Source organism: Lissotriton vulgaris, chromosome 8, assembly GCF_964263255.1.
Source record: "Lissotriton vulgaris chromosome 8, aLisVul1.2, whole genome shotgun sequence".
In the NCBI taxonomy this organism is placed as follows: domain Eukaryota; kingdom Metazoa; phylum Chordata; class Amphibia; order Caudata; family Salamandridae; genus Lissotriton; species Lissotriton vulgaris.
The window spans coordinates 1,507,263,459-1,507,840,174 of NC_141696.1; the positions used below are offsets into that span (position 1 = coordinate 1,507,263,459).

At 47.5% G+C, this 576,716-nt stretch overlaps 2 protein-coding genes across 6 annotated transcripts in view; one reads left to right on the forward strand and one right to left on the reverse strand.

Moving 5' to 3' along the window:
- Window positions 1–10,932: 10,932 nt before the first annotated feature.
- Window positions 10,933–426,095, forward strand: POLQ (DNA polymerase theta). The gene is made up of 31 exons (XM_086935619.1): window positions 10,933–11,001; window positions 33,378–34,244; window positions 37,170–37,352; window positions 37,449–37,579; window positions 64,505–64,661; window positions 64,943–65,051; window positions 68,742–68,964; window positions 77,435–77,594; window positions 100,381–100,527; window positions 101,933–102,145; window positions 130,088–130,230; window positions 133,500–133,704; window positions 137,501–137,643; window positions 157,198–157,391; window positions 160,814–160,938; window positions 164,631–164,874; window positions 207,941–211,434; window positions 241,892–242,035; window positions 258,541–258,737; window positions 264,614–264,854; window positions 268,852–269,045; window positions 270,815–270,952; window positions 271,730–271,904; window positions 298,974–299,106; window positions 342,009–342,127; window positions 368,933–369,117; window positions 379,523–379,634; window positions 387,840–387,964; window positions 388,960–389,116; window positions 395,017–395,132; window positions 425,418–426,095. Exons 2-31 carry the CDS (start codon window positions 33,701–33,703, stop codon window positions 425,529–425,531), a joined length of 8,565 nt encoding a protein of 2,854 aa, XP_086791745.1. The 5' UTR covers window positions 10,933–11,001; window positions 33,378–33,700; the 3' UTR covers window positions 425,532–426,095.
- Window positions 426,096–512,339: 86,244 nt separating this feature from the next.
- The window catches only part of STXBP5L (syntaxin binding protein 5L), a 1,891,501-nt gene continuing 1,827,124 nt past the window's right edge, over window positions 512,340–576,716 (reverse strand). For all 5 annotated transcript variants that reach the window (XM_086935625.1, XM_086935622.1, XM_086935624.1 and 2 more), the window contains 4 exons: window positions 557,423–557,588; window positions 544,746–544,857; window positions 522,520–522,740; window positions 512,340–514,896 (listed from right to left, as the gene is read on the reverse strand). In XM_086935625.1, the coding sequence (XP_086791751.1) occupies window positions 514,855–514,896; window positions 522,520–522,740; window positions 544,746–544,857; window positions 557,423–557,588 (541 nt within the window). In that variant the 3' untranslated portion in view covers window positions 512,340–514,854. The remainder of the gene's footprint in view (window positions 514,897–522,519; window positions 522,741–544,745; window positions 544,858–557,422; window positions 557,589–576,716) is intronic.

Consider the following 576,716-nt stretch of genomic DNA (forward strand, 5'->3'; position numbering starts at 1 on the left):
GTGGAATCCCCAGAGGGTAGATGTTAAACATGGCTTACCCCACGTCTGGTGATAATTCCAACCCAGTCTGGGTACAAAGGATCTTCCGGTCAGGCGCGTCAGTAGAAAGTCAAATACACTAATTAAGAAAAATGCCAAAATTAACTATCTCATATTAATTTAGTCTCAAAACAGCTATAGTGGTATGACTCAAAGGACTGAATGACAAAGCCAAACAAAACCTCTCCATTACTGGCTCATTATATTAGCCTCATAAGTCTAAAGGCAAAATCTTCAAGAATACACACACCTGTTCTATTGGTTCGTGCAGAGCAAGTTGTGCAATTGGTGTCAATGACTACCAAGGTGATAATGTGGTCACTGCATAAAAATGATGGAAACAAAACAAAGTCGTTTTTCCAAGTATAAATGCTGTGATATTTGTAAAGCTTGCCTGAGATGTGTAAAAAAAAACACCTATGACTCCAAAACACATTACTCGTTGATACATGTATACCTGAAATCATTTACTCATTATAATTATTAGTTGGTGGCAACTTCAGAAATGAATAGATAATACTGAATGAATGCATACAATATGAAGTAGACACGACGGGTCACGAACCTGGAAACCAGGGATAACGTTAATCTCAAATTATTTTTTGGGGGGCACTTACGTGGCTATTTGTTGAGCAATAATAATCCGGGAAGCCACGATGGGCAAAAGTCGCCGGCACCGCCCTGACAAGTAAAGCAAGAACAATATTGAGGGAGCCGTAGGCAAATTTAAACACCGTCAAAAAAATATATATAAGCGGCCAATAGTGCAAGATCGAAAGTTCATCACCGTACTACGATATGCTGGACGTACCTTGGCAGTCGTATCGTCTCACTCTCACTAGTTAGGTTCGTTCTCTTCGAGTCGGGATCACGACCGGAAGTGTCACTCAGCAGTTTATAAAAACGAAAACGCGCCAGAAAGGGTCTCAAGAGCTAGACCGACCTGAACACATCCGGCACAAATTACAATGCAGGGCCGGAAGTGAGTATCGTCTCGCTTCAACTAGTGATAAACGTTCCCACCGGGTCAGGATCACGCCCGATGGTGTGACTCCGTTAGTAATGCGATCAAATACGCACAATGGCGTTTAAACCACTAGATAAGCCTGAACCCTTACGGCCCAAGTTAGTGAAAAAGCCGGACATGAGTCATCACTAATGCGTGCAAAAATATCCAATCAAACTAAGAAAACTCCCGAAGAACCGGAAGTGAGAATACCTTGGAAAGCGTGTCATGACGCACTACAGAAATGATAAAGGTTCTCTATACATATCAAGGTGAATCCTGTACAATTTACGAAATGTGCAATTATCTAGTTAGACCAATTGGCAGATAAGATTAAACTAGATAATTCAGATGGATAGTATAGAAGAGTGAAAAAAAAATAATTTCACAAAATCGGTATGGGAAAATCTAAGGGAACTGTAGAAAAAACTGTGTAGAAAGGATAAGAACAAGTATCAGAATACTGTTTAGTATACAATCTTAATGTCACCCAATTGTTACAAAGGCTTTGAAAGAAACCAGTTATCATGGTGCAAATAATGTTGATATAAAATTGACAGTAAATGTTACTTATAAACAGTCACATAAAGAAACTTTAGAATAAAATCTTGGAAAGCACAATTATAATCATGTACATTGTATAATTATATACGATCATGTGTGCCCATCGTTAGACATGTGTTTCTTCATGGGCACATAGGCCACAATACCTAATTACATATACCAATAAGTCAAAATTAATCCAAGCATGTGTCTCAGTTTTATAAGCTTAACTCCCTTTTATGTTAACATGTGGAAAATAAGCACTATTATATGGACCCATATGCCTATGTTTAGCGAACCCCAAACCAAGTTTGTCCAACTATCTGAGATCCCATTTCAGCTTATGATTCATCAATAATAGGCATATAGTTTATCCCAAGAAGAATTGCATCTCAGGGTCACAGTTTAACCCATGTTTCACTGCATCTAGACGCATTATCCATAAGGCTTCAGTTCTACAAAGTTGCAATTCTCTATTACCTCCTCTTGGGTGAGGAGCGACATGATCTATACCAAAAAATGTGATTTGTTTGTGTGTCCCTTGGGCTGGGCACATTGTTTTTCTGGCGCGTTTTCGTTTTTATAAACTGCTGAGTGACACTTCCGGTCGTGATCCCGACTCGAAGAGAACGAACCTAACTAGTGAGAGTGAGACGATACGACTGCCAAGGTACGTCCAGCATATCGTAGTACGGTGATGAACTTACGATCTTGCACTATTGGCCGATTATATATATTTTTTTGACGGTGTTTAAATTTGCCTACGGCTCCCTCAATATTGTTCTTGCTTTACTTGTCAGGGCGGTGCCGGCGACTTTTGCCCATTGTGGCTTCCCGGATTATTATTGCTCACCAAATAGCCACGTAAGTGCCCCCCAAAAAATAATTTGAGATTAACGTTATCCCTGGTTTCCAGGTTCGTGACCCGTCGTGTCTACTTCACATTGTATGCATTCATTGAGTATTATCTATTCATTTCTGAAGTTGCCACCAACTAATAATTATAATGAGTAAATGATTTCAGGTATACATGTATCAACGAGTAATGTGTTTTGGAGTCATAGGTGTTTTTTTTTACACATCTCAGGCAAGCTTTACAAATATCACAGCATTTATACTTGGAAAAACGACTTTGTTTTGTTTCCATCATTTTTATGCAGTGACCACATTATCACCTTGGTAGTCATTGACACCAATTGCACAACTTGCTCTGGACGAACCAATAGAACAGGTGTGTGTATTCTTGAAGATTTTGCCTTTAGACTTATGAGGCTAATATAATGAGCCAGTAATGGAGAGGTTTTGTTTAGCTTTGTCATTCAGTCCTTTGAGTCATACCACTATAGCTGTTTTGAGACTAAATTAATATGAGATAGTTAATTTTGGCATTTTTCTTAATTAGTGTATTTGACTTTCTACTGACGCGCCTGACCGGAAGATCCTTTGTACCCAGACTGGGTTGGAATTATCACCAGTCGTGGGGTAAGCCAAGTTTTACATCTACCCTCTGGGGATTCCACTTCTTCCTTACGATTAACATCTGTGCGGTTTCCTGATCCCTTTTTTCTATCTCTTGATCTCTTATCATTTACAGGGATTATTATTCCTGTGCCATTTTGGATTTGGGTATGTCTGTGCATGCCCCTTACTTAATTTATACTCTGTATTGCTACCATATCGATTTTTTCTATTACTATGGGTCATTACTCTTTCTCACATTTTTCACATCAATCGTCACAGGGTGAACACTGGGTGATTGTGATGTATACTTTCAAATGGTTTTTAAACTGATGTTTTGAATGTGGTTTAAACTTTTTTAGATAGTTGGACGTTGATAAACACAAAATAGTAATGATACTTTGTCTAAACATGTGTAGCCTTACCGTACGGTTTCCACCACACTTTCAATGGCTTTCCTTTCGACCTTTGCTCAACTGCACGGAGACACTAGGTCTATTTTGGTCAATGAAGCTGACTGCTGTGTAAAGTAATGTGATCAATGCTCAAATGTCATATTAGCTACTGAATGCTGCTTTGCACTTTTTTCCGTTCATTTCTCACTTAGACTCATTCATTTTCTGTCGTATTACTGGTTGGTGATACATGACTTGTTTGAGCCTTCTTTGTAATATTAATTCAAATTCGTTAGAGTGTTAATTTTGAATCAGCAGTGGTGTTCTATACCACTAGTAATTGTACTGTATTTGTTGTTTTTTCCAGCCCTGAAGATTTGGAGTGTATTTCATTCCAATGAAACACGTGTCGGCTGGCGCAATAAAACATTATTGCTACACTTACCAACTGTCCTTTGTTGTTGCTACAAAATCAAGACCAAAGAATTTATTATAATTCTGTATCAATTTGTGGTTGCGCAGGTTTTTTTGCTCACATCTCTGTATGATGTATTTGTCAATGCCAAAATGAATTCAATAGACCGAAAGAAATAAAGAAAATAGCAAGATTACAAAACCATCAACTATAATAACGAACCATTGGAGAAAGACTTCCTTTTTGGATTGAAAATTGCACATTGTACTTGTACAATGCACTAGTCACTTGAATTAGTCTGACTCCAAAAAGAGGGATGGAAATGTGGTTTTGTTAGCTTATTAATGGACTTGAATCTGAATTTAGGCGTAAAATGACTCATCCACACCAAGCAGTTTGTCTAAAGACATTGTTGCGTATTCACCCTTTCCACCCCTTGTTAGCATCTTTTTAATAATTTTTAGGAACTTTGTAATATAAACATGCCTCGCTTATTCTCTAGTGCTATGTCCCCACCGAAAAACCTTTTCTTGCCTTTTAAAATGTAATACATTGAGAACTTGTACCTAGAGAGAATCACACAAGAAGAGATACATGTTGGAAAGATATTGATGGCAGTACTATCAGTACATGACTGTCGAGCTAACCTTCTAATCCATATAGAGTTTGGACATGTGATGATTATGGATATAATGCACTTTACAGATAGAATCTTGACTCATCCTGTCCTAAACTTTTCTATATCATCTGCATTGCTCCTCTAATCTTCTCTCGCTCAATCTCTTCCTCCCTTTCTCCACATTACATATTTACCTCCCTTTGTCCCCCCTTCTTTTCCTTATTTGTTCTCTTCTCCTATTTCTCTTCTATCTTAGCACTATTGCACTTTATTCTGGAACAGATGATTTTGTGAGAATCCTGCTGGGCTTCAAATACGCCAAATTTTAGTACTCTTTGGTACTTTACTGTTCATGAATTCCTAAATTTGATACGCAAAGAAAATACAACAAAAAATTTAAAAAAATGCCCTTTAAAGTGGAAAAAAGTTTTTTACGTTTATCTAAAAATTTGAAAATGATAATTTGTACTTTACAAACATAGCTTAAAGTGGAAAAATGGCGGCTACTATTCGCCAAGAACATTGGTGTGGGTTACTGGTCTAGTCTATTTTTTTATTAACACAAATGAGGGATCTATGCACTCAGTCACCTTTAAATAGACTGTTTAGATGGTGGGACTCTATGGTCCAGTTGAGGGCAACAGCCGAAACGCGTCGACCGTACTGTTTGTTTTGCACACGGTGTAATGTAATGAAATAAATTACCTGAAAAAAGGAAAGAACGTTGTGGACTCCCTGTGTTCTGTGGAAACTATACCTGCTTGATAGTTCACTCACAACACAGCAGCTGAACCAGAAAGGGGACCTTTTTTGAAAAGTTTGTAAAGATTTGTCGTGCAGGGCCAAAGTTATATGTATATATAGCCTACTGGCGGTCACCAGCAGGTAGTTATAGTTAGGATCAAAGTTTCCATAGGAAAGGCGTTTTTGTTTTGCCAATAACTTTGGACCTGCACGACGAATCTTTACAAAGTTTTCAAAAAAGGTCCCCTTTCTGGTTCAGCTGCTGTGTTGTGAGTGAACTATCAAGCAGGTACTGAGAAAAAAAAGGAGAATCCCAAAATGGGGTTTCCCCATGTTATATCTATGGGGATTTTTCATTTTTTGAATACGACTGAACGGAAATACACCAAATTTGGCAGAAAGCTAGATTTTGGTCCAAAAAGTGTGCTTTTTATGATTTCGTGTAAACCTGTTCAGAAGTTTCAGAGAGCTTTAGGTTTAAAAATATAGATATCTGGATTCCCAACATCCTACCGAGACCATACTGAAATTTGATTGGCTACCAACACTACAACCAGGAAGTGTTGCCAGACGTCTTGGGACTCTGTTGAACCGAACAATGTTTTAAAAAATGAAAAGGAGGCAGGGTAGAAACACCCTGACTCCCTAGGCCTCTTGGGGAGGGGGGGCAGTCACATGGCGAAACAAGTGACGCTGCTGCAATTAATTTATTATCTGCCCCTTGGTGGGCTAGGTCCCGGGGCATGATTTGTTATTATAGGAAGGGGGTTGATAGGCGCCCTCTCCTGGGGCTTATTATACCACATCTACCACCACCTCCCTGGGGCTTCTGTAAATATTAATGCAGAGGAGGCCCATATGGCCTCCCCCGCTGCCACAGGGACCACCACCTACCCAGGGCTTTAATGAAAATAAGTATGGGTGGACACGTGGACTCCCTGCAGCTCCATTGTCCATCAACCTTCATGAACTTCGGTATAAATTAATGTAGGAGGGCCTGCATGGACCCCCTGCAGCCCAACAAGCCACCACCTCAATGAGGGTTTAATTAAAAAAATGAAGGGGGCCATGTGGACCCCCCACAGCCTCGGGAACCGTCAGCTCCCTGGGGTAAATACAAAAAAAGGAGGGGAGCTGCATGATCCCCCTCTTGTAGCCCTAGATAGCCCAGGAGACTGCCAACCCCCCAGGGCTAGCTCCAGCAATGCCCCAGTTTGCTCTGACTTGGCAAACTGCATCACTCCCAAGCCATAGTAAACTCTGCTCCGCTTCATGCAAGCGGGAGCAGAAAATGCTCTTGCTTGCACAAAGCAGAGCAGCATTGCTTTTAGACAGAGGGAGCTGCATGTTAGCAGCTCCTTCTGTCCAAAAGCAATGCCAGCTCCCCTGCGGTCCCCAGTGGAGAGGCCAGGCCCTGGGGGATTGGGTCTCTAAGGCCGAAATTGGCCTAGGAGAGGGGCTGCACAGTCCCCTTCCCATTGTTGGCCTCCAACAACCTCTTAGCTGTGTGGGACTTACTGGAGGTAATAGGAAGGGTAGTTGGCCACCAAGGACCTTCAGGAGTGAAGTGTACTTCGTCCCCCAAACAGTAGTGCACCAGGAGGCATGTTTGCAGGGTGGTAAAAAAAGGTGTGGCCTCCAAACACCTCTTAGCAATCCCGCTGTGGGGAACTTCGTGATGGTAACAGGAGGGGTAGTTGGCCCCCAAGGACCCTCTGGAGCCAAGGGGACTTCATGCCCCAACCTTCAGTCCACCAGGAGGTGCATTTGAAGAGTGGTGGAGAAAGGTGGCGTGGCCTCCAAAGATCTCTGAGCAATCCCGCTGTGTTAGATTTACTGGGGGTAAAAGGAGGAGTAAGTCTCACCCTGCGGGATTGCTGAGGTCTTTATGGCCGGCCCCTTTCTCTACCACTCTGCAAACGCCTCCCGGTGCACTACTAGTTGGGGATGAAGTCCCCTTGGATGCTGGCGGTCCTTGGGGGTGAACAACCCCTTCTGTTACCTCCAGGAAGTACCACATAGCGCAATTTCTAAGAGGTCTTCGGAGGCCACGCACCTTTTCTGCACTTTTTAATCATTGCACTTGCACGTCATCTCTGCTGGTGAAATGTGGCGTTCCCTCCTCCTGAAACGCAGTAGCTTCAGCACCTATTTGCCGCCACCAATGGTCATACCAATCCTCCCAATGTACTTCCTGGGGTTCTTCCGACTGGCAAATTCAACCGGGTTCTCAGAGTGGAACAATACATCACTGAAACCATGGCTCACATCACCAAATGGCTTGAGGCAAGCTCCTTGGTTAAATAGATGACACTCTTCTCAATCTATGTGCAGGTTCATTTTTTCTGCACAAGTGACTTAATCTCAAAAATGGATTTGTTTGTCACAAATTTCTGCATTCTCCTTGCAATAATGGAATGAGACATGAGTAATTAAACAGGAATTCAGTGCTCAGCTCAACACGCTACCTTCACCACAGAAGCACCTACTTCAACTGAATTCCCTTCAGTTGCTGGGCTCATGCAAGGGATGAACGAGCCAGAGTCCTGGCAAAAAACATGCATTGTGTTTGGACTGAAGCATTTTAGTGCTGATTGCATCACCACACCAAACTTCTAAAATGTTGATGAGGTGCTGCAAGCACCACTTTGGTAGTAAACAAAGCATCCAGAACAATTTCTGTGCACTGCTGCCTCATGCAACAGTACACTGTAGGGTCCAGGTCGAGGAAAGGTGTCTCATTTGTAAAGATGACAGCCTGGACTCAGTCCCAGCATGTTTGGTAGTTGTTACTTTGTAGCTTCTGTCACAAACAAATTGAGCAGCAGCATGTGGTCCACGTGGAACCTGCCCATCACTCACATTTGAAAACATAAATCAGCTCTGGGCCCAGCATAACGTGGATCTGGTGCCTTCTCTCTTGTGGGCCTGCAGTTGCTGATTGGCCGGTGCTCTTGCTTTTTCCTGCTACTGCGCCCCACCCAGACAGGGTGCTCGCTGTACAGTGGTAGTTGCTAGTGCAGAGGGAAGTGGGTGCGGAGCAGGTTGTTTTTCTCCTAGGGATTGATGTGGATCCGTTATCACTGGCTCCTCTTCCTGACCTGCACAATGCCATAGACATTTAGCAGTTGACTCAAGACTTGCGCCCTTCTCAATTGCAGGGGATGATAAAGCTCCGATATCGGAATCAGTCTGGAGGAAAGACATTAGTGAGGCTGAACTTCAAAGCTTATGGCAGAAATCGCGTGGTAAATGTTGGTCCATTATCAAACCAGCACGTCTAAAGAGGAATCATTTACTTACATTCAAAATTCAAAGGAGCAAGTATAAAATCCTGCCCTAAGTGTGGGCTTGAAAAAGCAGATGACCTACACATGTTTCAAAGATGCCCCCGTTTGGAATTCTTCTGGCAAGAAGTAGGTAACATGTTATGTCGGATATTGGGAACTCATCTAAAAGTAAGTACAACAGTTATTAATTTTAAAGATCGTTATTCGTCAACTATGTATAAATGTATGGTATTTAATACGTTTTTATTAGAGTAGTATTTATTCTGTCTAGATTAGGGAAGAAAGCTTGTATGACAATGTTGTCGAATAAAATATTTAAACTTGAACTTGTAAGTACAACATTAATTATTTTTTGGATATGTACAGAGTTAAATGTAAATGATAAGAGACTAACCAAAAAACAAGAAAATCTATTATTTGTACTGATACTTCTTGCAAGAAGAGAGATATGCCTGAACTGGGTTAAACCAATACCACCTTTACATGAGGATTGGCTAAACTCCATAATAATAATTCATAAACAAGATAGGAAGGGGAAACCCTCCAAAAAATTTAACTTTTGGGAAATATGGGAAAGCCACTGCACTAGCAACATGTAAGGTAAAGTTGACAATACACCAATATGTCCGATGATTAATGCGCTGGCAATAATTCAGACGGGAATAATTCCCGCCGAGTGGCAAGCCTGACCAGCTCCCCTATTTCTCGCTAAGAATTATTGAATACGATAAAGGATAGAGGAGGACTAAACACGACAGATCCACCAAAGGGATACTCTATGTGGCCGGCAAGGTAAAGAAAAAGAGAGTGAAGGAATAAAAGTGGAGGTCTTAAAACTCCCCTTTGTACTCCTTATACATTCATGCGCAAAATGAGGATAAAAAAAAAAAAAGAAAAAAAAAAAGACTTGCGCCCTTCTCTGATGACATGGCACCAAATTCCCCACCTGTCCCGTTGGTCACACATTTAAAAGCCAAAGTTTTGCGCCAGCTTGAAGACTCACAGTATCAATGGACAGCCAGCACAGAGGAAGGCAGCCTCTGAACACTTATCAATACTAAGAGCGGCAATAACTTTATGGACATCATCTTAAGCCAGTCATGGAAAGCGTTTGCAAACAATAATCAGCATTGCACGGCGGCCCCCGGCCCGGCTAGAAGATGCCCAGGCTTGGCTACTGAATCGGTCCTGCCCATTCTGTCAGACAGCAGTTAACACCATGGGTGCAGTGCAGCATGGTGAGGCTCAGGCTGGAGGTCTTAGAGAATTATGAGTACCGGCCTGGCCTAACGCAGTCTCTACCTTGTTGATAGACTGTTTTGTATGGACCCTCAAACGGGAAGAGAGGACGCGCGTTAATCCGGGTGAGAACGACAGTCATGGGCACTTCAAGACACAGTCCCTGCGTTTGTCTTGGCAGAGATGGACCGGGGTAACTTTTACTAATGATAAGAGTGCCATGATGTGATCTCTTGGGTAAAGGCCCACAAGAAGGTAATGCAGGTTGGTCCTTGAGGTGTGAAAAGAAAAGTGTTTTTTGTATTTAACTGCATAATACAGTTTTACTGATACAGCTATTTTGCACACAAATGAAAATATGTCAAATTGGACTTATTTCAGTGAATATTTATTATATCTAAACACCAAGTAAAGCTTTTTAATTTGTTCTGATCCTATTAAAATCTTTGTTTGCAGCACACTTCAGAATTACAAAAACATATGCTTCATTTTAGCTTTCCTAACTGGTGAATGTGTACAGATCCTTTACAGGTATTTACATTTTGTTGTGTGTGACGAAAACATGGTACCCTTAAGCCTTTCCGTTCACACTCAATGTACCGCAGCAACATTGTTGCATAATTCACTTTATTTTTCTCTCTCACTCCATGTTAAAAAAACACGTTATCAGCAGCAATTTGACCCGTCTTTGAACCGCAGCAAATGTGATATGATAAACACAGAATTTGAAGACATCAATATTTATTGTTTAAACTTTAATGACCCACCAACAGCCGGTCACGACCCTCAGTTTGGTAAACACTGCCCTACACCAGTGCCGCCTAACATAAACGGTGCTGAGGCAGGGCGGTGTCTTACGTTCTCCAGCACCTCTCTCCCGCCAAGAGGCAACTCAGTTACTCCCTAACACCGGGTGAGTCTGTCAAAATGCAAAACAACCCTTCCATAAATAACCGCTGCACTCCCGGACTGCAAAGTAGCCTAGACTGACGGTCCGTATCACGTGCGACTGACTGGGGCGACCACTTCCGGTACGGTCTGGAGCAGGTTTCCGGGGCAGCTTGGTCTAACCAATTAGAAGCCCTAAAACAGGGAACTGACACCAGGTTCCTTTCTAGTTCCGCCCCCTCTCCCGTCAGTCTGAATCCCCTCGCCTTGTGATTGGCTCTTGCTTCCTTCAGTTTTCGTTGCGCTCGAGATTCGAAAGCCAGGAGCCATGGAGTGTTGATGATCCTGTTTACAGGAGGCTGAAGGTAAGTGTCAGGTTGAGCCACATCCCCAAGATTCGCGGCAGTTGACGTTTATCGACCTCAGTGAGGACGATGCATGTTAATGTCAATAATCACACGCTCGGTGTGGGTCACTGTTTTGGGCATTGGCACTACAGGGCTGTAATTTGTGACCTTTCTCTTGGCCTCTTCTCCTCCTTCTCTTCTCTTGCACGTATCTCTGCTGTTCATTCTGATCTCCTCCAGTGCTGTTTTTTTATATTTTGTTGATTTCATTTACTCCTTCCTTTCACTCTGACCCCTTACTCAGTGCTTGAAATGGGGAAAAATAAGTGCAGGTACTCATTAAAATAGGTGTGGAAAGTGGGCGGGGCTAAGGGCAACATTTGATCATACATAATTACTTCTGTACCAGTTGCAGCACCTATTAAAGCACATGAGAAGTGTGTTTCTGTAAAAAAAACAGATTAACTCCTTACACAAGATAAAAGTCATGATGGCCCTTTCACTCGATTGGTCGCTCGCATCTGATTCACAGTGCAGGGTCTGTCTAGAGACCCTGTCCTGTTAATCACAGCGTGACCCAAGCCCTCTCAACCCCCTGCAGTTTGGCCCATTTAAATGGGCGCTGCTGGAATCTTCGCCAGCAAATCTGCAAAAGGCTGCTTCAGCCAAGTTAATTACTAGCTCCTCGGAAGCAGAGCGGCCTCTGCCCTGCTGGAAGAGAAACCTAACCTGAGCTTGCTGTGCTGTCGATCACGGTACCGGTACTCTCCCTGGCTCCGGAGAAGTGCCGGTACTGATGGCAAAAAAATAGTTCAAGTTCAAGTTCAAAGATTTGTATAGCGCACTACTCACCCAGAGGGTCTCAAGGCGCTTGAGTGGGGGGGGGGGTGTTTTATTTATCGAATAACCAGGTTTTTAGCTGCTTTCTGAAGGAGAGGTGGTTCTGTGTAATGCGGAGGTGGATGGGGAGGGAATTCCAGGTTTTGGCTTCTAAGTAGGAGAAGGATCTCCCCCCACCCCCATGGTGGATCTATGGATGCGCGGAATTGCGGCGAGGGCTTGGTTGGACGATCGTAATTGGCGGGTGGGGGTGTAGAAGGATAATCGTGTGTTGAGGCATTCGGGTGCTAGGTCGTAGAGGTACTTGTGTGCGTGGGTGAGGAGACGGAATGTTATTTTCTTGTTGACGGGGGGCCAGTGGAGGTCTTTCAGGTGGCTGGAGATGTGAGCTTGACGGGGGATGTCCAGTATGAGTCTGGCTGAGGCGTTTTGGATGCGTTGGAGTTTTTTCTGTAGTTTGGCTGTGGTTCCGGAGTAAAGGGTATTTCCGTAATCCAGTCGACTTGTGACCAGTGCGTGGGTGACCGTCTTTCTTGTTTCGGTGGGGATCCAACAGAAGATTTTTTTGAGCATGCGTAGGATGTTGAAGCATGAAGATGAGACGGCGTTGACTTGTCTGTCCATCGAGAGGGAGGAGTCGAGGATAAAGCCCAGGTTACGGGCGTGATCTGTAGGTGTGGGTGCTGTACCCAGGGCCGGTGGCCTCCATGAGTCGTCCCAGGCGGAGGGGGATGATCCTAAGATGAGGACTTCCGTTTTGTCCGAGTTCAGTTTTAAACGGCTGTTCTTCATCCATTCAGCTACTTCTTTCATTCCTTCGTGTAGATTGGTTTTGGCGGTGTTTGGGTCTTTGGTGAGGGAGAGGATCAGCTGGGTGTCGTCTGCGTAGGAGATGATGTTGAGGTTGTGTTGTCGCGCGATGGATGCGAGGGGACTCATGTAAACGTTGAAGAGGGTGGGGCTGAGTGATGATCCTTGTGGTACGCCGCAGATGACTTCGGTGTTATTCCTACATCATTTCGTTGTTCATCATCTTTGATTGTTTCTGAATTATTTGTATGATTGTTAGCATGTTCTGGATTGTAAGTGATGTATGAATGTGTATGCTATCTTGGATATTTGAATGAATGTTTGGTATAATTGATTGTTTTGATTTTTGTGTGTGGGACATATATGTATTAATGTTGTTTGTACCTTATATCCATTTATGAATTTTATGAAGTCTGATTGAAATTAATGAATTTTCAAAAATGATCACAATAAAAAAATAGAAATTTTGTAATCAATTTATTTTTGTAATTTCTTTGATAATGTCAGTGTGCCAGCCCTGTTGTTGTCCTATATTGCTTTGACCCTATTTTTGGGCGTATATATATCCTATGATATAGGCAGGTCGTTTCCTTTAGTAGTAGTTCTTTGTCTTAATCAAGGACACAGTTAAAGTTGCCAGCCATTACAATATCACTTGGTTAAGTACCCCTGCACTGTTGTCACCACCTCCCGAAAATAGTCTGCGCTGTCCAAGTTCGGGACATAAACATTAATGAGGCAGAGCTCGTGAGTGTCCAGGGCCACACACAACATGACATATCTTCCCTCTGGATCAACACACAACTGTGTCTTCCATAATGGGACCCCCCCAGGGCTATCCAAATCAGGGCACCTTGTGCGAACCCAGAATATAACATGGCATACACCTGACCAATTAATTTTTTCCACAATCAGGCTATGCAGTTGCCTCACAGGTGCTTTTCACGTATGAACGCAATGGAGACCTCGTATCTCTTTAAGTAGACATGTGCTCTGTAGTGTTTTTCCAGTCTGTTAAGACCTCTGACGTTCCATGGAATTTGTATTTACTTCCTGTGTTTTGCATATCTGGGGGTAGTAGACATCAGGAACTCCTCACTGGGCTTCAGTTTCCAGTGTACTGTACTAAATTGCCACCCGTCGTGAAGAGCACCCTCCCAAAACACGGCAATAGGACGAAACCTTCCCCCATACAACCCCCCCTCATCCTCCTCCTCCTGACAGAATAAACAGGACTCCTTTTGGCGCAACCATCAACCAAATAGGTACTGGTCACTGCTCCACACCCCTCCCTACCCACAACTAATGCAAACGAAGGAACACAATAGGTGTAATCACAGACCAAGGGACAGTCCCCCTTCAGGTTAAGAGGCCAATGTAGGTGCTCATCAGGCCACCAAAGAGCAGGTCTCCAGCCAGCTCCCCCTGTGGATCATCATATAGTAGAGCATAGGATATGACAAATACAAGCTATATCAACACCATCCAAGTGACGTCCGGCCTCAACTCTACCCCCCTCCTCCTCCGACCCCCCAGCGGTCAAACCCGGCATGACCCATAATAACTACAAAACTCCACATCCCACATCATCAGTGCAAGGTGACCTACCCTGGCTCCTCCCGTCTGGTTTCAGCTACCCCAAGCACATAAAGAGCCACTCCAAACTTAAAGTACTGCATACATCAGATCAATTTAGTTGTTTCATTCAAGGGGGCTATGGGCTCCAGTCAGGCCACCACTATGCAATCAAATCTGGATTCAGGGCCAAGTTTGTCTAGCCAACATCTTTTGTCACTTATTGTATTTGGTAGGAGTTTGATTGGGGACAAGGTGCTGTGGTCCGAAGACCCCGATGCGGCAGGCCTCGGGGTACCATCCGGACATACCAGGATCCGGCCACCTTCATAACCCACATGTCCCTCCCCTGTTGCCATGGGGGAGGGTTGATATTTTTCTGCTAGAACACCACACAGGCAGGCTCTGGTCCGCCTTCTGTCTGGGAGATCCGGTGGTATGACTTTGGCTGAGCTTGTTCAGCAATTCCAGAATCTCCTGGGGGATTCATAAAAATGGACTCTGCTGTCCCATTGTATTCTATGCTTAGCCGGGTATATCAAGCTGTGTGTTATATTTCGGTCTCTGTTTTTTCATAACTGCCAGAAAGTTCTTGCATTGAGTTTTGGACCCTGCAGGTGTAGTCGAGGTATATGAAAATTTGCCTATCCTCAAATCTACGGAGGCTTTGTGTGCAGACATGTTGCAAAATAGTGTTGTGGTCTCAATTATTATTGAGCCTGGCTATGATCGCCCTAAGCGGGACCCTTTGTTTTGGAATTGCTGCAAATGCCCTGTGTCCCCATTTTAGTGTAAAAAAAACTTGGCGAGTCGCTGCGATGTGGGTGTCTTCACTATCGAGTAAGAGCTCCGCTGAAGGGCCCTCTGCACGCTCTGGAAAGCCCACAAGGCATATGTTGCAACTGGAGCGCAACTCACCTTCCTCCTGGTGCTCCTCCCTGTAGGTAGCACTACACTTAAGTCCAGCCCCTGTGGCCTTCAATCAATTAATCAATCAATCACAGAATTTGTATAGCGCGCTACTCACCCATAGGGTCTCAAGGCGCTGAGGGGGAGAGGTAGGGGGGGTCGCTACTGCTCGAACATCCAGGTCTTGAGTTGTTTCCTGAAGGAGAGGTGATCCTGGGTCAGCCGAAGGTGGGTGGGGAGGGAGTTCCATGTCTTGGCTGCCAGGTAAGAGAAGGATCTTCCTCCGATGGTGGATTTCCGAATTCCTGGGACGGAGGTCAGGGCGAGGCTGGCGGATCGAAGCTGGCAGGTGGGTGTGTAGAAGGTGAGGCGGCTGTTGAGGTACTTCGGGCCCATGTCGTGGAGAGCCTTGTGTGCGTGGGTGAGGAGTCTGAACGTAATGCTCTTGTTGATGGGGAGCCAGTGCAGGTCTTTCAGGTGGGCAGAGATGTGGCGCGGGATGTCCAGGATGAGTCGGGCTGAGGCGTTCTGGATGCGCTGGAGTATTTTCTGGAGTTTGGCTGTGGTTCTGGCGTAGAGGGTGTTCCCGTAGTCCAGACGGCTGGTGACGAGGGCCTGGGTGACCGTCTTCCTGGTTTCGGTGGGGATCCATCGGAAGATCTTTCAGAGCATGCGCAGGGTGTTGAAGCATGATGATGAGACGGCGTTGACGTGTCTGGTCATCGAGAGGGAGGAGTCCAGGATGAAGCCCAGGTTGCGTGCGTGGTCCGTAGGCTTGGGCGTGGTGCCCAGGGCAGGGGGCCACCAGGAGACGTCCCAGGCGGAGGGCGATGATCCCATAATGAGGACTTCCGTCTTATCTGAGTTCAGTTTCAGGCAGCTGCTCTTCATCCACTTAGCGACGTCTTTCATCCCTTCGTGTAGGCTGGTTCTGGCGGTGGCGGGGTCGTTGGTGAGGGAGAGGATCAACTGGGTGTCGTCAGCGTAGGAGATGATGTTGAGGTTGTGTTGGCGTGCGATGGCTGCGAGGGGGCTCATGTAGACGTTGAAGAGGGTGGGGCTGAGTGATGATCCCTGTGGTACGCCGCAGATGACTTCAGTGGCCTCAGATCTGAACGGGGGGAGACTGACTCTCTGGGTTCTTCCGGCGAGGAACAAGATGATCCACTCCAGTGCCTTCTCTTGGATTCCGATGTTGCTGAGGCGCTGCACTATGGTGCGGTGGCAGACAGTGTCGAACGTTGTGGAGAGGTCCAGGAGGATGAGGGCCGCTGTTTCCCCGTTGTCGAGCAAGGATCGGTTGTTGTCAGTGGCTGCGATGAGGGTGGTCTCGCTGCTGTGGTTGGCTCAGAAACCGGACTGCGAGTGGTCGAGGGATCCGTTTGTCTCGAGGAAGGCGGCAAGCTGTCTGTTGACGGTCTTCTCGATGACTTTGGCAGGAAAAGGGAGGAGCGAGATGGGGCGGTAGTTCTTGAGGTCGGTGGGGTCCGCTGTTGGTTTCTTCAGGAGGGCGCTGATCTCGGCGTGCTTCCAGCTCTCCGGGAAGGTGGCGGTGTAGAAGGAGGTGTTGATGATGTCCCGGAGTTGGGGTGCGATGATGGAGTCGGCTTTGTTGAAGACGTGGTGGGGGCAGGGGTCGGTGGTGATCCGGAGTGGATGGTGTTCCTCGTGCGGGTGGTGTCTTCGTTGCTGACTGGGGTCCAGGCGCGGGTGGTGGCGGGGGGCGTTGGTACGGTGGTTGGGTGCGTGGTCTGTGCGCCGAAGCTGTTGTGTATGTCGGCGATCTTGCTGTGAAAGAACAAGGCGAGTGAGTCGCAAAGGTCTTGCGAGGGAGTGATTTCTTTGTTTCCGGCGCTGGGGTTAGAGACCTCTTTGACGATTCTGAAGAGTTCCTTGCTGTTGTTGGCGTTGTTGTCCAGTCGTTCTTTGAATGTTGTCTTCTTGGTGGTGCGGATCAGCTGGTGATGTTTGCGGGTGGCGTGCTTGAGGGCAGTCATGTTGTCTGCGGTTCGGTCGTTGCGCCAGGCTTTCTTGAGGGTGCGGCAGTTCTTCTTGGAGTTCTTAAGTTCGTCGGTGAACCAGGAGGCTTTCTTGCTGCCGGGTCTGCTGGGGGGGTCTTCAGTGGTGCGAGGTCATCTTCGCAGTTGGTGATCCATTGTGTGAGGTTGCTGGCTGCTTCGTTGGGGTCCGTTGTGCTGGCGGGAGGGTTCTGGCTGAGGGAGGTGGTGAGCTGGTCGGCGGGGATCTTGTTCCAGCTTCTGCGAGGAACCTGTTGCGGGTGGTGGTGAGTCGTGGTTCTTCTAAAGCTGAAGTGGACGCAGCTGTGGTCAGTCCAATGAAGTCCAGTGGAGTGGCTGAAGGAGATGTATTTGCTGGAGGAGAAGACGGGTCAAGCGTGTGGCCGGCGTAGTGGGTTGGGGTGTCCACCAGTTGCTTGAGTCCGAGGTTGTCTAGCAGGGTGGTGGTGTTGCTGTCCTTGTTGTTCTCCAGATGGAAGTTGAGGTCCCCTAGGAGGATTTAGTCGGCGGAGGAGAGGGCGTGCGGGCTGATGAAGTCTGCGATGTCTTCGCTGAATTGTGTGCGTGGTCCCGGGGGTCTGTAGATGAGGGTGCCTCTGAGTGTGGTCTAGGGGTAGGTGTGTATCTGGAAGTGGAGGTGTTAGGCGGCGGTGAGGGTGTCCCCGGAGTAGGTTGTGATGCGGATGGTGTTCTTGTGTACGATGGCGATGCCTCCTCCAGTCTGGTTGCCGCGGTCCCTCCGGGTGATCTTGTAGCCATCCGGGATGGCTATGGCGATGTCGGGCGCTGAGGAGGCGTTCATCCAGGTTTCCGTGAGGATGGCGACGTCCGGTGATGTAGTGTCGAGCAGGTTCCAGAGTTCCACGGCGTGTCTCTGGACGGAGCGGGTGTTCAGCAGGATGCACTTGAGGTGGTTGCTGCTGGTGCTCGGCTTGTCGGGTCTGGTGCAGGTCCGGAGGCAGGTGAGTCGGCAGGCTTGGCAGGTGAAGGGTCAGTGGGTGCGTTTCGGGCTGGCTTGGTAGCAGGCAGGGTTCCGTCCGGTATTGAGTGCGTAGAGGGTGGTGGCGTCGTAGGTCCGTCGGGTGGGCTGGCTGCGGCGGGGGCCAGGGGTCCTGGTGCTGGGCGCGGTCCAGGCGCAGACGGGCTTGCCTTTGGCGCGCCTTCGGCGGACAATCGGCACGCCCGCTGCGCGTCCGCGCGGTCTACATTTAAGGCAAAGTGGGAGGGAAGATCAGCTGGGAGGCGGGAGCGGGGCGGCCAGTGGGGACACAGGAAAAAAGGGGGCGGGCCGCGATGGAGCAGCGGCGGGAGGCGGGGAGCGGAGGGGCATCACCCCAGGGGAGTCGGCGGCAGAATCGCTAACCCTGCACACAAAATAAGGGGAAATACAGTGAAATACCAAACAAGCAGAGGGAAAATACAAAAGAGGCACAGGAGGGCAAAACGAAACGAAAGGAAGAGCGAGCAGCAGGGGAAATACAGTGAAATACCAGACAAGCAGATGGAAAATACAAAGGAGGCACAGGAGGGCAAAACGAAACGAAAGGAAGAGCGAGCAGCAGCAGCAAGGGGGCACCGAGGTCAGGGCGGACCTGAGGTGCTGGGGCACAGAATCGCCTGCAGCTGGAGGGCCGTGTGGGGTGTTGGTGTCCTTAGGTCAGGCCTTCAGCTCCTTAATTCCCTATTTCAGAACGTCAATATAATACTTGACAGCTATGGTTCAATCCGCTACCTCCTGAAGGTCCATGCACGAATGATTCATCTCGATAGCCATAAAGTCCATCTTCCCCTCCAGCGCAGCTCGGGACCCCTGATAGCTGCTAGGAGCTCTGCTGCAGTGGGGGCATGGGCCTATGCATCTGCTCATTGCTCGTGACCAATGACCATCACTGGCGCCTGTGGGCGTGTCACTGTATACTGGTCGATTTTGTTAGACTCTTTTCCTTTCCCATTGTGGCAGCACAGGAGTAATCCGGGACAGTCCTCGCCAACCGGCTCTCAGCCTCCTCTCACCAGCTACCTACAATCGGTTCTGTAGGTAAGTGAGCTTCAGCTGTAGGTCCCATAGGCCTGCCAAGAAGGACCATGGATCATCCACCCTGCCATCCAATCTCTGTGTCCAGGCACAGAAGCGCACTCACTTATCGCACAGCATGGGTCAGGCCCTGACTTCAAGAGTCCGCTTACCTCAAACCAGGAGCGGAATACCTAATCCAACCCCAGTATTCTCTCATGTCTCAGCCAGCCGCATGAGCCCCGCCCAGGCCCCCCAGGCCAGTCCCATCCAGAGTGCGGCATTGCAAGCTCTCCAGTCGCCAGTTTGTTACTCACTGGGTTCCTTGGATGGTGGTATTTCTTCTGCTCCCCCATATTTCTCATCTACAGCACTTTGCAGGCAGTGGTTGCCACCTCACCGTCACCACTGCGTGACCGATGCAGCGAGCTCACCAGTCACCACTGTTTGGTGTTCACTGGATCTCTTGGGTGCAAGTAACCATTCTGCTTCCCCAGATCTCTCATCCACAGAGCTCTGCCTGGCAAGGGTCGCCAGATCGCATTGCCACCCTGGGCGGTAGCAGGCCCCTATGCCACCTGTCAGTGTGGGCCTCAAGGCACCCCACCTGCACCTCTAATCCACAGAATCCCAGTCAGTGGTCTCTTGACGGGCCACTCTCTATGATCGCCTTCTCACTAGGCTGATGGAAGTCGTCCAATATTCAGGGAGCCTTGGTGTCTTGGACTAAGGCCTTTGTCTGTCTGTTGCCTGTTAACTGCTGGTGATGAGGGAAAGGCCACCCGCTTATCGACGCGCCGCCATCATGGTGCCGGCTCGGGAGTCTCCCTGAATTGTTTAATTGATCTCTCAGCCGAATTCCCCGGGTCGCGCCACATCCCAAGAGGCGGGGAGTTTTCCGCTCCAGGGTCAGCTCTCCTCCTGGGCCCCTAGCAATCGGCAAGGCTACGCCCTGGCCATGCTCTCCCTGCCGTTTGGCCCAGTCCATGCAGACCCAACTCCGCATCCTCACAGGTTATAGGATGCCCCAGCAAGCTCGGAGCAGGATCCTACCATCACCTAGGTTGCTAGGGCGCCCCTACAGGGACTGCTAGAGGGCGGATGCCCAAGATATAGTAGGATTTTCAGCTCCACAGCGGAAGCAGCTGGGAGTCGTATCTAAGTGGCATCGTGTCAGGCCACACTCTCCTGACTCCTCTTCTTAATTTATGGTTCATCAAAGTTTGTAAAGTAAGGTACCTTTGGGTAGTAATAATATCTTGTTAGTACAGGCAGCCCCAATCTCTGTGTTACATTTTAAATCCTGACTTTGTTTCTGTCGCCCATACACTCTTAACATGCAATGCCTACTAATATGAACAGTATGTGACTCCTACCTCTAATGTACCATTTCTTATAGATTGATTTACATTTATTTCTAATGTCTCTGTGTATAATGTAAGGTGCTTTGTTATCCTACACTGGAATGAGTAGCACTATAAAAGAATTAAATAAGTTAGTAAGTGTTATTTAAATTATTATTTGTGTAATTAGTCATACACATGGACACATCTGCCTATTCTTACAGTGGCGTCGCATTTCTCACTAAGAAGGATTAAACAAAGTCAAAAGCCTGCCTTCAAATTGTAGGTTCCCTAATGTATTTGTGAAGCCAGGATGATACTTGAACAAAAGGAGGGCCGATGGCTCTTTAATTCAGACCTTTGTGTTGGCCCAGCTAGAAGTGAAAATAGCAGGTTGCTGCTCCCAACAGAAAGCAAACATGTGGGCACTGCTGAAATGTGTCACTTTTTGGAAAATTTACATAAAAACAAACTCACCCTATTTCCCTGGGTTGCCCTGATCCCAGAGCTGGTTCAGAAATGGCTGCTGGAACCTCGACCCAGGGGGATCCCCCTCATTTCCTGTACTGCATGAATATAATTCACCAGTGCTTTCCCATGCTGATGCAGTGCTGTAATCTGCAGCTAATCCGAAGGTTTAGGCGCTCTGCACAAAGGCTGCTATTCCAAACTGTGCATTCAATACTTCATCACTAACACACATAGTTCATTTGCATCAGCTGATTAAATATGCTACCAAAAGGGTCACTAACGGGTAAATGCTGCTTCTTCGGTGCTTAATATGCGTTTGTATTCATAACCGCTTCTCTTTCCCTCTCCTCCCACACATGTTCCTGCAGTAAGATAAGTGGCTGTTTATCATAAAACATGTAGAGTGCCTTTGAAAAATCAAGCAAGGATCTACATAGATTGACTTTAGATTGAAATAAAAGCAAACACTGACAAAGCCGATATGTGTTTGTATAGTGCACACACCATGTGGTGCACATCATTCACATGCACACTGGCACATGAAACACATATGAACGTATGCATACATACATACAGATAAATATACATTCAGAGACTAACTCACCTAGAGGTGTCCCCAACCACTTGACCTACATGAAACCCCTGCCCACAGACCCGCCAAGGAGACGGTGACCTCTACCCACAACCTCACAGACATACTTCCCCAGGCCTAGAGAACTTTAAACCTGCCTGCAGTCATGCACATACCACCAAATGCGCATTCATCGAGGTACACTGCCACACAGCCCACCAGATAGTCAGTTAGTTACCCACGTACACAGACAAACTGTCAGACGTTCTGAGTCATACAGGGCTACCAACACCTTTGTGTAATGACCACCAGACTTGCATGCACTCATAGCACCAAAGATGTATTCACACTTGCAGACCAACAGTCATGCATGTACCAGTGCACACAGACAAACACGCCAAAGGCTTACAGATGCGTCTACTGTGCCACATAACATCCAGCTGGACAACATACAACCAGGTACACATACAAAGGCTGGTTCATGTGGAAGGAGAGACAGACTGACAGATGGACAGATAGATGGAGGCTCAGTTGGGGCACTGGAGATTGATCCTATATGTATGCTAATAGTTGTCACTGTGCAGTAAGTAGTGGCGTCTCGTAGCAATTTCAATCCTCGAGTCCTCCATGGGACAGAAGGATTCATACTCTATGCCTGTCTAATCCTCATCCTCTCTGGAGTGATCACCTGGAGATATCAATACAGTGCAATTTGCATACTCATTTGAATCTCTGACCTCATTGTTACAGTCATACAAATGTAGCGCTGCCTATCAGTACCAACACCTCTATAGATCTGACACATATCACGTTTGTGGTCGCCATTTTTCCTTGCCACTAGAGACTCTGAACGTTCATGAAATAATGGACCCGTAAGATCGACTAGTTGAGCAGTCAAGTCAAGTCAAAAAATTATGTTTATTTAGATCAAAATCTTTAAACATGTGTGAATGCATAGCTACAAAGTTAAAATATTCTACAAGGAGATAATAAAAGTCATTACAGGTAAGAATATTCCACAATAGTTTTAAAAAATTTACACACACTCTATACATATCTTAAAAAGCAAACACCAGCAGAATCACTTTTTTAGGCAAATCCTTACCCTTTTTTAAAAAAGAGTTATTTAAAACAGCCTTTTTTTCTCTTAGATAAGTTATATAGTTTCAGTATTTAAAATTCCTAAAAATTACTCCTGGCTAGTCCATTTTTTGAAAATTCGGAACTACTTTTATGTACTTCCCTAGAGCAATGGCAATTTCAATTGAGGTCATTTCTGTTAAAAGGTTGACCGCCTGTGCCCTTGTTCTTATGTCATATTTTAGGAATATTGGGCGTAGCCACAATTTACGCTGTTCTAATATTGTTAGGCAGTCAAGGAGAATGTGCACTAAGTCTCCTTTAGTGCCCAAATTACACCTACAACACCCTTTATGGTCTAACATTTTTCCTCTAAAATCTTTATTTATTAACCACGGATTAATCCCAATTCGCATCCTTAATATCTCCTGTCTGTACCAGCGATTTTGTAGAATATCTAAATTGGGGAACCAGTTTCCCTTTGACCAAGAATGCATCATAAATTCTACAGATTTTTTCTTTGCAAGGTATCCCATGTCATTCTCTCTGGATACTTCTTGCCCATTAGTTTTCAGATCACTCTTAGTACAGGCTATTTGTTGGGTTTCTTGGGACAGCTCCACCTTTAACTCTTTACAAGTCTGCACCAGTCTTTCCCAACAAGCTTTTGCCCATTTTAGGTCACTGATTTGGATCTCTTTCCTACACCATTGTGCTACTTCTTGACCTTTTTGTATTTTCCAATCGTTTCCAAAATCTGATTAACGCAGCTTGTACTTGTGCCCCCCAAGACTTTGTTCCTATTTCCTTAGTTGAGCAGTCTTGAAAATGATGACTGTGTTGGGTAAACACTAAAAATGAAATGCACACAAGTTGTTGGAGCTAATGCCTCCATAAGTGATTTATGCCCGGATGTGACTTCTTTTACCAGCACCTCGAATACAAATGTCAGTCACATGCTGCATTATTACAGGGCAAAGGATAAATTCCATTACACAAAATAAAAAAAAGACCTTGCATTTTCCATAGACGAGCCATGATCACAAATAGTTTTACCCTGCTTACATGTTGAGACAACCTGATCATAATAACATTGAGCTCTTTGTGCAACGCCATCCCGTCATCAACTTGCCATGCTCCTCAGAGTGAGGGCTTTTCTGCAAGAGCCAAACTCAGGAGCATCCGTCCAAGAGTGTGTCCTCCCATATCTTGAAGGAGGAGGGAACATCCTAGTCACTGTTGTCTCTGAATCCTACCTGACTCCCAAAAAGAGTGTTGTTAAGGCCTATGCCACACTGAACAAGCAACTGATGATAACTGCCAGAATCTCAATTACCCTCGGCGAACTCCTCTACCTTCCTCAATAAGATAAGCAACATTAAGATCTCTGGAAGGCTACACCACACCTGCAGCAGCAGCATCATTACCATGAGCCCTTATGTGCCATCAGATCACCAAGGATGCATCCGTCTTTTTCAGAATTCTAAGATGGCTTAGGAAAATTCTTGAACGTCTTCCTGTCTCAGCCCAAAGAACAGTGATTCGGGCATTGGTTCTTTCCAGGCTGGACTATGTAATATTATTTTCCTGGGCACCCGAAGGTCTTGTTGAAGCAGCTTCTGATAGTGATAAATGCTGCAACAAGACTTTTATTGCACCCCCCTAAATTCTGGTCTATGCCCAGCCTTCTCCATGATGTACACTGGCTATCAATTGTTATGTTATGTATGTTATGTTATAATTTTATATAGCGCACGGCTACTCTAAAAGAGTGTCCCGGCGCTTTCCACAGGCAGCTCAATGTATAACAACATAACAAGGAAAAACAGAAAAAAGAGAAAGAAAAGACCCACCAGAAAGAACTAGAGATTAAAAAGCCAAGTCTTCAGGCTCTTCCTGAACTGAAGCAGATTGGAGGTGCTGCGTAGCGCCAGTGGGAGCGAATTCCACAACTGGGGTGCCTTGAAGCTGAAAGAGCGCCCCCCAGTGCGGGCCTTCCTCACACGCCGAACCACAGCAGTAAAGAGAGATTCGGACCGCAGTGAGCGGGCTGGGCGATAAAACGCCAGCCTCCGCTGCAGGTACCCAGCGCCTAAGCCATGCAATGCTTTGTGCATCAGCGTCAAAGATTTAAACATAATCCGCTTCTGGATGGGCAGCCAGTGGAGCGTCTGCAGCAACCCAGAAGCACGTGCTCGCCTATGTAGGCCAAAGATGGCACGGGCAGCAGAGTTTTGTGCCACCTGCAGGCGCTGGACCAGATAATCAGGGAGGCCAAGAAAGAGGGCATTAGCATAATCCAACCTGGATCCAATGAGCGCTTGCACAGTAAGCCGCCTATGCTCCACAGACAGCAATGGAAGGAACTTGCGGAGCATCTTCAAAATGCCAAAACAGGTGCCGGCCAAACCGAGGACATGCGTTCTCAATGAAAGCTTGTTGTCCAGCTTGACACCAAGGTTTTTGGCAACCAATGATGACTGTGCGGGAGGACACATGTCAGACGGCCACCATTGCCGCCACTCAGGGTCGGAGGCACAGCCAAAAAATAAGACCTCCGACTTACTGGAGTTGGCTTTCAGACTGTTCTGCTGGAACCAGTCGAAGACCATTCCCAGACAGCCCCGAATACTCTCTCCGTCCCATGCCTGGTCTTTACCGCACGTGAAGAGGAGTTGCGTGTCGTCGGCGTAGGACACGATCTGGGCCCCATACGCCTCCACCGCCGCCGCCAGAGGGGACATAAAGATGTTAAACAACGACGGGCTCAACACAGAACCCTGTGGAACCCCGACTCCCAATGGCGGCATCTCGGCGGAGCTCTGGGAGACCCAGATCGTCTGGCGGCGGCCTTCAAGGAAAGATGTGAACCATTTGAGCACCGTCCCCCTAATGCCGATGTCATAAAGCCTGGCGAGGAGCACCTCATGGAGGACGGTGTCAAAGGCCGCCGACAGGTCCAACATGACTAACATGGCCTTGCCACCAACATCCAAGGTCTCCCTGATGATCTCCGAGACCTCCAACAACGCCGTTTCCGTGCTGAAATTATGACGGAATCCGGATTGGGATGGATGGAGCAGATTGTTATCGTCTAAAAAGCTCGACAAGACGCCATGGACATGTTTCTCAGTGATCTTGGCCAGAGCCGGGAGAAGTGAAATTGGCCTATAGTTGGCCAGAACCTCGGCATCAAGACCAGGCTTTTTCAGGAGGGGGATTACCATCGCCCTTTTCCAGGTGCGAGGGACACTCCCCTCCCTCAGGGAGGCATTGAGGATGGGATTGACCAGGGGGTTCACCACCGCCGCCATCCCGGCCCAAAATTTGGCAGGGCAGGGGTCGAGTGGCGAGCCTGATTTAAGGCTGGCCAGCAGCACCCGAGACGCCTCGCTAGAGACGGCAGGAAAGTCTGACAGCACTCGGCAGGCGTGGACGATGACCCATGTCCCGCCACTGGGCCGCAGCCACCCTCCTCCGCGCTCTCCAAGAAGGAGGCCTGAATCGCCTTGATCTTGTCGGTGAAAAAACTGGCGAGATCACACGCCCACGCATCCGATGGTACTGGCGGGGGTGAGTGGGAGCTGGGGGTCGTGAACTCCTTCACAACGTTGAAGATCTCCTTACAGGAGTTTGCCGACGCCTCGATCCTCCTAGCAAGATATTCTTTCTTAGCTCCTAGGATGTCCCGGTGATAGGCCTTCACAGCCGCCCTGTAGGCAAGTTTGGCCTCCCCGTCGTACTGAAGGCGCCATGCCCGCTCAGCAACCTTACATTGGCTGCGAGCCACGTGCAGCGCCTCCGTGAACCACGGCGCAGATTGCCGTATTACCGTGGACCGAGGGGCTGCCTTTGGGGCAAGATCATCCAGCCTTTCTGTCAGCCACAGCTGCAGAGCCTCAGTATCTCTTTCCAGATCCCCCGAGAGGTGGCAGGGATGTTCCGTGAGCGCCCGCTCCAACATATCAGGCGTCACTCTGTGCAACTTTCTCGAGGCTGGTCTAGGCACCGTGAGGGCGCTGTTTTCCGGCCGCCCATTCTCCAGCACGGAAAACCTAATCAGCCTATGATCCGTCCAGAGCACCGGCAGGGTTTCGATATCAGCAATCGGGACCGACGAGAACACTTGATCAAGGGTGTGCCCTTTCTCATGTGTAGGACCCGACACAAACGGTGCGAGGCCCAACGGAGATGTAATGTCCAGCAGTTTAATAGTGTCCGGGTCATCTGTCACGTCAAGATGGAAATTGAAGTCGCCTGCCACTACACAATGCTTTGTAGACAGCGCCAGCTCAGAGATCGCTATCTGCAGGTCCTCAAAGAAGGAACCCGAAGGGCCTGGCGGCCTGTAAACCAGCAACCCCTTAAGCGCTTGGCCCGGGGACAGTCTGAGTGTAAAAGCAAGGGACTCAGAGCCCCCGATGGGATTCAGGGGGAGAACTGAGCAGGAAACGTTCTTCTTCACCACCACAGCTACTCCACCACCCCTTCCCTTAACTCTGTCCTGCCGGAGAATGTTGTATGCCGGAGGAATGGCAGAGAAAATGTCCGGATTGGACGCCTCTCCCAACCAAGTTTCGGTCAGGAGAAGGCATAGGGGATTTTCCCTGACAAGAAGATCATATAAGTGCAGGGCATGGCAACCTACAGACCTCGTATTGAGCAGCAGGCATAGATGTTTAACACGAGCCTCGGCAGGCCTATGGACGTTGACCGGTGTCCAAATAGGTGACCAGCCGCAGCCCGGGCAGCGCCGTTTACCCTTGAAACGCCCCGGAAAAACCGAGCGACAGGAGCAGGAATAGGTCTGCATAGCACGCAGCGTCGCCGAGGTGTAACTAATCATCCTCTCCCACGCCTGACCGGACCGGCGTCCACCGCCGCCCCGACGCCTCCGGGACGCTGACGGGCGCAGACGGGCAGGACTCCGGCACGACTCAGGCTAAACGAAGGCGTCCACCTGCGCGTCCCGCTGCGCGTAAGGGAGCGTTGTGTAAAGTTTAAAGCACTATGCTACATGCATCAATGTATATCAAACCATATGTCTCAGATCCTTGGTGTCGATGTTCAAGCCTAATCGTTGTTTGCCTTCTAGCAACTCCGACCTTGCCGTAATTCCCACAGTGAGGAAATCCCATCAAGGTCAGGTTTTTTCCTTACCACCTTCTAACGGAGTGTGTCGATCTGTCTTGGTCTTCTGTAAACTGTTAAAAATCTGGTTGTTCTGAATCTGTGTGTGCCGAAGGTGTGACTTGCTTTATCGGGAGGAGCATTGTGCTGGGAAAACCTTGCTGGGTAGCTATGCGCTTTACAAATCTGGTATTATTATAATAATAAAAACTAATTACCGGGCTTGGCGGGAAGGAGAAGACACTATGCCAGGTTTCGGCTGTGCCTGGTACTCCCTTCCCTTAGAGGCAGGATCCATCATCTTCATTTCCGGAAGGATTTGAAAACCCATCTTTTTAGGAAATGCCTCATCCATATGTAACGCCTCTCAAAGTCACTGATAACGAGTACTTGTCTTGGGACCCCCTTCCCCTCTCCAGTGCCGCCTGCACTCTGCGCCAGCTCTTTCTTTCCAGCCTCTGTCTCATCACCTATCCTGCACTCTATAAGTACTACTGCATACACACAATATTCTGAACACTGGTATTGTGCCGCCAACATGGAAGAGAAGCATTCTATTCTACATGCATGAAAGGGGTCCTAGAAATGACCCCACAGACTAGCGTTTACTAGCCCTTCCCAAAATTCCTGTTAGTTGAGGTAGAGTCCTGGTCAGCAGAGAAGGTTCTGGAGCAGAGAAGTTTGAGGCGTGGCCTTAAGCTTTGCATTTCACACTGTTGACAGAACCACATATTGGAAGGAGCTGCACACATGGGACTCCAGTGATCAGCTGTTGTATCTTATTGTAGAACTGCAAAAAGGCACTTGAGCCAGATGTAAAACACCCATTAGGGTTCGGATTAAAAAGGTGTGAAAGCAACCTATTAGCACCATGACTTTTTCGTCTGTTTGTCTATGGTCCCCACATTTTTGACCTAGTTTCCCCTAAACTTGGAACATGAGGCATCCCTTCACTTGTGCATCTCAATAAGTCAGTTATATTTAACCTAACCGATTGGTCTGCAGCAGTTTATTAATGCACTGAGTAGCTACACCAAGTGTAATGTCAATTTGGGAAAGGAGAAAGACTGGAAAAAGATGTATAATAAAATCACTAAAATTGGTCTTCCAAAGTCAGTTATTTCTTTGCATGAATCAGATTTAAATCTGAACCTATGAAGGTAGTCCTTGTTCTGTTCTGTGCCCTTATCAGAAGGTATGGAGGCAGTCATCCTGTTTTACAGAGACTTTCTCAGATAGTTTAGCACTGTTTACATTATCCAGTAACATCTGAGGCAAAGACAGGAGCACCTGTGAATGTTCAATGAATTCCTAAGACTCACCTAAGCAAAGCTGGTGATGTTTGTTGACTTTGAGCACCTCCAGCTTTCCTGTACTGATAATCCTGATAAATAAGGTATAATCGATACTGTGGAGGGTGGAGGCTGTTGCCCTAGAATACATTTCCTTCAATCTGTCCAAGTAAGTATGAAAAGTTTCAGGTCTCTTAGGGGACGAAAACCCATTCTAAGCCTAGTCCCTTCCAGCCTCAAACCGCTGAAGGATCTCTCTGCCTGGGGTACCGCTGCGACCCAACAAGTCCCATGGAGATAGAGGTGCACAATACTGGTTGGATTTTTTTTCTTCCCAAAAATGTAGTTTAATAATTTTTCCTTTTAGACAAATGGGAAATTGCACAATAAAGAATACTCTTGAGAAATTGTAATGGGGACGCTTCACCGTGCCTTCGACACAATTCGAAAAATACGACGAACAAATATTACCCTCTAAAACCCCCACCAAAGACAACCAGCATGTGAGGGACATTTACACAGATCATCAGTGAATCTGGCTCACGAAGAACATGGTCGAAATCGCTATTTCCCACATAGGGTATTGCAACGCCCTCAACTTTTGGCAGTTGTAGCACTCTGAGACGTGGTGGAGAGTGAGCGTGGGAGTACATCTTCTGAGGAACTACAGTAAGCTCAGCTTACATCACTGACAGTGGCTATCATATAAAAACATATACACGTTTGCAATGTTTAAGAATTTGACACCTTTTATAACGTCCACAGAATGCTCATTAATTATATGAAGATGAAAGCAAGATTGTTGATTGTTTTCAAAAGAAATTGAAGTCCAGTAATATTTGCAATTTCAATCAATCAGTCAATCAATCAGTGGTTTGTAAAGCGCGGCTACTCATTCATGAGGGTCTCAAGGTGATGGGGGGAAGCGGGGGGGGGCTGCTTATCCGTCTGGGTGTGGAGGTTTAGTCGAAGAGCCAGGTCTTAAGGTCTTTCCTGAACTGGGTCAACGATGCAGATTGCCTAAGGTGGAGGGGCAGGGTGTTCCGGGTCTTGGCGACGAGGTAGGAGAAGGATCTTCCTCCGCTTCTGGTCTTGTGGATCCGTGGAAGTTAGGCAGAGCAGAGTTGTATGGCAGGTGTGTGGAATACGAGGCAGTGGTTCAGATATTCTGGTCCTGCGTCGTGGAGAGCCTTGTAGGAATGTGGGAGGAGCTTGATTTTCTTGTTGATTGGGAGCCAGTGGAGTATTTAGAGGTGTTGTCATGTGGCTGCAGGTGGGGGATATCGTGGACCAATCTGGCTGCGACGTTTGGACGTTTTGTAGTTTCCCGAGCTTGTTCGGGGTGACGCTGGTGTAGAGTGCGTTGTCGCAGTCAAGTCTGATGGTGATGAGTCTGTGGGTGACCATCTTTCCCGATTCTGTGGAGAGCCATCTGAATGTCTTCGAAGCTGGCGGTACATGTGAAAACAGGATGAGGATACTGCGTTGATTTGGTGGTTCATTGAGTGGGTGGAGTCTAGTAGGATGCCAAGGTTGCGTACATGGTCCGTGGGGACAGGTGGGGGTCCTAGTGCAGCAGGCCACCAGTTGTTCAAGGCTGAGGGGGTGGTCCCAGGATGAGTTCTTCGGTCTTCTCCGAGTTGAGCTTGAGGCAGCTGTCTTGCATCTAGGTAGCAATTGCCTTCATTTCGCTGTGAAAGTTGATTCTCTCTGCTGTGTGCTCGTTAGTGAGGGAGATGATCAGCTGGGCGTCATCAGCGTGGGAGACAATGTTGAGTCCGTGGCTTCTGACGATCACTGCAAGGGGAGTCATTTAGATGTTGAAAGAGGGTAGGGCTCGGGTATGAACCCTGGTGCCCTCCGCAGCTGATCTCTGTAGTTTCTGGGATGAATGGGGGTAATCTGACTCGCTGTGTTCAGCCGGTCAGGAAAGAGGGGATCCAGTCCAGTGTCTTGTCGCACATGCCAGCGTCATAGAGTCTTGTGATTAGGGTGTGGTAGGAGACCGTGTCGAAAGCGACCGAAAGGTCCAGTAGGATGAAGACTGTATTTTCACCCCGGGAGAAGAGGGAGCGGATGTCGTCGGTGGAGGCGAAGAGTGCAGTCTGGGTCCTGTGGTTCCTTCGTAAACTGGATTGGGAGGTGTCAGGACGTGGTTCTCTTTGATGAACTCGGAGAGTTGCACGTTGATGGCCTGCTCGATGACCTTTGTCGAGAAGGGGAGGAGGGAGATGGATCTGAAGCTCTTGAGGTCTGTCGGGTCGGCGGACGGTATCTTCCGCATGGGGTTGATCTCGACGTGTTTCCAGTTGTCTGGGAAGGTGGCTGTTTCGATGGAGCAGTTGATGGTGTGGCGAAGCTGGCCGGGCAAGGAGGTGGCTGCTCTAAGAAAGATGTGGTAGGGGCAAGGATCCGATGGGGCTCCCTAATGGATGCTCTTCATAGTCTTGAGTGTCATCTGTGGTGAGTGGAGTCCAGTTGAGTATGATCTATTGGGGTTCGGCGTGGTTGTGTGCGGTGGTGGCAGGCATAGTGGTGGGTTCATAAGTGTCGTAGTTAGCAGCAGTTCTGCTAAACTAACATGCATTTTTAAGATCAACTTTAAATACCATTTTTCTTAAGTTATTTTGGGTCCCCAGTTTTCCCAAGAGTGCCCATGTAGTTCTAGGACCTTGATTTACAGGAGGAGGCCTGGAAACTGTACTCTTAGCAAACCTTTGTGAATTACATTTCTGCAAGAGCAAATACAAAAAGCAGAGCACAAGCAAATTACACACTAAAACGTATTTTTTCTTTCTCACCGTGAAGATATATTTCTCCATGCAGAAACTCCTTTCCTACACTCCAACTTTTTATTGGAGGGAGGATCTTACCTCACCCTAGAACTGATGTTATTCCTACTCTTGTCAGAAGTACATTTCCGGCTTTTTCCAAGGTGGGCATGGGTTGGAGAGAAGCAGGTGAATGCCCTTAAACGTGTACGTTTCTTGGTCTGCACAAACCCACATTGTTTTCCGAATCAGTAACTATCACTTCTCGCCTACTTCCAGCTCCTGTATGCGGATTTGTTTGAAAGAACATTGTCTTTCTAAACCAACGTTTGCACATGCAAGCCAAACTTATGAGCATATCACTTTGAGGATTGGGACCTTATTTATTGACCCTACAAGAACTTGCAGAGTTCATCTGGCTGTAAAAACTTTAAACATTTGTTGATCTAGATCTTGCTATGTGCTCACAATAATGGCAGGTAGAGGAACTGAGGCATAGGGAGATTAAGTGATTTGCCCAAGAATGAAACAATTTGGTTAAGTTGAGATGGTCAGACTATCAGCAGTCCCAATGGTAATTAATTTGTAATATAGGCACGGCTGGACCGCAAATATAATGTGTACAGTAACATGTTGTAAAATATAGTGAATATTGAAAGTAAATTTGCAGTAGCAGTTCAGAAATTAAAGTAAGAAATAAATGGTACAGTTTGAACACTTCTATATAACGCTTCAAAACCCTGAATTTGGCGTAATCCACATTCCAGCATTTAAAAAGGGCAAGCATACCCGGAGTCCTGGTGTGCACAAACAGCCGTCTACACTGAGCCTTTGATTCAACGAGTTGACGTAAATTGCAACCTGGTGCGTTTTGGAGTCCTGCACAATCATAAACATGGCATAAACAGAGCCTTGCTAGAATTCAAAGCCTGACATCCTAGGAGTGTTAGCGGTCTGATCCCATGAGACCAGGCTTCAAAAGGATTTGAATACTGACTGTTCCCCTATGATGGAATGTTTGTTTTCTTGAGTTGTTAAAACATTTTGTCTGGTTCATAAGTCTCTTAGTACAGTTCCCACTCTCTTTGCTAGCTGCTTTCAGCCCAAGGTCCCTTCACCATTGAACAAGGATTTAGTCGGAACGCAAAAATTCCGGCAGTCAGTGTGTCACCCCATGTGATGGTTCAGGCACCTACTATGTGGAATTAAATGCCTGCTTCTGTGAGGAAGCAATCACATTAAAAAAAATGTGAATGTTCAGTAAACATGTTATACTGCACCAGGTTGCCTCGCGGACATGCACTTCACAAACACAAATATTATGGTCACTGAGTAACTCCTCGTTTCTTGATCTATTGTACCATTGGGTCTTATGCAATTACTCTAGCCACTGGTGGGCCACTTAGTAGTTCCTTTGTTGCTAGTTGGAGGGGTTTCCTCAATTGCTCAATAAAATCAAAAAAGCCTAAATAGGACAAGAGCACTTTACAATGTAGATAAATGTGTATAATCGGTGTGCCAAAATACTTTGTTTTTGGTCTAATATATTACCTTTTTTTTTCTTATGCAGGGACTCCGGAGATATGATTTTCTCCAAGAAGGCTTCTGAAGCACAAGGTCCTTTCTTTTATCTTCTCCTTTTCTAGCATTGGGAAAGCGGATTCCTACCTCAGCACCAGTCATGATACAGCACAAGGAGAAGCAGAACTTCCTCTCACTCTTTAAATCAGCCCATCACTTCTGTCCATGGTGGGCCCTGAACTGCCTGCTTGAACATTACCACTTGACTGAGGCCAGCCAAGATCACCTACAGGTGAAGGGACTCCAGAGGGAGCAAACTCCTTTTAGGCACCTTCTCTAAAAGTTCTTGAAAGCCTCTGCAGTGTTTCCTGGATGCAACATCCCAAAATGAAACGCCCTTTGGGAACGCTCAACCGGGGTAGTGCAGTGCTTAACAACATCTTGTTTGGTGGTACGCGCAGCGCAATCAGTGATGTTCAGAAAGCTCCACCATACCCTTCACACAAGCCTGCCTCTGGCCAGCCATCCAGCGGGTGCAAACGAGGGCGCCCATCTTATTTGTCTAGTCCAGATTCTGAAAATTCTGCCAGCTCACCTTCAGCAAAGAAACCGGCATCCACCCACCACAGAATTAGTCCCCATGCTTCACGAAGTTCAACAAGTGCTGTTGTGTCCGATAAAGATGTGGTGGGCCGAGAGTCCAGTGAGCCAGCACCTTGCACAAGTAACACCTCGGCGAGACCTCAGGATTACATTTTGTTCAGTCCTGGACACCAGGCAGTGGTGCTGCAGAAACGGAAGCGCAAGGAGAAGCATCTGACAGCATCCCGCCTCTCAATGTCCGTGCTGACCCCACCCCCAGGTCTCGATCGCTCCTTGCTGGACAGCAGTAGGTGCGAGTCGTTTCTTGCCACAGGTATTGTCCTGTTTTCATTTTCATTTCATTGACATAAATTGCAACATCGGTATTGTCTATAGATATACTAAAAGCAACAATCTTCCCTGCATGTATTTCTGTGCATCAAGTGGCCCTCAATCATTATCTCATTGAATATATTTTTCAAATATAATCTCACATTAACACATTTTAAGAGCTGAAAGTTTGACCTAAGCAACCACCATTTATTGCTCGCCTTGCTACATTTCCAGTGCAGAAGAGGGACATGTTAGTTTAAATGGATGCATGTAATTTGTGCCAGTAGTACAACTTGTGCGCATCACCACTCATTATTTGGGTCCAAGATTTATTTTTGTCACCACACTTTCACCCAGCACAGGACAGAGAAAGGCAGACAAGGGAAAAAGAAGGAGGGAGAGAAAGAAAAAGACAGAAAACAAGTGATAAAATGTGAAATCACAGAGTGTACAAACACCCACCAGAGTGAGATAAAGATGTAGGAAGTGAGGATGGTGGACTATAGGGCATGAGGTGGTGGACTAGGTATTCGGAACCCCGGCATCTGGTAGCATCAGTGTGCGTCTGAGAAAAACTTTGTGCCTCTGCAGTTATTTATAACCTAAGCACTGAAAACATCAAAGTATTATGTGGCTGGTCTACACTTGAAATGTTTAAGAAATTAGCAGGGGGAGAAAGGCAGGTCTGCCAATTGTTAACTATTAGCTGTCAATTTAGGAAAGTAGTGACCGAAATTGAATTTGAGGATTTGAAATGATGATTCTGGGATCTTTTCTTTGGGCCATTCAATGCCCCAAACACTTGTTGAGTGGCAGGTCCCACTAGTGTTCACTTGCCAGGGGGATAACTGTAGATACATAATAGAATGAATTCCTCCAATATGCCTCTCTTCCTCTGGTTAAATGGTGCATAACATTCACAAATGCAATAGGTTCGGCTTTGATTAGTGTTACACCATATTCTCAAGCATGAGAGGACCACTGGAAACCATCAATTCACTCATTGCGGGAATATATATGTACACATTGTTGTGCTGTCGCTCATTGTGCCGTGGGGTAGTTATGGCAGTGCTGTAGTGACCGCTGACGTGTTGTAGTGGCTGGTAGTCTTGTGGTAGGGTGGTAGTTTTGGAGTGGTTGCTGTTTGTCCCCGACTACGAGTGACAGTCAGGCTTAGTACTGAAGTGTATTTTAAAGCTCCTAGACGTGTGCTGCTCTGGCCTCATCAGTTTGGTGAGGTTCAAGATTACTATATAAAGGTGACTATTTATTGACGTAGAACACTGAAGGGAACTTTTAGTTCTTTTATGAATAACCTCTTACATGCCCATATTACTGTTCTGCCTTTGTCCAATATATGCCAGATTGCTGTTTGTACTAAGTTCCTGATGTGACTGTGATGTCCCCATGAATGCGCTGCTTGAGGGCCTTACAGCGATCAGCGAGAAAAACCTTTGAGCCCTGTCCTGTCCTTGGGGAAACTTGTGATGTCCCAGCAGGTTGAATTCTTGCAGTTTCTTGACTTTTTGAACTGGAGCAACACTCAAAACTAGCCTCGGCAATCCATATTCTTGCTCCAATTTTACAGTTTAAATGGACCACTTTAAATGGTTGATTGATGTTGAAGCTCATAGCCCAGCCTGTAGGAAGTTTTCGAATAGAGCAAGACCAGTGCTGACTAAAGACGCCTTCGTAACTATCAAACTTATTTCCTAATTTGTCCATAGAGAATCAGATTTCGCTTGATGGCCTCACATACATGTTTAATTAGCTAGACACCCATGAGCTGCTGTTAATGCTCTGCCTGTTGTTGGTGCTGTCTTCAGGACAGCAATGGCAAAGTGTAGCCACAAAGTGCAGTTTGGATATGAAAAAGCGCTCAACAGTCTATGGAAAGGCCTATGAATTCATTGCTGGTCATTCATCCGTCCGCACATCAAAGAAGCTACTGGCAGAACATGCGAGAGGGGTCTTGCTGGCCACCAGATGTCCCAAAGGAAAGGAGATGGACCTGATTTCTATGAACTCAGCAAATTAGTGTATATGTTTGGTCACTCTCTGATGCAGAGCACCAAGAACATGATCTGAATTATGTTGCATCCACTGCCAAGCATGCTTTACTCTGCCTACAGGAGAAAAGGGCTGCAGACACTGAAAAGGCAAACAAAACATAGCTTTTGCCTGTGCAACTATACTTTGGCTAGTGGTACGCATTAATCATACCCCTGCTATCGTCCCAATGACTCCCCTCCCTCAACTTTCCCCCATCCACCCTCTCTCCTCAATCCTTTGCCCCCCTCCACCAACACCTCCCCCACCATATCCCTCCCCACATTACAGCTCTTTGTGGTTTGACCTGCTAGGAGCTCTCTGATTAAGGGAGAATGTAAAAAAGAAAATGTGTTTTTTAGTTCTCACCAGCCACGTAGTGCGTGCTGGTTTCACTTTGGATTCACATTCTGCTTGTGTTTCCCTCGTACCTGGATCATAGACCAAGTACGGTTTCCTTTTTTTGGAGGGGAGGCGGAGAGTGTCCTTCTGCAGCTTCTGCATTCTATCGCTCCCTGTTTGTTTCTTCCACTTGCAGCACTTCGTAAGAGAGTGCGTGCTTTTGCTCCTGGTTTTGCTTCGCACTGTTGCTTTCACCAGCTCGCTTCCTGTGTTTGTTCATTGCTACTTTTCGTCCTCTTTCCCTTCTACTCTTTGGTGAATTATAACACCACCAGTAGGTGACCCCCCTCTAAGGTCAGTGTATAGATTTGAATTTTCTCAAAAGTTTCATAAAACTTTTCAACATAAGTAAGTTAGAACTGGCTGAAATGCACATCCCTGTGTGTCTTTGCCCCAGCCATGCCTCCAGCATTTCTCACTGCAGCTGGAAGCATCACCTGTGATCTCTGATGATGTTGAATGTCTCTTTACATAGGTCAAGGTCATAAGATGGCCCTTCCAGATGAAAAGGCAGATAAACTGCTCCTTGCCAGCTGGGGTCTCCCCGACCAGGTGCTGAAGAAATATCGTAGCTTTGGGGTCGTGCAGATGTTTGACTGGCAGGCAGATTGCCTAATGCTCGGACATGTCCTTGAAGGAAAGAATTTAGTGTACTCTGGTAAGTAACAAAACTGCGGGTTTTGTCAAGACCTCGGTGTTTGTTGTGTGCTGTGTTGTTCTTCATATCATGCCAATTGCTGTTGTTTTATTGCAGCTCCAACCAGTGCTGGGAAGACTCTGGTTTCTGAGTTACTTATTCTGAAGAGGGTCCTAGAGACGCGGAAGAAAGCCCTGTTCATTCTACCATTTGTTTCTGTGGCTAAAGAGAAAACCTATTATCTGCAGGTAATTTGATGCGAGAGGCTGTCTTTCTTGACGAATGAAAATGAACAATTAATGGACAGAATGTAGAATAATGTCATACATTCACCCCAGTACAGAGATCTGGGCCTAAATCCATCGTTTTTTTGCTCACCATGCCATTCTGGACCCAGCCATATGCAAATCAGTCTTGACCATGTGCCCCATTGGAACAATCCAGCCCGAACTGCCAGGCCAGGTCCACCCTGGACTGGAAACAAGTACCCTAGGACCGGTTTCGGGTTGTCAGCCCTCATCAGCCGGGATAGCTTGACTCCAGTGGCATGGAGAGCACTGGACCCAAGTCTGGGCATACTTGTCCCACTCGGGGTGACAAATGAAAAAGAACAATTGATGGACAGAATGTAGAACAATGTCATACATTCACCCCAGTACAAAGATCCGGGCCTAAATCCATTGTTTTTTTGCTCACCATGCCATTCCAGTTTGGAGCCAGCCATATGCAAATCAGTCTTGACCCTGCGCCCAAGGGAACAATCCAGCCCGAACTGCCAGGCCAGGTCCTCCCAAGCAAGAATGATGATGGATTAAACCCAAATCAGTTGACTGGGGGTGAGTGCTTGCAATGTTCAACACTCCGTCCAGCATCCCCATTGGTTTTGCTTTGTTCGTCCTAAGTTGGCAGGGTATGCCCAGACGTGGGCCCCTTGCTCACTTTGCCACTGGATTCAAGCTAGCCTGGCTGAAGATGGCTGATTAACCAGAAACCGGTCCCAGGATGCTTTTTTCCAGTCCAGGGAAGACCTGGCTTGGCAGTTTATTTATTTATTTATTTATAGGTTTATAACTCGCCGGAATCACACCCGAAGGTGTATCTCCGCGCAGTGCTGAAAGGAACAGGTCTAGCAGGCACTAAAGCTGAAATAGGGTTGTCTTGAGACTTTTCCTGAAGGCTAGATGACTAGAGCACTGTCTAAGGGAGAGGGGGAGGTTGTTCCACAGGCGCGGACCCATAACAGAAAGAGCGCGTCCTCCCTGTCTGGTCTTGTTATGTCGTGGAATCTGTAGTAGCAGCTGATTACTGGACCGTAAATTACGAAGGGGATGATGATGAACAAATTTTTCGGCCAGATAGAGCGGTCCTAGATTATGGAGACTTTTGTGAATCACACAGCAGGTCTTAAATTCCACCCGTCTCCGGATAGGAAGCCAGTGGAGCTTTTTGAGAAGGGGCAGAGATGGTGTTCTGGGGGGGGCATTTGTCACCAGACGAGCCGCGGTGTTCTGAACCACTTGAAGTTTGTTGAGCACTCCTTCGTTGGCCGCTAAAAGAAGACCATTGCAATAGTCGAGGCGACTCAATACGAGGGCCTGGACCAAGGTCTTCCTTGTGCTGTCAGGGAGAAGAGGAAACACTTTCCGAAGGAGGCTGATGATATGAAAACAAGACCCCACCGTGGTGTTGGCATGATGTACAAGATTCGGGCTGGACTGTTCCCATGAGGCACAGGGTCAAGACTGATTTACATATGGCCATGTCTGAACTGGGGTGGCGGAGTGAGCTAAAGAATGATGATGGATTAAACCCAGATCATTTGACTGGGGGTGAGTGCTTGCAATGTTCAACACTCCATCTATCATACCCTTTGGTTTTGCTTTGTTTTCCCTAAGTTGGCAGGGTATGCCCAGACGTGGGTCCCTTGCTCACTTTGCCACTGGATTCAAGCTAGCCTGTCTGAAGACAGCTGATTAGCCAGAAACCGGTCCCAGGATGCTTGATTTTGGTCCAGTGAAGACATGGTTTGCCAGTTCGTGCTGGACTGTTCCCATGAGTCACAGGGGAGAAGACTGATTTGCTAATGGCCATGTCTGAACTGGGGTGGAGGAGTGAGCTCTAAAGAATGATGATGAACTAAACCCAGATCATTTTTTTCCAAATGAGGTCGCACACTGCTCGTCCCATCAGCGTGTGACCCCGGAGCATGATGGTCGATGTAGTTCGTATCAGCGGGTGCGCTTCTACCTGAGTCTTGAGTCTTCAAGGTGTTCACTGGTGTGCTTGCCATCCCTGGACACGTGTTTCGAGGTCATTACCTCTCATCAGCAGGGATTAGGCGGGTGGAAGGGGTTGCTGCTTGGGCTGCCGTAAATGTTCATAGGTCCAGATACCTATTGTGGCGCGCAGGTACGTTGTCTCGAGGTCGTCACCTCCACCGGCTCAAGGGAGCCTGTATAAATAGTCTTTCCAAATGAGGTCGCACACTGCTCGTCCCATCAGCGTGTGACCCCGGAGCATGATGGTCGATGTAGTTGGTATCAGCGGGTGCGCTTCTACCCGAGTCTTGAGTCTTCAAGGTGTTCACTGGTGTGCTTGCCATCCCTGGACACGTGTTTCGAGGTCATTACCTCTCATCAGCAGGGATTAGGCGGGTGGAAGGGGTTGCTGCTTGGGCTGCCGTAAATGTTCATAGGTCCAGATACCTATTGTGGCGCGCAGGTACGTTGTCTCGAGGTCGTCACCTCCACCGGCTCAAGGGAGCCTGTATAAATAGTCTTTCCAAATGAGGTCGCACACTGCTCGTCCCATCAGCGTGTGACCCCGGAGCATGATGGTCGATGTAGTTGGTATCAGCGGGTGCGCTTCTACCCGAGTCTTGAGTCTTCAAGGTGTTCACTGGTGTGCTTGCCATCCCTGGACACGTGTTTCCAGGTCATTACCTCTCATCAGCAGGGATTAGGCGGGTGTAAGGGGTTGCTGCTTGGGCTGCCGTAAATGTTCATAGGTCCAGATACCTCTTGTGGCGCGCAGGTGCATTGTCTCGAGGTCGTCACCTCCACCGGCTCAAGGGAGCCTGTATAAATAGTCTTTCCAAATGAGGTCGCACACTGCTCGTCCCATCAGCGTGTGACCCCGGAGCATGATGGTCGATGTAGTTGTATCAGCGGATGCGCTTCTACCCGAGTCTTGAGTCTTCAAGGTGTTCACTGGTGTGCTTGCCATCCCTGGACACGTGTTTCGAGGTCATTACCTCTCATCAGCAGGGATTAGGCGGGTGTAAGGGTGTAGGCGTGGGAGGAGGGTTGGGAATGGGCGCTGTATTAGGAATAGGCTGCAGACCAGAATACTTCTTTAAACTGGGCTTTATTTTTAGAGTACCCCTGGTTCTAAAGGTTAGTGTCTCTCTGGCAAACTCCAGCTTGTCCGTGGTGGTGGTGTCCTTCAGCCGGGGTGGCTTCAAGTAGCTGTCTTCTCTGGTACAACGTCTCCGGACCCCAAGGAAAAAGAAGACCAACAGAGGGAAGCCGTTAGTTTAAAGCCTGATACCGGCTTATCCGAATCAGGGACGAGTGGTTGTGAGGGAGCACCCGTGATATGTACAACTCTAAGTGCTCGTGCTCGGGAGATGGGAATAGTGTGAGGAATGTAGGAAGGGTAAGGTGAGGAGGAAGGTAACGGAAGGACACAGGAAAGACACGCACTGGGGTATCTACAGTATTTACACAGGGGCGCTCTTTCTCCCCACCCAGGTTGCCCAACGCCGCCGTACCTGCGAAAGCCACACTCCTCCCTCGGGAGTGTGGCACGGCGGTTCACGGGGTCGTTGGCCTCCTGGCTCTCCTCCGCTCTTGGCTCTCCCGTCTTCTCCGTTTTCTCCTCGCTTCGCCTTCGGTCTCTCTTCTCCGACTCCGTCTCTGACCTCCGCGGTGATGTCACACGCCGCATACAGGGCTTCCTGCCCTTTCACCAATCCGGCAACTCCTACGTCAGCCGGGGGCGTAGTCTCGTCTGACTCATCACACGCCCAGTTAAAGGCGCCGGGGTCATATTCCTCGTCCTGTTCCAACAGTGTTTCCCATTCTGCCCTCGATGCGTCAGTCTGTGGGGAAGGAGGGGAGTTAGGGTCAGGGGTCCACCAGTCCTCCAGGCCTCCCGTCCCAACCCTGTTACAAAGGGGTTGCTGCTTGGGCTGCCGTAAATGTTCATAGGTCCAGATACCTCTTGTGGCGCGCAGGTGCGTTGTCTCGAGGTCGTCACCTCCACCCGCTCAAGGGAGCCTGTATAAATAGTCTTTCCCATTAGGTCGCACACTGCTCGTCCCATCAGCGTGTGACCCCGGAGCATGATGGTCGATGTAGTTGGTATCAGCGGGTGCGCTTCTACCCGAGTCTGGAGTCCTCAAGGTGTTCACTGGTGTGCTTGCCATCCCTGGACATGTGTTTCGAGGTCATTACCTCCCCTCAGCAGGGATTAGGCGGGTGTAAGGGGTTGCTGCTTGGGCTGCCGTAAATGTTCATAGGTCCAGATACCTCTTGTGGCGCGCAGGTGCGTTGTCTCGAGGTCGTCACCTCCACCGGCTCAAGGGAGCCTGTATAAATAGTCTTTCCAAATGAGGTCGCACACTGCTCGTCCCATCAGCGTGTGACCCCGGAGCATGATGGTCGATGTAGTTGGTATCAGCGGGTGCGCTTCTACCCGAGTCTCGAGTCTTCAAGGTGTTCACTGGTGTGCTTGCCATCCCTGGACACGTGTTTCGAGGTCATTACCTCTCATCAGCAGGGATTAGGCGGGTGTAAGGGATTGCTGCTTGGGCTGCCATAAATGTTCATAGGTCCAGATACCTCTTGTGGCGCGCAGGTGCGTTGTCTCAAGGTCGTCACCTCTACCGGCTCAAGGGAGCCTGTATAAATAGTCTTTCCAAATGAGGTCGCACACTGCTCGTCCCATCAGCGTGTGACCCGGGCATGATGGTCGATGTAGTTGGTATCAGCGGGTGCGCTTCTACCCGAGTCTTCAGTCTTCAAGGTGTTCACTGGTGTGCTTGCCATCCCTTGACACGTGTTTTGAGGTACCTGACCTGATACGATTTTGGCAGCCTACTCATCAAACTCCTAAAACTAAGTCTGTAATCTCTACTGACGAAGGTTAATGAACCAGAAACTCCGGTGTCTAGAGATCAGCAACATCTGCGCCAACTTTGGCGAAACACTCGACAACATTTCTACGAGACGAACTACCAGAGACTGCATTACCCAGAATGCCAGGGGCGAACCTTGCCTGATAGGTGAGCGGTGTGCTCCCAGACCTGCTGTTTATTTAAAAGTACTCCCATGAGTCATGGAACTGACGAGCTTGTGGACGAAGCACCTGCGCGCCAGTGAGCGGTACCTGACCTGATACGATGTTGGCAACCTACTCAGCAAACCCCTAAAACTAAGTCTGTAATCTCTACTGACGAAGGTAATGAACCAGAAACACCGGTGTCTAGAGTTCAGCACCATCTGCACCAACTTTGGCGAAACACTCGACAACATTTCTACGAGACGAACTACCAGAGCCTGCATTACCCAGAATGCCATGGGCGAACCTTGCCTGATAGGTGAGCGGTGTGCTCCCAGACCTGCTGTTTATTTAAAAGTACTCCCGTGGGTCATGGAGCTGACGAGCTCGTGGACGAAGCACCTGCGCGCCAGTGAGCGGTACCTGACCTGATACGATTTTGGCAACCTACTCAGCAAACCCCTAAAACTAAGTCTGTAATCTCTACTGATGAAGGTTAATGAACCAGAAACACCGGTGTCTAGAGATCAGCACCATCTGCGCCAACTTTGCCGAAACACTCGATAACATTTCTACGAGACGAACTACCAGAGACTGCATTACCCAGAATGCCAGGGGCGAACCTTTCCTAATAGGTGAGCGGTGTGCTGCCAGACCTGCTGTTTATTTAAAAGTAAACCCAGATCAGTTGACTGGGGGTGAGTGCTTGCAATGTTCAACACTCCGTCCATCATCCCCTTTGGTTTTGTCTTTCTTGACGATCCGTCAACAGCAGTACCCAGTGGTATCTTGCCATTGCGTTGTTAGTAACTGGGCATTCCCTCTTTGCCTGTCTTCCCTGATCCAGTCCTCACATGCAAGATGTCTTCTCCATCCTTCAGAACCTGATACATAGCTGACTTCAATTACTTCTACCAATATGACGGCTGCTTTCTCTGCCTCCCCTAGAAAAGAAAGGAAGCATGACATCACATCCTGTTAATAATCTAAGCGAAAAACACTACCAATAGAATATATAATCATCCTGAACTCCGGGAAGGGGGGGGGATTCAGGACTGAATCAGGGAAGACCTGGACTTGGAGTAATGAAGATTACTGGGTAATTAACTGGGGCATTCAATGCTTGGTATTACTGGTAATTGGGCATTTCAGTCTGGAAATTGCTGGATGACGTATTGTAGCATCATATAGCGCTTCATATGCCTTTGTGGGTCACCAAAGTGCATTTTCAGATCAGTAGCATGCTACTCCATGACTGTGTCCAGTATTAGTGGCGATCCTATGTGAGAAGTGTTTCGTGTTGCGCATAAAGAGCAAGAGAGGTGCTGGGCTCTTGTCTTGGGACTCCGCTCTTAGGAGTGTGATTGCAAAGGAGATGTGAGAAGTAGGTGTGCAAATTATATAGTTCTCACTTAATCACATTGGCTGCTACCCAGGACCAGCCTAAGCAGTGGGGTACCGGATACATGTACCTTAGGAAAGGGGGCTAATCTGGGACGGCCCAGGAATGCATATGGCAGCATTTGTGAGACAGAGGTGCTGTTAAATGAGTAAAGTGATGCCAAGCGGCAAGAATGGGAGTCCGTGACATGAGCAGTAGCTGCGAATCTATAAACGATGCAAGCCACAGAAAGGACTCGATCACTGCATTCTGTTCAGAAGCCGTGCAATCTTTTAAAGGTCCAGAATTCACCTACTCTTGCTAGGCTGGCAGAGACCAAAATGTTGAGTGGGGCGTTGTACCCAAAGCCCACGAATGCTGCCGAAGGCTCCCAAAGGCCGATGAGGCCCAGTCGGGCAAGTGCTAGCCTAGTCATTTCTCATGCCCTAGCCAGAGCACCTCCCTGCACATGCGAGAGTGACAGACCTGATAGAATCTGTCATCCCTGGCTTACTCATCTGTCTTCCCCACTTCTGGCAAGCTCAGTCCTTGTTCTTGGATCCCAGATACCTTTGTTCCTTCAGGGTTCACAGGCACACTCCTGCCCTTCTACAAGGTCCTCACAGAGAACCTCTGCTTTCATTATTAGCAGGGAGTGACATTTCAGGGTAGAGGAGGGACAGTATGGTGGGGGCAGACTAACCCTGCGTCCAGTGTTTCTGGTAGGACAGCAGCAGGAGGAGCAGGCCACTCACACTATTCCAAAGCACCTCGAAGGAGGTGGTATTGCAAGGTTGAACAGCAGGGCGTGGGTAGTACATTGACGCCTGGGTGATGGTCAGTTGGGGGATCCAGCATCAGAGAAGGGGAAAAGACCCACCGACAAGACAAACAATACATATACAGGAAGAAAAGAAGAGACAGATGAAGCTGCGGCACTAGGACACTGTGGTTTCTAGCAGCTTTAGCAAGAGCGCTCAGTTAATGTGGCCTGTGGGGCGGCCTGCTTCAACTTTCCTAGAATTACCTCAAAGTCAATGGAAATGCATTTGGACAACTGATCTAGATGTCTTTATATTTCTACGTAATCTGTTCGATGGCCTTTCACAGTAAGGGGCTTTTGTTCCTTTAAAATACTCACACACACGGGCCCTTAATATTCCCTGGGGTTCCTTTGTCTCTAAAAACACTCACGGTCACCAGAGGCCAGAGACAAGTTCTCCCACGTCCATCAAGGGTTAAAGGAAGGCACGCCCTGGGGGAGGGGAGGGGTTACCAGAGCAGGGAGAAGCAGCAGGGGTGGGGGGCACAGTGGGGGCTGTGATGAGGGAAACTGGGTGGAACCAGCAGCAGAGAAGTTCAAAGAGTCCGCCTGAGGGAGGAAAAACAATACACTTTAACAACGAGCCAGGCCTTGCAGCTTTACCAAGAGTGCACCATGAATCTGGCCTCCGAGACATGTCCTCTCAGTGCTGCCTGGAGGTAAAGAAAGACCCGCACTGGAGGTGTCAAGAGGGGACCAGGGCAAAGTGGGCAGCAGCCAGCAGGGTTGGATTGGGAATAAAAAATAGGCCCACGCTAAAAAATAAGTGGCCCATATTTGCGGGTTGCCTTCCCCCAAAACACTGCGTCGGGAAGTTTTTTTTTTAAGTTTAGAAAGCTTTATTGAAATAGATAGAGAAGACATGGTACAGAAATATAAAAAGAAGTACAAATCCATAGAATAATGAGGAATACAAAGTAAGAATCAAATGGTGAAAAACCAAATACATCATACAACTGCGAGAGTAAGAATAAGAGAAAGATATAATCATATAGGGCCCGATGTAGGTACCAAATACCGGTCGGAAACGGCCGATTTCGGCCGGTATTTGGCCTACTGAGATGTAGGGGACCTTTTTTTGTCCGATTCGGTATTTTACCGATTCGGTAAAATTACCGAATCACAAAAATACTGAATCGGTAATTTTACCGATTTTTAAATTCGGGATGTAGGTGGGACTACTTTCAGTCCCACAGGCCTTTCAGATTCGGTATTTTAACACCCAATCCAATTGGGTGTTAAAATACCGAATCCAGGTGTGCATGCACATGTGTGCATGCACACCTATGCCATGTGACAGACAGACATGCCCTTAGGGCATGTCTGTGTGCCACATGGCTCACATGCCTGTTTTGGGGGTGCTAGAGGGTGTCAAAGTGACACCCCCTGCACCCTTGCACAAATCGGTAATTACCGATTCGGTAGTGCCCATTGATTCCTATGGTAAATACCGAATCTGAAATACCTACATCTCCCCCCCTCTAATTTACCACTTCATAAATACCGATTCGGTATGATTCGGTATTTATGAAGTGGTAAATGTAGATTTACCTACATCGGGCCCATAGTACCATAATAAAATGAGCATTTTTGCTTTTAAGTTTCAAAAATAGAAAAAGAAGGAAAGAGAGAAAAAGGAGGAAAGAAAAGGAGCAGAGGGAGGATAGCATAAAAAACAGTCATAGAGAATGAACAATATAAAGAGAAACAAAAAGGAATGAGCGCAGCACTTACGGCGGCTAAAAAACAAAGTTATTGTCCTTGGCCTGCAAAACAGAGTTATGCTATGTTAATTAAATTCATATAAGTGCACGATTACCGTCAGGTGTCCTGGCGCTGAGTTCTGCTTAAACGATAGTCGAAGGGGGGGGTTCAATGAATAAAGAGCCAGGCTTCCAGACCCTCTCTAAAGGAGAGAAGGTCTCCGGCATTTCTCAGAACAAAGCTCTTTCCAAGTCTTGGACGCACAGGAAATAAAGCTTCCTAAGAGGAAGAAATATAATTAGTGAGAGGAGGCCAGAAGGCCTCCTGGAGAAGCTGCTGAGAGGTGGCTACCAAAGCTCTATCTAGCCTGTGATGGTGACATAAAAGATTCCACCAGGCAGAAAAAGAGACTTTGGACTGGAGGCATCCTTCAATTCGAGGTTATAACCTGAAAGGCAATAGCAATAGATACATCTATAAATGTGCCAATTTTACAAGCACCCAACCAGCGTATGGAATTACTACCCAAAAATATGGAATGAATAACAAAGGGGAAATTAGTGGAGCAAATAGAGGCAAGTGACTTGCATACTTTTGCCCAAAAAATGGAAATGCTGGGGTAGAGAAAAAAGGAATGAAGATATGTGCCAGGAGTATTTTTACAAGACCAACAATTAGGAGATAGGTCATGGCTGAATTTGGAAAGAGCTAAAGGGGTGACAAATAGTGGTTGAATGGTACTCGCATTACATGAAGTGTGATGAAGGCGGGCCCAGGTGGAGTTCCAAGTATGTATGGAAAAATGATGTTGCAAGTCCGTTTCCCATGAAAGTTCGATCTTGCATTTGGGACGAGAAGATTGAGGAAAAAAGAGGTATTTGTAAATCTGAGAGGCCCGAACAGAAGGGGAAGTAGGTAACGATTGAATAGAAGAGTCAAGTGAAGAGGAAGAGGTATCAGAGAGAAGAGAAAGCTGCTGAGAGACGATCAGTCAAACTCAAACTTTGAAAAAAGCTGCTTCGGGAAGTTTTGAATACAAGTGAGGCCTCTTCAGCTCAGGCTCCCTACCCCCACTCAATCTGCATACACTAATGGGCCAACCCAGCGAGAGAAGGGGAGTGACACCTCCTTCCTGTTGGTAAAAGGCCACTCAGGCCCGGCCTGGGCTGCTGGCGGCATCCGAACAGCACAGACACCGACTAAATCAGCACCCAGGCTCTCAAAAAAGGGGCCCACAGCTGGAGCTCGGACACCGGCCCCTCGGACATTGCCCGAGAGCCCGCCTTACCAATCCGACCCTGGTGGGCAGGGAAAGTGTAGGGCGGGGGTAGGTGAGAGAAGAATCCACAGCATAGGAGAAAGGGGACACTGGGGGAGGAAACCACAGGAAGCAAAGGACCCACGGATCGAGGGGCAGCCTCTAAAAACAGCTGCAGGACAGCAGGCCCAGTGGCGTTGGGGCAGAGATCCCATTGCAACCGGATCCTGGTATGGGTACAGAGCAGCCGGCAGTGCAGTCAGCAGCCCACTGCAGCCTGTCCTAAGCAGAACACACAAGGAGCAGCTGTCATTAGTGCAGCATGTGCTGTGGCGCCGGCTAAGGGGTGGGTGAGGATGAGGAACCCACTGCAGCCTGTCCTTAGCAGAGAGCACAAGGGAGCAGCTGTCATTAGTGCAGAAGGTGCAGTGGCACTGGCTATGGGGTGGGTGAGGAGCCCTAAGCAGCCTGTCCTCAGCAGAGAGCACAAGGGAGCAGCTGTCACTAGTGCAGCGGGTGCAGTGGCACCGGCTAAGGGGTGGGCGAGGAGCCCTCAGCATGTGCTCAGCAGAGAGCACAAGGGAGCAGCTGTCATTAGTGCAGCAGGTGCAGTGGCACCGGCTACGCGGTGGGTGAGGAGCCCTCAGCCTGTCCTCAGCAGAGAGCACATGGAAGCAGCTGTCACTAGTGCAGCAGGTGGAGTGGCACCGGCTACGGGGTGGGTGATGAGCCCTCAGCCTGTCCTCAGCAGAGAGCACAAGGAAGCAGCTGTCACTAGTGCAGCAGGTGGAGTGGCACCGGCTACGGGGTGGGTGATGAGCCCTCAGCCTGTCCTCAGCAGAGAGCACAAGGAAGCAGCTGTCACTAGTGCATGCGGTGCAGTGACACCGGCTACGGGTGGGTAATGAGCCCTCAGCAGCCTGTCTTCAGCAGAGAGCACAAGGGAGCAGCTGTCATTAGTACAGCAGGTGCAGTGGCACCGGCTACGTGGTGGGTGAGGAGCCAACTGCAGCCTGTCCTAAGCAGAGCACACAAGGGAGCAGCTGTCACTAGTGCAGCAGGTCCAGTGGCACTGGCACGGAGTGAGTGAGGAACCCACTGCAGTCTGTACTCAGCAGAGCATACAAGGGAGCAGCTATCACTAGTGCAGTAGGTGCAGTGGCACTGGCTACTGGGTGGGTGAGGAACCCACTGCAGTCTGCCCTTAGCTGTTCCCTTGTACTCTCTGCTGTCACTAGCGCAGCAGGTGCAGAGGCACCAGTTTTGGGGATTCCAGGCGTGCAGTTGCTGGTTTTTGTCAAGTCAAGTCAAGTCAAGTCAGAAAATTTATATAGCGCACTACCTACCCAGATGGTCTCAAGGCGCTTAGAAAGGGGAGGAGGATTACTTGTCAAATATCCACGTTTTAAGTTGCTTTCTGAATGCTAGGTGGTTCTGGGTGAGGCGAAGGTAAGCAGGGAGTGAGTTCCATGTTTTAGCAGCCAGGAATGAGAAGGATCTGCCTCCCATGGTGGTCTTGTTGATGCGAGGTACAGTGGCGAGGGCTTGGCTGGAGGAACGTAGTTGGCGGGAGGGGGTGTAGAAGGACAGTCTTGAGTTGAGGCATTCTGGTCCGATGTCGTAGAGTGATTTGTGTGCGTGGGTTAGCAGTCGGAAAGTGATTCTCTTATTGACGGGTAGCCAGTGGAGGTCTTTCAGGTGACTAGAGATGTGTTCGTTGCGCGGGATGTCTAATATGATCCTGGCTGAGGCGTTTTGGATTCGTTGGAGTTTCTTCTGGAGTTTAGCGGTAGTACCTGCGTAGAGGGTGTTTCCGTAGTCCAGTCGGCTCGTGACTAGAGCATGGGTGACTGTTTTCCTTGTTTCGGTGGGGATCCAGCGAAATGTTTTTCTGAGCATGCGAAGAATGTTGAAACAGGATGAGGATACGGCGCTGACTTGTCTGTTCATAGAGAGTGAAGAATCTAGGATGACGCCTAGGTTCCGTGCGTGGTCTGTCGGGATGGGTGCTTTTCCAAGGGCTTCCGGCCACCAAGAGTCGTCCCATGCAGAGGGGGGATGTACCTAGGATGAGGACTTCTGTTTTGTCTGAGTTCAGTTTCAGACGGCTTTGTTTCATCCATTCGGCAACTTCTTTCATTCCTTCGTGTAGGTTAGTTTTGGCGGTGCTGGGGTCATTGGTGAGAGAAAGGATTAGTTGAGTGTCATCCGCGTAAGAGATGATGTTGAGGTTGTGTTGGCGGGCGATGGCTGCGAGGGGGCTCATGTATACGTTGAAGAGGGTGGGGCTGAGTGAGGATCCTTGTGGTACGCCACAGATGACTTCAGTGGCCTCGGACTTGAATGGTGGGAGGCGGACTCTCTGGGTTCTTCCGGTGAGGAACGAGGTGATCCATTCAAGTGCTTTTCCTTGTATTCCGATGTTATTGAGGCGTTGTAGCAGGGTGCTGTGGCAGACTGTGTCGAATGCTGCAGAGAGCTCGAGGAGGATGAGGGCGACTGTGTCTCCATTGTCCAGTAGAGTTCGAATGTCGTCTGTTGCTGCGATGAGGGCGGTCTCAGTGCTGTGTTTTGCTCGGAAGCCAGATTGTGAGGGGTCGAGGGATTTGTTGGCTTCGAGGAAAGCGGCGAGCTGGTTGTTGACAGCTTTCTCGATGACTTTGGCCGGGAAAGGAAGGAGTGAAATGGGGCGGTAATTTTTGAGTTCGGTGGGGTCCGCTGTGGGTTTTTTCAGAAGGGCGGTGAGTTCAGCGTGTTTCCAGTCTTCCGGGAAGGTGGCGGAGTTGAAGGAGCAGTTGATGACGTCTCGGAGCTGCGGTGCTATGACGGAGTCTGCTTTGTTGAAGATGTGATGAGGACATGGGTCTGTGGGGGATCCTGAGTGGATGGAATTCATCAGGCGGATTGTGTCCTCAGTGGAGATTGGGTTCCAGTCGTTAAGGGTGTTCACGGGGGGAGAATGTTCAGCAAATGGTTGGGTGGGTTGGTCTCCGGGTTGGTTGTCGAAGCTGTTGTGGATGTCTGCAATCTTGTTGTGGAAGAATGAGGCTAGGGAGTCGCAGAGGGCTTGAGAGGGGGTGATGTCGTTGGAGTTGGCCGAGGGGTTGGAAAATTCCTTGACGATGTTGAAAAGTTCCTTGCTGTTGTGGGCGTTGTTGTCAAGTCGATCTTTGAATGCTGTTTTCTTGGCCTTTCGGATTAGTTGGTGGTGAGTGCGGGTGGCGTTTTTGAAGGCGTCCTTGGTGCTAGTGGTTGGGTCTTTTTTCCAGGCCTTTTCAAGGGAGCGGCAGAGTTTCTTGGACTTCTTAAGATCATCGTTGAACCATGAGGCCTTCTTGCTGCCAGGTTTGCTTTGACGTTTTTTCAGTGGTGCTAAGGTGTCGGCGGTGTTGGATAACCATAGGGTGAGGTTGGCGGCGGCTTGGTTGGGGTTGGAAGAGTGGGCTGGGGTGTTTAGAAGGAGCGATGTGGAGATTTGGTCGGTGGTGATTTTGTTCCAGTTTCTTTGCAGAGTTGGTTGGAGGTGGTTGTTGGGTTTTGGCTTGTTGTAGGTGAAGTGAACGCAGCTGTGGTCAGTCCAGAGGAGAGCTGTAGTGTGGCTGAAGGAGACATGATTGCTGGAGGTGAAGATGGGGTCGAGTGTGTGACCTGCGATGTGGGTGGGGGAAGTGACCAGTTGATTAAGTCCGAGGTTGGCGAGGTTGTCCAAGAGGGTGGTGGTGTTGCGGTCGTTGATCTTTTCAAGGTGAAAGTTGAGGTCTCCCAGAAGGATGTAGTCTTTGGAGGGGAGCGCGTCTGGAGTGATGAAGTCCGTGATGTCTTCACAGAATTTTGCGCGGGGTCCTGGTGGTCTGTAAAGGAGGGTGCCTCTGAGTGTGGTCTTGGGGTCGATGTGTATTTGGAAGTGAAGGTGTTCGGAGTTGGTGAGGTTGGCGTCCGAGCTGGTTGAGATGCGGATTGATTTCTTATGGACGATAGCGATTCCTCCTCCTGTGTGGCCGGTACGGTCCTTGCGTGTGATCTTATAGTCTTCAGGGATGGCAATGGTGATGTCTGGGGCGGAGGAAGCGTTCATCCATGTTTCAGTTAGGAAGGCGACGTCTGGAGAGATGGTGTCTAGTAGATTCCATAGGTCAATGGCGTGTCTGTGGACCGAGCGGGTGTTGAGAAGGATGCATTGTAGGTGGTTGGGGTCGGGAATCTGTGGTGTGGTCGTAGCGGAGATGCAGTTGGTGCCGCAGAATTTGCAGGAGTAGCAGGAGAAAGGTCCATGAGTGTGTCCAGGAGCGGCTTGGACGCAGTTGGGGGCGCGACCGGGGTTAAGGGCTAGGAGGGTGGCGGCATCGTAGGTAATGCGAGAGGGCTGGGAAGCGCGAGGGGCAGGGGGTCTGGCGCTGGGCGCGGTCCAGGCGCGGACGGGCGTAGACGGGCTTACCTTTGGCGCACCTTCGGCGCGGATTGGGCGCGGTCGCTGCGCGTAAACGCTGCGCGCGGGAGTAACTGTCATATATGGATGGTGGAGGGGGAGGGGCGAGGGCGGCTCAGCTGGGAGGCGGGTCGGGCACACGAGGACGACAACAAACAAACAAAATGGAGGCGGGGGGAGGAGCAGAGCGGAGCGCTATTGGCAAATGCGCAATCAATGTTAGGAAACAAGCAGATTGAATAGCTAGAGCGCTAATTAGACAAAGCGCTGCACAAGGCACACAGCAGGCGAAAATAAATGCAGGTTTGAAAGAGCTTCTTAAGCGGAGCAGCGCTACGATACCAGGTGTCTGCCAGGGAGCGACCACTCAGACCGTGAGGAGGAGCGAGTCACAGCGTCTGCAGGGCGAGGAGCGCTATATTAAGTCAGTGGGAGGGCGGCTCAGCTGGGAGGCGGGTCGGGCACACGAGGACGACAACAAACAAACAAAATGGAGGCGGGGGGAGGAGCAGAGCGGAGCGCTATTGGCAAATGCGCAATCAATGTTAGGAAACAAGCAGATTGAATAGCTAGAGCGCTAATTAGACAAAGCGCTATACAAGGCACACAGGCGAAAATAAATGCAGGTTTGAAAGAGCTTCTTAAGCGGAGCAGCGCTACGATACCAGGTGTCTGCCAGGGAGCGACCACTCAGACCGTGAGGAGGAGCGAGTCACAGCGTCTGCAGGGCGAGGAGCGCTATATTAAGTCAGTGGGAGGGCGGCTCAGCTGGGAGGCGGGTCGGGCACACGAGGACGACAACAAACAAACAAAATGGAGGCGGGGGGAGGAGCAGAGCGGAGCGCTATTGGCAAATGCGCAATCAATGTTAGGAAACAAGCAGATTGAATAGCTAGAGCGCTAATTAGACAAAGCGCTGCACAAGGCACACAGCAGGCGAAAATAAATGCAGGTTTGAAAGAGCTTCTTAAGCGGAGCAGCGCTACGATACCAGGTGTCTGCCAGGGAGCGACCACTCAGACCGTGAGGAGGAGCGAGTCACAGCGTCTGCAGGGCGAGGAGCGCTATATTAAGTCAGTGGGAGGGCGGCTCAGCTGGGAGGCGGGTCGGGCACACGAGGACGACAACAAACAAACAAAATGGAGGCGGGGGGAGGAGCAGAGCGGAGCGCTATTGGCAAATGCGCAATCAATGTTAGGAAACAAGCAGATTGAATAGCTAGAGCGCTAATTAGACAAAGCGCTATACAAGGCACACAGGCGAAAATAAATGCAGGTTTGAAAGAGCTTCTTAAGCGGAGCAGCGCTACGATACCAGGTGTCTGCCAGGGAGCGACCACTCAGACCGTGAGGAGGAGCGAGTCACAGCGTCTGCAGGGCGAGGAGCGCTATATTAAGTCAGTGGGAGGGCGGCTCAGCTGGGAGGCGGGTCGGGCACACGAGGACGACAACAAACAAACAAAATGGAGGCGGGGGGAGGAGCAGAGCGGAGCGCTATTGGCAAATGCGCAATCAATGTTAGGAAACAAGCAGATTGAATAGCTAGAGCGCTAATTAGACAAAGCGCTATACAAGGCACACAGCAGGCGAAAATAAATGCAGGTTTGAAAGAGCTTCTTAAGCGGAGCAGCGCTACGATACCAGGTGTCTGCCAGGGAGCGACCACTCAGACCGTGAGGAGGAGCGATTTCAGGTGAGAAGATGCTGAAACTGGACATTCTAAGCTGAGAATTGAGCAGTCGCGGGCTAGCTATCGCTGGTAATTACGAAGTCCTGGCTTGAAGGGTCTGATAGAACCTCTTTTTCATCTGAAGTAGTAGTAGTATTTGAAAATCCCCGGTTGCTGGTGGCAGATGCTTCTCATCTTCTCTTCATACTTTCTTAAGCTTGATTTTGAAGCCTGCATGATCAGTTCCAGTGAGATGGGTGGTTATTCGGGGGTGGGCACAGCCTTTCATCGTTTGCAGAGGGATGTTCCAGCAGGAGTGTTACCTTCCTGTTGCGTGGAATTGATGGAACCCATTTCTTTGGCTTCACCTGCCTCACATATGTTGCCTGTGGCCAAGTGATATATTTTTTATTAATGTTTACATTTTTCAAACATTCTTCCAATGGCCAGGCCTCTCTGTCAGGCTCTGCCCACAGCTGTAGGTGGCTGTGGAACCTCTGCCCAATCCTAGGCTACCAAGGCATGGCATGTCTGCAGATAACGAGTCCATGAAGTTACAATCGCTGTTGCTGGTGTTGACTTAGGAATAGATGCGGTCTGGAGGGGAACCAACTAGGTGACATACCGTGAGGAGATCTCTCACCAAGAATACGAGACACCCTCAGCCCCTCCAAGTCCATGGGGCACAATTGTGCTACCTAAAATATACTACATAACAATGTTCAATCGTATGTATATATTCACGCATTCTTATTAGTTGCAGCGTTATTTATTGTTAGATTACCTAACTTAATTAGGAGTGGCGTACACAGGGCTGGTCCCTGTGTAGTCCTGACGAAGAGCTCTGGGAAATGCTCGAAACATGTTGACAAATACTAGAGACATCTGACCTATTATAGCTAGGTCTTCCAGTATCCTACCCTGTTTCTTAGATATACCAACTAGGAGCAACAATACAATTAATTCACCCACTAGTTAGGTATTTTAACCCACCTTTGTCCACTCCACCACACCTTTTGCACCACACATAGTCATCACAAAAGTGCTCCTATGTAATACCGCAAGCCGTAGCACGCCTCCATTCGTAAAGGACTGAGATGGCCCCAATGATGAAGCATGTCACCGTGGGTAAACCCTGGTGAGTGAGGGGACTCAAGAAAGAAAGTTTTCTTTCCTGCTGATTTTCTAAAAAATTAAATCTTTCCTTTGGCTAGGTTCTATACCCGACATTTCGGGTTTTTCAGGTCTACTATTGCATCAGGAGGGTGGACCTAGCTCATACCTCTACCTCCCCCATTTGTTCTGGATTAATTGACTTCGGAATGCCAGTTCTTAAGTTCCCTTAAGCCAACTAGATGGTGCAGGGCATATATGCCGGACATATTCCCCCCACGCGCCCTCCCACAGCTTCGTGCCCCACAGTGGGGCAAGTGCCTCGCCCTCTCCCTTCCAAACCCAAGTGGTTTCATTACTCTGGCCCGGACATCTCACTTGCCGTGCCTCATGACTGCATTTGCAATAAGCATTTGACTTGAGCAGTGACCTGATCCACTTAACTGTTGTAAGCAACCTTGGCGAGAACAATGGCAGACGAAGAGGCAATGTGGAGACAGGCAGGCCAGTGAAGGGGGGCATTGAGAACCATTGCAGCTGATGGTAATCACATATTTATTCTGCCACTTCAAATGCCTGGGCATTGAGAAGCATTGCAGCTGATGGTAATCACATATTTATTCTGTCCTTCAAATGCCTGGAAGCACCGTGTTAAAGTGCACTGTGGTCATGTTTCACAGGAAGAGAGTGCCCTTTGAGGCGTCAGATAGCTCTTGTCCATCTGTGAAGCACTATGCATCAGACATCTCTCTGGAGCGAGAGGTCAGCTCCCCCTCATGATGTCTTCCATTTCTGCCTGTTGTCCTTGCTGACGTCCACCCTCATGATAACGCTTCTTACAGAAGGAATGGTTTGTTAAAAAAAGAAAAAAGCTTTCTTCCCCTTCCATCTTGTTCTGAATTTCCGAGACTTCAATCTCCCTCTTGCAAGTGGGAATGAATCTGGAAGAACCAATTCATCACAGTGACAGGGACTGCCAGGGACTGCCGGGGGCTGCTTGAAAACCGACACATGGAACTGTTGCAATCCCACACAAACGTCTGAGCTGCTGTCCCTGCTCACCACAGCACAGAGCCTTGTGTTCAAACCACACACTGTGCAGCTGGAGTGAACCTGGTCGAGAACAGGCGCGCGGGATGTGATCTATAAGTCAGTAGTCACTCAAAGCCCTTCTCGGTCATTGGTTGAATTAAGAGGTTTACAAGTTGTGGAGCAGGGATGAGGGGTCTGGAAATCCGATTCTGATGTCCTCGCCCTGTCGTTTATTTGTATCTGACTATTTGCATCATTTGTCCGATGGGCAAGCTAATCCATCTCCAGTTGGCATGCAGTTTTCAGTTGTCCCACATCATGATATCAGCACGGCAAGGTTCTGTGTTGGCACATCGGTTCTGTGAACAATCTCGCCTCCCTGCCAATGCATCTGATGACCCAAACCTGTATAAAACCCCAAAGAGCTACAGAACATGGTTCAGGGAAGTTGTGATTGTTCTATGAACCATTGACGTGTTGGCCACAGATGGTTCAAACACAAGGAGATTCAACCCAGATCTGTGACTGTGGGTTTAGTGTCTGAAAAGGTTCAGCGCTCCGTCCATCATCTCCTTGTGTTTGCTTTGATAGCCTTAAGTTTGCTGGGTATTCCCAGAGGTGGGTCCCTTGGTCACTTTGCCACTGGATTCAAGCTAGCCTGGCTGATGGTGGCTGTTATCCCAAAACCGGTCCTAGAATGCTTGTTTCTGGTCTTGGGAAGACATGGCTTGGCAGTTCAGGCTGGACTGTTCCCATGAGGCACAGGGTCATGACTGATTTGCATATAGCTGGGTCTGAACTGAGGGGGCATGGTGAGCAAAAGAACAATGATGGATTCAACCCAGATCTGTCACTGAGGGTGAGTGTCTGAAAAGTTTCAGCGCTCCATCCATCATCTCCTTGTGTTGGCCACAGACGGTTGTCACTGTGGCCAAGGGATCCGTAATGTTATCCTCTCTCAGAAGAACAGTGCTGCTAATGGGCGCAAGTACACCAGGTGGCTGAAAGCCAAAATCAAGAAAATCTAGCATGCCAGGAGACCTGAAGATATTCTGCCCCTTAGAATGACCATGAAAGAAACCACTCAAGATGGTCCAGGATTATGATTCTAATTGGACCATGAAAGATCAGGGAGCAACCTTATAACAAACACCATAAATGTGTATACCTGAATTCTCATTCAAAAGAAGACAGCGGCTCTCTTAAACCAAAATAAGACCCGGGAGACAAAACATAGCAAAAAATATTACAAAGTAATCCTTCAAAGCAGAAAAAAATTATTTTTGTTTAACTTTGTGGTCAAAGATGAAAGCAAGCAAATTATCTCCATGTACTATACTGGAGCATAAAGGACACATTTGTTCCTTCTTAAAGACACCCTGGGAGCACACAGTGGGAGTAAAACGCTGTAGTATGCACAGTTCTTTCTGCTGTGAAGTCTGTCCATGTACAGAAGCACATAAAAATCGTCCTGTTTTGTTACTGTGGTTTCTTGAGACTTGTACTCAAGAATGGGATGCCCGGGTTAGATCTCCTTAGCACTGTGTAAGCGATCTGATGACGGAGAGCAGGCAGCAGAAGTACAGCCAAACTAGAACAATGTCACCACATCATTGTCTTTAATGTCGGCCACAAATTCTCATTCTATTCTGCGACCATGTAGCAGCGCAGCAAGTGGGAACAACCTAGCAAGTCGTTTCCGCCACAAATTCTCATTATATCTGTGACCATGTCAAAACGCCGCAAGAAGAAACAACCTAGCAAGTAGTGTCCACGACAAATTCTCATTCTATTCGGCGACCATGTCAAAACGCCGCAAGAAGTAACAACCTAGCAAGTAGTGTCCGCCACAAATTCTCATTCTATTCTGTGACCATGTCAAAACGCCGCAAGAAGAAACAACCTAGCAAGTAGTGTCCGCCACAAATTCTCATTCTATACCACGACCATTTCAAAACTCAGCAAGTGGAAATAACATAGCAAGTAGCGTCAGTCACAAATTCTCATTCTATTCCACGACCATGTCACAACGCAGCAAGTGGGAACAATCTAGCAAGTAGTTAGTCATGGATTCTTTTATTCGACTGTTGCATACAGTGCTAAAGACCACTGCAATGAAACCTATTTTATTCCAGCATTGGCTTAAATTTAAATGACACAAACTCAGTTATAGATTTCCAGGCTTCAGATATAAAAGGTATTAAAATAAAACAACAAAATGTGTATATGAAATTGTAAAAAGCCAACTACAATATATAAAATAATTAAAACCTGGTTTCAGTTTACTGTACTACAAACACAAGCTTAGCTTGCCACATAGAAACATTTATATATAGTTTATGCTATGAAAATGCAACCGATCTATCAATCAGTTTACTTTCTCACCACATGCCGTGCTTAATTCTTTCAAGATTTAAACATGAACAACTTCAACAGTCACAGTGCATCAATAACTACATTTCATCTTTCATTTGTGTTTAATGTAACAATGATGGTTGTTTTACAGCATTTAATTTCCAAGTGTTCACTTTGTGTTACTGATTACATTTCAATTGATTACATTGACAAGCAGTCTCACACTTGGCTGAATAAATGGAGTTTCTCATTGCGATCAGCCCATTATAACGGAAGCTTTGAGACGCGCCTCCCACACACAGGTGTACCAGTGTGCTCTGAATTCCCACTTATCCATCAAATGGGCAGGATACCCATTCCTTTGGGGCATTCCTATACGTTCAAAGAGGCATCACCCCTTATTATTGCACTTACTCACATTAGATGCATGATACAGTGTAAATCATTTCATAGGCCTGAAACTATCCAACTAGCCAACCTTTGAAATATGGTAAACCCCTCTCATAAATCCTTGTCCAAAAAAAACACTCCATCCCTGTCCAGCATACAAATACTGCAGGAGTTGGGACATCACTGCCACCTCAAAGAAGAAGAAATCATTATTTATGTTGCCTCAGCTAGAAAAGGATCCACCTTTCATGAGCGAGAAACCATCGGGTTTGCTCTGAAGGCCAAAGTCTTTAGCATCCAGCAAAGGATTCCACAGCCACGTGCAAGACAGGACCACAGATAGATCTCCTCAAACCATGGAAGCGAATCACCTTGGCAGAGACGCATAAAGATATTCCTTCTTCTCAATCATGAAATTGGAGAATCCAAAAGGACCATGTTAAATGGAATGTACACATTGTAAGAGAGCTTGTATGATTAATTAATTAAATTAATTTAATTGCGGGTTTATATAGCGCTAGGAATCGACTCCCGGAGGAGTATCTCCGCGCTTCGACCGTTGGGGAACCCGTCCTGGCTCACCCTGAGAGATGGTCCCTAATGGGTATCTCTAAGGTGCGACCAAGCATCCCCGGCGGTCTGGGGGGGCCGTTGTGAAGATGAGGCAAGCTAATGCCCAGAGTTGCCGAGTGTGGTCCCTGACTGGAGTAGGCACCGAGGCGAGAATTATCAAGCCCGCTGACCATGGTCCACGACCCTGCCGCGTTGGGAATCGAACCCTGGTCTCGGGCCGTCCTCTGCTTACGGGTCTGCCGCCTCTAACCAGTAAGCCACACCACTTCACTGATGGACAGGTTCAGAACTCCAAGAATGACCTGCCATCCTTAGCGTATGTGTTTACATTTGTTCCACACCGACCAGTCATTGCATCACAGCCAACCATACCCATCATCAATTTAGATGAAGAAGGACATGCGTAATTAGTGACATCCCATCTCAAGCCGATTATCTTTGGCCATTTCAGAAGCATACTATTGAGACAGCCCATCCACAACTTGAACATATGACCTGCTGGTCTCACAGTTGCCTTTTAACTCCTTAACTCCTTAAAGGCAATGTACCTCACACCACGTCCAGCATCATGAAACGGAGAAGTCACATATAATGAAAGAACGTAGTACATGTTAGAGGCTTTACTCTGCCAAAAGGACCGTGAGCACATCATGCACAGTTGATCGTGCCACATATATTTACCCATCCAAGAGATTTCTTGCTAAAATATGCTTATGTGATAGGACTTGCACAAGATGTATTTGTCACTCAGGGCTGCTGCGAAGCATGAAAGTCAGTTTAACTTTACCTTGCAACCCCTAAGTTAATTGACCATTAGTTACAAGTTGTATCAAAACACAACCTACTCCTATGTGCTCGATCTCGCTCATATCCAACCTGTGAGTACCTGGTCACCTATTGGTGGGACTGGAAATCGCTTATTAGAGCTATTTAATAAAAGACTTTGCAGAACTGGTACTAAGCGTGCTTCATCTATATATGTGACCACAGACTTCTCCCCACCCCTTGTGTGGTCCCTTTTTTTTCTTGAGCAGTGTAGATCAAAATTGATTTCTCTCACAATGAGTGATACTGTATTGAGAACACATCTCTCTGCATTTAAAATAGTAAAAAAAAAAAAATCTTGCTCTTCAGCTCTGATTGCACATCCTACAATGCAGTGCTTTCATGCAACATGATTAAAGAAAAAGGGTTCACGCTGGTGTACTAATGTACGTAACGTGATTCCGAAGCGACTCTTGCTACACAGAAATTCAACCAATCAACGTATTCTTTCATAATCCCATACATAGACTGCTTGAAAAATTCAAATAGTATTTTCTTTAATCCTGTCCATTTAAGAACGTCTGTGGAGTGCTTACTGTTCAAGTGCTCACACAGTGCAAGTGTAAGTACATTAAAGTAAGTGTATATATAAATCAAGAAAATAGACCAACAAACGTCAGTATCAGCACAGGAAGCTATCTGTGGTTTCAAACAATGCATGTAATGCCATAAGCAGGTTGCACTGTCTACTATTAAGCCATCTTCTGCAATCCTTTGCAGCCAAAGGTATGAGTTCTCTGATGAACAAGTTGCCATGTATGCATAGTACTGAGGAGCTTGGACCCTAGGACACATTTTTTATGTTTAAGATAAGAAGTTCTGAGGTAATAATAGGGACTCTGAACCCACACAAAATTATGATCAACTCTACTGTTATTTAGGAAGTGGGACACAGTATTGAGGTCCTCTCCTGCTCAGAGGTCTTCCACGCTAGCCAACAGTTTCCATAATAAGCTAGATGGAAATACCTTTGGTGGACACCTACACCCGCCCCAGCAAACCCTGAACCCACAATGATAAATCATGATAAACTTCCCCCAACATCATGAACTTAATCCCCTGGGAGAAACAGACCCATGTTTGGGGAAAGTTTTCTGGCGGTCTGCTGCATTTCCTGCAGTCCCTAAACACCATTTTGAAAAGTTGGTGCTGCCCCGACCAACTCTTTGGGTACCACAAAAGGAACAATATGCAAATTCCAAGCCCTTGCAGAGGCTTATGAGACGCTCCTTGTCCCAATGGCATGAATATTAGATTAGCGGCTTTGCCACTCTGCGTGGACTTTCCCTTGATTTAACATCCAGCTATGCATTATGCTTTCCATTTTCCTTGTTCCCCGTGGATGTCCATGCCCACTGGGTCACCCTGTGCTGCAGCGGTTCAAGGCTGCTGGCGGAGTCCCAAAGGCCCGCTGCCCCGTCCGGCTCCCTGCGCTACCTAGCTCCTGAATTCCATGATCCTTCGGTGCTCCAGCCGACGCTGATATCAGGAGCAAGATACAGTGGTCTATCTGCAGTTAAGGCAGGTGGGAGGTTTGGTGTGAGCTCCGCCTATGCTCCAAGACACAGGCATGGGTGGGTGAAGATTCCCAGGATATTTACTCATTGCGTCAGGCTGTTTTGGAATGTGATCTACAGGCCGGAGGTGTTCTTGTGGAGGAAGCCACACATACTACCCAGTGAAATTAACATAAAAAAGAGGTTGTACCAACTCCTGGGAGCTTCCTCAGTGGGCGAATTTAGGCTTTCCCAGTAGAGCTCAGTGCACTTGGTTTCCCGCTCTGTCCCCCGAGGGATTGCGCTTCAGAGGTGATTTTTTCTTGGCCCTAGGCTATAAGGCCAACGTTTATCATTCTGGTGTTGTTTTGTTCATGGGGACCAGCTCTTGGCCCCTGGTGCATTTTGTGCAGCCTTCTGGCATACAAAGGTTACTTGGGGAGCTTGATTTTGCTATACCCTTGCCAAACCTGCCTCTGCATGGACTCTTTATGCACTCGCCTGCTTCGGTATGTCTTCCAGAGACCCTTCACAGCCTGAATGCAGAACATCCTCCCTGTTTCATTTTTAGGCCCCAATAGCTTTAGCCTTCTTGCATTGTACTGGTGTCAGCCGTGGAGCCAAAGGCTAAGCCACTGAAGTTCCAGGGAACCCTTCAGAGTACCCCACAGCAGGTCAATTCTCCCTACCTCCCTACTGTCTTTCGGGGGAATAAGGGGGCCTGCGCCCCTGGCCCTGGAGAGACCTGTCTTAGTCCTGGGTGCCAGCTGAAGATTCACAATCCTAAACTCCATCCTTGCCGAAGTTCAGGGGTCTTCTTCCAGATGGGCATTATTCCCCCACTGCAGCCACTGAGTGTCTTCTCAAGAGTCCCTCCCTTGGGAAAGGGTTTTTCAGATGGGGTGGAAAGCTCTGGAAGGTAGGCACCTTGGCTCAATTCTAGGGTGTGCGACCATCACCCCAGTCCTCCACCAACCCCCCTGCACAACATTCTGGTACATTTTAGGATAGTGACTTCAAATGGTCGACAATAAGTTCTTCTCTGAGAACCTCAGCTCGGCCCACAATTGACACAGCTGCCTGACCCCTTGCCACCACAACTGCAAAGGCCAGCCCCGCCCCCTCCTATGTTTAGCTCTGAAGGTCTGGCCTGCCTCTTTTGTTTCTGTATGCTTGGGCTTGCCCAAACCAGGTGCAGTGTGAAAAGCTAATTAACACACACACCTTTCCTCCCCACACCTTCCTTTCCCAGAAACGAGGCCATGCACTGTTAATGGCACTTGTGTGGGGAGTTCTTCGATCCTCCTGTTGGCCACAGAGTAATTCACTTGGCCCAGAACAGGGGGGAGGAGATGGGGGAGGAGAGTCAAATGCCTGGAATCGGATATGGCTAGGCCAGGGAAATATGTCAATTCTCAAAGTATCATATCGAGCATAGGTATCATAAAAGTGACAGTGAATCTTCATTTGAAGTACATATTTACCCTAAAATAGATAACTGATTGGTATCTCTAGGCCTAAGTAAGGCAGATATGGGCAGTGTTGCAGATTTTACCCATATGGTATAATGCAATGAGCGCACTGCCTTTCAGTAAGCACTACAACCCTGGACTTGTAATTCCCTCTCACAGTATTAGGCCTATATCAGGTCCGCACCACTCCCTGAAGTGTCCCTTTGGTAAAAAGATAGCTGTCCTCCGATACTGGGCTGAGCTACATGGTAGCCTCACACGCTCTGCCTGTACAGGTGGGCACATGTGTTTGCATGTGCTCACATATTTGTGTATAACCAGCCCAGAGACTCTTACCCTAGCTGTGCAGCAGTGGCCTCATCTTAGAAGGCAAACAGTGATGGTTAGCACTCTCAGCTCTTTTCTAGAGAATTTACTACGAGTGAGACCCGCACCCAGTTAAATTCCAAAACTGGGTGGTCAAAGTAACTTCCTACATTCTGGTCATCAGCTCCCTTTCTCCACCTCGATCTCTTGGTGCAGGAGAAAGCCCATCAAAGGGATAAGTATTTGCACTTAGCCTGCACCTAGGACCTAGGGTCACTGAGTGACAGAAACAGTGGTACCAGCTACATTGGTTTGATGGAATGCTTACACTCCACATCGTTTGTGGGCCCAAATCACCATTGAACCTTGGAGTCCCTCTGGTTTCTGATGGCTGTTTGCTGCAGCTTCCTCATCCACCAGCATCAAGGCCATCCTTTGCTCACTTGGTCTCCAGAGTTCTTGTGGAGATGGTTTAGAGGCTCTCTAGTTTCCATAGAGCTCATCCCTCCCTCCAAAGGAGCGCAGGTCTACTACTTCCTCTATTTCGGCATAATGGACGTTTACAATCACATCCTTTCTAGCCAGCCAGACTTTCACAATATATACAGCAAAAGGCTAGAGTTGTTTCCAATCACTTCCAAATCTATGTTCTAGAAAAAAAGTTCCCAATAGTAGACCCACTTACCACACTATCTGTTTCTATCGCTTTGTAGTGTTATTCCAAGTTGTGAATCGTTGATTGCAAGAGCACATGTAGCATTAATGAGTGCAGGAATGTTACTTTCTATGGTACTTATTGTGGGAGGCGAGATGGAAGGATGAAAGGAGAGCCTTCTTGCTTCTGGTTGTTTCATGGCAGTGGTGCAGGCCCAGAAGGCGTCTTGACTCATTTCAGAACCTCTTTCACAAGATGTGATTAGAAGTAGAAAGAAACAAAGAGGTCCTCTTTTCTCATCTGCTTCTCCTCTTGTTATTCCTGTCAATTCTGTTTCTGACAGCGAGGTTTGTGGCAGTAGGATATGTTGTTGGCCGCCTTCTGACTTAAGTGTTTGATTCCTCTTGTTTCAGAGCCTGTTCCAGGAGGTGGGACTGCGGGTGGAAGGCTACATGGGCAGTTCATCGCCGGCTGGGGGTTTCGCCTCTGTCGATGTCGCCGTCTGCACCATTGAGAAGGCCAATGGCTTGATCAATAGGCTCATCGAAGAAAGCAAGTTGCATCTGTTAGGTGAGAGGCCAAACTGTATTTATTAATTCAAGGACTTAAAAATCATTAGAGAGAGATGGACTATTGATCCTTTAGAATGTGTTCAAATGTTTTCCCAGGAGATATCATGTAAGAATTATTTGGTGATTTAGGTCCTAGCAAGGAGGCAGCTCTTCTGTATTTTTTTTGTATTTTTTTCAGACATTTCACTCTTTCTCTTTATGTTCTGCAGGCATTGTATCCGTCAAGTCTGTTATTAGCGAAAGGCTGTCTTATGTTTTTGACTGTTGCTTTTCTTGTAGGGATGCTGGTTGTCGATGAGTTGCACATGCTGGGTGATTCTCACAGGGGGTACCTGCTGGAGCTCCTGCTCACCAAGGTTCGCTATGTCTCTCAGAAAGCAGCTCCCAGGTAGGATTTGAATCCACTGTTTCAAAAGGATAATTTCTTGTATGTATATAATATTTTTCGTTTGAACCTAGGTTTACAGCAGTGTGCGTGTAGAATACTGATGTTTTACATGGAGGGAATGGTGGGTGTGGAGAACTTTAAGGATACCATGGGCCAGGAAGGGAGGTGAAGGTAGGACTGTGGAAGGAGGGTTAAAGCTGGAGGGGTGGCCTGGCTCAGCAAAGGACTTAGTAACAAGACAAAAAGATTGAACAGATAAAAACCTTTATCTACCTGGGCATCCTATTTTCACAGCATGGGTTATGGGGCCCCATCTAAAGAACCCCTACTTATAATATTCTTGAGCTTTTGATGCACTCTTTAGATTTGCCAATAAAATAGGAATGAAACCCATCAGAGAAATGGTAAAACTGTATAAAAGAAAATGCCTCCTAGTTGCAAAGTATGGGGCACCAATCTGGGGCACAACAAATAGCAAACCGATCCCGACACAGGAAAATGGGACTTTAGGCAGACTACTAGCCGTCCTGCGTTCGACCCCCATCTTACATAATCCATAAATAACTTGCCCTCTTAAATATTGAAGATCACATTCATCTTAGTAGTATTATCAAATGGCACAGTATCTGGTCCAAACAAGGCACACATTTTACTAGAGACATCATAAGGGATTGCCTAGAACTTGACCGGTACGAAAAATCCCCTTGTTCAGTTATATAAAGGCCTCTTGAAAGAAGTGGTAGAAAATAGTAGTGTTCGAGACCCTGCAGGTATTCTACAGTTCAGTAAGAAAGAGTTGTGAATCGTTCTTCTGGGAATCAGGGGTAGTCGCAGAGATTCACGTGAAAGAACTAAGGCGTCAGTGGAAAGTTATTGCAAGGGACTGATACAACAAGGGATACAAGATTACCAGACTATTATAATTAATAATCAGGTCAGATTTTATTTGAGAAGACTATATTTCCCTAATCCATCATATTGTTGCTGTGTCCAAATCAAAGGCATGGAGTTCAAATCTACCAAAGTGCCCAGGCGACGGAAAATGTAGTCAATCTCTATGCATTTCATGCTGTTCTGTAAATTCTATAAAGACATCAGATTAAGAGTACTCGGCCCCTTCTTCCTATCTCAGGGCTTCTTATATTACCAGGTGGCCTTTTACTTCTCAGGAAATTGCCAAACGTTTACACATGTTGTGCCATTGTAACCTATATCAAGAATGCAACCAGGAGGCGCAAATCATTAAGGCACCTAGATAGGCTGTGTTACGAGGCAGTTTAAATAATAGGCCCAGATTCTTAAGTCTATTCCCTTGTCTATTTTGACAATTAACATGGAAGGCCCCTTGTGTAGCCACAAAACAAACACTGGGTTTCCAACATCCTTTTTATTTTAGCTAGAGGGTGTTTAATTTTTATCTTAGCTATGTCTTTCATGATTATTATTAATACATTTTAAGCATCTGGATTAGTTATATCATTTTAATTCTGTTGCACTTGAATGACTATCTTACCATTTATGAGCTCACTTGGAGTGCGTAGTATTTTCCACGTTTACAAATCTCGTGGTGCTAGGAGTGCGATTTTTAATCCATTGGGTGCTCATGACGGCACCATGCCGTCATGAGTCATGGGCGGCATGAGCCCATGTCGGCGCGGTGCCGGCATGCCTCGGCCGCTCCGCCCACGCAGCGCTAATTCTTTGCTTGTGAGGGTGAATTAATGAGCGGGCGGAGTCATGATGGCGTGGTGCCGTCAATGACACCGATGATTCAGAAAAGGGGGTGGTGGTGGTCAATGACACCGAAGCGCCACGCCCGCCTCTAGCCCCCCCGCGCCGCAGTGGAATTCGCGCCGCGGCCAAAGGGTTAAAGTAATCTATACATATGTATGTTTTATAGAACTTATATTTAATTTTGTTTTATATTGTGTTTTATGATATCGAAATATTTTACGCGGTCTATGGGCAAGAGGTTTTTTACGTATGTATATGGTTTGCTGTGCTTTTATGGATTTCATACTAAAATCCAAATAAAGTTTGATTTGACTAGGGAATGGTTATTGCACATTATAGACATAGGAGAGATTGCAGTGAGAAGGGTGAATGAGCAAGTGAAGGTGGGAGGCAAGGATGCATTTGTGTTTTAAAAGAAAAACAACAACTTCAAGGAGAATAAGTCTGGCTTTTTATAAGTGGGAGTGCTTCTTCAAAGATTGGCAAGTTTTTATGGTTCTGAGGTTGGCGGGATGTGTTGAAGCAACATATAGTCAACATTGATGAATGAAAGTGTTAAAAAGTACATGAATGACTGCACAGATGAACGGGTGAGTGAATGACTGGACAAAGGAATGAGTGCGTGGGTGGATCAATGTATAAATTAATGGGTGTCTGGGTGGTGAATAACTGAATACATTGATTGCACAGATGGATGCCTGTGTGCGGTTTGCTCTGCCTCTGTATGTGAACATGGATATATGTAGTGTGGGTGTATCTTTGTGTTGCATGTCTGTATGTGTGTGCTTGAAGACATGTGATTTTAATTTGTGCAAGGGTATTTCATACGTCTATTGGCCTGTGGGTATTGGTTTGTGTGTTATTGGAGTCCTGCTGATGCCTGACCTGCTCCATCCTTTCCTCCCTACCTGAGACTGTTCGGCTCAGATTATATAGAAGAGGGGCTTGCAGTGGCCAGCCATCCCATACACCTAATTTCATCAGCTTACTTCGTTTCCGCACCATATTCCATTCACAAGATCACATTTGATGTGGTTCGCCGACTTTGATTAAGCAGCCATCTGCCTTTCATCCAATTCGACCTCAATTAAATATTCAGTTTGTCTTCAGTTGTTGATTATTGAGCATGAGAAGCTCACCTAGTCTGGTGCGTCTAGTCCGACATTGATAATGCGCAAAACAGAGCTACGAGTACCTAAATGAAAAGTGAAAAGTAGGATGTTATGGGTTCATATGCCTGTCATATTGCACCTTGAGAGTTCTAAGTGAGAGAAGGTGTGCTGACACTAAGCTATGGACATCATCCATAAGCACCTGCCATTGTCATATCAAGATAGTCTTCCGTGCATTGTGCCACCATAGTCTCTTTTCTATGTCGGTGGCTGTGGTAATGTTGTTCCTCTGTGTCCACTGTAACTGTCAATTTTTTGTCCTATTTCTGTGATCAACTGTCTCTACACTTCCATCACCGAGAGGTTGACCATGCCTGGGAGAGGTACCCACACACATTATTGAAGAGACGCTGTGACTTGCTGCTGTCTGCCTCTGCAGATGTGCCATGCTCTGGTGTTGCTTCAATGTTGCTCAACTGTGTGTTACGCCTGGGGTAGAGGTCTGCCATGCTCCAGCTTCAAGTTCTGCCAGTGCTGGTGGAGGAGAGGTGACCTCTCACTAAGCGGAATTCATGCTTCTGTTCCAACGAAATGGCTGAATGCTGATGAAGAAGTAAAACTCTGTATGACCGTTATTATCAAAAAATGGCTGATTACTATTGGCTGATACCTATTTGAATGACATTTATAACAACCAATGTTTTAGGAGGGAGATGACTACTAAACCTTTCTCTTTCTAGATAGTATGTGCTCTAGAACTGTCTCTTGTCATACCTTAAAAGAGACCTTTTCCTGGGTCCAGCAGTTGTTACGTTTGCTGACCATGACTTTGCTTTGTTTGCAGCTGCCCCGCCGCACAGAGCCGATCCTTTTCCGAAGGGATACAGATCGTCGGCATGAGTGCCACACTCCCTAACCTGGATCTTCTGTCCTACTGGCTGAACGCCGAGTTGTATCATACGGATTTCCGCCCGGTCCCACTCATGGAATGGGTAAAGATTGGCAGCACTATTTACGACTCTTCGATGAAACCAGTGCGAGAATTTCATCCCGCCATACAGGTCAAGGTAAGGGAGTTATGTAGCACAGCTCTTCAATATGTTACTTTGATCTCAGTATTGTTTTAAAGAGTTTGTTATAAAGTATTTCTTGTTGGCTTTATACTTTGTTTAAATTACTTTTTTGCATCATATACCAGAAATACAACAACATGGTGCCAAGGAGTGCTGTATACATTAAACGGGGTGCATTGTTTGTGCATTATTGTGATCACTAGTGCAGGTATCTCAGCAATACAATCTTGTGAAAACATGTCCTGTTCAACGCGACCCTCCTAGGACACATCGGTACAGTCAGCAGGTAGGCAGTAAAGGGACCCCAAATGTCCTTGAGCCTCGAGGACATTGGTAATTCTTCTGTATACAGTTCCAATTGTTCCCTGCAGTAGCCATATCTGATCGCCACTGCCGCTTAGTTGGTGTTGCATGTTTGCCTCAATGCATAGTTGCCAGTAACAGGGCTACTGCCATGAGCCAAGAAATCTGAGTAGCCCAAGCAGAGCAGACACACCGGGGGTTGTACATCACTGACTGAGCACCATGTCTACTCGGGCTTCTGTGACCTGTGTCCATAAAGTGCCGGATGGGAGAGCATAACCAGGGTAGATGCACAAAATCGACATCCGTAACTCCACATCGCAAACAGCTCGCATCCCCCATCAGACCATATTTATGCAATTTGACAGGTGTTGCTTTGCACTTTAGTGAGTGGCCATGGAAATAGACTGGTATTTCCCTGTCCTGGATTAACAGATGCAAGGGTAGTGGTCAATGTAGGGCTTTGATGATCTAGCTCATTACAAGTTGAACCCTGAAAGTCTATGAGGAATTAACTCGAGTATTAGTAATAACGGAACCGATTCCCTTGGTAATTCCAGATAATGCCTTGGACTTTCACCTAAAGTCTCTGGTCTAAGTAAAGAGATCTGCGGTGTTCCTCGAGATGTCCTAATTCTGAAGGGACCCTAAATTCAAAAGTCCAGTGGTCATTTTTAATTGAGGACATTCATCCTTTTAACAAGGACACTAGGGGACTGATTTAGATTTTGACGAATGGGTTACTCTGTCACAAGGGTGACGGATATCACGTCCACCAAAATATAAATCCGATTATATCCTATTGGATTTATATTAGTAGACCGCAGAAAACTAAATTAGGCCCTACATTTTAAAGCAGTGAAGAGGGCGTAGTGGGTAGTGTGACGGTTGCAGAAATTGATCCAACATGTTATCACTGAACTAATTTCTTATCCCTTTATCTTGCCAAAGTTGATGACATGATTACTGTTGACTTAGATAATTCTTACCTATTATATAATACCAAGAGATAATTCAGTTTGTAGTGTGCACCATATACTAATATTGTTATCCTCAATGGTGCGCTGTAAGGGTACCTCAAGTCCTGGTGGAGTTTAAAGTCTTGGAACTTGAAGGCGATGTGCAACATCTTTTTAGCTGTGAGTACTCCCAGGTCCATCTCCAACACCCTTCCCAATACTCTGTTTCATGTGTTTGTAGAATAATTGGGGATTAATGTAGTAAAAAATCAGTGTTTAGGAAGCAAGTTCCAAAAGTACATTTTGGAAGAAGTTTTGTTTAGTTCTTATGCTGCACTCCTGTCTCTCTCTTTCTGTCCTATCCTCTTGCTGGTTCTGTTGGAGAAGACGGTGGGATATCAGATTATAAGCAGGCACTCTGCATTTTTCCTGAATTAAGTGATGACTGTACACGATGCAAACTAAATTGCTGTGAAAAAAAATTGAGCGTTGAAACGATGATTGTAAAATGATGGAGATTTTCAACAGATTAAGGTCCCATGTGACCGGACTGACTCCTCTTTATGGAGATAATTTGTGAAAAAGTCTGGTTTTATTACAGAGGCACTTCCGTTCAGATAATGGTGGATCCAAGCAAAGGGGTTCTCAAAGACTCTGGGTCAGCCAGTCAGTGCACAAGATGTGTGCATTTGTAAAGTGTATCCCAAAACCAAACAGGAGATTGTACCTAGATTTCAGGCACAAACATTTGCACCCATCATGCTAAATGTTGGTGTTTTTTTTTGCATATGAGACATGCAGATCGTTCATGGATGTACCTTGCAAATGGGTTTAACAATTTGGTACATACATTTTATAAATTAGAAGCAAAATACCTATATTGTATATGAATAACCTTATTTTAGCATTCAGTCCAGTAGGTGTGTACAGTTTAACTTTGATGCTCTGATAAATTTTAAAATAATGTTTTCTTGGCTTGAGGAAAAGCTTGAGTGTCAGAAACTGTCAATGTCACATAATTGCTTTCAAAACTGCTGACTCAGGCAGCAGGTACTGGGAACTAACCCATAGGTTATAAGAAGCTGTTTTTGATCTCGGAACAAGCATACAGAATGCCGACCAAATAAAGTCCACAAGCTCTTACAATCATACAATGCTTCTAAGATCTTCAGAAGTAAACCAAAGTATATAATTTGATCTTTAATGATCTGAGCACAATCCGTATCAGATATGGTGGCGCCTACTTATGAAGGTTTTTTTGAGCCTGTGCTCCAGAAATGCCACTTCTCCTGGTCACAAGTGCTATTCACGAACCTCTGCCTCGTTCTCGCCTCTGTTGTGTGGAGAGCTCCGCACCAGGATTTCTCTGTTTTAGTGGTAAACGGGCAAGGGACAAGAGGGATTGGATAAAAAAGTGGGGTATATTTAATGCAAAAAGGGATGGATGCAGAGATGTTTATGGAGACACCTGCAAATACAAAAATTCCCACAAATAAGCAATTCCAGTCACAAAGGTTACAGCAACTCTACGAGTGTTATTGACAAAACAGACTCAAATGTACTCCGGCTAAGCCTTGAAGTCATTTAAGCACCACACATTACCAATCATTGGTACTGCAACACTCTTCTAGAAATCAGTGGAGGCAGTGAATAACAATTAACACACCACATAAGGAAAATTAAATCATCATTTATTTAAAATGGTAATTTTTTTATATTTTAAATGTAAAAAGTTTTGTTACAAAAAATATAAAATACTGATTCTAATTTAATTGGTATCAATTTCTTGTTCATTACTTTACTTATAATAATAAAATTAATATAATACACATCTTATGACCAAGTTACTAAGATATCTGATACTACAAAGGGTGGAAGGTTAAAATAATAATACATTTCATTTGTAATTTACATAAAATAATCATGTAGAAATAATGCAATACACATATTGCACCCTGGCTACCGCTGGGGGTGGGGGTGGGGTGAGGGAGATTGTGGGGGGAAGAGGTGTAAGGGAGGGGATTTAACTGCCAGAACTTGTACACCCATCAACATCTGGAAGTCATTGCAGTGCATGTACTTGAGGTAGGGTGTATGGAGATCGACCATGTGAATCCCTGGACTAATTCAATATAAAGTGAACACAAGGTCTGGCTCCTCCGCAGCGAAGTTCCCCCTCCTCTTACACGGGTTCCCCTATATCTTCGATTCTAGTGCAGATGCATTTCGCCCTGTTAGTGGGGTAGTCTTAGGGAATGAGGAGTTAGGTAAGGGTGTAAGATTTAATTGTGTTTTTTTATGCGTAATGTATGTGAGTTGTGCAAGTTTTGGTATTTCTCTATTCCCCTCCACTCGCGGCTCTCCACCCTACGGTTTGTGATATCTGCAGGTGTGAACGTTTTTGTAATACATTTATGGTTGTAAATTCGGTCATAAGAGGCTCCGCCTGATGGGGTAGACGGGTAAATCTAAACCTCAGTGGAAAACTCCTTGTGGACATAGGTGTAAATCTCAATATGTGGAGCACTCCACACAGGCATTTCCATTTGTAAATACGCCCCAATGACTGCTTTAGGGATCCTATTCAAGTGTCAGGGAAAAGCAATGTATTTCTTAGTACTTTCATTATGACTGATAGCAATCTATAGGTTACAGTGGTACAGATAGCCTGGCTAAATATTGAAGATCGAGTGCATCTGAACTCTTTTAAACCTCTTTTTCCCCTCTCAAATACAGCTATATAGGTTTATATTGTTGTTAAAGTGGTGTTTGTTTATATACATACTAACTTTGGTTGAGCATTCTATCTTTGTTGCAACTCTGAGGACTGTTGTATATTCGAGATATAAAGCTTAAACTTTTGTGTCTGGGGATATTTGCAGTGAAACCCTAGGTTCAAAGCAACTGAGGCCTCTACAAAGGACTGGCTAAGAGGTGGAGCACTAGGAATGAGTATGAGTGAGGGGATACTGGCAGGGCCAGCAAGGCAGGCAGCAAGGGGATCAAGGCAGGCAGCAAGGGGATCAAGGCAGGACCAGCAAGGCAGGCAGCAAGGTGATCCAGGCAGGACCGCAAGGCAGGCAGCAAGGGGAACCAGGCAGGACCGCAAGGCAGGCAGCGAGGGGATCCAGGCAGGACCAGCTTGGCAGGCAGCAAGGGGATCCAGGCAGTCCCGGCAAGGCAGGCAGCAAAGGGATCCAGGCAGGACCAGCAAGGTAGGCAGCAAGGGGATCCAGGCAGGACTGGCAAGGCAGGCAGCGAGAGGATCCAGGCAGGACCGGCAAGGCAGGCAGCGAGGAGATCCAGGTAGGACCAGCAAGACAGACAGCCAGGGGATCCAGGCAGGACCGGCAAGGCAGGCAGCGAGGGGATCCAGGCAGGACCAGCAAGGCAGGCAGCAAGGGGATCCAGGCAGGACCAGCAAGGCAGGCAGCAAGGGGATCCAGGCAGGACCAGCAAGGCAGCAAGCAAGGGGATCCAGGCAGGACCAGCAAGGCAGGCAGCAAGGGGATCCAGGCAGGACCGGCAAGGCAGGCAGCGAGGGGATCCAGGCAGGACCAGCAAGGCAGGCAGCAAGGGGATCCATGCAGGACCAGCAAGGCAGGCAGCAAGGGGATCCAGGCAGGACCAGCAGGGCAGGCAGCAAGAGGATCCAGGCAGGACCAGCAGGGCAGGCAGCAAGGGGATCCAGGCAGGACCAGCAAGGCAGGCAGCAAGGGGATCCAGGCAGGACCAGCAAGGCAGGCAGTAAGGGGATCCAGGCAGGATCAGCAGGCAGGCAGCAAGGGGATCCAGGCAGGACCGGCAAGGCAGCCAGCAAGGGGATCCAGGCAGGACCAGCAAGGCAGGCAGCAAGGGGATCCAGGCAGGATCAGCAAGGCAGGCAGCAAGGGGATACAGGCAGGACTGGCAAGGCAAGCAGCGAGGGGGGCCTGGCAGGATCAGCAAGGCAGGCAACAAGAGGATCCAGGCAGGATCAGAAAGGCAGGCAGCAAGGGGATCCAGGCAGGATCAGCAAGGCAGGCAGCGAGGGGATCCAGGTAGGATCATCAAGACAAGTAGCGAGGGGATCCAGGCAGGCCTGGCAAGACAGGCAGCCAGGGGATCCACGCAGGACTGGTAAGGCAGGCAGTGAGGGGATCCAGGCAAGACCAGCAATGCAGGCAGCGAGTGCATCAAGGCAGGACCAGCAAGGCAGGCAGCGAGGGGATCCAGGCAGGACCAGCAAGGCAGGCAGCAAAGGGATCCAGGCAGGACCAGCTTCGCAGGCAGCGAGGGGATCCAGGCAGGACCAGCTTGGCAGGCAGTGAGGGGATCCAGGCAGGACCAGCAAGGCAGGTAACGAGGGGATTCAGGCAGGACCAGCTTGTCAGGCAGCGAGGGGATCCAGGCAGGACCAGCAAGACAGGCAGCCAGGGGATCCAGGCAGGACTGGTAAGGCAGGCAGCGAGGGGATCCAGGCAGGACCGGCAAGGCAGGCAGCGAGGGGATCCAGGCAGGACAAGCAAGGCAGGCAGCGAGGAGATCAAGGCAGGACCAGCAAGGCAGGCAGTGAGGGGATTCAGGCAGGACCAGCAAGACAGGCAGCGAAGATATCCAGGCAGGACCAGCTTAGCAGGCAGCAAGGGGATACAGGCAGGACCAGCTTGGCAAGCAGCCAGGGGATCCAGGCAGGACCAGCAAGGCAGGTAGCGAGGGGATTCAGGCAGGACCAGCTTGGCAGGCAGCAAGGGGATCCAGGCAGTCCTGGCAAGGCAGGCAGCAAAGGGATCCAGGCAGGACCAGCAAGACAGGCAGCCAGGGGATCCAGGCAGGACCAGCTTGGCAGGCAGTGAGGGGATCCAGGCAGGACCAGCAAGGCAGGCATCGAGGGGATCCAGGCAGGACCGGCAAAGCAGGTAGCGAGGAGATCCAGGCAGGACCAGCTTGGCAGGCAGCGAGGGGATCCAGGCAGGACCAGCTTGGCAGGCAGCGAGGGGATTCAGGCAGGACCAGCAAGACAGGCAGCCAGGGGATCCAGGCAGGACTGGCAAGGCAGGCAGCGAGAGGATCCAGGCAGGACCGGCAAGGCAGGCAGCGAGGGGATCAAGGTAGGACCAGCAAGGCAGGCAGCGAGGGGATCCAGGCAGGACCAGCAAGGCAGGCAGCGAGGGGATCCAGGCGGGACTAGCAAGGCAGGCAGCGAGGGGATCTAGGCAGGACCAGCAAGGCAGGCAGCGAGGGGATCCAGGCAGGACCAGCAAGGCGGGCAGTGAGGGGATCCAGGCAGGACCGGCAAGGCAGGCAGCGAGGGGATCCAGGCAGGACCAGCAAGGCAGGCAGCGAGGGGATCCAGGCAGGACCAGCAAGGTAGGCAGCGAGGGGATCCAGGCGGGACCAGCAAGGCAGGCAGCGAGGGGATCCAGGCAGGACCAGCAAGGCAGGCAGCGAGGGGATCCAGGCAGGACCAGCAAGGCAGGCAGCAAAGGGATCCAGGCAGGACCAGCTTCGCAGGCAGCGAGGGGATCCAGGCAGGACCAGCTTGGCAGGCAGCCAGGGGATCCAGGCAGGACCAGCAAGGCAGGTAGCGAGGGGATTCAGGCAGGACCAGCTTGTCAGGCAGCGAGGGGATCCAGGCAGGACCAGCAAGGCAGGCAGCGAGGGGATCCAGGCGGGACCGGCAAGGCAGGTAGCGAGGGTCCATCATCAATAGGGTTACAAGTGGTTGAGACATGGCTTAAAGTAAAGGCACTTCACATGTGTCCTGAAGCTCAGAAGTGTGAGAGCTGTCTGTAACAGTGTGGGGAGGAATGTAGCAAGAGAAAGCTTTGAGGTTTCTACTTCTTGTTTGTGAATTTATTTGTCTTGAGTCAGATGAAGTTTTTTGCTGTAAATGTTACTATGGCAATTGGAGAGCTTGATGTTGCTTGCCAGATATGGTGACGTGATTGAGTTTAAAACTGTTTACATGATGCTGCAGACTTTAAAGTTGCTATGGGCTGGTAGAGGAACTTCATGAGGCCTTTAATCAGACTGATAGAGGTATGAATAAGGCACTCTTGATGAGGGTCTGATGTGGTTTGGGGATGCCAGCAAAGAAGGCATTGTTTCTTTCGAGCGCTTGCACCACTGTTCTGAAACCTGCCTCACAGCTTTCACTTTGCAGAGTATGATGCATTGGGGTGAAGCTGTGTGTTTTTGGATGTTTGTTCAGAAGATAATTGTGGTTTTTCTGTGTAACCTACATATTTGGCACTATTGGCAAGTTGTGGATGAAGCCGTCATGGTTCATTGTTAATAGCCATTACGACACAGCTTTGTTGTGTCGTCGATTTGTAGACGCTTTTCCTTGAAGGGGTTTCAGGTACTCCAGAGACATCTAATGCTAGGTGCTGAAGGTGCAATCTTTGATCATAGTGATGTCATTTCCCGATCTGATCTTTAGATCGAGTTGGAAGCTGTCTGAATAATGATGGATGAGATTCTTGAGTTTGGGGTACAGGTTAAGATTGCTGGAGGTAGGCCGGTTCCTTCAGCTACTACGCAGGTCACAGGCAATGTGTCGGATCCTGAAGCGTTCATGTGAACGAGGTGGGATCTTTTATTCAGGTAAGGATCTTCCCTTCACCTGTTTTGAGCTAGTCCTTGACTGAAAGACCAAGCTATGCCAGACAGTCGGGAAGGCTTGAGAGAACAATTTTCCTCCACAGACAAAGTACCAAGTATACTGGTTTGTCGATATTGCTGAGTGGTCCCGTCATTTTCAGGAACAGGGAAAATGCTTGAAATCCTAAAAAAATAAAGGAAATCCATTTCAGTTGATGCATTGTTTAAAGTCTATCCATATAAAAGGACCAAAACAAAATGAAAGGATGCAATGATGGACTAACAGGGACTTTAGACTGTCTGAGGCCTGTTGACATTCTTTAAGGTGTGTGAAAGTGAATTGTTAATAGTACTAAGTACCTTGGAGTTAGTTTCCGTTTTGGCATACCAATGTAAAAACGCATAGTTTGCCTGACAAATTCACTGTGCAGTCTTAATCGTCCCACTGTGGGAATGCCATTAGGCATGAGAAAACCTAATGGCATTTTTACAGTGACTTGATTGATATTGCACAGCCAATTAATTAAATATCCTTTGTGCTGTATACACAGAATATTTTTTATTACATGGTTATATTATTCTAATAAGTACCTGGTGACTTTCTCTTTTTCTTTCAGGGCGATGAAGATCAGATTATCAGCCTTTGTTATGAGACGGTTAGCGATGGTCACTCTATCTTGATCTTCTGTCCATCTAAGAATTGGTGTGAGAAGCTGGCGGACACCGTAGCCCGAGAATTCTACAATTTGCACCAGAGAACCGTGCAGCACACTGATGGTACGACAAGCGAGTGATAAGTGTGCATCATTGAGTAAATTGTCATGAGGCGTCTTAAGCATAAGCCGTAGATGTTCCTTCTAAAGTGCAAGTTCTTTCCATTGTGTTGCCTACTCCTGAAACTCTGCCAAAGGGTCTGCTTTAGTAAAGCTAGTGTGCAAATGACAACTTACCGTTTCCCCTTTTCCTCTTAATGGGTCTTACTTTGTTCCAGTTTTTCTATTAATCCTTGAAGCAAGAAATTTTTGCTGTGATTTTGTTTTCATATACTTGAATTTTATTAGAATATGTTTTAACGCAATAGAGAAAACCCAATTTTAGATATAACGCATTTCATAAATAGACAAATGTGCATGTTTCTAATTGCACTTTAAAGCAATAGTTCATCTCCTACCAATTTTGTAATAATCATTTTGATATAAACTTTTTTTAATATATATTTATATCGGTGGAGGTGATTGGGGTACAAGTTGAGGATTATGGGGCAGAATGATCTAAAATACATTCCTTACATACGTTTTTTAAAAATATATTTTGTTACAGATCTATTAAAACGAAAAAAAAACATCTAGAATTTACTTCCACGTGTGATGGTTACATCAGTATTTCTATAATTTATTCTAAGTAATCACTTTACAGGCATCAGTTTCTTGTAATTAGTCCTGAGGGATGTGGAATCCATCATGCTGAATAGTCTGTTGGTGTGTTTGAGTAATTCTGGTATGTTATACATTCCCACCGTGGTACTGCACAATGTCAGATCCCTTTATAAAGTCTGAATTAGACTTCGCCAAATTCTTCTTCAAGTTGGAGCAATGCCTAGGCAACTACAAATAATAAAATCTGTCTTCTAGTTGGCTATGCCAACCTAAATCTGTTCAGGGTTGTTCCTTACCAAGAGAGCATGGACTGTAGGGTGGTTGCTGCTTTAGAAGACCAGGCGTAATGGTTCAGTCTTTAATACCTTGACTTTACATCCCAGTTTTGTTTTGGTCCATCTTCCTTTGCCATCTTTGTTTCTGTAGTGAATTTTAACAAAGTACGTGACATTTAGAGATTGCTGTATTGCTGATGCTGAAATGGCCATCATCCTTTATATGTTACTGAGCCACATTTGCCCTACGTTATTTTCAATTAAAATTTAGTTTGAGCCTATAACAGTCTTCATTAGAGATGTGTACTAATCGAAACTTACATTCTTTTTTTTAAAAACATATTTTATTTGTCAAATGCATAAAGAGCAGAGCTCTGTAACCCAGAGGCTTCGACATTTTTCTCATTGAATATAAGAAAAGGGAATAATGCAAGGACATGCATATGAAATAAAACAATACTAAACAAGTTCAAGTTCAAGTTTATTATGATAACGGAACTCGTTACGAGGTCCACATAAAAGACATAAAATATGCATACCAAAAATACGCATTAAACATAAAATGTCGAACATACAATAGTATCAAATACATAACAGTCTTAAAAATTACCATCTTAATACAGATCCAAAAAACATTTGAAGAATTTGTACAGTTTAAAACAAAACATTTCATTTGGCGGGTTAATCATGGCTGCCCGAAAAGCAGAAGCTGACAGAATGTTGAGTTGCAGGCAAATTGGTCTTAACCATCTTCGCCTAAAGGACATCAGGGCTGGACAAATGAAAATAACATGAGCTAAATCTTGGTCATACAACTGACAAAAATCACAGATCGCTGAGTGGCCATACCATCTGGAATAAAGAGATTTCAACGGGAGTAGATCCTGTCTTACTAAAAACACTAGGCGTCTAACGCCGTGAGGAATGTTCCACTGAGTGTACGGTTGAGCTTTCCTCAATAGACAGGACTCAATAGCAGGGGTACAACCTTTTTTCAACACCCGGAGATCTCTATCCAGTCTGAACCCAAGTTCCCACGTGGAGGACTTCAAAAGGGTTTTTAACTGATAAGAGGATAAAGAAAATAAAACATCTTTATCTAATTGCAATTGATCCACAGCATATCTGAAGTTTTTTACAATCGAAGAAAAGTTATTAAAGTTTCCCAGCAATTCATTTTTTATGAGATGTCGTAAGGTATTAGGCTCACTCTTTGCAAGGCTTACAACCCATCGTATGATACCAGCCAAACCTTGGACCCAGCTACTGCGCAAGCCGAGTTCTTGTCTTAGAGTAGCGGTAGAGTTTGCTGTACTAACAGTTAATAAACTACGTAAAATCTTTCCTTCTGAGGAATTTAAAAAGCTCCAATTTTTTTGGTCAATTAGCTCTATTCCGTATAAAAGGGAGGCAGGTACTTTTGCTCTGAATACATCTAGTAAAATAGAAAAATGCCTTCTACCTGTGGCTTTATACAAGGATACCAAACTCTTTCCCTGAGAGATAGCTTTCCGGGAGTTATTGGCCATATGAGCTTTCTCGCTTAAATTACTCATGATGATTTTACCCAGGAAGGTATAAGAACTCACGGTTTCCAATTTTTGACCCCCTACTACCCATGGAAAGTTAGGAAATTTAGGTTTCTTCCTTCCCGCTATACACATCACTTTACTTTTTGCAATGTTTATCAACAGATAATGGTTTCCAGCGTATTCATGAAGAGCTTGCAAGCGATTATTTAGGCCCTTTGGAGTAAGATCAAGGATCAAAATATCATCTGCATACATGAGGCATACAATCGGAGCGCCCCCTAACATCGGGGCAATACCAGAGCATGCAGAGAGCGCTAGAGGTAAATCCACTGTATAAAGTGAAAAAAGCAGGGGAGCCAAAAGGCAACCCTGCTTTAACCCGTTGGAAGTGGGAATTATTTTAGATAAGCCTCTTTCACCGCCCAGCAGCACCCTGCACCAGGTGTCTGAATAAAGGGCACGGATTAATTTAATAAGAAAAGGTGGCATCCCTAGATCAAATAGCTTTCTCCACAGCAATGTTCTATCAACTTTATCAAATGCCGTGGAGAAGTCAATAAATGCACCATATACATGCCCACCACGTACTTTCACATATTTTTCAGAAATAACCTGAAGTGCTGTCAAATTGTCTAACGTTCCGTGATTTTGCCTAAAGCCAGTTTGTTCCAGAGGCAGAATTTTGAACTCAGTTACCCAATCATTAATTAAAGTGAGAATACATTTTGCGAAAACCTTACCAATGGCATCAAGTAAAGCAATTTGGCGATAATTTTGAGGAAGATCTCTCGCCCCTTTTTTATATAAAGGGACAAGGATACTCCCTTTCCAGGAAGGAGGGACTATTCCACTTGAAAAACAAGATTTAAACAGAGGAAAAATAATTTTGCTCCAAAGCGCACTCTGTTGTTTTAATACAGATATGGGGACTTCATCTGGTCCCATCGCACCAGAGGAGCGCATGTTCTTAATGGCAAATTCAATTTCCTTTTCGGATGGGGAATCGTATACACGCGAGTCAACGTAGGTTTCAACATTGTTTAATTGTAGATTATTATTGCTGTACAAGTTTTCAATATATTGAACCCAGATCTGTTCATCAATGGTAATAGGCGTGGGATTAACTCTAGTTCCACAGCCTTTGCCAATTACTGACCAGAATGTTTTTGCTTGGCCGTTATATGAAGCTTTCCTAAGTTGGATCCATACCGAATCCTCCTTATCTCGTTTTAACCGAGCCTTAAGCCTGGATCTCCTTCTTTTTAAAAGTGCTAACTTCTGGTTTGCTTCCTTACTAAACAATAAATATTGCCCCCGTATTACTTTATTTATTTCTATGTTTAATGCCCGAAGTGATGGCGGGGCTGCTGAAGTTTTTTTATCAATGGAATTCTTTTTTGCTATTGAAGTAACTAATTCTAAAAAATCAGCAAATACTATCAATTCTCTCCCCTCCCAATGGGATAAATTCATCCATAGTAGAGATCAAGAGTGTCAACAAGCTCTCAAAAGAACTAAAGTTCCAAAAACATTTCCCCGAGTTGGAGTCAAAATTCACCATATCCGAATCGATGCTCCAAGAATCAGCCATTGGTGGACTAAGGGAAACTGTGAGCATCAACACATTATGGTCACTGAGCTTAGTATCAATAACCAAAAGGTCTTTTAACAAATGAAAGAAAGCACAATCAGCAATCACATAATCGATAATAGACTTTCCCTTATTTGAATTATGCGTAAAAGCTGCCGGGGTATCAGAGGGAAGTCTCCCGTTTACTATTATACAATCCACATTATATAGACCTTCCAGAACTAGTTTACCTCTTTTATTAGATTTGACTTTAGGCGGGAACTGGGCCTGAGGTATACTCAGAGACTCTTCCCGAAGTTTGTTTCTAAACAAGTCAAGCCCACAATTAGATATGTTACAATTTAGGTCCCCAACTACTAATATATATGGGGAGGGGGTAGTGTCCATAATTTTAGTTACAAAAGAGAAAAGCCTTTTTAAACCATCATTGAAACAGCAGTTTGGGGGAATATAAGAATTTATCAATACTAGTGACCTATTGGGACAATCCGTGAATATATTTTTAACAGTTATTGCCTGGAACAATTTCCCCGGATCAAGATAATGAGAATAGTCCCAATTAATTCTATTTGATAACAGGCATGCTATTCCACCCTTTGCATGACCTCTCCTAGAAGGAATTGCACTATCTTCTAGGACAAAATACTCTTTTTCTAGTATTAATCTACCTTCGACCCACGTTTCCTGTAGGCAAATTATATCTGCCTCCAGGGAACGTAAGAGACGTAATTTTTCCTTATGATCTTTAAAACCAGCAGTGTTCCAAGAAATTAACTTCAAGTCTCTGTTAAAAATTTGAGGGGGGTTTAGGGCAGGAAAAAGACTTACTGGACAGAACTCCTGGTAACCAACTCCATTTAGAATGATCGTCCTTCAAAGTTTGTTTAAGAGGCGGGGGTTTTTTATACAGGACTTGCCTTTCATTTCTAGACACACATATTTTTAAGTCCTCAGATCTAACAGAGGACCAATCTGAAGGCATCAAATTAATATCAGGGGCAGATGACAAATTGGAGAGAGCACTTTGACTTCGTTTTTCCCCAAAGTATGGAGTGACATCTATCCCTCTGATTTGAAGATCCTCAGCCCCCTGTAAAATATGATTTAACACCACTTTAGAATGAAATTTCACCCTTGTTGTTCTCCCTACTGGACTGTTAAGAAGAAAGACCACATCCAGGTCGGATGTTTGAATTAAATTTAAGCCTTCAATCTCTTGAAAACAAATAAGTAAGGCAGATCTGTTTAAAATTAAATCAAAGTCAAATAAAGGCGAGAAATCGAGAAAAAAAGTATCTACACTTATTTTTTCCCTAGACGGCATCAGGGAAATAACTGCACTTATGGACGAATCTTGAAAAGGTCTAGCTGAAGGGTTAAGAGAAGAGGGGGGAGGGTTAACAAAAGGTAATAAAACATTAGGAACACAAGGATTAGTAGAACATATAGGACCCGACCCTATGGATGTTGAAACTACCTTAGGAGAAACAATCTTATCTTCCTGTGTAGTAAAGGACTGCTCAGTCTGGGCAGAATTTTCTAGTATTGGATCCCGACTTTTTTCAAATAGGACTTTCCTCTGTCTTTTTTTGGAAAATCTTCGAATGGTTCTTCTCTTTTTTATTCTATTCTTTTTTTGTTTTGGGGGACCCGTTTTTTCAACATTTCCTGGAGAAGCTGTAATGGCCTCATCCTCTTTTTTTGTCGGTAATGAAAATATAGGGAAAAGAGAGGGAGTTACAGAATTTTGATTGACAGGGGAAGAGGATACCTCGTCATTGAGTGTAACTATACAATTAGATCCAGCCGAAGCCGCCTTGAAAACCTTAGGGACAGCAGATATAGCTACTGGATTATTAATTTCCTGACCTTCAGGCTTAGGTAGCGATTCAACAGGGTCAAGTATAACTTGTCCGTTCGGGGATCTCTTATTCGGGATCTCCAAGGGAGTAGCGGGTATTGAAGAACATTCAGAAGCTGATCCGCTCTTATTCTGCAAAAGAACTTTGAGTTACAGTATCAAAGATACACTCCGAGCCTCCAACGAATTTTTCAAGTAAACTTAATATAGAAGATATTAGAGATTCTAGCGAAGATAATGAGTTGGAGATTAACTTCTCGTTACTACTTGAAGGACTCTCAGGTAAAATGTTCAAATTGGGGCCAGAACAAGAAGTGAAATTTAATTGAGCTAGAGAAAAATCTAATTTATTTGAGGGAGTACTATTAAGAGGACAAGAACTCGAAATTGTTATAACTTCATTAGTGTTGGGATTAGCCTTGGGATTGTCCTGAGAAGGTCTCAACAAATCTTTATGAGCCATTAAATCAATGTCTGGAAGAGTAAAATCACTCTCTGGAATGGTGGAAATAGTTGGCAAAACTGAAGAAATAGTAATATTCTCTATGGATTTAGAAGCTACCATGAGAGAAGCTTGAAGTGGGATAGTAGTGTCAGATTTCTGAACATTACCTCCCGAGGTCTTGTGAGGAAGCTTCAATTTCCGTTGAGAATCAGTGAATACCAAAGGCGAATCGCCCACTGTATCAGGACTCAAAGGAGCAAACTGAGACTGGACAAGACCCAAGGCCAAACTAGAAATATCCTTATTAACTATGTTGGCTGGTTCAGGAATATTATTCTCTAGAGCTTCACTGGGAAGATGGATCTCAACAGACTTGTCCTTCCCTTTATCCCATAGATTAAAAAGTTGACATTGGCCTTTCAGTTGCATTGCAGACGTAATTTTATTACGTAAAGGGTTCGATTTTGTTTTGGAACCAGATCTCCCCACTAAAACGCGACCAGAGCGAAGTTTTTTTGCCGTCATGTGTAGAGTAGGGAAGTTGCTATACTGTAGGAATTATAAAGCAAAAGGACACAATACAACCCAAACAGGGAAAACACACAGTCTAAAGGAAGATTGACAAAATCAACACTACAAATTACAGGAAAAATTAAAGGGACGGGGCCCAGCCCAGCCTACTCCGGCCTCTGACGGCCTCAGACGGTCCCGCCCTTGTCCCGGGCTTCTCCCGGCGCACTCCCGCGCCGCGGGACCTTGGTGATGGTTTGTAGTCGGAGAAAAGGGGAGGAGCCAGCAGGGAGAGCGTCGCAGCTGATGGAAATGGAGAGGGTCAGGCGCTCCTGGGACTTGGAGTCCTGCGCCTGCCCTCGCTCGCAGCCCTGCAGCTACCACCGCCCCAAAGGTGATTTGTGCCTGTACAATAGAGTGCCTCACAGAGTCTCGGTGTCCCAAATTAGGCAAGCAGCACAGTCCAGGAATTCAGCTGACAAAGCGGGACCCGCGTAGCGGGTTCCGCGAGGCGTAGAAGCAAAGAGAAGAGCAATGAAAGTGCTCGCAGTCTCTGACCTTGACGAGAGGCAAGCAAGAGGTGAGCAATCCGACCTTACAGCGTCCTCCAGATCCAATGCTAAACAAATAACATAAACGACCCCCCCCCGCCCCCCCCCCCCACCCCATCGCACGGTCAACCAAGCAAAAACCACATGTGTAATCAGAGCAACAGTCCTACACTCACTGTGATAAATATCTGAGAGAACACTATACCACCCGGTATATGTATAGTACGGACACCCCCAGTGAGGGGGACGAGGAAACTACAACCTATGCGTTCCCTGCGCTGGAACGGGCTCAAATTCCAATCCCTTCCAGATCTTATAATGTTTACGCGGGCACCCCCTTGCCATAAACTTGGGGCCTCTAGGCCTATGCAGAAATCCAGTGCTGCCTTCCACACTGAGACGGAGGGTGCAGCTGTCGCCTTCCAGGCTCTAGCAATGTCGCGCTTCGCAAGGGTAAAGCCTAGAAGCATAAGGTGACGTTTGTAGACGTTGCCACCGATATCATACATTTAAGGGAACGAGGGAGATCCCAACCCAGAACCTCTTACAGACATGTCAGTACACCCCGCCAAAATCTAGCTAGCGCAGAGCAACCCCATATGGTATGGAGCAGAGTGACCTCCTCATGCAGGCAGCAAAGGCACTGCGGGCAAGCCACCAAGTCGGTCCTGTAGAGCATGACTCTAGTAAAATAGACCCTATGGAGGTATTTAAACTGAATGAGCCGAAGGCTCATATCTATAGCCGCCCCGCGAGGGGAGGCAGGGGCCTCTGTCCAGTCCTCCTCCTCCTCCTCCTCCTCCTCCTCCTCCTCCTCCTCCTCCTCCTCCTCCTCCTCCTCCTCCTCCTCCTCCTCCTCCTCCTCCTCCTCCTCCTCCCCCTCCTCCCCCCCCCTCCTCCCCCTCCTCCTCCTCCTCCACACCATCCTCCTCCTCCTCCTCCTCCTCCTCCACCTCCTCCACACCATCCTCCTCCTCCTCCTCCTCCTCGCCCACACCATCCTCCTCCTCCTCCTCCTCGCCCACACCCTCCTCCTCCTCCTCCTCCTCCTCCTCCTCGCCCACACCCTCCTCCTCCTCCTCCTCCCCCACACCATCCTCCTCCTCCTCCTCCCCCACACCATCCTCCTCCTCCTCCTCGCCCACACCATCCTCATCCTCCTCCTCCTCCTCGCCCACACCATCCTCATCCTCCTCCTCCTCCTCCTCCTCCTCGCCCACACCATCCTCCTCCTCCCCCACACCATCCTCCTCCTCCTCCTCCTCCTCCCCCACACCATCCTCCTCCTCCTCCTCCTCCTCCTCCCCCACACCATCCTCCTCCTCCTCCTCCTCCTCCTCCTCCTCCTCCTCCTCCTCCTCCTCCTCCTCCTCCTCCCCCACACCATCCTCCTCCCCCTCCTCCTCCTCCCCCACACCATCCTCCTCCTCCTCCTCCTCCTCCCCCACACCATCCTCCTTCGCCTCCACCGAGCTGAAGTCCGCCAACTCCTCCAAGCCCACCAAGCAAAGGAGAGAGAGCATGCCGAAATTGTAAATATTTAAAGAATTGTGTATGTGGCACTTGAAAGTCCTTCTGCAAGCCCTGGAACGATTTCAAGCCAGACCCCCGCATACCATCCCCTAGGGTAGAGATCCCAATCCCGGAATACAGGCAAGGTCGCCAACTGCCGCAAACGTCTATTGTACCATAGCGGCGTCTTCCTAATCAGGCGATTCCACCAACCCATCCTCTGCAACGCCTGCCGCCATACCTGAAACACCAACTGCATCACACTCGGCAAGGAACGTCGCAAGAGTGCAGAATAGAGGAGCGTGTGTAGTGAGTGATCGCCCATCATACATGGCCCCACTACATATGCCGGATCCGCCCTGTCCCCATACCACCATTCATTAAGGATCAACAAGTGTGAGGCCATATAGTACGAAAGAATGTCCGAAGTCGCAAGCCACTCACAATATGTGGATTGGAAGCAAGTACGGAGAGCAACCCTGGCGCCCCCCTCCCCCCCCCCCCCCACCCCATAAAAACTGGTTCAGGGCCGCATTGACCTTGCGGAACCACCCCGAAGATATAGTTGATTTTGTAGCTGATATAGCAGACGAGGAAGAGAGACCATTTTAAAGATGGCCGAACAACCATATATAGATAGGGGCATGTGGAAACAGATTTTAATATCTTCGCGCACCTTGTTCTACACCGGCGCTAGGTTTCTATCCCAGGCTATCGACCGCAAGTTAGAAAGGAACATACCCAGATAGTTCAGCCCCCTCTGCACTACCTGTACCGCGGAGGCCCAGGCACCAGGATCAGCCCCATCGCCGAAGACCCACAAAGTAGATTTCTGCTCGTTCATAAAGAGGCCAGTAGTCTCCCTGAACACCTGAATGATGCGCAGCAGCCGCGGGCCAGTCCTTTCCAGCTGAGTAAGAAAGAACTGCAAATCGTCAAGATACAAAGCTATGCGATCCAACAGTCCATCAGCCCATTCGAGACCGGCCACTTGCGCATCGATACGCACCCATGCGGCCAGTGGCTCCATCACCAAGGCGAACAAATATGGTGATAGGGGGCACCCCAGCCTTGTTCCTCGACCAATAGGAAAGACCCACGAGACCGAACCTGCCACGCGCACAGACGCCGTTATATACGTATAAAGTAGAGTCAGATAAGACAGGAAGCGAGGTCCTAAATTCAATCTAAGTAGAAGTGCTAATCGATACTCCCAGCTCAATGAATCAAAGGCTATATCCATGTCTGCAAGCAATAAAGCCGCGCGTACCCCCAAAGTCCCGGCTGCCGCGATCGCTGTATGCGCTTTACGAATATTATGGTGGGTCGCCTGCCGGGGCATAAACCCGGCATGGTCCGGATGAACTATATACGAGATATGGGGACGGAGATGATTAGCCAGTGCATTGGCCAGAACCTTGGCCTCGACCTTGAGAAGAGAAATGGGGCGGTAAGATGCATGGTGCTCGGGAGGCCTACCCGGTTTGTGAAAGACCACCACCTCAGCGTGCCGCCAATCCCTGGGCAGACGACAGAGCTCCCTGGCCTCCTCCACCACATTGCGATAATGAGGACCAAGTTGAAAGAAGTACCATTTAAAAAAACTCATTCGGGAAGCCATTAGGACCCGGAGCCTTATCCGGGCCGCAACTCCTGGAGGGCAGAACCCAGTTCGTCCTCCGAGAATGGACGGCCCAGTTCCGCGCTAACCTCGTCAGTCAGAGCCCTGGGCGGGAGATCATCTAGAAACCGGCCAATGGCCTCTGCTGGTAGACCTTCCCTAGGAGCATAGATGTCTGCATAATATGCCGTAAAGCTTTCAGCGATGGCGGACTGCTCCGATATCGGTATTCTATCAAAATCTACAATACCCGGGAGGACCAGGGAGCCCGTCTCTCCTTGGCACAATCTATGTAAGAGTTTGCTTGACTTGTCCCCCCATTGGTAAAATCTGCTCCGGGTTGCCAACCATGCCTGGCGGGCTTCATCTAGCAAGAGGGACGAGTAGTCTTGTTGCGCCAGCGACAATTGACGGCCGAAGAAGAGATTCCCTACGGACCCCACGCGCCGCCATGCAGAAGGAGATGTCCACCCCGCGAAGGGTGGGCTTTATCGCCTCCCCCAAAGACTCCGCCGCCGGCACCGACCCCACATTATGCAATAAATACTGATCAATGACTTCCTCCAACTTCCATTCTTTTAATTAAAGTTTTCTTTCAGTTCATTAATGTTTTCAGAGTATCTCTTCAATTAAGATGCCCTATAGAGTGCTCCGTGTTTACTTTGTCTGAGGTACTGGAAGCAGGGCTCTATTTGCGGTCATATGCATTTACAGTGGATTACTGCTTCTTCACCGGTTGCTGATTGGTGGCTCCGAATGGTTTGGGGGCTGTAGTGGACATCTCTTTGAGGGGAATGCAAGGACTAGAAGGCAATATTCATTTGGGATCCTTAACCAGAAGGGCACCAGTACTCCTGTAGTTCCTCTTGTGCAGACGTGATTCATTGATCAAATGAAGTTCTGGGGCATTCACTGGAAAACAAAGTATAATTCAGACCTCTCTCACTGAGGACATTGGCAAAGATATATGAAGACTGGGGCGCCTTTTTAGTTGTGATGTAGAGACAGTTTTATTTTACACAACGTGGCCCAAGGGCATGAGAGCGCTTCACATGAATACCAGATATCCTTAAAAAAGGGCAGGTCCATTTCTTTATGTACAGTCCGAGGTTGAGTGATTTGCCCAGAATCCTAGAATGTTGAGTAAAAGCCGGGAACCCGAACTTGGTCCTTCAGTTTCAAAGTTGGCAGCTTTGACCGTTACGCCACATCCTAATTTGTGTGCGAGAATCTTGCAATAAGGAAAAGTAATAATACATAAAATAATACTTGTAGAGGCTTTGGCATATCTTCTTCAAGCCATTGTTATATTTTACTCTCCAGACTTGCTGCTCTGTACTCACTGTGGGCTTGGATTATAAAAATGAGAGCACAGCAGGCGAGGCAGATGGCACAGAGAGATGGCACACATGGTCTGCTCACACCTGTGAATGTCTGCGTTTCCTTGCTTTAGCACATTAAAGACCAATTAGCTTGTCAGTACTTTTTATTTTGGGTGTGCATTTTTTTGGGTTTCTTGGAAAGTGGATTGGGGTCTGCTTTTTGCTTCTCCTTTTCACATTTGAGCTTCTGTTGCGGTCAAGTTCCTCGCAGGGTTACTAGTCATTGCTTCCCTTGGCTGGTGATGCAGTAGCTGATCTCCTCCTTGGTTTATGTTATCACATGCTGTTAAGTGTTTTCTAAACAAGTGTACAAAATGCTGCATTTTCCTTTACCCCCCCCCTTGTTCCTATTTTCCATGTTTCTGAGTCTCTTTGCACCCTAGAGTGTTCCTGTCTTAAAAGCCCAGATTGAGTGATGAATATGGGAGGTGCCAGGTGTCTGCCACTGAGCCATGCCTGTTGTATCAGCAAAGAAAGTAACACCACCCTTATCCTTTTTATCTAATTAATATTAGACCCATCTCAAACCTTCTGTGGCAGAGTAACAGTGTTTGTTGTTACACCTTTATTAATTATGGTTTATTGTCTTTCCAATGTCACATTACATGTTATAGTTGCCCTTTTCTTTGGCTGCCATTTGCCCATGTAACTTAAGTTTATACGGCTTGACTAGCTCCTTTTTTCACTTACAGCCAAGTTGGCTTATCGTTTTGTACGTTTTCAAATACATGGTCAAGGCTGCCTCCCTCTGCTTGAAAACAGAAACTTTGCCCCTCACAAACCACTCTTGATTGTGCTTAGAACAAGTCACCCTATCATAACAAACAGGTGGTTCTCTAGTATTTAAGTCATAGTTTTACACATAAGGAGACTTCTCGTATATTTATATTGTACTAAAGCACACTATATGGGCAGGTTTATTTTGAAATTAATGTATTCATTGCATATTTATAGTAACAGAAAAACACAAAAACCTTTTACTGTTTTTTGGGGAAGATTCAGTGCGCATGCTAATAGTGAAGAAAAAGTGCATTGAGAAGAGAAGGCATAAAAACAAAGTGCATCACAATTAAAACAATATATTCGGAGTTGATATAAGTCTATTGCGTTTCGACCTTAGATACTAAAAGATGATTATCAGGGCAAAAGCCCCAGTATCTAGAGATTCAAAGAAAAGAATCATGACAATGTAATGAATAAACTGCCTAGGAAGTGCAGAGAGAAGCTGCCTATAAAAGTATGGTATCCATTGAAGACCAAGCTTGGAGAATGATCCGGAGTCATCAATAACAGGAACATGTAGCAGGCACAATGTATCCTATGATCAATAGAAATAAAGGTTACTACGGAAGAACAATATTACGTCAGGCCAAAATTCAGAATTATTAACCAGCGAAAAATCACCTTGAGAAATAAATGGTTCCTTTGGTAAATTTAGCAAAATACAGCTTGATTGAAGAAAAGGTCCAAGGTATGCCAATGAACCTGCGCAGGGAACGTCAAGGCCGCTAGCTCATCTAGAGCCCGGAGCCGGAATTGGGGTCCTATGAGGCACAGATGGAAATAAAAAAATCAGGGTCCAGATCTAGTAGAGGTGGAGATCCAATACTTAACGTATAATCAAATACTAACCCAAGGTAGTGGTCATGGGTTGAAAGGCAACTAACCAATAGTCAAGAGAAATGAACCACTCTCGGGACGCTGTCTATTAAGTAGATTAAATTGAGGTGCAGCTCTTCTAGGAGGCCTCTAAATATACTAGAGAGGAAAGGAAACGCCACATGAGACCATACCCTGCTACAGCTGATTAAGGGGTATGCTTATTCACAGTATGTGAGAGCATATAGTATAGTTATTTAACCCAAAAACGGGGGGGGGGGAGTAGTTATCATCCTCATTGTAGAAACAATGGGCCATATGACATACCCCATGTGGACAGAGAAATAATTATATTCCAACACAACCTGTCAAAGTCCCAATTAATTCAGATAACCGTGCTCTAATAATGCTTCTAAGCATAAGAGAACTCAATAGCAATTCAGGCTAAGCTTGCAGAATAAGATAGGCCTAGTATTAATCACTTTTCATACTGTGGCATAACAATAGGAACTCAAGGAAACATATATGGTAATCCTTTCACAAAACACATAACAATTAGTGACTTAAACGTAGAGGGCTGATCAGACAAATGTTAAAAGGCTGACAAATAACCTTTGACATTAACTACAGCAAGTAATTGTTGCGATAAAGACAAGACAAACAGAGGTACATAAGAAAGTTTACCTTTTGCGTACAAGAGTGAGAGCAGACCCAGTCTTCTAGTCTCTTCATAGGTCTCGTACAGCTGGCTCTGCAGTCTTCTGGCTTTCCGCAGGTCCAGGTGTGTTGTAAAGTAGGTGCATGGAGTTGCCAAATGTATGCCTGGCATGAGCGAATTATTGGAAATGATCCCTGGGGATGGTCTAACCATTGGTGAAAGGCTATCGTGGCCAACCCTCCCCACTTTGGGCATTTTCAAGATGCCCGAATTGTTCATCCTTAATCAACTTGGGCTTTGAGGGCATGGTGTGTGTGTGGAAAGTATACTATGGTAATACTATTGTCCTCTGACATCTAACCCCAAAATCCAGTTTGTGGCAGTCCTTGTACCCACAACAACTTCAGAGGCAGACATCTGGTCAAATAAAGCTGAATGCACAAGGATTGTTTTGGCATCTTGACTCCGCCCTTTGAAGTGCAACCAAAATGTTAAATGTAAACCCAGCAGAATGCTCAAACAGGCTGTGCCGCCACAGTAATGTCCAAAAGAGGCAGACTGTGATTGATACCTGACTGTCTCGAGGGCCAAATGAAGGGCCCTGCCCAGATGTCAACTAACATTGGCTTGTGACCCAAATGTCATATGGAAAACCCGTGTAGACAACCATAATTGCAGATGGTGGACTTTGACGTCGCTGCTGTCGAGTATGTTTGTTGCCATGAATCCATTCTGAAGCTGTGGACGGCCCATACGTGTAATTCTTTTATAAATTGCAGTATCTCTACGCAAATTAATTGCTACAAAATTAGACTCGCAGATTTAAAGTACCTCGCCATGGACTTGTAGGTGATGTATGCATGAAGTCCCTATTCAATAGATGGTCCTTTTCCACAAATTTAGTCCTGAACATGGTCTCATGGATGTTTACTGAGACCAAAATGTTGACATCTTACACACAATATCCCATATAAAATAGAACTATTTGTATTGCCACCCATTGTATGCTTACTCTGAAGGTTTTGGTTGTTTGTCTGAGTTTTATTGTTCACCACATGGGTAAATTGAAATATATCACACAATTGTAAGTCTTATCTGGAGGATATGTAAACTTACGTTTATTTGTTTGGTATAGAATGTATATAGACATTTTTCTGCCATTACTAAAGCTATTGAATGTTCACACCCTAGCACTGAATACTTGCCAATCTTTCTTTTATGCCCTCTAAGGCTTTGTCAACAATTGATTTAGTTTTATTGGATCCTGAATGCCCAATCTAAAAATGTACAACAGAGAGTAATTTAAATTGTCTCCCAGGAGTTTCCTGTTGTTCATATATGAAAAACTCCAGCACACCTATCAAGCAAAATGTGATATTCAAACAGGACTTGACACTTTAATGTCAGAAAAGGATCCTCCTGCCCTCCCCTGCATATTCTGTCAAGCTCAGATGGGTCTTCTCTGCCCATTTAGATCAGCCTATTGGCTCCTGGGAGCAGGTTTAGACATCATTGATGTGAGTTTATATGCTAACTCTTGGTTGACCGAAGTGGGAGAGCAAAATGCAGGGACTTCAGGCGAGGCAAAGATAACTTTCTAAAAGTTACTTTTCCACAATATTTAGAAACAAATCTGACTTCACCATTGCACTTGTTTTGTTTAACTTTTAAAAATAGCTGTTTAATTGAGAATAGATTTCAGGTGCTAGTCACTGCAAGGACATGTTTAACATTAAACTTTTACAATTTACATGTCCTACTTTTAAATACCATCCACTCTGCCTTATTGGCCTACATAGGGGTGACTTGTATATATTTAAAAGCAAGGTTTATGCCTGTCAAAATGGGTTATTTTGACAGGTTGAATTTGCAGTTAAGGCCTGCACACCTTAATGTGGGCAATGTTGCTCTGTCCTGCGGGACTTCCTGGTGTGAAGTCCAAACCCTCCACCTTTTACGAGGTATGGCTTCATTATCTGCTCAAAATGTGAGGAATCTGGTGTTAGAAGTCTCAATCAGAAGAACAAGATACTTACCTTCTGTAACACTTCTTCTGGTGGAGACTCAAACTACAGATTCCCTACTACCTGCTCTATTAACTGTGTAGTGGACTTCTAGGTGTTAATAAAGTTCGGTGTTGGATACTGCACACTGTCGGGATTCTAGAGCTTTTCGGATGTTTTAAGTTTAAAGGCGCTAAATGCTTTATGAATGACTCTGGTAGAGAGCCACTAGCCTTCATTGCTGTTTCTAAATGTCATAACTCACTGCTACAAGGCAGCAACGCTTGATAACAAAACTTGTTACCCACTGTTGCTACATCATGAAGACGTTCAAGGGCAGATGGACAGGGCGCTCTATGAACCTGTCAGTGCACCGCTGCTTGCCTGCTTTGAATGAAAGCAAATCTGCAGTATGGGGACTGAAAGGCACGGAAGGTGGTGTGGGCTTTTTAAAGATGGCCGATAAGGTATTTATTTTTCACATTTGGGACAGGGAGCAGAAACCATGCTATGTATGGCTCCCCATTGCCCATCCCCTCCGTAGCAGTTGAAAGGAGGGGCAGTTGATTTTTGGGGGGCCATACATAACATAAACTTGTAGATGATAAAAAAGTGAATTCCAGGTTGTTTTTCACCTTGGGGTGCTGTGTGATATCATAGACAAGTCTAGTTTCGCTCTTGTCTATTTGACGTCACTCAGAACCCCTCCGTTAAAAGCATCCTGGTAATTCACTGCGGTCCATCTATAATTCTATATGTTGTAAACTGACATAAACACACAAGGGCAATGCTTATGTTCAATTCTATGGTGTTACTTCCGGAGTCTGATGGTGCCGCCTATCGATTCATGGGAGCAACTGCTGGAAATGTTTCCCAATCCAGTCTTGTGCCTGAGGGAATTCAAAAGGTGAGATGTCTGCAGTGAAATAGCGTATCCACCGGAGAGAGCTTTCCTCAAGGTAAGTAACTTGTTCTTCAGTTAGTAGGTTGGTTACTTGGTGCTTACCTAAAACGATTGTGATGTACCAAAATAAGAAATCCCGTACTTCCATTTGTTGTGCTCGTTGAATTTTGCTAGCTATTTTTAAACTTAAGGAATGATGGTAAGCATGCATCCACCTTACCATAATTAGTGATTATCAGTAATTTTCCTTGGCCAATAAGGATTGAAAAGATTGATATGGTAATACAATGTAAAATAGTCAAATTGACTAAGTATTGGACTAGCCAGTGTTTCCAGTTCCCCATGGTGTTTTAGAGGCCCTTAGGAAGCAATGGACACTTATGCCTAATATTTAAAATGGGACCAGCCTATACAGCAACTAAATCGCTCATGTATACGGTACGTGGTAGCAAAGGCTTGTCATTTTAATAGTTGCTGTCAACATATGTATTTTTTCTACCATCAGCAAATCAATGATTGTGCAGTTCCTATACGAAGAATGTGGCATTTGCTGTAGCATGACGCTCAACCAATCCGAAACCCTGAAATTCAGTATCACACTCATCATGAGTTTTCATTCATGAAGTGCCTCAAAACGCATCAGCAGTATAAATACTAGTTCATAGGCAATCTTTAACCCCCTTTAGTAAAGCCAGTATGTCTGACATTCATTTCTTAACACATACAAACAGCATTTGTGCATGGTTTTGTTTGCATACATCAGCACATGAATTCCAAACTCATTGGCTTTGCCAATGTTTGTATTTCAAACAATCAAGCCTTTTGATGACACATATCAGAATGAGGAGGCGGGCAGGGGAAGGGTCATAATCACTCTTAGGTTTCCCAGTGAGCCACTCCAGACAGAAATCCATTCTATGCAAGTCAGTACTGACCTGGCATCTCATTGGAACAGTTCACCCTAGCTGCCAGCATAACCAGTGGGTTGCAATGCTGCCTAGGTGACTGACAGTTGTTAGACTATTTACAACCATTCCTCCAATCATCTTTTTGGATTTTCAGTTAAGATATGGCAGCCCAAATTGCCAGATCACTGAAGCTGTCCCACGTGACCTAAAACACTTGGAAGATGAGATGCTTGGGCAGCACATTATGCGAATACGCAGTGTTTGCAGACCTGCCCTACTGAACCTGTTCTCGTAGTGTTTGTTGGGATTGTATGTCGAAACAACGACTTCCCTTTCAACGAGGTTAAATCCACGACCTCGTCTAAACCACAATTTTTTTTATCACGCATTCCTTTACCTCGTTTTTTTCGGTGAAGGAATGCGTTTAAAAAAATGCTTTCTAACTAGTATCCCGATCCCCCCACCTCTTTAAAACGATTTCCCCACTCCCTAAAGTCAAACACGATCACCTATACACCCTATATACTAACCCCAACCCCTACAAACAAATCCCGAAGCCTCCCAACCCCTGTATATTATCTCCTAACACTGTGCTCTCTTACAACGAATTCCGTCATTCTAAAAATAAACATGATTACCCTCAAACCCTATTAAATAAACCCCAACCCCTTAAATCTAACCCAAAACCCTCCACCAACTGTAAATTAACCTTTCTTACCTGTTCCTTTGCGACGCTACTCCGAACTCGCGATGGGAGGAAAGATCAGTATTCAAAATTGCACAGCGGCTGTCTCTTTCTTCTTTGTACATTGTTTTCACCAGCCATTTATTTCGGATGTAACTGGCTGATCTGTTTGGCACAGTGGTGTTCATATGCTTGCATAGCAGGGCGCTTCTCATCAGGCAGTATATTGGGGGCAGTGCAGATGGATACATAACTTTCATGCATGTAAGTTAGTCCACACGTTAATACAGCAGGCATGTTCATATGAGACGGGGCAGTGCGACCTATTGGGCAACAGTGTTTGAGGATTCAAATTGTTTAATTTCGGGAGGTTTACACAAAACGGGGAAGTTCTCCATACACGGAAATAGAGCAGGCAGTTTCTTCCTGATCAACGACGGAAGCGGAACTCCGTCTTGCCTGAACACTAGACCGAACCTGCCTTTACCACGCACATCCGTGGTTAAGGCTGAGGAGTCGTTCAGGCAAATCGTTCTTCCGCTTTCGTTACTCCGGAACTCGTTGCTCCGGAGTCGTTGTTCAGGATGTTTCCCGTTTGTTGGTGCATCACTCATTTGTGATACCAAAGATTTCATGAAACCATCTGTGCTTTTGCCCCCACACACACTTTTTAGAGTGAACTTTTAACTCTGCACTGAGTGGCTATCGACACATTTCCCTCCTATTTCCTGGAGTAAAGAACTCAACCCCAAATCCCTTTCCGCTGTGTACAATTTTTGCCTTTCTAAGTGGCTTAAAATGAGTTGGTGAACTTTCTCACTTGAGCCTTTTTATTGCACAAAAGCTACAACATTACCCTAACCTTGGCATCCATCCACCATGCTCTGTTGCACTTTTATATGTTTTTTTTTTTTTTTGGAAAACCTTTATTAGTCTTGCAATCAATTACAGGTACGGGCCTACAACCTTCTCGGCCGGCCGCGAAACAGAGTAAAAGTATAGCAATCAAAAGCCGGGACGATACGAATACCAGGAGACAGCTCGTGGGCAAACGATCAGGTCCGAAGTCAGGATTACAGAGGTTCATTTTTAAAATATAAAGAACTGAAAAAGTGCCATAAAATCACACGTGGTCCTGCAATACAGCGCGCCAATCGGGATATCCACAATTAGTATAAATACAAACGAAGTAGTGGGGTAAGGCACACAGATCAGGAGAAACATAGGCACAAATCCGGTGGATAGCAAACCCTAACCCCACCTCCCAAAACAATACACGTTACAGGAACCATGAATGAAGACGACACTATAGAAAAAGAAAAAAGACTAAAGGGCCATGGAAACAAAGAACGAGCAAACCCCGCCCCCCTACACCCACCCTGCACACCCGCGGAAGGCCAAGGCCTACCCCCCCAGCCGCGTGCCTGTCGCCCTATTTAAACCCGAAATTTTGAAAGAAAAAGAGAAAAGACAAGAAGCATAGGTGGAGGAGGGCCCTCAAAGTCGCCGCCCGGCCCCGCCCATCACCCCTGCACATGGGGAAGATCCAGAAGCAGAATAGGGTATCATGGAGAACATCAAGTACCAAGTACATCAGTAATACAATCCCAATGCAACACACCCAAAGCACCGTCAGTTAACGTGAGGGCCACTGAAACCTAAAATGCATCATCCCTGGCCTCGTCTAGCAATGGAACCACCAAATGACCCCTTAACAATCGATATACAGTACTTTTTGGAGGATCTGGAGGATCCGAGCGAATCAGGCCCGAACAACAACAAGAAAAAGTTCAGCAGCTCAAGTCCATCAGTACGCGTGCAGCTGAAATCCAAGGGCGTCGGTACCAAGCCCGCGGGTGTCACAAAGTCCAAGCACAGTAATGCCATCCATGAAGAGGAAGTCTCACAGTCCGGCAAGTGCCGCGGTGTTGTCGGGACGGCCCGAGAAGAAGAACAGTGTCGCGTCCCTAGACTCAAGCTAAGCACGCGTCCCAAAGAGTCACTCATGCGCACAACTGCACTGTCCAGGGAGGACGAAGTAACCAGGTCCCTCGGCAGTTCCCAAAACCCAGGCGGGGCCAGAGTCCTCCCCAAGGAAGTAGATACGGGCACTTCGGCACTCCATTGGAATCGGACCACGTCCTTACAGGGCGGTGAAACAGCAATGGCGGCCATTCTTCGATCCAGGTCACAGGCATTGCAAATCAGGGTCTCGCGCAGATCCGTTAGGGCGGCCAAGACATCCTTAGGTGTGGGCTCCATTGTGCGCTGCCAGCACCCCAGCTCCGCGCCTACGGCAGCCTTCCGACCGGGACATGGTCCGTGAGGGAGGGTGTCAGCAGCCATCTTTGTCAGTTCGGCCCCGTCCCTCTGCACTTCACTGTAGGGACCGGCCCCAGCACAGGGCGCCACTAAATGTACGCCCCGAGCACAAAGTTATGAGGCGGTTTCCCCAGGGAGAGTCACCAAAAGGCTAAACAAAAGACCCTACCACTCTCTGGGGGCCGCCCGCCTGTCTCGGGGGCGATCCTTGGTTATGTCCGGGCGCGGAGTCCGAAGAGGGGGGCCAGGAGCCACACACCCCCCTCGGCTCCAGTATGCCTCGCAGGCCCCCAAGGCTCTTCGATAAGGGCCGATGCTGCCGTCAGCGGCACTTCAAGACAACGGCACCCTCCGACCGACTCCCCACCACCAGAGGCGGCCGCTGTTGTTGCAGTCGCGGCCGGCTGCCCGTTCCAATCGACACCCCGGCTTCGTCACCGCACGTGCCGCAGAGCAGTGGGTGGGAAATTCTCCGGATTCACAGCACGCAGGAGTCTCAGGAGCAGGTGGTAAGTGAACGCTCTCCTTCTTTTATCCAAATACACCTTCGTAGTTCAGAACGAACAACAGGATGGGCGTGCAGGGCGAGAGGGCTCACGGAGCCGAGCGGTTATGCGACCATTTCGGATGCTGATTTCCACTTTCATATGTTTGAAACAACCCGACTCGCGCCACAGATGGAGATGGACACTCCGAAGATTTCATGGTTCCTACATAATTCGTCAATGGTGCCTCTTGCTTCATACCTCTGCCTCCCACTGTGTACTGGTTGAAGCGCCCAGGCGACTTTAAGTTTCCAGATGAGTGTTTAAGGTGTGATGGAGAACCAGGGTCCTCTGGGTAAAATGACCACACCACATTAACCACCATGGCCTCTCTAGGAGCATCCATTTCCTGATTTTTACACTCCCTGTTCGCATTTCTTTTGGCCTGGTTATTCAAATATAAGTGAGTTAGCTGCAACAAAAGGCCCTCTTTTCTCAGTATTTAAGTCTCTTGAATATGAATAAACACCATATGCTAACATTATGCAAATCAGGAATACATTTGCAATTTGGTAATTCAATATCCCTTCATAAAAATTTAGCTGCTTTAGATCTGAATAAGGAATGTTTTCACAGACCTACGTTAAACTGTATTTTGCAAAAACAGCACCTACCAAAAGAAAAATGCAGATTTTTATTTACAGAAACAGCATTGATGGAATATTGTGTTTGGAGGATCTACTCACAAACTCAGAAATTTTACCTGTATGGCAGAACAGATGCATTTTATAAATGTAGGCTTAGGTGCAAGAACACTGACACTGCTGGATGGTGTACCCACAAAACTAGGTAGTAAAACTCTTAGTTTTTTGTGTATTAACGGGCCATTTGCAGATAATTTCTCAGCCTGGAAAGCTACAGATGTACTTGTTTTAAAGGCACAAGTCAGTGCCTTTCCAGGATACATTTGAGGATGGAACTTCCCCATATTTGCTGAGGATGTAGGGAAAGTGGATGAAAATGTTCTGCACTTGAATATGTGTGACTGAAAAATCTGCATGCATACAAGAGATACAACTTTTTATGTCTGCTAGAAAATCTTCATGAGTAAAGGTTATGCATTTTCAGAGATTACTTGGAATTTTTTTATCTTTTGTGAACCCCTTAAACGTGAGAGATCTTTCCCAAACAGATTTCTAAATGTTAAATGCATGTGAATTGTGAATTGGCCTCTGTGTGGTTTATGAGTGGATTCCTGTTATTTACTTGTCTTGGCATTATGCTCGGTTATCATTATTTCATGAAGCTAACACATTTTCTTTTTCCACTCTCTACGTCAACAGGACCCAGTAAAACTCCTCCTGTTTTGCCAGTGAACCTGGACAGAGAAGGAATAGAGGACGTGATGGGCCAGCTGAAGCGTGCCCCCGCGGGATTGGACTCTGTGCTTGGACGTACGGTGACATGGGGTGTGGCGTTTCATCATGCAGGTATGCTCATACCATTTATTTAGAAATTACCATATCTTACAAAGTAAAGATAAAGTTTAGCTTTTTATAACATCACAATCTAAGCTCTCATTCATGGATAGATGCCATATAACGGTGAAGCAGGTCAGTCTCATGACCACGTGATAACACCTGTGAAATGTCCACAGATCTGTGATGTTTAAGACCATACAACTGTGGTTTCTTAGACTTCAGCAAGTTGAGCCCCCATGTCTTAGAGTACCACAGCCACATCTCATTGTCACCAATGACTGAACAGGACGAGGACATTGCTGTGTAGTTGCTATTTTGAATTTCAACTACTGAAGATTATGAGTCTCATTTTGTCAATTCTAGGTGATGAAAAGGGAAATGTGTTTTATTTTTGCATCCGTTTATGCATCTGTTTATTTCGCTCCTGGCTACCGCTGAACATAAGTGGCTTAGGGAGTCCACGCTTTGGGGATGCTATGCCTGCGGATTCTTAGTCTGCGGCCCCTGCTATGCCATTCATGACTTACATTGGATCCCTGTGCTTTATAACAAAATGTCTTGAAAATCATTGGGAAGGTTCTCAAAGTAGCTGTAAGTTAAGGGTTTGATGTCTAGGTGGCCGTGCACCCAATTCACTTACCTTCTGATTGACCTATCCAGGACTGGGGGCGTTATCAGAGATGTCACATACTTGCATTTCTGTTTAGAATGATTCAAGGTCGACTTCTGGCTCTTGTCCCTACTTTTAGTCCATATTCATCTATTTACTTTTTCCAACCTACAGCCATGAGTGTGCTGTAGCTTGACGGCAAATTACAAAATCATGAAATACCTTTGCCTCTTTAAGAATAGTACTTCAGTACACTGTTCATTTTTTCAGCTACTTATACCTCCTAGGAAACTGTCAAATCTTTCAGTTGAGCTCATTCTTATAAAAAAGTACTGATGTCTTTGCAAGTTGATTTGTAACCATAACTGTACTTTAACTGTAGTTTTTCTACTGAATTTCAGATTTTTTTTTATAACAAACGTTGAGGCACTCTAATTAAAGCTATCTGTAACTTTAGTGTATCTTTGTTTTTTCAGTGAATGAGTTTTTGATCTTAAATTACATCCCTCTTCTTTGAAAGTATACCATGTACCTCAGTCCTCTAAAGGCAGCCGCAAAATTTTTCTCAGTCGTGTCAATCACCGGAACCTGACAATAGATCTGTCTCTCAGATATTTTACCTGGTGTGGAGTGTAGAATCGTGTAAGAACCCAAGTGAACTGTTTCAATCATGTATTCAGAATTTAAGAAAGGTCTACTTAAAATTAGCAAAAACAGACCTTGTAAACGACTGCACGTGAAATTTAAAAACTATGTTATTGGTTGTCCTTACTGAATTCAATTTCATAACTGATGTCTCTTAAGGCTTGACGTTTGACGAACGGGACATCATTGAGGGTGCCTTTCGTCATGGCTTCGTCCGGGTGCTGATTGCCACCTCTACCCTTTCCTCTGGTGTAAACCTTCCTGCAAGAAGAGTCATTGTACGCTCTCCGCTGTTCAATGGACGACTTCTGGACATCCTGACCTACAAGCAGATGGCAGGTCGGGCTGGCAGAAAAGGAGTTGATACTGTAGGTAAGTATAAGCCGGTTCTGGTTAACTGATCGTGACTTGAGGAACAGTCATTACTTGGTGGGAAAAGCCATTGGGGTTGTACAGTAAGAGATAAATGGTTGGATGTCTGCAATTCAACAGTCATTTGTTAATCTTGGTAAGTCATGTTAGTTTAATTTGCTTACTTGAAATTAGCTGCCACCTTCTAAACTTCTCCCCGCCTAGTAGAACACTTCTGTCCATTTTGTTGGTTTGTCGTGGTTGCAATTGAAGTGGAGGTCATCGTCGTATGCGATTCAGCGGTCATCTGCCAGCCCAATCATTGCTTGATTTCTGTGGCTGCATGGAGCATCAGTGTGGTTGACTAACCACACCTGCAAAACCTTCAAATGTTTTGTGTAAATGATAACACACTGATACTTTGTGGTCTGTGCACTTTTATCAATAGGTTAAGGGTCTGTAAACATAATCTCTGCATAGTTAAAATGTAGGTTTGAATTTTATGAAAGTTACAGAGTAGCTCTGCTGTTCCTTCCCCCTCCCCGAAGAGAAATGTCCCTGTTTCTTTGAGCCACTCTCCGCAGTAAACTTTGGTTCTTCACAATGAGATTCCCTCTGATGTTCATAAAAGGTAGACGGACTCCTGCATGCGCGAGGTAGCGGAACACAACTTTTCAAAATAATCACTTCTGTTAACCAGTCCAGTACATAAAAGAAAACCTGCTCAAACAGCAAATGTTACTGTTTTTTAACTAATGAATGAAAAAGGTGTGATAAAAGTACAGTTGGCTGAGAAACACCACTAACACTAGATTAATTAACATAGACAAAAAACAGAAATGTAAACAGTACACTCAGTGCAAATAATTGTTGCCCCGAAAGAACCTTAGAAGCCTGCCATTCTTGCCAACAGGTTGACAGGCGGTTCACTTGTTGGAGCATAAGGAAGATATCTGGCTGCCTAGACACAGAAAAGACCCGTGCCCTTTAAAGTGTGGAGGCGGGCGGGGCTCTTATGAACACAGATACAATTCCCATGGTTAAGAGCTAGAGTTTCCAGTAATATTTCATTCTGCACTATAGGGTTCAATTTTATATTCATAAAAGGTAGAATAGAGTAGCTTTAAACGCGCCATCAGGGTCATAGAGTTCAGCCTTTAGACAAATACATTTTGATGGAAAAACTGACAAACCAACGTATCCTTCCTGTAGTCCATATAATAATGCTTTGAGAAAATATGGACTGATTTCCAAGTGGCTGACATGCATATGTCAGGCCAATCATGTGCCTAACTACCCTATTGAGCCACAGTAGCAGTCTTTCCCTCATTGGAGGGAGCCACAGGCTTACTAGCCAATGTCTATTAGCTGTCACTTTGCAGGTAATGCAGGAAACTATTCACCTACCTATGGTCTGTTAGAAAGAGTCCAGATCATTCTGCACTGTAGCATAATCAACAGAGAGTAGGTTACGCTTAAGGAACTTTTTAGTCCTATCCAGATAATATTGTTATGCACTTTGCACATTGAGAGTATATAGATACCTCTGCTGCGGACATAGGGTTCGGAAAATAATAAGGCAAATAGTCTGCTTTAAATACAAATATCCTACTACTTTCAGTAGAAAGTTGGAATGAGTTCTCAGAGAAACCTTATTATGGTGGAAAAACATGTAAGGTTCATCAATACAAAGAGCGTGAAGCTCGCTCATCCTTCTAGCTGAAGAAGTTGCTACCAAGAAAGCCACCTACCACGTAGAGGTCGCCTCGGTTTCGTTCAAGTATGACGTTGTTGGACAAGGTTTTAGTTGGCTGGTCCATATTGCATACCCTTGTTCTGAAAATGGTTGGATGACCTGCCCCAAGCTCTTGTTGGCTGCATTGTTTGTTTAAAAAAAATATAATCATTCCTGGCATGCTGCTACAAACAATGATGTTACAGACATTTATTGGTTTTTATATTTTGTGTTTTTTAGGGATAGCAGTCCTACCCTCTTTTCGCAATATAAATATAAGTATATACATATATATACATTTATAAGTATTTAAACACACTTAAATATGTTTATGTAAATATACTTGCAGTATGTTCAGAGTGCAGTAAGTATCAATTAGTATCAATTAAAATGTCAATATGAAAATTTTAATAAAATGTAGTCAATACTCTTGTATATTTTGGCAAAGCAGTTTCTTTGACACTATTCAGATGTTTTTCAAGTGTGTTAGGTTTTTGTGTGGGTCAATCTTGTTCTTCATCGGGCTTATGATCTCCATATTTGGCCTGCAGAAATAGTTGTCTACATTGGGCCGTATGACATGGCTCTTGACTGAGTTTCTTTTCAAAATCTCTTCTCTGGGTGTATTGCTTTGGTTTTTGTTTCAAGATGTGAGGTAGAAAGGGGGCGTGGCTAGCAGCCAAGCATGGCGGTCGTCTTTTAGACGAGCTCCGGACCTGGTCCGATGAAATTCTGGAATACACCCGCTAACCGCGCAGGACAGCCACCGAAGTGCAGGAGTGAGCTGCGGTGACGAGCGGGAGGACTCTGTACCGCCTGAGTGTTAGAGGAAGCGAGCTTGGGAAAGATTGTGACCCCGGAGGCCTGATGGCGCGGCGGACCGTGGGGCGAGGAGGGCCGTGACGGGACTCAAATTCGTGCCCCGGAGTAAACCCTTAACGTCGCTGAGGTTGTAGGGGAATGCACGGCCCGGAGACCTAGATTGCTTTGCTGCCGGAAGAACCTGCGAGGAGCTGAGGTGGCAGGCACCAAGAAAACGGAAGTATGCAGGAGGTGTGGCAGTAAAGCGGGCCGGAGGCTACACGAGCTCGGGGATGCGGGGCGGCCTGCTCCCCTGTAGCGTAGTGAGACGCTCTGCAGCAAGTTTAGAAACGACGCGTCGCAAATGGTGTTGATGTCGTTGGGCCACGGACACAGAAGGTACAGAAATATACTGGATCGGTGCGGGTGCATGCTGCAGAGGCCCGGAGGTGGTGTGGTGCTGTATCAGAGCCACTGTATGAGAGCAAATTGAGAAACGCTCCGAAAACTGAGGCGATTGGCGACGTTGCACAGCTGATATTGTGCCTGTGAGACCAACAGGGGTGGAACTGCCTGTGCATCCTTTCAAGAAGTGGAGGAGAAAGGAAATGTAATCCAATGGTGATTTGGTGGCAGAGATCCCGGGCGGAATGGGGCGGCGATGCTGGAAGTGCGAGTTCTGCTGCGGCTACTGGAAAGGCCGCAGGGCAAGCGGTTCCCTGACTAACGTGGCCCGCTGCATAGTGCTCGGCAGCCACTGTGGACACGGCGCATGGATGTTGTGATGACACTCTGAGTGCCACGTTGCAGGAGCGTACACATCGGGGCCTCCAGCCCAACTGAATGGCACCATTGCTACAGGTAGGATACACACTGGAATAAGGGTGACGAGCAAGCAGATGGACTGAGCGGTACTGACCGGTGTCGGACCCATATGTGAGTCGCGGTGCTGTGGTGTTGTCATTGGGAGAAACGCTGCGGAGTGTATTGGTGATATACGGGAAGCACGCTGAGACCCTGCATACATTGTATCCAAGCTACCTGTTGCTGGAGCGATTTGCATGATGGGGCGTAAGGGGGTGAAACAACTAGACCAAGGCGGACAGGACCATGTCCCGGATACAGTAGATCCTGCAAATAGCTAGGCCAGACCGGAGTGCATTCCATCGACTGCAACACCGGCACCTGTGGATATGTTGGATTTCATACTACAGGAAGTGCGCAAGTCCAGAAAGGCAATAGAACTACAAATAGGGACTCTGTCCACTGGCCTCAACTTGCTCTGGGTGGACCACACTAAGCTAGCGGACAAGGTGAAAGGAAATACCGCGACACTGGAGGACGTTGTCCCGAGACAAGCACAGACTGACACTAAGCCTGCTGGATAGGGTGGAAGATGCAGAAGGAAGGGCCTGGCGTAATAACATCCGCGCCATTGGCCTGCCTGAAAAAAGTGAAGGGAATGATGCGACGACTTATATGGAACAGTGGTTCCGGGATCATATCACCAACGAAGGACTTTCCACGCAATATTGCATAGAGCGAGCGCACAGGATACCTACTGGTCGCCCAAAACCTGGAGCTCCACCCGACCTTTCATAGTGAAGCTACTGAATTTTCGCGACAGAGACCTTCTCCTGTAAAAAGCCTGTGAATCATCTCCGATAAACTTTGAAAACACGTACATCTCACTGTACCCGGATTACACAATGTTTTTTTTTTTGGTTTCTTTTTATTGAAATATAAAAAACAAGCAAGGCATAAAACATGTTTACAAAGTGCCAGTTCAATTAAGGGAGGAAGAAATACAATGAGCAGCAATCGATATAAAGAAAGGGGAGGGGAGGGACAGGTGTCAAATGTAATAAAAGTACAATAGAATGGTCAAAATGCATGGGTCAGGGGGAAGGTGGAACATCAATCTCATCAACTTCAGGCGGTATACATATGTTTCCACGAAAACTATTCCAAGGTCCCCACACTACACCATTTCCGGGGACGGCCCCTGGCTAGGTACACAGTCTTTTCCCTGAACATACACCAATCCAGGTTTTCCTTCCATAAGTCTACTGTAGGAGGCCTCTGGGACCCCCACAACTGAGCAATATGTTGCTTGGCGATCATGGCTCCCAGGGATGCCCACTGAGTCTGAGCTACATTATAGTCCATAGGTTCCTAAACGTTCAACAAGCAGCGTTTGGCCTCCGGCAAGAGAGCAATACCAGTCACTTCCTTCATGACCTCATGGACCCCACTCCAAAAAGCAGCAATCTCACGACATTCCCAAATAATAGGAAGAAAAGTAGCAACCTGCCCACACCCTCGCTTGCATAATCCCTCTTCAGAAAAGCCCATTCAGACCAAACGGGGGCCCGTGACGTAAATCCTGTGGAGGATCTTAAGTTGTACCAGTCGGAGCCGAGCTGGAATCGCGACCTCCATGGGAGAGGAGATCGCAGATTGCCAGTCCTCGCCATCCAATTCGAGGCCGTCACGGGTACACAAGTCCCGGAGATGTAGCAGGAGGTCAGGCCTATTATTAATTAATTTCTTGTAAACAAGGGAGATAGGCTGTTGGATGGCCATGTACCCGACAGCACTATCTTCAAGTGGGGACAATTCTGGAATCACCTCACCCAAAGGGAAGACCGACATCAAGGCATGGTGAACCTGAACGTAGCGAAAGTACTCTGTGTCACACAATTCAAACTCCGTCTTTAACATCTCAAACGATTTCACCTGGCCCTTAACCCAGAGGTCACCCACCTTACTAATACCGATAAGGTCCCATCTATCGAACCCCTTGGTTTTCCACAACTTCCCAAGCCTGTCCGAACCAAAGAGCGGGGTCGCTAAAGTCAAGCGATCTTTCCACCCCAAGGAAGTATTAGCGTCCTGCCACGTACGCACCGCCGTCTTCGTAGGCCCCGACAGAGTCTTAACCACCGATTTTGAATAGAGCGCTCTATATTAATTACCCCCGGGCAACAGCTATCTATCCATAGCAAAAGCAGGATTCAATGCAGGACCATACATACCATGGTTGATGGCACCCAGTTGAGCAGCCCAGTAATAGCTTTTGATGTCAGGGAGAGCGATTCCCCCCATCATACCAGGGGAGCATCAATTTGGCAAGAGCAATACGAGGCCTACCGTCCCATATCAACTTCCTCTGAAGGTCTTCAACTGCACGAAAATAGCTAGCGGGAACAATATCAAGAGTGTTCTGGAGAGCATACAAAAAACGAGGCAGAGACATCATTTTAAATAGGGCCGCACGACCAAGCGGTGAAAGCGGAAGTTTACGCCAACCCGCAACGTCCTGTTTCAATCTAGCCAGGGGTGGGAGAAGGTTCTGTTCATACCGGGCCATCGGATCCAACGAGATAAAGATACCAAGGTACTTAAACCCTGTCAGAGTAACTTGAATAGGGCAGGTACGTGGGAGAAGAGGGACATCACCAGAAAGAACGTATAAGTAGGATTTCGCCCAATTGATAATCAAACCAGAGTTCCTACCAAAGGAGGCCAAGACATCGCACAGAACCATCAATGACTTCCGGGGTGAGGCCAATCCAGTAATATACCATCCGCGTAGAGCAAGATTCGATCTTCGAATTCAAGAGACCATTGAATACCCTTCATCGAGGGTTCCCATTGGATCCACGCAGGAAGGGGTTCTATGGCTAGGGCAAACAATAACGGAGACAAGGGACAGCCCTGACGAGTGCCTCTTCCAAGACTAAACTGAGTAGAAACACGACCATTCACGACAATTTGCGCAAGGGGGTCCTTGTAGAGAAGCCGCACCCAGCCAATAAAACCAGGTCCAAGCCCAAATTTAGCTAACACGGCCCATAAGTATGGCCATTCCACGGTATCAAAAGCCATCGTGGCATCTAACGATGCCAAGGCGGCCGGCTCACGCAACGTCGCAGCTCTCGCGAGAACGCCGTGCAGACGCCTGAGATTCAGGGCAGTATTTCTAAGAGGAATGAAACCGGATTGATCCGGATGTATCAATTCACCGATAACGGTGATCAAGCGGTTAGCCAGCAGTTTTGCAAGGATCTTAGGTTTGGCGTTCAAAAGAGAAATCGTCCTGTACGATGTGCACCTGTCCCTCTGTTTCCCCTCCTTATGGATCACCACAATGGTCGCAAGACGTTGATCGCTGGGTAGAGAACCGCACTCACGAGACTCCAAAAATACATCTCTTACATAGGGCGCTATCTTGTCAGGCCGCAATTTGTAAAGTTCAATAGGCAGGCCGTTAGGACACATAGCCTTTCCCGAACGCAAGGAGCGAATCGCGAGAGTCACCTCGTCTGCGGTTATTGGAGCATCCATTTGTTCCCTATCCAAATCAGAAAGACGCGGTAGAGCAATACCACGCAACAATAGATGTGAATCTTCCTCCGGCCTATCCGACACAGAGGCATACACTGACTGAAAGTGATCTGCAAAACACTGAACGATCTCCTCAGGGTCAGTAACGCGACAACCGCTCGCCGTCTCGATCACAGGCACCACCGGACTAGCCCTATCCTTCTTATCCAGCCACGCTATTAATTTGCCAGCTTTATCTCTTACGTCATAAAGCCGTCCCTGCTGTTCTCTACTCATTGCCTTAGCTGCATCAGTAACTAACGCCCTATATTCCAACTGCCTGAGTCGCAAAACATGTGTCCTAGGACGTGTAACTTCCCGCTCCAGGCCGGGCTCCAGATCCGCTATCTCCGCTTCAATCTTAACCACCTCCTCGTCTCTCCTCAATCAATCAATGACACTTATAGAGCGCGCTACATACCCGTAGGGTCTCAAGGCGCTGGGGGCGGGGGGGTGCCGCTACTGCTCGAACAGCCAGGTCTTCAGCTTCTTCCTGAAGGAGAGGTGGTCTTGGGTCAGGCGCAGGTCGGCCGGGAGGGAATTCCAGGTCTTGGCGGCCAGGTAGGAGAAGGACCTTCCTCCTGTAGTCGCTCTTCGGATGCGGGGGACGGCGGCGAGGGCGTGGTTGGCTGATCGGAGGTGGCGTTTGGGAGCGTAGAAGTTGATGCGGCTGTTGAGGTAGCTCGGGCCTTGGTCGTGTAGGGCTTTGTGTGCGTGGGTGAGGAGGCGGAAGGTGATTCTTTTGTTGACGGGGAGCCAGTGAAGGTCTCTCAGATGTCCGGAGATGTGGCTGGTTCGTGGGATGTCGAGGATGAGTCTGGCTGAGGCGTTCTGGATCCGCTGGAGTCTCTTCTGGAGCTTGGCGGTGGTACCGGCGTAGAGGGCGTTGCCGTAGTCCAGTCGGCTGGTGACGAGGGCCTGGGTGACGGTCTTCCTGGTCTCGGTGGGGATCCACCAGAAGATCTTCCGTAGCATGCGTAGGATGTTGAAGCACGCTGAGGAGACGTTGTTGACTTGCCTGGTCATGGAGAGGGAGGAGTCCAGGATGAAGCCCAGGTTGCGTGCATGGTCTGTCGGTTTGGGTGCGGTGCCCAGGGCGGGAGGCCACCAGGAGTTGTCCCAGGCGGAGGGTGAAGAGCCCAGGATGAGGACCTTCGTCTTGTCAGAGTTCAGTTTCAGGCGGCTGGTCGTCATCCACTCGGCTACCTCTTTCATCCCTTCGTGTAGGTTGGCTCTGGCGGTGGCGGGGTCGTTGGTCAGGGAGAGGATCAGCTGGGTGTCGTCGGCGTAGGAGATTATGCTGAGGTTGTGTTGGCGTGCGATGGCCGCGAGGGGGCTCATGAGAAGTTGAAGAGGGTGGGGCTCAGAGAGGATCCTTGAGGGACGCCGCAGATGACTTCGGAGGCCTCTGACTTGTACGGTGGTAGGCGGACTCTCTGAGTTCTTCCGTCGAGGAAGGAGATGATCCATTCCAGCGCCTTGTCCTGGATTCCGACGTTGCTGAGGCGCTGTACTAGGGTGCGGTGGCAGACAGTGTTGAATGCCGCGGAGAGGTCTAGGAGGATGAGGGCCGCTGTTTCTCCGTTGTCCATCAGGGCTCGGATGTCATCGGTGGCGGCGATGAGGGCGGTCTCTGTGCTGTGATTGGCTCGGAAGCCGGACTGTGAAGGGTCGAGGGATCCATTTGTCTCGAGGAAGGCGGCCATCTGCTTGTTGACGGTCTTCTCGATGACTTTGGCTGGAAACGGGAGGAGCGAGATGGGGCGGTAGTTCTTGAGTTCGGTGGGGTCCGCTGTTGGTTTTTTGAGTAGAGCGCTGAGTTCGGCGTGCTTCCAGCTCTCAGGGAAGGTGGCGGTGTTGAAGGATGTGTTGATGATGTCTCGCAGGTGGGGTGCGATGACAGCGTCGGCCTTGTTGAAGACGTGGTGAGGGCAGGGGTCGGTTGGTGATCCGGAGTGGATGGAGTTCATCGTGCGGATGGTGTCTTCGGTGCTGATCGGGGTCCAGGCGTGGAGGGTGGTGGTGGGGGGTGGTTGTTCGGTCATGGTGTGCGTTGGTTGGTTGTTGAAGCTGTTGTGTATGTCCGCGATCTTGTGGAAGTATGAAGCGAGGGAGTTGCAGAGGTCTTGCGATGGGGTGATGTCGTTGTTTCCTGCGATCAATGACAGGGCCTGGCCCCTAAGAACAGTCTTGAAAGCCTCCCATAGGGACACCGCCGACGAAACCGAGCCCTCATTCTCAAGGAAATAGTGATCAAGAGATTTCACCAGATCCGCACGAGTTTTAGGGTTCCGGAGGTACCATGGATTGATCGGGGCTATGCGACCCTCCGTCCCAGGACTGGACTCCATACAAAGCCATATTGGAGAATGATCAGAGATCCCCCGAGCAAGATGCTTAACCTCAGTATCAATTCTAGAAAGACTACTGTGTGCGCCGAGTGAAAAGTGTACTGCAGCTGAACGGGATGCAACAATCTCCAACAATCTACCAAGCCCAGAGTATCAATGAAATCATGAAGCCAGTTCTGCGCCCCCTTAAGGTCTCTAGGAGGATGCCGATCAGCCATACCAGAAGCCACAGCGTTAAAATCACCACCCAATAGCAATGACCCCTCGGGGAGAGCGAGGACCACCCGTCCCAAGTCTGCGTGAGTAGTGGATTACACAATGCTGGTTCACAGACAACCTTCCTCCTTCCTGGCAGTTAAGAAAAAGCTTAGAGACTTAAACCTGAAATATGCACTGCTCTTCCCGGCGCGATTAAAAATCCTGCATGACCAAAAATCCTATTTCTTTGAAAGTCCAGGAGATGTGGACGGAAGTGATGGAACTAACGAATGCTGCAATGTCTAACTCTCAGCTCACGGCGAAGAGCAGGAACAGCTCTGGGATCTCTGCAGGGCAAGGAGGACGAAGAATGCACCGGGCCCCTGCACGGCAGTATATCACAAAACAGCAGATGCAGCAGACTAAAACAAAGGCACTTATAGCTGCCGCCACTTTTATGCATACCACAGGAATGAAAGCTAAGTCCTCCTCGGAAGAAGAATCAATGCACAAATCGGACTCTGAAGGCAGTGTGTCCCTGTTCCCATCTGCGACCCCGCAAGTCATCAAAGACTTATATGGCTGATTGTACATGTAAGTATACATTATGTAACTGCAGAATGGTTTCCTGTAACATGTCCGTGGCAAAGGGGAGTTTATTTGCAATTTACATTATTAACTAGGCCCAGGTTCCGTAGTAAGCTTAACAGTATTGTTGTATTGGAGTTCACAACATGTGGAGCGCTAGCAATGTTCCAGATACGGCAAAGGCGCTAAGCATGACCTTTGAGTTTTTCTTATTGTTTCAGGTCAATTGTATGGTCCAGTATAGTTGGATAACCAGGCCGAGGATTGCGTTGTTCGGGGGGTGGGACGGTCTCACGGTATGGAAATGGATGGATAGGCTCTAACACTTACGCGTCACATTAATTTTCCCACAGATACAAACTCATTGCGATGACAACGCAGGGTAACTACACCATAATAACATAGAATATACGGGGCATGGGAACAGTGCAGAAGAGGCATAGGATACACAAGCAGCTACAGCGCCGCAAAGCACAAATAGTATATTTGCAAGAATCCCATATGATTGACAGCGAAGCGGCGAAGTTGCGCAAAAAATGGAGGGGACAAATCTTCTCCACCTCCTACTCCAGCAATGCTAGGGGGACCTGGATCTGGACTCCCTGAGTAGAAAAGACGTTCATAAGACCTTGTGTCTTCCGCACACCCAGAATACTCTCAAACATCATCTCACGCAGGCGGTGGGCCGTGCAGCCCTCCATAAGATTTTGGCTTATAGACTACACCCACTGCCCCTTAAAGAACTATATTCCTGTGGTCAGGCCAGCTTTGAAGGCCGGAAATGCAGGCTCTGCAAGTATAAACGTGAGTCCTTGGCCCACCTCCTGTTCTGCTGCTCGGCCCTACGCCTGGCCCGTAGTCTTTACCTCAGGCCAGTACTAAGACAATCGGGGTTACGCACCGCAGAGGAAGGGATTACTCATCTGTATACCCTTGCCACGGTAAAGCACATGGCGGCCTTTGGAAAGTTCATCTTTCAAGCTCGGGCTAGGTTGATGGCTTCCACAGGCCAGACTCCAGAGTCTCCTGTCGGCCTATGAATCTTTGCCATGCATGCTCTGCACCTATGGACCTTTGCAATTTCCTTGATTTTAACTTTTGTAGTGTTGTTACTTTTGTATTTTGATTTTATGTAATGGTTTTTAGTAACCAAACAAATAAAATTCATTCATTCATTCACTATTTGGGTGAGACATGGAGTGCCATTTCAAGCTATAGAACAAAGGCTGGACAAGCTGGGAAGATACATATTTGTGAAGGGTACGCTGAATGGACAACCTCTAATACTGGGCACGGTGTATGCTCCGAACTTGGAACAAGATAAGTACTGGGACATAGTGAGCGGGACGCTGGCAGGATGGGAATCACAGTCATGGATATTGGGGGGGGGACTGCAATGCTGTGATGGACGTGGCCCTAGATAGGTCACACCCACCTTTACGTGGAGCAGGTGTGTTTAAGCAAGCTGAGGCACTGGATAGATGGGCTAAAGGTTGGGAGCTGTATGATGTTTGGAGGATGAGGCACCCCACACACCGTGAATACTCTTATTATTCCGCAGTGCATGACCTGCATGACAGAATAGACCGAATATACTGCTCCACCAGAATAGCAATGCAAACGCTCCACGCCACATACTTACCAAAAACCTCCTGAGATCATAACCCACTGGAGATTAGTATGGCTTGGGGGAGGGTGCCCACGCCGGTTCCCACGTGGCGGCTGTGGCCACAGATGCTGGAAGATTCAGTATTCCGAAGCGACCTTTCAGTGACCATTGAGCATTATTTTGCAGAAAACAACAATACAGCAACAAGCAGGCTGGTAGAATGGGACGCTTTTAAAGCTGTGATACGGGGGAAAGCGATGAGTACGACTTTAGGTGTCAGACAGGAAATTCATAAGGCTTTGATAGAGGTAGAGGATAATATGGGCAGGTTGGAACAGGAAGCAGCCACGCACACTGACCACAAGGGCCCACTACAAGAAGCAAGAATAAAACATGCAGAACTACTAGAGACACTGCCGGTCATTGACTACCAAGTATACACAAAGAAATCCCATGCTGAAGCAGATAGGTCCGGTGCCCTTCTTGCCAAATAAATCCGGGATGCTTCCCCTACAGTGGTTATACATGGAGTCCCAAACAGAGGCCTTCCTTTTTAACTTACGATTCAGAAAAGGGGGTTTCTAACTTGACATACCCAAGACTCACAGCTGCAGCCCAGAAAGGCTGAACCCATTACCCAATCTGAGATCAGAATCGCTATGAAGGGACTTCCGCGAAATAAAACCCCTGGCATGGCCGGGCTCCCAATAGAATTCTATAGTGTGTATGCAGACTCCCTAGTGCCTCACCAGGAATTGTTATATGAAACTGCATGGAAGAAGGGAGTCTTACAGCCCACAATAGCACAAGCATAAGTTATATCACTCCCGAAAGTGGGGAGAAACCCCAAAGATATGACCAACTACTGGCCGTTGTCCCTACTAAACACCGAATATAAGATCTTAGGTAAAGTACTGGCTAACAGGTTATTGCCCTCCCTGTGTAAGTTAATTCACATTGATCAAACTAGGTTTTTACCGTCACGCAGCACATCATTAAATATCAGAAAATGACACCATCTGATGTCGGAAGCCCCGAGCCGATACCCACATGCGGGCTGTCTTTCGCTTGACCTAAGACAAGCCTTTGATTCCATAAACTGGGAGTATATCTTTCAGGCCCTAGGGTAATTTGGGATCCCAGAGGGATAGATCACTTGGCTACGCCTACAGTATAAGGCCCCTACAGCACGAGCCCGCACTGGTAGTCACATCTCAGAGGAATACTCAATACATGAAGGGACCTGTCACCTCTTATCTTTATACTGGCTTTGGATCCATTGGCCATGTCACTGCGGAAAGAGTTCCGAAGCCAGGGTATATTGCTAGGAAACACACTGCACTTGTTTTCGGCATATGCAGATGACATAATTTTATACCTGCATGACCTCACCATGTCTCTAGCCACAATATATGATACTTTCAGTTGCTTTGAAAGTCTGGATTAGCCATCAACATAACAAAATCGCATGCTTTCTTTTTTACAGAGCAGGCAGGAACGGCAAATATAGATTTTGGGGATGCTCAACTAACGGTGGCCCCGGATACCTTTAAGTACTTAGGTATACAAATTTACAGGACACATGCCGATATGATTGACGGTAACCTGCACAAAGCAATTCGGGATTTGCGCTCCAGTGTTGTGTTCTGGACGGCACTGCCATTATCTGTTATGGGGAGGGCGGCCCTGGCAAAAATGGTGGTCCTGCCGAGACTTTTGTATTACTTTACTAATTTACCATTAATCGTACCGCACACCACATTTAAATTATTGAACACGATGCTCATCAACATTATCTAGGGTAATGGTGGACGTTGTATAAGTCTGCAAGAAGGTACACGCATGGGCGGACTGGGTGTCCCAGACTTACGAGCATACTATTATGCATGCCAATGGCAGTGGCTATCCTACTTGACAGCGGGCCGCAACTTGCAGGAAATATGGTTCACCCAGGCAGATATAGACAACGGTGCACTGCATGCACTGTTGTTACCTGGTAGCAGAACCCTGTGAGACCCCCTCCCCCCCCTGCTAGTCACAGCGCTTCGATCCCACTAGTGGGAGGCAGACTCATGAAGCGCAAATTGATACCCTGGACGGATGCAGGGGTTAGCACAATGTCTGATTTATTTGGGGACGGGATACTATTCGATCACGACACCTTTATTAATGAAACTGGGGCCCGGCACATTTATATCTATTACACGCTGCACTGATACAGTACATGAAAACACACTGGGCCCCGCAAAGGCAGGAGCCCTCTACTGATGACCTGGTTAAAATGGTACATTATATGGGAACAGGCAGGCACCTTATTAGGTGGCTTTATACAGGCATCAGCTCGCATACCACCGCTACTCTAGACTCACTGAGAACTGCATGGGCCGGAGATAAAGATAGGGACCTCACAGATTGAGGAAATATAAATTTTGGTCGAGTTGTGTTCCCTAGCGTGTACCCCACCGTCTCCATGTACGAGTTAAAGTGCATGTAACTTCCCTCCTGTGCCAGCTATGAAGACGCAAATACATTTGCGTCCAACGTTAACATATCCTCTTTCAGACCCACCCTGAATGGGTTGGATAGTCCGTTCCTAAGTATGCTATGCCAACGTCTTTTTGTAGTGTACTCTACATGTTTTTCAGCTCTGGCAAAGTAGGCCCAGAATCTCTGCCATCGAGCCTTTTCCTTCCTTCTGACTCTGAAAGCCAGGCTGCCCAGGCTGCCCCCGTACCCGTGAACTCTGCCTTACTCCCAGCGCGGCCCACCACGCTTAGCTCAGCCTGCTGCCTGCCAAGATTGACTACAACCTTCGAGTTATCTGTTCCGCTCCTTGAAAATACATTCCTGCCTACTAGTTTCAGTAAACATCCCCCTCAGCTGCAGAGCCAAAGGGCCGGCCTGTCTCCGTGCAAGTAATTCATAGCCTCTGTTACCATGCCCCCATGGAAGGCCCATGCCCCCACGCTTCTCATGCAGACACTCAGGCGCTTATACACGCACTCACAGTCAGTATAGAATAGCTTCTGCCCCAGAGACCTTTCCGCCTAGATAGCTCAGTTCCTAAACACCAGATATCAGATATGATAGAAGCACAAGTTGATCTGACATGCTAGACTTCTGTCTCTTTCCGTCAGTGCAAATGTCAAACCCCCTGCACCCTCCAGTTTCACGTCAAACACACGTCATGCAGCTGCGCGCGCATCCAAGCCTCTGATTTCTGCTGACATTGCAACTTTTTGCTTAGTGCCACCCCTTTGTGACACCTATCTGTGACGTTTCTAGCACACACCTCCAGTTACGCCTAGTCCACGCCTTCTGATTACGCACTAGTAACACGTGGATGCTGTTATCTTGTCTACTCTCAGCTGTTACGCCTACTCTATTACTTCCTATGATGTAAATTAAGTATATAAGCTATGTATTGTCAATAAAACATTGCTCTATCCCTTCTTCCACCCCTGTGGTGGGAAGAACATGATATCCTGGTCTTGACCATTCCTTTTTAAGGAATAAAACCCCTAAGAACTCTAACACCACGGACTCTGTCTTCTTTCTTTCCGATTGAGTTATTATTGATTAAGTACTTACCTGCATAGAAATTACGACGGTAAATTATATATTTACATCATTTTGGCGCCCGAACAGGGACCCCTCCCCCACCTCACGCGCCGGTTGGTGCGTTGTAAGCTCTGTCCCCTGCCATCAGTTAGAAGGAAACTACGCGTACCGGCAGGATTTCCTGTATCTCCCTCTGGCCCACGGAGGTGACGAAGATTACGATCAGTACCCAGACGAGGCGGTGAGGAGTGCGGAGGATCCCGACCAGAGCCTAGCCGAAAGAAGCAAGGTCCGAGGTGTCAAGAGGCCCACCAGTTTTCCGAGGTTTTCCGAAGTTTTTCCGAAGTTTTCCGAAGTGTCGAGTCGAGTCCAGTCGAGTTTTCCGAGGCCTTCTGTTTCCGTGCTTCCCGGTGAGTACCATTGCTGGGACGTATCTAGACGGGTTTGGGTACACAAGTCCGGTCTGCACTGTTTTTAGACAGTGTATCTGTACTGTTTAGCAGTACATCCGTTATTTCAAGTTTCTGCACCGCTTTAGCAGTGTATCTGTGCTGTTTAGCAGTACATCCAGTATAGAGGGTAGTCATATATGTTTCAAAATGTCTTTTTCATGTAATTAATGTCGTGGTATGAGTGTGACTGTTTCCTAATGTGCATTAATGTGTTCTTGTATAACTAGCTGTATTCAGTATCAAGTAGCAAGGATCGAGCGTTCAGTACCGAGTAAACAAGATGCCGTTTTTTAACAAGTTAAAGCAGATAGGAACTAGGAAAGGGATACTAGAGGAAGAAATTCCTATCCCCCCTAGGGACACCCCAGGTAACTTTATGTACCATAAGCATGGCATAGATGCCATATTATATCTAGATTTATGGGCTGACTATACTAAACATCTAGACGAAAGGCACAGATGGCCCGTTACCGGAACATGGGATGCCGAGTGCATCATGAAGGTAGAGGAAGCACTATGGAAAAAGAAAGCCAGACAATCTCAGAAAGACGCCATAGAGTTTTGGCGTAAGGAATCACATAAGCGTGCTGAAAGAGCACTACGTAGAGAAGACAGACTTAAAGAATCAGAGAAAGCCCAAGAAAACGAATTAGTTACCGAGGGGATCCGAGTAAAATCAGAACAAATAGACCGCGCACGAAATAATCTCGTAAACGGTATGTATCTCGCGGCCGAGGGTTCACCTGAGGCCATTTCAGAAATACCGAAAGACCTACCGCCACCATTGGTTCCAACTAAAGTAACTCATAGGACCACTAAAGACATATTCCTGAATTCCTATCTAGAGGATGTAGCACCCGCTTACACCAACCTGCCTGTTCGCGCCCTGCCTACCGACGGGGACGGGGGTGGTAACCCGCCCCAAAATCATATTCTGCCAGTATCACGACAGGTTTCCCCTGTTCCACCAGCTCCACCACTTCCCGTACCTAAAGTTGATCTACCGAAACTACTTCCACCTGATCCTACTAAAAGACAAATTCAAGTTCAGGTACAGACTCCACAAAGAAATAATGTTCAAGCTTCTGCCTCAGGGGGTGCGACCGGAGGTCTTCACACCCCGCCACCGACACGCAGGTTACCGCTCGGGGACTTGCGAAATCCTTTTTCGTTCAAATCACCCCGTCTTGACATGTTTAAAGAAAACCTTTCAGTTTGCAGATATGATCCAGTACCCGGCAAAGACGATATAATGGTGATGGCATCACTACGGTTAAGATCTGCTACTGATTTCCTGCTGTGCTATGCAGGAATGAAGGAGCGCCTAGATAGAATATATGAGTTTGTCCAGACTGGGAAGGACCCCGACAGTATTAAGGATGCCATGGAGCATCAGAAAGTTGACGTTCAAGCACAGATACTACGTTTTTTTCATAAATTGCCTAATAAGAGAACGAGATAGGCCTGGGACCGATCAGAGTGAATTAGATGCACTAAATAAGTGGGGTCAAAATATATCTGAAGGAAAACACGACAAGGGGACTTGCATAGCCAGTATGTACAAGAAAATTAGAAAAGCAGTGATAGAAATACACCAAAAAGAGAAAGAAAAGGCTTCCTCCGAGGGGGAAGAAGAACATGAAGTACCAGAAGAAACTGTAGACACTATAGCATATGTAGGTAAAGGAACTTACCTTAGGAAAGGCATCCGTCCAGAAAGCAAGAGAGTTCTTTTCTGTGCCTTAACAAACCCGAATTCTGCTGAACATCAGTTCCAGGAAACTGATAAAAGGCTTCGAGATCGAGTAGGGTACCATGTACTCAATTCTATGGATGAACAAGAACTAGCCCGGTCAGCCATATCATGGGCCGAAAATCCAGACATATATAATGATGACACCGTAGCGTAGACATTTCTGAACCTCTCCCCAGACAAGCAGAAATTAGCAGGTGTATACATGATTCAGCACCTCCTTACAAAGTACAGAAATCAGCATTCTGACCCAGGTCCCTTACCCGAATTATTAGAAGCACTACTCATGGACAGATGGAGAGGTTTAAGTACCAAATTAATTCAAATAATTCTAGAACAACGCCATAGATATGACACTTTCATAAGCTCCGAATATGTCCCCGCCCCGCCCCCAGAAAGGAAAATGTATCATATGGAACGTCGGCATGGCATTGAAAGTCAGAACCCCTTACGAGAAGTACATCCAGTTATGGGTGAAGATCGTACCTTGAAACGCGTGTATGTACACACGCCACTGACTAAGTTAGAACTGTTAGAAATGAAGAAACTAGTACCCTGCCATGATAAAGACCCTGCAGGTTTTCACAGAGAGCTTAAAGACATGTTACTGATGGGAGATTACACGTACGAAGATATCATGAAAATGTTAAAGGTATTACTGCCCACGGGCATCTACGAGAAATTAAAGGAAAAAGAATGGGAGGTGGGAGAGAAAAAGATTGTATGGGCAGAAATAGAAGATGAAGAGAACAAGCGGGTCCCAGGGGTAGGCCTTGGGGAGAAAACTAAAGCACTGCCAGGTCTGATAGTACAGGTTCTGCCAAGATTATTGACAACTAGAAAAGAAGACTGGGATGCAATCTCAGCATGTAAACAGAAACCCGACGAAGATACTAGTGACTTCTATTCAAGATTCGAGAAATGTTTCATTATTAATAGTGGTCTTAAACCAAGTAGCGAGTCGTACCCGCATCTTTTTGTATCCAAGTTAGTTGAGAATTCCCTGTTAGCAGTTAAGAATCGTGTATACAAGGTTGAGAGTACATGGCAAGCAAACACGCCATCACAGATGTTACAAATGTTACAATACCATCAGAACAGAATTAGAGAAGAACAGGATCAGGAACAGAAACGTATGAAAGACACGAAAATGAAAATGTTAGTAGCCCAGTCGGTCCATACCGACGGAAATAGAAAGGGTATGACCCAGACAGGTCACGCCGCAGCTCCCGTTAAAGGGACATGCAACTATTGCAAGCAGCCAGGTCACTACGTACATGAATGCCCCGTTCTGAAACATAACATAGCGACAGGTAAAACTAAAGAAAGACCGCATCCGCCTAGACAAGACCACAACCAGCATCAGTCTTCGCAGAATATGCAGCCCATGCAGAATACACAGCCTACGCATGCTTCTTCACCTACAACACAGACAGTAGCGGTATCACAGCCTCAGCCCATTGCCGCGTCTCAGCAAGTTTCACAACAGATGTACCAGTATGCCCAGTCCGCTTACCCCGATTATCCACGATATACATGAAACAGCCTAGAGAGGGAGTTTGGCTTGCCTCTTATTGAGATTCCTGTAGATCAAGAGGGTCCTTATGTACACAGTCAAGTATTGGGAAAAGACAGAAAGTTTTTAATTGACACAGGGGCAAGCCGCACAACAATCAGTCATAATGAAGTCCCAGGGGCACCCCTCTCAGGCTCACAGAATGTTTCCCTTGGTTTTTCAGGACAGCCCATTGTAAATGAAGTATCTGAACAAGTCCCCCTGGCTGTGGGTCCATTATCACGTGTTACAGACTTGTTACTTACGAAATCATGTCCAGAAAATCTGTTAGGAATTAAAACATTGAAGGCTCTAGGAGCCATAATTTGCTGTTCTCCGGAGGGAGTTAGACTCTTTCTGCGGGATTTCAAGGGTCATTATATGTTGCGTGAGTTTGATGTCAGATTGAAAAATGTACCAGACCACCTGTGGGCAAAAGGCCCAACTGATGTAGGTTGTATGCACATTACCCCATACCGTGTTACACTCAAAGAAGGTGTAGTTCTACCCCGAATCAGACAATACAAATTACCGCCCGATGCTGTAGTGGCTTTACTGGAAATCATTGAAGAGCTCATTACCCAGGGAGTGGTCGTAGAGACCGACTCCAATATCTGTAATTCACCCATCATTCCGATTCTTAAACGTACTGATCCCAATGCACCGCCAGTATATCGGCTGGTGATTGATCTAAGAGAACTGAACAAATGCATTATTCCACAGTACCCTGTGGTTCCCGACATCTCATCCTTATTGACTGCTATTGATTCAGAAGCAACGTTCTTTACTGTAATTGACCTCAAGAACGCCTTCTTCAGCGTACCTATTGATCCAGAGAGCCAATATCTCTTCGGATTCAGTTTAAATGGACGCAGTTTCAAATTTTCACGCGCACCTCAAGGATTCACAGAAAGCCCCAGCATCTATAGCCAAGCACTAAAAAGACAACTTGATTGTATCACAATGCCAGTTAACACCGCTTTACTGCAATACGTCGATGATCTGCTGATCACCGCACGAAGTGAGCCCGAATGTGAACAAGCATCACTGACAGTTTTACATTTCCTGGCAGACAAGGGACACAAGGTGTCTCCTTCGAAGCTACAATTCTGTGTTCAGCAAGTTGTGTACTTGGGTCACTTGCTGTCCAAAGTGGGGAGACAGCTCACTCCCGATCGCATTCAGTTAATTGCAAATATGCCACAACCCCAGACACAAAAAGAAGTGCGGGCCTTCATAGGCCTCACCTCGTACTGTAGACAATGGATTCCTCAGTATGCATTTCTAGCTAAACCACTCATTCAGTTAACCACGCAGGAGGCAGCGACTTCGACTGTCCTCCCCTGGACTCAGGAACATACACAAGCCTTTGAGGAATTAAAGAAAGCATTATGTCAAGCACCAGTTTTAGCGACACCATGTTACAGCAAACCGTTTACACTTTTTGTTACAGAACGTGATGGTACAGCATTGTCTGTCCTCACTCAAGACCAAGCAGGTTCACATAAGCCTTGCGCTTATTTTTCAAGTACATTGGATTCAGTAGCCCAGGCACTCCCTGCGTGCTTGAAGTCAGTAGCAGCAACAGCACTAGCAATCAGACAGAGCGATTCAATTGTTTTAGGCCATCAGTTAACCGTACAAGTTCCACATTCTGTGGAGGTTCTTTTAAACAGAACCCAGACTCAACACTTGACTATAGCACGACTGACAGGTTATGAATTAACGCTATTCCAGCCACACATAGAAATCAGACGCTGCAGCATTCTGAACCCCGCAACACTGTTACCTACAATTATGACAGATCCAGCCCCGCATGATTGTATAGAAATCATTAATGCAGTAACAAAGCCACGACGAGACTTAACAGATGTTCCATTGACAAATCCAGACCTGACACTTTACGTGGATGGTTCATGCATGAGAACAAGTACAGGAGAGTTAGTGGCCGCATATGCAGTGACCACTGAAACTGAAGTCAAAGAAACACATCGTATTGACACGCTGTCTGCTCAAGCGGCAGAGCTTATTGCTCTGACCCGAGCCTGTATACTAGCCAAGAACAGAAATGTTAACATATACAGAGATTCCCGTTATGCGTTCGGAGTCGTACACGACTTCGGAATGTTATGGCAAGAACGAGGTTTCTTGACCTCTCATGGTGCCAAGATACAACACGGTCCCCTCATTCAAGCGCTGTTAGAAGCAATACATCTGCCCTCAGGCATATCAGTCATGAAGTGTAAGGCACATACTAAAGTTACAGATTCTGTTTCCCAGGGTAACGACCTGGCAGACCAGACAGCAAAACATACAGCATTGACTCACACTCAGACAACTGACATGACAAAGACAATAGGACCGACAAATTGTATGACAGTTAGGGATCCCGCACTAGATGTTATCGATATTCAGACACATGCTACCCCAGATGAAATAAAGAAATGGATTGAACTAGGGGGGATCCAGACAGATCAAGGTTGGATGACGAAGGGAAAATCTACATGGTTTCTCCCTGACTCTATGGTTCAAGTCATAATTAATACAGCACATAGTCCAGCACATCTAGGAGAAAAAGCGATGTTAGACAGTTTACAGAATCTCTGGAGTAATAAACACTTACGAGCAGCAGCAAAACAGAAAGTGCGTACTTGCATGATCTGTTGTCAGTTCAATCCAGGTAAAAGCGTCCCTGTAGAGCAAGGTGGATTTCATCCTCCCGATCATCCTTTTGAAGTCCTCCAGATGGATTATATCCAGATGGACCGTTGTCGAGGATTCAAATATGTCCTCGTAGTTGTTTGTGCACTGTCCCGTTGGACCGAAGCCTACCCAGTCCCAGATTACACTGCTCCGACCACTGCCAAGCAGCTGGTTCGTGAATTCTTCCCACGGTACGGCATGCCTCGTGTCGTGTACTCAGATAACGGTCAGCCATTCTCATCCGAATTAATGAAGCAGGTTTCCTTGCTGCTAGGATATCAATGGAAATTCCATTGTGTCCGACATCCCGAAGCCGCAGGCCTTGTAGAAAGGCATAATCAGACACTAAAGACACGCCTTGCTAAAATATGTCAAGAGAAAGGGGTCGACTGGATAGTCGCCCTGCCAGTGGCACTGTTCTATATGAGAATGGTCGCCCATTCGAGATCAGGACTATCCCCGTACGAAGTGGTCTTTGGTAGACCACCGAATATGTGGGGGACGCCCATTCCTAAGAAAATTACTGATGTTGATTGCAATATGCTGACAGATTATCTTGCCTCCTTGATGTCTGCACTCCAATCATGTCGTTCACAGGTTGCCGCAGCCTTCCCTGACAACACTGATGTAAAGCCGCATGATGTCCGTCCAGGCGACCTGATTCTCATAAGGAACTTTGACAGGAAAAGTCCGCTGGAGCCCCGCTGGAAATCGCCGAAGACCGTTCTACTTACTACGAGGACAGCGGTGAAAGTTGAGGGCCGAAAGGGGTGGATTCACATGAGCCATGTTAAATTATGCAATGAACTGAAATCCGATCCAGGCTCGTCCACCCCTTCCAAAGACTGTATCGAGCCCAGTGACTTTGAAGTTTCCGAACGAGAGAAAACTCCCCAAGAGGAGTATAGACTCAAGCTCCGATCTAGCAAGTCAGACAGTTTAATTGTTTAAGTCCTCCCCTAAGTGAATCGGTTAAATAGTTTCTGACATGTATCCCCTAGATCGAGATAGAGAGAGAGAGAGAGAATTCAAGAAACGTACATACTGCAAATCACTGCGTAGTCACTGTATAGTGACATTGTTAATCATGTTTTTTCTAAGTATTCTGATAATTGTTGCAAGCGTACTTCTTCCAATCTATTGCCCTATTTTCAAGCGTGAACAATCTGTTTACAACGTTTCTGCTGAACACTCTTTTAGCGAGTTACCTCCACATGAACTTTCTTACAGACTTGCGCTGCGCAACAACACATTCATTAGTATGTTACACCACTCCCATCAGACTAATAATGCTACAAACTGCTGGATATGTGGCCGACTCCCTCCCTACCAGAATTACAAGGGAGCTCTGCCCCTCTTTCCGTACCTGTTCACTCACAACGGCTCCTGTGGTGCATGGTTCAAAATAATTAATTCCTTAGATTCTGATATTGCTGTCCTCGACGGGAGCTGGGTTTGGGGAAACCTAAACCTAGTCCTGCTCAACGTCTGTTACCCTGATAAGGAGGGACTCCCTATTAGATTAGGAACTGATCTAGAAAATGAAGTATATGGATTGAGTAATTACACAATTAACCTTATGATTCTTACTGTTGAATCCGAAGCTGCACCAGTCCTGCCCGCTATACCAGTATTACCAGTCACTGGTGAATTATGTGTCAGAAATAAAGGTTCAGTACACTTAGGTCATAGTAAATGTACCACTGTGGTCGAATTCAGTGATCATGGTAAATCATCCTTTAAAGTTACCCGTCATTCTTATTTTGTTTGTGGTCATACCGCATACATACGTCTGCCTCCAGATTGGGATGGTACCTGTTATATTGCATTCCTTCTGCCACCTGTCTTTCTAGCCCCTCCTGATTACCACAGAAACACAAATCTAGTAAAGAATAGACTCCGAAGAGATCTCCCGCTTGTCGACTATACAGAAACGGCATGGGAACAATACACCGATTTTAATAAAGGATTCTTTTTCTTTTTAGGCCCCGTCCAAAACAGTAAATTAATACGTAGATTAACTAGAACCCTTGAAGCTGTAGTACATGAAACTGCCTCCGCCTTAGGTAACCTAACAGAGGAGCAATCTGCCATGCGGGTTGTTGTCCTTCAGAATCGTCTTGTTATTGACGTCATCTTGGCAGATAGAGGTGGAGCCTGTAAGGTCATCGGGTCAAGTTGCCGTGTTTTCATTCCACAAAACGCGCCATCTGTATATCAAGCTATTACACGTCTGCATAAAATTGCAAATCAGATACATCAGAATCCAGGCACCTGGACTTGGTCCGGTTGGTTCTGGACAACGTTAACTGCTTGGGGATGGAAGATCCTATCCTTCCTAGGCTTTGGCCTTGTCATAGTATTCAGCTGCTGCCTGTGCCTACAGTGTGGGCCGGCGATATGTGGACTATGTGCCACATCGTGCATTGAACATTCCAGTTTTCTCTCAAACAGACAACGGAAGAGAGACAAACAAATTATGTTACAAGAACAAACTGATCAATTTATGATGATCGATATATCATGAAGGGTCCGTAGGGAACAAGGAGGGAATGAGGAAATATAAATTTTGGTCGAGTTGTGTTCCCTAGCGTGTACCCCACCGTCTCCATGTACGAGTTAAAGTGCATGTAACTTCCCTCCTGTGCCAGCTATGAAGACGCAAATACATTTGCGTCCAACGTTAACATATCCTCTTTCAGACCCACCCTGAATGGGTTGGATAGTCCGTTCCTAAGTATGCTATGCCAACGTCTTTTTGTAGTGTACTCTACATGTTTTTCAGCTCTGGCAAAGTAGGCCCAGAATCTCTGCCATCGAGCCTTTTCCTTCCTTCTGACTCTGAAAGCCAGGCTGCCCAGGCTGCCCCCGTACCTGTGAACTCTGCCTTACTCCCAGCGCGGCCCACCACGCTTAGCTCAGCCTGCTGCCTGCCAAGATTGACTACAACCTTCGAGTTATCTGTTCCGCTCCTTGAAAATACATTCCTGCCTACTAGTTTCAGTAAACATCCCCCTCAGCTGCAGAGCCAAAGGGCCGGCCTGTCTCCGTGCAAGTAATTCATAGCCTCTGTTACCATGCCCCCATGGAAGGCCCATGCCCCCACGCTTCTCATGCAGACACTCAGGCGCTTATACACGCACTCACAGTCAGTATAGAATAGCTTCTGCCCCAGAGACCTTTCCGACTAGATAGCTCAGTTCCTAAACACCAGATATCAGATATGATAGAAGCACAAGTTGATCTGACATGCTAGACTTCTGTCTCTTTCCGTCAGTGCAAATGTCAAACCCCCTGCACCCTCCAGTTTCACGTCAAACACACGTCATGCAGCTGCGCGCGCATCCAAGCCTCTGATTTCTGCTGACATTGCAACTTTTTGCTTAGTGCCACCCCTTTGTGACACCTATCTGTGATGTTTCTAGCACACACCTCCAGTTACGCCTAGTCCACGCCTTCTGATTACGCACTAGTAACACGTGGATGCTGTTATCTTGTCTACTCTCAGCTGTTACGCCTACTCTATTACTTCCTATGATGTAAATTAAGTATATAAGCTATGTATTGTCAATAAAACATTGCTCTATCCCTTCTTCCACCCCTGTGGTGGGAAGAACATGATATCCTGGTCTTGACCATTCCTTTTTAAGGAATAAAACCCCTAAGAACTCTAACACCACGGACTCTGTCTTCTTTCTTTCCGATTGAGTTATTATTGATTAAGTACTTACCTGCATAGAAATTACGACGGTAAATTATATATTTACATCAAGATAAAGAATGGACAAAGGTACTGGAACACCAAAGGAAGACATCAAGGAACACGAAATTCAAATTTATATAGACTATGGTATTACATGGTGCTTACCTCACTCCGCACAAGCTAGACAGAATGTTCCCCCAAACACAACGTTATTGTCCGAGAAGTTTGTTAGAAGGTGCGGACCTACTTCACATGTTATGGGCCTGTCCAAGACTAAGCGGGTACTGGGACACCATCAGGCACAGAAGAGGAGAAGCAGTAAACCGTGAAGTACAGAACACAGTGGAGGAGTGCATTTTAGGGTTGCATAAGCAAATGTCCAAGTATAAAGTGCAATACCATTTTGTAGATCTAGCACTTATATTAGCTGTACGAAACATTACTATGAGATAGAAGTCGCGGAAACCCCCGGAAGTATTGACTTGGCACACAGAGTTACTGTGTTGGGGTACGGCAGAGAGCGCTGCACTAAAAAAGAGAAGAACTCAAGGGCTTACGAAAAATACCAATAGCATTGGAGTGGGATGTGCTAGTAGAACCCATAAAGTCAATAGATGATCTTTAAGACCCGGCATGAGGTATGTAACTGAATGTGCAGAGGACTAACCATATCCATAAACGACGCAAGCACAGGGTGATCTCGGATACGTATACGTGACTATGTAACAAGCCTAGACCGAATACTACACATACATGAGGAAGAAGAAGTACGCGTGAGACCGGGGATGGACGGGTGGGGGGAGTTTGGGACAGTTTGCTGTAGTAATATGCTGGAATATGACCATCAAAAGCGATCAATATCTTGTAGTTAAATTGTGGACTGCAGCAGGAAAATGCTGTAGACATATGAATCCTTAGTAAGATAGTTATGTTGGTACAAGATATGTAACATGATGTTGAGATGTGACAATTAAAAAAAAAAAAACGCCAATAAAGTATGTTTAAAAAAAAAAAGATGTGAGGTAGAAATGTGCATCTGAAAAATAAATTGCTTACCTTTCGTAAGTGTGTTTATGGGGGCTAGTCTATTTACCTGCATATGCCTGACCAACTGCTCACCTCCACATTCTGAGGAGCTTGTGGTACGTTTAATATGATTCCAAGTTGGATTTCTGCGCTGGATTCCTATCGCTTTCATCAGGCCCCAGACTGGAATTGGAACTATTGTGCAATTTGTAAAAAACGATTTAAATTTTGCTTGATGCACCTGAATTTCAAGCAGTGAGAAATCTGCAGGTAGATGGATTATCCACCGGAAACCTTGCTACCAAACGTAACTAACATATTCTTCACATATACCCAGGAATGGTTCACCCATACACAATGTACAGTCTCTACACTTCATTATGTGGCCCTAACACTGGCTTGGATAACTGCATTTTTCAGAGTAACAAGTGTAAACAAACCCCAAGCTCATATAGGGCAGGAGGGAGGATTGTGTGTGAATCTATGAAAGGTTTCAAAGTTGGACAACTGGAGTAAAGGGTAAATAACCTATTCCTTCGCCTGCATCAGACCTTCAAAGATGGAGATTTCAAAAACTGCTGAAGCAGTCCCGTGAAAAATAAAAACAGAAGGTGGTGGGGGTTGGGATCACTTAATAAGTTCGACAGCACTGCCTGTCCTACAGCAGATCTGACTCTCGACTAGTCTTCAAGGCAGCAGCCCCCTTGAAAATACTGGAGAAGGGCAAAGTTGCTGTTTGCCAATATCCATTAATGGGATGCCCTCAAAAAGTACCACTGCAGCAGCAATGTCTCAGCTGGAGTGAGTGCCTACTTCGACTGCAGTTTCTCTTTTACTTCCCTGTCTTTGTCGATGCTTCCTTTTCCACTCAGCACCACCCTCCTTTGTACCTTCTATGAGATTTTTCTCTGCACACCAATTTTTTACAAATGTTTTGAATCTCTATACGTGTTATGTTCAGACAAGACCCTTTTGTATTGTCAATATAGAAGGTGATATATTCCAGTGTACTGAGGCAATAACACAGACTCTTCTCTACTTGACTGCACCCACATTACCCACCCACAGCACAAAGATGATGAGTCTCCCCAAAGCAAGAAAGACAAGAAGATATGTCATATAAGACTGTCGCCTTCACACGTGATGTTCAGGACAGAACGCATGAGTTGCCTAGTCTGCAAATACCGCCTAATGTCTCCCACATGTTCCACTTTGGGGTACTGCGCGTGATTTAAAATCGTTGCATGTTTTTGCAATTAAAAGTGGTATAATCTCCGGTGACCTTATGTAGACACCTAACTATTGCCTTTGAATTTTTTTTGGGGGGGGGGTCTATTTATCTATATCGATCTCTCATTTTGTCTATTTGTCTGTCTATCTTTACAAACTGTGAATCTGTTTTACCCTTGTTGAAAATTAAACTAAACATTTTAATGATGACAGACACTGACACATGCTGACACAAGTGCATACAACTATTCCTCTATGTCCATAAGCTAATGAGCTGTCCTTTACTGCTCTTCTGCATCTTTGCCTAAGGTGAGAGTATCCTGGTTTGCAAGAACACTGAGAGGGCAAAGGGGATCAGCTTGTTGCAGGGATCCCTGAAGCCTGTCCACAGCTGCCTGGCAAGAAGAGAGGGGGAAGGAGTGACTGGCAGCATGGTTCGAGCCATCCTTGAGGTAAGGGGTTTGATTGGAGAGGAATGAGCACTCCAGCTTCAGGATTGTCCCCAGGGGTTGGTACAGTCCCCCATCTTCCTCCGAATTCATGTGCAGCCAAGGCGCACTCTGATGACATGTTGGAGCAAGGTCAGAGATGTTGGAACTCTGAGCGGTGACGCCTGTCTTGAGACAGCAGGCTGTTGATAACTTTCTGGTAGTGGGCTCAATTATACTTGAAGAAAGGGAAATAGCATTGAGGTGGGCTGAAGGAGGTGATTGCTGGTAGTGATAGGAGCTTGACAGACTGGAGTGCATGGTATTTAGGAGATAAGGCGCCACAGCTTGGGGTATTTACGTGTTCCTCCTTTCCATTGCCAGTCTGCCTCTTTAGCTTGTGCTGTCTGGGTTCCGAGACTTCTCCCTATTTTCTAAGCAACACCAGAGGCTCTAGAGAGGTCTCTAACTCTTGGCAAACAGAACCTACCTCAGTCCACCCCTGGCCTACTGACTATCTCTAACATTACTATTGCTGGAGATGATTTCACACACTTTGGTGTAAATACTCCATGTAGTAATTAGCCCATCGTGATTAAACAGAGGCAAAACAAGTCCTTTTTTTATTTCACTTTAGAATTAAATTGGGCTACCAAAATGACCAAAATTCACTCTGCAGATGAACCTGCAAAACCAGTGAATTTTGTGGTTTTAGTCCGTTCTTGTGGTTCTAGCTGGAGAAAGAAGGTCCAGGAGAACCACAAAAAGTATTTCGAGGAGCAAAACATAACTACCATTCAAATGAGTGACAAATGCAATCTCATGAGGATTGTTGAACACCAATTGGCGGGGCACCGGGCAGATGCGCTGCTGGGTTGAGGTTGTTTACCACTGGTGTCCTGGGTCCTATCCTACTGTGGATTTACAAACTTGGCCCAGGTACAACCCTATCTGCACTTGACTCTTAGGCCAGGGGGGTGAGGAGTCACAGGTTTCCAAGGAAGTCAGTGACTGCTAAGATAAGACAATGTCCAGCCCAGTGCTTGTCTTTTAAAAAAAGAAAGTTAAAAAAAAAATGTTTTAGTTATTATACAGCACTAAACACTACACAATCCAGTTTGAGAAGACACACTTATTTTCCTTGATCATGATTACCCTGTTCACAGCACACCACTACTTCTCTCTGTGGTCGCTCTGACTCAAATGACTCTGTTACTTATGTCCTAGTAATCCTTTTCAGGAGCAAGAATTAGGCACAGGTGCAGATTACTTTCCTGATAAGTCCAAATACACAGTCAGTTCACTTTGTTATTACGTGGTGTTGTAGTTCATAGAAAACTGCTTGCGCTCACTTCAGTGCGTTGCAACGACTGCAGGCAGAGGCCGACAGTGCTTGCGTTCTATTCCTGCAGCAGTTGCAGGTGAGGCTGTGCACAGCCCATGTATTCGGCATTCATAGAAACAGATGGATGCCTCTTGATTGGGCTTCGGGTGGCACTTCCAGGGTTTTTTACAGTTGCAGCCAGCTTCAGATCTGGCACAGTCCAAGCATACAAGAAGGCAGTTGAAGTGTGCTTCAGCTGGTGTGTGGATGTCACAGCATGGCTGTTGTTGCCCAACTACGCCAGTGCACAATTCTTGCAGCAAGGCAATTTTAGCCCAACTTGACCCAATGCTCGAATCATGCAGCAAGTCGTAGCCCAACTTTCTTGATTGAAGCCATGGAGATCCAATGTAGCATGGGTCACTTCTGGGTTCACGGGTCACTCCTGTCTTGGCCCTGTCAGTGCGCTTTCTCTGGGTATACCCCAGACGAAGAACACACCGGGGTTCTCCTGGACCGTATCTGCTCCTGCAGGGTCAGGCAAACTCCTCATCCCTCTCAGCAGGTAGGCAGTCAAACCTCTCGTCTCTAAGTTGACCCGCTGCTCTTCCAGCAGAAAGTTCAGACTTCTGGTGATTTCCCTTCACATCTGGTCACACAGCAGTCCTTCGAGAACTGTGCGGAGCTCTCCCTTCCTTGGTCATAATGTACACGGAATAGAAAGAAAGAGGAGTGATTTGGATCCCACTTTTATACACAGTTTCTAGATCAGCGAGGTAGATCCACTGTTCCAAACCTAAGACTAGGCTTCGGCTGGGTCTTTTCAAGTATCCTTCTCAGGCTGTTCTCCAGACACACCGTTTGTGTGAGTTCTCTGCACTTGACTGTCATCAGTCTTCCTTAAGCACTAATCGGGGACAAACAAAAATGTGTAGTCTCACCCCAACAACCAAATAACAGTTGTTCGAAAGAAATAATCAGCCCCTTACTAACAAAGTCTTCACATGGTATTTCTAAATGAAGCCTCTTCTCCATCATATTAACTTCAGTGTCTGGCTATCCACCCTCCAGCCACAGGAAGGCTGGCAGTACGCTTCCACTGTATAGGGAAATAGAGCGATGGAGAACATTTTCAGAAAATTGTGTGATGGGAAGGAATTATGCAGTCTAGAGGTTACTTTGGGGGGAAATGTAAATATCCCATCACAGTTGTACAGGTGGCACCTTCGATATAAAACTGAGCATGAGGGCTCATTGCAGCTATATCAACCCACTTCAGAGATTTTGTATATTATTTTCTCTTTTGACATCCGTTAACGCTTCCTGGGCTACTGCTCTTCTCAACCTGCTGGTTTCCTGCAGAAAAGGAAGGAAGGAGGCATAAGGAAAGCACTTGGTGAAAGTGAGGTAGAGACGTCGACTCCCATAAGAGCAGAATGCAACGGTGAGGGGACGGAGGCCAGAAATCTCTCCGGTGGGGCAGTATGTCGGAGATCAGGAGATGTGGAGGAACATAGGTCATAGTAGGAGTGTACAGAGGGGATTGCTGGGTTGGAGGGAAACCTACTGCATTTAATAAATTAAATAGTCTGTAAAGGGAATGATTTATTGAACATGGTCATATTTAATGCAGCTCATTGCGCCAAGATCTAAATCCGACCCTTAGTGCTGTCTAATGAGACAAAATACTGAAATCCCTGTGTTTTCAACAGTCTTCAATCCTTGCTCACTGCTGACAAATGCTGAACCCATATCTCTTCGAGTTACACACCCCTACTACCATGTGTATATCAACATGGAATGTTTATGTGCTATCTCTTGTTCACTAAAGAGACACACGCAAACGCCAAGGTGAGAACACCCGCATTACCTGAGCATGAGTACAGTTCAGGCAGAATCTTCAGGCCTTTTGTGCTCTCTTGCTTGCCTCTCTCATTTCTCCAAGTGACACAGACTCTGCTTCTGACAGATCATTGTTGGTGGCGTAGCCAGCACTCCTGATGATGTACGACTGTACGCCTCGTGCACACTTCTGGCTACCAGTCTGGAGCGGGAGCAGCAGGCTGAGAGTGTCCAGGGCGCTGTCAAAGGTGGTGCCATTGAGGCCTGTGTGGAATGGCTGCTGAAGAATGAGTTCATCAACATTCTGGAAGAGGAGAAGGATGGAGCCAAATGTGAGTATGAGTGACACCAGCATTGTTAGATGATGGCATTGACATGGCCAGGTGCTTCTACAAAAAGCACCAGGCATAATGCAGTGGAGAAGTTATTGTTTACTGTGCAAACACAAGGAGATGATGGACGGAGCGCTGAACCTTTTCAGACACTCACCCCCAGTCACAGATCTGGGTTGAGTCCATCTTTAGCTCACTTTGCCACCCCAGTTCAGACCCAGCCATATGCAAACCAGTCTAGACCCTGTTCCTCATGGCAGCTCGAACTGTCAAACAGGTCTTCCCTGGATCGGAAACAAGCATCCTGGGAACAGGGTAACACCCCTCATCTGGCTAGCTTGAATCCAGTGGCAAAGTGAGAAAGGGACCCATGCCTGGGCATACCCTGCCAATTTAGCTGAGTCTGAACTGAGGTGGCGAAGTGAGCTAAAGAACGATGATGGATTCAACCCAGATCTGTGACTGGGGGTGAGTGTCGGAAAAATGTCAGAGCTCCGTCCATCATCTCCTTGTGTTTGCATTGTTTACTGTGTCAATAGTTTTAATCTTTGAGTTTTAATTTTAAATGCTTTATTGCATGGAAATCCATTAAGAAAAATAGGTACTATGTATACATAGATGTAAGAAACAATTATAATCTGTGAAGTAATAAAATGTTACTTTACTTCAGTAGTCGTAGCTGCTCGTAATGATGAATGGTGGTTCTCTTTCTATATAGACACATGCCTATGCTTATCCTTTAATTTGGCCTGAGAACATATATTTTAATCATAACTCATTACTTTAAAGTCCTGATGAATGCGCTTGGCTTGGATTGTTGTATTATGTGCTGAATCTAGTCAACCATGTAGGGTGTCCATAAATGACAGATAAAGTCAGATGAGAATTTTCATTTTATGCATGCCATCACACATAGATACAATTAAAACGTGGTAATGTCCTTCAGTGCATGACATTTTTTATGGTGTATACTTGTAACCGGTCTTTATACAGTTGTTAATACATTGCAATGAGTTTGGATGCAATAAAGGTATGCACAAATTGCTAACAGTTTGAGTTGGACTGTTCTTATTGGAGCAGGGTCAAGACTTATATGCATATGGCTTGGTCTAAACTTATAGAAGACAAAAGTGAGACTGCTTGCAAGCCTGTGTAACTGCTTTGGCGTATCAATCTTTCTTTGATATAAGGTCATGATCAGCAGATCTCTGGATGTTTTTCACACGTTCGTGGACTCTCCCTAGAGACAGCCCAGCATGATTTGATTTGATTTTATTAATTGTAAAGCATAAAAAACTCTAGTGCTTTTTTTTACGCTAGAGACACGTGCAATACAGTGCAGAGTTTTGCTCTTTTGTCAAAATAAGAACGTTTCTCTCTGCAAACTGCAGTCCCAGCTGCTCTGGGTCTCTTGCTCTTCAGGCTAGAGGTACCTCCTCACAGCTAATCGAGCATCTCTTCTTCCAGACTGTCCAGATCAGCTTTAGCGATTTCTCCTGTACAGTGGCTTGTTCCCACCCTTGGGAAGAGGCGACAACAGACGCTTTGTTCTTGCTTGTCTCCAGCCACTTGTGCAAAGCATTGGGTCCAGACTATAAGTCCTTATCTGATAGTGGACACACTTGTTATGATCGAGTGCTCAATCCGAAGACTTGCTGCCACCAAGATTGACCTCTATGGCCATACAGACCATTGGATCAAGACATCTCGTTCACAATGGTGCTGATGCCAGGCTGTACAGGAATTGGCTGGGTATGCTGCCTAAATCTTAACCAGACAGCTGCAGCTTCTCTGATGTGCATGAATGCTTCATACAGCTTCAAGAATAACAGTGGCCTTACAGGCCTTGACCGTGGATTTTGAATCTCCAACTTTAGCAGCAATAACTCTGTCGTGGCAGAGGACACTATTCAAGCATTGCATCGATAACAATGCGCACTACATCAAACACACACAAAACAATCAGTGGGAAGGCAGGAATTGAATAGACACTACAGAGAAAGCCAGTAGGTCCCTCCCTCAGAGGCAGAGGTAACAAAGTGTGTCCTGCTCATATAAATACTCTCCCAATCAGTGAATCTCTTCATAGCCTGCTCAGAGGGCTGTAGCCACCTCCCAATTTGTAACTGCACTCTAGACACATTTCAAATGCATCAAAGTCTAGTACTTCTCCAGGAAGCATTTAAAGCACTTTAAGAACTTATCATGACACTTTGAAAAAAACTGATATAAATGTTTAGTAAATTGAAAAATGACAGCATGGTACAGTTTTGACCATACAGTGAGAACACAGTTCTTCATTTAACTTACAGGAGAACATGGTTTGGACAATATTTGTTGGCGCGGTGGTTATCACACCAAGGTTGATGAGTAGTAATAAGCACTGTGTGAAGTGTAGAGTCTCGAACTTGCATGTGAGTTTTGGAGTTAATCCGTACGTAAAACCTCACATGAGAAATGTATTGGAAGGGGATTAGAAATCATCGTCAAAATCAGAATTTTGTTTAGTACTTTGATGTCGTACATCTCTACTGTGAAAAACAAATTGTCTTCCTTGGTTCTTATTTTTACACGTTCCTTTGAATGGATCTAGTTTGAGTACTGTCTACATGTATGCCTTTGTGTGCACTGAGCATTCATCTTCTGAAATAGAACTAAGCAGTCACTTTGAATCCATAGACCCACAAGGCCCACGCTCTTTAATCTGGGGGGAGGATATTTTAATGTTCTCTTTAGTTAGGGTCTGTTCTCAAAGCACATGCTAAAACATTGCCAACTTACCTTTTGTTTGCATGGCCAGGACGAGGGACTTGTTGATTTGGGTAAATCCTAGTAGCCAACATTTAGTACCTACTAAAAGACAGACTTTTTGACAAGTTACTGTAATCCATTTCAGTGACTGAGTTTGGGTCTGTCTGTTTTGCCTTATAAGCCTTTTGATCCCTTGATTAAGGTTATTTTTGGGAGACTGCTTTTCTTATAGCAGTTATTCCTGCTCATAGAACAATTGATTGTAGACTCTCTTCTAAGAAGCTCTACAAAGTTGTAATTATGGTCAAAATATCCATCCTGCCTCTTCTGTTATTTTTGTCCAGAGTTTTTTTGCATGCTCACGTGAATCCGGTTTGTAGTCCTATGTTCCTTAAGAATCCTTTATAAGATTCTGAGAGGGCGCTATATCATTTAAATAAACTGGACAGCTTGAACCTTTTTATTCATATTGACCGAAGACCACATTTCCTTACTTAACAAGGACAGTCACCAATCCAAACTGGGCCACTTGCTTTCTAAAACTGTCATCCATTGTGGTGTTGCTTAGGGGTCAACCCCTTTTTTGAAGTTCTATTCTATGACTGTGACCATCCGTCACCTAAATACTCAGAGGAGACCAATCTCCCTGGCAGTTGTGAAAATTATCCGGAGCTCACCACAAAGTATCTAGCACCATTAGTGACATCTAGGATTGAATGCAGCTAATATGGCTCTAAAACTCAGATGTTTGTAGACCGAGACCCTGCTGTGCTCTGTATGTCATACACCTCTTCTGTTTATGAGCTGCCGCTTCATAGGACCCCACACCAACAACATTCCAGAAATTGAACAAGATGCGTGCTTCACTGACAACTTCCACTTCACCTGCATGCCAATGCAAAAACCAGGAGTACCTTCTTCACGGAACCTGTGATCTAAGTATTATTCCTCTCCTGTTTTATGTCTTATTTTGTTAAATGACGGCCAAATAACTGAGGATTTAGAATCCAGTCTTCTACCTCCTCACTGTTCTTTTTATTCACAGTTGAAGTCTACCGTCCCACTCAGCTCGGATCTGCAACCCTTTCCTCCTCCCTAGCTCCTTCTGAGGCTCTGGGGATATTTGCAGACCTTCAGAGGGCCATGAAGGGATTTGTACTGGAGAACGATCTTCATATCCTGTATCTGGTAAACACCTTGCATACCTATTTGTTATTGTTATTATGAAAATTCGTTTATAGAGCACACCAATGCCCAGAAGTGTTAATGATCTTTACATAGGCTATTCACTGGTAAAGGATTTGCTATAATTGATGTGTCATTGTGTTAACGGTCTCAGCTTTACAGGATTTTTTATTTCTTTTTAAGCGCTGCATGTTGTAAAATATTTTCTTGGTGCTAGAGGTTAACTCTACCCATAGTGGGAAAGCTATACTTTTGTTTACTACACTCCCTCTAGAATGCCATTTGTATCCTCTTTTCTGATTGCCTCTGCAACTATGATGAGAAGCTCGCAATCCAAATTTGCAAGGGCCACATATCAAACCTAAGACCGTGTACATTTTACAAAGATAGTGTACAGTAAACACGAGAAGTGTGTATATGTGAATACAATATTTTATTTTATTTATTTATGGAATTTATTGAGCGCACAAATACCCATATCTCGGTGCTTAAGGATAGAATGACAATGAGATTGCAAAAGTAGAGCAAACACTACAAGTGCAATGCAAATTATTGTCTCCGCGGGACCTATGCTAACTGGGACAAGTAATAAATGAGAAGCACACAGGCTGGTGACCTTAGAGTAATTGGTGGTACTCGAGTTGACCAATAAAGTCCGGTTAAGGTTGGGATTCTTCTCATGGGCAGTTTCAGGACCAGGCTCATCTCATTCTAAATTTGATGATTAATTCCCATTGCAGATCCTTTCTTTTGCTATGATCCATGCCATGTATGGCACCCGCAGCCAGTCTTGGAGTTTCCAGCAACAGTTTTGCTTTCATCTTTTCAGTTACGAGCTGAAAAATCATCCCAGCATTGGTAGTACTGTTTGGCTAAGAAGCAGCACTGACAGCTATGCATACGTGGGAGAGGCGGGATGACTTGAGGGACTGATGCCGTCAATACATGGAGATGGTCAGTCGGGCTGATGCGTTCAGTGCATGCACCTTCTCTATTGTGAAGCTTGGTACTTATTTCTTATCGTCTACGGCATGTCAATTAGAAGAAGAGAACCTTTAGCAGTATGCATTCATTGCCTAGTTTGACTTGAAACCAAGCCTTTTGGGCCTCAGTGTTTGTCGTCCTGGACTACTGTCAACCCCTTTAACAGAGCATAACACCATGTTTGGGTTCTCTGTCTGTTTTAAGGATCTAGCCCCAGGGAATACTCTTCAGTCATGGCTGACCAAAACCAAGATTTCCTTCAAGGCTGGTAAAACATGTTTTTAGAAGATGATTTATGCTGATGACCCTCAGTTGGATTGCATTTATTGCTTACACCGGCACCACAACCATAAAAAGTGTGATGCTTTAAAGATTTTCACTACAAATATACTCATCAACTCTGAATGTTGCCTTGACAATGGAGGATAGTTGACAGGGCACCTCTTCAAAGAAATGGTAAAGTTTGGCTTTTTTCTCTGCTGTCAAGAAAAAGGCCATCTCGTCTCATCATGCACTGCTTCCTGGGCTGGCCCTTAAACCCTCACCAGCTGTCACCACCTTTATTGCCAGCCTCAAATCTGACTTCACGTAACCTCAGAAGACCAGCTACTCAGGCATCATCAGTTAAGTGACTGTGGACAATAGGGGCATCTATAGTATCTTCGCCAGTGGCCCTTGCAGCCACAAAATTTACATAATCAACTTCTCTTCAGATGACACTACAAATAACAGTTCCTGTCAGCATTCCAACATATATGGTCTCTGTAACAACTCACTTGTCGACTGTGTCTGTCAGTACTAGTTTGGCAGCGATGCATGTCAGCACTTCCTCATTGAAGACTACGATCAGCTCTCTCTCATCAGCAGCAGTGTGATTTCCAGCGTTCCATCATCACCAGTGACTATAGTCCTCAGTAAGTTGTTGATTCGTCACTTCTCAGTGGCTACAACCTCATCCGCATGAAGACCGTTGTTGGCAGTGGCCCAAGCTCTTTAAAACTGGCATATTCTGACTGTGCCGGCTGCCCCACCATCAGTCTGACCCTGAACCTGTTCTGGTTCTGCCTCACTCTAGATGCTGCTGGAGCCTTCTTCTAGTTAAGAAGAGAGAAGAGGATGATGATGGTGTATTTGAAGAGGGATTGTTTTCTGTTGAAGCTGAATCATGAAGGGCAAAACAACCTCAGAACTCTATTCCTCATGCTGACAAGTCAGAGGTAGAGGACTCTTATAACTTTTCTAGTTAATCTGATCACATCTATTTGACCTATGTACAGCTTTAAGCCTATTCACTGTCCCCTATATTTCAAACCCCTATATATGTCTTGCATTGTCAAAAATGTGTTGAAGGTTGTAGGAGGCTGGCTTAGTATATGGTGCACACTTATTTAAGTGAAGCACCCTGCACTAATCCAGACAACCCTCATGGTGATTTTATTGGTCTTAGATAACCATAGAAAGTTCTGTAAGTGGTAGCTGTGGAGAGTAGCCTTGAGGCTAAGTCCAGAAGCAGTGTTAAGCAGCTTGTTTTGCCTGTTCTAATCATGTAGTGTAAACAAAAAAGAACCACACAGTGTAGTTATAAAATAGTAATATTTATTATACACACTCACTAACACATTAGTATATCTCCTACCCGCAGATATAAACACAGTACACACAATATTTCAAAAGGAGAACAGGTAAGTTGCACAAATACACAATGATCTTCAAGGGAAGACAAAACCATATACTAATACAATACAATGGAATGCGAACCGCGACCAAAGTCGAAACTTGACCCAGAAGACTTAGAAGAGCTCTGTACCCAAGGTAAGTACCCAGGAACCCCACGAAGGCTGTGTGCAGAATGGAAACACAGCTGCATACTCATGTAGGTCCATAGGGGAAGTTGCGGTTGCCATTTTGCAAAAAATGACCCTTCCCAGAGGACCCTGAAGAAACCCGGTGGAAGATGGAAGGTTGGAGAATCAACCCAACTGTGGATACCTCAGAAACCAGGACACCTACACCTGGAAAGCCGGGTGTATAAGTGCGGCGTGAAGTTGGAAATCGCCGTAGACCACAATGGAGGACTTTTAGTGAAGATGCTGCTGATGAAGAAGGTGAAAGACTCCGGTGCAATCCAAGGGTGGATTCTTGAAGAGGAGTATCTGCAAGCAGAGGGGACAGAGTTTATACCACTCGGGAGTGACCAGGAGCCACAGAAGACCAATGACCACCGATGACGGAAGATGCAGAAAGTTTGCCTGTGATCTTGTCGCTGCAGCTGTGAGGACCAGGCGACTCTGTGAAGACCTGGAGTGGTTCACAAGCTGTCCCACGTCGGAAGTCTAGAACCGGAGGGTTGGTGTTTGGCAGGCGCACCAACAAGCCTTGCCAGCAGCAACAGATGTGGAAATTGAAGAAGGTGCAGTGTGGCGACCAGCAAGGTCCATGGGACTCGCCAAGTGCAGGAGTGTCAGAGCAGGCCCGAGCAAGCAGGGGAGCCCACTGAAGCCATAAAAGACCCTCATTAGGATCCACAAGCTGAAGGCACAGGAGTCGCAAGAGGACCTGTTTCGCACCAGAGCGAGAGCCAATGGCTTCCTGAACTGGTTTATACTGAAGTATGCAAGAAGGGTACCAAATCTGCTCTACAAAGCAATCTGGTGGCACTGGCAGGTACCCCTACCCAATACACTAAGTCCTGTCTGGGAGGTGGTCACATCTCCCTGTGACAGGAAACCTATTGTTCTACATTTCCCTGCTCGATCCTGGCTCAGCCGCAGGAGGGCAGAACGATTCTGTGTTCGATAGCAGCACTTGCTTGCTGTTAGACCCTGAAAGGCTGGTACCGGGAATACAGGGAGGCAGCCCCGGGAGCCCCCAGTACATGGGATCTACATCCAACACTGGAATCATTGTTAGGGTCGGATGGCAACATGTTTGATACCAAACATGACCGGTTTCGGTGCAGCCAATATAAAGTTAGACATCTCGTAATTGACTTGCTGGCCACTATATGTGTAAAATGGCTGACCACACTTACAAAGCCTGGAGAATCGACTACTGGTTTTGTAGTGGGTGTCCTGCTCATGCAGGGGCACCCTCACACTTATAACCGAGCACCCTGCCTTCAGGATTGAAAGGCCTGCCTTACCAGTGACTTTTAGGTTTTTAGTGCAGTGACCTCAGATATACAGAACCATACCGGCTCACACGGTCTGCAATGGCCTGGCCTGTAGTCACAGTTTGAGTGGTCTCTCATGGGTAGCATAATATATGCTGCAGCCCATGAGAGACCCATGGTGTACCTATGCCCTGGGTACCTCAGTACCATATACTAGGGACTTAGAATGCTACAGCAGTAGCCAATTAGGAAGGTACCAGAGTACTTACCATAGTCCAATTTAGGGAGAGAGCACAGTGATTGGGGTTCTGATTAGCAGGATCCCAGTCAGAAGAGTCAGAAAACAGAATGGCACCAGCAAAAAGTAAAGTGAGGGTAACCATGAAAGCACAACCTACTTTCCTACAAAGGTCATATGCGTATGCTTTCCATGATCTCGTAGATCCTTTACCTCAGCAACCCACTCTGACAGCCACATGAATATTTCCCACAGTCAGAATGGTTTGACTGTACAGTTTCTGGCGATAAGATATCTGACCCTACTCCATAGGACTAACCACATAACAATGTACAGAAGTGTGGCTCAGGGGTTAGAGGCGGCAGACCTGGAGCTTGAGTTCGGCCCTGGACCAGGGTTCAATTCCCCGCCTCGGCGGGTCTTGGGCTCAAAATTCCACGGACTCGTTAATTCTCGCTCCGGTGCCTTCTCGACTCACGGGTTCACACTCTGCGACTCTGGGCAATAGCTTGCTTAATCTCCACAACGGCCCCTCGCGGTGGGATGCCTGGCTTTCACCTTGTGGATACCCTGCCAGGGTTATCTCACAGGGGAATACCAGGACAGGTTCCCTAAGCAAGCGCGGAGATGCCCCAGGGTAAGTCGTGCGCTATATAAGTGTCATTCATTTAATTTCATTTCATTTCACATAATTTCGAAGCCTAGTCAAGAGAGCTTCAAAAAGTGTGAGTTTCCTCTTCTTACAGCAGAAAGTCAATCAGAGCAATTCCAGTCTTCTACTACTTCTGCAATGAGGGCCCTCTTCTAATCAAGAGCCTAGCCTCAACATCTTCAAATATGACACACTCCAAACAAAAATTGTAAAAAACCTAAAGGGCTCTAGACAATTCATTGGTGCACCTCTTAAATTAAAGAAACAGTCATAGCATCAGCTACAGAATGCAGATCTAGTAACCTGGTATCCCAATTAATGTCCCACCCAACAAGAAAGGAAATAATGTCCAAGCAATGGGAACAAGAGTAGACATATTTGTGGCCATTTCCAACAAAGTTGCTAATTCTACACTTGTGTTGAGTAATTAAAATACCCAATTTCGAAATGATATAGCTCCACTATGGGACATTTTACCCAATTAATTTAGGCATGGAGAATGTTGATTAAGAAGGAACGTGAGACTGCCCCGCGGATACCACACAAACTGCAGTGGACACCCGCAAACACAAGCTTAGACCAAATGACCAACTCGTTTGTCCTACACAAATTTAACTCACGCAAGAGGACATAATGATAACCAAAGGTGATGTTGTTGGATCTCATATCCACATCCACCACAGGCAGTATCTGTGCTTTACGGTCAACAGTCCCCATTACTGATCTATGATATCCTGTGTTTTCATTACGTCAGCAACCCAAATGTACACAAAATACTTGGGTTTGATGGAGACTCCTCTTAGGCATTTGGGGGCCCATAAATGCCCTGACCTCAACAATTAGTTAATTTCAGCTGTGTAGCAGCCACATCAGCAACTTTAAAACTCTTAAAAAGGTAGGTCTTAATCTAAACAGAACTGAGGGCCGGATTTAGATCTTGGTGGGGGGGAATCCTCTATCACAAACGTGACGGATATTCCATCTGCCATATTACAATCATATTATAATGTATAGAGATGATAATACGGCGGACGGAGTATTCCATCCGCCGAGATCTGAATAAGCCTTGAGTCATCCATATTTCCAGGGTTGTCAATGGTGTTCCTGTGTTCCTGTGAGCTCCCAGTTCTACAGAAAAAACTGTCTGATCCCTCTAGTAACCGCTAAAAAAGCTATGAAGGTCTGCACGGTCAGGAAAGCCCAGACTGTCCTAGTGTGCATATAGTCTCTGAGTCCTAATTTCTGGGTTGTTGCTTTTAAGTGGCTAAAAGGGACAGGACACTGTATGGCAAAAAACAGAAGGTCAGTGGGACAACAAACTCCAGCTATCTGTTGACGATTGCCCTTCTTAGGTGACAAAGCCAAATGAAGGACACAGACTTAAATCTGAAGGACCCTAAGCTGTTCCTTGCAAAGAATATCATGGAAAGACTGAGGTGCACACCTACAACACTTTGGGACCATCAGACCCTGACAAGTGGCCTGACAGGTCCGCCTCTGTTTCCATGGTGGAGGCCTACGTGCCATAGTTAGGAATCCCCTCCAGTCAGAAGGGACCTCTGTGCCTTCAGTGGAGCAATGACCGCTTCTCCGAAGGCTCTGAAACTTTGGGGAGTTAGTGCCATGTTTAATGTGCTCGGTCGGCAAAGTACATTTTCCCAGGAACAAACTCATGAAGTGGGAGCATGTATTTTAGATGCACCAGTTGAGTACTTTTAGTCATTATTTATCATTGTATGTATTTTATCTATTTTATGTATCTTATGGCTTAGAAACCATATCATGCTTTTACAGTATTATTTCATAATACTCTTTTTACTGTACACACTTACTTTACTCTAAGTATTACGATTGTTGCAATTAACTTCTCTTGCATGAGAAAGAAGACTGCTCAATAAATAACCTTTTTATTGAAAACGCCCGTCTATTTCTCTGCAAAAACCCTGGTGTAACGAAGCATGCACGATTGACTGAGTGAAATAGCCATCTATTGTTTCCGCGACTCTGAAGATATATTTCTTATTCTTGGGGAACAAAGTTGTCATGTTATATGGTTGTCAGAAACTAATCCCTTCTTGTTTATTCGAGAAAGTTTCTAGTGACCTCTGAGCTAGCTGGCATTCACAATTCAGTCTAACATACTCAATAGAGACCTAGTCGACTTCAGTCCTACGTCTAAACTATTGTTTGTTATTCCAATGCGCAGAGCCTATTGGGAATATAGGAACTACACTACAGGTGAACTTCTGTTGGGTGGCGGAGCGCCCTAGGGTCCCGACTTGGAGATTGCGTCCGGAGATGTTGGAGGACCAGGTCTTGCACGGAGCTGGGAGATGGGGTAGAGCACTACTTTGCGGAGAATGTGGGCTCTGCTACGACGACGGCCCTAGAATGTGATGCCTTCAAAGTGGTGGTCCGTGGGATCTTTATTGCCAAATGGGTGGGAGTCAGGAAGCTGCTACTGCAGGAAATAGAGTCTGGCGAACTGGCCCCACGAGACGCTGAGAGAGCTCATTCTGATGGCTCAGGGACGCGCGACGCGGTTCAATCCTGGAAAGAGGCGGTAGCGGTGGTGGTAGAGCACTTACGGTGCTTTGATTATAGAGCTTACTTGGCTCGTGCGCATGCGGAACGGGACAAAGTAGGTACGTTACTGACTTGGCTGGCTGACCCCGCTCCTCGATGAGTACCTATCTTGGCGTTAACCTCGTCTTCGGGACATAAGCAACATCAAATTAATGACCGATTTAGATCTGTTTATGCGAGTCTCTACACCAACCAATTATAGACTGGCGAGGTAGATACTCAGGTGTTTCAGGAGGGCCTGGAGCTACCCGCAATTGAGGAGGAAGCGTAGGTTCTTGGTCAGGATATTACATTGCCTGAAATACGCTGTGCCATTAAGGAATTGGCGCGCAACAAAACACCGGGAAGCGATGGTTTGCCTATTGAATTCTATGTAACGTATATTGACCTCCTGGGTCCCAGAGTATTGGTGATGCACAAGGAGGCTAGACAAAAAGGGATACAGTCCTCTTCTACTAGGGAAGCTATTATTGTGCCGCTCCTCAAGCCAGGGAAACCTCTGACTGACAGGGCCGCGTACAGGCCTCTATCTATGCTCACCACTGACTATAAAATACTGAGCCAAGTGCTGGCCACTAGACTCCTCCCCTTTATGACACGGTTGGTGCATCCTGACCAAGCCGGCTTTATTCCGACGCGCAATACCGCAAGTAGCATACGTCGGTTGATGGGGATATTGGATGGAGGCTGTGGAATGGAGGGGCAAGCGATGGTCCTTTCGGTTGATATTGCTAAGGTGTTCGACAGTCTGGAATGGCCCTATCTGTTCTCAGTCATGACAGTCTTCGGGCTTGGAGCCGGTTATGTCCGTTGGACTGAAATATTGTACTCGTCGGCGACTGCTAGTGTTGTTAGTGTTGTTTCCTCCTCTTATCCGGTGGGGCGGGGCACTAGACAGGGTTGACCGCTCTCCCCGCTGCTGTTTGCCCTTGCGGTAGATCCATTGGCAGCGTGCGCTAGGATGGGGGGGGCGTACCGTGGCCTGCGGCTCCACGACCAAGTGCACTATATTTCGCTTTATGCGGACGACCTCTTAATGTTTTTGGGAGATGCGGGGGAGGCCCTGGATGTGGCGCACTCTCTCCTGGACCGTTTCAGGGACATATCAGGTTTGCGGGTTAACTAGGCGAAGACCTGCGTGTTCCCGGTGTCTCGTACATGCGACCCACCCGCACTACCGCTTGATCTGGCATGGGAACCTAGGTGCCTCCCCTACTTGGGAACACAGGTGTATCATGCTCAGGAGGATCTCCTTGAGTGTAACATCGGGTTTTAGGGGACCCTGCCACTGTCAGTGGCAGGTCGTGTGGCGCTACTAAAGATGGTTGCGCTTCCTCGCCTCTTATACTTCTTCCGGACCCTACCGATACGGATACCAGTTGTTTTTTTCCGACAACTCCGTTCCGCGTTGGGCAGCTTTATCTGGCGTGCAGGTCGGCGCAGGGTGGCACTGGATACATTGATGCGGCCGAGAGCTGAAGGGGGCCTTGCTGCCCCAGATTTTGAATTGTACTATTTGGCTGCGCAATTCCAACCTCTTACTCAGGCGGTGGAGTTTTGGGGGCCGGAGGGGGGGGGGGGCGGGAGGGGGTCCGTCCGTAGCGGAGGTGCCACGGCATGTTGTGTCCTTCGTGATCCTGCACCAGCGACTGAGGACTGCTGATTTATCGCTGATGGAGGGAACCCTAAGGCATTGTTGGAAACGGTTCCACAATAGAATTGGGGTACTGCGCCCTTACGCTCCCGAAATACCGCTGGGCATGTGTACGGCGTTGCCACATGGTGGGGATTGGTCTGGCCTTGCGGAATGGGAGGAGCTGGGCCTGCAGATGGTGGGGGACATGTATGCAGATGGCGAACTATTACCCTATAGTACATTGCATGAGACCTTTGGTCTTCCACGTGGCCATTTCCTGATACACGCGGCACTGATCGCCGCCATACAGAAGCACTGGGGTGCTGGCCTCTCAGAACCGCCTACAAGCGGAGCGTGTCAATACGTAGTGATGGCAGCGGGCATATATAAGGCGGTTACCTGCCTATATAAACGAAAGATAGGAGAGGGGCTCAACCCGCTACAAAAGCTACGGGAGCAATGGGCGGCAGACTTAGATAAGGCAATACCTGATGTGGCCTGGTCGCAGATATAAAAGAGCATGGAAGAGTACCAGCTAGGTTCCAGCTGATCCAATTTTTCATATTACGTAGGGCATACCTCACGCCGGCTAAAATTAATCAGTATTTGCGGATCGACACTGCAAACTGCCCCCGATGCCAGCTGCAGGGCGCGGACCTGAGCCACATGTTGTGGGACTGTCCGCAGTTGGGAACATATTGGGAGGAGATAACCGAGTTGCTGTGTAGAGTAACTGAGTGACAGATTGCTATGGATAAAGGAGCTTGCCTATTACACTGGTTTCCATACACTAGTAAAAATAAGATAACTAGCAAGTTTATAGACCTGGGACTCCTTCTGGCCAAGAGAGAAATCACGTCCCACTGGAAGGCGATAGCTGGCCCTAGCTATACTAGATGGAAGGCGGCATTGTTTATGTGGGCGGGCAGCGAGAGTTCAGTTCGATTGCAGCAGGCTCATAGATCCCATAGCGATGGGGCGGAGGAGGCGGCGCGGGCGTGGGAGGCCTTGGTGATGGAGCTCCGGATGTCAGACTCAGACACGGGTCAGACTCCGGCGCATTAACAGAGGAGGAACATTAACAGGCGACTTCTCTGGTCTTAGGGAGATTAGCGTGGGAGATGATCCCTGACTTCCAAGTGGTTGCAGTGATTATTAGTATTATTGATGCGATGATCTGCACACACTCCACACACTAGGGTAGTATTTAATAACACTCACTGTTTTAGATAACAGCGCCGGCGGCAGGGGTGGGGGGTTGGGAGTAGATAGATAAGGAGGGTGGCCCTGCATGAGGTGCTGAATGATGACCTAGAGCCCTGGTTTCCGGTGCGATGCTATGGTGATTGAGGGGGCTTGACATTGCAGCGGCAGGCCTTAAATAGGGACCATGTGCCTTGTTGATTTGCTGGATTATTGTTGAGTCTTCTTTCATTATGGAATGTCGGACACTTTGTACTTATGATGGTCCTCCCTCATGTTTGTTTGTATTTTGAAACAATAAAAAGATTTTAAAAAAAATGAGTATCTGATCCTAATCCATAGGACTAACCACCTAACAATGTAGGTCATTTTGCAGCCTAGCTTGCAAAAAGTGTGAGTTTCCTCTTCTTATAGCAGAAAGTCAATGAGGGCAATTCCAGTCTTCTACTACAATGAGGGCCCTCTTCTAATCAAGAAACCTACCTATTCCATCATATTACAATCCTATAGAGATGATAATATGGCGGATAGGATAACCGTCATGTGACGGAGTATTCCATCCACCGAGATCTGAATAAGGACCTGAGTCTTCCATAATTCCAGGGTTGTCAATGCTGTTGCTGTGAGCTCCCAGTTTCTACAGAAAAAAACTGTCTGATCCCTCTAGTAACAGCTAAAAAAGCAATGAAGGTCTGCACGGTCAGGAAAGCCCAGACTGTCCTAGTGTGTATATCGTCTTTGAGTCCTAATTTCTGTGTTGTTGCTTTTAAGTGGCTAAAAGGGACAGGACACTGTATGGCAAAAAACTGAAGGTCAGTGGGACAACAAACTCCAGCTATCTGTTGACAATTGCCCTTCTTAGGTGACAAAGCCATGTGAAGGACACAGACTTAAATCTGAAGGACCCTAAGCTGTTCCTTGCAAAGAATATCATGGAAAGACTGAGGTGCACACCTCCAACACTTTGGGACCATCAGACCCTGACAAGTGGCCTGACAGGTCAGCCTCTGTTCCCCTGGTGGAGGCCTGCGTGCCATAGTTAGGAATCCCCTCCAGTCAGAAGGGACCTCTGTGCCTTCAGTGTAGCAATGACCGCTTCTCTGAAGGCTCTGAAACTTAGGGGAGATAGTGCCTCGTTTAATGTGCTCGGTCGGCAAAGTACATTTTTTCCCCAGGAACAAACTCATGAAGTGGGAGCATGTATTTGGAAAAATGAAAAAAAGGTTTTATCTGACATGCAGAATGCTTTCTCCATGTGAATGGGGTCCACTGGGGAATTTTCTTTTCCCGGAAACACCATGCTTTATGGTCGCCGGTACAAAAAATAAGTAGAAGTCTCCTGCCCCAAATATACTTGACAGCCTTGTTGCAATGAGTTGGAAGACTTGCCCTGGCAGGGCCCCAGAAGCCTCTTTTATGGTAAACAGGACTTCCTGCACCCCATTTAACATAGAGCGGGGAAGGTTTGAGTTTGTCATGGCTGGAGTATTGCGGTGGTGCTCCAGCTCCACCTGACTTCTATTAAGACATTTAGTTATAAATAACTTGTGGTCACTAGAGGAGTCCAAATTTGACATAAACCTACTAGATACCAAGCCCATGAGACATGTGCTGACAGCCATCTTGCCCTAAATCAAGGCAAGTTAAATCAGGATCCGAGCAGATCTCACTATCTATTCTACATTTGCAAGGCACAAAGTCGCCCTCTGCTGTGAAATCAATCTAAACTGCTGTGGCTCAGTGCAAATAAGCATAGCATCCCTCTGACAGTGAACATGCCCTGTGGCTGCAGGACCGACGTGCTCAACATACAGAGTCACAAATGGGGCCTGGCCAGACATCTGACTTAGACTTTGAAATCTGGACTCTGGAATAGATCTGCGGTTTCAGAATATGAAATGGCAGCTATTTGCCAGAAGTTGGTGGCACCCAGAAAGTAAGTGGAAGGTATTGTCAGTCACATGTACAAATCTTTTTGTGAGCTCCTTCAACCCCCCAGTTCCACAGAGTCTAAGATTTATTTGGGAAACTCAACAAGAATACTGCACCTTCATATTGGTCAGCATAAGCCAGGCAACACTAGATCTGTTCCCCAGGGAAAAGATGATTTTTCATACTAATTTGCAGTTTATTACCTAAGGTGTTACCGTTTTTTCATTTAAACCAATACATAATGTTGCCTTCTTTTTTTAACCTTTCCACATCTGCAGAGAGAACTCTGCGCTCTTTTGTGATTTGAAACAATGTTAAAAAATCAGTTAAGATATCTAGTGTTATCCCAACAGGGACTGGTACTTTAGTTGGCAGGCTGTGTATCACTGTGTCGTACGAGATCTGAAAGACCAATGGACGGCTCCGGCACAGCATATTGTATAAGAGGGATGTTTCCCACTATGGCTTTTTTTGCTGGTGTCCTACTTCTAGTCAAATGTAATGCGGGTGAAAACTTGTGCCCTTGTCAAACACTATTGGCTGGATTTCATAGCAGGATTGGAATTTGATATCGGGCAAGGAGTGCAGTGGAATAAGATGATCCTCATTCACAAACCTGCTTTTATTACTATCGCTACTGTCTGGTCGTATTCCAAGCATGTCAATCTATGGCAGATCTGATTCAGGACATGAACAAGTTATCTGCATGTAACCGCAATTCTCCGTAGTTGGTATCTTTAATTGTTTTGCATAAAACCTGCTTCCTTCCTTCACTAGGATTCACATTGTTTACTTTTTAAATGCTTTGATCATTTGACATGCAGATACTCGAAGGATTAATTGAACCCTGTGTATCTCCAATACTTCATCTGGAGTTCAGGTCCAGTAATGATGTAGATTCACTAAAGATGGTTTATAACTGGGGCAGTGGTATTTGAGTGCACATGAGCACTTTAAATATTGACTATTGCCAGCCTGATGATGGACAATCAATCAGCCATTTGAATCTATGAGAGATAGCTACACTCAAGAGATTGAGGAGCCGCAGCCTGATGATGGATGATCAATCAGCCATGTGAATCTATGAGAGATAGCAGCACTCAAGAGATGGTGGCGTCCCAGCCTGATGATGGATGATCAATCAGCCATTTGAATCTATGAGAGATAGCAACACTCAAGAGATTGTGGAGCCGCAGCCTGATGATGGATGATCAATCATTCATGTGAATCTATGAGAGATAGCAACACTCAAATAATACAGTTTTATGTAATAACTTTCCGTCCGTAGTATTCTTTTGCTTGCAAAGATTCTGGTGAGGTTGGAGGTACCCAACTCCTAAAGCACCTCAATTACAACACTCCAGACCTTGCCTGTAACATACTCTCACTTGCCTGTGTTACATATCTGTGAATAAAAGATGTCAGTACGCCCCCCTCTCCCCCATCCCCACTCATGTCGCACAAAGCCCTAATCCTGGCAAACGCCTTTAACAGTGGCAGCTTCGGCACTCGAGGATCACATATAGCATCTTCTCTTCATGACAGCATGTCCTCTGTGAAGAACCGAATCAGACATTTTTACATGCTTTAAATTTTGTGCTAGTATCTTGCCTACTGTCACATTGTTGCACCCCTTCCGTCTTTGCTGGCCATTGCATCTGACGCACCAACTATTACTGCTCCTATTAAAATGAACCTCTTTCTACTAGGTTCTGTCTAAACATTGGTTTGCAATGCTGACATTTACCAGCAGCCCTGAGCAGAGTGTTGTATATTGTGTGTTGACATTGGTGCTGCCTTATTCGCCATTACTACGGTGCATGAAAAACTAAAAACTTATAGTCCTTTCATGTTTTGGACTAAATATTGTTAATTTCTCAGTGGACCCTATGGATATGTTTTGCTCAGCCTTTTAATTGTTCCTAACAAAGTCTTTGAGAAACTTTCCAGCGGTCACAGATTTATCCAATCCTCTGCCCCATGTGGTCACTTGTAATGAAAGAATCTCTGAAGAGGACCTTCCGCAGTGTAACTGGTGATGGCCAGATGCTCCATCAATTTTCTGCTGTCAACAGATAATGAATTTCTAAAATGAGAACACTAAGTCTTTGGCACTGGACTCTCTAACATTTATCATGTTTAGTGTTCTGGCATGGCAAGGCATCTGAACACCATGCCCAGCACAGTTTGCCCTGACTTTAGGAAGTGTGCTCCCCAGGCCCATCTGTGAGCGCCAGCGGACTCACAAGACATCAGCGCGAGACTTTAGCTATTCCATCACGGCATATTACATTGTGAGACACGTGCATGCTGAGTCCCAGCAGGCGGCTTGTTGCAAGGGGGTATCTTCTCAAAAGGAAGTTTGAAATGGAATTGTATGCCCTTGACTGTATTATGGCCCAGGCTGTCACAGCCTCCTCCTGTCAGCCATTCAAGTTTGCTCAGTATTAGCTGGGCTATACCTACCTTTGGGCTTCAGGCTGTGCTGCTGCTCTTCTCTGTTTATGCTTCTATCTGTATAATTAGTGCTGCTGTATAAACAGGCAGCATCGATTATAATCGTCTATGTTGGCTCATCTCAACTTATCTCTGCCATATAGAGAGAGGCAAGACTGGAAGCCAATACCCGAGCTCAGGTGCCATTGTATTGTACGAACGGATGCCTCCTACGTAGCACACCACCATCCCTGAATGTATTTGGATGCTTTTGTCAGTTCCTTTTTTCCACTTAACACTACATCTTTGTGCTGTTTTACAGCTACATCTTGCCCTCCATTCAGCTTCAGCAGCTTTTGCTGCAGCGTCCTGGCCTGAAGCCATGCGTGTCTGCAGTTGAACCTCTCTCATACTTGGGGAATGACCCTCTAGTGCACATCTTAATTCTGAACACTACAATCAGTATGAAGTCTCTCTGGAAGTGACATTGAACTTTCCTCACCTTGAAAAGGTTTGCGACTGAGTACAGGTTCTTGGCCACAAAGTGTGATCCTGAGCACCCCTGCCTGTCATTAATGTAACAGAGAAAGATAAAAAACAAAAAGGCAGGGTTTTTTGATCTCTTTAAAAGGCAGGTTGAAGTTAGATGGTTAGGCTGGCATGGGAGGGACAGCCAGACGGAAGCCTTAATTGCGTGCCGCTTGAGCAGGAGTAGGAAGGAGGACTAATGTGGTTGAACGAAAGTTGTTGGAATTGAGGAGGAGGAGGAGGAGGTGGAGGAGCCATTAGAGCAAAACAGAACTTCTGTCTTGTCTGCATTAAATCTCAGGCAGTTATGAGACAGTCAGGAGGCCACACCCAGCACGCAGTCAGGGAAGACTGCACATGAGTTAGACATAGTGTTGTCATTAGAAATTGGGTGTCATCAGCGCAGTTCATAAATGTTATCCTGTATGATTGTATAGAAGGACATATAAGTTGAAAACAGTGGGGCTCAATGAGGATCCCTGTGAAATGCCCTGCTGCAAGGCCTTAAACTCAGAACAAAATAGAGGGAAATGAACAGCCTGGTATTGCAGTAGGCGGCAGCCAAATCAGACATCGAGTCCTTTGAAGTCCAAGATTCAGTAACTAAAAGCATGTTACCTGCTTGACTAACAGACATGCATTGATTAAGGCGTAAGACAAGCTGCCACCCTTTTTTCACTGTTAAAGTAGCAATATGGTTCGACTGAGGGTGGGTGATTATCTCCTCAACATTGGCCTCACAGTGGTTTATCCAACCAAAACCTACTCCATCGAGATACTTAACTGGCCATAGCCTAACCATGATTGATCAATATATAATAAGTCTGTGCAAGAATAAGCAAGGCGTCCAGTTTAACTGTTGCGTAAACTGCAACTCTGGTTTGCTTTCCCACTCATAAGTGACACAGATGAACTTAGCACTGAATGTTGAAGAAAGGTTATTGTAGTCGTTCATAACCCCATGCAATACATAGTTAAAGTAAAGTCATTGCTTTTGGGTTACTAACAATCCCTGGAAATTGATCAGGGGCACCGTGATAACTGTAAACCTATTTAGCTCTTACCAGTATCACACACACACACACACACCACTAAAAAGAACAGACACTCTTGACTAAAAAAACTTATTACAACAGGGTGAACCTGTTTCGTATTACATCTAAAATAATCACAAAGGAGATCATAAACACAGCAAGAAGACATGCTGTAAACAACAGACATAAAATAAAAATGTATTTGGTTGTCAAAATGTAATCTAAATGCCTAGTCACCCTAAAGCCTACTTCTGTCGATTCCCTATGTGAGCATGTAGTAGTCTACTTGCAGTGTAGATTTTCTTAGGGAGAAGCGATGCACTGCATATCTTGTTGACAGCTCAGGTTGTCGTTATCGGAAGAGCCATGAAGGAAGCGTTCCCTGTGAAAGGCACGCGTGTACTGTGGTAGCAGCCTCCCATGGGTAATCCACTCTTATAAGCGTCAGGCAAGATGAATCATCTTCTCGGAGTGCCGGCAATAGCCAAGATCATTCTTGCTTGTATCTTGCAGGATAATCTGGGGCGAAGGACCTTTCTACCTACTGGGTCGACTGGTGGTCCTTAAATACTAAACATTATCGGGGATGAAAACGTTTGACATAATTTTAGGAATGTGGCACATAGATTACGGGCACCAGAGAAAGGTTCCTATACATATCCTCAAGAAGATGTGAGATGAGGGGACGTCAATTTGAGCTACACCTCTTTGATGAATTATCAAAGGATGTTTCTAGAAGACTCTGGCATATTTATAAGGGAATACAATTGTTCCAAACTGGTCGTCTCATCAGGTGTTATATGTGGGTCATTATTGGTATGACCGGACAGTGTCTTAGTTCGACAAATGATAAGGGCGGTCAATGTTTATGGTATCATTGTTTAGGACCGATATGACCATGAGCTGACAGAGTTCGAGACGAGTGTTGTCCGAAATCGAGTTGGGGGCCTGATTGGGTTGAAGTCGGACAGTACGGACTTTACGTCATTATGTTGTCCAAGATGCGACCTGAAATCAATTGCAGGATGAGCAGCATGGCTGGTACTGTGCGCGGCTAGTACATGAATGTATGCTGATAGGCTACTGGTGTGCCTACTGCGGATTTGCTGCTGGGGACCTTAAATAGGCATCCTCTTGACTGCACATCCCTAATAGCAATTACACTGCTCCCAGACCACTGACCAAGATGGATGGCTGGTCACGTTCAGTGTGTAGTGGAGAAGTGTGGCTCACTGGTTAGAGCAGGCAGACCCTGAAGCAGAGGTCAGACCCGGGACCAGGGTTCAATTCCCGACGCGGCAGGGTCCTGAGCTCAAATGTCCTTGGACTCGATAATTCTCGCTTCGGTGCCTGACCTAATCATGGGTTCACACTCTGCAACTCTGGGCATTAAGCTTGCTTAATCTCCACAACGGCCCCACCGCGGCGGGATGCCTGGCTTTCACCTTGGGGATGACCTGTAGGGGCTATCTCACGGGGAAAAGCCAGGACGGGTTCCCAAAGCAAGCGCGGAGATACCCCTTCAGGGGTCGATTCTGGCGCTATATAAGAAACATAATAATAATAATAATAAGGACGAAAGTTGGCGATGGGCTGCAGAGTACTCCCCATCAGTACGAGGAGCCCAACAATAAAAGTGCAACAAAGAATACTTTCCGCACTCACCAGTGAGGTGTCACAATAACCATCAAGCATCTCTTCCACCTAGTCCCTCCAAGTAAAGCTGAAATCTATAGCAAAGACTTAAACATACAAAAGTATAAATTTGATAAGTGCAATAATAGCTGTGGGGACCTTACCAAGCATCTAGTGTGCAAGAATAGCAGAATTATCACAATTACAAGAGGTGCAAGTGTTTTCCTCTCCAAAGGAGCTATCAACAGGATTTCGGACTCAGACAGAGGAGAGGTTTGTTACACGCTCTATTTCCTTCTGCCTGTAGCCTACTTTTGACCTCTGAATACCTTTGTGCAGAAAGACAAATTAGAATGGTCATGTTGGCCCAGTTCCTGTCTGCTCTGCACTTGGTGGGCTGGATAGTGTTCTTTGCCCTGCAGGATGTGTATTGTCATATACTCCTGCTGCAGTCCCACAGGTGTTACCTGCGGTCCAGGTAGGACCGGGGCACCTTCAGTTTGCCGTGCTCTCTTTTGGTCTCATCAGCTCCCTTGGGTGCTAAAAAAAGTGAATGTGGTAGTCACTGCCCACCTACGGAGGTCGGGAATACCAGCTCTCTCTAATCTCGATGACTGGCTGTTGAAGGTGAGCTAGCCACAGTCAATCGTAGACCACTGCCAGATGACAATGACTATCCTAACGTTAGGGGTACCAATCAATGAGCTGAAGTCGCACCTGACTCCTTTGCAGAGGCTTCCATTCATTGAAGTTATCGTGGATATAGTACAGTTCTGTGCATACCCTTCAGACCAATTTGTTCAGAACATTTGAGTTATGAGTCTCATGTTTCAGCCTCAGTTGACTGCGTTTAATTTGCCACCTGAAGTTGTGGATATCATTCTTGTTGCCAGGCCAAAAAGTCAATTTGTGTCGGGCCCGGGAAAACTGTGTCCCTTGTGTGGTATCCGCAATATTGAAACTGTCCGTTATTTTGTTTGTGGCCCAGCAAAACCTTGCTGTGGGCACTATTAAAAACATGTTGTTGTTCCTTTCTGCCTTTTTTACTTTTGCCAGAATGACTGTCTTTGTTCTAATCACCTGCTATGATGAAGTTTATTACCAGTTTGACACATTTCCTTTCAGACTGTTTGATGCCTCGGTGGATCTTTAATTTGGCCTTTGCTTCTTATGTGTATGCCCTTCGAGCCGCCCTGACCCTCCTGAGATAGCTTACTTGCAGTTGAGGATTGTGAGTAGAGTCACTGAGTTAAAGGGCTTGAATGCTTTTTATTTTTTGTTTTTTCAAATGGCTAAAAGATCCAACCAGTGAAGAGAATTTGATACACAGAGAAAGTGTTTTATGGTGATAACTAATGTTACTGAGTGAATTCTTAACCTTTGTTATCATGCCTGGCTGCTCTTTTGCAAAAGTGAGGAAAACTAAATTGAGTAGCTTTTTGTTTTCGCCTTGCGATGCAAACCATGGCAGAATATTTTTAACTTTAAGATGGAGTTTACTTTATTAGTTTCTTCTGTTTCCGATGCTTAACAATTAATGTTTTTCTGTCAGTGACCGTCTTGGTGTGCGTTTGTTCACAGGTCACACCAGTCTACGAAGAATGGATCACTATTGACTGGTACCAGTTTTTTTGCCAATGGGAGAAGCTGCCCACCTCAATGAAGCGAGTGGCCGAGCTGGTGGGCATTGAAGAAGGGTTCCTTGCCCGCTCAGTCAAGGGAAAGATCATTGCCAAAAATGAGAAACAGCATAGACAGATGGCAATCCATAAACGGTAAGGATTCTTCGAATACTGTGCAGTGTGCTTTTAATCATTCTGGGACTGATCCCGCAAAAATTATAAATCTACACTTCATGGGTTTATGCCATTTCTTTGCATATATTGAAGCATTTGTGAAGATTCAAAACCAGACAAGAGGTTAGATTTCCATCCCTACCCCTGGACACCATGCGTTCTGTGTGTAGTGTCTGCACTGTAGGCAGTCAGCTGAAGTACACATGGTAGGAATGTGCAGAAGATTTATTTGTTTTTCTCTCCCTTCGAGTACAACATTTTTCTGCATGGAGGAATTTTCTTCCCTTACATATGGATGTAGGCATCCAATGATGGTCTCTTTGTGAGCCTTGAGCTCTGTGATTTGCACTTCTGAATTAGGTTAAGGATGATTCAGGCTTCTCTCACATGCCTAACTTTGTTTCACTTGATGATGATATTAGTGAGCCAAACAAGCTTCTACTATAATAAGCCAAAGGCCTAGATTTGGAGTTTGACCTTGAATGTTCTTCTGGGGCACCTATGGAGGAAATTACCTCCTTTAAACTGTGCAGAGATCTTACAGCCACTGTCCTCATAAACATTTCTGCCCTTCAGTGAGACGCATATAGACTACATCTTGGCTGCAGATGACTAACTGCTTCGCCCATCGCTTGGCCACATGAGACCCCAAGTTCTTGTCATGTCATCCTTCACCAGAAAACCTTGTGGTTCAAGCTTGCTCGTGCACACAACTTAACCCTAATTATTTTAGCTCCACTCCTGCGGACGTGATTTCTAAATGTCTAGAGGCCATGGGTAGGAATGTGTTCACACAATGAAGCCTCGGTCTTAGCTCCACGAATGCCACATGCTTGTTGACCTATTACAACAATACCCTTTTGGAGATCGCTCCCAAGTGGTGACACCTAATCTCCCGAACCATCTGAGTGGCACCTTTGCTAAAGTGGTGTGTGATGGGCAATCTGCCTCAAAGGAGGCCCTCCATTTGGACAATGTCACAATGGATTTGAAGGCAAGGAATTATGGGCACTCAGAGCCTGTATGCCCTCCTCTATGTTTGCTGGGGGCATTCTGGCAAAACATGAACTCTGCAGTGGCTCGCGTTGTTCGGCGAGAACGGTGCTCTGTAGATCTAAGCAGGGTCGTCTCGTAGTTCAAACTGTGGGTTTGACTTCTTCAGCCCACCAGTTCTACCAGCAGTACAGGACGTTCAGAGGTTATTTCCAGAGCTTATCAGCAACACCAGCCCGCCAAACTCATTCAGAAACCAAATCATTTGTTTATGCAGCTAAAGAGGTTGTTGTGTCTCAGAGGGTTGACAACAACACCAACATCAATCTTCTTCTCCTCCTCCATGGCCCCTAAATCACTTTGGCTCACCCTCGAGGAAGGAGGTGTGTTCCTTGGGAGGGTGGGTGTTGTCTTTTCTGACTTGCTAGTGAACCATTACTTCTAATCTTTGAGTTCTTCAGATCATTGAGAAGGGATATTTCAAAGGTCACCTGCCCCTATACCTACTACCCCCTCTGCACCTTTCGCAAACCATGCCCACATTCTCCAGGTCAAGGTTATCATGCTTATGAGGAATGGGAAAATGGAGCTCATTCCAGAGTACAAGATTGGACATGGATGGTACTCCAGTTATTTCTTCATCCCCAGAAAGGATTCTGGACCTATGCGCCCTGATTTCCTTTCTTCACAAGAAGAAATTCAAGATATTGTCCCTCGAGCTCAAAGAGTGTATGTTGTTGCTTGACCTGTAGGAAATATTTTTTTGTACTGATTGTGCATTTACAGATTGTTTTTGTGGTTTGTATTGGGATCTAATCAATTCCATATTTTGCTGCCCTGTCATTTAGCCTTACATCAGCACCTCCTGTTTTCACAAAGATCACACCAGTGATTGCGGTTCATCTTGACAGGTCAAGAGTGCATGTGTTCCTGTATCTCGACAACCGGCTCACAAAAGCCAAGCTGTCTTCAGGTGTGGTCAGACCTTTATCAGAGCACTATCTCCCTCTGCTTCTTCTTGGGTTTTTCATCAACTACCCCTAGTCACAATTCCATCCCATGTAGAGCCTCCTCTTCATTGGGGCAGAGATGGACACCGTCTCCCGCAATGCCTTTCCACCTCCCCGCTAGTCAGGGATGCACAAGGTATGATCCTCATGTTTCGGGAAGGAGCTCATCTTTCAGTTCATATTTCTCATCTTGAGCACTCCTGCCAGACCGGGCCTTCTGCGTAAGAACGTTTTGCTTGAGTTTAGTCCTGTGCTGCTTATTTTCCTTTGGAACCATGGCAGAGCAGGATCCTGCTGTGCCCCTTACAGTGGATAACCTCTTGCCTCCAACCCTCAGTGGCACACAACACCAGTCAGAACAGGCTTGTTACCACTTCTACACGAAAGGCTTAAACATGTTTGTTTTGATCTTAATATTTTCAAATATGATTTGTTGGGCTGGCAAGAGCCAAAATATTGCCCAAAAAGTTTTTCAAGTCAACAAATTGCATGCATCACAACTTAAGTCTTTACTGGCAGCAGCTGTAGAGGTTCTACTTATCTCTAAACACAGTACAAAGACTGAAAAGACTTAGGAAGACTGCTCTAGTCCCACCATGTCAAGCATGTTTCCCAGACTTGACACAGTATAGCGCACTATATTAGGTTATAAGATGTTGAGTCCTTTTAGCAATAACACAATGTGCGATGCAGGTGGGCTATGTGGGCCATCGCCTCTACTGGCAAACAATGATTTGTGTTTCATAAGATTCTATCCAGTTGTTTCGAGGATAACCTCTTGGCTGTCCCCTTTCTGCCTGTTCAGCTAACATCAAGTTGTTTTTAGAGTAAATAATGGTTAGCCCCCTCATTTCTACCTGATTCAGCTAACCTACAGTTGTTTCTAGAGTAACCTCTTAGCCGCCCGCCCCCCCACCTGATTCAGCTAACAATAAGTTGTTTCTAGAGTAACTTCTAGTTAGATCCTTTCTACCTGATTCAGATAACCTCAAGTTGTTTCTAGAGTAACATCTGCATAGCTCCCTTTCTACCCGATTCAGCTAACAACAAGTTATTTCTAGAGTAACCTATGCTTAGCTTCCCCATCTGATTCAGATAACATCAGGTTGTTTTTACAGCAACCTCTAGTTAGCCCCCCCCCTTTCTACCTGATTTGAGCTATCATCAAGTGTTTTGTAGAGTGACCTCTGGTTATCCCCCTCATCTGCATTATTCAGCTAACATCAAGTTGTTTCTAGTGTAGGCTCTGGTTAGCCCCCCTTTGTGACGGTTTCTAGGTAAGGTGAATGAGTGAGTCTGTTGATATGCTTATATTGTATGTCCTTCCTAAACTGATAACACTCTTACATCACATACTAGGACTCTACTGTACCACTGAGATCTCTTTGGCTCTTACAGATTTTTCACCAGCCTTGTTTTACTGGAATTAATCACGGAGACACCCATGAAGGCAGTGACGCGGAAGTACGGGTGCAGTCGTGGCCAGCTCCAGTCTTTACAGCAGTCAGCAGCTACGTATGCCGGTAGGTCCTTCTTAAAGTTTTATGGAATGGATTAGAGACACTGGGGCACAAGATGTTTTTCAGGTCTCTTACAGTACAGAGGAATGACATTCTGGGTAACACACAAGACCCTGGAGGTCAAATGTACATGTTGCCCCATTTTTTCTAAACGTCTTGAAAGAAGCTGTTGCAATCTACACATGCAACACATTCTGCAACCTTCTCCCTAAGCGTGGTTGATGCAGTACTGAGGAAGGCTGCGTTAGGTTCCTTTTCCAGCTCCTAGTGAGGTCTCTGAGCTTTGTTTTTTTTTTGTTATAATGAATGAACATGCAAACACTAGTGAAATGCGCATGCTTGTTACGATGCACATGCTTGTGATCCTGCACATGCTTGTGAAGAGTGCCCACTTTGGAATATGCACCCGCCCATATGCTTGTGATTATTGGATCACTGTGGTTCTTCCGCTGTTTTTGTTTGATTTCTTATGTATCCATTAACGGTGTCCCTATTTCAGTTTTACTGTGGTATAAAGGAGAATAAATCATTGTTAAACTGTGCACGGCAGAGTGCATGTGTATATGTGTCCTTCTTGACAGTGAATAAGGCAGACTCATCCTCTTTGTAAGCGAGGCGGTGTGTATTCAAGTAACTCTAGAAGTTGGCACACATCACAAAAACCTTTTAAGAAAGACATACGAGCCACAGGCACCCTTTATCTCTTCTTCTGATATTCATATTGGTTACAGTGGTTGGAAAGACTTTAATAGCGCAATATTGTGAATGTAATAGGCTATATAAAGCATAATCAAAAGAGTCTGATAGCGGCCCACAGTTAATATACATGTAATTGGAAAGGAAAACAACTTGCAGTAGGGAAACACAAGAGTGTATTACTTTTATGTAAATTCTATGTAAACATTGATGCTGTTAAACATCTAGCTGACTTTAAGACGTGTTGGAAAAATATACTGAATTGTGGCACCAGTTTTCTACAAAGAATGTATTATTTAAATGCACCTTTAGAATGTCTCAGTATAAGTGGAGGATCTTGGGAGACGTTGTCTTCAACCTAGAGGAAATCATTCTATCAAACATCTCAAAGTAAAGGCAATATTTGTTTTCTTTTTCTCTTGTAGGGAAATGATACAAAATGTCAAAATCACCTACAAATGTATATGGGTTCAAAAAGTACATGGAGCTAGACTGATTCTTTAACATTTTTCCTTTTTAAGATAGAAACTAAATGAAGAGAACTGTTCCCATAGACATACATCACATATAGATTTAAACTACACTGGCGCTTCATGGCAGACAAACCCTATCACTGACTCTGGGTAATGTGAGCAAACTCATCTGACACAAAACTACAAGGCTGTTGTACAAAAGCACACTGAGAAGGACAAGTCCAGGGTGACCTCTTTATGGTCAGCTGACTTTGCAATGCTCTCTTAAAACTGGTACCAATAATTTCCCCGGCCAGTTGCATCAGGATCTTGATGTCATTAAAGAGTACATCAGTAGAAAGTGAATCAGCAGCCTCTAAAAGCTGTCCTTTTGTGTTTATTCCTGTCCACAATTAAGCCTGTTTGCCATAGAAGAAAAAACAAAAGGTCATGCTTGACCTACAAGGTCCTGTCGCAGGAAATACACTTTATTCTTAGTATTCTGTAACAGTTCAAGCACTTTAAGGTAAAGGTCATCTTCAGTGATCAGCTGGACAGATGTGGTACTGAGACCCAATTTATGCTATGGATCAACTGTCCAAGATACCCAAGCGCTGAAGCAGGGGAAGGTGGCCAACATGGCGGATGTGCCCTCCAGTTCCTTTTTGTCGCTGTAATTCCTTCTGATTTGGCGCCCCTGTTGGAGGCACAGCACAGTGCACATACTGTGTGGGAGGGGGGGCCTACAAAGCGGAACCTCCCACAGTTCAACAACGCCCTTGGTTGCATGGATTGAACTGTAGGTCACCAGACAGAATATGGCTTGCTTATATATCTGTTGTGCAGGCTGGTATTCACTAGAATTTGGGCACTCTCAGACTGCCCAGTGCATTAGTGTAGAAGTCAGACTGAATACACTGCTAATACAAATTAAGCTAAGGAAAAAAGCAGAGGCATTATACCATGTGACAGTCCAGCACTTGTGAACGTAGCATCCTGGCCATTCATGGCTGTTTCAGCTGTAGTGAAGCCTTCTTGGGCCAACTTTGGTTCTCCATTTTAGTTTGACATTTTACATGTTTTAGCAGATTTCATTTAGCTGTATTATTTTTTATATGTTTTGCGTACACTATATTATTCTGAGAAGGTACTGTACATGCTGCCTGTTTTTAGAGAGCCTTTCTACATAATCTGTACACTCTGTTCAAGGCTAGGAGCACAGAACAAGATATCCTAATGCTTGCGTTGCCCATTCAAAGACAGCTTCTAGTTCTAACAACTAGAGAAATTGTACCGTACCTCTAACACAGTGGCTTTTATCATATAAATGGCACGCTGGCCTTCAAAGGTCAGAGAGGAGCACTCTGGTCACGACTGTCCTGGAACTAATGCTGTGTTCGACATGCAGCTCTGCTTACACTGATCTCCATACTGCAGAGTGGGATTGCCAATCCACTTCTGGCCGATTCCCTGGTCCAGTTATCTAGGTACAGTGGCTCATGCTACCCTAAGAGATCGGGCAGAGGGTACACCCACTATACTCTCAGAGCACGGGTAGTAATAGATAGACATATTCAGAAATCATTGTGCCATGGTTGGACTGTTTATTCTTTTCACCATGTTCATCATGCTGGTTACATTGCTTTTTTTTATCTGCCTAATAACCGCAGCTCATTCTTTCAATGCAAGATTACAATTTTTCAATAAATGTATTGAAAACTTTATTTGTATCTTTCCTTCTGTTTACCAAGGGCATTCATAAGTTAACAACAAAAGGGGTACGATCTGCTTCCACGGTTCCCTTGAGAATCAGAGTGTCATATTTGAGGTTACTAAAATCACCTGCCACCCCAGGAAAGGTTAGGAGTTCGGGTGATACACTGTGAGTGATCTAGGAATTGGGCTGACAGTCTCTGATGTTGTAGATGGACTCAGGCCCTGCATTCTGACTTTTAGTCATCCTAATACGCAGTCCTACCTTTTCTAGTGGGAATCGTATAACACATCTTCTTACACAAGAGTTTGTTAGTTTTGAAGGAAGCTGCTTCTTTATTCTGTAAGAGATGTCACTGTTGTATGGCAGCCTAATCATTGGTCTTATATCCTATTATGTCTTCCCTGAGTATCTGGCACTCATCTTCAAAAGTCATCAAACCATAATTGCTGTTGATAAGACAATTAGATACAGATGTAATTCCTGCACAGAGTGCAATGGCATTGTACGATGGCAGTTGCTTCCATGCAAAACAATCTAAAGCAAACCATTGCTTAATAACTCTATTTTGGGAACTGACCTACCGTGAGCACATTACTGTTTTGGGTGCTATTATGATTGACTGCATAACACCTAGTTTGTAATTTCATTAGTCCGGTAGACACCATTTGAAGTAGGTACAAGCTCACATCTCCTTCCGTTGGGGTTTAGCAGTTATTTGAGTGGGGAAACCTAAATTGCATTTTGGTAGGAAGTGCAGTGCATAATTTGTGAATACTATCCAGATGGCGCTTATGTTGTAGGTGACATTGCAATTAATCACTTTTTTACAGGGATGGTGACCGTGTTCAGCAATCGTCTGGGCTGGCACAACATGGAGTTGCTGCTGTCTCAGTTCCAAAGCCGTCTGACGTTTGGTGTGCAGAGAGAGCTCTGTGATCTTGTGCGGGTGTACCTGCTGAACGCTCAGCGAGCGAGGGCGCTATACAATGCTGGCTTCGTCAACGTCGCCGATCTCGCCAGAGGTGACATTTCTGAAGTGGAAGCTGCTATAAAGAATGCTGTACCCTTCAAGAGGTGAGGAGTCAAAAGGAACATATCTGTTTATTGCCACTTCAGGAAGCAAATTGTATGAGTCTCTTTCTTCCTATGACATTTGATATTATCTCTGTGTAGTAATAATTATTTAGGAAAACTGATTCTAAGGTTCCCTCTCCATTGCATCTTTTTATATGACCACTTGTTTCAGCCTCATCCCATATCCTTTGCTCTGTGCCCCCCTCTTGAGCCCCACCTCCAGTGGACAGTCCTTATCTTCAAAGGTTGTTTATGATTTGTGAACAGCTGGTGCAGTCCACTCGCTTGTCTTTTTCTCTTGGGCCACCTTTCCTCTGGGTGCCTTTTTGCAGACTTTCTCCTACCCTCCAGCTTTCTGCACTGCTTACTGCGAATGTCTCTATATTCAAGGAATTTCAATCCAACAGTAGTAATGTTTCTTAAACATACCTCAACTCATCACAATCACAGTGCCTGGAGTTTGACCTCATCTCATGTGCATGTGTTCCACTAATGAGTCTTATGCTGCACTCCTTTAAGATATTTATCTGTGACTCTCTGTAAACGTTTAGGGCTACAGGGCTCCAAAACAGAAAGCTCCACCTCGGAGATATCACTTGTCTTTTGTACTGACTGTCTACATCAGAGAATGACTGGCTGTCTGAGACCTTCCTGCCTGAGGTTCTTTTCAAGCCTTATACTGGAACCCATGTGTTCTTTTTAATAGTGGGCAGTCACATGAGATATTTCAGGATACTAACCTCTAAAACCCAGTCCTCAAGTTTGCGAATTGGTGAGGACGTTTGTCTAAGCAGACCAGTCCCCCTCAACCTCGTCATTGTCTACCCTACCCATGCTACATTTTCAGAACACACATTTGGAACGGTATCTACATTTTATTGAAGTTCATCATTCTACCATGAATGATGGCTGTTGATTTCTTCATTGTTCAAAAGTATCAAGTCTTTGTCCACCATAACTTTCAGGAGGTGGGATCATGGACATTGCAAACCTTAGTGATCATGAGTCTGGCAGCCAGGAGCAGGTGGGCTTGAAAAGTGACTCAAGAGACTTAAAAGGATACTGATCCTTTTCTCTGTTATGTTATGTTATTAAAATATTTGTTGAGCGCACTATCACCGATTGGTTTCTTGGCGCTAAGATTGACAGTAACATAGACATGAATGCGGAAAGAGAATTATTGCAGTGCTTGTCTGAAGAGCCAGGTCTTCAAGGCTTTCCGGAAAGAGAGGAGGTCTTGACAGTTCCGAATACCCAGGGGGAATGTATGTATGTATGTATTTGAACTTATATAGCGCACAGCTACCCACAAAGGGTTTCCCGGCGCTTGCTTAGGGAACCCGTCCTGGTATTCCCCTGTGAGATAACCCCGGCAGGTTATCCACAAGGTGAAAGCCAGGCATCCAGCCGCGAGGGGCTGTTGTGGAGATTAAGCAAGCTATTGCCCAGAGTCGCAGAGTGTGAACCCGTGAGTCGAGAAGGCACCGGAGCGAGAATTATCGAGTCCGTGGAATTTTTGAGCCCAAGACCCGCCGAGGCGGGGAATTGAACCCTGGTCCAGGGCCGATCTCAGCTTCCGGGTCTGCCGCCTCTAACCCCTGAGCCACACTTTGTTCCATAAACAAGGGGCGAGTGTGGCAAACCTGCGACCTCCAGCGCGCTTAAGTTTAAAGGAAGGCGTCTGGAGGAGGCCCTGATGGAGTGAGCGTAGGTTGCGGGGTGGTATTTATCTGGTGATTAGTAGGTCGATGAATTTGGGGCTTTTACAGTACAAGGACTTAAATATCATACACCCGGTTTTTAATACACAGCGCTGGATGACTGGAAGCCAATGCAATTTCCCGAGTAGGGGAGAAGCTGGCTGTCGCCTCGGTTGATTCAGAATAAGTCTCGCGGCATAGTTCTGTACCATCTGGAGGCGTTTAGATAGGTAGTTGGGAAGACCTAGATAGATGGCACTCGCATAGTCCAGATGGGACAGAACAGTGGCAATCACGACCTGGGTGATTGCCTCAGGCATGAGAAGACGCCGAACCTTCCGGATTTTTTTTAGCTGGAAAAAGCACTTGGAGACCACCTGGCCCACTTGTGCCTTTAACGAGAGATCACGGTCCCCGATGACTCCAAGTGTTTTGGCCGACAGGGAAGGTGTCCGGGCTTGACCTAGGTCCGGGGGCCAATAGTGAGGGCCCCAGTGCTTGACGCTGTCCCCAGTAAGAACCAGCTCAGTTTTTCCCTGGGTTCAGTTTCAGCTGGTTTTGGTCCATCCAAGATTTTATGAACCTCATGGTTGACTGGAAATGCAGAATCGAGTTTTCAGAGTTATCGATAGTGAACAATAGCTGTAAGTCATTGGCGTAATTGTAGACCCTCACCTGTTCGTCTCTAAGAGTCTGGATCAGAGGAAGTATGTATAAGTTGAATAGGTGGGGTGACAGGGAAGAGCCCTGTGGCACTCCGCAAGTGATGGATTGCCTGGTGCCAGTTAAATCTCCGAGGCGTAAAGCCTGCGTGCGGTTATCCAGGAAAGAGCTCAACCAGCCAGCCGCAGTGCCCCGTATGCCGGTCTGTCCGACATGGTCGATCAAGATGTTATGGTCGACCGTGTCAAACGCGGCCGACAAGTCCAGGAGCACCAAGGCCTGTGGGGAGCGTCGGTCAGCACAGTCTCGCAACGTATCTAGGACTGTGGTGACTACTGCCTCTGTGGAGTGTGCTGGCCGGAAACCAGCCTGGTGGGGATCAAAACATGAGGAATCCTCGAGAAAATTAGAGAGGCATTTGGCCACATGGGCCTCCAGGACCTTAGCCAGATAGGGCAATAAGGAGATGGGCCGGTAATTAGCCTTGCAGGCTGGGTCAGCCCCGGGTTTTTTCAGAAGCGGTATGACCGTAGCTTCTTTAAATGATAAGGGAACTATACCGGAGGTTAGAGAGTCATTCAGGAGTGTGAGGGCAGGGGCCGGATAGGTGGAGAAACACTCTTTCAAGATGTGGGGAGGGCAGCAGTCTGAGGGGGCGCCGGATTTTACTCTTGTCAGTAATTCCCAGAACTGAGTCTGAGTTATGGGCGAAAACCTGCTGAGGATGCCAGGGCTTGATTTAATTGTCATACCGGTAGTGAGTGGGAGCACCGGTTGAGGAATGCTGGTTTTAATCTCTGTTATTTTATCACAAAAATAGGAGTTTAGTGTGTCGCAGAGAGACTGGGTGGGAGTTATCTTAGGGCGGACATTGTCCATGATCGTCAATTCGTTAAGGATAGAAAAAATATCCTTAGATCTGTTTGAGGATGCTAAAATTCGAGACGAAAAGTAAGCCGCCTTTGCGGCGGAAATAGCACTCATATAGTCCTTCCTGGCCTTAGTGTAACACATTTTTAGCTCAGGGTCATAATGATGGCGCCATTGTCGTTCTAACTGCCGTAGAGCTAGTTTCCTAGTTTTCAAGTCAGAGGTGAACCATCTATTGGCATCAGCACGTTGTGACAGTCACATTTTTTTGTAAGGGGCATGAAGATCGCTGGCTGCTTGTAGCCAGCCAGTGAGAGTGGATACGGAGGAATTGATCTCACTCTGAGGGAGGGGGATGGTATTAGCTAGTGTCTGTGAAAAGGCAGTTTTGTTCATTGCGTTCCAGTTCCTAGCTAGCCTGCCGGCGACTGGCGTAGCAGCTCTAGCGGGGGCGATGCATAGTTTGAATTTAAGGATAAGGTGATCTGACCAGAGGCATGGCAAAATACTCGGTGGTATTACACAGGTGGTGTTAGACCATACCTGGTCTAGGATATGACCCTTACAGTGGGTGGGGGAAAGCACTAATTGAGTAAAATTTAGGTTAGACAAGTCAAGTCAAGTCAGTCAGAGAAATTTATATAGCGCTCTACATACCCAGAGGGTCTCAAGGCGCTTAGGAAGGGGAGGAGGATTACTAGTCCAATATCCACGTTTTAAGTTGCTTTCTGAATGCTAGGTGGTTCTGGGTAAGGCGAAGGTGAGCGGGGAGTGAGTTCCATGTTTTAGCAGCCAGGTATGAGAAGGATCTGCCTCCCATGGTGGTTTTGTTGATGCGAGGTACAGTGGCGAGGGCTTGGTTGGAAGAACGTAGTTGGCGGGAGGGGGTGTAGAAGGACAGTCGTGAGTTGAGGCATTCCGGTCCGATGTCGTAGAGTGATTTGTGTGCGTGGGTTAGCAGTCGGAAAGTGATTCTCTTATTGACGGGTAGCCAGTGGAGGTCTTTCAGGTGACCAGAGATGTGTTCATTGCGCGGGATGTCTAATATGATCCTGGCTGAGGCGTTTTGGATTCGTTGGAGTTTCTTCTGGAGTTTAGCGGTAGTACCTGCGTAGAGGGTGTTTCCGTAGTCCAATCGGCTCGTGACCAGAGCATGGGAGACTGTTTTCCTGGTTTCGGTGGGGATCCAACGAAATGTTTTTTTGAGCATGCGAAGAATGTTGAAGCAGGATGAGGATACGGCGCTGACTTGTCTGTTCATTGAGAGTGAAGAATCCAGGATGACGCCTAGGTTCCGTGCGTGGTCAGTCGGGATGGGTGCTTTTCCAAGGGCTTCCGGCCACCAAGAGTCGTCCCATGCAGAGGGGGATGTACCTAAGATGAGGACTTCTGTTTTGTCTGAGTTCAGTTTCAGTCGGCTTTGTTTCATCCATTCGGCAACTTCTTTCATTCCTTCGTGTAGGTTAGTTTTGGCGGTGCTGGGGTCATTGGTGAGAGAAAGGATTAGTTGAGTGTCATCCGCGTAAGAGATGATGTTGAGGTTGTGTTGGCGGGCGATGGCCGCGAGGGGGCTCATGTATACGTTGAAGAGGGTGGGGCTGAGTGAGGATCCTTGTGGTACGCCACAGATGACTTCAGTGGCTTCGGACTTGAATGGTGGAAGGCGGACTCTCTGGGTTCTTCCGGTGAGGAACGAGGTGATCCATTCTAGTGCTTTTCCTTGTATTCCGATGTTATTGAGGCGTTGTAAAAGGGTGCTGTGGCAGACTGTGTTGAATGCTGCAGAGAGGTCGAGGAGGATGAGGGCGACTGTGTCTCCATTGTCCAGTAGAGTTCGAATGTCGTCTGTTGCTGCGATGAGGGCGGTCTCAGTGCTGTGTTTTGCTCGGAAGCCAGATTGTGAGGAGTCGAGGGATTTGTTGGCTTCGAGGAAAGCGGCGAGCTGGTTGTTGACCGCTTTCTCGATGACTTTGGCCGGGAATGGAAGGAGCGAAATGGGGCGGTAATTTTTGAGTTCGGTGGGGTCCGCTGTGGGTTTTTTCAGAAGGGCGGTGAGTTCAGCGTGTTTCCAGTCTTCCGGGAAGGTGGCGGAGTTGAAGGAGCAGTTGATGACGTCTCGGAGGTGCGGTGCTATGACGGAGTCTGCTTTGTTGTAGATGTGGTGAGGACATGGGTCTGTGGGGGATCCTGAGTGGATGGAATTCATCAGGCGGATGGTATCCTCAGTGGAGATTGGATTCCAGTCGTTAAGGGTGTTCACGGGGGGAGAATGTTCAGCAAATGGTTGGGTGGGTTGGTCTCCGGGTTGGTTGTCGAAGCTGTTGTGGATGTCTGCAATCTTGTTGTGGAAGAATGAGGCTAGGGAGTCGCAGAGGGCTTGAGAGGGGGTGATGTCGTTGGAGTTGGCTGAGGGATTGGAAAATTCCTTGACGATGTTGAAAAGTTCCTTGCTGTTGTGGGCGTTGTTGTCGAGTCGATCCTTGAATGCTGTTTTCTTGGCCTTTCGGATTAGTTGGTGGTGAGTGCGGGTGGCGTTTTTGAAGGCGTCCTTGGTGCTAGTGGTTGGGTCTTTTTTCCAGGCCTTTTCAAGGGAGCGGCAGAGTTTCTTGGACTTCTTAAGATCATCGTTGAACCATGAGGCCTTCTTGCTGCCAGGTTTGCTTTGACGTTTTTTCAGTGGTGCTAAGGTGTCGGCGGTGTTGGATAACCATAGGGTGAGGTTGGCGGCGGCTTGGTTTGGGTTAGAAGAGTGGGCTGGGGTGTTTAGAAGGAGCGATGCGGAGATCTGGTCGGTGGTGATTTTGTTCCAGTTTCTTTGCAGAGTTGGTTGGAGGTGGTTGGTGGGTTTCGGCTTGTTGTAGGTGAAGTGAACGCAGCTGTGGTCAGTCCAGAGGAGATCCGTAGTGTGGCTGAAGGAGACATGATTGCTGGAGGTGAAGATGGGGTCGAGTGTGTGACCTGCGATGTGGGTGGGGGAAGTGACTAGTTGTTTAAGTCCGAGGTTGGCGAGGTTGCCTAAGAGGGTGGTGGTGTTGCGGTCGTTGATCTTATCAAGGTGAAAGTTGAGGTCTCCCAGAAGGATGTAATCTTTGGAGGGGAGCGCGTGTGGAGTGATGAAGTCCGTGATGTCTTCACTGAATTTTGCGCGGGGTCCTGGTGGTCTGTAGAGGAGGGTGCCTCTGAGTGTGGTCTTGGGGTCGATGTGGATTTGGAAGTGAAGGTGTTCGGAGTTGGCGAGGTTGGCGTCAGAGCAGGTTGAGATGCGGATTGATTTCTTATGGACGATAGCGATTCCTCCTCCTGTGTGGCCGGTACGGTCCTTGCGCGTGATCTTATAGTCTTCAGGGATGGCAATGGTGATGTCTGGGGCGGAGGAAGCGTTCATCCATGTTTCTGTTAGGAAGGCGACGTCTGGAGAGATGGTGTCTAGTAGATTCCATAGGTCAATGGCGTGTCTGTGGACCGAGCGGGTGTTGAGAAGGATGCATTGTAGGTGGTTGGGGTCGGGAGTCTGTAGAGTGGTCGTAGTGAAGTAGTTGTAGGTGCCGCTGAATTTGCAGGAGTAGCAGGAGAAAGGTCCATGGGTGTGTCCAGGAGCGGCTTGGACGCAGTTGGGGGGGGCGGCCGGGGTTGAGGGCTAGGAGGGTGGTGGCATCGTAGGTAATGCGGGAGGGCTGGGCCGCGTGAGGGGCAGGGGGTCTGGCGCTAGGCGCGGTCCAGGCGCGGACGGGCGTAGACGGGCTTACCTTTGGCGCACCTTCGGCGTGTCCGTAGCGCGTGGACGCTGCGCGTTGGGACATCTGACATTAATGGACAGTGGAGGGGGCGGAGTGTGGGAGGGTCAGCAGGGAGGCGGGATCAGAGAGGCGGGTCAGGGGAGAGCCAAACACAGAATGGAGGAATGAAAGTAAACACAAACAGCGAAGGCACAGTGCAATGCTCGCCAGCAATCTATCAAAGGCACCTAAAAGCTGCACGAAGTGTTACACAAACACAGAAGTCTAGGCGATGAATGAATACACAGCGCTAATAAATAAGCACAATTGGATTTCCTAGGTGCTACACGATAAAGATCTTCAAAGCGCAACAGTATCCAAGGCGCTGCAATGTAAATGTAAATGAGCGAGAGCTTCAAAGCGCGACTATGCACAGAGCGCGAGGCAGATAATACTTAAGTTTTTAGAGCGCTTCAAGTCAGTTCGGCCGATTGGGGGCCCTCCAAGGGATCTTTGTGCCAGTAGTTAAAGTCGCCTACTAGAAAAATCCTGGCGTGCTCGAGTGCTAAGTTAGCAACTTGGTCGCTCATGGACATAGGAAACGATGGCATCGAGTTGGGGGGTCTGTACAAGAGAACGCATGATATCGTCGTGTGGGAAGTGGCAATTTTTAGCACTAGGTTGTCTGTGTTTTCTAGCACGAGGCAGGTCAGGGAGGTAACGACCAGTTCTGAGCGGATAATTGCCGCCACTCCTCCCCCCCCTTTCCCCGAGGTGCGGTCTGCATGGATAATATAAAAGTTAGGTGGAAGGGCCGCTATTATATCGGGGGCAGAGTCAGGGGTTAGCCACGTTTCCGAAAGTAGGAGAATGTCCGGTTTCTCCATATCCAACAGAAGGAAAATATCCAGCTGGTGTTTTACAAGTGAGCAGGTGTTAAGATACAGGATGGTAAGCGAGGGGGAGGGTGGGTCAGCCTGTACCTGAATGATTGCAGGGGTAGTTAGATGACAACCCCGACTCAAAATGCCGTACTTGCAAAGCCGAATCAGTGTATGCATCGGTAGGAGACCCTGAGCGCTATTTTTATACTCCATCAAGTCGGCCCTAGAATAGCAGATGGGACGGGCGGCGTCCTCTGCCCCTAGTCCCGGCCGGTCGCGGACAGGGCGCAGACGGGCTCGCCTTTGTCGCGCCTTCGGCGCACCCGCTGCACTCGTCCGCTGCGCGGCCGAGATAGCGCCTGCATATATACGTAGGAGTGGGCGGGGTCGGGAAGCTACTGATCCAACCCCGAGTGCCTACCAATCAGCACGCAGGACGGCCACAGCAGCTCCAGTCGTCTGTGTGGGCGTGGGGACTAGCGTGAGATGGAGGCGAGTGGAAAACAAACTACAAATGTGCAAAACAGGCAATATTAAAAAGTTTTAAGAAACAGTAATTCTTTTTCCCGGGTTCCGCCTCAGGAAAACATCCATACGCTAGTTAGTACAATCAACCGGCGTTAGGGAGGCTCGCGGCTTATATAGTGATGTGGGCGGGGACCTGTGCCTACCAATCAGCACGCAGGACGGCCACAGCAGCTCCAGTCGTCTGTGTGGGCGTAGGGACTAGCGTGAGATGGAGGCGAGTGGAAAACAAACTACAACTGTGCAAAACAGGCAATATTAAAAAGTTTTAAGAAACAGTAATTCTTTTTCCTGGCTTCCGCCTCAGGAAAACATCCATACGCTAGTTAGTACAATCAACCGGCGTTAGGGAGGCTCGTGGCTTATATAGTGATGTGGGCGGGGTCCTGTGCCTACCAATCAGCACGCAGGACGGCCACGGCAGCTCCAGTCGTCTGTGTGGGCTCCAGTCGTCTGTATGTTCTCTGTTAGCTAAGCAGCAGTGCCAAGTGATCTAATTGGAGGACTGGCCTACTTATGACTTGTACAGTATCAGTAATTCTGCCACTTACTTGACAAGTGCTTCTTCCCCCCTCAGAAAGAGGGCTGGTGATGGCATTTTCCTTATAAACTTCACATGTAGTTTTAGTCTCATTCACACAATTCTACACCATCCGCAGGTCGACTGAATCCTGCCCCATAGAGATGGTACTAAAAACACTTCCTAAGTTAGGGGCTAGGCCTGTTGGTAATGGTCCCTTGGTGACCTCCACCTTGTCAATTCAATCGAATGTCATGAAGAAGTTTGTAAAGGATATCCTTTCATAGATGATACCCTGTAAGCAGCCTCAGCATCAACAGTGGTTTTATATCCCTCATACTTATGGGATTTCTGGATCTGCTGGATGCTCAGGTTGGGCCTTACAACATCTCTTCAGCTGTTCCCTTGATTCAGTGCAGACAGTAACCCCAAAGAGCAATCCAAGGAGCAGATAGAGGATTTTCAGCAGTGTCCTTCTCAAACAGCAAGTGAGCCATCAAAAGAAGACTGGTCTTGTGCTTTAAACTGGCAGTCAGAAAAGTTGTAAAAAACATTTAAACAAACTCTGTCTTCTAGCACCAACATATTCAAGCCAAGTATTCCCCGAGGAGTTTTATTTCCTCTATCCCCCCCTCCATCAGGCTAAAGGATGCTTGTTTATCTAGTCATCATAGATAGTCAATTCTTTACATTCCGATCTACTCGCCTTACGTTTTAGGTAAGAGATTTTAACAAGGACCAGAATCTACCTTGAGATTTCTGTAAAAGCTATTATTTTGAAAGAGAATTCTAAGGCTAGAGCTAAAGGAGAATTGGTGATGTTTTTTGTCACCTAAACATGTGAGTTTTTTTTTTAAACCAGGAACAAGTTTGGAAGAGCAAAGAGATTGCTTAGTTACAGTTAGAATCTACAAATAATGTTTATGTATCATCCACAACACCGCATAGATTCTGGCCTTGACAGTCTGGGCAGTTAATATGTTAATAATAAGCTACTAGTTCCCGGTTGTACTCTACTTTTCGAGCTCAGCTGCCTAGCTCTGAGAGACCTCATGTGAGGTAACCATGCACTTTATACATTCCATTATTATTAATATGTGATATTCTCTAATGGTTCTAGTGGTGAGGTATTTACTGACATTTTGTGATAGCTGGAGCTGTTCTATGTGTTTTTGTCTCGCCTCGAGCAGATGCTCTTGTTATAATATTTTCCTTAATTATTGATGGTTTCAGGCATGGTGCATCTTAAATTTCCTTGTACCATATGATGTATCTGACAGATCCGTAAATGAAGGATTGCGACCTATTGGATCCTACTAAAACCTTAGGACCCTGGATGCTATTTTTTCATATTCTGCGTACCGACAACAGCCTGATTAACGATATTGAGAGGAACTGTGAAAAGATGGATTACAAGAAGTTAATATTAGTGTTAATAATCAGAAGTCCTAGCTATCATAAAATAGATTTGAGGTGTCTACTCCAGTGGTTATGCAGTAGGATAGTAACCGAAGTGCAGAAGGGAAGCAGAGCAACTTAGTACAAGGCCATGCAGAAAAAACTGAGCTAAAAGAAGCAGTGCACACCTTTTAAAGTAGATATTCCATAATATACCTTACTCGTCCCCACTGCTGTGGAGAAGGCAAATCTAGAAATAAAGAACTGGTAGATGCAAATGTGCTACTGTGGGGACTAACTCAAAATCTGAAGCAACAGCCCAAATAATGGTTAGCAGTCAATCAATCAAATAATTTGTGAAGCGCACTACATACCAGTGAGGGTTTCAAGACGCTGAAGGGAGGGGAGGAGGGGGGTGTTGTTGCTACTGGTCGAACAGCCAGGTCTTGAGTTGTCTCCTGAAGGATAGAAGGTCTTCGGTGTGTCGAAGGATGAGAGGGAGGGTGTTCCAGGTCTTGGTGGCGCGGTGGTAAAAGGATTTGCCTCCGGCTATGGTTTTACGGATACGTGGGACGGTAGCCAGGGAGAGGTCTACGGAGCAGAGTTTCCTGTTGGGTACGTAGAAGGAGAGTCGGCTGTTGAGATATGCTCAGACGTGAGTCCCTTGCTCACTTTGCCACTGGCTTCAAGCAAGCCGGGGTGAAGATGGCTGGAATGCCAGAAACCGGTCCTCGGAAGCTTGTTTCCGGTCCAGGGAAGACATGGCTTGGCAGTTCGGGCTGGACCGGTCTCATGAGGCACTGGGTCAGACTGATTTGCATATAGCCATGTCTGAACTGGGGTGGCAGAGTGGGCTAAAGAACGATGATGGATTAAACCCAGATCTTTTGACTGGGTGTGAGTGTTTGATTGATTCAGATGCTCCGTCCATCACCACCCCCTTTTGTACCGCTTTTGGCCGCCATAAGTGTGTCAGGGTATGCTCAGACGTGAATCCCTTGCTCACTTTGCCACTGGATTCAAGCAAGCCGGGCTGAAGACGGCTGGAATGCCAGAAACCGGTCCTCGGAAGATTGTTTCCGGTCCAGGGAAGACATGGCTTGGCAGTTCGGGCTGGACTGTTCCCATGAGGCACAGGGTCAGACTGATTTGCATATAGCCATGTCTGAACTGGGGTGGCAGAGTGGGCTAAAGAACGGTGATGGATTAAACCCAGATCTTTTGACTGGGTGTGAGTGTTTGATTGATTCAGATGCTCCGTCCATCACCACCCCCTTTTGTACCACTTTTGGCCGCCATAAGTGTGGCAGGGTATGCTCAGACGTGAGTCCCTTGCTCACTTTGCCACTGGATTCAAGCAAGCCGGGCTGAAGACGGCTGAAATGCTAGAAACCTGCCTCGGAAGTTTGTTTCCGGACCAGGGAAGACATGGCTTGGCAGTTCGGGCTGGACTGTTCCCATGAGGCACAGGGTCAGACTGATTTGCATATAGCCATGTCTGAACTGGGGTGGCAGAGTGGGCTAAAGAACGGTGATGGATTAAACCCAGATCTTTTGACTGGGTGTGAGTGTTTGATTGATTCAGATGCTCCGTCCATCACCACCCCCTTTTGTACCGCTGAGATAGGCTGGGCCGGTCTTGTGGAGTGCCTTGTGTGCGTGGATCAGGAGCTTGAAGGAGATTCTTTTGTCGATAGGGAGCCAGTGCAGGTTCCTCAGGTGTGGGGTGATGTGGTCGCGGCGCTAGACGTCGAGGATCAGGCGTGCAGAGGCATTCTGGATTCTTTGCAGTCTGTTGATGAGCTTGGTCGGGGCTCCTGCGCAGAGGGCGTTTACGTAGTCTAGTCTCCTGCTGACTAGGACCTGGGTGACTGTTTTCCTTGTGTCTGTCGTGATCCATCTGTAGATCTTGCGGAGCATACGGAGAGTGTGGAAACAAGTGGAGGAGACAGCGTTGACTTGTTTGGTCATGGTGAGTTTCGAGTCGAGCATGACTCCCAGATTGCGTTCATGGGTGGTGGGTGAGGGGGGTGTCCCCTGTGATGCGTGCCACCAGGAGTCGTTCCATGATGAGGGGTTGGGCCCAAGGGTGAGGATCTCCGTTTTGTCTGCGTTTAGTTTGAGGCGGCTTTGTTCCATCCAGTCGGCGACGGCCTTCATTCCCTAGTGGAGGTTGGATTTGGCGGTGAGGGGGTCCTTGGTGAGGATCAGTTGTGTCGTCTGCGTAGGAGATTTTGTTGAGGTTGTGCTGTTGGGCGATGCGTGCGAGAGGCGCCATGTAGACGTTGAACAGCGTCGGGCTGAGGGAGGATCCCTGCGGGACGCCACAGATGATCTCGGAGGCTTCAGATCGGAACGGGGGGAGGCGGACTCTCTGGGTTCTGCCGGAGAGGAAGGAGGAGGTCCAGTCCTGGGCCTTGTCTCGGATCCCTACCTTGTGGATTCATGTGCTGTAGCAGACTGTGTCGAAGGCGGAGGAGAGGTCCAGAAGGATGAGGGCCGCCGTCTTGCCGTTTTCCAACAGGGCCCTGATGTCAGCTGTGGTGGCGATGAGGGTAGTCTCGGTGCTGTGGTTGCTGCTGAAACTTGACTGGGAGGGGTCCAGAATGCTGTTGTCTTCGAGGTAGCGGGTGAGCTGGATGTTGACTATCTTCTCGATGACCTAAGCTGGGAACGGAAGCAGGGAGATGGGCTGGAAGTTTTTCAGTTCGCTAGGGTCCGCCTTGAGTTTCTTCAGTAGGGTGTGTTTCCAGCTCTCAGGGAAGATTGCGGTCTCGAAGCAGAGCTTGATGATGTTGCGTAGTTGGGGTGCGATGGAGCTGTTGGCTTTGTTGAAGATGTGGTGTGGAAAAGGGTCAGACGGTGAGCCGGAGTGGATTGTGCCCATGGTCTTGATTGTGTCTTCGATGCTCACGTTGGCCCAGGTTGTCAGGGGATCGTAGTCGGTGGGGTGTGGTGGTTCCTGCGTGTTGGGGCCTGTAGGGGTCGTCTGGGGGTTGAAGCTGTTGTGGATGTCAGCGATCTTGCGGTGGAAGAAGTGGCGAGGGAGTCGCACAGGGCTTGCGACGGAGGGATGTCGTTGGCGTTGGAGCTGGGGTTGGAGAGTTCCTTCACGATGTTGAAGAGCTCCTTGCTTTTGTGTGCGTTGTTGTTGAGGCGGTCTTTGAAGGAGGTCCTCTTGGTGGTCCTGATGAGGTGGTGCTGGTTGCGGATGGCGTCTTTGTGGGCTGAGCGGCTGCCAGGTGACTTCTCGCTTTGCCATATGTTCTCCAACTTCCGGCAGGTGCGCTAGGACACTAGGAGTTCCGGGGTGAACCAGTTGGCTCTCTTGCTGGTGTCTGTGAGGGTTTGTTTTTACAGCGGGGCTAAGGTGTTGGCGCAGTCGTCCTTCCATCGTCTGAGGGTGCGCGCGCCATCGTCTGGGTTGGAAGGGTTCGTCGGTGGGTTGAGTGCGAGGTGGGTTGAGTGCGAGGTTTGTCTGTAGTTCTACTTCGGTGATTTTGCCTCAGCAGCAACAGGGGATCTGTAGGGTGCGGTGATGTGCGACTGGTTTCCGGTAGTGAAGTGGATGCAGTGGTGTTGGGTTCAGGTGGGTTCGGAGACGTGGCTAAAGGAGACGTGTGGGCTTGAGGAGAAGATGGCGTCAAGCGTGATCCCGTCGATGTGGGTCGGCGACGTGATGAGCTGTTCCAGTCCGAGGTTGGCGAGGTTGTCTATCAGGGTGGAGGAGTTGCTGTCGTTGTTGTTCTCCAGATGGAAGTTCAGGTCTCCGAGGAGGATGTAGTTGCTGTAAGTCAATGCGTGCGTGCTGATGAAGTTGGGGATGGTGTTGCAGAATTGTGGTCGGGGTCCGGGTGGTCTGTAGATGAGGGTGCCTCTTAGGGTGGTCTTGGGGTCCGTGTGGATCTGGAAGTTTTTGTGTTTGGCGGTGCTGAGAGTGTCGTCGGTGTTTGTTGAGACCTTGATGGTCTTCTTGTGAACAATGGCGATTCCTCCTCTGACTCCATTGGTGCGGTCTCTGCGGGCGATCTTGTATCCGTCGGGGGTGGCTATTGCGATGTCTGGGGAGGAGGCTTCATTCATCCAGGTCTCAGTCAGGAAGGCGACGTCTGAAGATGCGGTGTTGAGTAGGTCCCAGAGCTCGACGGCGTGTTTGTGTGCGGAGGGGGGGTTAATCAGGATGCATCAGAGCTGGTTGTGTTCTGTCGTGGTGGGAGTCTCTGTGTCTCTGATGCAGGAAAAGCTGCAGTTCTGGCAGGCGAAGGGACCGTGGGTGCGCTTCGGGGTGGCCCCGCAGCAGGTGGGGGTTCGTCCTGGGTTAAGAGCGATGAGGATGCTTGCGTCTTATCGGAGGCAGTCATCATGGCTAGTGCGGGGGCCAGGGGTTCTGGCGCTTGGCGCGGTCCAGGCGCAGACAGGCTGGCCTTAGGTGCGCCTTCGGCGCGCCAGCTGTACGTCAGCGCAGCGGCCGCTATTTTATGGGGAGGTGGGAGGGAGGAGCAGCTGGGAGGCGGGAGGCAGGGGTGAGCAAATGGGTGTGGGGCAGCAGGAGCATTAGTGGCGGGAACTGCGGCGGGGAGCAGGGAACAGAAGGGAAGAAATGAGCACCGAGAAGCAGCTGAGGCAACAGGGCAGCTGGGCACAGGGGCACTCAAGCGCTGGCGGAGCTGCAGTGGGGGGTAGCGACCTACCTGGCAAGGTCAAGGGTCGCTATCCTCACTGCGCAGCGGCCGCCATTTTATGGGGAGGTGGGAGAGAGGAGCAGCTGGGAGATGGGAGGCGGGTGGCAGGGACGAGCGAATGGGCGCCGGGGGAGGCAGGGCCGCAGGGGCAGCAGCGGCGGGAACTGCGGTGGGGAGCGGGAAACAGAAGGGATGAAATAGGCACCAAGGAGCAGCTGAGGAGACAGAGCAGCCGGGCACAGGGGCACTCAAGCGCTGGCGGAGCTGCTGCGGGGGGAAGTGACCTACCTGGCAAGGTCAAGGGTCCTTTGCCTTTACTTCGAAGTATAGGACTCCTATAACAAAGTAGCCAGTAAAAATTATCGCCAAAGTCTCTGATAATCTCACGTCAGTGCTTAAGCCAAGCCACTTACTGGTTTTAGGTAAGACAAAGCTGTACCGTCTGCCTTCTGATGCACACTGGTAAATGGTTGTTCAATTAACTCTAAAAATGCTGAGATGTTGAAAATGATGACTCATGGGAATCTAGCCTTATGGCTAATTAGGGAAAATGGCTAATGAGAGATCGCCTCATGGCTGTTCTTACTGGATATGGCATTAATCTGATAGAGACTGTTCGGTGTAGATTCCTTACCTTAGAATTTCCCCCAGGCATCAGTCTGGATCCAGAGATTTTTTCTTCAACAGTACTCTTGCGCGTCGTTCGTTAGGTGGCATTGGTCGGCTAAGCGTCCGCCGTCGGCGCCGCTGGGATTACATCGCTGGACCTTCATAGATGCCACCCATGCACACTGATGTCAGTTCTTTCTTTTTCTGTGCCAGCCTAAGTGCAGATCTGAAGAGGGCTACCTCGTAGCCGGTTTTTGGCCAGTCTTTTTTGACATTTGTTGACTTCTTTTTCGAGTCTTCGAACTCCTAGTGCGCGGAGGAATATCCCAATGTCGGACCGGTTTCAAGACTTGTGGTTCCTATCATCGGGCGATTCTCATGATGGGTACACACCTCTTGTGCCTTTGATGCCTGGAGCGTGACCACAACCCAAAGTTGTGCTCCGGGTTTCCAAGCCATGAACTTGAAGGCTGTGCGGGAGCAGTCCTGAAAGCTGTCAGAGGCCGGTCGTTCGGCTCGGCGTCGCTCCCTTTTTCATTCAAGGGGAGGGTCTCGAGAGCCTTCGCAAAGCCCACACTCTTTGCTCTCTAAGTCATTAGGAAAACACAGAAGAAGTCGAAGAAGCACAGGTGTTTTTTTACTTCTCCCCGTCGGTCGGCTGACGTGACACAGGATCCCAAGCGTTGTCGCTCGAAGGCTTTATCTCCAGTGCCTACTTCAGAGATAGCTCCGCGCTTCCCTGCCTTTGCAGGAGCCGGGGCGTCTCCTGCCCAGATTCAAAAATGTTATGAGGCCTTGTACCTCAACTTTGGGCAGCCCGGCTCCCCTGGCGTGCCTTCGCATCCCGCGGACTCTTTTGGGGGACCCTCAGACTTCGACACAGGCGGCTCTGGCCCCGGCTCCAGAGGGTCGCTGTGGATCCAAGCGTGGATCCGGACCGCTGCTGGTTGATCTCACTTGACCTTCCCCGAAGTCAATACTGACGACGCTCCCGGTGTAGACCGTGCCCCCGGTCGGTGCTGACCCCATGGTCATCCCCGAAGTTGTCATGGAGCCAGACCGGACGTTGATTCTGACTCCGGAAGGGACTTTTGTCTCTGTGTTAATTCCTGGCATTCCTTTTGGGCCAGAAGGTGATTAAGAGGACTGGGAGGAGCCACTGGACCCTTCAACTGACTAGCTTGAAAAACTGGACTGGAAAATGGACCTGGTTGATGGCAGTGGTCTGGACACGTCCCCTGACATTGGCTTGCTTTCTCCCTCTACCGTGGCTATGGAGATAGCTCCGTATGTTGTGGTGTTGAGGAGGGCATCCAAAGTCCTCAGCCTCAAGCTGTCTAAGATGGCAGTCAAGACTAACCTCCTGTCAGGTGCTTCAGCCTGCGGCTTCCGCTACTGAACCCCTTTTGCCATTCAATGAAACCCTCACTGACGTCCTATTGGGCACTTGGTCCTAGTCCAGCACAGGGGCTCATGTGGATAGGACGATTGCCCACCTACCCACTCCGGGCAACCCAGAGTTCCTGACCCAACACCCCTCCCCTGAGAGTTTGGTAGTCCAAGCCTCCTCATCAAAAGGTGCATTCCCTTCTGCTCCCCCCCAGATAGGGAATCCAAGGAGCTGGACCACCTTAGGAAAAAGATGTTCTCTTCCTCCAGCTTGGCATTGCTGTCGGTGAGTACTGCATACCTCTTGGGCTGATACTCCCATACTATCTGGGATACGGTTACGGAGGTGCTGCCTCAGTGCCTGGAGGAGTCCCTGGCTGTTCTCTCTCAAGCAGTTGCAGATGGAAGAGATGCAGCCAAATTCACCATACGATGTGTACTGGATACCACCCACTCACTGGGCAGAACGATTGCCATATTGGTAGCTGTTAGAGCTAGGCCTGTTTAAGGACTTCTTGCTTCTCTAGGGATGTCCAGTCTTCTTTGATGGACATGCACTCACCTTTTTATCCACCAGGCATACTCTGCGCTGTAGCGCTTCAAGGATTCTCGAGCTGCAGCCAGATCCCTGTGCCTCGCGGCTACCTCTCATCCACCTCAGTCTGCTTTAGTCCCTTTCGTGGCTATGGAAGGGGTGCCCAACCATGTCCTGTCCAGCCTAGCCACTGAGTCTTGCAAGCTGTCCAGCCTCGTCTTGGCCGCGGATGTGAGACCCAGCATCCTTGTGGGTCTGGGAGCCAGCGGGTGGGCCAGTCCACCTTTCCCTCCCACCCCGCCACCGTCTCCAAACCTTCCTAGTCTTACGTTCCAGGCCCATCCAGCCAGTCGGAGGCAGGATCCGCTATCACCTCCTGCAGTGGCAAACCATCACGTCAGACAGGTTCGTTCTGCAAATAATCCAAAGGGGCTACAACCCTCCCCTTTGAGACTATCCCTCCTTCCATGCCACCTTCTTACGATTGCATGTCAGAGGATCATTTGGCATTTCTCCACGAGGAAGTATCGCCTCTCTTGTCCACAGGAGCTATAGAGAAGGTCCCTGTGCCAGAAGTAGGTCGTGGTTGTTATTGCCGCTACTTTCTGGTACCCAAGAAGGACAAAGGCCTGCGTCTTATCCTAGACCTCCGGGCCCTCAACTTCTACCCCAGAAGGAGAAGTTCAAAATCCTCACCCTAGCCCAAGTTCTATTTGCACAAGACCAAGAGACTGGATGGTGGGGTTGGACTTGCATGACACTTATTTTCATATCCCCATCCTTTTAGCCCACAGACGTTACCTTCGGTTCGCGGTGGGCCATGGTCATTTTCAGTTCACTGTGCTTCCCTTTGGCCTTACCAGTGCCCCTCGGGTGTTCACAAAGGTGATGGCGGTGGTTGCAGCTCATCTGCGCAGATTAGGGGTGTAGGAGAGTAGGGTCTGCAATCCTATGATCACCCAGATTTTTTGCTTTTGTTTCACTGGTTTACGACTTTCTCTGGCTGTGGGCCTGCCAATCAGACCCACAGCCTGGCTGTTCTCTTTCTAAATTACGAGATGTACCCTAGGTGCATATACCAATTGGTACTGGGCCACCTTATCAGACCCTGTAACTCAGGGCATAGGTGTACCCAGGGCCGCCAGGGGCTGCAGCATGTATTATGCCACCCCTGGCTGGCCTCCTAAATTTGACACAACTGGCTGCATGACAGCGGGGGCGAAGTCGTGTAATCACCCTTTGCTTTAGATATAGTAGCTCTATATCTAACCATACAATGGACACCCGAGTCCCTATCAGTCACTCCTATGGCAGGCCTTGACAATCCTGAAGGCAGAGTGCATGGGCTCGTGTGAACTAAGCTCTGGCCCGAGCCGAGCCCGGTTGCAGCTTGCGGAATCAAGACCCAATGGCTGTTCCATGATAACGCGTACCATATCGGTAACTTCGGTGTCGCGTTATCAAGACATGTCGAGTAAGGTGTCATACAAATCGGGATGCTGCCCTCTCATCAACTCTGGCGACGAGGTTAGCATTCCGCCCTTCTAGAGGGACACGACATGTACGTGACTGTGAACCCCGGTTAAAGTTAACGAAAGCCTCAGCTCCACAAAATGGATGCTGCCACCACAGACACAAGTCTGACCTCCTGCTGCTGGGAGTCCTTCCAGCGAGGAGCACTTGGACAAAGGGTTTCCTGTCGAGGGCAGTGTTCGCACCGTCCCAGACAGGGTTTGTGTATTCTGGGTAGGTAGGGCTTTTGCGAGAAGGTGACTGCGGAGTGGCACCCCGGTGCTCACTACGCATCTGCCGGTTAGAACCAGTTCCAGGGGCGACAGCCCTGGCCTGGGGAAAGTCCGGCAGGGGAGAGGGGTGTAACTACCCCCCTTTCTGGTCCCACCCTTAGGGCAGGACCTAGTCATGTACCCACCCCTTTCTTTAGGATAAAGGCCGGAGCGGGGACCCTTCCAAATTAGATCATCTTTGAATCAAGAATACTTTCTACGAAAGGACTTCAAGACTCTTCTCAAGATTTCTCCCTTGTGGCTAAGGAGTAGTCACCCTGCATCAGCGGGCACCATCTAAGAACTCTGCGGTTTGCTGTAAGTCCTTCCTCAAGGAATCCGACGGCCCAGCTCGACGAGAACCGGCTTCCCTGGCACCTCTGACCTCTACCCACGTCATCAGCTCAGCTGTGATCTGTGGGTGCGACGAGACCTCGAGGGACCGGCCATCATCAGAACCTGCACGCTCTTAAAAACCAGCACGACCATCGAGGTAACTCTCTGGTGAGTGCTCGGGGGTCCGAGAAGCCCCGACCCTGAGCCGCTCCAGCACCGAAGTGCAGTCTCCCAGCATCTCCACGATCTGCGTGGGGCCCTTCTGCTCGCTGCTCAGCACGTTGTCTGGTCACTTGCCGCTGGCTCGTGCCCTTCTGTGACGACGACCAAGAATCAACACTGCCGGTCTGGTTGCTCCAGACTGGCCCCTGCTTCCATCTTTTGAGAGGCACCCCGGACCCTCCTGGTCCACCCAAGACGCCGACAGCGACATCCGTCGTGGGACAGCTCGCACCTCCACCGTGGTCGCCGACAACGCCCCCTGGTCCGAGAGACTGCAGAGCCTAGCGTCGCCCACTCACCTGGTCGAGGTGACGGCCAACCGGTGCCTTCCTGGTACCCTCTGACTACTGGCTAGTAGTACGAACTTGGTCCCCTCTGCTTTCAGGTTTCATCAATCTCTACGAACTATTCAACACTGGTCGCCGGCCAGCAACTCCTTTTCTTCCGGCTCCTGGCTCGTCAGCGAAGACCCCGACGCCTGTAAGACTTGTGCAGCCGCAGCCCTCGTGGCTAGGTAACTCGGCATTTCGGTGCCTGCATAGCCTCCTTACTCTAGGGTCCCGAGTCCCTCGCTTCCGACTTGCCTTAACCTTTCCGTGTCCTAGGACACTTGTCTTTAAACTGTGCACTTGAAGTATTTGCTAAAGAGATTTGGTTTGTGCTTAGTACCCTGTCCTCATAAAGAGTACAGGGCTGTTGTGATTCTTAATAAATATACTGTTTATTTTCATAACACTTGTGTGGTGTCCTTTCACTGGGTGTTCAAGGGGTACATGTGTGGTAAACAGCTGGCTTAACGCGCCCTCTCGAGTCTTTAGCCTTAGACTGCTCGTATCCATGCTACTAGGATAGCTGGTCTATAGGTTGACTTACAACCAAACACCATAAGGGTCGTTGGAACGATACATAGCGGTCGCTAGAATAGCGAACGTTGCATATCGGGCCAACTTCTCACATTGGTGAGCAGCGGTTGGGATTTGAGCTTGCTGTTGTTTTACCACACGTATCCTAAGAATATCTTGTTGAAAGATCGCACAAGTACTGTTAGTACATATAACTAAAGCTTAGAATACTCTGAGTTCTACTGAACCAGCTGTTGTAGCTCCTCAAGGCTTAGCACACCTTGGCTACAGCTCTTAGCAAGGGAAAAGTAGGAAAACACATAGTGTAGGTAGGTGCATCACTTACACCACACTAGAAACAGTATGTCGGGCCAAGGAGGAAACTCTGAGTCTCCCCTTGTGTCAGTTGACCCTCCACAGGTCATCCCTTCAGGATATACTGTGCTGAGCTTCAAGGAGTTAAGACGATTGTGTCACTCCCGGAAGATTCAGCAGGGGTCTAACCCCACAACGTCCTTTCTGATTGGTCTCTTGGAGACTTATGATGCCAGGAGAGCTGAGAAACTTCGTAGCTCTTCTAATCCAGAAGGAGACATGCCTCCCCTCGAGGGAACCCGAGACGATCCTGACCTCATTCATCTCGCAACCGAGAACGAGGATGTGGAGGAGGATGAGGATGAGGATCTCTCTGGGGACGAGGCAGATAAGGGACAGGTAGAAGTCGTCAGACTAAGCAGGTCCAACTTAAGCAAACATGATAGCGGTACTGGGGGACCCCTGGGGCCACTATCAGGTCAGCTTAACATGGGGAATGGACGAGCCAGATCTCTATCAAGAGGCTCTGGCAGATCCCTTCATACCAACGGCTCTCACAACTCTTCTCAAAGAGGGATGACGTCCCCTCAGAGGAGAGTGTACGAAGCGAAGGAAAGGGCAGCTAATCTGCGGATCGAAAGGGAAGAACTTGCCCTGGCCAAGGAAAAGCTTGCTTTCGCTAGAGAGCAACAGTTAAGTGGGGCAGTCCCCACTGGTGGCAGCAATGTACCTAGTAATAGGGAAAAGAGTTTCGATACGAAACACCTTGGGAAGATAGTGCCCCCCTTTAAGCAAGGGGACGACATCCACAAATGGATTACTGCTTTGGAGAGGGCCTGCACTGTGCAAGGCGTTCCCCAGAGTCAGTGGGCAGCTATCTTGTGGCTCTCCTTTGAAGGTAAAGGAAGAGACAAGCTCCTCACCACAAGGGTAGAGGACGCTAACAATTACCAAGTCTTGAAGAATACACTCGTTGAAGGGTTCGGCCTAACCACTGAGCAGTACAGGGTGCTGTTCAGGGATACCCAGAAAACGCAGTCTCAAGACTGGTCTGATTTTGTCGATTGTGCCACTAAGGCTTTTGAGGGCTGGTTGCTGGGCAGTAAGGTTACTGATTACAAAGGATTGTATAATTTGATGATGAGAGAACAAATTTTAAACAATTGTCAGAACCAGTTGTTGCATCAGCATCTTGTCGACTCGGATCTGACCTCTCCTCAAGAATTGGGGCAGAAGGCGGACAAATGGGTTCGTACGAGAGTTAAACAGAACCAGGGCCAGAATCAAGGTGGTCAGAAGAAAGCAGACCAGAAGGGTAAAGATTCTAAGGGGGAACAAAATGACCAGAAGTCTTCGACAGGTCCCCAACAACCCAAAGAGGGTGGGGGTCAGGCTCCCCAAAAGAAGAAAGAAGGCCAATCCAAACGTTGGTGCCAGTACTGTAAAAGTAAGTCTCACTGGTTTAGTGAGTGCACCAAGAAAGGAGGAGGGCAGACTCCTGCCACTGCAGCCCCTAAGGCACCTGTGCCCCCTAGTACAGTCAGCAGTGGTAGTGCGCCTCCCAAGGGTTTGGTAGGGTTAACCCTGGGTTCTGAGGGGCGTGACAACTTAGTTGGCACACTCACTCAGGCTGTCCTTGTCAGTACAGGGGACGTGGACGTGTCCCCTGACGTAAGCCCCAATACGCTGGGCAAATACCGACAGACGCCTTTCATAAATGGAAAGATGGCTCAGGCCTATAGGGACACTTGTGCCAGCGTCACCATGGTGACGCCTAACTTCGTGGACCCTGGACAGATCATGCCAGGTACAGAATTCCTGGTGACCAATGCAAGCAATGTCACTACCAATCACAGTATGGCAATTGTAGCTTTCTCCTGGGGAGGGGTAACTGGCCAAAAGAAGGTTGTAGTTAGTCCAGACCTCCCAGTGGATTGTTTGTTGGGCAATGATTTGGAGTCGTCACAATGGTCAGAAGTGGAGCACCGGACTCACATGGAAATGTTAGGTTTGCCAGCACATGTGTTCGCTGTGACTAGGTCGCAGGTCAGGAAATGCCCCACTGAACAGGTGCTGGATCCTGGAACAACGGACCAGACACCTCCCAAGAAAAAGAGCAGTAGGGTTAAGGCTGCGCCTTCCCCCTTGCCCCAGGTCGAGGATCAAGTCTCAGAGGAGGCTGACCTACAGGAATTGAGGGAAACTGAGCCGAGAGAGTTCGAACTTGACCAAGTTGAATTCTTGGGCTCAGGGGGACCCTCAAGGGAAGATCTGGGGAAGGACCAATTAGACTGCCCTTCTCTTGAACCCCTCAGACAGCAGGCTGCTGCTGAGGCTGCTGGGAACGCCACAGGTACCCACAAGGTATACTGGGAAGATGGACTCCTGTACACTGAGGCAAGAGACCCCAAGCCTGGCATGACCAGGAGGCTGGTCGTCCCCTTGTCTCAGCGTGGTTTCCTACTTACCTTGGCCCATGAGATTCCCTTAGCAGGTCACTTAGGCCAGACGAAAACGTGGGACAGGCTTGTCTCGCACTTTCACTGGCCTCACATGAACGAGGATACCAAGGAGTTTTGCCGCTCCTGTGTCACTTGCCAAGCCAGTGGTAAGTCAGGTGGCACGACAAAGGCCCCCCTTATACCAATGCCTGTGGTGGGGGTGCCCTTTGAACGGGTGGGGATCGACATCGTCGGTCCCATGGAACCACCGAGAGCATCAGGGCACAAGTTTATACTGGTGGTAGTGGATCATGCCACCAGGTATCCTGAAGCTATTCCCCTTAGGACCACTACAGCCCCTGTTGTGGCAAGAGCCCTAGTTGGAGTGTTCTCCAGAGTGGGCTTCCCTAAGGAGGTCGTCTCCGACAGAGGTGCAAACTTTATGTCGAGCTACTTAACTGCTATGTGGAAGGAATGTGGTGTTAACTACAAGTTCACTACACCCTATCACCCACAATGCAATGGGCTTGTTGAGAGATTCAACAGGACCCTAAAAGGGATGATTCATGGACTACCGGAAAAGCTTCGGCGTAGATGGGACGTCCTGATCCCCTGCCTCTTGTTCGCCTACAGAGAAGTCCCACAGAAGGGGGTTGGCTACAGCCCTTTTGAACTTTTGTACGGGCATCCTGTAAGAGGACCCCTGTGTTTGGTGAAGGAAGGATGGGAGAGACCTCTCAAAAAGCCTGCAGCCAACATAGTGGACTATGTGCTCGGCCTCCGCTCGCGGATGGCTGAATACATGGAAAAGGCATCCGAAAACCTTAAGGCCAGCCAAGAACTCCAAAAAGCTTGGCATGACCAAAAGGCTGTCTTGACTGTTTATCAGCCCGGACAGAAGGTGTGGGTGTTGGAGCCAGTGGCCCCAGCAGCACTCAAGGACAAATGGTCCGGGCCCCACACCATCCTGGAGAAAAAGGGAGAGGTCACCTACCTGGTCGACCTGGGAACTCCCCGGAGCCCCCACAGGGTGCTTCATGTCAACAGGCTAAAAGCATATGTCGACAGGAAGGACATGAGTTTGCTCATGGCCATAGATGAGGGACAGGAGGAGGAGAGTGACCCTCTCCCCGACCTGCTCTCTCAGAATCCTGACGATGGCTCGGTAGATGGTGTTGTCTTTTGCGGCAGCCTCTCCGACCATCAGCAGAGCGACTGTAAACAGGTTCTTCAGTCGTTCCGACATCTGTTTTCTCTGACACCCAGTCAGACCGATTGGTGCACCCATGAGGTCGACACTGGTGACAGCCTGCCCGTAAAGAGTAAAATCTACAGGCAGCCTGATCACGTCAGAGACTGCATCAAAAGTGAAGTGCAGAAAATGTTGGAGCTGGGAGTCATTGAACCCTCGGATAGCCCTTGGGCTAGTCCCGTAGTTCTAGTGCCGAAACCTCACACCCAGGGTGGTAAGAGAGAGATGAGGTTCTGCGTAGACTACAGGGGTCTCAATGCAGTCACTAAGACTGACGCCCACCCAATACCAAGGGCAGACGAGCTTATTGATAGGCTGGCTTCGGCCAACTACTTAAGTACGTTTGACCTGACAGCTGGGTATTGGCAAATCAGGTTAGCTGAGGACGCCAAGCCTAAGACAGCATTTTCAACCCCTGGTGGGCATTATCAGTTCGTGGTGATGCCCTTTGGTCTGAAAAATGCACCTGCCACCTTCCAACGGTTGGTGAATCATGTCCTTACTGGGCTGGATGACTTCTGTGCGGCATATCTTGACGATATTGCTGTCTTTAGCTCCACCTGGGAGGATCACCTGGTCCACCTGCGGAAGACGTTAGAGGCACTGCAAGCAGCAGGTCTCACTATCAAGGCCACCAAGTGCCAGATAGGGCAGACACAGGTTGTATACCTGGGCCACCTTGTCGGTGGAGGTCAGGTTCAGCCACTGGAGAGCAAGATACAGTCAATCAGGGACTGGGCTCCTCCAACCACCCAGACTCAGGTTCGAGCTTTCTTGGGCCTGACTGGATACTACAGGAAGTTTGTCAGGAACTATGGGTCCATCGTGACACCGTTAAATGAACTGACAAGTAAGAAAATGCCAAAAAAGGTTCAGTGGACAGCGAGCTGTCAAAAAGCATTCGATGACCTAAAGCAGGCCATGTGCACGGCGCCTATCCTCAAGAGTCCGGACTACTCCAAACCATTCATTGTCCAAACAGATGCTTCTGAGTTGGGTGTGGGAGCTGTTCTTTCTCAACTGAATTTTGATGGTCAAGACCAGCCCATTGCTTTTATAAGTAGACGGCTGACCCCTAGAGAGAAGAATTGGTCAGCTATTGAGAGGGAGGCCTTTGCTGTGGTTTGGGCCCTGAAGAAGCTGAGGCCATACTTGTTTGGCACTCACTTCAAGATTCAGACCGACCATAAGCCCCTCTTGTGGCTAAATCAGATGAAGGGTGAAAACCCCAAACTGCTTAGGTGGTCCATTTCCCTACAGGGGATGGACTTCACAGTGGAACATAGACCTGGTACTGATCATGGCAATGCCGATGGGCTCTCCAGATATTTCCACTTAGAACAAGAAGACTTACCTGGTCAAGGTTAGTTAGTTGTTCCGACGTTTGGGGGGGGGTCATGTAGGAGAGTAGGGTCTGCAATCCTATGATCACCCAGATTTTTTGCTTTTGTTTCACTGGTTTACGACTTTCTCTGGCTGTGGGCCTGCCAATCAGACCCACAGCCTGGCTGTTCTCTTTCTAAATTACGAGATGTACCCTAGGTGCATATACCAATTGGTACTGGGCCACCTTATCAGACCCTGTAACTCAGGGCATAGGTGTACCCAGGGCCGCCAGGGGCTGCAGCATGTATTATGCCACCCCTGGCTGGCCTCCTAAATTTGACACAACTGGCTGCATGACAGCGGGGGCGAAGTCGTGTAATCACCCTTTGCTTTAGATATAGTAGCTCTATATCTAACCATACAATGGACACCCGAGTCCCTATCAGTCACTCCTATGGCAGGCCTTGACAATCCTGAAGGCAGAGTGCATGGGCTCGTGTGAACTAAGCTCTGGCCCGAGCCGAGCCCGGTTGCAGCTTGCGGAATCAAGACCCAATGGCTGTTCCATGATAACGCGTACCATATCGGTAACTTCGGTGTCGCGTTATCAAGACATGTCGAGTAAGGTGTCATACAAATCGGGATGCTGCCCTCTCATCAACTCTGGCGACGAGGTTAGCATTCCGCCCTTCTAGAGGGACACGACATGTACGTGACTGTGAACCCCGGTTAAAGTTAACGAAAGCCTCAGCTCCACAAAATGGATGCTGCCACCACAGACACAAGTCTGACCTCCTGCTGCTGGGAGTCCTTCCAGCGAGGAGCACTTGGACAAAGGGTTTCCTGTCGAGGGCAGTGTTCGCACCGTCCCAGACAGGGTTTGTGTATTCTGGGTAGGTAGGGCTTTTGCGAGAAGGTGACTGCGGAGTGGCACCCCGGTGCTCACTACGCATCTGCCGGTTAGAACCAGTTCCAGGGGCGACAGCCCTGGCCTGGGGAAAGTCCGGCAGGGGAGAGGGGTGTAACTACCCCCCTTTCTGGTCCCACCCTTAGGGCAGGACCTAGTCATGTACCCACCCCTTTCTTTAGGATAAAGGCCGGAGCGGGGACCTTTCCAAATTAGATCATCTTTGAATCAAGAATACTTTCTACGAAAGGACTTCAAGACTCTTCTCAAGATTTCTCCCTTGTGGCTAAGGAGTAGTCACCCTGCATCAGCGGGCACCATCTAAGAACTCTGCGGTTTGCTGTAAGTCCTTCCTCAAGGAATCCGACGGCCCAGTTCGACGAGAACCGGCTTCCCTGGCACCTCTGACCTCTACCCACGTCATCAGCTCAGCTGTGATCTGTGGGTGCGACGAGACCTCGAGGGACCGGCCATCATCAGAACCTGCACGCTCTTAAAAACCAGCACGACCATCGAGGTAACTCTCTGGTGAGTGCTCGGGGGTCCGAGAAGCCCCGACCCTGAGCCGCTCCAGCACCGAAGTGCAGTCTCCCAGCATCTCCACGATCTGCGTGGGGCCCTTCTGCTCGCTGCTCAGCACGTTGTCTGGTCACTTGCCGCTGGCTCGTGCCCTTCTGTGACGACGACCAAGAATCAACACTGCCGGTCTGGTTGCTCCAGACTGGCCCCTGCTTCCATCTTTTGAGAGGCACCCCGGACCCTCCTGGTCCACCCAAGACGCCGACAGCGACATCCGTCGTGGGACAGCTCGCACCTCCACCGTGGTCGCCGACAACGCCCCCTGGTCCGAGAGACTGCAGAGCCTAGCGTCGCCCACTCACCTGGTCGAGGTGACGGCCAACCGGTGCCTTCCTGGTACCCTCTGACTACTGGCTAGTAGTACGAACTTGGTCCCCTCTGCTTTCAGGTTTCATCAATCTCTACGAACTATTCAACACTGGTCGCCGGCCAGCAACTCCTTTTCTTCCGGCTCCTGGCTCGTCAGCGAAGACCCCGACGCCTGTAAGACTTGTGCAGCCGCAGCCCTCGTGGCTAGGTAACTCGGCATTTCGGTGCCTGCATAGCCTCCTTACTCTAGGGTCCCGAGTCCCTCGCTTCCGACTTGCCTTAACCTTTCCGTGTCCTAGGACACTTGTCTTTAAACTGTGCACTTGAAGTATTTGCTAAAGAGATTTGGTTTGTGCTTAGTACCCTGTCCTCATAAAGAGTACAGGGCTGTTGTGATTCTTAATAAATATACTGTTTATTTTCATAACACTTGTGTGGTGTCCTTTCACTGGGTGTTCAAGGGGTACATGTGTGGTAAACAGCTGGCTTAACGCGCCCTCTCGAGTCTTTAGCCTTAGACTGCTCGTATCCATGCTACTAGGATAGCTGGTCTATAGGTTGACTTACAACCAAACACCATAAGGGTCGTTGGAACGATACATAGCGGTCGCTAGAATAGCGAACGTTGCATATCGGGCCAACTTCTCACAAGGGGTTCCAGTCTTCCCCTATCTCGACGACTGGCTATTGAAGGCGAGCTCACCCCAGGCTCTCGTCTCCCATCTCAAGACTATGGTGGACCTCCTGCATTCGCTGTGGTTCACAATCAACGTACCAAAGTCACATCTGACTCCCTTTCAGATGGGGCGGTACTGGACACAGTGCAGTTTTGGGCCTATCCTCCCGAGCAGCGAGTCTGGGATATTCTGGCTATGATACCAATGTTTTAGCCTCTATCCCGTATTTAGATGAGAATGACTCTGAGGCTGCTGAGCCTCATGCCCTCCTGCATCCTGCTGGTGGATCATGCCAGATGGCATATGCAGGCTCCTCAGTGGGACCTGAAGTTCCAGTGGGCACAAGATCTGGGGAATCTTTCAGACTACGTCCAGCTCTCTGCCGCTGGACATGGCTTGAACATCAGGACATAGCCCTGGTGGTTCAATACCTGGCAGGCTCCCTGAACGCAAGGGCAGATGAACTCAGGCGTTGGTGCCTAGTCGATCACGAATGGCGTCTCCATTCGGAAGTGGCGCAATGTATCTTTCAGCGGTGGGGAGATCCATGGTTAGATCTGTTCGGCTCCGAAGAGAACATGCAATATCAGCAATATTGGAGTTTCCAAGGTGGCGCTCGCTTGGTGACGCTTTTCGTCACGAGAGGAACTATGGCCTCCTGTATGCCTTTCCGCCTGGACCACTTCTGCCCAGAGTGCTCAAGAAGATCAAGAGCGACCGGGCTCAAGTCATTCTTATAGCTCCAGATTGGGCACAATGAATCTGGTACCCTGAGCTTCTGAGCATGGCAATCAATCCTCCGAACAGACTGCCCCTTCAGGAGGATCTTTTGTCGCTGCAGCAGGGGAGGGTTCTTCACCCAACCTTATCCAGTCTCCACCTACTAGTGTGGAGATTGAGCAGCAATAGTTGACAGCCTTCGACCTTCTGCTCGAAGTCTGTGATGTTATCTTTGCAACCAGGCGTCCCTCCACTAAAACGGTATATGTCTGTAGATGGAACACATTTGGGGCATGGTACAGAGCAAAGGCTGTTGACTCATTTCTGCTCCTCTTTCTGAGGTCCTTTTGTACAACCTTTCTTTGGGCTGGCAGGGATTTGCCCTTGGCACTCGTAAAGGATATCTTGCAGACATCTCTGCTTTTCTTTGGCTGCCAGATCAGCCTTCTTTATTCAAATCTCCTATTGTTAACAGATTCTTTAAGGGCCTTACTCATCTGTTCCCTCCATCTCCTTTAGTATGGGATTTAAATCTTTCTCACTTTTCTTATGTGCGCCCCCTTCGAGCCTCTCATAACTGTCCCCTCCGGTTGCTGACTCTCAAAACTACCTTCCTTGTTGCCGTCACCTCTGCTCGTAGGTTGAGCAAGCTACATGCTTTATCTTCTAAGCCCCCTTTTCTATCTGTCCATCCAGATAAAGTGGCACTTCGGACCAAACCTTCATTTCTTCCTAAGATCATCACGCCTTTTCATGTGGGACAATCTATCACTCTGCCCACCTTTTATCCACCCCTGCTTCCTACAAGGAGGAGGAGAGACTCCACCGTCTGGACCCAAAACATGCATTGTCTTTTTATCTCACAAAAGACTTCCGGTGGATTATCAACTCTGTTAGCTATGTGGCTGCCAAGAAAGGTCAGGCTGTTTAAAAATGGCCCATCTCCTGATAGGCTGTCCTTTGCATTAAAATATGCTATGCTTTGACGAAGAAGGACCCTCCTTTGGGCTTGCGTGCTCATTCCACCAGAGCAATGGCGGCAATCACTGCATTAGCATGTGGCGTCCCAGTCCTTAACATCAGTTAGGCAGCAACGTGGCATCCTTGTACATGTTTACCAGACACTACTGCCTGTACAGCAAAGTCCGGAGGGTACTTTCTGGTATGATCTTGTTTCAGAGACACTCCTCTGGGGATGGTATTGCTAGGGTATAGTCTAAGGTAAGGAATCTACAACGAACAGGCTCTATTAGATGAACAAGTTACTTACCTTCGGTTACGATGTATCTGGTTGAGACATATGTTAGTTGTAGATTCCTTACCACCCTACCCCTCTTTCTCGCTCTGCGAACTGATTTCTAGGGATAGGGACTCCCTTACAGGGCCCTAGTTTTGACGCACCAGTCTTTCATGGCTCTGCGCTTCTGGCATGGAAAGTCATGTTAAGAACTGACATCAGCGCACATAGGTGGCGGCTGTGTTGGTCCTGTGACATCATCCCAGCGGCCACAATGCTGACAACAGACACCAAGCCGACTGACGCCATCTAAAGACTTGCAGTACTGCTGAAGAAACAATCTCCGGATCCAGACTGACGCCTGGGGGAAATTCTAAGGTAAGGAATCTACAACTAACATATGTCTCTACCAGATATATCATTACCGAAGGTAGGCAATTTGTTCGGTAGGCCTATAGACCAAATGGTAAAGGAGGTTGAGTTGAACCTCCCTTGCCAGTGCATATGACAGTGCTACTGGGGCTCCTCGCATGAGCTACCTATTGTAAAAATTTCAGCAGTCTTTGCAATGTAAGAAACTTGTCTATGTTGATGTCTAATAATATTAAGAACAAGTCTACATATTTAGCAGATAAATGTAAAAACATTTGACCTCCTTTTGGGACACATATCCTTTAGAGTTAAAAGCAAAAAGAAAGAGCTGAGAAATCAAATGGCTGGAATTCGGAGAGCTCATAGAGCTGAAAGCTGACGTAAGAAGAGTGTACTGAGTGTGGAAGAAATCCCAAAGTGATAACGCACTCACAGCACTCAAAGAGCAAAGTAGAAATAGAGGAAAGCGATATTAACAACTAAACAAAATTTGTTTGTGGATAAAATACACAAAGCCAACAATTCCATAAGAGAAATTTAAAAAAAAGAGGTTATAATTTATCCGATTCAGTGATGAAGAGGGTGCAACAATGGAAAATGTTAGTCCATGCAAGGCCATTTTCAGGAAAACTCTTGGAAATAAGGAAAGCGATTAGCGACAGTAAGGTATTTTGTGTCCTAAATTGCCATTATATCGGTAACTGAAGTTGACTGCCTATTAGTGCACCTAATGGAACTGTGCACTGGAATTTCCTTTAAGGCAATCAGAAAACTTGCCAAACTTTGTAGCAGGTATCACTGAGGAACAAAGTGTAGGCAGTAACTAATTCTGAGAGCATGCGTGTGCTGTTGTGTAGAGAAAAGATTCTGAACTTAGCACCCTCTATACTTTTTCAGTCACGTGGATCTCCACGTTAAACTAAAACTAATTAACAAAGTGGTGTGAAGTGACTCAGTTATGGTGGACAAATTTATATCTGCTTTGTTGGGACATATCACTGGTCCTGAAGGGAGAAAGTGTGTTCAAATATCTACCATTTAAGTATGCGGTGGATGAGGGAGGGGAGGTGAACGAGTTAGCAGGGGCAATACAAATGTTTGACAAGAAAAATGTGGAACAAGAAAGATACAGGTTTGCTCCAAGGATGCAAATGCTGTGGAAGCCATTGGGCTTCTATGTAACGATCATTCATGCACGGGTGATAACGTGCAATTTCCTAACTTTGAAATAATCAGGGATCAGCTGGTAAAGAAAGATGAGTGGCAGAAAAATGCAGACACAGTGAAGACAAAAGAAAACAAGAACAGTCATTATTGTAGTGTGATAAGCACTTGAGTAGAATTAAATATGATGGTTGATTTTAGGATGACTATATACCTTAATTGGTTAGCAGGAAATTAGTATGCTTCCTGATGTGAATTCAGAGGTAATGCCATGAAGCTCAGTGAGTTACTAGCAGGATATTGACACCATGCTAGAGTTTCATGGGAAAATAGCATATGGGGTGGTGTATGTGGCAAGGACGAATCCTATTGGCTTGTTTGGTAAGAGCAAAGGAGTTTGAATATTGTTTTGTTTTGTTTTTATACCACCATATCACGTGTTGTGCGTCATTGAAATAAGTGGAATTAGTTAAGTGAGGGAAATGTTTCTGGAAATTGTTAGTGGGAATAGATAAACTTAAGGTTCTGATGTATACTTCTGACAGCAGATTGGTCACCTTGTGAATCTCCCTAGAGACCACATATGACATTTGTCTTTGGTTCCTCTGCACCTAGCATGACTTTAAGCCCAGCAACAAATGCCCCTTGATGCATCCAAAGCACATAAGGGAGCAAAAAGTTAAACTTAGTGTTGAACAATATAAGTAAGAGAGTCAGTCGTGCTCCAGGTCCAAAGTCATTCCTGTTCCAATTCCTGCTCGCCATCTTCAGGTAATTACAAGATGGAGTGGAGCGACAAAAAGAACATGAAAATAATCCAAATGGGGTTTTTACTGCCACTATTCCCAAAAGGCCCTTCTCTTGCTTCAATGCCTGAATTGAATCCGTTTCATCATTCTGGAGCCAATGTGCTCCGAATTCTCCAGCCCATTGTCCATTCCGCAGCAATCTCTGCCTTCAAGGAGGCCATGCTGCTGCTCTTTAACATGGTTCCGGATACCTCTGGTGCACCTCCGGGACCCATAGTTCCAGTGGGGCCTCCAGTTGGTCTTCCGTTGTGGGTCCACCCTTAACATCAGCGGAGCTTGTGCAAAATTAGCCTACTTTGCCCCTGACAAGAATCAATGCCTCTAGTCCTTTGTCACAAGCGCTGTTGGTTCTTCCTTTATCTGTTCTGTCCTTTTTTCCTGATTCACCGGTTCCCGATTTACTCTGATTGCAGAACAGTAACCAGCTTTTGCTAGAGCACGCCACAAGGCCTTCTTTACAATTAAGAAGGCCAGTCTAAGTTTGAGGAAAGCTCCTTCTCTTCTCTTGTTACAATATTGGTGGTGATTTGGGAAAGTGGTGCACACACCAATATGGTCTTCAATTGTCCCAACAGAAAATATAAAATTCCATAGGGTGCTCAAGGAGGTGGTAGAGCCACCAAATCTTCCTCAATTTGAAATAGACAAGTCTATTTCCTTACACTTTATGTTTAAGCTCCAAGCACTCCAAAATAAGATTCAAGTCCGAGAAGTACTTGAAATTCCAATGTCTTTTATTCAGACATTATGTTTCATGTTCTTTATGGTAATTCCTTTGTGCAGAATTCTTAACAAGATATAACCGCTTCATGTCACAGCTTCATGCCAACACGTGTTTCGTCCGTATTTATAAGACAGGACTTCATCAGGGCTTAATCATCACAAATATTTACACACAGTAGATGGCCGATGTGATCTCAATCTGGACTATTGGTATAGCCCATCACAATATTAAAATTCCCTCCTCCTGATGTTGAGATGGAGAAGTATAACAGACATCCGTAATCGGTCCGTCGAGTGCTCCAGCCTCGCATCAATCTTGGCCAAGGCAGTACTTTAGGAGGCTGGCCGCCCTCTTTAGCCCTGATTACTGTCCAATTCAAGCTCTTGAGCATGTTCTCCACAATGAAAAAGATGAGGAGGCGGAACACTTGCTTTCCCCGCATACACTGAAGCTGGCTTATATCTTCATCAAAAAAACTCCACTGTGTCTGAAACCATGCTGCAGGTGAAATTGAATTTGCCCTTGGAAGAGAGTGCTTCTTTTGCACTGGTGGTATGCAGGGGGTGCTAGGTTTACACCTTCCTACAGTAGAATCTAAGGCTCACTTTCTGACCAAAATTTTGCAGTACAACCTTATTGCTTATGGGCGCCTTAATGCCATTTGATGAAGCCATTGCAGCCGGGTCCTAACGTTTTTCGACCCAGTCTGGTCCGATTGCTAGACACCACAGACCTGTCCCTGGTGATTCAAATTTCCTGCGTCTGCTTCTTTCGATTTCTGTAAGCCTTGTAGTTCAGGCTTCTATGAGCAAAGTGAATCCAAATACTTTTCACACTGCTACACTGGATTAAAAAGCTAAATGCTATGGTCAATAGAGCCTTTTAATTGGTTAACCTAGCGTTCTGTTGTTTAAATGCTGTTTGCCTCTTGGTCTGCTACACTCAGCCCTTTAGGACAACATGATTAACCACATCAGTGCTAAGGGAATTCCCCTGCAGTGCTGTTACTCCAGCATTCCCATTGTTCATGATGAGCTCAGCTCGTCATGAGCACACGACCAGTGTACTGCATGACGAGCTGAGCTCGTCATGAGCAGCGAAGGGGTTAAGATTTTGACCTACTTTGCCAGAAAGAGTTCAGAAATTCATTTGCAGAGGCAGCGCAGGATAGCCAGGACACTGCAAAATGTATTTTGAGGTCTGGGCTGGATGCCATCAGTTGGGTTGCCCAGGCCGTTGGTATCAGCATTGTCAAGTCAAGTCAAGTCAAAAGATTTGTATAGCGCGCTACATACCCAGAGGGTCTCAAGGCGCTTGAAGAAGGGTGGGGAGTTACTTGTCGAATATCCAAGTTTTGAGTTGCTTTCTAAATGCTAGGTGGTTCTGGGTAAGGCGAAGGTGAGTGGGAAGTGAGTTCCAAGTTTTGGCTGCTAGGTAGGAAAAGGATCTACCTCCCATGGTGGTTTTGTTGATGCGAGGTATAGTGGCAAGGGCTTGGTTGGAGGATCGTAGCTGGCGGGAGGGGGTGTAGAAGGATAGTCGTGAGTTGAGGCATTCAGGTCCGATTTCGTAGAGTGCTTTGTGAGCGTGGGTTAGGAGCCGGAAAGTGATTCTCTTATTGACGGGGAGCCAGTGGAGGTTTTTCAGGTGATCAGAGATGTGTTCTTTACGCGGGATGTCTAATATGAGCCTGGCTGAGGCGTTCTGGATGCGTTGTAGTTTTTTCTGGAGCTTTGCGGTGGTGCCGGCGTAGAGGGTGTTTCCGTAGTCCAGTCGGCTCGTGACCAGAGCGTGGCTGACTGTTTTTCTAGTTTCGGTAGGGATCCAGCTAAATGTTTTTTTGAGCATGCGAAGAATGTTGAAGCAAGATGAGGAGACGGCGTTGACTTGTCTGTTCATCGAGAGTGAGGAATCCAGGATGACGCCCAGGTTCCGTGCGTGGCCCGTCGGGATGGGTGCTTTTCCAAGAGCCTCTGGCCACCAAGAGTCGTCCCAGGCGGAGGGGGAGGTACCTAAGATGAGGACTTCTGTTTTGTCCGAGTTCAGTTTCAGACGGCTGTGCTTCATCCATTCGGCTACTTCTTTCATTCCTTCGTGTAGGTTAGTTTTGGCTGTGTTAGGGTCTCTGGTGAGTGATAGGATTAGTTGAGTGTCGTCGGCGTAGGAGATGATGTTGAGGTTATGTTGGCGTGCGATGGTCGCGAGGGGGCTCATGTAAATGTTGAAGAGGGTTGGACTGAGTGAGGACCCTTGAGGTACGCCGCAGATGACTTCAGTAGCCTCTGACTTGAATGGTGGAAGGCGGACTTTCTGGGTTCTTCCGGTGAGGAACGAGGTGATCCATTCCAGTGCTTTTCCTTGGATTCCGATGTTTCTGAGGCGCTGTAAAAGGGTGCTATGACAGACTGTGTCGAAGGCTGCGGAGAGGTCGAGGAGGATGAGGGCGACTGTCTCCATTGTCCAGTAGTTTTCGAATATCGTCTGTTGCTGCAATGAGTGCGGTCTCAGTGCTGTGTTTGGCTCGGAAGCCGGAATGTGAGGGGTCGAGGGATTTGTTGGTTTCGAGGAAGGCGGCGAGCTGGTTGTTGACAGCTTTCTCGATGACTTTGGCCGGGAATGGATGGAGTGAGATAGGGCGATAGTTTTTAAGTTCGGTGGGGTCAGCTGTGGGTTTCTTCAGGAGGGCGCTGAGTTCGGCGTGTTTCCAACTTTCCGGGAAGGTTGCAGAGTTGAGGGAGCAGTTGATGACGTCTCAGAGGTGCGGTGCAATAATGGAGTCTGCTTTGTTGAAGATGTAGTGAGGGCAAGGGTCTGTGGGGGATCCTGAGTGGATAGAGTTCATCAGACGGATGGTGTCCTCAGTAGAGATTGGCTTCCAGTCATTGAGGATGTTCAGGGGGGCAAGGGGTCCTGCAGGGGAGTGGGTGGGTTGATCTCCGGGTTGGTTGTCGAAGCTGTTGTGGATGTCTGCGATTTTGTTGTAGAAGAATGAGGCTAGGGAGTCGCAGAGGGCTTGAGAGGGGGTGATGTCGTTGGAGTTGGCTGATGGGTTGGTAAATTCCTTGACGATGTTGAATAATTCCTTGCTGTTGTGGGCGTTGTTATCTAGACGGTCCTTGAAGGCTGCTTTCTTAGCATTTCGGATTAGTTGGTGGTGTATGCGGGTGGCTTTTTTGAAGGCGTCCTTGGTGCTGGTGGTTGGGTCTTTTTTCCAGGCCTTCTCGAGGGAGCGACATAATTTCTTGGATTTCTTAAGGTCATCGTTGAACCAGGAGGCCTTCTGGCTGCCTAGTTTGATTTGTCGTTTTTTCAGTGGTGCTAGGAGGTCGGCGCTGTTGGATAGCCATTGGGTGAGGTTGGTGGCTGCTTGGTCGGGGTTAGAGGATTGGGCGGGGGGCTTTTGAAGAAGCGATGAGGAGATCTGGTCGATGGTGATTTTGTTCCAGTTTCTTTGCAATGTGGGTCGGGGGTGGTTGTTGGATGTAGGCTTGTTGTAGGTGAAGTGAACGCAGCTGTGGTCAGTCCAAAGGAGAGCTGTGGTGTGGCTGAAGGAAACATGCTTGCTGGAAGTGAAGATGGGGTTGAGTGTGTGACCTGCGATGTGGGTGGGGGTAGTGACAAGTTGTTCAAGTCCGAGGTTTGCGAGGTTGTCCAAAAGGGTGGTGGTGTTGCGGTCGTTGTTCTTTTCAAGGTGAAAGTTGAGGTCTCCCAAAAGGATGTAGTCCTCGGAGGGGAGCGCGTGTGGAGTGATGAAGTCCGTGATGTCTTCACTAAATTGTGCGCGGGGTCCTGGAGGCCTGTAAAGGAGGGTGCCTCTGAGTGTGGTCTTGGGGTCGATGTGGATCTGGAAGTGAAGGTGTTCAGAGTTGGCGAGGTTGATGTCTGAGCTGGTTGAGATATGGATGGATTTCTTATGGACGATAGCGATGCCTCCTCCTGTGTGGCCGGTGCGGTCCTTGCGAATGATCTTATAGCCTTCCGGGATGGCAATGGTGATGTCTGGGGCTGAGGAGGTGTTCATCCATGTTTCTGTTAGGAAGGCGATGTCCGGAGAGATGGTATCGAGTAGATTCCAGAGGTCAATGGCGTGTCTGTGGACCGAGCGGGTGTTGAGCAGGATGCATTGTAGGTGGTTGGGATCGGATATCTGTTGTGTGTTCGTGGATGGGGAGTTGTTCTTGGTGCCGTCGAACTTGCAGGAGTTGCAGGAAAAGGGTCCATGGGTGTGTCCAGGAGCGGCTTGGGCGCAGGTGAGGGAGCGGCCGGGGTTGAGGGCTAGGAGGGTGGTGGCATCGTAAGTAATGCGGGAGGGGTGGGCATTACGAGGACCAGGGGCTCTGGCGCTGGGCGCGGTCCAGGCGCGGACGGGCGTAGACGGGCTTACCTTTGGCGCACCTTCGGCGCGTATTGGGCGCGGTCGCTGCGCGTGGACGCTGCACGTTAATGCAGTGGTCATATATGGATGGTGGAGGGGGAGGGGCGAGGGCGGCTCAGCTGGGAGGCGGGGCGGGCTCCAGAGGACGACAACAACAAACAAAATGGCAGCGTGGGGGTCAGCACAGCAGAGCGCTTGGGGCACAACGCGCAAACAGCGTGAAAGTTACAATTTTCAGGCAAAAAGTGCATATAACGCAAAGCGGCAACCAGGCAGACAGCAGGCAATGATTATTAGGCAGTTTCAATCAGCAACGCAGCACAACGATACCGAATGTCGCCAGGGACACTGGGAGCGACCACTCAGCCCGAGAGAGAGGAGCGAGTCACGGCGCTTTCAGGTAGGGAGCGCTGTTTCTAGTTAGTGGGAGGGCGGCTCAGCTGGGAGGCGGGGCGGGCTCCAGAGGACGACAACAACAAACAAAATGGCAGCGTGGGGGTCAGCACAGCAGAGCGCTTGGGGCACAACGCGCAAACAGCGTGAAAGTTACAATTTTCATGCAAAAAGTGCATATAACGCAAAGCGGCAACCAGGCAGACAGCAGGCAATGATTATTAGGCAGTTTCAATCAGCAACGCAGCACAACGATACCGAATGTTGCCAGGGACACTGGGAGCGACCACTCAGCCCGAGAGAGAGGAGCGAGTCACGGCGCTTTCAGGTAGGGAGCGCTGTTTCTAGTCAGTGGGAGGGCGGCTCAGCTGGGAGGCGGGGCGGGCTCCAGAGGACGACAACAACAAACAAAATGGCAGCGTGGGGGTCAGCACAGCAGAGCGCTTGGGGCACAACGCGCAAACAGCATGAAAGTTACATTTTTCAGGCAAAAAGTGCATATAACGCAAAGCGGCAACCAGGCAGACAGCAGGCAATGATTATTAGGCAGTTTCAATCAGCAACGCAGCACAACGATACCGAATGTCGCCAGGGACACTGGGAGCGACCACTCAGCCCGAGAGAGAGGAGCGAGTCACTATTGTCATTATATCTTCATGCTTGGATGTATGCCGCAGGGTCTTTTGGGACATATAAACCACTCCTACAGACAAGACCTTTGATGGTGCTGCATTGTTCGGCAGTAAACCTATTTTAACCCAGTATAGTGACCTGCAGGATGCATACATTCATGTGCCAATCCTGCAGGCCCACATATTGTATCTCCACTTTTTTGCGGAGTCCTATTATTTCCAGTTCACCATCATACCCTTAGGCTTAACATTGGCCCTTGGGTCTTTGCGAAGGTCATGTTGGTGCTACTGGCCCATCTTCGCAGGTCGAAGATCGACAGATTGCCATACCACGATATCAAGCTATTAAAGGTGGGCTCACCACAGCTTGTCTTGGTCCACTTCAAGCAATGGTGTGGTTGCTAACTACTTTGGATTTTGCATTGTTGCACTCAAGTCCCATCTTTGCCCTGTTGGGATGTCTATAAGACTGCTTGTGCTTGCATTGTTCATCCTCCTGGTGCTCCAGGCTCAATACCAGATGCAGGACTTCAGTGGTTTATTCGCCTGCAATGGCCACAGAATTGGAGATGCCTCAAGAGCATGATTCTGATCCCTGTAAAGGCAGCACAGGACATTCAGCAGTGGATGTTGAATGCCAGATTAACCCGTGGCATGCTGTTCTCCCCTCCTTCTCCGGAGACGATGGTGATGGGTGCATCTACTTTAGTTTGGATTAGTCACCTAAACAACATGGGGATCAGAGGTTTCTGGTTTCCCATGGAGTAGTATGCCATCCTACTGCCTCAGAGGGCTGGTTGATCCAGATGTTGCAATCCATGGTACTGCGACAAGCAGGGTGGAGTGAGGTCATGTGCCCTTTCTCTGGAGCCTAAGAGGCTGTGGTCGCGGCTGGACCTTCGTTAGGGTCCCTCACCATTACAGCGGACAGGCTCAGCTGTCATCTTGCAGGTTCTGAGTGGCTTCTACATCGTGAGGTGGCTCGGAGTATCTTCTCCTAATGGGGTGCTCCCTTGGCAAACCTTTTTGCTACTTCTGAACACAGTGTTCTCCTTTTAGTGCTCTAGAGCTTCTTTCTTGAGTGTTTTTAGGGGACACCTTTTGCCTTTAATGAGGTCTTGCACACTTTTATGTATTTCAACCTCTGCTGCTGATCTCATGGGTCCTGGAGAAAGTGAGGCAGGACCGAGCACAGCTGAGTCCCAGATTTGGTCAGGAGTATATTGTTCTCAAATCTGCTGACCCTCAGCACCCGCCCTCCTCTTCAGCTTCCATTTTGGAGAATGTGCTGTCCCAGCAGCGTCGCAGAGTATTGTATCTGAACTCCCACACTCTACACGTCCTTGCATGATGATTGAGTGGAACCAGCTGCGAAGGTTTGGTCTTCCATCTGAGTTGTTGGTGAATGACATCCTGACTGCTCTCACCCTTTCTGCAAAGTCCATGTACTCAAGCTGTTCTTCTACAATTGTCACTGGCAGGCAGGTGTTTTTGCAAGCTTTCTGGTCCATTCTTGCACCTGTAGAGATTTACAAGGTCAGGTGTCTGTCAGTAGATAGAGTAGCCACAAAACCCAGCATTACAGAAGGGAAAGAGATTTTTTCTTTCCCATCACAAAGTCATTTTGAAGGACTTTGCTAAACTACTTGAACATAAGATACAATGGCACTAAGCAATGAGCGAAGCCAAAGAGCGGGGCTGTTGTGTCAAGATTCGACAAGGAACCAAGAGTTTCAAGTGGTTGCCATCAGTTTTCTTGAAGTGAAAGGCCAGTGTTTGCTGTGGATGCGTTTGGACCTGTCTGATGTGCATACTAACATCTGGTTGGACTGCTACAAACTTCAGAATAAAGGTAGAATGTTGGTGTAAAGGTACGTTGTCTTTTTTAAGCATTACTCATGACCTCCTCCTTCATAAGCACTCATATCATTTAATGTGACACTTGAAGCTCATACCATTTCAGCAGGATGTCATAAGGACTGGTTTTGGCCACATTGTAATGTGCCATGCATGTATAGTACTTTTCATTTAATTTTATTTGATAGACTTCCAATTCTTGTGCAAAACTATGTTTGTGCAGGGATCACTGTTTAGAGTTGTTCAGTATTTATTGCTCCTCTGCTGATTTCCTCTGATGGATTTCAGCAGGTCACATCTGGCCAAATTTACCTGAGGAAAAGGCCTAGTTAAATACCCCTTCTGCGCGATATTCATCATTTCCTCGTACAAAACGTGAAACAGGAGGTATTTACTATATCCTGGCAATTACATCACCCTGTGGTAGTGATAGATTACCATTCTAAGTTGTCTGAAGCGTGAATAGCACTGAGCTTGTGATTGATTTTTTGAGGCTGTGTTAAGTCATGAAGGAGTACCTAACAAGTTGGTCATCGAGAAAGTAACCCAATTATTGCTGGGTGAGATAGAAAAATATTTAAATTAGTTTGGAGTAAATTATATAAGAATATAATTGTATACGCTTTAAAGCAACAAGTTAAAGTACTGGTTTACTAAAGTTCTTAATGATGACTCTTAGGTAGCTGTAGTTTGTTAATACATTTCTTAAGCGGCCGAATAACCAAGGGTGTCTTGGCGCTGAGCAATTGGTTACATGCTTTGTGATTTTAAATTAAGAAAAGTTTTGAACAATTATAAGTTGACAAACTGGAAGTAATAAAAAAATCAGAAAACCACCTTTCTAAACTCTTCCCTCTTTTCTACCCCTCCCCAACCCTTCTCAATCCAAATACCTGACTAACATATCCGCCTCTAACATTACTTTCATGTTTCATAATACTAATTCAACACTAATCCTGATGGGTTCCAGAGTAGCGTGCTACTTGCACTTCAAAACCCCATCAGGGGTAGCAAGCGCTATATAAATACAAACCTCTTTCCCTTCACTATCCCGCCACCTACCCTTCTCTACCCAAATAACTGAATAACATATCCACTACTCAAATTACTTCATATTTTACTATATTAATTTTCAACACAAATCCTTTATGAGTTCCGAAGTGGTGTGCTACTCCCCAGAAAAGTGCTTCCACATCCATCAGTGGTAACTAGTGCTATATGAATGCAAACCTTTCTTCCCCTTTTATCCTTCTGCTATCCTTCTTACTCCAAATAACTGACTAATATCCACCACTGAAATAACTTTCATATTTCACCATACTAATTCACCACTAATCCTTTATGGGCTTCCGGATTAGCGTGCTTCTTCACACCATCAGGGGTAACAAGCACTATATAAATACAAACCTTTTTTCCTCCTCTATCCTTCCTGCTATCATTCCAAATCCAAATAACTGACTAACCTATACAACGCTTAAAATGTACTTGCATGTTTCACTATACTAATTCAACACTAATCCTCTATGGGTCCCGGAGTAGCATGCTACTCGCCGAAAAAGTGCTTTGACGCCTCGTCAGGGGTAGTAAGCGCTATATAAATGCGTTTACAATACAATAAATGATTATTGTAGATGCTTAAGTTGCCTTACCTGAGTACACTGACCTCTTCACTTGAAATGCTGTTGTGAAATAGTTCCTATTTTAAAGCAATGTGGTTAACACTCTTTGTTAGTCCACAGTTGGTATTGTAAGCATTTGTTCAACATTGACTGATACTGGAAAAAAGATACAGATTTTGGCATTTCAGAATTAAAATGTTAAGCTAGCACTGGGCACTGTATTGTAGACCTCTTGCCTGCCTTCATTTACCGTGTACACTTGCTTAGTGTGAAAAGTGGGAGCTCCCCCAAGAAATCTTCTTTAGGTGTGTTACAAGCAGCAGAGGTTAAGTGTTTCATTCAGTGTATTACAAGTGAGTAGCAACTCATATAGTGAGACTCTTGGTCTCACTATGTGAGACCAAGATATGTGTACTTGGTCAGTGGCGCTTTGAGACCTGTCGGTGAGTTGGCGCGATACAAAACCCAGTTACAAATTACAAATTACTCTCCCCCCCCCCTTCCTTTACCTTACAACCAATTTCCCCTTTACTTTAGCACCTTCCATTATGTGTAACTGAACATTCATAGAACTGCAACATGTGATATTTTTGCTTAAATATGCATGGCTTGAATTTGCTTAATTTTTTTATTACTCAATATCTGGTATGTGATTCTCATACTTTATGTCTTACTTCCAACAGTGCCCGTAGGGCAGTGGATGAGGATGAAGAGGCTGCCCAGGAGCGGCGCAACACACGTTGTATATGGGTGTCGGGGAAAAAGCCCTTGACCGAGCGGGAAGCTGCAGAGCTCATTGTGGATGAGGCTAGAAGACTCCTGCAGGAGGACCTAGCCAAGATGGGCGTGGAGTGGAACCCAGACTCCTCAGTGGACTCTGACACCTCCACTGATACATCTTTTGAGAGCAGTGTGGAACCGGACATTGTGCAGGATGGCAGACACAAAGGAGCAAGTGCTGAAAGCGTACCCAAAGCTGCAGAACGCCGCCGCAAGAAAAAAGAGAATATTGTGCTTGAGAAAGCGAAGAAAGATTCACACGGTCTGCGCCATACTGAGCACAAGGTAGATAAACACACTCTAGCTACTAGTACAATATCAAGTGTGAATCCTACTTGTGCAAATTCCTCTAAAGGTATAGAAATTGGAGTTTTTCAGGACGACTTGTTGGATGGAGAAGCAAAAAGATCAACTTGCCCTAGGGGCAAAGAGAACATAGCCAACCCTTCTTTCTCTAAAGAGGATATTTCCTGTGGGAAAAATAGTACAGAGCCCAGAGCTGACCATAATGAAAGTTTATCCCTGTGTGGGGCTGCAAAATTCATTCCTACCTCTTCTCTTCTTAACAAAGCACCTGTGACAAGCCGGCCTGAAGACAAAAGTGCTTTTAAAACACCAAAGACATTACCAAAGAAAAAGTTAGGCACTTACACATCCAAATCAAATATGGACTGTGTCCCCAGTTGTAGTAAATCAGAAGTTAAAAGTAGACCGCAAGACATTTCTACCTCTACACTGCTCAATAGAACATCTGATACAAACCTGTCTGAAGGCAAGAGTAACTTCACAGCACCAAATGATGTGAAAATGAAAAAGACAGACAGTTTTTCAACGAAGCCACATATGGATTCTGCTTCCAGTTGTAGTAAATCAGATAAAAAGCAACATATGGATTCTGCTCCCAGTTGTAGTAAATCGGATAAAAAGCTACATATGGATTCTGCTCCCAGCTGTAGTAAATCAGATGAAAGAACTGTGCTTCAAAATGTGAATGAAAGCGTTGTTTTGAGGACTTTAGCAGTCAATAAGCATCCTATTTTGGAAACATGGGTGGCGCCATCTCAACAGTCCTCTGAATGTGCATTCCAGAGCAAGGCAGTAACAATGAAACTACAAACAGAACATTCTGTTTCTGGTCTTTCAAACGCTAACAAGCTGAAAGATAATCAACTAACAGCTGTTGTATCTGAAAGCAGTGACAATGCAAAGTATATGTGTAAGAATTCAGAGAACCATATAAGAGCAGGCAATGCTTTGGCTGCAGGAAACTCCGAGACTGTCCACGCAGAATTGGCCGAAACGCATCAATTTACCGATCAAGAATCAAGGCAAATGACTGTCAAGCCAGCATTTGCCAGTGAGGACCTGAGGAATGTGAAGGCAGCTAACCACATGCTAATCACACACAAGTATGTTGGAGTTGGAGATAGTGCCCAGTTGGATAAGGGGAGAGAAGGTCAAAGTAGCACAAACAGCAATGATCAATATCTGTTCCAAAAAGAAAGTAAAAGAGCAAATGGGGATCCTAGAAATCTCATCAATAGCTCCAGAGCGGAAAGGCAACCAAATGCTTTCTCTGCTGAAAAAAACAAATCTCCAGACCTGTATTCAACGCCCAGAGAATTTGAAGATAGTTTCCAGTTGGATACTCAGACAGAAAACATAATTCAGCAGCAGGTGGCATCAGAATTTGGAGGACAACAGGGAGTGAAAGGCACAAAGCTGGCAGCAGTGCCTGAACAAAAATGCTTACTGAAAGAAAGTCGCACCAGCGTTTTACAAACTGAGGACATTAGATATGTTGGTGCGGCTCCAAGTACAGCATTTAACAAAATGGACAGTTTCCAGCAGGTGACCTCAAGTGCTGTAAAGCAACCAGCTGATCCCAGCTGCATTAATGAAATGGCACCAGGAAGCCCTAAATTATTACTGACTCTATTTAAATCTAAAGAAGGAAGTTCTTGGCTTAAAGAAAAGGATGTATCCCTGACTGACACACAACTCCAGAGTTTTTTACAGGCTTATCATAGCCAAGATTTAATAGAGGAGAGTGCCTCGCCAGTTCTTCGCAAAGGTGCTTCTCCGAGGAACATCCAGCATAGCAATGTAGCAGCGACTAATGCAGATAGTCGCCTAGAAACTGATACTCTCCTGAACATGAGTGATAGTTTTCTGTTCGACAGTTTTACTGAGGACCCATCACCACATGAAAAAACAGAGAACCCTGACTCAGAGTTACCAGGTAAAGGCACAGTACCCCGCACAGAGCCATCTACCAGCTTTTGTACTGCCCTTGCACTACAAAAGGCACAAAGTGAAAGACCCATTGAGACGTTACCATCTGCCACTCTGAATAAGGCGGGCCCACAGCACCCAACACAGTGGAATGACATATCGCTCATATTTGCAGATACTTTCCAAATGTCCGCTACTGGAGACAGTTCAGTGCCCACAGTTGCACATAAGCCAAGTGTCCCGTCACCCATTCACATTGAATCAAAAACAGTGACACCTAAGGACATTGTGGCATGTGATGGAGAGTCTCAGGCAATCCAAGATGGTGTGAGTAAACTTGGTAGCCCAGCTCTTCGGTCTGGTGCAGAAAGCAATGAAGGGCCTCAGACAGTCATGTTTGCTGTGGATAAACAAGTTAGCCCAGCTCTGTGGTCAGATAATTCTTTCGACTTGACCCCCGGCATGCAAGATGTTTTAGATCAGTGGCCTGACCAGTCAGCTAGTAAACCAATTGTAGTGGAGCCTGAACAGGTGTGTTCTAGACAGGTAGCCACCAAGAGTGTTAAAGATGGCATGGGTACTGTCATGAAATCACTTCCAGCAAAGCAGTCTTTTTCTTGCTTCCTTGCAGTAGAACAAAATCTCCCAAGTGTTGACACAAATTTGGAGAGCTTGGCCCCTCCCAGTCAAAATTCGACACCGTTGTCGTTTGCAGAGAACAATAGGAAATCAGCACATGAGCTGGACAACAGAAATGAACTTGTCTGTCTAACTCCAGATGCTGGTACCTCTAATATAATTGCCATATCATCTGTAAAAGCAGTCAAATCCAATACATTAAAACATGTAGATGAAATCCTAGGCCATCAACGGTCAAATGTGCATTTCATTCAACCAGAAAGAGGAAAGCCTAAACAGGACTCCCCACAAGACAACTCGATCATAGATGCTGATTTTTCCTTGAAGTTGTCACAGGGTTCGCCACCAGTGCCCTCCAGTTCTGAGAACTTTACAATCATTGATGTGGCAAGTGATCAGACACTTTTCAAGACCTTCCTAGAAGAATGGAGTTGCAAGAAGAGGTTTGCTGTCTCTGTAGCATGCGAGAGGAGGAAATTGCCAGTGTCTCCCAGGACCACTATCGGTGGGAGATTCAAACAAGGTGGGTTGTCCGACTTTTTTAATTGTATTTGATATATCATTGTGTAAGATGCAGACTGTTGCATGATTTTGGTGCAACAAAGACCATCAGTGGACAAAGCAAACATAATAAGAAGTACCAACACATTTTCTGTTGATGGATTCTTTCCTTATACAGGTTTTTTACTATTTGAAAACTCCCTTTGCTGTGTCGGTTATATAGTAAATTTTAATCACCTTATTTGAGAAATGAATGGTTCAAGATTTGTGTAGTATTGGACTGGTGTCAATAACCTCAGTGAAGACAAATTAAAGTATAGGGAAGGCTGGAGTTTTCCTAGAGGGCTGCTGCAAGTTGGGCTAATTTTTCTGTTGTGGCATAATTGAAGTGAAGAAACCTGAATTTGACCCCATTTTCGAAATTTTGTATAAGAGGAAGTTCTCATCCCATTGTGGGCACCCTCATAGAGATTGTGACTCGATGACTATGTTTGCTTCATTCCATATGGCTAATCCCAGCTGAATTTTCTTTCAATGGCAAGTTTTAGATAGGTTATTACATTGTGAGTTGTTTTATCCTTTTCACAATATTTTAGTTTTTTTCCCTTCTAATGATCTATGACCACAACATACTTTAAGGTTTTAGGTACATGTCCTATCTGTTTTCTAGTTGCAGGGAAGCACACAGTTAATTTTAAAGGAAAGGGTTGCCGAAAACCAAAGCAACTTTCTGTCATGAGGGTAAAAGTGTGAATTCATTTGCTTCTCTGACTGTAAGCGAATTGGCAAAATACCCTGAAAATTCTTCCCTAGTATTAGCTTCTTCTTTTTTTCTACATTAAATGTTACATGGCACAGTACCCTTCACTCCAGAGCCCGAAGGAAGTCTCAGTGATGCTCTCAGCTCAGCTAAGGAGTAAAAAGACTCAACAAAACAGGGAAGGAGTATTGGCTCCCTTGCTTGATATAATGTCCCTGAACGTGGAAGAAGTGGGCAAGCAGCTCTTGATTATATGGCTGAGATACCCGCCACCCCCTCTCAACACAATCCCCAAGGATGGGAAACCGGAAACAGTTCTGAAGTTTTTGGAGACGGGAGGGAGTGACCCTCCCGGGCCGTATTTATTAAAATATGAAACAAAATTAAAACATAAAATAAACAGTTTCATATTATGTACAATTTCATTACCACATTGCGATGTTTGGCTAACCTTAACATATCCTCTAGTACAAAGGTTCTCCTAGCCGAACTAACATCCTACCAAATATTTACTTAACTTTTGAAATTGTACATCCTAACGTTTAAGGGCCAACGGCAAGGTCGTAACCGGTGTCAAGATCCCTAACCCAGACATATCCCCCTCACTTGAGAGGGGCGGCACGGAGGCATACCTCAAGTGCATCTACCAATTTCCCTTGACTTGACCGGGGCCCCAATAAAACTCGACGCCACTTAAAGGTCAAACGAGGACTCGTGTGAGGTATCTAGAAGGTAGCGTAGACCCCCCCCCAAACCCCACACAACTTACCACATCTGCCGTCGCAGACGCACTGGCCCCGGGAAATTCCCCAGGAGGGGGCTGTAACCCCTCCTATCCATGAAGGGGCCTTGACCGCCTTCCATTTCCTTTCGGCGACCCATCCTTAGAAGGGACCGCCTCCCCGTTGAGGGGCCAATGGCCACCTCCCCCGAGCGCCCCCATCCGTACTGGGTGACGCCCACTCCTAGGGATCTTCCAATTAGTGCTCACCGATCATGACCTTACCGCCCGACCAAAATAAATACGACAATGATAACTAAATAACTAAAGACTAAATATAACAGACAGTAGCAACAACAACTTTATTCAAAGCATGCCTACTGATGAACACTAAAGCAGAATCACTTTATTTGCAAAACATAACACAAAACGATCATTCTTTATTGCATACTCAAAATATTCATGATAATACCGCAACCTGTAAACGAAAATCAGAATTATCAATCAAACTTTATTTAAAACCACTCGCTGTCTTCAGGGGCTGGTGGGTGGGTCAAAAATGGCTCTTCGTTCCGTCTCGAGCTCACGTGCAGCGAGGAGGTGCAGCTTCAGAGCACAGGAACAAGAGGATGCTTTCTGGTCTTGTTCCTCCTTTTATCCGTCTTCAGGTCGGGCGTAAACCCGCCCCTGCCTGCCCCAAGGGCGTGGCCAGCCGCATCAGTGTCTAGGCCAACCCACTCTAGGGCGGGAAAAGGCGCGCCCCGGCTACGCCGCTTCGGGCATACCAGCCGAGACTTGCCTCCCGCCCAAGATGGCTTCCCGGGGGGATCGTGGTACTCTGCCATACGTTCGGGGGGACCGATTGGTCGCCCCTTGCCATATGGCTGAGATACCCGCCACCCCCTCTCAACACAATCCCCAAGGATGGGAAACCGGAAACAGTTCTGAAGTTTTTGGAGACGGGAGGGAGTGACCCTCCCGGGCCGTATTTATTAAAATATGAAACAAAATTAAAACATAAAATAAACAGTTTCATATTATGTACAATTTCATTACCACATTGCGATGTTTGGCTAACCTTAACATATCCTCTAGTACAAAGGTTCTCCTAGCCGAACTAACATCCTACCAAATATTTACTTAACTTTTGAAATTGTACATCCTAACGTTTAAGGGCCAAGGGCAAGGTCGTAACCGGTGTCAAGATCCCTAACCCAGACATATCCCCCTCACTTGAGAGGGGCGGCACGGAGGCATACCTCAAGTGCATCTACCAATTTCCCTTGACTTGACGGGGGCCCCAATAAAACTCGACGCCACTTAAAGGTCGTACGAGGACTCGTGTGAGGTATCTAGAAGGTAGCGTAGACCCCCCCCCAAACCCCACACAACTTACCACATCTGCCGTCGCAGACGCACTGGCCCCGGGAAATTCCCCAGGAGGGGGCTGTAACCCCTCCTATCCATGAAGGGGCCTTGACCGCCTTCCATTTCCTTTCGGCGACCCATCCTTAGAAGGGACCGCCTCCCCGTTGAGGGGCCAATGGCCACCTCCCCCGAGCGCCCCCATCCGTAATGGGTGACGCCCACTCCTAGGGATCTTCCAATTAGTGCTCACCGATCATGACCTTACCGCCACAGGTCCGGATAGTTGACCGGCTATCCGGACCCCCCACCACACTCCTACCTAAAGGTCATGTTTAACGTCTTCAGCCAAGCTATGAAGTCCCCTATGAGTAACTCATTCCCCATCCGAGACAAATGAACACCATCCCCCAAGTACATACTGTCATCATTAATACATCCATGCGCGATAGAATGCAGTGCATTGGAACGGAACAACCTACTTACTTTGTTATTAATTTTCCGCACAGAATGATTTAAAGCAGAAACCGAAAAAGCCCCCCGCCACACTTTTCGTGGGATCATATGGGACCACGCAATCGTGCACCCTGGAACTCTCCTTGCTAACCAACTTACAGTGGAAAGCATCGCCTCCAGGAGAAGTCGTCTACCAGTGGTGACCAGATCATTGCCCCCAAGATGTACTATGACTACAGACGGCGGTGACCTCGTCCGCCCTAGCAAACCCTCGAAAAATGATTGAAACTGGTCAATACAGAGACCGCCCTTTCCGTAGAAGGACACACTGTACCCGTATTCCCCAGCCACGTGCACCATGTCACCTGCCTTGAATACGTCCGCGGCACGCCTCACGTATGAGTGGCCCACGACCCACACCTCCTTTTTAACAGCCGGTGATGTCTGACCGCTGGCCCGTGTTGGGTCGACTGCATAGTCCGCCCCGCCTCGTAGGCTTGCGTAACTGAAAACCAAACAAAAACAGGAAGCGTGAGTACATCATTACAGCTTCACAACATGTGCAAACGCACATACCTTTTATAACAATTGGAGGACCAACGCCCCAAACGTTTAACTTGTTCCACATTCAGACCCCTGGCTGTAGCCTCAGTAGCAGCCCCTATCCGAAATGAATGGGTCCCAAATTCGCCCGGGTTCAAGCCCGCAGCTGTAATCGACATCGCAAGCACCCGCTGAAACTGAAACCTTGTCAGTGGGGTGGCGTCCGCGTGTCTCAACAAGGTCCCCCCCCATGATGCCACCCTTTGTGTTAAATAATCCTCTAAACACTTCACTGGGCACATGGACGACCCGGGAATCCTGCGTATAATTATGCATTCACCCGTCCCACTCTGGTCGGTTTTGGACCTCACAAATGAGACAGTCATCGTCTCCCCCCTGATCTGAACGTGCTCTGCGCACAGTCCTCCCGTCACATCCTGCTTGTTCCTTGCCACTAATTCGCTCACCCGCATAGCCCCATGAAATGCCAGCGTAAAAGCGGCTCGGAATAACACGGTCTCAAACTGAGACGAACATGTTGTAGGGAGTCCGGATAATAACTGGGCCAACCTATCCAAACCTATCGGGCGCCTCTCATCCACTCTGCGACCCTCAAGGCGTTGCCACCCACGTAGCGCTTTTTGCACAACGAAAGACGCTGTCGGGTCCTGGATCCCATGAGCCCTAGCAACAAAGGAAATGGCAGCCCGATGCCTCTGGGCCGTGGCCACCGTTTTCCCTGCCAGATGTAATGACATCAGAAAGTTCACAACCCCTTCCTCCTGGCCCCAAAGCTCCTCTCTAGCAGTCCCCAAAAAGGCTAAATAGGACCGGAACGCCCCTTCATATGCCTTCCTCGTCCTGGGTGCTAAACTCTCTCCCACGAGGTTACGAAGTTCGGGGCACCGAGAGACCAAAGATCTTCGGGAAAGGGTGCCGGCTCCGGGTCCGCTGTGGGCAGAAAACCCCAGAAGGCCTGTATACGAAAACGAGAAAGGGCATCAGCCGCCTGGTTCATTACCCCAGGGACATGTCTTGCTTTGAATAACACATTCAGTTGCATACACAGTAATACGATTTCCTTGAGCAGTCTCAAAACCCATTTGCATCGTGCTGCCTGACTATTGATACACTCAACCACGGTCATATTGTCAGACCAAAATACCACAGAGTGATCTCTGAACCCTTCGGGCCACGTTCTCAGGGCCACGAAAATGGGGAAAAGTTCCAGGAAGGCAATGTTACTTGTCAGCCCACTGTTATGCCACCATGCCGGCCATTTTTGTGCAGACCATCGAGCACCGAAAATGGCACCAAAACCTATACTCCCTGCCGAATCTGTCCACAGCCCCAGCTCCTCAGAGGACACGGCTGGTTTATTCCAGACGACTCGACCATTGAAATCAGCCAGAAATGCCAACCAAATGCGCATGTCCTGGCGTACCTCGGCCGAGAGCCTCGTGCGATGATGGCCCTCCTTCAATCCGACCATGGCTTGAGCGATCGAACGGGAAAAGGGGCGGGCCATAGGTATAACTCTCAGGGCAAAATTCAACTGGCCCACTAACTGCTGCAACTGCTGCAGCCTAACCTTAGCTTCACTCAAACACATTTGCAAGGATGTCCTGAACTTTAACACTTTATCACTTGGTAAACGGAAACAACCTTCTCCGGAGTCTAACTCGATCCCCAGAAACTCGAGGCAAGTCGAAGGACCCACCGTCTTACCTGGTGCCAATGGCACGCCAAACTGATTCATTAAAACACAAAATGCAGCCAAAGCTTGCCCACATTCCGGATCCCCGGCTGCCCCCAGGAACAAAAAATCATCGAGATAATGCATCACATGTTGAAGACCCGTCTTCTTTGTGAAGACCCATTGTAGAAAACTACTGAATTTCTCGAAATAGGCACAAGAAATTGAGCATCCCAACGGCATACACCTATCCATATAATACTGACCCTGAAACATGAAACCCAGTAGACGCTGATCGTCTGGATGTACCGGGAGCAACCGGAACGCTGACTCGATATCAGATTTTGCCATCAGCGCCCCGGGCCCCAGGCGATTCAAAATGGCCACGGCCTCATCGAAAGATGCGTACCGTACCGAACACATTTCCGGGTCTATCGCTTTGTTTACGGAAAGACCACGAGGGGCTGACAAATTATGTATCAGCCGAAACTCACCCGGGTCTTTCTTAGGGACCACTCCTAAAGGCGAACAGACAAATTTAGCCACCGGGGGTACACTAAACGGACCGGCGACTCGACCTCGAGTAACCTCCTTCCGGATCTTTTCCTGTACCACGGTCGTATGCTGCAAGACCGATATCTGATTTTTGCATTTTTCCACACCCTGAAAGTCCCCCACTGGGATGCGGAAACCATATGAAAACCCGTTCCGCAACACCCCAGCAGAAGCACGATCCGGGTATTCACTGAGCCAGGGAATCATTGCCAAGGTATCAATCGGGGTAGGTAAAGGCGCCCCTCGGACTATGTTAGACCTGTTTGGCACCTCCTCTACCTCCGTTATCACCCGTTTTGGCTCTGCACGTGGACTCGGGATGGGATGATTGCCCACACCCACTACATTCGTGTTTAAATTTGCACGATCCCTGGGGCCTAGTACATTTACTCCTGTTAAAATTCCAACAAACCCCCTTTTTACCTGTATTACCGGTAGGCCTCGAGTGATTGTCGGTACCCGTACCTGATCGAAAAGGCGTCCCCGCATACTGACGGGAGGATTCGCCCACATTGCTCCCTACTAATGGCACTTTCAACATACCAGTCTCCTTCATTTTGGACCAGGACACAGAATCATAGCAATCCCAAGTTAAGTTCTTATCATGTTCTTTTGCTTTTCTAAAAAGATTATCATAGCAAAACCAATGATTACCCTCGTGTGATACCGAGTACCCCATGATCCGTGACTGATAACTCGGCAATTCGGGTAGCAATTCGGGCCTCCGTTCCCCCAAGATCGATGTGAAAATTCCCCATGCCTTACCCCAATTGCCAATGTTTTCATTAACCTTAAAGGCGGCCATCTTTGCGCGCCAAACACTCGGATGCATGAGCTCCTTCTGACCTTTAACATGCTCCATTTCATAGTGATCAGTAAGCAACGAGAAGATGTTCACATATTCCCCTGCCCATATCCTTTCTTTAATAGCCAAAGGAACATGCTGACCCAACCTTTCCCTTCGAGAGGGTGCCGACTCTTCCCTCGCAACCGGCAATGGCCGCTTACCTGAACTGGACGCCGTCTCTGCGACTACAACCGTCCCCTGTGGCTTCTCTACGGCTACAGCCGGCGCGGATACCTTCGCTGCTTCACGAGTTTCCCGCAGTTGCTACATTAACACCTGCGCGTCGACAGCCGTGGCGCCCTCGCTACTTTTACCCAACCACGCTGCTACTTGTGCTGCCAGCTCGGGCGGCATATCTTCCCCGGACACGGGGGTGACCACCACGGGAATCGGATTCCCTTCCTCCGGCACAGGAGTCGGTGCTTCGAGTGGGACACTGGGACCCGGGGTATCTCTCCCAGCTGCTCCTCTCCTGGGCCTCTTGCCTTTTCCTCCCGGGGCCGTTCCTTCCAAAGGACGTTTCGGGCCCCCTTCCTCGTTTTTATCCATCCGCCTCTTTAGGTCGGCCATCTCCTTCATGAGAACACGTAGCATCTGTTCGGTAGTCAATCGTTTTCCCGCCTTCTTCAGCATTCCCCGACAGAGTATCTGTAAAACAAACAAGAAAGATTACAACGTTCAAAAATGGCTCTTCGTTCCGTCTCGAGCTCACGTGCAGCGAGGAGGTGCAGCTTCAGAGCACAGGAACAAGAGGATGCTTTCTGGTCTTGTTCCTCCTTTTATCCGTCTTCAGGTCGGGCGTAAACCCGCCCCTGCCTGCCCCAAGGGCGTGGCCAGCCGCGTCAGTGTCTAGGCCAACCCACTCTAGGGCGGGAAAAGGCGCGCCCCGGCTACGCCGCTTCGGGCATACCAGCCGAGACTTGCCTCCCGCCCAAGATGGCTTCCCGGGGGGATCGTGGTACTCTGCCATACGTTCGGGGGGACCGATTGGTCGCCCCTTGCCAGTTTGTTTGGTCACATACTTAGGAAGCAGTGCATTTATGTAGCTCCCTAATGAATAAAGAGGCTAACGTAATAGCAGCAAAGCCAGATCCAGTAAGGAAGACTTGTATAACTGACAGTATGTTTGTGACTGGGACTCAAAATGGGTTGTTCAGACCAAGGCTGCATCAAGATCACTGACCGCAGCCCGAAACTCCACTGCAGTTTAGACGCTAGTGTGGCAGTTTTTGGTATACCAAATGTACGTCAAAGGCAAGCCCGTTTGCACCCACCGGCTTACCTCCAGGGCCGGTTAGTCTGCCCTACTTTCATACTGTAGATCTTACGATCTCTTGTCTCTGCTGGACTTTTAGCGCTAGATAAACCCTCCCCAAACCCTAGCAGCTATTGTTAAGTGTGCATGCTGGGATCCTTACAGGACCACTCTGCCACTACCACATACACCCCTTTCATCTTACTGCCCACCCTCTTTTTGAGGGTTCCACTGCTCACTCTCCCTTGGTGCGTCCTCCCGGCTTGCTTTGTTGCCTTCTCAATACTTGCTCTTTACCAAGACACAAAACTCAAATCTACAAGTTTCACTCAGACCACAAAATTGATATGATTTTCTACTGAAACTTGGCTCCATGATTGCTCCTCCCCTAACCTTTCTGCAGCAGTTCACCTTTTATACAAGCTTCTATGAGTCGATCATATTTCTAGGCATGGATGTGGATAGGTCATGGTTTTCTACAACTTGCTATAAGTATCACACACATCTTCAAGCTGACTATCCATGGCCATAACCTTAGGAAGTAATCTTTCCATCTCCCCCTTTAACACTCTCACTTGTGTACTCATTTACTGACCACAATACCCTAGTGCCAATTTCTTATCCCTCCTGCAGGACTTTTTCAATCTAATTGCCATAAAAGCTTCTTAGCATTCAGTTTTAGGTGATTTAATCTCTTAATCCATTGCATTCCAACAACAAAGGTTGTCTGTACATGTACTTGACCCTTTGCATATCTCAATACGTTCCCACTTCCACACCTTAGCCAGTCTTCTACTAGACCCTATTTTGCTGCTTTTAGCAGTATTTATTTGACCTTTGCCATTACTCTTCCATGGACCAATGACTTTGCTGTACCTTTCTCTATTCATTTTCCTACTGCTAATACGCCTCCTGCCTCTTCCTCCTCCACCACATTCTGACACTGACCTTCCCTTAACCGTACAACAGTCTAAGAAACATTTTAATCCACTCCCTGCAACCCTAGTGAACCAGGGTACGGTTTAGCCAATAGCTTTAATACTTGGATATATATATTTTTTTTAACATTTTTAAAACCTTTATTATAAAAAAGCACACAGCTATTCAGCCTAACATCCCGGAGGCAAGGCAGCATAGAATCAGGAGGAGAAAAGTGCAAGGTGATTTACATCAGAACATTGCAGGTTGTTTTTTATTTTTTGAAGAAAGAGAACTAAACCAAGAAAAGAAACGCCAAGAGGCGCGTAAGAGTGGCAATGGAGCAACAGAGACGTCAGGGAGTCGGCAAAAGGCAGAGGAGGACAGGCAGAGAATCGATAAAAAGAATGAATGGTAGGATGGGGAGGGGGGGGGAAGCAGGAGAAGTACAAACAGCAAAGAACAGCTGGTGTCACAGGTTACAGTGATAAGTGTTCATCCAGAGGGACAGGTTCCGGCGGCAGGCACACATCGCCCCTGTACGCATTCCATGCCCCCCACACTTTATTCCATGTCTGAGGCCTCCCCCTGGCGACATAGACCGTCTTTTCTCGGAACATGCACCAATCCATGTTGGCTTTCCATTGTACCACCAGTGGGGCTGTAGCTGCACCCCACTTCTGAGCAATATCACGCTTGGCAACCATATTGCCCAATGTCACCCAACGAGTCTGCGCAGTGTTGTGGTCAGACGGTTCCCAAACATTAAGGAGACACCTCCGCGCCTCTGCAGCCAACACCACACCAGTCACCTCTCCCATGATTCGGTGCACTCTCGCCCAGTAGGGGGCAATGACGGGGCATTCCCACAGAATATGTAAAAAGGTTGCAAGAGCACCACAACCTCGACGACCAAGGCCATCGGGCGAGAATCCCATATGCAAAAGCCGAGGGCCGGTGACATAAACCCGGTGACGGATTTTGAATTGTACCAGTCGGAGGCGTGAGGAGATAGCGACCTCCTTAGGGGAGGACACTGCACTCTGCCAGTCCTCATCGTCAAGTTCCAGGCCGTCCGCCGTCCATTGGTCTCGCAAGCACAGGAGGAGATCAGTGCGAACATTAATCAATTTCTTATAGGACAGGGAAATAGCACTGTCAGGCATATGGCCATCCAGTATCCTGTCCTCTATGGGGGAGCTTTCGGGGATCTCTCCCTCCGTCCGCTTGGCAGAGAGCAATGCGTGTCTCAGCTGGGCGTAGCGGAAAAACTCTGAAGCGCCCAAACGGAATTCGGACTGCAGTTGAGGAAAGGTCTTGACTTCGCCCTTAATAACCATATCGTCTACCCTGGAGATGCCTATGAGATCCCATTTGTCGAAGCCTTTGGTGTGCCACAGCCTGTCCAAAATTTCAGAGTCGTACAGTGGGGTGAACCTGGTCAGTCTGCCCTGCCAACCCTGCGCTTTAGTGATCGTCCGCCAAACGTGAACCGCTGCCTTGGTCGGGCCTGACAGGCGCCGATCGAAGGATCTAGAATACAGGGCACGATAGTAGTTGCCACCGCGTAAGAGCCACCTGTCCATTGCGTAGCCTGGACTAGCAATAGGGCCATAGAAGCCGTGGTTGATAGCAGTGAGCTGGGAGGACCAATAGTACCGACGTACATCCGGTAGGGCTATACCTCCGTCGTACCACGGTAACGTGAGTTTCTGGATGGCAACACGAGACCGACCATCCCAGAGCAAGGCCCGTTGCAAACTCTCAATCTCCCGGAAATAGCGGGCCGGAACCGGGTCCTGAGTGTTCTGTAAGGCATACAGGAACCTGGGCAAGGACATCATTTTGAACAATGCTGCCCGGCCCAGGAGAGAGAGCGGGAGCTTGCGCCAGCTATCCACGTCTCTCCGCAGTCGCTGGAGAGGGGGGAGCAGATTATAGTCATATCTCGCCTTGGAACTACCAGAAATGTATATTCCCAGGTATTTAAAGCCCTGTCCGGCCATCTGGATATTGCAGCCTCTAGGGAGGCGCGGTGTGTCCCCCTTTAGAATGTATAGAGACGACTTGGCCCAGTTGATGACCAGGCCAGAGTGGCGTCCAAAAAGCCTGAGCGCGTCGCATGCCACAATGATCGACTTGCAGGGGGAAGTAAGATAGAGGAGAATATCATCTGCGTACAGGGAAACTCTATCTTCAAAGCCCGGAGCCCAGGTTATGCCATGTAAGTCCGGGTGTGTGCGTAGCATGGCCGCAAGCGGCTCAAGAGCCAGGGCAAACAGGAGAGGCGACAGGGGGCAACCCTGCCTGGTACCTCGGTGAAGGGCAAAGGACGCCGACACGCGGCCATTAACTGTGACATTAGCCAGCGGGTAAGTGTAAAGGAGTTGCACCCAACTCACAAAGACCGGACCAAATCCAAGCTTCGCCAACACCGCCCAGAGATAGCTCCACTCAAGAGAGTCAAAAGCCATCGTAGCATCAAGAGAAGCAAGCACCGCCAGTTCCTCAAGGGTGTGAGCTCTGGCCATAACACCGTGGAGCCGGCGCAGGTTGAGGGCAGTGTTACGGCGGGGAATGAAACCCGACTGGTCCGGGTGCACCAAATCACCGATGACCCCAACTAATCGATTAGCAAGCAGTTTGGCTAGGATCTTAGGCTCTACATTGAGGAGAGGGATAGGGCGATAGGATCGGCACACGTCTCTCGGTTTCCCCTCTTTGTGAATAACCACAATGGTGGCCAGTCTCTGATCTAAGGGGAGGAGGCCCTCGCCCAGTGCCTTCAAAAACATAGTCCGCAGGTGCGTGGATACCAAATCCGGTCGAATTTTATATAACTCGACCGGAATACCATTAGGGCCAGTCGCTTTACCCGACCTTAGTGCACGGATCGCCGAGGCGATCTCGTCCGCGGATATGTCTCGATCTAAGTCGGCACGGTCCTCCTCAGAGAGACAGGGAAGGTCAATCGTTGAGAGGAACGCAGCCGAGTTAGCCTCGGAGTGATCTGAGTTGGAAGTGTAGACACCCCGGAAATAATCAGCAAAGGACTCGGCGATAGCACTTGGGTCCGTGACGGCGACCCCGTCGTCGCCCAAGATCTCAGGCACCACGCGGCTAGCCATCTCGCGCCTGTCCAGCCAAGCCAGCAGTTTCCCAGCTTTATCCCCAACGTCGTAGATACGACCCTGCTGTTCCTTGGCCAGGGTAAGGGCGGCATTAGTGGCGAGATCATGGTATTCCGTCTGTTTAAGGGAAAGGGCATGTAGAAGAGAGGGGTCGGGCTCAGGTCCCAGTCGGGACTCGAGGCGCAAAACCTCATCTTCAATACATGTAAGGTCGGCATCTCTGACTCGCCTGGCCTCCGCAATGAGAGCAAGAGCCTCACCCCTTAACACAGTCTTGAATGCCTCCCACAAGGTAATAGCCGAGCCAACCGAGCCCACATTCTCCGAGAAGTAGAGGTCAATGGCCTTAGCAAGGAGTGCACGGGTCTTGAGATTACGGAAATACCATGGGTTAACCGCCACCGGCCGGTCAGACAGGACGATGTGAATGATGAATGAATAGTAGCTTTATTCGATTTTCTTTCTTAAAATCATAAAAGCATACAGAGATAACAGTAATTAAAATAAGTATATACATTCAACACAAACATAACTTCACGTTCAAGAACGACATAGTCCTAAACCTCAAAAATCGGCGGTGAGACATATTTTCAAAGGGTTTATCCCTATCTTGAATAAAGATACACAATTTTGTCATTTAAAGTGAGTGAGCTCAAAAGTTGCGACAATTGTGCGGTGAAAACCATCTGTTGGCAACACGGAAACTAGTACCACTGGGTACCTGGGCTTCCCCACCCAGCGGGTGGTGGTAGGCTGTTGTTGTTCCTAATCGGGGGATATTTGGCGTACAGGGATAGAAATCATGTAAGTCCCAAGTCTGTATTGGACCATCCCCCTCTAGGGCTGGACAAGATCTTAAATATGATGCAATGTTCTGATTCCTGAATCTGACCAGAACCAAATCCCCTGAAATGTTTTTTGGTAGACGGCCCAACCAGCCCACCCTTCTCACAGACAGGATTCCGCCGTCTTTGTCTGGTGGTAGGGGTCTATTCCTTCCTAACCAGAATATAACTTTGTTCATTAGATCCAGCTGGCTCTCAGTTTTTCCCAACGCAAGTGGTGGCACTCCAGTGAGGACGGACACATATGGCGCTGCTTGTGGCGGGAGGTGTATATTTGGTGCAATACGTACTGACTTGGCCTCTAGGGGCCTTGATATAACAGGTTTGGAAGGAGCTTTAAAAGTAGTTGACCCTGGGATGATAGGAAATAATGGAGTGGCTTGCTTACTTTTAAGGATAGCAGGGAGCTTAGCTGGTGGATAAGTGATGGTTGGCTGGGATCGGTTCGAGTTTACAGGATTATCAGTGGGTTTCAGGATGGCCGTGATTTTGTTCTCGAGACCTAAGAGCCTTTCCCCTATAGCGTTGATTTGTTCTGTTAGTGGGGAAATGATGGTTTTAACAAGTTGTTCAATCTGAGTCAAAAGGGAGATCTGGGAATAAGATATTGGTTCGTCCAGTTTGACATCAGTCTCCTTGATGGTAGGGGGATTATGAACGGGCGTCACGGGAGTAACAGTTGGTGTATGAGGTTTTGATTGAGTCCTTTCGGCCTTGTCCTCAATGTTATCTCTATTGACAGGTAGTAACCATGAAAGTACGGAGGCTTGTGTATTGACTTTATTCAATAGAGAGGGGGTTTCCTGTAAACTGCCTTTAGTATTTGTAATACGGGTGCCGTTGGCGAAGAAGGGTGAGTCTACACTGACATATTTTGTTTTACATAGTCTATTTAGCTCACCCCATGGCGAGGGATTCTGCATTATTGGGGAATTTAGTGGAGGAGATAATGTACTAGATGGGGAGTAACAGGGGCAGATTGTGTCTGTAACATGCACAGTTGGCCGGGAGCTTGTGGTAAGCATTTGGTGCGTTTGCCCCGGTTGACACCCCTGCGCATCTGGGCTTGTTCCCCCCTTACAGGGCATGATCACAATGGCAGTAATGATGTTACGATCAAAGTTAAGTTATAGTATGTACACTATACCTCCTTTTGCAGAGATAACAAGGGGGGTGGCCCGTCCCGTCCTGTTCGGTCCACTGAGGGCCACAGAGGGCCCGCCCTTTGCCCGGGCTTAGCCCGGCACGGCTCCCGCGCGCTCCCGCGACGCGGAGGTCAGTGTTAATTTCAAGGCGCCTCCTGGCGCGTCATCCCCCGTCGTCAGCTGCACAGCGCTAGGGCTCTTGGGAGATGAAGTCTCTCCTGCCCCTCGGTCTCCCCTCCTCCGCTGTCGCGCTGGTGTCAGAGGAGCGCTGATGGCTGGGAGAGACCGGGCGCTGCGTGGGCGTTAATGCGGTAACCTTTCCCCGATGGCTGGGACCGAGTTTTCCCCCCTGGTGCTGGCACGGATTTCCTGGCAATACAGGACGATGTTAAAATCAAACGAGACCCGCAACGGGGAGTGGTCAGAAATACCCTGTGCCAAAAAACGGGCCTCAGACACGGCAGACGCATGTGCAGCTAAGGTAAGGACGTAGTCTATACGGGAAAGGCTACCATGGGCACTCGAAAGGAAGGAGAAATGGCGGAGCACGGGATGTAGTAACCGCCAACTGTCCAACAACCCCAAGGAGTCAAGAAAGGAAGGCAACCACAGTTGGGAACTGCGGAGATCTCTCGGCGGTTGGCGGTCCAGGGAGCCAGAGCAGACTGAGTTGAAGTCACCCCCAATTATCAATAGACCATCAGGCAAGGACAAAATGGCGCCACCAAGGTCCTGGAAAGTACTGGATTGTAGGCCTGGGGGAACATAAACAGAAAGTAGCGTGAGGGAACGCCCTTCCCATCTCCCCGCCACTGCAGCGTAGCGCCCCCTCTCATCAATCACAGTGACGTCTATCTCGAGGGGAAGGGACGCACGCACCAGGATTCCCGCCCCCCGGGAGCCCGAAGAGAACCCAGAATGAGCCACCATCTTGTAGCCTTTACGGTTAAGAGCTTTACAGGAATTTCCAATCAAATGCGTCTCTTGTAGGAGCACAATATCGGGCATGTGCCTCTTAAGCAGTTGAATCACCACCCCTCTCTTAACACGGTCACCCAACCCATTAACATTCCAACTGATCACTTTTAATTTCCTACCCCCCATCGTCCGGCAACCCGTCCCACCCTACCCCAGCCAACCCAACCATCAAATGAAGAACAGCAGTACACGTGATCCATTGCCTAGAGGAAAGAAGAGAGAAAGAACGAACAAACAAAGAAACTTGTATAATTTCACCCCCCACCCTGCACCCCTGCATCAGACTAAAAAGCCCCCCCAACCAGCAGTGTGCCTGTCGCCCCATAAACTACTCTACAAAAAGACCCAGAGGAGTAAGGAATCTCCGCGAACACCTCCCGCCACCCTCCATGTAACGACAGGAAAGCCAACAGGGTCACTTAAAAACAATGCTGACAGTCTCATGAAGCGGGGTCACCAAACGCCGGTGTTACACAGTAGAGCCAAGTCTCATAGATCCGAGCCACCAGTTGCACCTCCATCTTGTTCATCTCGAGCGTCCCGACGCGGCGACAAAGTGTCCAACCATTCACTCACATTCTCGGGGAAGTCAAAGAACAGGGCCCGGCCCTCATGCTCAATCCGGAGTTTAGCAGGGAACATCATAGAGTACTTATATCCCATATCTCGCAGTCGCCGTTTTACGCCCGCATAACTCTGGCGCTGTCGCTGAACAGCCCTGGTAAAGTCCGGGTAGAAGTGCACTTCAGCGTTCTGGTACTTAAGCGGTCCATGCCGTCTGGATGCCTGCAGGACCGCATCCCGGTCCCGAAAGTTGAGAAGCCGTGCCACAATGGGTCTAGGCGCCACGCCCGACTTCGGCGGGCCGCCCGGCACCCGGTGGGCACGCTCCACAGAGAAAAAGTTACTAAGACCAGACGGTGCCAAGTGGGTCTTTATCAGGTCCTCCACAAAGAGGTCCGTCGCCGCTTCTTCCGACCCCTCTGGAATACCAACAATGCGGACGTTCTGCCGCCTGGCACGTCCCTCAAAGTCCTCCAGCCTCCTCGAGAATTGGTCCGCAGTCATCCGCAAGTTCCGGACCTCGGTTTGCAGGTCCGAGACGTCGGCCGTTAGGCTGGAGGTCTTGATGTCCAGTGTCTTCACTCGATCATTAGTCTTGCCCAGGTCGGCTCTAATGAGAGTCAGATCTACAGCCATAGTGTCCACCTTGTGGGTCAAGATCTCATGCTGCTGCTGCATGTCAGCCCGAAAACTGGTAATGGCTCCCATGATGTCGCTCAGGGTAGGCTCAGAACCGTCAGGTGAGCCCGTAGATGGAAGGCTCTTGGCAGAAGATCCCGTGGCAGGAGGCGACTTCGGCTGGACATATCGCTCAATTCTGCTCTGTTGTGACTGTGATTTTCCGCGGACGCCTTTGTTCGACGTCTTGTCGGGGTCCCCTCTGCCCGCCATGTTGGTTCCGATGAGGACAAAGGGCTACACCAGCCAAGCCCGAGCCCAGCGAGCCAAGAAGAGAATCCGAGCTAGACAGTCAGGCCAGGCCGATGAAGAAACGCACTGCAGGCACTAGCACTCCGCCAGTAGGGATAGCAGACAGTCACTACGCATTCCAGTCGTGCGGAGTGGCGGAGACCGGAGAGACAATGGCACAGCCCTGGCACGGAGTTCAACTCGACGTAGCTCAGCGTAGGAACCACCGATTCGAGGGCGGAAGGCAGCTCCCGCCTCAGTAGACCACCAGCAATAAGAATCCACCCGCGTGGATCAGGATTTCAGACAGGATATATGAGGAGGATCGGAAGGTCCGCGGAGCTCCGAGCTTACGCGGCCATCTTGGTTGCCCGCGAAGCTCCTCCTCCATAATACTTGGATATTGAATGCTTCTGATCGCCTCATCAGTTTCTAGTAATACAATTTAAAAAAAAAAAATTCTTCTCCCTCTGCCCCATGGTAGAGCTTCAAACTAACATTTCCTAGTCATCAGTGCCAAGGCTTAGCTTAGCGTCTTTTCTACCCTTTCAAGAATAGTCTTGCTTATACAGTTGCTCTCAAAGCGTATTAAAAATGTAACCACAAGACTCTTATCTCGGCTAGTAAATTTAGCAAAGTATCTACCTCTCCACTGTTAAGAGTCTCCTACCACAGTCCAGTAAGACTACTGCTGTTCAATATACTCCTGGACTTTGCTCCTCCCTCTCTAGATTCTTCTATGAGAAAATTGATCATATTACTATCTTGTTCGTTCAGGGCTTGGCTCTGCCAAAAGATGACCCACACTGTAGTCCACTGGCCTCACTCTTTCAATTTTTTTTGCTCTTTCCATTGCTGACACACAGTCTCTTCTTTATCCCACCAAATCATCCCTTGTCTCCTGGTCATACTCACAGTTATCCTTCCAGGCGTCTTGCCTACCCTGGGGGGCTATATGATATCTGATAGAGACTACTAGCTGCAGATTCCTTCATGTAGAATTATCCCCAGGCGTGAGACTGGATCCGGAAAACTTTTTGCCACAGCATCCCTGCGCGCCGGGGGTAGGGGCGTTATCACGCAGCTCCGCCCAGGTGTTGTCCGTGTACGTGACGTCAGCGAGGTCACATAAGCCCCACCCTGGCGCGCCTACGTCCGTTTTTTCCTTTTCCGCGTGCAACGCGGATCCGGTCTCTGTTCGGGCCTATTTGGGCCCCTTTTTCCTCCCTCATTGTGATATTTTTGGGTGGAACAGTGTGCGAATGCCTTCGGGATTCAAGACTTGCACTTCGTGTGGGCGTCTTATGTCAGCAACGGACCCTCACCTCATTTGTATGTGGTGTTTAAGGGAAGATCACGGCACCACTGTGAGGTGTGCCAACAGTTGAAGCCGAAGTCACGGCTGGAGCGCTGGATGAAACTTCTCTCTGCGTGTCTCTCAAGGTCGGCTTCATCCCCTCGATCAGCCTCGGCAGAAGATTTCAGATACGGCCGCTGTTGGCATCCTCGTCACTCAAGCTCTTTGTGTCACACCCAACATACATTTCCTATAGGAAAGTGCCCCTTTTTGCACGGTTCACCCCACCTTTTGCCTGATGTTGATGCTCTGGCTAAGTGTGCCCCGGTTTCCTGCTGTCCAGGTACTTAGGGCCTATGTTCTTTTCTTAAAACTTTACCTTTGCAATCCCAATTGGCACTTCTCTGGCCACAATTAAGTGCCTTGTAAAAGGTACCATGGGTACCAAGGGCACTGTGACCAGGGAATGCCTCTAAGGACTGCAGCAACTATTGTGCCACCCTTAGAGGTCCGGTACCTTAACCCACACATACTGCCCTTGCAGGCTGCATGTTCTCGTGCAGAGAAAAGTGAAGAGTCGACATGGCACACATACCTGTGAGCCATGCCTACAATCCACTGCCTATGGTATAGGTTAGATAGCCTTCTAGATGGTTGCACTATACCAGTGGTGAGGGTATAGCCGCATGAGCCCTGTACCCCTTCAGTGTCCAAGTCTCTTCTTAGACATTTTAAGTGCAGTAAAGCCATAAAGAGTATATGGCCTGGGAGTTTGTCATTATGACGTCCACAGCACCAGAATGGCTTTACTGAATTCTGAGAAGTTTGGTATCAAACTTCACAGCACATTAAAACGACACTGATGCCAGTGTGGGATTTAATGTCAAATGCACTCAGAGGGCATCTTAGAGATGCCCCCCTGAAAAACAACGTAACTCTAGTGTCCTGGCTGCTCGCCAGCTGCAACCCCCAGACATGTTTCTGGACCCCTGGGTCGAGAGCCTCCTGCTCTCTGGGTCCTGAAACAAAGCATATCCTGGGCAGGGGTGCCAAGCCTCCTCCCCCAGGATGGGCGGGGTCCATGAAGGGTAAGCACCCAGCCATTTTCTGCTCCAAGCAACTGGCCCCCACTGGTTCTAACCTCTACTTTTGGAGAGAGAATCGGCGGAAAATCCGAGATAGGAGGAGAGATGTGCCCACCTTTGCCAACCTCACCCCTCAGGTGGGAGAGACGAGGCAAAGCACAACTCTCAGTCCTCGCCATCTTTGAGATGGGGGACCCAGCCAACCAGAGTGAGGCGTATGCCCCCCTCTCACTGGAGGGTGGCATAATAGGGAGGGGTACCCACTTCATGGGAGGGACCCATTGGTCCTGAGCTGTACCTACCTGAAACCCCCTTAAGTTTAGTATTTAGGAGCAACCCCGAACCTTGATTCCTCAGACAAGCAAGAAGAAGAAGGACCGAAGAGCAGTGCTGAAGGAAGAAGAGGAGGACACCAACTCCCTTGGCCCCAGCCCTACCGGCCTGTCCCAACCTCGACCTGCTCCAATGGAATCTCCTGGCATGTCCTGCAGCCAGCACCCCCCAGAACCCGAAGGACCTGCCCTGCCTTCCCTTCAAAAGACTTTGTCTTCCGTGAGCACCAGACTTGCTCAAGAACCAGACTCTGGCCCTGTCGGAGTCCTTGAATCTGCACCACTCTGCACCCGACGCCCATGGCCCCGAGTTCGAGTGGCCCAACACCACAAGAAGGTCCCCCAGCAATCCTGACCTGGGCCCTGGTGATTCCTGCCCTACCTCAAGCCTCCCGACGATGCCTGCAGCCTCGATCTGGAGGGTCCCCCCGTCCGAGACTGAAGCTGGTAAGGAAACCTGAGTCCTCAGGACACCCCAGCACCCGACACACCACGGAATTGGGTGGCCCAACCGACAATGTCCAGGCAACCCCCAGCATCCCAACTTACCGCTCCACCCGTTGGTCGCCACCAGGAAGCCTCCTTGCCTGAACCTGCAGTGTTTGTTCCGGCCAGAGATCTTCTATTGAAAACAACAGGGCACCCAACACCGGTCCAGTATCTTGCACCCGGCCACCCGTGTGCTGCTGTGGGTGCCACTTGTGTGCTAACTTGGATCCCCTTTTGCCTTGAGCTTAACCCTAGGAGCTTTACACCTTCAACCCTGTGGCTTGCCTGAGAGCAGTCACCAAGCTACTGCCCCCTAGCCCTATAGGCTAACATTGTGCCTCAGCACTCTGCACGAGGCTGCCCTATTGCAACTGGGGTGCTTTTTGAGTGCATCCTTGACCCTGGGGGAACCCTTGATCTAACTCCAGAAACAAGACCCTCAGGACCGTATACCTACAAACCAATAACCTCATTTTTCTCCGTAGGATTGCATCAAGTGTTTTTCTCTGAAAAACTTCTAAGGGTTGAGGGTGTTTGTATGGAAACCCGAGTAACTGTGTTTCAGATTTACTTACCTTTTATCTAGGTGTTAGAAATGGGATTTATGGCTAGCTGATACTTGTGCCAAAGCGAGGCAGAAACCACCACTTTAGTCAGGATAAGGGAGTTACACTTCTAAAATAACCCCTGCTCACCCCCTTGATAGTTTGGCAGGATGTATGATGGAATAACGTGTGGTATTACCACGCGTACTGTTACAACACAGGTTTTACAACGCAAGTCGTTACAACGACTTGCGTTGGGGGGGCGCTGGATAGTGAATAGTTTAATTTACTATTCCAACTCCAGTCCCCGTGGATAGTAGGGAAGGTGTTGGATAGTAAATTAAACTATTCCCTATCCTAGAGCGCCCTCCATCGAAAGTCACTGTAACGACTTTCGTTGTAAAACCTGCGTTGTAATGGTACCTCGTTGTTACAGTTTCGTTGTAAAGGATGTTCCCCGTTTGGCACGAGCAGCCAGGCTTATCTTAGAGGCAGGTTGTAAAGCATTTGCACATAGCCAACAGTAAAACAGTGTACGCACTACAGAAGGACACCACACCAATTTAGAAAAATATCAAATTTTATACACTCAAGACAAGACCAAATACGATAAAAAGCCACCATACTATACTTTAAAATCTTAACTTATCAAAATATGCTTTAAAAATAGTTCCTTGATGTCGATAGCTCTGTCCGGGGCTATCACGGCATTGTGAATAACAAATTAAAAAACAGTTCTGGCTGACCGTGGGCCGCAGGCCAACTACGGTGTCGGGAAGACCTGCAAAAAGTACCTTTCAGAGATGCAGCGCGATCGGGCCCTTGAAGTCACTCACATTGCAGGTCAAGCTTCTTTCTGATGGGAACCGGAGCGCTGGTGCCAATAGGCGTCTGGTGCTGCGGTGTGAAGCGCAGCACAGCGGTGCGGTGTGCGGTGCCCCCAGGTCGCGGTGCGAGCAGCGGCTCGTAGCGGCGTCGGTGAGACCAGGGTCGCGGTGCGAGATGGAGGCGGTGCTCATCACGGTGCTAGCAGGTCACGGTGAAGCGCGGTCGTCGGCTGACGAACTAGAGTCAATGACACTGGCATCGGTGGGCCAAGACTGCGGTGTGGGCGGTGTGTCGTGTAACTTACAAGAAGTGCCCCCGAACCACGGTGCAGTCAGCTGCGTGATTTTGGCGGGAAGTGGCGGCATCAGGAATGCCACGCCGTCGTCGTGTAGCGAGGCGGTGCAGAGTGCAGGCCCACAGGTCGCGATGCAAGCAGCGGTTCGGTGATGGCCTCAACAGGCATCGTCATGAGACCAGGGTCTCGGTGCGGCGTGGCGGCGGTGCCCTCTGCGTGCCAAAGCTTTGGCGTGAAGCAAGGTGGTGCGGAGTGCGGTGCCCACAGGTCGCGGTGCGAGCAGCGGCTCGGTGATGGCGTCTGCAGGCGTCGTCGGTGAGACCGGGGTTGCGGTGCTGCGTTGTGACGGTGCCCTCTGCGGTATCTTCAGAACACGGGGTCGGCAGGGTCATCGTAGACGTTGTCGAGTGGCGTTCTTCGGGTTGCAGCACAAAACACACAGTGCCCAGGGCTGCATGTCGAAGAACTTGAAGTCTTTGCTGTTCCTGAGACTTCACGAACAGGGGGCAAGTTCTACCTCAAGTCCTTAGAGAGTCTCACCAATTCGGTTGCAGAAAGTCCAGTCCAGGCTTTTCACTGCCCAAGACAGAAGCAGCCACTGCAGGTCAGCCCAGCAAAGCACGCAGAAAAGCGGTCGTTCCTTTCAGCAGTTTCTCCGGCTCCTCTTCTGTGCAGTCTTCTTGATCCAGATAAGTTCTAAAGTTCAGTGGTCTGGGACCCAGTATTTGTACACAAAGATCCTTTGATCTTCCAGGTAGAGGGTGTCAGTGTCCATCCAGAACGAGTTGGACCTTCTCTGGCGTGAATCCCTTTCAGGAGGTGGAGACGGCTTTGTCAGATGCAGACCAGGCCCTTTGAGGTGCAAGGAAATCCCCTCCCTCTTCCCCATCGTAACCCAGGTCTATTTAGCCCTTTCCTGACCTACCTAGACTATCGGAAGCCATCCTCCTCCCTAGCCATCTGTCGTCCAAAAACCAGACAGGCAATCCACATGCCAGCAGATGCAAATGTTATGTTATGTTATATGTTATGTTATAATGGTTTTTGTAACGCGCACTGTTACTCTAGAGGGTCCTGGCACGGAAAAAAGAGCAAAATGACGCAACAGGAAGTTAGATCACCGAATTAAACATGTGTGTTTTGAGCTGCTTCTTGAAGGTCATGAACTCAGAAATATGTCGTAGCCCCACAGGCAGTAGGTTCCAAGCCTCAGCCGCTTTAACCGAAACGGATTTGCCTCCCATTCTGATTCTGCAGAAGCGAGGAACAACCATTCTGCGTTGTGCTGCTGAACGCAGATGCCGGTTGGGCACGTGGAATGCAAAGCGTTTCTGAAGATACGCGGGGCCCAGTCCATGCAGTGCTCTATGGGCCAGCGTCATAGCTTTGAACTGAACCCTCTGGGGCACCGGAAGCCAATGCAGCTCCCGCAGGAGTGGACGCGCACTAATGCGCGTAGGGGCATTAAAGAGAAGCCTAGCTGCCGCATTTTGAATAATTTGTAGCTTATGCAGCAGGTAGGCAGGAAGCTCAACGAACAAAGCATTCGCATAGTCTAATCTAGACACAATCATGGCGCGGGTAACCATTTCTTTTGCTGCCCTGGGGAGCAGGGGTAAGAATTTACTAAGCATTTTGAGGGTCCCAAAACAGACGTCCGTCAGCTTCTTTATGTGGTCCGAGAAGCTTAGATCCTCCCCCAACCAAATACCCAGATTCTTAGCAGGGCCTGATTTGGGCACCGGGCAGGGAAAGCCCAGAGGCCACACACAGGACCTAAAATCCTCCGGGAATTGTCCTTAGAGAAGGATCTCCGATTTGTCCTTGTTGCATTTAAGGGAGGCCTTGGCCAGCCAGCGGAAAACCGTGGCTAGGCACCGCTGGGCCCTATCAGTGTCCAGGATAGCATCATTCCAGGTGAAGAGCAGCTGCGTATCGTCCGCGTATGCAATCACCTTGGCTCCCATCTCCTCCGCCAGATAGACAAGTGGCGTCAGGTAGATATTAAAGAGGAGGGGGTTCAGGGTCGATCCCTGAGGAACCCCCGTCCCCAAGTTCCTGACCGTCGAGGAGCAAGCGTCCATGCACACCTGTTGTGAGCGGGAGTCCAAGAAGGATGCTATCCATTGCCAGGCCACACCGGAAATGCCCACCGCCGTCAATCTATCCAGGAGCCTCTGGTGGGGCACCGTGTCGAAGGCGGCAGAGAGGTCGAGTATGATGAGGGCAGCCCTGCCGCCCCCATCCAGACACTCCCTGATAGCCTCCGACATCTCCACCAGAGCGGTCTCCATACTGTAGGAGGATCTGAAGCCTGATTGCGCCGGATGGAGTGCTCCGGATGATTCTACAAAAGCCTTGAGCTGCCGGAAGACCACCTTTTCACATACTTTCGCAAGCGCAGGCAGTAGCGAAATGGGGCGGTAGTTAGCTGGCTGCAAGGGGTCCAGAGTGGGTTTCTTCAGGAAGGGAAGGAGTTTAGCACATTTCCAAATCGCAGGGACACACCCCGACTGAAGGGAAAGGTTCACCATATCCACTACCACTGGGCAGATTACCTCAGCTACCCCCGCCAGGCCCCGCGCCGCGCAGGGATCCGCTGGGGAGCCCAATTTAAGGGCCTTCAAGAGCGCCAACACATCTAGCTCAGTAGTGGGTAGATATGACACAAACGCGGCAGCTCCAGCTCGCAAGTTATCCCCAAGAGTCAGGGAATGAGATTAAGAGGGGCTGGCAGCCAGGCCGACACTCTCCTGAATCTTAACAATTTTATCGATGAAAAAGGACGAGAGATCCTCACACCACTCATTAGATGAGGGAAAAGTGCTTTGCTCAGCGCAGGGAGAAAGGAAACTTCGCACAATCGCGAATATCTCCTTACTGTTATTGCGGGACAGCATGATCCTCCCAGCAAAATAATCGCTCTTAGCCTTTCTAATGGCAGTGTAATACTCTCTCTGGGCAACGCGTAAAGACACCTTGGCCAAGGGGCAGTAGTTCTGGCGCCAGGCGAACTCCAACTCTTTTCAGCTGTGATTAAGATCCCTGAGGGTGGTTGTATACCATGGCTGCGAGGGGCGGGAGTGCCTGGTGTTGCCCCGCTGACCCTTAACACAAGATCTAACCCCCTGGCTGATCCAATGATCAAAGTTGGCCACCGCCCCTTCCAAATCAGAGGCTGGCATGGGGCAGGACTGACCCAATCTCTCAGTAAGTGCAGGGAGATTAACCTTTGTGGTCCGTGAACCAGAGGCAGACGTAGTATATCTGCCGTGCCGAATGTCCTCCCAGGAGAACCTAATCAGAAAGTGATCAGACCAAGTCATGGGCTCAGGATCACAAAGAGATATAGGGAAATTGACACAGAACAAATCAATAAGGTGGCCTCCCGAATGCGATGGGAGTTGCACATATTGGATTAGCTGGGCGAGATTCAGGGCATCCAAAAGGGCTCGCGCCTCCGGGGTGGAGGGGGAATCCAGGTGAATATTAAAATCACCTAATAGGAGATATTTGGGGTAGCGAAGGGAGCGTGAAACAATGGTGTCCGCCAGCGTTTTCAGAAAGGCTCCCGAAGGCCCTGGAGGGCGATACTCCAGAGTCCTCCCTAGTGTAAAGTGTGGGGAAATAGTCAGCACAAACTCAAGTGCCTCTCCCTCCACCCCCCCTCTCCAGGCTTCACTTGTGAAACGCTATGATTCCCTAAGCACCACCGCAATCCCGCCCCCTCTTCCATTTCCTCTGCACGCCCGTATAATTTTCTCTAGGTATAGAGAGTTCCACAACTGGGGCACTCGATTCATTCAGCCACGTTTCCGTGATAAACAGGACATTCAATGTGTCATCTATCAATCGCTCATAGATATCTGCAAAGTGTTTCACCATAGACCGGGCATTAATAAGGGCTGCCTGAATTCTGTGGGTGCCCTTAGTAACGGGCGTAGCGAGAGGCGCTGGAGCCATCAGACAGATGTCTCAAACTGGACATTTTGTGGCAGGATTGGCCAGATCCACCAAGTGGCCTTTCATCAAGTCACTTGGCTCCCAAATATCGAGCAGAGCTTTCCGAGAATATCTGTGTGGTGTATTAACCGAATTTGGTACCGGTACTGGGTCAGATTGGGCAGCGCAACTGGCCCTAGGCACGGCCGGGGCGGCGCGCCCGCTGCGCGCGTTCGCTGCACGTTTGGCCAGCCATTTGCAATATGTAACTTCGCCCCACCCCCAGCTAGACCGCAGCGAGCAGCCCCACCGGGATCCGGGTCCTCACCCAAGATGGCGCCTGCTCTCCACTCAATCGGCACGACAGCCGCGGTGGAACGGGGCAGGGAGGCACACCTTGGCGCCAGTGCAGGTAGTAAATCACCAGCGTTTTAACCCAGAACACAATCGGTAAATAATGCAGAGCTAGTTACAAAGTTTAAAAAAAAATAAGAGATGGTTTTAAAAAGCGTAAAAAGCGTAAAAAGCGTAAAAAGGTTAGTGATAATGCGGGTGCCAGAAGAGCTCCACACCTTCAACAGGCTCGCAGTCTGCCCCCAAATTCTCGAGCGGGACCCCGAACGTGCTGCCACCAACTCACTTGTACCGCAGAGCACAGCACATCACTGGCCAATATGTAACTTCGCCCCACCCCCAGCTAGACCGCAGCGAGCAGTACCACCGGGATCAGGGTCCTCACCCAAGATGACGCCTGCCCTCCACTCAATCGGCACGACAGCCGCAGTGGAACGGGGCAGGGAGGCACACCTTGGCGCAAGTGCAGGTAGTAAATCACCAGCGTTATAACCCAGAACACAATCGGCAAATAATGCAGAGCTAGTTACAAAGTTTTTAAAAAATAAGAAAGATGGTTTTAAAAAGTGTAAAAAGGGTGCTGTTTCTTAAGGAAACAGCACATTGAAAGCCACAAACAAACGCGTTTATTTTGTAGCTCTTCTTCTATTCAAGGACCCTTGAGTTGCTCGAGGGCACTGACAAACGGCTTGTGTCGTTGGACTCTCCTTTTCGTTAAACAATCGCTTTCTCTCAGAATGCGGAAGAGCAGTGGGATGACTGAGCAAAATAATATCCACTTTCTAAAAGTGGCCTTTATGAACTCAGAATGAAAAAGGCACCCTCGCTTAAGGCTGCGTCTTTAGACGCTGAGTTCAGGCATACCAAACTTCATTCACTTATACCTTTTTCGGGCTACGTACGTGGGTGGCACAATCCGTGCTGCAGGCCCACGTGTAGCGGTTGACTCACAAGCCCCGGCACCCGCAGAGCCCTTTACTGAGGACTGAAAAGTAAGTCACACATCTAATCTTAACACAATTTACCACAATTTACCACAGCGCTTTACCACTGATCAGCAGTGCAAAAAGCGCGCAGCAAACGTTTTACCAGCAAAAACAGAGTCAAAACTGGGAAGGCAGAAAGCAAACACTTGGGGGAAACACGCCAAAAGATGCCAAGTCTAACACAAGGGAATGTCCCAGTGTGATACCTAGGCATATCACACTGAGTAGAAAAAGTAATCTGAAAAGTAAACACAAAGAAATACCATACTTACTGTTTTAAAATATATTATAAACCTGTAACAAGTCATTTTCATCCAGCATGCCTATTATTATCAATCTGTCTTGAAAAGTACAATTCTATTTACCAATACCAAGTCCTGCTTGGTTCTAAAAATAAAATACAGCTAAAGAAATATTTTTAACTTAACAATTGTCTGAGTTCAGTCTTTGAGTGTGTGACATCATTTCTTGCCTGAGTGTGGACAACAAATGCTTAACACTACCCTCTGATAAAGCCTTACTGCTCGCCCACACTACCGCAAATAGAGACTAAGATATTATCTACTTCTACCTCTGTGTGCCTTTTGGAATTCACTGGACTCTGTGCACACTATACCTCACTTTGGAATAGTATATACAGAGGCAGCTTCCTACACTTCCTTTTCCCAGACAACCTGGATCTGTGGACTTGTGCATCCTTCCTATCGAAAGTCTGTCAAACTATCACCCTGTTGGCATTTTATACTCCGCCTCGCCTCTTTAGGGAGGAGAGACTCCATCTCTTCGACCCCAAGAGAGCTCTGAGCTACATAGATTGTACCAAAGACCACCAGATCGACAATTAACTCTTTGTTGGGTTCTCTGATGTGAAAAAAGGCAAGGCAGTGCAGTGCATCTCCAGCTGGATCATGCTCTGCATTAAGATATGCTAAGCATTGACAGTGTGCTCATTCAACCAGTGCTGCTATCACTGCCAGGCGGTTAAATGGCCATCCCTCCATACGTTCACAATGCATTATTGCATGGCCAATCCGGTTCCCCGAGAGGGGCATCTTGCCTGCTTTGTCCAGCAGCACTTTCTGGTTTGAATTCATTCGCAGATCCCCCTCCGAATAGGTATTACTTTGGTATTTATTCAAAAGGTGAGGAATCCGTGTCTTGAAGTTCTATCACCTTTGGTAATGCTCTTTCTGCTAAAAAATCTATCTAGCTGCAGATTCCACACTTCCCCTCCTCTCCTCCCTGTTCTGTGGTTGGATTATTTCAGTTCAAAAGACTTTATTCAGTTAGGAACAAACCATAAAAGTACAAATATAAAACACAGCACAAAAAGATAAAATTAAATGTGCAGAGAATAAACATTGACAAAGATACAATCCAACTACATAGACAGAAAAAAGTGACTCAGTGCAATAAAAACAAACAATATAGTACACTTCTTCTCCTTCAGACAGATTGGTTTAGCATGCGAGTCTGGCGTTACATAGATACTAATCGGTAGCAACTACCATTTATAATTCACTAAGGAGGATTACTCTGGGTGTTGGTAGATTCATTTTCCAACAATGCGCCTATGCTTATACTGAGGCCATGAATCTCTAGATGGTGTGACACCTCATCAGTCGAAGCAACTGAAGGTTCTCAAGTGCTTCCTTGCATTTGTGTATATTTAAGTTTCACAGTAAAGGTTTGAGTATGCATATGCGCTGAACAGCATACAGCTCACAGAAGAAAAACAAATGAAGTTGGGATTGTTGGCTATTGAATTGCATGGACGTGGTGCAGATCTTTACTAGTGTATGCGTTGGAGGGGAAGACACCAAAAAATGGGCCATTTTAAGCCTATATCTGGGCAAGTAGAACCTCTGGTTACGTGGTACCTCCAGCAAGTATGGTTCATTGGTTGGTGCGGTACTCAGTGGTAGATATATTGCAGCTGGCTGTTTTTTTTAGGTCAACCTCCCATCTCTTGTGTATTATGAGTCCTAATGATTTACCTTTAACTGTGGCTTTGTCTGATCGATTAGTTGTTAACAGGTAATAAATCAAATCCCTCTTACCGATAGCATTAAGAACTTCTCTAATGTGTGTGAACCATTTGATTTTGTCAGCTCTAGACAATTTAAGGCAGTCAGAGATAACAGAATGTGTCAGGGCTGCTTCTGGCCTAGATCAGAATGATAGCCATAGCAGTGTGAGTGCTAGCCTCCGTGTGAACCCCAGATGTTGTGGGCCTAGTTCTTCATGTACTAGTAAGGATTGCATGGAACTGGGAAGTGACAATAGCCTTCGAAGAAATCTATTTTTGCTGATTTGCATTTCGGAGCAGTCTTTGTATCCCCATACGCCCACGCCAAAAACAGCGATCGGGACGGGCCTGGCTTTGTATAGAGTGATGGTGGCATCCAAGTGCATGGGCTCTATCCATTAATAAGATCCCAAGTCTGGGAACCTGCTCACTGTCTACCAATTTCCTTTTGGGGCTCTATGGGGCTCTTTGTTGAAGGGCGTGGACACTCTTGAAAGCAACCAACATCAGCACACTGGAGTGGTTCCAATTTGAGGCTTTAGACATCATTTACTGAGGGGAACAGCATCAGTGTGGAGCCACATGGCGCCACCTTCCAGCGTGGAGAGGTACTGCTGATACGTTTCCGCAATTAGTCTGACGACAGAGGAGAATTTTAAAGGCGAGGAATCTGTGACTAGTTAAAGTCTCTACTAAAGTCTTTACTGAAGGTAAGTAACTTGTTCATTAGTTCTTTAACCAGCTTGTGACGTAACTTCAAAGCAAAGATGAAATGGCCCCAACTTAACATGGAATCTAATGGGATACTTAAATAGGTAAACTATTTAACCATAGCAACAGGAACTCCCCCAATCAGATGGGACTTTGGTTTAGTATTTTTGGGTCCGCTCATCTTAAAAAAGGACTTCAATTAATTTATTTTTAAATCTAGGTTATGCGAAGATGTTGTGAATGAATCAAGCAGAATTTGTAACCCATTAGCAGTCATCGAGATGAGCACTGCATCATCCACGTGTACAAGGATTGGCCATTTTCCCACTTGTGGAGTTTCTTTTCCTGTCGCTGATTAATAGCTGTCCAGCCAATTCATATATTAAAAACAAGACAGGAGCCAGTTTGCAGCCCCGCTGCACTCCACATTTAGTACTTATTAAAGAAGACCACTCTCTATTTGGCCCGTAGTGGACAGAGGTGATGAAGGCCTTCTCCATCTGCATATTTTCCATTGGGATGCATATTTCGAGCGGTTACGGTCTCAAAGGCACAGGTGAGGTCCAGACCCTTCTCACTTGTCTCTCTTTGCCTTAAGTTGGCAAGTCCTCCAACTGCTCCAGACCTGGTTTCATTGCACAAGACAAGGTACCATCCGGTGACATTAGGCCATGCCCATTTCACACTTCAAACTTTTATTCGAGTCGTCACATGACGATGGACGATGAAGGGACTGGTGACCAGAGCAGGTAAGAGAACTTCGAGTGGCTGGTGTTCTTGAGCGTAACAGTTTGAGATCCAAGCTCTAAAAGTATCTTAAATACACATCAATCTTTGCCAGTGTTTATGCTGAGGATCTGATTGCACGGTTTTCCTTCACTATTTCTCTCATTTTTAGCGAGAACCCCACCGAGGGTGAATATTAAAGATGATGGATTTCCCATTAAAGGTTGTGAAGACCTCCTGGTGGTCGGGATGGCCGTGTGCTGGGGAGGAAAGGATGCATACTTTATTTCACTGCAGAGGAAGCAGGAGCAAACTGGTGAGAGATGGGCTTGTGGGGGCTTCCAAGGTGTTTGTGTGCACACAGGTATGAATGCTCCATGGGGCACACATCTAAATGGATATTGCCTGTTAATCTTCATGCATTATGTTGACCTTTATGACTCATGTTGTATTTTACAGTTTACATGAAAAATAATAACCATTAGTTCATCAGTTGTAGCTTTATGTAAGCAGGGGCTGTTGGATCAGCACCAAAAATATCATTCGGGCTCTTTGACCTTCCATGCCTAATGTTTCTTTTTGTTGGGTGAGAAGGATCTCATGGAAAGGGTCATTGCCACATTTCATGACCAGATTTTATTTATACAGGGTTTGAATAGACAGATTAAGATGTCACAGGTCCTCATTCGGGTGTCTTTAACGTTCAACTATTAATTCAGATTTTAAATATTCAGAATTTCCACCCTCCAGCCCCCTAGCATTCCTCATACTAATCTGCCGTGTCAACCAGTATGGGAAAGGGCTTTAGCACCTCTGATCAATATGTTTACTTTTTTAAATTCTGGATGCACACAAATCCTGGCTGGCCACACGTGCCCATCCAGATCAGAAGGTTCCAGTCTGTTCTCTTTGTTTATGTTGAATGGATGTCTATCAGCAGTGCCTGCATCTTCTTTATCTATTTCTATTTCCTTTAACAGATTTCCACTTTTTGACACTTAGCACTTGAAGCTTTCTTGGTCATGGGCCTCCCACTTATGATGTATTGCTTCTCACTGTGAGTTACTGGAATGGTCTTATACTGATATGTGCACTTAGTAGGGGCTCAGTACTCCCCCTGTACATATCCTTTCACCTAGCACCGACCCTTAGTTCTCCTAAATCTTAGGATTTCCCTGAATTTGAGTGTATTGAATAAGAGTAAGAGCCTTTGAGGCCTTCGATGTGTGCTAATGCTCAACCGCTAGCTCTGAATAGGTCGGACGCGCTGTCGTTGTTTTTACTGTCATTCGCTGTTCTCGGTGTTTGGCATCTCCTGACCAAGCAGGGCGGTATTGCATCAGAATAAGCTAAAGATGACTGGCAGCCCCACTCGAACCCCCAGGATGGGTACTATACCCATTTAGACAGGTTTCCTTGGTATAGTAGAAAGTCACCCCACCCAAGGATTTACCCAGCTCAGTATGTTTTGGACTTCTATTAAGCCACTGATAGTTCTGAGCAAACAGTAGTTACTTATGGGGGTCACAAGTAAAAAAGACCTTGAACCCATTTTAAGGCAATTCTATGCAGGCTGAAACATTACACCTTCCCCATTGGGTCGAAATATTCGTCTGCATTTGTTTAGTTTTTTAACTTTACTCACTAATAACATGAATGAAACATACATCAGCTATTATGTACATTTAGCCCCTTGGTTTACTCTTTCCTTCTAAGACCATTATATTTGAAGGAAGTAGGGTCAAAAGAGCTCCCCTAAGTAGGGTGTAATTCACTTTATAAGAGTGGGTGAGGGCCTTCTGTGATAAACAGGAGGAATTTTGAGTTTGACCTTACATAAACGCCAGATTCATGGCTAAAGAAAGGTTCACTGGCTCCCAATTTGCTGCAGGAGGATATCCAGGGGCCATTCTTTTTTCGTCCATAGTATCCACATGGATCTGAATAAGAAACCAAGTTGTAGCGGGATTCATCCCAACTGTGGTGTGTGGTTTGTTGGGGTAAGTATTCTGCTTCAGAAATCTAGGCTGTGTTGGACACGGAGTCCAAGTGCATTGCTTTTCATGGGTGATGCTCTCAACAGTGGGCTTCTGGAACTTGAATAACTTACAAAAGCACTGAGCCTTCTGTGTGTAACCTTCAAATTTGGAGAGACCCTTAATGGTTCAAAGAGTAACTCCTCCTCCCCTTCCTATGGGGATTCCATGTTTGTTTAGTCACATGTAACATACCATTCATCATATTAAAACATTTAAAACCAAAAATGTAAACATTCAGTATATATACAAAATATTTTTGGGCCCACAATGCAAATATTAAACCATAATTTAAACACACTTCTCTTCCTGTGACCATGCATACACAGCTCAGCCATGCTGGTAGTAACTTAAACTAGCAGGCAGGCATGGCCCTGTTTTTGCAGCAATCTGTCCGTGCCTTGAATGATCAAAACACTAACTGTCCCTTTTCCTCCTATATGCTTGACATATGTCTTGACGTTTTTATCAGTAAACAGCTCAGGGAGTCTCACCTTCCAACAGTGGGATTCAGCATCACCAGTCTTTGTTTAATCGTGTTTATTTATCAACAGATTTCTGTAGCAGTACTGTACTTTGATAGTCATCAGTGTGCTTAACAAATAACCAGTGGACAAACAAAGAAGGGTGGATGAGAGGTTGTAGTAGTAGATAAAGTAAGGGAGAAGTTTCTAGTTGGTGAATGAGAGCTTATTCATAATAAGAAGATCGCGCACCGCTACAGATACTGCGCGTGAGAAAGTAGAATTGCGACCAAGAGTAAAGGTACGGACTGATTAAAGGCGAGGTCGATTCATGTAGAATTTGAATAGTTGGAGTTTAAGAACCTTTCTAAGGTGAGCAGATCCTATTGTGTCCTGAGTGATGGCAGAAGGGTGTTCCAGTAGCGCCTGTGAAGGATTACTTTATGGCCATTGAGGTATTGAAGCCAGTAGTTTGTATTAAGACTGAGTTTTTATTTCCAAGCCCTCTTAATACTCCGGAGGTGGCAGGAAGTAAAGCTAAGAGAGGAGTGCCTAAACAAAGCGCCTTATGAGTCAAACAGCAAGTCTTAATTTGTATTCTGAATTGGATAGGAAACCAGTGTAATTCCTTTAATGCAAAAGAAATCAGACCGGCCATAGAGTGGGAGACCCCTGGTCTACCGCTCAACAGGGCACCAGGTTTCATACACTATGGATGCGCTTACCAATATGTTTGGGTCATCGTTGTGGCCCTCTATAGATGCTGATACCTGTATCCACGCACCCCCTTGTTTTATACTAGGTTCCTTCTTTTACTTTTATATCAGTGTGCTGTTGGGGTGTCACCTTCTGATCTGGGGTGCATGTACAAATGTCAAATAGTTAACGGTCACGTAGCTGGGCCGTATGTCCCTACTCGCACTACTGTTGTGGTCCCTTTTCTGGGTTTCTCATTTTCATTTCACATATGTGTAATTAATACCCCAATGTTCATTTGTGTTTAATCACACAAATGCATTCATAAATATACGTTTTCTTCCTTAACGTGCTCTGTGCCCATGAAGTGAAGAGAAAAGAAGAGACCCAGAAAAAGGACCAGAACAGTAGTGCCAGTGGGGACATATGGCATGGCTATAGAACCATTAACTACTTGACCTCTGCAGATGCTCTCAGGTGGTCTTGACGTTGCTCACATAATTTCTCCTTTATGGGCACAGTCATTTTTCCTTGTTTCATAGGACATGTGGTTATACACTGAACAATGTCTACTCAGCTCTTGAGTATGGTATGTAAATGAATATTAACATTAATATCAGAGTAAGACAATGAAACTACAGGAAATGTGTTCAGAACTGATGTAAATCAGAGTAGAGTCTTCCACCACTCACCCCTTCAGTTGCCACTCAGTGAGAATGCTCTTCCTTTGGAAGAAGCATGTAATTCCTGATCGAGATTTCTAACCGCAGATTCCTAAATTTAGAATATTTCCCTGGTGTCAGACTGGATCCAGAAAATCTTGAGCAGTACCTTTCTATGCCAGTAGGTGACAACGATTGGCTCCGCACTGGCGGCGTCTGAGATGTAAGTGATGTATGCAGTGCCTATGTAGGTGCCACCCCAGCGTGCAGACATCAGTTTCTTTCTTTCCATGCCAACATCACTCACGGATCCAGAGAGAAACCTTGTTCACTTTTTGTACACTTTTTTGAGCTTTTGCTCCTATTGTGCTTAGAAACATGTCTCTACCAAAATCCAGGGGAAACCAAGGGGTGCCTAGGCTGGGTCACCTACTGGTGGGTCTCCCTCCCCCCCCCGATGCCAGCTGGGCCTCTGGATACACCCACAGATCTGGACTGATGCCTCTACACGTGCCGTACTCCACCCCAGCTTTATTCAATCTGACGCCGTCCCGATGCCACCTATGCTGAGACCATCATCATACCTGACTCCGGACCAGCACCTTTTGATGCGGGTGCTGTCCAGGCCCTACCAATCCCTGGACTTACTGCTCCTGGATAGATCCTTTCTTCCTTAAGGGAGGGATATGTAATGAAGGGTCTGGTTCCTGGAGGAGGACACCAAGCTAAAAGAAAACTCGTATGAGGAGCTGGGTGAAGTCAGTGGCTTGGACGCTTCTCTGAACTCTGGGATGCTTTCTCCCCGGGATCTGTTTTGGAGGAGGGCGCATCCTCCACCACCATGATGTATTGGACAGCTTTGGTCCTTGACCTACAGCTGCCAACAGTTAATGTCAAGACCAAATTCCTGACATAGGTGCTTCACCCAGGAGCAGGCTCTACCGAAGCAAAGCTCTTATTCAATGAAGCCCTTATTAATGTGTTCCTTGGGGCCTGGGACAAACCTTGCACAGAGACTCCTGTGCATGGCATTATTGCCCGATACCACTATCCTGCCAGAGGAGACCCAGCCTTCCATTCCCAGCACCCCTCCCTTAAGAGACTCGAAAGCTGGTGTCAACAGCAAAGGTCAACCAAAATGCATTTCCTTTCACCCAACCAGACAGGGAATCGAAGAGGCTGAACACCTTTGGGAAGCACATTCTGTCTTCCACCAGCCTAGCCTTGCAGTCGATGAACACCACATGTTTCTTGGGCTGATATTCCCAATGCGTTGTGGGACTCTGTTGCACAGCTGCTTCCCGAGGAGGGTTGAGCTATCCTCAACCAAGCCTTACTGGACGGTCAGGATGCAGCAAATTTCTCAGTCAGGTGTGGGCTACATACTAGAGTCCCTGGGTAGAGTCACGGCCTCTATGATGGTGCAGCATTGCCATGCCTAGTTGCGATCTACTGGGTTCTCTGGGAATGGCCAATGTTCTTTGATTGACATGCCCTTCGATGGTTCTTGCCTATTTGGTGACGAAGCTGACATGGCGCTCAAGCGCTTACGGGGGAGCTGGGTCACTGCCAGATCTTTTAGGCTTTCTCTAACTGTCTGGTCCCAGCAACAGTCGTTTTGCCCCTACCGTGGATGTGGTCAGGTCACATATCGGTGAACTCAATACCAGCTGTACACAACAGTCCAGCAGACTACCGAGTGCTTTCGCGGTCGTGGATCCTAAAGAGGATGCAGGAGACTGACCCAGCGTGCTATCAGACCCCCATCTTTCAGTTTGCCGCAGCCCTTGTGCCTCTTTAGCGCACCCTCCATACAGCACAGCCATCCGTTTGGCAGCAGGATGAAGCCCCATGTGCTCCAATGGTCTGCAAATACCTCCAACAAGTGGATGCTTCAAATTGTGCAGTATGGGTACACCCTTCAGTTTGGGGAAACCCATCCGCCTTTGCCACTATCCCAGGTATGGCTCGGACGACCATCTCTCCTTGCTCCATCACGAAGTACAGGCCGTTCTGCACAAAGGAGCCATTAAGAGGGTGCATGCATCAGAAGTAGGGCATGGTTGTTATTTCCACTACTTTCTGGTGCCCAAAAAGAATAGAATTATCTGCCCTATATTAGATCCGGGCCCTCTCAACTACTTTCTGAGGAAAGAGAAATTCATGATGCTCACGTTGGCTCAGGTTCTGTCTGCCCTGGACCTTAGAGACTGGATCGTAGGGCTGGACCTGCAGGATGCATTTTTCTATATCCCCGTCCTTCTGGCCCACAGCAGTTACCTGTGGTTCACAGTGGACCATGAGCATTTCCAATTAGCTGTGCTCCACTTTGGCTGTACCAGGACCCCTTAGCTGTTTATAAAAGTGATGGCAGTGGTTGCATCCATCTGAAGAGATCAGGGGTTCCAGTCTTCTCTTACCTCAATATCTGGTTGATGAAGGCGGGCTCACCACAGGCAGTTGTCTCCCACCTCCAGACTACAGAGGACCTTCTGCATTCACTGGAGTTCACTATCAACATGCCAAAGTCACACCGGAGTCCCTCTCAGATGCTCTCATTCTTTGGAGCTGTTTTAGACACACTGCTATTCTGCTCCTATTCTTGAGAGCGGTGAGTTCAGGATATTCAGGTTATGATTCGGACATTTCAGCCTCTATCCTGGATTGAGGTGTGACTAACTTCTGAGGTTACTGGGTTTTATGGCCTCCTGCATCCTGCTGGTGAAGCACACCTGATGGCACATGCAGGCACTGCAGTGTGATCTAAAGTCCAAATGGACGCTGTATTAGAGAATTCTCTCCAACCTGATCCATATATTGGAGGAGACTACACAAGATCTGCAGTGGTGGCTAATTATTTGTGATTGGGTAAGTACCAGACCCCTCTCTCATCTCCTTCCAGAATTTACAGTAGTGACACATGTCACTCATAGGTTGGGGGCGGCCATCTGCGAGAGGTGGAGGTCAGAGGACTATGGTCTTCAGCGGAGTCTCAACTTCACATCAATCTCCTGGAGCTGAGGGCCATCCATTGGTGTTGAAAGCTGTCCTTCTATAAATCAAGGGAAGGCTGTTCGGGTGTTCATGGACAACTCCACCGCCATGCGGTATTGCAGCAAACAGGGTGGGGTTGGGTCGTGGGCCCTGTGCCAAGACTTTTTCCTGGTTGTACACCACCTAGAGAGATCTCTGAACACCAAGACAGATGAGGTCAGATGTCTGGTGGATCACGAATGGCAGTTACACCCAGAAGTGGCCCCAGGCCCCTTCCAAGAAAGGGCTTGATCTTTTTGCCACCGCCGACAATGTACCATGTCAGCATTTCTGCACGTTGGAGTTTCCAAGGTGGCTGTCACTTGGATTCCAACTTGAGTGGACCTCTGGACTCCTGCATGCCTTTCTGCTGATACCACTCATACTCCAAGTCCTCAGGATGATCAGGACCGACGGAGTCCAAGTCATTTCTATGCCTCTGGATTGGGCATGGAGAGTATGGTATTCCAATCTTCTGAGCATTAGTCCTTTGATCAGGCTACCCCTAGGGAGGACCTTCTGTTGCAGCATTAAGGCAGGGTTCTGCATTGGAACCTAATCTCTGTCCACCTTCATGCCTGGAGATTAGCCACAACAATTGAGAGTTTTCGATCTCTCTCCTGATATCTGTCATGTCATTTTGGCAGCCAGGCATCCCTTCACCAAGACAGTATACACCTGTTGTTGGGCTAAAAGTGTGGCTATGTGCTTCATGTGCCATCTGGATCCTCTTTCTGCGCTCTTGTCGAATGTGTTAATTGTTTCTTCTTTTGTTAGCCTGGCAAGGCCTTGACCTGGGCACGGTTAAAGGTTATATCTACTCAGCAGCTCATGGACCAAACGTCTTTGTTCAAGTCACCAGATGTGACAATGTTTCTAAAGGGTTTGCAGTATCTGTTTCCTCCTACTCGCTTTGTTATGCCACAATTGGATCTCAATCTAGTCTTAACATTCTTGATGTACGCCCTATTCGAACCCTTGAGCAGTTGTTCTCTACGGCTATTGACTCTGAAAACGGTCTTTCTTGTGGCCATTACTTCAACCTGAAGGTTCAACTTCTGTCTCTGAACCCTCAATACACCAGTTCTCCCCAGACAAACTGATCCCCTAGACATGGGCCGCTTTTCTTCCAAAGGTGGTCACTCCTTTTCATATAGGCCAAAACATCACGCTGCCCTCTTTTTTGCTCCACTTCCTCATTCGGAGGAGAAGAGACACCATTGCTTTGGTCTAAGAAGAGCTCACTCTTTTTATATCAGTTGCACAAAAAAATCACTGGGTGGACGATCAACTCTGTATTTGGTTTGTTTGGGATAAGAAAGGCAAGCATTACAGAAATGTATCATCTCTTGGCGGATTGTGCTCTACATCAAAATCTGCTACACACTAGCTAAGCAACAGCCTCCTGAGGGCTTGAATTCCACCAGGGTAAAGGCTACTACTATTACTACGTCAGCACACAGGGTACCTGTTTGGACATTTGCCAGGCTGCTACATGGGCAACATTTCACAAGTTCAAAAAGTACTACTGCTTGGACAGTCGGGTCCATAGAGACGAGCATTTCTCTAGATCGATCCTCCAGGACAATTTGCTTTATGCCAGTTCTCAGAAAGACCTCAAGGGAGATATTGGGAGATGAGGAATCTTTGGTTAGAAGTCTCTATCAGAGGAATAGGTTACTTACCTTCGGTAACACTTTTTCTTGTAGAGACTCCATCTAACCGCAAATTCCTCACCAATCCTCCCTTCCTTCCCTTCACCTAAAAGATCCCACTAGACACTCCACACAGGTCTAACACTGGTTCTGCTAAGAATGACACTCAATACCTGCCTGAGTCCTAGAGCATTGAGAAAGCAGCAGGTCATGCCTTGGCCAGCCACACAGACCTCAATGCCAGTCAGAAGCTCACATTGGAAGGCCTCGTGTTCGATCACTCTACCAGGAACGCTAGATCAGTCTCCACATTTCTCTAGCTTAAGTGACTCTAAATGAACAGTTACTTACTTTCGGTATTGCTTTTTGTAGAAGGGACTCAATCTAACCGCAGACTGCTCACCTTAAAATATTTTCCCAGGCATCAGACCAGATCCGTAAATTCTTGAGCAGTACCCCTAGACGCTGGTAGGTGGATTTGATCAACTCTGTTTCAGCCGCGTTGGAGGTAAAATGCAGTGCCCGATTTGCCCTGGGTTAGAGTCACTAGATGGTGGCCTTGGACCCGCTGATGGCATATGAAATTACGCATCCACAAACGTTATGTGTGATTCAAGATAGACAAAGAGAGTTTTCAGTTTGCTGTGCTCCCCTTCGGCCTCATCGATGCCAGAGGTTGGGGACACCGCTTTACTCTACCTCGACAACTGGCTGTTGACGGCAGGCCCTACACAGATGGTGATGAACTATCTCCAGACAAAAGTGAACCTCCCAACATTTGGGGTTCTTAATCAATGAGCCGAATTTGCACTTGATACCTTCTCTGAGGCTTTCTTTCATAGGAGTTGCCTTGAACATGGCACAGTTCATGGCCTAAACCCCCCCTCCCACTTCCACCCCACCATCCTTCCTCCATTTCAGTGAGTCCAGGACATTCGGTCTATGATCCCGATGTTTCAGCTTTGGTTCTGGATCTCTTTTACCTATGGTTATCCAACAGCGCCGACATCCTAGCACCACTGAAAAAACGACAAATCAAACTCGGCATCAAGAAGGCCTCCTGGTTCAACGATGATCTTAAGAAATCCAAGAAACTCTGCCGCTCCCTTGAGAAGGCCTGGAAAAAAGACCCAACCACCAGCACCAAGGACGCCTTCAAAAACGCCATCCGCATACACCACCAACTGATCCGAAATGCTAAGAAAGCCGCTTTCAAGGACCGACTAGATAACCACGCCCACAACAGCAAGGAACTATTCAACATCGTCAAGGAATTCACCAATCCCTCGGCCAACTCCAACAACATCACCCCCTCCCAAGCCCTCTGCTACTCCCTAGCCTCATTCTTCCACAACAAAATTGCAGACATCCACAACAGCTTCGACAACCAACCCGAAGACCAACCCACCCATCCCCCTGCAGGTCCCCCACCTCCCTTAAACACCCTCAATGATTGGAAGCCAATCTCCACTGAGGACACCATCCGTCTGATGAACTCCATCCACTCAGGATCCCCCACAGACCCATGCCCCCACCACATCTTTAACAAAGCAGACTCCATCATAGCACCGCACCTCCGAGACGTCATCAACTGCTCCCTCGAATCCGCAACCTTCCCGGAAAGCTGGAAACATGCCGAACTCAGCGCCCTTCTGAAGAAACCCACAGCTGACCCCACCGAACTCAAAAACTACCGCCCCATCTCGCTCCTTCCATTCCCGGCCAAAGTCATCGAGAAAGCGGTCAACAACCAGCTCGCCGCCTTCCTTGAAACAAACAAATCCCTCGACTCCTCTCAATCCGGCTTCCGAGCCAAGCATAGCACTGAAACCGCCCTCATCGCTGCAACAGACGACATCCGAACTCTCCTGGACAATGGAGAAACAGTCGCCCTCATCCTCCTTGACCTCTCCGCAGCCTTCGACACAGTCTGCCATAGCACCCTTCTACAGCGTCTCAAAAACATCAGAATACAAGGAAATGCACTGGAATGGATTACCTCGTTCCTCACCGGAAGAACCCAGAGAGTTCGTCTCCCACCATTCATCTCAGAAGCCACTGAAGTCATCTGCGGCGTACCCCAAGGGTCCTCACTCAGCCCCACCCTTTTCAACGTATACATGAGCCCCCTCGCGGCCATCGCACGCCAACACAACCTCAACGTCCTCTCCTACGCGGATGACACTCAACTGATCCTATCACTCACCAATGACCCAAGCACTGCCAAAACTAACCTACACGAAGGAATGAAAGAAGTAGCCGAATGGATGAAACACAGCCGTCTGAAACTGAATTCAGATAAAACAGAAGTCCTTATCTTAGGTACCTCCCCCTCCGCATGGGACGACTCTTGGTGGCCAGAAGCCCTTGGAAAAGCACCCATCCCGACGGGCCAAGCACGGAACCTGGGCTTCATCCTGGATTCCTCACTCTCGATGAACAGACAAGTCAACGCCGTCTCTTCATCCTGCTTCAACATTCTTCGCATGCTCAAAAAAACATTTTGTTGGATCCCCATCGAGACTAGGAAAACGGTCACCCACGCTCTGGTCACGAGCCGACTGGACTACGGAAACACCCTCTACGCCGGAATTACTGCTAAACTCCAGAAAAAACTCCAACGAATCCAGAACGCCTCAGCCAGGCTCATATTAGACATCCCGCGTAAAGAACATATCTCTGATCACCTGAAAAACCTCCACTGGCTCCCCGTCAATAAGAGGATCACTTTCCGGCTCCTAACCCACGCACACAAAGCACTCTACGAAACCGGACCCGAATGCCTCAACACAGGACTGTCCTTCTACACCCCCTCCCGCCAGCTACGATCATCCAACCAAGCCCTTGCCACTGTACCTTGCATCAACAAAACCACCATGGGAGGTACATCCTTCTCCTACCTGGCAGCTAAAACCTGGAGCTCACTTCCCACTTACCTTCACCTTACTCAGAACCACCTAGCATTCAGAAAGCAACTTAAAACGTGGATATTTGACAAGTAATTCCCCACCCCTCTGCAAGCGCCTTGAGACCCTCTGGGTATGTAGCGCGCTATATAAATTTTCTGACTTGACTTGACTTGACTCGTTCCGAGGCTTGTTGGCCTCTTAGGCCCCTGCATCCACCTTGAATATGTCATTGAGCATATATGGGCTCTGTAATGGAATCTCAAGTTTCAGTGGGCCCAGCTTCAAGGAAGCCTGTAAAATGGAAATTAGATTTTGGAGGAGATTGCTGATGATCTGCTGAAATGGCTGATCGCCTGCAACTGGATCAGTGGCAGATTCCCCTCCCTCCCCCAACCATAGATGACTATGGTGAGATGTGTGTCGCTGCTGGGTTGGAATGGTATTGCAATTGGATTCCTCCCATTTAGTACGCCCAGTTTTCTTTGCTTTTTTGATCACCAGGTTTTGGACTGTACTGTGGCAAAGTTTAATTACTTCTGTCTCACCCCACGGTAATCGCAGTAAAAGACTGTGCATGTTTACTGCCAGAGTCTGCCTTTTAAGATAACAGTTGGGACGCAACTAGGGAAAGGGGGACTTGCCTGGTTAAACATGAACATTGGTACCAACATGTGTGCTGGCTGCTCATGAGGGGCTGCCATTGTGCGCAGCCCAGTAACTGCACACAGGTAGTCTGGCGCAGAGGGCACTCTTAAGGGTTAGATGTTGAGCAGGGATAAGCCTTATAATATTAGTGGACACTCACAGGTAAGGTCAGTAGGGTTTACTGTTTTACCAATAGTGATTCTTTATTGTATACATGTAGGGAAATCTTCCTTAAAGTGCATTTTTGCTTCCCTTAGGCCCATAAAGTCCTGTAAGGTATGAAACTGGGGTGGTACATGTGCGCCCAGGTTAAACATGCATGTCTCAAGACCCTACATGTTCCCTTTATGGGTCGTCCTGAAATTTCATATTTCTCTGGCTCTGCTCATGATCAGATTTCAGACCTTTTGTCACCCTATTGAAGCAAGTTATTACTCTGCTCCCAAACAGAAGAAACAAAGGCCTCCCTATGCAAAAAAAGTAATTAACAGTGCTTCACTCGGCTCCTGAGGAATAACTGATGGGTCAGTGCCCAGGGGTCGACGCAGGGTCCATCAATTATATTTGAGCCTGGGAAGGGGTGTGCCTAGGATTCTCTCCCCATAGCTCTTTTCGGCCCAGGGCCCTGTTCTCCTGGCCGGTTCATGTCAAGGGGGGCCTGGGATCCCATCTATGGCCCGGATGACAGTAGAGAGTGAGCACTTTCGCAACCGCTCAAGAAAGACAAGCATTTACAATGCAATGGTTTCGCCTTTGGAAAAGTTAGAGCTATTGGCATTGCTCATGGCATTTCTTTTTTTTTGTTTACTTATAAATAAATGGCATTGTTATTTACATTGCCAACAGCTCTCTCAGCCCACACAGCTCGCTCAGCTCTCACAGCCCACACAGCTCTCACAGCCCACACAGCCCACACAGCTCTCACAGCCCACACAGCTCTCACAGCCCACACAGCTCTCACAGCCCACACAGCTCTCACAGCCCTCACAGCCCACACAGCTCTCACAGCCCACACAGCTCTCACAGCCCACACAGCTCTCACAGTCCACACAGCTCTCACAGCCCACACAGCTCTCACAGCCCACACAGCTCTCACAGCTCTCACAGCCACACAGCTCTCACAGCCCACACAGCTCTCACAGCCCACACAGCTCTCACAGCCCACACAGCTCTCACAGCCCTCACAGCCCACACAGCTCTCACAGCCCACACAGCTCTCACAGCCCACACAGCTCTCACAGTCCACACAGCTCTCACAGCCCACACAGCTCTCACAGCCCACACAGCTCTCACAGCCCACACAGCTCTCACAGCCACACAGCGTTCACAGTCCACACAGCTCTCACAGCCCACACAGCTCTCACAGCCCACACAGCTCTCACAGCCCACAATGCAGCAATCACATAACACTACACATGCCTTCACAACACACCAATTAAAGAAAACTCACAATCTAAGACGGTTTGTATTGTTCACAAGTCATTCCATGGAAACAACACTGAATATTTAACTTAAGTCTCCATCAACCACAAACCAACAAGGCACCAATGATTAACAATTGCAATTTGCAGTGTGCTGCATTCCACATGGCCAGTTCCTCTAAAGCAGACAACTATTATGAAACACATTGATACACACTCTGCAATACCTTCACAAGACGGACGCCTGCTGCTGTGTTTAGTCTCTTTATGACAACGCATATAACTGTTGTGCAGCATCTTTTATTTATTCTACTTGTATTCTTAAAATGTATCTTGAATATGTTGCTGAGGTTTTGTATGCTTTATTGTGGTAGTGTCAGAGGGTGAATCCAAGAATAAGTAAGTGTATGGATGAATGGATACATGAGTTGAAAGGTGAGTGACAGATTGCATCTATGGTGAGTTGAGTGCCTAAACCATCCTTTACACACACAAAATACTTGCATTTATTACCCAGACCTTTTGGCATTGCCAACGAGTGTTTGTGTGGAAATTGCGACTTTACAGAGGAGGTAGCAACACCTTATGATGCTTTTCAGAAATGTTGCCGAAAAGGAAGAGCTTGTCAAGAAAACAACACGTTTCGCCCCTATCTTCAAACGAAAACAGCCAAAAACACAAACACATACTTCACAGTTTTCGCAAGCAAAGACAGAGGCATGTTGACATTTGTAAACAAAGAGCGTCTGTCTGTTCCCTCCGCCCCCAGGCCTGTGTCTCGACAGTACAGAACGTGTGACATATCCGACTTGACGTCTGCTCGTGAGTAACGCATCATAACGTGAATGGGCGCCGTGCATGGGAAACAAATGAGGCCACGGCCTTTGACCTCAATGACGCGGCGCCTGTGGTCCCACAGAGGGATGGAAACTATTTTTTCCGCTCAAAGGCGCTCTGTGTCCTTGCGAGCAGGCTAGATGACGTGACTTTTGCCGAAAACATTTACTGAAAATGAATACTGCCGAGTTTTTCAGTCGGGTGAACAATAAGATGTTGAGCTATTATCGACTTCGACCAAAAGGGAAATTGCATTATGAAGAAATTGTATTATTTGTCGACTCGCTAGCACTCACGTTAACAACAAACGTTCGACATTTGTTCTAGTCAGAGACACTACAAGCATTTTTGCCAATCTAGAGGAACTAGCAGGGATAATATGTGGCTTAGCGGCCAGAGCTGCCGCCTTTGAACTAGGGAACGAGCCGAGGTTCGAGTCCCGCATCCAGTGATGTGATGCGGATCTCTTCATTTCCCTGTGCCTTAAAACAGAGAGAATATGACTTTGTAGAATGTATGTAATTTGTTGTCCGTGCATAGCGGTCAGATGCCTCTGCGTCAAGTTTTGCCTGTTATATCTTCACTCGGACACGGACGGCGGGAGGTGGGCGGGAGAGGACACGGACGGCGGGAGGGGGGCGGGAGAGGACACGGACGGCGGGTGGGGGGCAGGAGAGGACACGGACGGCGGGAGGGGGGCGGGTTTTCAGTCGGGTGAACAATAAGATGTTGAGCTATTATAGACTTCGACCAAAAGGGAAATTGCATTATGAAGAAATTGTATTATTTGTCGACTCGCTAGCACTCACGTTAACAACAAACGTTCGACATTTGTTCTAGTCAGAGACACTACAAGCATTTTTGCCAATCTAGAGGAACTAGCAGGGATAATATGTGGCTTAGCGGCCAGAGCTGCCGCCTTTGAACTAGGGAACGAGCCGAGGTTCGAGTCCCGCATCCAGTGATGTGATGCGGATCTCTTCATTTCCCCGTGCCTTAAAACAGAGAGAATATGACTTTGTAGAATGTATGTAATTTGTTGGCCGTGCATAGCGGTCAGATGCCTCTGCGTCAAGTTTTGCCTGTTATATCTTCACTCGGACACGGACGGCGGGAGGTGGGCGGGAGAGGACACGGACGGCGGGAGGGGGGCGGGACAGGACACGGACGGCGGAAGGGGGGCGGGAGAGGACACGGACGGCGGGAGGGGGGCGGGAAAGGAACGGACGGCGGGAGGGGGGCGGGAACGTGCACAGGACAGCGAGGGGGGGCGGGAACGGCGCACGGACAGGGGGGGGGGGGAGGATCACGGCTCGCGCACATTTCTAAACAAAATACTCCTTACCTGATCGCCTCGTGGGAACTCGAATCTTGCAGCCAACTCCAACAACAGACACTTAGCAAAAGAAGAAAACAGGCGGACTCCAAAAAAAAAATTACACCCACCCACCACCGTGATGACGAACAGAAAAGGGTGGAGAGGGAAAAAATGTCGGGAACGCCTCCGAATCTGGTCCGGCCTTGACGGACAGATCTCTGTTCCAATGGCTAGCCTCCATTTATGGAGCTCGCCAATGGGACAGGGGGGCGTATTCAAGAGTCCCTAACTGAAGACTAGAGATTTCTCTGGGGGCAGAGCTTACGCTCCGTGTCCCAGGCGAAACCTAAAAAAGGGAGCCTGGACCCTATCTCTGGTCCCAGCCAAAGAAAGTAGGAGGGGAGCGTCGCCTCCCCCCCACCCCCCCTCTCCCTGCAGAAGAAGGACGGGGCCAGAAGGGAAACGGCCTTTACAATGCGGGCAAAGCAACACATGCCTTTTCCCTGCAAGCGCAACTAAACTTCCCTTAAACCTGCATATGCCTTAACCACGCATCTGCGTGGTTAGGGCAGTGCACGGTCTAGATGTCTGGAACAGGAAGCTTCAGGACAGAAAGCTCGACCTGGACAGGCAAGAGGGGTTCGGGCCAGGTTTGAGGGTGGGGGTAGTTTTAGGGGTAGTGGGACTTTTTAGGTCTCGGGTGGGGGGGGGGGCATCTGGGTTGTTTATAGAGCAGGGGGGCAGGTTTTAGGCCTTATGGCAGGGGGTGGGTAGTTTTAGGGATGGGGTCGTTTTTAGGGGGGGTCGAGTTGCTTATAGGGCAAGGTCATGGGTTTTAGGGCTCAGGGCGGAGGGGCTGGTGTGTAGTCTTTACCACACATCCCTTTACCAATAATGCCTTTACCTGGAAAGTGCATGGTAATGAATGCGTGGTCAAGGAATGCGTTGTTCAGGTGCATTCAATGTTTGGGCTGCGTAGTATTATTCCATAAAAGATAGTATGGTGTACATTACCCCCAGGCTCGTCATACTCTCATATTCTAATTAGAGTTGCTGGAACATGCACAATGAAAAAACAGTTATTGATAAGTGATTATTTGCCTTTTCAGCTAACAACATTTGTGCTGTGTGCTTCGTTCTTCCAGATATTAGCGCTAGCTTGGCTCCACCGCCCCTGGACCAAAATCTTCCAGTGAAGGAGAGGCTGCGTCATGTCCAGTCCCAGTTGCAGGCTGACCCCTCCAAACAACGCTCACTTGTTATGTACAACTTCATAGAGCACTTCAAGACGTTGCTCCTGGCGTGTGACATTTCTCTGGCTGGAAACTTTGAGGATCCAAAGGTTTCTTAATTTTATGAAAATTATAATCCTTTAAATGTAAATTAATTATTCGGTTGTGCAATGCTTGGTTCTCAATTTATGCTGTGTATAGTTTATTGATATTTTACGTTAAAGTATAGATAACATTAATACATGCCAGTGGTAAACGTTCATGATCTAACAAGATGGGGAGCTTCCATATGGGTTGGACTCTGGAGAAAGAGTAAAGCATGCAGGGGTGGTCTGGTAGAAAGCAGATTACATTCAGGGCCACCTACAGAGAAGATATGCACCGAGTTCACAGATGCTGAAAGTGGTGAAATCTTGAAAAGTGACCAAACATTGCAGGGGTCAATGAGCTGACACTGTGCAGGCCCCTATAGTGACCGTGACCCACACGGACTCTTCAAACAGTGTCTACCTGGAGCACACCACCCCATCAATGGGAACACCGCAGCCAGGCCATTCGCCTATTCTTTGGCCTAAGAATTCTGACCCTCCACATGACCGGCCAATTCCAGGACTGGCTAATCGATTGAGGAACATTCTAATCTCAAAGCTCTCTAGTTCATCGCGCTGTGCAGAGCCTTGTTTGTACCAGCTTCTTACCAAGCCATGGTGTTCTTTCAGAACCAGATGGCTGGATGGATACTTAAGATTGGCCTTTCACAGGGTATTGTCCTTTTCAAAGGTAAGCATTTGTGGCAGATTCCTGCACTTCCATGACTAAGGAATCTGGAACATGCTCCATATGTGTTTTTGCTTGAAACTAACTATACAGTAATGAAGTCTTGAAGAGCGCAGAGAAGCCGACCCTCATGCTTAAAATCCAACCTCGAATAAGCTTTGGAATTTACTCAAGGCCAAGTGGAACATCAGACAGTTCAGTGCTTTTGGGACATTGGACACTCCATGGCACACACTGCCGGGGGCAGCAGGTCAACAGTCGTCCAATTCCTCCTCTTAGCTCTGCTAAACTGCATAATATTTGTCCTCCGTGTCTCAAGTCAGATTGGTTGAAGGCAAGATACAGCATTGCCTCCCTGGCTGGAGAACCATCGTATTGGACAGGTGGGTCTTTTGGAACATTCAAAGGGGCCACCACCTGCCTTCATTTCCTTCCTGTCCCATGTTGCTCCCACACCTGAATAAATTTTGAAGGAGCACTTGACAATCTGATGCAGGACGTAAATCTTTTACTCTACATTGGTGCCATCAAATGGGTACCTTATTCAGAGAAGGGCAAGGGATACTAGTCGTGTGCTTTCTCGTCACAAAACAGGACAGGGGGCTCAGACCTCTTGTGGACTTTCACCTGTTGAAATTCTTTCTGTGGAAAAACCCATTTAAAATGCTCACACTCTCAGATGCTATCCCAGGATACTGGATGGTGTCGCTGGATTAGCAGCAATTGTATTTCGATATACCCATCGTGTAGTTCCAAATGCCCATTCTGCAGTTCCAAATGCCCATCTTGCAGTCCTGTAGGCATTAGAATGATTTACAGAAGAGGTGTAGGATTTAATACTGCACTTATTTGTGTTTCAGGAAATTATTAACAACCTATGGTGCAAATATCAAAGGAAACATGACCCCATAGTTTCCTAAAATGTGAAAGAATTTCCACATCAAGCTTTTACAATAATGAGGATTATTGCAAGGTCTGCCCAATCTGAGAGGAGGGATCATTCGTGCGATAGAACTGTCAATAGATGAGCCCTGAAGAAGTCCTTAAACGGGACGAAACGCGTTGGCTACCTGCGAAGAAAAGAGAATTAAATTCATAGAATTAAAGAAATTTGCAACAATGCCATTTGGTAGAGCTGTTTCTTTGTCTTTAATGTGTGCTGATCAAATCATTATTGTAAAAGTTCTGTAGGCGTTCCCTGCGGCTTAAGGTGGTTCAGGCACACTTTAATTTTGGCTTGCTCCCCTTTGGCCTTACCTTGGCCCCTCGGGTGTTCACGAAAGTGATGGCGTGATTGCCGCCTATCTTCAGAGGTTGAGCGTACATGCATTCTCATACCTCAAGGACAGGCTGCTATTGCTGTGCTCGCCGCATTCAGAGGTGGAGCCACCTCTGAAAAACGGCTGAACTCTTCACAGAGTTCGGTTTCGCCAACAACGAGCCGAAGTCTAACCTCAGCCCCACACAGAGACTTCCGTTCAGTTGGGAAACTCTGGACCCAGCGGCATAAAATGTCTTTCCTCTCCTGCAGCACAACAGGAACAATCGGGTGTGACCCCAATGTTTGGAGATCAGGCTGGATCGCCATGGAAAGGGCTTTGAGGCTTCCTGGCCTCTCGGACCCGGCACCCTCCTCATCTACAATGCCAGGTGCAGAAGCGATGGGAGGTATTGGCTGGCATGGGTGAAGTGGTGGCAAGAGAGACGCAGCAGCGACATAGGGCAAGGGGGGGGGGGTCAATTTGTTCGGGTTCCTTTGTTTGACACGATCTTTATTTTGCTATTATGTAAATTAAATGTCAATGCTGTGAAATGTGTCCTATGGCTGTTGCTCTCTGGATTCAGGGGTTCAGCCGCGTGTCAGACGATTGACACAATCAAATGTGTTCCTAAAAAAATGAAGCTTTCGCTCTAGTGATCTCTGACGGGAAGGCATAACTTGGATTTAGAGAACTGCGAAATAAATAAAGTTGGAAGCAAAAGCACCACCACAAGCCGTCAGGGTTTCACAAGGAGTTCGTTCATTCATTCATTCATTCATTGGGTCCAGGATGCTGGGAAGGCAGACCGCCAGCACAGGGTGACCAGGCTACTCTGCAGCGATGGCCCTAAATGTTAGATTTATGGTTGGTTTATTGTATCCACGTCCTGCCTTTCCAGAGGCGCTCCAAAGGTTTCTAAAGGTCTTGCGTGGAGCCGATGCCTTTGAGCGACGGTGAATGTTGTGGTTCGAGCAGTCCCGGTGACAGGAGGCCGCTGTACACAGGCCCCGGGTGGATGGTTTAATGGCTGCTGTCATGTGTCACCTTCCCCGCCCCTGGCAGCAGGAGTGAAAAGGACACACGTCACCGTGGCACCTGCATTGACAGCAGGGGGTTTAAGAAGGGCAGAGCAGACATTCATCAAATGCAAGGCCCGAAGCCAGCATTGTTTCCGTTCTGTCCAGTTAATACATTTTAGTACACCCCTCAGCCTCTTTCTGTGCGCTCCTGGATAATGCAGAATTGATGTGCAGGGACATGAAATGATGTGCACAAGAGCACACGGTTTAGGTCAGCGGAGCCAAGATTGGAACGTAGATCTTTTTGTCCTACAGCCAACCGCTCCACTCCGACTTTTCAGTGCAGGGTAAGACCTCGCCCACGTCATTGTGTCGGTGCACTTGGACAGTGAAGGTGAACCAGTAGTGCTGCAGATTGTCACGTGATACCTCTTCCGGCATGGACAGAAGCAGCGACCCTGCTGCCCCGGTCTCTACTCATTCCCTCCCTTACACTTGTTTATCTCCTTGCTTCCTTCCTTCCTTTCACTCATGTCCTACATCCCCTTCCTTCCTTCCTTCCTTCCTTTCACTCATCTCCTACATCCGTCCTCTTCCTTCGCTCCTCCATTTTTCTTGCCCCTTCCCCTTCTTCTCCCTTTTGTTTCCTTCCTTTCTCTGCCTTCTCTCCTCCCTCGAGCTTACTTCACTTTCCTTCCTCCGTGCTCACCTCTCTCTTATTCGTTCCATTCTCCTTCCCTTCCTGCTTACATTTCTTTCATCAAACTGCATTGCTCAGGGATTTCTTTTGGAGGACTTTTAGTTTTTTTAAGCATAAAAGTAGATTCGGTCGCACTACATCATGGGATTTTTGCAAGAATGCCACCACCTTGACGCAAGAAATAGCTTTAGTTGCGCATATGGAGCCCGTGATAATGAAGCTTTACCTGGGTTTACTTTGCGCGGCCTCCGTGAGGTGGCTTTAATACCCTTCTGTGAGTCTGGCCGGTGAGTCTGGGGTGGTCTAGTGTTCCCCATGCCCTAGACGTCTGGCCGACTGGTACAGAAGAGAGACGCTGGATCCAGACCGGGCTTCGGTGAACATATCAGAAACCAAGGCTTAAAAATAGTCAGTCCGTGTCTACACACTGACATGCGTTTACACGTTATTATAGACAACTACATTTAACTCCACGTTCACAGGTCCGAATCAACCCTTCTTCCTTCCCTGGTCGATTAAATGAATACTATTTGCGTTATAGATCTGTTAATGTTATGTTATGTTATGTTAGTTTTGTCTTTTATAGCGCGCGGCTACTCCAGATAGTGTCCCGGCGCTTTTATTGAAGACCAGTCGCAAAGTGGAACAGCAGAAATCAAAAAAAAAAACGAACTACTGGGCGAAAAGCCAAGTTTTGAGACCCTTCCTAAAAGTCCTTTAATAGCGCCAAGAATGTCGTCCAGGGCACCACAAGCACACGTGTTTCGCGTTAGATTATATCCAATTATTATCACCTGCATTGGTACTTTTATTGAGAGCAGTCTCGCAAAAGGCACATGGGCGAAGAATCCGCCGCCTGCACTCTGCAGATGACCGGTGGCCTTGGACCCCCTGCCCTGGCCTTTTCTGTGTCATCCGCCGGCGTGTCCTAGGCGCTATCTCTGCGCACCTGCTTGTCTCAGTCATCTACCGGCCACCACCGGCTTGTCCTGCCGCCTCTGTTTGCAGTCACAGGAGAGACCGGCAGGCTTGCTGTTAAAGGTGGGCTCACCACAGCTTGCCTTGGTCCACTTCAAGCAATGGTGTGGTTGCTAATTACTTAGGATTTTGCATTGTTGCACTCAAGTCCCATCTTTGCCCTTCTTTGAGGCTTCGCTTGGTCATCAACAGTCTGGATATAGTTGCCATGAGGGCAATTGCACCGCAGACCATAGTTCAGGAAATTCAGGCTATGATTACAATTTTTCTGCCGGAAGCTCTTGGCCCTGTTGGGATGTCTCTAGGTCTGCTTGTGCTTGTATTGTTCGTCCTCCCGGTGCTCCAGGCTCCCTCTACCTTTTCACTCCCTATAAGACGAGTGTACGCGCTAATAACTCACATTGTTGTGTAATCTCATGTTTTTTCTCCTAGTGGAGTGGTGTGGCTCACTGGTTAGAGGACGGCCCTGGACCAGGGTTCAATTCCCGACGCGGCAGGGTCTTGGACCAGGGTCAGCGGACTCGATAATTCTCGCCTCGGTGCCTACTCTAACTAGGGATCACACTCGGCAACTCTGGGCATTAGCTTGCCTCATCTCCACAACGGCCCCCCACAGACGCCGGGGATGCCTGGTTTCACCTTGGAGATACCCAGTAGGGACCATCTCACAGGGAAAGCCAGGACGGTTTCCCCAGCGGTCTATAGCGCAGAGATACTCCTTCAGGAGTCGATTCTAGCGCGTTAGAAACCCGCAATAATAATATGTCTATACTTGGCTATGTAACTATGTAACCTGTAAATCGCTGATCCTCATGTAAAGCGCTCTGATACCTCCGGGTCTAGCCAGAGCTTTATAAAACTTTAAATAAATAAAATAAATTGCCTCCACGGCTGTAATTAGAGGCAATGATTGTAGCGCGGCCTGCCCCGTAAGAAGGCCGCCCCCCCTCCACCCCCGTGGGGAATCAGCCTCGTGCTCGCCCTCCGAGCCCCGCCATGTCATCCTTGCAATCAGAAAGGCCTTCTGACAGCTGTAAATAGATCACCTCATCAAAGGCCGCCCAGGGCCCGGAGCAGAACATCTCTGCGCACACAGTTCAGAGCAGAAACATTTCTTTTTTCTAACTATCTTGGGAGATAAAAGTTGATCTTAAATGCATATGTTTTCACAGTGTTATAATAAAGTGTGTGTTTGGTTTCACGTGTCTTTCGCAGGGGTAGTCTCATGGTTTCTCTGTTCCGCATGGCAGGTGGCGTGTTGGCTGCTGGACCCGGGCTCCAAGGAGCGGACCCTTCACAATATGGTCACCAATTTCATCCCCCAGGAGCTGCCCCTCCTGGAAGGGCTGGGGACGGGGCAAGGGGTCAAGAGCCTGGGCCTTGGCGCAGATCCGGACCAGTCGGGGCGCTTCCGGGCCTCCATGGAGGCCGTGCTGGTGTTCGGCGTCATGAACCAGCTGACTGCGCTGCTGCAGAAGGAGCATCTTCACGGTAACTAGTCCCAGTAGACCCAGGGCCTACATCGGTAAACTGTATTACTAGTCCTTACCCTGGAGAACCTAACTCAATGTGCCCTAGTGGTGTTGGACCCCGTTAATGTGTGCGGCGGAGACACGCGCTAGAATGGAGATATGCTTGGCCCTGTCAAGGTGGGTTCTAGAGTTACTGTCTGAAACAACATAATAAATGTGTGCACTTTATATATAGCGAGAGCAAGATTCGTCTCTCATGAAGCTTAAAGTGCTGGTCACTATTGCCCACCGTGGTCTGCTAGCAAAGAGGTCTGCGGTTGTTAATTAACGTCTGGAAAGACCTTTCTCTGTGTCCATATCACCTTCTCTTGACCCACTGACTCTTCTTGGCTATCAGTTGAGCATGGCATGGGGTTTCAGGGCTCCAGGAGGCAGGGACCGCAGGATAGAGAGTCGAAGATCTGTATAAGAGTGAGTCAAAGCGACTTTGATAAATGCGAGCAGGCCGTAAGGTGGCAGGAGAGATTGACAGTCAAAAGAAACCATTAGTGGTGGGGAGTCAATATGTAGAAAGGCCTTAAAGGTAAGGCAGGATGTGCCATACCTGAAAGAGGGAGGGGGTTGGGGTTTGTGTGTGTGGACGGAGAGTGGGGTGAGGAGGTTACTGAAAAGAACATTCCTTGACCCTGAAAATACACCTCACATCTCACATCTCCCATTCTACCTACATCAAAGTGATCACCTTTGATCTAATCCTTACAGCCACACCACCAGTGGCCTGTTGCTCACAGTACTTGAATGTGAAAACCATCTCACCAAACCATGTCATTTTCATCACAATCCGTCTACCACAGCTACAAACCAAAACATGAAAAACACCACTCTTTAAATGTTTTCCTGTGAGTATTGTCCAACGAAACTTCATCACGCTGTCAACTACATCACATCTGAGAACTAATGCCAACAAACCTGTGACTCTTTCAAATCCGCTCGAAAATCCAACGGGCGGGTAATTTCCAATGAAAGTGTGAATCCCAAACCAAAACTTACTGGACCTACATAATACTAATCTCTCACCAACTACAAACAAATCTTTTCAGAGACAAAAAAGGAAAGGTAGGATGGCTAATTAAGGAAATTTCCTCGCATTGTTACTTTCTTTACACTCCCAGACATCTCATCACCAAAGTATTAGCAACCTCCCATAAAGCACCCATCACAGAAGAACCCAGCAAAGACCTGTCCGCATTCAGAGGAGTAAAACACTGCATCTGGTCTCGTGTCGGTCCTCTAGATGCCACACTGGTGGTAATGGGAATGTAGTCAAATATTTCTTCACTGAGAAGTTCGAAAAAGACAAAGCTCCTCATCAATAATCCAAAACAAACGCACGACCACGCCTCCCACCCCTTCATGTAGCATCCTTAAGTGGTACAACTTACAGCTCCCTTGCAATTAAATTCAAACATCTGGCTGCTGTCACATATGAGTACAGCATCCTGCCCCAAAACATGGAGGAATCTCCCTCTCTCAAGAACCACACCCCTCCTCCACTTCATCCCCAAGGTGTGTTTGGCAACTCACTCAGAACTGAGGAGACCCTCCTGAATCCACTAGTGACGAAAGCAACTCTGGACCACAATGACTTCACCAACTCTCAGCCTATTAGGTACTTGAGGAAGCTGTCCACATCCAGCTGCCAGATTAAACCAACAAGAACTACCTCCTGTATGACTGCAGTCTGGCTTTGGGTCATGATGCAGTATCCGTTAATGACCTTCTTTGCTCTCTATTCCCTTTCCCTCATATTCATCCTCTGCATTATGCTGTTAAAGTCCTACTCATCGATAGCTGTATCAAGCTAGAAATAATAGGCCGGCGAAGCACAGCTCTAGTTGGAAAGCTCCTCTGCCAGCAACATAAACCCATCCAACACTTGTCCTGACCTTGTGAAGAAATAGTTGTGCAGCACCCGCCTTAAACTGAACCCGGCCAAAACCCAAATTTTCATGATTTTCAGAAGATCAGATCCTGGAAAGGCTGCCCTACAAGACACGTCAGTACCTAAGATTAACTTTTGGCACTGCCCTTCTACAAGACTCACTTTGCATAGGAAACCCAGACAGTTTGATACCGGCTCTTGCTGCTGCAGAAAGCAAACCTCGTCCTCCACGATGCAGACTTCAGGACCCGTGTTCAAGCCCGCTCCCCCTTTTGGCCAACTGGCATCTCTGCCATCACACTGGCTCATCTGAAGAATGATCTGCATGCAGCAGCTAATCTCATCTAAGAACTCAAAACTCCCTCGAAGTATCACAAAAAGCTTACATCACCTTAAAATCCTTCTGTTTCATTCACAGATCATCAAGAATACCTGACAGGTTGAAGGCCCACTTATTGCAATCAGACATGACATCTGCAAGCTTGACTCCAAAGACCACACAAAACTGAAGCCGATTTCCCCACCAAGGTTCAGATGATCTGCATTTGTAATGCTGCACACTTCTGCCTTGCACTAACACTCCAATGTTCAGGAAAGAGCTACATATCAAACTTTTGAGCGTGCACCACTTGAATCAACAATAAGGATCCACCTTAACTCCTCTGGTTTCTGATCTAGCAGTAAAAATGATCTACTCAGGCCTGCGTTTGGGCCAATCACAAATGGTATCTCTGCTTGGCGCTAGATATTGCTGTTTCAAAGTATCAGAAGAACTGTGGATGTTGATTTCACAAGCTGAAGAGGCAAGGCTGCATGAAACTGTGGTTGTGTTGATGAAATGTGCTATCAAAGTAATGGGATAAGAGGTGTGATCTTAGGTTTTATTTGTTTTTTTGTTGGTTGGGATTTGCTGATATGTATGACTGATTATTCATTACTCATGTTTGGAGTGTTGGTGGACATTGTGAAGAGGGAGTGATTGAGCATGTTATTGAGACAGTCTTCTAGATTGATGCTGTGTCGTAGGCACTGGAAAATATTTCTAAGGCCTTTTCTGAAAACGTGGATTTTTTCTCTGTGAGCATCGCCCCTGAGGGTAGGAGGTGAGCGAAGGGAGTAAAGAAATCTCACTGTACCAGAAGTCAGAGGTGAGAGATAGCATGATGTTTCTGTATTGCAGGTATTGAGCATGTAAAGCCAATGTCCTTCCTGTAGAGACGATAGAGGCAGGCAGTGCGGCTTGTTTACACCTTCGGGATCTGGTGGTCAATGTGGGTACTTAAGCTTCAGCAAGTCCATGTAGGTTCATCAAAGCATTGCTGTGTCAACTAGGCCAATAATTATTGGTTGGAGGATAGACTTATTTGTTGGTTTTGATGAGAGGCCCAATATTAATGTTCTTGGGGTGCAAAAGTGGGTACTGGGACGACCTGTGGCCAAAGCAGGTTCATGGTGACGAGTTAGTGTTTTAAGTGTAGCACTGGTTAACATTCTGCTGCTGTTGCACCGATCTGGCATTGCCCAACCATTTCAGGGTGGGGAGAGTGCGGTCTCTAGAGCTCCTTCTTTATTGAAGTAGCTGGTTAGCAGAGTGGAATGGCTTTTGGAATCCTTGCTGTAGATTCCCCAAGCAAAGATGTCTCCCGCTCGATTGAGGCCCCAAGTGAGAACCAAGGGCTTAATCCCTTTAGGTGATACATACAGGATGGCAGAATGAACAAGCATCTTTTCGATCAGTCAATCAGGGTGGTTAAAGCGCAACTACTCACCCGCGAGGGTCTCAAGGCGCTGGGGGGAAAGGGGGCAGCTCTGTTGAGTGCAGTAGGTCACTAACATTGATGAGGTGACTGGAGGCCCCATATCCAGTCAAGGTAGCTAGTGGCAGAAAAGGTCTGGTTACTTTTAGCATAGGTGGGGTTAGGCTTCTGGTGGTGCCAGCGGCACTGGCGTATGTCCTACAAACCTCAGAGCCCCAGCGGGCCCAGGTAATAGTCAATGATCTTAAATTATCCATTCGCCAAAGTACTTTCATACTGTCCCAGTGGGATTTATTTTGCATTTATACCTTTCGCAGACGTCTTCCGCACTGTGGAGATGCCCACGATGTACTGCCTCGCGCTGTTGGAGCTGAACGGCATTGGCTTCAGCACTGAGGAGTGCGAGACCCAGAAGCACATCATGCAGGCCAAGCTGAATGAGATCGAGGCGCAGGCCTACCAGCTGGCTGGCCACAGCTTCTCCCTCACCAGCCCTGATGATATCGCTGAGGTAGGTGACCCTCATGAATTTCTGTTGTGTGTAGCAAGACCTGCAGGCTTCCGTTAAGACATGGTTTTGTGTTCCAGGTTCTGTTTAGCACTAATTAGTATCTGATGGACATAACCCGGTGTCATTTATGTGGGTGAAAAATGGCTGTTATTTGTGTTCAACATTTTCTATCTCAAAAACATGGTCACTTGCGCAGTTTTCATGATGTCGAAAATTCCAGCATGTTTTCCGTTTTTAGGATCAAAAATAGACGTTTGCCCTCAAGAAGTCAATTTATTTAGCTTCTAAAAGTGGTATATATATTTTTATATATATACACCACTCTTTTAGAGGCAAAAATATTTATATATTATATATATTAATAGATCTCCTACCAGGGGCGGCGGCTCCTCAAGACCAAAGTAGCATCGCCTCACCTGCAACGAGTGCACCAGGCACAGAAATATAAGTGAAGGGGCACATCAATGCCATTTTATCTATTAGCCTCCGTGTGAGTGCAGGGGGCAGGGCTGAATTCTGCGATTGCAGGGTTACAGCTGCCCCTGCAGTGCGCATGCCGGGTTTGCCGGCTGGTCTGCCACGGCCAGCCCGCCATCAGCAGTGCACACCCAGCTATCCCATGTCCCGTGGCTGTGAAACAGTCGGGGATTGCTGGAACAAGCCCCCAACCTCAAAATGAGCGCTGAGTTAGCCTACTCCCACCATCCCTGTAGCTAGTCTCATGTTGAGAGCAGCTCCATGATTGGTTGTTGGTATTACCCTGAGCAGGAAGAAAGTCCTTCCTTTCCTGCCCGTGGAGGTTGATATGGGGAGAGAAGTGCCACGCCCAGCGGAGCAGTAAATATGGTCAGTTTGGCGCCCTATCGTCCCGTCATATTTTTATAGTTGTAACCGCCACTTTCTCCTAAGTTTGCCTAATTATCATATCAGAACATGATGCATATGATAGGAGTACAAGAATGACTATTTACATGTTACAAAGGCAATGTATTTTTTGACAGATGTAACAGTGTTACTTAGAAAATCATTAGTATTTGGGGTCGATGGGGCTTTGCCAAAATGCCTAAACAGTTGCTGTTGGCCACCGCTATCCTGAATCGGTTATCTGGCGTGCCTCTTCCATGAGCCCAGAAGCATCCGGTGGTAGGAGGAACAGGTTTGTCTTGACCGTACTCTGCTGGGTTCGACCACCTGGCATTACGGCTGCCAGTATGATTGTACTGCTCAGTTTTCAGCAGTCTCAGCGGCATTCTCATGGATGAAAAGAGAACATCGCGGAACTTTGGACCCTGTCCTATCAAAGAAGGCAAATATCACAGATGTATATTTCAGGTGTTGCTTCTAATTTTTCCTCATACTTCGAAAAGTCTAGTTTGCTGTCATCTTCTGACACTTCCTGTCTGCTTTACAAGCAACACATCAGATATATTAGTAAGTCCTGTGCCAGATAGTATTGCTCTCTGACCAGTCCTCTCCCTCCATGCCACAATGTTCTTGTGTGCTTTTTACTCTGAAAAGAGACCCACCGTCTTCTGCGATCAATCTTGGGAGTAAGTGGCAGCTTGCAGTAAAAGATTGCAGGTGGACTAGGACCTTTGTTGATGTTGTCTACATGACTTTATCTGTCATTGTATTCTCATTTGCATTTGTAGTATGTTGTCCTCCTAGAAAGTGGTCAACTGTGGATAGTTGTGTGTTTGTGTACCCATATTGTAATAGTTGCTTACTGTGACTTTGGAAACTAAGAATGGCATTCATGATTCCTCCAGGTCCTGTTTTTGGAGCTAAAGCTGCCACCCAATGGAGATGTGAAAGGACAAGCAAACAAAAAAACCCTGGGTTATGTCAGAAGGACAGCTACAAATGGAAACCGGGTTCGAGTTGGCAAGCAATTCAGCACCACTAAGGTATGGCACAAGCTTCCAAATGCAGCTGCACTGTACAGCACACCTGTTTGATATGTGTTGCTTGTTTAGTTTAGATGTGCCTTTGTTAGTATTTTGCACAGCTGTAATTCCATATGAAATGTGTCATAAACTTCATGTAATGTTGATAAAATTAGGAGATCCTGTTTCTGAAGAAATGTTATCATGTTATGATTTTGGAAAAACTTGCACCCATTCCTAAATGAGTTGTCTTGTTTGGTGTACCATCGTCAAGACCGATTTTTAGTTTGATATTAATCTTGTGCAAGATCTCGTCTGCGATTTTGGATGTTCGCTTCATGATCTGTTTTTAACTCCGTGACTTCAAAGCAGCTGCCAATAGCATGTCAAATTATTGACAAGGGCATGGACTCCAATACATTCCCTTAACTCTTGCTTTAAGCGAGTTCCGCAAAGCCCATTCACTCTTTGATATCTACTAAATTGTCTTTCTTCATATCGTCCCATTTGTTTGCTGCTGGAGGTCTTCAGATGGATTGATCACCTTAGAATCTCCATCAATGTGACCCTGAGGCAGTTGTAGTAGCTTTCGGTCATCAATTGAGGTATCACCGGTGCTTGAGTGAGATAGAAGTAGTCGTAGTTTGAGGATGCTACTTCTCTGCTGGTTCTTGTGGTACACTGTTCGACAATGAGCTCATACTATAGATGTTCTGTGTAAAATTATGAACCGGCTATGGTGAATAATACAAAATTATGAGCTAAGAATGACTAAATATTGCTGCTTTCCTCCTGAAGGACGTCTTGGAGAAGTTAAAAGCCTTACACCCTCTGCCGGGTCTGATACTGGAGTGGAGGCGAATAACCAATGCCATGACTAAAGTAGTGTTTCCGCTGCAACGTGAGAAGTGTTTCAACCCATTCCTGGGCATGGAAAGGATCTACCCTCTTTCTCAAACACATACAGCTACAGGTAACATGACAATAGCACATAAGTGTACATTTGCAAAGTTGTCTGTCTTTTGTTTTATTGTAAGGCACAGAAAACCCAGAAAGACAGATACAGGCAATGTCCCATACAGGCTCCGTACATTAACTTGGATTACATAACAAAGGAATATTGTTTTGTAACGTATTAATATTAGTGTCCCTCTAAGTATTCCTACCAGAGGTTTACCTTCTAGAACTATATTCCATCATTATTAATGGATATTTGCATGTGGCACCCCTGTGATGGTAACATTAGCAATTTTTTGTATCAAACAATTTGAGGTTAAACTTACAAATGGTTCTGTAAATATTGCAAGTTTATATCAAGAAGATATAAACGTTGAACTTGTAGCATTCAGAAAAAATATGCAAGGCATACGACTCCCTAATCCTTTTACAAATGTAAAATGAGAAGTGTATATTTTCGTTATGTCACATTGCTAAAATCAAGAGTAATAATGGCAAATGGTTCCAAAATAATAGTGTTTATACAATGAGTGCCTATCTTGAGCCTGTGATCACTTCCATGAATAGCATAAATTTACAACAGAATGTAAATTAATTAGGCTTAGTCATGCACCACTGGTTCTACTAGATGCTAAAATCATGAATAACTCATGCTTTAGGACAGTTTACGTTAAAAGAAAAGAAGGCTCTCTATGAAAACACATTCTCGTCTTGCATGCCATTGATTAATGTTTTGTTTTTGAAGTTAAGTGTCCATTTGCTGTATCTGTCGAGTGCTTGATCACAGAGGCCAGTCATAATCGGCTATTATAATTATTCCTACTTGTTTGTGTGTAAGAAGGCACTGTTCTTTGGCGGATACATGGACATTAAATAGATTCACTTTCAAGTATTGTGTAGACACCTTGGTTCAACCGAAGCAAGCCTATTTGCTGCGATAATTTCCTCCATGTTATAAGAAGTCTCTGCATGACTTGATACGAAGTACGACTGCCCATAAAAGATCATGGGTGCGGTCTGGGTAAATATGCTGAAATTGAAGACATTCATCCACATGTGGCTGTCAGAGCTGAACTAGATTTGGTCACTGTCAAAGTGGTGTTTATGGGATGTGGTCCTCACCCTAATTGGAAGTCTTGTCTAGTGGATCAAAATAAGTTCTATAAACCCTATGTTACCTCATCTTTTTCCTCCGAGTCACAGCCCTGTAATATGAGACTCCACTTTGTGGAATTTATATTTAAACATTGGTTTACTAAGTTGGGTTAAAAAATAACAGTAAACAAATAAGCTTTCATTAAAAACATAGTTGATATTCACCGAGTGCATCCGTATTCCAGAAATTCTTGCTAGGATGTCTATTTTGAAGGACGAGAAATCGTTTTTGATTAAGATTGAATCAAGGAAACTTATTAAGTTTAAGTCTCATGTATGACAACTGAAGAGGTAGACTGCAGATGATGCATACTTCAGCTGAAAACTTTTGATGGCATATGCATTTGTCCTAGAATGAATGATGATACAACCTATCATTTATGAAGAATTTTCTTTGTATCAATTTCTTAAATGGAATGATTTGATTTTCTTGCGATTTAATTCTGGAAATATGAAACTATGTATTAAGGCAATTATTTTTTAAAGATTAAAGAAGTACGATTTCTCAATGATTATGTAAAAGAAAATTATTTGTTTTTACTAAACTACTACTAGCCGCAGATTCCTTAATGCAGAATTATCCCCAGGCGTGAGACTGGATCCAGAAAACTTTCCTGCCACAGCATCCCTGCGCGCCGGGGGACAGCACCACGTGACCCCGCCCTGATATCGTCCGCGTCATCAGCGAGGATACATAAGTCCCACCCGGTGCGCCTATGTCAAAAGTTTCTCTTTTCCGCGTGCAACGCGGATCCGGATTGTGTCCTGGCCTGTTTTCAGGCCTTCTCTTCTTCTTTTTTACACTTTGGCATTAGTGGAACAGTGTGCGAATGCCTTTGGGCTTCAAGACGTGTACCTCCTGTGCACGTCTCATGTCGGCGACGGACCCTCATCCGATTTGCATGTGGTGCCTGGGTGGCACCACGACTCGGAGGAGTGCGACACCTGCCAGCACCTTAAGCCTAAATCACGGCGGGAGCGCAGAATGAAGCTGCTGTCGGCGCGCTTGTCCAGGTCGGTTTCATCCCAGCGTCCATCCCCTACCTCGGAAGCAAGGAGCCACCGGTTTAGTCTGCGACATCGTCTGTCGCCACGACCCCAAGGGCATGGCTCACCGGCTGTTAGGTCCTTCAGTTTGTCTCCTAGGCCCTGTTCTCCTTCCGCGGTGGGCGCCAACTCCCCTCGGGACATGCGCCCCAGCTTGTCGCCTTCCTACCCGCCGTTTCCCGGCACAGGGGCAACTAGGGCCCAAATGACAGCCTACGCTGCGGCTCTGCAGGCTTCTTTGGCCCTTCCTCCACCTCCTGAAACGTCTGCAGATCCCTTGCCTCGCGCGGGGACTTTCGCGGAGTCGCCAGCGGCTCCGGCCCCAAAGGTTTCGGCTTTAGGTCATAGGAGGGGGTGTCGTCGAGGTACGGTCCTTCGGGGCTCCCCTCTTCGTCACCTGGCGTCCCTACCTCGCCGTAAATCCCTATGGGGCTCCCTGTGGCATCGCAGGAGATCGCCGGGACTCCAGGCTTGGCCCCAAGTCCCCCTTGGTCCTCTGAGCAGGCGGCTGCCTCACCACAGGCCGAGCTGGTGGCGTTTCGGTGCCTGGAACCTTCCTCCCAGGCTCCAGTGGATTCACGGGTGGAGGCCAGGACCTGGGGTGCTCTCCCGAGTCCCTCTCGGTCCTCGGCGCGGGCAGCTGCCCCGTCTGAGGCCGAGCCGGCGCCTTTTCGGCGCCGCTCCTTTGCCCTTCCGGCGTCGACCCCGCCCCATTCTCCTGGAGAGCACTTGGTGGCAGAAGTCGAGCCGGCACTGCGAGTGCCCACTCTGGCACCGATAGACCTCGATCAGGTGCCGGTGGCGGACTCCACGGAGCCACCCCGGCGTCGGGTTCTAAATTCATCTTCTGAGGTCCCTTCTTCTCCAGAGGTCTGCCATCTGTTAGTGTGTTCCTTCCCGGAGACAAGGCGCCGTATTGTTGCCTTTTCACTGGCATCTTCCAGGGAAGGCTCCTCGCTGTCCCCACAGCCTAAATCCTCGAACCCTTCTTTCCGTGGCTCGCAGCTGGCTTTTCCACCGGCCTCTCTACCTTCTCCTGAGGCCCCTCATTTTCCTCATTCATCTGTGGATCCTCCACTATTCTGGGCCTGGCCGACCCCCCCCCCCCTGGACTTGGGGATGGACGGCTCAGTCTGCAGCCGTCGCCCACAGAGGAATTACTTTACCCTCCGCTGCGCCCTACTGAGGCCAGTGTTGCCTTTGTGCGGGCTATCTCCACACCCGCTGGTATTCTGCGGATGGGTAAACCTGTCACTCTGTTTCCCACTGACAACCTTTTGGAAGTTCTTCATCTGGGCTCTGGTGGACAGGAGTTGTTCCTTCATTTTGAAGGATCACTCCACAATTCTCTTATGGGGGCTTGGGGGCATCCTGCCACGGGCGATCCGGTGCCTCAGGCGCTCCTGCAACACCACCGTCCCGCTCCACACAACCCTGTCTGTATTTTCTTCCACCCTTCTACTCAAGGCCATCTGTTCTGCGGAATGCCTTTCCGTGTTTGCCTGTGGTGGTGATTCCTCCGTCTCAGGAGGCTCGGTGGTTGGATTCGTGGGGTGTAATGTCTTTGCTTCTTCCAGCGATGCCTTGCGGGCACTTAAAACTTTGTGTGTGTTGACCAGGGATACTGCCAGCCTGTGGGACTCTGTTGAGTCCCTTCTTTCTCATGTCTCCCATGAGGGTGCCTGTGCTGATCTGCGGGGCCATATGTTGGATGGTAGGGAGTTGGCCGCGTTTATCCTTCATGCGGCCTTGGATGTTGCCGATGCTCTCAGCCGTGCTATGGCCACCTCTGTGGCTCTCCGTCGCCATGCTTGGCTACGTGATGCCGTTTTTCCTGAAAATATTAGAGAGCGTCTGGTTGTTCTGCCCTGACGGGGTCCTTCTGTTTAATACTCATGCAGACTCCGCCATTCAGCGGCTTCATGCGGGCCTCCTTCCTCCGCCTCCTCCTAAGTAGGTTGGTATGTTGATCCTCTGGGTCTTAGTGGGAGGTGTTATCCCACTTGCTCCTGGAATCTGGGATTGGAGTGACCGTTACACTTTCTGTGTGGGTTGCTGTGCCCTTGGGGTCCCTTGGTTGGCCTGCTTCTTTAGTTGGCTGCTGGTTCAGCCCCCCTTTTTTGGCAAGAGTATACTTTTTGGCTGATTACTAAGCCTTCTGTGGTTTCTGCCGCAGGTTTATAGTTTTGTTCTTTGATGCGGGATTTCTGATCTAAGTGTGGTTCCCATAATTTTCTTGGGACGTGTCATACCCCATGTGGGGTACTTGCAGCTATTGCATAGCCCTGTCTTTCGCTGGGAGGGTGTGGACTCTCCTTTGCGGTTTCTTGCCTTTCCTGGTGTCATTGTATTCCGCTGGTGCAGTTTCTTGATCATTACCTGGTTGTTGCTGGCGCTGCTTCAGTTCTGTCTTTCTAGGTATCTGATGTATAGACTGACTAGCTTGGTATGCCATCTTCGGCTTTGTGCTGCGGTGTTTCACCCTCCTGTCCGCCGCTTCGGCCTGGTCCTCTGTCTAGGGTACCAAGGGGGATGATTTCCTGTGTTGATGGCTGGGTCCGTCTTACTTGTTCCTCCTCTTATCTTTCGGCTGGTCCCACTTTTTCATGGGTGGGTTTCCGTCTGGAATGGTCCCCTTTCTAGGGGTTGTTCGAGGTTTCCCTGGCCCTTGTTTGGAGCTCGATGTGGTCTGGCGCTCGGCTCGGGCGCATGTCTGTGGTCAACTGTACCGCTTGCTATGCTGGTCTTCGACCGGGGACCTTGACGTGGGCCCATGTGCTCCTACCCTTGTTTTCGTTGGAGCTACGCCTTTCTTCCCACGTCTGCCCTGTTATCTGAGGCGTCATTCCTGCCTTGCCGTTAACTTCAGGCTGTGTCAGGTTCAACTGTCCCTTTCACTGCATGTGTGTTCCAGTGGAGGGCTTTGCCTCCGTTCTGCCTCTTCTCCTTGGAGTTATTCTTCTTCTTCGGTATTCCTCTGCCGTTGTCTATTCTTCTGGGCTTCTGGCGGGAGTTCCTGGTGCCTTGACAGGGCTTTGGGGTGTACTGTCCTCCCTTTGTCTTGTCTTGCTTTCTTTGCTTGGTGGGGGCTAGGACGCCCCTCTCTTCTCCTCTCCTTAACACATCCCCTCTCCTTAACACATCCCTTGTGGGGCTCTGGGTTCTTCTGAGCTGGTGAGATCGTCTTCTGCCTGGAGGGGGACTGGGTTTCTCCCTGTCCCTATGACTCGTTCCCGTGGGGCCCTGTATTCTTCCAGGCTGAGGGGGTCCTCTCGCAGACCCTCCTCCCCTTTACGTATGGCTAGGGTATCTATTCTACGTTAAGGAATCTGCGGCTAGTAGTCTCTATCAGATGTACGAGTTACTTACCTTCGGTAACGATGTATCACGTAGAGACTATTCTAGCCGCAGATTCCTTTCATGACCCGACCTTCCTCCCCGTTTCTGCGAGGACCCTTCTTGGTCTTCTGCACTCGCCTGCCTCAGGGTGGCTGTCCTCCGCGAGTGCCCTTTACTTACTCCCTCCCTAGGGGGATGCTCGCCTTGTTGTTGCTCCATGCCTTCCTTTCTGGTGATTGGGTGATGAATTCCTGAGTACTTCTGCGTCCCTACACCGTGGTCTCCAATGTGGGGTTCGCTTGTGCTCTGCTTACTTGTGTGGCTTGTACTGCTCACTCTTGAATCCATGGGATTGAGGTCCCTTGGCTGGGTCTCGACCCTCAGTTCCTTTTAGGAGTTCCTTCCTGCTGGTGTTGTCTGGGGGTGAATTGCCTTGGAACTCTTCTTTGTTCCGGGCGGTGGTTGCTGACTTCTTCGTTTGTTGCGCATTCTTTCATATGCTTCCTGCCGTCGGGGAGGCTGTAGTATTTGTCTGCAGGCTTGCTTTCAGTAGCTACGCTCTGTTCTTTCATGCCGTGTCTTGGTGCCTTAGTACCCTGCACCGTTCTGGATGGTGCTGTTCCTCACAATGCAATTTCATGATTGGCTAGGCTACGCCACTAATACGTTAGTACCAACTAAAACTTTATCTAGGAACAGAATTACACCTTCTGCTCCATGGTATACAGAGGAACTAAGGAGCCAAAAACAGTTGAATAGAAACCGGGAAAGGCAGTGGCGAAAAAATTATGCTCCTGAGGATAAGGCCAAATATAAAGAGTCACTGACTGTTTATAAAGCGATGATTACAGAAGCTAAAAAAACATTCTTTTCGGATAAAATAGAAAAAGCCAAAAATTCAAGCAGACAATTATATGATATCACTAGAACATTGTCAGGTAACACTCCTGATCTTACCCCGCCAGCTTCTCAATCATTTTGTGATGCATTGGCCAATTTCTTTTTTTCCAAAGTTAATGATATCTATCAGGCTTTTTCTCCGCATCCTACAATTTCAGCTCCTCCTGATCTGGCCTTGGACAAGGCCTTGACTAGTTTCGAGGTGATTACTGTAGATCAGACTAAAGCTATTGTCTCTTCTATTAAAACTGGATCAACATTAGACCCCTGCCCATTCTCAGTCCTCCTACCGGTGATGGATACACTCATCCCGGTTATTACCTTAGTCTGTAACTCTATATTAGGCTCTGGAATTTTTCCTGATTCCTTAAAGAATACGCTGGTGAAGCCCTTGTTGAAGAAATCAAGTCTAGATAAGGCCGAATTAAAGAACTATAGGCCTATCGCGAGCCTGCCATTCTTAGCCAAGGTGATCGAAAAGGCCATGAATCAACAGTTGGTTGAGTACGTAGAGAAATATCATCTACTGGATGACTCACAATTTGGCTTTCGAAGATATCATGGCACCAATACCGCCTTATTCAAGGCTGCAGATGACATCAGGGCAATTCGAGACCAAGGAGGGACAGCAGTACTTGTACTGTTAGTACCTATCAGCGGCCTTCGACACGGTCGACCATAAGATCTTGGTCGACTGTGTCGAAAAGATAGGCATTCACCATTTAGCGAGAAACCTGATTGCATCTTTCCTGGCCGATAGATCACAGGCAGTCACCTTGGGCCCATATCAATCTGCCAAGCTGTCATTACCGTGTGGGGTTCCTCAAGGCTCATCCCTAAGTCCGACACTATTTAACATCTATGTGTCGGACCTTGCTAATGTCATCAAAGCATATGGGATGAGAGTAACCTCTTACGCTGATGACACTCAACTGGTTTTGGCCATTAAAGACAATGGACTTGAGGTGGCAGACCGTTTCCAACACGGAATGCTCGCAATTGGAGAGTGGATGGCATCTAATTGCCTTAAGCTTAACTCCGATAAGACGGAGGTGCTTATCTTTGGACCCCTTCGACCAGAGTGGTCAACAACCTGGTGGCCATCAGCCATGGGAGATCCCCCCCAGGCCAGCTCTCAAGGTTAGGAACTTGGGAGTAACTTTCGATGTGGATTTAAATTTTGTGGCACATGCGAATAAGGTAGCGGCAACAGCCCATCACAAATTAAGGTTGATCAGGAAAATCATCGCGTTTTTGCCTGACACCGCCGCCAAAACACTGATTTGCTCCTTAGTGTTATCATCTCTTGATTATTGCAATGGTCTGTTTCTAAATGCCCAGGTCAGGGTAACGAATAAGCTTCAGACAGTACAGAATGCAGCAGCACGGCTGCTTTGTGGAACACCCAAGTTTTCGCCTATATCAGATACCATCAAGAAATACCATTGGCTAACGATCCGTAATCGGATCAAATTTAAATCACTTTGCATAGTATACAAAGCACTGCATGACCAAGGCCCATACTTTTTTAAGGATCAGCTGATACCTTACAAACCGGCTAGACAGCTTCGATCGGCCACTCTGAACCAACTAGTGGTCCCTCGATCTAAAACAGTTTCGTGGGGAGATCGTCGCTTCTTAGTCGCAGCATCTAAATTATGGAACACTTTGCCACAGTACATAAAGATGTCCCCTTCACTTCTGCAGTTTCGCAAGGGATTGAAGACCTGGCTTTTTGATCAGTAATTTAAGACAATTTCCATTATGAGCCTCCAGGGAAAACTAGGGAATTATTCAGCGCCGAGACGCCTACAGGTATTCGTTCGCGCTTAACAAATTGCAAAAATAAAATAAAATAAATAAATAAATGCGTTTCTTTCCCTTCTGTTTAGCAGTTTTTTCGCACACTGTTCCAGGATTCTCACAGTTTTGTTTGTGATGGCTCAGCGTTGTAGTGCGGAAAAGTTCTCTGAAGAAAACTGACGTAGCCGCGCGCCGGGGTAGGACTTATGAATCCTCGCTGACGTCACGGACGCGGACGACATCAGGGCGGAGTCACGTGGTGCCGTTCCCCCGGCGCGCAGGGATGCTACGGCAGAAACGTTTTCTGGATCCAGTCTCACGCCTGGGGATGATTCTACGTTAAGGAATCTGTGACTAGAATCGTCTCTACCAGATACATTGTTACCGAAGGTAAGTAACTCGTACTTCACGGAAGCACCACCGTTCGACTTTGAGGTCTTTGCCAACTCGTCACCTGTCGATACAGGTACAGCAGTCAATCTTAAACGTTAAGGAAAGTGCAACTTGTCTCTGTGGAGTCTAAAGGACATAAATAAATGTCAGCAACCATACGGTCTATACTGAGGAGTAAATCTTTGTCTCTAGACATCAACATAGTTCAAGTATCACTTGAGGGATCTTCAACCTCTTAGAAAGTGGAGACACCAGTAAATTTCTCTCCACGGTGGCTACAGAGTGTAAAGGAAGGAATGGAGACTATCACATCGCAGTCCAGGTTCAATTATTCCCAAACCTACACTCCTTCTAGAGTATCAGCGGGCACCTCTCCACCCCCTCCAGAGCATACTGCTACACCTCCAAGAGCATCTCCAGGATGGGCACCTTCTACACGGAGATCAAGGTCCAGAACACCTCTCTCAAGTCCTCCATCCAAATCTTGTCACACTCAATCATAGAGACGCAGGCATAGATCTCCATCATGGTCTGCTGATACCTCTCTTTCATCCATACAAGACTATTCTGCAACTCTTTCAACTACTCCTCTCTCTAGTGTCTAACCAGTGTACAACATTGTCACTTTGAATGACGTTCTAATTAGAGGGTCCACCATGTTCAATATTGACATACCTGGCCCAGTCACATCGGCCTCTGTGATATTTGAAACCCTGCATCACAGAGCATCAGCCAGACTGATGCTACCACTAGTTCCAGGCCTTTTAGAACCAGCTGTACAGACATTCTTAACGCCTGCATCAGTAAACGCTATACTTTCTCACATCGCTAAAAATATAAAGCACTGGATCAGGATCCGTTCTTTCTCAGAACCGATCCCCCATCTGATTCAGTCATCATTGCAGCGGCTAGAAAGGCTCTTACATGGGGTCTCTTCATCTACTGTGCTCCCTGATAAAGACAGTAAGAGCTTGGACTCTCTTGGAAAGAGAATGTGTAACCCCTCTGCATCCTATATGAAGGTCACCAGTGCCTCTGTGCTGTTAGTGAGTTACGGCAGGGCATTATGAAACTCTGTCGAGATTCACTGACAAACTGCCAAAGTAGGATAGGCAGAATTGTCAGGAAATCCTTCAGGAGGGTGGTTTGGTGGCAAACCCAGTCATCAGTGCAGCCGCTGATGCTTCAGATCTGGCAGCCTATTCACAATCTTCCACTCAATGGGAATTCATTGTTTGGCACACATACGGACGATGAAATGACAAAGAAGAAAGCAGAACTTGATACCCTCAAGACTGTGGGTCTTAAAAAAAACACAAAGATTTCCAACGTGAATTCCATCCCTTTGATCGTCCTCCTTACCAGCAGGGGGTTTACACCCCTCACTGGGCACTACAGCAGCAACACCAGTCCAGATTGCACTACCAGCCGTGTCGTCCGGCCAGAGAACAAGTGGCCTCTCGAAAGATCGGCCTATGCTAGCAAAACACCAACGAAACAATGAATGCCCTCTTTCCCCTCCTCTGTTACCATAACCGGGATGGGGACGGGGGTGGGGGGGGGGGTGGGGGGGGGGAAGTAATTTCACACCTGGACGAGTGACACCAAATAACAAACGACAGATGGCTTCTCATCATCTCCGGTGTATGGGGGGAAAGTAATTTCACACCTGGACGAGTGACGCCAAATAACAAACGACAGATGGCTTCTCAGTATTGTTCAGAATGGATAATCCATCAACTTTTAGTCCCCTCCTCCTGCCGTTCCACCACAGAGGACCTCTAGTCATCTACAAGAATTGCTGTAAGTAGAGATAAACACTCTGCTACAAAAAAACACCATCAAACATATTTCAGAACCTTAACAAGACCCATGAATATACTTTCACTATGTCCTAGTCAGGGAAAAGGCCCGGGACTACAAACTAGTTCTAGACTTACGAATCCTAAACAAGTTCATCCAGAAGGAGAGGTTCAGGATGCTTGTTCTTCACCAGATCAACCCCCAACTCCATCAGGGGGACTGGTTATGCACCATCTACCTCCAGGATGCCTACTTCCACATCCTGGTTATCAGAAAACACAGGAAGCTCTTGTGGTTTAGAATATCATCTAAGCGCTTCCATTTCAAGGTTCTGCCATTCGGGCTCAAGTCACTTTCCTGCATGTTTTCCAAATGCATGTCTGTGGTAGCGACTTATCTGAGGAGAATGAAACTTTTCGTCTACCCCTACTTAGACGAATGGTTCATCAAAAGTCCCTCACTTCTCCTCGCACAGCAACATCTCCAAACCGGCATATTAATATTGCAATGGTTGGGATTGCAAATCAACTTCAGGAAATCCACCCTCATCCCTACACAGACAGTTCACTACTTAGGAGCGATACTAGACACTGGAAACGCAAGAGTGTTTCCTTCGGAGGAGAGGTTATCCTTAAACAACAACAAGTGCAGGTTTCTCCTCCACACTCCTTCCCCATCGGCCAGACAAGTGGCCTCTCTACTGGGATCCATGGCGTCATGAATCCACATTGTTCCCAATGCCAGGCTTCACATGCAGCCTCTTCAGCAAGCATTGGAAGACCAGTGATCGCAATTCTCGGGCCACTGGGAATTCACTGTGACCCTCTCCCAGATGGCGAAAGACTCTCTCCTTTGGTGGATGAAGCATCCTCATCTCTCAATAGGGTTACTTTTTATCAGGACCTCCCCAAACAGACACTAATTACAGATGCGTCCCTCCAGGGCTGTGGAGCCCACATGGGTCCTCTGCAAATCCAAGATCTGTGGTCGGAAACGGAAAAACTGTACCATATCAAATTGTTGCAGCTGAGGGCAGTCTACCTCGCACTCAAATCGCTTTTCCCAACCTTTTAGACGCTCTCCTTGTAGGTACAAATGGACAATACCACCACAATGCTTTACCTAAACAAGCGGGGAGAAACTAGGTCAAGACCTTATCCCTGGAGTTTCAAGCTATATGGTGATGCCTACTTGCCAGGAACCTAGCCACCACTGCCATACATCTACCAAGGATGCTCCCTGGACATACAGACTCCCTCAGTCGCAACTTTTCCAAAGTTCATGACTGGGTATTAAACAGCAAAGTTGCCGTGGACATTTTCCAACAATGGGGGGTGGCAGATATTGACTAATTTGCAGATGCAGCAAATGCAAAATGCTGCGTCTTCGCCTCCAGATTTCCCCAACCAGGATCCAGAGGAAAAGCTCAGTTGATCAGCTGGTCAGAGACATTGCTGTACACTTTTCCTCCACTACCTCTCAAGCCCCTGGTGATCAACAGGTTCTACAGAGCCAAGATCAGGATGATTCACATCACACCAAAGTGGCCTATACAAAAATGGTAGTATCCTTCTTCACTTGTCTGAAACCCCACACAGGGGATTGCCATGCAGACCGAATCTCCTCTCCAAACTCGAGGGGAAGGTCTTTCCCCTCAACTTTCCCACTCTGAGCTTGTCAGCATGGCTCCTGAATTCTTGCAATATGGACTTCTAAGTCCTTCACAAGACTTTATGGACATCTTAAAACAATGCAGGAGACCTTCCAGAAGGAATATGTTACCTGTGACCTGGTCAGACCATTCAGTAATAACATTTATCAACTTGCCACACCCCTCAAAACAACATAGGATATTTCCCAAAAAAACTCATCTCCCAACCATGGCACAAAATCTCATCTGACAAATTACAGGAAACCGTGCAAGATTCGTTGCCTTCAACCTCAAATGAGATTTAAAAAATGGTTAATAATCACATTTCTTGGCTAACATCTGCTGTCAATTTGCTTGCTCCACCAAAGGTATCTTTTAGCAATAGATCACACCCTGTGGCATCTTGGTTCACCGAGTCCCTTAGAGCCCAAAAACAAAAATGCAGAAGGCAAGAGCGCATCTGGAGAAAGAACTACTGTGACATTGAGAAAAAGAAGTAAACACTAGAACTGCTTGCCTATAAATTAGTGATAGGGAAGGAAAAGGTTTCTTACTTTACACGACAAATAGAAGCTGCAAAGAATTCGACAAACTAACTGTTTCAAACAGTAAGTGAACTCACAATACTAGATATAGAGATGACCAGTCACTACAGCGAAGATGTTTGTAACAGTTTGGCTACCTTCTTTTAAAACGAAGTCAGAGAGGTGTACGACAAATTCTCCCTGAGCAAGCACTCATCTGAACTTCCCTCCTCTGACTCCCTCCATGAGAATTGTAACTTCTTCATTAAATGTATCGAGCCCACTCGAGAGCAGGTGATCACACTCATAAAATTTACAAAATCTGGATCCTCTCTTGACCCTTGTCTCCCAACTGCAGTGAAGTTGGCATCAGAACTAATTGCCCAAAACCTTATTGAAATTTATCAGCTTAGGGTAAAGACGGGCATTTTTCCTAACCAATGGAAAACTGCTTCCATATTGTCTCTTATTAAGAAACCATTGTTGCACCCAACAGATGCAAATAGCTAAAGGTCCACCTAAGCAAAAATTGCTGAAAAAATTATGAATCAGCAATTGGCTGCATTTATACAAGAAAATAATCTTTTGGACCCAACTCAATAAGGATTTAGAAGCGGGAACAGCACTGAAACAGCCTTAACTAAGGCAACAGAAGAGATTAGAGAAACTTTAGATCAAGGATTGAGGGCAGCTCTTATACTACTCAACCTGTCAGCAGCTTTTGACACAGTGAACCATGAGCTGCTCATAGGTTGACTAGCAGACGTAGGCATAAGAGAAGAGGCACTTGCTCGCCTAAAATCCTTTCTGACTTGCTGGAAACAATATATTTCGCAAACTTTCTTTACATCAAACTTCTTTTATCTTCCATGTGCTGTGTCACAGGGATCCTCACTGAGTTTTGACCCTCTTTAATGTCTACGTTTCAAATTTAGCTACTTTTGATCAGACAGTTTGGGTTCTCGCTGACCTGCTACGCAGATGACACACAAATTGTCATCTCTCTAACAGAGAATGATCTCGACATGGACTAGAGATTCAGAGAATACATGCTAGTAGTCAACACATGGATGGCAACCAATTTCCTTAAACTGAACTCTAATAAAACAGAGGTCATTGTTTTTGGAAAATCACCTTCCTTCTGGTCCCATTCTTGGTGGCCCATTGAGCTAGGTATTTCCTCAATTCCAGTCAAACCAACCCGTAATTTAGGAGTGCTTATCGACAAGAGAATGGCCTACAAGAAACAGATGAACATGGTCTCAGTTTTTTACACCATCAAAACAATTTAAAAAAAATCTTTCTTTTCTGCCTCCCTCTTTGCAGAAAACAGTAGTCTCTGATGGTGCTTTCGAAACTTGACTACTGTAATAGGCTCGATTCCAACATGCAACAGGAACATTTGAACAAACTTCAGACCTTGCAAAACGCACCCGCTTGACTGCTATTTGGCACCCCCAATTTCAAATCCTTAGCAGTTGCTCTAAAAAGCTTCATTGGTTGCCAATAAAACAGAGAGTGGTTTTCAAGTCTGTCTGCATTGTTTTTTAAGCGCTGAATGGAATGGGCCATGACTACTTGAAGAATAAATTCAAGTGATGTAAGCCATCAAGAACCCCAAGGTCCTCCACATCATACAATGTTTTGATTCCCAAATATAAGCGCACCTCGTGGGAGATGCTTCAAATTCTTGGAATGACCTATGTATATATTTTAAAACAATGAAAAATCTCTTGGTTTTTGGGAAAGCCTTAAAAACCATGCTCTTTACAAGTGCATAGGCTCTTGTATTTCTCTTGATTACCAGTTAGCCAACACACACCGCCCTGGTAGACTGAAAGCTTATTCTACAAGGGGTAAGTCCACCACGGTGGTCCTTCTTAGGAATGTAGCCATTGCTGAGATTTGTAAGGCTGCCACATAGTGATCCGCAAACAACTTTGCTCACCATTATTGTTTGCCTGCAGATACGTAGGCAGACACCCAGGTGGGGCAGGCCCCGTTGAGAAATCTTTTTGGGTAATAAGCTAGTAGTTCTATTAGCTGTTTGGTATTCGCCGCAGTTGTAAGGGATGGGCTTGCTATTCTATTCAGTGCTTCTGACTATTGATGAGTATCCCCTGGAAGAGAAGGATAAGTTACTTCTGTAGTAGGGGATCTCTCTGTATAGTCATAATCTAGTGAATAGTCCCGCCCATGTGCGCGGACCCCGGAGAAATCAAAAATAATCTCTTAAGTTGTCTAAAAATGCAGAACTGCACAGACAATTAAGAGAGAATTTTAAGACAGATAATGCAGCCTATATCCAAAGGCTACACTGTCCAGTACTTCTACTAGAAATTCCACCAAAAATCCACCACAGCACAGCCTGTCCAGATTTGTCCACAGAGAAAAACTTTCCTTTTTCAGCAAAACCCTCTGGAATGATAGAGAGGAAGGAATGGACAGACAAGCCCCATAGGCTGCCATTATGTGGCTCAAAACAGGATATTGTGCCTTTAAGAGAACCTTCCTGAACTCTCTCAGTATCCCAGAATGCACAGCAGGTCCCTCTTACTTTCAGTTCTTTTTTCCGGCTCCTGCAAGCAGGACCCTGGAGCATTAGCTCCTCTTTTTTTAGCTTTTTTTATTCAATTTTTGTGATAATTTGGGATTTTTGCAGCTTCACTCGACGTCTTTGGCCTTTATCTACATTCCGCTTTGTTTTTTTGGCAGAATTTCTGCAGTCTTCTTGTCTTTGTACTATTTCTGTCTGACAAGTGCTTTGTCCGCAGCTGAATTAAAGACCAAAGCTGAAGCTCACAGGGTTTATATTCTGTGTTTGCCTGTGTCTTTTGACACCTGTCTTCTCTGTAACTTCTTTTCTAGGAGGCTTCGGCTCCCATGTTTGGAGCAGGGGAGTCTGAAGACATCTTCAGCCTCTGGGTAAGGAGAGGGTAGGTCCTCTACCGGTCCCCATGCTGTGACCTCTGGGGTTCTCCCCAGTAGGGGCACGTCTGAGCTATGGCGCGGTTCCGGTCAGCGTCGAGGACGTCATGGAGTGCCTGGACGTCATGGAGTGCCTGGACGTCATGGAGTGCCTGGACGTCATGGAGTGCCTGGACGTCATGGAGTGCCTGGACGTCATGGAGTGCCTTTGACGTCATGGAGTGCCTTTGACGTCATGGAGTGCCTTTGACGTCATGGAGTGCCTTTGACGTCATGGAGTGCCTTTGACGTCATGGAGTGCCTTTGACGTCATGGAGTGCCTTTGACGTCATGGAGTGCCTTTGACGTCATGGAGTGCCTTTGACGTCATGGAGTGCCTTTGACGTCATGGAGTGCCTTTGACGTCATGGAGTGCCTTTGACGTCATGGAGTGCCTGGACGTCATGGAGCAGTGAGGCTCGACGTCATGGAGCAGTGAGGCTCGACGTCATGGAGCAGTGAGGCTCGACGTCATGGAGCAGTGAGGCTCGACGTCATGGAGCAGTGAGGCTCGACGTCATGGAGCAGTGAGGCTCGACGTAGAGGAGCAGTGATGCTCCTTTTGGGGCGTTGGTCGCTTAGGCTCCGCTATCTTCCGTTAGGCCAGACATCACCGGTATGGATGTCTCGGCGTCTCGGTGCAGTGCTGCTTGATGTCGATGTACAGCAATGTCATAGAGACAGTCACTGTCTTAGTGATGGTGACGTCGTAGTGAGGTCGACGTCATGGGTTACAGCCGCGGAATACTTGCCGGCGCTTGACGCCTGGGTCTTGTTCCAGGCCTCGCTCCGTGGTGAGCCTCTCTTCGTAGGAGGCTTTGTGTTCCCGGCAACGTCACGACGCCGTGCAGTTGATCAGCGTCGAGGAACCCTTCTGATGGGGAGTCTGTGGCTACTTACCACGTGTAAGCGGGGGACGTTGGTCCTTTTGCTTAGTTTTGAGTATTCGCATACCTACTCAGCGTCTGGGTCGCCTGCTCTGCCACCACTGGTGTGACCACCGGGGATGTTTCGGAATACTCTCGATTCCCTCTCCCACCCACCACCTCAGGGGCCTTTGGCCCCTCAGTCTGCGAACCCCCCGTGCCTTGATGCCAGGGAGGCGTCTTCCATGAGTACAGGGAGGCTCTCTCCTCCTCTTAACTGGTTGGCAGTACTTAACTTTCGTCCACTACCACCTGCCAGGAGGTTCTGGCTTCGACCGTACTCCTGACTTGGTCGCAGGGGTGGCGGCATGCAGACAGCATGCTGTGGCCCGCTGTTGCTGGGCCGTTGTGGTATGACCCCTGTGTGGGGGTGTTTCTCCAACGATTTGTGGTTCCCCTGCCAAGAGACAGGAGGGAGGCCTAACAAGAGATAGTCTAAAGGGCCTGATAGTTTCAGATCTAAACATCGGTGTCGGAGCGGAGTTTTTCTCTCCTGCCGACCCCCAGGTATGGTGGATTTGTCCAACGTTGCCATACTTGTTTTTGTCATTAATTTGTGCTTGCCTGTTTAACTCTGTTTTTCTCTGTTTTTGCCGCTTTTAGCGGTGATTTGTGCCTGTTTTTTTGTATTTGAGCGTGTCTGCTCTCCTTCCTTGTTGTCCGCCTACCGCGCCGCCCCCCGCCCTCCCTTCCCGCCACCGCCGCTTGTCCCCGCCCCTTTTGTCTTCTGTAACCCTCCCCGCTCCCGCCTCCCAGCTGCCCCGCCCACCCGCGCACTTGGCCTTAAATGGCGACCGTGCGACGCAGGTGAGTGTGACCCACTTGTGGGACACCCCCGCGCCGCACGGCCACCAGCTGCTGCGTGTGCCCCTTGCCTGCCCCTGCCTCGCTGCTGCCTCGTTTGCCGGCTGCCGCCGCTGCGAGTGGTTTTTGCCTTGTTTTTGTCATTAATTTGTGCTTGCCTGTTTAACTCTGTTTTTCTCTGTTTTTGCCGCTTTTAGCGGTGATTTGTGCATGTTTTTTTGTATTTGAGCGTGTCTGCTCTCCTTCCTTGTTGTCCGCCTACCGCGCCGCCCCCCGCCCTCCCTTCCCGCCACCGCCGCTTGTCCCCGCCCCTTTTGTCTTCTGTAACCCTCCCCGCTCCCGCCTCCCAGCTGCCCCGCCCACCCGCGCACTTGGCCTTAAATGGCGACCGTGCGACGCAGGTGAGTGTGACCCACTTGTGGGACACCCCCGCGCCGCACGGCCACCAGCTGCTGCGTGTGCCCCTTGCCTGCCCCTGCCTCGCTGCTGCCTCGTTTGCCGGCTGCCGCCGCTGCGAGTGGTTTTTGCCTTGTTTTTGTCATTAATTTGTGCTTGCCTGTTTAACTCTGTTTTTCTCTGTTTTTGCCGCTTTTAGCGGTGATTTGTGCCTGTTTTTTTGTATTTGAGCGTGTCTGCTCTCCTTCCTTGTTGTCCGCCTACCGCGCCGCCCCCCGCCCTCCCTTCCCGCCACCGCCGCTTGTCCCCGCCCCTTTTGTCTTCTGTAACCCTCCCCGCTCCCGCCTCCCAGCTGCCCCGCCCACCCGCGCACTTCGCCTTAAATGGCGACCGTGCGAACGCGCAGCGGTCACGCGCAGCGGGCGCGCCGATTGTGCGCCGAAGGCGCGCCAAAGGTAAGCCCGTCTGCGCCCGTCCGCGACCGGATCGCGCCCAGCGCCAGGACCCCTGGCCCACGAAGACCCCGACCTACCCGCCTGACGTACTCAGCCGCCACCCTCATCGCTCTCAACACCGGCCGACTCCCAGAATGCCACCAAGCCACTCCAAAACGCACCAACGGACCGTTCAGCTGCCACGCCTGCAAGTTCTCCTGCACCCGGACCTGCCTCGCACCAGCACCCGCCAAGTCGAACTCCAGCAGCACCCACCTCAAGTGCATCCTGCTCAACACCCGCTCCGTCCACAGACACGCCATCGAACTCTGGAACCTTCTAGACGCCACAGCCCCTGACGTTGCCTTCCTCACGGAGACCTGGATGAACGCCTCATCAGCTCCCGACATCGCCATCGCTATCCCAGAGGGCTACAAGATCGTCCGGAGGGACCGAAACGCCAACCAGATGGGAGGAGGCATCGCCATCATCCACAGGAACACCATCCGTCTCACGACCAGCACCGACAACACCCTGACCAGCGCCGAACACCTGCATTTCCAGATCCACACCAACCCGAACACCACCCTCAGAGGCACCCTGATCTACCGACCCCCTGGACCACGCACGCAATTCAGCGAAGACATCGCCGACTTCGTCAGCCCGCATGCCCTCCCCTCCGCTGACTACATCCTCCTGGGAGACCTCAACTTCCATCTGGAGAACAACAACGACCACAACACCAGCACCCTGCTCGACAACCTCGCCAACCTGGGACTCAAGCAACTGGTGTCCACCCCCACCCACCTCGCCGGACACACACTCGACGCCGTCTTCTCATCCAGCACAGACATCGACTTCAGCCACGCCACAGAGCTTCAATGGACGGACCACAGCTGCGTCCACTTCACCTTCAAGAGAACGACGACCCACCAACACCAGCAACACACCGCCCGCAGGAGCTGGAACAAGATCACAGCAGACCAGCTCGCCACCTCCCTGAGCCAACACCCTCCTGCCAGCTCAGCGAACCCCAGCCAGGCCGCCGATAACATCACGAAGTGGATCAGCAACTGCGCGGACGAACTCGCCCCGCTGAGGACCCCGCCCAGCAGACCCGGCAGCAAGAAGGCCCCATGGTTCACCGACGAACTCAAGAGCTCCAAGAAGAACTGCCGAGCCCTCGAGAAAGTCTGGAAAAGGGACCCGACACCGGACAACAGGACCTCCTACAAACTGGCCACCCGGAAACACCACCAGCTGATCCGCGCCGCCAAGAGAACAGCATTCAAGGACCGGTTGGACAACAACGCACACAACAGCAAGGAACTCTTCAACATCGTGAAAGAGCTTTCCAACCCCAACGCAGGAAACAACGACATCACCCCATCGCAAGACCTCTGCAACTCCCTCGCCTCATACTTCCACAACAAGATCACAGACATACACAGCAGTTTCAACAACCAACCAACGCACACCACGACCGATCAGCCACCCCCCCCCACCACCACCCTCCACGCCTGGACCCCGATCAGCACAGAAGACACCATCCGCACGATGAACTCCATCCACTCCGGATCACCAACCGACCCCTGCCCTCACCACATCTTCAACAAGGCCGACGCTGTCATCGCACCCCACCTGCGAGACATCATCAACACATCCTTCGACACCGCCATCTTCCCCGAGAGCTGGAAACACGCCGAACTCAGCGCTCTACTCAAGAAACCAACAGCGGACCCCACCGACCTCAAGAATTACCGCCCCATCTCGCTTCTCCCGTTCCCAGCCAAAGTCATCGAGAAGACCGTCAACAAGCAGATGGCCGCCTTCCTCGAGACGAATGGATCCCTCGACCCCTCTCAGTCCGGCTTCCGAGCCAAACACAGCACCGAGACCGCCCTCATCGCCGCCACCGATGACATCCGAGCCCTGATGGACAATGGAGAAACAGCGGCCCTCATCCTCCTAGACCTCTCCGCGGCATTCGACACGGTCTGCCACCGCACCCTAATACGGCGCCTCAGCAACATCGGAATCCAGGACAAGGCGCTGGAATGGATCATCTCCTTCCTCGACGGAAGAACACAGAGAGTCCGCCTACCACCGTACAAGTCAGAGGCCTCCGAAGTCATCTGCGGCGTCCCCCAAGGATCATCCCTGAGCCCCACCCTCTTCAACGTCTACATGAGCCCCCTCGCGGCCATCGTACGCAAACACCACCTCAGCATCATCTCCTACGCCGACGACACCCAGCTGATCCTCTCCCTGACCAACAACCCCGCCGCCGCCAGAGCCAACCTACACGAAGGGATGAAAGAGGTAGCCGAGTGGATGACGACCAGCCGCCTGAAACTGAACTCGGACAAGACGGAGGTCCTCATCCTGGGCTCCTCTCCCTCCGCCTGGGACGACTCCTGGTGGCCTCCCGCCCTGGGCACCGCTCCCAAACCGACTGACCATGCACGAAACCTGGGCTTCATCCTGGACTCCTCCCTCTCCATGACCAAGCAAGTCAGCAGCGTCTCCTCGGCGTGCTTCAACGTCCTACGCATGCTACGGAAGATCTTCTGGTGGATCCCCACAGAGACCAGGAAGACCGTCACCCAGGCCCTCGTCACCAGCCGACTGGACTACGGCAACGCCCTCTACGCCGGGACCACCGCCAAGCTCCAGAAGAGACTCCAGCGGATCCAAAACGCCTCAGCCAGACTCATCCTCGACATCCCACGATCCAGCCACATCTCCGGACATCTCAGAGACCTTCACTGGCTCCCCATCAACAAGAGAATCACCTTCCGCCTCCTCACCCACGCACACAAAGCCCTACACGACCAAGGCCCGAGCTACCTCAACAGCCGAGTCAACTTCTACGCTCCCAAACGCCACCTCCGATCAGCCAACCACGCCCTCGCCGCCGTCCCCCGCATCCGAAGAGCGACTACAGGAGGAAGGTCCTTCTCCTACCTGGCCGCCAAGACCTGGAACTCCCTCCCGTCCGACCTGCGCCTGACCCAAGACCACCTCGCCTTCAGGAAGAAGCTGAAGACCTGGCTGTTCGAGCAGTAGCGGCACCCCCCCCCCCCCAGCGCCTTGAGACCCTACGGGTATGTAGCGCGCTTTATAAGTGTCAATGATTGATTGATTGATTGATTGACTTGTATTCATCTGACGTCTCTGCAGCCTGCGGCTCAGCGGTGTGCTTCTAATCTCCCGTTCTTTGGGCAACCCTTGGGCTGCCATGAGGGTAGTGAGTGGCCCACATGAAGTCTGAATCGGAGATTTTTGAAAGCTCTAGGTTTGGGGCGTGGAGAACAGCTTAAGGCTTTCCGCCCTTTCTAGCTTTTCCTACCAGAATTTGTCTGTGGTCCTGGGACGCCATTTAATAATTCACAAGTATATTGTGCGCATACGCGGGAGAGCTTGATGCTCCTCGGCGAACAAAGGCCGGCCGGGTCTAGACAGTCTTCGTTTGTCAGCCCTCGTCCAGCAATTCCACCGGTTCACTCGCAGTTCCAGCTGCGCGAGTTCCGAGCGGAGGCCGTTACCCTGTTGGGAAGCAGGGAGATAATACGTCCTTCGGTCTCTAAGATAAGGTCTGTAGTCACGGTGCTTTCGGGTGCGAGAGAAGGACCAGATCGAGTTCAGGCCCATTCTGGTTTTGCGTTAAGCAAACGGAGGGTTGCGGTCTTTGTGTCGGATTTATCCTAAGCTGCAAAGAGGAGGATGGCTGTGCGCTATAGGCCTGCAGGATGTGTACCTCCAGGTGCCCATTCCTTGGAAACATCGGAAATTCCTGCGCTTCCTCGTCGGCACCAATCACTATCAGTGCACCGTACTACAGTGCGGATTGAAGTCTGCCCCCAGGACTTTTTCAACATGCATGGCTGTGATAGCAGCGCACCTGAGACAGAACAAGGTGTTTGTCTACCTATACCTGGACGATTAGTTGATCTAAGCCTCCAACTTCCAAGAAGCACGATTGCAATTCAACAGAATGACTGTCCTGCTGAACCGTCTGGGGTTGCACATAGATCTGTCCAAGTCTGTCACGGTCCCGGTCCAGTGCCTGCAGTACTCGGGAGCCTCCATCAATACGATGTCGGCTAGCGTGTCTCCCTCGGAGGAGAGATGCTTATCCATCCTTTGGAAGGCTCAGGCTCTCTTAGCTGCTCCATCTACAACAGTGAGGACGATGTCTTCTCTACGGGGATCGATGGCCTCTTGTATCTTCCTCACTCCGCATGCGCGCCTACACATGTGGCCGCTATAGAACGGTTTGGAGGACCAGTGGAACCAGAAGAAAGGGGACGACCGGATTCAGTTATTTCTTCACGCCCAACTGTCCCTGAGATGGTAGTGCTCAGCAGAGAATATCCTCAGAGTGGTTCCTTTCCACAGGGACTTCCCGACTCGGACTATCGTTACGGATGCGTCTCTCCTGGGCTGGGGAGCGCATTCAGACCATCTACAGATCCAGGGAGCGTGGACTCCGACAGAGTCCACGTCTCACATCAGTATCCTGAAATTCAGAGCTATTCACTTGGCACGGAAGGCCTTTCATCTGTCCTTCCAGACTGACTCCTTGCTTGTGCGGACGGACAATACGACCACGATGTTTTACCTCGACAAGCAGGGGGGGGGGGGGCGCGAGATCACGCACACTGTCACAGGAAGCGCAGGCGATCTGGCACTGGCTGTTAGCCAGAGGAGTGACGATAACGGCGTCTCATCTGCCAGGTGTGCAGAATGTTCAGGCAGACGCGCTGAGCAGACTGATTCAGGAAAACCGCGAATGGGTCATAAACGACGAACTACTAGGAGACATCTTCGCAGGGTGGGGGACTCCAGACGTAGATCTGTTCGCCACCGCCGAAAACAGAAAATGCTGAGACTTCGCCTCCAGGTACTACCAGCAGGGGACGCTGGGGAATGCGCTATGGATCGACTGGTCAAACAGCTTTCTGTGCGTTTTTCCGCCCATTCCCCTGATTCCGGCGGTGCTCATCAAGCTGTCCCAGTCCAGGTCACGGATGATCCTGATTGCCCCGGAATGGCCCAGGCAGTGGTGGTTCACGGACCTGCTTCACCGGTCTCTCCTTCCTCACATACGGCTGCCATGCCGGCCGGACCTTCTCACGAAGTTCGGGGGGGCAGATGGTGCACCCCAACCTCTTGTCTTTGAGTTTGCCGGCATGGCTCCTGAGAGAGTGCAGTATTGCCATTTGAATCTACCATAAGATTGTATGGACATACTGAAGGAGGCTAAGCGACCTTCCACTAGGACTTCCTATGTTTACAAGTGGAAGGGATTCTGCATCTGGTGCAAGTCCAAGAACTATGATCCAATGACGTGTGAGGAAGATGTCATCCTTCCGTATCTTCGATATTTGGCGCAGTCTGGCCTTAATGTTCATTCCATTAAGGTTCATCTCGCTGCGCTGACTGCCTACAGAAAATGCCCTTCACAGACTTCCTTCTTGCAGATCCCTGTGATCATGGACTTTTTGGAAGGCTTGAAGAAAGTGTTCCCTCCTGTCCGGCTTCCTTCGCCTTCATGGGAATTGAATGTGGTGCTGTCCAGATTGATGAAGGAGCCTTTTGAACCTATTCATAAGGCTTCGTTGCAGCACCTGTCCTGGAAGGCTGCACTCCTCATGGCCATCACATCGGCCCACAGGGTGAGTGAAATTCAGGCGTTGTGTTGCCAAGACCCTTATGCTGTATTTCATGCTGCTAAGGTTGTTATGTGTATTCTCCCTAAATTTCTTCCAAAAGTTATCTCTGATTTCCATGTTAACCAGACCATAACTTTACCTACGTTTTTTCAGAATCCTTCATCTCCAGCGGAAAGGTCTCTGCAGTCCCTGGATGTTAGGAGGGTGTTGAAATTTTATCTGGATAAAACCAAAGATATTTGTTGGTCAGACCAATTGTTTATTAATTATGGATCAGTCAGGACCGGTCTTGCTACCTCGTAACAGTCCATCTCGAGGTGGATTGTGTCCTGTATACAATTGTGTTACCAGAAGTCTAATAAGACCTTAGGGGGTAAACCTAAGGCTCATTCCCCCAGGGGCAAAGCTGCCACTACTGCTTTGCTTCGTAATGTTCCTATTGCAGAAATCTGCAAGGCGGCCACTTGGAAGTCGGTCCATACCTTGCCAAGCATTACTGTCTGGTCACTGATGCCAGGACAGACGCTCAGGTTGGGCAGGCTTCGCTGCGAAATCTGTTCGCACAGTAGTGGTGTTAATTCTATTCTCTCCACCGCCGCTTTGATGTGGGGATGGGCTTGCCATTCTATTCACTAGATTATGACTATACCCAGAGATCCCCTACTACAGAAGGAGTAGTTTCTGTCCTGTAACTCCAGTTCTGTAGTAGGGGTATCTCTGTTATAGTCATAAGCGCCCGCCCTCCTCCCCGGTGGAGAAACATATTGTGTACGGAATGCTACAGGTCTGGCGTGTTACGCCTTCAAAAAGAACTGAAAGTAAGAGGGACCAGCTGTGCATTCTGGGATACTGAGAGAGTTCTGGAAGGTTCTCTTAAAGGCACAGTATCCTGTTTTGAGCCACATAATGGCAGCCTATGGGGCTTGTCTGTCCATTCCGTCCTCTCTATCATTCCAGAGGGTTTGCTGAAAAAGGAAAGTTTTTCTCTGTGGAGAAATCTGGACAGGCTGTGCTGTTGTGGATTTTTGGTGGCATTTCTAGTAGAAGTACTGGACAGTGTAGCCTGTGGATATAGGCTGCATTATCTGTCTTTAAATTCTCTCTTAAGTGTCTGTGCAGTTCTGCATTTTTTGACAACTTAAGAGATTATTTTTGATTGCTCCGGGGTCCGCGCACATGGGCGGGACTATTCACTAGTTTATGACTATAACAGAGATACCCCTACTACAGAACTGGAGTTACAGGACGGAAACTACTCCTTACCTGTAATCCTAGTTTTCTTCCAGGGCTATACTCATCAGAGTCATAAGCAACCCTCCGTCTTCTCCGGACAAATACATTATGCAGCAGCTGTAAGTGGCTTATTATCATCAAATAATAATGAGTGCCGTAAAAAAAGACCCGACCTAACAGTCACCTGTGGGGCATGATGGGATTGGGGAATTCTTGGAGGTCTTAAAGGCACAGTGCCAGTTTACTCTATTGTGGTTTTCAGTGCAGCCTATTGGCCTACAATACCTTTTATTTCCTTGCCTTTTTCCTTTCAAATAAATATTATGTTTCTACGGTGTGCAAGTTCTCTGTTACAGAAATGCTAAATGTATAGGGTTATTTTAAATGAAAAATTCAATGAAATTTGGCATTTTAGCCTAATGCGGGTAAGCTGCATGTATTGATACATTGATACATATATATGCATGTGTTAGAGTACTAAGTACTTTTAAATGTTTAAACATACATATATAAATATAATATATTTTATATGTGCTATGGGGTCCCCCGCACGCAGGTGGGACTATTCAGTGCTTATGACTATTATTGAGTATACCCCTGGAAGAGAACCAGGATTATCAGTTGGAGTTGAAGGACAGGTTGGTTGTACTTCAAAAATGTTAATCTACTTCTGGAAGCATTAACAAAAGCAATAAGTTTGGCTGTTTATTAACGAAAGTGCCTTTTGATTGATGGGTGAGTTTGTGAGTAGGTATATTTCTGTGGGTTTGTGTGGTTTGGTGAGTCATGGAATGCTGGGTCTGAGTGACTGGATAGGTAAATGTGAGTGGATGGGTCATTGTGAGTTGAAATATAATGTGAGTCATAATGCTCAATACAGGTGAGTGCATGTGAATGGATAGGCGGTTGAAGGTCAATAGGTAGGGAATGGGAGTAAGTAGGTGGGTAAGTAGATGAATATGAGTAGATCGATGGGTGAAGGTGAGTGGATAAGAGAAGACTGGAAGCTTAAGACAGTGGATGAATGAATTGAAGTCCTCTGAAGTAACTGAAAGGCGACACGCAAACCTCTCCGTAAATAAGAGTGAATGGCTGGATGGATGGGTTTAATGTTAATTGAGTGAAAGAATTGAGGGCGAGTAAATTCAAGGAGTTCAGTAAATGTGATGGGATGCACAAATATGGATAGGTGGGTGCTTAAATGTGGGTAGGAGTGCATGAGACAGGGTGGGTAGCTCACACTCCAGTTTTAGATTGTTAGTCTACTGAAGGTGAGAGTTAACATTGGAGAGTCTGCCCTGCTGAACGAACTCCCAGGGAAAATAATAATATTCAACCAAACATCATTGCACACAGACAATAGGACCTAAAAAGAGAACTTCTTGTGGTCAACTAGAGTATGGTATCCCTACTCATCGCTCTATCTCATAAGGCTTCCGAGTCTCGCCAGGAGATTTATAAAGCCAGGAGATGAGCAGCACATGAAGGCGAATGATCACATTCCACAAACCCTTTTATCTTTCACACACAATAGGAGTTCCCAGGTGTGTGCAGAAGATAGAAAAGACAACAGAGAGAGCAGCACTCTGAAATGAATGCAGTCCTCCCCATCAAAACAAATGTCCTTCCATAAATAGGAGGATGCATGCTGCTGCCATCTGGAAGCGTCATCTTGGTGTAATTGGAATGCCTACTTTAAACCAAGACATATGAAGGAGCAGATATTTAAATATATTATATCATCAAGTGCAATGACAATTCAATTCACCGAGAAAGGGCAAAGCTACGACATTTAGAATGACTACTGAGGAAATTCTAAAATAAACTGCCACATGTGCAACAATAGTCTGAACTTTTACTGTATATCAGGGTGTGCAGTATTGATCTCAGCTGCAAAGTATCTCGTGCATGAACAGAATCAAGCATGAAAAAGAATGTCACATTTAAGCAACTTGCTCGTATATGATCATGCACTGTTGTTTAGTGATGTTGTTCTGTGGTAATACCATGTGATATACCCTTTCTTCTCCAGGTAGAGTGAGCTTCACAGAACCAAATATCCAGAACGTTCCTAAAGACTTTGAGATTGAAATGCCAAAGCTTGTTGGAGAGAGTCCACCGTCTCAGGCACCAGGCATTACTGCTGCCTTTGTTCCCAAAAACAGGTATGGGTCCTGTTAAATCAATGACGGGGATATTTGCCCCCTCAGCATCTCTTTCTGACTTCTCTCTTATCGGTGTGTGAGGTGAACATCCACCTGTTGCTCAGTGAAGGCAATCCTATCATGTTTTCAGATTTTTGTGTTTTTTACAATGTTGCATTAAGTTATAGTCTATGTCAGGGCTGGGAAATATGGATGACTGAGAAGTGAATCACTATAAGCTGGTTTTAAAATCGAAGCTTGCTTGGAAGGTTTCACAGCGCAGTTCCAAGTCAAGTGTGTGAAGTCAGCTTGGCTCATTTTACATTTAGGGCAGTGGTTTAGTCTTGTGGGATCGAGGTTAGCTAAAGCTTCCGGTGCTGTATAAGCTAAGTATAGGGATTTGTAGTGTAACAGCTTGTGTCAGTGGTTGTTGGATACCAGTTTGGTTTGCATACAACAAAAGGCCCAAGTTTTATCCGGAAGAGTGGGGCCCAAGTCATACTCTCATGCAGTTCTGAATTCCTCCGAACCAGCAGCACATAGTTGCAGGAGGTATCATAGAGGCGGGACAGTAACTTACCATTATCTGGGGTGGATATTACTGAGAGGAGTGGAGGAAAGTCTTTGGGTTCCTCCGGATATGCAGGCTGGGTGGAATGCAGTGTACTATACAAGTGGTGGAAAACAAAAATGTCGTTACAGGTTGGGTTCCCACCCTCCATCAAGGCAGAGTTGGGTTTCAAGGTTTCATTAAGGAACAAGTCACCCATAACAGTTAGCTGGTGGGATGCAAGTGTACGCTGTACCAACCTCTCCTGTGTGAGCAGTAGCCGCAAATTATTTGAGAGGGGTATCGTGGTATGTGCAGAGAGTACAAAATCCCACACCCCAGGTAACACCGTAGTCTGGACCAAGCCCAACACGTTGTGGAGAGGGTCTGTATGTCAGGGGGGTCTTGCGGGATGCCCGGAGGGAGTAAGGAGCAAAGAGGGAAATGTGTTTTTTTGGTTCTCTCTGGTTTAAGATATGGTAACCTAACATCAGGATGATACCAGTAATGAGCAACTCAGATAACTTCTGATTTATTTCTTTGTAAAAAGATTCCCAATTATTTAGGAGACTCGTGCACCAGCGCAAGAGGCATTCAAGATCAAGCAGTTTAGTGGCCTTGGTCACTGGAACGAGTTCTGATTTATGCCAGTTAATTAACCACTTAACCACGGCGCGAATTCCGCCACAGTGTGGTGGTTTGAAAGAGTGGGCGGTGCGCGTCGGCCAACGGACGTGCGCAGCACTAGCCAGGTAGTGCTCGCGTGATGCCCATTGGCTGGCAGGAGCACGGAAGGGGTTAATAACCCAGAAACTGTCCCAAAGTGTATAACTCCGCAAATGAGAGGGGGAATCAGAAACATTAACCCTTTATTAAGAAAACAAGAAAACACTTAGGTCCATAAATGCAATTTGTTTACTGGGCAGGTACATGCATGCTTTGTGGGACATGGCATGAGTGCTCTTGCCAGCGGTGCCAGAGGACCCCAGAGCTTCTGTGAATCAGACAATACACAACTAGTAGGATTCAGCAAAGTCTGTGATCTGTGCAGACCTATATACCAGCGATTGCCTTGGCAGAACTGTTTGCATCAGGAGGCCTGCTTAAATGAGATCAACTGGGTTTTCTGGTAATGTGCAAGTGTCCCCAATAGATCTATGTTTTGATGGGTCCAGACTCTTAAAGGGGAAAGGAGGACTCTGCACTAGAGAGATATAAAGAGAACTGAGCAACTGCCTGCTCTTTGTGGTTGTTGAAGCCAGTGAAAACAATTCTCGCATCAACTTAACGGAATTTAGATGCTATGGCGAGAGGGCTAGCTTATAGACCGCGTCAGCTTTGCCAACCATTTTGTACAGCAGACAGCGCAGTCCTTTTGGGGCCAGTGGTGCAGCACTAACAGACACCACATGGGGCAGCAGGGTCGATAGTGGTCCATTTCCTCCTGTCCTGCTAGAGTGGTTGCCAAGCCGCTTTAGTTTGTCCTCAGGAGCTCCTGTTAGAGCTGTGGGAGGCAGGATTCAGCATTTCTCCCAAGCAGGAGATCCGTACGTCAGACAAATTTTAGTCTTACAGATCATTTAAAGTTGCTATACCCTACTATTCATTTCCTCGCCAGCCCAGCTTCCACCCACATTAGAACACATTTTGAAGGAGTATTTGAACATCTTGATGCAGGAGGTAAATCTTTCACTTTCAAAGGGTGCCATATGACAGGTATTAGACTTGGAGAAAGTGGAGGGATGCTTTACATGCTGCTTTTTTGGCCCAGAAAAGGAAAAGGGCCTCAAGCCTATCCTGGGCTTTCCCCTATTGAATTCCTTTCTGCAGAAAGACAAATCCAAAAATGCTCACACTGGCTATCAACTTTCTGCCTCAGACCTAGGAGTCTGAATGTTGTCCATGGACTTGTAAGCAGTGTATTTCCATATATCTGTCCTGCGGTCCCACAGACATTACCTGTGGTTCAAGGTGTCCCAGGAACACTTTCAATTTGGTGTGTTCTTCCTTCAGCCTAACTTCTGCCCCTAGGGTGTTCATGAAGGTGTCCGTCGTCGCAGTCAGACCATCTGCCTGACTGCCCATTCCACCAAGGCTAGAGCTGGTACAACGGTATTGGTGTGATAGGTGCCTGATTTTCATATCTGCCAGGATGCGATGTGGGCGTTGGAACATATGAAGCACTACTGCCTAGACTCGGGTCCACGGAGAAGGCCTCTTTGTTTGCTCTGTCCTGAAGGAATCTTCGGTCTGAGCCCATTCCCCTTCCTTCCACCTTTCAGAGGTACTTCTTTGATGTCCATTCTAAAGGTGAGGAATGTGGGGTTAGATTTATCCATCAGAAGATCAAGTTACTTACCATTGGTAATGCTCTTTCTGCAGATTCATCGATGCTTCTCCCACCTCCCTTTTTTCCCGGGGACTGGGCTCTTTAACATTCAAACCGTTTGTCACCAACTATTGTTCTGTGCTCCACATCTAAGTGTGTGAAAAGGGAAAAAGACAAGTAGATTTCTGATGTGTACCAGTCATTAATGGATGGTGTCTCAGGGCACTGGGCACTATTAAACTTCACATTGTATGCCAATTATTACTTTACGAGTCTTGACTCACCAAAAGTACAGTGGTCGAGCTTCTAAAGCTTACTTTGTTTAGTACTTGTTTTTTTTTTTAAGAGTCACATGCTTTAAATATTATCCATCCTCTGGTTGGGAATCTTCTGTAATAAATGTAAGACAGCATGTAATGTTTCACCCACCTTGTGCTAGCCATCGACCTCATTATATGACTCAAACCCTGGCAAATGAGGTAGAGGGGCTCTTTGGCCCAATGCCACATAGGCTTATATTTCTCAGATTTGTATTGTCCAATTGAAATGCAGTATGAGCCACCTCGCAAGAGGGGGGGCTGCATGTACAGCTCTGAAAGACACCTGTGCTAGAGAACTGTAGTTTCAGATAAGTAACTTTTTATTCTGCAGCATTGGTTCTTTCATCGTCGGGTGCTTGAATTACAGCTGGAGAGCAGTTAGCAACAATACAGTAAAAAGTGGAAAAGACGTCAACTAATCAGAGCAAGCTGTGTAGCCCTCCTTGTTCCACAGCTGCTGTGTTCACATCTGTCCATCCAGCCAGATTGCTTGGTGAATATAGAGGAAGCCTTCCACACTCCCACCAGGCAGATGCCCTCCTATAGAATACCAAGAATAAAGCTGCTCTGTCATCTGTCTTTGGTGGAATGAAATTTCTCCTTTCTGTAGATTAATGCTAGCAGGCTCTTACCTCACCATTGACAGAGTTTCTAAAGGATACAAAAAGCTGGTCTGGTTTCCTCTATTCTTTTGTTCAGTATAAATTGAATTTCAGGCCTCTTCGGATGTCTGGCATGTCAAGCCTCTCTATGCCAGCTAGAAGGATCGCTGACAAAAATGCTGGACTGGCAACTCTTTGACGAGGATGAATTAAAGTTGGGATCTTAGTAGGCCTGGGTGGTAAATTCCGTCCCGCTCGCGGAATTTGGGTAATTTTGCATTCTGCAGAGAACGCAAAATTGGCCAAAATTCAGCGTTCCGCGACTTCACGAAATTTTTTGCTTGTTCGCGTTCTCAAAATGCGTGTTCGCAAGATATTTCCCCCCGAGCATGCAAACAGCGATTGCAAACAGTAAAAAAGCTTTGCGAACAAGCAATTCCGCGTGTTGCAGAATTTCTGCATGTTGGAGGAGATTTTTTACCGTTTCGCGGAGATTTGCGTAACGCGATTACGCAAATTCCGCCCACTCCTAGATCTTGGGAATAAAGCAGAAGTTGTCTTAAGTGCCACTTTGTCTTTGTAGAAACTGATACAATGGTATATGATGGTAAAAGCCTGGAATTCCCACCACTGCCTGCCTTATGTAATCACCAGTGGAAAATCAGTGCTAGTGAATAATGTTTCCCCCCTTTACAGTCTGTCCACAGTGTCGCAGAATACCCTAACAGTAGAAAGAACTCTTTTCTGCTAGTCCCTTGTGCTGTTTTCAAGCTTTTATATTTTCAGCAGGAGCATGAACATTCCCTCATTGTCTGTTAGTTGCCAAGCATGTCTTGATCTAATGCAACAGCACGAAGTTCATGGTTCTTCCAGGCTGAACAGAATGGGTTAGTTAATGTGTAGGTAGTGCTCTGAACTAGTGTTCACCCTGCTTTTTAGCCCTCACAGCTTTCCAGTTAATGCAATTGAGGAACCTACAATTGGGCTGCTTTCTGCCCTCACCTAGACGACATGCACACGTTTCTGATTGACACTATTCTTAAAACAAGCATCTGCAGTGCAGTAGGTCTCCCTATGCGAGTTTGAACTATTGAGATTGTAAATGGCAATGCCTTTTATTTATGTTTTGTTTTTTAAAACCTAAATAAAAGGCATTGTCATTTACAATGGCAATAGCTCAAACTTTGCAAATGCTAGACCTATTCCATTGTAAATTCTTGAAGGCATCGCAGAGTTGTCCCCTTCTGTCTCCCATGGCCCCTGAAGAGCTCTCCATTTGCTACGAGTGAAATAAACAAGCCGGTGGTCACAACTGTGCACGAGAGGCCCACCTGCAGTAAGAGAAACTCATTAAAGAAAATAGTGTTTACAGACTAAAGACTTACAGTGCAACAACCGAAGTAAAAGGGCCAGTCCTCATGGGAGGATACAAATGAAGACGAGGCGGTACTAAGGTGGGACTAACAAGCCTAATAACTAATCAGAAGCCAGCATTTAGGAAGGACAGTGACACAAGCCAATGACAAATAAGGGCGGAGAGTGGGCAGAGCTTCAAGGACATACCCTAATACAGCAGGCCTCTGAGAGCAGCGCATGCTCTGCTCAGGCTCCACCTAAAAAAACACATTCTATGCATCCAAAAGTCTTCATTAATGTTAATAAATATTGAATGCCTATTCCTCCTTCTGGGCTCGTGAAACACTTTGTTTACAGAGTAATATCTTTCCAAAAGTATGTTTAAGCAGCTGCTGGACTGAAAGTAAATGTTGGATTATCCCCTGTAAAAAGAAATCTTATTTGGCCAGATGCACACTAGCCTCATTAGGAATACATTGTAGACTGTACGACATCAAGCTGTGTGCAGTGTATAGCATGCTTACATTGATATGAAGATCTTTCCTATGCAAGCTGTGTGTGTTCACACATGTTCATGTGTGTGTATAATATCATGTAGAACTTGGTCGTTTGATTTCTATTTGTAAAAAATAAATACCTCTTGGAAGATATAAGAAGTGTGAGATTTTTACATTGGTGATGAACAGTATGTGCTGGGAACAGCTGAAATACTGACCTACCCTTGGTCGCTAAAAGTGGCACAGAAACTCCCAGAGTATCTCTGAAGATGTGTGTTGGCTGCCTGGCTGTAACTGGCGTACTAGCCCTGTAGGTTTGCGTGTTGGAAGTTTAAAACCTGTAGTGGAGTGTCTGGCATGACATTTTCTATACAAGTGATTAGTAGAGAAATTGCCATAATTGCTACAAGTGACTGTGATTGCGGTCATAGAGGGTATTGAACAAAGCACACTAGGTAGATTAATTGAAACAGATAAGACCATGGCTGAGGCTGTGTGCCCCAAAGAGGAGAGTCTGGGGCGCCATCCTTCCAATGGGCGTTAGAATGACAATTTACAGAGCATGAAGCTTGCTGAGTGTGGATAGATGCACCACCACCTTATGCAGCACAAACAAACACATTTCAACGCACTGGGATGGTGAATATTTGCGACTGAGGATGCAACATATTAGAGCAACACCAAGATCAGACAACGTGGAGGAAGGAGGTGACAGAGGGTGGTGGCACACAGGAGATGTAAAAAAGAGGAGGAAAAGAAGAAAGAGCCTAAAACCCTATAGAATCTCATACAGTCCAACAGGTGTTAAAATGAATTTTTTAGTTCTGTAGTAGGGTATCTGTTTGTGTAGTCATAATCTTGTGAATAGTCCCAACCATGTGCATGGACCCCGGAGCAATCAAAATAGTCTCTTAAGTTGTCCTCTTCTGCAATCCTGCATAGACACTTAAGAGAAAATCAAAGACAAATAATGCAGCCTGACATTTACAAGGCTACATTGGCCAGCACTTCATCCTGAAGTGAGAAAGGATAGCCAAATAATATTGAAATGTACACATTTTGCTGAGTTTCACACATAGAGAAACTCCCCTTCACAAAAATCCTTTGTCATGATAGAGAGGAAGGGCTGGACAGACAAGCCCCATAGGCTGCCATTATGTGTCTGGAAAAAGGATACCATGCCTTTAAGGAACCCTCTAGAGACCCTCGGTATCCCATGATGCACAGCCAAAGGCAATTTACTTTCAGTTCTTTTTTCCGGCTCCAGCTAACAGGACCCCGGAGCATTGAGCTCTACCTTTATTGGTATTTCTTCAATTTTTGGAGCTTTATTTGAAAGTTTTAGTGTTTCACTTGACGTCTGGGGCCTTTATCTTTCATTTGCTGTCTTTTTTGAGCAGCTAAGCCACCTCTTTCTTGTCAAAATGCCAGCTTTATTTGACAAGTGTCCTGAGTGTGGCAGGAAGAAGGCCAAGACAGACTCCCACAGACTTTGCATACTCTGTCTTCCATCTTCTCATGTTCCTGACTCCTGTGTCATCTGCAAGTCATTCTCCAGGAGGATCCTGCCTGACAGGGAGAAGATTCGTCTTCAAGGCCTGGAGCAGAGAAGACATCAGGATGCAGGTGGGACCGCGGGGCATGGAGAGAATCCGTCATCTTCCACTTCCTGTGCTTCGGCCTCTGGGGGGCTCCCCAGTCACAAGAAGGCCTAGAAGCATCGGTCCCGGTCGACGTCGACGGCTACGATGTCGACGTCGAAAGGTATGACGACGATATGCTCCCCGTCGACACAGGGCTCTGGGTTGAAATGACGTCTACGTTCGGCGTCGAGGGGAAGGACGTCGAGACCTCGGTCGAGGCCGACGTCGAGGACATCGCAGACAACGTCGGCACATCATCGTCGTCGATCTGAGTCTCGAAGACATCGGCGCTTGCCGTCAAGGTGACACCGCCGTTCACCATCAACGTAGACGCGCAGGTCGCCGTCGAGAAGGAAATCTTCGCCGTCGAGGAGTAGGTCGACGTCGAGAGGGAAGTCGACGTCGCGCAGAAAGTCGACGTCGAGTAGAAAGTCGATGTCAAGAAGGACATAGACGTCGAGAAGGAAGTCGACGTCTAGGAGAAGGTAGTCTTCAAGGAGCCTGTCACACTCGGTGGTCAGCATTTCCACATCTGACAGTCCTAGGTTGAGACGGCACAAGGGTTCTCCATCAAGGGATACGGCCTCCAGAGCACCATCTTCGAGCCCTGCCTGTAAGAGGAGGAGAGTGATTTGTTCCTCGGACTCGGAATACTCCAGGACCTATTCACCATCTAGGTCTCCAGAAACAGCCCAGCCTGTGGTCCTGCACGGCCTCTGACTCCAATGTCTGCTCCTCCTCCGCCTCCGCCTCCACCGCCTCTGCCTCTGGCTCCGCCTAAACCACCACTACCGCCTCAGCCACCTGTGCCAGGGATTCCGGTTGTGCCTAGGAGGCCGAGATCTCGCGCCCGAACGGGGCATCTCTCTCGTAGCCGGCACAGATCTTCTACCAGGTCTCGACATCGTTGCCGCCGTGAGAGGTCACGCTCCAGGTACACTAGGGACACGGATTGCTCTAGTGGTGGAAGATATTCGCCGACCTTGTCGAAATCTCCTCCTACGAGGGTGTCACAGTCGATGACATTGCCACCTTTCAAGATGTGCTGTTAAGGGGAGAGGCTTAACTGGGGATCGCGGTGGCTGCGCCTACCCCTTTCAGTTCTGTCATCTTCGAGACACTGTAATGGAAGCAACTCTCTTGTCCCTTGCTTCCTCTAGTGCCCGGTCTGGAGGAACCGGCTATGGAACTGTTCCTGCCGCCTGCCTCTGTTAAGTCAGCTCCATCACAACTTCAGAAGAAGTGCAAGCCCCCGGACTCGGACCCCGCATTCCTTCGAATGGATCCTCCTCCAGATTGCGTTATAGTGGTGGCGGCTAAGAAACAGCACTCTACGGCTCCATCGTCCACGGTACCCCCTGACAGAGGAAGCCGCAAAATGGATTCGTCGGGGAGGAAGGTCTGCAGTACTGCAGCCACTTCCATGAAGGCAGCAAGCACAACTTCCCTTTTGGGCCGCTATGACCGCTCTTTGTGGGAGTCCCTCCAGCAATTTATTGAACTCCTCTGTAGGGACAAGCAGGAGGACTTTCAGGAGATTCTTAATCAGGGCAGGATGGTGTCAAATCAGATAAACAGTGCAGCAGCGGACACCTCTCTCCTGACAGCCCATGGATACTGTCACGGGGAGACTTTGAGGCGGAAAGCATGGTTGCGGCTTACCTCCCTGAAACCGGAGGCACAGCAACAGATTGCTAACCTGCCCTTTTCGGGTTCCACACTCTTTGGTGCCCATGCAGACGAGGAAATGGCTCGCATGAATTCGGAAGTTGAGACATTAAAGGCTGTTGGCTTGGAAAAGCCCAAAGAACAGCATAAAACTTTCTGCCCCTACCAACGACGCTATTCCTCCCAGCGGTTCAAAAGCAGGCAGGGTCGTCAGGCTGGACAGCAGCAGCAGCAACAGTAGTTTCAGCGGCAGCCTTTTTACAGACGTCAAAGGGGCAGAGGCAACCAACAGTCCACATGGGGGAACAAGGGCCCGGCTGGGTCTAAACCCTGAGGGATTACTTCCCCCTCTTCTGTTACCCACTCCGGTGGGGGAAAGCATTCAGAATTACCTGGCAGAGTGGAGAAAAATAACTCCGGACTAGTGGGTGCTGAATATTGTTTGCAATGGATACAGTCTTTGTTTTATCGGCCCTCTTCCAGCTATTCTACCAGTTTGCTCGCAATACCTGCTGTGCGACCTCCAGGCGGAGGCCGATACCCTGTTAGGAAAAAAGGCGATAGAATCTGTTCCTCCATCTCAAAGGGAAAGGGTCTATACTCAAGGTTCTTTCTTGTGCGAAAATAGGACAAAAACGAGTTCAGGCCCATTCTGGATTTGCAACAAGCAAACATATGGATTTGCAAAAAAACATGTTGCATGCTGTCCTTGCACCAGATTTATCCTCAGCTGCGTCGAGGAGACTGGCTTTGCGCCATAGATCTGCAGGACGCGTACTTCCACGTTCCCATTGTACAGAAGCATCGGAAGTTCCTGTGTTTCCTAGTCGGCACCAACCACTATCAGTATACAGTGTTGCCTTTCGGTCTAAAATCTGCGCCCCAGACTTTTTCGAAGTGCATGGCGGTGGTCGCAGCACACCTGAGGAAGAACAAGGTGCTTGTTTACCCGTACCTGGACGACTGGCTGATCAAAGCATCCACGTTCCAGGAAGCGCAGCTACATTTCAACAGGAAGGCAGTTCTGTTGAACCAACTGGGTCTGCACATCAATATGTCCAAGTCTGTCCTGACTCCTGTTCAGTGTCTGCAGTACTTGGGAGCTTCCATCGATACTCTCAAGGCAAGCGTGTGTCCTTCGGAGGAGCGACGCTTATCGATCCTTCGGAAGGCTCAGACTCTCATGTCCGTTCCATAATCTACAGTGAGGACGGTGTCCTCTCTCCTGGGGTCGATGGCTTCTTGTATCTCTCTCACTCCACATGCACGCCTCCACATGAGGCCGCTGCAAGAATGTCTGGAGGATCAGTGGGACCAGAAACGAGGGAGCTGGGAGGACAGTATCCGACTGTCTCAACGCCCTCTACAATCCCTGAAGTGGTGGTGTTCACCAGAGAATCTCCTCAAGGGGGTTCCGTTCCACAAGGAAATACAGACTCAGACCATCGTGACAGATGCGTCTCTCCTGAGATGGGAACCGCATTCGGACCACCTCCAGATACAAGGCACGTGGTCTCAGGCAGAATCCACGTATCACATCAATTTTCTGCAACTCAGAGCTCTTCATCTGCCGCTGAAAACCTACCACCTGTCCTTTCAGACCAGTTCCCTGCTTGTGCAGACTGACAATTCAACAATGATGTATTACCTCAACAAGCAGGGGGGCTCGAAATCGCGCACACTATCTCAGGAAGCACAAGCGATCTGGCACTGGCTGTTGACCAGGGGATTGACGATAACGGTGACCCATCTGCCAGGTGTGCAGAATGCTCAGGCAGATGCACTCAGCAGGCTCGTTCAGGAAAATCACGAATGGGTCTTAAACGACGAGGTGCTAGAAAACATCTTCGAAAGATGGGGCACTCCAGAAATCACGTTGTTCGCCAACGCAGACAACAGCAAATGCAGAGACTTCGCCTCCAGGTTTTACCAACCGGGGACACTGGGGAATGCACTGTGGATCAACTGGTCAAACAGCTTTGGGCGTGGCTTGGACGCCGATCGGGATGGCGGAGTGAGCTTGCAGCTCCGCGCAGGGTCCCGCTATTTCTCCTGAAAACGACACCCGGGGAGACCCCTGATCGGCACAACTGGCCTGCGAGGTGTTGGAGAACCACTGGAGAGCGGCTGAGAGCTCTTGGGGGACTGCTAGTGTCACTGAGACCTTGAGAGACGACGCCCGAGGTGTTGCCCGGAGTGCGAAGAAAATGGCGGCGGAGAGGGTCGATGGTCTCTGAACCGAAACTGAGGAGGATTGGCGTCGGCCTACTGGGTGGCCCACCTTCGGCGAGATTGGAGTTGCGGGGACGTGCTGGCATAGACCTGTGGGGCAACTGGGGGCTTGGGGGCCAGCGTTGGACTGGTGTACTAGTTGTACGCACTCGTTTATTCATCCCCCTCCCCACTCCCCCAGGTCCTGATAACAGTTGAGCGGGCGGCCCTGGTACTCCTGGTTCTCTGAGCTGCCGGCACCGAGGAGGTACTCTACCACAATAACTGCTGGTGCGCAAGTCCCCCGGGCAGGGGTTACCGGGCACTGGTGAAGATCGGGCGTGTCCGTGCGACGACGACAGAGGCCTAAGATGGCGGCTGCGGGAGGAGCAGCCATTACGGAGCAGGCCCGGGAGGACTCGACCGCGCTATCCCAGGTCGATGAGGCCTCCCCGCTGATGATGGACCAGGAGCAGAGACTGATCCGCCGCCTGGATACTATCTTGGAGGCCATCACCTCGACCAAGGAGGCATTGCAGCAGGACATTGCGCAGGTCACCACGGGGCTGGGTCTCCTGAGGGCGGATCATGCCAAGCTGGCGGACAAAGTAAAGGACCATGAGCAGCTGCTTCTAGACCTGAAACCGGCGGTGGTGACCGCGGAACATAAGATTACGGACATCCTCAACCGTTTGGACACGCTGGAGAGACGTGCGGAGGATGCTGAAAGCCGTAATCGGCGGAACAACGTGCGGGTCGTAGGCCTGCCGGAGAGAATTGAAGGGGACGATGCGGTGGCCTACATGGAGAACTGGTTCCGGACGGTGGTGGCACCGGAGGGCCTCACCTCCTTCTTCACGTTGGAACGAGCACACAGGGTGCCGGCTCGCCCACCGGCGCTCGGCCGCCCCCCTAGACCGATGGTGGTGAAGCTCCTCCATTATAAGGATCGGGACCTGTTAATCCAGAAAGCTCGAGCATCGGGCCCATTTGAGGTGGAAAATAGTCGAGTCACGATTTTCCCGGATTATACACAGGCGGTCCAGAAGAACAGAGCGTCCTTCCTAGCGGTGAAAAAGGAGCTGAGGGAGGAGGGCATCCAGTACTCATTGCTCTTCCCGGCTAAGCTGCGAGTAATCCTGGATGGGAACACTAAATTTTTCCAAACTCCTGATGAAGCGTGGTCATGGTTAGAATTGTATCGTGCCGGCACGGACAGGACTGGCAAGAGTCAGCGAGAGAGGCCTAAACCGCTTCAGGTCCGGAAATCCCAATGGATCCGCTCCCGCAACAAGCTTCAGAGAGCGAAACGGGAGGCTCAAATGGCTGCGGACAAAAGAGGGGCGCTGGCAGCGACGGCGAGCATCACACGGTCGCAACAGGAGAGTGACCTGGCTGTATCGGACTCTGGCGAGGACGGCGGCAGGACTGGAGAGGAATTATCGGAGGCGGAGAGCTCGAAGGGCCCGGTGGTCACCCCACAGACTTCCGACGAGATTTTTCATGGCTGACTCATGTATGGGACTTGTGACATTGTATTTCTCGCAGGGAACTGTTCTGTTGGTGCTAGAAGGGCTGCCAGGTAGGGTGTGGCATCGGCACTGCGGGATGGAAGGCGCGGGGTGCGGGCTCCGCCTGCCCGGGGTCGGCGATAACTCACCCCCTCGGGGCCCTTAAGGCCTTCTGTGGTGGCGACCACAGATTAGTCGGATGTGTGCTTTGTTTAAGGTTTGGATCAGGGCTGAAACTGGGTTTGTAGGCTCTGTCCTGGGGAGTGGGGTTTGGGGAGTTTTTTCTATCGTTCTTTTGGGGGGGGGCAACTGCTACGATGTGGGCAATGAATGGCTACACCTGAACTGGATCGTTATGCTTTGGCATGGGGACGTTACCTAACTTGAAATGCCTAACATGGAATGTCCGAGGACTGCGAACTATGGTCAAACGCCACAAAGTACATGCTTATTTGGTGAGGCGGGGGGTCCAGATTGCCATGTTGCAGGAGACTCATTTAACTAAACAGGAATGCACTGCGTTGCAAAAGAGATGGCGAGGGCAGGTCTTTGGAACCACTTATTCCGCGTTTGCTAGAGGGGTATTGATATGGGTACGAGCGGGGGTACCGTTCCAGGTGTTGAATCAGCTGGTGGATACTGAGGGTAGATATGTGGCGGTGGAGGGGAGGTTATATGGCCGGGATGTGGTCTTGTGCTGTGTATACGCTCCGAATGTTGACCAGGCTCGCTTTTTTGATGGCTTATCCTGCTCACGGGCCTCTTTCCTGGCGGGTCCTGTGCTTCTGGGAGGGGACTTCAACTCGATCACGGATGTTGCTCTGGATAGGTCTCACCCTCCACTGGTCGATTCCCCAGTGCGTAGACTAGCTGCACACAGGAAGGATTGGCAGGAAAGATGGGGTCTTTTGGATGTATGGCGGGAGCAACACCAGGGTGGTAGGGACTATTCCTTTTTCTCGGCCCTCCATGCTCTACATGTTAGGATCGACTCGGTCCTGTGCAGTGGGTCCCTAGCTACATTGGTTACTCATACGGAGTACCTGGCCAGGACCATCTCGGATCATAATCCTTTGCTGGTGCACGTACAATGGCAGCGTGCGAGACCAGCGATCCCAACATGGCGGCTTCGGCCCGACACCTTGGAGGACTCGGTGTTTAGTGCCGCGGTCCAACAGGGCATAGGCCAATACTTTGATGAGAACGAGGGGACAGCTACTTGTAGGTCCACTGAATGGGACGCGATGAAAGTGGTGGTGAGAGGAGTGTGCATGGGTAGATTTTCGAATGCTCGAACGTTGGTGTTGAATGCGCTTACTAGGGCGGAAGAGAAGTTGAGGGACCTGGAACGGCGCAGACCGGACCGACCGGACTTACAAGCCCGGTTACTGGAAGCCAAGGAGGTGGTGGCTACCGAAACGGAACGGCTGCGGAGTTATGATTATAGACAATATGCCATTAAAGCACATGCTGAGAGGGACAAGGTAGGCACGTTACTGGCCCGGCTAGCTAACCCTGAACTCAGAGGCTGCCCAATCTTGAGCATAAAAAATACGCTGGGGGAGATGGTTTATTCACAGACAGCGGTGTTGGAATGTTTTCGGACCTATTATGCTGAGTTGTATGAGAGTCAACTGGGGGTGGAGGCATGGGAGATCAGTGAATACTTAGAATCAATGCAGCTTCCGGTGCTGGATGACGACGATGCGAAGGACTTGGGGGGACCTATCACGCTCGCCGAGATCAGGGCGGCCATTAAACATATGGCGAGGAATAAACGCCCGGGGTAGATGGCCTGCCGATCGAATTTTACCAGAAATATGTAGATAGCTTGGCGCCTAGATTACTGGTGGTGTATGGGGAGGCTCACAGGCTGGGGAGTCTGCCCAGATCGATGAGGGAGGCGTTGATAGTGCCATTGTTGAAACCCGGCAGGGAAGCAGCTGATGTCAGATTATATAGGCCGCTGTCCATGTTGACAGTGGACTACAAGATATTGAGCCGCATTTTGGCCACCAGGTTGGCCCCGCATATGACCAGGTTGGTGCACAGGGACCAGGCGGGTTTTATCCCTACGAGGAACACGGCGCTTAATATTCGTCGTCTGATTGGGATATTGGAAGGCGCAACGGAAGCGGGCGGCGAACCGGCGGTGTTATTTGTGGATATTGAGAAAGCCTTTGATAGCCTGGAGTGGGTCTACTTAGATGAAGTCCTAGTGAAGTTTGGCATTGGCGAGGGGTTTCGTAGATGGACGAAGGTGTTGTATTCCTCGGCTACAGCGCGGGTGCGCCTGGGCACTCTGGTATCCGCGGCTTATCCGGTTTGTAGAGGGACGAGACAGGGGTGCTCGCTCTCCCCACTGCTGTTCGCACTGGCGATGGAACCATTAGCGGCGCACGCCAGGTCGGGAGTCATGTACACGGGGATCGACGGAGGCGGGCAGTCGCACTATATATCACTCTATGCGGACGATTTGCTGCTGTACATGGCGGACGCGGAGCGGGCTCTGGAGGGGGCGATGGATATGCTATCCGAGTTTGGTCGATTGTCGGGCCTCAAGGTTAACTGGACGAAGACTTGCGTCTTTCCGCTCAGGGCAGACGCGCCGTGTCCCTTTCGTGATATAGGGGTGGTCTGGGAGCCATCTTGCTTCACTTATTTGGGAGTCCGAATCTACCACGAGGTTGCGAACTTATTGGAGGGTAATATTGGGCGATGTATAAGAGCACTGAGAGGCTGTATGTCCTTTTGGGCTTCCCTCCCTTTGTCGGTGTTGGGTAGAGTAGCGCTGCTGAAGATGGTTGCGCTCCCGCGGCTACTGTACTATTTACGCACGCTGCCCATTTGGATCCCTCAGAGGATCTTTAAGGACCTGCCGACGATGATAATCGATTTTCTTTGGGGGCACGGTCGCCGTAGGGTGGCATTGAACACTTTGCTTCGACCCAAGCTTGAGGGGGGGATGGCGGTCCCCGACTTTGAGTTGTACTACTTGGCCGCGCAGCTTCAGGTCCTCACACAGCACGTGGCTAGGGTATTCAGAGGGCCAGAACACGAGCGAGAGCATGGTATACAACGTCACGTCCTGGCTTACATTATCATGCAGCAGAGACTGGAGTTACGAGGCCTCACAATGGAGGAGAAGACGCTCAGGTTGTGTTGGCAACGGAGTTTGAGGAGAGCGAAGGCGTCCCGACCGTATGCGCCAGAGATACCGTTGGGAATGTTGACTGCGCTGCCGCATGGGGGCGATTGGTCTCCGCTACTGGAGTGGGAGGAGCTGGGATTGCAGGTGGTGGGGGATCTGTATCTTGAAGGGACGTTGGTCCCCTTCCAGACGCTGCAGGAACAGTTTGGGCTGCCGGAGGGGAGCTTCCTCTTGCATGCGGCGGTGGTGGCGGCCATGCAGAAGCACTGGAAAGGGGGGCTCATTGAACCGGAAACGACTATGGCTTGCCAGTATGTCGTGATGGCCGCTGGTACCTTTAAAGCAGTGACCTGCCTCCATAATAGGATGCTGCATGAGGGGTTGGATCCGCTCATGGGCCTGAAATCGAAGTGGGAAATTAGCATAGGTAGGCCCATTCCGGACACGGTGTGGGGTCATATCCTGAAACGCACGTGGAAGGGTACAAGGAACGCGCGCTTTCAGCAGGTCCATTTTTATGTGTTGCACAGGGCCTACCTGACCCCGGAGAAGATTAAAAGGTATTTCCAGGTGCAGGAGGCGAGATGTCCGAGATGCCTAGCACTGGAGGCTGATCTAGATCACTTGTTATGGGGCTGCCCGAAGCTGGAGGTTTACTGGGCGGAGGTTGGGGAACTCCTAAATGCAGTGACCGATCGGAGGTGGATTTTGACATGGCGGTGTGTTTGTTGCTCTGGTTCCCACACACGAAGAATACTAAGGTGACGAGTAAATTTATTGATCTGGGGCTGATACTGGCACAGAGGGAAATCACTTGGCACTGGAAGTCTAAGGAGGGACCGTCTGTGAGGAAATGGGTGAATGAGCTGCTGAGGTGGTCTGAATGCGAGAGTGTGCTCCGTATGAGACAGGCAGTCAAGCTTGACAATGAAAAGAGCCTAGAAGCAGCGCGAGCGTGGGAGATGATAGTCCAGGCGTTGCGTGACTCCATGGTGGAGGACGAAGACTGAATTGATTGTGTATGAGGACTCCATGAGGCTTATGAGTATGGAGGTATCATTTGATCTGTAGCGGGACCCATAGTGGCATTAGGAGCATGGCCCACATCGTTAGCGGTTGCTAGGGGGGCGGGGGGGTGGGGTGTGTGTTGGGATTGTTGGGGGGGGTGGGTTAGGCACCGGGACCCAGGCCGGAGGCAGCGGTGATCCCCGGGTTGGAACTGTCCTAGTGTGACGGGAGTACTTGGCAAGATGGCGGGGTAGAGTCAGGGACACATGGAACTGTTATGATAGGGGCCCACCACCGGATGACCTGGGGGTTAGGATTGTAATACCACCTATGTGACTGGACTGTTAGGATATGCTAGACGGGGTTGGGGAGGGTCAGGTGTTTAGGGGGGTAAAATGCAGATACACGAAGCGATCATTGACCAATTGTCCCTCAGGGATGCTCACTGTGATGTTCTTGCTGGAAATTTGGGTTACTGCGCCGCCCGGCCTCCGGGATACGGGCTGAATGGCTGTGTACGATCTATGCTTTACTTGATCCATGCGGGGGGACACCATGAGTGTGCTGGTTGATTTATTATATGCAATGGTTTTTAATTCTGCAATAAAAACAAATTAAAAAAAAAAAAACTGGTCAAACAGCTATCTCTACACTTTTCCACCCATTCCCCTAATCCCAGCAGTGCTGATCAAGCTGTCTTAATCCAGGGCCCGGAATGGCCTCGGCAGTGGTGGTTCACCGACCTCCTTCACCGGTCCTTTTTCCAAATCCCTGTCATCAAAGATTTTCTGTAAGGTTTGAAGAAGGTGTTTCCTCCCATTAGGCGTCCTTTCTCCTCCGTGGGAGCTGAATGTGGGGCTGTCTAGACTAATGAAGGAGCCTTTTGAACCTGGTCATAAGGCTTCTTTACAGCATTTATCCAGGAAGACAGCTTTCCTTGTGGCTATAACATCGGCTCGCAGGGTGAGTGAGATCCAGGCCCTGTGTTGCCAAGAGCCCTATACTGTATTTCTTGCATCCAAGGTTATATTGATTACTCACCCGAAGTTTCTCCCTAAGGTGATATCCGACTTCCATGTCAATCAGACAATCACTTTACCAACGTTCTTTCAACATCCTTCCTCTCCGGCGGAGAGGTCCCTTCATTCACTTGATGTGAGACGGGTGTTGAAATTGTACTTAGATAAGACCAAGGAGATTCGTAGATCGGATCAGTTATTTGTTAATTATGGATATATAAAGAATTGGTCTTGCAACCTCTAAACAGTCCATCTCTAGGTGGATTGTGTCCTGTATCCAATTGTGTTACCAGAAAGCTAACAAGACTCTAGGGGGTAAGCCTAAGGCTCACTCGACCAGGGGCAAAGCGTCTACAGCGGCTTTGCTGCATGATGTTCCCATTGCAGACATCTGTAGGGCTGCTACTTGGAAGTCTGTCCATATCTTTGCTAAGCATTACTGCTTGGACTCGGATGCCAGGACAGATGCGCAGGTTCTGCAGGCCTTGCTGAGGAATTTATTTACTCAGTAGTGAGTCTATAAGTTTCCTCCACCGCTGGGTTTGGATTTTTGGGATGGGCTTGCCATTCTATTCAAAAGAATATGACTATACACAGAGATCCCCTACTACAGAAGGATTAGTTTCTTACCTGTAACTCCAGTTCTGTAGTAGGGGTATCTCAGTTATAGCCAAAAGCGACCCGCCCTCCTCCCCGGTGGATGAAACGATAATATCCTGGATGCTACAGGCCTGGCTTTATACACCTTCAAATAGAACTGAAAGTAACTTGCCTTTGGCTGTGCATCATGGGATACCGAGGGTCTCTAGAGGGTTCCTTAAAGGCACAGTATCCTTTTTCCAGACACATAATGGCAGCCTATGGGGCTTGTCTGTCCAACCCTTCCTCTCTATCATGTCAAAGGATTTTTGTGAAGGGGAGTTTCTCTATGTGTGAATCTCAGCAAAATGTGTACATTTCAATATTATTTGGCTATCCTTTCTCACTTCAGGATGAAGTGCTGGCCAATGTAGCCTTGTTAATGTCAGGCTGCATTATTTGTCTTTGATTTTCTCTTAAGTGTCTATGCAGGACTGCAGAAGAGGACAACTTAAGAGGCTATTTCGATTGCTCCGGGGTCCACGCACATGGGCGGGACTATTCACAAGATTATGACTAGAACAGAGATACCCCTACTACAGAACTGAAGTTACAGGTAAGAAACTACTCCTGCCTGGGAGCTGTATTGGAAACAGTCACAAACGTGTATCCTTGGAATGGTGACATCGTATCTTGCTGTAAGGTTTGCCTATTTGTCCACAAATATCCTCGGCCACCTGCCAGACAAATTTGATCATCTACGGGATCGATGGCCCTTGCATTTTTTGTGCCTGAAATGAGCCATCTACAGGAATTCTTTGACGATTCATGGTAGGAAATATGAAGCTGGGAAGACATACTCACCTTTACTTTTCCGACTCTTCTGTCCCTTCCAAGCTGGTACCAATCAAACATGCAGAAAGCACTTTACCACAGTATGGTCATGGATGCATCCATGCTCTAATGGAGTGCTCACATGGTCACCCGACTGCTTAAGGAATATGGACTGGAATAGTGCAATTACACAACATTAGCTTATTGACACTGATGGACATTCATGGAGCCCTGATGTTATTATTTACGTTCAGCTTGCCAAACACAGTCAAAGACAATCCAAAAATGCATGCTATATCCAATCGGTAGAAATTAACAAGGTCTAAGATCCAGAAGAGCGAGGCTCAGCGGTGTGGTTTAAGTTGCTTGCATCAAACCAGTTATCACAGGAATGTGTCACCCAGGTGAGCAACATCGGAAAGCTGAGCAGCTCCGCTATGAGCTTGCATTAGAAAAACAAATGGGTCGTCAACAATGACGCTCTAGCAGATGTGTTCTCGCATTGTGACTCCCACAGCTGGGTGTATGCTCATCAACAAAAACATGCCAAGACTTTACGTTGTGCTGCCCAGAGGTCCACTCAAAGTGAATTGTTTTTTGATCAGTTGGTACGGTGCCTTTCTGTATCCTTTCCCCCTGTTCCATCACTTGCAAAGTCACTTTCAAGCTTAAACAATCCAAGATGAGGATAACCGTCCCCACACCAGCCTGCCCAGTGAAGGCTTCTCCTCTTAGAAAACATCAACATTTTCCATTGGAAACCATGTCTCCGTTTTTGGGTGTAAGGTCACACTGTGTAAAGCAGAGTATGTTGGTAATGGGAATACAAAGAGAAGGTTAAAAAGAAGGCCCTAAATTAGCCAAGTTCTGGAATTTACATCCTAAAATGAGGATGAGGGAGCAGAAATTTTCAATATGGCTGGGCCCACAACAATTTGACTGGTATGTTCCGACCACCATTCTTGCATTTGGATGCAATGTTGTATATATCTGAAAGAAACAGGTTAGTGTTAGATTCCTTACCTTAGAATATCCCCAGGTGTCAGACTGGATCCGGAAAGTTTTGCGTAGCAGAACCCCTGCACGTCGGTAGGCGTCGTCTGCGGCTTCGCGAGCGTCGTCTGCGTCGTGGTCGCCGGGATGACGTCGTCTGAGTACTTAGACGCCACACTTGCGCGCTGACGTCAGTTCTTCTTTTTTCCGCGCCAGCCAGCGCAGATCCGGGAAGAGCAGTACTCCTAGTCAATTTTTGACTAACTTTTTTGATCTGTTTTGGATCTTTTTGAGTCGACCTTCGACTCCGGTGCCGGTAGGGATGCCCGGTTTCAAGCCGTGTGATGATTGTCACTGACTGATGTCGGTGACCAACCCCCACCGTCTGTGCCTTTATTGCCTCGGGCCGACCATGACGACAAGTCGTTCCCCGACTGCTGGGCCTTGACCTCGAAGGCTAGGCGCAAGCGTCTCGAGCTCCGGCAGTCGGCCCGCGCTGCTCAAGGTTCCGGTCGGGGAGAAGGTCGAGGGACCAGCTGCGGGGCTGTAGTCCTCATCGCTCGACGAGTCACCACCACTTGTCAGGTTCCAATTCCTCAGGTAAGTCGAGGCACTCTAAAAAGAAGTCTAAGTGGCGTCATCGCTCTTCTGACTCCCTCCGACGCTCGCACGACTTGGCCGGAGGTTCGGGCGACACCGCCCACGCGGCTCCGCCGGAGGCGCAAGTGCCGCGTCCAGGTCCACAGCTCGCTCAAGCCCTTGCGGAAGGGCGGGATGCAGCGTGTTACTCCATAAGATGTGGACTGGATACCACGGACTCGCTAGGTAGAGCGATTTCCACGACGGTGGCGGTTCGTTGCCACGCTTGGCTCAGGTCCACCAACTTTTTGGCTGATGTCCAGGCCACGCTCATGGACATGCCGTTTGATGGCCCTCGCCTTTTTGGCGACAAGGCAGACAGTGCCCTTGAGCGTTACAAGGACTCCAGGGCTACAGCCAAGTCCTTGGGCTTGTCGGCCAGGGCCAGCAAACTTCTGCCTTTTACCCCTTTCGTGGCCAGGGAAGGGGCGCCCCCACACATCCTGCCAGCCACAGGCCCCAAAACCAACCTCAGCGCAGCGGCGGATGTGGAAACCGCTGTGGCGTTGCCTGGGGACAACGGCAAGGCCAGTCCACATCCACCCCCGCAGCATCACCTCAAAGCCCTCCCAGTCCATGCTCTCAGGCCCACTCTACGCCAGTAGGGGGCAGAGTTTTCGCCATCACCTACTCCACTGGCGCACCATCACATCGGACAGGTGGGTGCTGCAAATCGTCCGAAGGGGCTACTCCCTCCCCTTCGAGGCGACCCCTCCAGCCATGCCACCGCAGTACCACCGCGTGTCGGGGGATCACTTAAATCTTCTGCAAGAGGAAGTTACGGTCCTCTTGGCCAAGGGGGCCATCTAGCGCGTTCCTGGGCTAGAAGTAGGTCGTGGTTGCTACTCCCATTAATTTCTAGTACCAAAGAAGGGCAGAGGAGGCCTACGCCCTATCTTGGACCTCCGGAGCGTCAACGGCTTCCTCTGGAAGGAGAAGTTGCCCTAGACCCTGGAGACTGGATGGTAGTGTTGGACTTGCAGGACGCATATTTCCACATCCCCGTCCTGCCGGCCCACCGGCGTTACCTGCGGTTCACGGTAGGCCACGAGCACTTTCAGTTTACCGTGCTCCCCTTTGGCCTTACCAGCTCCCCTCGGGTGTTCATGAAAGTGATGGCGGTGGTCGCAGCTCATCTGCACAGATCAGGGGTGTCGGTCTTCCCCTATCTCGACGACTGGCTGTTAAAGGCGGGCTCGCCCAGACAGTCGTCAGCCACCTCCAGACTACGGCCGACCTCCTGCACCTGCTGCGGTTCTCCATCAATGTGCTAAAGTCATACCTGCGCCCCTTTCAGAAGCTCCTCTTCATTGGAGCGGTTCTGGACTCAGCGCAGTTCCGGGTTTATCCTCCCGAACAGTGGGTTCAGGATATTCAGGCTCTGATTCCGATCTTTCAGCCTTTATCCCGAGTCTCGGTCAGGCTGACGCTGTGGCTTCTGGGGCTGATGACCTCCTGTATCCTTCTGGTGCATCAGGCCAGGTGGCAGATGCGGGCTCTGCAGTGGGACCTGAAGTTTCAGTGGGCCCAGCATCAGGGCAACTTGTCCGACCACGTCTTGATCTCGGAGGGCACTGCAAGACAGTTGCAGTGGTGGCTCACGAACTGCGATTGGGTCAGCGGCAGATCCCTCTCCCTTCCCCAACCGGAGCACGTAGTTGTGACTGATGCGTCCCTCCTGGGCTGGGGTGGTCACATGGGAGAGGTGGAGATCAGAGGCCTCTGGTCTCCTGCGGAGTCCCGGCTCCATATCAACCTTCTGGAGCTGTGGGCGATCCGACTTGCACTGAAGGCATTCCTCCCCTCTGTCCGGGGGAGTGTAGTGCAGGTGTTCACGGACAACATCACCGCATGTGGTACTCATACAAACAGGGCGGGGTGGGGTCGTGGACCCTTTGTCAGGAGGCTCTGCGCCTCTGGCAATGGCTGGAACACCAGGGCGTCACCCTGGTGGTTCAAAACCTGGCAGGTTCTCTGAACGCCAGGGCGGACAAACTCAGCGGCCGGTGCATGATGGATCACGAATGGCGTCTGAACTCGGACGTGGCGCAAGGTCTCTTTAAGCAGTGGGGAGAGCCTTGGTTAGATCTATTCGCCACCGAAGAGAATGTGCAATCTCATCAGTTCTGCGCGTTGGAATTTCCAAGGCGGCACTCGCTCTGAGACGCTTTTCGTCGCGAGTGGAGCTGCAGTCTGTTTTCCGCCTTTCCGCCTATACCTCTTCTGCCCAGAGTGCTGAAGAAGGTCAGGCGCGACCGGGCCCAAGTCATCCTTGTGGCTCCGGACTGGGCACAAAGGTACTTGTATCCCTAGCTACTCAGCATGTCAGTCGATCCCCCGATTCGTCTGCCTCTTCGGGAGGACCATCTGTAGCAGCAGCAGGGACGGTCCTCCACCCGAACCTGTCCAGTCTTCACCTACATGTGTAGAGATTGAGCTGCGACAGTTGAGGCCATTTGACTTGCCTCCTGAAGTCTGTGATGAGATTCTGGCAGCAAGGCGTCCCTCCACGAAATCGGTATACGCCTGCCTGTGGAACAAATTTGTGGCATGGTGCACAGCAAAGGCTGTGGATCCACTCTCTGCCCCCCTTTCAGAGGTTCTCCTCTTTCTTCTTTCTCTTGCCCAGCAGGGCTCTGCTCTGGGCACTATCAAAGGCTACCTCTCTGCCATTTCAGCCTTCTTGAGGCTCCCTGATCAGCCTTCTCTTTTCAAGTCCCCTGTTGTAAATAGATTCTTGAAAGGCATCACTCACATGTTTCCTCCTGTTCCTTTCGTGATGCCTCAGTGGGACTTGAACCTTGTTCTTACCTATTTGATGTGCGCTCCTTTCGAGCCACTTCACAATTGCCCTCTTCGTCTTCTGACTCTTAAGACTGCATTCCTGGTTGCCATCACCTCTGCCAGGAGAGTGAGTGAGCTCCAGGCTCTATCTTCTAAACCTCCTTTCCTCTCTGTCCATCCGGAGAAGGTTGTCTTGAGGACTCGTCCTTCTTTCCTGCCCAAGGTGGTTACAGCCTTCCATATCGGGCAGTCCATCACCTTGCCAACCTTCTTTCCACCTCTGCATCCCTCGAAAGAGGAAGAGAGGCTCCACCGTCTGGACCCAAAACATGCGCTCTCCTTCTATCTAGACCGCACATGCCAGTTCCGGGTGGACGACCACCTCTTTGTTGGTTACGTGGGCGCGAAGAAGGGACGGGCAGTGCACAAACGGACCATCTCTCAGTGGGTCGTGTTGTGCATCAAGGTCTGTTACTCGTTGGCTATAAAGGAGCCTCCTGTTGGGCTGAGGGCCCATTCCACTCGGGCCACGGTGGCTACTACTGCCCTGGGCCGGGGAGTCCCCTTGCAGGACATCAGTCAGGCAGCTACGTGGGCCTCGCTGCACACGTTCGCAAGACACTACTGCCTGGACAGCCAAGTCCGGAGAGATGGCTTTTTCGGCCGTTCCGTTCTCCAGGACTTTCGGGTGTGATCTTGGTTCGCAGACCCACCACCGGGGTTGTTATTGCTGGGGTATCTATTCTAAGGTAAGGAATCAAACACTAACCTGTTTCTTTCAGATGCACAAGTTACTTACCTTCGGTAACGATATATCTGTAAGAAACAGTAGTTCGTGTTAGATTCCTTACCGCCCCATCCATCCTCCCCATTCTGCGAACCGATATCTAGGGTTGAGGTATTTTCCCTTTGAGGGCCCTAGTTTTATGGCACCAGTGTGGGTCTCTGGCATGGCTCTGTGTTCCTGGCGGGGAAAGCTATGTACAAGAACTGACGTCCGCGCGCGAGGGCTGCGTCTAAGTACTCTGACAACGTCATCCCGGCGACCACGACGCTGACGACGCTCGCGGAGCCGCAGACGACTTCTACCGACGCGCAGGGGTACTGCTACGCAAAACATTCCGGATCCAGTCTGACGCCTGGGGATATTCTAAGGTAAGGAATCTAACACTTACTACTGTTTCTTACAGATATATCGTTACCGAAGGCGAGTAATTTGTGCATTATGCATCCTGGAACCTAAATTTGTTTTCTTAACTTGATTAGTGGAGCCTTGTATAAGACGAGTCTTTTTTCGAACTATGACCTTGAAGTTGGTCCTGAATTATACTGTGTCTCCAGCAGTGGTGCAGCAGGGCAGAATCCCTGCTACATTTTCACTGACTATATAACTCTGCTCATTCAGATTAATTACATGCAAATGTATTTTATAATAGTTTCTTGAAAATCTGGCCTGGATCAATTACTCCTAGACTTAGGACCGTATTTAGATCTCAGAAGACTGGTTACTCCATCACAACGGTGACAGATATCCTGTCCGCAGACATATAAATACTATTGGATATAATGGGATTTATATTTCGGTGGATGGGATATCTTTCTCCGTTGTGACGGAGTAACCCGTCCGCCGAGATCTAAATCAGTCCCTTAGTTTCCAACCCCTGACTGTGCATAAGGTATGAAGATTTGCTTTTACACATTGTTTTAAAGCATGTAAAATGCTATAAAGCTACGAGGAGAGCAAGATTTGCAGTGAGTTGTTCCCGCATCCGCCTTAAGGGTTGATTTTAAGGTTTGGTTGTCAGCCTCTTCTACGCCAGGGGTGATGGAGTAAACTACTCCATCGCCCTGATGGTTGTGCCACAGCCACATTTTGAAGTGTCCGTCAGGCCGGCGGGCATTTCTAGCGTTGACAAGAATCGCCATCAAGGCGATTCCTACCAGTGCATTGTAACTCTGCCGGACGGCTCTGTCAAACATGACAGAGCTATACGGCAAAGTTACACAAGTTTTTTCCTTTCAAAAAGAAGATCCCGAAGCTGAATTTTCTTTCTGAAGATATATACAATTCTATCACCTACTAGCCATGGGAGTTTTCTCCCATGGCGAGTGTGGCATTGAGCTTCCTGGGGGTGACTTGCATTGGAAAAACAGCTATATTTCTGCCCATCTGAATTAGGTGTACAGACATACAGCGAAATCTCTGACAGCCCTTAATTGCGTTGGTGAAGTTTGACCATGCCACAGGTGGAGTAGTCCAGCTGTGTCCTTCTGAATCAAACTGGGTGCGCGGGTCATAATGTTGGCCAGGAGAGAACTCTATCACCCTCTCCGCCAACATTTAATTCAGGCCCTTACCACATAAGAGGTTGCACTGTCTACATTGATGTCTGATTAAAGCCATTGCTGGCTTTTTACAAACCATCATATACATCTTACACTACGGGCATCAATTAGTGGTAGTCACCAGCAGCTAACCATAGTTTACTATGCCAGGCATTATCCGTGCTGCTGCTTTTTTGAGGGCATCGTGAAGGCAGGATAAGTTGGAGAAAGTGATCAGAAGTGTAAGTGCTCCATTTACCTTATGGAGGTTCAATGTATTCACCCTAACTGTTCTTCAGCAATCAGACAACTGCTGAAAGTGCCTAAAGTTGATATAAAAGGTAAATGTTAATCTTGAGATGTCATCACCCTTGATCTTGGGTGAATTGTCATTGAGTGCACTTTTGAAGTGGGGAGTATCTTCTGGAACTGATGGCAGCAAATTGCCAGCACTCATATCAACTGTAAGTAAGCGCTGAAGGCTCGGTTTGTGCAGAAAGGTAGCATTTGCTTATCCCTCTCATTATAATGTGGCTGTTAATATTACCAAATACCACATTTTGAGAATTTTGTTCTCATGCTGACTTTTCCTTCTCTTTAGAAGCAGGCAGAGAGGTTCAGGGGCTCTTTACTGCTTTCTAAACAACAGCAAATGTGTTTAAGATATGGGAGAAAGCAGAAAACGATTTAAACAATCTGTCTTTTTCATAAACTTGAAAAAGTAAAAAATACAAATGTTCGTTTTAAGTCTTATACCTTTTTAATATTCTTATAAAATCAAAAATGTTATTTGTTTTTGTTATATATGACTTATATAGGAAACCTTTATCGAGAATACTCAGACGCTAAAGCCGGGGAGGCATATATAATATAAAAAGTGAATAATTGCAATGTTTGTCACCTTGGGGTTCTGAGTGGCATCATTGATAACTTGAACTTGTATTTTTGATGGCGCTCAGGACCCGTCATTATTCACTGTTGACCCTCTATAATTCAGTGTTTGTTTTGGGGTGCATGTAACCCACCTTCTAGCACCCCTGCATTGCAGAGGCTCGCTGTGTCACATTCAGGGGCATGCACTTTGTCATAGTGATAATTCTGAGGGCGCAATTAACATCCAATCAATTTAAAATGGAAACGAAGTGGTGTGCACGCAGAGGGCAGAGCCAGGCTAATTCAGAAGATCAGTGCCATTATCAAACACAGATCAGGCTGTGATTACTCTAATTATTCTTCAGAGAAGGTCAGAGCAGGATGAGCACTGTGACTCCTATAAATGCCCCGGCTTTATTATCATACTGATTGTCATGCCTGTCCACTCTCAGGGCTGATTGTAAGAAAAAAAAGTTAAGGCAGATGGTCTTAATTTTGTCATCTTCATCAGTCTGGCTATATCTGTGGCCTTCCAGCCATCTTCCTGATTTCTCCTCCACCAAATACCCTCACTTCTCATGGCCCTCATAGCTATTTAAAAACAATACATTAAATCCTCAGCATCCTGCATCAGGGTAGATTGTTTCACAGTTTGGAACTCTGGCATGCCAGTTTTCAGATGTGACGCTGATTAAACCAATTCCAACCCATAGTTTCTCGCTTAAGCCTGGTTCCCTTCCTTGTAAATAGAGAGCCTCTCTGCTCCATTGCAGGCACTGGAAAGTAACCCTAGAACTAATATTGTGTCAAAGTTCATTTGAGTGGACCCCATATTTCGGACTCTATTTTGAATATGTCTCTAGGTATCTGTGTGGTAATTTCCTAATGCTTTTATATAAATGCTCATGTAGAATCATATGCATGTCATATTGGAATTGGGTTTGTCATAATGTGATGTCATAAGTTCTAAATATTTTAGAAGTAAACTTGGACAGTTAGTGCCAGTGGTTCAGATAGTTCCAGTTGTCCTGTTGGTGGCTGGATGGGATCCTTACCTCAATAAATCTCATAAGAGTTATTCCTGCCTTCACTCTTTATTGGACCTGCTTCACTGGCGTAGTCGGCAGCTAGGATGAAAACTAGGATCTCAACAGAAGCAGATTGGTGAGGGGCACTTTGTTTTTTTTTTTATAAAAAAAAAAGAAAAGAGGAGACTTTGCTTTGGATACTCAAAATACAAATACTTGGAATACAGATAATCACCTAGGGACTTTATTAAGTCTGTTGATGTCTGCTAAAATACTTTAGGATTGGGAGCTTTTCGCCGCAATTCTCAGAACAAAATAACTTTGGGCATCTTGAATATTTGATGCGGGCTCATCCTAACAAGTAGTTATTTTGAAAGCAGAGTTAAAATTGTCCGTCATCTTCCAAAATCTTCTTTGCCAACAGACTGTTTTATTTTTAATATACCACTTAAAGTGCATGAAAATTGACTTTGCTCTATTTAATTCAATGGAACAGCGCCATAAAAGTCGGAAAATTGACTTTTTAATAGACAATTGGAATTGTTTTCTTCATATGCCTCGTCGGAACTGGTAAAACTGTCTCACAAACCTCGTTGGATAATTACAGCTTCGTTCATTTCCAATTGTGCATCTTTCAAACTTACTGTTTGCATTTTCCAAACTGCTTTGCGAGGTTTTCCGCCTGCTGTGACGGAGAGAAGCTTTCTGTCAGTGACGCGTGTCAGGAGAGAAGCTTGTACTGAAAAGCATTCCGTAGTTTGGTGACGTCTTACGCAAGAGTTGTAACGTGCTGCGTGTCAGCCATTTCTTTCAGCCTGAGTTTCACCAATTGTCGGAAATGTTGCTATAAACTTCTTTGAATAAGATTTGGAGAAAGTTATATATTTTTTTTAATTCTTTTCATCACTTTCTACAATCGTTGAATGGATTGTGCTTCATTTCGAGACTGAAGGTAAAAAAAAACCTTCACAAACCGCTAATTGAAATATTAAGCAAAAAAAGGTCTTGATTTAGTCTCTAGTAGGATTACGAAATGGGTGATTGGTTTGCAAGGTTATCATTTTGTATCTGAAAGAGACACGTTAGTGATAGATTCCTTACCTTAGAATATCCCCAGACGTCAGACTGGGTCCGGAAATTTTTGCATAGCAGTACCCTTGTGCGTCGGTAGGCGTCGTCTGCGGCTCCGTGTCCGTCGTGGGCGCCGTGATGACGTCTTCGGAGTACTTAGACGCCGCCTCCGTGTGCTGACGTCAGTTCTTCTTTTTTCCGCGCCAGTAGCCCAGATCCGGAAAAAGTGGTACCTTAGTCACTTTTTGACTAAACTTTTTTGATCCCTTTTGCGACTCCAGACGGTGCCGATAGGGATGCCAGTTTTCAAGCCTTGTGAGGATTGCGACCAACTGATGTCGGTCACCGACCTTCACCGTCAGTGTCTCCACTGTCTCGGCGTCGACCACGATGACAAGGCCTGCCTCGACTGCCGGGCCCTGACTTCGAAAGCTAGGCGGGAGCGGTCCCGCAAGCGACTCGAACTCCGGCAGTCGGCCGGCGCCGCGAGAGGTCCCGGTCCCAACGAAGGTCGAGGTACAGGTCGCGGGGTAGAAGCCATCACAGCTCCGGGAGTCGACATCACTCCTCCGGGTGGAAGTCGTCAGGTAAGCACAAGAAGACTAAGAGACGTCTTCGCTCTTCCGACAGCCCCCCGACGCTCGCGCGACGCTGCCGGGGGTTCGGGTGACACCGCCCACGCGGCTCCGTCGGAGTCGCGGGCGTCGCGGCCTGCCCCACACCCTCCGGTCCCTGGGCAGAACGCGACGCCGGGGGAGATCGAACGCTTCCTCATGGTCATGAGGTCCCTCGCTTCTCCGACGGGTTCCGCGGCGCCTTCGGGCCCAGCGGACCCGTCTTGGGGCCCTAGCGGTTTGGGTGCTGCGGCCCGCGCCGCCGGGTGCTTCGGCCCGGTGTCGCAGGGTCCCACTGGATCCGCTTCGAGATCCGGGACGTCGCCGGTTGACCTGAGGACCTCACCGGCGCCGATTTGGACGGCGCTGTCCCCGATGCCTCCCTCACTCCGGTTCCGGCGTTGGAACGGCGCCGCTGGGCGCCGCTTTCGACGCCGCTTTCGACGCCGCTTGGGGAGTTTACCTTCTATGAACCGGCCCCATCCTTTGACAACCCTGATTATCAGGAAATGGGTGATGAGGAGTATTGGGAGGGGTCTGAGGACCCTCTGACACGGGAGTGTCAGTCCTAGGAGGACTGGACAGGTGGACTTGGGGATGCCAGTAGTCTGGACACCTCGTTAGACACTGGCTTTGTCTCGCCTCTTACCGTGGCTACGGAGGAGGGGGCAACCTACAGTGTGGTGTTGACGCGGGCGGCCAAGGCCTTGGGCCTTGAGGTCCCCGTCGCGAGGACTAACCTCCTCACTGAGGTCCTTAAACCGCAGTCAAGCTCGGCTGAGCCTCTGCTGCCGTTTAATGAGGCCTTGACTGACGCTCTTTTGGGCACTTGGTCCAGGCCTGCTACGGGTTCGCCCATAGATAGGAACGTAGCCAGAAGCCACCGCCCGGCCCCAGACAACCCATGTTTCCTGTCCACCCACCCTTCCCCCGAGAGCCTGGTCATCCAGGCTTCGAATTCCCAGACCGCATTCCCGTCGGCTCCGCCGGACAGGGAATCCAAGAGGTATGAGCAGTACGGCAAAAAGGTATTCTCTCTGAGTCTGGGACTGCCGTCTTCCAACACCGCATGCCTCTTGGGCCGCTACACCCACTCTCTGTGGGACACGGTCGCGGAATTGCTGCCAGAGTGTCCGTTGGAGGTACGGGCCAAACTCGGCCAAGCCCTTGTGGAAGGCCGGGATGCAGCAAAATATTCTATCCGGTGTGGGCTGGATACCACCGACTCACTGGGCAGAGCGATGGCAACGACGGTGGCGATTCATCGCCACGCCTGGTTGAGGTCCGCAAACTTTTCGGCCGATGTCCAGAATACACTCATGGACATGCCGTTTGGTGGCCGTCGCCTTTTCAGCGACAAGGCAGACCACGCGCTTGAGCGCTTTCAGGACTCCAGGGCTACGACCAAGTACTTGGGCCTCTCAGCCCCGCGCCAGCAAACGGGTGCCTTTCGCTCCTTTCGTGGCCAAGGAAGGGGCGCCCCCACACGTGCTGCCAGCCACGCACCGCAGACTAACGTCCAATGCGGTGGCGGCCGTGGAAATCGCCGTGGAGGCGGTCGGGGACAACGGCGAGGCCAGTCCACACCTTCCCCTGCTGCATCCGCCTCAAAACCCTCCTAGTCTGTGCTTCCAGGCCCATGTGACGCCAGTGGGGGGCAGGGTTCGCCATCAACACTCCCACTGGCGCACTGTCACATTGGACAGGTGGGTGCTGCAAATCGTCCGCAAGGGCTACTCCCTCCCCTTCGAGACGACCCCTCAAGCCATGCCGCCGCAATACCACTGCATATCAGGGGATCATCTGCGGCTTCTGCAGGAGGACGTTACGGCCCTCTTGGCCAAGGGGGCCATCGAGCGCGTTCCTGGGCCAGAAGTAGGGTGTGTTTGCTACTCCCACTACTTTCTGGTATCCAAGAAGGGCAAAGGGGGCCTACACCCTATCTTGGACCTACGGAACGTCAACGGCTTCCTCCAGAAGGAGAAGTTAAAAATGCTGACACTGGCTCAGGTCTTAGCTGCTCTGGACCCAGGAGACTGGATGGTAGCGTTGGACTTGCAGGACGCTTATTTCCACATCCCCGTCCTGCTGACCCACCGGCGCTACCTGCGGTTCACGGTAGGCCACGAGCACTTTCAGTTTACCGTGCTCCCCTTCGGCCTTACCAGCGCCCCACGGGTGTTCACAAAAGTGATGGCGGTGGTCGCAGCTCATCTGCGCAGGTTAGGGGTTTCAGTCTTCCCCTACCTCGACGACTGGTTGTTGAAGGCGGGCTTGCCCCAGACAGTCGTCAGCCACCTCCAGACGACAGCGGATCTCCTGCACCTGCTGGGGTTCTCCATCAACGTGCCGAAGTCACACCTGTGTCCCTCTCAAAAGCTCCTCTTCATAGGAGCGGTTCTCGACTCTGCGCAGTTTCGAGTTTATCCCCCCGAGCAGCGGGTTCGGGATAATCAGGCTCTGATTCCGATCTTTCTGCCTTTATCCCGAGTTGGTCAGGTTGACGCTACGGCTTCTGGGGCTGATGGCCTCCTGCAACGGGAGCACGTGGTTGTGACGGACGCGTCCCTCCAGGGCTGGGGAGGCCACATGGGAGAGGCGAAGATCAGAGGCCTCTGGTCTCCGGCGGAGTCCCGGCTCCATATCAACCTTTTGGAGCTGCGGGCGATTCGTCTTGCACTGAAGGCATTCCTCCCCTCTGTCCGAGGGAGTGTAGTGCAGGTGTTCACGGACAACACCACCGCCATGTGGTACTGCAACAAACAGGGCAGGGTGGGGTCGTGGACCCTCTGTCAGGAGGCTCTGCGCCTTTGGCAGTGGCTGGAACATCAGGGCGTGACCCTGGTGGTTCAACACCTGGCAGGTTCTCTGAACGCCAGGGCGGACAAACTCAGCCGCCGGTGCATGATGGATCACGAATGGCGTCTGAACTCGGACGTGGCGCAAGAGAAGTGTGGCTCACCGATTAGAGCGGCAGACCCTGAGGCAGAGGTCTAGTCGGGACCAGGGTTCAATCCCCGTCGCGGCAGGGTCTTGGGCTCAATGTCCTCGGACCCGATAATTCTCGCCTCGGTTCCTACTCTAATCATGGGTTCCACTCTGCAACTCTGGGCAATAGCTTGCTTAATCTCCACACCGGCCCTAACAACGCTAGGATGCCTGGCTTCACCTTGGGGGTGCCCAGGAGTGGACACCTCACAGGAACAGGCCAGGAAGGGTTCCACAGCGGTATTCGTACAGCGCTTAGAGACCCCTGGGTGATAGGCGCTATACAAATCCAAATTACATTTACATTTACATTTCTGCAGTGGGGAGAGCCTTGGTTAGTCTATTCGCCACCGAAGAGAATGCGCAATGTCATCCGTCCTGCGCGTTGGAATTTCCTAGGCGGCACTCGCTCAGAGACTCTTTTCGTCGCGAGTGGAGTTGCGGTCTGTTGTACGCCTTTCCGCCTATACCACTTCTGCCCAGAGTGCTAAAGAAGATCAAACGCGACCGGGCCCAAGTCATCCTTTTGGCTCCGGACTGGGCACGAAGGTACTAGTATCCCGAGCTACTCAGTATGTCAGTCGATCCCCTGGTTCGTCTGCCTCTTTAGGAGGATCTTCTGTCGCAGCAACAGGGGAAGGTCCTCCACCCGAACCTGTCCAGTCTCCACCTCCATGCTTGGAGATTGAGCGGCGACAGTTGAGGCCATTTGACTTGCCTCCTGAAGTCTGTAATATCATTCTGGCAGCCAGGCGTCCCTCCACAAAGTCGGTATACGCCTGCATGTGGAACAGATTTGTGGCATGGTGCACAGCAAAGGCTGTGGATCCTCTCTCTGCCCCTCTTTCTGAGGTTCTTCTCTTCCTTCTTTCTCTTGCCCAGCAGGGCTCTACTCTGGGCACTATCAAGGGCTACCCCTCTGCCCTTTCAGCCTTTCTAAGGCTGCCTGATCAACCTTCTTTGTTCAAGTCCCCTATTGTAAATCGTTTTCTGAAAGGCATCACACACACGTTTCCACCTGTTCCCTTCGTGATGCCTCAGTGGGACTTGAACCTGGTTCTTACTTTTCTGATGTGCGCTCCCTTTGAACCACTTCACAACTGTCCTATCCGCCTTCTTACTCTGAAGACTGCTTTCCTGGTTGCCATCACCTCTGCCAGGAGAGTGAGTGAGCTCCAGGCTCTATCCTCTAAACCTCCTTTCCTTTCTGTCCATCCGGACAAGGTTGTGTTGCGGACAAAACCCTCTTTCCTGCCCAAGGTAGTCACAGCCTTCCACATCGGGCAGTCCATCACCTTGCCCACCTTCTTTCCGCCTCCGCATCCTTCGAAAGAGGAAGAGAGGCTCCACCGTCTGGACCCAAAACGTGCGCTCTCTTTCTATTTGGATCGCACACGCCAGTTACGGGTGGATGACCAATTCTTTGTTGGTTACCTGGGCGCTAAGAAGGGACGGGCGGTGCACAAACTGACCATCTCTCGGTGGATCGTGTTGTGCATCCAAGCGTGCTACTCCTTGGCTAAAAAGGAACCTCCTGTTGGGCTGAGGGCCCATTCCACTCGGGCCACAGCGACTACCACTGCCCTGGGCCGAGGAGTCCCCTTGCAGGACATTTGTCAGGCAGCTACGTGGGCCTCGCTGCACACGTTCGCAAGACACTACTGCCTGGACAGCCAAGTCCGGAGGGATGGCTTCTTTGGCCGTTCCATCCTCCAGGACTTTCTGGTGTGATTATTGGTTCGCAGACCCACCACCGGGGTTGGTATTGCTGGGGTTTCTATTCTAAGGTAAGGAATCTATCACTAACGTGTCTCTTTCAGATGCACAAGTTACTAATTGTGTAACGATATATCTGTAAGAGACATTAGTTAGTGATAGATTCCTTACCGACCCACCCATCCTCCCCGTTCTGCGAACCGATATCTAGGGTTAAGGTCATCCCCTTTCAGGGCCCTAGTTTCAATGGCACCAGTGTTGGTTTTTGACATGGCTGCATTTTTGGCGCGGAAAAGCTGTGTCTAAGAACTGACGTCAGCACACGGAGGCGGCGTCTAAGTACTCCGACGACGTCATCACGGCACCCACGACGACGACGACGGACGCGGAGCCGCAGACGACGCCTATCGACGCGCAAGGGTACTGCTACGCAAAAATTTCCGGATCCAGTCTGACGCCTGGGGATATTCTACGGTAAGGAAACTATCACTAACTAATGTCTCTTACAGATATATCGTTACACAAGTAGTAACTTGTGCGATTCACTATATTCCAGGATTGGAGAATAAAGTTGCTGATGTTCTGTCTCGGTTAACCCCTAAATCTGAGATTTTGGATGAGGATGCTGAGGATAGTGATGAATGGGTTTGTGCAATTGAACATGATGTAATTTCTGAGGAGAAATGGTTGGATGAGATGCGTGGTGACCAAGTCTTAAATGAGGTAGTGAAATTACTTAATAAGGGCTGGAAGAGTAATAAGGAAGGATCTGATGGCTGTAGGAAATTTTGGGCATTGCGAAATGAGCTTGCCATTGACAAGGGGTTGTTGTTTCGTGGTACACAAGTCATTCCACCTACTACACTTAGAAAGGAGATCGTTGATAAAGTACATTCTACTCCTGATGGAGTATCAAAGTGTAAAGAGAGGCTACGTATGACTAGTTGGTGGCCAGGGATGGATAACCAAGTAGAGCGTTTGGTACCTGATTGTGTTGCGTGCACACTTAGTGATAAGTCTAAGGGTCCTCGTGTACAACCCATGGTGTTGAGAAGACTGCCCTCTGGGCCTTGGCAAGATATTGCCTTGGATATTGTAGGCCCGATTAGTAGCAATGGTACACAATTTTATGTGTTAGCTGTCATTGACATGTTCTCACGGTGGCCGGAAGTGTTTTTTTTATCAAGCATTGATTCGAAACATATTATTAAATGTTTATAAGACTTATTCTCAAGAGAAGGGATTCCTGGTTCACTGCTGACGGACAATGGTGTTCAACTTGTGTCGGAGGAGATGGAGAAGTTTCTTTCTTCCAAAGGGGTCATTCACAAAACTTGCTCTATTTATCATCCCGAAGGAAATGGCATGATTGAGAGGTTTAATCGAGTGATTAAAGACACTATCTCTATTGCAAAATCAGCATCTATTGACTGGAAACCTGAAGTTTTGAGGAAAGTTGAGGAATATAGATTGTTTCCTCATTCCACAACTGGTAAAACACAGTTTTTATTGTTTAGATGACGTGTTCCTAACACTAGTGTGGAACCGGGATGGATCAATAAGTACGAAATTAGCAGAGATAAAGAAAATAAATGTGATGGTGTTGAAATCAAGGAAAAAGAAGAAGAGAAAGCTAGGGCAAGAAAATGTTATTTTGATGCAAAGAAATCAGCGAAAACAACTAATGTAATCGTGGGAGACATGGTTATGATAAAACGTCCTGGTTTGATGAGTAGTGCCAGTTCAAAATTTTTAAAACCTATTAAAGTTATTAAAGTATTTAGGAATGCTGTTAAAACTCAGGATTACCGCATATGGAACTTGAATAGAGTAGTCGTTGTTAAGGGCAAGTTAGATCACAGCCCGAGGGGGTCACATGGATGGAAATAATTTATGTAGTGACAAAATGGATGGTGTTGGATCACATGCTGGTGAGATGAATGGAACACGGAGGTTATCAAGAACTGGTAAACGACCACTGTATCTTTCTGATTATGTATAAATTATTAAGTGTTCTGTTTTTTGTGTATAGTGTTATATCACATTTATTTCAAGTAAAGAGGGGAGGTATGTGGTAATTTCCTAATGCTTTTATATAAATGCCCATGTAGAATCATATGCATGTCATATTGGAATTGGGTTTGTCATAATGTGATGTCATAAGTTCTAAATATTTTAGAAGTAAACTTGGACAGTTAGTTCCAGTGGTTCAGATAGGTCCAGTTCTGTTGGTGGCTGGATGAGATCCTTACTTCAATAAATCTCATAAAAGAGTTATTCCTGCCTTCACTCTTTATTGGACCTGTTCTAATCTGGTATTGGCCTGGAGTCTAATTGGATTTCTGACATTTAGTGTGCAGGTTCTTTAAAAGGTGGGGAAGCAAGGGAGCATTGGTATTCACAGCTCATCGATTTACAGACATGGAAGCGCCTGGACCACACACAAAACTGAATGCAGTTGACTACAATGGGTAATCCATATACCAGCGCTAAGAATAAAGCTTTGGAACATGCCTCCTTGTTCCCTGGTCATCTCATTTTAAAAATAACCTAAGTCCACGCTGTAGTACATCTTTCTTCAGGTCAGCCCAGAGCTGTTGACCCACTTCCATTTTCTTCCTAGCTAACCGTTTTTAATGTCCTGCTCCTAGAAAACAGATCTCACTAGCTGGATGAATACGACCTGAGATTCCCTTCTAAGACAGGTTAGAAAAGGATTTCTGATGGGTACTTCTACCTCCAGAATCCTCACCTTGTGACTTTACACTGTGCACCAGACTCTATCTGGTAGGGTTGAAATTGATCTCCTGCACCAGTAGGCAGCATCATCGTTCCACCTTCTCCAGTGGCTCGCTTCCTCTAAATGTGATGTAAAAAAGCCATGTATGGGGCCATCTGGTAGTACGATATTAGTTTCTTTTTTCTGCGCCCTTCACATGTCTGGAGTTGCTCGCTGCTAGAATTTTCACTCTAAGTTGTATTTGTAGCACCTTCTAGGTAAAGAATGTCAGGTTCAAAAATATTTTGCCCCTTCTACAATCAGAGGTCCATTTCTGGTCCACATGACATTGGTCCTTCGGGTCTGGGACCCAAGCATCCCATTCCTTTGAAGGCCATCTAAGAAGGGGAGAAACATTGTCATCACATTGACAGTGCCGGCTCAAGATCCTCATCTCGAGGTAAGTCCAGGGAGGAGGCTTCATTTTCAGAGAAATCTCCTCACAAAAAACTTAGGAAGCACCAAAAGAGGGGCAATTTATTTGGTCAGCAGGTCTAGCCCCTAACTGCGCCTCACACCACAGTAGGAGTTTTCACCTGCACCCACTGCAGGTTTTCCAGCAGCCTCACACCCCCCACTCAAATACTACCAATGCCCCCTCCTAACGCACACGCCACACAATCACCAACAATGCCTACATTAAACTCCTAGGACTTAATTGCAGCTGTAGCATGAATGCGCGCAGCAGACGTGCTGAAAGCACACCAAAGGCTAGCCAGTCTGCGCGCATCCACGCCTGATCTGCACCCAGCGCCAGGAACCCTGGTCTGATCACTGCCCAGCGATATTCTGCTGCACTCCTTAGGTCGCTAGACTCTGGACACTGTTCCGCCAACTACTGTCGTGCCAAGCCTCATACCATGGTAGGAGCTTCCACCTGCACCCACTGCCGGTACTCCTGCAGCAACACCCCACGTCCCCCCCATGCAAATACTAACAATACCCCCTCCCAACATCCAGGCCACACAAGAACCAACAACGCATCTGCCACAGCAAATCCACATATCAACACCCACTTGCATGCATGCTTAGCTACACACGATCACCCAGCAAACATATAACCGAAATATGAGAACTGCTTAGTAGTGACTCAACTGACATCCTCTTCAACACAGAGACCTGGCTCAACTCCACATCGGCTCCTGACAGCGCCACAGCAATCCCAGCTGGCTACAAAGTTACTCGACAGGACCACCTTCACAGACCAGGAGGAGAATTCTCTATCACCTATAAGGAAGTCATCAAATGCCCGACATCCATTTGAGAGCACCTCCTGATTCATGGAACACCTACACTTCAAACTGCAATGCTATAAAATCTTCACCCTGAAGGAAACTCTCACCTTCCGACCACCTGGACCACATTTACCATCCTCATCTCCAACTTCGTTGCTACGCTCACCATCAACTCCAGAGCCTACATTCTCCTCTAGGATCACAACTTTCACTTGGAAGTCTGAAATGACCTACAGCACTCTCAAATCTTGAGCAACATTTAACTCACACGGCTCGTCCCAGAACCAACACACACTGCAGGGCACATACTGGACCCCATCATCAACAAAAGCTACAGCATCAAATTCAACTCCATCACACAACTCACTTGGACCCACCACTCCATCATCCACTTCCAACTCAACACACCTCAAGTCAACACCCCTACCAGGTTCAGCATTGCAAGCTCAAAGTCACAGAAGCAGACTGGCTCAGCGCCCTTAGCACAGATCAACCTAGCCCCACAGACCTCCTCTACCAGGACATCAAGAACTGCACTGACTCCCTCACACTCATCGAATACAACAAGCTTAGTAGATCACACAAGGAGGCAAGTTGGAACACAGAAGACCTCCAAGGCACCAAACTTCACTGTAAAAAAGTAGAAAGGAAATGGAAAGTTAGCAACAACGCAATCAACAGAACTACCTACAAGGCGGCACTCAGACCCTATCACTAGCAAATAAGAGACTCCAAGAAAAAAAGCACATGTGGACCGCTTCAAAGGAAGCTTCAACAGCTGCAAGGAGATCTTCTCGATCATTAAGGATTTCACCTCACCCTCAGCCACTGTCACCAACATTGCTACCTCCCAACAACTCTGCGACAACCTATCCAACTTGTTTCACAGCAAAATCGCAAACATCTACAGCAACTTTATACACCAACTCAACCCCAGAGAACTAGTTTCTAACCTACCCACCATTAACCAAGACAGCCACCTGAACAAGTGGACAACCATCACCAGAAACGACACAGCTGCAATCATGCGGACCATACACTCATGGATCCCAACTACATCTCCAACCTGGGAAAATCACCAATCGGCACCACCCTGACCCACATCATCAACACCTCCATCACGTCCACCACTTTCCTGGATGAATGGAAACTTGCAAAAATCAACGCCCACCTCAAGAAGCCCACAACCGACCTGAATCAACTGAGCAACTTCTGACCCATCTCCCTGCTTCCCTATACAGCCAAAGGGATTGAGAAGGCCATCAACAAGCAACTCACAACACACCTCGAATTTCACCATCTTCTAGACTAGACTTAAGCAGGATTCAGATGAACCACACACCGAAACAGTACTCATCGCGGCCACCGAAAACATTTGAATCATCCTGGACCGAGGAGAAACATCTGCCCTCATCCTGCGTGACCTCTCTGCAGCCTTCTATGCAGTCTCCCATAACACCCTCATCAGAAGACTCCATAAGATTGGCATACAAGGATCCACTCATAAATGGATCTGTTCCTTCTTCACAGGAAGAATCCAAAGGGTCAGACTGCCACTCTTTACATCAGAGACCCAGAAATTGATATGCGGAGTCCCACATGGATCGTCCCTCAGCCCCACCCTTTTCAACATATAAATCAACCACTTGCCAACATCATCCTATCACAAGGCATTACCGTCATCCCCTAGGCCAATGACACCTAACTCTAGCTCTCCCTGACAGACAAAACAACCACTGTCAGTACCAACTTCACCAACTGCAAGACCCTGGTTGCAGACTGGATGCAAACCAACTGCACTGCAGCTCAACTCCAACAAGACGGAAGTACTGGGCTTCGGAAGCAAGACCTCCCCATGTGACTTCACCTGGTGGCTGTCAGGGCTTGGACCAGCACCCACACCCACAGACTACTCAAGAAATCCAGGGATCATCCTTGACGACAAGCTCATGCTGCTGCTTCCACATCTTACTCATGTTGCGAAAAACCTTCGAATGGTTGCATCAGAACACCAGACGCCAGCAGGCTGTACTACAGCAACACTCTCTATGCTGGAATCTCCAAACAACTACACAAACTCCAGACCATCCAGAAAACCGCTGCAGGACTCATACTCGACTTCTCACAGGACACCCACAGCACACCCACATCACATAGCATCTAAGGAGGTTTCACAGACTCCCTATTCACAAGCGCAGCCAATTCAAACTTTTCATATACACATACAAAGCCCTACACAACACAGGACCAGCATACCTGAACAGTTGCATAGACTTTCACCAACTCACAAGACACCTACGCTCTGCCTAACTCTCCCTCAGACACATTCCCGCATTCGCAAAAGCAAAACAGGAGGTTGCTCATTCTCCTAATGGAGGCATGGAACAATCGCCCTCAACACATCAGAGCCTTCTCCTCACTTTTTGAGTTCTACAAGAAGCTGAAGACCCCATTTTTTTGTATAAGCACCTTAGGGACCACAAACTTACACACCTGCCCAAGCTCCTGGATACCTTCTTGGGTGGTTAGTGCGCTATACAAATCAATATAACATAACGTAACAGTTTTCCTGTCGGCACTTCCAGCCTTATTTTACATTTGACAGATCAACCTTTTTTGTTGTTAAAAAGTTTATTACACATTTGACTCACCTTACCTCCCAAACTGTTTGTGATGCCACAGGAGAACCGGAACTTGGTCTTGACATTCCTCATGTGTACATCTTTTGAGCCCCTGCTTAGCTGCTCTCTGCATCTCTTGACCTTGAAGACTGTCTTCCTAATCTTGATTACATCATCTCGTTGTGGGAGTGAACTGCCGGCATTTTTAGTTCAACTGCCGTACACCTCCCTTTTCCTGGGCAAATTGGTGCCGCGGACTCAGATGGTCTCCGTACCAAAAGTCATAACTTCATTCCAAGTTGCGCAGTCGATCACTAACTGCAATTTTTGCTCCCACTCACCCCATCAAAGGGCTCTAAATTTTTACATTGACGATACCAAGGACCATCAAGTGGAGAATCCTCTTTTAGTGGGGTTGTCGAGATCCAAGAAAGTGAAGGCTGTGCAGAAGAGGTCCATGCTGAGGTGTAACAGATATCTAAATGTTGAAATTGAATGTGCATATAGGCCTTTCTAACATGAGGCTGATGTAAGATATCTATTGTGAAGAGCTCAGAGATCAGAAATCTATTAAAGGAGGTCTAGCTGGTTCAATCTGTGTATTTGTGTCTTGTGCAACTGTATGTTAGTATGTGTACCAAATGGCTGCTTTTAAATCTCCACTTCTCTGGACTAAACTTTGGTTAATGAAGGGATGCAAGGTGGCTGCTACTGATAAGTTAGCGATATAGATCAGCCATACTGTTTCTTAGATATTGGTTGCCACGGATATATTGAAGGCACTAGATATGTCTCAATTTGACAATTAAGTGGCTCGCACAGCAGAGAATTTTTATCCAAATTAAAATACATTATTTTTATCATAATCGTTATGGGGAGATAAACATACTGCCTCTCATTATGAACAATACAATGTAAAGGTCACAGGAAATTATTCAGACAGGTGCATCCTCTATTCAAAATGGAGCACATACGATAAGTCATAACTTAAAAAACCTTCTCTTTAAACAGGGAGGTCCAGTTTAGCGCTTCGAAGGCTGCATGTGTGTGCCACATTTTCAGGGGAGTTAACATTTACAAACTATTAATCTAAATAGGACTGATTTGCATAGCCATTGGTTATCCTGGTACACACACAGTGCTCTTGGACCTACATAAGACCACCGTGCATGAAAAAATCTCTCCGTAATCTACAGTCTGAGTTGATAACGCCACTTAAAAATATCGGAAATACATTGTCCATTCCGCTCTTCATCATACACTGATCAGCGAGCATAACGGTACCATCTCGCTGGATGAAAATCCTACTTTGGATACTATAGACATTTCCTCTAAAACAAACATAATTTAACGTTTGGTTTCTGTTTAGTACTAAAGGTTATACTTATCTGGTCTGTGTAAGGATTTACAACTAGGGACCTCTAAAAAGCAGCCACCACGCATCCCTGGTACTGCCAAACACCCCAGTACGTAGGTGGAAGTCCTGCCCGAACCTGAGCCCACTACCTTCATGTAGATCATGCCAGAGGTGACCTGCACTGTGCTTGTCCTCAGAAGAGGCAGATTGAAATGTCTTATCTTACCATTTATTTAATGATCTCCTCCTCTCAAAAAATCCACTGCAGTTTTTGTAATTTATTATTTGTGCTATCTTATGCATGTCTATTGTCAATTGTTCTAGATGTGGCACTGCCAAGCAAAGAGGTTATTTAAGAGACAGTAATGACTTTTTTTTATATTGCCTATGTGTACTTTGTAAAATTGATTGAAATAGTCATATTTTTCTATTGTGAGGAATGAATAAGAGTATTTAATTTTTCTTGTGACAGTGCCATTTTGTAAGAGATGGTTTTCCTTCTCTGCTTCAGATTTCTGAAATCAGTTTACTAAATTTTATGCACTCGAAGTTTCCATTAAATTAGATCATGAATGACTGCGTGCGTCTCATACAATAATGCCCAATTATTTTATTCTCTCAGGAGTAGAAAGCGATACAACATTCTGCCGAATGGCCCCAAGCTGCTGATGGAGGAGATGCCTGAGGAGAAGGGGGTACCTTTTTCTGTAAGCATGAGACATGCCTTTGTGCCTTTTCCAGGTAACCTTTTATTCTGCTTTAAATTTGAATTGATGGGCTGTTGGGATTTCTAATCTTTCTCTAGATATTTCTATATTTGAAGATGCCTTCTGCATGGATAAGTATTGCGTCAAAGCCAAGTAGCAGTGCTACCAAGTGCTTTCAAGAGCACGCTTAAGGAAAGTGAGCCTATAGAAACATTTTACATTTTCCTAAATGTTTATTTCTGAAAGAAAAATTAACATTTCATAAGTTTTCAGTCTCTTAATGCAAATCAAGATTTCAAGCAACAGTGTGATTTGAAGATGCGAGGTCATGGATCTTATTTGTTTGCTTTGCAATCAGGAGGCCAGTGTTCTAATACTTATTTCTTGATCCGTTCCATATTATTGCATCACTTCTTTTCCAAAGGAGTGGTAATGTCTGGCATTAATATTCTATATATGTCAAGACTTTATTGCATGATTAATAAAAAAAATTTGCAATCCATCCAATATAAAACAAACAACTTAATCCCAGACTAAGTGAAAAAACAGGCTAATAAATAAATCAATGTGCCAATATATAAAAGCAGTATAACAAATATACATTCAAATAAGACATTACCATTTCATAATAAAACATGTCCAAGGTGCAGTATTATCTACTTAGTGTTGATATGCCTGCGTCACTATGGTTTGGAAGCAGGAATAATCTGAAACTCAAAAAGCCAGATAAAACTAATAATAGATGTGAAGTAATTTTTAGAAATAATAGAAATCTCTTCATCATAAATAATAAAATCAGAGCCGTAAAGTGTATTGACTTCATTCACCTTTTTCCTGTTGTTTCTGCCTATGCGAAAATGCTGACATAAATGTTCCAGCCTGATATTCAAAGCTGTGTTTAGTGGATTCAGAGCTGCTATTACAGCCTGCCTGCAAGACCGTATGTTCAGGAGGTTACATTGATGGTGTAACTAACGTCTACGAGGTTCCAGCAGTGGGGGGCACAAACACAAAACATGGAGAAAGGATCCTCGCTTCTCACTACAGAACCTGCATTTCTCCTCGGGTGGTCGGGCTTGCCACTTCAATAAATTGTCCAATGTTGGCAAAGCCCCAAAACGGAATGGGCGCAATCTATTATTTTATGTACCTTTGGAAATTTGCCGATAGGTGAGCTTGTTTTTCCGAGATGTTATATGTTGATAGTACCATCCAAGCTTGACATCTCTGTGATAAAGCTTTTTGGTTATCTTGTCTGCTCAAAACTTGGCATTTACCTTTGTCCATGCTCGTTTATATCGATCATTCGCCAAAAGCATGCAGTGTCGTTATTCTTACTGGTGTGAATAAGCTTTGCCCAGAAGACATCTTGTTTTGTTTTCTTAAACTCCCCTAGCTCTTTTTTCAGTTTACTCTTTTCTCTTTTTTTTTTTTTTTTTTTTTTTAACTTTGGGCACTGTAGAGTAACTTATAGTTGCTGCAGCAGCCAATTCACAAGCTTCTTAGAATGCCTCACTTCTGCTGTCTTGCCGATACCGTTAAAGGGTGGGCTTTATTACAGATTTTCCTAGGGTAATTCTTTGTAATGAATTTTGTCAATTCAAGCTAACTACTGGTAGGGTTCCCTAGAAATTTATTAGTTTGCAAAAATGTAGCACAATTATTATTTCTGGGGCTATAGCTTCATCCGCTCTCATTCTCTTCAGACTCGTAGCATGCCCATAATACAACAAAGCTTTTGACCTGTTTTGGATGTCAGTTAATAGAGTGATACGTTTCGGAACATGATCGCCTTATGAGACAATCAATACGAAATTGTTGGCTGTAACTGAAAGCCTTTATTTACCAAAGTGTAATCCAAATGTGAGGCACAGCCTTCTGGTATCTGGATCCATGCTGGGGAATTATCTCTAGAAAACCTGCCTTTAAGGTCCCTCAGCCCTACTGAGGTGCAATAATCGAAAAGTTTTTTGCCAAGATTGGCAAAACTTTTTGTTGGTGGAAGGAATTGAGCTGGAATTTCCCCTCCAGAGTTTAGATCCTGCAGGTCCCCTTCATCTTCTTGAATATGAAATCGATACAAATTGAAATCTCTTGTTATAATTATATCTACTTCTGAATGGGCATCCTTCAATTCCATTATGACTCAACACAGCTTCTCAACCCCAATTCTTTATTTATTTTTGTGGGGTTTTAAATAGATGTTAAAAAAAAATAAGGCCAGTGTTTCTTTCTCTCTTCCAACAATACATGGCAGTAAGCAGTATATATAAAGACTTGCCTATAATAGATACGTAAGCTTTTACTATTTTAAAAGTGTTCATGAACTTGCCTAATGCAACAGGGTTGTTACCACTGCATATTTGACCTCCAAAGGTAAATTTGAATCACCATGGTACACTACAAACTAATTATATAGTCAATCAATCCGGATTTTTGTAAAGCGCGTGAGGGTCTCAAGGCGCTGAGTGGAGGGCTGGAGAGGGTGGATCTGCAGTTCAGTCGAAGAGCAAGGTCTTGAGGTCCGTCCTGAATTGCGGCAGCGATGGTGATTGCCTGAGGTGCAGATGCAGGGAATTCCAGGTCTTTGCTGGAAGATAGGAAAAGGAACTTCCTCCAGCTGTGGTCTTGCGGATCCGTGGGATGGTGGCCATGGCCAGTTGGGCAGAGCAGAGATATCTGGTGGGAGTGTAGTAGGAGAGGCGGTGGCTGAGGTATGCAGGTCCTGAGTTGTGGAGGGATTTGTAGGCATGCACGAAGAGTTTAAAGGTATTTCTTTTGTTGATAGGTACCCAGTGAAGGTCTTTCAGGTGGCCGGTGATGTGGTTCTGGTGTGGGATGTTCATATATGTGTCTGGCAGAGCAGTTTTTTGGGTGGTGCCGGCATGGAGTACATTGCCGTGATCGAGTCTGCTGCTGATGAGCGCATGGTTGATTGTTTTCCTGGACTCGGTGGCGATCCAGTTGAAGGTCTCACGAAGCAGGCAGAGTGTGTGGAAGCAGGAGGACGAAACGGCGTTGATTTGGCGGTTCATTGAGATCAAGGAGTCCAGGATGATGCTGAGGTTTTGTGCATGATTGGTGGGTGTGGGGGGGGAGTGATGCACGCCACCAGGAGTCGTCCCAGGCAGAGGGGGTGGAGCCCAGGAGGAGGACTTCGGTCTGTCTGAGTTAAACTTGAGGTAGCTTGCCTTCATCCAGGTGGCAACTGCCTTCATCCCGTTGTGGAAGTTGCTCTTGGCGGTTGTAGGTTCTTCTGTGAGGGAGAGAATCCGCTGGATATTGTCAGCATAGGAGACAATGTTGAGTCTGTGGCTTTTGGCGATGGTTGCAAGCGAGCCATGTAGATGTTGAAGAGGGTGGGGCTCAGGGAGTATCCTTGAGGCACTCCACAACTGATTTCTCTAGGTTTTAAGTTGAATGATGGCAGTCTGACTTTGTGTTCGGCCGTAGAGGAAGAAACAAATCCATTTTAGGTCTTTGTCACAGATGCCGGTGTCTTGGAGTCTTGCGCAGAGTGTGTGGTGGGAGACGGTGTTGAAGGCTGCTGAGAGCGATGAGGGCAGCAGTTTTGCCTCGGTTGAGGAGGGTGCGGATGCCTGTAGCGGTGAGGAGAGTGATCTCAGTTCTGTGGTTGCTTCTGAAAGCCTGATTGAGAGAGGTCCGGGATATGATTTGTTTTGATGAACTCCGAGAGTTGGGAGTTGATGGCTTTCTTGATGACTTTGGCTGGAAAGGGAAGCAGAGAGATCGGTCTGTAGTTCTTGAGTTTTTTTAGCACGTGGTTGATCTCTGCGTGTTTCCAGTATTCTGGGAAGGTGGCGGACTCGATGGAACAGTTGATGGTGAGGCAGAGTTCCGGTGCGATGGAGGTGCTGTCTCTGTTGAAGATGTGGTGAGGGATCCGAGGGAGCCCGGAGTGGATGCTCTTTCTGATCCTGGGGTGTTGTCAGGGGTGAGGGTGATCTATTTGGCAAGATCTGCTGGGGTCTGGAGCTATTGGATGTGGTAGTGGGTGGGTCGTGGATTGCGTAGCTGTCGTAGATCTCCTTGATCTTGCTGTGGAAGAAGGTGTTGAGGTTGTCACAGTGGTCTTGAGAGGGGGGAATGTCTGCTGTCTCTTTGCTGGGCTTGGTGAATTCTTTGACCACAGCAAAGAGTTCTTTGCTGTTGTGTGCATTGGGGTTGATGCGTTCCTGGATTGCTGCTTCCTTTGTTGTTCTGATGAGGTGGTGGTGTGCGGTGATGGCGGATTTGAAGGTGGAGTGGTCTGCCTGATCTTGCTGCTCTTCCATCTTTTTTCGAGCCGTCTACAGGTGTGCCTGGACTCTTGGAGGTCGGGGAGAACCTGCCCGCTTTCTTGGAGGGCTACTTGCCTGAGGGATTTCTGAGGGAAGCCAGTGTGTTGGTGCAGTTTGAGATCCAGTGGTGAATTTTGCATGCTCAGGTGTTGGCGTCCACGGATGTAAATTGTAGGGTTTTGCTGAGGGAGGTGATGACCTGGTCTTCGATGAACTTGTTCCAGCTTCTGCAAGGATCACGGTGGGTGTGGTTGCGTATGGTGGGTTTGATGAAGGAGAAGTGGACACAGTGGTGGTCAGTCCAGTGTGGGTCGGACGAGTGGCTGACGGAGATGTTGTTGCTTTGCAGAGTAGATGAGGTCAAGCGTGTGTCCTGCTGAGTGGGTTGGCGCTGCGACCAGCTGTTTGAGTCTGATGGTGGTGAGGTTCTCCGGTAGGGATGAGGTGTTGTGGTCATCTAGGGTGTCCAGGTGGAAATTGAGGTTGCCTTGGAGCATATAGTCCATTGAGGTGAGAGCGTCGTGAGTGGTGAAGTATACTGTGACTTTGCTGAAGGGGCGTGGGGTGCGGTCCAGGTGGTCTGTAGAGGAGGGTGCTGTGGAGCGTGGTGTTCAGGTTGGTCTGCAGCTGGAAGTGGAGATGCTCCATGCCGGGTGAGGGTTCGTAGGTTGTGAGGCGGAGGGTGTTTTTGTGTACTATGGCAACAGCTACCAGGCGGGGAAAGCAAGGTCAGTAAGATCGCTCGTTCACCACGCAGCGGCCACCATTAAGTAGTGTTGGGGAGGGCTGCACAGCTGGGAAGCGGGACACTGCCCTGGAGGGGGGGGGGTCGTGGGGAACAAGCAGTGGCAAGGGCACAGAGGGTCCGGGAAGGCACAATAGAGGACAAATATGACAAAGTGAAGAAACCGAAACTAGATAAGAAAAGCAAAAGAAAGATAGATAAGAAATGCAAAAGGAAGGTAAAAAAACAGCAGAGAAGCAAGCAGGCAAAAAACCGAGGGCAGAGAGCAGCAGCAGAACAGAGATGCTTCCCACTGGACCACTAGGGATCAGCGGCCTCAACCGCAGGACCAGGAAGGGTCTGGGGCAACAGCTACCAGGCGGAGCTGTGCGACGAGGGAAGCAACTTACTGACAAGGCCAGTAAGATTGCCCATATTGTCCAGTAGTCCTTTACATTTTTAGGTCTGGCTTGACTTTGCAGTTGTTTCTTACCTTATGTGATCAACAGAAAAAAAGAGCTTCGAGAAGCACTACTGACAGAGAGGTTGTAGTTCCGCCCACATTTTGATTACTTTGTCTACAGCATGTGATTGGCTAAAAGGTGTGTACTTCCGCTGAAAAAGAGTGTTGGTATTGGATAGATTATGCTCAATACTGGCCAGATATGGTAAATGTGACAAGGCAATAGTCAAGGCTATAAGCCTCGTTGTTTTTCCCTAGTTCCTTGCACAGGTCTACATGATCCTTAAGCATTCTGGACATAAAATGTATGAGAACACTGGCACCGGTTCAAGCTACATTTCCACATCTTTAGAAAAAGTACAGGGCCCTAGATTCGACCGCTGCCAGTTTTATTGGTCCCCCGTAGTCAGACTCTATTATAACATCAGCGGTCTAACACAGATTGAAGAACATGATCAGGCCATCATCAGCCCCTCCTGACAGAGAGGGTCGCCAAATTGATAATTTGAGCGGGATTAGGATAAAGCCCTACAGAACGTTAAGATTGATACGGATACTGCAAAATCTCGTTCAGCTTTACAGTATCGATGTCCAGTCTCAGTCACTTTTCGTGGCTCACATAAATCCCAGGCCTACAGGGGAGCTTTCAATCAGTATGGGGGTCAATGCCAGCCTTATTACCCTCCACAACAAACGAGATATGCCCAGGGATACACAAGCAACCGGAACCAAGGATATTACAGATTGTACAGACGGAAGCCTCTCAAATGCACTCCAACAATAACCAAAAGAGAGCTTGGCTTTCCCCCAGCTGCCCTCTCCCACACACTGTCTCAATCACAGCAGGTGGGGGGAAAATTTCCCTTTTTTCTCAAGCAAGAGATCCCATAACAATGGATCGATAGGTGAGGCAGAATGTGCCCTCATGACATACATTGGAGTTTGTACTGAAACCACCTGTCTGCCCGCCTAAGAAAGAACACTACCTTCACTTGGGGGAGCTACAAAAGGAAGTTCTCCTCCTCAAGGGAGCAATAGAGACTAGCCCGAGATCCCACAAAAAGCAGGGATTTTACTTCAGATTCTTTTTGATGAAAAAGAAAACTGGGCAGTGGCGATTAACTCTAGACCTCAGAGAATGGAATAAGTTCCTGAAAAAAACTGTCTTTTCGTAACAGTCAGTTACAGTTCAAGAGGTCGCCCTGAGGATCCAGGAAGGAGATTACCTGACTTCCCTGGATCTTCAAGATGCTTCTTCCATATCCCTATACTCCGGAAGCGCAGGATATACCTCCGCTTTTCAGTGGTCGTGTAGCACTACCAATTCAACACGCTTCCATTTGTCCTACAATCAGAACCTCGGACATTTACCAATGCGTAGCGCCAGTTGCTGCTTTCCTCAGAACCAGGGCCACCAAGTGTACCTGTACTTCGATAAATGGCTCGTCAAGGCTCCAGAGGGGAAGAGGCAACAACTACTATGCCCACCTGTATCAATCTGTTTCACAAGTTGGGTCCGACACGAAACATCAACAAATCATTATGGAACCAAAACTGAAAAGTATACTCTGCAGGAGCAATACTAGATACACTATTGGGAGAGCGAGAAAGTAGGACAGAGCAAGGAAGCTTCATACCCTGGCAAAGGACTTCTCTACCAGACAATCAGTCATGATAAGGCAGTACAAGTCTCTGCTGGGCCTGATGTCCTCCTTACTAGGCCGTATACCCTTCTGCTAACTCCGAATGCGAGCTGTCCAGCAAGAGCTGGACAATCAATGGAAAAAAATAGATGGTTCATTGAAAGACGTAGTCCAAATTACTGCTTAAGCAGGTGCTGGCACTGCTAAGGTGGAGATTCCTAGCAAATCTCAATACAGGCCACTCATCGGACAGAGCAGTGCTCAAAACAGATGCGTTTATAGGCTGCTGGGGAGAGCTCACATGCAAGAGCTGTTCACTAGAGGTCTCTAGTCAGATGCAGAGAGATGCTTCATATCAATGTCCAGGAGTTTCGTGCCATATGGCTGGGCCTGCAAGTGTTCCTCCCAATACTGGCAGGCCAAGTGGTCTCAGGACGGGCAATACAACATACATTTTTTACATCAAGCAAGTGAAAACAAGTCCCAGCCTCTTTTAGAAAAGGTGCAGTAGCTATGAGACGGGGCCATTTCTTACCAAGTTGATATCACTGTGGAATATCTGCCAGCAATCAAGCAGATGTGTTCAGCGGAACACTGTTAGACGCTATGAGTGAGAATTCCACAAGGAACACGTCAACTACATCTTCCAGAGGTGCGGTCACCCCTCAATAGATTTGTTTGCCACCCAGAACTATAGGAAATGCTGGTGTTACTGCAGCAGATTTCGGCAACCAGGAACAATTACCAATGCATTTTTTTTTACACTGTCCAACATCTCAGCATGCGCCTTTCCATCATTTCCGATGATCCCCAGGGTTCTGAGATAGGTGAAAGTGGATCACTGCTCCCACATTCTCCTTCTCTGCCGGAGTCACGTCAATACTGGTACAACAGACTCCTCCAGCTATCCGCACGTCTGCCGATACCACGTAAACTGTACTCCAAGCCCCCCCTCAGACACAACGAGGAGATACTCTATCATGACCTCTAGTCGCTGAGCCTGACAGCATGGTACCTAACCACTTAGAGATTGCTCACTTGGATCTACAGATGGAATGTAGAAGCATCCTTGCACAAGTACCAGCTAGCACAAACACAAGCTGAAGCCTTTTTGTGTCACATGCAAAAGCAAAGGATTTCACCCGCTTTGAATGCAACTTCACCAGATACTTCCATATTTTTGGGAACTAGCCAACATTGTTTACTGATGTTTAGCACTATCAATGCTACAGCAATTCCCCCTCCTGTGCTGATGATCTAGGAATCCCATTGTTCATGACGAGCTGAGCTCGTCATGAGCATACAAGCAGTGTACTGCATGACGAGCTGAGCTCGTCATGAGCATGGAAGGGGTTAAGATTACCAGGGGTTCATCCGATCCTGAGGGAAACTGATTCAAACTGTTATTACAGTGCTTTGAATCATGTGACGGTATTTAGTTACAAGGAATCACAGAGATTACAGTAGTAAAAATGTATTATTGTGTTGGCTTCCCGGCTCTGAAGAATACTTGGGGTGGATCCTTCGCAGTGTGATAATTGCGATAATCTCTCTTAGGCTTCTTTGAAGAATTGTATATTTTTTTAACCAATTGAAATTCTTTACGTAACTGTAATTGTTTGACTTTGTTCCTGTTTGGGGGTCTCTAGTTGGCAGAGGTAGGTACCTTTGACCAAACAGGCACCCTTGCGTCTAGTCAGGGTAAGTGGGTACACTCCTAAAATAACCCCTGCTCAACCCCTTGGTAGCTTGGCACAAGCAGGCAGGCTTATCTCAGAAGCATTTGTGAACACATACAGTAACCCAGTGACAACACTACAGATGGAGACCACACCAGTTGTATATTAAAAATAAGTATTCTTTATATAGACTTAACACAAGGCCACAAACGACAAAAATCCACAATACTGTAAATATATAAAATAGACTTTAAAATGTTAGAAAATAGCTCAGTTCTCTCAAGTTGAAAATGCGACACTTTACTCTCAATGTGTTGTATTGTATTGTAATTGCATTTGTATAGCACTTACTACCCCTGACGAGGCGTCAAAGCGCTTTTCCGGCGAGAAGCACGCTACTCCGGGATCCATAGAAGATTAGTGTTGAATTAGTATAGTGAAACATGCAAGTAAATTTTAAGTGGTGGATATGTTAGTCAGTTATTTGGATTCGAAAAGATAGCAGAAGGATGGAAGGTTTGTATTTATATAGCGCTTCTGACCCTTGATGGGGTGTTGAAGCGCTTTTTTTGGCGAGTAGCACGCTATTCCGGAAACCCATAAAGGATTAGTGGTTAATTAGTATGGTGAAATATGAAAGTAATTTGAGTGGTGGATATTGGCCAATATTTGGAGTTAGAAGGATAGCGGAGGGATAGAATGGAAAGAGAGGTTTGCATTCACATAGCGCCTGTTACCCCTGATGGGGTGTTGAAACGATTTTCTGGCGAGTAGCAGGCTACTCCGGAACCCATAAAGGATTAGTGTTGAAAATTAGTATAGTGAAACATGAAGTAATTTGAGTGGTGGATATGTTAGTCAGTTATTTGGATTGAGAAGGTTTGGGGAGGGGTAAAAAAGGAAAAAAAGGTTTGCATTTATATAGCGCTTGTAACCCTGATGAGGTGTTGAAACGCTTTGTTGGCGAATAGCACGCTACTCTGGAAACCATAAAGGATTAGTGGTGAATTAGTATAGAGGCATATGGAATTAGAGAAGTGAACATGTTAGTCTGTTATTTTGATTGAAAAGGATAGTGGAGGGATAGAAGAGTAAAAAGGATTTCTTTTTTTTTTCGCCATAGCAGTCGGAGGAGGCTTTTGGATGAGTAAAAAGGGTTTTTGGAGGGGAAGAGTTTAGAAAGGTTTGTTTTGGGGGATCTGTATAGTAAAAGAGGTGTCAGATGATGCAAGGAGGGGTAGAGTAGGAGAGGGTTAAGAAAGGGTTATTTTGGGGAACATAGTAGTGGTATGGGGTTTGGGTTAAATGAGAGAGTGGGTGTAGAGGATATACTGATAGATGTATAGGGTGAGAGATAGGATAGTGAGTTGGAAAGAGTAGTAGAAAGAAGTTTGAAATAAGTCAGAAAGCTGGGCTAGAAGATATATTGAGAGAAGTATAGGCAGAGAAATAGGTTAGTGCATTGGAAATGCTAAATTAGAAGAAATTGATAAATATATAGATCCATAAGTACATGGAAAGTATATAGATGCAAAAAGGAGGTAAGTATATGCAGATTGAAGATATTGATAGAGGTACAGGATGAGAAATAGGGTAGTGCATTGGATATGCTTTTTCAGGAGTAAAGTAACAGACACACCGATCTAAGTACATGGAGGTACATAGATGCACAATGGAGGCAAGTACATGTAGACCAAAGATGCTTATTTCTTTTTGTTTTTGTTTTTATAACAACATAATTATTGTACATGTTTATACAAAGCAATACAGAAAGATAGGTACATATCTATAGTGAAAATAAATGCTTATATACCGAGGGACAAATACATAGGGTGGGTATTAATGAATGGGAAAATGGGCAGCATTTCTGGCTCCGACCAGGCTCTCCCATGTCCTCTCCACCCTTAGCTTTAACGCCCTGGCTAAGGCGCCCTAAGCCTTGGCCGTATATAGCCCTAGTAGTCAGGTGACCCCTTCAGCCAATGGGAACCCTAGCTCTAACACTATCCAATAACAACACTAGCCCTAAAGTTCAGAACCAATAGGAGACCAGGACCTTACAACCAATCTTAGCCCTAGTCCAAGTACCCAATCAGTTTCAAAAACCCTGATCTCTACGTCCAATAGAGGCCCTAGCCCTACCAGTAGTCTCAACCCTAGTCCAAGCAACCAATGGCACAGGAAGCCCTAGTCCCTACTTCCAATAGAAAGCCTAACCCTACTCTTAGCCCCACACCTAGTCCAGCAACCAATTACACCAGAAGCCCTAATCGCCACTTCCAATTAAAGGCATAACCCTAGCCCTAGTCCCACCCTAGTCCCAACAACCAATAACACAGGAAGCCCTAGTCCCTACTCCCAATCGAAATCCTATCCCTAGGCCAAACCCTACATAAATTGAATCACAGACCCAGAAACTAATCAGAATACTCAAATACCCAACCAATGAAGACCCGAACTCTAATCCAATAGAAACACCAGACACAACCACCAATCAGTGTCCACATGTACCAGACAATAACAGACTAGATATGTTCCCAGCTACCTCAGACAAGGCTTGCTGGCCTTGGAGGTGAAAGCTGAGGCTCTATTCAGAAATCTCTTACAAGACAGACAGGCTCAATCCACACTTTGGACTTCTGCAGGTAAGGCCCTAATAACCTTGTCCTCTAACACCACTATTTGTATAAAACTTTACTCCCTCTCCTGGCCAAAAAACGAAGTGTGCAGTCCTTATTAAACACAGTTTAAACAACTTACAGCAGATTACAGCTGTTTGCTGGAGAGGTATTTGTACCTCGCCCCCGCCGACTTTTGGAAGAAGTGTTTTATCCTGCCTCCTACTGGTGTTATATGCTGGAGGAACTGTTGTTTATTCTGAATTAGTTATTGTTCTTGTTTTATCCTTTGCTGCACCCCTAGAGCTGTTGACGTTGTGTGCATTGGTCTTACGGCGAAGTCACTTGGATGTGGGTTGTTGACCTCCTCTTTGTCCGTTTCCTCTTCCTCGTGTGCGCCCCCGAAAGGATTGTCCTCGGGCTAGTACTGCCAGTTTTGCTGCTGCTGTCCCTTCTGTTGGTCCTGGTTACCTCCTTGATAACCCTGTTGGAAGGTTTGGTGTGGTGCCACAGGTTGGTTGCTCCCCCTACCTGCTGGTCTTCTTGAAGGTGTTACTCTTCTCATTCCTCTGAACTGTATTGCCCCCATGGACCTAGCTGTCTCATTGTCCTTCTTGAGCTGATTGAGCTTTTCGTCAACTGGAGCACCGAAAAGCTGTTCCCCGTTGAAGGGTGTGTTAAGGATGTTGTTTTGCACTTCTGTCTTGAAGCCTGAAATTCTTAGCCAGGCATGCCTTCTCTCTGTTACCCCAAGCATCATCTGCCTGCTGGATGTCTTCGCTGTATCCAGGGCCGACTTTAGACATGTATTAGCCATGTTCTTTCCTTCCTCTATCAGGTGGCTCACCCTTCTTTGGTATTGCTCTGGTAGATTGTTATTGTTAATTTTGATTTGTAGAGAGCTTAATACCAAAAGGTCTCTAAGCGCTTCAAGAAGAGTAACGTCAGTTCCAGGGAGAGTAGCAATTTTACCTTGAATACGTAACGCAAAGAAAACAAAAGGGTCACAGGGAAGGTGATGCGTCGGTTTCTTACACGCAGGGGAGTGGATGCATCAGTTCCTTATTGCTGTGCATGGGAGTTGATGCTCGCTTCCTTACTGTGTGATGAGGTGATGTGCCGGTTTCTTACTGCTCTCCGGTACGATGCGACAAGATGGCACCTCAATGCGATACTCTTCACCAGTGCGATGTGGCCAAATGGCGTCTTGGTTATGATGCGACAACATTGGTGCGATGAGTGCACGCCCGACGGCCGTGCGGCGACTAGATAATCTTTGGAGCCGCGACAGGCCTTGCGACGTGCTTCTCCGGTGATGCGAATTCGACCTCTGTGGCGGTGTCCCGCTTCTCCGGTGATGCACCGCGCTTCGGCGATTCGATGATGGCAGCGGCAGCTAGCTTCTTCGGCGTTGCGGCGACAGCTGCTGCGTCTTCGACACGCTTCTAGTCGTTGCATCGCGCTTCCAGTTCCCAGCGACACGCAGTCTCTCAGAAGGCCCAGCACAACAGCAGGCACTTACACTCCCAGCAAGGGAATTCAGGGCAGAGCTGGTTGGTGAAGTTTTGTATCCCTGAGACTTCAGGCAGGAGGCAAGCTCTAGTTCAAGCCCTTGGACATTCTTCTTCCAGTTGATGGAAAGCACACTCAGTCCTTTTCTCCTTTCTTTGGCAATGAAGCAACCACAGCAGGCCAACCCCCAAACACACAGCACAGGGGTAGTCTCCTCTTTCAGCTTCCTGGTTCTTCTCCTCAGCAAAGGTTTGTCTTGATTCCCAGAAGTGATCTAAAGTTCTTGGGTCTGAGTCCCAATATTTATACTCATTTTCCCTTTGTACTCTGAAGGCAGAGAGGCATTTACCTAGTCCAAACCAGTTCTGGTCAGTCCTGGTGCACTTTGTTGACAAGACTCCTTTCCTTTCACAGTGTAGGCCAGGGACATCAGACGCATCACAGGAGGTGGAGCCCTATACAGGTCCCAGGTGCAACTCCTCCCTCCCATCTGTATGCAGAGCTCTCTATTCAGCCCTGTGCTGACTCACCCTGTCTCCTGGAATCCCCCAGCCCCTGTCACTCAAACTCCAGATAAGGAATACACAACCTAGCAGAGGCAGACTTGGATAGTTAGGGAAGAAAATGCCTACTTTCTAAAAGTGGTATTTTCTATTATAGAATGTTAAAACCAACTTTACTAAAAGATGTATTTTATCATTCTGAGTTCAGGCATACTAAACTCGAATTTTCACCTGGTTCCCTAAGTCAGTTAGGATTATAAGATGTTATAATCAAACTGCCCATTCTGGCCTATGGGGAATAGGTAGCCTTGCAATATTGAAAAACGAAAATGGCTGTAATTCACTATTAGGACATGCCACACATATCTGGGCCTGTCCTACCTTTTACCTACAATGCACCCTGCCCATGGGCCTACCTTAGGGGTGACTATTATGTATAAAAGGGACGGTTTAGAGACTGGCAAGTGGGTGCACTTGCCCAGTCAGCATGGCAGTACCAGACTGCACATAGGCTCTGCAATGGCAGACCTGGGACACACTTTAACAAGCTGCTCTGGTGTGTGGCACAATCAGTGATGCAAGCCCACCAGCAGCATTTGATTTACAAGCCCTGGGCACACGCAGTGCACTATACTAGGGTCTGACAAGTAAATCAAACAAGCCAATCATGGAGTCACTAATCCATACATCAACTTAGCATAGGGAGCACTTGCACTGTAGCACTGTACAGCAGTGGCACAGTACCCAAAAGCATCTAAAACCATCAAAAACATAAGAGGCAACAGCAAAAAATGGAAGGGAGACCTACGCCAATGGTGCCAGGTCCAACAGTTCCCTAGGTTGCCTCATGTGAATGCTCATCTTAAAAAACAGTATGCTTAAGATAGCTATGGTAACTAACCAATTGTAAAATGTAATAGGCCTGTTTCATTAACCGGGACAATGTCCACTGTGTAGGTCTGGTTAGTTTATTATGAAAAGATTCAAGAAAGGCTCTGAGACTGATCTATATGGTGAAAGTATATTAAAACCAATAGACCTCTAAGGGTGGATTTTTATTACACTGCGATAATCTCACAGAATATCATAGCTGGCCAGAGTTTTGACATTGATTACCTCTTCTGACAAACCCTGGGGGTGTAGACGGTTTGTACTGTGATAATACTTGCTAGACCATCCTAGGAGAAGTGGTATATTGTTTCATCAACTATAATTTTGCACTTATTTGAAATGAACTGCGTAATATTGGTGAAAGGATGTTTTCTAACGGCTAGAGCGGTGGACCTTAAAGCTGGGAACCGGGTTATAGTCTCGGCAATGACGCTCAACATCCTGTGATTCTGGACAGATCACTTAATCTCCCGTGCCTTGTCCTGTAGTTCCTATAAGACCTATACAGCATACACTGTAGGATTGGTGTCAGACTGATTCTATACACCCCCACCATGTATGTTGACCTTTCTTATCAGCTAGCTCACAGTGCCCCTATAATCTCCTCTTACCAAGGAGAGAATAGTTCTTGGCAACCATCGAACATGACTACCCTGATCCCTCAGGATCGTGGAAACAATATACTACTTTTCGCTCAGTCAATCGTGATTACTTAGCTAGTCTCAGAGAGATAACCAGAATTCACAGTCTGGGCGTTTTCAATAAGTATTTATTGAGCAGTTGTTATTATGGTGTAAAATAGATGAGCTGCAACAACCATTAGACAGTAACAGATATAAATGATTTGAAGCACTATGAAAGTAAAGGGATGGTAAAGTTCTACCATCTTGCAATAATCATGAATACATACGAGTATATAAAATAAATGATAATAAAAAGATGTGTACTCCTACGATGCCTCCTTTACTAGATGTACCTAAATATACCTAGTATGTGTGTAGGTGTTACGCCAAGAATCCCTCTAGGATAAAGTCAACCCTATTACCTGAAGTGAGAGACTGTGGGACCCCGTTCTTGTCTCGGGTTGGACATCCCGCAAGAGATGTAAGACCACTGCGAGCTAGAGTGTCTGCATGCAGGAACTTCTGCGTCTTGGCGTCCGTGTGTCTGCTGCGTAGTCCCGTTCTCCTCTATCTGTCTTAGGAAGAAATTTTGTATATGTTTTGTTTATAAACCAGATCTCCTGAGGTGTCCTACTTCGCTGTATTACTTTGTCGGACTTAGGATGACGTTGTGAATGAACTTTTTGTGATTCCTATTCACTGTTCAAGTTTGAAAGGTTTGTCCCGAGTTTCCATGCATCCTCTGGAGGAGAGAAGTCAACCAAACTTCTATGTTAGAAGATATATACATTGTAGAAAGTCTTATAACCGGACAGATTATGTTTTGGAAATGTATGGTCATATATTGAATGTCCAAGTTGTTTGTAAATTGACTTTAATTTTGCTAAGGAGTGTGGTCCAGGAGTACTAAAGACCAGATGTACTAAGAACTGGCTGCAAAATACTGGTCGCAATTTGCGAGCAGTTTTTTTACGACATGTGTGGTAATTGCCAAACCGACCTATTATTGATAAGTCGGTTCACAAATTACTGATTCCTAGTGGGTTGCGATTCGACCTCCCTCATGAATATTAATGAGGTAGGTCACAATTTGCGACCCACTAAGAATCGCAGATATCACAGGGATGGTGGTCTGCTGAGGTCAGCAGATCATCGTGTCTGTGATTGCTTTTAAATAAAGCTGTTTTTTTTCTTTTTAAAAATGCAACCCGTTTTGATGTGTTTGGGGGAAAAATGAAAAGTGTGAGTTTAATTTTGTCCATGGACCATTTCCTACTCCTAAAAAATGTTTGTCAACTTTCACAAATGGTGATGGGGGACACCCTTTGCGCAGGGCTTACCACCTTCGTTGAGGAGATGGTAAAAGAATAATTTTTGCGACCGGAATTTAATTGCAAAACATTAATACTTACCAATCTGATTCAGTATCTGGAAGGGGCGTCCTAATTGCACTCCTTCCATATACCGAATCGGTATTTAGTTGCAAACCTAAATTGCGATTCGGTAATGTGTTACCGCATCGCAATTTGTTTTTGCACATATGAAAAGGCCTTTTTGTAGTCGCAAACAACCTAATTCTGCGAATCGGACCCTTTGTGACTACAAAAAGGCTCTAATTTCTCCCTTGATCAGCTCCAGTATGTGTTTGTTTTTCAATCAGGCAATTCTCTCCTTTGGCGATATGCAAATCTTTGATCAAGGTCTAAATAAATTGAATACTTTTACCTCCAACCCTTTCCACTCTCCAGACTTGTGGTATGTACTGTGTGTTAAAGGGAGGGAACTGAATCACTTTTTCATTAGCACAAAAAGTAAAGTCTTTTACAACTCGCCCTCAAGCCTGCCCCATCTGTTTAGCCCAACTTACCGGAAAGTCTACCCACTTCCACAGAAGTGTATCGCATTTTTCTTAATAAAAGTAAAATCATATTCCTCACTTAGATTGAAGGGTCTATACTTTAATCAGCGTGACATGGATTTTTCTCCTGTCTTCCTTTTGGTCAATAACCACACAAAAGGAGATAGGAGGAATACTTGCAAATACTCTAACCCCTGGTAATCACTTGTGGTAGCATTCCAGCTCATTTGTTTATGCCCACAATGCCACCTCAGATTTACCAGACTTTGATCTTGAACGTGAGAGAGACAGGCAGAAAAGGGGGCTAGGAGAAGTAAGAGAAAGACTGGAAAATAATGATGAAGGAAAAGAACAAAGGACTGAAAAACTTACAAGAATGAGATAAAGATACAGAGAATCTGTGATGGTGGGTGAAAGGGCATGAGTTGGAATCAAGAGTAGACCACTTGGTATTCGGCGAACCCGACCTTCAGCAGCGTCTGGCTTGTCAGGAAAACTTTGTACCCTGCCCTTACTCTGTTCCCACAAACTACAACCAACACATTTTTCAACCATTGACTTGAAAGGGCATCTAAGAATGCAAATTGTAGCAATACAGACCTTCGAGGGTGTATGAAGCCCTACAGGCAATGCTACAGTTCAACTTTAAATTGTCATTTTGGACTCTACATTTAGAGTGTAGGCGTTCCAAGATTCCAGATTGAAATACCTAACCACCTGACTTGAAGGCTTCATGCGTAGTAATAAATCTTACATTTCGATTTGGGAAAATACTGGTGGCAGGATTTGCATAAGGGCACAGGCAGTGGAGACAAGAATGCTTTTTTACCAAGCAGAGGAGTTTTGAGATTATCTTTGCTGGTTTGGGAGTCAATGAACTTGTAGATCATGTATGATCTAATTTTATAAGGCACAGTGATCTATTTTGCCTCATTGTTTGGGATAATTTTGAATTGTTGACTTATATTTCTCCCCAAAAGAGCACATATATAATTTTTTAATGGTTTTTGTCCATGTCTAGGGCTGTTATGATATGAGCCAATCTGGTTTTTCTTGGCTAGTTGAGTTGAAATTATCCATGATGCAGGTATATTTCTGGTGGAAAACATAGGTTAATAGAACAAGTTCCAGCCCTTGCAAAGAGAGTCTATGGTATGTAGTGCGGAGAGTGGATAATCTCAAATATGGAGAATATCTCGTAGGAAGTGCTATGCTTAAATGCGAGTAGGGTAATGCTTGAGTCTTTCTTTAATACATTGAGGTTGATCTGGGTCTCCTCCTTAAACATTTAGAATTTCACTGTCTGGGAAAATGATCTCAACTACTGGATACATATTAAGGAGCAGGGTGGAGTGGACCAGTGGTGCATGGTGTAATCCTCTTTGTCATTGTATGCAGAGCGATCTACTTCGGTCAATGACTTGTCCTTATCTAGAATGGTTAGGAGATCTTCCCTTGTGTTAAGATAGATACTCACATTACCTAGGTGTCACCTCATACCAAACTGGTAGTCTTGTAGGCTAAAGTTGAGTTCACAGTGGCGTTGCATATGACATATGATTTAATTAATTTGCCCACAGAGAGGAATGTTGATGCATTACTTGTTGTTGGAGTTTAATTTGTTTTGTCTCATCCATATTTGTTTGGAGTCCTGTGGCATCTTACATATACTGAGTGAACGAGTTGGAAGCTTATGTAATGTCCCCGTGAATTAAGTGCTCGCAGCTGACATCTAGTCATCTGCAGGTCTCAAGTTTTAATTATGGCAAGAAAACCACCTTCCGTCCTTCCTATCTGGAGCCAAGGAGGATTTCATAGTATTTTTTAACTAAGCACTTTTTTGGAAAGTTCTTCCTTTGAGTTCAAACCTCTGAGACTTCCAAGCCATGGTGGGTTTGCAGTTGTGATAGAGATTTGAAATGTGCGACAATTTGGGCTCTGAACGTCTCAGGTCAGGATTGTAGCAGTGTCTAGTGCTATGTACTGTGATCAGTCCGTGAGTAATGAACTTGTTTTCAGGAAATGAATTGGTGGCCTCCTTAGCTACTGTAAAGTTCTGTTTGAGGCCTCTGAAATTCTGGTCTTCTACAACAGTATGTTCGAGGCATGTGGGCTGCTGAATTCATATCTGTGCATAAATCGCCGCCTAGTGTTGGGTCCGGATGATTGCACATTGTTGTCCTGTAAGAGTCTTCGAAGTATCACGAGATAGGTGGCTCCTCCCCTGGACTACAGTGCGCATGGGCATCCTCTCCATCTTCAGATAGTTTTTTTCCGCCATTGGGTTCGGATGTACTTTCTTGACTCAAGTTCGGAATCGATTCAGAAAAGGGGGTGGTGATGAACAGAGTGTCTGAATTAAGCAGACCACTCTTACCCAGTCCAAAGATCAGGGCTTGATCCATCACCGTTTTTTAGCTCACTGCACCATCCCAGCTCAGAACTTGGCTATATGCAAATTAGTCTGACCCTGGCCCAGTGCATCATGGGAACAGGGCAGACCAAACTACCAAGCCAATTCTTATACTGGGAAGGAAATTAGCTTCCGGGGACCGGTTTCTGGTATTTCAGCCGTCTTCGGCCCGGCTTGCTTGAATCCTGATGGTGCAATGAGCAAGGGACTCACATCTGAGTATACCCTTCCACGCTTATGGTGGACAAAAATGATTCAGAAAAGGGGGTGGTGATGAACAGAGTGTCTGAATTAAGCAGACCACTCTGACCCAGTCCAAAGATCAGGGCTTGATCCATCACCGTTTTTTAGCTCACTGCACCATCCCAGCTCAGAACTTGGCTATATGCAAATTAGTCTGACCCTGGCCCAGTGCATCATGGGAACAGGGCAGACCAAACTACCAAGCCAATTCTTATACTGGGAACGAAACAAGCTTTAAGATTTGAGTTAAATAACGGTGATGGATCAAGCCCTGATCTTTGGACTGGGTAAGAGTGGTCTGCTTAATTCAGACACTCTGTTCATCACCACCCCCTTTTCTGAATCGTTTTTGGCCACTATAGGTGTGGCAGGGTATACTCAGACATGAGTCCCTTACTCACTGCTCCATCAGGATTCAAGCAAGCCGGGCCGACGACGGCTGAAATGCCAGAAACCGGTCCCCGGAAGCTTGTTTCCTTTCTGGTGAAGAATTGGCTTGGTAGTTTGGCCTGCCCTGTTCCCATGATGCACTGGGCCAGAGACAGACTGATTTGCATATAGCCAGGTTCTGAGCTGGGATGGGGCAGTGAGTTAAATAACGGTGATGGATCAAGCCCTGATCTTTGGACTGGGTAAGAGTGGTCTGCTTAATTCAGACACTCTGTTCATCACCACCCCCTTTTCTGAATCAAGTTCGGAATCAGTATAAAACATTTTGCGCAAGGCCAAAAGGCCTTCGGGGCGTCTGTACTGTCTCGTTCGGTGCCTATACTTCATCCAGTTCTTCGAACAGGACGTCGAAGGCCGTTTGCCTTTTCAACACCAAAGGCCCCAACTACGACGACGATGAAACGGAGCCCGTTCAAGAGATGCCCCGTCTGCAACTCAAAATACCCTCACATTGATGTGCACCCGGTGTGCAATAAATGTTTATCCCCGGACCACGACAAGGCCAGCTGTATGGCCTGTTCCAAGTTCCGGTCGAAGAAGACGCTTCGAGTTCGACGCGCAGCGCGACAGTCTGCGCAGAAAGCGGCGCCCGACCCGGAGAACATATTCGAGGCCGATGACGATGAGGGCGTCGATGAAGAGGATCCTAACCAACAGTCTGACCCTGCGTCGGAGCAAGACTCTAACTTCGATGTGGACGAAGAAGACGACTACGTCCACGAAGAAGACGTCGTCGAGGTAGGAGACGACGCAGAGGCCATAGGAGCCGTCGATGACGACTCGAGCGATGAGCAGGGCCCACCCGCAGTCGCGGGGCCTAATATTGACACTGTGCTCTCTAAGGCTCAGGTCGAGGCATCGCCGGAAGGCCGAAGCCGAGATCTTACTTCACATTCTATAGCCACGCGTCAAGGCCCGGCTAAGAATACTCCTAAGGAGCCATCGGTCGATCCATCAGAATCGAAACCGAAACCAACAGAGGCGAAAGTGAAACCGAAACTGTTGAAGACAGTCCTCGGATCGACGCCCTCGGACTCCTCGACTCCAGTCAAGTCTAAAGGTGTCGTCGACCCTTCGGGGTCACAAGGGGCCGTAGGCCCGAAGAGCGGGGCGCCGAAGCCAGTCTCGACGGTCAAGCACGTCACTCTGATGCCGTCGACGTCGACGTCCAAACATGCGACACCGCCAAAGGACTCCAGGCTAAAAAGACTGTCGAACCGACGCTTGCAGCCTCTAGGAGAGCCAGTGCCTCATTGCTGCTAAATAGGTTGCACTGGCTACCTATGTCTAGCAGAATCAGGTTTAAAATCCTCACGCTGGCGTTCAAAGCCCTCCACTCTGTTGGCCCCAACTACATTAGGAAGCGCATCGCTTTCTATGTTCCGCGGAGGATGTTGCGGTCAGCCGATTTGGCTAAAATGGAGGTGCCTGCTGTCAAACGAGTCCGGATGGGAGGCCGGTCTTTTCAATATGTGGCAGCTCGTTTTTGGAATGAGCTCCCTCTCTCCCTCCGTAAGGCTAATAACCTCCTAGCTTTTAGGAAGGAGCTGAAGACCGTGCTCTTCTCCATGTAATCACATTTGACTGTAGCGTTTCTGCCTTTGGGTTTCTGGGTTTCTCAGGCCTCTTTGCTAAAGCGCCGGGACACCCCTTGGGGTAGCCGTGCGCTCAAAAAGTACGGCTATAACATAACATAACATAAGATAACAAGCCACTGTTAAGCAAGGCTCTCGAGTCGAAGACCAAACCCGACCCGAAGGAGTATATCGCGTCGAAGCCCAAGGCCGTACCTGCTGCGCACCGTGAGCTCGAGTCGACGCAAGGCAGCATGCATGCTGGTGAGCCACCAAAGCAAATCGGATCGAAAACAACGTCGATCTCGAAGAAGGTCGGCTCGTCTCCGGTGATTCCTCCACCAATTAAATACGGACTGCCCCCGACCGCTCGACCCAAAGCGTTCGAGCCACAAAGGAGCGCCGAAACCTTCAAGAAGGTATCGGGACCTTCCAAGTCTCAGCCCATTACAGATGAGGTAATGTTCCAGGCACCCTCGTATGACAATCAGTCAAAGCTCTTCATCCACTCGGATTCTGGAAGGCTCACCATTCACAAACGGAAAATCGCTCCAGAACATCCTTTAGAGTCATACAAGATCCCTCTCAAAAGGAAGAAGGATTCAGCCACCTCACCTGTTCTCTTTGAACGTGTTGAGTCATATCCACAACACGATGTCGATTCTCCCACATGCAGCAATGAGGATGTGGGAGATGATTACAGTCATATGGGATTTATTTACCATGCTGACACAGATCAAGGGGAACCTCAACACTGGACTGACACTATTGACCCTGATGATCCACACAGTACGCCTGATACTCAGTCTTATAATGTCAAAACCTCGCCTACTGAAGACACGGCGGCGTTTAACGCTTTAATTGAACGGGCGGCAATTAACCATGACGTTGAAATGCACGCTGAGCTGGTGGAGGAGGACTTCCTGTTCGATACTTTCTCCACCTCAGAAAGATCGGTAAAGACATTGCCTATGCTAAAGGGTGTCCTCAAACATGCTACTGACATTTTCAAGGAGACCACAAGGGCAAGGGTTGTAAACCCAAGGATTGAAAGGAAATATAGGCCTGCACCTGTGGACCCTACCTACATCAAGGGCCAGCTCCCATTGGACTCCCTAGTAGTGGCTAATGCTCGCAATAGAGCAAACTCTCAAACTGGTGGTGATGCTCCTCCTCCGGACAAAGAATCAAAAATCTTGGAGGCTTCTGGCAAACGGGTAGCAGCTCAAGCGGCTAATATTTGGAGGATCTCAAATACACAGGCCCTATTGGCTAGATATGATAGGGCTCACTACGACACATTAGAACAGCTGATGCAACACCTGCCTGACGCTTATAAAGAGGGAGCAGAAATGCTAATACAGGAAGGAAAGTTAATTTCAAATGCATCCATCAAGTGTGCACTCGATGCAGCAGACAAGGCAGCTAGGGCCATCAACACTAGTGTAATGCTGAGACGTCATGCCTGGCTCCGCATCTCTGGTTTTAAGCCAGAGATCCAGACAACTTTGCTCAATCAGCCAGTTAACCCTGACTTCCTTTTTGGTCCTGATGTAGACACGACCCTTGAAAAGATTAAGAAAGACACTGAGACAGCAAAATCCATGGGGGCTCTGCAGTCACAGCAGTTCAGGGGCAGTTCCTTTCGTCGCTCCGGTAACAGGGGGGCTTCTAGAGGACAAGCATTGCAGCAAGCCCAATACAACAAAGGGAGCACGCAGACCACCCATAACAAGAATAACAGGGGTGGATATCGTGGGAACAGCACCAAAGGCAGAGTACGTGGAAATAACAGTGCCAGATCCTCCGCCCCCAACAAACAGTGACGCCTTGTCACTGCCCCCAGACCATTTAACACCGGTCGGGGGAAGACTCCAGCAGTTCCTGCCGGTCTGGGAAGGCATTACCACAGACAGGTGGGTGAGACAACTTATCCAATACGGCTATTGTCTAGAACTAACCTCCACTCCCCCCAACATGCCCCAAAGGCACCGTCCTATGTCCGCAGAGCACATGCACTTATTGCAGCAAGAAGTACTCTCCATGCTGCAAAAAGGGGCAATAGAACTCGTGCCTTTAGAAGAGCAAGGTACAGGGTTGTACTCTCGGTACTTCTTAATCCCAAAAAAGGACGGTTCCCTGCGGCCCATTCTAGACCTCAGACCTCAGACCCCTGAACCAGTACATTTTGTCAGAACATTTTCATATGTTAACTTTACAACAAGTCCTACCATTGCTCAGTCAGGGAGACTTCCTAGCAACCCTAGACCTGAAAGATGCGTATTTCCACATTCCCATTCACCCAAGTCACATGAAGTATCTCAGGTTCACCGTCAACAATCAGCATTACCAGTTCAAGGTCCTGCCTTTCGGGGTCACCACTGCCCCCAGAGTGTTCACCAAGTGCTTAGCAACTGTGGCTGCGCACCTTCGGAGACAACACATCCATGTCTATCCCTACCTGGACGACTGGCTTGTCCAAGCAAAGTCAGCCCAGCAGTGTGCCAGCCACTTGTCATGCACAATTCACCTCCTACACAGTCTAGGATTTTCACTAAATTACCCAAAGTCGCACCTTCAGCCCGCTCATGTACAACAGTACCTAGGTGCAACAATAAACACTCTACCAGCAACAGCGCAGCCAAACTCTGCCAGAGTCAACAGCATGCAGTTGCTGATTCAGAAATTCAGGCTCCAGCACTCGCTCCCAGCGCAAGTATTCATGCAGCTGATCGGTATGATTGCCTCCTGCATCTTCATAGTCCCGCACGCGAGGCTACACATGCGTCCGCTCCAGGAGGGCTTGGCACAACAGTGGAACCAGGCTCATGGGCATCTGAAAGACCTAGTGTTGGTGACCGGTAGTGCATACAACTCTCTGCATTGGTGGAACACACAAAACCTTTGCAGGGGACGACCGTTCCAAGAGCCTGTCCCACAAATAGTGCTGACGACGGACGCATCTCTCCAGGGCTGGGGAGCGCATGTCCTCCATTATACTGTGCAGGGACTATGGACAATGCAGCAGCAAAAGATGCATATCAATCTGTTAGAGCTGATGGCAATCTTCATGGCGATGAAGGCATTCAAATTGCACCTGTGCAACAAAGTCGTGCTGATCCGGACTGACAACATGACTGCCATGTATTCCATCCAGAAGCAGGGAGGCACACACTCTCCGCAACTATCTCATCTAGCCCAGAGCATGTGGAAGTGGGCTATCCAGAGGAACATCTTCCTCATGGCAGAACATCTCCCAGGCAAAGACAACCAGATGGCGGACCTGCTCAGCAGGCACAGCCATCAGATGCACGAGTGGGAGATACACCCCTCAGTGCTCCAACCATATTTCCAGCAGTGGGGTCATCCAGAGATAGACCTGTTCGCCACAAAGGAAAACGCAAAATGCCAAACCTTCGCCGTCAGGTTCCCACACCGCAGTCTCAGGGCAATGCGATATGGATGAACTGGTGAGGCAGATTTGCGTACGCTTTTCCCCCAGCACCGCTCATACCGCTAGTGGCACGCAAACTGCGGCAGCACTCCATGACGCTCATCCTGGTTGCTCCAACGTGGGCAAGGCAGGCCTGGTACACCACGTTCCTGGAACTTTCAGTGGTGCCTCACCAACGGCTGCGCCTCACGCCCAGTCTCCTCACTCAGAGCCATGGAGACATTCAGCACCCAGATCCGCAACAGTTGAGCCTTGCGATATGGCTCCTGAGGTCATAGAGTTCGGCTACCTCAACTTGCCCCCTGACTGTATGAACATCATCAAGGAGGCAAGGCGGCCTACAACTAAGGCGTGCTCTGCAGCCAAATGGAAGCGATTTGTCATCTACTGTTCCAATAATGACATTAATCCACTAGATGCGTCCACGCAGAACATCATATGTTATTTGTTGCATCTATATAGATGCAATCTAGCATATAGTTCCATCAGGATACATTTGGCCGCCATAGCAGCTTATCTTCAAAACAGGCAGCATCTTTCCCTTTTCAGAGTGCCTGCCATTAAGGCTTTTTTGGAAGGACTCAAACGAGTGATCCCTCCCAGACACCCTCCTTCACCTGTCTGGAATCTAAACATAGTTCTCACCAGGCTCATGGGGCCACCCTTTGAACCTCTTCATTCTTGTGAGATACAGTTTCTTACATGGAAAGTGGCTTTTCTGATAGCCATCACATCGCTAAGAAGAGTTAGTGAGCTTCAAGCCCTAACAATTCAAGAGCCTTTCCTACAAATTCATGCTAATAGGGTAGTACAGCGTACCAACCCTAAATTCATGCCTAAAGTGGTGTCGCAGTTCCACATTAATCAAACCATAGAACTGCTAGTTTTCTTTCCAAACCCTGATTCTGTGGCAGACCGAGCACTGCACACCTTAGATGTTAAACAAGCTCTCCTGTATTACATCGACAGGACAAAAGGCTTTAGAAAGACTAAACAACTGTTTGTTGCCTTCTCTTCACAACACAAAGGCAACCCTATTTCCAAATCAGGTATAGCCAGATGGATTGTTTAGTGCATACAAATCTGTTATCAAAAAGCTAAACGCACTTTAACAGTTCCCCCAAGAGCGCATTCCACACGCAAGCTAGGGGCATCCATGGCTTTCCTAGGTAACATTCCCCTAGAGGATATATGTAGAGCAGCCACATGGACCACCATACATACATTTACAAAACACTACTGCGTAGATGTACACTCCAAACAGCAAGCTGCTGTAGGACTGGCTGTTCTCAGAACTCTTTTTCAGACTGCTGCAGCTGGCACGGGCAACCACCGCTAAGGAGGTAACTGCTATTTATTCTATGCACAGATATGAATTCAGCAGCCCACATGCCTCGAATGGAATATGCTACTTACCAGTATGCATCTGTTCTTGGCATGTAGGGCTGCTGACATTCAAATCGCCCGCCCTCCTCCCCGGTGTCTGTCGCAGCTGTAGCACTCGGAATCATTCTCAGGCATGGTCATCACTTACTGTCTTACACTCCATCTCTGCCACAATGGCGAAAAACAATCTGAAGATGGAGAGGATGCCCATGCGCACTGTAGTCCAGGGGAGGAGCCACCGATCTCATGATACTTCGAAGACTCTTCCAGGACAACAATATGCAATCATCCGGACCCAACACTAGGCGGCGAGCTATACACAGATATGAATGTCAGCAGCCCTACATGCCAAGAACAGATGCATACTGGTAAGTAGCATATTCCTTAGTTTTTTCTGGAAGGTCTGTACAAAAGTCTAATTGCTCCATATTTTTGAGTGTCAGCATTCAACGTGCAAGGAGTCTTACGTATATCACACATAGGAATAATCTTTCTTTTCTGAAGGTGGACTAATTTTGGCTGCAGACTACTCTCAGCTGGAGTTGCGAATCCTTGCCCATCTCTCCCAAGACCGCCGGCTCATTCATGTGTTAAATGGTGGGGCTGATGTTTTCAAAAGCATTGCTGCTGAGTGGAAGATGATCGATCCAGAGGCTGTGAAGGATGAGGTCAGACAGCAAGCAAAACAGGTAAAATGGGAATTGTGGAGGCATTCATTTTGTGCTTGACTTTACTGGTAGGATGTGCTGTTGGACTTTTTAACTTACTCGCTGAGGTAGATCATTTGGTATTTTGATACACCGCAGATCTGTATGACTGTGTAAAGGTTACTTTATTTGCAAATTAAAAAAATGTAATCCAGAAAAGGACCCGTCTTTTCCTAGCCATCAGATGTTAATTCTTTTTCCACCAAAGAAACAGTGGAAACATTAAAATTACATTAATTTGCATCCTTTTATATTTTCTAATACATATTTGAAGAAATACACACATTTATTTATTTATTTTTATTTATAAAGTTTTATAGAATGCGAACCAGACCCAAAATAGGGTATCAGAGCGCTTTACATCAGGCATAAGGTGAAACATTCAAAGGGAGCAAATGCATACAGGGAAAAAAACATAGTCTGCGGGTAACGGGGAGTAACAACATTGAGAGAGCTTGATCTGAAACAGAAATAGGAAGGCCATTCAAGTTCGTGTGGCAACAGTGAGAAGAATGTTCTGAGCCCAAAACCATTTAAGTACGTGCAGGTCATACATTAAGCATACCAGCGAATACCAGTAGTTTGGGGATTGTCGCTCTTGTGACGTGGTTGTCTTAATTTAAGGTAGGAAATTGCTCATCAGGAATAATTTTGTTTCCTTTTTTAAGAGAGGGATAGAGGAGATTTTTCTGATGTGAGGTGGAAGGGAGTTCCAAATTCTGGGAGCTGCCCCAGAGAATGCTCTGTTTCACATTGCTGCATGTTTCATTCAAGGAATATCCTCAAGATTCATAACGTGGCAGATCAAAGAGTACTATCGGTTTACAGACAGGTTAGGTAGGCCATAAAAAGGTGTGTGTGCAAGAAGCATAAAATATTCCGGTTTAGTGAACGAATAAGAATAGATGGTACTAGTTTGAGAGTAAGAAGTTATAAAAAGCACATGTAGAGGAGGTACATTTTTTAACATGTTTTTCTAATGCCCCTGTTGGAAAATGGTGCTCTCTGAAGGGCCACCCCAAACTTTTTGCCTTCTTCCTCCACTTTTTCAGATCTTGTTTTGTTGGCTTTAGGACTCTGAGCAATGCTAACCAGCGTTAAAGTGCATTTGTCCTCTCCTCTAAACATGGTTTGATTGACTTATCCACAGTTGGTGTAGTTAATTTATCTACAAGTCCCCAGTAGAGTGCACTACCTGTGCAAAGGATCAGTAAATTAAATTCTATTAGTGGGCTGCCACACTGATTGTGCCACCCACTCAAATAGCCCTTTAAGCATGTCCCAGGCCTGCCACTGCAGAGCCTGTGTGTGCAGTTTACACTGCCATGTTGACTTTGGGTTTAATACTCCTTGCTAAGCCTTAAACTCCCATTTTATTACATATAAGTCATCCCATAGGGAAGCCCTAAGTAGCCCATAGGACAGGGTTCTGTGTAATTAAAAGGTAGGATATGCACTGTTAAGTTTTGCATGTCCTTGTAGTGAGACACCCAGATGTGTTTTTCACTACTGTGAAGCCTACCCCTCTCATAGGTTAAAATTGGCAATTCCTTATTACACTTATAAGCTGTAATTCCTGATTGAGAAGGAGTAGCTTTGTCATGTTTTGTATCATTATAATGATAATGATAAATCCTCTTTGCTGGCAAAGTTTAAAAATGACACTTTTAGAAAGATTTAATTTCCGTGTGTGCCTGCTGCCTGTCTCCAATACACGTCTGAAGTGGGTGACGGCTGGACTTATGCATTCCCACTAGACAGCCACACACAAAGGAAGCTTAGTAGCCATCCACATCCTGATGGGCCATCCATGGCAGGATGGGAGGGAGGAACTGACACACCTAAATAGGCACAAAGGGCTGCACACCCCCTGGAGTGATTCTGGAGCAGGAGCTGGGAGGGACCTCTTTGCACTTCAAAGCCCCTCTTTAAAGTCACCTCCACCTTAAAGGAACAACTGGGTATACGTATTGGGGCTCTGTGCCCCACCATATCAGACACTAAACTGCACCTGTAAAGAAACTCTGCCAGGAGGAAGGACTGCTGTGCTGCTACAAAGACTGCCACTCTGCTGGACTACTGCTCTCAAAGAACTGCTTTTCTGCTCTGCTGTCCTGCTACCCTCTTTCTCACTGAGGAAGAACTGGACTCTTGCTAAACCCAGAGTGATCTCTAAGGTTATGCTGGCTTGCCTTCTGTTCTAAAATTCTGGGGTATCAAAGTTTTGCGCCCTGCCTGTGCCTGGTCCATTGGAAGTGGATCCAGGTGCTTGTTCCTGTGGAACTGACACATCCTCTGCTGCGTGAGACAGAATTGACGCACTGCTCAGCTGCATCCCGCATCTCGCTGTTGCTACCAGGATTAAGGTACCTTTGTTCAGTGGGACTTGCATGGCTCTTGTCCTCGGCCCACACTCCATTGCGGTCGGCCTTATATTCTTTTCTTTGCCCCGATCCAGCACGACCGAATAACCCCCATAGGCGCTTATTGCTTTTAATTTTATTTTTTTCTTGTTGGCGGTGTTGTAGTTATAAAATCATAAACTGTTATTCTAAAATATTTTGGAGCCTTTTTGTGGTTTTTTCACTGTTATTGTTTGCATACCTAAATACTTTACTCATTGCCTCTTAATTTAAGCCTGCCTGCTCTGTGCCAAGCTACCAGAGGGTGAGTACAGATTCATTTGTGGTGTGTGTCTGACTTGCCGTCACTAGGATTGTGATTCCTGCTTGGACAGGGTGCAAACCTCTGGCAACCAGTTACCGAATTTCTAACAGCCCCTAGGGAACCTTTCTTTGTTGCCCAACCATATAAAGGAGTAGCACATTAGTTGAACATCTTTCCTATAATCTTTGGGGATATGGAGAGTCCATGTTTGAAAAGTGTTGAGGATCTTGGGTAGAAGGGATATTTTGTAAACTTCTATTCACCCCTAGGGAAAGTGTTATATGTTTTTAGCTATTCTGTTTAGCCTTTCCCACCTCGTAAGTCATAGAAGATTAATTTCCTTGGTTTTGGATAGAGTGGTGGCCAAAGTCAAGCCAAGATGATTGATACCGTCATATTCCCCCCCACTGCAGCGTGGTTAGTTTACTTACTCGTTCAATCATAGTTTTGGGAGTATAAATGTTTAAGATTTCCGATTTGGAAATATTGATTTTAAATCCAGAGACCTTCTGATAAGCTGCCAATTCCTCTAACACATACGGGAGGGAGCTCAGGTGGTCCTTGATGAAAAACAAGATGTCTTCTGCAAACATGGTCAGTTTTTATTTCCCTGGTGCCAAATTTGATTCCTTTAATGTGGGGGGATAGCTCAAATGCGCTGGGCCAATGGCTCCAGAGTAAGTCGAAGAGTCAAGTGGACAAGTGGCCACCTCTGCCTCATGTCTCTGGTAATATTTACCAATTGTGACTGGAGTCTGTTAACCCTTATCCTGGCTCTGGGACCACAGAACCTCACCGCAGCCAGTTTATAAAGCTCTCCCCTAGCCCCAACGCCCTCAATGTGTCTGCCATAAATTCCCAGTCTACCCTGTCAAATGCTTTTTCAGTGTCCTGGGAGATCAAGATTGATTGTTTGGGCCCGTGGTTCCTTTGTCCAGGAGATGTACAGCATTTTTAGTATTACCCCCCACCAGTCGTTTCTGAATGAAGCCCGACTGGTTGGGATGCACCGCTCCCCATTAATATCTGCAATCTCAGAGTCACTACTTTCAGTGAAAACTTTTACCATGACGTTGAGGAGGGAGATAAGGCGGTATGATCCACACTCACCCGAGGCCTTGCCTGGCATGAGAATCAGGGAGAGGGTTGATTTCGACATTGTGGGGGTCATCCGGCCCACTGGATCATCTCTTGATAGACTTTATGGAGCAAGGGGAGGAGCATCAACACAAAACATTTATAAAAAGGGTCTGTAAAGCCCTTTATGACATGCCTACCTTGGCAAAAATTGTGGCTATTAAGCCATGTCTGAAATGCAGAATCCCTGGAAGATGGTTAGTGCTCATTATTGTGCCATGCTCATGCCTGCCCACAAACCATCAGGCTTGTCGTGCCGGATTCCTGAATTGACAGATCACTGGATTGCCGAATTACGTTGGATTTCCCTGTTGTAGTGTTGGACTGTCAGATAGCCAGACCATTCAGAAGCCAGCCCATGTTCAACAGCACCTTTCCTAGCTCCAGTACAAGTAGCAGCTTTAGGCTGTATTGCAAATCACAGCACATCTCCTGACTTCGGCCAAAAGCCTGGAGGTGGTAGTCTGAGCCTGCTAGCGCTGAAGGAGGTGAGTTATGATTTTGTCCAAGGTGGGATTCACCCTCAATCTGAACTTGCCTCAGCTCTGCCCACAACTCAAGGCTGTAACTAGATTGACTGGAGCAGTGGGTGAGCACCACTCAAATGACGGTTCTGGGACTGTGCTGCACCCCTGTCAACATGTCCTCCCTGCCAGTAAACCCCTAGTCAGGAATTTGAAAAATAGAGATAAGGAATCTGCTAAAGTGCTGGCCAGAATACCAATTACAGAATTTAAGGCCGTGTGTGGAGCCGGCGGCTGCGCTGATTCATGTTCAAGTGTATGCAAAAAAGCAAGAGAAGGAGGAAATTAGTGTATAATTGTACATCCGATAAAGCAATAAGCAACAAGGATAACAAGTGGGACTGTTGGGAGATTTTCTGCATGGTATTTTCTGCGCTGTATCCCCTGCAGGTCCAGAGGTACAAGTATTAATTGCCAAGGACCATAGAGGATACAGTGGTACTAATGGACCTGTCAGCACTGATTAGTACAAAGCATACAGCAGAGTTTTATAGAATGCCAGCATCCAGGAAAAAGCAAATGAGACTGCACAAAAGGGAGAGTTAAAACCAAGAACAAGAGGGTCTTACTGTGGCATGCAAGGACTAAGGAGTGCAGGTAAACACCCCAAAAAACACCCAGATTCCTCCTGGGTCAACTCTATTGTAAGCAATCCAGAAGGGGGTTATCCATCATCACAGAAAGAGCTAGAAGATCCTATTGCATCACCATCCATGTCATCCCTGGCTGTGTCCGTATAAAAGTTTGAAGGGAGGCACTTTAGAGTAATCCATGGAGCAAATTAGACCAAATCTTGTGAATACATGGGGGTTAATTTGTCCTCTCAAGAAGTCCCCAACCCTCGAACAGAATGTGAAAAAAGGGATTAGAATTCTCTATTAAGGAAATTGAAATGACCCAACCCCCAGACTTCCTGAACCATCATGTTGCTTTATCAATTAAACAAATTAGAAATGTTTGGAATGAGACACACAAGTGTAGAGTAGGTCATTATAGAGAGGAGGATAACAAGTGATTACAAATAAGAATACATAACAGATTGTGGGAAGGTAAGGCACCAAAACGACCAACTATGGATTGCTGTGATCTAGATGACAAGGACATGGTTTGTTTAAGTAATATTAAACAAATCAGCAGAAAAAAACGGTTATGGAATACAATCGCTGCACACTATATGTCCAATTACTTCAGAAAGTGCTTACTCATCGGGTCAACCGTTACACAAAACCCGAGATTAACAAGATGAATGATCCGAAGAGTAGAGGCGCACTTTGATCATAGGTGTTTCACACCAAAGAGTCCCGCACAATTAAGGCATGTAACATATATCCTGCATTCCTAATAAAAGTTTCTTTTACATATGAAACAACACAGTCACCTTTACTCATGAAGACAGAAACTTTAAATGTCCTTGTTATTTCTTCTTTTTATTTACGTATCTTTATATCAATATACAAAAAACACTATACATCCAAAGCACAGCCTACGTGTTTCGTCTCAACCTCACGGGACTTCTTCAGGGCAAACATTAAATCTTAGATAGTCCAATTTCCCAAAAACATGAAGAGGCATCAATCCCTCCATTACTTATCCAATCCATATGCAGTAGGCACATACACCATAACGACGGATTTTATCAGCAGTCACTTCCTGTTCCTGCAGTGCAATTGTTGAATTGGATGGCCGTTCCCGCACCGACTAGATAATATTGGTTGCCTTACTAGGTGTCTTTTTTTCATTAGGGTCAACAAACACAAAGACCGAAGGAAAAACGCAATGTTGAATATACTTAAATTACTCCTTGGTAAATGGTTGCAGGGACGTTGTCTATACAAACCTGAGGTTGACTAATTGTAGAAACAGACTTGCGTATGTACTCAATTGCCGCAGCAAGAGCTCTTCTGGGCCTGCGCAGAGTCTGTTCGGTGACCAGTAAAATCCGTCGCCTTCATTGGTTGCCTGTGGCTCAACGGATCGAATTCAAGGCTCTTTGTATAGCTTTTAAGATTCTGAAGCTTGCCTCCCCTAATATTTTGACGGATCTGCTCTCTTTTTATGTTCCCTCCCGTCAGCTTTGCTTCATGGGCCAACACTTGCTGCTGGTCCCTCGGGTCAGGAAAACCCAGGTCGGATGTTCCTTCCGGTACAGAGCGGCGACTCTTTGGAACTCTCTGTCCCCCCCAAATTTGTGGCCTCAGCAATTTTATTGAATTTAGGAAAGCTATTAAAACCTTTCTTTTTCCCCACTGTGTAGGCTGCTCTCTGTGTTGATGTTGCCTATTTGCTGTTCGCGCCGGGACGCCTCTTGGCTGGGGCAGCTGTAGCGCTCTACAAATGTTTTAAATCGAAATAGAATTTCGCTGCAGGAACACGTAGTGACTGCTGATTAAAAAGACACCGGGAGCGGATGGATGGCCAATGGAATTCCATGTAATGTATTGAATACAACTGACATCACACCTTCATCGTGTATACACAAATGCATACAATGGGAGTATGTTACCCAAAACACTGGGTGAGCCTGTCCTGGTAGTGCTCCCCAAGCCAGGCAGGGATAGGCTACGGCTAGGCTCATATCGCCTGCTGTTGCTCCTAACCGCAGACTGCAATATCCTAGGCAGGGTGCTGGCCAACAGATTAATTGAAGTAACACAACTCCTAGTCCACCCAGATCAAACCGGGTTCATACCTAGTAGAAACACTTGCTTCAATTTGTATAGACTTTTCCTGTTACTAGAATGGGTGCATACTATGAACTCTTCTGCCTGGATCGCCTCTCTGGATATCGAAAAAGTATTCGCCACGCTAAGTTGGGGAGACCTGTATGCGACACTGTAGAGGTATGGGATAGGCCCCAGATTTCTAGAGAGGATAAAACTGCTATACAACATGCGAACGGCATGTGTTAGAACAGGCCACACAATATCGGACTTGTTTGATATTGAACAGGGCACCAGGCAGGGCTGCCCTTATCGTCTATTATTTTTGCTCTGGCCATGGAGCACCTAGCCTGCTACGACAAAAAGCCAGAGAATGGGGTGAGCTGGCACTTAAGAATGGCACGTGATCTTGCTTTATGCGGATGACTATTCTGTCAGGACTGATAGAGCTACTTGACCAATTTGGGGGCATTTCCGGGCTGGGGTGAATTGTGACAAATCGCTTGTATTCCCCATGCAACAGCTGACCCCAGATCAGAGAAGCATGCCACCGCCCGCACTGCTCCCTCGGTCACCTTTAAGCATTTAGGAGTCCAGGTATATAATTTAGAAACAGACACTATACAAGGAAACCTGGGCAGGGTGATGTCTAGCGACTAGATCCTCCTTGCCGTTCTGGAGGGAACGGCCACTCTCCCCTATGGGGCGCACTGCAATCTCCAAGATGATGTTGCTGCCAAGCCTGCTTTACTTCTTTGCTGCCCTTCTCTTCCTACTGCCCCGCAAAACATTCAGCGAGCTCAAATCACTGCTGACCTCTCTTATTTGGGACAAACACAGAGCAAGAGTCTCCCTCCCTAAACTCTATGCCCCACTTTCTGAAAGGGGACTAGGAGGCCCTAATTACGAATAATATTACGCAGCTGCTCAGATACAATGGCCAATGCGCTGGCTGGCTGGCCATAGTATTGCTGCATTATGGAGCCCGAATACAGGAACACACCAACGCTCATTTCTGGAATGGTTGATGGGTGCAGAGACGGTGTTCCTGAAAAGACTTGATAATATTTTGATGGCAACAAATTCTTGGACCTAGCACTATACTTAGCCAAACGGAGACAGGTCATGGCTTGGAAGTCTATCTCTGCCCTCCACACACAAGAGTGGCTTACCAATCTCCAAAAAGCACTGGTGGCTGAGCACGGGTTAGCCCACAATTTATTATAATAGGCCACCCAGCCCCCTCTAATCCACATGACTGGAAGAAATACCCAGCGGTCATTGAATCAAAACTACCCCACAATAACTCCAGTCCTCCAACTCCTTAAGTCCAACATACAACCCCGAAAGTACATGTGGAGAAACGGGTCTGTAACCCGCCTATGAAGCAGATACTCTCTGCTCTATGGATCCATGCACAGGTATACCACTGTTGGACCCTCCCCCCACCACCCCGCGTACAACAAAAATACCTAACATTAACATACACTATTTCACCCCTATACACCAGGAGAGTCATCGGGCACTCTGCACTGACCTGTTCACCTAAATAGGTATAGTGTGATACCAAGATTGACAAGTCGATAACGTTTTAATGTTTTCTGTTGTTTGTTCTACTAATGTTTACCGAAGTACGGCAGAGGCAAGAAAGACACTGTTTCTCTACTGTCTCTTTAGATATACCTACCAATGACCAGATTGCATGTGGACATGCTGATGAAACCATGTCACTCCCACTGTCATTCGATTTCGCATTGCTGAAAAACAATAAAGAGTAAAGCTTGGAGGAGCTGGTGGCTTGAATAGGCCTGCATTCGGCTGCTCCCGCCAGTTGTTGTTCTTTTTGATAACTGATGAGCCTGTGTGTAAAGTCATGGCTACTCATTCTGCAGAGTTTCTCTCATCACTAGATCTCCGCTTCTGGGAGTGCTAGACCAGTAGATCTGTAGACTAGCAACTAGGTTTGTGTACTACTTCGTCATGCAACGAGTAGACTAATGGCCCACTTTTTTGTCTGGTGTTATGGGTTCTGCTCCATCACTTAAAACCATTATTCTGGAAAAATCACAAAATCGCCCCTTGCCTCAAAGTATTGTAATGTAAATATCCATAAGAGGTAAACATGTGTGACTTAAAAAATAGCTGTGTTGCCGAGTACAATTACATGTGCTCCCACTATGCTCCCCACCGCCACTTTATCACATCTTTGTCTGTTTTTGGGGTCTGACGTGTATGGCTCTGGCACAATTCATGCTAAACATTATAGAGTATATTTACTTTACAAGCAATTTGGGTCAGCTTCCTTCAACCTTTGGTTTATACTGTTTAGGATTATCAGGCTTGAGCCATAGTTCAGCTCATCCTGGATCAGGCCACCCAAGTATTTTATTCTGACCAGTTTCCTTTGGCTGTTTAGGTGTGTCCTTCCACTTCCATTGGCATGATTGAGGGACTAGTTTTCATTTGAAATCAATCAGAATCTTGCTAACGGGTTACAAGCATGGGAGCCACTTTGGGACCATATTCTATGTAGTTTATTTTTATTTTAATATTCCAGGTTGACTGACTTATTTATGATCAGTTGGAAAGCAATGTGTAGCACTGAAAGTTGCACTAACAAACACATTGAAAAATGGATATTACAAAAAACAAGATAATTTTGTCCTACAGCATCCATATTTTCTGTTGTTTTGTGTCAATTTGCTCCCTAGAACACAAAAAAATGTTCAAACCACTGGATTTGATGTTTGTATGGTGCAAATGTCAAACCTTTGCAGTGCTTGTTATAAGCTAGTTTCAACCCAAATGTGCAAACAATGTTGTTCTCAAAGCAGCAGCCTGTGTTTGAGATACTGCAATACGATGTACTCTGGGAGACATTCTGCTCTTCTTTTGCACTTTATCAAACACCTGAAATTTATATCTAAATAAATAATAACGTTTTCTCAGAATTTGTTTGCTCATTTGTGACTTGCACAGCAAGACTAAAACTTGAGGAGATGTTGGTCTAGAGCAGGGTTCCCCAAAGTCGATCCTGGAGGGCCGGATCCATGCCAGAGATATTTAGCATATCCCCATTTAGAGACATATAGATATCTTAAACATTTGGCATGGATCTGGCCCTCCAAGACCGACTTTGGAGAACTATAGCCTAGAGGCACACGTTATACCCAGGACGTCAACGCGCTGGGATGCTCCCAGGTAGCCATGCGCTATATAAATGATAATTCATTCATTCATGTAGATGGCACCACAATTCAACTCCTGTTTGTCTGACGCAACTTGGGGCCTTTGTCTTTCATTGCAAGTTGAGAATCTATTAAGTGCCTGACATCCTAAAGATGTAGGACGTCTGTGCCCCTGTTTTCGTGGTGAGATTGAGAGTTTTTTTCTTGACAGATTTGCTATGGAATAGTCTACGGAATGGGTGCCAGATCCCTTGGAGAGCAGATGGGTATCGACGAGAATGACGCAGCCAGCTACATTGAATCCTTTAAAGCGAGATATTCAGGTAATCACACAAAAGGGCTTATTTAAGCTGGTACATACTATTCCTGGGGCTACATTTCAGGTTTTTTTTATAAAGAAAATCTCCTTATATTATCTTTATATTACTTTTCTTCAATTGCCTTTCTTTCTGGTTATCCCTCCCAGTTCCTGAACGTATTATTTGTTACCCTCCTTTCCATTCCTGAGAGCTTTCTTTCTTTTCATCCTACCCATTTCTTCAGTATCTTCTCTCACCATATTTTCCGTTCTTATTCTATAAACCACACCAAATATTTCACAGACACCGCTGGATCTATACACCCTGTTTGGAGACTAAACCGACATCTGTATATATTGATGCCAGAGAACTTTGTATCATTCATCGTATAGAGCACATGATCATTTTGCAATAAAAATGACTCCATTCTTATGGATAGTACTAGCCACAGTTTTTTCACCTTATGACTCTTCCAAGACACAGGACTTAATCCGGAAACCCTTGCAATAGCTCCTGGGTGTAGTGAGAGGACCATTGACCTCCTTGTGACTACGTTTCACCTCATGACATGACAACAGGGAGCTGCATAAAGTGCCACCGTTGCGCATTGACCTTATACCCGAAGACTCAGATCTGAAGAACTGCTCGTACCGATTTCCATTTTTCACACAAGTATCAATTTCTTTCCTTTGGCAGTGTGTAGTATTGTCATCCCCAGAGATGAGAGGTGTCAAGCCACTTGTCTTGGAAGTTCAAGTTGGTGATCAACCCGCATGATGTCTGCTTATGGTGCTTCAGGACCAAGCATGACTACATTGTCCAGCAATTGTTCTTTGATGCACCTGGAAGGACATCTGTAAAAGAGAGGCCAAGCTTTATGTTGCAGAACACGAGAAGTTAGGTTATTCTCTGCTGAGGTCGCCTTAATCAGTAAAGTCAACAGACAATTCCAGTGACCAATTAGGCAAAATCTGCACCCAAAACTCCTCGACATACAGATGCTCTGGCCCTGGGGGGAGGTAATGCAGTCAGCAGTAATGGCAGCCGCATTCATCTTCAGAACCCAACATGGACCCTATGCTGAATGTTAAGCTGATATACCCAAGTGCCATATCACTCTTTTCCGCATCAGGTTGCAGCCTTTAAGGAGGCCCTGCTGCAGATTTTTTGAAGTTTATTCTGGTTCCCCCATGAACTGACTGGGTCCTCTAGTTAAACTTCTGCCACCGGGTCTTTCCTAGGCACTGACTGACCTCAAGCTGGGCCATGACTCCAACCATATGCTGCCGGTATTGTTGCTAGGTGTCTATTCTGATTACAACTTCCACCAGTTCCTCCAATGACTGCCCTGAACCATTTTCAGCTAGAGCCTACCCAATGTCCAGGTACTTGAGTACCAAAACAAATCAGTGGGGGATGATTAATGGCCCTCCAGTCTCAGTAATCTGATGGTGACTTCTATCCCCTGATTCCTCACCTTAAAATGATCTCCAGGTGTCAGACTGGATCCGAAAATGTGAGCAGTACCCCTGCACGCAGGTAGGTGGCGTCATCCAGCGTCGTGCGGTTTGGGCAGTTTTTTCCGCGACGGAAGTGATGTATGCTGTGCCTACGTAGGCGCCACCCCAGCGCTCTGACATCAGTTCTTTTCTTTCCGCCGCAGTCAGCACAGATCCGGAGAGATCCCCCGGGCTAGCCGTTTTACTAGCCTTGGATATACTCTGAGACTGCCACAAACTGAAAACAGTGAGCTGAATGTCCATTAGTGAGCCCCAGGTTTGTTCCTAAAGCTGTGTTACAACCTCCACCATTTTTTGCCTTGCCTTTCCAAAGAATTGGGATGGACTTCAGATGACTCTTGGATTAGACAACAGTCATATCTTGGTTCTAGTTGATTATGCCACTCGTTACCCTGCGTCTTTTCCTTTACAGACAAACTTAGCAACCCCTATTCATGATATCCTTATTCCCTATTCTTCCAGAGTTGGCCGGCCGCAGGAACTTTTTCCAGATCAGTAGGAATTTGTTTGCATCCATCATGTCAAAATCTCTTTATAACTCCCACAGAAGGACGACTTGTAGAACAGTGTGATAAAATCCTCAAACAAATGATCAGGAAAGCTGTGTCCCCGACAGAAAGAACAAAGAGAAGCTAGTAGATAGATTAGGATACGTATTATTTAAACTCTACAGTGTACTCCAGTCTTCTACAGGATTCCACCATTTTGAGTTATCATTTGGACATGAACCTTAGTTATAGTTAGACCCAGAGAGTGCCAGAGAAAAGAACTGTGGCCTTGATAGAATATGCATCTGAATTAAAGGCTTCATTAATGACCCTCAGACAGTTTGCGGTGCAACAAGTATAGGATGCAGAACAGACAGAGGAGGAACATTATAACCAGGAGGTTCATGGGCACAGAGTAATGGAAAAGTCTTCATTTCTGGTGCTAACCAATGAACATATGATACTAGCTAAAGAGCATGGGCCATGTGATTGGACATTTACCTATAGGCTGAAAAAGTCCAATAGAAGGTGGGCCTCTTACTTATGCTATGTAAATCTCCTTAAGAAGTGGGTGGAAACAGAGTAGGTGAGCTTAATAGGGATTGTGGAGAGTGGGTTGAGGGGAAGGGAACGTTCACGATCAAAAAAAAAAATGGTGCTTGGGAAGAATTTGTTGCAATGGATAGAGATGGCAGACATGTGGAGAAGTGTGGCTCAGGGGTTAGAGGCGGCAGACCCGGAATCTGAGATCGGTCCTGGACCAGGGTTCATTTCCCCGCCCCGGCGGGTCTTGGGCTAAAAATTCCACGGACTCGATAATTCTCGTCCCGGTGCCTCCTTGACTCACGGGTTCACACTCTGCGACTCTGGGCAATAGCTTGCTTAATCTCCACAACGGCCCCTCGCGGCGGGATGCCTGACTTTCACCCTGTGGACACCCTGTCGGGGCTTCTCACAGGGGAATACCAGGACGGGTTCCCTAGGCAAGCGCCAGGATGCCCTTTGTGGTGACAGGTTGCGCTATATAAGTATACCTACATTTACATTTACATTTACATGAAGAGATTGATAAAACTGGTGGGAGAGGTCTTCTCACTATTTGCCCAGGCATACTTCCCTAGTCGAACATGCAATAAACACCTCACCACAGAGCAGGATTAGAGCTAGGCCCTATTCTATGCCCAAGGCAAAAGAGAAGCATTTTATTAAGAGATAGCTCTAGGAATCCTACAACCTTCAAGAAGCGAGTGGACTTCTGCCATAGTGTTGGTTCCTGGAAAGGAAGAGTCTATTTGCTCCTGTATTGAGTTTCTTCAAGTTAATGAGGTAGCCACCTTCGATGCCTACCGCTTGCCACATGTGGACAATATCATAAACAACTGGTGAAGGCTTTTATTTATTAGTACCCTCCCTGGGCCTCACTAGGGGCTATTGGCAAATTACCTAAAGAAATCAGATAGGCATAAAACCGTCATTTCAACCCATTTTTAACTCTTGCAATTTAAGATATTGCTTTTTAACTTATATGAGGCGCCTGGCATGTTCCAGCATCTCACGTATCGAGTTCTTAGGCCCACTGAACATTTGTGACAGGCTTTATAGATGGCATTGTCTTCTTTAGCCCCGACTGTAAGTTCCATTTTCATCGCCTTACGGTCATCTTGACATTTCTTCAGGAGGCAGGTTTAACAGCCAGTCTGCCCAAGTCCACTATTTGAGCCACCTGATTGGCGTTTGCCTGGTTCAACCACAGGTCAAGAATGTTGAGGCTCTGTACATGATTTCCAGATCATGCACTAATAGGGAGGTCCACATTTTCGGTTACTATAGGTGCTTTGTTTCACACTTTTCAACTCTTAACTGAACAACTTACAATTCTTTTAAATAAAACCTCTACACCTCAAGAACTGGTTCAGATCAGGAAGCTCTTTTTTAACCTTGACAGCTGGTTTGTGTGTGCAATCAGGTTAAAACTTCACAGGGATTTTTTTTTGCGAATGGATGCATTAGCGTTTGAGCTAGGAACCGTTCTTTGACAAGACAGAGGATGGGCAATGTCCAATTTCGGACATTAGTCATCAGTTACTGCAGCATGAACCTGCTTATGCCATTATTGATAAGGCGTGTCTGGCGATTCCCTAGGTGTTACTAGTTGGACTGAGCCCAGCAGGAATCACTGGGTCATGTGGAGGTATGGTATGGACCGCATAAGAGCAAGCGGTTGCTTTAGACAGATGAGGGCTACCATCTGAAGGAGGGATAGATTCCGGCATGGGTAAGGCAGAGGAGGGTCCTACAGTAGGAGGTGTAGAGGGACTCCATAGCAGCCACAAAGCGACCCGCCAGTCCCAACAGCCATTGCAATTGGGCTGCCAGATAATAGTGCTTAACATTGGGAGCCCCTAGACCTCTCTGATCGGTCGGGAGCTGAAGCTTGGCCAGGGCGACTCGTCCATGCAAGTTATGCCAACATAGGTCCACCAGGAGAACATGAAGCTCTCGAAATAATGGCCAAGGTATGAGGATTAGGAGGCTAACAAAATAGTGTAAACGTCGGGGAAGGATCACCATCTTAGCTATTACCACCTGTCCCACTACCTAAAGGGGTGGGAGGCCCAGAATAGAATCTGGGCATGAAGGGATGCGGTTAGCGGCAGTAGATTACCCTCTTCCTGGTCCAGGGGGCGTGATAAATCCAGGGCCCCCAGACACGAAGTACAGTAGGTTCCCATTGGCTAGGACCTCTCCCCGCCTGTCAGCCTGTCGTCACCAGGGAGAATAAGCATGACCTATTCCAGCTAACTAGTAATTCCGACGCTTGTCTGAAGTTCACTAGAAATTAGGCTACTTAGGTAACATTTCCTTTGACATTCCGAAAGTAAAGCAAGGTGTTGTTGTCATATAACAAGATTGCTTTGATGGCTTTGGATTAAGGGATATCCCAATGAATTCCCTTCAATCCGGGCTCTAAAGGCGAGGGGCTCCATTGCCAAGGCAAACAGGAGAGGGGAATGCAGGCAGCCTTGCAGAGTGCAGCAGCCAGTCTCGATGGGATACGAAATTATTGCTCCAAAACGTGTTGGAGGCGAGAGAGTGTATAACAATCAGATCAGTTTTGTCATATAGAGTCTGACACTGAGTTCTGGCATCACCTCAAAAAGACTAACACTAGGTACGTCATTGTAGGCCACCTGTCCCAAACTGCTTTCATCATGCGAAACAGACGTCCTACACATAGTGAGGTACTCTTCTCAGGAAAAAATAATCCATTTTGGTCCCTATGGATCAATCAAGGCAGAAGCGGCTGGATCCAGCGGGCCAATGCCATTCTAAATATTTTATAATCTATATTCATAATTGCAATGTATTGATATGACGCATGTGCCAGGGGATCTTTCCCTGGCTTCACTAGTGATGCTATGGATGCCTCCCAGAGAGTGCTTGGAAGGGTTTCCGCTGCCAGCGCCTCCATCATATAGACGAAGGAGCCTGGGGACCAGTGCGCCCCGGAATGTCCTTTAGAACTCAGCAGAGTGGCTGTCTGGTCTGGTAGATTTGCTAGAGGCTAGCCCTGTAATTGCCATCCCCACCACCTGATCAGTGAAGGGGGGCTTCAAGTTCACCTGTTCCATCGGAGAGAGTTTAGGGAGGCGGGCATACTGCTGGATTGCCTGGTGGATAGGGGAGAACATTCTGGCATGGGGCAGTAGTGATGCGCTTACCAGGAAGTGAAGATGTCATGGATTTATGCTGTGCATAGTGTATGCCCCTGTCTGGGGCATGAACGGAAGTGGCCGGGGGTTGATGCGTGTCCCTATTAGCAAGCCATGCCAACAGTCTGCCAGATCTACCTCGCTCAACGTGCATCTTAGCAAGGTTCCTAACGTAGTCTAAGCAGCGGAGGTGCTCTAGTAGCCGGACCTCTGCTTCCCAGAGAGTGGTCAAAGAGGACTGAAGGTGAGGATCGGAAGTCACCCTATGTTCAGTGTGCGCATATTCCTGCTCAGTGGCCTCCAGATTTCGTAGGATGCTAGGACGTACTCCCACCAGAGTCTGCATGCACTCACCGCAAATGATCACCTTATAGGCCCCCACTCCAGCACTGGGGTAGAGAATGTGCCCTTGTTACAATCAAAATAGTCCTGTATCTTACCAGCCAGGGTCTCGTGGAACGGGAGGTCCTCAAGGGCGGAGCGCTGAAGCCGCCAAGTAGGGCTCAGCGAGGGTGGCCTGCCCCAGCGGAGAATCGAAGTCTGGGGCTTGTGGTCTGAAAGTTCCGTTCCCATGTAGTCCAGTGATGCAATAGAGGGGCAGAGGGTCAGGGAGCAAACAATGGGATCCAAGCACGCATAAACCCTGTGAACTGGGGAGTAGAGTCGCAGGCCCGGATTGCAATGTCTCCAGGCATCCAGCAAAGCCCACTGATGCAGCCAGGACGAAAGGGCCTTTGCATTAGCAACTGTCGAAGTTAGGGAGCAGGGTGGGAGCGGTCCATGGTAGGATCCAGAACTACGTTAAAGTCCCTCTGAGAAGCCAAAGGCTTTCTTCCCACCTGGCCAACAAGAAGGAGAGGCACCAAAAGAAGACGGGTTGATCAGAGTTAGGGGCATAAATGCAGCCTACAAGGACATGGTGGCTAATAAGGCGCGCCTACAGGAAGACATACCGATCCTCGTCCTCTACCTCTTGATGTGGAGCCTCCAGGAGAGTCCTCGCCTTCACCCAAATGGGTGAACCCCTTGCGTTTAAGGAAGGCATGTACTTTATATTGCTTACCCGGAGTTTGCATGCAGTGCATTCTCCAGGTTAGGATGTTAAAAGTCTGGAGCTGCACGAGGCCAAAGAATCTGGGGGTCCTCCATGTCCCATGGGTAGCGACAAGGATAGGGGTTGATTGGGGCAGGAAAGAAGGGGGCGCTAAGAGAAGAGTGGAGAGACATAGTCTGTACGTATAGCCATGTACAATACGAAAACAGGACTGAGTTCAACGGATAACAAAAATACAAATAACCATACAAATACTGCAGGCAGCTCGACAATGGCCTGCTTGCCAAATAGGAAAACCATCATTCCCTTACTCTCTTCTCATTGATCCTTCTAAACATCCCCTCAGTGTGTGTGATCTCCCATACTGTTTCTCAGTATTTTGTCCCTGGTTGTGCTTTTCATCCTACAGTAACTTTTATCTAATCCTCCTGATTATTCCTTCAGGATCTTCTCTCTGATCCCCCTTGAAGCTCCCTTAGTCCCTTCTCTTATTTCTCTTTTAGGATCGTCCTTACAGTTACCTTCGCATCTTTTCTCTGACCCTCTTCGCTCATCTCTATATGTCTTCTGCTTTTAAATCTCTTGTTATTTTCTCAATATTATGTTTTACAAGCACATTCATTATCTTTCTTACCATTACCTTGTTCTTCTTCAAGTGTATCATACCTGTTGTTTACTGTTTTTTTTCTTATCATGCCCATGCTTTTCTGTAATTTGCATTGAGGCCTCTGAATTGCAATCTTTTATGTGTTTGTGCATTTTACTTCCTAGTCACCTGTTAGACGTACCTTGATCTTTATGTAGTTGCCACCCTTAGCTTTCATCACATTGCTCCTTCAACTGGACATCACTATCTTATCAGTTCTCCTTAGATTCTTTCTCTTTAACCTTTGCCTCACCACACTGTGTCTGCTGGTGAACTTCACCTGACTACTGTCTAACAAATAGAGAGTGAGGGTTTTTACAAGAGATACTCCCAGTCCCCCTGGGATATGAACCAAAAACAAATAAAGGAGCAAACCCTGCGGATATAGAATATCAACGAGATGAGGAGGTAGAAAAGGAAAGAGTTCCTTCTCTAAAAAGACCCCTCACTCACCAACCTAGTTGGTGACATGCGTCATCATTGGGGTCACTATTTTTGACATGGACACCACAGGTCAATCCAACCTAAAGTGGTGTCCCACTCTGTTTTTAACCATTGGCTTATTGCTCCATATTAAACTTTTAGAGTTAAATAAAGATGATGTTTAACCCCAATGATGAAGCATGGCACCAACTAGGTTGGTGAGTGAGGGGTCTTTTTAGAAAAGGAACTCTTTCCTTTTCTTCCATGTTTTCCTCCTCATCCCGTTGATATTCTATATCCGCGGGGTTTACGCCTCTATTTGTTTTTGGAACTTCACCTGACCACATGGTCCAATATCTAATCCCGACCTTTGGTTCTGCTCTAGGGATTCACAGATTCCTGAAGGACACGGTGAAAAGCTGCACCAGAGATGGCTTTGTACAGACCATTCGTGGGAGACGTCGGTACCTGCCTGCGATCAAGGACCCAAACCATCATAGTAGAGCGCACGTGAGTGGTCTGTGTAGGACTAGAACAAGAGTGGGGTCTTCTCCAGGCAGTGGCCTCTGTACGTGTTGTTTGCTGAGACAAGGGGTCTGGAAACGAAGAGTGGGTTATTGTTGTTTTGGACGCTTGTAAACTGCACTGCTTCAGCCTCAGACTGGTGTTTTCAGCATAATGAAAGGAAACTCTGGCTACTGGTAACCAGGTGGAGCAGGGTCGAAATAGGAATGGTTTAATTATTTTAATGAAAGGAGTAAATAGAACATGTCAAGCACATGCAGTAGTGGTGGCATCACCTGACACAGTTACACATATCTACCGGATTTGTGTATTTATTGTGTTAATGGGGTGTGACCTGGCACAGTCTCCTATGGAGCTGTAACGCGCAGGGGCATCACAAGTTACCCAGTGCTGCTCATTTATTGTAATGACAGCCCATCGCTTACCACGATTTCCCTGGACAAGTGGGAGCGCAGATGGCGGTTGCCCATAGGCGCTGTCATTTTTGCATTAATGGGGTTGTAAACTTTGCACAGTTACAGATAGATTCTCTAATTGGAATATTAATGGGGTCATCTCCTGGCATAGTCACCCCTGGCTGCTCGAGTGTGTGTTTTATTGCAACCACACTTGACACTGTTACCCCTGGCTGCTGTAATTATTGTAGTAACTGTGGTTTAACCTATGACCTTGAAGGCTTCACTTGGCACAGTTACTTATAGTTCCTGCAGTGAGTGTGTTAAGAAAGGCATCAGTTTTTGCCATGTCGCTACAATTTTGCTGTAATGTTGTACCTAAGTTCTTATTTGCTTCAATAAAGCTCTTTAAACTGAAAAAAGAAAGGCATCACATGTCTCATTTATCCAAGGCTTCCTGAAATGGAGCATCGCCTTCAGTAGTTATCGATGATCTCATTAAAGTGTATATTGTATATAGTGTGCAACTGCATGTGGTATTCAGAATAAGAACTCGTTCGAAAAGGTTGTTCGTCTTTTCCTTAGGCAGAGCGTCAGGCTGTGAACACCACTGTGCAGGGCTCTGCGGCGGATATTGTGAAAATGGCGACAGTGAACATTCAGAAGCGGCTGGAGCAGGTATTCCCTTCAGTTGCCAAATCTCATGGACACTTGGAGAGCATGGTCAAGATCGATCGGACGGGTATGCACCTACATTGATTTCAAGCAGCCATTTTGCCATTGTATGGCTTAAAACTCTGCACTGATAAAAGCTTTGTCATCCATTCTATTCAAGGTACACTTCATAATGAGATTAAGCAGGCACAACTTTGTCATTGACCCCTCCATCCAAACTTACTGCCTTCCTGTCTTTTGCATAGAAAACTTCATCATATTGAGAAAAGCATAACAGGAGTGTCTGCAATAGGAATGATGGAATATTGGGCGAGAGAAACTGTTTCTGTAAGGAATCCTTGATTTGCATTTGATATCTTGACTCTAGCAATAAGTCTTTCCTTGTATAAATTGTAGGTTCTTAGTGTAGTCAAATTGTAGTGTATCTAAAATTCAAAGATTTTAACTTAAATATTCACACAGTGTTGGATATAAGCTGAAAATGTAATTAAAAAAGGGAAGTCACACACAAAATGTAAAAACATATATTATGTTGGAAGTATTCCAAAATAAAAATGTACCAGAAGTAATCCAAAGTTTGAATTGAAAGTGAAGTAAGGCTTAAGTTCGAATCAACGAGTTCAACCACGCTGTCTAATGCTTTTAAGCAATGTACAGCTTTAGTATGTATTGAAAAGGTCAGGAATCTTTGTCTAGAAGTCTCTGTCAGATGAACCAAATTATTTAGCCACAGAGCCCAAGAAGATCATGCAAGCCCTCATCACCAGCAGACTGGACTACGGAAACACGCTCTACGTAGGAATCCCTGCTCGCCTCCTGAAGAGACTCCAGACAATGCAAAACTCCGAGGCAAGACTCATACTCGATCTCCCTAGAAGGACCCACATCACACCACATTGCAAGAAACTACACTGACTCGGGATTCCTAAGAGATGCTAGTTTAAGATGCTGACCATGCCTACAAGGAAGGGCTAGCATACATCAAGAAATGCCTGACCACCCACCAACCAACCAACCAGACACCTTCGACCGGCTTCCCTCTCCCTCGCAGACATCCCACAGATCCGTCGAGCCAACAGCCGAGGACGCTCCATCTTGCACCTGGCAGCCAAAACTTGGAACAACCTCCCCCTACACCTCAGGACGACACCGTTGCTCCAGAAATTTAGAAGAGAACAAAAACTTGGGTGGTTGAATGATCAAACCTCCACACAGCAACAAACCGCTCCAGCGCTTCCAGGCCATCATGGGTGATTTGCCACGCTCTAAATGTTTGATTGATTGATTGATTGATTGACTTACCTTCGGTAATGCTCTTTCTAGTAGAGAATCTATCTGCAGATTCCTCACTGAGCCTCCCAACCTCTCCGTTCCTTGACTTGACTCTAGCCATTAATAAGATGGTGGCCCTGAATCTAGGTGTGTGGACACTCTCGAAAGCAACTGATGTCAGTGTGCAGGAGTGGCGCCTATCAAGGCTCAGCATGTCATTTCCAGAGTAGAATGGCATCAATGGACAGCCACATAGTGCCACCTACTGGCACACAGAGGTTCAGCTTCAAAGCATCTGTAGTCCCGTTTTACGCCTGGGGATTATTCAAAAGGTGAGGGATCTGTGGCTAGATAGAAACCCTACCAGAAAGAGCGCTGCCAAAGGGAAGTAACTTGTTCATCTGTGCTTGGACCATGCAATCCGATATCTGACTTATTAATGTGATTTATGGCAATTTGGAACTAAAATTTGATGTCCTTTTAAACAGTATGTTTAGGGGCAAACAGTAGTGAAGGAGTTAAAGGTCAAGTGTGCCCTTAAATGGAGAAACAGCCGGATATGGCTTTGTACCAAGGAACTCAGATATCCAAACAGGTTTTGAATGCTTTCCTACATTTTGCAAACAGTTATGACACAAAGATGGTTGTTAGGGAATAAATGTGCACTGGCACGAAAAAGGTGTTTTGCCCACTTAAAATATATTTCACTTGCTTATATTATAAACTGGTCGTTCCATGATAATATTCCCAAGCTGCCATTTCGGCAGCCTTGGCTCTCCTTTTTCATCCACTTGATGTCTGCCTTATTTAAGTTCTTTTTATGTTGTATTTAGCGTGGACCAGGCTCAAAGAGAGTCAGAACACTGCCCGAGTAGAAGTAGTAACAGATATGTGTGATTACCAAATGCTACACACTGCAGAATTGTTATGCAAATAGGAGTTAATACTCAAGGGGACAAAGAAAGCTGCAGCATGAGGCGGCATAGACAGTGTTGGACTTGGCCCTTTGTCCCGAAATTTTTCACTTTTCGACCCCCTGTTTGAGGATGTCTCCCCCATGGTAGAGAAATGTATCGGCCAAGTGTGGTGTGAGATGCCATGTTAAATGTGATGCAATGGTGTGCGCACCTATAATTCCCCCGTTATAAGTATGCACCCTGGTGAAATGTTGCTATTAAAATGGATGCCATGGCTATGTGTGGTGCCACCTGACTGTGGTTGGTTAGCAGTCTAGTTGTTGTTTCCCAGCACCCCTAGCTTTTGGAGGGAAGCCTGGTACCTAAAGTGCTCTTCTTCTCCTCCTGAGCCAGTTAGAACCAGTTTCCCCAGACGCTTCTAGAAGCTTCTGGCACGGTCTGGTAGGTGGGGTGAGAGGCGTATAAGTAAGGGGGCTGTGCCACCATGTGCTTAGACAGAGCGTGGACTTGAGAGAGAAGGGACCTGCTGCCATCGGGTGCCATCACATGGGCCTGTGTGCTGGCCCCTGAGCCCATCTGCACCCCTCCCTTGTCCACAGGGCCAGTGAAGGCCTGCTGCTAGAGTACAGGCTGCTGTACCAGGAGAAGTGCCACGCTACATGGGATGATGGTTCCGAGGAGCCGCTGTCCTGTACTGATGAGTACCCACTGACTGCTGACCTGGCCTAGCACTGCCTGCCGCTCTCCTGCCCTAGCGCCTCATGAGCGCTACACCTGGGCCCTGACTGCTCCCTAGCACCTGGAAGAGAAGAGCTTTTTATCTGACTGTTGAAGAGCACCTTTGACTGTGGCCAGAAGGAGGTGAGGAGCGTGACCTGTCGTCCCTGAAGCCCCAGGGGGGACTGAACACATCCCAAGCACTAGATGCAAATGACCAGGGAGAAGAGGAGCATGGTCTTTTGCCTCTGAAGGTGGTGGGGCTGCCTAGCGCCGTGAGGGGCTATCCTTCATGACCCAGTAGTGCTGCCTGGGAGAACTGCTGATTTCAAAAGAGCGACAGCCCACCCCGCGTAGTGGCGGCGCTTTGTGTGCTTTTCAATGAAAGCGGGTGCCTACCCAGCGTTCCTGTGTTTATTTAAACCAGCAGGAGCCTACCCCGTGGTTTTGATGTTGATTTAACGGGAGCCTACCCTGTATTGCCCCGTAAGAAGAAAATCTCCCGATATCACCGCCGCGGCCCGTGCCGCCGAGTGCACCAGGAGCGGGTGCCTACCCCGCTCTATGCATATTGAAGAGCGGGTGCCTACCCCACATGGTGGTTTTACAAAGGAGGGAGCCTACCCCTCATTGCCGCAAGAAGAAACCCACCGATATCACCGCCGCAGCCCGGGACCGCCGATTGGGTGCTGGCGGGAGCGCCTGAGGCGAAGTGCCGTCCCGCAACAGGGAGCCGGAAGAGGGGGCTCCCGGAGTAACAAGGGAGCCCCGTGTCTGCTGCGTAGCCAGGCAAAAGCCTACCCCACACTGGCCAACGTCCCCACATCGCCTGAGATGTTGCTTCGGAAGTGAGTGGGGGCTCTCCGTGAGCGGAGGAGAGCACCGAGAAGAAGCGGGATCGTCCGGGAAGCCCTGGGTCCCATGAGGGGGCCTGAGTGAGTTGCAGAGAGGTGCTGGCGTAGACGGGGCTCCCGTGTGGGAGAGGGAAGCCCGCGCCTGCCGCCAGGAAGACAGCGCCAAGACCAGAGGGAGCCGCAGAAGAGCCTCCTAGAAGGTGCTGCTGCTGGTGGGGCTCCCGTGCTGGAGGAGAGAGCCCCGCCTGACCAAAACCACGACCTGGCAGCCACAAGAGCCGGTGAGTGTGGGGCTCAGTCATTCTGCGGTTGGGGGGAGGGGGGGGTGTCTGGGCATACGGTCGGTGCCTGCCCCCGGTGACCGAACTGACTTTACGGGTGCCCCATCTGTCAGCGGGCACCTGCAACGTTGGGCCAGGTGGAGTCCCAGAGTGGGGTTCCAGGGGACATTGGCAATTGTAGAGGCCTGGAAGGGGGGGCCATTGTCCCAAGGACTGAATTCATGGTACTCGGCTGCCCACAGGACAGTGGACCGCAGTTGCCACCTTTGGGGGCAACAGTGTTGTGAGAGGCCCGTGGGGGGGCTCTATCCGCATGTGTAGTGCCGGTACTCTTGTGGGGGCAGTGACTCCGGTGTCTATGCCCACGGGAGATCCTCTAAAAGGTTATTGATGCCCCATGACATGCCAAAGGTGTTGCTCAGGCTTTATGCACCGGTGATTTATGCGACTGTATGCCTGTGCTAATGTGGCTATGCTAATGCTTTCCTAATGCGAGCACTGGTTGCTGATGTCATGCTCAGGGTTTAGGCCCTATGCTGCGATGATTCTTCCCATATTAGGCTCCTCGGCTCACATGTGTAGGCCCAGGGTGATTTAGATTCATGGTTTGTGCCCCCCACCTGAATATGGTTGTGCCTACAGTGATGATTATACCTAATGTCGTGCATAATGTGATTTGTGCCTATTGGGACGGGCCCTATACTAATGTGCCTAATGTTTTTCCCTAAGGGTGATGCCCACTGTTAATGTGTTATGCCACTGTGACTGATATCACAGGTTCGTAGGCCGAATAGTACTGTCATGCAATCTTGTTTCCGTTGCAGGTGTTCCGGCCCAATGCCTAACTTCGCGCCCTGATGTTTTGATTGCAGGATTGAGACTGTTGGACTTACCTTTTTCTCTTTTTCTTTGTCTTTCGCCATGGTTCTGGCAGCGGCCCGATTAGCCCTGCCATGTAAATAATCCCCCTGTACATATTGCCTTGGCGCCAGTTGGCGCAGTGTACAGATTACTGTTACTGTGGTTATTATCCTGTGTTAACACAATACAAAAGTTATTCTTTTCACCTAATCTGGTGTGGTCTCTTTTTGTGGTGTGCCTTGTGTGTCGCCTGTGTGTACTGCGTGGATGCTTTACACATGTCCTCTGGAGTTTGACCTGCCCGCTCTGCACCATGCTACCCCATACAGCAAGAGAAAATAGAAGAATTTAGACAGTGTTTCCAATACATCAAAAGGGACAAAGAAAAGGACCATTTGAGATAGCACACCTTGTGCCCACTCTCCTACCTGACCAGTTGCCTGGGTGCACCTTTGGCACCAGGCACGGGGATGGGTCAGCGCTTCACCCCCCTCATTCATTGACTGTCTAGGCTGACTTGGCAGGTAGCTGCATGGGTGGAAGGGGATGAGGCCAGATGTTAAATAAGGCCAGATAGAGTTGGGTAGTGCTGCTTCATTTTTGTCTGCTCCGCTTGTAGTTGATCCTGTCCTACCCCTCCTTCATAAGCATTCATCCTCCCTGATGTTTAGCATGGCTTGTTGGTCCTGCTCCACCAACCTCCTGTTGTGCTAATTGTCGATCTTACCCCTTCCCTCTGTTTCATCCAGTTGATTAACCTCTCAATGACATTGGTGAGGTTTGTCAGCAATCATGTAGGTTTGTTGGGGGTGTTTTGACATACAGGGTTTATTTTTGTCACCTTGTTTTAAGACTCTTTTTTAAAGGTTACTTTCCTTAATCAACTGCTCCTGGCATTATCTTTATAGAGGACCTCTGTCATGTGGATGCCAGATGTTTCATCTTGACTACCACTGCCCTGGGGTCACTCTAGGGATTGAAACTTGAAAATGAATAATGTCTCAATGTGCTAATCACCATCAGGCAGCATTACGAACGAGGTTTACTGTTTTCTTTTTCTTGCAGGAAAATTAGAGCGAAGGCGACTTAAAGGAATGTTACAGCCCACCAGTGGGGCCTTCTTTATCCTGCAGCTTCATGATGAACTCATTTACGAGGTTGCAGAGGATGATGCTATTCAGGTACAAGCTCAGCTCTCGTGCACCTTTGATGAGAGAGCAACACTATTATTGCCTTTCTATTTTGATAAATTGTGTATGCTCACATGTCTTTTTAATGCCACTTATCTGATAGAGACAACTTGCCGCAGATTCCTTAACGTAGAATTATCCCCAGGCGTGAGACTAGACCCGGAATTTTTTTTTTTGCCACAGCATCCCTGCGCGCCGAGGGGCAGCACCACGTGACTCCGCCCTGACGTCCGCGGACGTGACGTGAGCGAGGTCACATAAGCCCACCCCAGCGCGCTGTCAGATTCCTTTCTTTTCCAATTGCAACGCAGATCCGGGGTGTGTTCCCTTGACCAGTTTTCGGCCTATTTTAACGCCTTTGCAATGGGAACAGTGTGCAATGCCTTCGGGTTTCAAGATGTGTGCTTCTTGTGCGCGTCAGATGTCGGGGACGGACCCTCACCAGATTTGTATGTGGTGTTTGGGCGAACACCATGATTCTACGGACTGCGATGCTTGTCAGCATCTCAAGCAGTAGTCCCGGCGTGAGCGCCAAATGAAACTGTTTTCGGCCCGCTTGTCCAGATCGGTCTCGTCTCAGTGTCCGTCCCCTACCTCGGAAGGGTCCCGAAGCCGCTGATTCCGGATGCGGCATCGTCCTTCACCGAGGCCCCACGGGCGTCGCTCGCCCACCGGTAAGTCCTGCAGCTTGTCTCTGACGCCCTGCCCTCGTTCTGCGGAGGGCGCAAGTTCCTCTCGAGACATGCGCCCTCGCCCATCGCCACCCTATCCGCCATTTCCTGCCATTGGGGCGACAAGGGCCCAGATGAAGGCCTATGCTACGACGCTGCAGGCTTCTTTGGGCCCTCCTCCTCTCACTGTGACGTCCGCTGATTCCTCGCCATGCGCGGGGCCTTTCGCGGATTCGCCGGCGGCTTCAGGGTTTGGACATGTGGTGTCGTCAAGGTGCGGCCCTACGGGGTTCCCCTCTTCGACCCACAACGTCCATGCCTCGCCGCAAAGCCCCACAGGCGGTCGCTGGGACTCACGGCTCGTCCCCCTCAGTCCTCTGGGCAGGCGGCTGTCTTACCAGAGGCCGAGCCGGTGCTTTTCCGACGCCAACGACTTTCCTCCCGGCCCTGGTGGCGCCGTAGGTGGAGGCCGGGACTTGGGCGCCCTCCCGAGTCCCTCTCGGTCCTCTGCGCAGGCGGCTGCCTCATCGGAGGTTGAGCCAGCGCATTGTCAGCACCGTTCATTGGCTGCTTTGGCTCCGACCCCGCCCCTTTCTCCTACTAGGCACGTGGTGGTGGAGGACGACTCGGCACCCCTGGTGGACGTTTCGGCGCTGACTGAGGACACACTGGTGCCCATGGCAGACTCCACGGTGCGGTCCCGACGTCAGATCGTCTACTCTTCTCCGGATGCCCCTTCCTCTCCGGAAGTTTGCCAGCTCCTTGTCTCCTCTTCACCAGAGACTGGACGCCGCATTATTGCTTTTTCCCGGCGGCTTCCAGGCGGGTTCTATGCCGTCTCCGCGTCCACAGCCCCTGGACCTGCTCTTCTGCACCTCGCTGTTGATTGCCCCGCAGGCTTCTCCTCCTTCTCTGGAGACCCCTCACTCGTCCATGGGTCTTCCATCCTTCAGGGGCTGGCCGTTTCTTCCCCCATGCGGGCAAGGGGACGGGTGGCTTAGTTTGCAGCCTTCGCCCACGGAAGAGTTGCTCTCTCACCCACGACGCCCTACGCAGGCAAGTGTAGTCTTTGTCCGGGCCATTTCCACGGCCACCGGTATTTTGCAAATGGGCAACCCAGTCGCTCCACTCCCTTCGGACCACTTGTTGGAGGTTATCTAAAAGGGCTCTGGTGGAGGGGGAGATGCTTCTTCCATTTGAAGCTTCGCTCCTCAACTCTCTTCAGGCGGCTTGGGGGCGTCCTCCTGTGGGGGACCCTGTGCCTCTGCCGCTTCTCCAACGCCACTGTCCTGCTCCACACGCTCCAGTCTAGCCTTTTGTCCCACCCTTATTCCCAGGGCCCTGTCCTGCAGACTACTTTTCCTTCTTTGCCTTCGGTGTTGCTTCCTCCGTCACAATAACATTTTCGCTTCCACAAGTGCTGCTCTGCGCGCTCTCAACACACTTTGTGTGTTGGCCAGGGCTACCTCGGCCCTATGGGATTCCGCGGGGTCCGTTCTGTTTCGCACCTCCCAGGGAGGTGTCTGCACTGATCTGCTGCACCATGTGCTGGATGGTCTGGAGTTGTCTACATTTATTCTCCGTTCGGACTTGGATGGTTCTGATTCTCTCGCCCGTGCTAGGGCGAGTTCTGTGGCCCTCCGTCGCCATGCTTGGCTGCGAGATGGCGTCTTTCCGGAGAAAGTTCTTGAGCGTCTTGTTGACCTGCCCTTTGATGGGTTTTTTAGGACTCGGACCTAGCGTACACTGCGTAGCAGTGTCGCGCAACCCAGAGTCCTGTTCTCGGTGTTTTGAAAATGGACCTAGGAATTCCACGCAGTTTGTGCGTGTTATTTCCTAGGTCCATTTTCATTGGCCTTAGTGTGCGTGTGTTTTGAAAACAGAACGCGCAATAGGCCATGGGCGGTTGCGTAGCTCCTCCCATGGCCTATTGGTGTCTGTTACGCGCACCAGAGGCCATATATCTTCAATTATCTCTGCCGTTATTTGACACCCACCCGGACTCCGCCATTCAATGACTCCTTGAGGGGCTCCGTCCTCCTCCCCCTCCATAGGCTTCGGCTTGTCGGTCCTCAGGTGCCTTATGGGAGGCGTTTATCCCACCTTTCTCTTTGGGTCTAGTGTTTCGGTTGGCCCGCCCGTCTGTGTGTTGTGTGAGGCTTGGAATGCCTTTAGGGTTCTTACGTTGGCCCCTCTGTACTGTTGGCTGCTGGTTCAGCCCTTTAGCTTTGTGTGTGTGTGTGTGTTTTCTGGCTGTTAGTGAAGAGGTGTAGGTCCTCACCTTGGACCCTCCGTGTATTTCTTGGCTGATTGGTAAGCCACCTGTCGTGATGCACACAGGTCTTTTATGTCTTGTCCTCTGCTGCGGGTTTCTCCCTAAGAGGTGTTCCCATGTTTTGTCTTGGAACGTGTCATACCCTAAGTGGGGTACTTGTAGGCTATTGTATAGCTCTGTCCTAAGTTGGGCGGGTGTGGACCTCTTTTCGGGTTCCTCGCTTTTCCTGGCATCACTGTACACCGCTTGGTGCGGTCTTTTTTCTTCTGTCTTAGCACAGGTGCGCTGCCCCAGGTACTGTCCTGCTCAGTATCCGATGGTGTTTCTATCCTTCATCTAAAGGACTTGCCTGTTGTGCATTTTATCCTTTGTTCCTGCGGGATGTCTGTTTCTGTGTGTTTTGCCTTCCCTCCTCCGCCTCTGGATCGCCAGACTGACTTTTGTCATGCCGTCTACGGCGTCCTGTCATGGTGTTTCCACATCCTCCTCCAATGTTTCAGCCTGATCCTCTACCTTGTGTTCCGGTGGGGGGGGAGAGGGGGGGGGCTAGGATATTCCTGGTGTTCTCCTGTGTTCTGGTTCCCAGCTTTTGGTCTGTACTAAATATTTCTCCTCTTGATCTTTTGGCCTGTCCCACTTCTCTTCGTGGGTCGGGTTGGGCCGCTGGGACGGTCCTTCCCTGGGGCTTGTTCTGGGTTCCCTTGCCGCACTTCTTCATAATATGTGCCAGCTGCTTCCTGCGCACGCCTTGTCGTTATGGTCCTCCTCCATGGGCCTCGGCGTGTACCTGCGTGCGCCTGTGCCTGGCTCTGCTGGGGCTTTGCACGTCTATGTCTTCCTTCTCACGTATGTGCTTCTTGGCTGTGAGCCATTCCTACCGTCCCCTGCCTGGGGGGCTGATGCCCGTTCAGCCGTCTGCGCTGTGTGTGCTCTCTTGAGGTGTGCTCAGCCTCCGTTTCCACCTCTTCCCCTTGGATTTTGTGGGTGGTTCTTTTCTTCTTTTGGTACTCCCTTGGTGCCGTCTGTGCCTCTGGGTTCTCTGGTGGATGCCCTTTTACCCCTCGGGTGGGCTTGTGGTACCCTGGCCACCCCTTCTCCTTATTCTTGCTAACTTCTGCTTGGTGGGGATTGGGCAGTCCTCCCTGTCCCCATGACACATCCCCTGTTGGGGCCCTGTGCTTTTACAATCTGGTGAGGTTCTCTTCTGCTTGGTGGGGACTGTTTATTTGTTCCGCTCCTTCCTTTCTGGTAATTGGATGGTAGGTTCATGTGTACTTCTGTATCCCTACACCCTGGTTATTCCAGTGTGCTACTAGTAATTTTCTCCCTTTTTCATTGCTTGGGGTTTTTGACTCCTCTGCAGTCCTTTGGGTTGGGGTCTCTTGGCTGTGCCTCAGCCCTTAGTTCTTTACAGTGGATACGACATTCTTTGATGGTGTTGTTTTGGGGTATTTTGTCGTTACTTATCTGTCCCGGACTTGTTCCCCTTCATTGCTATAGATTGTGGTTGCAGACTTTCTATCGTCTGCAATGACACTTTTCACATGTTTTTCTGCCTGCAGGAAGGATATCAGCTTTGCTTTGCAGGGTTGCTTCTCACAGCGGCGCTCTGCTCTTTCCTTTCCATGGCCTTCAGTGCCGCAGTGCCTGGCACTGTCCCTACTGGTGCTGTTCCTCACCATTCGCTTCTTTCTTTTCTGTTTCTCTACTTTTTCGCACTCTGTTCCCATACTCTCACAGTTTTGTTGGTGATGGCTCCGTGTTGTGGCCCGTAAAAGTTCTCCGAAGAAAACTGACGTCAGCGCGCCGGGGTGGGACTTATGTGACCTCACTGACGTCACATTCGGGGACAACGTCAGGGGGGAGTCACGTTGTGTCGCCCCCCAACGCGCAGGGATGCTGCGGCAAAAAAAAATCCGGATCCAGTCTCACACCTGAGGATAATTCTACATTAAGGAATCTGCGGCTAGAATCATCTCTATCAGATACATCGTTACCGAAGGAAAGTAACTCGTACTACAGTGCTAGCTCTCCGATAGGCTTTTCAGTGCATATGTGTTCTGTGGTCCCAGATTGGTGAAAGAATTGCATATTCTGTAGGTGGGGGAAGAACTCAGCCCTCTGATAGTGTAACTGTACTAATGTTCAAATATCTTCAGTAATCTTAGTAGTTAACATTAAAGTTGTTTCTCCCAAGCGGTGGTCCAAATTCAGAAAGATTTACTTGCCACTCGTATCATTCTTATTCAATATATCTTTATTATTTCAATTATCCAATTGAGAAAATGCAACCAGCCAACATGTTTCGTTCTAGAGAACTTTTTCAAGGCAAAATCTTATTCTCTCAGAATCCTCCTAAAACATTAATACTACTTTTAAGCATGGTCCTTTTTAATCTTGTCTGCTGAAATCCTATAGTCTGGTAATATTTGTTAATTCAGTAAGCTGGGTACACTCCAGAGTGAGCGGCGAGTGGTGTCTCTTCTCCTGGTTCTCAGATGGATATTGAGAAACTGAGGAAATTGCTTATTAAGGGTGGGAAACATGCAGTGTCCTCTGCACTTGGTTATTCAGTCCTTCTCTACTTCCACCCTTCAATATTGGGGGTCCTTGGGGCTTTTGGAACTAATAGCAATATTAGGAAATCTTGTTTGCGTGGGAAAGTGATGTTTTTACCCTCTCTACCTAAATTTCTCCTAAACATCTTTTTAGGGCTGGCTACCAAGTGCTTTAGCAGTCTAGCAAGGCTTCTTGTCACCACCACTCACCTGACATAGCATATACATACGCTAGCATGTGCATACAGAAAAGACGTTTGGTCAGCCTTCTTCAGCCATTGGTTTGTTTGGTGAGCACCCTTCAGTCATTGTCTACATGTACTGTCTCTCACTTTTTGGATCAGCCCACAGCATTTTGCAGGACTTTTCTTTTTTTAATGCTTTTTCCATATATTTTTTTATTTTTATTAAATTTACTGTATTATTTTTCGTTTTGGTCTCATAAACAGTTGCCTTTTAGTACTTACACGCCCAAATATTTCTATTACGTGCTTGCTGCTTTTGGTGTTGACCGCATATTGCGCAGATGATAGTGCACCTCTAGCCCTAATTGAGTGAGTCCGAAGGCATTTGCAGCTGCTCTCTCTGTCCCCTCTTATTGCTGCCTACTTAGATGAGGTTTCCTTTAGTCCCATAGCCGCGTTCTTCCAGGGGTAGAGGGCTACAGCTGCCCTCGTATGTACACCTCAGCCCTAGCATTGCTGGTGCATAACTAGCGACCTGACATTGAGCTGGATATTGCCTGATCTTGGTAATGCCCAAGTCCAGCAGCCCCTGTTGGATGCTGCCCGGGAATTGACAGCTCTTCAGGTGGCCTAGATCTCAGCCGACAACTTATCCATCAGGCAGGGCGTGTCAGCAACTTGCACTCTGAAGTCCCCTTAGGGGGCGGAGGAGGTGAGAAATGGAAACAAATATGCCGCCTCCTGCAAGATCTAGGGAAGGAGCCTCTCCATTTCTGCCTCTGCCAGGAACAGAATCAAGACAGATTTAAAGGGGCTGAGTGCAGTATTTTCCGGTTCTGCTGCAAAGCATTGATGTTGACATCCAGTAAGTTGTAGAAGTTAGACTTTGATTCAGTTGAAATCCCATAATCAGTACCATCCCTGGCATTGTGCCATATATTGCTGGTAACACCTTAACAGGGTCTCGAATAATCACCAGTACAATATCTGCATATGGAGGTACAATATGGGAAGTGTTCCCTACCTGCACTCCCCCTGAGAGTGTCTCCGCTTTCAGCTGGCTATAGGACAATAACAACACAGAATGAGCTGCAACAAGGGGAACCGCAGCCTTATATCCATGGAGATTAGCCACTGTTAGCTTATCATCCCTTTGGTCTTAACCCTGCTGACCCAGCAGTGTAGAGCAATGTTACCCATTGCAGAAGGCTCTCCCCAAATTCATACTGTTTCAGGGCATCAGCCAAAACTTGCCCATCAACAGGGTCAAAGACTTTGTGAGCATCCTGGCTGGTCACTGCGAAAGGTGCTGCTGCACCCTCACATATTCTACCAATAGAAGCACTCAATGTATATTAGTTGTTGTGCTGTGGCACCCTCTCTCAGTCTTTGAGATACTTATGTTTCAGTTGCACACACTTCAGCTTGCAGTCGAGTATTCATGGAGCTAAATGCTGAATACCAACTCAAACGGGGGCGAAACGCTACTCAAGCAGCAACCACAACTCTTGTCAGGGTGAAACACAAGCAACCCCAAATTATGTTATGCTTAATCTTCTTATAGCTTGCCACAAAACAGTCGGGTATCAGCAAAAATGGAGGAGTTAGGCAGAAAATTTAGACACAGACCACACTAAGGCTTACAGGTCTATCACCTCTCCACTATCTGCTCACTTTCTTGTGGTTCTCAGTTGTTAGATGGGTCTTGTGCAGTGCCTCAATATGCACTCCTTTCCTCTATAAGTAGGACTTGGTCCTGTGTGGTTTCACAACTCCTTTACATTCCAAGATATTATAACAGAACAATCTTGTCCCAATTACACTATTGCAAGTATGTGAAGCTCATAGAAGCATTCATTGAGTGATGGCAGCACGTTTAAGCATAATTGCTAAACATTAAACCTCCCCAACCCCTTCTTCCTGTTTGACTGTACCCCAGCAGTGTCAAAGCAAATGGTGCAACTAGATGCAATCCGTTCCCTTCAATAGTGCCAAAACCTGTAGCAAATGTTCCCACCCTCTCTTGTTCATCGGGCATCAATGATGGGCTTTTTATTAGGCCCCAACACAGTTCACAAAATCCACAGCTGTGGTGGGGTGGGGGGCAGTGAGTAATAACCAATTGTACCTATGCAATTGAAATACAAGAGAAACTAAACCTACTTACCTGAAGTCATCTCTGTGCCCCTGTAGCGCTGCCTGTTTGGGATCCTAATAATGACTCTGGTATATCCCTTAACATTTCCCTGTCACATAGGGATTAGCTACTTACTTAACCTGTAATCCTAGTTCTCATCCAGGGGTATACTCATCAAAGTCATAATCTATGAAAAATCCCCGCCCATCTAAATGTCAAAACTGGCCAAACTGCAGAAAATTACATGAATTAGCGTATACACAGTTGTACTCTCCCAACCCATAAGGAAAAAAGGGAGCAGTAAACATTTGCATACAACAATGCTTTATTGCCATAGGAAAAACCTGTAATTATAGGCATTTGCCAGTAGGCAGCAGTAGAGTATAAAGAAACAATGAAAGACTGACACCTTGCCTTTAAGGCCTTAGAGTAGGGATGCCGTGCCTTTAAGACCTGAAGGCGACCCCCTGCTCCCATGATGCACCACAGGTGGCAGTTGGGTAAGTTCTTTTTGGAGGTGCATAACACCTGAGTAGATCCATAATAACATCTCATAAATTTACAATAATGCTCGTCCGGGGAGGTGGGTGGGAGCTTATGACTTTGATGAGTATACCCCTGGATGAGAACTAGGATTATAGGTAAGTAACTAATCCTTCGCATCCAGGTGATACTCATCAATAGTCATAATCTATGAATAGATTAGAAGCCCATACCCAAAGTCTAGCGGACGAGCAAATATGTATACAGTAAAAAACATGAATCCACTTCACATTTAAAATGCAGTTATGCAAATAAATTCCTCAACGAGGTCTGTCCCACTTGGGCATCCGCCTGTGCATCTGAATCAAGGTAACAATGGCGGGTAAAGGTATGTACTGAACGCCATGTAGCTGCTTTGCCAATCTCAGAGATTGGAATATTACGAAGGAGAGCTGTAGTAGAAGCTTTCCCTCTAGTAGAGTGTGCATGAGGTCTACCCTGTAAAGCCTTGTTAGCTAATTGGTAAGACAGAGCTATATAGGAGACAATCCAGCGAGAAATGGATCTTTTTGAGGCTGACAGACCTGTATTAGTTGACCCATAATTCACAGGAAGGGTTTTTGCAAGGTAAAACTTCAGAACCCTCTGGAGATCTAGAGAGTGTAAAGACCTCTCCGGGGGGAGTGGTAGGTTGAGGAAAAAAGGTAGGCAGGGTGATAGACTGATTGATATGAAAGTCTGAGACTACCTTGGGTAGGAAACCTGGGTGTGTCCTCAGCACCACCCTGTTGGCGTGAAACACTGTGTAAGATTCCTTACAACAGAGGGCCTGGATTTCACTAACCCTATGGGCAGAGGTGATAGCCACGAAAAAAGATGCTTTCTGGGTCAAGTGCTGCAAAGAAGCCTTGTGGATAGGCTCGAAAGGAGCACCCATCAATTTAGTGAGTACGATGTTAAGCTGCCAGGGAGAAGGGGGGATCTCTCTGGTGGAAAAACTTTCTTGAGCCCCTCCAAGAAGTCTTTGACCACAGGCATAAGGAAGAATGAGGTCTGAGAAGGTGACTTCCGATAGGCTGTGATTGCCGCTAAGTGAACCCTGATGGAGGGGTACTTCAGGCCTGACTTTGCTAAATGCAATAGGTAGGGTAGAATCACCTGTTCCTGACCGTGAATAGGATCAAGAGAATTGCCAAGACACCATATGAAAAATCTCTTCCACTCGAAAGCATATGACTTCCTAGTGGAGGGTCTCTTGGCCTCCTTCAGAATGTTCATGCAGTCTGCTGAAAGTTCTACGTGGCCATACTGGATGACCTCAGAAGCCATGTCGTCAAGCGAAGGGAAGGAAGGTTGGGGTGAAACACCCTCCCCTCGTCCTTGGTCAACAAGTCTGGACGGCAAGGAAGTCTCCGATGAGGGACTTCCGACAGCTGGAGGCGATCCGGGTACCACCACTGGCGTGACCACTCCGGCGCTATCAGGATCATCCTGGTGTTGGTCCTGTAGAATTCCGGAATCACCGCCGGAATCAGAGGCAGGGGAGGAAAGGCGTACAGTAATGTCTGCTCCCAGCTGATCAAAAGTGCGTTCCCCCATGAGCCCAGCTGGGAGAACCTGAACGCGAAGACGGGGCATTTTGCGTTTACCGCGTCTGCGAACAGGTCTATATCTGGTACTCCCCATTGTTGAAAAACCTCCTGTTCGACCTCTTCATTGAGCACCCAGTCGTGCGCTTCTACGAAGTCTCTGCTTAGACTGTCCGCCTGGACATTCTGGAGACCTGGTAGGTGAACTGCCACGATGGAAAGGCCTCTTGCCAGAAGCCAGGGCCAAATGGCTTGCGCTTCCAGGGATAGAACTCGCAACTGGTGCCTCCCTGCTTGTTCAGATAGAACATGGTTGTCGTGTTGTCCGTCTGAACTTGAATGTAATTGGTGTGCAGAGAAGGGTAGAGGGATTTGAGCGCCAGATAGACAGCGCAAAGTTCCAGGAAGTTGATGTGGTAACCTCGCTCTACTTCGGACCAGATACCTTGAACTTGAAGCTGGTCCATATGAGCGCCCCAGCCTTGCAGAGAGGCATCCGTGACCACTGACTGAGATGGAGGAGGTTGATGAAATGGAACTCCCTGAAGAAGGTGGGAACGTTTCATCCACCATCTGATGGAGTCTCTGGCACCTTGATGGAGAGAAACCCGGTCTTCCCAGTGAACTGATCTCTGAGACCATTGATCCTTGAGAGCCTGCTGCAGAGGCCTCATGTGAAGGCGTGCATTGGGCACGATGTAGATGCATGAGGCCATGAACCCCAGGAGAGACAACACTTGCCTGGCTGTGGGACTGTGAGTGTCCAGCAGGAGACGACACTTCAGGAGCATGGATGACAACCTCTACTCCGAAGGACACACGCTTGCCTGCACGGCAATAATAATCGCTCCAAGGTTGTCCACCTTTGAGTAGCACTCTTCCGGGGTCCATACAGGACTTGATTTGTGCTTTCCGCACGACACTTCCCATAATACACAGTCTCATTTGAGCCTCCCATCGGTGGGTGTGGCATATGGAAAATGGAGAAGTGTGTTGGCGGTCACGCACGCCGATTACGTTAAAGCCCCTGAAGAAAAGCATATGGAGCTTCGAAACGCGTCTAGCAGATCCATTACGGAGCAGCATCTGCAAGCGGATTCCCGGCCTCACCTACATATAAATCAAGCTGCTGCTCGTGCTCCGGTATCCCGCACATGGGTGGGGATTATTCATAGATTATGACTATTGATGAGTATCCCATGGATGAGAACTCAACTTTCTTGCTTGACATCTATCCACAGTGTTGCTGGTGGCAGTAGAGCATACGGTTTATCCTTTTCTCTCATCTGCTAATTGAGTTTATCATGTGTTAATCTTTTCTTTTGGGTGGCCAAACCAAAGTTGGAGTTTAAAGAAAGGCAATTTTCATTATGCATGATGTATTTCTGGACGCCTCCGGGCAGCAATTTGCGCTCTATAAATTCACATCCTATCCTATCCAGACTTTAACCTGGTATCTTTGGAGCCAAATCATAATGTGTGACAGTGGAGCTTCTGTGCTGGTGTCCATCCCATCCTGAATTGTGAACATGAAGGGCACGAGCTGTCCAGAAGGATTTCCATAAGTTGCATCTCTCTCCCCTCCGGTAGCCCTAGTAGATGCATGTTATTCCTTCTGGAACGGTTTTCCAGGTCAGTGAGTTTTTCTTTATGCTGTTTCACTCTGCTGTGTAACTCCTTCAGCATAGTTTTGGATTTCATCCAATACTTCGGAGATCCTTCATTCTGGTTTGTTAATGCGTTCCGTTATTTTGTCCATTTGTTTGAGCAGCTGTGTTACGTTGAGCTCAAATGGATTGTTTTTTCTCAGAGATGATCTTGTTGCCTGCCAGCATGATTTGTTTCAGCCCCAAATTGGTTGGTGTTGGAATATCTCACCCCGTACTCCGATCTGGGGTTCCCATTGATGATGATTGCGCCATTAAGGCCGGCTGTCTCTTACAGTGTTAAGGTTGAGGTGCCAGGGAGTCAACCTTTTTACCAGAATGTACTCCAGTGCTACACTGCCCCATAGGGTCAACAGAATAATCGTTGGAAATTTGCTGATGCCTGCCTGCATTTTTGGTTTGAAAACATAGGTTCTGGAGCAGGAGTCTGTATATTCATAAAATTGGTACCACTCTCTCTCCATTTCCATGCCACAGTCTTGGATAGCCAGGTGGGTGACCTGCCCACTGTGCTGACCTCGCTACAACAGCAATAGGAAGACTTCATTCTTATTCATCACTGCACAGTCACCACGATAAAAGTGACTTACAGGTTACACTAATTACACTGGCTTCACCCAACTCCTGCCCTGGGGACACCCATTGATCGCTCACCAGCTACAGGACTGTCCTGAATCAATGGGGGCATTTCACATTTGACCTGTCCTGGGCCCTGGCTCCTTGTGCTGGGTTATTTTTGCCAGATCACCACAGTGTCTGCTTCTAAAGTCTCCACTAGCTATAAAGCCTGTTAATTCCTCCGGCCCACTCCCCCGATTTCTACACCATTAGTGTTTGCCTCAGTGGTCTCTGCCACTAAGCTCAGCAGCTCCTCAACCTACTGCGACAATCATCAGCAAGCATCTCTCCCCTCCTTGCAGCCTACAAGCCATAATCTCTGACGGTAACCCTAATCATTTAGATTCTTGATGATCCAGGTCGAGCCATAGTTCATCATCAAAAAAGCTTTATTCAGTTTAAGATAGAACCACAAAAGCACGCAAACATAAATGCACATGTTAAAATATAATATATCCAAAGAGAGGAGACCAGGAGCTTATAGGTCTAGCATACGTGCTCCTCACTAGATCAAACGTCACAACAAAGGGGTATGCAGTTCCTTTTGAAGAAAAGTAAGGAGCGTGCAGTATAGACTGAGGAATCAGCCTGGGGAGACTGATTCCTCAGGAGCAAGAGCCCTCATACACCCAGAGGGGTGTCATGCTTGATCATTGGGCATGCTCCTCCTCGGGCCGGCGCTGCAATGTCTGTCAGGCACCGCAAAGGGGCTCTTTGCCAGTGATCTTTTCTTTTTATGCCGTATGTGAAGTGTGAGTCTGGTTGAAATGGTAGTGGCTGTCAGTAGAGACAATGATCTGTGACAGCTCAGAATTTTGTCTTTAGGCGTTAAAATATAGTTTACAATAAAAAAAAATCTTTCTCCATAGAATTATTCAGTTATATTAAACAGCTGAAAAAACATCCTAGAAAATATATACAGTGTTACGGACTCCGTATCTCTTCCTTACAGATGGACACTATCTGATATAATTTCTCAACATCACTGTCATCAGCGATAAACCTAAAACTGTTTCATCTGATAGAGACATCTAGCGGCAGATTCCTTATCTTAGAATCTTCCTCAGGTGCCAGACTGGAGCTGGAAATTTTCCTAGCAGCACCTCTGTGCATTAGTAGAGGGCACCAAGTGACTTTGTATCGAGGCCGTCGTCTGAATGTGACGTCAACAGACTCTATATAAGCCCTCCCCCGACGCACTGACGTCAGCTCCATATTTTCTGCACTAGCAACGCGGATCCGTACTGCGGTTCCCCAAGACGTTTTTTGGCCTACATGATGTTTTTTTCAATGATGGAGCAGTGCGCCCTTTTTCTACCCTTTTCAGTGTCCTCAGGGTTCAAGCCTTGTGAGTCCTGTGGATGACACATGTCCGCCATGGACCCTCACTTCGTTTGCATGTGGTGTCTGGGTGAGCACTCTGACTAAACTGACTCCTGTCACCAGCTCTGACCGAAGACGCAAAGTGAGTATCGCATGGAGCTCCTTGCTGCACAGATGTCACAGTCATCAAAGTCTTTTCATTGTCCTCGGTCCCCTATACGATCTAGAAGCTGTTTCCAACGGGTGTCTCCTTCAACGTCCGGAGGTAGTTCTCAGCATAGGTGGGCGAAGTTGCGGCGCCTTCCGCCTTCATCGCCTACCACTGGTCCCCGCTCTTCTGAGCGTCTATTCTATTCTATTTCTATTTTGCGATTTCTAAAGCGCCTGGTGACCCGTAGGCATCCCCGCGCTATAAATCTGCGGAGACCAAGAGAGGGGGGAGAGGGGAAAAACTATTTGGGGAACAGGAGGGTTTTTAGTTTTTTTCGGAAGAGGGCGTGACAGGGTTCCAGAGTTCCATCCTGCGTCTCCCAACCAATCCCGATTCATCTTTAACTCGGATGAGACAATAGTCTTCATTCTATTTTTGCTGGAGCCGACCGTCTCAGACTCCCTTCCTCTGGTTTTTCCTTCTGAGGACCATGGTTGTGGAAGTAATACTGAAGGTATGATGTGTCCCCCTCCTATTTTGGGCACAGTTCCACTCCCCATGCAGTCAAAATCTTCTCCAGCATCCTGTCTCCTGATTTGGCTACGGAGGCGAGTTCCACTCTGGCGGATATGCTCAATTGAGTTTCAGTTGTAGTGGACTGGACTTATAACTCACTTCTGTGGAATTGTCATCAGATCTTTTACTTGGTGTTCGATATACTGACCTGTCTAACATAGAGCCTGTTCTTCCTTAGAGTGACTGTTTTTTCGATGTCCTGTTGGGTGCTTGGGGTAAGCCGGAGAAAGGGCTTCCCGGAGGCTCTCTTCTGTCTCTTTTGACATTCATTTACGCAGAGGTTTATAGGACAGGCTGCTTTAGCCACACAAAATGTTGAATTTGTCCCTCCGGAGGGAGAGGCCTTGAAATTTGACGCTGGCTGAAGGCGTCTTTTCTCTTCTCCTAGCTCTGCCCCAAGATATCTGAACACTTCTTGTGTAATTGCCCACTTCTCCCGCACCTTTTAGGACTCAGTGGAACACTTATTGCCCTCCCTTCCGAAGGAAGCCCAGAATGCTCTTGTTCCATTGGTTCGAGATGGGCACCAATCTGCCACCCGTAGCATTTGCTGTGGTATGGATGCCGCTGATTCTTTTAACCCTAACTCGATGTGCGTGTTTGCGTCATCTAGAGCTTTAGTTTGGTTTATTACCTGTTTCTCAAGTTTCCATGGAGCTTTGGTCAGGTTTCTCATCTGTTTTTCGAGCCTCTATGGGTTGCACAATGTGTGATTCTCTACATTAACTATTTGTTGTCCTCAGTCTCTACCAGCCTTTTTGTTTCACCCTGGTGGTCTCTTCTTCATGGTGGACTCCCACCTGCTGGTTACTCTTCATTTCACCAGTTACCACCTGCTGGCACCCTTCCTCAGTCTGTAGCATGCTTGGGCTGCGTCTTTACTGGATCTATACTGTGGTCTTACGGTCTTATAGCTTTCTACTCCCTATGGGGTTTCCAAAGTCCTTCTTGGAAATTAAGTCCTGTAGGTGCACATCTTGCTCGGCCTATCATTTTCAAATAGTCTGGTCCCTTTCTATGTTCTGGACTGGCCTCTCCTATTGGGGATTTTTGGTAAGGTTCGTTCGCAGCTCTCCTCCAAGGACGGCATTGCTTGGGTATCTGATTCTAAGATTAGGAATCTGCGGCTAGATGTCTCTATCAGATGGACAAGTTGCTGACCTTCGGTAATGCCTTATCTGGTAGAGACAGGATATAGCCAAAATGAGGCCTTCCCACCATGCACTTTTCTCCTTGCACAGTGCTCTATTGACGGCAGCACTTATGCACATATGTGATGGCGATTTTCTTAAAAGAAAATTCATTCTACAATGTCTGAGACCTATACGCACACATATCTGGTGACCATTCTTGAATAATGTTTTTTTTTTAATTATATTTATTTTTTCCATGTTGCACACACTTTATACATTATAAAATTTTCCAGCATTAATACTTCATGCTTCATAACTAAATCAACTATTTATACAAGATATACAAGCTTTTCATTTCACATTCCACAAACAATGTTTATCAATTTCTTAGTTAAACACAGTTAAAGCCTAAGCCCTTCTTGGGTCTACCTGAGACCCAATTCCTTCCTTCCAAATACTTATGGGTTGCCATATTCTTAGGCCTAATGTCCTTCCCCTTTTCCCTTTTCGTGCATAGATATTCTTCTCCATATTATACGCATTCAAGAGATTAGCCAGCCAGATTTGTAATGTCGGTGGGTTTTTGTCAAGCCAAGCCCTTGCTAGGGTCAATCTATACACGGACATTGCCACAAATAGAAATTCCTGATGTATGTCAGCCCCTTCCAATCCCAAACCTAAGATTATTCTAGCTGGGCTAAGATTAATTTGAATCCCCAGGGATTTATCTAGAAAACCCTCGATGTCCCTTATTAGCGTGTGTAATTGAGAGCATCTAGCGAAGATGTGGATACTATCTGCTTCACTAGCGTTACATCGGGGACGATTTATACCCGTGCTCCCTCCCCATTTGGCTATCTTGGCAGGAGTATGATACAATGAATAAATAGTTTTATAGTGTTGTGACTGCATGGGGGATGAGCACAGTATAGTACGGCCCAGGTCCAATGATTTTTTAAACCACCCAGCGTCTACGCTGAGTTTTTCTGCCCATTTATTGCCCAGCTTTCCTAAGTCATCAGTTTTCCCATTCATCAAACAGGCATAGAAAGACCTAATGGTGCGATCCCCCAAAAGTCTAATTTTTTCCAGTATCTCATTCCTGCCTACTCCCACAGACCCCCCTACTTTATCATAAAAAAAATCCTGACCTGTAGATACTTGAAGAAATCTCTATTGTTAATACCATATTTAGTTCTTAAGTCTGCGAACTGTACGATCCCCTCCATATCAAATAAGTCCCCGATCTGGATGATTCCACTGTTCGCCCATTCAAACATTGCTTCATCTGCAAAGATTGCTAGAGGAAACGACCGGTTTCTAAAGAGTCTAGTGTATCTGTTATACTTCCCAATTTTACTTCTTTTCAAGAAGGCAGTCCATATCTTAACAGCAGTTGAGACCGTCTTAAACCTTGTTCTTTTAAAGTAGCCATAGTCAATACAATTTAGGAAGCAGTTTCCGCGTCTGTCCCTAGGACCGTAGCATATACTTTCGTAGACAGGTTATTAACTCTTTCATCCAGGCCATTTCCTCCGATTAACCCCTGCATGTACTGTAGAGCAGCTGCCATATAGTATAACCTGAAGTCTGGTGCACCCCACCCCCCCCTTTCTCTTGGGAGCGTCATATATTTATATGCCCTACGCGTCTTTCCATGGGCCCAGATGAATCTGTTGCATAATGTCTCTAGTGTATCAAACCAACTATTCTCAATGAATAAAGGAATCGATCTGAAAAAGTAAAGGAATTTGGGGAGAATCAACATCTTAATAACGTTAGTGCAACCCATCAGTGAAAGGTGTAAATTATTCATCCTTATTAGATCTATCTTTACTCTTGACATCAGAGGAGCCATATTTATCTCTACCACCCTATCCAGATTTGCTGATATAGCCACCCCCAGGTACATGGCTGAACCAACTACCCTAGCGTCATTACACCCTGAATAATTATTTTCAACGATCTTTGTCTTGGGTTTGTTCAATTTATATCCTGAGATTAGACCGAAGCGTTCCGCCTCTGCCTCGATTTCCCTAATGGCAGTGGAGGGGTTTGGTGTCAAAATAGCGACGTCATCCGCATACGCGAGGGTTTTTATTGGACAGCCGTTTATATTCATCTGGACAATCAGTGGATTCTGTTCCAGCCTGCGCAGATAGGGATCCAGGTATAGCGCAAACAACAGGGGGGATGATGGACAGCCTTGTCTGGTCCCTCTACCTATCTTGACTGCTGCAGAGTATCCCCTATTGACCCTAATCTTAGCCATTGGATTGATGTACAAGGTCTGTGTGGCCTTAACAAAACCCTCCCCAAATCCATTCCACCTCATGGCTGACCATAGGTATCCCCAGGAGACCCTATCAAATGCCTTCTCTGCATCTAGAAAGAGCGCGGTCATAGGGTCTCCTAGGGTACCTGCTGCATCAAACATGGTGATAACCTGCCTAACACGCTGTGTGGTTCCTTTACCTGGGATAAACCCATGCTGGGAAGGACTGACTAAACCCTCGATCACCCCTGCTAATCTTTTAGCTAAGATCTTTGAGTAAATCTTAACGTCAGCATTCAACAGGGTAATTGGGCGGTATGAACCTGGTTCGGTTATTGACTTACCTTTTTTTAGTATTACGATTATATTCGCTGCGCCCCAGGACTCAGGGACGGATTCACCCTTTTGTGCCATTGCCATGATGTTAAACATGTCCCCTATGATTGCTGTTTGAAAAATTTTGAAGAATTCCACCGGGATCTGGTCCGGTCCTGCTGCCTTCCCAGAGGGCAAACTGCCAAGCGCTGTAACTAATTCCTCTACCCGAAATCCAGCATCTAACTCCTCTTTTTCCATTGTGGAGAGCCCAGAGGGAGGCACCTCGCTCAGATATGTTTCTACCACTTCTGTACTTACTGTAGTGTCTGAGGAGTAGAGATCTGTGTAAAACTGTTTAAAAACCTCCCTTACCTTTCTCAACCATTTTTTGGGTAACCCCTTCCAGGGCATCTGCTCTCAGCGATATTAGTTTAAGTATAATTTGTTCTATCGCGGTATGTTGTTTAACAGCTACTACTAGTTCTTCTTCAGCCTTTAGTATTTTAAGGCTTATTTCTTCTGTCTTTTGTTTCTCTTTTTTTTGTGCGGACAATACAAAGCTTAACGTCTCCCCTCTAACAGCAGCCTTAAAAGCATCCCAAACTATCCCTGGGGTGCTGTCCCTCTATTTATATCCCAGAAATCCTTGATCCATTTTGTCATATACTCCCTATATAAGTTATCTTGCAGTAGCGACCTTTCAAAAGTCCATTCCACCTCTTTTTTATTGAAGTTCCCTAATTTTATTGTCAAAACTAATGGACTATGATCGGATATAATTCGGGGTTCTTTTTCAATTTTTGATTCGCCGATTAATCTATTTGAAATTAAAAAATAATCAAGTCTAACCAGCACCTGGTGAGGTGATGAGAAGAAGATGCTACCATCTAAGTTTGGGTGCCATTTTATCCAGGGATCTTCCAGTGAGTTGTGGGTCGCCATATCAGCCAGTGCCCTATATACCTTCCTGTTCCTGCCTCGATATGGTGAGCCTAGCTGCAAGAATGAACTGGTTGGGTCATGCAGATTGAAATCGCCACAACATACAATTGGCTCCGGCCATTGTGCTAATTCCCCATCCAGATACTGGAATACATCTGGGTCGTCTTCTGTTGATCCGTATATTGTAACTAAGGTGAATATCTCCCCCTTAAAGGCTATCTCGGTCAGCACCCACCTACCCCGTTGATCTTCTTTCTTCCTTTTTATAGTTGTATCCCTACTCCTGCCCAGCACAGCCACCCCTCTAGTTTTGGTCCCTTGATTTGATTTTGCCATAATTTCGAACCCTAATTGGCCCAATAGGTGGGCATTGGTGCCCTCTATATGGGTCTCTTGCAAACAAACTAGATCAACATGCAGTGTTCTGAGTAGTGCTGCTACCTTAAACCTCTTTTTTTGTTCATTGAGCCCACATACAGTTATCGAGGCTATCCTACATGCCATATTGCTTTATTGCTTACATCCCCAAGCTGAAAGTCATCTATTTTATTTGTTCTTTGCTGTATATCCTGTGTTCTTTTCCCTACCCAAACTTGTAGTACCGATTTCAAGACATCGAATTCTTGTGCAACATTTCTGCTCTTCCCCCTCCCTTCCCGTCCCACCCCTACTGTCCCCTCCTTACCCACACCCCGTGCCCTACCCTCACTGTGCTCCCCTCTCCCACCTCCCCCCTCCCCCCTCCCCAAAGAGACACCCTGGGTACAAGTTCCCAGGTGCGGTTGTCAGTTAGGGCAGTCCGTGTCAGAGACGCCCCATGGCCCGGAATCATATCAATGTATTTCCTGCATTGCTTGAGAACAAACTCTCTGCCTTACAATGAAAATAGGGCCTCTGACTTGCAAATACATTTTCTAGTCAATATGTACTTATTTTACTGACATGCAAAGTTATGTCCTGCTTTTTGAGTTGTTACTGTGTATTTCATTTTTAGGAAAGTGTTTTCAGGACTTTTGGTGTTTACTGGCGTCCCGATGATTATTTTCCCCCAATTTCATTCAGATAAGCTTCTGCCTGTACTTCACTGGTAAAGGTTTTAGTGGTGCCTTTATAGATGATTTTTAGTCTTGCTGGGTTTTGGAGAAATATCTTTGCACCCTTTTGCTCGAAAGGAGTAATCGACTGCCTCATCCTCCATCGACGTTCTACAGTCATATGAGCAAAGTCTGGGCGCACAAAAAAGGAAAAGTCCTTGAATTCCTTCTTCCTTGAGGGCCTTGCAATGTCATAGATGGCTTCTCTTAGTCTGAAGTTCCCTATATAAACCAACATTGCTCTAGGATATTGTGCTGGTTTCGGGCTGCGTTTCGGGAGTGCCAAGGGGAAACGATGTGCTCGTTGGAGTTCTGTGTTCATATCCCAACCTTCAATCTCAGGGAAGGCTGCCTTTACCAAGTTGACCATATATCCCCTCGGGTCATCCTCCTCAACACCTTCGGGAATGCCTAGGAAACGCAAATTATTCCTCCTGCCTCTGTTCTCTAAGTCTTCGACTTTTTGCATCAGGTCCTTGATTACTCCATCATGTTCTGCCCCTTGTTTCTGAAGTTTGCTAAAGTCTGATTCTAAGTTTTCAGTGCGAGACTCTACAGAGGCCATTCTGTTGGATATTTCCGAGCATGTTTGGTCAACTTTTTCCACCACTCCTCGAAGTTCCTGTATAGCATCATGATTCCTGTTGCTGTCCTTCTTAACGTCTTTGTGGAAATGCTTGATTGAATTTAAGACTTCGCTTAAGGAGGGCTCCCTTGTGTTTATCATATCAAAACCTTTTTCCTTTGGCGGTGGACTACTTTTTTGCGGCTCACGATGACGTTGTCTTTCTCTTGATTCTCTTGATCGGCTATTCCTGTGTTTGCCATACTCTAAGTTGCCTCCTGGGTCTGTGGTCTCTTCGCCGTTTGATTGGCAGTGCCTTCTATGTCTTATTCTTCTTTTTCCCCAGTCATCTTTTTTTTTTCACTCCCCCCTCCTCTTTGAGACGGACATCTTGGATGAATGCCCGAGGCACTCCCAATGCTGTAGTGTTCGAGGCCTCCACAATTGTTGATAATTGGTATACTGTGCTCCTCTCAGCAACTTCGACATCATCTCCTTCCTCCTCTTTTTTATCCTCCTCATTTGAGCTGCTTGTTATGCTAGAAATAGACGCGCCTGTCTCGTAGATATCTGAGCCAGATTCTCCACTTGATGTTACAGATTCCAAAGGCAGCTCCCTTTTTGGGGATGATCGCTGAGTTTCAAGTGAGAGATGATTGGTCCTCGAATTTTTAATTAATGATGGGGGCGGAGATTCTCTCCCTGTAAGGGTATTTAATTGTGCGCAGGACTTTTTCAACATTATTTCCTTCGCTAGATCAGTGCCAACTCCTGCAATTTTTTGTACAGTGTTTGTGTCGGAAGTATAACCCATGTTTTCTCTTTGTAGATCTTGTTGATCATTCTGATTCCTTTTGTCTTCTGGAATCGGCGGAGAGCGATACTGCTGATTTACTTTCTCTTGATTATCTTTAGCAATAGGGCTAAATATATTTGATATCCTTGGCTGAGATTCTAATTGCTGCCCAGTGCCCTTAGCAGTTGCTTTCAAGTTTTTTATCGTCTGTAGTCTCCTTGCTTTTTTCTCTTGCAAGTTCTCACTATCTTTGTCCATCTCATCTTCGCCCCCCTTATTTTTTTCCTGGTTTTTATTTTTTCCTTTTGCTCTCTCCTTTCCCTTGTCAGATTCTCTTTCCATCTTCTGTTCCTGGGTTTTATCTGTTTTCTTACCACCCTTAGATTTATTGGATTCCTTTGCCGAACACCTTTCAGTGCAACTTATGTCGTTTTTACCTTCACTCAAATTACTCTCTTTAGCTTTAGTTGCTCTAGTTTCTGGCCTTCGGTTGGTTTCCTTCGCTGCCTTAGGGGGTTTATTTGTAGTTTGTTCCTCTGTAGCATTCCCAACAGTTTCTTGTTCAACTTGAGTATTTAAGAGACTTTGATCCCTTTGATCCCTCTCTCGGAGCTGGTCTAAAGCTAAATCTATATCATTATCTTGATCTTTCTCTTGATCTTTCTCTTGCTCCATATTTGCCGGGGAAACAGTGGAATCGTAAGGTCGATCAGCCAATTTGCAGGGTATAGCTATCATAACCGGCCCTCCAGTTGGCCCCTCTACCCCCGTTACTGTGGCCATTTTGTGTAGCTCGGTCTCTAGGGGTCGATTATGGGCCAGCTGTAGATGTATACTTGCTTTGACTTGTATTTTCAAGACCCACCTTTTCACCTTCGTGGTTGCGTGGAACAAGTTCTTAACACTCGATTTTAATTTAGGAGCAGGGGCGACGTAAGCAGTGAAATCAGTGTAACCAGTACCGTCTTAGTAGGTAGTACAGTCAATACGAGGATCAAGGTTTCTAGTGGGTTTGAGATTTTTGAGATTCTTGAAAACTTTGGGGCTGTTAAGAATGCCGAGGAGCGCACCGAACTCTACACTTGCTGGGTTAGTAGCCAGCCTGCTTTGTCCCCAATGACCCTTCTCTTCCCCTCTGTTACTATCTCTCTGTGAGTGAGCGCTATTCAGACTGAGAGGGATCGTCTCTATTGCATGAATCTCTTGCACAGAAATTGCTGGGGTATATCCACCCCCCTCCAGCGTGGCTTAATCAAAAAAAAAATATATATATATAATAATTATTTTTCCTCCCCTCTTTCTCTCTTTCACTCCTTTGGCTTCTATCAAGTTGCGCCTATGTTATGCCCAGCAATCTCCTGCTTCTTAAACGGTAGTTTTAGCAGTTGATAGTTAGTAGCAGTTATAATACTCCGTAAGTAATTCCTGCAATTCTCGGAGCTTGTTGCTCTTCTTGCTCTACTTTCTGACCTCCTGGCCAAAGCAGTCAATTAGCTCAAATAGCTCAACTCAAACTGAAACAGAGCGACTCAAACAATATTTTCGGCACATTCGGTAACCAGCAGTCAACCGGCAGACAATAATGTTTTTGAAAAAGAAAAAACATTCCAAGTTGTCCCCCAACTATGATTGAGCTTTTATGGTCGCTATCTTTAAATTTGATTTTCTTTTAAGAAAAAACATTTCAAGATGGGTGCTGCTTATTTGCGTCAAAAAGTCTTGGCAGCGGCAATAGGTGTCACAGGTAAAACTTACTGGCTTTGCCAAGACTTGTTGGGAGATCCGTCTGAATGCCAGAGCTGCAAGGATGTTAAGAAGGTCATATGCACAAGGTAACTCCCTAGAGGGAGAATGCAGTACCCTCTGCACCTTCATTCTAGTAGGTGCCACAGGTCTGAGTTAAACTTGGTTCACTCCAAACACTCCTGTGAAAGGGAGCGGATAGAAAGAGTGCATGTGTTGCTTGTCTGCGAGGCGGAGCCTACAACATTGGTAGGCAGGCTTGTGGCGCAGTGTTCATGGTGGTCTCAGTGTCTTAGACAATCAGGTGGCAAGCAATGGGGAGGGTGTCATTCAGCAATAAAAAAATGGAAATAGCAAGAGCCATTTTTGAACTTGCTTATCTGGTTGAGTGTTAAAGAGATCTGTTTGACCTTAAGTTGGGTAATGACAACATTCATGCAATTTAACAGAGAAAGTTACCATTTTCTTCTTTGCTGCCTTGATGGTGAAATCAATTTAAATTGGTGAACACTGCTAACATTGTTCTAAACTATATTCAGTACTCCGTTTCGTAGAGTAAATCCTTGCATTTTAGTACCCGCCTGCTCCCACAGGTTGGACATGTCTATACGCCTACCTCCTCCACTGTGCACCCTGCGCTTCGCCTGCGGTGCAAATGACTGTGTAAACCTGAATTAATCTCAAAAGGAGGGTTCCTGTTCTGCTTTTCTTAGGTACACATGTGGCGGTTTGTGGCCTTTTACTCGCATGTGCATTAAATAAATCAAAACTAATTTGCAATAATAGGAATGACCTCAGCAGAGCTGACGGTAACAACCACCTCAGCCAGCCTGTCTCTTGGGTCCTCCTGTCTCCACAGGGATGCGTCAACAGCATTTTGTACCGACTTGTTAATGTGTGCATCTGGCATGATTTTAATTTGACACTAACCAGTTTTTACAGCTGTATTCTTGAAGAGCTCTTTACTGAGCTGAAATGTGTGTTTTGTGCTAATTGCACAGAAAAGGGGTACTTACAGAGAGCCGGTCACTGCTTTTGTAACCAACATTGAAAAATAGTGCCTGAAACTCAAGGAGCTGTTTCTTATCTCTCAACCTTCAGAACCTTCCAGGCTGGTTGTGACTGTATCCTAGCTGTAAGTTAGGAATCAGGGTGTGTTTTTTGCACCAGTTTTCCTATGTAATGCAGCAAGAAAAAAGACCTAGTTTACCTACATCTATATCGCCAATGCCCAATAGCCGTATTTCAGATTGTTGCGCCCATTTATGCTTGGTTGGATTTGAACACCACCCGTGACGTCCATCCCAGACTCGCGTCTAATGTTTTGGTGACCTATCAGAAACGCTCCATTGAACCGTGTGTTGACTCACCCTCTGGGTACCAGTGGGTCATCTCCTTTGGGCTCCACATCCTCATAGGGTTAGCAGAGATTTTCCTTTCTCTATTTCGTATTTCATCAACTATATATGGGTATCACGTGTCCGAGAATACCACATCATGCAAGACAATGCCACAGAATATACAAGCACAGAGCATTTATGGTGCATATCACATTTTTAGCGCTTCAGCACAGCATGCAGCAATACAGTATGAAACATGTATGCAGATCACTTGTTTCTGGTTATCATACAATGCAAAGTTCCTGAGATGTGAATGTGTGGATGGGCGTGTTTAGAGGTAATCCCTGCTGTCATCCCTGGAATCATCAGTCAATGAGCTGAAGTGCTACCTTCAGGTTGTGCGGAGGATTTTCTTTACAGGGATCATTCTGGACACAGCTGCTTTCAAAGCCTTTCCACCTCTACAGTAGGTTGTGGCCTGGGTGGATCTGCTTTACTTGGTCTCCTCACCGCGTCCATTCTGCTGGTGCCTCATTCCCATTGCTGACTCTGCAGTGGAACCTTGACCTTCAATGAGCTCAGCACTTAGGGGTGTCTCACGGACAACATCCATGTGTCAGATGAGGCAACCAGGAACAATCAGTGTTTGATGAAGGATGCCAACCTGACTTGTGACAGGTTCTTCTCTCTGGCCTATTCAGAGCTCCTTGTGATGATAAATGTGTCATCTCTAGGATGGGGATGCCACTTGGACGAGGTGGTGATCAGAGCTCTTTGGTCTCCAGAGATGCAGAGGCACCTAATCAATCTCCTGGAGCTGCATGCCATTTATCTGGCCCTCAAGGCCGCCCTGCTTCTTGGCAGGGGATGCCCAGTACAGGTTCTGACAGGCAACATAACTATCATGTGATATTGCAATAAGCAACCTAGCATGTTAAAATAAAGTGGGGACGTTATTCAACCTTCCCCCAGGTCCTGAAGAAGTGCTGCATATCTTATAAAGACGAGAGAGGCGCGAAACATGTTGACCCACACAAAACTATACTAGCTACTTGGGCACATCATTAACCCTAGAAGTAGCATTTACAATATTCGTCTTTTAATTTGACAGGCGAGTCTACGAATAAAGATGCGTTTGGCATCTCCTCATCTGTTTTAATTCACCCCAACCATACTTCACTATTCTCCCCACTTTGGACACCCTCACACTGATCTGACAGCTAACAAACTGAAAGTTCTCCACCAAAGTGACCCTTCGGGGGACCCGTAGGGCACTGCAGCACCGGACCAATGAGGAGCACCCGCCAGATGATGAAGTATGACATCCCAGGGATGTGTGAGGGCAACAAGAAGCAGTCTTGTTGACTGTCCCCTCTTAATCTTTCCGCACCTGTTCTATAGGAACAGTGGTAACTCCTCATCAGCCAGGGTAGTTTGAATCCAGTGGCACAGTGAGCATGGGTTCCACATCTGGGCATCCTCTTCCCACTTGGGACGACAAAAGCAAAAGGACCAAATGATGGATGGAATGCTGAATAATGCAAACATTCACACCCAGTCACAAAGATCTGGGTTTAAACCATCATTCTTTTGCTCACCACGCCACCCAGCCATATGTAGATCAGTCTTGGCCCTGCTCCTCGTGGAAAAGTCCAGCTGGAACTGCCAAGCCAGGCCCTCACTGGACCGGAAACAAGCATCCTGGAACCGGATTCGGCGCATCACCCCTCTTCAGCTAGGCTAGCTTGTATCCAATGGCGCAGTGTGGACGGGACCTTACATTTTTTATGTGAACGCCTTTTTAACCCATGCATAGTTATTCTTTGAGGTTGTTGACCGCTAAGACTGTTTATCTCATTACAGGCCCCTCTGTGCCGTGTCAGTGAGCTACAGGCACTGGCAGTGCAGTCTCCTTATACCACCTTCTTTGCTGTCATGTTGGTATTTTGGACTCAAAAGTGATGTTAATCTTCCATGTGGGACGTCCATCACTTGTAACCAGTTGGGCCACAAGAGAGCCTTTAGCAGCTATATCGATCACGATGAGGAAAACCGGGCGGATGGCCAACTTTTCATTGGATTCGCTGATGCGAAGAATGGAAAGACATTTGAGAAACAGACACTTTCAAGATAGGAGCACCCCATTAAGGTGTTTTTTCCCTTAGTAAATTGACTGGCAGAGCTTTTGCCCTCTTGCTCTGCAGGACTTCGTGGTGTTAGTTCTGTCCTCAAAGCCTTTTTCAGGTACTGCTTTGGTATCTATTCAAAAGTTCTGTCTAGCCGTAGATTCCTCACTGACCCGCACTCTTCCCACTTATGTGGATTCGATCTCTGATAGGTAGTTTTTTTCATACTGTTAGCCATGAGTTTTTCAGTCGCTTCATGACTAAGCATGTGGAGGTTGCCTTTATAAATTGATGTTGGTGTGCATGATTGGTACCTCCATATGAGGCCACGCCTCTTCTGGAGGCGTAAAAAGGCTGTATAAAGGTTGATTGCGACACCTAGTGGCACACGAGAGCTGTTGCAGAAAACATTCCGGATTTTGCCTGGCATCTAGTGCACTTAAAAATGTGAGTAATCTGCAGAGCATCTACCAGTAAGACATTTGCTGAAGGTAGGTAACTTGTTCATGTCAATGTATGCACTCCATTTCGCCTCTAAATGAAGCACTGCATGGCTTATAAGTAATTCCTGTGACAGTGTGAGTACAATATACAATCAGTCATGACTTATTTAACCCTTTCCATGCTGATGACGAGCTCAGCTCGTCATGAGGCACAGTGGAGCTGTGCTGATGACGAGCTGAGCTCGTCATGAAATGAGGTAAATCTGAATTCTTCAGCACTGGAGGGGAAAATGTGCAGCAGCGATGTGGTTAATTTGTGTCTGCTGCCCATCTCCCATAGCCTCTTCAATAGCCAGGGTAAATGAAGGCAATCGGACTCCCTCTATTAACCATGTCAGGATACAGGTCCTATGAAAGACTCATCTGCTTCTCTGAAAATGTTGTCCCCAAAATAAACTATATTTTGTCCTCCCTCAAAAATATCTGGGCTCCATGTACCCTTTCCAGAAGCCTCCTGACTCTGTACATCGTAAGGAAAATCGCATACATGGCTTACAGGTACTCTAGAAGGGTGAGAAACCACTTTCTTACCCTATCTAGGACAGAGTCACCGTAGCCCCCCAGACATTACAGCTCTTAGAGGTGATTCTGTCCTCAACTTCCACATGGACAACCCCAGTGACCAGAACACCACCTCCATTCTCGAGAACCTCGACAACATTGGACTCAAGCAGCTAGTCACTGCTCCGACCCACACAGCCTGGCACACGCTCGACTCGTCTTCTCTGCCAACTGGAACATCTTCTACAGCCACACCACCGAACTCTCCTGGACTGACGATCACTGTGTGCATCTCGCCTTAGCCACACCCATTGTACACCCCCATCATCATCAATCACTCCCTCCCGCCCCAATCTCCCCGCCCCCCGTCACACTGGGACCAGGGCCACCGAAGAACTTCTAGTCAACTCCCTCAGCACAACCACTCCGCCAACACCACAGCACGCAATCTCCGCCGATGGATCTCCAACTGCGCCTACACCCCTCAAAAAAAGACCAGGCAAGCAACACTCCAAGAAGGCCAACTGGTTTGCTCCCGCCGTCCACCAGTCCAGACGCGCCTGCAGACGACTTGTGAAGAGATGTAGGAACAACAAAACCCCAGAAACTGATGCAACCTACAAATGCGCCGTCAGCGCTCAACACCTCCTCCTGACAGAATCACACCACCTCCTCCAAGACAGATTTAACGCACACAACAGCAAAGAACTCTTTGCCATCGTCAAAGAGTTTGCCGGGCCCAACAGCAAGAACACAGACGTCCCCTCCTCCCAAGAACTCTGCAACAAACTCTGCACCTTCTTCCACCACAAGATCAGGCAGATCTCCGACAGCTTCAACACCCTACACCCCCGCCTCTATCCCTGCCACCATCGCACAAAACCAAGCCGAATCCCACCAGACCATGCTCTTCTGGACCTCGCTCACAATAGAGGACATGCTCAAGACTATGAAGAGCATCCACTCAGGAGCCCAGATGGATCCTTGTCCGTACCTCCTCTTCCACAGAGCAGCTGCCACCATCACGCCACAGCTTTGCCGCACCATCAACTCCTCCATTGAAACCGCCACCTTCCCCGATGATTGGAAACACGTTGAGAACAACCCCCTGCTGAAGAAGCCATCCTCAGTCCCTACAGACCTCAAGAACTTCTGACCCATCTCCCTCCTCCCCTTCCCAGCCAAGGTCATCGAGAAGGCCATCAACACCCAACTCTCCGAGATCATCGAAGTGAACCACATCCTGGACACCTCCCATTCTGTTTTCCGAAGCAGCCACAGCACGAACACCCCACGCCTCGCCGCCACTGACAATCTGCTCCCTCCTCAACCAAGGCGAGACCACAGCCCTCATCCTACTAGACCTCTCAGCTGCCTTCGACACTGTCTCCCACCACACCCTAATCACAAGACTCCACAACGCCGGCATCCGCGACAAGGCTCTGGACTGGATCCACTTCTTTCTCACTGGCCAGACTCAGCAAGTCTGATGACCACCATTCATCACAGAACCCACAGAGATCAGCAGTGGAGTGTCTCAGGGTTCATCCCTGAGCCCCACCCTCTTCAATGTCTACATGGCCCCCCTCGTGGCAATCATCAGAAGCCACAGAACTCAACATCATCTCATACGCCGATGACACCCAGCTGATCTTCTTCCTCACTTACGAACCCACAACCCCCAGAACCAGCTTTCACAGTGGAATTAAGGCCATTCTTACCTGGATGAAAGACAGCTGCCTCAAACTCAACTCGAACAAGACCGAAGTACTCATCCTGGGACCCACCTCTTCAGCTTGGGATGACCCCGGATGGCCTGTCCCTCTGGGAGCTCCCCCACCCTGACGGACCGCGCACGTAACCTTTGCATCATACTGGACTCATCGCTCACTATGAACTGCCAAATCGACGCAGTTTCCTGAGCCTGCTTCTACACACTCCACCTGCTTCGAAAGACGTTCAAATGGATCCCCACAGAATCCAGAAAGACGGTCTCCCACGGACTCATCACCAGCAGACTCGACTACGGCAACGCACTCTACGCCGGCATCACACAGAAACAGCTCAAGAAACTTTAGTACGTCCAAAACGTCGCACCCAGACTGGTCCTCGACATCCCCCGCCGCAGCCACACCATACAACAACTCCTCTGGCTCCCAGTCCTCAAGAGAATCACTTTCAAGCTCCACATTCACACCTACAAAGCTCTACACGACCAAGGACCAGCATACCAGAACCACCGCCTCACATTCTACGTACCAGCCAGACGACTCCGATCCTCCCAACTCGCCCTTGCCTCCGTCCCCAGGATCCACAAGACCAGAACCAGAGGAAGGTCTTTCTCACTCTTCGCCACCAAGACCTGGAACGCCCGGCCCCTCCAACTCAGGCAATCTGCGTCACTGACCCAATTTAGGTAGGACCTCGAGACCTGGCTCTTGGAATAATCCTCCACCCAGTCCGACCAGCAGCCCCCCCCTTCCCCTTTGAGACCCTCTCTGGTGTGTAGTCGCGCTGTACAAGAGCCTGATTGCCCTCCTCCGGGCGGTCACATAAACTAACCATGCAGCGGTTGTGGTGCCAGCCCCCTTTGGCCCTCTGGGGCCCAGGTTGGTGTGCATGACTTGTAACCTCAGGCAGTGATCTCTCTACTCTGTGTTCATTCAGTGCATTGCAACCATTCACCTCTCGTGTCTCTTCCCTGCAGGTAGCACAGATTATGAAGAACGAAATGGAGAATGCATTGAAGTTGTCTGTCAAACTAAAAGTGAAAGTAAAAATGGGCCCCAGCTGGGGAGTGATGCAAGACCTTGACCTGTGACCTGGAAGCGGACCGCAGCCAATCATTGACACTGCAAGCACTTGGAACGCCCGCCTTCTTCGGAGGTCACAGCCCTAATGGCACGAGCTAAGGGCGGAGTAGCTGTGAAGATTCAGCATATATTGCACAATGCACAAGGAAGAGGTGTCTCTTCTGGTAAAACTGGCAACAGATGCCATTAGGCGCTATTACTTCATCGCAAGAGATTTTACGAAAAAACTATTATTAACGAGAAAAGTCGTGGAACAGATAAATGAATTTTTGGTTCCTGTCAGCAAACTTGTTTGGAGCAGCAGGGCTGCTTGTAAATACGTGTGCAGCTATGAATTGTGATGATTGTGCCTGCAGCGATGCACACAAAAGGAACACACTATTCTCACTTAAACCTCGCAGCTGGGCTGCTCTCGCTGTATATGTGACAGAAGTTTGGGAAACATACGTTTAATATTTAATAATATAATTTTAGTGATCGAATACTTGAATTTACCACATGAATTATAAAGCTGCAAATATATTGCCACGATGAGATAACTTTTAAATTAAATAAACATTGATTTATCAGTCGCTCTGTTGCGTTTCTGTTAAATAATAATGTAGCCGCAGATGGTACATTTTTCCTTCTTTCCCAAATGAATATCTATCCTTGCAAAGTCACTTTTTGGGTGTGCTCGCAGTCACTTGTATTTTTATTAGCAGTTTCATCCTAAAGATGTTTGGGTCCACGGGCAAGGCATATTTTGGGACCCCCTGCAAGGAACAACTTTGAATTTGTTACCAAGACCTTCTTATGCCAACAATATTAAATGATATCTCCAACATTCAGAAACGGGGGGACGTAAAAACAGCCATACGCGGAGGCTTCCCCCAACCAGACAGTATCTGAGGGTATCTTCAACCTGCTTTAATGAACCCATTTCTTTTTGAGCTTCCATCCATTTGTTATTGCTCTTGCAACGAGAATGGATTTCACTGTCTGACCAGCCTGTTCCTCACACTGCAGGAAAGACCTGCTAAGGAGATCTTGGTAGATGTTCGGTGGACTAGAGCATCATGTTAGAATGCAGCGCTTGAGATTGGAGCTTTAGCGGCTGCTTGAATGTAATCGCAAACAAATGTATCTTCACATTTTCCATTTCTTCTGCAACAACGAAAATCAAAACACTGCTCCCAGGATTTTCACCATTATGTCAGGTGAAATCTGAGAATGTTCTCCCTAGTTCTCGGTCTTCCCTGCCTTTTCCTTCCTCTCTTCTTTCCAAGTCTCCACTCCTCTGATCAGTCAGAGTCTTCTGTCCCTACTCGGTAAGAGAAATGGCCAGAGAGCTAGAAAGAGCTGAAGGGAGGTAAGGAGAGAGAAGCAGAGCTAAGCAGAGAGAGCTAGAAAGAGCTAAAGGTAGGTAAGGAGAGAGAAGCAGAGCTAAGCAGAGAGAGTTAGAAAGAGCTAAAGGGAGGTAAGGAGGGAGAAGCAGAGCTAAGCAGAGAGAGCTAGAAAGAGCTAAAGGGAGGTAAGGAGGGAGAAGCAGAGCTAAGCAGAGAGAGCTAGAAAGAGCTAAAGGGAGGTAAGGAGGGAGAAGCAGAGCTAAGCAGAGAGAGCTAGAAAGAGCTAAAGGGAGGTAAGGAGGGAGAAGCAGAGCTAAGCAGAGAGAGCTAGAAAGAGCTAAAGGTAGGTAAGGAGGGAGAAGCAGAGCTAAGCAGAGAGAGCTGAAGGTAGGTAAGGAGAGAGAAGCAGAGCTAAGCAGAGAGAGCTGGAAAGAGCTAAAGGGAGGTAAGGAGGGAGAAGCAGAGCTAAGCAGAGAGAGCTAGAAAGAGCTAAAGGGAGGTAAGGAGAGAGAAGCAGAGCTAAGCAGAGAGAGCTAGAAAGAGCTAAAGGGAGGTAAGGAGAGAGAAGCAGAGCTAAGCAGAGAGAGCTAGAAAGAGCTAAAGGGAGGTAAGGAGAGAGAAGCAGAGCTAAGCAGAGAGAGCTGGAAAGCTGGAAAGAGCTAAAGGGAGGTAAGGAGGGAGAAGCAGAGCTAAGCAGAGAGAGCTAGAAAGAGCTAAAGGGAGGTAAGGAGAGAGAAGCAGAGCTAAGCAGAGAGAGCTAGAAAGAGCTAAAGGGAGGTAAGGAGAGAGAAGCAGAGCTAAGCAGAGAGAGCTAGAAAGAGCTAAAGGGAGGTAAGGAGGGAGAAGCAGAGCTAAGCAGAGAGAGCTAGAAAGAGCTAAAGGGAGGTAAGGAGAGAGAAGCAGAGCTAAGCAGAGAGAGCTGGAAAGAGCTAAAGGGAGGTAAGGAGAGAGAAGCAGAGCTAAGCAGAGAGAGCTAGAAAGAGCTAAAGGGAGGTAAGGAGAGAGAAGCAGAGCTAAGCAGAGAGAGCTAGAAAGAGCTAAAGGGAGGTAAGGGGGGAGAAGCAGAGCTAAGCAGAGAGAGCTAGAAAGAGCTAAAGGGAGGTAAGGAGAGAGAAGCAGAGCTAAGCAGAGAGAGCTGGAAAGAGCTAAAGGGAGGTAAGGAGAGAGAAGCAGAGCTAAGCAGAGAGAGCTAGAAAGAGCTAAAGGGAGGTAAGGAGAGAGAAGCAGAGCTAAGCAGAGAGAGCTAGAAAGAGCTAAAGGGAGGTAAGGAGAGAGAAGCAGAGCTAAGCAGAGAGAGCTGGAAAGAGCTGAAGGTAGGTAAGGAGAGAGAAGCAGAGCTAAGCAGAGAGAGCTGGAAAGAGCTGAAGGTAGGTAAGGAGGGAGAAGCAGAGCTAAGCAGAGAGAGCTAGAAAGAGCTGAAGGTAGGTAAGGAGAGAGAAGCAGAGCTAAGCAGAGAGAGCTGGAAAGAGCTGAAGGTAGGTAAGGAGAGAGAAGCAGAGCTAAGCAGAGAGAGCTAGAAAGAGCTGAAGGTAGGTAAGGAGAGAGAAGCAGAGCTAAGCAGAGAGAGCTAGAAAGAGCTGAAGGGAGGTAAGGAGAGAGAAGCAGAGCTAAGCAGAGAGAGCTAGAAAGAGCTAAAGGGAGGTAAGGAGAGAGAAGCAGAGCTAAGCAGAGAGAGCTGGAAAGAGCTAAAGGGAGGTAAGGAGGGAGAAGCAGAGCTAAGCAGAGAGAGCTAGAAAGAGCTAAAGGGAGGTAAGGAGAGAGAAGCAGAGCTAAGCAGAGAGAGCTAGAAAGAGCTAAAGGGAGGTAAGGAGAGAGAAGCAGAGCTCAGCAGAGAGAGCTGGAAAGAGCTAAAGGGAGGTAAGGAGGGAGAAGCAGAGCTAAGCAGAGAGCTAGAAAGAGCTAAAGGTAGGTAAGGAGGGAGAAGCAGAGCTAAGCAGAGAGAGCTAGAAAGAGCTAAAGGGAGGTAAGGAGAGAGAAGCAGAGCTAAGCAGAGAGAGCTGGAAAGAGCTAAAGGGAGGTAAGGAGAGAGAAGCAGAGCTAAGCAGAGAGAGCTGGAAAGAGCTAAAGGGAGGTAAGGAGGGAGAAGCAGAGCTAAGCAGAGAGAGCTAGAAAGAGCTAAAGGGAGGTAAGGAGGGAGAAGCAGAGCTAAGCAGAGAGAGCTGGAAAGAGCTAAAGGGAGGTAAGGAGGGAGAAGCAGAGCTAAGCAGAGAGAGCTGGAAAGAGCTAAAGGGAGGTAAGGAGGGAGAAGCAGAGCTAAGCAGAGAGAGCTGGAAAGAGCTAAAGGGAGGTAAGGAGGGAGAAGCAGAGCTAAGCAGAGAGAGCTAGAAAGAGCTAAAGGGAGGTAAGGAGAGAGAAGCAGAGCTAAGCAGAGAGAGCTGGAAAGAGCTAAAGGGAGGTAAGGAGAGAGAAACAGAGCTAAGCAGAGAGAGCTAAAAAGAGCTAAAGGGAGGTAAGGAGAGAGAAGCAGAGCTAAGCAGAGAGAGCTAGAAAGAGCTAAAGGGAGGTAAGGAGAGAGAAGCAGAGCTAAGCAGAGAGAGCTAGAAATAACTGAAGGTAGGTAAGGAGGGAGAAGCAGAGCTAAGCAGAGAGAGCTAGAAAGAGCTGAAGGTAGGTAAGGAGAGAGAAGCAGAGCTAAGCAGAGAGAGCTGGAAAGAGCTGAAGGTAGGTAAGGAGAGAGAAGCAGAGCTAAGCAGAGAGAGCTAGAAAGAACTGAAGGTAGGTAAGGAGAGAGAAGCAGAGAGAGCTAGAAAGAGCTAAAGGGAGGTAAGGAGGGAGAAGCAGAGCTAAGCAGAGAGAGCTGGAAAGAGCTGAAGGTAGGTAAGGAGAGAGAAGCAGAGCTAAGCAGAGAGCTAGAAAGAGCTGAAGGTAGGTAAGGAGAGAGAAGCAGAGAGAGCTAGAAAGAGCTAAAGGGAGGTAAGGAGGGAGAAGCAGAGCTAAGCAGAGAGAGCTGGAAAGAGCTAAAGGTAGGTAAGGAGAGAGAAGCAGAGCTAAGCAGAGAGAGCTAGAAAGAGCTAAAGGTAGGTAAGGAGAGAGAAGCAGAGCTAAGCAGAGAGAGCTAGAAAGAACTGAAGGTAGGTAAGGAGGGAGAAGCAGAGCTAAGCAGAGAGAGCTAGAAAGAACTGAAGGTAGGTAAGGAGGGAGAAGCAGAGCTAAGCAGAAAGAGCTAGAAAGAGCTGAAGGTAGGTAAGGAGAGAGAAGCAGAGCTAAGCAGAGAGAGCTAGAAAGAGCTAAAGGGAGGTAAGGAGAGAGAAGCAGAGCTAAGCAGAGAGAGCTAGAAAGAGCTGAAGGTAGGTAAGGAGAGAGAAGCAGAGCTAAGCAGAGAGAGCTAGAAAGAGCTAAAGGTAGGTAAGGAGAGAGAAGCAGAGCTAAGCAGAGAGAGCTAGAAAGAACTGAAGGTAGGTAAGGAGGGAGAAGCAGAGCTAAGCAGAGAGAGCTAGAAAGAACTGAAGGTAGGTAAGGAGGGAGAAGCAGAGCTAAGCAGAGAGAGCTAGAAAGAACTGAAGGTAGGTAAGGAGGGAGAAGCAGAGCTAAGCAGAGAGAGCTAGAAAGAGCTGAAGGTAGGTAAGGAGAGAGAAGCAGAGCTAAGCAGAGAGAGCTAGAAAGAGCTAAAGGGAGGTAAGGAGAGAGAAGCAGAGCTAAGCAGAGAGAGCTAGAAAGAGCTGAAGGTAGGTAAGGAGGGAGAAGCAGAGCTAAGCAGAGAGAGCTAGAAAGAGCTGAAGGTAGGTAAGGAGAGAGAAGCAGAGCTAAGCAGAGAGAGCTAGAAAGAGCTGAAGGTAGGTAAGGAGAGAGAAGCAGAGCTAAGCAGAGAGAGCTAGAAAGAGCTAAAGGAAGGTAAGGAGAGAGAAGCAGAGCTAAGCAGAGAGAGCTAGAAAGAGCTGAAGGTAGGTAAGGAGAGAGAAGCAGAGCTAAGCAGAGAGAGCTAGAAAGAGCTAAAGGGAGGTAAGGAGAGAGAAGCAGAGCTAAGCAGAGAGAGCTAAAGGGAGGTAAGGAGAGAGAAGCAGAGCTAAGCAGAGAGAGCTGGAAAGAGCTAAAGGGAGGTAAGGAGAGAGAAGCAGAGCTAAGCAGAGAGAGCTAGAAATAGGGAGAAATAAATGAAGATAGGGAGTGCGGTGGACAGAGAGGAAAAATACAAAGAGATGGGTGAGAGAGACAGAGGGAATGGGCAAAATGAGAAATGACATGGTAACGAGAGTAGTGAGGCCTTCCTTCCCCTGCTCGTGCTCAGCAGCAGCAGGGCGGAATCGTGCCTGGGGTCAGCAGCAGCACGAGCTTGCTGGCAGGCCCTGTAAGGCTGTTGTCGGGAGCACTGGGGGCTTCCAGGAGGAGCCCCCTGGTGATGGAGTCACACCTCCCACACTGGTAACGGTGCTGGGGTAGGATTCCAACATGTCTGATTCCTAACATGCCCAGGTTCGGCACAGCCAATATATAGTTAGCCATCGCATAATGACACATGACCACTATATGTATCATAATGGGGGACTGCACTTACAAAGCCTGGAGAATCGCTCCTGCAGGGCACCCTCACACTTCTAACCGAGCACCCTGCCTTCCGGATTGAGACGCCGACCTAAGGGGTGACTTATAGATTTTAAGTGCAGTTACCTCAGATATAAGAAAACTTACATCTGTTGTGAGTGGTGCTAACACCAGCTCACTCTGGCTGCAATGGCAGGCCTGTAGTCACAGTTTGAGTGGCCTACCATGGGTTGAATATTACATGTTTCAGCCCATTGGGGACCCCTGGTGTACCTATGCCCTGGGGACCTTAGTACCCTAAACTAGGGACTTATAAGGCTACATCAGTAGCCAATTGGGAAGGTACCAAAGTATTTACCACAGTCAAATTTCGGGAGTAAGCACAGTACCTGGGGTCTTGGTTAGCAAGATCACAGTCAGACTAGTCAGAAAACAGAATAACACCAGCAAAAAGTGGGGGGTGACCATGAAAGCAGATCCACTTCCCTACAGGACCAGTCCCAGGAGAGCGTATAACTGCCTTGGATGCTTCCCTTGGGAATTCTCTCCTTTAGATATTGTTCATTTTTAATTAAAATGTCAATTTATGTTCACTGAAATAATTAGGCGACCCATGCAGATACACCCAGTCAATCAGGAAATAAGGGTTTGCCCTATCGCACTGATATTGGCAGCACCAGGGCATGTCCATTTACCAAGCCCATTAGAAAATTCAACAGGCTGATCTGTATCTGGAGGGAAAAGGCATCAAGGATTTCTCAGAGACTTAAGTCAGCTAAGGGAGGCTGCAGATGGATCACACCATTGTTCTAAGCCCTTTTTGGGGTCTGGTTGGGTGGATAAACAACTAGCCCCCAAAACACCTATCTCCAGTGAATACTACACAAAAACATGGGACACGTACATAGTGTTGCGGGGTTTGGTGACATATCCACCCCTTTACACAGTGCGGCCTTGCAGGAGGGCCAGGCATTTTAGAAGTGGAGAGAAGGTGGTTGCAGAATGATTTCAGACTTGCATGAGATTTAAGTCCCCAAGACCTTCCTGCAATACAAGGCAACATTTAACCTCCCTGAGATTGGACGACTTTGCTATGCTTTGGTTCAGCATTGGATAGCACATCCCTCTGTTTGCTGTAGGGCTACCAGAGACAAGACTCAATTCGAAACACTCTTCCTAAAATTGCTGGGTTCCAAGGGCACAATTGATCACCCATACAGGATGTTGTAAGTGCAGGAAAAACACAACGGAGAATAGAAACGCACACTGGGGAAGGAATGCACTTCAGAACAATGGGAGGGATTGGGGTGAGATATGAACTCATGTTCAACATTGGTTCAGGTTAGGGAGATACATTATAAGGCATGGGGCAGCTGGCAAAACACCCCCTTCAGACTACATCATGTGTATTATAATGAGTGTCCTAGATGTTGGCTGCGTTGTGGCACACTAGGAGTGGCTCTGCACAATTGGTGGGACTGCTTGCCGGGCTGTCCCTTTTGGGAGGGGGTGTTGCACCTGCATTGGTACATACTCTGGCTTCACTTCCATTCACACCACCTCCCCCAATTCAGCATGTATTCCGGCCCAGTATGTCTGCACCACATCACAATGCCACAGTGTATGCAGCAGGGTGCCCTCTTCTCCACACTTCCGCCTACAGGCTCCGCTCTCAGCCTGCCCCATACGTACCAGGCGCGGCCCCGTAATATAAGATCTATGCAGCATCTTCCGCTGCACCAATCGGAGCCGCATCTGAATAGCAACTACTTTGGGAGAAGCCACTGCCTCAGTCCAATCCTCATTGTCTAACTCTAGCCCATCTGCACGACACTGAGCTCGAATCTTTAGCAGTGGGTCCTCGGAATGATTCACCCAATACCATTGCACTCAGGGCCATGCTAAAAAACGAGAGGACCATAGTGCTTTTAACGCCTGGGGAATGCTAAATTGACTATTGCTTATAATTGGAAATGTGCAGACTGCACCCTTGTTAGCTTCTGGAACCAGAGGATATACTCAATCCTTGCCATGGAACATTTAATGAGCAGTTTGAAGGGCACCCACCTACAATTCGAAGCCAAGTGGAAACCTGGCTTGGCTGGGTTGAGCAGAGGCCTTTCCAACTCCCTTCTTCCTCCGCAATGGAGGGCCTTAAAACTCTTCAGTGACGATGGAGACCTGTACCTTTCCCCTTTTCTTCCTGTTTTTTTTTCAGCGATGAGTCCATATATAGTGTACCCAAAAAATGATGTTTGATGTGGTGAATAGGTGGGGTGGGAGGTTTGCACTTCAGAAGGTGAATTTGCAGAAATGGTGAGGTGGGAATAAGGGGAGGGGAAGGGGAAGTAAAATAAGGTTTGGGCGTATGATGATTTGAAATATGTTTGATATATCACAACTCTCAAGTAATATTTCATTTGGACTTGACAAGGTAGCTGCGTGAGCGCTCTGCGCGCATTTGCTCTAACTTTGCTAATTTTAAATAACTTTGTGTGTATTTCGTCTGTGTACCTGTTTTTAGACAGCGCCCCTCACTTGCACCATAATAGGCCCCCGCACTGCCGTTTTGGCGGATTTGGCTCTGGGGTGGGTGACCTGTCCGTTTTGGCCGCCATTTTGGAGTGGGGTGTGTGGATAGAGGTGTCTCTACCCTCCAGCGCTTCAGTGCGCAGGAGCAGCCTGGGAACACCTACTTAAGGCGAGTCCCTCCTGAAATCGCCCCTGACAAGGTAGCTGCGTGAGCGCTCTGCGCGCATTTGCTCTAACTTTGCTAATTTTAAATAACTTTGTGTGTATTTCGTCTGTGTACCTGTTTTTAGACAGCGCCCCTCACTTGCACCATAATAGGCCCCCGCACTGCCGTTTTGGCGGATTTGGCTCTGGGGTGGGTGACCTGTCCGTTTTGGCCGCCATTTTGGAGTGGGGTGTGTGGATAGAGGTGTCTCTACCCTCCAGCGCTTCAGTGCGCAGGAGCAGCCTGGGAACACCTACTTTAGGCGAGTCCCTCCTGAAATCGCCCCTGACAAGGTAGCTGCGTGAGCGCTCTGCGCGCATTTGCTCTAACTTTGCTAATTTTAAATAACTTTTTGTGTATTTCGTCTGTGTACCTGTTTTTAGACAGCGCCCCTCACTTGCACCATAATAGGCCCCCGCACTGCCGTTTTGGCGGATTTGGCTCTGGGGTGGGTGACCTGTTCGTTTTGGCCGCCATTTTGGAGTGGGGTGTGTGGATAGAGGTGTCTCTACCCTCCAGCGCTTCAGTGCGCAGGAGCAGCCTGGGAACACCTACTTAAGGCGAGTCCCTCCTGAAATCGCCCCTGACAAGGTAGCTGCGTGAGCGCTCTGCGCGCATTTGCTCTAACTTTGCTAATTTTAAATAACTTTGTGTGTATTTCGTCTGTGTACCTGTTTTTAGACAGCGCCCCTCACTTGCACCATAATAGGCCCCGCACTACCGTTTTGGCGGATTTGGCTCTGGGGTGGGTGACCTGTCCGTTTTGGCCGCCATTTTGGAGTGGGGTGTGTGGATAGAGGTGTCTCTACCCTCCAGCTCTTCAGTGCGCAGGAGCAGCCTGGGAACACCTACTTAAGGCGAGTCCCTCCTGAAATCGCCCCTGACAAGGTAGCTGCGTGAGCGCTCTGCGCGCATTTGCTCTAACTTTGCTAATTTTAAATAACTTTGTGTATATTTCGTCTGTGTACCTGTTTTTAGACAGCGCCCCTCACTTGCACCATAATAGGCCCCCGCACTGCCGTTTTGGCGGATTTGGCTCTGGGGTGGGTGACCTGTCCGTTTTGGCCGCCATTTTGGAGTGGGGATGTGTGGATAGAGGTGTCTCTACCCTCCAGCGCTTCAGTGCGCAGGAGCAGCCTGGGAACACCTACTTAAGGCGAGTCCCTCCTGAAATCGCCCCTGACAAGGTAGCTGCGTGAGCGCTCTGCGCGCATTTGCTCTAACTTTGCTAATTTTAAATAACTTTGTGTGTATTTCGTCTGTGTACCTGTTTTTAGACAGCGCCCCTCACTTGCACCATAATAGGCCCCCGCACTGCCGTTTTGGCGGATTTGGCTCTGGGGTGGGTGACCTGTCCGTTTTGGCCGCCATTTTGGAGTGGGGTGTGTGGATAGAGGTGTCTCTACCCTCCAGCGCTTCAGTGCGCAGGAGCAGCCTGGGAACACCTACTTAAGGCGAGTCCCTCCTGAAATCGCACCTGACAAGGTAGCTGCGTGAGCGCTCTGCGCGCATTTGCTCTAACTTTGCTAATTTTAAATAACTTTGTGTGTATTTCGTCTGTGTACCTGTTTTGAGACAGCGCCCCTCACTTGCACCATAATAGGCCCCCGCACTGCCGTTTTGGCGGATTTGGCTCTGGGGTGGGTGACCTGTCCGTTTTGGCCGCCATTTTGGAGTGGGGTGTGTGGATAGAGGTGTCTCTACCCTCCAGCGCTTCAGTGCGCAGGAGCAGCCTGGGAACACCTACTTTAGGCGAGTCCCTCCTGAAATCGCCCCTGACAAGGTAGCTGCGTGAGCGCTCTGCGCGCATTTGCTCTAACTTTGCTAATTTTAAATAACTTTTTGTGTATTTCGTCTGTGTACCTGTTTTTAGACAGCGCCCCTCACTTGCACCATAATAGGCCCCCGCACTGCCGTTTTGGCGGATTTGGCTCTGGGGTGGGTGACCTGTTCGTTTTGGCCGCCATTTTGGAGTGGGGTGTGTGGATAGAGGTGTCTCTACCCTCCAGCGCTTCAGTGCGCAGGAGCAGCCTGGGAACACCTACTTAAGGCGAGTCCCTCCTGAAATCGCCCCTGACAAGGTAGCTGCGTGAGCGCTCTGCGCGCATTTGCTCTAACTTTGCTAATTTTAAATAACTTTGTGTGTATTTCGTCTGTGTACCTGTTTTTAGACAGCGCCCCTCACTTGCACCATAATAGGCCCCGCACTACCGTTTTGGCGGATTTGGCTCTGGGGTGGGTGACCTGTCCGTTTTGGCCGCCATTTTGGAGTGGGGTGTGTGGATAGAGGTGTCTCTACCCTCCAGCTCTTCAGTGCGCAGGAGCAGCCTGGGAACACCTACTTAAGGCGAGTCCCTCCTGAAATCGCCCCTGACAAGGTAGCTGCGTGAGCGCTCTGCGCGCATTTGCTCTAACTTTGCTAATTTTAAATAACTTTGTGTATATTTCGTCTGTGTACCTGTTTTTAGACAGCGCCCCTCACTTGCACCATAATAGGCCCCCGCACTGCCGTTTTGGCGGATTTGGCTCTGGGGTGGGTGACCTGTCCGTTTTGGCCGCCATTTTGGAGTGGGGTGTGTGGATAGAGGTGTCTCTACCCTCCAGCGCTTCAGTGCGCAGGAGCAGCCTGGGAACACCTACTTAAGGCGAGTCCCTCCTGAAATCGCCCCTGACAAGGTAGCTGCGTGAGCGCTCTGCGCGCATTTGCTCTAACTTTGCTAATTTTAAATAACTTTGTGTGTATTTCGTCTGTGTACCTGTTTTGAGACAGCGCCCCTCACTTGCACCATAATAGGCCCCCGCACTGCCGTTTTGGCGGATTTGGCTCTGGGGTGGGTGACCTGTCCGTTTTGGCCGCCATTTTGGAGTGGGGTGTGTGGATAGAGGTGTCTCTACCCTCCAGCGCTTCAGTGCGCAGGAGCAGCCTGGGAACACCTACTTAATGCTCCTCCCCTAGCGCAGCGGGATCGCGCAGCGGGCGTGTCCTCGCGTGGCCGGAGTCGTGCCAGAGTCCTGCCCGTCTGCGCCCGTCCGCGCTAAGGACGCGCCGGACGTCGCGGTACTCTGGCCAAGGACAATAATTCCGTCATGGGGCCACCATGCTGACTTACACGCGTGAGAGCCTGTTTGCCATCGATCAGGTAAGCCGCTGTTGTACCCTCCCATCGGTACACCCATTGTGTGGCCCTTATCTTTGCCCTTGCAATAGGTGGGCTCTAGGCTCTCCGCGTCCTCTCCCAAGTATTATCTCTTCGGAGACCCGCAGTTCTCCTGATACTCCCACTACCCTGAGGATCCTGAATCTGAATGTTAGGTCTGCGCTGAAACACTATCAGAACATCTATGACCTCATCGAGGAGGAAGCTCCAGACGTATTTGCCATGACTGAAACATGGCTACAGGACGCTGATACCGCTATTACCAATCTAGCCTGCCCACCCGGCTATTCTATGTACACCTTGAATAGGCTGTCTAGGGGTGGGGGTATCGCGTTAGTGGTAAAATCTATCTATTCCTGCGTCTGGAGTGCCCTGAACATCTCCGGTGTGAAAGTGCCTTGTTCAAGGTCTCTGTCAGCCCTGAATTTACCCTGTCCGGGATGGTCGTTTATCGTCCACCCGGCAGTGATGTGGCGTTTAGAAATGCTTTCCCTGATATTGTTGGCTCTTTGGTCGCCGACTGTGCCAACTTTTCTATCATGGGTGACTTAAACCTACATTTCGACACCCTCTCCGGCCTGACAGTGCGTTCCATCTCCTCTGACCTAGAGACCTTTCAACTTCCCCAGATGGTTTCCCAGCCTACCCATCTGGGGGGGCATATTTTGGATCCCCTGTTCACCAATCTGTCGGCGATTCAAATCACTTCTGTTTCTCCGGTGGAATGGACAGACCACTTTTTGGTGTCCATCCTCTGCCCTGTTTCGGCCACACCTTCCATCCCTACGGCTAGATGGGTTCAGAAGAGGGCTTGGAAAAAGCTTAGGTTAGAGGACTTTCATCGTCTTCTATTAGAGGAGCCGCTGGGCCCTTTGACGGATGTGGAAAGGGGGTATGACCTCTTCTGTTCATGGATAACTAGGGCCTTGGACTCACTGATACCTATTGTATCAACTAAAATCAATCCCAGAGAGTCGAGTCCCTGGTACGATGGCACTCTTCGGGCCCTAAAGGGTGCCTGTAGACGAGCTGAGAGGGCTTGGAGGAAAACCTATGGGGCTGATCTAAAAGCCGATTATGCCAAGTCCGTTAAGCTCTACCACCGAGCCATCTGCCGAGCTCGTGCGGCTTTTTATGCCACCGAATTCCGGAACAGTCCGAATCCGTCAAAAGCTATCTTTAAGGCCGTAAAAGACCTTACGGCGAAGCGGACTACCTCTACGACCGTTAGCTCCCTTTCCCATTGTGAATCCCTTGCAACTTACTTCTTGGGGAAGGTCTAAGCTATATATAGGACATTCCCTAGCATAGGGTTCACTGGGGAAAGCACCAATGGGGTCCACCATCAGACTACACTGCTTGTCTTCCCCCCCCTCACCTTGGAGGGTTTTGACAAACTTGCGCTGCAAGTCAAATCTGGATCTCCATCCGATCCAGTAAGGCCTGCTCTCTTCCGAGATCAGGCTTTTATGGGGCGTACAGCTGTATGCTTCCTCGTCAACCTCTCCTTGGAAACGGGAGTTGTTCCATCTAAGTGGAAACAAGCTGTGGTGTCCCCGATTATCAAAAAGCCCACCCTGGACCCATCCAAGCCTGAAAGTTATCGCCCCATCTCGTTGTTACCCTGGCCAGCCAAGATTACTGAGGCCCACGTCAACCTGGCCCTGTCTGAACATCTGTTACGGACCAATGCCCTTGACCCCACACAAAACGGATTCCGTGCTGGTCACAGCACGGAAACTGCGTTACTTGTGATGGTGGAACATCTCCGGGCAAGGTTGGATGCTGGTCAAACGGCGGCGCTTATTTTGTTAGATCTTAGCGCCGCCTTTGATACGGTAGACCACAGCATCCTCCTGCGTCGGCTCGAGGAGACTGGCATTGGCAGTCAGGTGCTGCAATGGTTCCGCTCCTTTTTAGATGACCGCTCCTTCTGTGTTGCCATCCCTCCCTTCAAGTCCAACTACCAACCGCTGGCCATGGGGGTTCCGCAAGGGTCCTCGCTGAGTCCCACGTTGTTCAATCTTTACGTGAGACCGCTGGCTGATGTCGCTAGGCAGTGGGGCCTTACTTTGGTCTCATATGCCGACGACACTCAGCTGGCGGTTACTCTCAGCGGGGATGCGGAGATTGAGGCCCCCAGGTTTCAGTCCGGACTGAAGGCGGTGGCTAGCTGGCTGACAGGCAACTGCCTTCAGCTAAACGCCACTAAAACAGAGGTGATGGTCGTCGGAAAGGGAGTGGAGCTGTGGGGTGACCACTGGTGGCCCTCAGAGCTGGGACCTACTCCGATCCCGGTATCGGAGGTGAAAAATCTGGGGGTATGGCTGGATGCGGGCCTCTCCTTTTTAGGGCATACTAAAAGAACTGCGGCCTGTTGCTTTGGTCTCCTGAGGGGCTTGAGACCTGTTCTCAAGTTCTTTGATGCCCCAACCAGGCAGCTGGTGATCCAGGCCACTATCATCTCCCGCCTGGATTACGCCAGCTCTCTCCTGGCTGGGGCTAACCAGGCTGAGCTAACCCGCTTACAACGGGTTCAGAATGCTGCGGCGAGGGCGATTGTCGGCCTGCCCAGATTCTGCTCGGTGACAGGTGTCCTTCGCTCCCTACACTGGCTTCCGGTTAGGAAGCGCATCCTCTTCAAGGTTTTGTGCCTTGCTTTTAAAATCTTGAGAGGTATTGGCCCGGAAATCCTGTCGAGTTGTCTGTCCTTATATGTTCCTGCCCGTAGCCTCCGCTCTCAGGGTCTGGCCCTTGCGGTGGTTCCCAGATTCAGGCTTAGCCGCATGGGAGGCCGCTCGTTTAGGGTAATGGCTGCCTCAGCATGGAACTCCCTGCCTGTTGAAATCCACTTGCTGGAGGACCTTCTGACCTTTCGTAGGGCTATAAAAACCTTCTTGTTTTAGCTGTTCCCTAGTTTCTGTTTTTACTCTCCCCTTGTGTTACGTGCTACCTTGTCTTTGCGCCAGGACGCTCCTTGGCTGGAGTATCTGTGCGCACAATAAATAGTCGTAACATAACATAACATAACTTCCTTACTGTTTATTTGTTACAAGCTATTGTCCATGGATGTATAGGCTGAGGGCTTTTGCAGATGCCTTCTATCTGAAGATCTGATCAGATTTATACAAAGAAAAGCTGGATTAGGCAGATAGTGACTAGATACTTGCACCTATGCTCTGTCTCAACTTATAAGCCACCAGCAATTTAAAACAGAGGCAACCCTAAATTGATTGATACATTGTTCACGTGTTTGGGGTCAGCATCCCTAATCCTTCACCTCGGCAGTGTGGTACTGCCAAAGCTAGAGATTCTTTAGGCTAGGACTCTAAGCTGAACAAACTATTAGCGGCTATTGACGCTACAGGAGAGCGCCTGGAGGGCCGATAGACTCCATTGCAGTTGAGCTGGGCCTGCTCTGGGAAGACTCCAGGAAGTTGGCTGGGAGAGTGTCAGCCTTAGAGCAAGCGGTCCAATCCAAACCCTAGAACCTGAGGCCCTAGCCACAGCATGCCATCTAACTGATCTGGAGGCACAAATACAGCGGTTGGTCGCATGGCTGGAGGACCAGGAGGGCTTGCTTCTGTCTTACAGGTGATGCAAATGGCCACCAATAGGCAATTTGGTCGTACTCTGCAGCTCTGTTTGCTGTGCCTACATACGCATAGCGTGGATTGGAAGGCAAGTGACTGGTTTGCAGACCTAGCTCTAATACTTGCCAGGAGGCCACTAAAGATAGGTTTGAAATCTGCCTCTGACCCAACCTGGGCTGCTAGGGTTGAGAACCGATCAAGTGGGCGGACTGTGGGAGGGAAGCACTGTGTAGGGTAGAAGCCAGAGGGTTGCAGACAGTCCCCTTGCTACCATAATGGGACGCAACACTAGCGACTTGCCATGTTTAGATAGTCAAGGGAGAATTGAGGACAAGGAATCGTTATCACCTGGGTCCCCTCCGTCACCCGCACTACTCGCACTCTCCTCTATTATTCCTGCTGAGATTGGCTTACTTACTGGCCTGTGGACTAACATTTGGTGGCCTTGGTCTAGAACCAGTTTGCTTGGGGGATGGATGAGCCCTGCTGCTGCCTGTGGCGCCTGGAAGGAGAAGCACTGGTGGCTGTGCCCCTATGGGCCAGGGGGCGCTAAGGGTCCTTTTCCCTGGAACATATTGTTATCCCCTGTTTGGCACTGACTGTATGACTGACCTCTCTCGCTCTCCGATAGCCATTGTGATGGGACGCAGATGCTTCTTATTTTTGATCTGCTAGCGCACACCTGCCTTGTTTATTACGTTTTTTGTTTTTTGTGTGAATGTTTTTCTTGTTTGATTTATTTGATCATTTGTATAAAAAATGCAATAAACAGATAAAAAAACTAGTGTCCGGGGTAGCTCAGCCTGGTGGCCAGCCCAGGCAAGAGGAATAGATTAGCAGCCAGATTGTTTCTCAACGACATGCTAAGTTAAGCGACTGTGTACTTTTAGTGGGTGGAGAAAAATAAAAAAAATCTTGCCTCTCACAAACTATAATTTAGAAAAATCAAACCCAAATCATTAACAAGATTGTGGTTGCTGATTGATATGTTTCTAACTGCAGTTTCCGCACTTTTTGAATCTCCTCCTGGGCTGGACCTGGAAATTTTAATTCGCTCTCCTTTGCCAATAGATGGTGCCTTTGTCTGGTTCTACTGAGATATGATATCAAGGAGCCGTGTAAAGTCTACCCATGGTACACTGGTGTCAGTTCTGTTTTTTCAGCACCTTTCTGTGTGGATCTGAAGTTTCTCTCCTCAGAACATGTCCTGCAGAATGTATCTTTTGCAGTGTTTAGCCTCAAAATCTCAGGATTTTAATCATGTGGATACTGTTATAGGCAGATGTGGCTCTTGGACCAGCACAATGTCTTCCCTTGGGGCTGGGGTCCAAGTGGAACAGCTGGTCATGCATGAAGTGTGGTCCATGCAAGCTTAGACTTGGAGCTGGAGGAGAAGCTCTTCATTTCATGGGTCCATGATAAATGATGGGCCCATCGCTGGTCAGGCCAAGGTATTACGTCGGCTCCTGCTTCGACTCGCCTTCTGCCAGCAAATTTGTGACTGCGGGCTGCTTTCAAGGACTAACACAAGCCCAGAAAGAAACACAGTAATCACCAAGAGAGCAACTATTTGGCTTCACAAAGTTGTTACTGCTCAAGGGGTAGGTCCTACAGTTGGTGGGTTTAGTCCCCAGTTCCAGCCTCGCTGCCGTATCCAGAACCAGTCTTGGTGGATATACAGTTGGCGCCGGTTCTGGGCCCAGCACCCTTGTTGTATTTCTGGAGTTTCCAGCTGCTGACGCTGACCCTGCACAGTTTGCAGTTTTCGCACAGGCTATGCTGGCCCTTTTGTGCTAAAGCTTCGCTCGCTCTGGTGCTCTATGCCCATTGAGGCTCTAAGGAGCCATTGGTGCCTCCTACCAAAGTTTCACCAGCATCTCCATCCCTGGCTGCTCCACTCAACCTCCTCTTGACATCCTTTTAGCACCAAATGGAACTCTTCTTCCACCTTGTTGGGCACTCCATCACCAATTTTAAATCCAGTGCAGAGTAGCTCTAATTTTCTAGACCGCTGCCTTCCTAGTCGCAACTGTTGAAGGACGAGTCCTCCTACAGGCCGTTGCTCGTGATGAATATTATGGCTGGCTTGAGGGGATTTTTGGTTCAGGTTCATATTTTATTCAGATGCTTGATATAATTTATCTTGATAATGATAACATCAGTGAGGCAGGCAATCTACTTCCCACATATGAGTACAGATAGTGATGACTATGCAGTGAGTTCTTGGATACCTCTTGGCGTGTCCTTCAGGTCCTCCTCCGAGGACGTCGCCTCGTTCACAGCTGTCCTACGCAAGGCAGTGGAGGGGTCATTAAATTACCTTTGCCGGTAGAGGCAAATAAAACTAACCTCCTCACAGAAGCCCTGCAGCCGACATCTTCTGCACACCGCCTTTACTTTCTTTAATGAAGCTCTAATGGATCCCGTTTTGGTCACTGGGAGCAAACCAGCCTTTGGTCCTGCAGTGACCTGTCAGGTTATACGTTGCCATCATCCAACTCCTGGAGGCCTGAAGTTTTCCACAGCAGACCCCTCTCCAGGGAATCTTTTGTTCAGGTTTCCTCTTCCTCGAAACAGAACCCTGCCTCTATTCCCTCTACTCCTAGAGACAGCAAGTTCGAAGAATTGAGACAGTGGGGAAGAAGGCCTTCTCTTAAGGGAGCCTTGCCCTCTGTTCTACAAACTCAGCTTGCTTTTTGGCCTGTTACTCCCATGCTCCGTGGAAAATGGCACATCTTTGTGACCATTTTGCTGAGGTCATGTGCTTTGGGCAAGAAGTGGCCATGGAGATCCTCCACTGAGGCCTGGACACAGTGGGTTTAGTGGTGCAATCCATGGACGTCTCTACAGCCGCCATCTGCCTTGCTTGGCAGCAGTCTATCTGTTTTTCGACTGACATACAAGTTATCCTTCTGGACATGCCCTTTGATGGAGCCCACCACTGGTGAGAATGATAACTCAGCACTGGAAGGCTTCGAACACTTCTGTCCTTGGGACTGGTTTCCCCTTTTGGGCAGTGTCATCGATAGTACAGCAAGTTCAGAAGGCATCAGAACTACGAGGCACGGAGGAGGCGCCTTCTCATTCCGGGCACCCTATCATTGGAATAGGTTCCCTTTATCTATTCGAGCATGTACAGACTTCACTACATTAAAAAAAACTCTTGAAAACGTGGCTTTTCTCTCAGTAGGCGAATCTCTCTCCACGCCCACATTGCAATGGCGCCTATAGATTCCCGTAGGGGTGATTTGTGCGCCAAAAAAGGTATCAAATAAATATTCTCCATGGCTACTCTTTTGCAGGTGCCAGCCCCCACAGTGCAGCAGGCAAACACGTTTTTCGTAGCTACTGAGGGCACGGTGTCTCAAAATGCTGTGGGTTCAGCATCTCTAGTCCTCTTCCCCAGGCTCTCCCACAACACCTCTGTAACTCCCCATTGAGGGAGGATGTCTTCATCTATCACTCTGGCAATCCACCACCACAGACCAGTGGGCAACGGACTTGGGAAAAGACATTTCCAATAAGCACTGGAAGAGTATTCTACAAGTTAAAAGGGTCTCCAGGAACCCTAGGTTTCATTCCACCAAATGTAACTGCCTATACCAGATTTTCCGAATTCTGAAACTTTTAAAGTGTATTTCTCCAGGTGCCCCGTCCGAGTGCCCCAGAATTCGTCAACCTGAGGTAGGTTTGTACCAGATGGTGCGGGAAGGCCCAGGTAGCCACCGCACTTGGTTGCGGTGGTTGGGAATGTATCTGAAAGAGACACGTTAGTGATAGATTCCTTACCTTAGAATATCCCCAGGCGTCAGACTGGATCCGGAAACTTTTGCGTAGCAATACCCCTGCGCGCCGGTAGGCGTCGTCTGCGGCTCCGCGTCCGCCGTCGGCGTCGTGAGCGCCGGGATGACGTCGTCGGAGTACTTAGACGGCGCCCATGCGCGCTGACGTCAGTTCTTCTTTTTTCCGCGCCAGCTAGCGCAGATCCGGAAGAAGCTCTACCCCCAGTCACTTTTTGACTGAAAACTTTTTGATCTTTTTGATCTTCTATTTAGTCGTCTTCTCGACTATCGGTGCCAGGGATGCCCGGGTTCAAGCCTTGTTCGAAGTGCGGCCGACTCATGTCGGTCACGGACCCCCATCGCCGGTGCCTGAAGTGCTTAGGCCTCGACCACGACGATCGATCCTGCTCCGACTGCCGGGCCCTGACGTCGAAGGCTAGGCGGGAGCGGTCCCGCAAGCGTCTCGAGCTGAGGCAGTCGGCCCCGCGCCGCTCCAGGTCCCGGTCCCGGTCCCACGGGAGGTCGAGGGACAGGTCGCGAGGTCGGAGTCATCGACGTTCCGGGAGTGGACACCGATCGTCTGGTTCCAAGTCCTCAGGTAAGAGGCATGAGAGGTCGGAGCGACACCATCGATCCTCCGACCCGCCCCGACGCTCGCACGATGCGGCCGGGGACTCGGGCGACACCGCCCACGCGGCTCCGCGGGAGTCGCAAGCGTCGCCGCCTGCCCCACACCTTCGGGTCCCTGGGCACGGCGCGTCGCAGGAGGAGGTCGAGAGGTACCTCATGGCCATGAGGGCCCTCCCTCCCCAGTCGGTTCCCGTGGCGCCTTCGGGCCGATCGGCTCCGTCTGGAGGTCCTTCCGGGTCGGGCGCTTCGGCCCCGACGACGTCGGGTGCTTCGGCCCCGGCGCCGCTGGCGACTTCGGTCCCGGCGCCGCACGACCTCGCTGGATCCGGCTCCGGATCCGGGACCTCGCCGGTCGACCTTACGACCTCGCCGGCGCCGTCCCTTCAGGTGTCGTCCCTGGCAGCCGATGTGGTTGCCGCCCCCAATGTTTCCTACGGTCCTACTCAGGAGTCGGAGGGGCGCCGCTGGGCGCCGATTCCGTCGGCCTTTGGAGACTTCTATCTCCACGAGGAGGCCCTGGCTGTTAATCCTGGTCTCCAGGAGCCAGGTGACGAGGAGCAATGGGAGGGGTCTGAGGACCCTCTGGCACGTGATTGCCAGTCACATCAGGACTGGACATATGAGCTTGGGGAGGCCAGTGGTATTGACACCTCGCCAGACACTGGATTTACGTCGCCCCCGACTGTGGCTTCGGAGGCGGGTTCTGCTTACAGCGTAGTGTTGACGAAGGCAGCTAAGGCCCTAAACCTTCAGCTCCCCGTCGCGGCCGTGAGGACTAATCTCCTCACTGAGGTCCTCAAACAGCAGTCCGGCTCCGCGGAGCCCCTCCTGCCGTTCAATGAGGCCTTATGTGACGTTCTTCTGGGCACTTGGTCCAAGCCCGCCACAGGCCCCCCTGTGGACAGGAACGTGGCCAGACGCTACCGCCCGGCACCGGGCGACCCATGCTTTTTGTCCACCCATCCCACCCCCGAGAGTCTGGTCATCCAGGCCTCAAACTCCCAAACCGCATTCCCGTCGGCCCCGCCCGACAGGGAATCCAAGAGATATGAACAGTTCGGGAAGAAGGTTTTCTCGTATGTGAGCCTAGGGCTGCGGTCTGTGAACACCGCCTGTCTCTTGGGCCGCTACACCCACACCCTGTGGGACACGGTTGCGGAGGTGCTGCCTAGATGCCCGGAGGAGGTCCAGGCTAAACTCAGCCAAGCCCTGGCGGACGGCCGAGATGCAGCACGCTTTTCTATCCGGTGTGGGCTGGATACTACGGACTCACTGGGCAGGGCGATGGCAACGACGGTGGCGGTTCGACGCCACGCCTGGTTGAGGTCCGCCAACTTCTCGGCCGATGTCCAGGCCACCCTCCTGGACATGCCGTTTGATGGCCGTCGCCTCTTCGGCGACAAGGCAGACCATGCGCTGGAACGTTTCAAGGACTCCAGGGCCACGGCCAAGTCCTTGGGCCTTACGGCCCCACGCCAGCAATCGGGTGCCTTTCGCTCCTTTCGTGGCCACGGAAGGGGCGCCCCACCACGTACCGTCAGCCACGCGCCGCAGAATGTTCAGCAACGCGGTGGCGGACGTGGAAACCGCCGTGGCGGTGGTCGGGGCCAGCGGCGAGGCCAGTCCACACCTCCCTCAGCAGCCCCTGCCTCGAAACCTTCCTAGTCCGAGTTTTCAGGCCCATGTGACGCCTGTGGGAGGCAGGGTTCGCCATCACCTCTCCCACTGGCATACAGTCACTTCGGACAGGTGGGTGCTGCAAATTGTCCGAAGGGGCTTCTCCCTCCCCTTCGAGTCATCCCCTCCATCCATGCCACCTCAATACCACCGTGTGTCGGGGGATCACTTGCAACTTCTGCAAGAGGAGGTTTCGGCCCTCTTGGCCAAGAGGGCCATCGAGCGCGTTCCTGGGCCAGAAGTAGGACGTGGTTGTTACTCCCACTACTTTCTGGTACCCAAGAAGGGCAAAGGGGGCCTACGCCCTATCTTGGATCTGCGGAACGTCAACGGCTTCCTCCGGACGGAGAAGTTCAAGATGCTCACTTTGGCTCAGGTCCTGGCTGCCCTGGACCCAGGAGACTGGATGGTAGCGTTGGACTTGCAGGACGCCTATTTCCACATCCCCGTCCTGCCGGCCCACCGGCGTTACCTGCGGTTCACGGTAGGCCAAGAGCACTTTCAGTTTACCGTGCTCCCCTTCGGCCTTACCAGCGCCCCACGGGTGTTCACGAAGGTGATGGCGGTGGTCGCAGCCCATCTGCGCAGGCAGGGGGTATCAGTCTTCCCCTACCTCGACGACTGGTTGTTGAAGGCGGGCTCGCCCCAGACAGTCGTCAGCCACCTCCAGACTACGGCCGACCTCCTGCACTTGCTGGGGTTCTCCATCAATGTGCCGAAGTCACACCTGTGTCCCTCTCAAAAGCTCCTCTTCATCGGAGCGGTTCTCGACTCGGCGCAGTTTCGGGTTTACCCACCCGAACAGCGGGTTCGGGATATTCAGGCTCTGATTCCAATCTTCCAGCCGTTATCCCGGGTCTCGGTCAGGTTGACGCTGCGGCTTCTGGGACTGATGGCCTCCTGCATCCTTCTGGTGCGTCACGCCAGGTGGCGGATGCGGGCTCTGCAGTGGGACCTGAAGTTTCAGTGGGCCCAGCATCAGGGCAACCTATCCGATCATGTCCTGATCTCAGAGGGCACTGCGAGACAACTGCAGTGGTGGCTCACGGACCGCGACTGGGTCAGTGGCAGACCCCTCTCCCTACCCCAGCCGGAGCACGTAGTTGTGACGGACGCGTCCCTCCAGGGCTGGGGAGGCCACATGGGAGAGGCGGAGATCAGAGGCCTCTGGTCTCCGGCGGAGTCCCGGCTCCATATCAACCTTCTGGAGCTGAGGGCGATTCGTCTTGCACTGAAGGCATTCCTCCCCTCTGTCAGGGGGAGCATAGTGCAAGTGTTCACCGACAACACCACCGCCATGTGGTACTGCAACAAACAGGGCGGAGTGGGGTCGTGGACCCTTTGCCAGGAGGCTCTGCGCCTATGGCAATGGCTGGAACACCAGGGCGTGACCCTGGTGGTTCAACACCTGGCAGGCTCTCTGAATGCCAGGGCGGACGAACTCAGCCGTCGGTGCATGATGGATCACGAATGGCGTCTGAACTCGGACGTGGCGCAAGGTCTCTTTCAGCAGTGGGGAGAGCCTTGGTTAGATCTATTCGCCACAGAAGAGAACGCGCAATGTCATCAGTTCTGCGCGTTGGAATTTCCAAGGCGGCACTCGCTCGGAGACGCTTTTCGTCGCGAGTGGAGCTGCGGTCTGTTGTACGCCTTTCCGCCTATACCACTTCTGCCCAGAGTGCTGAAGAAGATCAGGCGCGACCGGGCCCAGGTTATCCTTGTGGCTCCGGACTGGGCACGAAGATACTGGTATCCCGAGCTACTCAGCATGTCAGTCGATCCCCCGATTCGTCTGCCTCTTCGGGAGGACCTTCTGTCGCAGCAGCAGGGGACGGTCCTGCACCCGAACCTGTCCAGTCTCCACCTACAAGCTTGGAGATTGAGCGGCGGCAGTTGAGGCCATTTGACTTGCCTCCTGAAGTCTGTGATATCATTCTGGCAGCCAGGCGTCCCTCCACAAAGTCGGTATACGCCTGCCGGTGGAACAGATTTGTGGCATGGTGCACAGCAAAGGCTGTGGATCCTCTCTCTGCACCCCTTTCGGAAGTGCTGCTCTTTCTTCTTTCCCTTGCCCAGCAGGGCTCTGCTCTGGGCACTCTTAAAGGGTACCTTTCTGCTCTATCAGCCTTCTTAAGGCTACCAGATCAGCCTTCTTTATTCAAGTCCCCTATTGTAAGTAGATTTCTGAAGGGCATCACGCACATGTTCCCTCCTGTTCCCTTCGTGATGCCCCAGTGGGACTTGAATCTGGTTCTCACCTATCTGATGTGTGCTCCCTTTGAGCCACTTCATAACTGCCCTCTTCGTCTCCTTACTCTAAAGACGGCCTTCCTGGTTGCCATCACCTCTGCCAGGAGGGTGAGTGAGCTCCAGGCTCTTTCTTCTTCTCCACCTTTCCTGTCTGTTCATCCTGATAAGGTGGTGTTACGTACACGGCCTTCCTTTCTGCCCAAGGTTGTCACGGCCTTCCACATCGGGCAGTCCATCACTTTGCCCACCTTCTTTCCGCCTCCGCATCCCTCGAAAGAGGAGGAGAGGCTCCACCGTCTGGATCCAAAACGTGCGCTCTCCTTCTACCTAGATCGCACACGCCAATTCCGGGTGGATGACCAACTCTTCGTTGGTTACGTGGGCGCGAAGAAGGGAAAGGCTGTGCACAAGAGGACCATCTCTAGGTGGATCATCCTGTGTATCCAAGCATGTTACTCCATGGCGAGGAAGGAGCCCCCAGCTGGATTGCGGGCTCACTCCACTCGGGCCACGGCGACGACAACCGCCCTGGGCCGCGGTGTCCCCCTGCAGGACATTTGCCAGGCAGCTACGTGGGCCTCGCTGCACACGTTCGCAAGACACTACTGCCTGGACGGTCAAGTCCGGAGGGATGGCTTCTTTGGCCGTTCCGTCCTCCAGGACTTTCTGGTGTGATATTGGTTCGCAGACCCACCACCGGGGTTGGTATTGCTGGGGTATCTATTCTAAGGTAAGGAATCTATCACTAACGTGTCTCTTTCAGATGCACAAGTTACTACTTGTGTAACGATATATCTGTAAGAGACATTAGTTAGTGATAGATTCCTTACCGACCCACCCATCCTCCCCGTTCTGCGAACCGATATCTAGGGTTAAGGTCATCCCCCTTTCAGGGCCCTAGTTTCATGGCACCAGTGTTAGTTCTATCATGGCTCTGCGTATCTGGCGCGGAAAAGCTGTGTTATCAGAACTGACGTCAGCGCGCATGGGCGCCGTCTAAGTACTCCGACGACGTCATCCCGGCGCTCACGACGCCGACGACGGACGCGGAGCCGCAGACGACGCCTACCGGCGCGCAGGGGTATTGCTACGCAAAAGTTTCCGGATCCAGTCTGACGCCTGGGGATATTCTAAGGTAAGGAATCTATCACTAACTAATGTCTCTTACAAATATATCGTTACACAAGTAGTAACTTGTGCTTCAGAGGTGGTGGAACGCACTACACCCCTGACAACGGAAGTATGGCCTCTGGGCCTACTCACAAGGCCTAAAAGGAATGGAAGACTGGCTGGATGTGAGCTTGCTGCAGGCAATGTTTGTTTTCATATCAGGGAAATTAACAGTAAAAACTGGCCCAGCAAACCATAACACAGGCCCACAAACTGCCCAAAAACCTGCTCACTCACACACATGGCGAGTTGTGCGCTGCCTGTTTACCCATGTAGGCCAGACTGACCCCCCCCCCGCCCCTTGCAACTGGACATTTTGCAACGGAATGTATTAGTACACAGGTCCCATCACAAAATCAGAGATTTGTACAAATAGTCGATCCGCAATTTTATAACACTGTATGCAACCTGTCTCTTATACATCGGACCTGTCTCTTATACATCAGGACCTTCCTCTTTATACATCGGAGCCTGTCCTTGTCTCTTTATTCGTCGGGATCTCGCTATACCTCGGGCACTGTCTCGCTATACATTGGACCCCGTCTCTTTATACACCGGGCTTTGCCTCTCTATACATCTGGCCCGGTCTCTTCATACATCGGGCCCTGTTTCTTTATACACTGGGAGCTGTCTCTTCATACACGGGTCCCTGTCTCTCTTCATACACGGGTCCCTGTCTCTTCATACACGGGTCCCTGTCTCTTCATACACGGGTCCCTGTCTCTTCATACACGGGTCCCTGTCTCTTCATACACGGGTCCCTGTCTCTCTATACACGGGTCCCTGTCTCTCTATACATGGGGCCTGTCTCTTTATACATCGGCTCCTGTATCTTCGCCTGTCTCTTCATACCTTAGGAGGGGGGCTCTTATACATCGGGCCATGTCTCTTATGCATCGGGCCCTGTCTCTTATGCATCGGGCCCTGTCTCTTATGCATCGGGTCCTGTCTCTTTGGCACCAGACCTTGTGCTCGTCCCCAGCCGGTGCTCCAGTCAGATCCGCGGCTGGTCCTCGGACCCTGCTCCCGCACCAGACGCGCCGCAGCCCCGCAGGAGGTGAGGACAGCTGGCTCCAGATGCGCCTCGCGGAGGAGGTTCCGGGGAGAGTTTTAATAAAGTATAAATAGAAACAACCGGAGCCGCAGCCCCGACGGACGCAGACGCCGCTGATCCTGCTCGGCACCGCGGCGGCTGGCTCGCCTCTGCTCGTTTGTTCTGAATTACGGCCTAATTGTAATGGATTCGTCTATTTTGTTTATCAGAAGAGGTTAAGGGCTGCGTCAGTCATGCGCCGCGTTCCTGACTGCTCAGGAATAAACAGCGCTGCGCTGATGGCAAGAAAAACCGATTGCAACATCCATCTGGTTAACACGGAAGGTGTCACACCAGGCTGGGCTATTAGTGTCACCCTTGTGTACCCACACTGCTCCTGCCCTGACCCAGACTAGTCATGTTTAGGTACCCAGACTAGGGTTCCCTTTGTACCCAGACCAGTCCTGCTTCTGTACCCAGACTAGTCCTGCTTCTGTACCCAGACTAGTCCTGCGTTTGAACCCAGACTGGACCCACTTTTGTACGTAGACTAGTCCTGTTTGGGGACCCAGACTAGACCTGCTTTTATACCCAGACTAGTCCTGTTTTGGTACCAAGACTATGTTTTCTTTTGTACCCAGCGTAGACCTGCTTTTGTACCCAGACCAGGCCTGCCTTTGTACCCAGACTAGTCCTGCTTCTGTACCCACACTAGTCCAGCTTTTGTACCCAGACTAGTCCTGCCTTTGTACCCAGACTAGTCCTGCTTTTGTACCCAGACTAGTCCTGCCTTTGTACCCAGACTAGTCCTGCTTCTGTACCCACACTAGTCCTGCTTTTGTACCCAGACTAGTCCTGCTTCTGTACCCACACTAGTCCTGCTTTTGTACCCAGACTAGTCCTGCCTTTGTACCGAGACTAGCCCTGCTATCGTACCCAGATTAGTCCTGCTAGGGTACCCCAACTAGTCCTGCTAGAGTACCCACACTAGTTCAGATAGAGTAACCAGATTAGTCTAGTCCTGCATCTGTACCCTGACTAGTCCTGCCTTTGTACCCAGACTAGTCCTGCTTTTGTACCCAGACTAGTCCTGCTTTTGTACCCAGACTAGTCCAGCTTTTGTACCCAGACTAGTCCTGCCTTTGTACCCAGACTAGTCCTGCTTTTGTACCCAGACTAGTCCTGCTTTTGTACCCAGACTAGTCCTGCTTTTGTACCCAGACTAGTCCTGCTTTTGTACCCAGACTAGTCCTGCCTTTGTACCCAGACTAGTCCTGCTTCTGTACCCACACTAGTCCTGCTTTTGTACCCAGACTAGTCCTGCCTTTGTACCGAGACTAGCCCTGCTATCGTACCCAGATTAGTCCTGCTAGGGTACCCCAACTAGTCCTGCTAGAGTACCCACACTAGTTCAGATAGAGTAACCAGATTAGTCTAGTCCTGCATCTGTACCCTGACTAGTCCTGCTTCTGTACCCAGACTAGTCCTGTTTTGGTACCAAGACTATGTTTTCTTTTGTACCCAGCGTAGACCTGCTTTTGTACCCAGACCAGGCCTGCTTCTGTACCCACACTAGTCCTGCCTTTGTACCCAGACTAGTTCTACTATCGTACCCAGATTACTCCTGCTAGGGTACCCCCACTAGTCCTGCTAGAGTACCCAGACTAGTCCTGCTAGAGTACCCAGATTAGTCTAGTCCTGCCTCTGTACCCTTACTAGTTCTGCTTCTGTACCCAGACTAGTCCTGCTTCTGTACCCAGACTAGTCCTGTTTTGGTACCCAGACTAGTCCTGTTTTGGTACCCAGACTAGTCTTGTGTTGGTACCGAGACTAGGCTTCCTTTTGTACCCAGAGTAGACCGGCTTTTGTACCCAGACTAGTCCTGCTTTTGTATCCAGACTAGTCCTGCTTTTGTGCCCAAACTAGTCCTGCTTTTGTGCCCAAACTAGTCCTGCTTTTGTGCCCAGACTAGTCCTGTTTTGGTACCCAGACTAGTCCTGTTTTGGTACCCAGACTAGGCTTCCGTTTGTACCCAGAGTAGACCTTATTTTGTACCCAGACTAGTCCTGTTTTGGTACCCAGACTAGGCTTCCTTTTGTACCCAGAGTAGACCTTCTTTTGTACCCAGACTAGTCCTGTTTGGGGACCCAGACTAGACCTGCTTTTATACCCAGACTAGTCCTGTTTTGGTACCAAGACTATGTTTTCTTTTGTACCCAGCGTAGACCTGCTTTTGTACCCAGACCAGGCCTGCTTCTGTACCCAGACTAGTCCTGCCTTTGTACCGAGACTAGTCCTGCTATCGTACCCAGATTACTCCTGCTAGGGTACCCCAACTAGTCCTTCTAGAGTACCCAGACTAGTCCTGCTAGAGTACCCAGAGTAGTCCTGCTAGAGTACCCAGACTAGTTCAGATAGAGTACCCAGATTAGTCTAGTCCTGCCACTGTACCCTTACTAGTTCTGCTTCTGTACCCAGAATAGTCCTGCTTCTGTACCCAGACTAGTCCTGTTTTGGTACCCAGACTAGTCCTGTTTTGGTTCGCAGACTAGGCTTACTTTTGTACCCAGAGTAGACCTTCTTTTGTACCCAGACTAGTCCTGTTTGGGGACCCAGACTAGACCTGCTTTTATACCCAGACTAGTCCTGTTTTGGTACCAAGACTATGTTTTCTTTTGTACCCAGCGTAGACCTGCTTTTGTACCCAGACTAGTCCTGCCTTTGTACCCAGACTAGTCCTGCTTCTGTACCCACACTAGTCCAGCTTTTGTACCCAGACTAGTCCTGCCTTTGTACCCAGACTAGTCCTGCTTTTGTACCCAGACTAGTCCTGCTTCTGTACCCACACTAGTCCTGCTTTTGTACCCAGACTAGTCCTGCCTTTGTACCGAGACTAGCCCTGCTATCGTACCCAGATTAGTCCTGCTAGGGTACCCCAACTAGTCCTGCTAGAGTACCCACACTAGTTCAGATAGAGTAACCAGATTAGTCTAGTCCTGCATCTGTACCCTGACTAGTCCTGCCTTTGTACCCAGACTAGTCCTGCTTTTGTACCCAGACTAGTCCTGCTTTTGTACCCAGACTAGTCCAGCTTTTGTACCCAGACTAGTCCTGCCTTTGTACCCAGACTAGTCCTGCTTTTGTACCCAGACTAGTCCTGCTTTTGTACCCAGACTAGTCCTGCTTTTGTACCCAGACTAGTCCTGCTTTTGTACCCAGACTAGTCCTGCCTTTGTACCCAGACTAGTCCTGCTTCTGTACCCACACTAGTCCTGCTTTTGTACCCAGACTAGTCCTGCCTTTGTACCGAGACTAGCCCTGCTATCGTACCCAGATTAGTCCTGCTAGGGTACCCCAACTAGTCCTGCTAGAGTACCCACACTAGTTCAGATAGAGTAACCAGATTAGTCTAGTCCTGCATCTGTACCCTGACTAGTCCTGCTTCTGTACCCAGACTAGTCCTGTTTTGGTACCAAGACTATGTTTTCTTTTGTACCCAGCGTAGACCTGCTTTTGTACCCAGACCAGGCCTGCTTCTGTACCCACACTAGTCCTGCCTTTGTACCCAGACTAGTTCTACTATCGTACCCAGATTACTCCTGCTAGGGTACCCCCACTAGTCCTGCTAGAGTACCCAGACTAGTCCTGCTAGAGTACCCAGATTAGTCTAGTCCTGCCTCTGTACCCTTACTAGTTCTGCTTCTGTACCCAGACTAGTCCTGCTTCTGTACCCAGACTAGTCCTGTTTTGGTACCCAGACTAGTCCTGTTTTGGTACCCAGACTAGTCTTGTGTTGGTACCCAGACTAGGCTTCCTTTTGTACCCAGAGTAGACCGGCTTTTGTACCCAGACTAGTCCTGCTTTTGTATCCAGACTAGTCCTGCTTTTGTGCCCAAACTAGTCCTGCTTTTGTGCCCAAACTAGTCCTGCTTTTGTGCCCAGACTAGTCCTGTTTTGGTACCCAGACTAGTCCTGTTTTGGTACCCAGACTAGGCTTCCGTTTGTACCCAGAGTAGACCTTATTTTGTACCCAGACTAGTCCTGTTTTGGTACCCAGACTAGGCTTCCTTTTGTACCCAGAGTAGACCTTCTTTTGTACCCAGACTAGTCCTGTTTGGGGACCCAGACTAGACCTGCTTTTATACCCAGACTAGTCCTGTTTTGGTACCAAGACTATGTTTTCTTTTGTACCCAGCGTAGACCTGCTTTTGTACCCAGACCAGGCCTGCTTCTGTACCCAGACTAGTCCTGCCTTTGTACCGAGACTAGTCCTGCTATCGTACCCAGATTACTCCTGCTAGGGTACCCCAACTAGTCCTTCTAGAGTACCCAGACTAGTCCTGCTAGAGTACCCAGAGTAGTCCTGCTAGAGTACCCAGACTAGTCCAGATAGACTACCCAGATTAGTCTAGTCCTGCCACTGTACCCTTACTAGTTCTGCTTCTGTACCCAGAATAGTCCTGCTTCTGTACCCAGACTAGTCCTGTTTTGGTACCCAGACTAGTCCTGTTTTGGTTCGCAGACTAGGCTTACTTTTGTACCCAGAGTAGACCTTCTTTTGTACCCAGACTAGTCCTGTTTTGGTACCCAGACTAGTCCTGTTTTGGTTCGCAGACTAGGCTTCCTTTTGTACCCAGAGTAGACCGGCTTTTGTACCCAGACTAGTCCTGCTTTTGTATCCAGACTAGCCCTGCTTTTGTACCCAGACTAGTCCTGCTTTTGTGCCCAAACTAGTCCTGCTTTTGTGCCCAGACTAGTCCTGTTTTGGTACACAGACTAGTCCTGTTTTGGTACCCAGACTAGTCCTGTTTTGGTACCCAGTCTAGTCCTGCTTTGGTACCCAGACTAGGCTTCCTTTTGTACCCAAAGTAGACCTTCTTTTGTACCCTGACTAGTCTTGTTTGGGGACCCAGACTAGACCTGCTTTTATACCCAGACTAGTCCTGTTTTGGTACCAAGACTAGTCCTGCTTTTGTGCCCAGACTAGTCCTGTTTTGGTACCCAGACTAGTCCTGCTTTTGGTACCCAGACTAGTCCTGTTTGGGTACCCAGACTAGTCCTGTTTTGGTACCCAGACTAGGCTTCCTTTTGTACCCAGAGTAGACCTTCTTTTGTACCCAGACTAGTCCTGTTTGGGGACCCAGACTAGACCTGCTTTTATACCCAGACTAGTCCTGTTTTGGTACCCAGCCAGACTAGGCTTACTTTTGTACCTAGACTAGTCCTGCTTTTGTAGCCAGACTAGGCCTTCCTTTGTATGCACACTAGTCCGGCTATTGTACCCAGACTAGTTGTGTTATTTTTTTTTAAACAATTTTTATTGTGTCAAAGTACAAATACCATGCAGAGCTCTGTGACCCAGAGGCTGACTGCTACATTTTATAATACAATAAACAGAAAAAAATAAAAAGGTTCTTTGACATTTAATATATGTACTATGCAAAAAGAAATATATACATAAACAAAGCTCCCCCAATGCACTGACTTTGCACCACACATGAAGCAACAAATACCTGCCCACCGCCCTTATGACGCATCAAGCTGAATCCCTAGATCCCTGAACCACTGTCCTGCCCAATTAACCGAAAATAGCAGCATCTCCTGTATAAATGGGCTCAATGTAGAGGGCTCTATAGCCCGCCCACCTCTTCCAGATCTTAAAGTGCTTTTGTGGACCCCCCCCCGAGCTTTAAAAATGGGAGCCTCCAGGCCCATATTGAAATCTAGGTCATATTTCCATGCCGACAGGGAAGGTGGGCCTCCACCTTCCATTGGCTTGCAATGTCTCATTTGGCTAACGTGAGACCTAATAACATCAAGTGGCGCTTATAACTATTTCCCCCCACCCCCTCCATTATATGTAGCAGCAACAATTTAGGTGAAGAGGGAAGCTCCCACCCCAGAACCTCAGCAAGGCAGGCCAGCACACACCGCCAGAACTTCGTAAGCACTGTGCACTGCCAGACCGTATGAAACAACGTGGCATTTTCCTGACTGCATCTCAGGCAGAGTGGGGATGCTACCATACCCGCCTTCCACAATCTGACCCGAGTATAACATAGCCAGTGCAAATAATTGAATTGCATCAGCCGGAGGCGCATTGCTATTGCCGCACCCCGAGGGGCAGCCAGTGCCTCCGTCCAGTCCTCTCCTTCGAGAGGACCAAGGGCTATCTCCCATATCACCCTGAGTTTATCCAGTAAAATGAGGCAGTTCGTCACCAGGGACTGGTAGATCTTAGAAATGTTATGGTCTTGGAGGTCGCCCATAAACAACTTAGCCTCGATGGGACTAAAGTCAGGAAGGGAGTCCAAAACCATACCACTAGGGAGGACAGCGTGCCTAAACTGCAGGTATTTGAAAACTTGTGTTTTTGGCATCTGGAATTCACTCTGGAGATCCTGGAAAGACTTGAGGACCGTGCCACATATCACGTCTTCCAGGGCAAATATCCCAATATAATCCCAATCTCGAAAGCCCGCCAAATTGACCAGTTGCGGCAATCAACCATTGGACCACAAGGGAGTCTCCTTTATCAACCTGCCCCACCACCCCATATTTCGCAGAGCCTGCCGCCACACCTGAAAAACCACCCTAGTAGCGGATGGTAGGGCCTTACATATGGGGGCCGAATATAGAATAGTGTGAAGAGTGTTTGTCCCCATGCGCTGCCGCTCCACCGCATATGCTGGGTCAGACCTATCCCCGTACCACCAGTTGTTTAAGATCAATGGTTGTGAGACCATGTAATAGGAGTGGATATCCGCGGTGGCCAACCCACCACAGTAAGTCTACTGAAAACACGTCCGCAGCACCACTCTAGGTGTCCTGCCTGATCACAGAAACTGCCCCAGAGATGAATTAACCTGGCGAAACCACGACGAGGGTACGGGGAAGGGGTAATTCTGTAATTGGTAGAAGAGTTGCGGCAGCGAAACCATCTTAAATATGGCTGACCGACCTGAGAGGGAAAGGGGCATGTGGGACTAGGCCTTCAGCTCATCGCGCACACATGACTAGTTCTGTTTTTGTCCCCAGACTAGTCCTGCTTTTGTACCCAAATGTGTCCTGCTTTTGCACCCAGCCTAGTCCTGTTTTGGTACCCAGACCTGGCTAGCCGAAGGCATCCCAGCCCTAGAATCAGTGACATCGTAGAACTTCAAACCGGTCTTCAAGGGAACAGAAAAGATTTCAGAAGTTTTCAAAAAGTCAAATAGTTGTCCTCAAGACGAATATATTTGGGTAGCTGGTTCCACAGTTTCGCAACGTTATAAGAGAACAGACGGCCACCACTCCGGGATCTTTTTATCCAGGGAACTACTGCCAGGTGCTTATTACCTGAGCGCAAGGACCTATTGGGACAGTAGGGAGAGATGATAGACTGCATAATAGGTGGCCCCTTGGATGACATAGCCTTATGAGCAATACACAATGCTTTAAACTGGACTCTTTCCGCAACCGGGAGCCGATGAAGGGTGGCAATAGAAGGCCTTGCAGATTCCTGATTAGGGGCCTGCCTAAGGAGGCGTGCAGCACAATTTTGTATAGTCTGCAGTTTTTTGATAGCTGAACACAGAGTTCCTAGATATAGGGCATTGGCGTAATCAAGCCGAGAAAGAATCAACGCTTGAACCAACAGTCTCCTGGCATTGAAAGGCAGAAGGGGGAGGATTTTCCTTATCTTCAAAATCCCATAATTACCTGCCACTTTCCGTGCCTGCTCCTTGAAGATTAGTTTAGGTTAGGTTTACCCTACTGATGATGTGTTGTTGCAATATTTCAGCGTACACATAGTTTAGACCTATTCTAGCTCTACCCCAAAATTCACAAACTAAGAACTGGTGGCAACTGGTTCTTCAAATAGGTTGCCAAACTCTGGAATTCTTTGCAGTGCCATTCATGCCTCAATTCTAACCATCTTGCTTACCCCAGAAGGCAGTTGCACACTTTAAAAAGCATTTTAAAATAAAGTAGTTGGAGGAATCAAGCAATCATATAGCATTTGTATAGCGCAGCACTGTCACCCGTGGGAATATCTGGGTGCTGAGGGAGCGACGGCTCAGTCGAAGAGCCAGGTCTTGAGGTTCTGTCTGAAATCCTCCAGGGATGCTGTTCGGAGATGGATGGGCTTGACAGCGATGTAGAAGTATTGGTCCCCCGCTGCAGCTGCGGCGGATCCAAGAATGTGTGCGCTAGCTCGGCAGAGCATAGATGTCTTTCGGGTCAATGGAAAGTCAGTCGATGGTTGATGTAGATTGGTCCTAGAACATGTAGGGCTTAGTAGGAGTGCATGAGGATCTTGAACTGACATCTCTTTTTGATGGGGAGCCAGTGGAGGAGTCTGAGGTGGGGTTGATGCGAGTCCGTTTAGGGAGGTCCAAGATGAGTCTGGCTGTCGCATTCTTTGAGTTGTCTGAGGACTTGGGTGGAGATGCCAACATAGACGGTTTTGCCTTAGTCAAGGTGGTTAGTGACAAGGGCCGGAGTGACCGTTTTTCTGGGGTCGTTTGGGATCCATCGTAAGATTCTGTGGAGAGTGCGAAGGGTGTAGAAGCAGTCGGATGCAACTGCATTGACTTGCCGTTTCATGGTCAGTTCGCTGTTATGGATGATGCCTAGGTTCCGGGAGTGGTCTATTGGTGTGGGTCCGAATTCCTTTGACCATGAGCCGTTGTCCGAGATGGAAGTGTTCTTCCTGAAGATCCGTACTTCTGTTTTGTCGGAGCTGAGTTTACGGCAGTTTTCGCTCATCCAGTTGGATATATTGGTCTGGGCATTGCAGAAATTAGTTCTCGTGGTGGAGTGGTCTTCAAAGAGGGTAAGATGAGTGTTAGCTGCATATGAAATTAATTTGAAGCCGTGGGATCTGAGGATGTTTGCGAGAGGGGTCATGTAGGTGTTGAAGTGGGTGGGGCTGTGGGATGATCCCTGGGGTACACCACATATGAGGTGTCTAGGTTTGGAGGTAAAGGGAGGCAGCTGAATGCTCTAAATGTGTCCTGTCAGAAAGGAGGCGATCTACTTGAGGGTGTTGTGTCATATGCCAATGTTGTGGAGTCTGTTGATGAGCGTGTGATGGGAGAAGGTGTTGAATGCTGCTGAGAGGTTGAGGAGGATCAGGGCTTCAGTCTGTAGCGGCGATTGGGGCAGTCTCAGTGTTGTAGTTGGCACCGAATCCTGATTGGGAGGCGTCCAGGAGGTGGGAATGGTGAGATGGAAACTTCAAAAAGTGTATCCGTGTGGTGTATAACCCAACCTTACCGGATCTATTTTTCCCCATTAGATGGGAACTTGTGTCGATCTGTTGCTCAGAGATGTCTTGGCCCTTACTTCTGGCTAGCATCACCGATAAAATTTTACATTTATGCCTTCCAAGCTACATGGAAAACAAACTCAACACCTCTGTATAAGTAAGAGTAAGCAGAGGCAAATCCATCTACTGGCGAAGTAAGGGGAGCACCCCCTAATGCCAGGAAGGACCTTCTGAACTCGGTCATTAACTTCTGTCACAATTTACTTGCCATCCGTCCTGAAGCAGAGTCTCCTCTGAAGGGGGTTGTCCCTTCAGGGGAGAAATCTTTATCAACACCAGACTCTACCATGAACAGCAGGTATGTGCTGCACAGGCTTCTCAACTAGGCTGCATCCTCTTGAACCCTCCTCTCACATGATCGTCTTCTGTGATTTTTGTCAAAGGAAATGCTTTTATTTTTTTTTGCAGGTTAATATATCTCAAACTCTACCCAAAAGTTTTGGAGCACTTTACTTGAGCACCAGTTACATTACACAACAACACATTAATTTTTCGTAAGCAGAGGGCGATTAAGTGATTTGCCAAGAATCAAAGGACGTTGAGCCAACTCCGCGACTCAAACCTGGTTCCCCAGTTCCAAAGTTGGCATCTCTGGCCTGTTATGTTCTGTCATGTAACCTGGTTACCCAATGCTGTTCCTAGGCAGCTTAATGCTCCACTTCTAGAATCTCTGTTGTGGATTCTGAGAAGCTGGGTAGATCGAGTCAATCGGCAAACAAGTGATGGTATAATTTGATTGTAGTTTGCTGTTAGACATTGTACGTTTGTGTATTTATATGCAATCTAGTCACAATTCAAATTGGTGTCAAGGTATTTAACATGTCTTCACAGAGGAAACATCTGCCACCAGTTTTTTTTTTTTTAGACGGTCCAGGTTAGCCCTGAATGGGATAGGACGACTGGAAGGACGCATTTGCAACTTATTTAGGAGCGATTGGCGGGGAAGCCAAAGTGCCAAAGAGGAAGTTGCAGGCAGCTCTGGCCGTAATGCCTCATCCTCTCCCCTTTGGTCAAACCTCTTCCTACAAAATGCCAAACTGGTGTTACAGAAAGATTAGACTGTGTGAACGTGCTGTAGGTAGAAACTATGAAGAAGCTCCTGTCTGGGGTTGGGGATCCCTGTTTCAATGATTGGTAGTAGGCAGAATTAATTTAGGCATGACTTTTAGTGGAGGCTTCTGAGCACTATCGATGATAGAAGATGGCAGGGGCGGCTCCTCCACTAGGGCGGAGGTGAGTTGCCCCACTACTTTCTTGCAGTATGAGAAACAGAAACATAAAATGGTAATAACTTGTAGTCATTATCATTTTATGTCTGGCTGCTGGCGGGAGAGTGGGTGGGACTGCTCTGCAATCAGGGCAGGGGAGGAGTGGTGTGCCCACTCCTGAGTGCGCAAAGACTCTTTGGTCGGCCCTCTGGGGCCGCCCAAACGAGTCATGCACACTCTGCCCTTCTCCATGCAGGCTGCAATGCTGCCTGCGTCGAGAACATGGCCTCCCCATAAGCAGCTGGCTCGGCGGCATCCCGACCAATCACAATGTTGCTTGCAGAGTTGTGATTGACCTGGAGGAGAGAGCCCTCCCAATGTCATCTGTACTGCAAGCGATCAAGGTTGAATGAGACCAGGGTATGGAAATGACTTATGGAATGCGAGGAACAATGTCATCTGTACTGCAAGCAATCAAGGTTGAATCGGACCAGGGTTTGGCTCGTGGAACGTGAGGAAGGGTGTCATCTGTATTGAGCGATCAAGGTTGGATAGAACCAGGGTTTGGACATGGTCATGGAGTCTTCTTCGTGCAGTTATAGATTAATTCTGAGTAGGAGCATCTGTTCATACCAAGAGTCTCTGTTCTTTTGGGGTGAGGTATTTGGATTTAGAATTCACGATCCATGGTAAGCACGAGTGAGATTGTGCAGCGCATGGGTTATGGAGTGACCCTGTCTGGTTTCATGTTGGGGTACCAGTCCAGGGTTTGGGCTGCTATTCTGCGGTTGGCGTTGACCGTACATTCCACCTCGACTGGGTTGAGCTTTTGGCTTCATTAGTCCATCATTTAAACACAGATGTTTGGATGATGGTCCCAGTAGCCATCCCACCTTTGCAATGCATACATTTTCACTACAATTTACGAAATATATTTCAGATTATAATGTACAATTTACAACCCATTCCTTCTTTGCACAAGCTGTACCCCACTACCCACACAAACACCCTACTTTGTTACCCTTTTCTACTCTGATTTTCCCACAGTGGACTTGATCATCCCTGTCATCCCCACTGTTTTATCCCAAGACCCCATTGAATTGATGCACATCATGGGAAGTCATTCAACCCGAAGCCTGTAATCTTCTGCACGCTTCATCTTTACGGACAAATGGGATTGAAGGTGACTTTCCCACCTTCTCATCAGTATTCCCTTGAGTATCACTCCACCTTTCCGGATATTTTTTACCCGCCATATCGCTTTAGTGGATAAAACGGACTGTATTTAATTATCTCATTTTTATTAGTTCCTTTCCCCACACAAGAGTTCTTATCTATTCCCTTTCCTGTCTCCCTTTTGCTATGCAAATGATTGTATTCTTTAGGTAAACACTTTTCATATTATGCTTTTTGATCTAAATATTATGTGGTTATAAATAAGTGGGAGGCAATAATAACCAATTTATTCCCATACTTTATTTTCTTACTGCAAGCAAGGTATGCCCTAAGATCGCTACCTGCCTGTTATAAGAAAATGATGTCACTCGTAATAACTTATTACAAGTGAGTAGTGATGTCACTATACTTGACACCCCCTTGCTCCTAGTGGGTTTCAGAGTTCCTCCCTGACCCCACATAAGGAAGCAGGGAGATCCCTGCCAGCCCACCACGCCTTGTCCTCACTCACTACTCTCATGCACACTGGACATTGCACACAGGTCCGTTGAATCAGTCGCCTGGTAGGCCGTGCGTGCTTGTCACATTGATTTGTGAGGGGGGCCATGTACCTGGTGATATAAACTGCTGCATTACCCGAAAGTAGCACAGAGGATGACAACCACCCAATTATAATGGTTTTTATGACGGGACCTTCCTTCAGTTGGCTCTAAAGCCCCTCGCTCAATCTGCCAATGCTGCCAGCTCTTACCCCACAGCACCTTATCTTAACTTGTACCGCTTCTGGACACACCACAGTACAAATCTGTGCAACCCTTCATAACTGGGGTCCAAATGAGTAATGTCATTGATGTGTTTTCCCCATGTTAATTTCCATAGAACTTTAGAAACAGCTACAGCCAGAACCGCTGAACAGAATTACACCAAATTTGGCAGAAAGGTAGCTGTCGAGTCAGAGAAGTGCCTTTTCCTGATCTGGTGTAAATTCATTCAGTAGTTGCGGAGTTATTAAAATAAATTCAAATGCTTATACATAGGGACGTGAAGGCTCCGCGAGCCCTTCCAAACTCGTGCTGAGACCTGATTGGCTGCCAACACTTTAAACCAGGAAGTGTTGGCAGCCATCTTGGAACTCCACTTCAGCTGAGTCCCACAAAACCGTTGCAAAAAGAGCAGGGTGGGATACCCTGACTCCCTGGGGCTCTTGTGGGGTCCCAGAGGGACTGGGCCAGTCCCCCGAAATGTTTAAAAAATATATATATATTCCAGGGGGAGCCGCAGTTCTTGCTCAAAAAACCCAATGAAGCACGGGCTCCCGCACTGGTTCCCGGGGGAATGTGGGCTTAAATGAAATAATATAGGAGCAGGGTGCACAGGGCTCCCCCTTTGTGCCCTGGGACAGCCACCTCCTCGGGCTTATTGAAAAGAAATAGGGGGTTCTCCACCTATTGCGAAATGAATCGAGGAGGGGTCTCGTAGACCCCGTTGTGCCCAAGGGACCACTACCTCTATGAGCTAGTTTATGTGTACTTGATGGGCCTCCTGGATTCCACGCTCCCCCACCCCCAGGGACCACAACCTCCCCAGGTCCAAATAGTATTTTTAAAATGGGTGGAGGGGGGGCACAGCCCCCGTTCCGGGCCGTTCTCGGCCCCGGGGACCGTAACCTCCCCTAGGCAGGCCCTACTACATCAAAAAAATGCAAAGTACTTACCATGGCTGCCGAGCAGCAAAGAAGAGGCGTTTGAGGTGTTTGCTTCAGTTTATATGGGCACCATTGTTGTGATTGGAGGAAAGACTATCTATTTTTAATTTCTATCTTAAACCCTTACTGCACTCCCTGAAAAATCGAAAAGTCATTATTTACAACTATGCAGACGATCTGCAGCTGGTATTCCCCCTCAACTCTCCGGATTCCATCGAGGAATTTCAAAAGACCATGCTGCACATTCAGAGCTGGATGGATCAGAACCATCTTAAGCTGAATCCAGGAAAGACTGAGCTGGTACTCCCTAGCAACAGTGCACTCAGTTGGAGCCCCCACTTCTGGCCATCCTCAATGGGCACTCCCCCATCCCCCTCCCAGTCAGTAAAAAGCCTTGGGGTCACTCTCTGCGCCGACCTCTCACTGAAAACCCAGGCCGGAACAGTGATCTCCTCCTGTTTCTTTCAGCTAAGAAAGATTAAGAAAATCGCCCATCTGCTGACCCATTCCGCTCTCATCCAGGTAGTACTCGCATTGGTTCTCTCGCGATTAGATTTTTCCAACTCCATCTACCTGGGCCTTCCCCTCTTCATCGCCAAACGCCTGCCGATTGTTCAAAATCAAGCGGCCATATTAATATTCAAGAGCAATCGCAGGAAGTCAGCCAAACCTTTGTTGGCCTCCCTCCACTGGCTCCCCATAGCCCATCGGATTACCTTTAAGACTGGCTGCATAATTTTCAAGGCCCTCCACGGAAAAAGCCCCAGGTTCGTCAATCAACTCATAAACAAATATGAACCGACCCGAGACCTTCGTTCTGCCCATCTGTCCCTCCTCACGGTGCCGACATTTAAAAAGAAACGACTTGGCGGATCCTGTTTCACACACCTCGCCCCAAAAACCTGGAACTCATTGCCCTTGTCTATCCGGAACTGTACCAAGCTGACAGGGTTCAGGAGAGCGTTGAAGACCTGGCTATTCATACAAGCGCACGGTTAGAACACTGTTCCATCTGTCTCTTTATTTACCATCTACCATCTGTTTCTTCAGCGCCATGAAACCCCTGGGTGACAGTGCGCTTAACAAATTCCGCATAAGATAAGATAAGATTGTTGAGCTGGTAGATGTTTCCTCTGGAACTGTGGGTTTTCTAGTTCTTCTTTACTGTTTATATGTTTACAAAGCTGCTTTTGCATAAGGGCGAGAAGAGAATATTCTGAATCCTCCGGGCCTGTCATTGAATCTCTTACACAAATACAGCTTCAGAAGACTAAGCCGTGCTAGACCTGCTTCTGTGCAAATCCTATATGTATCATATCCGACGTTTATTGATTCCATCTCTATATCACTTCTGAAAAAGCGCTCGTGTCATTTGCAGTTTGCGGAGACATAAGACTCACTTGGCTGTGCGCCGTGGTTCCATTCATTATTAATGATCTGCCCGCAGAACACCTGGTTTCCAGCAGGGCCTTTGCTGGCACAAATAAACATGTCATATTCAATGAATTTCTAGAAAAGCAAATTGGACCATCGCCATTTTCTTCCCCAGGCGTTTCCTTCTCTTGTCCTTGTGTGTTAATCTGCCTCCGTGCTCCGCGCCATAGCCAGGCACTAGTCCGTTATCTAGCACGCCGTCCCTATAACCCTCTAGTCTACGCTAATGTTGGGAGGCGTGCCCTGCAGGGGCGGCCTTAGGCATGTGCAAGCTGTGCATCTGCACAGGGCTGCCAAACCCCTGGGGCCGCCACAAACACCTTCCTGAGCTCCTGGGGGCTCCGCCCCGCCGGACCCCCTCTTCCGGGGCCCCCTACCAACGCTCCCTGCCCAGGGCTGCCATGAGCCTAGAGCCGCCCTGTGCCCTGCTTCTCTTCTAGTTTATCTGGAGAGCAGATGGGGCGCACATCGAGGACACCTGGCAGCCATCTTTATTTCTGACAGAGACTGAGGGATAGTCACGTATTCTAATAGGAAGAATCTTATTAGGAAATGTGCTAGGGAGGAGGTCTGTGCCTAATGTTCAATAATATTCCAGAAAATAAAACCCCAAATCAAGACTTCTTTTCAGGGCATGGTGCGCCGTTTTAATTCTTTTTTTTTTTTTTTAATTTTTGGAAGACCTTTATTGATAAAAGTTACACTTACAATCAAGCACATAGCCCGAGGGCTCAAAAAACGTAATACATATCAATAAGGCAAGTCCGTCAGGATCCAGTACAGGAGCAATGAGGTCTAATTTTCAATTAAATCTAAAGGATAAATGACATCAGGATATCAAAGGGCAACATATCGGTTCCGGTCACACGAAATCAGGAGAGAACAGTAGTCAATGCGAAACATCCCCAGAACCAAATCGCGCCGCGATTGAAAATTATCCTAAGGCGCACAATTCGGGAGGCATAGCGAGCAGCAGGCAGTCAGCAAAACACAGTGCCCCGTCCATAAGAAGCGAGAGTCTGGAACAAGGTTGATAAAGGACACAATATGCAGACAATCCCCAAATCGCGCAGAATCCCTAAACCCAGGTAAGAGAAAGATACGTAAAAGAAAGAGAAATAGAAAAGGAGAAGAAGATAGAAGGCCATAGAGACACAGAGTTACATATAACACATCCCATCCCCCACCCTGCATACCAGCGGAAGGCCACGGCCCACCCCCCCCATTAGGCATGCCTGTCGCCCCAAGAAGCCCCAAAAGAGGGAGAAACGGAGGAGGGCCATAGCACCAGCCCCTTGTACACCCCCAACCCCAGAAGCAAGGGCCCACGTAAATAGAGCGCGGGCGACAATATACAATCACCCCAGCCACCCACGGTCACCAGTGCAAGCAATAAACCGCTTCAGAATCCAATTCACTAATAAACGACATGAATGTGCAAAAATCAGCCCTGGCCAGTACGAAAAAGGGTCAAAAATATATCCCAGTTGCACACAGGTGGCAGCAGCAGACCAGTAGCACCCGGAGGGACAATCGCAGTTCGAGCCAAGAACCAGAGGAATAGTCCAGGAGGGTCCCCCCGAGTCAGAAGCACAGTCCACACAAAGGCAGGGTGTTGGCAGTTAGGCAGGCAGGCTGACATTAGGAAGGAAAGCGAATGAACAAAGCCACTGATCTCGTCGTTGTGCTCCCCGGACCCTCCAACACACTTCATGCACGCCTGGGAAACTTCAGCTATAGTAACCGGGGAGCATTCGGGCTCGCAGTCCACAGTGCACGGTACCGCTTCCAGATGGTCCACAGCAGTCGAGATGGTAAAGCGCGGAATATGTGCAGCCGCCCGCAGGTCTTGCAGCTCAACGCGCCAGTCTCGGAGGGCCAGCCAAACATCCACTAGCGTGGGCGCCATGTTTGCACCTCCAACGCCCAAGGACTTCAAGCCACACACGCCAAATAAAGTCGGCCTTACCGGCGTCACGGCAGCATCGGCAAATCGCGGTGTGTGAGGAAACGGAGATGAGGCACATGCAAGCTCCTTCAAATGCGCAGCGCCACACGCCTCTCACCACGGTGCAGGCAGAGTCCGGCCAGGCAAGCCAATCTGCTGTCCGATCGTCTGCTCGAGATTGCCGGGAACAGTGGGTGTGCACGCCGCAGTAGTCAGTGCTGCGTTGCGGCGGCAATGCCAGGATTGCAGGAGAGCGGTTTCAGTTTCACCGCTCGGGTCGCCGGGTATCGATGTCCTGTGGAGGCCGGTGTTGACGCTGTGCGGGGCGGCTGCTTCACTACGCGAGGTCCCGGCTCGCGCTGGAGGAAAGGCCAGAAACTTGCAAGCGGACTTATTCGGCCGTCAGAGGCCGCACGAAGATCGGATTAACGCGGTCGGGTTCCGCCACGATTCCGCTGCACTGGGCCGTGGCTGGGGTGCAGGATCACTGCCAGGATAGGTCCGGAGGTGAGGGCGAGCTGCGGAGCCGGGCTTCTATGCGGCCATTTTGGCCGCCGTCTTGGCTCCTCCCGCCGTTTTAATTCTTAATCAATAAATATAACCCAAAAAAGAAAAACAGCCAACATGTGTTTCGCCCAATTGCTCACAGGCTGAGGGCTTTCCCAAGACAGGAAATCTTATGTGGTCATATGATTGGCGGTTTGGTCTGCCTTTTGTCTCTGCGGTCCAGAGAGAAATTTCTCTCGGGCCATGGATTATATTTCTGGATTAAGAATTAAAACGGCGCACCATACCCTGATAAGAAGTTTGGATTTTGGGAGCTAATTTCTCGAATATTATTGGACATTAGGCACAGACTTCCTCCCTAGCCCATTTCTTATTTCAAATTTAGTGGCTTGTGGGTGTAGTAGCCATTTGGGAGGTGTGTGCCAACCGTATAATTTGGGTCCTGACTCCTTGGTGTGAACCTTAGCCCCGAACAATCCAACCATTGTCTATTTAGCAGTATTGCATGTGACAACTGAGTAACATTCCATGATTAGAGATCAGTCAATAGCTGACACTGACGGGCAATAGAAATAGCAGCTGGCACTATAGTGCCTACTTTAAATGGCCTCTACCAGCCTCTACCAGCAAATCCTGAGGGTAGGCAATGGTGAAGCTTTAAAACCACCTTCAAGCAATCAAATGTCATTCAACGTTCATAGAAAAAACGCCAACTTCCTGTACGCATAGTCTGGGAATGGGATACCCTACGTATAGTAGCGGGCACGGGACAAAAGTGTGTAATCCACACAGCTTGGTGTAGAATTCCTGGAAATTCTACCAATCCTAACTCAATGCTAAGAGTCAGACTTGCGAGTAAGAATACAGACATGGTTAAGGTATCTCAAATGCTTCGCCGTGAGATGTTTGCATATCACTTAGAAGTTCTGCAACAGCAAAGAAAGCGGAACCAATAGTTAAGACCTCTTAGAATACTTCCAATAAAACCGAATAGATACATGTTTGCAGGTAACTCCACCACAAGCAACACTAGTGTTCCTACCTCAAGTGGTGACGTCTGCATTTTATCTGTCCATTAGCTTGATAATAGATCATTTTGATTAAGTAGCTTAGTTCAAATGATGCATCACGCAGGTCAGCTCTTAAACTGGATGAAGTCACAAATGATTACATTATGTCAGGATCACTTGTATATGGAAACTCGTTAGTTTGCAGGGTGCAAATGTGATTTGGCTGCGGCAATTCCCTCCCTACTTGCTGCTCTCTCTTCAATCACCTGAAACCCTGCTGCTTGGCTCGTCTTGGGCCTCCATTGTCGCGCTTCAGCTTCTCCCTGTTTGGTAAACCTTCTTTGGTCCTACCTGCCAAGCGCTCCTTCTGCAAGTGTTGGACCTCTCTGGGAATTGTGAGCCATTTATCCCTGCAGTAGCATTTCCTTCCCCCACCACTACTGTTCTTGGCTGTTGCTTTCTCCATTCCAAGGTCACTTACCTAAGTCAACCTAGCGCCAGGAAACCCTTCTTGAGCATCTACGCACTCTACAAATTCGATCAAGCCATGTATAACAACCGTATTAGCCCAATGCACATGAACCGGATTTCCAGAATTAACACATTTATAGGAAATAGATCCTACAAATGCCGATTAACCAGAATCTATAAATGTACGCGAAGGAGGTTCAATAAATGTTATCTGTATGCATCCCATCAGGATTCCGTGAATGTGCAGGGACCAGATTTCCGAGTCTGAGCGTGAAGGAGCGAGGTCCCATCAATCTGCAGGCGCATATACAGTACATTTCATATATCTGCACGGACCTACTGCACTATTCATCAGATTCTTTATATTACTGTGATTTGTATCCTGTAAATTGACACAAACTAAAATCTAATGCATATGAACCACATTCCAAAAGTATGCATGGGCTGGATCCTCTAGGTTTCCAGAGTTCAAAATCCAACTTTATGCAGGAAGTAGATTCTGTGAATGTGCATGAAGCAGATTACCTCAATGTTCACATCTAAAAACTATATATGTTCAGATAAATACAAAATTTGTACTGACCAGATTTATAAAATGGCTTGACATTGGAAGGATGTTTTAATGATTGCTGTATACTGAAGACAACCCACGGATCCATGTAATTTTTGCAGTATATAAAGTGACGTCATGTGAAGGAAAATATCAGTCTACCCTCTTCCTGATTCATTCTACCCAAAGGAATGATTGCTTCAATGAGATGAAAGCACTCCCCTAGAGGTGGAATGGGCTTCTCCTCACATTATTCACGGAGTGTACCAACGTGGGCGAGGACCCTATTTGTAGGGGAGCGCTTTGTGTCCCTACATGTTGTGGAGGTGTCCCATTGGTAAGAACAACTAATACTACCTACTGGTGGACATAAAGGGTCTCATTCATGAGCGAGTTGTCATGTTTGCACCCCGCAGTGCGGTACATGCGTGACGCAAACCTCGAAGTCAGTTTTGTGAAGCCACACAAAGCCACTTTGTGTGGCTCTAAGTGGCTGCAAAAACCTGGAGTATGCAACGCTGAGCAAATCGCTAGGGAGCGTTACTCTGCCCTGGGTAGGAGTCCATGGGTGTTTTGTGGGCGTTCCAACGCAGCGTCCATGGATTTTGAAGCATCGCCAGATTTACAAGAATGAGTCAACCTTGGGTATATGCCAAAAACGTACACCTTCCCAGGGGAGGTGTAACACGGAGAAATATTGCGTTCTCCTCGTTTCTATGTGTACTACATGCTGCAGCACACAACGAAAGAGGAATATGCCTCAGCGGATTGTTTCTGTGCAGGAAAGGTCACCTTCCTGCACAGAAACAATCCTGCATGCAACACAAGCACCCTTGCACTATGGTGCAAGGGGGCCTGCGTTGGCACTAGGCTGCCAAAAGGGCGGCAGTGCAAGGGAAGGGGCATACATGCACCGTATTGCCTTAATACGGTGCATTCCTGCTCTTCCCCTGTCAGAGTGCACCGCAGCAGGTGATTGCAGCACTGCATGCCTTCCTCATAAATGAGGCCTCGAGTCTTTATTCCTTTTTCCAGCATAAAGACTACTACCCCCCCGCCCCCCCCCGTATCCCCATTCCCTAAGCCTCCCAATTGAGTCAATGGGCCTTTATGACGACCAGTAACTTCTCAGTGAAAGTAATATCGTGGTTTGGATATACAATGATGACATATATTTGTTGTAAATAAATAGAGTAATACTAGTGTGGATATATCCTAGAGTCTGTCCGCAGTCCACCATCCCAAGGAAACATAAAGGGAAAGAACATGAAAAGAAAAATACATACATTGAACCTAATGATGCATCTATAATATATCTGCAATCTAACAAGCAGTCTTCATGTTTGGCAAGTACCTCTCGCGTGTCTTGCACATGTGACAGTCCATGCAACATGACACTCATGAATGTGCTTAACAGAAAAATGTATTTGGAAACCATACTCGCACTATGGAGATTATTGACCCCTACACGGGGGTCGGGGAGAATACTGAATCTACCCACTGTTAGCAACGTGTTTCAGCATTTGTGTGGTATAGAATTCTCTTTTTTCTGGTATTTTTTCAGGAATAATTCACTTGTATAATGCATCTGATACCATGGTACAAAGGCTTGATGGAAGTAAAGGCAATAAGTTGCAACAGCAGAAGATTGACCATCCAAACTTTGGCTCATGTTTCGAAGTAGGACGTGTTCAAAGTCTGCCTTTTCATGTGCAGCTGGTGAGTGTCCCATGATTATCTCACATGGTGAACATTCTGGGTAGTGCACTACCAAAAGGGTAGAAGAAAATCCTGGAAAACAGGGCTTGCCATATAAATGCTGATGCTGTTTCCTTGGTGACAGAGGGCAATGGAGCTCACTGCCAGCATTCACACTGCCACTTTTAACTAGAGGGATAATACCTAGGGTAGGCGACTGACAAAGAAACTGACTGGTTGGCATTCAACCCAAACCCATGGTAAGCAAGAAAAGAGAGATTTACTGGCAGGTAATCTGGCGGATCACAAGGAAGTCTCACAAATTCTCTTTTCCAGTCTGTAAACTGCTACAAACAAGCAGCCTTAAAAGACAACAGGCTCACTATGGTACTCTAGGCAGCCAACTCCTTGCTGGCACTGATCTCACTACTGACATCACATCCTGTGCCTCACAACTTAATTGCTAAAGGGGTGAGGCATTTACATTTTTTGTAAACGAACAAGTTTGTTGCATAAAACAAAACCAAGGGTAACATATAAGGGTCGCATAAGCAACAAATACAACTCCATTGGTGGTTTGCAGCCCACCATAAAAGAACAGAGTAGCCCACCACAATTTTGCAAGTTTCTCCTTCTAGGATATGTGTGGTCTTCGCCGAAGATGCAGAAAAGTACTGAGGGAAGGACAGCAGAAACTAAAGGTACTCCAGGAATGAGGGAGGGAATAAAAGTGACCGATGCAGAACGGTATCGGTGAAAATCAGACGGTTACAAGTCCCAGAACCAAGAGGCCCATTTCATTAAGTCTCAGCAAAGAAGTTTGAAATGTACTCCTGTAGAGTTACTACCATGTTTGCTGTTTAGGTCGAGGCTACCGTTGCACTGCGAAGCAGTGGGCGGAGCCGAAGATTTTATTACTTCAACAGTGGGGCTTTAACCCGCCTCTCTCTTCCAATGGAGGCTAGCCATTGGAAGAGAGATGTATCAATCATTCTGGGAGCAGATTCGTGGGCGTTTCTGTCTTTTTTTCCAGCCCGCCCCCTTTGTTTCGTCATTCAGAGGTGGGCCATTGTGGGCGTTTACTTTTTTACACAGAAGTTTTTCTTCATTGCTAACCTCGTCCCGGTCCCGCGTGGTTGTATCCTGCCCTCCTCCCGCTGTCCGTCTCTTTGTTCCCGCCCCCCCTCTCGCTGTTCGTGTGTCCGTTCCCGCCCCCCCTCCCGCTGTCCGTGTCTCCGTCCACTATCACAGTGCTAACGTAACAAGGAGGGCATCTCTGCATGTGCCCGCCGCGGGCTCTGTTCTTGCTCCCACCATCTTGCGTAAACATGAAATGGGTGCACTTCCGGGTACGCCTTGACCGGCTGCCTCGCACTCGCGACTGCTGTCAGTCACCCATGACGAGCAGCGCCAAAATCCGGCAGCCTCGAGGTGCCGTCACCGTGGCTGCTAGTTTCTAAAGCCGCTGGCCTGCTGTTAAAAAACACCAGATCCCGTGACTTTGTGAACTTTAACACCACATCGTACAATGCATTGCTGGCCCCACGTTCTAACTGGCAACATGTATTACTGAAGGAGTTTGTTCCACGGTGTTTTTGCTCGAGTCCTCCTTCTCTCTTTAAGGGGCGATGGCCACGCCCCTAGAGCGTGCGCGCGTTCCATAGAACTGCTGTAACCCACCACGTCTCTCCTGCTGCTGACTCCCAGCGTGGCGCGTTGGCTGTCCTGAAGTCGAAGAGTTAGCGTTTCTGAGCCCCCTGCACCTACTCCCTACCCCCTACCATGGCGGACACCCGGCTTCCCCGGCGAATGTTTTTAGTTGCACTTGCCGGCATCTACCTGTGTGCTTTCGGGTCGCTCTATGTGCAGGTCCCTGGTAAGTAAGTAGCACGTACGACAATGGCTACGTACGAGATCACTAGTCGTAAGGGCACAGAGTGTGTAGACAGTTGTAAGGAGAGGAAAGTGAGGCTGAGAGGGCAAAGTATTCCGTTTGCCAATTGGTGAAATTCGTGCTTTATGTAGCAAATCTGTACATAGTCACAACAAGAAGTGCTTGTTTTGGGACAGTTAGTGTCGCACCCATTCGTGGTATTAAGTAGAGGGAGCATATGGGGAATGCTCGATTTTGTTTGCACGTATTAAGAATAAAAAATTCAGGGCAATTAGGTGACGTCACGTGGCGAGAATCACACAGTTTTGCTCAATTGAGGCCGGACCCCGTACTTTATTAAGGAATGTTCGAATTGAGTTAAACGATTGAGCGCAAACTCTGACCAAAACAAGCCCCCACCCCAAACCGTGCCAAGAAGGTCGTGCATTGCATGCCCTGAACATTGCTCTCAAACACTTCAATACAGCAGAGACACTGAAATGTGAGTTGCCAAGAAGCAACTCCGGTGGTGGGGGCCCAGCTGCACAGACGCTCCGGGACGAATCGCTTCATAGCGGCCACGATGGAAGTGCTTAGAACCAGAACAAATAATACAGTGCGCTACAAATTCCTGTCCCTTGAACATCCAGTAGAAACTGGAAGGAGGGGCGCAGATGACTTCCCCCTCTCCGCTTGCAGTACATGCCTGATTTTTTCGCTGGGATTGGCTCCCTCCCGCCTGTTTCCCTATCATTCTCTTTAAGCTGGTGCATATTAATAAAAACATGCTCCCTTTCTGATTTCCTAGCTTCAGCTGTAACTTGTTAATACTGCAGACTTTCTTTTATATTTGTCTTAGTAAGTAATAATTCTTTATTCGGTTTTTTAAAATTTGAAAAACCATAAAAGCATTATCAGAGGTTAAAAGCCAAATAGTTCAATTTTAAAAATGTGTTAAAATCAGTACGAAAACGCAGTGTCCACAGATAACAAAAGAGAACTCTAACCCTAATGTCTAATACATAGTAACACTGAATCTATCTAAAACAATTCATCAAAGGGCTATCACAGGTTCATTCGGTGTCTGTAAATACATTTTAAAAATGTAACTATGTATTTAGTAATCCATTCCCTCTCTAGAAACTGAAGGCGTAACAATGCTGGACGACATCTTCTAATACCCAACAATTTTAACAAAGGTAATAGCTAAATCTTTCGATGCACAACGTAAAATTTGCAGAACAAAACAGTGTGGATGGTTGACTGTACCGAAATCTCATCGCAAGGGCAAGGTGGTAAAGTTGGAACCCAACTGTTTTTCTCTGGGAAAGTAACCAGATGGTGGAAGATATTTAGCCTAAACCTCGTCAAGAGCAATCTCTCGAATATAGAGAGGTTAAAGTCTAAATATGGCTGGATTAACAGAGTGGTTAGAACCGCCATTGCATGTTGTACTGAAGGTTTAGATACTTCCTTCGCGATTCGTAGTTCTTCCAGATGGCTAAGGGCCATTACTTTCAGGGTCTTCCTTGATATTGCCGGGACCGTACTTGGAGCAGAATAATAGCTCCCCAGTCCTAGGTCTTTAAAAAACCTTTTTACATACGATAACCATTTAATTTTGTATGAATAGTCCAGTAACATACAGTCTGCAATTATTTTGTGGGTAAATAAGCTTTTTCCCGAAGTCCAGATTCGGTGCCAAAGAAGAATTGGTTCAATTTTGGACAGATCTGGAAGCCCCAATTCCATATGACATCCAAGAATAGACACACTTTTGGGTACCGCTAACAAAAAACTTAAAAAGGTGTTCTCTGCCACTTGCAAGCTACTAGTCAAGTCAAGTCAAATATATGTTTATTATGACCGTAGTCTTTAAACAATGCAATTAGAATAGCACAGAATGGAGTATGACTTATTATTTTTAAAACTTTATCCATATACGAGGTTCGTACACACCATTATCAAAAATACAAAAAGTCAGTAAAATTTACAGTTATCTTAAAACTTAATTTGTCTAATAAAACCTATTCCTATTCTTATTACTCCGTACAATTACAATCTGCTAAAAACTCATACAGTACTACATGTTATTCTGTATCTCTCAGTGCAGTCAGAGACACCTTTAAAAATTTCCCGAGGGCAATTGCGATATCAATGAAGGGGATTTCTGTTAAGAGACTGGCTGCCTGTGATCTTGTTTTTACATCGTATTTCATGAAGACAGGACGCAACAAAAGTTTCCTAAGGTCTAGGAGTGTAAAACAGTCTAACAAGATATGCAGCGGGTCTCCCTTTGTCCTCAAGTAACACTTGCAGTGACCTTCCTTATCTAACATTTTTACATTCAGGTCTCTGCTTATTAACCATGGGTTAATCCCAATTCTAATACTGAGGATCTCTTGCCTGTATCCTCGATTGGGTAATCTGTCGAGGTAGGGGAACCAATTATCAAGGGACCACGCATTTAGCATGTGTACCACTGATTTTTTCTTTCTTAAATAGCCTCTATCAAGCATTTTCGAGACTTCTTTCCCTCTTTGCTTCAATTCACCTTTGGTACTAGTGATTTGCAATGAGCTCAGGTCCCAGTCGAGCTCCAGAGTGTTACAGATTCCCTTCACTTTATCCCTACTGGACTTCGCCCATTTTAGCTCGCTTTTCTGGATTTCTTTGCGACACCAGTATGCCACTTTTTTTGTTTCAGGGTCTTCTAATCTCTTCCAGAAACTGATCACTGCCATCTGGGTTAATATCGCCCAAGACTTTGTGCCTATTTCCGTTCTGATGGCTTGAATCATGGCAGATTTAGGAAGTGATAGGAGCCTTTTTATGCAATTTCCCTCTATGACGTCCCAGGATCCCTTACCGCTCAAATAAAGGATCTCTGCGCCATAAAGAACTTGGGGGGGGATCATTGCCTCAAAAGCTCTGAGCATTGGCCGGTGTGACATCTCACCATATTCCCTATTGAACCTTTTAAGTCCGCAAATGGAGGAGAGAGCCTTTGCTTTTTGCGTTTCTAAATGGGTGTTCCAATTTAGTGTCCTATCAAACCAAATACCCAAGTAACGGTACTCATTTACTGTCTCTAATTTAAGGTCACCTATGTACCAGCTAAATCTACTTAGCTTTTTCCCGAAACATAGGGTTTTTGTTTTATCCAAGTTGATAGTCAAGAATTTTTCAGCACAGTAGGTATTAAAAGCATTAAGCTTCCTTTGGAGGCCTCTCTCGGTCTGATCTACTATCACCAGATCATCCGCATATAATAGGCATGGGATTTTGTTTCCATCCATTTTTGGACTGGCACTGCCCTCCACCTCTAAATAGGCCGAGAGATCTGACAAGTAGATTGAAAAAAGCTGGGGGGCCAGCACGCAGCCCTGTCTTAACCCATTAGCTATGGGTATTTTGGGAGTTAGGGAGCCCCTCGTATCTTTAATTACTTGCCCCCAGTTTTCCCTGTGTAGTTCTTTTATTATGGTCAAGAGATCTGTCGGGATATTTAGTCTCTTTAGTGTCTCCCATAGGCAGGCCCGATCTACAGAATCAAAGGCTGCTTTGAAGTCGACGAAACAGCAGCATAGTTTGCCGTTCTGTTCCGTCGACTTCCTCGCCAACGCCCATAGAGCAAACCCGTGGTCTATTGTCGAGTGGCCTGCTCTGAATCCACCCTGTTCTGTGGGGATTATTTGGCACTCTTCTACCCATGTATTCAGTTGTTTTAAAACGATTTTAGAGAACACTTTTTCTCCAATATCTAGGAGGTTAATCAGCTGATAGTTTCTTGGCTCCTCTTTGCTCCCTTTCTTATGTATCGGCCTGATTATAGCCCCCTTCCAGGTTGGAGGCATTGCGCCATCTTTTAGCACTACCTGAAACATATTGGCCAGGAAACTTGCCCACCATGTAACCTCGGTCTTCAGAATTATTGCAGGCAGATTGTCTGGGCCTGCTGCCCAGGTTAGCTTAAGTTCTTTTATTGTGAGCTCTACTTGTTCTTCGTTGAATTTGGCAAGGCGATCTTCAGAAATATCTTGCCATGATTTAGTCTCCATCTCCTGACTGGGAGTCCTTGCCCCGAACAATTCCCTTATGTATGTATCCCATGCTGCCTCACTCACCACACAGTTTAATTCGCCCTCTGAAGTGCCAGATGCTGTCTTTACTAGTTGCCAGAATTTCCTTAGATTTTTATTCTCTATGGCTTCCAAAAGTTCTAACCAGCATTTTTCTTTATGTAACCTTTTAGTAGAGAGTACCATTTGCTTGAATTCTTTTTTCAATTTTACCAGGTGATCATGTCTCTCTTGTGTAAAGGTCTTTTTTTGTTTCCTCTGTGTTGCTCTTATCTCCCTTTTCTTGTTTGACATACTATTGAGAAGCCTTTACCATAATTTCTTTGTTTTACCCTATTGGGATCTTCTCTTTTTAGATTTATCTTGAGGCATTGAACCAGTTCTTCTAATTTTAAGATGAACCATTCCAGTTTTTTATTTTCAAAATTGGCAGGTGCCATTTTTATTTGCGTGGCCTTCACTTTTTCCAGATATTCCTCAGTTAGACGTGTCGTCACTCGTTTGGGGTACTCAACCGCCTGGTTTATCACTGTTTCTCTCTGTTGTTTCCTACCCCCCATTATTACTATATGGAGGAGTTTGTGATCGCTCATCACACTTTGAATTAACTTGAAGGATCTTATCTGGTGAAAATTCCAGGCCTGCAGGAATATATAGTCAATTGGGCAGTTCTGCTGCCCTTGAATAAACGTTTTTCCTGCTGGTGTATCTGATTCTATTCTTCTGTTAACACAGTGAAAACCCCTGCCTCCTAAGATATGTATTAATTCCTGGTCTTGTTTCGAGGTTTCCCCTACTGGGAACCTTGCCGGGTTTATACCGTATGCCTCTAACTGTTCCATATTATAAAGGTCTGCTTTTCTTGGGTTTAGTTTATGGTTGAAGTCCCCCAATATCACTATTGTGTCTGCGGAGTATTTTTCTAAAATACTGTCTACATCCTCCTTAAAAAACCTCCTTTCCCTTTCATACTCCTCCCCATTTTCCCACTGCATGTATACATTTAATAAAATCATCATTTTGTATTTTAGATCCACCGTCAAGAGTTCAATTCTGCTTGATTGTACCCATTTACATTTTGTGTTCAACAGTTTTATTTCCCTCAATACTCTTGTTGATACCAAGGTCATGAGGCCCCCAGAGGGCCTCCCACGATTTTTCTTTATGTCCGGCTGATGTAACTGGGCATAACCGTCAAAGGTTGGGGTATCGTCGCATAACCAGGTCTCTTGCAAGCAGGCAATGTCTACTTTGTTTATGGATTCCTTTATGTGTTCCCATTTTTGTTCATTGCCTAGCCCATTTACGTTCCAAGACAAGAGACCTAGGTCTTGCGGACCCCCTTTATCCTATTCAACGTCACTCAGCTCTCCTTCCTCATCTGTAGCCACTGTATTCCTTTCGATACTTTCCTCCGCGTGGGTGCTGTTAAACGACCAGTTCCCCCATGAGGAATCATTACCTGTGTTTTCAATTATAATGTTCAGAGAGTTTCGATTACCTTTTGTTTCCTTATATAGGATTACTTGTCTCTTCTGCAGCCCGGCATGTTGTTTTAAGAAATTATTATCTTTCACAGATTTTATATCTCTCTCTGGGATAATCTTTAATCCTTGATGCGTTATCTCCTTTGTGGCATTCAGGATTGCTCTTTTTACCAGGTCTGAGTATAATGTGATTTTTGTTATTTCCTTTCCTTGCTTGTTTTCTACAAATCCAACGTGCTGGAGGTCTTTAGTGCCGATCCCCCTCAGACTAGCACATTTTGCAAATGCCGACAGAACCTGTGCCCTATTCGGGGGGTTAATGTTTCTTCCAGACTTTCCTTTCCTCCCTGCTGGTAACAGGTCCAGGAATACCCATTTGTTGTCATCTCTCTCGTATGACTTCATGTTTAATTCGTTCTGCTGATGGCTGGTGAGTGTTCTTCCTTCTCTCCGGCTTTTGGTTCTTATAATGGGTTCTTCATGTATCTGTGGTCTTATACACCTTTGTTCTGTGGCCGGATCATCCAATAGCCTTACGCTTTGTCTCGTCATACGGGTGGAGGGGGGAATCTCTGTTGCCTCCCTATGTGATTGTTTTTTCTTTGGTACTCTCACAAATTTAGGGGGCATAGGAGTTTTTGCCGCCACCTGTACAGGTCTTTGTGTTATAAATATTGGGGCTAAGGCATTTAATCCTGGGGCCACCCTCCCTTTCCTTGATTCCTTCTCTTTTCTTGTTCCGGCATGGTTCGTTTTCCTGGTTTTTTCCTTCCTGTTCCTAGTCCCGAGTGTAACATACCCTCCTCGCCTTTTTATCAGCATGGGTCTTCTTGATATGTACACGTTGTTCACGGGTTCTACTACCTCCTTTGCTGCTTGTTCTGCAGATTTGGGCATCTTTTCGAGAAAAACCAAGCTTTCTTCTTCCGTTACTGTCCTGTCACTTTCCTTGTTTGGTAGGACTGTGTCTGTTGGCATTGCCCTACTTGGCAATTGGCACTTTATTTCTCCAAGTTCTTCTTCTATTTTCTTTAAGTGTTGTTTCTGTGCCTTCATTACTCCGTTGTTTGATAGGGTTACTTCCAGGATTGCTCTCTGCATTAACAAGATTAACTCCATCAGGGAGGATGTTGGGGTATCCGAGAGCACCGAGTCCTGTGTGATATTTCTGCTTGGGTTTGCTGGATAGCTTGTCCTTAAGCACTCTTGCCGTGTTGGGGACTTTTGTTGTAGTTGCTGTTGTAGAAGTTGGTCCGGGGCTCCTCCCCAGATGATACTCTGGTTCTGGTCATCGTTTCCCCTGTAGCCTTCAGTCCCTACTGACATCATAGAGAACATTTTTGGTGAAGATGATAGGCGAGGGGCCGAGATTTGTTGATTTTGACTCTGTAGTGTCAGGTTTAAGGATCTATGGATCACACCGCCTTCCTCGTTATCAGGGTTGGCTTCTTCCTGGGGAACTCCTTGGTTTGACCGACTCTGGTTTTCATCTGGCAAGCCTAATTTTTCCCCGATTTCTCCGCCAATTTCCGCTATTTCTTCATCTAAGGCAGACGCTATTGCTGGATTTAAAGTTCTATAGTGTTTACCTACGAATTCCTTTATAGATTTTAGCGCTGCTGTGTTCTCTTTCTGTTTGATGGTTGTTTGATTACCACCTTTTTTTCCCTTCTGGGCAGTCTTCGTTGCTCTTTTGACTTTCTTTTTCTTTCGTGCTCCTTTATTATTTTCCATAGAAGACGCAAGGCTTTCCTGGCTTTCATTGAGGGATTTTGAGCCCTCCAATGATTTACTCCTTCCATGTTCATCCGGTAATTTTTGGCCTCTTTTGGGTGCCATTTCTAAGCAGCAACTGATATACCAAGGTGGTACGCTTAAATATTATTTTTAATTTTTACTTTTACTAAAAATAAAAAGTTATTCACTTACCTCTGTTCTGCCTCAGTTGCCTTCCGCCTGCTGCCTTGTTGCCTTGCCCCGCTTATATTTCTGCCGAGAATAATTCTCTAAGGGTATTTTCTGATGTTGTTTATACTTCCTTTTGATGGCTGGAGCATAAATTCCACTCCCTTTATTGCCTGCTTCCGGCTCCTAGGCTTCGCAAAGGGCTGACTTTTGGACACAGCTGGTTCAGCTTGTTGTCTGCGTTTTCCGCGTTTTACCAGGGAGGGGCTGCTTGGCTGCGCTCGGTCCGCTGAGATCTCTTACAGAGGTTGCCTTCTTAGTGGCACCAGGCACTCGGCTAGTCTCCCTGCTCGCAGCGGCTCCCGCACGGCTCCCGCACGGCTCCTGTTCCCGCTCCCCTCGTCACACTCAGCTCCTCCCCGCCGGCCTCGCAGCAATCCGCGTCTGGGGAGGAGGTCTGTTGCCGGTCTGTTGCCGGCTATCCGATTGTCCGCCTGTGGCAAGGGTCCGTTAACCACGGCTAAACTGTGTCTCCAGCGCCGATTCCCCGCGCTCCTTGCTCCGCACCACCACACAGTGCTCCGGCGATTCGTAACCTCTGTGCTCTCTGCGCTTGGTCTGGAGGGGCGTGGTTAGGCACGGCACGGCGCAACTGGTCAGAACAGAGAGCCCTAGCTACTAGTGTTCGCGTACCCCCACAAGCCAGCCCCGTAGAGGGCGCCTGCCTGACATTTAGCTCTGTATATCCTTAACAATTCTACAGGTGGCCTCTTACCCAGCTTTTGGGAAATATTAATGAGTGCAGAAATTGCTCAATCACAGGCTTCCAGTTTAGTTTTTGGTCAATAATAATGCCCAAATATGGGTATTGGCCAGTGGTTTCAAGTTTCTCTTTATTAAGGTGTATATCCTTTACCACTTTTTTCCCTGGGCCTGCTGTCATTACATACTTTTTTTATGTTTATGTGTAGGCTCCCCATAAACTCTGAGTATCTGTCCAAAGCCTTCTGGAGTTCGCGAGGGGTACGAGCCAATATATATTTGTCTTAATCTGTACATTTTCTATGTATGACCGGCATTCCACCCAGATTCAGCTGTAGGTCTCTCCTTAATTTGTGGACGTGACACTTCGTCAGTAAGCTGTTGGTTGTAATATTCCTTTATGGCTGAAGGCTTTAGTGGAAAGCAATATTTCTAGCTTGTATTTATTCTCGTTTAACAAGAGAGTTGAGTAATGTAATGTGCGCTTGGAGAGTGCATCACTGACCCTCTGGGAGGACTCTCCTGGCACCATTTACAAATAAGACATGTTTATTTCTCAACCATTTGCTCGAAGGATGCGCTTCTGCGGGGAGTTAGCTCAGACCACTGGCCGTTTCTGATCTTTGGTCCTTCAGATTCCAGGTTTAAGAGCAAGGCTGCCCGCCCAGCTCCCCAGTGGCTTCCCCTTCAGTCTGCTAGTTAAACTGCTGCCAGTAATCCCCATCATGCCTGCTTTCATCCAACCCTTATTATTTAGCTAAGAGAATGTTGTATGATGGGACTTGTAGTTTTGCCTTACTTATCGTAGTTGGTGATCTACTACCAGACCTGGAAGATGACACCAGGTTTAGTATGCAAGAACAGTATAGGACAGTACTTGCACTTCTTGGCCGGTCTGATCAATATTGGAAAGTACCAGCACTTCTCCCTGTGGCTGCTCTCCTAGCAATGCCTAGCCCCAGCACTTGCCATCATGGATGCAATGAGCAGTGCCAGCACTTTTCAGCAGGTCAAACGCGCAAGTAACTCATAGCACGTCACGTCTCCGCAGGACTGCCAGACTTGCAACTGACAGCAGTAGCACTCTTGTGCACGGCCGCAATGGCAAGCATCTCTCAGCCGTTTTGTGTACAAGTAATGGGCAGTACCAGCAGTTCTCTCAATGGCTGCTATGGACAGTTCCAGCAAGACATTAATACTCTGCTTGTAATGGGCAGAAACAGCCCTCCACATGATTCCACAGCACCCCACTCCATGCTTCCATAGCACCACCACTCTATCCTTCCACAGCACCATCCTTCCACAGCACCACCGCGCCATCCTTCTACAGCACCACAGCGCCATCCTTTTACAGCACCACCGCGCCATCCTTCTACAGCACCACTGCGCCATGCTTCTACAGCACCATTCCCCCATGCTTCCACAGCACCACTCCCCCATGATTCCACAGCACCACCACTCCATGCTTCCATGGCACCACCACTCTATCCTTCCACAGCACCATCCTTCCACAGCACCACCTCTCCATCCTTCCACAGCCCCTCCATTCCATCCTTCCACAGCACCACCTCTCCATCCTTCCACAGCACCACCGCGCCATCCTTCCACAGCACCACCGCGCCATCCTTCCACAGCACCACCGCGCCATCCTTCCACAGCACCACCGCGCCATCCTTCCACAGCACCACTGTGCCATCCTTCCACAGCACCACTGTGCCATCCTTCCACAGCACCACTGTGCCATCCTTCCACAGCACCACCGCGCCATCCTACCACAGTCTGTGTGTGTGTGTGCGTGGCTCTGTGTGTGTGTGCGCATGGTTCTGTGTGTGTGTGCGCGTGGTTCTGTGTGTGTGTGCGCGTGGTTCTGTGTGTGTGTGCGCGTGGCTCTGTGTGTGTGTGCGCGCGTGGCCCTGTGTGTGTGTGTGGCTCTGTGTGTGTGGCTCTGTGTGTGTGTGTGTGGGGCTCTGTGTGTGTGCGTGGCTCTGTCTGTGTGCGTGGCTCTGACTGTGTGCGTGGCTCTGTCTGTGTGTGTGCGTGGCTCTGTCTGTGTGTGTGCGTGGCTCTGTGTGTGTGTGCGTGGCTCTGTGTGTGTGTGCGTGGCTCTGTGTGTGTGCGTGGCTCTGTGTGTGTGCGTGGCTCTGTGTGTGTGCGCGGCTCTGTCTGTGTGTGTGCGGCTCTGTCTGTGTGTGTGCGTGGCTCTGTGTGTGTGCGCGGCTCTGTCTGTGTGTGTGCGTGGCTCTGTGTGTGTGTGTGTGTGCGCGGCTCTGTGTGTGTGTGTGTGCGTTGCTCCATCTGTGTGTGTGTGTGCATGGCTCTGTCTGTGTGTGTGTGTGCGCGGCTCTGTCTGTGTGTGGCTCTGTCTGTGTGTGTGTGCGCGCGGCTCTGTCTGTGTGTGTGTGCGCGGCTCTGTCTGTGTGTGTGTGCGCGGCTCTGTCTGTGTGTGTGTGCGCGGCTCTGTCTGTGTGTGTGTGCGTGGCTCTGTCTGTGTGTGCGGCTCTGTCTGTGTGTGTGTGCGGCTCTGTCTGTGTGTGTGTGTGTGCGCGCGGCTCTGTCTGTGCGTGACCGGCTCTGTCTGTGTGTGTGTGCGTGGCTTTGTGTGTGTGGCTCTGTGTATGGGTGCAAATGCAATAGGTCTTGCATTTGCGAGCGATTAAGCTATTGGCATTGTAAATGACAATGCCATTTATTTATGTTTTTTTGAAAAAAAATAGATAAAAATGTCATGAGCAATGCCAATAGCTCTAACTTTAAAAATGCCGAGACCATTGCATTGTAAATGCTTGTTTTATGGACTGCTGAAAGAAGTCCAGGAACAGTCCCCGACAAATATGCAAGTGATACATACCCTTGTGTCCTAAAGGGCGCTTTTTTTTTTTTACAATTCACATAGTAACATGTATTGTTTGTAGAAGTTGGTGAACATGGGCATTTGCACTTTTTGCAAGTGGAAAATATTTCTCCTCCTTTCCACTACACCGTGATCGCTTTAGAGCTCTTTCTCTCTGGGAAACTGACTGACTTCTGCTATTCTCGGGAATAAGATTGACAGTTTCCAGGTTTGAAATCTATCTACAAAATATGTTTTAATACCTACAAACTTTTAAGTTTGTGTGTTACACCAACATTTGCTGGTGGAACTCAAAAGGGACAACAAACACCCAGGAATGGGATATTTCCCTGAAAAATAAAAGTTCTGGTTACCCAAGACAAACGTAAGTCAGCTCAGTGTAGGTACCTTAGTTGCATACATCAAGAATTAGGTTAGATTCAATAGACATTGCTTTACTCTACAAAATAAGTATATCTGGCTTGAAAATCTCTATATTATCCTGGACTTCACTGCCAGAGCTTAAAATCAGAGGGCCTCCGCTGTGTCGGTGAAGAGACGTCTACAATCCCAGTACTTTCGGTATGCGCTGCTTTTCCCGACCAAACTACGGATCCAAGCAAAGGACAAGACACACTTTTTTGATAGCTCACGAAAGGCCTCGGACCAGCTAGATACTCAGGGCCATATTTATGATGATTGTACTGCAACGTTTACCTTCCTCTCCCTCAAATTGTAAAGCGCTCTGATATCCTTTGGGATCATGTTCGAGCTATATAAAACTTTATAAATAAAAAGAAATAAATAAATAAAAAATTTATGACGCCAGTTGCATCGCGCTTGCACCGTGCAACATGGTACGTGCGCGACACAACTGAATAATGAGATTGATGAAGCCACGCAAGGCCACTTTGATTGGCTTCATAAGTCTTGAGTGTAGCAACGCAGCGCAAATCGCTGTGTTGCCTTACTCTGCCCCAGGGAGGCGTTCCATGGGTGGTACGGGGGTGTTCCCACTCAACTTCCTTAGGTTTTGACGCATTCCTAGATTTACCACAACTGCCAAACCTGGAAATAAGGTGAAAAGATGCGCCTTCTCAGGAGATGCGTAACGAGGAAAAATATCTTTATTTCTCCATGTTACTTCCTCTTCATTACGCAGCACACATTGAAAGAGGAATATGCCTCTAAGGGTTGTTTTTGTGCTAGGAGATTCCCCTTCCTGCACAAAAACAATTTTGCCTACAACACGGGGTGCAAGGGTGCCATCTGCATTGGTGCTAGGGGGCCGAAACGGCACCAGTGCAGGGGAAAAGGAAGGAATACGCAGTATTCTTTTAAATATGGTGCAGTCCTGCCCTTTGCATGTCACGCAGTGCAGCGCACTTGCTACGCTGCACTTCCTGACAATGTCATAAAATGCCTCACAGTACGGAGTGGCAAGTCAGGGGGGGCTCCCAATGTCTCGAAAGGAACGCCAGCGTAAGGAACAACGGATTAAGAAACCTTCGGTGGTTGGCCCCACCACAAAGCAGGTATCCACGGATTGGAAGAGCCCAGTGCTGGCGGTGGGCAGACTTTGCAATAGCAGTGGAACATCCAGAGAACAGGATCGGAGCCAGAGGAGAGAAGTAGGACAGACTCAGAGTGTAGCGCCTGCTGCCCCTGACCACCCTGTCGACTGCAGATGAAGTAACCTGCAGATTAATGCCAGTATACCAATCCCTTGGATTGAGTGGACCATGGTTGACGATGTACCTTACTCTGGGGGGCTGGGAGTGGCGGCGGCCCTTGGGATGTTAGCAAGTATGGTAAGCATGGGTTCAGTACTCGCAGTGGATTTGGTACGGCTATCCCCCCGTAAGCGTGGGTGGAGGTTATTCTGCCTGCTCAGTTAGTGGGAGAGCCCTGGTCGTAAGTAATAAAAAAGTTCATTGGTTTGGACAGGGTATTTTGACTCAGTCCTGGGTGGGGGGGTTGGGAATGTTTCCATTGCACCACATTTGGGTGAGTTCCATTGTTGCCCATTGGTAGAGAGTCAAACAGGTCCAAGTGCAGACTTGGGGCATGTATCGCAGATGATGGGACTTAATATGCTTACAAGTACGCCAGTTAATGATGCATGTACGAGTTATCACATAGAGTGTAAGAGATCTTAACTCACCGAGTAAGCACTGCAATTTACAGGCACCCCTCAAAGGGTGGAAGGTCCAAGTGACCTTCCTACAGGAAATGCACGTGATTAGCGCTGAGGGCCAGGCATTGCAAAAGTGCTGGAGAGGCCAAGTGTACTACACAACATACTCTGCATTGGTGTGGGTTTAAAAAAAAATATGGATTCACCCAGGGGTCTCTTTGAAGCCTCAAATCGAGATGGTGGACAAGGAAGGGCGATTCATAATCCTAGCTGGGCTGCTGGATGGGAGGGATATTGCATTCCTTAATGTAAATGCACCAAATTCGGACCAGTGTGCCTTCCGGGTCAGCCCAATGCTGACGAGGGCTCCTTACTACCCCCTGGTGGGAGGAGGCAATTTTAATTCTGTTGCAAACACAACTCTGGATAGATTGCAACCCCTCTCCCTAACGCATCTCCACATAAAGTAGCTGGGGGATTTTGAGAGTGGTGACACGGTGGAACCTATTACATGCATGGCGAGTCCTCTTAGATGCACAGCGAGGCCTCCAATGGGAGTATTCCTACTACTCAGGGGTACATCTATTACACATACGACTGTATAGGTGCCCAGTCAATGCACTATTACAAGAAAGAGTACTGGCAGCAGAATACCTACCCAGGACACGCTCTGACCACTCACCTTACTGCTGATCCTTAACTGGGACACACACATCCCGAATTCAAAGTTGGAACCTCAACACATTTTTTGGGGAGGACCCGGTTTTCAGGGACAAGCAAGGGGACACCATAGAAAACTAAGAAGAATGAGAGCATGGCAATCTCCAAGTAGCTGTAGTGAAACCAGTGTGTAGAGTCTGAATACAGCTGAACATGGAAATACTAAAGCAGGAAGACCTGCTCTCCAAGGCAGAAAAAACTTGGGGCAAGGACCCTACCAACAAGACTGGACTGCGGGAAAAGCGCGAGTCTCTGCTGGCCTTGATACATCGTTTGTGGGGTTAGGACTACCGCACACATCTATCAAAGCCCATGATGAATGGGAAAAAATGGCAAACGTATTGCTAAGGTAGCTAACCCAAAAGGGTCCCTAATATTCAGTATCCAAAATGCTCCGCACGAGGTAGTCCACTCACAGTTCCAAATTAATCAAGTCCTATTGCAGGCCTGCAGTCTGTCAAGATTCAATGGTAGGTTTGGGGGGCTATTTCATCATATCCCATTACTAATGGCTTATGAAGGGAAGATTCCTCCCCTAGGCTTGTGTGGGGGAGAGGCTTTTTCCCTTGACCCAACCTATGAATGGGTTAGAGTGGAAGGCGTAGTGCTTAATATACTTTTATCACTCCCCAAGGTACCATGGTCCAGGCCATAAGGAGAGAATGCAATCTGGTCTCTTGGAACATGGCGGCCTCTACTCGGGCTCTAAGATATTTTAACACATTCTTGGAGGATGATGAGTTGGTTAAAGTCTCCAAATTGTGTTGGGAAGAGATTGAAAGCAGTGAAAGGATGTGGGCAAAGGCCGTAAGAACCGGAATAATTGCACTTAGGAACCTCCATTTAAATAGTGGTTCAGTCACATCTTGGCTCCCCGTTCCAGGCAAACGAGCACTGAGAGAATCTGTTGCTACGGCGTCTGTATCGTTCGGCCTGCTGAATATAAATAAGAGATCATCCTTTAGCCTCTCGATTACTACACTGGGCCAGGATGGTGTTTTCTCTTATTAATCACGGTTACTAGACCCAGAATTGAGGATTGAAATATTAAGGGCTAGGGTCGGATGCAATCCAATCTACTCATCCTGCCTACATATAGGATTAGTGTGCAGAATAATAGTGGTCTCTGCCCCTTGAAAGTTGAATGTACTCTTACGCATATTCTTATGGACTGCGTCGTTTATTTTGCAAATCGAATCGTTTTTAAGACCTCTGTATATTGATTGTAATTTCAATTACACCAATGAGTGAGAAAGAACTTTTTATCTGAATGTGGGCCTCTGTATAAATATGGGGCACATGCTGCAGGCTTGATTAGTCCTTTTTGCACAAGGTTGTCGGAATTGTGGGCTCTATGACACTAATGTAAAGCGCTAAAGAATGTGATTACAAATGCACATTTTGTATTATTTCCAACCCTGAGGAAGCCGGTGGTTTTCCCTACCACGGCGAAACGCGTTTGCATAAGGGATTGGAGTCTGATGACATTAATAGAAAAAGACCAACAAGAGCCCAATTGATTGTTGTTTACTTTTTGCTTCTCAACTATAATTTGATTATAGAAACGTGTGTGTGCTCCAAAACATTGTTACAGTATATCACAACCAAACTTGGTGGGGGTTTATGAAAAGGGGTTTCTCCATGGGGAAAAATAAGAGGAGAAAATGTGCATTTGCACTTCGGGCTGTCTTTCTCCAGTGCAGAACTCCAGATGTTCACTAGGAACACTTCCACTTTCGAGAAATTGCAGCTTTTAAAACAAACAAGCATTTGCAATGCAATAGATCTCGCAAGTTTAAGCTATTGGCATTGTAAATGACAATGCCTTATATTTATGTTTTAAAAACAAAAATAAAAGGTATTGTTATTTGCAATGTCAATAGCTCAAACTCGCGTAAATGCGAGACCTATTGCATTGCTAATGCTAGTTATATTAGTGAGTAGGTATGCTCCCTTTCGGCCCGTGCTGCAAACGTATTAAATAAACAAGTGCGGCTGCTAATGTGAAAGCGGACCGCGCTGCAAATTAAAAAAAATAGTGCTTACCGACTTATGAAGGAGATCATGTAACGCTACAAGTAAAAGATCCAGTCCTCAAGTGAGGCAGCAAATGGTGACAGAGGGGTAACAAGGAGGGACTAATAAGCCTCATTATCAATCGGTAGCCAGCATTTAGCAGGGACAATGACACCAGCAGGGGTGTGAGCTTCATATTTCACAACAATCACGCTGGCACATAATGTTAAAATACACTATACGACAAGCAGGGCGCTTGAGAGGGGCCTGAGGGGCAGTGGAATGTGAGAGGAATGCTGATTGGTATGTGCACTATAAATTAATCAATTTTTTTTAGGTTTTTTCAAAGCATAGATGAGAGAGCATGTGTGTGTGTGTTTCTCAGTGTGTGCATGCAAAAATCCCAGGTGAAATCCGACAAACACATCACCATAACCTACTAAAAGCACCTGTACCCAACTATTCATCGGAAAATACATTTATTAGGGAGGTATAACACCACCAGCCCCAAAGCTACGCCCCTGGTTGGAAGGAATCACAATTTATCACAAAATGACTTTAAACATTGCTGACCAATCTGCTCCTGGACTGTCCCTGATACCTGTTATAACATTATTTCTGCAGAGGTGGTAGTGATTTCAGATTAGAAAAGGGAAGCATTACATGAGGGAAATCGAGATGAGGACACCCTCCAGTCCCCAGTCTCATCTTGAGGCCTTGGAAAAGACATGTTTTGGGGGCCTCTGTTCGCAATAACTTTGAATGTTAGTAATCATTTCTGCTAATTGAAGACCTAATGATGCCAACCAAACTTTCACAAATGGGGTCACAAAAAAACCTGTTAAATTATGCCTTTCTGGGAACCCCAAAATCCTTAAGATGACACTGTAAAAAGAGAGACAGAGGTAGAAGAGTTAGGCAGTGGAGTAAGAGGCTGAAATATACAAATGAGCGCCAGAGAGAGAGAGCGTTCACCTTCCCAGATGGTCCCTTGGGAGATGGGGCCCTGAGCAACTGCCCACTTTGCCCATGCCTTAAAATTTTCCGACCCTCTTCCCCTGCAGCACCCTTATAGTCTATTTGAAAGGACCCACTTCCACAATGCTCATAAAAGGCCTCCAGTGTAGAGCAACTGCTTAAATCAATCCCCCTCTAAAACCAAATTCTTGATAACAAACACAGCTTCCTGCCAAGCACTAACCCGGCCGTCATGCCAACCTATCACCCACAGCTCTTGCTACTATTGTTCACATCACCACTGTATCTCCCACAAAACCCGACCACAAAACACCAGGCCAACCGTCTCTCCTGCTGACGTCACTTCCCTACCACCACTACGACCCACTTACCAACCCCACAACAAAACCTCTGTCAACAGTCTCTCCTGTTCAAATCACACTCCTCCGCCCAGCAACCCAGCCACATACACTAGGCCAACAGCCTCTACCCCTCATGTGGACGCCACTCCCGTTATCAATACTCCCCATCACCACAAATTGCATACGAATAGCCACTCTGCCGACGTCAATTCCTTTATTTATTTGAGGGTGGGTATGGGTAGTCAGTCATGTTTGTATTTAGCAAATAGCAATGGATGTTTATTTATGCACCAGTTGATATTTGGTGTGATTTAAAACTTTATAAATAAATAAAGTTTTATATGGCGCAAACTTGATCCCAAAGGATATCAGAGCGCTTTACAATTGCATTTATATAGCACTTACTACCCCTGGACAAGATCTAGCCACCGACAGATCACTGAGCAGAGACACTGCGCTCAAAATAAATACTAGCTGTTACATGCAAGAGGGCTGTTTATACCACCTGAAGGTCTGGCCACCGACAATCACTGCATACACACCAAATATCAACCGTGCATAAATAAACATCCATTGCTATTTGCTAAATACAAACATGACTGACTACCCATACCCACCCTCAAAGCTCCAACTTCCGGATAGGACAGCGGCGTGCCTTTGAGGCGAAGGCCAGCACGCAGTACTCTCACACTACTTGCCTGTCTGTAGCGCCACTCCGAGCACACCTTGCACAGCCCCGGGACGCGGTTCATCACTCAGCGTCTGTAAATCTTGCTGCTCGCCCATAAAAAGGTATCCTACAGCACGGCAGCGGTGAACCCTGGTTGCCAGAGAGCAGAGCGAGGCCGAGTGAACGCTGGCACAGGCGCCCTGGGAACCGGCTCCATGGAAGAATGCAAACACAAGGAGATGATGGACGGAGCGCTGAAACTTTTCAGACACTCACCCCAGGTCACAGATCTGGGTTGAATCCATCATCGTTCTTTAGCTCACTCCAGCGAAGAATGGCAGGAAATCGCCTCTCACCTCCGGGCCTGCTCCGCACTGTGTGCCTGGCCATGATAAGTCCACGTCTTCCTGCCAACTCTGCGGTGGGGAAGAGATGCGCTTTATATAAAAATTCCTCTCACTATTTAGTATTTCCTCAGTCCCGCCACCCCAGCCCTCAAGCGGCCGATGCCACTGTTTGTCCCCTTTGAATCCTTCAGGTCCACAAAGCACTTTTGCGATCGGGGCCTCCTCACTTTTGTGATCGGGGCCTCCTCACGCCGTGTCTCAGCAGCTGAGAGAAGTGCGTCCGGAACATGCCCGGTGTCTGAGGCAGTCAACACTGGATGAACATTAAAATAACAAGCTGTCGCCACTGTGCAAAGGCAGACGCTTGTTTACATTGCGCTTTCATCTTAATGAAAAAACAAAGTGCCTACACCTACTAATGATGGAGAGAGTGTAACGCCGCAAGTAAATGATCCAGTCCGGATAGGCGGTCCCAAAAGGAGACAGGGTGGTAACAAGGAGGGACTAAGAAGCCTCATTTTCAATCTGAAGCCAGCTTTTACCTTGCACGATGACGCCAGCCAATGAAAAAGATGGACGGGGCTTCCACTCCACTTCTAAAACATACCCTACTACAATATGCCTCACAGAGTAAGTAGCGCATGCGCACTGCAATGCTAGGCGAGACCTAAAAAATGACATGACTTAATCAGCAGTACATATGGAGCGATCTAACGGGTGCAGCTTGCAGCTGTCCATGCTTACTGCTACTGAGCATTGTGAATGGAGAAAATCATAAATCTGCACCTTGTGACGAATAGTAGTTGTACGAGTACAGATTCAGGATTCTTTGTGAATCTGCAGATTCCCTTTGATTCTGTGTGGAATAGTGCTTCAACTAGTGCAATTTCACGTTCCCTTGAGAAATGACCTCCATGTCGCCAGGGCTAGGCATTAGGTCCTTGGTGGGCTACCTGTCGGCATCAGGGCTCACATTTGAATGCTTATGTTTTCATTTTAGATGCAAGGATAGAATTGCCTCACAACATCTTCAAAGGGAGATGTCTCTCCTTACCTGGCAGGACCATGCAGTCATCCTGGAATAACCTGAGAGTCCACAGATCATTTATATTCTGTACCCTAGAAGGCCGAACACCTGTTTTGTGCTGCATGCAGAATGCACTCTGAATGGAGTCTGACAGGGAAACACTTTGGCAAATTAAAAATTGATCTTAAAACCAGTCTTCTTAGCCAACATCTACGACAGGCAGTGACCAGAAGCAACTTGGTTGTAGATAACTTGAAGACTTCCTCCCCATCGTATTTCTCTTTGCCGGCTATCTTTCTCTTTTTGTCTTCAACTCTGCTTCTTAGAGATCATCTTTAAGCATATCTGGCTCCTGCTTAGCTTACTTCTATGGTCCAGCTCTATGTTCATTCACATGCCCTTTGTTCTGCGCCTCAGTTTAGTCTAGTATCACACCCTCAGTGTGACCCTTTCCAATGTAAAAGGTTGTCCTCTATTACCTCTAAGCTGTGGGTTTAATTTCCTCTTTCTAAATGATCCCCCTCTGACCTGTAAATTTTTGAGGACTCTCCAAAAGTCTGTCTTCTTCATGAAGCTACCCACCTTCTAATTTCATATTCTGGCAGAGCTGAACCGACTTCTAGCGCACCCCTATTGCACCGCTTTACTGCTTGCTCATTGGTTCTTATGCACATCACAAAGGCTTAAGTGCTTTATAAATAAAATAAAATGAAGTTAGCTCTTGTTTATGTATTCAAGGGTACAGGTTGTAATCTGTGATGAACTGTGGGCTACTTTTTCAAAGATCATGCTTGGTGGAGGCTGGACAGGTTCGAGTGGAGGACCGTCCCCTGCTGCTGCAACAGAAGATCCTCCCGAAGAGGCAGTCGGATCGGGGAATCGATCGCCATGCTGAGTAGCTCGGGATACCAGTATCTTCGTGCCCAATCCGGAGCCACAAGGATCACTTGGGCCTGGTCGTGCCAAACCTTCTTCAGCACTCTGGGCAGAAGTGGTATAGGCGGAAATGCGTACAACAGACCACAGCTCCACTTGCGACAAAAAGCGTCGCTGAGCGAGTGCCGCCTTTGAAATTCCAATGCGCAGAACTGATGACATTGCACGTTCTCTGCAGTGGCAAATAGATCTAACCAAGGCTCTCCCAACTGCAGAAAGTTACCTTGCGCCACGTCCGAATTCAGACGCCATTCGTGACCCATAATGCACCGGCGGCTGAGTTTGTCCGCCCTGGCATTCAAAGTACCTGCCAGGTGTTGAACCACCAAGGTGATGCCTTGATGTTCCAGTCATGTCCAGCAGCGCAGAGCCTACTGACAGAGGGTCCATGACCCCACCCCGCCCTGTTTGTTGCAATACCTCATGGCGGTGGTGTTGTCTGTGAAAACCTGCACTACACTTCCCCGGACAGAGGGAACGAATGCTTTTAGTACAAGTCAGATCGCCCGAAGCTCCAAAAGATTGATATGGAGTCGGAACTGCACCGGAGGCCAGAGGCCTCGGATCTCCGCCTCTCCCAAGTGGCCGCCCCATCCCAGGAGGGATGCATCCTTCACCACTATGTGCTCCGGTTGGGGAAGGGAGAGGGATCTGCCATTGACCCAATCACGATTTGCGAGCCACCACTGCAATTGTCGTTCAGTGCCCTCTGATATCTGGACATGATCGGATAGGTTGCCCTGATGCTGTGCCCACTTGAACTTCAGGTCCCACTGCAGAGCCCGCATATGCCATCTGGCATGTTGCACTAACAGGATGCAGGAGGCCATGAGGCCCAGTATCCGGAGGGTCATCTTGACTGAAACCCAGGATAGAGGCTGAAAGATCGGAATCATAGCCTGAATATTCCGGACTTGCTGCTCGGGAGGATAAACCCGAAACTGCATCGAATCCAGAACCGCTCCGATGACGAGGAGCTTCTGAAAGGGACTCTGATGCAACTTCGGCACATTGATTGAGAACCCCAGCAAATTGAGGAGGTCGGCAGTAGTCTGGAGGTGGGAGACAACTGCCTGGGGCGTGCCCCCTTCAACAGTCGAGATGGGGGAAGACTAGAACCCCTGCTCTGCGTAGATGAGCTGCAACCACCGCCAACACTTTTGTGAACCCCCGAGGGGCACTGGTATGGCCGAAGGGGAGCAAGGGAAACTGAAAGTGCTTTTGGCCTACTGTGAATTGCAGGTAATGCCGGTGGGCCAGCAGGACGGGGATATGAAAATATGCGTCCTGCAAGTCCAACGCTAGCATCCAGTCTCCAGGGTCGGGTCAGCCAAGACCTGAGCCAGAATCAACATCTTGAACTTCTCCTTCCGGAGGAAGCGGTTGACGTTCTTGAGGTCCAAGATGGGGTGCAGGCCCCCTTTCTCCTTCTTGGGGACCAGAAAGTAGTGGGAATAACAGCCACTTTCTACTTATTACTAGGAACGCGCTCGACGGCCCCCTTGGCCAAGAGAGCCGTGACTGCCTGTTGGAGAAGTGCAATGTGATCCCCCGACATGTGGTGGAACTGAGGTGTCATGGCTGGGGGGGGCAAACTCAAAGAGGAGGGAGTAGTCCCATCGGACAATTTGCAGCACCACCTGTCCTAAGTGACAGAACGCCAGTGGAGGAGGTGATGGCGAATCCTGCTGCCCACTGGCATGGAGTGCACCCCGAAGCTCGAACTATGAAGGTTTTGAGGCAGATTCTGCAGGAGCGGAAGAGGACTGTCCCACATGCTGGTCCCCTGTCCCGTCACGGCGGGAACCACGTCTGCGCTGAGGTTGGTTCTGCGCAGGCTTTTGGCTGAACGAATGTGTCGGGGCGCCCCTTCCGTGGCCTCGAAAGGAACAAAAAGCAGACTTGGCCAGGCGCATGGTGGAGAGGTTAGGGACTCCGTAGCTCGGGAGTCCTTAAAATGCTCCAGCGCACTATCTGCCTTATCGCCAAACAGGCAGGTACCATCAAAAGGCATGTCCTTACGGGAACTCTGAACATTCCCTGAGAAACCGGTAGACCGTAACCAGGCGTGACGACGGAGGGCCACTGTGGTGGGAATTGTCCTGCCCAGTGAGTCCGCTGTGTCCAGTTCACACCAGATGGAGAACTTTGTGGCATCTTTTCCCTCAGCCACAGCTTGGGAAAGAACAGCACAAACTTCCTCCGGACACTGAAGCACGTCTGCACAACCGACTCCCACACAGCGTGAGAGTAACGGCCCAAGCGGCATGCAGTGTTAACCAACCTCAGCCCCAAGCTGGAAGAGGAAAACAGTTTCTTGCCAAACTGTTCCAGCTTCTTAGATTCCTTATCTGGAGGGCGGTAGGGAATGCGCTTTGGGAAATGGAGGCTTGGATGACCTGGCTCTCCGGAGTTGGATGAGTTGTTAAAAAGGCAGGGTCACCCGGTGCCGGGCGATGACGCCTGGCCACGTTCTTATCCATCAGAACTCCTGTGGCTGGTCTAGACCAGGTGCCCATCAACACATCAGTTAATGCCTCATTGAATGGTAGCAGAGGCTCCATAGAGCTTGCCGCCGGCTGAAGGACTTCAGTGAGAAGGTTAGTTTTTGAGAGTCATCGTAGGCAGATCAAGGTCAAGGGCGTCATCTCCTCTTCAGAGCACCACAGTGTATGTGGCGCCCTCCTCCATGGCTACAGCAGGAGGAGAAAGAAAATCAGGCTCAGAGGAGATGTCAAGGCCACCTGCATCTTCCGACTCTTCCGCCCACTCCTGCTCCGACACGCACTGCAGCGCAATAGGGTCCTCGGACCCCTCCCAGTCGTCCCCCTCCTCCACTGCCCGTGGCACAGGCTGCGGCAGCAAGGGACAGGGGAATACAAATGATCCAACAGCACCGGGAACGGCGCCGATCCGGTTCCATGTCCCAATTAGGGTCCTAACCTGGAGCAAAATTTGCCGGAAACCTGGGCAAGGGCGGAGGTGGGATGAACGGAACCCATTGCGGCGCCGGGGCCGAAACTGCCTGCGGAGGACCTTCGGCGCTGGAGCCGTCGGCGGAGGACCTCTCGTTGCCGGGGCCGGAGCCGCCGGCGGAGGACTTTGCGGCATCGGGCCGGAGCTGCCGGCAGCAAGGGAGGCCCCTAAGGTGGGACCGCGGGGCCCAAAGATATGCTTGCAGGCACCCGAGTCCTGCTAAGGCGGTCCATGGCAGCAAGAAAATCTTGCACCTGGGCCGGAGTCGCCGACGGAGCCGGATAAGGTGGGTAGGCCACGGGACTCACAGGCTCCTATGGAGCCGCGGGGGAGGGACCGACGGGGGACATCAGAGAGCGTAAATGCTTCTTCTTATTACTTCTCCTACCTGATTTCGAGTGTGAAGACTTCGACCCCGAGGAGCGATGATGATGGCTCGGTGGTAGGACCCTCGATCGACCCCTGGACCTCGAACAACGCAGAGACAACTGCCGGGCCTCCAGCAGCTTACGAGACTGCTCCCGCAAAGCCTTTAGAGCCATGGCCAGACAGTCGGAACATGACCGCGAGTCATGGTCACGCCCCAGACAGTAGAGACAGACGTCATGGGGGTCGGCCACCGACATTGTACGGCGACAGGCCCCGCAGGATTTAAACCCAGGCATCCCTACATGGCACCAGGAGTCAGACTCAAAAGAGAAAAAGACAAAAGTCTCAAAAAAGTTAGTAAAAAAGTGACTAAGGTACGTGCTCTAACCGGATCTGTGCTTACTGGTGCGGAAAAAGAAAGAACAGACGTCAGCGCGCATGGGTGGCGCCTAAGTAGTCTCTGTGACGTCATCTCGGTGCATACGACGCCAGCGCCGGATGCAGAGCCGCACAACGCCACCTTCCGATGAGCAGGGGTACTACTGATGAAAAACTTTCAGGATCCATTCTGATGCCTGAGGATATTCTAAGGTAAGGAATCTATCACTAACGTGTCTCTTCTAGCTATAAGAAGCAAGTGCACAAGGGTGTCACACACTAGGATGACGTCACCTCTGGTTGGGGCTGTAGATCGCTTTGAGACAGCGTGTGAAGTGCTTACTTCAGGCACTGCAAGAGTACAAAAAAGGTCTTTGAATTCCAAGACGGCTGAGATGTGTCAAAGATAGCAGATATTTAGATTAAATAGTGGCCTTTAGAAATGTATTTTTTATTTATATATTTCACATTTCATGACTAGCAATACATGGCGCAAATCACAAAATCATATCAACGAGCCCACGCAAAGTCGCTATGCGTGGCTTTGAATGGCCTCATATATATGGAGTAAGGCAAAGCAGTGCAAATCGATGTTACCTTACTCTACGCTCTGGAGGCGTTCCATGGACATTGCAGTGGCTTTTCCCACACAACACCCATGGGTTTTGACACTTCCCCTGAGTTTTGAGAGCATATAAACCAAGGTGAGGCACAACGAGGCAAAATAACTCCTCATTTTTTCCTCTTTCTATGTGTGCTGCAGAAAACGCCTCTTAGTATTGTTTTCTCTGCAGGAACATGCCCCCTCCTGCACAAAAACAACCCTGCCGACACCATAGGCACCCTTGCACTATGGTGCAAGGGAGCCTGCATTGGCACTAGGCTCATGGAATGGCACCAGCGCAGGGGGAAAGGACCAGAATGCAACATATTGCATGAATGCGGTGCATTTCTGCCCTTTCACTTTGGCGTGGAACAGTGCAGCAAAGTGACTTGCTGGGCTGCTCTACGCCAATTCCCCATAAATGAGGGCCCTAGAGTCCACGGTGGGACTCGCGTCACTATGGCAGAATCAGGCTCTCCGGGTTGTAGCCACACGGGCTCCCCTATATGGACCATCAACCGCAAACATTGTGAAGGCAGTTAAATGGGCCCCATGGTGGCCCTGCGTTGGTGCTTGGCAGCCATTTGTGCACCAGCTCAGGAGGAAAGGACAGGAACCCGCAGTGTCTGATAGATACAGTGCATTCCTGCTCTTTTCTTTTAAAAGTGGGCAGTGCAGCAGGAAGTCTTGCAGCACTGCCCTACGTCAAAAAATTGTAAATGAGGCCCACTTTGTCCGTAATCAAATACAATAGTGCTTAGTGCATTGAAAATTGAGAGCCTCATTTACAATCTTTTGAAATAGAGCAGCACTGCAGGCCTTCTTGCAGCGCTGCCCTACATCAAAAGGGCAGAAATGTGACATATCTATCAGATACAGTACATTTCTGTCCTCCCTCCCCCCCCCGCACTGAGGCACAAATGGCTGTCATGCGCCCACGCAGACAGACTTGCGCAGTGGTGAAAAGGTGGCAGCCTTTTAGGGGTGTTTGTTTTTGTGGGGTGTTTGTTTTTGTGCAGGAAGGGACACCATCCTGCACAACAACAATCATTGGAGCCAAGAATGTAGCACACATAGAAAGAACCAAAAATGAGGAGGTATAATTTATTTTTCCTCGTTGTGCCTCTCCTGGTGTTATGTTATGTTATGTTAAAAATTGTGCGATAATAAAATCGCCGTTTTGTTTGCGTTATTTGCCAAAAAAGTGGCGAAACATCTCATGATAATATACCCGTATATATTTTCTGGAAATACTCCAGGGCAAGGCCTCTCCAAGCAGTTATATACATTTGTTAGACCCGTCTGCTTCTGAGAGTCCCCTCACCACTATGATTTATTTTGTTCCCCTGTACCTCCCAAAATTTGTCACTTTTCTTTGTCTACCAGGACCTTTTGTGTGCTGTTTCATGGGGCTAAATGTTCCTTGACGCCCAGTGGTTCACAAGGTTTTTGGCACCTATTTACAAGGCACCTGGCGAAACCTGTGACATCATAGACTGGGATTGGCAACCTGTATGAATGGCCTCAAAATGGTGGCCATCCTTTTTCCTCATGTGAGTGACTCCCCTTGGAGCCTCCATGAACCCTGACCTTTCAAGGTTTTGGCGCCCTTTTACTTGGCGCGCATTCCTGACAGGAATTACTTTATTTCCCTCAGGTACACAAAATGGCTGCTCTAGAACCCCAGTATGGTGGCTGTTAGGGTCCCAAATACCCCTCAGAAGTGCCATGTCATTGGCCTAGCCCAAAGAAAGTTCTAGAACCTACTGGCACGAGCCAGCACCTCAGGGCACTGGCTATATAAGGTCCAGTCCCTGGCGGCCATTTTAGATGACCAGAAGACTAGATAGGATAATGATGTTCCAGATCTAGGTGAAGAAGGAGACTCCAGACTTGACACCAGATTGACACCTGCCCTGTTGACCCCTGAGGCGGCTGGTAGCGTGGGCAGTAGAGCAAGCAAGGGTCACTGGCGTGGATCCTGACTGGCGTTCCAGTCAGCTGTGTGTGCGGTGACCTCGCACCTACAGCGCCTGCGCAGCGAGTGCCTCGTCACCCCCAAGAGACTGTGGCCGTTGTCGTGTGCCTTCCCCGCCCCCCCGCCCCGGTGGTGAATTACGACAGACTTGGGTCGCGAGGCGAGAGCAAGTTCGCCGCTACCGCGAGCGTCTTCTGTGCCCCCTTTTGTGACAGGCGCCTCCAGCGAGGAGCTCGGACGTCTCCGAGCTCCACCGGCGTCGAGTGCTTCCTGCGCAGACTGAGGTGAGTTGGTGCGCCGGGGCGGGGAAAGGCTGGCCTTCGTTGGGCGGGACTACTGTCTCTGCCCCTCCCCAGTGAATCGGCGGCTGTAGCTGTGGGCGGGAGCCATCCCTGTTTGAGGAAGTCAGAGGGAGGTCCATGTAGCCCCTGAGAACCCGTCGCTGGTGAGAGAAGTGCTGAACCCGACTGAATCGCTTTACGATTGCAGCCGATGTGAGGTGGGCCCGTTTCTTCAGGTGGGAAGCGGTGATATAAAGGAACTGTGAACCGGCATTTATTTGACTGAGCGCGAAGATTGTGTGACCTCTTCGGCAGCCCCGTTCGTCAGTCTAAAGACTTTGAACTGGTGCCGCCTGAGTGCTAGCAGTGGTAAAGCCCCTAGGCGCGCTTAGACCCCACAGGCAAACAGAGATCTCAACCCGGTGGCAGCCGTGTGTAAATGAAGTGTTCACTGTCTTTCCTTGCCTTTTAGATACACGCGCATAACCCCCGTGTGGTTCTTAAAGAGTCCCAACACTCCTTTTGTGCCCAGAGAAGCCTGTGTACATTATTGATGAAATCGACATAAACTGTAAGAGTTATCTTTCCAACCTGAAATGTATTTGCAAATGTAGTGTTCTTGAAGTATTTAATTGGTGGCAGCGATACCAGATTGAACCTATGGTTGTTTATTTAACTGAACCAGTATTCATTCTGCTAAACAGAAAGTGATATTTATGCTATTTATCAAAGATATTTATTCCCGATATTTATTCTATTCATTGAAGGTATTTATTTCTGATATTTATTCTATTTATTGATGATATGTAATCCTGAGCTTATTTATTGTATTTATTCCAAAATCGAAACCCAGCAAATTGTGGCCAAAATAAATGTAAATGTGCTTTCCTAATTGATCCCCATTCACAACAGAGAACTTTTACATAAAGGAATCGTATTTTTCTACAACAGTGTTGTGGTGTCCTTCTTTTTGGTGGTTGTACAAGGAGATATTATTGGGTCAAAGCCGGCTTAACACGATAGCCTTCACTTGCCTTGACACTTGAGCCAAGCTACTCCCTTTGTGCTGGGCTTGCCCATCGCAAGTCCAACAACATTGAAAAGATTTTGTCTGAAAGTTAGGGCCCAGATTTTCTAAGGGCTTGTGTGGCCACTGTGGCCATTGCGTCACGCAAGATTTCCTATGCCATACAGAGCCACTGTGTGTACAGGTGCTGCCTTGAGTTACTCTACGCTGGGAAGGAATTCCATGGCTGTAGCATGGGTGTTTCCATGTATCCACCCATGGGTTTTGGAGCATTTCCAGATTTACTAACATTAGTAAACCTGGGAATGCATTAAAATGCTCTACCTTCCTAGGGAGGCGTAACAAGGAGAACTTATGCTTATTCCTCCTAGTTCTTTCCTCTTTATCCATTCTGCAGCACACTGAGAAAGCGGAAGATGCCTCAGTCGAGTGTTTTCCGGCACAAAAACAATCCTCCATGTAACGCAGGCATTCTTGCACCATGGTGCAAGGGTGCCTGTGCTTGGCAGCCACAAGTGAACCAACGCACAGAGAGCAGGAATGCTCCATGTGTAAGTAAATATGACACATGCCTGCCCTCTCCATTTGACATAGCACAGCATGTTGTCTTTCTGCATTATGTTGTGCCAAATATTAATAATTTTGGTCCAAGGTATTTAGTATTCTGTAGCAGCTGAAAGAGAAAGGAAAATGAGGAATTGCTGACACAAAATAATACAAAAGGCCTCATGATAATTAGTCGCTTTAAACCGGAGCAAGAGCATTAAATGGCCAGTCTCCGCCTGCAGACTGGAGAGGTGAGTTCTTGCCCTAATATTGTTTCTGGATCTGTGTGTTTCTGGCAAATTCCATTATGCAAATCTTCGTGTGACGAACCAACTCAAACAAAAACGTTTTTGTCAAGTTGTCTTTTTTTATCAACATATTTGTTTCACTATTTTCTTTTGGTGAGACCCCTCAAACCTCAGCCTGCCCTGTGCAGCTAGCCAACCTAGGCAGTTACCTACTCCTGCCCTTTTTAGGTCTTCGCTTGGCAGCGCATGCGCTGTCTCAGCGAGACATAAAGTATGTTGGCTCAAAGTCTGTGGAATTTCTCCTGACCCCTGTCATTTGTCGAAGTCTGGCATTGCTGTTGTTATCTTTGTTTCTGTTGGCTGTTGCTCGGATGCATCACTTCCGTTTTTATCGGAAGCAGCACCAACCAACTACTGTTTTATTGCGCTGTCTGGCTTTGTTAGTTTTGTTTAGGGACTACTTGATTTTTTTTTTCTTTAGATGTCCGGCTTCCGCTTTACTGAGCTGCGTTTTACGAGCATGTTGTTTTCATGGACTGGATTTTGCACTCGCGTGGCTCGGTAATGTTTACCAGACAATTGCATCCACGCAGGGAGAATGGCGAGCACTTGTCTCTCTCTTCCTCTCCCTCATTAGTGTACAGTAGCAATAATATATGGTCTCTTAAAATAAACACAGGCTGCACAACCCGCCTCACACGCCGTGTCTTTGCTGCAAGTCTTTGTTAAGGCTGGAGTGATTTCTGCATGCTTCCTTTCTGCAATTTCCTTAATCTGGAGCGTGCGTGCCTTTTTCCTTTGAAGTGTTTCTCTGGCGAGTAAATTGCCTCTCGTTCTCCTCCAGTGCTAAATGCTTCCTGCTTGTGTAAGGCCTCTGTTGGTCACTGGCAGGCATGCAACGCCCATTGGACCCAAAGGGCTTAAGCCCCCTACCCGTCGTGTGTGTCAGCCCGGGCTGAGACAGCTTCCCGGGCACACACACACCCACTCCTGAGCACTTCACAGGTCTTTAAAAGACCATTTGCATTTTAATGAAGCATTGTTGCTGTTTCGCCCCTTCTAAGAGCCTCTGCAGCTCCACTCTGCCTATTGCTTAAAGATTCAGACCCCCCATCCCCCGAAATTTGGCTCTGGTTGCACCTCTGGTCACTGGAATAATTATCGTGAGAGGAATCCGCAGCCACTTAGCCTCTAACATTGCCTTTTCAAAGAATTGCACTTGGTATGATAGGGTTCTGTACAAATTTGCCTTATTAAAAATATTTCCGAGTGGAAACCTTAAATAAGCATTACATGCTGTTATGGCTTCAGTATTACCATGGATGGAGGGCTATTAAAAATACTTCTGTGTGATCTTTAGCGATCCACCTTCACTGTCCTCCACCTAAGTATTTGTCTGTAAACTACACATTTCTAGTAACGATTACGTTTGAAGATACCTGTGAAAAACATAGCTTTGTCAGCTGTTGGCCTGCTATAGCAATTTGTGTACAACCTTCAGATCATAGGGCCCGATTCACAGAATGAACTTAAGACTCAATCCTGAACTTACTACTAGTTTGGTATTCACAGAATGCACTTACTACTTTTGGTGTTCACAGAATGAACTTACTACTTTTCGTTTTCACAGAAGTTAGGATTTTGTCTTAAGTTTGTCTTAAGACAAACTTAAGACAGACTTAAGACAGACTTAAGTTAGGATTTTGTCTTAAGTCTGTCTTAAGTTTGTCTTAAGACAAAATCCTAACTTCTGTGAATACCAAAAGTAGTAAGTTCACTCTGTGAATGCCAAAAGTAGTAAGTGCATTCTGTGAATACCAAAATAGTAGTAAGTTTAGGATTGAGTCTTAAGTTCATTCTGTGAATCAGGCCCATTGACTCGCTAAGTAGCAGGGTCATCTCAGCCATTTATCCTGGCAGGTCGATAAAAAGAGTTTAATTGAGGTAGGCAATGAAGACATGATCTATTTTCAGACTCTGGAACGTCTTCAGCTTGTATTGAATGTAAACAGTAGTAATTCACAGTAAGTGTGATATAAGCATCCTCTGTACCCCAAGCACACGTATTTTGACTACCTTACTGAGTCTTGATAAAACTTGTGTATTTCATTTTCATTTGTCTGTATTGATGTTTCGGATAAAATAAGTATATTTAAGAAGTGCGTTTAAATCTCAAATTTGTCGCATAATTCATGCTGTGTTGTGTACGGTGCTGCTGATTTTGGTTCTGTGGTAGCAAATAGAGCTTGCATTTCTGCAGAAAAATGTATCACCCGTATTGAAAAAGCTTTGTATAATTTCACGAATACTACAGTCTGCTTTAGCATGTAGGATGGACGTATGCTCTGCTGTTTGATCCCGTAAACTATACGTAGTTGAGCAGTATCACTGCTGAATAAGACTTTTTCTTCTTTCTTTACATCTGTTTCGTAAAGATTATTGCAATTGGATAGCTTGGAGGGTAAAGTGCAGAGAACAGAAGAAACATGTTACGTACTTGTAACTTTGGTTCTCCAGTATTGGTAACTTTCATAGATTCCCATGCTTTTATCATTCCCCGTCGTCGGAATGGGAGTATCGGTAACAAAATAACATAGCAGTAGGTACAAAAGAGAAAGAAAAAAGGCCTAGGCCTCATTCCCATTTGTAGCATATCACCTCTTTTTGCAAAAGAGACCAAAGTAAAGCAACTGCCAATAAAAATAGCTTCACCCCCTAGAACCCTCCTGAAAGAACCTCAGAGCCTCAGATTTTCATAGCCGTTGTGTCACAGTATAACCAAACCTGCTGAGGGCTGAGCTTTCCCAGGGGAGGAGGGTAGGCGCATGGGAATCTATGAAAGTTACCAATACTGGAGAACCAAAGTTACAGGTAAGTAACTTGTTTTGTTACTCCAGTATTGGAACTTTCATAGATTCCCATGCTTGTATCAGAGTATCTAGCAGTCAAAGAGCACAATTTGCTCCCTCTTTGTCATCTCTTCCTCCATTACCCTCTTCTTCTTTTTTTTCTTCAACCTGTATCAACAGTGTAATCACATAAAGAACACATAGCAAAATGTGCAGGAAACAGTAAGAAAAGGAAGGAGGGAAGAAAGGAAAGCTCACCACTCAATGGAAGAGGTTCCTCAGGTCTGCCTGGCCTACAGATGTGTCCTCTTGTGTCAAGTTCTCCAGGCAGTAATGCTCCAAGTTGCAGCCCTGCCAATGTCTTTAATCTGAACTCCCGCAAAGAGAGCCATAGAGGAAGCCATGGACCTTGTTGAGCGCGCTCTAACTCTGCATTCTAGCGGCTTGTCCGCTGCAGAGTAACAGTACTGTATGGCACTGGAGATCCATCTAGCAATACACTGCTTAGACAGGGGTAAGCCTTTGCAAGGAGCACTAAATGCGATGAATAATTGAGACGATTTTCGAAATTCTTTAGTGCGGTCCAGATAAAATGTTCTGCACCGCTGCACATCTAGTGAATGGAGTGACCTTTCGGCCGGCGTGGAAGGTTGAGGAAAGAAATCCCTGAGAATTACTGGTTCATTGAGATGAAAGTCAGAAGGCACTTTTGGTATGAACTTTGGATTAGTCCTTAGAATTACAGTATTCCTTTTAAATTGGAGAAAAGGTTCCTGTATTGTGAGAGCTTGCAATTCCCCAATGCGGCAGAAGTGAGAGCAAGAAGGAGTGCCAGTTTCCACAAGAGATATTTTATATCTGCTCGATTAATCGGTTCGAAGGGATGCTTCATCAGCTGGTTGAGAACTAAGTTCAAATGCCATGTGGGAGGCGGAGGCCTCACCAGAGGAAAAACTCGAAACAGACCCTTGAGAAACTGTTTGACAATTCTGGATGACCAGAGAGAAAGTCCAGATGCGGTGCGCCTGTAGCGAGACACTGCCGCCAAGTGAACCTTTATTGATGAATGAGCCAATCCTGCCTTAGCCAAGGACAGGAGATAAGGAAGAACCTGATAAGGCTGAGATAAGAAAGGGTCAACACTCTTCTTCTGGCACCAGATGCAAAATCGTTTCCATTTCAACGGTAAGTCTTGATAATGGAAGGAGCTCTAGCCTGAGAGAGAACATCTTTTATCTCGTCCGAGAGGTGAAGGTCTAGGAACTCTCGCTGCTCAGGAGCCATGCTGACAGGTGTAAGGAACAAGGGTCCGGATGCCAGATTTGACCCTGGGACATTGTGAGAAGATCTGGGATCACCCGCAAAGGATGTGGAGGGGCCAAAGAAAGGAGGTGAAGCTCTGTGAACCAAAACCGCCTCGGCCAATCCGGAGCTATTAGGATCATTCTGCACGGTTCTGTCTTGATCTTCTTGAGTAGCCTTGGAATCAAAGGAATGGGGAAAAGGCGTACACAAATGCTCTTGACCAAGCTATTGAAAGCGCATTCCCCAGCGATCCTCGATGATGTAGCTTGCCTAAAACTGGCATTTTCTGTTCATCCGGGTGTCAAAGAGATCTATTGAGGGTTTGCCCCACCGATGGAAAATCTCCTCCAAGACCGTCTGGTTCAGTTCCCATTCGTGACTGACTGACGAAAGCCTGCTGAGCCTGTCCGCATTTTCGTTTAGCACTCCTGGTAGGTGCTCCGCTAGCAGTGATATTCCATGTAGGATTGCCCATTCCCAAATTTCTTGTACCTCCTGTGACAACGGAAGTGATCTGGTGCCCCCTTCCTTGTTTATGTAGTGCGTAGCCGTGGTGTTGTCCGTGCGGACTAGAACCGCTGAACCCTGCAATCGTGGAAGAAATGCTTGCAACGTCAGACGGATCGCTCTGAGCTCTAGGAGGTTGATGTGAGAAGGCGGTGCTGGGGCAACCAATGCCTGCTTACATGCAAGTTCTGAAGCACCGCACCCCAGCCCTCCAGCTGTCGTTACCACTTGAGGAGCTGGATCGCTTACGAAGGATAGACCTTGGGATAAGTTCTCTTCCTTCATCCACCACAAGGCTGCCTTTCTCATTGCTGCAGTAATCACCACCTTGTCGTCGAATGAGCCATGAACTTGTTGCCATTGCATGTCTAGTTGCTCCTGAAGAGATCGCATCCGCAATCTGCAGTGGGGTATTAGAGGACTGCATGAAAAATCACTCCAAGAAGGGATATGTAACGGCGTGCTGAAAGCCACTTTCTTTTTCTCAACAAATGAGCCATGGACTTCAGTTTTTCTTGCCTTTTGAGGGATGGAGAAGCCTTGCTGAGAGACGTATCCAGGATAGCCCCCAGGTACCGTGCTGTCCTGGAAGGGGAGAGAGACGACTTCTCCCTGTTGAGAGTGAGACCCAGATTCCTGAATAGGTTCGTACACGCCTTGACCGTTTCCTCCGCTGCCCCCCTGGACGGGGCCTTCAGTAACCAGTCGTCCAGGTATGGGAAGACCTGAAAATGTTGCTTCCTTAGGAAAGTTGCCACCGGTGCCAGCACCTTGGTAAAGATTCTCGAGATAAGTCCGAAGGGTAAGACCTTGAATTGGAAGTGGCTCTTGGCTACTGTGAATCTAAGAAACCTCCTGTGGTCTCTATCAATGGGTATGTGAAAATACGCATCTTCGAGATCGAGAGTAGCCATGAAATCTCCCGGATGGAGGAGACGTAAGATATCCTGGAGCGAGGCCATCCAAAAGGATAGAGAGATGAGATAGGTGTTTAGCTTCCTGAGGTCTAAAAGGAGGCGCCATTTCTCCAGTGCCTTCTTGAACAGGAAAACCCTGGAGTAGAAACCTTCCCCTTTTTGAGAGAAGGGAACCAGGTCCACCGCTCCTTTGAGGAGCATCTGATGAACTTCGAGCCGCAAGAAACGCAAATGTTTCGAAGGCATGGCAGCAGGTGGCTTGGAAGGAGGTATTTGAAGAAACTCCAATGTATGGCCCTCTTGAATGATGTTAAGCACCCCAGGGTCTGATGTTATCCGTTTCCAGTAGTGGAGGTTTTGAGATACCCTGCCTCCCACAGATGTTGAATGGGAGGTGGGTACAGCAGGCAGAGCCAGAATGCCGCTATTGCCTTTTGGCAGAATCACGCTCCTGGCGATTCTGCTTTCCTCTAGCATTGGACCTAGAGAAAGACGAGGTTTGGCCTTGTTTCTGCTGGTAAGGTTGCTGGTACGATTGAGGTGTTGACCCATAAGAAGAGTACAGTTGTTGTTGGTATGAACCTCTGTAAGAAGTAGTACTCTTTCCTCTGGCTCCCCAGAAAGGAACCTTCCGATACTGGAGAGTACCCAGAGATCTAGCTGTTTCCGTATCCTTTTTTATGTCCAGGAGGGAATCATCGATGTGCTTGCCGAACAATGCCTCACCATTTAATGGGAGGTCCAGGATCTTGTTTTAGACCTCCGGCGTGAACCATGTCGCCCTGAGCCATCCTTGGCGACGAAGAACTGCTGCGCCTGCCAGCGAACGGAAAGCTGTAGTGGCAATATCCATGGCACAGTCTATCATCTCTGCCGATGTCGCCTCCCCCTCCTGCAGGATCTTCTTGGCCTCTGCCTTGGACTCCTGGGGAAGTTGGTCCAAATATGGTGATAGATCACACCACATTTGGCAATATTATCTGCCAAGGATCGCCAACGCATTCGCTGCCCGTACCAGAAGACTTGCCATCGAGGAGAATCTCTTTCCTGCATTATCAAGGCGCCTGCCCTCTTTATACGGAGGAGGTGTCAGGGGTGCAGAAAGATTACGTGACTTTCTCTGCACCGCCTACGATATTACTGAATCCGGTTTCGGTTGCCCAGTCAAAGACTCCAGAATATCCTCAAGGGCCTTGTGCTTCTTTTCCAGGCATGGCAAAACTGGAATCACCGTAGCCGGGTTCTTCATTGCCTTTAAACCCTCATCCCAGACATGGCCGACAATGGGAATGGACCGGGTTACCTTCCTGTAGGGCTCCTTCAAATCATAGACAAAACACTCTGTTTGCACAGAAGGCATCGGAAGTTTGACCCTACTGGAGGCTCTCTCCATCAGCTTGTGAAACCCCCCTATATCTGCTGGGGGAGAGTCCACTGGATCCGGAGTAAGTGTCGCTGGGTCCGGGATCACATACTCGTCCCACTCTAAAGCTTGGTTAAACCTGTTGCCATCATCCTGATCCTCGTCCGAGGAATCATCCTGAACATCTTGGGCCACTGGAGGTATACTTGGACCAGGTGTCTGAGGGTGAGAAAACACCTGGGATGGTACTTCCGGAGAAACCATTGTAGAAGCCGAAGGAGCAGGTACAGCCTGTACTGCAGGGAAAGGTGCAGCAGGAGGAGGAGCCTGAGAAAACCTGGCCCTATAATCTTGCAACATGCCACGAAGATCTGCCAAGAGGGAAGAAGGCACTGAAACCATCTCCTTGCCTGTGTTTTCCTGCCATTGATATGACTGCTGGTAAGAGCATTCATGAAGGTACCCGCTCTCAGAATCAGTCTCTTGGTATTTCACCAACAATTACGAAGAACTATGTGCATAGCCAAAAGAGTCCTGATCATCCCCATCAGAATCCTCTTCTTCCTCAAGCAACAGTGCGGTAGGCAAGGAGGTAACCCTCCTTGGGGATGTCATATCCGGCGTTATCCTTTTTAACGAAATTGTAATCCCCTCCGTCGACGAAGACATCGTCGACGGTACCGTCGGAGATGGGGTAACCATCGTTGACGAGGTCGTCAACGGAAGATCCACCGCCGGCGGTTGAATCGTCAGCGACGAGATGAGCGTCGTCGACGCTCCTGCCATCGTCGTTATTGTCATCGTTGCTCTCTTCGACGATACCGTTGTCACCACTGCCGTCGACGACATCCTCGTCGTCGCCGCTGTCATCGTCGACACCTTCGTCCACACTCTTGTCATCGTCGCTGTAACCATCGTCGACGCTCCCGTAGACGCTGACGGCACCGTCGACGAGCCAGACGACGGTGTAACTTTCTTCACCTGAGATTTAGAAGCCTTCGTCGTCGGGGTCTTCTGCAGGGTTGTCGATGACTTGGAATCCTTCTCTGACTTCTCAGATGTTAGAGAAGAGGGCTTTTTAAAAGCTTTAGCAGACTCCACCACTGCTGTAGCTGTAGAGGGTCCTTCTCTCTCCTTTACACCGTGGTGAGGAGATTTGCTAGGACTCTGGCTCTCAGACTCTCTGGGGTCTTTTTTGAGGCCTGTACTGGACGCTCTGAGGATGGTGAAGGGGAAGCCCTTCCCCTTTTGACTGACCTTCTGGATGAGGCAGCAGATGACGAATACTCACTGTCACTTGACAGAGTATCTTTCCTCGACTTCAGCTTCTGGATCCAAGTGAGGAGGCGACCCTCACGGTCCCGGAGGGTCTTAGTAGAGAAGGTGCGCCAGATCTTGCAGTCCAAAGCCTTATGATCAGGGTACAGGCAATAAATGCACATACAGCCTTTTCTTGCCACAGGTGTAACAAGCCTTGAAAAGGGCTTTCTTCTCCTTGTCAGACATCTCTAGATGAAATACCTAACAATTCTGAAGGAAAAATACTTCAAATAGAGTCGAGTTGAGCAGAGCTCAAAGGAGACTCCCTAAGCACAACGTGCAGTAGAAAATCTGAGGCTCTGAGGTTCTGTCAGGAGGTTTCTAGGGGGTGAGGCTATTCTGATTGGCTGTTGCTTTACTTTGGTCACTTTTGCAAAAAGAGGTGGATATGCTACAAAAGAGAATGAGGCCTAGGCCTTTTTTCTTTCTCTTTTGTACCAACTGCTATGTTATTTTGTTACTGAGACTCCCATTCCGACAACGGGGAATGATACAAGCATACAAATCTATGAAAGTTCCAATAGTGGAGTAATATAACATAGTAGCCAGTACAGAACAAGTAAGTGCAAAACACTCATCAAGCGACCAATTGCGAGGCCCCTAATTCTCACATCAAGGCAAGCTGTGAAGAGAGAAAGTGCTACGGCTTCCCTCAGATCCTACAGCAGATGACAAACAAGCATTGAAAATGCAATCGTCTCGCCTTTGATTAAGTTAAAGCCATTTGCTTTGCTAATGGTATTGTATAGCAAAGCAAATGGCTTGACTTAATGAAAGGCGAGACCTATTGCATTTTTAATGCTTGTTCTAGTAGGTGGCCCCATTCAATTTGTTCCCTTTCATGGGTCCTCATGTGCCTTCAGTCTCTTCTCTATTTCCATTCGAGGTGTCATACCTCTAAGGGGCATATTTAATAGCCCCTATCGCCACAGGAACGTCACTTTGCTTTGTTAGTTGACTCCACATAAATGGCGTTCAGTACCCCATATGGTGGTATGTGTTGGTAAACAACATGTTTTTGTATTTGTGATTAATTTGATTTTACCACAGAATTTTTCTCATTACGTTTTCATAGTCAAACAATTCTCAATCATTATTTACAAGTGATAGTGTATAAAATTAGCGGTTCAAAGGAAACGACATGCACAAAATGTAAAATAAGTAGCCACTCTGTGTGCTTAAGCAGGTCATTGTTTAATCCCTGACACCCCTTGAGTCAACATGGAGAAGTGAAAACATTGGGAAGGCAGCAGAGCATCGCAGGAATGTTTGATTGCAAGAAAAAGTACCCTCTAGCCACCACTCTACAGGGTTTGGGGCAGCTGAATTCCCCTTAAGAGGGTCATGTTCGAAACCTTGGCTTTCACCAGGAGGACTCTTTGTTTATAGACAAATGCTTCGCATTTTTATTACAATAAGTAGATGTGTATGCTTACACGCATCATAAACAGTTTTAAACTTCATTTTAAAAGTTATATTCGAGGATCTCTGCATTGGCCCATGCTCCCCCACCCATATTCCCCTGTTCCCTCAGAGATCATCCCGAAACCTTGCCATCTGGCTCTTTTTAAGCAGTCTCAAGTCTGTTGAAAATGCCCCAAAATGCTGATCATCTTCAAGCCTAAAAAATGTCCATGAAGTGCACTGCCAGATGGAGAAATCAGGTGTAGGAGGGCAAGCGGTGACCCAACCCTTAGATTTTACATGTTTGTAGACGTGTGTGCTCCTTAAAAATCAGCAAAAGTTCTGTGACAAATTGCAAAGTTCACTATCAATGTTTGAAATGGTCTAACAGGCCTATCTGGGTTGCCAGCACCAAATGGAGAACTAACGCATTGAAGCATCTATCCTACTAGACAACTGTTGATGGTTTTGCGGCATGTCAAAAACCGCTTGGTAACCAGTGAGAAAGATGACACCAAATAAAATACAATTTGCACAATGTCCTATCTTCCTACACTATGGACACATTGATAACCCATCTCACCCGAGTCCAGTTCCATTGCCACTCGTTGCATCTCTTCCTTCACTTCCTGCTGTCGTTCAACACCAACATGACTGCTTTGGAAGCTTTGTGTGCAGGTTGTGGCATCAGATCAATGGCAGCTGGTTAAGTCTCACAGTGATATCAAATGTGTAGCTTATTTTTGCAAGACATGGGATACATGAAAATAGACCCCTGAAGTACACCTGCTGCAAGATGAGACAGTAGCTGTTCCAAGTTGGTTTTGCTTCACTTTCTGCACATGGGATTTAATGGTGGCATCAGCTGGAATTCTTCAAGTGACCCAGCATTGACACCGGATTCATGTCAGTGAACTTCTGTTTGCAACATTTAACCTAAGTTTATGGGTTTTACTTCTTGGTTCGTCAACTCAGCTCAGGGTCCTCTGAACTCTCCTGCACGTTCATTCTTAGGAAAGCTGGTTGTTAACTGACAAATGATGTTGCTCCCTTAATGCATGGAGGCGATTCACTGAAGCTGGCCACAGAGAATGACCTCCTTGTGAGTGCTCCACCTTGACGCTTGCCTCATCTGCTGAATTCATCGCAGGGATTCTACCAAATGTTGGGCGTCTTCAATGGCTTCTAGTGATGTACTCCACTGAGGCAGGCCAGTGACATAAAAGGGCTTCTCTGAGCACCTTTTAATATGCTGTTTTTTCAATATCGTTGATTAACAAGGATTTATTTCTATTTTTTGGCAACGGGTGCCAACTCACTCCTGATTTTCTGTTGGAAACCACTTCAAAAAATTCACATTTTCTGGTGTTGAAGATGAGATGGGAATGTTTAATTTCTAGACTGGTAAAATGACCATAGTCACTGTAAATTTGTCCTAGTGAGGGGATCAGGATGAGTAAAATGAGGGCAGTCCTGGGAGGCAACATGAGGTGGGTTGTATGGTTTCTTACTTTGTGTTGGGTCAGGGTACACTTTCTCCTACTGTTAACACAAGTTGTGTTCCGTTTCTTGCGGTTCTTCTGTCCAAACTATGAGCTGCAGTTGTGTAATCCTCTCTCCTGCTACATTTCCACTTCATAGCAGTCTAGGGGTTTGTTGCAAACGGCATTTTCCTTTGGGGGACCAATCATAAGGACACTGTGCTGAAGGAACCGCTCCTCCAAGAACACATGATAGCAGCAAATAAGAAGAAAACGCAAGTGGAATGACCACCCTCAGGAGGGCCGCCTTGAGAAATGAATTAGGTGCTTGTGATGCAAATTTTAAAAATAGAATGGCCTTTTATTTTTGTTGGTTTTTAAATATTTAGTGTAGAAATAAATCCTTTTTTCTTGTCACATGCTTTCTTCATTTGGTCAAATTTGTCATGCAGAGTTTTTTACATTTGTTTGTTTTCCTTTTTATAAGTGTATTTAACATTCTAGTCTGTACAGGTTATTTATTTTTTTCGTAACCAGAAAAAAACTTCCAATATGCCTTAAACATAAACTATCAGAAAATCTACATGCCCAGGAGACTGTTCAGTTGCTTTTAGAAAAAAAGGCTGACTGCAGCTCTATCCAAGGACGCGGACTGTACATTGATAGGCCCATCCATTGGTCGGCCTCTATTTTCACTCGCACAGAGCTCTGCCTCGTGGGTTGACCAGTGAGCTAAGATAGCATCTGGGTTCTGGCTGTTTTTTGCAGATTTGTGTTTCCCAGCAAAGAAGGTATGATTGTTTCAAAAGTCTAAAACTGGTACCATTTCTTGTCTTTGTACTTCAGCATCAACTGCAATAGAAGGAATGACAAAAAAGACAGGTTACTGAATCGAAGACTGGTCATGTTATTACAACATTGTCACATTCGGCTTCCGCAAAGGGGAAGAAAAGAGCAGAATCCTTGAGATGCACTGTCTTACAACTCCAATCAGTTACTACAGTTTGGGACCTATTGAGCATATCAAATTTACATTTTGTTTACAACTTAGGATTTAGAGGATAGAAATATTACTCAAAAATGGACATTTGGGACAGGGCCAAGAGCTGAAGTTTAAGTCCAGTACACAGTTTTAAACACATTTAAAACTAGGGACTCAGAAGAGTCGGCCTGCCTGTGTCCAAATGGAAAAATACACTGTCAAAAATGCAAAATGAAAACTGCTGCTAATTTGTTAAATGACTTGTAAACATGAACCGTCCATTGTAGTTTATGAGAAAATTGGGAAAACACAGGAAGGGGCATCATGTTACACTTCGCACTTCACATGCACTGGGTACAAAAATTGACTTTGATTGACTTATTAAGTATTTGATACAGCATAAACCTGGATCTAAAGAGCAGGAGATCACTGTACAAACATTTTTTATTATAGAAAGAGTTTATCTAACATGAGGTTCTGAGACGGCTCAACATCCGATCACAGAATATGACGAAAAGAGGTTGGGAAAGTAGGAATAGCACAGTATTCAAAATCAAATCATACAGCGTGTCATTACAACACATATGTGTCCATTTCGTGGCACAGGGAAAGAAAGTGATTTACCCATAATCACATCATCATGGCCCTCTGGTCAAATCATAAAAAAGGAGTAGATCTCATGCCCTACACTTGATCCTGGGGATTGATTGGTCACCTTTTGTTAGAGTCCTGGATTGGTTGGACAAACGCAAGGAGGACTTTGGCTACATTTCCTACACATATTCTAAGCTGGCATCAGTTATGTACTGATGAAGGCCAGAGCGTGCAATCAACACTACATTCACAGAGAGAGAAACATATGATTCACCCGACATTGTCTGACAATGGAAACATGATTATTCTGGAAGCATGTTTCTGAAAATACTAGTGAGCAATCCTCTTGCTCAATTAACTTTGAAAGGCACAACCACTGGGAAATATAAGGCATTTCCTGTCCCCAATTTGAAGAAACTCCTGTGGATACATATGTACCTACCTGTGTCTACATGTGTGTGACAGGCAGAATAAGAAGTCAATTAATTTGTAAACATCTATGAAAAAGATTCTGAGCCCAATATTCAGCAACACTTCTGCATCCATTTATTAATTTCATTGTACTTGGTCCAGTATTTGGCATGGAAAAAGCCTATTCCTCCTTTTAATGAGATCTTCATAGGCTCTCATAGCAACATGTCCCTCTACAGCCAGGTAATATGCAGGGCGGACTGGAAACTTAAAAGAGCTCTGGCAAAAATTAGAAATTCATCCCCCATGTACAGACATGCTAATGTGCGCTAGAACCAGAGCAACTCTTTCAAGTTGTTGTCCGGATCGCCTAATGTGCACCGCCACCCCTGCGGCCGAAACCAGCCTCCAAGTGTCAAAACTGGGCTCTTGGGCTCTAGCCTCCCAGGGGATTGCTTGCTTGCCCCGCAGGCCAGTGCGGCTATGTTTTTATGGGTCTAACATCACTGCTTAAACCGCCCTCATCTTGGTGTATATTGTGCTAAATGCAAAAGAATGGGGCCCCTACCTAAAAGGATAAACCCTGGTAAGGAAACTACTTTTTAGAAAAACAAGAGCTCAGCACCGGGTTTAGTGCATGATTCTAATCATCAACTAGACGTTAAACAATTTTATAATTTGTACCACATGATAACATGATATATAAATTCACTTTCTTTTTTATTGCATTATTATTTTTTGTTTTTTCAAGAATTCATTCTTTTTTCCTCTATAAATATCAAATAATAAACATATACAATTATGGTATTAGACATACATAAAATACAAGAACCAGCATAATACAGATTTCCTTAGATTACAATACAGTAGTCCATGATTGTATACAGAACCAAAATTCCAATCAACGCATTTCGGCTATGCCTTTCTCAGGAATTCTGTATATTTCTCATGAGCGTTAACTATAAAATGAGAAATTGTATCAATTAGTATGTTGGTCCTACAACTGTCAACATCTAACAGATTGCATAAATTTTCTTATCCAATTTATCTATATATTCACTTTATACTCCTAGGACAACCTACCCATCAAGCGGGCTTGGTCTAGCACTACCACATACCGATACCACCTAATTCCCAATACATTGCTATACATTAATTACAGTGCATTATCATCTTAAAAACATCCTTCTGTGCATTGTGTCCGTTTGCTATGCATTATTAACAAATATATTCTTACTAGCAGCCCGGCCCGACGTTGTCCAGGTATGAATTGCTGCCGCCCAGTAGTATATTCTTTTGTAGGATTTCGTTTTGATAGCATTTCTTATCTGTGACAGGCCTGTGAAACGCTCCGATTCACAGTGCACTGCTGATGCACTTAAGAGTGCGCGTTCAGTAGTGTGTGAACTCGAGTTTCCCTACATTATTTTTTCTTGCAATATTATATAGCGCAAACTCGACAACATGGCATGAGCACAATTTACATTACAGAAGAACACATTCATTTGTGGTAGGCATGGGGAGACAAAGTGATTTGCCTGGAATCACAGGATGTTGAGCTGATGCCGAGATTCGAACGTAGCTCCCAGCTCTAAAGTTCGCAATTCTAGAACTTGTGGCGGGAGGTGTGTCTAAAAGTGTATGTCGGTGCTGGGCATCAATGAGAGAGACCTGTGCATTTTTCCAATTGGTGGTGAAAAAATATGAGTATGTTGCTGGAGATGTGGGCCGCCATGCCACCAATGTACTTACCGGGGGAGGGTAAACAACCATTATTCCGCAACTTTCTTTCCGCATACCATCACTCCGCATACTTTCATTACGAAAGTAACATGACTCCGCAATGCCATTATAACGCATGGCATTACATTTTATATGCTTTTACCACGCATACATTTACAACGAAATTCATTGTAAATGCATGAATGGTAAAAGCATGTTTTATTTAAATGTTTGGATAAGGTAAGTATGGGTATAGGGGTATATGTTTTGGGGTACTGAGGTATATGTTTTGGGGTGTTTGGGTATTTTAAGGGTTCAGATATAGTTTTGGGTTATGGGGTACAGGAGTAGGTTTAGGGATAGGTATTGGTTTAGGGGTACAGGGGTATTTTTAGGGTTCAGGGCTAGGTTTGGGTTTTGGGGTATAGGGGTATTTTTAGGGTTCAGGGTTAGGTTTGGGTTTTGGGGTATAGGGGTATTTTTAGGGTTCAGGGCTAGGTTTGGGTTTTCGGGTACAGGGGTATTTTAGGGTTCAGGGGTAGGTTTAGGTTTTGGGGTACAGGGTTATTTTTAGGGTTCAGGGCTAGGTTTGGGTTTTGGGGTACAGGGGTATTTTTAGGGTTCAGGGGTAGGTTTGGGTTTTGGGGTACAGGGGTATTTTAAGGGTTCAGGGCTAGGTTTTGGGGTACAGGGGTATTTTAGGGTTCAGGGGTAGGTTTGGGTTTTGGGGTACAGTGGTATTTTTAGAGTCCAGGGCTACGTTTGGGTTTTGGGGTGCATGGGTATTTTTAGGGTTCAGGGGTAGGTTTGGGTTTTGAGGTACAGGGGTTTTTATAGGGTTCAGGGCTAGGTTTGGGTTTTGGGGTACAGGGGTATTTTTAGAGTTTAGGGATAGGTTTGGGATTTGGGGTACAGGGTATATTTATAGGGTTAAAATGGGTTAGTGTTTAAGGGTGTTGGGGTATTTTAAGGAGTAAGGGTGAGTTATGATTATGGCGTGCAGGAGTATTTAAAGGGAGCAGGGTGGGAGTAGCACACAATATGAGACATGGCATGAAGGGCAGAACGTACCACACGCCCCCAGCGTTTGTAACGCCCCCAGCACACGCCCACAGCACAACACAGACACGCCCACAAGGGACTACTTTGCTGGCACGGTTCTTTTACCTTTTAAATGTATATGGTGGGCATCTGCATAGCCTATGTACTTCTGCTGCAACTGCCCTTTCCAACGCTGTGTTGGGTGTTGTGATTGGTGCTGTGGTTCCTGAGATTACCCGCCTCAAAGGTTTGGGCTCTCTCTTTATTATATTAGTATGGATAAGACTGCATTCAATACTTCCAATCCTATTATGTCTCTACCAATCTGTTCTTCCAATTTGGACTGTTACCTGACTCATGGGTGGACCCTCTAGCTATCTCTCATAATAATCGCAATGTTATACCTGTATACGATTCTGAGTGCACGAATCCGGGCGTAGGCTGTGTAAAAGATGCAAGATGACTTCAGCAAAAAGCATATGTTTCCTCTATGATGCCCACTGGTAAAGAGAGAAAATTTGCGTAATGTATAAAGGGGAACATAGTACTGTGGCTGCCATAGCTTAATTAACATTAATTCCTATATTACTAATTCGCTAATACATACCTAAAAGTTAATGCTGAGGCCTTGATTCTCTAGTGCAAGATATGTCAAATTTCTTCTATTGTCATTATTCTCAGTGATTTCGTTATTTTCTGCATTAAGGGAGACAAATTATTGCGCATGAGGGCTGCACTCTTTTCGTTTAAGTTTTCCTTGCTTTGCCTACTGTATAAATCAATTACTCGTAGTACCTGTAGCTGGCGTTTGACACAAATCAGCCTTCCTGACTTGTGCTCCTATTTTACTGCTTCTTCAGACTGTCTTTGGGCCATACATCTGCCCTGCTGGATATATTAAACATGAGCTGATTAACGAGTTTATATTTCATAGCTCTGTCCTCTGTTCCACCTCCCCCGAGAGTATCGCAGTAACTAGAATCTCCCCGATATGCAATTATTATACAAACGATCTGGTCAGCTATTATCTATAACGGTACCCCGCTATAACTCCAGAATTATTGCCGATTCTAGTAGACCAAAAACGTCTAACACAGGTATTCTTATATTCCCTCCAAAACCCCATTTATACTAGCTCCTTTAATTGATATTACTGCATCCACTACTCACAGCGACTTACTTGGTGGATTCACTGTCCCGGCATAAAGGCTCCCTTATGTGTGGCCTCCTGAGATATTGTACCCGCATAAACTAACTCTTTTTAAAGGTCAGCGGGTTTCGCGCCAAACATTTAAGTTTGGCGCGAAAACCAAACATTTAAGTTTGGCGCGAAAACCGCTGACCTTTAAAAAGAGTTAGTTTATGCGGGTACAATATCTCAGGAGGCCACACATAAGGGAGCCTTTATGCCGGGACAGTGAATCCACCAAGTAAGTCGCTGTGAGTAGTGGATGCAGTAATATCAATTAACCTCTTAAGTGCTGCTGACGGCCAATGGTCGTCACGAGCGCTACCTCCCCAGTGCTGCGCACGACCATTGGACGTCCATTCAGCACTAGTTCCAATGGACAGCGCAGCACTGGGGAGGGATATTTGCGAAGCAGCTAAGGTGTTAAAAGAGCCAGTATAAATGGGGTTTTGGAGGGAATATAAGAATACCTGTGTTAGACGTTTTTGGTCTACTAGAATCGGCAATAATTCTGGAGTTATATCGGGGTACCGTTATAGATAATAGCTGACCAGATCGTTTGTATAATAATTGCATATCGGGGAGATTCTAGTTACTGCGATACTCTCGGGGGAGGTGGAACAGAGGACAGAGCTATGAAATATAAACTCGTTAATCAGCTCATGTTTAATATATCCAGCAGGGCAGATGTATGGCCCAAAGACAGTCTGAAGAAGCCGTAAAATAGGAGCACAAGTCAGGAAGGCCGATTTGTGTCAAACGCCAGCTACAGGTACTACGAGTAATTGATTTATACAGTAGGCAAAGCAAGGAAAACTTAAACGAAAAGAGTGCAGCCCTCATGCGCAATAATTTGTCTCCCTTAATGCAGAAAATAACAAAATCACTGAGAATAATGACAATAGAAGAAATTTGACATATCTTGCACTAGAGAATCAAGGCCTCAGCATTAACTTTTAGGTATGTATTAGCGAATTAGTAATATAGGAATTAATGTTAATTAAGCTATGGCAGCCACAGTACTATGTTCCCCTTTATACATTACGCAAAATTTCTCTCTTTACCAGTGGGCCTCATAGAGGAAACATATGCTTTTTGCTGAAGTAATCTTGCATCTTTTACACAGCCTACGCCCGGATTCGTGCACTCAGAATCGTATACAGGTATAACAGTGCGATTATTATGAGAGATAGCTAGAGGGTCCACCCATGAGTCAGGTAACAGTCCAAATTGGAAGAATAGATTGGTAGAGACATAATAGGATTGGAAGTATTGAATGCAGTCTTATTTAGTATATTTAGGTAATTAAAGATTGTTTGTAGTAATGAAGTTATGCTAATACTGCAGCAATCATGGCTAAGAACCCCACTGTGAACTACAATCATTGGATATAGAAATGGGAAGTGAATACTCTGCTATTCGATAGTTTTGGATTATATGACCATAGGAAAGGGACGAGTCCATTATTTGAATGAATTGCTGTTTTATACAAAAGTTCTAGATAATGATCATAGATAAGCTATCTAAAAGGGAAATCTATGATCATAAACTAGCTCAGGAGAGGTGCTACAGCTGTGTATGCCGATGGGCAAATGTAAAACAACAATTGAGAAATTTGTATATACTGTACAGATGAATATTCTTTGTAGATAAGAATATATTTGTTAATAATGCATTGCAAACGGACACAATGCACAGAAGGATGTTTTTAAGATGATAATGCACTGTAATTAATGTATAGCAATGTATTGGGAATTAGGTGGTATCGGTATGTGGTAGTGCTAGACCAAGCCCCCTTGATAGGGTAGGTTGTCCTAGGAGTATAAAGTGAATATATAGATACATTGGGTAAGAAAATGTATGCAATCTGTTAGACGTTGACAGTTGTAGGACCAACATACTGATTGATACAATTTCTCTTTTTATAGTTAACGCTCATGAGAAATATACAGAATTCCTGAGGAAGGCATAGCCGAAAACGCGTTGAATGGAATTTTGGTTCTGTATACAATCATGGACTACTGTATTGTAATCTAAGGAAATCTGTATTATGCTGGTTCTTGTATCTTATGTATGTGTAATACAATAATTGTATATAAGTTTATTTGATATTTATAGAGGAAAAAGAATGAATTCATGAAAAAACAAAAAATAATAATGCAATAAAAAAGAAAGTGAAATTATATATCATGTGGTACAAATTATACAATTGTTTAACGTCTAGTTGATGATTATAATTATGCACAAAACCCGGTGCTGAGCTCTTGTTTTTCTAAATTATATTGTGCTAAATAAATAGCATTACATATAACATTACATGAGGACTGCATCATATAAGAATTATATTTGTGATTCTCATCCATACACAAATCAAGGCTCAGTAATGGTCTCTATTGGCTGCTCCATCCTTGTGAAGAAATACCTTGAGGCCAGCTATTACCAGTTTACTATGTCAACCTTTACATGCAGTTTGCAGGTCCAATCGAGTGATCTACTCCGACGCACACCCCTCTATCCATATCCCTCCGCACTGTACCTCGTGTGCGTGTTTGGAGAAGGCCTCTGCGCTGTACATCATGCCCGTCGTCTTCTCTTCCAGTTCTCCAAGCCTCTGTCCTCTCTCATCCAGTGCAATCCGTGTTCGGGCCAAGTCCCCCATCACGCCTACAGCGGCACCTTTCACCCCCTCAAACCCGCCTGGTCCGGGGATGTGCTGAGCGAGACTCCGGGACGCCTTGCCTGCAGAGGCCTCGCCAACTAGAAGATAGAGAAAATGTAGCAAGTGTCACAAGCATCAGCAAGTATTTGTTGCAATTATGGCTGGGCCAGACCATCAACAGCTGCTCATTCAGCAGCAGGGTATTACTAACACAGGTACTGCTTAGAATGAAAAAACACCCTTAACAGGTCAGCAGAGAAGGAAAATGGATAACCAAGCTACATGAACTTAGGAAAAAAGCACTTATCGAAGATGGATATATGACAGTGAAGGGGGGACAAACAGCACATGATGCCTGAGGGAATCATATGTAGAGATAAGTAAGTAATTGAAAGAAGATACAAGGGGGCATATTAGCAACAAATAGCGATAATTATCGCTAAATATGCTTAGCGCATTTTTTTTATCGCCGGATATTATTGCAGAGATAACGTGCTATTAGCAATGTTTATCTCTAATGCGATAAAATATCCGGCGATAGCGGCTCAATGCGTGAATATCGCTGGAAATCCAGCGATATTCAGGCATTAACGCTAATGGGGACTTAACCTGAATATCCACATCCCATTGGATATACAGGTTAAGTCATGGTCTGAGCAGGCATTAGGTTCTAGCGATAATCGTGCTTAGTGCGATTTTTCTTAGCGCTACGCCTGCCTTGCTAATAAGTGATAGCTGTGTTAGCAACTGCTTTCAGTCGCTAACAGGTTGGGTACGCCCACTTTGCATGTCATTATCGATAAATATTGCTGACATGCAAAGCGGGTCCCAAACCTGTAGCTATCGCCTAGAAGCTGTCGCTAACTGCTGTTAGCGACAGCTTGCTAATAGGGCAATAAAAATATTGCCGCTTTAGCGGGAAAAAGTCCAGCTAAAGCGGTGATATCGCCCTTGCTAATATGAACCATGGAGTCGGACTGAGCAGCAGCTTAATTAGTCTCTCTCCCTCTCAATACCCCTGTCACCTTGTAAGTAGGTGTCAACTTCAAGAGTTTATAACAATTCAGAAAGAGTCATGTAGGAATGTGAATTTTAAAATGTCAATAAGCGTCAAAGTGTTTTCTTTTTTTTTGAAGCAATTAAGAGTAGTTCACCCACATATTTTGCAAGTGGCTTACACAACGTCAGAGAATATAATTGGACATTGTTCCATTCAGCCCTATTGGGCGCTACATTCCACTCCCAACAATCAAATATATTGTCTGCCTGCAAGCGCTGAAGTTAACGAAAGGCAAAATGCAACACTACATAAAAGTCTATACAGAACTGTAATATTTTGGGTGTCCCAATTCCCTCGATGTCTGAGCTGGTGTGCAGAATGCCAAGAGTGAATGACTTAAAAGAATGTTGGTTTGTGGAATGCTGACAGTGAATGATGTAATAGAAAGCTCATGGCCACAATGCTGAGATTGACTGATGCAATAGAATGTTCGTGTCCGGAATTCTGAGAGTGACTGATGCAATAGAATGTTTGTGTCTGGAAGGCTGAGAGTGACTGATGCAAAAGAATGCTCATGGTGACTGATGCAATAGAATGTTCGTGTCCGGAATGCTGAGAGTGAATGATGTAATAGAATGCTCATGGCCGCAATGCTGGGAGTGACTGATGCAATAGAATGTTCGTGTCCGGAATGCTGAGAGTGACTGATGCAATAGAATGTTAGTGTCTGGAATGCTGAGAGTGACTGATGCAATAGAATGTTCGTGTCTGGAAGGCTGAGAGTGACTGATGCCAAAGAATGCTCATGGCCGCAATGCTGAGAGTGACTGATGCAATAGAATGCTCGTGTCCGGAATGCTGAGAGTGACTGATGCAATAGAATGTTAGTGTCTGGAATGCTGAGAGTGACTGATGCAATAGAATGTTCGTGTCCAGAATGCTGAGAGTGACTGATGCAATAGAATGTTCGTGTCCGGAATGCTGAGAGTGACTGATGCAATAGAATGTTAGTGTCCAGAATGCTGAGAGTGACTGATGCAATAGAATGCTAGTGTCCGGAATGCTGAGTGACTGATGCAATAGAATGTTAGTGTCCAGAATGCTGAGAGTGACTGATACAATAGAATGTTCGTGTCCGGAATGCTCAGAGTGACTGATGCAATAGAATGTTAGTGTCCGGAATGCTGAGAGTGACTGATACAATAGAATTTTAGTGTGTGGTCTAGAGTAGAACCTTGGAGAAAGTGACAGTTGGAGGGAAGATGTTGTCCTGATACGGACCTGCCTGCTGCTGCTGTGACCGCTGGGGACTAACATGAAATTAAGAGCTTGCCTCCTACCTCGGTGGCTCCAGACTCTTGGAAATTGGAGATAGAAATTAGACTATGTTGTTCAAGGGTATACTGTGTCTTGAAGTCATGGAAAGGTGAAACATCACCTGCCTTGCAGTGAACAAATGCCATGTTAAAATATGACATTCAGTTAATTAATTAGTGGGACTATTTGGCATGTGTTGTAGTGAGTTGCCCACGTACTCAAGACGGGTTACCATGGTGCTTAATGGAATTCACCAGGATGGGAAGCCCACGAGTGCTTGTGATGATAGTTATGCGTCAGCAGACGAGGGAGCTTCATGTAATGGTTGATGGAGAATAACCAGGAGGTGTTAATGAAATATCAGTTTGATTGGCATAGCTTACATCAAGACTACAAGAGTATCCGCCTGTAGTGGAGTACGTGGCTGGGTGGAGAAACGTGCAGGCAAATTGATTTTCTCTGTTCCCATTGAAGGGAGAGTGTGAAAACAGGTTGGAGATTGCAATAGAGGGTGTGGTGGCCAGTGTAGAAGACGCGTTGGAGTATGAGTTTGAGTCAGTCAGACATGAGCAGTGGGATAAGGCAGCAAGGGAGTATTCGAGAAGGTTGGAAATGTGAAGGGGATCAAAGGGCTTCTTTGCATAGTTTTGTCAAGATACAGGAAGAACCTAGCGGGGGAGCGATTGATGCATTAGTGTAAATAGTTGAGAGATATGTACTCCCAGAAGGAGTGGGGAAGAAGTTAATCAAGTTGGTGCATGAAGGACATCTGGGACAGTCATTGACGAGAAAGCATTTAAAGGAGAAGCTTTAATGGCCAGGGACTGATTGTGATGTGAAGGAGTGGGTTAAAGGATGTGTGTTGTGTAGAAAGAGTGAGAAAGGTTTGAAGGTGGTAATGGAAGAAATAGGGTCACTGAGTGATGGAGGAAGTGTGTGGATGAAAGTGTGTTTGATTTCACAGGTCTCATGGGTTATGTAGGAGAATTGGGACGGTTTGCAATGAACATGGTGGTTGTTTTGTCAAGATGGGTTATGGTGGAACATATAAATGATATAACATCGGAAAGTGCAATTAAAATATTGGAAAGGGTTTTTAGAAGAGAAGGATGTCCTGGAATTATTGATTACAGGCAACAGTTCTCAACTTCCGTCCATTGTAATGCAGAATTTCTGGAGAAAGCATGGAATAAAACGTGCCTACATGACTGTACAATCCACAAGGAAATGGCATTGTGGAGCAGGTGGCCCACATAGTCAAGGGGACCATACAGGGGGGGGTTCAAAGAATGTGAGCTGTGCAGTGGGGGATTTGGTATGGGCATACAATGCCACAGAGAATAGAGCTACAGGTGAAACGCCTTTTTGGAGGATGAGAGGGAGTACAAAGTTATCCCCTTGCTCAATGGCTGAGGGAGAGTGGAGCAGTGAAGAACAAGTTACTTACCTTCGGTAACGCTTTTTCTGGTGTATCTGCCTGTGGATTCCTCACCTTGTGAATATCCCCCTGCATCAGCAACATTCGGAAATTCTTTTGTAGCTCTTCACGCCGACGTGGACGACGTAACAGAAGCACGGCATCGCACGCAGCTCCTCTGACATCAATGACTCCATAATAGGACTCCATCGGCGTGATGACATCAGTTCCGCCCTTTTTTCCGTGCCCTCGAGGCACACGGACGGAACGACATCAGTAGATATATACACAGTGTACACAGTACAAAATAATCAAAGTAACACACACAGTGTGAAGACAATGCAGGAAAGCCAATGGAATAATACACTTCCTTTGAAAGCAACATATATACATTAAAACATTGCCACTAATGCAGGTATACAAGGGTGGACAACGGGGAGGTGGGTGGGCATGTGAGGAATCCACAGGCAGATACTGTATCCACCAGAAAAAGCGTTACTGAAGGTAAGTAACTTGTTCTTCTGATGGATACATCTGCCAGTGGATTCCTCACCTGGAGAATAGAATCCCACAGCAGTCCCACTCCCGGAGGAGGGTGTCCACCCTTCTATACCAAGAATTCTTGAAGGACGGAACAAGCAAAGTGTCCGTCCCTCCTCACCTCTGCATCTAAACAATAATGCTTTGCGAAAGTGTGGAGGGAGGCCCAAGTTGCCGCCCTGCAAATGTCCTCCACACAAACACCCCTAGACAAAGCAGATGTAGATGACTTTGCTCTAGTAGAATGAGCTCTCAAACCTTCTGGAGGTTCCTTACCGGCCAGAGAGTAGCATAACTTGATACACAAGACAATCCATCTTCACAGCGTGCGCTTGTGCACCCCTTTGCCTCTTCTGGCACCAACAAAATCCACGAAGAGTTGGTCATCAAGTCTGAACTCTCTGGTTCTGTCCAGGTAGAAGCTCACCGCCCTCTTAGGGTCCAGACGGTGAAGCCGCTCCTCCTCCTTGGAAGGATGAGGGGGGGGATAGAAGGGAGGGAGGGTAATGGACTGCCCCAGATGGAAGGGAGTTACCACCTAAGGCAGAAAAGCAGCCCTGGTCCTGAGTACCATTCTTTCAGCATGAATGGTCAAGAATGGGGGTTTTGAGGTTAGAGCTTGAAGCTCACTTACCCTCCTTGCCGAGGTAATCGCAATCAAAAACACTGTTTTAAAAGATAACAATCTCAAGGGATACTTGTGCAAGGGATCGAAAGGTGAACCCATTAAAAAAGTAAGGACAATATTCAAGTCCAAATGAGGCACAATAAAAGAGGTAGGAGAAAATTTATTTGTAAGGCCCTTTAAAAACCTTAAAACAATAGGAGACTTAAATAAGGAAGGCTGGTCCGGCAGACAAAGGAATAACAACAAGACTGAAAGATAACCTTTCACAGTCGCCACAGCAAATCCTTGCTGAGCCAAAGAGAGTGCAAACTGCAAAATGTCGGACAAGCAAGCCTTCAAGGGGTCAATGGATTTCTCTCCACACCATGAGACAAACTTGGACCACCTATGAGAATAGATACATTTGGTGGAATGACAACTGGCTGATAAAATGACATCCTCCACGTCATGTGGGAGAGAAAAATATTTCAGGTTGCCCCATTCAATCTCCAGGCATGAAGGTGTAAGGTCTAGAGGTGGGGGTGTAGAACCTTCCCCTGCGACTGCGAGAGGAGGTCTGCCCTGAGAGGGAGACGGAGTGGAGGGCACGAGGAGAGGTGGAGAAGATCCGTGTACCACACCCTTCTTGGCCAATCCGGGGCGATCAATATGACTTGGGCCCGGTCTTGGCGAATTTTCCTCAGAACCCGAGGAATCAAGGGTATGGGAGGAAACGCATAAAGGAGTTGTGCGCCCCAACTCAACTGAAACGAGTCCCCCAAAGCTCCCTGCATTGGATACTGGAGACTGCAGAATGATGGCCAGTGAGCGTTCTCGTGAGTGGCAAACAGGTCTACCTGAGGAGTTCCCCACGTCCGAAAGACGTAACGAACCAACTCCGGATGAAGCCTCAACTCCTGGTCGGCTGAGAACTGCCGACTGAGACTGTCTACATGTACGTTCAGAACTCCGGCCAGATGATTTGCCATCAGACAAATCTGATGGTCCTGAACCCAGGACCAGAGATGCAGAGCCTCTCTGCAAAGGCAACACGATCCCACTCCTCCCTGCTTGTTGACATACCACATCGCGGTAGTGTTGTCCGTTAGGACCTGAACCGACTGACTGCGAAGGGAAGGGCAGAAGGCCCTGAGCGCCAAACGTATCGCCCGCAACTCTAAAAGGTTGATGTGAAGCAACCTTTCCTCTGGAGACCAAAGATCCTTGATCTCCAGATCCCGCAGATGAGCACCCCACCCTAGGGTGGATGCATTAGTGAGCGTTCTCGTGAGTGGCAAACAGGTCTACCTGAGGAGTTCCCCACGTCCGAAAGACGTAACGAACCAACTCCGGATGAAGCCTCAACTCCTGGTCGGCTGAGAACTGCCGACTGAGACTGTCTACATGTACGTTCAGAACTCCGGCCAGATGATTTGCCATCAGACAAATCTGATGGTCCTGAACCCAGGACCAGAGATGCGGAGCCTCTCTGCAAAGGCAACACGATCCCACTCCTCCCTGCTTGTTGACATACCACATCGCGGTAGTGTTGTCCGTTAGGACCTGAACCGACTGACTGCGAAGGGAAGGGCAGAAGGCCATGAGCGCCAAACGTATCGCCCGCAACTCTAAAAGGTTGATGTGAAGCAACCTTTCCTCTGGAGACCAAAGATCCTTGATCTCCAGATCCCGCAGATGAGCACCCCACCCTAGGGTGGATGCATTAGTTATCACTGTGTCCACCGATGAAGGCTTTCATTGAGACAGATTGCCTTCCATGCTCCACCAAGACAGATCCGCCGCAGCTTCTCTGAAGATCCTGACAGACTCCCTGAGATCTCCGTTGTGTTAATACCACTGCCTGCGGAGGCACCACTGGAGCACCCTCATGTGTCAGCGTGCATGATCGACCAACTGAATGCAGGACGCCATCAGACCGAGCAGACGAAGGACCTTCAGGACTGGAACGACCGCTCCATTGTAAAATAAAGGAATCATTTCCTGTATGTCGAGAATCCTTTGTGGAGGAGGGTATGCCCGACACACAGTAGTATCCAGTACAGCACCTATGAACAGGTTGCGCTGGGAGGGCACCAGGTGAGATTTGGGTACATTTATCGAAAAGCCCAATCTGTACAACAACTGAGTTGTGACTTGCAGATGACGGAGCACTTTCTCTGGCGACTCCGCTTTGATCAGCCAATCGTCTAGATAAGGGCATACTGGAATCCCTGACCTTCTGAAATGTGCTGCCACCACAGCCATCAGCTTGGTGAAGACTCAAGGTACAGTAGTAAGACCAAACGGAAGGACCGTAAACTGGTAATGTTGCGACTCTACCGTAAAACTGAGATACTTCCTGTGCAACTTCAGAATCGGTATATGAAAATACGCATCCTGCAAGTCGATTGACAGCATCCAGTCCTCTTGCTGCAGTGCCTGAAGAACGTGCACAAGGGTGAGCATCTTGAACTTCTCCTGTTTCAGAAAGAGGTTCAAGATCCTGAGGTCCAGGATTGGACGAAGCCTGCCATCCTTCTTGGGAATCAGGAAATACCGGGAGTAGCATCCCTGACCCCTTTCCTGCTCTGGGACCATCTCTATTGCAGCTTTTCTCAATAATGCCAGGACTTCCTCCTGCAGGAGAAGCAGGTGGTCCTCCATGCAAAATCCTTGACAAGGAGGGTAATTTGGGGAAATTCCCAAAACGGAAGAGCATACCCATTCTCTATGAGATTGAGAAACCAAAGGTCTGATGTGACTGATTTCCAATCTCGTAGAAAATGAGCAAGCCGACCCCCTACAGGACCAACATGATCCGAAATGGCGGATCTAGGGCAGCTTTGCTGTGGTAGGAGGGGGGTGGAAAGAGGAAGAGGAGGAGGAAGAGGAAGCTTGACGACCTCTAGGGTGGCCTCTGTTTCTCCCTCTGTACGATTTGTACAATTAATTTTGCTGCTGCTGCTGTTGCAGCAGTTGCTTGTAAGAGTGAAAGGAAGATCTTCCAAATCCTCTGTATCTCTTACTTGACGAGCCTCTGGTCTTAAGACCTAAAGACCTAGCCGTCGCCTTACTGTCCTTGAACCTTTCCAAGGCAGCATCCGCCATCTTACCAAACAGGCAGGAACCATCAAATGGAAGGTCTATTAAAGTAGCCTGCACATCAGGAGAAAATTCCAACGTTTTCAACCAAGCAGCACTCCTGGCGGCAAAAGATGATCCCATGACCCTTGCCACAGAGTCAGTTGTGTCCAAACCGCTCTGGATCACCTGCCGAGCAGCAGCTGCGTATCCGCAAGAACCTCACTGAAGTTCTGCCTGTGTTCCTCCGGTATCGTTGGCACCAACTGCTTCGCAGAGTCCATCAAAGCGTGTATATAGAGCCCTAAAAGGCACGTGGCATTTGTGGACTTGAGGGCCATGCTAGCAGAAGAGAAAACTTTTTTCGCTGATTGGTCCAGCTTCTTAGACTCCTTGTCACCAGGCACCTGAGGAAAAGCGCCAGTAGATTTTTTGGAACAGGCCGCCTGAACCACCAAACTCTCTGGAGATGGATGTGATAAAAGGAAAGCTGGATCCCCATGAGCCACCTTATATCTCCTAGCAACAGCCCTTGATACTGCAGGTGACTAAAAGGGCTTACTCCACACTTCTATAACAGGCTCTGTAATTGCCTCATTAAAAGGCAGCATCGGCTCCACCACTGAAGGGGGAGAATGGAGTACCTCAGTCAAAATGTTTGATTTAAACTCTGCAGTGGTCAGATTCAAATCTAAGAGTTCAGCTGCCTTCCTAATGACAATGTGATATGGTGCTACATCCTTCGAAGAGGCATCAGGAGCTGAGGAAAGCTCCCACTCCGGAGATAACTTCAAACCACTTGCTTCCTTAAGGTCATCAAAAAAATCATCAGATTCTTGCAGCTCTACCTCTTCCATCTCCTCTTCTCTACATTTCCGCTCCTCCAGAAGCCTTTGAGCCTCCCGCCTAGACCTCATTCTCAGGGTCGACGTCGGAGGATCAGTCTGGAGCGTACGAGGCCGAATCGGAGCCAGTGAAGATGGAATCGGCGTCGATGACCTTGGCGTCGAGAAATGCCAAAGCTGAGCCGGTGCCGGCATAAACGGCGCCGATGCCTATGTCTGAGGGATGCCCAGATTAAAGGCCATCAGATCCATGGGACCAGCCGGTGCTCCAGAGGGGTACATGGCTCTGGAGAAGACCCCATACATTGCATTTAAATAATGCGTTGGGTCTTGTCCCGGGCCTGGAAATGGAGGGTATGGACCCACAGGCTGATCCTGTCGAGGTACAGGAACCGGGTCAACCGGATCCTCGGGATGATGCTCTGGAGTCACAGACACTTCAGGTAATAGACCCTCTTCCTCCTCTCGAGGTGGAGAGTGTGTCGGCGCTGGGGAAGCACTCGATGCCGGAGCCGGAGACTGCTCCTGTGACTCCACAGGCGATGGCTCACCTTCCAGATCCAGCACAACAGGTGAAGGAGACACATAATCCTTCCGATGTCGACGACCTGGAGACTTTGACTTCGGATCCGACTCTCTCTCGCAATGACGCCGAAAACAGTGCTTCCTCTTCTTATGCTTCTTCCTAGATCGAGAAGCATGCCCCGAAGACGACCTCGAAGCCGACCTCGAACGCGACCTCGACCGGGACTTCAAACTCTTCCTGTCTTTCTTGCCTTTCATCTTCGCCACAAGAAGCTTCGCCTCTCTTTCTCGCAGTGCCTTGGGGTTCATCTTCTTAAAACATGGACACCCTTGGACGTCATGGTCAGAAGACAGACACCATACACAGCCTTCGTGCGGATCCGTTATGGACATCATCTTCCCGCACTCTCCACAGGGCTTGAACCCGGTTTTCTTTGAAGACATCTCGACAGGAATCAAGAAAACACTGCAAACAACCAACAGTAACAGAGTAACAAACGAGCTACTGAGGATCCCTAGAAAACCGTTCGCGTCGACGACGCAGAAAAAAGGGAACTGATGTCATCACGCCGACGGAGTCCTATTATGGAGTCAGTGACGTCAGCGGAGCTGCGCACGATGCCGTGCTTCTGTGACGTCATCCACGTCGGCGTGAAGAGATACAAAAGAATTTCCAAATCTTGCTGACGCAGGGGGATATTCACAAGGTGAGGAATCCACTGGCAGATGTATCCATCAGAAAGAGGAGAGTGTGAATGGGATGAAAGGGAGGATGGAAGAAGGTGAAGATCAAGTTGTGAATAAGAGGTGATGGCGTCAACAGATTTTCTAGTCCCATGGAAGTGCGTGAAGTTCATAGCTAGTTCGTTATTCTAAAGAATGGGCAAAGATGGAACAAAAGGAGGGTGGCTTTGAATTGCAAAAAGGGTGATGAGTGTAGCAGAAGATGCGAAAGGAATGGTGAAATGGAGCAAAGTTGCAGGGGATTCATGTTGATGGATGATGAGGAGATGAGAAGGAAAGAAACAGGGATGCGGATGGAGGTGTATGCAAAGAGGAAGGAGGGAGTCGGGAGAGGTGTGCTGAAACAAGGAAAAGCAGACAACAAAGCATGCCTCTAAAGTTTTCTGATTATGTGAACAACTCATCTGGCAAATGTGTAGTAAGGATGTTTTGTAGTTATAGTATATTAAGTACCTTGCAAGTATATTAGTAAGGTTATTTTGTTGGTCTAGAATATTAAGTATTCTAGTGGTATATTTAAAGTGTACTTTCAATTTGATTAACATGTTTTCTGTAGTTCATTGTATGTAGGCATTTATTATTGTGTGGAGAACTGTAGTACCCCTTGATGTTGGGAGTGATAACTACAAGTTTCACCATAGTGTTGTGGGTGAAAGCTGAAAGGTTTGCCTCAGTCGTCATTCTGTACAAATGGCAGGTTTGACAGGTGTGTTGTACAGGAGAGGAGTAGGATTGTGATTACTTTGCGGTACTGTCTATTCAGTTTGAAAATAATGAAGTTGGTCAGTGTTGTTTTTGAAGAGTGGGGTTTAGTTTAGCAGTAGTGTGTTGTAGGTGTTTACTTCTTTACTTGCTGATGTGGTCTTGTGCTAAAGGTGGTGTTGCAGAACTGCCTAAGTGTTTGATTATTGTCAATAGTTTTTACAGTATGTGTCTCCTGGAATCTGTCATCATTGAGTCTGGAAGACATCCCAACTCCTTCTGGTGTAGTTTCCAGAGGGTGTGGTTCAGTGTTATATGCGGCCTGGCCTGCAGTTATATTAGGCTGGCTAGCTAATGAGATTTGATGTTGTGGATTGCTGGGCTGCACTTTGTGTGTATGACTGTATGGTGGAGTGTGTGTGTTGCCATTGTAGGGAAGTGTGAGCTACTTGTGAAAGATGGAGAATGTGTGAGAATGTGTTGTGTCTGTATCACATGCATAGCTTAATAGTGTAATGTGGATGTCTGGAGACTTTGTGGCAGATTTACTGCAGAATTCACGCAATGAAGTGCAGCGAGCCAAGTTGCTGTGCTGAGTTGCATGAATGGAAAAGAGCTGAAAAAGCACCATATCTACTGAGATATGAAGCTGGGCTGGCGCACTTGCAGCTTTTTAGCGCCAAAGCAAGCAGCCTTGCACCATGGTGCAAGGGTGTGCGTTACAGGGAGGATTTGTTTTTGCAGGATGGGATACCTTCCTGCACAAAATCAATCCTTACAGGTATATTCATTTCTTATACGTGCTGAAGAATGGAAAGAGGAAGCAACAAGGAGAAATAAAGATATTTCTCCTTGTTACACCTCTGATAGGTAGCTGCATCATTTTGGCGCAAACCCAGGATGGGTGGGGTCGAATCTACAACTAATATATGCCTCTTACAGATACATCGTTACCAAACGTAAGTAACTTGTTCATCAGAAAGAGACTATATTAGTTGTAGATTCATTACCTTAGAACAGAGACCCCAGAAATACCATCCCAAGAGCAGGGTTTGTGAACCAAGTTCACATGAGAAAGTCCTGGAGGACCGAACGGGCAAAACAGCCTTCCCTCCGGACTTGACTGTCCAAGTAATAGTTTAAATGTGTGCAGAGAAACCCAGATTGCTCCCTGGAAAATATCAACGACAGGAACTCCGCTTTTCAATGCAGTGATTCTGCTGTAGCCCTTGTGGGGTGAGCTTCCAACCCTACTGGAGGATCCTTCTTCGCGAAAGCGTACCAGATCTTAATGCAAAAGACAACCCATCAAGAGATGATACGTTTTTGAACAGTCCAGCCTTTTTTTGGCATCCACATAGCCAATGAAGAGCTGATAATCCACCCGGAAGTCTTTTGTGCAGTCAAGACAGAATGACAACACACGTTTAGGGTCCAGACAGTGGAGTCTCTCCTCCTCCTTGGAAGGGTGCGGAGGTGGGAAAAAGGTGGGCAAAGTGATAGATTGTCTTACATGAAAGCACCACTTTGTCTGAAAGCACAGAGAATAAAGGGGGCTTGGAAGATAGAGCCTGATGCTCACTCACCCTGAAAGGAGTGGTTATGGCAACAAGGAAGGCGGTCTTGAGAGTGAAGAGCCTGAGAGGACAGTTATGAAGAGGCTCGAAGGAAGCACACATAAGAAATGTGAGAACAAGATTCAAGTCCCACTGGGGCATTATGAAAGGGGATGGAGGAAACAGATGAGTAATGCCCTTGAAGAACCTATTAAGAATAGAAGACTTGAACAAGGATGGCTGATCTGCCAGTTGAAGAAAAGCAGAGATAGCTGCAAGATAGTCCTTAAGAGTGCCCAGAACAGAGCCCTGCTGGGCCAAAGAAAGCATATATGAAAGGACTTCCAAAAGAGGGGCAGAAAGGGAATCTACAGCTTTTGCCGTGCACCATGCCACAAACTTGTTCCATCTACAGGTGTATACAAATTTAGTGGAGGGACGCATGGCTGCCAAGATGACATTACAGACTTCGGGCGGACGGTCGAAATCTGTCAACTGACGCCGCTCAATCTTCACGCAAGGAGGTGGAGACTGGACAGGTTCGGGTGGAGAACCGTCCTCTGCTGCTGCGACAGAAGATCCTCCTGAAGGGGCAGTCAGATCCGAGGATCGATGGCCATGTTCAAGAGCTCGGGGCACCAGACTCTTCATGCCCAGTCAGAGCTACAAGAATAACTTGGGCTTGGTCGCGATTGATCATCTTGATCTTCTTGAGCACTTGGGGCAGAAGTGGTACAGGTAGAAAGGCAAACAGGAGGCCGCAGTTCCACTCACGATGAAAAACATCGCCGAGTGAGTGCTGACTCGGAAACTGCGCATTCTGTTTGGTGGCAAACAGATCTAACTAAGGCTCTCCCCACCTTTAAAGAGACTTTGCACCACCTCTGAATGAAGATGCCATTCGTGATCGACCAAGCACTGACGGGTGAGTTTGTCCGCCCTGGCATTCAGAGAAGCTGCCAGGTATTGAACCACCAGGGTCAAGCTCTGATGTTCCAGCCATGTCCAGAGGCTAAGAGCCTCCTGACAAAGGGTCCTCGACCCCACCCCTCCCTGTTTCTTGCAGTACCACATGGTGGTGGTGTTATCTGTGAACACCCGCACCACTTTCCCTTTGAGAGAGAGAAGGAATTCCTACAGTGCACGTTGGATAGCCCGGAGTTCCAGCAGGTTGATATGGAGTCCGGACTCTACCAGAGACCAGGGGCCTCTAATCTCCATCTCTCCCAGATGGCCACCCCATCCTAGGAGTGACGCATCTGCCACCACCAATTGATCTGGTTGGGGAACGGAGATTGATCTGCCTCTGACCCAATCTTGGTTCGTTAGCCACCACTGCAGTTGTTGTGCAGTTCCCTCTGAGATGTGAACATAGTCGGAAAGATTCCCCTGACGCTGCGCCCACTGGAACATCATTTCCCATTGCAGAGCTCACATATGCCACATGGCATGATCCACTATCAGGATGCAGGAGGCCAAGAGGCCCAACAGCCTCAGAGTCATTCGTACCAAAATCCGGGATAGAGGCTGAAACTCCGGTATCGTAGCCCGAATATCCCAGACTCGCTGTCCAGAACGTCCCCGATAAAAAGGAGTGTCTGAGAGGGAGTCAAGTGTGACTTCGGCACGTTGACAGTGAACCCCAGCAAATGCAGGAGGTCCGCCATAGTCTGGAAGTGGGAGACGACAGCCTGGGGCGAGCCGGCCTTCAACAGCCATTCGTTGAGAGAGGGGAAAACTGGAACCGCTGATCTGTGCTGATGAGCTGACCACCGCCATCACCTTTGTGAACTCCCGAGGGGCACTGGTAAGGCCAAAGGGGAGCACAGTGAACTGAAAGGGCCTGTGGCCCACCTTGAACTGTAAATAGCATCTGTGGGCTGGCAGGACGGGAATATGGAAATAAGAGTCCCACAAGTCCAATGCCACCATACAGTTTTCGGGGTCGAGGGCAGACAGGACCTGAGCTAACGTGAGCATTTTGAACTTCTCCTTCCGGAGGAAGTAGTTGAGGGCCCATAGGTCTAGTGTAGAACGCAGGCCTTTGTCCTTCTTAGGCACCAGAAAGTAGCAGGAATAGCAACCACAACATACTTCTGGCTCCCTTGGCCAAAAGAGCACGGAGAAGTACCAAATGATCCTCCTATATGCGATCATAAGAGGGTGGCATGAAGGGAGGAAGGGTCTCGAAGGGGGTGGGGGGGGAGTAGCCCCTTCAGACGATTTGCAAAACCCACCTGTCCTACGTGATGGATTGCCAGTGGAGGAGGTGATAGCAAATCCTGCCTCCAAATGGCCCGTTGATGGCCCTGAAATGTCAGGAAGGTTTGGAGGCTGCGGCAGAGGGGAAAGAGTGGACTGGCCGGCCCGCTGGCTCCCAGACCTGTGAGGACACTGGGTCGCACGTCCGCGGCCACACAGAGGCTGGGTAGCTTGCATGAACCGGTGGCTAGGCTGAGCCGGACGTGGTTGGGTGCCCCTTCCGGAGCCATGAAACGGACGAAAAGCAGACTGGAGTGGACGGGAAGGCGCAGTGAGGCACAAAGATCTGGCCGTAGGTCGAGAGTCTTTAAAGCACTCAAGCGCCGCGTCTGCTTTGTCACCAAAAATGATGGCCATCAAAGGGCATGTACATCAAGGTTGATTGGACATCCCCCGAAGAGCCATATGTCCCCAACCAGGTGATGCGCCTACGGGCCACCGATGTGGCGATCGTTCTGCCTAGTGAGTCAGTGGTATCCAGTCCACATCGAATGAAATATTTGGCTGCATCCCTCCCATCCACAAATGCCTGAGAGAGAACGGCCTGGGCCTCTTCCGGGCACTTAGGCAGCACCTGCACGACCATGTCGCAGATGGTATGGGAATAGCGGCCCAAGAGGCACACAGTACACAGTATTCACTGGCCGCAGTGACAAGCTGGAGAAAGAGAACATTCGCTTCCCAATGGGTCCAGCTTCATGGATTCCCTATCTGGAGGAGCAGAAGGGAATGCATCCTTAGAAATAGAGGCTTGGACCACCAAGCTCTCAGGGGAAGGGTGTTGGGTCAACAACACTGGGTCGCCCGGGCAGTGGCGACGTGCACTTGTCCTCTCCACAGGAGGCCCTGAGCTGGGCTTGGACCAAGTACCCAGGAAAACATCAGTAAGGGCTTCACTGAATGGCAGTTGGGGTTCAGAGGAGGAAGCCGTAGGCTGAAGCACCTCTGTCAGGACTGCCACCGAAGGGAAGGGATCTCTAGGCCCAAGACCTCGGCTGCACTTCTCACTACCACAGCATAGGGCGCTCCCTCCTCCGTAGCCAGGGTAGGGGGAGAAATTAAACCAGTGTCTGGTGAGGTGTCCAGACCACTGGCATCACCCTGGTCCTCCCGCCAGTCTGGTTCTTCCAGCTGCTCAGTTAAAGAGTCCAGTGACCACTCCCAGTTTTCATCACCACCCTCTGGTCAATAGGGAACACCAGGGATGAACAGGGGAACAAAAGTACCCTCCGGCTTCGGTTCTGACTTCAGCAGACGTCAGTTCAGCTCCGTGTCCAACTCAGGTATGAGGATGGGGTTGGCATCTTCATCACGATCGGTGTCTGGGAAGATCCAGTGAGATCAACCTGTGTCGATCCGGATCCATGCTTGGATCCGCGGGGGCTCTCCGGTGCCAGAGCCTCCGGCATCGAAGGCCCACAACTCCCGACCCACTCTGCTGGTCCAAAAGGCGCGCTGGCGGAGTCGGGCGCCCAAAGACGAGGTGTCAGCATCGCGTCCGGATAGTGATCGGCATTGCGAGGAGGGGACGCTCATTCAAAGGAGACGACCCGTCAGAGAATTACGTGCAGAGATTTAATACAAGCAAGGGATATTTATGTGGATAACATTTGCGTAAGGCTCACCTTCCTGGGTGTCCTGTTGAAATTTTCAAGGCCGGTGGAATTGAAAATTATGCACTCGACTGCCCTAGTCCTGATGAGGCCAACAAGTAGAGTGGCTGAAACGCGTTGACAGACAATTTGAGACACCATATAAAATCAAAATATAAACAGAATAAGTTTGGAGTACCTAAAATAAAAGGGTTTGAATTTACAAAACCTTGAGGCGGCTCCGAAATGGTGATCTAACAAGGAAGGGAATGCATAATGTTTAATGCTTATGAGATGCATCCCTATTGATAATAAGGGCCTGGAGAGCAAGAAAGTACAATTGCACTTGTTTTTGTGTTGTATGTATAAATGTAAATATGTGTATATATATATGTTGTGGTAATGTATTTATGTTTCCTTTTTTGAAAATGAAAAAAATATAACTGCGAAGAACGTAAGGAATAAATACAGTACAAAGAGACTTGAATCATGAATAGTTGTACACATATTGCTTTTTCATTGACTATGGATATTGGAATTGTATGGTAGTTGTTTAGATGATTCACATCTACAGGAAGAGTTAAATTAGGTTTCTCTTCATCTTACTGTTTAGCACACTTATCTATCCCAAGGCATTGTTATATTTTTTTGATTGCAAAGACGAGGTGTAAGGCATTGTAGAATTGTTGAAGTGGGCAGGGGATGCTCCGGGTCCTGGAAAGTGTGGGAGGTGTGGAGTCATTCCTGAAGCAAGCACCCGATACAGAGCCTTTGAGCGATGACGCTCCGAGTCCTGTGTCGCGCCAGCGACACCAAAGGGGAGAAGGTGAAGAGCGATTGTGCTTCTTTGCCTTCTTCTTGTGCTTCGACTTACCTGAGGACCTCAATCACTTAGAGTGCGACAAGGAGTGGGGACACCGCGAACGGTCTTGTGACCTTCCTCTCCTACGAGACCGGGAGCGACAAGGAGGCGACTGCTCGTCCTCCAACAACTTTCTGGACCGCTCCCGCAAAGTCTTCTGGTGCATGGCCCGGCAGTCAGAGCACGTCTTTGGGTCGTGGTCGCGCCCTAGACACCACAAGCACACGAGGTGTGGGTCTGTCACAGACATCATCTTGTGACAGGGACCGCAGGGCTTGAAGCTGGTCCAACGTTGGGACATCCCTCGCACACCAGGAGTCCAAGACTCGAAAAAGATGTCGACAAAAGTCACAAAAACCTGGATAAAAAAGATCTGTGCTAGGCTGGCGTGGAAAAAGAAAGAACTGACGTCAGTGTGCAGGGGTGGTGCCTACGTAGGCACCGCTTCATCATCCCGGCGACCACGATACGGACGACAGACGGACGGGAAGTTGACCGATGCCACTTAACAATACACAGGGGTACTGCTGAAGAAAAAATCTCCGGATTCAGACTGACGCCTGAGGGAAATTCTTAACAGTCTCTTTCAGTATAGATATTATTATAAGTAAAAAAACACTGATATGCTTATGAAGAAGCTGCAATTGCACTTTGTTGCAATTGCATTTTTAGTTTTTTCAACAGATTTGATGAAATGTGTGTTATTTATTTTGCCATGTTAAAATACTTTCTCATAAACAGTCCACACTACGACACAATCATTTTGTGGAAGTTTAATACACCCTCAATGCTGTAAAATAGTATTTAAACGGTGTAAGAGAGCACCTCTGCACACTCCAAGCAGCTGCTGCCTGGGGCGCAGCTGGAGACTAGGATAATGCAAATCCTTAGGCAATACAGTTATAAATAAATTAAAAAAATGTACATCAGAGAGATGCATTGCAGTTTATGTATAATCTAGATAATACCTAATATAGACTGAGAGAATTGTTAGCAGAGCGTGTGGAACAGATCATGCATGGAACCTCTTTCAGACTAGTATTAGTGCTGCAGGATTGTTCCATTGGTGTAGGGTTATGTTCTCTGCTCGACTAATGCAGTTGCCTTTCTTGGTATGTGTATGGCTGTGCGTATTTACATGCCGCACGCATTCTTCTTTATGTCTTGATTATGGCATAAGTGGTGGCAATTACAAAGGATTTATTCGGGGGATCATTGCCATGCTCAGGAGATTATTATTGGGTTGGCAACTTCAAAATCCTTTATTTGAAGATTAGGGGGCATATTTACAAGGGAATTGCGCCACCGGAGTGTCACTTATTACGACGCTCCTATGGCGCAATGCCCTGCACCAAATTCACAAAGCGGCGTTAAGCCCCTTTGCGTGCTTTGACGCTGCTTTGTAAACATTGTACCTTTCACGCAGATATCTTTGCAATGGGTGTTGCTGTGGGTGTTTCCCCACAACACCCATTGCTTTATGATGTTGCTCCAAATTTACAAGGATTTATAAATCTGAGTCAGCGTCAAAAACGAATGCCACTGAAAAGCAGGCATTAGAGTAGCGCAACGAGGAGAAATACATTTTATTTTATCCTTGTTTTTGCTCTTTCTATATGTGCTGCATTGTACAGCACACATAGAAGGAGCAAATTACCTTTAATGATTATTTATGTTCAGGAAGCTGCCCCCTTCCTGCACATAAACAATCGTTCCTGCAACACAGACACCCTTGCACCATGGTGCAAGGGTGCAAAAGTTGCAGGAAATCATCCCTGCAATGCAGATATTCACCCCTGCAATGCAGGCCCCCTTAACCATGGTGCAAGGGTGTCTGTGTTGGCGCTAGGCAGCTTTTTTTTTGCGCTAGTGCAAGTGTAAACACAGGGGTGCACCGTATTCTTGTGATTTTTAAATGACACAGCATGGCAATGCTAAATTACTTGCTGCGCCATTTCTTTGTGAATATGCCCCTAGCTTTTGGTTGACGGGACCCATGGTACATTTGCCAAATTTCATATTATTCCTCTTAAAAGGGTTTCCGGTGCTATCCTAAAGAATCAACGTCTATCAGTTAGTAGACCTATAGCCCCTGCCTTAGCAGTCTATGAGGGAAAGGCGTTAGCCTCTGCGGTCTATGGATCTGAATTATGGGGCACTGAGAATATTAAAGCACTGGTGGTGGCAGAGAACAAGTTTATGAGAGACTTAGTCTCGCTCCCTCTCTCAACCCCTTTAAAACCTTTATTTGCTGATTTGGGTAAGAGATCTATTTCTGAAATAGTCCAACTCCGACTACTACTATTTTGGGTGCGCCTTAGAAGGACCCCAGAATTAGCAAAATATGCTTTAATGCTGGATGAGCTAATTAGCCTGAATGTTTCAAATAAAATAAAGTGGCTAAACAATCTAAAGAAGCTTGTGGTATCTTTGGGATTGAGCGACTCCTGGGCCTCCCAATCCCCCCACCAAAACAAACAGTGAAAAAACTATACTGGGAGTGGATAGAGGCCAAGGTTCTGCTCAACCCAAATTGGGGTCCCTTAACGGAGAAATTTTTCGAACACAAGCTTGTTGTAAAGTTAGAACCCTTCTTGGATTTCATATTTATTTATTATTTATTTTAAGAACTTGTAAAGCGCGACTGTTACCATTACAGGCATCCTGGCGCTAGTAGAATCCAAACCCAGATAGAGACAGAAGCAGTAGAGCAAACCAGTGAAGAGAGGTTAGCCAGGGAAAAGCCAGGTTTTTACCTTTTTCCTAAACTGCAAAAGTTCATTAGTGGCCCTAATCTCGAGGGGGAGAGTGTTCCAGAGTCTGGCGGCAGTCACCTGAAAGGATCTACCACCAGCTCTGACCTTCCTAAATCTAGGAACAACTACCAGTTTAGCATCCGATGAACGAAGGTGTCTGGAGGGAGTGTACCAGACAAACTTGGACCTTAAAGGGGCTGGACCGCATCCGTGGAGAGCCCTGAACACTATACAGAGGGCTTTAAATTGAATCCTCTGTCTAAGAGGAAGCCAATGTAATTTTGCCAGGGCGAAAGGTCCATGAGATCTCCTAGGCAGTCCCAACGCCAATTTCGCCGCCGCAGATTGGACCCTTTGGAGTCTGTCCAGTAGATACTCAGGGGACCCGAGCAGGAGGGCGTTACAGTAGTCCAACCTGCTCAGGATGGTACATCTAACCACTTGTGCACGGGCCTGGGGGGGTAAGAGGGGCAGAACCTTCCTGAGTGAGCGAAGGATGGCAAAACAGCCGGCCGATGTTTTCTGTACGTGAGTGTCCATACTGAGCCAGTGGTTCAGCATGACTCCTAGGTTGCGGACAGAGTCCGCAGGCCGAACGATGGAGCCGGATTCCGGGGGCCAGAAATTGTTGGGAAACGGTCGAGGGATCCTTGTTCCAGCACTGAAGAGCACTTCAGTTTTCCCGGCATTAAACTGAAGCGAGTTTGCCGCAGACCCCTCGTGACAGAACTTTATTTCTGAAACTTAGATATGGCATTCTACCTCTTAAAAATTTTATGGCAGGATGGAAAGATAGGAGGGAAGAGGACTTGAAATGCCCAGGTTGTCCCTGCCCGGGAGAATCCCTGGGTCATTTCTTATTTGCATATAAAGCATATAAACAGGCCAGAGATAAATGGTTGAAGCCAGTCTGTAGGAAGCTAGGAGTTAGGGACTATAGATCAGCCCTTCCAATTATTCTTTCTAACACTACTTGCATGGTTATTGTTTGCGGGTCGCTAAGTTTTTGGCCAGCGCTTGGATTATCCGGTTAAGGTTGTTGTCTCACTCGTGTACAGACCATGACTCAGTATGATTTTTAATTATGTTTTTATCCCCCTAGTTTTAACCGTTTGTAATGATGCAACACTTTTATGAGGATTGTAATACTTGGAATCTATGTATGTAATGTATGTATTTTTATGTTTGTACTTTTATGATACATGTATCGAATAAAGTATTAGTACTACTACATATTATTCCAGAATATATTCTAAGGGTCCACTAGAAAACATCCTATCCGGGTTACCCTAACAATCTCTGATCAGATCAATCTGTTCTTACACCAAATAAAGGAATCTAAAGTATCCCAGGATAAGTCTTTGCTAATGAATTAAAATGTTTCCTGCAGATGCCAAGAATCTACATTTACATCTATGGCATCACCATTCTCAAAGTGGCTGTCCTGTATCAGCACTAAACTTTACATATGTTCAATCCTCATTGCCCCTCACATATGCCTGTCTAATCTACATGAAAACGTGTAGGTGTTTATAGGCCATAGGTTGCTGCACCTGTCGCCGCTATGACTTTACTCACACCCCTCTGGCTGCTTGGGGGACCCTTGGTGACACAAGCAGCCAGGGAAGGGCATTTGCCACTCTCTTTGCCTCTCGGATGCCTGTTCTTGGCGGCTGAGGGACAAGTGACCTGTGCAGGAGTAAGAGGTGGGATTATTTCTTCTGTTTTCATGCCACAAAATGTTCCAGGCTTGTGTGAAATAGACCATTTGCCACTGGAACCTCAGCTAAGGACTTTAGCTCCTTTCACATTCGCTACAGATTAACAGCAAAATAATTATCATTTGTTGCTGTCATCTGCCCAGGAAGGATTTGAGCTGATGACCTCAATGTGAGATACTTAACTCAATGCCAAATATTTGTGTCTTATAAATGATATATAAATGAGATATGAGGAAGGTCAGGCTTTCGCCTCCTTTACATCACAATGGTATACAAATTACAGATTTATATTTTAACTCATGAGGCTATATATAGTGTTACACAGGGGCTGGGATGAAAGGGAGATCTGGAATCTAGGCTCCTGGGTGCCTGTCTGACAATAACAGCAGTTAAAACACCTAGCAGAAGGATGCTATTACTTAACTATCTGAGTAGAGCTTGCTATATTCCCCAGAAAGGCAACAGCTAAACAATATCTATGTCCATGACTGACTAATGCCAGGGTCTGGACACAGTAAGAAGGCCTCTCTCTCTATTAGACTGTCTTTGCTTTAAGAAGGAAGGAGGGGCACTTACAGAGCTCTTCCCTGTCCAGGGTCTGTCCACTGCCACCAAACAGCCCCTTCAGGAACCCTCTGTTCTGAGCTTCTGGTGTTTCTACCGGTGAAAACAAGTCTCCCAGCATGTCCTAAACATGACAGAGGAAAAAACAATGATTAATGAGATCTTAAATATTTTTTGTTAAATGATTACCCTTCCATTAATATCAATGTACAATTGTTACAAAACAATATTCAATTGTGCTTTCGGCTTTGCTCCGTTTAATTTATAAATACAAAAACAACATAGTTGGACACAATTATCAGTTGACAATTACTAACTGTGAAATTGCAGATCATATCCTACCGGAACTATCCTCTATGACTAGCTGCAAAGAAGTACTGATAATGAGTATCTGCTAGAGACTTCTAACCGCAGATTCCTTTCCTTAGAATATCCCCAGATCTCAGACTGGATCTGGAAGATTTTTAAGCAGTAATCCTGTGCGCCAGTCGGTAGAATGGGTCGGCTCCAGTTTGGCTTCATCCATGTTGGAAATAATCGACGCAGTACCTATATAGGCATCTTTCATCAAAAGGGAGGGAAGAGGAATTGAGGTCCATTCAGTTCCCCTGGGTAGATCATGAAATAATCAATTGTGGGAATGGACACTGGTATCTACAATAACCATTGGTTATTCTTTGACAACCCTCATAGACGCTGATTGATTCGGATGTAAACTGTGCGGTATATCTTTTCGTCCGCCCCTTGTCAAGCGTCAAGGCATAGTCATTGGGTTGTCAAATATCGTGCTATATGCCTGCCTCACCCGAGGCAACCTCAAGTTAGTGTAGAAGTGTCCAGAGATTGGGGGACAGGTCTCAAGAGGTAGTGGGTAGAAAAAACATTAAAAAACGGTGACTTCCCAGAAATAAGATTTATTCAAGAAAAAAGGTGAGTACCGTTGGTTAAAAAACTTTGGTTATATTAAGTAATCGAGTTACCGGATTACCATATTACTCTTAAAGACAGGTCAACATGTTTCAGCTCACCTAGGGCCAGAAGGTCTACGGAGCTTTCGTCAGGACAAAAACAAAAAACAGGACAAAGAAAATAGGTTGAAAAGTACTCACACAATTTGTGTAGTTTTCATGGGTTTGTACGAAGATCTCATATTGAGATTCCTGTGATATGGGAACAGAAGATAATACAAATGAATGTTTACAGGAATAATGGCAAATAGCACGCTTGCGCAGCTTAAGGTTTCAAGCTAGGAGAAAAGAACGATAGTTCTTCAAGTAGAGTGCACCTAATTGCGGGCACTGAAGGGGGACGGGGGTTTAGAAGAGTAGAACGCAAGGAGGTTCAGTTCACTGGAATTAAAGACAATTGTAAAGGTAGTTGGGTAGTACGCAGCAACAAGTTTTTAAGTAAGATCACAGGTTTCAACATGTCTAAGGTAGCGCATTACGGGGAAGGTAGTGCTAGAGTAGCAATATCTCACATACCTTCGTGAATAGTTAATTTCTCCACATCAGGTTGCAATGGAGTCGCTAATAACGAGGTCTTTGCTACAATGATGGAATAAACAAAGAGTATTAAAAGTTTTAAAAGTTAGGGCCTCATGGATGTAAACTAGTACCAAAGGTCTAGAGATGTTTGTTAACGGAACTAGCCGCCATTCTTACCCGCGTGTTGGAGAGCATTTGCTCCTAGTGCTGACTCTGCCCCTGGAAAGTAAGGAGGATCAACTCTGGTCACTATTTATAGCGGAAAAATATAAAAGGGGTTACTAGGTAGAATTGACCTACTTAAAGATGGTGGGTCTGCGGAGGTAGGTAGTGCACTCATTAGTATACGGATGAATGTAAACATATATGAAACCTGTGTTTAGAGAACGGAGAAGTTTCTCTTGGTGAGATTCGCAATGGTCAATGTTACATACGGATTCTCTAGGTTCAAGTTTCTCAGGGGATACTCTTTTCAGTGGTCAGAAAGGAGTTATAGGGAACAGATTAGGAGAACTGGTGCCAAGGAATATTGTCATTCAACCCCGATATATGGGTTTTGAGGCGATTGACCCATCGCTGTTCCTTTTCGAAAAGGATCTGTTCAGCATTTTGGTTTTTGTCATGGAGCATCTCAAGGATTGTCCAACTCAGGTCATCGCATGTGTGTCCAACCTCCACAAAATGTGTACAGAGTTTCGTGGTATTTTTCTTCAGTCTCACATTGCTTCTGTGCTCACCTATGCGTATTTTTACTTTTCTGCAGGTCATGTCCACGTATTTCAGTTGGCAGGGACATGTGACCAGGTACACCACATGTGTTGAATTGCAATTCGTGTGTGATCTTTGGGTCCAGATTATGTCATCGGTCAGCTGTAATGTCTTAGTGGTCTTGGTAAGTTTGCACACGCCACAAGTACCACAGGGAAAATGTCCTGTTACGGGAGCCATGTTGACATTTCTGATGGTCGACACGGTGGGATTTTTCTTTTTTGGGCGAGTGTGCACCAGCACATCCCTTAGATTCTTTGATCTTTTATTCGCGAATCTTGGTTTCGGCCAATTGAAAGTTCCTGAAGTTACTATTCTCCAGTTTTTTCTTATCAACTTTTGTATTTCGTAACTTGCTGGGCAGTAAGTTGTGACACAGGTGACCAGATCTTTTATTGGTTCTTTGTCATGCATCTGTAGCAGGCATTCACGTGGTTGGTTCTTGGCTCTCTTTTTACATTTTGCAATCACTCGAGGCGTGTAGTCTCTAGCTTGCAGTTTTTTACTCAGGACAGTGGCTTGTTCTTTATAATCACATTCTTTGCTGCAATTACGTTTATGCCGGAGAAATTGACTGTATGGAAGATTGTCTCTGAGTGGACGAGGGTGGTAGCTCTGATAAGACAATAGACTATTTTTGGCCGTTGGTTTTGTGTAAGTCTTGGTCTCAAGTTTTCCGTTTTCTGCGAAGATGGTCAGATCAAGAAAGTCAATGCTCGTGTTGCTGGAGGTGAAGGTGAATTTGAGCCAGCGATCTCTCCTATTCAACCATTCTATGAATGTAGTTAGGTCTTGTTTGGTTTCCCAGATCAACAGGATGTCGTCGATGTATCGTTTCCAGTATTTGATACTAGAAACGTACGGGTTCTCATTGTTTAGGACAAACTTCTGTTCGAATTGGCTGACATATAATCCTGCTACTGATGGCGCAAAAGCGCTGCCCATGGAAGTCCCGTGGCACTGTAGGAAGAGGAGTCCATTGTATTCAAAATAGTTCTCCTTTAAGGCTAGCCTATAGCATTCTAGGACAAAATGACGGGGAGTCCGGTGGGACCATTCTTCTTGGAAGAGTAGATCTTCAAGCATTTGCAAGGTGTCATCTTGTGGTAAGCTTGTGTACAATGATTCGACATCTAGTCCTACTAGGATCGTGCTCTGTGGGTCGAATTCTTTATCTGCAATCTGTATCAACAAAACGCGGGTGTCTTTGAGGTATGTCGGGGTTTTCTGGACGATCGGTTTTAGATATTCATCCGCAAATTTTGAGAGAGGTTCGAGGAGCGAGCCAATCCCCGACACAATTGGGCGGCCTGGCGGTGGAGACTTGTTTTTATGAGTTTTAGGAAGCGAGTAGAAAAATGGTATTTTCGGTACTCGCGGGGTCAGAAAAACAGCTTCCTTTTTGGATATCCATCCGTTTACTTCTGCCTCATGAATCATTATTGCGATGGTGTTTGTAAGTCTTGCGGTTGGGTCAGAATCCAGTCTTCTGTAGAAAGTTTCATCGGATAATAGGGCAATGCATTGCTGGTTATATCCTTCCTTTGTAAGGATCACTACCCCACCACCCTTGTCCGCTGGTTTGATAATTATATAATCATTATCTCTTAGCTCCTCGAGGGCACGTCTTTCTTTTTTGGTGAGATTTTGGAAGGGTTGTTTCTTGTCAAGATTGTCTATTCCTTTCAAAATGGCCTGCTCGAAAGCTAGAATTTTGATTGGTACATTGTTAGTGGGGGGTAAGAATTTGGACTTCCTCCTTAACGTAGTGTCTCCTTCATTCATATCGCCCCAGTCTACCAATGAAGGAGACACTACGTTAAGGAGGAAGTCCAAATTCTTACCCCCCACTAACAATGTACCAATCGAAATTCTAGCTTTCGAGCAGGCCATTTTGAAAGGAATAGACAATCTTGACAAGAAAAAACCCTTCCAAAATCTCACCAAAAAAGAAAGACGTGCCCTCGAGGAGCTAAGAGACAATGATGATATAATTATCAAACCAGCGGACAAGGGTGGTGGGGTAGTGATCCTTACAAAGGAAGGATATAACCAGCAATGCCTTGCCCTATTATCCGATGAAACTTTCTACAGAAGACTGGATTCTGACCCAACCGCAAGACTTACAAACACCATCGCAATAATGATTCATGAGGCAGAAGTAAACAGATGGATATCCAAAAAGGAAGCTGATTTTCTGACCCCACGAGTACCGAAAATACCATTTTTCTACTCGCTTCCTAAAACTCATAAAAACAAGTCTCCACCGCCAGGCCGCCCAATTGTGTCGGGGATTGGCTCGCTCCTCGAACCTCTCTCAAAATTTGCGGATGAATATCTAAAACCGATCGTCCAGAAAACCCCGACATACCTCAAAGACACCCGCGATTTGTTGATACAGATTGCAGATAAAGAATTCGACCCACAGAGCACGATCCTAGTAGGACTAGATGTCGAATCGTTGTACACGAGCTTACCACAAGATGACACCTTGCAAATGCTTGAAGATCTACTCTTCCAAGAAGAATGGTCCCACCGGACTCCCCGTCATTTTGTCCTAGAATGCTGTAGGCTAGCCTTAAAGGAGAACTATTTTGAATACAATGGACTCCTCTTCCTACAGTGCCACAGGACTTCCATGGGCAGCGCTTTTGCGCCATCAGTAGCAGGATTATATGTCAGGCAATTCGAACAGAAGTTTGTCCTAAACTATGAGAACCCGTACGTTTCTAGCATCAAATACTGGAAACGATACATCGACGACATCCTGTTGATCTGGGAAACCAAACAAGACCTAACTACATTCATAGAATGGTTGAATAGGAGAGATCGCTGGCTCAAATTCACCTTCACCTCCAGCAACACGAGCATTGACTTTCTTGATCTGACCATCTTCGCAGAAAACGAAAAACTTGAGACCAAGACTTACACAAAACCAACGGCCAAAAATAGTCTATTGTCTTATCAGAGCTACCACCCTCGTCCACTCAGAGACAATCTTCCATACAGTCAATTTCTCCGGCATAAACGTAATTGCAGCAAAGAATGTGATTATAAAGAACAAGCCACTGTCCTGAGTAAAAAACTGCAAGCTAGAGACTACACGCCTCGGGTGATTGCAAAATGTAAAAAGAGAGCCAAGAACCAACCACGTGAATGCCTGCTACAGATGCATGACAAAGAACCAATAAAAGATCTGGTCACCTGTGTCACAACTTACTGCCCAGCAAGTTACGAAATACAAAAGTTGATAAGAAAAAACTGGAGAATAGTAACTTCAGGAACTTTCAATTGGCCGAAACCAAGATTCGCGAATAAAAGAACAAAGAATCTAAGGGATGTGCTGGTGCACACTCGCCCAAAAAAGAAAAATCCCACCGTGTCGACCATCAGAAATGTCAACATGGCTCCCGTAACAGGACATTTTCCCTGTGGTACTTGTGGCGTGTGCAAACTTACCAAGACCACTAAGACATTACAGCTGACCGATGACATAATCTGGACCCAAAGATCACACACGAATTGCAATTCAACACATGTGGTGTACCTGGTCACATGTCCCTGCCAACTGAAATACGTGGGCATGACCTGCAGAAAAGTAAAAATACGCATAGGTGAGCACAGAAGCAATGTGAGACTGAAGAAAAATACCACGAAACTCTGTACACATTTTGTGGAGGTTGGACACACATGCGATGACCTGAGTTGGACAATCCTTGAGATGCTCCATGACAAAAACCAAAATGCTGAACAGATCCTTTTCGAAAAGGAACAGCGATGGGTCAATCGCCTCAAAACCCATATATCGGGGTTGAATGACAATATTCCTTGGCACCAGTTCTCCTAATCTGTTCCCTATAACTCCTTTCTGACCACTGAAAAGAGTATCCCCTGAGAAACTTGAACCTAGAGAATCCGTATGTAACATCGACCATTGCGAATCTCACCAAGAGAAACTTCTCCGTTCTCTAAACACAGGTTTCATATATGTTTACATTCATCCGTATACTAATGAGTGCACTACCTACCTCCGCAGACCCACCATCCTTAAGTAGGTCAATTCTACCTAGTAACCCCTTTTCTATTTTTCCGCTATAAATAGTGATCAGAGTTGATCCTCTTACTTTCCAGGGGCAGAGTCAGCACTAGGAGCAAATGCTCTCCAACACGCGGGTAAGAATGGCGGCTAGTTCCGTTAACAAACATCTCTAGACCTTTGGTACTAGTTTACATCCATGAGGCCCTAACTTTTAAAACTTTTAATACTCTTTGTTTATTCCATCATTGTAGCAAAGACCTCGTTATTAGCGACTCCATTGCAACCTGATGTGGAGAAATTAACTATTCACGAAGGTATGTGAGATATTGCTACTCTAGCACTACCTTCCCCGTAATGCGCTACCTTAGACATGTTGAAACCTGTGATCTTACTTAAAAACTTGTTGCTGCGTACTACCCAACTACCTTTACAATTGTCTTTAATTCCAGTGAACTGAACCTCCTTACGTTCTACTCTTCTAAACCCCCGTCCCCCTTCAGTGCCCGCAATTAGGTGCACTCTACTTGAAGAACTATCGTTCTTTTCTCCTAGCTTGTAACCTTAAGCTGCGCAAGCGTGCTATTTGCCATTATTCCTGTAAACGTTCATTTGTATTATCTTCTGTTCCCATATCACAGGAATCTCAATATGAGATCTTCGTACAAACCCATGAAAACTACACAAATTGTGTGAGTACTTTTAAACCTATTTTCTTTGTCCTGTTTTTTGTTTTTGTCCTGACGAAAGCTCCGTAGACCTTCTGGCCCTAGGTGAGCTGAAACATGTCGACCTGTCTTTAAGAGTAATATGGTAATCCGGTAACTCGATTACTTAATATAACCAAAGTTTTTTAACCAACGGTACTCACCTTTTTTCTTGAATAAATCTTATTTCTGGGGAGTCACCGTTTTTTTATGTTTTTTCTACCCACTACCTCTTGAGACCTGTCCCCCAATCTCCGGACACTTCTACACTAACTTGAGGTTGCCTCGGGTGAGGCAGGCATATAGCACGATATTTGACAACCCAATGACTATGCCTTGACGCTTGACAAGGGGCGGACGAAAAGATATACCGCACAGTTTACATCCGAATCAATCAGCGTCTATGAGGGTTGTCAAAGAATAACCAATGGTTATTGTAGATACCAGTGTCCATTCCCACAATTGATTATTTCATGATCCTATATAGGCATCACCTCGGAGCACTGATGCCAGTTCTTTACTTTCCGCGGCAGATAGCGCGAATACGGTCTGAGCTACCCCTCAGTCATTTTTCGACAGGTCTTTTTGTCGACCCTTCTTGAGATTTTCATCTCCTAGTGTGAATATGATACTGGCTTGTTTTACACCATGTGGGGTCTGTCATACCAAATGTCGGTGACAGATCCTGACTTGGTAAGTTTGTTGTGCCTTGAGCAGGAACACAACTACAAGCAGTGTGAGAACTAGAACGCTATGGACTCCAAGGCGCTGAGGGAGCAATCCCTCAAGCTCCTCACCACCTCCTCTCGTCTTTGGGTGTCCCGTCCCCACTTGGGAGCTTTCAGGCCCCCAGGGTGTGGGAGGGCCCATAATGAATCCATGCTGGCGTGTTTGCCTTTGCCACCAGTCAGGCCACATGGATCCCTTGCTGGATCCACCAGCGAGACCAAGACCGTCCTCGGCATCAGCTCCAGCGCCTAGACCCCTGGCACCTTTGACGCCTCTAGCTTGCACCAGCCTCATCAACATCCCTGACTATGACAGGGAGCCAAATGGGCGTTATCTGGTGCCGCCTCTCGCGCTGGCTGAGGACATTCTTACCGGAGTGGAGCCTGTGCCTCATGCCCTAAAGTAACTATAACTCACACTCCTGCCCTGCACAGTGTTGAACTAAAAATGTAATTTCACATGTTGCAGTGACGTTATCAATGATGCCATAGAACGTGTCATTGGTGATGTAAAATGTGAGGTGCTACGCAGTGTCTGGCGAAGGCGCGAGTTATAGTCACTTAAGGGCACCTGTTAAGGTATATGAGAAAACCAAACCCAGTGAATTTCAGTGGTCTTGTTTCTTTAAAATCGTATATTTTAGCGGACATTTCACCTAACTATAATGTCCCTTTAACCTTTGTTTTTTCAGTTAATTTCCAAGTTTAAAACTAATACAGTAACATTTCTAACAATAACATAACTTTAACCCTTTTTTCCAGTGACTTTCTATAGTTTTTTACACGTGAAGAAAGATGTCGATTGCCTATGGTCAGGGCCAGTGCCTAATCCCCTTTGAGAGCCCTACCCCCCGCAGAGCATCACCTTTGGTGATGTGAGTCCAACTCCTCGCTGGCATACAATACCTCACTGCTCGGCAATTCCTGCAGTCCCCACACAGCATTAAAAACGATGTTTGGTGTCTCCCCTGCCCCTACTAGAGGGACTGCCAGGCTCAAAAAGTGATTTTTAGCCATGGCAGGGCACTATCGGTGCTCCTTGATTGGAGCTGTAAATAATAAATGAGCGGCATAGAGCAAACTAGAGCGGCACACACTCTGACAGACTGGACAGACTGCTGTATAGTGGAGTGCTTTTAAGTGAAGTATTTTTTGGTACAGTGGAGGGGCATAGAGTGTCCTAGAGAGGAGTAGAGTGGAATTGGGTAGAGAGGAATAGCGTAGAGTGGCGAAGAGTTGGCTGTCGTGGAATAGAGTGGTGTGTCGTAGTGTGTTGGAAAGTGTCGTAGAGTACAGTGGAGTGCGGTACCATGAAGTGTTGTAGAGTGTGATAGAGTGTAGTGTTGTAGAGTGGCACATAGTGGCATTGAGTGGACAGTGGAGTAGTGTAGTACAGTGGAGCAGAGTGGGCTAGTAGGTCGTAGAGTAGAGTAGAGTGGAGTAAAATGGGATGAAGTGGCATAGAGGGAGTTGCATAGTGTGTCTTAGAATGTAGTACAGTAGCATTCAGTGTAGTAGAGTGTTGTAGAGTGGACATGTATAAAGTAGAATGCTGTAGAGCTGAGCAGCATGAAGTAGAGTGTCGTAAAGTGGGGTAAAATTTCATACTGTGGAGTCGATTGGAGTGGGGTAGTGTAGAGTTGAGTAAAGTGTCGTGGAGTGGCGTGTCCTGCAGTACAGTGCCGTGGAGTGTCATAACATACACTGGAGAAAAGTCATAGAGTGGAGTGGAGTGGCGTGTCGTGTAGTAGTATGGCATGCAATAGCGTGTGGAAAACTGTCGTAGAGTGGAGTGGCATAGAGTGGAATACAGTGTTGTATAGTGACACATACTGTAATAGAATATGGATATGGAGACGCATAGAGTGGAGTAGATTTTGGTAGAGTGGAGGGGCGTAGAGTGTTGTAGAGTGGAGTAAAGGCTAGTAGAGTGGAGTAGACTTGACTGGCATAGACTGGAGTAGTGTACAGTGCAGTGTTGTACAATGTTGTATTGTAGAGTATCGCGGAGTAACATCTCATGGTGTAGAGTGTTGTTGTGTAGAGTGGAGTGGCGTACAGTGGAACAGAGTAGAGTGGAGTATTGAAGAATGGAGTGGTGTAGTAGATTGCCGTTCACTGGAATAGCGTATAGTGGAGTGAATTCCAGTGGAATGCCATATAGTAGAATAGTGTACAGTGGATTGGCGTCCAATGGAATAGGGTGGAGTGGAGTTGCATACAGTGTAGTGATGTACACTGGAGTGGCGTACAGTGGAGTACTATATAGTACATTTACATTTGGGGCCAGATGTACGACCAGTTTTAGCGACCCGCTTGCACATGCAAAAACCTACATGGCCATGTACAAACACTATTTTGCGACTTGAAAAAAATTGTGGCTCGCTATTAGGAAGGGGTGTTTCCTTCCTAATAGCGACTCTCTAGCCATGTATAAATGTTTTGCAACCACACTTTACCGCCCTCTTCAAGAGGGTGGTAATGGAATTGCAAATGGTAAGGGCTCTACAGGGGACCCCTTCCCCTATGTGACTGGCTCTAAAAATAATTTTAAGGGTAGGCAGTGGTCCCAGGGACCACTGCCTGCCCTTAAAAAATTCAACGAAAACGTTTCATTCTTTTTTTTAAATGCATCCTGTTTTCCTTTAAGGAAAACGGGCTGCATTTAAAAAATAACGCTTTATTGACAAACACTCCCAGACATGGAGGTCTGCTGAGCACAGCAGGCCACCATCCCTGGGAGGGCAAGCCATTCCCAATGGGGTCGCAAATTGCGAGTGGCTTATTAATATTCATGATCCTCGCATTTTTCGACCCCATTGGGAATCGTAATCATTGTCTCTGACACTGTTGTACATTCCATATCGCGACTCGCAATTGAGCGCAAATTGCGAGTCGTAATTTGGAATGGTCGTACATCTTGCCCATAGTGGAATAGCCTAAACTGGAGGGGCGTAGAGTGGAGTGGCATACAGTGGAATAGCATAGAGTGGAGTTGCATACAGCAGGAGGCATACAGTTGAGTAGCATACAGTTGAGTGGCCTAGACTGGAGTGGCATAAAGTAGAGTGGAGTAGGATAAAGTGGAATAGCATACAGTGGAGTAGTTCAGACTGGAGTTGCATACGGTGGAACAGTGTAGACTGGATTGGTATACAGTGGAGTGGAGTAGAGTGGAATTGAATACAGGGATGTGGCGTACAGTTTAATGACAGAGTGGAGTGGTGTACAATGGAGTGGCACAGAGTGGAGTAGAGTGCAGTGGAGCAGCGGACAGTGGAGTGGGGTGGAGTGGAGTTGCATACAGTGGAATAGCGTAGGGTGGGGTGGAGTGGCGTGGAGTGGGGTGCAGTGGAGTGGAGTGGCGTCAAATGGAGGGGCATAGAGTGGACTGGCGTTCAGTTGAATATCGTTGAGTAGAGTGGCATACAGTGGAATAACGTAGAGTGTAGTGGTGTAGTGGCATACAGTGGAATGGTGCATTCTGGCATGGTGTAGAGTGGAGTGGAGAGTAGTGTGGAATTAGATAGAGTGGAGAGGCGTACAATGGAGTGACGTAGAGTGGAATAGCGTAGAGTAAAATGGCATACAGTGCAATAGCGTAGAGTAGAGTTGCGAATAGTGGAATGGCATACAGCTGAATAGCATAAAGTGGAGTGGCATACAATAGAGTGACATACACTGGAATAGCGTGTAGTGTAGTAGAATGCAGTGGAGTGGTGTAGAGTGGAGTGACGTAGACTGGAGTTGTTTGGAGTTGAGTGTCGTGTAGTGCAGTGGTGTAGATTGGAGTGGCGTAGAGTGGAATAGCGTATAGTGGAGTGACGCAGAGTGGAGTGGTGTAGAGTGCAGTAGATTACATTGAAGTGGCATTCAGTGGAATTTTGTAGAGTGAAGTGGCGTATAGTGGAGTGGTGTGGAGTAGGATAGGAATGTAGATGAAATTTGGCAGGAATATACAATAGGGTGTCCAGAGTGACACAAGACAGCAATTTGAGTCTCTCCAGATCTACAAGCATCGAAGAGCCAAGTATGGTGGCCTTGTGTTGCTTTGTAAATATGACTTAAATATTGCGTTGCCAATGTGACATGCAAGGGTAACACAATACAATAATACATCTGGGCCTTTGTGATATAATGGGCCGCGGTATACCACGATAACTTCCCGGTATACCATGGTACATGCAGATGAAAATGCAGTATATCATTGGCTTATTGCTGTGTTTAAAATAATAAAAGCCAGCGATATTATTTTTACTACACTTTGACTGTGTTATTGGGTTAGGGCATTAGATATAGGTAAGTAGTAGGTTTTTAAAGTTGACTGATTACCGGGCAAGTACCTAGCCTCTATTGAGTTTAAAAAAAATAAACTTTAAATAAAATTACGTTGTGCATTATTTTGTTGGTATATTTGCAGTACTTTTTTTAAAATATAGAAACATAAATACTTTTCCCTACCTATTACCACTTTAAAAAGTGGTTGTAGGTAGGGATAAATCTAAAACCTAATACCTATATCTAAGGCCCTAACCCAGAACACAAACAAAATGTATGTTAAACAGCATGGCTGCATTATAACTTTAAAAAATACTTACCTATAGTACCCAAAAAGATCCCCTGGACACCACAATCTAAACTCCTGCCGAATTTCATAGAAATTCACGCAGCCTGTTTTTGCTCTACAAGCAATACAAAAGCCTTTGGAAAATGCATTGGTTGAAAAACCTGTTTTGGGACCCACTTTTTTTGCACCCCCTTAAGGAATCACAGCAAATATGAAAGTAAAAACAATCTTTGAATTTACAAATGTGAAGAAAGCACCTTTGTGGTCTCGCATACTCAACATACCACCCCTGAAGTAAAGATGGTCATTTAGTGTTTGCTGCTGACAGCAATAATCCATGTTATCAATACACTTGTGATGATGTTAGCACAGAAGTGGCTCAACAGCTATGCCCACCTGTAAACTGTCACACATCTCAGCGCTGAATGTTATCCGCTGGACTTCAGTGGGAGAGTTGAGGTACATGGCTTGGCCTCCATTGGTGAAACAGAACGTTCTTGCTATCCTCATGTCCGTCAGGGGCAAATAGTTCACATCCAGCATTGGTCGGAGGCTGGGCAGGCTGGAAAAGGAAATTCACTTGTTATTTACATCTATGGTAACAGAATGGGCCATTGCTGAATCAGTGCAGCCACTCAAGCCTAATACATCCCTACACACAATAAGTGCACTCAACACTTCAAAGGTAAGCAAGCTAGCTCACATGTGAGCACTACACAGCTCCAGGTGACCCTTCTATGTAGACAAGCCAAAGCGACACAGAGACATTGTACATAACCAAACACACTACAAAGATTACACCAGACACAAGACATGCGCAGTCCTCCATCTCCGACTGGTGCTCTGCATACTAGTGACAATGAGCGTCAACGTGACCATCAACACCCAGCCCAAGATGTGACGAATGAACGAAATGAGATCCCGTCTGCAAAGATCTCCAGACAAAACTGAACGAAAAGGCCAGACGGTCTGAGCTACAACGGTTCATGTCATATCGTAATCATTATATCCTAATGTGAAATAAAATGGCGAATTTCTTCATTCTGTCCCGTCCCACTAAAAGTATATCCTTGGCTCAATGAATTAATCTGCCCTATTTAGATAATAGGCAACGTCTGAAACAAAGAAATGAATTAAGAGTGTCAAACGTGCGCCGTAAGTCCATTCTGGTTCCATGAAAAGATTGCATTTGCCTCTGTAGACTAAGGACCAGATTTATCAAACTTTCACGCAACGCAATGCAGCGAGACACCTTCGTGCGCTGTGCAAAAAGGAGCGAGCAGAAAAGCATCATGTTTCACATTATATGTGCATTCCAGTCCTCTCCTTGCCCTGGTGCCCAATGTGCAGTCTTGCGTCAGCGCGGACATCCTTGCGCCATGGCGCAACTTATCGGCATCAATTATTTGTCTGAACTACTAAATTCTGCTACTTCCGTCATTAATTATTAGTAACTTGAAAAATGATTAGGAATGCACAATGATTCTTCGTGAGACTAACTGATCCCTAATTATTTACTTATTTCTTTCTAAGTTTGAGATAAATCATGCCCTACTTCAATCTTTTAGAAAGATTTTGTGTGCTTGACCCTGTATAGGAAAAAATTTGATTCACGGTCATCAACTGCATAATATATGACTTCTGAATATCTTATTGAAGTCTATACTAGCATCTCTGGTGAGAACTCAGATAGACAGCCGATGATACCAAAAATCCTACGTGTCCAAAAGAGAAACTCAGTTATTGTTTATTATCTAAGTCACATTGGCCCGAAAGTCATGTATGCCAAAATAGTTCTATATATGGTAGCTGGAACATTCACAAGACTTTCTAGAAAGAGCACAGACTTTTCGACAATATTTTAACAATACTAATTGGACTCACAGCAGCAAATTGAACCGTTCACCCAGCAGATTAAATGTGGACTGTAACAAATAAAGCCTTTAAGAAATATAAAGCACTGTTAGACATGTAGCACTGATTATGCCACCCACTGAAATGGCGCTTTAAGCATGTCTCAGGCCTGCCAAAGCAGCCTGTGTGTGTAGTTTTAAACTGCCATTTCGTCCTGGCAAAACAATCCTTTTGCTAGCCTCAAACCTCCTTTTTAATACATATATGTCACCCGTAGGGTAGGCCCTGGATAGCCCAGAGGGCATGATGTTGTGTATTTAAAAATGAGGGCATATACTTTTAGGTTATTTTATGTCCCTATTGTGAAAAACTCTTAAATTCGTATTTCACTACTCCAAGGCCTACTTCTCCTATAGGATTACATTGGGGCTATGTTATTACAATAAATAAGCTGTAACAAAGTGGAACAGGTAACCAGTTCATGTTCCTCTCTTATGATACATTTGGATTTTAAATTACAATTTTGAAAATGCCACTTTTAGAAAGTTGAGGTTTTCTTGCCTTAGCCTTTTGGCACCTGCAGCCTGAATCTGGGTTACTTGACTAGGTGTAGTTGACAGCAGGCTATGTGTATTCATTCTAGACAGCCACACACAATAGAGAGTTTAGATCTGCCTGGTAGGGCCATCACTTGCTTGATGGGAGGGAGTCACTGGGCACAGCCCTACTTACACTTGAATAGGCTTTGTCCTGCCACACAAAGGGCTGCACACTCCCTGTAGGTACTCTGGAGCCAGGGCCGGGAATTTAGGACACCTGTGACCTCCAAAGGGAAACCTCGAGCAGCGTTGCATGCTTCAAAGGCTGAACTGGGTCTAAGTATTGTACCTAAGACATCAACTCTTCAGTACACTTCTGGACCTGTGGAAACTCTGCCAGTAAGAAAGACTGCTGTGCTGCTGAAAGGACTGCTACCCTGCGGCTCTGAAGGACTGTTGCCTGCTGTGCTGACCGCTGCCCTCTTGCCTGGGTGAGACGGACTGGGCCTGCAACCTGAACCTGAGCCCAGGTGCAGACATTCTGCAAAACATATGGAAAGAAGACAATGCCTCTTAGGATTGTTTTTGTGCATGAAGGTGTCCCTTGCCGTACAAAAATAATTGTGCTTACAATGCAGCCACTCTTGCACCATGGTGCAAGTGTCCCTTCGTCTGCGCTATTCAGCCAATAGGGCACCAGCACAAGGAAAGGATAGGAATGCGTCATATTATAGTGGCTTTCTGTCCTGCTTGAAAGGTACATCACTAGGCCTCTCGGGCAAAAGTATGGGCAATGCAAAGAATCCAACACAGCCAAGGGGTATGGGTAAACACCAACACACTGGATGTGCAGAAAGGAGAGGAAACAGGTAAGGAATGGTGAAATACAACTAAGGGGCAGGAAGGGGAACACAGCAGATGAACAATCGGTCGAGAAACCATACAACTAGGCAGTTGTGAGGCAACTGACATACGACCTGTATTACTGCTTCTTAACCCCTTCACTGCGGCGGCTATTCCGCCGCAGTGCTAAGGGGGCGGGGCGGCCGCATGGCGGCCGCATGCTGGTGACGGAACCGCTCCGTCACCAGCCTCGGTGGAGCTGTGCTCATGACGGAGCGGTTCCGTCATGGCCTGCCTCGCTCAATGGAACGCTCAGCGCAGGCGCGGAATTCGAGCCGCGCAGGCGCGCCGATCGGGCCATGACGGAACCGCTCCATCATCAGCACAGCGCACCCGCAGCTGATGACGGAGCGGTTCCGTCATCAGCATCCAAGGGGTTAAGTTCCCCTGGAAGGACCTGCATTCATTGTGAGGCTTGCTCTGACAGGTGCCTTGGTTAATCCAAACTGGAATTTGCAACTAATCTTCTTGTGCCCTATCTCCCACTGGCCCACTCTACATAGTCTCCACTCTCTTTGTGCTTTTTCTCTACATGTTTTTCTCCTACTGTATTGTGAAGCCCAGAAGATCAAGGTGTCTTTCTCTGTTTTTCTCAAGGGTTTCTTCCTGTGATTCCTGATAGAATCCCACATCACTCCCTACCTGAGTGGCAACTATCCCCCTACTCGATTTAGGAGCAACTTTCTATCAGAATTGTATACAGAACTTTCTAATCAGGCAATAACAAAGAAGGCTGATTCCCTTAATCTACCCGATGTATCATAACTCTTGAAGAGAATAAGGTATTGCAACAATCTCCATCTGTATCTGAAGTCTCAGATGGCTTCTACTTAAAATTCAGGATGACACTAGACTGTTACTACTGGTGGGTCTTAATGACCCCTGAGCCAATTTTACTTTGGAAAGACGGAACACTAGTATTTTCCAGTTATCAGGTAAATCAAGTTTAAATGCTGACATTCCATCCTGCCCTAGAATAGGAAAAGAAGCAACAAAATGTGGCAAAAATGTGGACGTACATCACGAATGACTACGTTGGCAAGAGAACTACACATCACCCACAGAGTACTGGGGAGCAGGGTTTCTATGACAGCAGATTTCTTGTATGTTGTTTTGACAAGCAAGAGATTAGAAACAGCAGTCTTCTCAACCTCTGATGAGTCTTATAAGAATGATGTGCTGAAGGCACCTCTACTGAATCAAGTAGTTAGGGAACACCTTTGGGTGGAAGCCATAAGTGCAGGGTAAAGTGATATACCCGGCATAATGCCAAGTTTCGTTACAGGTGAATTCTGAGCAAAGTTAGGTCTGCTTGTACAGTCCTCTAAATTCCGGTCTTACCATTGAACCTTATCTCATTTGGATTGGTAATAACTACCAGTGGATTTTGTTAACCAGGTTGAGATTCAGCACTTTTCCCGTTTCCCAGCGTGTTTGTCTACTGTTAGTTACATTCAGCAAGCTCTTAAGCATAAGCACGCTGGCATGCTAAGTAATGATCATGTGCCACTTGGAATTGCTGCCGTCGTGTGAGCATCCATGTCCTTGCTATCAAGATACTTCTTTATTGCTTGGGCACATGATCATTTATGATGTTTTAAATCTGGTTTTTAGATGAGAACTCTGAAATCCCCCGATATTCTTCTTTGTCCAATGCACATGACACTTTATGGTATTCCTGTAGACTGTTTTTATATCAGAACTATTTAATATTGTGCCTTTTGTGTTTTTATGATGAGCTGTACTAATGTGTTATTTCTGTATGCAGTGTATCTGTCTTTTATGGCTTTTAAGCCAAATAATGCTATGTTAGTAATGATGTTGATATGATATGAACACTCCCCAGTTAGTTTAAAAAGGTGTTCCAGAATTATAAATAAAGTTAGTACCTCTATCAGTAACAATAAACTCAGGGAGTACATGCAATCTGAATAGATCTTTCAAAAAGACCTATGCTAACTCTGTTCCTGTAGACACTCCACCCAGAGAAATAAAATGTGCCAATTTGAGACTCCATTCGACAACTGTAAGGGTCTTATTCTGGACACTTTTCCTTTTGTTTCCCTGCCAGGATAAGGCATCTCCCTTTACTTCCTTGCTCCCTAGTCTATATTTCATATGGTAATGGAAACATGAAAAGATTAGGACCATAAATGCCTAGCATTAACACATTCAACTGATTTTAAAAAGCTCAAGCCCATTGCAGTTTGGTCTATCCAAACTGCAAGGGACAATTTAGAACCCTTTATTTAATGGTGCCTATAGAAAAATACATCCTTAGTAGCTTACAGTTCACAGTTGTATGTGCTATAGTTCATTCCTTGAGCTGTTAAGGACCTCGAGCAGTAAGCTACAGGATGTATGTCCCCAATTTCAGGCTGTTTCTGTAAAAGGATGGCTTTAAGTGCAAAGGATGAAGCATATGTCTCTACAAAGAAGGGCTGGTGGCAAAGTGAGCATAATAGATTTGGAGCTGTTGTAAAAGCCTACTTAAGGATCCTGAAGGCCTATTCTTAGCCAGGGCCCCAAACAAATAAATAATCTTTCTTGGTTAATTCAATTATGGGTTTCATCATCAGTGACAAGTTGATAATAAATGCACTATAAAAATAGGCAAATACAAGAAACATTGGATCCTAAACAGCTTTTACTTGCTTGAATCCATTTGAATCAACTGAACCCATGAAGGGTAGCCATGGAACTACAATGATACGCTAGAGTTGGCATACAAGGAGTGTTGCAGTAGTCTGACCAGGACTTCCCTCATGTATCTCCTATACTGTTCCAGTGCACCTGAAAATACCATGATGTCAACTACATAAATTACCACAAAATTGTTCTGAAAACATGATTGATGAAATTCTGAAGGGCAGCTGGTGTGCTGCATAAGCTGATTAGCATCATCATTAGGAATTCATAGTAGCTGTATTTTTTTGTTGAAAACATATTTGTTTGTTGAAAACGGTCGTCCACTCACCTCCCTCTTTTATTCTCACAAGATTATATGCTCCTCTCGGACGAAAATCTTGTTGTTCTTAATCTGATATAATAGTAACAAAATGGTGGGGGGGAGAAGTCTATTTCTGATTGTGGTTACATTTATATCTCTGTAATCTTCGCAAAGGCGGTAATCACCATGAGGCTTGATAATGAAAAATTAAGTGATCCTGTCGGAGATAAAGAATTCCAGATGAATCCCTTTGCCAAACATCTTTTTATGTGAGAAGATATATACGTCCAAGAAAAATATTTGAGTAGGTTTCAAATGCATTAAACAATCTAGTTGCAATGGGGTGATATGCATTAGCAGCCTTTTTTTATTAAACATATCATGAATTTCCCTTTATGTTTGTGGTATGACACTCTTCGAATGTAGTTGAGAATAAAAAGAAGTTAGAGGTTGCTTAGTCAGTGCAGAAGGCAAGTTATCTTTCTTCTCAGCTTATAAAGGGATTGTGGGTGTGTAACTATGTGGTATCAAAGAGTACAGGAAAATAAGGGGGGCGCTAGAGGGCGAACAGCGGAATGGCTGCCTCTTGAGACAGCTCAGAGGGACAGGAACCATTCTTAGCTTACGAACGGGTTTCTAGACGGGGACCCGATCAACCATTGCAGATATGCCCATCGGAATGTCTGACCGTTCAGTTGCGGGACGTTAGAACACTGCAGGCGTCCCTGGGTCAGAGAAATAGCGGGGACCGGTCCGGTGTCCAGAGCCCACAGCGCTGTAGGATGGCGGCGGCCGGAGTCACGGTATCCTGTTGTGCTCCGAGGCTGCCTTAAAGCTTCAGACCCGGCTGCTCGGGCGCTTTGACGCTGAAGTATATCGCACACTTGCTGGTGCGGGTGCGGAGAGGCGGTGCTATCGGCGAAGACGATATCAGAGAGTGCAGACTGCACTGGAGGTACGGCCACCGAGGCGCGCCAAAAATGGCGGCGCCACAGGAGAGAGTGGGGTCGGGGTGCGCTGGGGCAGACGGCAGCGGACTGCGATGATGCGCCCAGCGGGGAATTGTAACTGCTGTAAGTAGGGGCTTGGTCTTCTTGGAGGCCGCAACCGCGTTGAGTTGTGGAAGACAACATTGATGCTAATGCGGGCTGGCTCCGGGTGAACACTATGGCAGAGGCACATCCACGCACGTATATATGGTGTGTAGACTGTTGATTAATGTGCCCGCTCCCACCTATAAGTGTGACTTTTTGCGGCATCTGAAAGAGCTTTTTCTGCTTAAGGCATGGGGAAAGTGGTGTGAAGTTCATTGCGAGCAGCAGGATAGTGGTTCCCTTCATCAAAATGGCGGCTCCGGAGCAAATGGGGGACAGGAGATGGTGCCATCGTGGGTCATGCATGCTTGTGCCGGGGATGATGATCGCCCATAATATGCCCAGCCAATTGATATAACCACATTGGAATTCGTGGAAACCTTGCCTGCTAGTAAAGAGTTCTATTTTTATACTTCTTTCCAAAATCGCTGCTGTTGGGTCTGACGAAAGTACAGATTGAGGTTGGACCTGATGATCGCGCTGCATGGTGCTCTGGAGGCTGTGTCCAGACTCTATAGCACACGTCACTACCCATATGTATGAACCATGGTATGACTGCTGCATAGAAAGCGCCTGGAGATCTGCGCCATTATAACTCTGTCTATCTCGAATTTTGACAGCATATCCCTCAACTTTACATAGCGGCCTGCAGTGGTGCCTGGGAGGCGGGCGAGCTGTTGGTTTAGCAGTGACGGGGCATCTGGATCGGGAGTGGCGCAGTTTCACCCCGCATTGCCTCCCATCCTTCTGCTTGCTGGTGTGTTGGAGGGTTTAGTCCCCCCTATTGGTGCTGGCGGTGTCTCCAGGAAAGCGCGATGGGTAAACCTGATAAGCTGCAAGCTAAGCTCCAGTTTGAGGCCAAGAAATCCACTAAGGGGGCTACTGTGCAGTCTGATGCCGAACCTGATGGCGAAACAGCGGCGTCTAGTGGCATGGAAATGGTGCTCAAGTCTATTCAACAGAGCCTACAGGACATAAATGGCAAATTGGATACTCTTACTCAGAGTCGATAACATGGCAGCGAAAATTGATAAGCAGGGAGAGCGAAGCGGAGACCCGTATATCTGCGGTGGAAGATGAGTCTCACACTACCACCAAGAAGTGCGCAGAAATGGAAAAACTACTGGATGTGATCAAAACTAAGGCAGAGGATTTGGAGGCGAGGTCTCGGCGGAATATCATCAGGATCGCGGGTGTTTCCGGAATCCACCAACACGGGGAAAATGGAAACCTACGTGGAGGAGCTTATCTACAACATCATCGGTACGGAACATCTCTCCGCGGTGTTGCTGGTGGTGCGTGCCCACAGATCCCTTGCACCAAGGCCCAAACCGGGGGCGCCTCCGCGACCGAGCATCGCCCGCCTCCTTAGTTATAGGGATCGAGATGCAATTCGGAGGTTGGCTCGGGAAAAGCAACACATCCAATATCAGGGTAACGCACTGGAGTTTTACCCGGACTTCATCATGGCCGTCAAATTGGCGAGAAAGGAGTTCAATCCGGCTACAAAAAAGTTGAGAGAGCTAGGTGTGGAGTATGCAATGCTCTATTCAGCTCGGCTGAAGGTAACTCAAGATGGCCGCTCTACAATTCTTCTTACCCCGAAAGCGGCGCACGCTTTTCTCAAGAAGTTGCATCAGAAACGGCGGGACCAGAGACAAGCTGAACAGAACCAGGACTCGGACTAGCAGCGGGGTGTAAGGGTAGGACATTTGTCTCCTTGTCATTGTGAACTGGTAAGCCACTGAACATATTGAAGGTGCATTATTGTTGAACTTCCTACAGTTAATATCGGAATGGCATTACTGGGCACCTCGGGGGTGTGTGCTGAGCCTCTCAGGACAGCAGACTTGCTGCATTCTGTGCTATCGGAGAACGTCCACGTGCACTTTTTGACTGCTGTTGTCGCCTCCTGCAGTGCCAGCTGTTCCTCATGTTACTGCTGCATCCCCCCATGCTATGTGCCCAGCGGACGCATTATTGTGATATTAAGAAGTTAACTATATACACATATATATATATATATATATATATATATATATATATGTCATTGAGCTTGTAGATTGTTTCTATTACAACTGGCCTGGGCCTATCGCCTCTCTTCACTTGCTGCCTTACCTATGGGAGGGGTGAGTAAGCACACATGCAGGATTTCATATTGCACACAGACCTAACTTCTGAGACTAGCTGGCCTTGGTTTCAGACACTGTTTGACGGTGCTACTTATTGCTGTTTTGGATGGGAATGGAAGGGGATGTTTCGCTTCCCTTACTTGATGCTCTAAGTGTATTATTGTTGACCTTTGGAATGCTCATAGTTTTCACTCCTTCTCTGCATATCTATTGTATACCCGTCCACATCCACTATGTTGGATGCAAATGTGTGCACTCGGTGGACCCCCATGCGGGAAGTCCCCGATTGGGATTTACTTATGTTTTTGCAACTATGGGGGAATGTCTGTGGCATAATTGGGATGCTGAAGTGGGAGGGGGTAGGGGTGAAGACATTGGGGTTTGTTTGTTACGGTTTAGTGCATATAAGACGTACCGCTGTTATGTTGTTATGTTATGTTAGTGTTTCTTGTATCGCGCGTGAATCACCCAGGGGCATCTCAGCACTTTACCTGAAGGAGGAACCTCGAAGGGGAAGAGAAGACCGGCGTTGTACGGCGTGTTAGAACAACCAAGTCTTTAGTTGTTTCCTAAAGGACGTGTAGTTTGTGGATTCCTGCAGTGTCAGTGGAAGCGAGTTCCAGTATTTTGGAGCTACGAACGAAAATGCTCTGCCGCCTGTGCGGGTGAGTCGAATCCTGGGGACATTCAGAAGGGCTAGGGAATTGGATCTAAGGTTGCGTTCATTTGAGTGCTTAGTGAGTTTATTTCTAAGGTAGGCTGGGCCCTCACCTCTGAGCGCTTTGAAGGTCAGACAGCAGATTTTAAATACGGAGCGCATTTGGATTGGTAGCCAATGTAGCTGTTTAAGAAGAGGAAGAGATGGAGTGCCGGAGGGGCTGTCCAAGACCATTCTGGCGGCCGTATTCTGTATTACTTGTAATTTGGAAAGGGCAGTGTTTCCAACCTCTGCCAGCAGGGCGTTGCCATAATCTAACCTACTTCCTATCATCACCTGCACTACAGTTCTCCGGTGTTCCAGGGGTAAGTAGGGAATAATTCTACGCAGTAGCCGTAGGTTATAATAGCATGAGCCTGTAGTGTTCTTTATGTTGTCCTTCATGTTTAGCTTGGCGTCTAATTGAATTCCCAGGCATTTTACAGAGGTGGATGGTATTGGTGCTTCACCCAGTTTGGAAGGCCACCAATCGGCAGTCCAAAGGTGTGCAGATTTCCCTAAGAGCATTAGCTCTGTTTTTCCCGGGTTAAGTTGTAGGCACTGTTCCCTCATCCAATCCGCGACTGCTAGCACCTTCCGTGAAACGCTGTTTCTCATCTGGTAAGTTGTTACCAAATGGAAACAGCAGCTGCGTGTCGTCGGCATAGGAAATTGTTTCAAAGCCGAGGGATTGGATGAGTTTAGCCAAGGGGGACAGATAAACATTAAACAAGGTGGGACTGAGGCACGATCCCTGAGGCACCCCTTTATCTAGCAAGAATTTGTTTTTAGACGTAAATGGTCCAAGCGTGGTGGTTTGCCCTCTGTCCCTTAGGAAGTTTTTCAACCATTGTAGGGCAGTGCCTCCGATGCCACATTCACCTAGTCTCTCCACTAGCCTTTGATGAAATATCGTATCGAAGGCCGCGGAGAGATCTAGGAGAACCAGGATTGCTGAGCCCCCGGAGTCGAGGGTGCATCTTAAGGAGTCAGTAACGGCCAGCGTTGCAGTTTCGGTACTAAACCCTGGGCGGAAGCCCGACTGGGAAGGGTCCAGCAGTTCATTTGCTTCCAGATATTGACTATGCTGGGTATTTATATTAGATTTCAGCAATTTCCCCAGTAGGGGTAGCAGGGATATTGGCCGGTAGTTACTTAACTGCAATGGGTCTGCGGTAGGCTTCTTCAGAATAGGTCGGACGGACGCCTCTTTCCAGGCCCCAGGAATGAGGCCTGTTTCAATTGATACATTAAAAATTCGTTAGACGGCTGGGGCACAGACCGAGGATACAAGAGCCATTATACTGGGCGGGCAGATGTCCTGTGGAGAGCCTGATTTAGCTGCTGATAGCAGTTTTGTCGTCTCCACGAGTGAGATAAGCTTAAAATGGTTAAGCGAGGCTCCGTTGGGTGCGAGGGAGATGCCTGACTTTTTTTCTTGTATCACATCTGTATCTTGATCCAAAAAATTTGAATCGATTTTTTCAATTTTTTCATAAAAAAAGTGTGCAATGGAATCACATAGGTCCTGTGATTCTACTGGTACTTGTTTACATACTAAGGGTGAAGAAAAGTCTCTAACAATGTTAAAAAGAGCTTTGGACGAGTTCTTAGAGTTTTCTATCTGATTTTGGATATGGAAGCATCAAGCCTTTTTTATTTCAAGGTGATAATGGGCTAGTGCACCCTTGTATATGGTCCTGTCTCCTGATAATTTTTCCTTCCTCCTGTACATCACACCATACATTGCTATTTTATCCCATAGCCAAGATGTTGTATACATACGACCTCTAATACACCAGACCTTATATAGTCCTTTACAATAAACATGTCTGCTGAGAAATTGTTACCTAAATATCTGAATCTGCTCACTTGGAATGTCAGAGGTCTCAAGGACCCTAAAAAGATGCGATAAATTATAGCGTACTTTGACAGGTTACAGATTGATATAGCTTTCTTACAGGAGACACACATTGCCCCTACTGCACCCTCTCGTATAGGTCACCGGTGGGCAGAATCAGTACATGGGTCTACCTATTCCTCATACTCCAGAGGGTACTTATTTTGTTCAAACGGGGTTTGAATTTTCAGGTGGAAGACACAATTACAGATACAGAGGGCCGGTATGTCATTGTAATTGGAATTCTGAGAGGACATAAACTCGCTCTCATTAATACATACGGCCCCAATATTGATGACCCTGAGTATTACCATAATCTCTGGTTAAAGATCCTCTCCCTGTCTGACATTCCAATGCTTTGGGGTGGAGATTTCAACATTGCATTAAATGATGCCCTGGATAGGTCCGGAGCGTCGACAGAATCTCATAGACGCGCATTGAACAAGTTGCATAATATCATATCAGATGCGTAGTTTGTAGACCTCTGGAGAGCCAGACACCCCACTGACATGGAGGCTACCCACATATCGGTGGTTCATAACAGTTGGTCACGGATAGACTACTGGTTGGGGACCGGTGAAGTATCGCACTGGACAAGGTCTGTCTCTCACCTCCCAAAGACACTATCCAATCATAACCCGGTATTGCTCAAGCTACTATTGCCACATTACGTTCCACCACCGTACAGTTGGAGGTTTAATGTGAAAGCACTCATTGACCCAGTCTACACAGACGCCATTAGTAGTGCCATCACTGAATATTTTGACCTTAACACACCTACCACTGATGATCCGGGACTCCTATGGGAGGCTTTTAAAGCCACGATTAGGGTAGTGTGTATAAGCACTACAGCCGGCATTCTAAAGGATATTAGGCGTCAGCTAGCTCTCCGAGAAGATAGATTACCTGCTCTGGAGAGAGAATATGAACTTACCCAAGAAACAAAACTGTTGGGTGACATTAGGTTAGTTTTAACGGAATACCAGACCTATGCAGACGATGAACCTAAATATATAGTGAAACGCAAGGTGGCCCGATTCTATGGTAAGGGTGGTAGACCCGGGAAAGCACTAGCGGACAAAATATGCGTTGGGCGTCCACCTACTGTTATACAAGCGATCAGAGATGGGGAGGGGATTATACATCATGATACTGAGGGTATCCTCAGGGAGTTTATGTCTGCCTATGGGGACTTGTACACTTCGCAGCCCACTGCGTCTCCGGAGGAAATTATGAGTTACCTAGCAGATATCTGGATAGCGTGGTTATCGGATGCACAACGTGAATATCTGTCACTGCCCGTCACAGTAGAAGAGGTCACTGAGGTTATTAAATCTCTTCCCAATGGGAAAGCCCCGGGACCTGACAGGTTTACCTGTGAATTCTATAAGGCCTTTGCTGACCAGTTAGCTGTACCCCTAGTTGAAATGTATGGTGATGCCCATGATAAATTGCTGCTCCCACAGACCTTAAGGGAAGCTATGTTGATAGCCCTTTTGATACCCAACAAAGACCCGGAGTACTGTGACTCCTACAGACCCTTATCTTTAATTCATGTAGACACAAAGATTCTATCCAAGTTACTTGCTACCCGGCTACAGCCCCTTATGTCTCATTTAATATTGCCAGATCAATCAGGCTTCACCCCAGCGCGGTCCACGATACACAACACCAGAAACGTCTTTGCCTTGTCTCATTACTTAGTCCCTAGCACCAAGGCTGCTGCGATATTGTTAGATACGGCTAAGGCCTCCGATTTGATCGAATGGCCATATTTACACACGGTGTTGCGCAGTATGGGGTTCCCCCCGATATTTCTCCAATGGGTCCAGATGTTATATGCTGCTCCTATGGCAAGAATTAAGATAAACAAATACATATCAGGCACTATACCCATTGAACGGGGGACACAGCAGGGATGTCCTCTGTCTCCCTTGCTATTTGCAATCGCATTAGAGCCATTGGCTTGCAAGATTCGGCAGGGGCATCACTTTTCGGCCCTGCAGTTCCCGCAACGCCCTTTGCATATATCACTTTATGCCGACGACATGATGCTCTATGTTAGGGATCCGGAGCAGAATCTTAATTCATTGCTGCGGGAATATATCCGATTTGGGCAACAGTTGGGTCTAAGAATTAACTGGTCTAAATCTTTGATAATACCACTGACAGACTCCACTCCCCCCCACTTGACTGATTACCCACTGGAATGGCAATCGGACCCAGTAAAATACTTAGGAGTATGGTTCCATAGGGAACCAGAGGTAGTTATCCATAGTAACTATGGCAGGGTGGTTAGCGTTCTGGAGGAGAAAATTGAGAGATGGATACAATTGCCATTGTCCCTAGCTGATAGATTGGCAATTGCGAAAATGGTCGTCTTGCCCAAACTCCTTTATTTGTTCTCCAATGTACCTATTACGCCGCCGGCAGAAGTGTTCTGCAGAATAAACCCCATGGTACTTCGCCTAATATGGGCCAGTAAGCAGGCCCGAAAACAGATGAATATTCTGACATTACCATATTCGCGAGGTGGGTATAGGGTCCCGGATTTTTTATTATATTACTTATGTGCGCAAGCACAATTTGCAAATTGTTGGTATCACCCGGTTCCCTATCTTACACATGTTGCGATTGAGGAGGGTGATGCCTTGCCGATCCCACTAACAGCGATTCTCCCACATAAGCGACCCCCATTACACAGCAGAGATATCAACACTATAGATGCTACAAATGCGGCCTGGCGCACAATGGCCAGTAAGGCGCACAATGGCCAGTAAGGCACATAAAGCTCCGCTCTATGCTCACCCGATACATCACCATCCAGCCATATCAGTCCCACAGGAGAAAGTGGGTATGGGGCTACTTAGACAGTTAGGCGTTGATTGTATGGGGGACCTATACCATAACGGCATATTTAGAACATTGGACACTCTTTTCTTTATCAGTAACCAGACGCTAATGTTCCAAATCACATACTATACGTTACAAGAGGCAATGAAGACACACTACCCCGCGTTTCCTGCGGAGCCGCCACAAATGGCATCCTTGCAGTTATCACTCACTGCACACTCACCTGTCCATATAGTATCCAGACTATATGTCGCATTGCAAGATGACATAGCGGACTCCACAGACAGAGCGAGGGAGATGTGGGATGGTTGTTTGGATGTCCTATTGTCAGAGGAGGAGTGGGCTGTGACTTGTACACTGACGGGCTTATTGACACCAAATGGGAACCTGCGTATACTGCATTTTAAATATCTACATCAGACATATCACCCGCCACTTCGGCTTTATCGGTATGGGTTTCGCATGGGCTCCAGGTGCCCTCGTTGTAACGCTGACAGTGCAGGATTTATGCATCTGGCGTGGCACTGCCTGGTGGTGGCTAACTACTGGGTGCAGGTGATGCAGGTGCTGAGTAAGATGGTTGGAACTCTCATCGCCTGTGATGCTCGTACATGCCTTTTGGGACTGGTGCCAAACGTTCGGGCCACAAAGTGTAAGTTTTGTGCTGTCGCCCTTTTGATGGCCAAGCATAGAATTTCTATCCATTGGTGTAGTAAGGCAGTACCGAGACCTAAGCATTAGATACAGGATCTGGTGTATTGTAGAGATACCCTGCGAACATATGAAGAAGAACTGCGTACAGTGTCGAAACCAAAAGACTATTGGGTGTATCTCATGGACTATCTGAACACGAATGTAAATATATAACTGGTTGTATTAATGATGTCATCATTAATGATGTTTCTGAATTGTCATGTGTAGCTGCTCTTGGATGAAGGGTACAGTTATGCGTTGATCTGTATGTTCTTTTTGGTTGGACATTGTATGTCTTTGAAATACCTATAAATAATATATATTTAAAAAAAAAAAGAGTACAGGAAAATAACCAATAACATTAAAATGTTAAGATTTCCATAGCAACGTGTAGGGGCTGAATATCCCATTAAAAGAGTGCCTCACCATCTATTTCTAAAGATGGCTATTATTTTCTTTTTACAGAAGAAATAATGGATAAAGCACCCAGAGGCGCCAAAGTGTATGGTTACATTGTTTGTACTGGTTCTTGAGGTGTCATGAGAATAACCTTCACAGGAAAATGAGCTGTGTTAGCGGCAAACCCTGGCGAGCAATGTAAGCTCACCCTGGGTTTGCAAGTCATGGGTGAGCAATCCTGATTCTCTGTAACAAAGGGTAGTTGTGTCCAAAGTGACACTCTCTTCTTTTTCTTTGTCTTTCCTGTCTGGTGAAAGACATCCCTATATTGGTCTTCTCAGGAGTTCCCTATTGGAGGTCTCTTGGCTGTGTAGGTGAGAGTGAATGTTCAACCCTGCCTTCTTTCTGTTAGTCTAGAATGGTGTTGTACCACTACCTGGATGACCAAATCAAGTACGGCATCACAAGTGGAAGGATGATTCACCACCAAAGTTAAGGCATGTTTTATCTGCTCGTGGAGCCAATTAGTAAAGTCTGCATCTGCAGAATTATCTGTACATTTTACTTCTGGATGGAGTTGCTAAAAGTAATGCCACTAACACACCATGTCCCTGGCACAGAGCAAACAATCCCAAATGAGTTGTCTGTTTTCTATTGCACATTTGCGAGAAATGATCCAAGTACTGTTGAAATTTAAATAGCTTTGGGGAATTGCTATTAATTAGAGGAGGGGCTCCAGTTAATGCTTCTCTTGTTAAATTTGAAAGGATAATGGCTGCTTTAGTTCCATCAGTAAGAAGTGCTTGTGGGCAAGTCATTTTTTTCATGGGTGAATTCATCCGGTACTAGGGATTGCGGCTACACTGGGTACAGTGTGAGAATTTCTGGCTTCAGAAACTGGCCTTAAATTAATGGATGTTGTTTCCTTCTGAAGACCTATTTCTTTCCAGCCAAACATCTCCAAAACGTCTTGTATCTTAGAAATGAAGTGCTAAATTCTGTATGAGATTAACATCAAAATCCTTTGAAATTTTAGCCTCATAAACTGTGAAGATCTTGTGTGGTTATAAGATACGAAGTCTAGGATTCCAAAGCTAATTTCCCAGTTTTCTCTACAATAGTGATATATGAATTTAAAATTAGACCCAGAGGCCAGTGGTCTATACTGGGGAAAATGGAAATATGGGGTCGAAATAGAGGGAGAGAGAGGAGACACACAGGCATCTCTCTTCTATGACTATCTGTCTCAGGCATGTTAGTCTTATGAAGCCAAGGTTCACTCTCTCCTGTATCACATGTAAATCCTAATGAAAGGACAAATGAGAGCCGTTTGGAAAAGCAAACGACTTTGAGCTCCCATATAGAATACTTTGAGCTCCCATATAGAATACTTTGAGCGTCCATATAGAACACTTTGAGCTCCCATATAGAATACTTTGAGCTTCCATATAGAATACTTTGAGCTCCCATATAGAATACTTTGAGCTTCCATATAGAATACTTTGAGCTCCCATATAGAATACTTTGAGCTTTCATATAGAATACTTTGAGCGTCCATATATAAAATACTTTGAGCGTCCGTATAGAATACTTTGAGCTCCCATATAGAATACTTTGAGCTTCCATATAGAATACTTTGAGCGTCCATATAGAATACTTTGAGCTCCCATATAGAATACTTTGAGCTCTCATATAGAATACTTTGAGCGTCCATATAGAACACTTTGAGCGTCCGTATAGAATACTTTGAGCTCCCATATAGAATACTTTGAGCTTCCATATAGAATACTTTGAGCTCCCATATAGAATACTTTGAGCTTCTATACAGAATACTTTGAGCTCCCATATAGAATACTTTGAGCTTCCATATAGAATACTTTGAGCGTCCATATAGAATACTTTGAGCTTCCATATAGAATACTTGGAGCTCCCACATAGAATACTTTGAGCTCCCATATAGAATACTTTGAGCGTCCATACAGAATACTTTGAGCATCCATACAGAATACTTTGAGCTCCCATATAGAATATTTTGAGCTCCCATATAGAATACTTTGAGCTTCCATACAGAATACTTTGAGCTCCCATATAGAATACTTTGAGCTTCCATATAGAATACTTTGAGCTCCCATATAGAATACTTTGAGCTTCCATACAGAATACTTTGAGCTCCCATATAGAATACTTTGAGCTCCCATATAGAATACTTTGAGCTTCCATATAGAATACTTTGAGCTTCCATACAGAATACTTTGAGCTCCCATATAGAATACTTTGAGCTCCCATATAGAATACTTTGAGCTTCCATACAGAATACTTTGAGCTTCCATATAGAATACTTTGAGCTCCCATATAGAATACTTTGAGCATCCATACAGAATACTTTGAGCTTCCATATAGAATACTTTGAGCGTCCATATAGAATACTTTGAGCGTCCATACAGAATACTTTGAGCTCCCATATAGAATACTTTGAGCTTCCATATAGAATACTTTGAGCTCCCATATAGAATACTTTGAGCGTCCATATAGAATACTTTGAGCGTCCATACAGAATACTTTGAGCTCCCATATAGAATACTTTGAGCTTCCATATAGAATACTTTGAGCGTCCATATAGAACACTTTGAGCTCCCATATAGAATACTTTGAGATCCCATATAGAATACTTTGAGCTTCCATATAGAATACTTTGAGCTCCCATATAGAATACTTTGAGCTTCCATACAGAATACTTTGAGCTCCCATACAGAATACTTTGAGCTCCCATATAGAATACTTTGAGCTTCCATACAGAATACTTTGAGCTTCCATATAGAATACTTTGAGCTTCCATATAGAATACTTTGAGCTCCCATATAGAATACTTTGAGCATCCATACAGAATACTTTGAGCTCCCATATAGAATACTTTGAGCGTCCATATAGAATACTTTGAGGGTCCATACAGAATACTTTGAGCTCCCATATAGAATACTTTGAGCTTCCATATAGAATACTTTGAGCGTCCATATAGAACACTTTGAGCTCCCATATAGAATACTTTGAGCTCCCATATAGAATACTTTGAGCTTCCATATAGAATACTTTGAGCTCCCATATAGAATACTTTGAGCGTCCATATAGAATACTTTGAGCGTCCATACAGAATACTTTGAGCTCCCATATAGAATACTTTGAGCTTCCATATAGAATACTTTGAGCTCCCATATAGAATACTTTGAGCGTCCATATAGAACACTTTGAGCGTCCATATAGAATACTTTGAGCGCCCATACAGAATATTTTGAGCTCCCATATAGAATACTTTGAGCTTCCATATAGAATACTTTGAGCTCCCATATAGAATACTTTGAGCTTCCATATAGAATACTTTGAGCGTCCATATAGAATACTTTGAGCTCCCATATAGAATACTTTGAGCTTCCATATAGAATACTTTGAGCTCCCATATAGAATACTTTGAGCTTCCATATAGAATACTTTGAGCGTCCATATAGAATACTTTGAGCTCCCATATAGAATACTTTGAGCTCCCATATAGAATACTTTGAGCTTCCATATAGAATACTTTGAGCGTCCATATAAAATACTTTGAGCGTCTGTATAGAATACTTTGAGCTCCGAACTCCCATATAGAACACTTCAGTCTGGGGCTTCCCAGGTACCGCAAGAT

Bases quoted from the DNA above. Each gene is read 5' to 3' on its own strand.
- POLQ (XM_086935619.1), top strand. From the start codon at position 33,701: ATGCAACATCCCAAAATGAAACGCCCTTTGGGAACGCTCAACCGGGGT. The intron at 64,662-64,942 runs GTGAGAGGCCAA...CTTTTCTTGTAG, and splicing joins AAGCAAGTTGCATCTGTTAG to GGATGCTGGTTGTCGATGAG. The intron at 211,435-241,891 runs GTGGGTTGTCCG...TCTCATTTTTAG, and splicing joins CGGTGGGAGATTCAAACAAG to CGAGAACCCCACCGAGGGTG.